The 487,587-nt window shown below is 38.7% G+C and overlaps 7 protein-coding genes and 1 long non-coding RNA gene across 17 annotated transcripts; 3 read left to right on the top strand and 5 right to left on the bottom strand.

The window, feature by feature from the left end:
• Positions 1–13,788: 13,788 nt before the first annotated feature.
• LOC134532959 (NADH dehydrogenase [ubiquinone] 1 beta subcomplex subunit 5, mitochondrial) lies at positions 13,789–22,303 on the bottom strand. The gene is made up of 4 exons (XM_063370045.1): positions 22,023–22,303; positions 19,715–19,920; positions 15,433–15,539; positions 13,789–14,060 (listed from the first exon to the last, which is right to left on the bottom strand). The coding sequence occupies exons 1-4, from the start codon at positions 22,087–22,089 to the stop codon at positions 13,898–13,900; spliced, it is 543 nt and encodes a 180-aa protein (XP_063226115.1). The 5' UTR covers positions 22,090–22,303; the 3' UTR covers positions 13,789–13,897.
• Positions 22,304–22,827: 524 nt separating this feature from the next.
• LOC134532958 (uncharacterized) lies at positions 22,828–41,781 on the top strand. Its single transcript, XR_010075223.1, has 5 exons — positions 22,828–23,035; positions 23,125–23,243; positions 35,933–36,078; positions 37,283–37,455; positions 39,316–41,781. It is a non-coding gene; the product is annotated as an uncharacterized LOC134532958 (long non-coding RNA).
• Positions 41,782–44,761: 2,980 nt separating this feature from the next.
• On the bottom strand, positions 44,762–281,153 carry LOC134532957 (protein outspread). 4 transcript variants are annotated; one of them, XM_063370041.1, is made up of 28 exons: positions 280,697–281,153; positions 188,675–188,755; positions 141,896–141,961; positions 95,854–96,042; positions 91,498–91,573; positions 88,800–88,988; positions 86,996–87,187; positions 86,178–86,455; positions 85,636–85,776; positions 85,269–85,430; positions 82,462–82,628; positions 81,453–81,662; positions 79,184–79,337; positions 78,329–78,496; positions 77,688–77,779; positions 77,096–77,197; positions 75,862–76,200; positions 74,501–74,735; positions 71,624–73,854; positions 66,253–66,355; positions 64,075–64,284; positions 63,599–63,746; positions 63,119–63,242; positions 62,457–62,609; positions 59,074–59,224; positions 57,037–57,160; positions 47,791–47,901; positions 44,762–46,328 (listed from the first exon to the last, which is right to left on the bottom strand). In XM_063370041.1, the coding sequence occupies exons 1-28, from the start codon at positions 280,820–280,822 to the stop codon at positions 46,195–46,197; spliced, it is 6,456 nt and encodes a 2,151-aa protein (XP_063226111.1). In that variant the 5' UTR covers positions 280,823–281,153; the 3' UTR covers positions 44,762–46,194. The 4 variants fall into 4 exon arrangements, with proteins under 4 accessions (XP_063226111.1, XP_063226112.1, XP_063226114.1 ...); XM_063370042.1 differs by having other exon boundaries at positions 79,184–79,319; positions 280,697–281,097; XM_063370044.1 differs by lacking the exon at positions 280,697–281,153 and adding an exon at positions 245,318–245,417.
• Positions 281,154–288,688: 7,535 nt separating this feature from the next.
• LOC134532956 (transmembrane protein 11 homolog, mitochondrial) lies at positions 288,689–295,075 on the top strand. The gene is made up of 3 exons (XM_063370040.1): positions 288,689–288,773; positions 291,078–291,313; positions 291,967–295,075. Exons 1-3 carry the CDS (start codon positions 288,754–288,756, stop codon positions 292,251–292,253), a joined length of 543 nt encoding a protein of 180 aa, XP_063226110.1. The 5' UTR covers positions 288,689–288,753; the 3' UTR covers positions 292,254–295,075.
• Positions 295,076–295,145: 70 nt separating this feature from the next.
• On the bottom strand, positions 295,146–311,375 carry LOC134532955 (dehydrogenase/reductase SDR family protein 7-like). Of its 4 annotated transcripts, none has more exons than XM_063370037.1 (7): positions 311,130–311,375; positions 306,852–307,014; positions 304,743–304,886; positions 304,172–304,391; positions 299,223–299,307; positions 297,602–297,762; positions 295,146–297,163 (listed from the first exon to the last, which is right to left on the bottom strand). In XM_063370037.1, the coding sequence occupies exons 2-7, from the start codon at positions 307,002–307,004 to the stop codon at positions 296,970–296,972; spliced, it is 957 nt and encodes a 318-aa protein (XP_063226107.1). In that variant the 5' UTR covers positions 307,005–307,014; positions 311,130–311,375; the 3' UTR covers positions 295,146–296,969. The 4 variants fall into 4 exon arrangements, with proteins under 4 accessions (XP_063226107.1, XP_063226109.1, XP_063226106.1 ...); XM_063370039.1 differs by having other exon boundaries at positions 311,298–311,374; XM_063370036.1 differs by lacking the exon at positions 311,130–311,375 and adding an exon at positions 308,985–309,638.
• Positions 311,376–324,722: 13,347 nt separating this feature from the next.
• On the bottom strand, positions 324,723–367,051 carry LOC134532953 (cytosolic endo-beta-N-acetylglucosaminidase). Of its 3 annotated transcripts, XM_063370033.1 has the most exons (9): positions 366,563–367,051; positions 354,411–354,559; positions 350,421–350,724; positions 349,471–349,636; positions 347,208–347,420; positions 345,123–345,388; positions 329,646–329,768; positions 328,645–328,797; positions 324,723–324,863 (listed from the first exon to the last, which is right to left on the bottom strand). In XM_063370033.1, the coding sequence occupies exons 1-9, from the start codon at positions 366,838–366,840 to the stop codon at positions 324,737–324,739; spliced, it is 1,779 nt and encodes a 592-aa protein (XP_063226103.1). In that variant the 5' UTR covers positions 366,841–367,051; the 3' UTR covers positions 324,723–324,736. The 3 variants fall into 3 exon arrangements, with proteins under 3 accessions (XP_063226103.1, XP_063226102.1, XP_063226104.1); XM_063370032.1 differs by lacking the exon at positions 329,646–329,768 and having other exon boundaries at positions 366,563–367,029; XM_063370034.1 differs by lacking the exon at positions 324,723–324,863 and having other exon boundaries at positions 328,662–328,797; positions 345,119–345,388; positions 366,563–367,029.
• A 14,096-nt stretch (positions 367,052–381,147) lies between these two features.
• On the bottom strand, positions 381,148–436,136 carry LOC134532949 (uncharacterized). Its single transcript, XM_063370024.1, has 4 exons — positions 435,421–436,136; positions 389,415–389,710; positions 387,505–387,700; positions 381,148–382,084 (listed from the first exon to the last, which is right to left on the bottom strand). Exons 1-4 carry the CDS (start codon positions 435,440–435,442, stop codon positions 382,080–382,082), a joined length of 519 nt encoding a protein of 172 aa, XP_063226094.1. The 5' UTR covers positions 435,443–436,136; the 3' UTR covers positions 381,148–382,079.
• A 42,597-nt stretch (positions 436,137–478,733) lies between these two features.
• LOC134532947 (neuferricin) lies at positions 478,734–485,823 on the top strand. 2 transcript variants are annotated; one of them, XM_063370022.1, is made up of 4 exons: positions 478,734–478,950; positions 481,588–481,728; positions 483,382–483,568; positions 485,548–485,823. In XM_063370022.1, the coding sequence occupies exons 2-4, from the start codon at positions 481,674–481,676 to the stop codon at positions 485,717–485,719; spliced, it is 414 nt and encodes a 137-aa protein (XP_063226092.1). In that variant the 5' UTR covers positions 478,734–478,950; positions 481,588–481,673; the 3' UTR covers positions 485,720–485,823. The 2 variants fall into 2 exon arrangements, with proteins under 2 accessions (XP_063226092.1, XP_063226091.1); XM_063370021.1 differs by having other exon boundaries at positions 478,734–479,191.
• The last annotated feature ends 1,764 nt before the right edge of the window (positions 485,824–487,587 follow it).

The raw sequence follows: 487,587 nt of genomic DNA, 5'->3' as shown, positions 1-487,587 counted from the left end.
ACATAATACTGTTTTTATATATTATTTCAATTCTTCTGTGACAAAAGAGAAGCCCACGTACCTCAAATGAAATAAAGCTGCAACTAATGGAAAACTAAAATGGGTGGTCCACTTGCCAGTTTTTCAATATTGTAACTATTATGGTAGTTTTCCAGAATGGTAATTTTCCCCCCGCCACAGTTACCCTATGCACGAGTCCACAGCCTTGCGCTCAGAGGAGCTGCCTTCCCAGAAGCACCAGCAAGCATCGCACTTATCCCGCCTCAGTAACACACATACACCCTTGACCTAGCCCATGAGATAGGCACATTGACAGGTTGTATTGGGTAGGAAACGGGAGAAAACCCCGTAGGACGGTGCTGAACCATAGTTATATTTCTTAATATAAAAATGATTTAGTTTCAAATGTTTACTTATCTTAGATTCTTCATGCCTAATTATTCTATTTAATTTTTAAATACCACAACGGTTCAATTTAAAACTTACTTGTTCTGTAGCCTTATGGTTTCTTTCATAAAGAAAACTCTTAGGAATGTACTGAATAAATCAAATCTAGCTGCTCACGGCAACGTCCGCCACGTTTCCAGCTGGCTGAAAGTACTGGCACGACCCCGCCGATAATCGAAAACGAGTCAACCACCGTGACCCCAATAAAATTACTCTCTCGCCGTACTGAAACTGCTTTGTTGCCTTTTTGAAACACCGTGATGTCCTTGCAAGGTCGCAGAAGTGTGTTTGGAACTACCGTCATGATGTTCTTGCAACGTCGCAGAGGTGTGTGTGTAACTGCCGTGATGTTCTTGCAACGTCTCATAGGTGAGTATGGAAGTACCGCGCTGCGCGGGACATGGTGCGACACATCCGCGACCACTGGACGCACAGGAGCGAGCAGATAACCTCCTCCACTCCGCTTCCGGTCCCGTCTGAATTAGGTTTCCGTAATCCACTTCCACGAACAGCATTTCTCCGAGTGTGTTTGAATGTTGATTTTTCCTCCTCCTCCCCCCCCCCCTCCCTCCTTCCCCCGAAATGTCCCAGCTGCATGGAGGCAAAAACTAGGTGTGAAATGAAAAATAAATTGTTTCCCCCTGAGAATGGCAAACACGTTCTGCAAAGCAAACAGCCGTCGTGTGCACACGCCACTTCGGCTGTCTGCACTTGAAAGCTTCCAGCGAAGTCGTCATCGAATCAGTCAAAATAAACACGGCTTATAAAAATTCGAGAGATAACTCAAATTGTAAGGCTATTGGTTTCTCGGCTCCACTACTTTAATACACGTTTCCGCTGTGTGGAATCGAAATTTTTTGGCATCATCATAGAAGTAAAATGTAAGAAGTTGACGTATTTTCAAAACATTAAAAATAGCTGCTAAGTAGTACATTAAAATATATTCAACAGGGGCAGAATGACAAATTCTGGAGTGACAAAAATATTCTAGTGAAATTCTAGCAGCACACTTAATAAAAAAATATTTATAAGAAAATGTGTACTTGCATCCACATTTTCATGTGTTTCTGTTTCATTCAGCTGAAAATGTTGCTATCAGGTCTTAGCAAAAACATGACAAAGGTTATATGAGTCTAATTTCACTTCCTTTGGCATGGCTTACATCCATGCCTAATTAGAAGTATGTTAAAATCATTCAAACTCGAATTTTTTGAAGCAACAATTATATACGAAAAATTAAAGTTTTAGAACATGAATCTCTCATAGGTGGTTGGAACAAACCTTTGTCATGAGCATAAAGGTGACTGTACAGTTCATGCACTTTTCGCTGTCAGCCTTATCATCTCTCACTCCGCCGCCGTATCTTCATTCGTAATGTGGGAAGTCAATACAAGATTGAGACCCCGCCACTTATTCGGTCATTAGACACGTGAGTGTGCTGATTTTAAGATTAAGGGTAGATCACGATCCAGCAGACCCTCACTCTTAGACTACAGATGCTAATTAAATTTTGTGACGTAGCCTATAATTCTCGAGGAGTTTGTATTTTAGGTACATATTCGCAAGCCTGCGACCTAAAATATTTAATTTAAAACATATTAACTGTACAGAAACTCACATTTTTTTTCTACTGGAATGGCGAAAAGCGTGGACTTCGGAGTTGAAAGTATAGAGTGGTACACCGGTATAAATTTACATTTGTAAAAATAATACAGCAGTCACTCAGCCCCACAACCCCCCGGCCTGGCGCTGCCGCTGATGTCGCAGTCCCAGATACGAGATACGAGGCGGAAACCCACGCTCCGGCGAGCAGGACGCTTCAGTCGCTACCGGCCTGCGAAAGGCAAGCGAGGGTGCGTCACGCTACACGACCTCCATGCATACTATTAAACCTTATGGTTCCGCCCTGCGTTCTTCTTTCGCGCGTCCGACGCGGAGGCGGACGTTTCAGATCAAATATTTATTTGAAACGAGTGAAGTTCGTTCAACAACCACGAGCTACCCTAGAGGCGCGCCTTCTGAGCGCACGCGCACTCCTGATGCGTTAGTCGCAGATAAAGGAAAGAACAATAGAACTCGACAGTAAAAAAGCAGCACGGATGAAGATCGGAGCGCAGCAGGTTGCAATTTCGTCGGTGTGTGTTGATGCGTGTGTGTGTGTGTGTGTGTGTGTGCGCGCGCGCGCGCGCGCGCGCGTGCGTGTGTAAGAGGATGGTTTTCTGAGACACAAAAAGTAGTAACATTATCAAGTGAATATGATAGAAACTAAACCTTATATAAACAGTCTCCAGTTTTTGATGGCCAGTGACAGAAGTATGTCATTTTTGTAGAAGGAATTCCTCCTAAGAGCTAGAATTACACCAAGACCTAAGTCTTGGGTACCTGAAGAGAGAAAAAAAAGAGAAGTTACTTTCAATGAAAGGCACTGCAGGAGATCCCGAAGTACTGAAACCTTGCAAAGTGTGGTGAACTGTGGACTGAAGAGCGTCGGACATTAGAGGGTATTTGTTTACATCCAAGTAGGTTACTTTTCTCTGAGAAGTTGAAATATGAAAATTTTATTATAAAATGACGCTGTAACGTATGATAAATAAATAATAGTTTAATAAAACTAAAGCAACACTCTTTATATAGAAAATCAAACTAAAAAATAGAAAATAAATTTTAATAAATTTGAATTAAGACGAATAGTGTAAAAATTTTTAATAAATATAAATTAATAATAGTGTATATAAGAAAAAAAACGTATTTTATTTTTAAAAAAGCGTGGGGTGCATGGTGTCAATAGTTATAAATATTTTATTGACATATGTAAGTAGAAGGATTATCATTTCGATATCATCTTAAAAAGCCCCCCACGCTTTTTTTTTTAAATAAAATACATTTTTTTCTTATATACACTATTATTAATTTATATTTATTAATAAAATTTACACTATTCTTAATTCAAATTCATTAAAACTTATTTTCTATTTTTTAGTTTGGTTTTCTATATAAAGCGTGTTTTTTAGTTTTTTTAACTATTATTTATTTTCTACTTTTTAGTTTGGTTTATTTATAATTTAAAGTGATACTTCTTTGTCGACGTATGAAAGAAATTTTATAACAATGTAAAAAAACTTATATAGTTATTACATCAATTTATTATTAAAGTAGATTTTGAATATATATTGGCTGCAGTTAAAATAAAATCAATAAATATTGTTTTATCTCAGAAGTGTCTCTAGATGTGGCTCAATTTTTTATTTATTACATGACTTTACTATTAAAGTGAATTTGAGTAGATATTGGCTGCTTCTAAAATATATATCCAATATAGCGTGTTGAAGAACTACAGTACTCAATAATTTCAATATCCTGCTATGAAAATCAATATATTCGGGAAGGCATTGATGTTTATTCTAAGTCAGCATATCTGATGGGTGACCATCCTTTGTTTGCAAATGTCTCACAAAAAATTTTCTCCCATTTGTTCCACTCCGATTCCACTGTAAGTTTCATTTGCATGCAGTTGTACCAAACTACACTGGAGTATTCTAAGAAATGTTTTAACATTTCTATTTTCTTTTTGTCTTCTTTGATTAGGAAATGTTCACATTCTTTGTTGAAATCTTTAATCCACTGGTAAGCATTTGAGTTTCTGCCCGTGAATTTCTCAATCATGAAATCTTTTGCAATTTTCCCTAAATTTTGAGTTTCAGATAGTTTTTTTTTCTTCAAGAAATTTTTCTAACAGTTTTTCCAATTTTTTTATTTGATACACTAGGTATAGATTCAGCACTTTTTTTTTTTCCTCAATTTCTTCCAGGTACAAATACTGTAAGTTTTGCTCTCTATCCAAATATGTTTTTTATATATCATCTGTCAAACTTATCCATATTTTCCGTGTTTGATGTCTTTTATTTAATGATTTACTGACCTTGGCATAGTTTGGAGTATTTGTAACTGCTTCGTGTGGATTTGCAGGTTGGTGTTCGAGTGGAATTTCAAAAATCTGCCCATCAGGTGAAGCTATTGAGGTTATGCATATGGTGTTTGATTGCCCATCTGCTGTTGGTTTCACAGCAAAATCAAACCTCAATTTTTACATGTTTTGTGAAATATTTGCAGAAAATGTTAATTTATAATAATGTTTCACTCTTGGGTAATTGGTAAAATGAAACAAAGACGTAATTGTGTTTCTCTATTTAACGAAAGAAACAACATTGAAAGCCCTTATTAAAAAGGGGGGGGGGGGTTCATATTTTTACAAATATAGATAATATTCTCTTCAAGAAAGTATATTGTTCACAATAATCATAACCCACTCTCACTTTTAATTTTATTAAATGTCACAATATTTAGTAGACTTTGTTTATATCGCGCCAAAGACAAACTAAAAGAAAAGAGTTCGCACATGAGCGAAATGGTTTTCTTTACAATGTTCTAACTCTTTTATTTCAGTTTGTCTTTGGAACGATATAAACAAAGCCTACTAAATATTGTGAAATTATATAAATTGACAAAAATCTTATTTTGCAAATTGAATAATGGAATAATCCTATCAAATTTGTGTATTGTCATCGGTCCTCGATAAATCTACAAAGTTTGAATGAAATCTGGCTGTTTAAAGTGGGTCAGAATCACACCCAAAGGAGTCGGTTACAAACATACAAACAAACATACAGGTGAAGTTAATATAAAGCGTGTAAAAAAAGCCTATGAGTTGCTGATTAGCACCCACAGTTGTAGATAGAAAATTGTACCTCTCTCTGTAATGGAAAAAAAAAGTACCTAACCAATGTGGGCACTTTCGTGACTTACCCGTGATCATGAGTTCAATATCGTGACTTTTTTGTGACTTCCATGATCGGTAGACACCCTGCACCAGGATGCACTGTTTCCCAAAAATGTTAAAGTGCATAAGTGACAATTATAAAAAGGTTTGAATTGGAGAGTATTACAAAGAATACCATGCATCTTAAATTTGAACATAAAATTGACGTCGTCCGGGCCTGCGGTCCCCTTTTAGCCCAATATGTCACAGCCCAAACACCACCATCTCTGTTCAAACCTCCCGCTTGTGCGTGCATGCGTGTGTGTGTTGGTAGCCCAGCAAGAGGGCGCTTAGCTGCAGTGTGCCGCACCCCTATTTGTAATAATAAACCACGCTCTGCTACCAATTGTAATGCCCCTCGTGCCTCAAAGTTATATTATTTTTAATTAATTAAGAAAACCTTGGAAACTGCTGGGCAAAATATTAAGAAAATTAAAGATATTTTACCAGAAGGGGCACGAGGCGGTGAACATGACAAATTTCACACTCCCTGCACACAAGCAACTTGGGAGTTCATGGATCGTTATATAGAAGGTATATGACAAATAAATACACTACATAAATAGTTTGGTCTCTAGGTTAGCCTGGTTTATTATGAACAAGTTTTGTTTTCGCATTATTCTGATATCACAATCAAGATCTTAGTATGTAACAAAAAAATGGGGGCACCCCGAAATTATTTAAAATAACACATATTCAACTTTAACAACGAACGATTACATAAACAAAAATTTAAAAATTAGAATTATCACACAAAAATTTGAATAATTAGTTTCCTTGATTCTACATGTTCTGGAGGGTTAAGTTCTTAAATCACTGCTCGCTGGTAGGCTACTGATTATTTTAATGTAGTTCGTAGATAGAAAGGGGGGAGATGTTTATTTTATATCATCACCCGGGTCTTCACGGTAAGACATCAGGTCGGGAAAGGTCTCTTCTAACGTGACTCGGAGTTCGAGGTCCAGGACCACAAGCTGGGAACAATGTGTCTCCCAGCACTTCGACCCTGTCTGAAACACAAGTCAAATTCAAAACGAATTAGACCTGCTTCCAGACAGTCATACACAGTCGGCGCGAAAGGCCAACAAACGGGAATATGGGGAGGAGAAAAAAAGCCGGATTACTCACCAAACAGGGTGTGGAAACAGGGCTTCCGAGGTGTCTCGCGCCATCAGGATGGCGCGCGCCGAGATTCCGCGGATGTCACGGAAGAAACCAAAATTTTTAGTTAAACAAAAAAATTTAAAAATCTAACTAAACATGACTTTTTCTAATGGCTACTCCTGACTGGCTACTGTACAAATGGGATTACATCCCTCAAGACCATTGACTACATTCTTAATAGAAGTCGTTTCCGTCGTAGCCGCAACAAGAGACGGAGAGAATTTTCGCCCGAACTGCTGCGTGGTTCGTAGCCAATGTCAGAGTGCCCTCATGGAGGACTATGCTCCTAATTAAAACGGGCGCTAAGGCCCTAGGGAGAAGGAGGGGGAAGGTTCGGTTCTAAGCCGAAAATTTCCGAAGGAGTCTGAGGCGGGCGTGACAACAACACGACATGCGCGCTCTCCACCGGTGGTAACAGGAAGCTACAAAGAATCGACTTCTACAGGCCGCGAGAAGGAAGCATAGGGCCTTATGTGGCCGCGGCGCTGCTTTCTAGCGGCGTTAAGGGGAACTAACTGAGGCGGTGAGCTGACTTTCCACCAGGTGTCACGAGTTTGTGCTTTACACGCTGGCGACCAGGCCCGAAGTTGCTTTTCCTGCCGCTAGATGTCGTGGACGTCTCTCTAGGACCAGGGAGAATGTCCTTGAAGCAGGCCATCGTCTTGGCTAAGTTCACGTCAGGTCACTGCTCCTAGCATAATTTCTCAGAACTAAGGTGGGGGGGAGAGAGAGGAGGGTAGACAGAAAATACCACTACGCTGGGAACGGAGGTCCACTGGAGACCCGTTCGTGACGAGACCCGCTATTCTCAGCAGGCCTCTAAGAAGTAGCAGCTTGCAGCCCACAAGCTGCTCTAGGCAATTTTGGTCATGCTGGGAAATAAAATTACAAACCCGGGACGTGACTGCAGGCGAGAGAAATTTCAACCGGGCTGCCCACATCCACATTATATAGCAAAATTTCAGATTGGCCCCTGAGAAGAGGCTTGCGTCCACTGGCACTAAGTTTAAACACGAGGCGTACACCGGCCTAACAAAGAGTAAATCACCCCCTTAACAACCAGATAAATTTAAAAAATAAAATTTCCAAAATTAAATTTAAAAATGATAATAAAAATTTTAAAAAGGTGTCGAAATGCCTAATTTCCGGCACATACTCCCCCGCTTGAATGCGGAGCATAGAGGGAAAAATAAAAAACAACACTTACACTCCTCAGTAAAACTAGTACCAGGTTCGCCTGTATCCCACTACTTATATTCTAACACCTTTGAGACGCGTCCGCCTCTCAGGCACAACATATCGATAAACCTTAAACAAACTTATTACTAAATGCTTATTAACTAAGTGGCTACTTAAAACTAATTCAACTTAATGCTAGCATTCTTATTTCTAGTACCATGGATTTGTAAGACCTCGAGGTTTTTGGAATGCCTAATATTAGAGAGTCCCCTATGTTAGGGGAAAGAAATTAAACACATCTACTTTAAGTCAGCCTGTGTTTTCTTTAGATGGGAGATGTGCGCTCTGGTCACGAATTCTCCCGAACTGGGGTCAGCTAGGCTAACCGTAACTGGCGTTAAAAATCGATGTAATTGAAAGGGACCTCTCCAGCGGTACGCCAGCTCGGCGGAAAATTTTCCACTGCCTTTCTGAGTGGGTGTGCCTTACAAAGCACAAAATCGCCTAACCTGTAAGAGTTAGGAGATCAGTTTTCGTTGTATTTCCTTTTTATGCTCTCATGAGCCAGATTAAGATTTTTACGAGCTCTTCTCCAAATCTCCCTGATGTCTCTCGGATCATCGGGCAATAGGTCATTCAAAGACCAAAGATTTGAAAGAGGGGTATTAGGTCGGTAAGTGAACATGAGTTCGAAAGGAGTACTTTTGTGTCCTTCATGATGTGCATAATTAAAGGCCATTTGCAGCCACACCAAATTCGAATCCCATTTATCCTGCTCCTGCGCATGGTAAGCTATTAGAGCAGACCAGAGATTGCGGTTGAATCTCTCAGCATGCGAGGGCTGTGGATAATAAGGCGAGGTTGTGACGTGCAGGATGCCATGTGAGAAGCACATGTTCTTGAAAATCCTAGCCGTGAACTGGGTTCATTGTCTAAAACTACTACAGACGGGACTCCCGACGTCTTGAAGACCTGATTACGTAGCGCAGATACAGTGTTTTCTGCGGTGGCTTTTCGCATTGTAACCTTTTCTCTTCGCCCCAAAATAGTGTCACGACGATTATGTATGTGAGTGCCTTTTGTTTCATTAATTAATGACGTTTTTGTAATAAAATACGTGCAAGCACGGACAAGGACGCTCCCTAGCGGGCGACGGAGGAACTAGCATGTAACTTGATTTAAACTGTTTTCTATCACATAAGTAATAATTACAGACGGTCTGGTCATGGGTGTGATGTGCTAATTTTTATAAAGAGTTCATGTTATTTTCAATCATAACCCAGGGTACGCAATAGCTAAGATGTTAACGGTAATTGTGTTCGGCGCGAAGGGCGCCATGTTGCCTTCCGCAAGCCCTTGTCTCTGCCGAGTCTCCTTCTTCAGCCGGCCGAGAGCGGACGTCTCTGCAGACACCCCGAGGACATCACCGTTGTTTCACCGAGAAGTAGTTCTGTTAAGTAATTTATTCAAATCATTTTCTCTTTCTATCCTCGGGGCCTCTCTCGGTCGGAGAGACTGCTTAATTAATAATTCTTTACTCTCCGGGGTTTTTGGTCATCTGTATATTCAGTAACGGCTTGAGGCGACCACGTGCGTGGTTCGCCTCCTCACCTAATTCGATTCGTGCCTCGGGCGTTTTATAACCGTATCAAGGAAGGACTGTGTAAGGGCGTGTAACGTGAGTAAATAAAAACCAACTTAATTGAGTCACGTGTCTTGATGTTCGGGGGGGCCACGTGGGTCCTTAACCTGGTCAGCGGCGTGTGGGACGCCCTAAGAGCCCACTGCGGTTAATTAGAAGCGTGCCCGACGCTGAGAGCGGGCTTGGTTAGGGACAGGTGTTGCGTTAAAAATCAGGAGGGCTAATATCTCGCAGCACATGGGCCACGTAACGCCCTGACTTAGAGTTTCAAGTCGGGTCCACGTGCCCACTCACGTGGTGGCGCCCATTGTTTTCCACCAGTATTCAAACATTAACACCGGTACGCCCTCAAAACATATCCCTACATGAGAGTAAGGAGCTAGCAAAAATAAAACATTAAATAATGGTTTCAAAGTAAAACTGAGGCATGACGGTTGATTAGTCAGCATACTCGCCTCCCTCCGTGTTCAATTTCCAGTGAGGTTGTTGGGTCCACACATTAACTACCCATCAATGTGTCCTCCCTCTATAACAACCGCAAAACACATAATTAACCATGCACAATAAACAAAACATTACGATCCCGATCGTTACATTGCATTTACTTGCGATTACATTACACATCTTTACTATTGTTTAGAGGTGGGTTGTTACAGCAATTTTCGGTATCTGTTCCAACCTGATACTGATACAGCATTGTACCATGTTACAAGTCTCTGATACTTCTGTATCAGACGGTCCCAGGAGGCAACAAAGCTCCGCGTACGCAGACCGTGCGACCGGAAGGAGAATCTGATACATTATTTATCACGCCTGGTAATTCTCTACCTCTGATACTCTCATGCCCGCCTGATACAACCAGTATCAATCAGTTCAACATTCACTGCAGTTCGTCCTGGCCGTGTATCACCATGTTGCGGGCTGTCATGCTTTATAGTTAGTATCTTTATAGTGAAATAAGGAATGGATAAGTGCACGAAAAAGACTTCATTTGTGTGGAATTTTTTCACGGAAAATAATGAGTTTGCTAATTGTAATTTGTGTAAACAAAAACTGAGTTATAAATCATCGACTAATCTGAAGAAACATTTGAAAAAACATTGATATAGTATGCTCACTAATGTACCTATATGTTTTTTTATTTTTTATTTTTGATAAAATCGTGAATTTTTAATGTATAAAAACACTAGTTACTAATTGTTTTCGAAAAAAGAAAGTCCATATGTTGATTACATCTGTTATTAGTGTCAACTGAGAATTTATTTGCATTTTCATAGCTGTTAGGTGCACAAATATAAATATTATATCTTGTATTAATGTACTTTTTAATATTAATATTTCATTAGTTTTATTATTGAACGAGACGGTGCACGCACTGCGCACTGAGCGTACTTTGAAGTAGGACAATAAACAAAACGACTTGTAACCAGGGCTGCCACTCTGATATTCATGAAAAACCTAGATAACCTACAAAAAAACCCAGACACATGGGTAAAAAACCCAGATGCGTCTAAAATGCTATCGTTGAAAATGTTTGCGTACTAATTCAAAAATATAAACATAACTGGTTTTAATATAAAACAATTAATTACCTTACAAGACTGAAAACGGTTAAATACAACCAATAGAAGAAAATTACACTGCAGCAAAATGGCTGTATAAGTAATTCTTGGACCAGCACATATCATAAAAAAACCTACAAATATATAAATGACAAAATAAACACCATCACTGCATTCTTTAAACCGGTAATTGTTTTTATAAAACTGCATCATGTACGTTAGTCTTTATTCAGAGTCTGATTCTACAAGATTGGTTTGAAGGTTAATTGTTGCATTGGTTTTGTGTTCTGCAAGCCTCTTTGAAGAATGTGTCTAATTTAATATTCGACTTAGCTTCTTGAAAACTAGTTTTGTGTTTATATGTATTTTTGTGTGTGAAACACATAGACTTGTTTGCATTTATCAAACAGATATTGCAACAGATACAGTAGCTACTACCTTTATTATTGTTTTAGGTATAAAAATAATTAAAATTATAAAAAACCTAGAATTGTTGGAATTCATTATTTAAAAACCCAGAAACCCAAACACCATTGGAAAAACCCAGATCTGGGTGGAAAAACCCATGAGTGGCAGCCCTGCTTGTAACAATTACGCTTTGCGCCTCTCCTTCAAGGCTTCAACGCCTTCCCCTGCGCTTCCTCCCCTACATTCTTTCCCTTCTTTATCCCTTATTCGTCGTTCCTGCTCCCTCCCCTTTCACAAGCTCCGCCCAAGTGACCGTCATCTGCGATCGGGTACTGCGCTCATTGACCGTGGTGTTGTTCCAGGTGAATTCTGAACTGATACTAAAGTCTCTGATACTTTTCAAGTGTACTCGTTTGCCGTTCCTGATACAGGAGCGTATCAGTGACAAAGTATTAGGTTGATACTTTTCGACCCACCTCTACTATTGTTACAATGAGCACACTTTTAACAAACATAGACACCATCTTGAGTGGCTGATATATTACTAAAACAGAAAAAATTTAACTCCTTAATCCAAAGTTGTGTCCAATACAAAAACATTCAGCAATACAGTGTTCATATCCAACAGAGGTCATATCCTCAATTTTCGCAAGTAGGAAATGTGGCAGACATTGCAGCGGCATGTAGGTTTTATTGGGGTGCTCCCATTTCCCCCACCAGTTCAATCCAACACTGGTCCATACCCCATATCATCTCATCTCACATTCTTCAGGCTGGCCCGACAGGTCTGTCCCTCAGGTAGGGCAGCCGGCTCCTATGAGTGCCAGTCTCATTCCAACCATGTAAACCCTGCCTCAGGTGGGAAGCTCTATATCTATTTTAATTTTTTAAGGAACGTGACAATCAGGATTTTGAACAAGTGGAAGAATTAAATTTTTTTACAAGTTATACAGAAAAATGCTTTGCTCAAATTAAGTAAAAAATAAAGATTGATGTTGTGACAGAAACTTTTAACATGAACAAAAACCTACAACAATCACTAGCTAATTCCCGATGCAGATTTTGAAAAGAAAAAAAAATGGCTGAAGTGTGCTGGAAAAATACATTGCAAAAGAAGGTGATGTTAAAAATGATAAAAAAAATTTTGCTGACATGAACAATGGAAGGACTGATAGGTGGAAAGAGTGGTAGACAGGAAGGATTCTGATAAGACAATACCACAACTATAGGTAGATACGAGAAATTGATGAATGGGAAAGATGGTTGGTTATGACCATGAGAAGAACTGCCAACAGGCAGAATAAAACAGATGATACTATAAAACCATTTTAAAACTTAGCACATCTTCAAAATTCAGGTCCTTAAGTGCCCAGCATGTCTCAACCTTAGATTACAGTGAGCATTTAAATGGACAATTGCTTTCTCTACTCAATTCAAGATTTCTGCCATTAATGCTGCCGTTTCAGTGTGCTCCGTTGCCACATATACATTAGAGAGAGAGAAAATATTTAAGAGATAATGTTGAAACAAAAAAAAAAATTGTTAAAATGTATAAGAAATATTGTATTTTGTAAAGTAAAATTTTTATTGAGAATTTGAAAATAAATATTCCTGTTATTTCATTAAGAGCATAATCTAATATTAGCTTACTGTTTCTAAGGAGTCACAATTAAAAGATGCTATATTTGTTTAAATTGTTTTTGTCAGTAATTTGTTATAATTATAATATATAAGAGTTTTGCAATTTTGAGCATAGCACATAATTTTATGGAATAATTTACTATTAACAGTGACCTACTGCTACAAAAACTTTCTTCTGTGAAATAATAATTGGTGTTTATCAATTAATTATTTTTTGTCAGAATAACTATATAACTGTGAGAACACTGTCAATAGACACTAATTTATGGTCTTAAAAATCAATAAATAGCAAAATTTAAAAAAATATTAAAACTTATTATAGTCAAAGATGGTATTCATAGTATGATTTTTAATGTAAACAAGCCAGACAGTTACAATCTGGTAATAGTGGTTGCCACTTACTCTGTACTGCAATCTAACCGTGAGATAGACTATACCTGGGCACACACACGGTGTGCAGAGCTTCCAAAGAAGCCACGCAATTTTGAAACTGCTCAAGATATACTAGTAGTTTCTGTTTATGAAAAGCATTTAAGAATACGCTGAGGGCGTATGAGTAGTTCTGTTTCTGTATTTTGTTTTCAAACTGTATTTCTATAAATATGAATATGACTAAAGAATGTTTTCGAGACTAATTTTTAAGCATGAAACACCTGGTACAAATTCTTGAAAACACTCAAGAGGACTTCATTATACCTTTATCTTAATTCCTCCACCATACCTATGTTACAGTTACCACTCAGATATCATATCATAGTTGCCCTATGCATAACGAGAAGACTGCATGCCAGTTAAATCCTTGCGCTTAGAGGCAAAACTGCACTATAAGCACCAGTGAGCATCAACCTTATCGTTCCACCTAACACAAATACACCCCTGTCTAGGGGGGCTATTTACGATAAGCAACTACTACAAATAAAACTTCAATAAACACAAAACAAATTTTATTAAGCAGCTTGTATCTACAAATACCTGACTAAACAGTTTTAAGTTCATAAATTCAGCTAAGAATAAAATATCTACAAAAATGTAGAGCTTTTAGAACTCAACAAAATCAGAATTCCCAGCTTTCTTACTACGCTCGTCCTCGAGCTCCTTATTAACACGGCGTCCTTTAATTACTTCCGTGTATGGTCTGTAGTAATACCCTTGATAATCTCCACGTTCACCCATTTTCTGAAGTATCTTCTTCTGCAGTAACCTGGAAGAGAAGTATTTTGCATTTTAATGAACTTATTGTAACATTAGAGCCAGTAACGTCATTTACATTAAGTTTAATACGTACATAAACAGCTGATTAAAAGAAAAACACTTACAAACAATAATCTATCCATTTCTGGCCAAAGTTTCATGTTCTAAAAACATGCATAGGGTGCCAAATACACCCCTATCTGCACAATTAGTTTTTAAGTTATTGTCACGGGTGTAATAATGAATACAGGAGATAGCAATGAAGTAATGAATAAAATAAAGTAAAACGGATAAGGATGATTATAAAAATACCATAAAAAATTAATACTACCTACATAATTGACTCCAAAAATGTACTACCACAAACCTTAGTTCATACAAAGCCACCAATACTAAAACTCAAATGGCAATGGGCCATTAGAAAAAGTACTCAGAATCTTTCAGAACCCTATGGAGAGAAATTAAATACCTAACCTACATAATTTCCCTGAAAAATTAAAAATGATAAAACACTGTACCAAATACATTAAAAATAAGGACTAAAAAAACTTCTTCAAATTACAACATTTATCAGCAAGTAGTATGCAGAACTTCAGTTACATTTAATTTCATTTTACAATCAATTCAATTAAAACTTCAGAAAACTTAAGTTCAACACTAGAATGTTGTCAAAATTCATGACTAAATTGAAAGGTAAAACTTTTGAAAAATGACTATGCACAAAGCTGTTAGGTACGATTGGTAAAAATCTTCAAACTGAAATTAATTTTCCTGATATGTGGTTAAGAACTTTGCCCCTTTTTTTGTTTCAATGAACAGAAATACTAACTTGGAAATCTACCTGAGCCTGTAGGCTGAAGTGAAACAGATTTTTTATGTTTTTAGGATGAAAAAATAAATAGAATTAAATAGATTATGGAACTGGAATTTTTTTATCTATTAATTTAATACTACTGGTTTTTTTATCATTGGAATTTCTTTCAGACACATTTGTTTGACTTGCTTTGAATGTCTGAATTATTTTAATTCTTTTGATATCTAAGTCTAATAACTTCTCTACATTAGATATTTTTCTTTAAAGGGTGGTAACCCACTCAAACTGTCTAACTGATATGAGTTTCACAAAAATATTAAGTAAAAGTAATTAACAGGAAATGAACACACTTTATAAACAATATTTCAAAAGATTAGGTCAGACTGAATTACCACAGAAAGAAAGACTAAAAACAAGTATTATAATGTAGTAAAATTGTCATTTTTGTTAACAAGACTATTTTGAATATGCAAAATATAGGGATGTATGTATTATACATAATAACTAGTCCCTGAAAGTATAGCAGTATCATTTAAGTAACTACTGTAAAATTCTTTTCTTTACAAACCTTAACTGCCTCTTTTCTTCTTCCTCATATATGTGATGAAGAAATTTTTCATACTCTTGTTGAGGAATGGGAAAACAGTAACGGGCTAGAAACCTTGTAAATGGATGCTGTAACAGAAAACATGCAAATAAAGAGTCACAAAATAAACAATGAAGACTGCTCACTCACACTTACATAATCATAACATGGTGTCTACAAATACCAGGTAAAATAATTTCAGGACTTTTTCAGAACCGTTTAACAAAACCTTAGTTAGGAGTTTCTTTTATCAAAGGATGCTTTTTAAATCTACATACATAGCCAAAATTATGCATGAGCAAAGGCAATATGAATTTTTCTTTAATCTCCAGTAGCATACAGATTTTAAAGTTAAAAAGCTAAAACATTTTGTAGACAATTTCAACACATAACTATAAAATGAGGTGAGGCTTCAAAAAAACAACTTGAAATTTAACAAAATGCTGGTGAAAATTAAAGTTTCGTGACATCCAGCACCACGGCTGCTTATTTAGGAACTTTTCCTGACTTTCGTAACCTATAGACATCCTGTATAACGACGACTATGACAAGACTATTTAAAACTCAATATGTTCAGGCGGAACATTTTATAGAGAAAATAACAATCAGCTTAAATGCATTCAGACATTATGAATGTCGACATCTTTTTAACATATCTACACTGCGTTATCAGCACTAAAATCCACATTCATTGAATTTTATTTCAATTTTTAGAACATGTAGTCCCTAAACTCCACAACCACCAAAACTTCTTTTTTGATACATAGCATGTTGCAGAGGACGAAAAAGTCAACAAAAATAAGTCTGTTTTGTTTTGAAGTGTCAGTATATTCTTAATCTCACTAACCATTCTACACTAACCAAGTTGCATATTGTATGAGTATGCACCATGTCCACTGCTAGATAGTACATACCAGAACTATGTAGTACATACCAGTTCTTCAATAGCGCTCCTGGGCAGTTTGTGCACTGGGGTGTTCTAAGTTTGTTCAGTTTTATTTTATTAAATGCCTGACGAGAAAAATTAAATGAAGCAAAGTTACATTTGTTGGGAAAAAAATTTCTTTCTTGTACATTACTAACTTGCATCATATTTGCTTTGCTGTTTTATTTCTATCTCTGCATATATGTGTACCATGTGTAAAGCACTGTTGTAAAAAATTATGAATATGTGATGTATCCTCTACAATTGTGTCAAAACACATGCATGGTACAAGGACAAAAATAAAATAAAAAAGGAAAACTGAAGAAGTCACCAATAAAGCCACACGTATGAAACATTTAAAAATGTACTTTTGCAATACTATAAAAAAAAGTCATTCAGCAGCCAAATCACCATGTTTACAATTTTATTTTAGTTTTTAAAATAGGCCAGACTTGACTTCTCGTCGATAGAGGTAATTTTTACATGGACTTTTGACTTCTCGCCGATAGAGAGGTAAGTGGGGCCATTCATTTTTCGTGAAAAGATTTCCAGACAGCTATGAGTTGAAACTTGATAGCATTGTCTGTGTTTCGTGGTTGGCTGTGTTTATGTAAGGTAGGGGTCTACTGTCAGCACACCAATCTTAGCAAGCCAATGCGGAAGCGAAGCATCCTGAATGACTGCCAATCATTTTTTCACGAAAAATACATGCCCCTAGTCATTAGAGACGGATAACCTCAACTACACGGATTGAGGAAACTGGAGAAAGAGCCAGCCATGGCTTAACTAGTGAGGGTGAGTTAGGAATGCCCAGGAAAACCTAGATCACGATGGAACGCCTGGGATTCGGAACCAGATCATTTTGAATGTGAGTTCAGTGTCTAACCACTGTGCTGACTTGCTCCATAAACTGCATTAACTAAAATGCTGTTACCTTCATGTAAACGTGAACTAAGTCTAAGTTTAATTAAAATTATAAACCATCACGACCTTACGGCCCATTCAATTTTCTCTTTGCTAAGTAAGTTTACAGGCATAACACACTTGCACTGCTCAATATACAGACAAACAAACAGACTAACTTTTATTATTATAGATTATCCAAAAATAGCACAGAGAAAGCATTAAAATTTGAATTGATTTATTATGAACTTACATAGAAAATGAAATGTTAACTGATTCACATGACTGCATTAAAGAAAGGTACCTAAATCTGCAAGCTGAACATTACCAAGCACAGTTTAAAATGAGGGGACTAGGTGGATACAAATTACATTTTTCCATGTAAAATTCTAGTAAAAACAGAGCTTAATTTTGACCAGACTACACAAAGTAAGGTTAACACTAAGTCACACATCATGTGAGTTTTTTAAAGTGAAAAATTGTTGCAGCCGGTTACAGATGGCAACAGTAGCAGTGCAAGATTTCCTATACTTTTCAATACTTTTGTTAACATTTACATATTTTTTGCATACTTTTTGATGCTACTGTGTACTTTTGCAAACTTTTGCATAATTTCACAACTCTAAACTCTCAACTCTGAGGTTTGATCCAGTGTTAGCATTAGAATTGTGAAAATTTGTATAGACATTGCCAATAGGGTTATGCATCATATTTTAGTTCATAAACCCAATAATTATTTTGAGGGCTGCGCGCACGTTCCCGGTGATTTTATGATGTTAAGCATGGGCGCCACCACGTGTAAGGGCACGTGGACCCGGCGGAGTCTCTCTCTCAGGGCGTGACGTAGCCCAAGTGGGGACGAGTTACCAGCCCTTTCTACCCTACCTATCCAGACCTGGCCCGCTCTAGGCGTCGGGCACGCCACACTCCTAGGCTAAGTAAGCTCACTCACCACGTGGTTAAATAAAATACTCAGTTTATATTTATACTCAGATTTAATTTCACTAACACGCTTCCCTCCACGCACGTTACACTCTACACGGTTAAAAAGCCTGAGGCACGAATCGACTTAAGTGAAGGCATGGTCCACACACGTGGCCATGCTATGAAGTATGCTTATTACACGATGGTTAAAAAACTCGACTGAGACAATTAATTATTAATGCAGCCCGCTGACCGAGAGCTGCCCCGAGGAATAACGAACGAAAAAGATTTAAGAAATAATTAAAGATACAGAATTACTCGATCAGTGGTTCACAACGGTTGAGGTCCCCGGGGTGCTGGCGCGTCTGCTCTCGGTCAGTGATGAAGATGAACTGGGGCGAGAGCTCTGCTCGTCTCGACCAACATGGCGCCTCCGCGCCAACACAATTACCGTTATTACATTCTGTGATTCCGTGCCCCGGCGAAAGTTAAGTAAATTACAGATTAACATTAAAAAATATATAAAAATTACTGGCAATTTAAAGTTCGTTAATATTTACTTAGTTAATGATAATTTATATAAAAACATTCCTACTCTCGTCTAAGTCCGTGCCTATTCGGGTCTGCCCGGGCAACGTCTGTGGTTCTTTCAAGTAACAGGATATTTAAATTAAAGAATACATTAGTAACTGCACAAACACTGGGGCAAAAAATAAATGAAAACAAAAGGTTTACAATTAACATTAAACTTAGCAAATTAGGGGTCGCCGCACTGCTTCTAAGCGCCCTCTTGCCGGGCTAGACACACACACACACACGCACGCACGAGCGGGAGGTTTGAATAGAGATTGTGGTTGGGCGGTGTCATATCGGGCTCAAAGGGGCCGCAGGCCCGGACGACGTCAATTTATTAAGGTTCCACTGAAGACATGGACAAACATTAATAAATAAATAAACATCTATTTTTTACACACAATTACACATGTTTTAAATATTAGAGTAGCCTAAATATATCCTATCTCTCTTATCTGTGAAGTACACCAATGGCGGCCATGCACCTTTTTTTTTGTTTGTCATTTATTTTGTTTAAGGATAATTTCTGTGAATTTAACATGATACCATAGCTCTAGTGCATACCTATGTTGTTCTGTACAAACATTTTCAACTGATATTTACTGAGAGTAATATGATGGATTGTCCAGCTATGAATTGTGCAGCGTTTTACAGATCGCAAATAATGTTTAGCAAATACCTAGTGAAAAAACTTGCCAACAAACAACTACTTAATGCCTGCATGAGAGCTATACGATAAATTGTACCAAAATAGCCTTAAAGCAAAATAATTCTATAAAAATAAAACTATCAACTTTCTGTGCAAGACTGATGAGACTTTAATACTGAAATGAGCATTGAATTTTGAACCGAATAAGCAAGTAGCCCTTAGTTGTAATTACTGTGAAATTAGAATAAACTAGAGTATATGTAAGCAGCTAAGAGTTTAAGTAGACGTACTTGATAGTATTCCCAATACTTAGGTACATATCCTTCTGGGATCTCTGCAAGCGTGGCTGGCCCAACAAAGATGTTGCTGTACCCCAGTATCAGTCCAATGGGGATCAACCCCACCATCACGTAGAAATGAAGGTAGTCTTTGAACTTGTGCCACTGCCATCTCGAAGGCTGAATGCGAAACTCGTTGCTCATGTAACGCTGCAACACTGGGGGGAAAAAATATTAAGTCATTGCTGGTTTGATAATGTTTTACATTTTACACAGTTATCCTCAAAGGCTTAAGAAGTCGGGACATCCAAAATATTAGGTTTCTGCAATTCCTTTTTTTTTATTTTAATAGAATTTCGAATTGAACATCAAACTATTCACAAATATTGAATATTTTTCTCATCACTTTTTAATTTGCTGTGAAATTTTATTTTCATAATTCATAGGAGTCCAAGAAAAAAATAATCCAAAATACAGTAAAATGAAAAGGATAGAAATATATATGGAACTATAGTAGAAAGATGTTTAATGATAGAAAGTATTTAAAAAAAAAAAAAAGACAATGCATTTTTTCAATCCACTAAAATTTTCAAAATTGTTTTGTTGATTAAACTAATTAAATACATTAAACTATTGGTTTTATTCTTAATATCTCTTTAAAAAATCACATATTATTTGTTAGCTTAATACATGCTACTTTTTTTAATTAATTATTTGTTCAGTGAATGAGTCCCTCTTAGTGTATCTGTTGGTAACAAATAATTTAAAAAATATATATATATATTTAAAATATTGAACCAAATATTCAATTATTCATGAAAATTGAATACTTTTTGAATACTCGCAGATCCCTACAAAATATAGTGGGTCAAAACCACTTGGGTACCGACTCTGCACTCACAAATTTGAGTAATGCTACATTTTCATAATCAAAATCTCGCTACATGAGTGGTAAACATTAGCGATACCATACACAAAATGACAATTCCCTTTGTACATCAGGTTACATGCTATCACACGTAACAAATCAGCACTTCACGCCTCCTCACTGCTAAAAAAAAATCCATGTCAAGGGTTGCCTATTGGGTTTGGATGCACTGTAGGGAATCACATAATTTTTTTTTAAATTATTATTTACATTCTATTGCATCACATTCTCCAAATGCAGAATATACACATTCTTACATATGGAAACCACAGTATCGACAATGCAATCAAAGCACAACATGGTGACGGCCGCTTCCCTGCATGGACTATCTATTGTAACCTACAAACTGTAATTTCTACGAAACCAGTAGGAATTAAGAAAAGCTGTTTACAGGGTAAATAGAGGAACATATCTAGTGTTCAAAAAACTTATTTCCGAATTTTAGTTTTTATTCACGGGAAAGCCGCAACGTGAGAATTTTACCATCTCCAGTGTTTGAAGAAGGTATTGTCAGCTTTTTATTATTACTTTACGTAAAAGTCCCTCGTAAGAATATTACCGTCCGTAGATCACGGCCAGGACTACGACTGTTTCCCACTCTAATTAGGCACAATTACTTGTAATGTTTCCTATAAATCTTATTAGTTAATACTTGGATATCACGGCTTTTTAGAACGGAAAGAAAAAATCAGAAATAATGGTTTTCACACACTACACACGTTCCTAAATTTACTCAGAAAGAATGGTATCGTAATTCCAACATACTGAACTAAAACAGCAAGCATCATGTACCACGTAATCAAGCCATCAGGACATGCCATCAGGATCAAGCCTTAAAGATCCAAGAATAAACTTCAATATATGAAACGGAAAAAAGAGGGTATTTTTAATTCTTCATAGTTGGCTATAGTTTAGCGAAATGAGATGCACGACAGAGAGTAAACAATGAATGGCGGTGGCTTTGTGAAAACACAGGTAAGCTTTATACTGTTATTTTTCACGAAAGTAGGAATTAAGAAACCGTCCCTTCGGGGTAAATTTAGGGACGTGTGTAGTGTATGAAAACCATGATTTCCGATTCCTTTTCTTTCCATTCTAAAAAGCCTCTATATCCCAGTGTTATCTCCAATTAATATAGCCCTGTAATTTTCATATTTTCAGGATAAAGTCAAACAATAAAGATTTCCTCAAAACTCTACCGGGCTTTCCACCCCTGGTTCCTTGGCCCAATGGAATTTTGTTCCCCAACCCTTTCGTCGATGCGGCAGCAAGTAAAACGAGCAGCTAGTAAAGATTTACATTTTAAATATTTTCAAAGATGTCAAGTAATACCACGATAAGTTCAATGACATATTGAACTTCAGCACTATTTGGAATATTTAAAACAATTACCATTATTCCTGGTTCCGTGAAACGCAATTCTTGGAGTTAGTTTACACAGCGAGCTCCACACAACCATCTCAATAGGAACGCTTCCACTCTCTCACAAAATACGTAATAGTATTGATATTATTGAAATTACAAATTAGAAAGAAAGTTCGTAGAAATTCGTGACCAAAACAAAAATAGACCAAACCACAGATAATTAAGCTTGAAAGGTTTTAGATACAAGTATATTCCTGTATTTCTGGCAACGAAAGCAGCGCTCCAATCGAGTACGTAATATCTTCTGTAACTTCATATAATAAGACAAATATAACAATAACAAATAATAAGACAAAAATTAACTATTACTAAAGCTTGATAGTCAAAAATAAGTGTTAATTTTTCAAATGGTTTATGCCATTCTTTATTTAATATTTATGCGGTGCATTTTGGAAGATCTTGCAGGTATGAATCAGAAGGCTTTACAATATTACATTTCTAATTATTTTAAGTAGATTCTATTGCATTTTCAAAAAAAGTTACAAATGAAATAAAAAATTTTGTGGTGTATTATCTGTACTAAGGTTAACTGTAAAGATCACATAAATCACACACTACTACTTTTTGTGCATAGCTGACATTATTTAGCCAAAGTAATTTTCAAAATGAACTTATGTTAACTTTACTAAATGTAATTCAATAAAAGTACCCTTTTGTCAAATATATTTAATGGAGTAATAACTTTCTCTTTCTTACTGAAATAAAAATGTCAGAATATTCTGATAGGGTGAAAACAATTTCTACTGAGAGGTTTGTCATGTCGGAATTTTTGAGTTGCTATGTTAGTGCTTCCGGAATTTAGGCGGGACGTAAAATCGGTTAGAGATTTATCCAAATGTGTTTGAGTAGTAAAGTTGTATGTCTTGTTCAACGTCTTGTTAGTTATGGTAACAGATTTAATTCTAACAGAAAAAATGCTTACAGATGTTGAAAACGTGGTAGTCGGAAAGCCAAAATCTCAGTCGCCTGCTAAATCTGAAGTACTGCATTTTTTAAAAACAATATGTATTGGGCATTGGAAAACGAGTTGGATTTGTTATTTACATATGTTGGATTTTTCTTTGTTTAGAAAAATGTTATCACCAGAAGATCGCTAAGGAATTTGCAACCAACGGCAACAGATAAAGAGAACCTAGTTGGTGGGGGAATGATGCCTACTCCTATCAAAGATCACATGAAGACAATTTCGTAAGTTACTATACAATTATTTTTCTTTGTTTCAATAATGTTTTTATGTTTTTTTGACAGTTTTTTCTGACCCTAGTCATCCTTAATAAATATTTAGGAGTATTCTAGATCACGATTCCCTAACAATACTGATGTCACAAAGTGTCGTTTAGGTCATTACCACCCTTACATTCTTAAGGGACAAGTGGGGGAATTTGTGGGTTTTTGAAAAGGAGTGGGACAATAAAGACACCATTATTCTCGTATTCCAATATTAAGCTTACTTTGGTACCATAAACTAGACTATAAAGGCCCGTCTACAATAGTCCGAACCTGTATGTGGTCCGTGTCATCCGAATGTGAGTGGCGTCACATTGTCTCACCGAAAACTACCCTGTCCACAATTGCGATGTTCGATGTGCGAATGTATTGATTTCTAAAGTTGCTACCAGAGCGCAGTAAATGTGCCAAACAAAATGTATTTGTTTATTGTTTTGATGCTTTGTAGTTTGAGATTGAACTTTTGAAAGTTGTGGGAGTTCAATTTTATAGATTTATTCAGTAAGGCAAAGTGGCAAATGTAAATGCTAAAAAATGAACTCATATCACAGCAATCGAACAGCACTAATTTAAATGTCGTCTTGCTCTTCTTGAATTACAACACCTTCCATTTCCTTCAATAACAAAAACAAACACCACGTTTTCAAACGGGAACCGGAAATTCAAATATTGTGATTGTTCTGTTCTTTTTCTGTGTCCGAAGTACACAGGTTGGGACAAAAAGTTCAAATTGACGAATGTCTTCGGACCAGGTAGGTTCGGACCTTCGCCCACTTGACGCATGACGTCAGAGGATCACGTGGACCAATCAGCGACGAGTGTCCTTCGGACACAGTTTAGGACATTGCTATTGTAGATGGGCCTTAATCCCCCCATTCTAGCTAGTCTATTTTGCAATACCGATATTTAACTGTCAAAGAAATTATATCTGTAGGCATTACAACTTATGGTGGTATGAAATATAATAGTGTGCTGAATTTATTACAAAACTTCATGATGCTGAAAAATTAAAGTTGCAAGAAATGTAAGTTATGAGGTATATACCGGTATCACAAAATAGTCTAGACGATACCATGAAAACATTTACGTGAAACGTCTCATTTTCAAAAAAATGAAATGCAGCTTTAATAAACCAAACTGAGACCGGGTAGAATTTATGATACCCAAAACCTATCATATATACCAAAATGAAATACACGAAAAATAATGCATCTCTTGCTTATTGTGGGGTGACTTACACTTCCTTCTCTTGTGGTCAGCCGTAATGTGAACATATATTTTTAACTTAGGCCTTTAAATCCACATGATTTATATGGTAATTTGTTTCTCCGTACTGCCAACTTGGGGGGAGGGATTGTTTGGTTTCTTCCTTTCTAATCAAAATAATAAAAATCATAAGGAAGTTTTACTAAACATGAATCAACTAAATTTAAGAATTACATTTTCTCAGAAGTAACTATTATTAAACTACTGTGTAACTTCCACAGCAATGTATGTTTTTTTTTTTCTTTATTTAATTACCTATCTATTCTAATTGGTCTTTGTGGGGCCCTCAAAAAGTAAAGTAATTGTGTTAAAATTATATTGTAATGAATAATACTAAAACCATGAATTTTCTATGCGTGATATCCTCTATGAAATAAACGAAAGGTTGATCTCCAAATTTGTTTTGTGTAAATTTGCTTTCAGTTTTTTTAACCTAAAGTTTCTTTTTAAGTATTTTCCAAATTGTATTAAATGTTCTTGTGTACCTATTGTATGGGCAACGTGACAAGCCAATTGGCGCAGTTTACCTTTTCACTGATACTTCCTTTTGCACTTTAAATCTGGAGTGCCATGCACCCTAAGGTTCATGGAGCTTTCAATGTCAAACTGTTCCTTCCTGGCAAAACCTAACCTAGGAGGGATAGTTGGCAAAGTTTGTGAATCTGGAGTTCAGCTTATGCTACTCTTTTGGCAAGGGACATTCCATGTCAGATCAACACACTTTGAATTAAAATTTTACCTCACCATTTTAGAACTTCTTCAAATTTTGTATAGTGGTAATATGTACTAAGAATAAGAAAAATATTAAATTTTAATTTTTTATCTCTAACTGTTTCCAAAATACAGCTATGTAAAGTTTTTAAAAAAGCGCTCAAAAACGCTGGACGAGCGTTTTTGAAATTGCTCTAGAAGCTGTTCTAATTAAGCTAGAAAGGTGGGAGTGGTGTCATTTTACTCCATTTTTAATGGGCTTTCTTATGAAATATAACACACCATAGGTTGTCATAAAAAAAAATTTCTAAACTTAAAATCAAAATTTTGATTTTGAATAAAACAAAAAGTGCGTCCCAAAAAATTTTGAAAAAATTCTTAAAAGTAGGTTGTACTTATGGGAAGCATGTGTCAAAATTTCAAAATGGGCATGCAATGGGTTCAATAGGTAAAAAATAATTGAAATGAGAGTTGATTTCTAAAATCAGTACGGTTTATGTAGTGTATGGTAGTATTAATTGTTTGTACATGAACAAATAGACATTCCATTTACTTACTGAGTACAAATTCACTTGTTACTTGACATTGCCTGAGTTATTTTTAGTGTCTCTTCAGCTGTAAGTGTATAAATCCTTCCAGTAGGAGTTGTAGGATAAACTTTGCAGAGGACGTCCGTTACTGATATCCACAACACATCAGGCTTCCTTGGATATGAAAATAAAGCTGCCGGTCCAGGAGGGTGTAAAAATGTTACTTTTAATTCATCTTCTTCTTCCTTCTTCTCCAAAACATAAGCAACCCACCACTTTTCATCATACACTGCCGTTATGTAGCCATTTACATCACTTATTTGCAATTTATCTGGTGATTTTTGAACAGCTACAGTGTCTTCAGTTTGACTTTCCGAAAAAACTTTAACTCTTAGTTTTGAGAGACTCAATGGTTCAGGTATAAAACAGTGGAATTTTTGAGTACCCTTAATATTAATAGCCTGGTTGAAACGCTCCTCGAGAAACTTTTCAGATTCAAATGATCTTCTTGGGTTGAAAAGGTAAAATGTATTCCATTGATATTTTGTTTTGCCCATTCATAAAGTTGAATGGCTGTCAGGATTTGACTGTCATATGGCCGCTGTAGACTAGCTTTAGCGGCTAGTCTCTTGACCGTGCCACCAATCCCATCACAAGGGCCCTTTCCATGAGCCGTAGCTGAGAAATGCCATTCAGCTTCAACATCAAAATCCTCTTTATGGTAGCACAAGTTTATGAAGTTTTTTTTATTTTTATATTGCCCAGCACACCCGTCAGAGTAATAGAAAATCTTCTTTGGTAATGCCTGGAAATGTTTTGTCAAGAATTCAATAAGTTTCTTTTGAAACGTATAAACAGACACGGTATTGTGCTCCAAGCAATCTGATACCACAACAAAACTGACATGTTTGAGTTTGTCTTCACTTTTGTAATAAATTACAAAAGGGTGAAGAGTTACATGTTCATTAGCCCAGTGGTAGCTCTGAGCCTCGTCTTGTACCACAATTGTGTAGTTTTCGGAAAAGTCTAGGTTTATCACAAACTCTGATTCATTTAAATTTTCTTTTTTATCATTGATGAAAGCAGACTGCATTTTAGCAATAAAATCATGTTTTATTAGAGGTGAAAGTTTTTCCAAAAAGAAAGTGATAAAGTCTTCTGAAGATTTGTTTAAAGTCTCAAGAGTGCAACGATCTACAGACACCCATTGACGAAAGGTGACATTTTCTATCAAATTTTCTTCAAAGGCATCTTCAAGAATTGTTTGTATAGGTGTAACCCCAGGACAATCGGCACATTCACCCATGACACATGTTATTGCTGGTGGATTGCATTGCATTATGACCATACACTGCTTGTACGACTTCAATTCACCATTAGTTAGAGTTCCTAATCGGGCATTTTCTATAATCAACTTCACATTTTGGTGGATAGTACATACGCACACTGCATGCGTGCCACTTTTGCCTGCTAAAATACATTGTTTTGGTCTTAGTTCAGCAAATTTAGAGAATCCTACTTTAATGTGGGGGGATTTCTCCTTGAACAGAGTATAAGCTTCCTTCAGATTACACAAGATAAGACATTTTGATATTTTGGTTTTATTTCCATTTGCCTCAACAACTGATACACAATCTTTTATGCCGGGCATTGCTCTGCCAGGGTGGCCACTCACCGGGAAAACCGGGATTTATCAGGGAAATCACGTTGATCGGGAATTATCAGGGAAATGTCAGGGAATTTTTTTAATAACCGGGAATATTTTGTGTCATGTATATTTTCGCAGAGCTGCCAACCATTACGGATTTTCCGTAATTATTACGGATTTAACACAGAATTACGGAACATCGCTGGTTTATTACGGAAACGAGGCTTTGTGCTGCACGGTAACGGAAAAAAATTCCGTTTCTGGTGTGCGTGTTTCGTGAACGCAGTTCAAATACATCACGTGGTTGCGCAGATAACGGAACTAATAAATGTGCGCATGTACTGTCGCAATAAGTAGATTAATTCTTGTGTTTTGTAATAGAAATGGTACGGTATTACGTCCGTTGTACGATACAACTAGTACATATTCTCGGACTTTTCGTTTGTTTGCTACGTACATCACGATAATTTTTGTACGGTACTTTGGCTAACCTGTGTTGTGTTAATTACTTTCTTGAAAGCCATTTTTTTCATCAAAGTGTTTTTGCCGTGTCTACAGACGTGAAACCTTTTTATGTTGTTCGATAGTGTTGTTTTCTTCAGTGCCGGTTGTAGAAATGAAGCGTGTGACAGAACAATGTTTATCTGGGGCAAAAAAAAAAAGAACGTTATTCCTCAGAACATTCGACCAAACTATTCCAAAGAATGGCCATGCTTGTCATCTTCAAATTTTTTGGAACGACACACGTTTTGTAATGTATGCACGTGTGACTTTTCGATTGCCCATGGTGGAAGGGATGACTAGACGGCATATTGAATCAAAGAAACATGCAGAATATTTGAAATCCGTGACGAGCAATAAATCTATATCGTCGTTTTTCGCTACATCTGAAGAAACGAAAGTAACAAACGCAGAGTTATTGTTTACAAGTTTTTTTTGGTAGAACACAATTTACCTTTAGCAGTAGCCGATCATTCGGGTAATTTGTATAGATCTATGTTTCCGGACTTTAAAATTGTACAGAAATACAGCTGTGTGAGAACAAAAACATCTGCCTTAGTGGAGTATATGGCTGGTGAAACTTAAATTGAAACTGTTGAATCTTTAGTAAGTGGACCATTTGCTTTAGCTACAGATGGGTGTACTGATTGATATGCAGTGAAGATTTATCCATTAGTTGTTTCATTTTTAAATCAAACACAAGGTAAAATTTTCACTCTACTGTTATCCCTTTTTGAAAGTACTAAGAATAAGAATATTTCACAACTAGAAATGTTACACTTCAAAAATGAATGTAAGAACAGTTATCAAAAGTTGTGTGAAAAAATGTTTGAGCGCTCGCCACTGAAATACCCCATTACTAGGGACAGGAAAAATTCGCGAGTTCAATGACCTGTAGGATGAACTCCATAGTTCTGCGTACTCTCGGTCAAATGCCACCCACTCATTGGCTGCTGTCTTGTGAGACGTCCCAACGTAGCAGCCTGATATTCGATAAAGCTTTGGTCGGGTATTTCTCATTGGCCCAGAGTCATCCAGGTGAGTTGTGAGCCAATAGCAAAGGCAGCACTGAGGTATAACTATTTGTATTTTAGCCTATCGCGAAATGAATTCGCGAATTTTTCCGGTCTCTAGACATAAAACAAAACACAGACTGCGGGTCATTGAAAGGGATGCTATAATGTAAAGTGACATATTTAAAATGTATTATGGGTAAATATGTATTAAACGGATTAGCGCCAAAAAAAATCGTACAAATATGAAATAACTTTCATTATATGCTATCTTACGTACTCTCTTCAGAACCGCCTGCGGAGATAAAAAATTCCAATTACTTTAGGAGATATCGAATTTTTTAATCTTCATTTTTTGGCGATTTTTTTTTTTTAAAAATTTATAAATCCGAAAATACCTTTATTCTGTGCTCTTAAACTTCCTCTTTTCATTAAACCCGGCTGAGATAAGAAATTCCAAATACTTTTGGAGATATCGAATTTTTTAATTTTCATCCTGTGCACTCGTGCGGCGATAACGGTTGCTTGTTTACAAGTATCATTTTTTTTTTTTTGCGATGTTCCCGAACGGAGAAACCTAAGATGCACATAGAGTTCTGCCATTCCCGATTACACCCGAACAATTCACCTTCGGCCAACCTCGGGTTTATTTATTAATATTTCTCTGTTTATTTTAATGTAGCTAACCTATCCGACCACTTTTAATATTTCAATTCATTTTTCCTGCGCAAAAATAAATAAATCCTGAGGTTGGCCGAAGGTGAATATTCGGGTGTAATCGGGAATGGCAGAACTTTATGTGGATCTTAAGGACTCTCACGTAAACGAATACATCATGTAAAAAGAAACTTACGTGAGTTTATTCTGTTCATCCTTTTTCCCGGTTTGTTAGGTCAGGTCAGCTACATTATAAATACTTTAAAACTAAACAACCAATAAAATTAATTTTATTATTTTTAATGTCTGTTCAGTTTCAAAGTATTTATAATGTAGCTGACCTGACCTAATCTACCTTTGTCCCATTTTGTTAGGTCAGGTCAGTTACATTATAAATACTTAAAACTATACAACATGTAAAATAAATTGATATTATTTTTAATTTCGGTTTATTTTGAAGTATTTATAATGTAACTAACCTTACCTAATGGAAAATTTATGTTATTTAGACATTCACGCGCACACGGCAAAATATAAAATGGCGACGGTCAAATTATTACACACGTCTGGTATAGCAAAATAAGAACGGCCATATCTCCAAAAGTATTTGGAATTTTTTATCTCCGCACGCGGTTCTGAAAAGAGGACGTAAGATAGCATATAATGAAAGTTATTTCATATTTGTAAGATTTTTTTTGGCGCTAATCCGTACAATACATATTTACCGTATTATGTTATTTAACGAACTTCTGTATGTATATAATGAAGAAAATACAGCAGGGTGCTAAAATGTGAGTAATCTCTTTCCACAATATTATATTATTTCATCAAAAGTATGTTTTTTTTTTGTAATTGTAAATATCAGGGAAATTTTGAATTTTTTAATCAGGGAAATCATGGAAAAATCAGGGAATATTTTTGGTGACTGTGAGTGGCCACCATGTCTGCTGATTTCATCATTTAGATAAAAGGAATGAATAGTATTTACAACATCTTCTGAGAGCGTCTTACCAGGCTTGGGATTGGGAGTCTCTAATATACCTTTCTCTTTTAAAATTTTTTTTGCTTGTCTTACTATATAGTTTGGCGCATTAAATTCCCTCATAATCTTCCTTATCCCCCAACCCTCTGGGAGGCAAGTAAGTATCATTAATTTCTTAACACAATTGTTTGAAACGGAAAATTGATCTTTGAGGTTTTGTAAAACTGATTGGTCAAGATCGTCCTCTTGACTGAACGATGATGGATCTGCTGCTACAAAAAGTTTTCGTTTCATTGCAGAGTGAATTTTTCTTGCTTTGGTTGTTGCATACTGCTTGGATTGGATTTTCCTTTTGTCAATAGGAGACTCTTTTAGCTCCAAAAGAGAAGTATTCATTTGATCTACTATTATTTTCGAAATAGAAAAGTTAGGGTCCCTGTCTGAATCCGAACTGGACATTTCATCATTCAATGCCACTAAGCAAGGCTTAGCTGAAGGGCCAGGTTGATTGGCATTTAAGTTTGTCTTCAAAGCTGTAATTTCTTTCCTACATTTATTGCAAATTTTAGCTTCCTTTGGAATTTCAGGATATAAACTGCACATCCATGATGTGACATTTCTTAATGTCTTTTTATCCCTGACTGTATGATTTTCTTTTTTTAAGGGATTAAAACATTGTAATCTAATAAACACAACTTTTTTTCTCCAGTTTTTTAAAGTCTAAAATTTAAAATTGATTAAAACCGTTTTGCAATTTACAAGTTTCAACAAAAAATTGTCTTTAAATAATAATTAATTGAATAAAAATATTGACATGTATAATGTACATTACATAACTGTATTATCATTAGTACTCACTACTGTCACACATTACTAGTAGTTACACTCACTAATACTTTATCACATCACTGTTCTCAGCATAACTACTGATTCTACTGACAAGAGCACCAGACTCAGACGAACTGCTATGTGAGCTATTCTTGTGAGGTGCAGGTCTCAACTTGTCAGCAAAGCTTGCCCCCTCCCCCCTCAGGCCCTCTCCTTCCTGCCTGCTGGAGCAGATTGATTACAGTCTGAATGTTAGTCTTAAAACTTTATAGCTTATTCTTTACTGTTTTTTAAAAATTACTTGAATGATACCTACATATTTTAAAATCCACTTATATAAAGACATTAACTAATAAACAGTCACCTCAATAATAAATTAATATCAATACGAACTTTCCCGAAGGTACACGATGTTGTTGTCGGGATAAATACGACCATACTGGACCATACCATCATGGCGACCCTCGATTATCGCTACATTGCCGCGTAAACAAAGTTTATTAATTTTTAAACTAATTCTAGTTTCCAGTTTACAGTTTTCATGTAGTTATTTTTCAAGAAGAGACTCTGCAAACTGTGCGAAGTGAAAGAAAACTTCTGAAACATTTTATTATAACCATAACCATAGCCATAACTACCAACACCTATGTTTGTGTAGATTTATTATAGATAGTAAAATTATTAGCATTACTGATGTTGGTAAAATAGAACATAGTAAAATATCTTTACCAAATTAAAATTCCCAAAATCTCACCTTTTTGCAGATAATATTTAACCATGAAGCCATAATCTGCCCATTTTGAAATTTTAACTTATGCTTACCATTAATATAGCCTACTTGTAGGAATTTTTTCAAAATTTTTTGGGATGCACTTTTTGATATATTCAAAATCAAAATTTTGATTTTGAGTTTAGAAAAAAAAAATTTATTACAACCTATGGTGTGTTATATGTCAAAAGAAAGCCCATAAAAAATGGAGTAAAATGACACCACTCCCACCTTTCTAGCTTAATTAGAACAGGTTCTAGAGCAATTTGAAAAACGCTCGTCCAGCGTTTTTGGGCGCTTTTTTGAAAACTTTACATAGCTGTATTTTGGAAACCGTTTGAGATAAAAAATTAAAATTAAATATTTTTCTTATGTTTAGTACCTACTACCACTATACAAAATTTGAGGAGATTCCAAAGTGATCATGTAAAATGGGTGTGTTGATTTGACATGGAATGACCCGCAACTACATTAAGAGATGGGCTCTTCTGTTTCACCATCAATTCCTCACTCTTAAAACTAATTTCAATTTGAGGAGGGCCAAACTAAAAATAATTCACATAATACTTTCAAGTTGTTGGTGAGTTGGGATATTTAGTTCTAAACGTTTTCAGTTTCTGGAAATTTAAATCTGATGGAAGGAACCTGTATTGTCATGACAAATAGTTTGTTACAAAAGCTGAGAATTTGTGTTCATTCAATAGCAGCGCACCTGTATTATGAAGAGCTTTATTTGTGTTACCAATACCTCTCGTATCTTTTTGAGTTTTTCATGCCAATTATAACTTGGGGGATGTCGCACTCTCTTCACACTTGTAACTCAAAAAGACTCACAAGAGCTTTCTTGCAGATGTCAGATTGCTGCATGTTAACAAAAATGAAGTTTTTTGTACGCACACTTGGGTTTACTTACAGATGATTCTTTACGTGGTTGCCTTCAGTTTCTTGATGTTCAATAAGTCTGGATATGAAAATGTCTTGCTCATTCTTCGTACCCATACCATACAAACATTGGAAGATTTTAATTTGTTGCTCCTCAGAAATCTTACTGAGCAATCACATTTGCATGTTTACAAAAAATGTAACATTAAAAAAAATTAATGTGTTTACAAAGGTCTAGTTAGGCTTCTTTATCTTACTGGAACAGTATTTGTAGTGTCCCTATCAGTAGTCAAAAATACTTATGAATGTATATTAACATATGTAATACAAAGTGATGAATGTTAACCTACCCACAAGGATGATGCATTAAACTTGCTGCAACAGTTTTCCTTTTTGTTCTAGTCTTCCAGTCCTTTAACTTTAGCCTTTTCAATCATATTGCTTTTTTTATATATGTATATATTTATTTATTACTGGAACAGTCAATTGTTGCCGTTATTACTGCTAGGGGGTGGTCATGTTTGCATGATTACATGCTAACTGTGTGAAGCTTCTTTTTTTTCCTTCAGCTAATTGTTGTGCCATATAGGTTAAACACCCAAAAAATTGGCTGAAGGGTAGTGTTTTCAGTGTGGAAACAGTTTTAAACTACCTTTTTTTTTTTTTTAAGAAAGTGGTTTTAACAATGGAGATTTTAATTCATACTTACTAACCATCGTCAGCCGTGATCAAGCACCATTTCCGCAATGCTTTGGGCGTATACAATATGGCAATGGCAAGGTTAAAAAGTGACTTCAACCACATCACAGCATGTCGTCTCCCTAAAATTCCTAACTCCGTGATTACTGCACACTTCCTTTTATTGCAAAATGCCTTCACTGTTTACAATGTCAGGAAGCATAGATGTAGAAACCTAGAGGTTGTGTTATATGTGTGTACATTTCAACCCTTCCGTTTGACAATTTGCTAGGGAATGGAAATCGCAACTCGTATGTCGGCGTCCAAAAAGAGAGGCCGTATCAAGTATACATAACATTATTCCTCTCGCAACGTAGGTCATTTAAGAATAAACATGTCCATACTCAAGAGCCTTTTCAATACTGATAGTTGCATCTCTGTTTCAGTATACATGGCTTCATGATACTTGGAGGTGGGACAAGTGTCCTTACTACCATAGGTGATGAGTTATGACCTAATAATTAATTCTTAGAAATAATCAGGTTTTCTCTGGTTTTCATCTAATAGCCTTTTTTAAATAACTGATTCAATTCTCTGTCAATATTAAACATTTATTAATTCTCTAAACCATGCAATTTTCCTCAACTTCAAGGCCTTTCACAACTGCCATGTTATCGGAAATTCAGTCATTAAAAACGTAATTTTGTGAGAATTCTGGCATTTTAATGATTTAAAAATATTTTTAATGTTGCTGGTCTAACCTAAAAAATTTTGAATTATGATCAGTTTCAACATTACCTTGAGTTCAAGCATTATCTTGGGTCTTAAAACTGGTTTGATCATGGTTCAACCTTATTAAATATTTTCTGTTGCATTTTGAGCGCTGAATGAAGATCATACAGAACATCCACATGAAGTGACAGTCCTGACTGTAACAATGATTTCGAATCGACGCTGTACTAGCAGATATGTCCACAATTTTTACGGACTTAATGTGGGTTAAATTAAGAAGCAAATATAATACTTATATTAAAAATTTAAAGTGTAACTGAAATCACAATCATCTCTGTTATGGGAAACTTTATTGTGGTACTTGTAACTTTTTCTATAGTGGCAAAATAATCACTGCACTGTGAACTAAGCCGTTATCTGATTCCCATCAGTTGCCCAGCTTGTACACATGCAAAATTAGCTGTATAGGGGAGAAATGTCACAAGCAAGTTTTTGATGGTATAAATTAGAATTCTGTCACTGTTTCTATTGAGACTACCTATTTTAAGGTCCAGAGTAATCGGTGTAAAATGTGAAGTATACAGGACGAAGGAATGTACATTAATGGTTTATTATTTATGAGAGTAACAAGTAATTGTATTAATTTCAGTATTTTCTTCAACTTGAACAGAGATCCTTCATTCGTCAGTACTGAGAGATGTAAAGTGTGTGATGGCATCACAGAATCCACCCCCAAATGGTTCAACTTTGAAACCAGTTAAATTGGACATGAGTTTCTTCAAAAAGTAGCCTACTGTTGTGTATATTTCAAAACTTTTGTTGGGGTCACTCCTGTTGTTTTTCCAGGACCATCCTGTTAGTTAATTTGAAATAATTAGAGACCGGAAAAATTTGCGGGTTCAATGACCTCCAGGATAGACTCCAATATCCTATACACACTCGGGCAAATGCCAACTGTTCATTGGCTGTTGACTTGTGAGTCGTCTCGACTGGGTGGCCTGTGATTCGACACTTCTATGAGTGAGGGTCTCTAATTGGCCCTCAGTCCTCCAGATTAACAGTGGACCAATGGCAGAAGCAGCACTAAAGTATAATTATTTGAATTTTAGCATAACACGAAATGAACCCGCAAATTTTTCAGGTCTCTAGCAATAATGTGTCGGGATCATATTACCAATTGTTTGGGAACTTCTGGGGTTTTACACAAAGCAGGTCCACATTCATCCAAAGAGGATGCCCGTTCCTAACATCCAAGGACGAATCTCTATCAGCGTGTTCCCAAGGGTGTCGGTTCCCTTCCAACCCAACTGGATGGTGGCAGCACTGCCTGTGTGTCGTGTACACATGTCTCGTGGATCATTAAGGAACCACTGTGCACTGTCTCGTTCTGTGGACTTTACTATCTGCTGTGAGATTATCTGCCAGCTGTGTTGTCATGAGTGTATTTTTCCAGCGGAACCTTTGAAAAAAGGAGTTTATTGGATGAGCAACCAAATAGTTCAAAGAGTGGTGAATACAGAAAGAAGAAACTCATTAATAAATATGTCCAAACAGAAGAAGAAAAGTTGGTGATAAGTGCTGAGGATCTTACTACCAAAGGTTAGTTTGGGCATCATCAAATGTCGCAGATTGCTAGGAAATTAAATTAATTTTACATCTTTGCATTTATACTTGTAGAATAAAAAAGGTTTTGTGTTATCATCAGAGTTGTAACACTATATTTTAACTAGAATATAGGGTCAGCTTTCCAATGTAAAGGGGAATTTTACTCTAACGAATTTTTATATTTTTTGTTAAGCATTTAATCCCAGTTTTTCGGATACATACACTAGTGTAAGTAGTCATGCAGCTTTCGAAGACACTCCACTATGTGATACTTAGTGGTCCGTTGTGCATTGCCAACAGCAATTTACGTCGCAAATTTGATGAGTTATGTATTTGTAAGAGGAAACTTTCGATGTCATGAAATAAGATATTAAGATATTAATTTATTATTATTGTGGGGTGAATAGAATAAGACAAAATGCAATTCACAAGGTTCCCTGATAATGTAAATAGCAACAAGTGTTTAGATTAGGTGGATTCAAAGAATGATTGACTAGACAAGGTGGTGCCGTGTGAACATTGGTTTTTCGATTATTTGCAGCAGTCCTGGTAAGAAACCACTTTGTCTCAGTTCAGCAAATGTAGTTTCAGTTGCTAATGGTTGGTTGTTGGCTATAGTCAACTCCTTCCTAGATTTTCCTGACTTTGAAGTATGCCTCTGTCTGTAATTACTTTGTTAGTGATAAGAGCTTGTATGAGATATCTGTATAAGTAATCAGTAGAAACATTATAAAATGGATTGTCGTCAGTTTTTTGCAAGATCCTGTTGATCATTAACATAATTTGAGATTTTGTCTTGTTAGTCACAGGAGCTTAAACAATTCTAAGCAATTTTTACATGACTTTCTATAGAAAGTCTTTAGTCCTATGTAAATAAAATACTCTGTACTCGTAATGTCAGAGCAAATAATATAAAAATAGGAAAAAAAGTTTGTTTCTTTCCCCCCTATTTTTACATTATTATTTATACTAATACATTTATGATACTAGTTTGGATTTTAAATAATACGAATTGTTAAATTTCATGGGTAAATTTAGCTAAGTGAATTAAACTACTCTGGAAATCCTTGTTGCAAATATGTATTCAGTGACAAAGTATTGGAAACTTTTAGTAATGAAAATAGCCTTTGAAATTTTTTCCTATAGGCTTAAGCCTTTTCACCTACAGTAATATGTTATGGTGTCTATTTGTTTACAGGAACCCCAAGCATAAAATACTGGAAGTCTTTGGCCAATACAAAACAAGCTTCTCTGGAGAAAGTTTTGGTAGAGAACAGCAAATTAAAAGAAAAGATTTTTCTTTTAGAAGAGGAGGTCAAGAATTATAAGATAATGCTATCAGAATCAGAAGATTTGGTCAGTACATTGAAGGTGCGTATATAATTTGCTCTGTGCACTAGTTGGAATAAATTATCTCGCAGTCTTACGACATGTTCTGCTCAGAAACATCCCAAAAGTATTTGAGAAGATGAGTATGAAATAAATTCCTAGTAGAGTTTTGCACTCAGTAACTAAATTTGAACTGGTGCTGTTTAGGGCATTGATATGCGGAAGGCCCTAGCTAGAGTATGTTAATACTAATATGCACACTTACAGCCAAACTATAAAAATCATCTGCATGTAATTAATGCAACTGTTCTAGTTATTCTGACTGCAAGTTCTATGACCAAACTTCTTAAAATTCAGTGGTCAACCATTTTTTTTTAGGCTCACTAACATTTGGTACAGAGCGAGGTAGTATGATGTTGGACTTGCATTCTGGAGGTTCCGAGTTTGAATCCTGATTTATCAGTCTTTACTTCGGTCTTCCGTGGTTTTCCAAAATCAATACAGGTGTATGCATTGAGGTTCTTTACAAAAGGCTATGGCTGATTTCCCCAAGTTCTTGACTTGTATAGTGCAAGCAAGTGACCTTGTCGAAGAGACGTGTAGCTAAAATAAATGAAGATTTTAAATTAGTACAGAGTCCCACTAATCCAGACTAGATGGGACTGAACCATGTCCAGAGCACCGAAAGTCTGGATTAAACTGAATTTGCCTTCAAATGTACATAATAAAAGTTTTTAGATGGGTAAAACTATTTTTAAAAATTATTGTTTTTTACCATAGATACTACTTTTCCTCAAGCTTAGTTTTAGTTATAATACTTCTTAATATATAGACCTTTTTTTTAAACCTATGAACTGATGTAAGATTAACAACACAGCTTTGTGATTAAAATTAATTTCTTTCAGTCTTGTCCGGATTAATCAGATGTCTGGACAAGCGGGTCATTTTTATTTGAAACCTAAGACCCATGATTGCCATGATAAAATTAATGCCTGCAGAAGCTTGCCATCATCTTTTGTTATTGTGAAATAGTTTTATGCTAGCCATTGTATTGTGGAAGGTTCGTCATTTTGTTACCTCTAATAACATTCACATGCATTTAATTTATTGCATATCAAGTTTTATATCACTTCTTGTTGCTGATGTGGCTCCCAGATATTTAGAAATTTCCCTTCTATCACCGTTATATTGTCAGAATTTTTATAAATATGAATCACTATAAATCCTGCTTCTTAATGTAGTTTCACCGTGTCTGGGTATAATAAGGCTGACACTGATTGTTTTTACTCTCATTTACTTATAATTAATGAGTTTTCCCATTGTGTTTGCAAAAACCAAGTTGTTGCTGATGTGGCTCCCAGATATTTAGAAATTTCCCTTCTATCACCGTTATATTGTCAGAATTTTTATAAATATGAATCACTATAAATCCTGCTTCTTAATGTAGTTTCACCGTGTCTGGGTATAATAAGGCTGACACTGATTGTTTTTACTCTCATTTACTTATAATTAATGAGTTTTCCCATTGTGTTTGCAAAAACCAAGAGATGAAAGTATTTTCAATTTTCTAGTACACAATCTAGAAGAGATAAATGTTCCCTGCTAAAAACATACATATTTGTTAGTTTTTAATCAAATTTGTTTTTGTGACTCATACCCTTAATTTAGTAAATTAGTTTCTTATGTTTAAATTTGCAATTTTTTATTATATATAATCATTTATTTTAATGTTAGGCGTTTATTTAACTTGCATATTAGTGTAACTGCTACATGGTATTTTTTTTATTTTGTAATCTTACCTCAGCATGGTTGTAATTTATTAGCTCACCCTCAATAGAGAATTCTACCAGAATGTGAGTGAAATGAAAATTGACATGGTACTTAAATATTGCTGTTTTTCAGGAATTGCTGGATTGCCCTCAAGATTCTGAGGCTGATACGGAAACTCGAGAAGACGAAAATGTTGCAGAAAGTGAATGACTTAAGTGTTGTGCCAAAGTAAACTGTTTTAGCTGTTAAGACACGTTTTTTAAAAATTCCCGTTTACATTGGCTCAGCATTGGCCATATATGACCATAAATTGGCCAGAATAATAATTAGTTGATGCATTAAGATGTGCTTTTATGTGGTAAGTTATTTTTTAGCTGTAAATGTTTTGCAGAAGTAACATTTTAAATATATCTTTAATATGTAATGGCATATAAAATATTTCATTTTTATTAATTTATACATATGGTTGGTATGCTGTGAGATATGGTACTTTGTCACATGTTCTAGTATTGTATTCAAAACCTTAGTACTTGACTTGAAAGTTACTTTTTCAAACTACTATTGCATTAGCTGAAAAAGATTAATTTAAACCTCGGTGGAAAGCTAGGTATCTGTTCCGAAGTTGAAGATACTCTTGTTATCAAAACAAACTGTAGCCATATAAAAGCTAAACATTTGTTCTGTAGCTTGTAAGGAAATCAAGAAGAGAAATAAAAGATGAAGTTTGTGTTGTTAAACAAAGATGTTAACACATCAGCAAGCAGTTAGCATTAAACTTTGTTGTAGCCTATTATAGTTTTGATATCTACAAGGAGGGAAGGGTAGTTATCATTTTTACTTCAATTTTTAACATAACAAAAATTGCATACACCAAATCATGAACTTTCCTGCTGTCATGGTAAAGTGTGTGGAGATGCAAATTCTTAAGTTTGGGATAAAGTTGCAAATTTTAGATCCCTGGTTTACTAAAAATGGGCAGAACATGAAATTACAAACTCCCAACGTTCAAAATTTAGTTAAAGCTGTAAGTTTCAAAATGGCCAGAATTTTTTGGATAGAGAGTATATTAGAAATACAGCACAGAACTACAGTGAAATTTATATTGACTTGTCCACTTCTTGCTAATTTTAGCATTGATAACAAATCTTACCACCTGACAAGAGACTCATGTAGTAGGTGAGTGATAGGATCATCTTTGATAGTTGCTTACTAAAAATGTAAAAATATATCTTTCTGAGAACATATGTGAACCAGACACTGGGTAGTTGAAACTGCCTAGCATATTTTTGTCCCTATTATGTACAGTGGATTATGATTTCAACCATTAGTACTTAAAACTCATTCTTGTACCTTCTTGGCCATACTTGTACGTATAAGCTTAATATTTGGGACTGTTCAAATATCATATTTTTGGTATTTGATTAAATGTTTAGCTAAAAAATTGGTTATTCTTTATTGATTTTTATATAGAGTTTAATATAATTGGGAAGTCAGTCAACAGATTGAAATCACAGTAAGATTTATTTCACATTTAAAAGCAAACACTTCAGGCTTCATATAAAATTAATTAACTCCCAAATGCATTGCACAAAATTAACAGATTTTGTTGGCGACACCAAGATTAAAAACATTTTTGAGCCTCTAATTTGAATTACTAATTCTTATAATGATGTGTTTTGGTCTCAAGTCAAAACTCTTATGAACAGTAGTTGGCTAATGGCATCTGAATTTTCATTGATTAATGTTAATGGGGCCAGATATTGTCCCAACTAATCAGAAAATTGTTAATAGGTGTTCATTGTCGCTGTGGTTAAGGCATTAAACCATTTTTTTTGTGTCTACCATTAGAATGTACAAATTTGCTACAACCATTTAGAAATTTAAAAAAATTGGTGATACATATTCAATAATTGGTTGGTTGTGTCTGTTACTTTGACAGAAACTGCAAAAATGTATCATGTACACATCACATGCAGTAGAACCCTGTTATAATGTTTTTCAAGGGAGCACAAGAAAAAAACATTATAAGCAGGAAATCTCAATTTAGCACTTAACAATGTTCGAGCTTTGTACCAATGGACTCACAAAGGTATGTAAACAACTTTAATGTTAAAACCAAAGAAAGTATACTTGATAGGTACATGAATTTACTGAAACAAGCCAACAATTTTTCAACTTCGTCTTGTTCCCTGGTTAAATTTTGTTTGTCTTTAAAGATACACTGCCACATTTTTTGTAAAATTGTCTCACGATTCATGACAACATTCAGAGTGAGAACGTCTACTCCTTCGCCACCTGAAAATGTTTAATTTTGGGATTCCTACGTATGAATGAAGAAAAAAAAATTATTTGTAAGCAATAGAAAACACTTTTAGTTATGCACTCAATGGTTGGCAACTTAAATATTGTAGGACTATGTACGTGCATCTGAATACCCACTGGAATGGCAAGGAAGAGAAGTTGACTAAGGGTGCCAACTGACACGTAACTATGAACATTGTGTACCTTCAGTATATTGCATAAAATTGTATTTTAACAAACTTCATGTATTGTATGGCAGTGATTGTAAACCTACATAAAGGAAACTTTTTATCGTAAGTGTTGGAATAATTTGGTTTTAAAACATTTTTTCCCCATTTATGTATTGAATGTTAGAAAGCAAACATTATAAGCAGGAAATTACACTATTTACAGGGTGTCTACTGACCCTGGAAAACCTGGAAATATCAGGGAATTTTGTAATCAGGGAAAAATCAGGGAATTTTTTTAAAAACCAGGGAATTTTTGTTTGGTAGGTTGTAGTTGGCAATACGTTTTTTGTTTATTGATCAGCTTGCATTGGCGTGGCATCATGTGTATCCCCTCCCATTTTTATTTTTGAATGGCAAATAACGAACAGTTCCCACGTCCAAATTCTTTTATTTACCATCGGATTCGGAAGTGGCATCAAATCACGTGATACAAACTAATTCAAGATGGTCTGTTATCCTGCTGACGTGACGTGCTGCAATATGTGCTTCCCACGTTCAGATTATACCGACAGGTGCATTTAATTTTAAGTATCTATGGATGCCCTCAATGTAAACTGGACATTTTTGTTAGCGTTGAAAATACATATCACAGACACTTTTGGTGAAGATTCACCATCTTTGCTAGAAATTGGTAGCTGTGGGCTTTATACGGTCCATGGTGCTTTCAAAACTGGAATTTCTGTTACACAATGGGACGTTTTTAGTTTTTTGAGGCACAATTACTATTTGTTTAAGCACATATCTGCAAGGAGGGCAGATTACATTAGAATAACTGGATCAGAGCTTTTTCCCAAGAAATTTTGTGCAATCATATGGAATACTGCAGTTGCTGAGCGTGCCATGAAAACGTTACCCCACCTAAAGAAATTGGTTAGTGAAGTTTCTATTTCATCTCTCTCTTTCAGTGTAGTGAAATGTGCTCTTGAAGATAATCTTCTAAAAGTAAAATTGACATTCTTCCTTTTTTTGGCATCAGAGCTGGAATTGTTTCTCACAATGTTCCAAAGTGAAGCACCCATGGCACCTTTTCTCTATGATTCACTGGTTTTATTAGCTTTGGCAGGAAAATTTTGAAACCAGAAGTACTGAAGAGCTTTAGGGAGAAACGCACTGTATCTCCATTGGATGTAGATAACCAGGAAAATCTATTGACTGCTAACAATATCAAGCTGGGTTATGCAGTACGCCATGCCATCAAGAAAGAGAAAGTACCAGAAAAGTCTGTCCTGTTACAGAAAAATGATAGGACTTGTCTAAAGGTTATGGTAAAATAAACTTCAAGACAAAAGTCCCTTGAAGTACAATCTTACCAAGGGAATTTCCTGCTTATGTCCGTCTGTGGCTTTAAATTCGGGTGTGAGGAAACAGCGTGTGAAGTACAGTTTAGAATGTTGTCTTCAAAACAGGTGGCTATCAGGACAAGAAGCTGATAACATTGAGTGATCATATCAGTTGGTATGTTCCTTGCAAGATTCTGCAGCACTGTTCTCGTCTTTTTCTCGAGAAGACGGGTGCCTTGATCACTTGTGGATGCTCATTCTTAAGGCATATACAGTAGCTTACAAAACAGGCCTTCTAAAGTTTGTGAGGATGGTGTTGGTACTTTCCCATGGAAATGCATCATTGGAAAGAGGATTTTCAGTGAATTCTAATCAGCTGACTGAAAACTTGCAGGAAGAAATACTGATCGCACAAAGACAGATGTATGACTTTGTTCAACGTTCTGAAGGTGTAGAGCAGTATGTAAGAAATGCTAGTTGTAGGCGTAAGGAAGCCCTGCAAACAAAACAAAAAGAAAAGGAAGCTACAGACAAGAAGAAGGCAGAAAAAAGAAGAGTTGAAGAGGAGATCAAGGCATTGCAGTTGAAGAAGGCTCGAATGTTGGATTTGGCTCGTTCTGAAGTAAGTGCAATAGACGCAAAAGTTGAGTCACTGCGAAATTGATGGGAGCTTCCTTTTACTAATTTTTTTTTGCAAAAGGAAGTGTGTGAAATATTTGTAGCAGCATCTTTTATTTGCCATCAATTGAGTCACTTTGGCCACGTTTGGAAGAAGGTAATTTTTTTACTAATTTAAGTAAGTTGAAATACTTTGAAACCCGTCAATGTAATATTATGCAATTTTTTTCAGTATCTTGGAATGTCGTAATTGTGTTAAAGAAAACCTGGAAAAATTCAGTTTTAGACCTGGAAACCGTGGAAAAATCAGGGAATTTAATTTACTATATCTGGTAGACACCCTGTATTTATGAACGTTATATGCAGGAAATAAATACATTGTCCTTATGGGGGAAATATTGGGACTTTAAAAATATGACATAAGCAGGAACACATTATATGCAGGAACATTATAACAGGGTTCTACTGTATTCGTAAAAAAAAAAAAAATTTGTTGGTGAAAATATGACCATTTTATGTGAATAATTGTCATCTTCATTTGACTATCAAACATTACTTGATTTCTATTAAATATCTGACAAAATTAATCTTTAAAAATTAACTCGCTTCACTGCAGCTAAAAAAATTTTAAAAAAATACAAAGAATTTGAGTTAAAATCTTCTATTTTACTCAATCTCACAAATCCCTCATATGCAGCTTAGCTAAAAATACATATTTAATCATTGGTGAGAATGTTTTTTTTTTTTTAAGGGGAAAGCCAATTTTGATTCAACATTTTATATTTAGTGTTAATCTCTCAAACAATTGTTGCAAACATAAGCTAAGAACAGTTAAACTCCAGCCAATGCAGTATCTTTCCTGATGGTTTGATGCTACGCGGGTTGATCCAGCCAAGATGACCACAGTTTTGGCAAGAAACTAGCCTGTAATAGGACGACAAATGATTAGTGAACACAGAAACACATCCGATGAAGGCGACTGACTTGATGTGATTGGTCACGCTTTTAGTGGCCAAACAATTTTTGATGCAATTTAAGATCATCTTTGTTGCTCATAAGTCCCTCTCCAAATTCAAGATCAATGTGTGTAAAATTACAAGGTCTGGGAATTCATATTTAACTTTCATTATTATTAACTTTAATGCAACCTTATGTTAAAACAGGCATTTTATTGGAACATTCATTTTGTAAATGGTACAAATATTTTATTTGCAACAATAAAGTACACAAAAATACTCTTAAAACAACAAACTTCACTCTCAAGCACACAATGCAGGCTAACAAAAATTTTTTTCTCTACATTACCCTAATTAAAAATTTAATTACATTTTTCAAACTAAATAAAAATATTGTTTTTGTAAAACAAAAATTGTACTTTATGATAATATCATTCTAGCATTTCTAGACTGGAGTGCTTGTGATGTATCAAATAATAAAATAAAATTTAATGGGGCTAAAATACAATTATCACACTTATATTGTATTACTGCTTTAAAAAAACAGGTCCACAGGCAACCTCATTATGGGATAAGAAATCTCGTAAGTTACGAACAAAACAATACAGAACAAAGAATATCTTAATATAAATTTTAAACAAGCATATTCCCACGAATGGTAGGTAACTAATATCAAGTATGTCTTATCTTCTATATAGGGAAATTGTTACACAACAGTTCTAAACCATTCACATCAAAGATACAACAATACTGTTTTCAGCATAGCAGAAGGAAGCTGTTTGATTAGTGCACTCGTCAAACAACTTGTTAATGTGAAAATAAGTTTACAAACTACATAAAGAATTAATTGCTTTTTAATACAATATAATGTACATTATTTCCACTTTTTAACATTATAAATCATATTTATAAAATCAACATTACCAAAATAATTCTACATATGTTTCCAACATCAGTGCACACACTGTACACAACAGTGTAGTTCAATTGAAAGAAATAATTAAGCTGCTTATGGTGCTAATTATACTTTTAGCAAATGCTGAAGATGAATTTACTTACATATGTACATAAATATTTAACCAAAGCTAAGAGTGATGTCTTTAATGACATATATTACTACTCTGGTGGGAAATGTGAGTATGCCTTTTGGATCTCTGTCATCTTGACTGAATAGTCAAAAACGAAAGCTAAATAATGCCCCAAGGACCTTTTGTTTGCTAGAATTATTTGTATTGTGATGAGTGACAGTTTGAAACTACAGACATAACATCAGTTAAGAATACTTTGGTTAGGTATTGAGAATGTGAAAAAGAATGTAATGGAAGATTCACATTTGTTTACATATTTAGTTATTAGACAACAATCTGCAAAATGTGCATAATTTTTCAGTGATAAATGAAAGAAGCATCATATTCATAATATTACAACTATATATGTGTACTTTGGCTTCACATTGCAATGCAAATTTACGACAACCACAACTGCAGCCTGTAAGCATCCATCAGCATTTGGTTTCCTTCTTCATGCTGACTATTTTTGTTCTAGCAATCACTACTCTCCTGAAACACACCGCAGCCGTCACTTCTTTGCCGCAACCCCTCCCCTCCTCCGATGCCGAGAACCTACCTAGTGTTCGAACATCTTTTTTCTCTCTGCCACCATCCCGCTGAGAGGACAGGGAGAGGGGGAGCGGAGGGGGGCCAGCGATAAAAAAATTCGCTCGCTTCGGGAAATGTTTTGCTCTGGAGACCGGATCAATTCTGGAACAAGAACACGTGAATGCACAGATAGAACAATTAAATCCAGACATGCCATTCTACTACCCCCTTCATACATGTTGCATAAGAACCATAGGATCACAGCCATCATGCTGTGCCTTTTAAGACTGCCGAAAACTGTTAAAATTTACTTTCTACTCTAATTGCATAAATGCATTGGAAATTCGAGGCTTGCACATTAAGAGTTAAGTAAAATATTATTCATCATAGTTACAGCGAAACCCCTTATTTACGTTACCGTTATTTACGTTTTCCCGTTATTTACACTATATTCTTCAGGTCCCGTTTGGTTCCCATTCAGTCCAATACAATACTGTCACGCGAATTACGTCTCAAAAATTGAATCCATCCCGCTATTTACGTCACGTAACAACCATAGTAGGCCTAAAAACATTGTGAAAAACGTAACGTTTATAGTCGGCAATGAACATTTTAAATCGCAAATATATATATATTTTATAAAATGAAAAGTTGCTTTTATTTCTAAACATATAATACGTAATTTAAGCCTAGGCGTGTAAAAGTCCGAGTAATTATAGCAGGAGACTATCTAAAATGTACTAGGGAAAAATGTAAACTCACGAATGTATAAACGTACCGGGAATGTCGGGAATATTACGACTTTACAAGGCTGCTTGTAAGTTGTGATACTATATTTATGTCACAACTTAGCCGAAATACTGGTACGAGACATAAACTTCACACGATAAAATGAGCGGAGTCTTGGTAACTGTTTTATACATATTTTATAATTTCGGAAATATTGTACAGTTGACACATATTTTTTAAACTAACCATTTATTTCTGGGGATCGTATATAATTAATTATTGGTATCAAGACATCAAGATGAACGTAAACTTTAACATGTCACGGCAGCGAGAAAACTGGTGCGTATACCAATAAAATGGTATTATAACTGGACAAAACTGGTACACGGGAGGTGGAGCTTATATTTTTTTATGCTAAGCTCGCATCTATTGGCTGGATGCTATGGAAGGTCACGAGTCTGGGCGGAGCGTTGAGTGAGTTATACTGCGCATGCGCAGCTCAGAGAACAGAGAGAGCCAGCAGGCGGCTACCCCGCGCCGTAACAACAGCTGATTGAGTACAATGACCTATCTCCACGCACGGCGCGCTATTGACGGTAAATTTCCAATTTGCGGCCCTTTTTTTTTTAACTTTTTTACTGTGGTGCAATGCGTATGTGTAATGTAGCCCGTATTTGTTATGAACGCTGCAGGATGCGACTGTATTTTAATTAACTTTAACGTATTTCTTACTTTTCCATTTATTTACACTTTCCCTCTTTTTACACTTTTTTACTTTGTCCCCACGAAAAGTGCAAATAAGGGGTTTTGCTGTATATAAAACATGACATGCTTCAAATCAATTTAATGGTAAACCATAACTGTATTTCTAACATGTCAACATTTTGTGCAATACCTGCACTGGTGAGAGTTGGCGGTTCCTTTTGCTGTTTAAACCTGGAACTTGTGACTTGTTTCGCAACACCACAATCTGATTTGGGTCGACTGGACTCAATGGCCTTGAGTCCTGAAAAGTAAAAAAAACAAAAAATTAAAATTTTCATTTGTTGTCCATAGCTTAAAACAATGACCAACACTAAATCATAAAACACATGAAGGAAGTGGGTAGGTAGTATGAATGCCACTTAGTTTCCGAAAAGGTAATGGTTGAAAAAGCAAATTTTTTTAAAAACTTTTTTAACCTTTTTGAAAAGTGTGAGCATAAGCAAACAAAGTTTTTAAATCGAACTATAACAATTTTAACAAGTTTTTGTGGAAAAACATTACTGAAAAGAATAATGATGAACATTTTTTTCAACAATTCAACTGTTTCAAGTTGTAGGGTTGATGGTGACTAGCCCGTTGTATTAAGTAGTTTTTTTGCGATCATTGCATGTTGCATTCTTGTGTTAGGCCTTTAGGTGACCCTCCCCCCCCCCCCCCCTCCTTTTTTTGCCTGGATGTGTCTTACCATGTTACTGGCTCTTATCTTAAGCCTGTAGGTAGGCAACCCATGAAGCAGCTGAGAAAAATAGGCTCCAGTGTCCACACCAACGGCGACGTCAGCCGAAGACGGCTATTATAGCGAGACTATAGAAGATTTTGAAAGAACCTTCTACGTTGCTTTAATGGCCGTATGTAAACACCCTGCTGGAGAGCAGTCGCCCACCGAAGAAGAAAGTCGTTATGCCTCCCCGACACTCCGACTCGCCGCATTTCGTTATACTGCCCGATCACCATTGGAACACCCAGTATTGGTAAGACGCTGAGTCTCTACGTTAACTTTAGTGATAGAATTATTTTCAGTGTGATGAGGCTGAAAAATAAAACTATAGAGGTAAATCACTGCAGCAGGTACTGGAGAAATTATAAGTCCGAGCAGGACTTGGACATTCTGTCACCACAGAGTATACGACATGAAGACTTAACGCGAACGGTTATACTTAAGGGCATACAGGGCATAACTGTCATTAGAGTTTGTCGGAGGTTAGGAGAACTTGGTGAGGGTATACCTGGACACGATTTTATGCAAGTAATATAAACCCCAGAGTGGGTTATGCAGAGTTACGTAAGTTATGTTACATGCAGTTACGCTTGCGTATTGTGAAAATGACTGCTTATTCAGTCAGCACATACTGGGTTTATGAAAATGATAGCTGTTTTGTGATTTGCGAGTTCACACAACTCGGTTTACGTTCGGTTACATCGGTATGCGAAGTTGTCCAACAAAAACGAATGGAAGCCAATAGCTACTGCTGGTCAATACCTTATGGGTGCACACATATTAAAGTGAGCGGTAAAAATTGTCCGTCTGTGTAGAGACTGGTTGTTTTGGACTTGTGTTCGCGGACTTAGCCGTCATACGTGAAGTGGGAGGTGGAAGCCTGGGACGTCTGAATACTGCCATGGACTCGCTGGAGGGGTCTTGAACTGCGAAGGGAGCTGGACAAGTACACCGCTGCCAAATTACGAGGGATCACGGTTACTGAAATGAAAGGAGGCAAGTTACAACGTGTTTTAAGGCCACTATAACCAAGTGATGTTAACGTAGAGAATGTAATATCCAATTTATTGCAATGACTAGTTACTAAGACTGATTAAATACATTTTTTTAAATCCATAACATGAACTTGGGAGTGCTATTGTGCAAGTGTCTCAGGAGACTTAAATAATTTTGTATTTTTTCTGTTCTTTGATAATCATGAAATTTGCTATTTCATCTGCTTAGTGGCATTAGCAATGACACAAAATAGAGTTAGAAAATTTAAGGAACACTGGGTGGTTCACACTTTAAATCTACTAGTAAATGCTGTAACAGATTTGGACAGCTTATCCTACGATGTCAAATGAAATTACTTAGGCAAACAGCCACTTGCAGAACCAGGTAGGTAACATTTAAGCAAAGACTTTACAGGTATATCAAATGAAGAAATTCTTTACTTTGTCTCAGTCACAACTATGCAAGCCAGTCTTAGTCTTAATTTAGCCACCACTGACATACAGTACTCCTGGTTATTTGCAAAATCCAATAACCTTGTATGACTAAAGTATGTATTTGGAAAGCACGTTAATTTAGAAATTAATGAGTTAAAAGTACCAACCTCACTGTTGACTTTTTTCAAAAGGTTGGCACTAGTTAATAGTGCACTGCATGCGAACATATACACACACACACACAATATAAAAAACAAAATGAGATTCACATAGTAAGTAAAAAAACCATAACCTTACCTAGCATAAGTGTAAGATCTGTCTGCATACTGATAGAAACAAACTAACACATAATTAAGTATGTTCATATACACATTCACAGAAAATGTAGGCTCAACTGTATTTATACTATAAAAATATAAAATAATTAAATTAAAACATTGCACATACATAAAGACAAATAATTTTTCAATATCATGTCATCTTATAATGCATTAAATATAGCAAAGAAATTCAATATCTGAAGTTCACATGCAGAGATGTTAAAACAAATTTGTAAATAAAAAATAATAATTTAAATAACAATAACACTACAACATTACATATTATGTACAATGGATATTTCCAGGCAAATCTAAAGCTACTTCCAGGCATTATTAACCAACCACTATTAACTACATCTGTACACTAATTAAAAAAAGTTTTTAAAGCCTCCAAGATATTCGGGGACTGTATTTGATTACTTCTGAGCAGGGAAGATAGATGCATAAGCATTACACAGCCATTACATCCTAAGTTTTGGATGTCAGATTTACTATTGCAGTGTTTGAGACCTATAATAAGGCATCGTTTCATGTAACAAGGAGGCATAATTGAATATTAGTATGTCTATTAAATAATGAGGTACCTACTAGAGCTATTTCACAGTTTGAGCAATTCAGTAACATACGTACTCTGTTACAACCATGTTAGCTAATTATTATACATACAAACATACCATGTTGAAATGAGAAGCTGATGGCACCCCTTACTGAAGTTTTGCAAATCCCTCACACTACTACTAGGTATGTAATATGATTTAGCTAAGCAGTAATAGGTCTAGCTGGAACCAGTCTCTACGGGGTGGTTGTTACTCGCTGTAATATTCCACCAATTACGGCAAGTCATCATCAAGAATGGTCAAGCATCCTCACTATACCTACCATTCCCATCATCAAAAGACCCACTGCATTTCCACTTATCCCACCGCAGATGTTTCCAGAGATTGTGTTCTGGCCAACAAGGGCGCCCATATGATAATTTGTAGGGGGGGGCCAGACTTAGAGGTATGAAGTATTTTTAATATTTTGGAAGACTTAACTGCGGCTTGTTACTAGCCATAAAATAGTTACAGTTCTGACCCTATTAAATATTTTTGTCCGGTTACTAAAATACTAGTCCACAGTCCACAGTACTCATTCGCCATAAAAAAATCTATATTGGCTACTTTATTAATTAATTATTAACTATTTTATTGAAACAAACGAATTTTCAGCAACAAAAATGCAGGAATACAGTCCTTGTACTTTTGCAGCGTCTCGTGTACACGGATATCAAGAATACAGTCCTTCAACTAATTGTTCTCTTTACCCATAAATAAATGTCGCGTACAAATTAAATTAAAATAATTATAAAGTTTAAAACGTGTTGGTCAAAAGATTCAACTTTGGGAGAGAAACGATTTAAATATGTTATCACAGTCAGAAAACAGTTGTTTTTAAATGTAACACCTGAACTACGCTTATAATTATAGTCAAAAATTGTTTCACAATTAAATGAATATTACTATGTTTCGATATGAATCATAATTGCTTATCATTTAGAATTAGCACAGATGGATTCAGTAGTCGAGGACTATAAGTTTATTTAGTGATAGTAAAGCGCAGAAAAAATTAGTTTATTATTTAACTAGACAATTTAACCAAACAGTATTTAGAGGTTAAGGAATTAAGTGACACCAAAACCAATGAAAATAATCGAAAATTTCTAAATGCTGACATAACTCATATATCAGCTTTCCACAGAAGTGTTTAGTTCGGCGCAATTAATCCACACAAAACAACTGGACACTATGTCGACGCGTATTTTAAGAATATAAGAAGATCCACGTCGCAGTATATGTAATTTTTTTTTCGTGTCGTGTGGTGCGGGCCCCCATTTGTGGTGCGGGCCCATAGGCTACAGCCTAGATAGCCTGCGCGTAAATACGGCCCTGATAAACCCTTAAATAACATGTTCAGTACTTAACTTCAGAATTAAGAGTACATTACAACCTCGATTTTACGGAGCCCGGACTCAACGAAGCCGCGATTTTACGAATACATTTTTCAGGAACCATCTAAAATTCGGAAAATTTGACACCAAAATATATTTAATAAAAAATTTAAAAACACTATGAAAACATATAAAAATATTAATTTTAATGCACAGCGTATTCATATTTTTAAGCTAATACAACAGCCATTTACCGTTTGTGAATATTGTATAAGTTATTGCAGCATCAAACTCAAAATCGAAAAGAAAAAATGGACTAGGTACACTATTTGTCACAAAGTTCGAAATTCCTTTGATTGAAAAATTATGTCAAGGCCGTAAACATATTTATTTTACCGCAAATGAACTATACTCAACATTCCTTACCCATTCCAACATTTCCAGCTCGTGAGCAGAGCAACTGAGCTTGAAACCTTGTAAGTGTGAGAGAAAGAAACGATATTGAGTAGCTACTTCCTCTTCTTTCCGCTAATATCCAGCAACCCATGCCATTAGGCATTATCTTGACCTGTATCGCATTCATTACCTTCGCAGCATCGGTTTCCCAGTAAAAAAAACGCTCAAAAATGGTATAAGTGACGCAGCAAGTACACGTGACGAGCGGATTTTTAACTAAGCTTTTTTTAACTTACTATACAAACAAATAATTCCCTATGGCTATCACAAATTCAAGGGCTTCTCGCACTAAAATGTACTGTGTTTTTAATGAATGTCTGTCGTTACAGAGCAGCGTTTTTCTTCACCAAATAAGCCTATGATTAGAGACCGTAAAAATTCGCGGATTCCTTTCGAGACAGGCTGGAATCCAAACTCGTTTATCTTAATGCTGCGTCAGTGATTGGACCGCAATTTACCTGAAGGACTCTGAGCCAATGGCAAACACTCAACAAAAGAAGTATCGAATCATAAGAATCGCAATAAACAGGTGTCCCGAGTCGGTAGCCAATAGCCAGGTGATATTTGCCCGAGTACATAGAGAATCGTGGAGTCTATCCTAGTGGTCATTGAAACCGCGAATTTTTCCAATCCCTACCTATGATCACTTTTATGAAACAGTACAGGTGAACACTGAACTGTGTGCTTGTTCTCCTCGATTATGTTATTAAAAGTGCGTTCATTAATATTTTTCAAGCCGATCTGTTAAAGATTAACTGATAAATATGATAAGGTGACGTCCATAAAAATGCAAGGCAGGGAATTCTTCCAGCTCATCAACCCTACCCTGGATAGTCTCGTCTGTGTTCAGTCATCTCTGGCAAGGAGTGGACAAGTTTGCAAACTCAAATATAAATTTATTTTAGTAGCAAGCGTCTTACGAAAAGGAAAGATCTCCAAGAAAGGCATGTCGGACAACCTACTGTCACCACACAAAAGTTAACATGATGCAAAGCGTGGTGCAACTGTGTTTAGTCGCTTTGATGTCACTTTTATATCACTCGTGCAATGAGGCAAGTTATGGAATGTTAAAAAAATAAGGGGAACGCAGGGGAGGACAGAGGGCAGTCATTGTTTTTACTATTTAATATTATTAATATTATATATATTCCGGTCAATAAATTATAACATGTATCTTCACGGGGTGGGGTGTTTAAAATTTTATGAAGATAACGATTTTACGATTGCAATCCAAGCGACCGTGAGCGTACGTAAAATCGAGATTCCAGTGTAAATTGCTTCCGAGTCTACTGAAGGTAGCGGAATCCTTATCCCTTTAAACACTTTTGAAGGGAAAAAGTGGTTTTCCTCTAAATTCAAAATTCCAACATAAATTTTACGTTGTAGACTTTTCTGGACAATAATTCTTATTTGAGTAACTTTAAAGGTGTTAGCTTACCTTAAAAATTGTGAATATTCTGAGCGGATGTGACGAATGAGGAAAACTAAGAAACACTACATAATAACAATGGTTTTTATCTTTACACTTTTCACTGATTTATTTACACTTAAGTTATTTATACTGACTGAATACACTAAACTAAATCTAGACCAAATGCATAAAACTGTAGACCTAAATACTATTGAAAAATCTCTGTTTTGAGTTGTTATTTGTGAACATACACATTATTATGACGAAAAAGTAGCAAAACATTTCGCCGTCTACAAGTACATGTCAACTGTCGCGTCGTCTAACACTGACTGGTCTAAATCTGTTGTGTTGTGTTATCGCGCGAGCTTGGGTAGGAATACGAAGGGGAATGACTCGCCACGGGCGTTGCACTTGAACAGCATTTTCTCCCTGTTCACAACACTTTATATCGCAGCAGCAGAAACTAATGCTTGAACTAACATAAAAAATGAAGTAGACATGTAAAAAACAATATACAATAATATCTTCGTGTTGAACCACTTCTACATAATACCGAATTTAAATAATTTTCTTTAAAGTAAAACACCTGACTACACTATATTTTTTTCCTTCCCTGAAAGCTAGGGGGGGCCCACGGCCCCCCCCTGCCCCCGGGTATGGGCGCCCTTGCTGGCCAACGATGACAAACAAGAGGGAACTGTGCAGCTACCAGCATATTAATGCCCCTTCATCCACCAAAATTCCTAGCGAGAGACCTCTTCACCATCACCTCCAGGAGTATTTGACACCAGGCCATAGGCCAACGAAGGGTCTGGTAGACAGACAAGCTGGAAAGCAACTCATACCTATTTTGTATCCAGCATCCACACAACACACCTACGTGTCAGCATCAAGACAAGATGCCACAATCCATGTGATGACAGTAGGAATGTGTTACACTCATGTTGGAATAAGCAGTCTTAAAACTGCTCAAATATTATTCTTACATATATAAAATACATGGACGGACCAATTGAACCCTCGAACTTTTGACTTCCATTGAATCTCTAATATATTGAAAATTTCAGAATCAAAGAAAAAGATCTGAAGAAAAATATTGGATTGAATAAATAAATTCAAAAATTAAAGACCAACAGTTCAGAGCTTACTAGGCCAATTTGTGTTTTTATTAGTATTTTATTAGTACCTATAATATTGAATTAAATTATTATTTTGGACATACACCATTGCTATTTTGCACTTTATGTCATAGAGAAAACCAGAAAACAGACAAAGAAAAATTAATACACAAACACATAGAAAACAAGCCAATGTCAAATGTTAATTGTATAGAAAGCACAGAGAAATCTGTGGAAGGAATTAGTCAAAACAATATCACAGCACAGATGAACACAGTGGGCTGACAAAGACTAGACAGTTGCAACAAAACCATTATGTAAATACAGGCAAACAACCTTAGACAACAGAGACAGATTAACCCAACAATGATACTAAAAATATAATCTGGAGACAACACAATGAAGACAGCAGATACGAACACAGCATACTTTACAAGACAATACATTGCAACATTTGCCATTGGCCATGCCACAGTTTCCCATTGTCCGCTATCAGTCTGCCTGATGGGAACAAATCTCAGTTCCAGAAACTTTGCAGCTGTTTTGACTTGGGAAGCCTCCTATTTTCGTCTGTGCTGTTACAATGTTCTGACTAAATCCTCCCACAGAATTCTCTTTGCTATCTACAATTAACATTTGACATCGGCTGATTTTGGCTTGTTTCCTGTGTGAGTATCTATCTTTTTTTCTCCATTCTTCAGGTTTTCTCCAGGACATACAGTGCAAAATAGCAATGGCGTGTCTAAAATACATAATGATTTAAATCTGTCTTTCTCATTGTAAGAATCATCCAAAGAACCTATCCAATTACTGTACCGTATTTTAATATGTAACCATTTACTGGTATATAAAATTACATTATGTATTTATTCTCAAAACTTTATTCATAAATGAACATTCCAAGTTTCAAATGTATGTTTCAACACAATATTTTTATTTATTCTCTATTATATAGATTTATTTTTTTCATCCATAAGATTTCAGTTGTGGATTTAAGGTAGTCTTAGTGATTCAAATTCAATATTTGGATTCAAGAAAAATCGTAACTGACCCATCACTAACGTAATGTCAGTGTTATTTGACTTACTATTCCTCAATTCAAATAAAATAATTTCTTACTAAGGGAATGTAAGTTTTGTATTAGCAAAGCCATGGACAAGATGCTATGATCTTAAAGTTGAGTCACACAGGTTCTTTAAGTAGCTCATGTTAAATCAAGCATTTTAGCTGCCACCACCATAATTGAGTCTCCAGTATGAATGCAACCTCATTTTAAAGCCATCACCACAAAATTGAATCTTTATCACTGGTTAAGGTTCATGTCCATAGAGTTAAAGACACTCTTGCCACACTAAAAGAATTAAATGTGTTTAATCCATTTGGAAGTTATAACTATTAAAGATAATGTGTATATTAAATAATATGATGTTTCCGAAATGTCATACTAATAAATTTAAGTGAAAAGCCTGAGATTTTGACATTTTGAAACAAACATTTAAATATTAATGTGCACTATTTTTGAAATGTAAATAATTATGTAAATGCAAATCCTTGTTGCAGCACCTACTTCATGTACTTAACCACTAAAACACATTTCATTACTACATTCATTAGACGTAGTTCATTAGTTTATAAAATTTGGCATTTCCAAATTCTTAAAATCATCACAAGTTTGTACATAAAATACTACATGTGAATAGCACACATTTTGGAAGGGTTTCCACTGCTCATCAGACCAACCGCAATATATACCGTGTAGTAATTTTCTTACATTTAGACAATTCTATGTTTTTATTTTCAGCACATTTAAAAACAGAAGATAGATACTGATAATTAATTGAATGTTGAGCCACTCCTAGCCACAGGGTAGTTATTACAAGCACCCAAGCATCTGTTATGCTAATGACATATGCCCTACAGACAAGACCGTGACCACTGAACAGAAGTAAATGCAAAACAAAGAGATGGCCCTTGATGCGAGTTTGGGTCGTACCTTTCCTCAGTGACGGGCAAGTGGCAGCCAGCTTCTGCAGGCGGGCCCACACTGCGGCCCTGTCGCGTTGGCTAGAGTGCTCGTTACTCAACTGAGAGCAAAGTGTAATGAGTTCCTCCCCATGCTGTTAGTGAACAACAAGCAACACAAGAACTGGTCACTGACGCCTCACAGCAAGCCAACATTACTGCAAACCTCACAGCGTTGGTGCAAATACCAAACCAAACACAAGTAATAAAATAAAAACATTCGTAACATTACTTCAAACACAAATTTGCTACAAAATATGCAGGGGGAAAAAAAGTGAAATTAAAATATTTGCAGACCAACTACTCCATGCTTACAAAGTACAGAGAGGGAACATTAGCATTACCTACTTAATTTGAATAAACAAAAAGAAATTCAGACTTTTACAGTTCAAATTTCAGGTTTTACTTGTTTAAAAAGAGATCCTACCTTCAACCCAAATGATTGGCTGCAACACGAGTCTAGCTAAAGGTTTAACTGCTGCCTTGCTTAATATTAAATTTAAAATACACAATCTTTTAAGAAAAACCTTTCTTTCACCTTGTTAATTTAACCCAAATTTAGTGACTATGTATTTTCCAATTATTACATTGTCTATGAGAGGCAAATGTTATAAATTCACACCAAAATATTTTTCTGAATGAACATGAACCATATGATTTACGGAATGTTTTTAACAATCTGTGGCCAGACCAGCTATGTAAACCAATTAAAATGCCAGAAATAATCCCTACATTACTTTGCAACAGATTCTACTTTTTAAATTTTTTAAGTGGCATAATATGTAATCTTCAGAAATAAATAAATGCAATGACAGATACTACATGTCTCATATGGATTAATAAACAAATCTTGAAAATTAACATTTTAGTACCCCCCCCCCCCCCCCCCCAACCAAGAAAGTACAAATTAAAATCATTATGTACCTGTATATCTTTATAATCAAGTTAGTGTGTTTAATATTGTTGCTATGCAGCATTTTAGTAAAACATGCTATTAATCAATGCTAAGCAGAATGTGTTAGATCTTGCTTATTAGTATTAAAAATTATTAATAAAATGAAGAATAATTGGACATAATATTGGCCACATATACTTTATTACTGTAAAAATTTAATTTACTTAAATTGGAATGACAGCAAGTTTTAAAGCAAGCACAATTCAGTTTACTGTTTTACATACAAACATTTAAACAAAACTTTTAAAAATTTCTTAATGCATAATGTTTTGATGACCAAAAAAATTATAAACTGATTAGACCCATTTCCAATTCAACCCAAAAATAATTGTGCACTCTATCTACTGAAAAACATTTACATACATACCTGAATCCATGACTTAAAAAAGTGTCGTTTTTTTCCTCACAAATTGAATTTGTTTACTACTAAATTTTTACACGGTGTTGACACAATTAAAAGTATATTTAAGAAGTGAGAGAACTGCAAGTAAATGAAGAAGTACATGAATGTCTCTTGAGAAAAGAATAAAAGATATTAAAAAAAAACCTTAACCATTACTTTAATATATGTGTGTATATACATATGCATACACATTTATACACACATATCCATATAAGAACAATAAACAGCTAGATATGTAAAGGATATGACATTATCAAAATCTTATTTCCTGAACATTTTTTTTATCAGTAACCAGGGATAAAAAACCAATACGAGGTAAAATAAAAAAATCTGCAAGACCTTATTTTAAATTTGAGAAACCTTAACTTGAATGAGCAGGTCCTTACTTTGAATAAATGTAGTATATAGAAGATCTAACTATGAATGTAAATGATCTGATTTTGAATGTAGATGATCTTATTTTGTACAATATCTTACTCTGACTGTACAATTCATAAGTTTTAATACACAAGATCTTAATCTGAATGTGCAAAACCTCCGGGTCTTCCTGAATCAAGGTGATCTCGGGTTCCGGTGCATACAAAGGACGAAGACGAAGAGCTACTGAACGTCTGTGTCGCCACTGCACCGTGCGGGCAACAGGCACTCACCGCCCGAGCTGTGCTCAGCTCCCTCTGGAGCTGCCCCAGTTCCTCTTGCTTCTTCACCAGCTCCTGGTCCCGCTGACGCAGCAGCTGGGCCGTGTCTCCCGTCTCCAGCTCGCTCACCTCCGACACCAGGTGGGCCCGCAGCTGCTTGTTCCTGCGAGCCCGCGCACAAGCCGCTCGTCTCGCGTACAAACACACTGGGCCCGTGCGAACAACTGCTTTTCAGTTCACACACAGAATAACAACACAAACACCGAAGTATTCTCCAATATGTATATTGAATTCAAATAGAAATAACGAATAGGAATCCAAACAAAACAAAATATCCTAGAGATGGACGAGTTGAGGTTTTTTGGCTTCGAGTCGAGCCGAGCCGAGTTTTGCAATTCATATTTCGAGTCGAGTCGAGTTCGAGTCACAAAATTTTTGAAGAGGTCGAGTCAGTTTGAGTTTCATAATTTTATAATTTTTTGCGTCGAATATGATAAATAAAATATTACTACACCCATTGATATAAAAATTGTGTATCCAAGATGCATCTGCATTATTTAAATATTTTAAATGATTAATTCAAATCATTATGTTATTTAAATATAAAAAACTAAGATTTATTTCAACATGATTTCACAGTATCTTTAATGTAGCTATCCTAACCATATGAACCGTCCACAATGTTTTAAAGTATTTATAATGTAGCTAACCTAACCTAATTGACCATAGTTATCATGAGTTGTCCAAAATAAACATTCACAGACACACTGCAAACGAAAAATATGGCGGCGTACAAATAAATACTGTTGCCTTGTTTATGGTATTTGCTTTTATCAACACCGCCATATTTATTTACAATGAACAAAAAAAAACGAAGATGTACGATCGGGAGTTTGGCTCTTTCGTCTGTGAAAAGAAGGCTTCCCGAGTTACGTAACTTTTTTTTTCCGATCCACCGGCAGATCCCCACATGAACAAACAGCTCAAGGGATATAGGCCTTGTCACAATGTCACATTCTCAATGTAAATACACTTTCCGCGGCAAGATTATTCGCCCGGAACTTGTTACAACTACAAGAATATCAATATGTTTTTAAATAAATATTTCATGCATTTGATTTGGCGATCAGTAACAAACAAAAAGAAAGTAATTTTATCCTAAACGTTATTGACACTCAGCACTGCGTAGCGGAGCACAGCTAAATTTAGTTCCATAATGAAAGGCTGGCTGGCCTAACACGCAGCCATTTTCACGTTTCACAGCTTGGTGTTATTTACTAAATATTATAATATAATTATTTTGTGTTTATATTTTTAGGTTACGGAAATCTCTTGTTTATACGAGTTATTATAAACGGGGCACGATAAACGTGATGATTATTAATATATGTGCGTTTTGCAACAAATTTTTCTTCAGTGAAAATCCTTTGACGTATTTTGTAAACAAATGCGGTACCGTATTTGAAGTAAACAAAGGATGAAAAACAAAATGAAAACAGTGCACGCTGTTTTCCAAGCATTTTTTTTTATATAAAATGGTCATGTGACATAATTTTGTCCTATAAACTGTCGCCACTATCGACAAAATCACGTTACGACGTCACGTTCATAAATGAAGGTAGGCCTAGGTTTGGTTGCACTTGTACCTATTTTAGCGCCGTAGCACGGTAGCGGGCAAGGTTGGGTTAGCACGGGATTTGTTTTGTTTAAAGGTCATTATCATTTCTTGCTGTATTAATGACTTGGCGAAAACGTTAAGACAACCTATAATAAAGTGCTATAATGTTACGATGCTGGTACTTAACTCGAAACGTGTTTCGAGTCTCGAACTTGATAAAATATGTGACTCGGTTTTCGAGTTGAGTCAATCTGACCCAACTCGGCTCGGCTCGACTCGATAAACCAAGACTCGACCCATCTCTAAAAAATCCCTTTTTAACTCAATGTATCCAGCATTGAATAGCTTAGAATAAATTTCATATTATGCGTACAAAGGTATGTCATGAATTTTTTTTTTACTTTCAAACACTATTTTTAATCCAGTGCACTAATACGTAGTCGCATAAAGATTGTTTTCGACCAAAGTTTAAGATAGTATTAAGATCGTTTAAAATATATTCCAATTTATTTGATAGTAAGGATGTTTTTTTTTTTTTTGTTTTAATTTAAACCCCTGTTTTTATGGTAATAGTTCATTACATCAAAAATTGTTGCAGTCAAAGAATTTAGTGAATGCTTAAAATTTTTACAATAAATTATAACAGATTTGATAGTATACCCACTAAAAAAGTTATTTTTTATTTATTTATTTTTTGTCTTTTGTTGTTAAAGGGAAACGAGTAATTTATATTTTAGTGTTGCAATATTACCTACAAATACATTTTCATGTTATTTTCCTCTGAAATCTGGAACCATCATTTACGTTTATTATGTTTTCGAATCGAAACATCTGTTTTGTCATAGATACATACAGCAAGTAAGCTTCTACTGTGTCCATGGTGGTAGATTGGTTCATTTATGTGCCATTGCAACTATTGAGTTTACTTCATTTATCTGCCATTGCAAAGGAGTGTCCTTATTGTATGTTGTATGTAGTCCATGGTTGTTGACTTTTTTTTTTTTTCCACTATTGGTATGTGTGATGAAATGGTTACAAATAGTTGTATGTTTTAAAGTTTCAAATGTCTCAAATATTACGTGTTTTGAATTGTCCATGTAATGTTTTCCATTGCCAATTTCTGAGACAGAAGTGAAATACAAACTTTAAATACTTGTTGAATGTTTAAAATGACAAAACTTGTTCATATTTTTGATTATGCAGTTTCATTAAACCATATAAACTTGGTATTTATTTACGTTGTACAAAGGACGTAAACTTGGTATTGGTATACAACCAACCTATGAGGTATGCTTCATCTTATTATTTATCAGCAATTAAATATTAGTTATTTCCAAGTGTTAGTTGAATCTAACACGAATGATTAAGCTATTTGTATTTGTTTTAAAAAAAATTAATATCAACACAGGCCTACTAATTTCCATATATAATTCACTTATTTTTCCCTGTTTTCTTTAATTTTTTTTATTTTAACTTTTGAGAAACACAAGTTAAATAATTGGCAATTAAAAGTTTGAAAATTCTTATCTTCTTTCATACACACACTACACTTATTTTTAATTTTTTTTTTTTTTTTTTTTACTTTTGAGAAACACAATAAAACCAATTGGCTATTAAAAGTTTGAAAATTCTGATCTACTTTCATACACATTGTCACTACACAGATTTACTACATCAGGAAACTAATTAAAATCATTATTTCCAAACTATAATCACAAGGCAAGCACAGGCTGGATACTGCAGCAGAAATGACACCTGTGACAAGCATGCAGCCCACCTCGCATCCAACTGCTGTACATGCTGCTGGGCTTGAGTCAGCTGCTTCGTGACCACGGCCAGTTGCTCCTCCAGCGCTGCAGACTCCACGCACTTCACGGAGTATCGCTCAGACAGCGACAGTATTTCCTTCTTTATCTCCTCCATTTCCGCTCTGAAGGAAGAGCACGTCAACTCAGTGCAACGGAAGTGCATCACCACTTCGACAACCACACTGTTGTCAAATACATGTAAACATGGCAACTTGCATGTCGGGTAACAAGTATGCTGCTTTGTGTCTGTGAGAATGTCTGGACAGTTTGGAAATTGTTTCTATTCATTTTATACACTGATTATACATGACAGAGAACTGAAAAGTTATAAGTGAACAAAAAGGGTAAAGTGCACCAGTTTTGAACAAGAAGGAATCACAGTACACACCCTTACATCATCTTCAATGACAATGTTAGCTGTGCCATCTTTAGGCAACCGACCTGAAGGACTTATAAATTGAGATATCCATATTTCAATTTAAGTTAAAAGGCACTAAATTTTTCCTACCCAGTTTAAAAAGATTTTTAAAAAAAAATTGCAATTTTGTTTTTTGGTTTTATTTGTTAATATTAGATTACTAATTATTATATTACTAAAGAATTTTATAACAACTTGTCAACTGATACTCACTCATGTTCTTTATGAAGTGCACCTATGTCGTGAGTGGACTGCATTTTCTTAATGAATTCGTTTTTGAATTTGACAATTTCTCTCTGTACCTCAGTCTCATGTGCTTTTCTCATAGCATCCAAGGCTGAAATGAAATAAAGAGACAACTTGTGAAAGTATAAATAACCCAAAAAAAATTAATACCTCCAATGAAACAAGACAATGGCAACAAATTTTTATAAAGGATATTAATATTTTAAACTCCAAAAAGTAATGATAGCAAGTATTTCAAGTGTATTACACACAGAGCAATGCAAATGTAGAGTAACGGATAATTTAAACAGGAGACTTATTAATAGGACAGTTGGAGTAATTTATGAATTTAAGTTAGAAGGGCTAGTTATGATAGGTCCCCTCCACAAAACCGTTCAATGAACCTGTGCAACAGCGTCATTACCTCGCCAGCAAGAAGAGAGGGACGCCCCTGCACGCAGTACTTACCAGCGAGGGTAGCCTGAGTCTCCTCTGCCAGAGCTTGTTCCTTCTCCAGCCTCAACTGCTCCAGCTCTTGTCTGTGCTTCTCGTCCAGCTCCGCTATGATGCGCCTGTGCGAGTTCTCCATCGCAACCAGTCCTTTCTCACAGAGTGCCTACAACAATGATACTTTCATCATTTACAACACTTTTTTGCTCCACTTAAAAAATATATCACCTGGTACATATACTACTTCCTTCACGAAATAAATGTATATTTTAGTCATTTCTGCAGTGAAGAATGCAAAACATAAAACTGCCAACAGAATTTAACAATGGCAGCATGCTGGGATTATCTACATCTTTTCACAAGTTTAATTAGTGATTTCCGATGTAACTTTCTTGACTTCACAAAATATATTTGATTTCAAAAGCCAATGAAAATTACAGTAACAGTAACTTAAGAAACCATATCACACAAAAAAGTTAAATTAGTTGGGTCACCCTAAGTTGTTCGATCTCTGCTTGGTATCGCTGTCGAATGTTCTCTTCTCCCTCTATGTCCCTCTCCAGACCAGCAGTCAGAGTTTTTTGGTAGGCAGAGCGCAAGTTCTCCACCTGCTGCGAGTACTCGCTGTCGAGCGTACCCAGGCGTCGCTCCAGCAGACGTGCTCTCTCTTTCAAATGTGCTTGCTCCTGTTCGTGTTGAGAGACCTGCAACAGCATCAGAAGCAATCTTACGTAACCAACCTGACCTGCAATAATGCCAATAATTGACAAGCACTCCACACCTTGCTCTTACTCAAATATTACAACTGGCTGCATGTGTCAAACTCATTCAAATTTATATTTAAATAAATGACTGGTACTTTGTAAAAAAATAGCTTTATGGATTTTTTTGCAGATGTCATAATTTTAATTGGAGATGGAACAAAACTCAAAAACTCAAGCCGAGTCGAGCGAGTAGCTAAAGTTTGACAACTCAAAAGTCAAGTTCATTGTACTAGACAGAATAAGAATCAACTATATAACTCAATACATATTCAACATGTGCAATAAGCATAAAATCACGCATTATTATTTTGCTAATACTTCACAGCATAATCTCGTAGTTACATTATCGCACTGTTCTTAAAGAATTGTTATTTTACATAATTACACTGCCCGATAAACAAAAACATTTCTACTATTTACATTTCAGAACACTGCAAAAGATGCAATTTGGAATGGCCTGCTGTACGTCACAGATAAGTAACACAGCACACAAACGGCAAAAGAAAACACTGTCTGGAATTTCCATTTTTTCTTACTACAAGGGCAATTGATAGTATCACTGTTTGGCATAAACACGAAAGTGTTTCACAGTGTTTCTTCGTATCTTTGATTATCTAGTTAAAATGGTGAACGGCTTTATTTTTGTCAACAACTTAAGTTCATATTTCTTTTACATGTAGTTTAATGCTTTTATTTCCCCAAGAAATTATTGCAGTGGTGTCTTACAAATGTCTAAGTATTGCCGTTTTTGAAGTCAGGACATTTGTTTCCAACGACGAAATGGCAGAAGAAAAGAAAACTAATACAGAGTTCTATTTCATTTTGTTTAAATTTTTTTTTGTTTTGATGAGGTTATAGTTTATACACATTATTTTTGGCAAAATCATTTAATGGCGTTAAAAAATGTTCTTTAAGACGATAGTTGTTTTTTAGGGGAAAATATGAAAAAAATTCTGAAGTCTATTTTTGTGTATGTACTAATGTTGCTAGATTATTCTGCAAAGTGTTTTTTTTTTTAATTTGATGGTTTCTAAAAAAAAAAACTCTACAGTCAGAACGAATTCTGAAGGAGAACCTTTTAGTTCAAAAATTCCAAATCAATTTATTTTTGCTACTACCTAACAGGTTTTCAAGTCCCTCTTATTAGGAGGGCTTTGTTTACCAGTAGTAACATTTCAACACTTGGTTGGATTAGGTATAACTAGCATTAAATTGTGAAAACAGTTGGTTAAGACAAAAACAAAACATATATACAATGACACTATACTAAGGACACGAATCTAAAACCGGTATTCCAAGACATTTGGGTAAGGTAGCGAATAAGCACTACCTTGTTGGCATACAACCGTAATCTAACTCACAGACCGTATTCCAGAATGTGTTCAAACCCAATCCCTGTTAGGTAACGAAAAAGCAACCGTTTTAATAAACTGTGCCCTGCACAAGGCTAGAAACTGATTTCAATGCATTCTAGCAGACGTTTTGTAACCATAAATACATTTGCTCCGCCAAATAATTTTCAGATTGCAGCACTATCGCGTTAATTAAATTGTGTAATTTTTAATTTTTTCTCAAGTACTTTTAAAATTGTAATTATTTGTTTTTATGACCATTGAAGTGTTCAAAATGTATTCCAGGATAGTTTTGCTATCATACAACAACATAAAATACTAAGCATGCAATACTTTTGAGTTGTACGGACTGAAAAGAAAATCGCGAAATTCGTTTCTAACCGGAGTTGCACGTTCATTCTATTGAGACTTGTTCATGGGGCAGGTAAACAGGGAAGATGACAGGCGACTGTGCTGCACGCTACAACACGCGAGGACTGCGCGAGACGGTCGAGGGTCTGAAGACCCGGGGCGAGCGAGCTGGTGCAAGCGAGCCGGTGCGGAGCTGCGTGCTCACCAGGGAGTGCCTCTGCTGCTCCAGCTCCCCACGCAGCCGCAGCATGTCGTCTTCCTGGCAGCGTCGCAGCATCCTCACTTCCTCCTCGTGGTCGGAGCTCAGCCTGGTGCACAACACAGCCCCCGCCCCCATCAGTGGCGACACCCTCTTGCCGTAGTTTGCACGTGGACGAAAACTTTCTCCCGGCTTTTGTGTATCCAACATAAGGCCAGTTTGAACTTAAAGACGGCCGTCCAGACACAACAGCGCCGAGCACTGCTACGTTTCCACAATTTTCGAACGAAATTTTTCAATTTCCGTAGTCATTGAACATCACCAAAAAAAAAAAAGGTGTACGTGTATGTACGAAAAGTGTGAAAGAAATAAAGAGAAAGAGAGAAAATATATACACCACTTAAAAAGGTTTAAAGGTCTTATGTGAAGTTCTATTTTTAGAGCATTTTTTTCCTTCACTGAATTGAAACACTACGGAATATTTTTTTGTGCTATTACTAAGCAAAATTTGTAAATGTAAATTCACTCTTTATCAACAATTTCCAAAAATAAATAAATATCGGTATGTATAAATGTGAATCTAAAGTATGGACATGTGAATTTGTGTGCATGTGGTGAGCAGGCCTTATAGAACTTAACAAATGGTTTAAAAATAACATGCATAATCATTTAACACATTACGTATTTGGTAACACCACATTAACTTTAATCACTTGTGGCATTGTAGAACCCTGACCTCCCCAGCTTTTGTAAGGATTATTAAGAGGAATAAATATTCTGGTTTTAGTCATTCAGATGGATCAGCTGGTTTGATAAGTTTAATGTTAAGGCAACCTAATTTTTCATAATTTTTTATCTAGAAAAAACATTTAACTACATTGTAACTGGTTTTCACATGACTTGATAGGTATTTGTGAAAAATGCATTTTTTTAGTAGATAATTTACTTTCAATATTGTTAATAGCTACGTTTGTGTTCATTTAAAAGCTTTCATTATGTTTCTAGAACATTAGGTAGTGTTTTGGTAAAGTAAGGACAGATAGGCAGAGCTATGGCAAAATGACAGGTGTTAGCTTACACAGGAGATGGTAAAATTAACAGGTTCTTGTTGCGACCAATCAGAAAAAATCTTTGTAATATTGTGTTTGTTTTATACAGAAACCCTATATATGTGAGGGTAACATAATTTGTGTGGTTCTGTGTCCTTTTACGGAGAAACTGTTGTGTGATGTAGTTACGTCACTTCTTTAATCTTTAGTTCTCGCTTAAGTGGACTAAGTACATCTCGTTAGGCAGTGGCTCAAAACAAATAAGATTATATTTTAAGTGACAATTTAAAGACTGTGGTCCGGGCTGCACCGGTTATAAATCTTTTTGTAAAATTTAACTATAATTTTTGCGACTACAGTCATCTGTTATCAGCCCACGAAGGGGCTTTAGAGATTTTTAGCCACCATCCCAAGGACACGTTTGTCCTTGGTTGTACCATCTGCGCCAAGCTAACACAGGACTTATTTGTGAGATGTGACTGGTATGCGAGAATGATTTGGTACCATCAAAATTAACCAACCATTTTTAGAGCAGCGAAAATTCAATGGTGTTGTTGCAATATACATTAATGTTTTACTAATCTTTTTCTTCAGTAAAGACAGTTTACCTAAATTCAAACATCTATGAATATTTTTTACAAACATTCTCAAAATTTATTTTTTTTGAAAAGTATTTTTATTAATGCTCCAAGTCAGGTTGTATTTTAGAAGGGCCAATATGTTTCATAACACATTATTAGCTGACTAAATCAAACTACTGTAGAGTCTAAACTCAGCATAAAAAAGGAATAAATACATACACATCAAGTGAAGAAATTACTATATAAAAAAAGAGGCTAAAAAAATATTTACAAATTTCCTGCATTTTACACATTTTTTCTGAAGTATCATCATGCAAATGTGTACACCGATATACAATACAGTATAAATTTCCTTTATACAGATTGTCTCACTTCCTTAAAGCTAACTCTGAAAATCAATTGTAGGCCTAAAGTTCAAAAGCAGAAAAAAAATTAATTTTGGTAACTTTTCAAAAAATCTATTGTTCAGGAAACAATTTACATTTTTACAAGCTATTTTTTTTTTTATGAATTTTGGAATTTTTCCCAAATTCTAGCTTGATAATTACAGATTTACAATATAGCGGCCAAATTTCAAACTGGCGAATGCCCTGGCAATAAATAATTACTACACTCTAGTGGGTAAAAATCGAATTAAACTTGGCGACAGCGCCATCTAGCAGAAGAAAACAAGATGTCAGATCCAAGATGGCGGTCTCCAGCAGATGAAAACAAGATGAATGCCATGACATACTGGATGGCAATTTATCTACCTTGGTATCAGTGATGGTAAGGTTAGTCTGGCAGTGGCTTCCATGGAGGAAGTATCTGTCACCATTATTTATTGATTACCCTCACCGTGTTTGAATCAGGAACTTTTTTGTAAATTTTACCATAAAAATGTATTAATTTTTTTATGAATTTTAAAAAAAAATTCTTTAAAGTTGGCTAATATTTTCTTATTTTCAATATGGAGGGCGTAATGAAAATTGCAACATTCGGGGATTGGAGTGCTTGGTTCCAAGATGGTTAAATTCAAGATTAAATTCAAGATGGCATCTGAGGTCATGGTTCAAGGTCTAGGTCAGAGTTCTAGTTCAAGGTCAAAGATCAAGGTTAAACAGTCTTTTTGAGGAATTTTGAGGAAATTTGATGCCAAAAATGGCTGCAGTGATGTCACAATCCAAGATGGCATGGACACCATAGGCGTGCGCACGGTAGGTGCCACAGGTGCCTTGGCACCACCATTAGGGTTAATGTTATTTTATTTTTTACACGCAGAAATAATACAAACTTACAAAAAACTGTATTATTTCCAAAAAAATATGTTTTCCACTCGTGTCGAGTTACAGATATGTGCTCATAACACTATCAGTATATCAATTATCAATCGAACCAACTATACACACGGAAACAAGCCAGGTGCAATTACTTGTGTTGTACATGCGGGCCGCGGCTACGAAACTTCTGAAATGTAAATACTTCTAGTTCTCCTCGAATTACATAGAATGCGCGCTCGGTGTCCACTGTTCACTCCACTCGGCCGTCCGCCAGGTAGCACTACTGTGTAATGTTTACTCTTACTGTTTACTCATCAGTTTACTGTTCTAATGATTACACGAGTACAGCCTGTGTTTGTTGCGTGGATCACTCATTAATTAATTATCATTTTATTTTCACTAGTTGACAGTTGTTATGGTTCGTTAATTGCTGTATATATCTGTCTGTATGATGTATAAATGGGTGATTAAAATTAAAAAGCCGGATCCCGAAGAGGATTACTCGATGACTTATATGCAGTCACCGACAAAACATTTTTATTGTATTCCAAAAGTTAAAACTTTTGCCCACTCTTATTTGTGTATTTTTATTATTTTAATATTTTACATATTTGAGGTATGTTACAAAAACTCCCTTGATTTTTTGATTTTAAAACTTAACTTTTGAGAATGTTTTTTCTAGCATTTATTTGGCGTCTTCAGAAAACATGTAAGTACGGTTTTTCAAATCCACCAGCATGAATTCAGTGCAAACAATTTGTGCAATTTACTTTATGGCTCAACAAAGCTTAAAACTGTAAATAGTTTAGTAGTTTTCCTGTTGATTAAAACGTTCAAAGCCATAATTTGTCATAAAAAATGTTAAAATATTTACATCTGTGTATTTAATGTTTTTGTTCGGAAACACCTTAAATAGCACCATTTTGAGCTTTCAAATCCAAATTTTTTCGGGGGAGGCCGCTTTAGGCTCGGGTCCGTGAATGATAGGGCTATTGTGTAATCTGGCACCACCACTACTGAAGTCCTGCGCACGCCTATGATGGACACCACAACCTGGAACCTGTCTCAGGAGCCTCCAATATATACTATTAAAAACTTAAGTTACAACAAATCAAATGACACCATTTTAGTGGGTTAGATATCCCACCAAGAAATCCTGTTTAAGTTTCAGTCACGTTGGCCTACATCAGTCCAACAAAAAATTCTGCAATTGAAACTGTGAAAAAACTTGCACAGTTAATGAAGTTTTGAAACAAAACTAGTCATTTTTCACAAAACCTTTATCTAATAGATTTTACATTGGTATATAAAGATATGAAAAAAAGTTGCAATAGTGTTATAAAATCATAATTGAATGAGCAATTCTTCTAAAAACAGAAAAAAATCAATATAACCATGTTTTTTTTTATTTATTGTTATATTTTAATTTAAAACTTTACAATTTGGTTTAGTGAAATAAAAACATGTCCTAGTTTTATTTTATTAATTATTCAGTATTATTATTCAGGATTTGAGAAATTTTCAGGGTCAATGACCTTGAGGTTTAGACCCCATGGTTCTAATATTTATGAAAATGTTGCCAACAGCAGGAGCTGAACTAAACATAATGACAATTTGGATTTTAGCATATCACAAAATGAATCCGCAAAATTTTCCAGTCTCTAATATTGATTTTAAAAAACTCAAGAAGAACCATTTTATTTATTTAAACCTTTTTCAATTTAGTTTCTGTAAAATAAAAGAGATCCTTGTTTAAGTTTCAAACCAGTTGTAATCAATCCACTTCCCTCCATTAAATATTTAATATTTAATTATAACTACATTTTCTAACATTCAATCATCATTTTCTAACCTTAGTGCAACATTATTTTTATATCTAGATAGACCAATGCAAAGTTTGTAATATGAAAAAATTGTTGTGAAAATTGATGAGTTGTAAGTTTTTTTTTAAAACCAATAAATTTAAATATGTTTTACAATTTAAATTATTAAAATTTTCAAATGTTTAATATATTGTAGAACTGAAGGTGACTCAAACTATAAACAATATTTTCTAATGGAAATCTAATGGTCATTCAAATAGATTATTTGGATAAAGGTGGCTTAAGTATTTCTGAAATTATTAGTGTTTTTATACAATAAGGTAGTGTAAAGTTGGAGGAACACAAAATGCAAAATAGTTCCCATATGAAGGATTTTTCAAATAGCTACAATAAGGTACTTTTTTTTTGCTTTTCAAATGTACAATTTGTATCCAATGTTTCGCCATAAGAAACAGAAGATCTCGTACATAAATAATTTTTATATTACCCATTTACCAACAACTTGCTGTGCTTTTTCTCGATGCTTTAAACAGTGTAAAACAGGTTTTACGGCTAAAGCACTTTCTATAAATATGCTTAGTACTTGATTTACTACTGCTAACAGTTATGTTTAGTATTAAACAAATAACAAACACAGTCATTGATAAATTAAAGGGCAAACGTACCTTTTAATGCTCTCCTGCAGCTGCTGGCAACGTTTGCAGATCCTGATGTCCTTAAGGCGAGCTGACAGGTTAGCAATAATCTGTCTCAAAGTTTTACACTTATCACACACGTCGCTCCATGTCAACTCTTTGGAGTCTCCATGGCACGACGGCATCTTCTCCGACCTGGCATCGTCCTGCAGCAAATTGAGCTCCTCCTCTAGTTCGGACAGCAAGCCCATCACCTGCCCCGCCTGCTCGTGATCTGTCCTCAACTTATCACATCCTACACTTGCCACTTGCAGGCAACACTGGTCCAAATACTGCTGGAACAAAAATTCAAACTCACTTCCCAGTTCACAGTCCACATTGCAGATGCTCGTTTCATAGTCCGAAAACCTAGAAGACATCATTTCGTTCTCCAGGACGCTTTGCACAACAGACCTCACATTTTCTTTGGCTCTACTATTAGACAAATTAGCATGTTGGGCCTCTCTGCTGATCACGGCTATGCGAGCATCGATCAAAGCTTTGTGGGCCATTATGTCAGCAAACTCGAACAGAAGGTGTCTCGACTCCATGCTTTCTTCTTCGTGATGACTTTTTGGTATGAACGCTTTTTCGTTTTTCAAGCGAGACAAGCATTCTTCGTACCTGGCGTTCAACTCTTCGATTCCTGCTTCCATTTCTTGCCTGAGAATCTCTTCGGCAGTGTCGTACCACTGTTCCATCACCACACGCTGTGCCGCAAGCAAGGTGAAGCGAGTTTCCTGCTCCGACGACAGTGCTGCCTCGTACGCTTGGCCACAGCGCATCGTCACATGGGATATCTCTGCCTGTATCAACTCCTGGTTCACTGCCTCTTGAGCCATCATCCATGCTTCACGTATTCTCTGGTCCTCCAAAGTTAAAGCAGAAGGTTTTGGACTTTGTCTCTTCTCTGACTTCCAGTTTTGCACTTCATCCACCGGTTCATGCTTATCAGTGACACTAAGAGTTTCAATGGCCAACGTTTTGGCAAGGTGATTTAGCTTCTCATTTCTATATTTATCTATACATGCCTCACAGTCTCTCTGCTGATCCAGCATAAGTCGCAGTGCATCAGAATTTGAACTGTTCGCTGCCTTATTAACAGGTGGAGAAGAATGACTGTCATGCTTCAACTGACCTTGAAGAAGTAGTTTATGCGACAGAACTCTCGTCAGGTAGTTGACTGAAGTCTCGCAAGTTTCTGGTGGTGTCGAGCCATTCAATTTTGATTTAAGAACAGAAAACAGCCTGTTACACTCTAGAACTTCAGCACCTAGCAAAGAAATTTTGAAATGTTGACTACCCTCACCACTACATGCAACTGCTTGTGCTATCCTTGATATTAAGACAGATTCGTATGCCAATTTCTCAGCTAACAGTTTAGTGCGGGCAGTCTTATCAAGCTGACCTGACTGCTTGAGATTCATTCTCTTCTTAAACAATTCACTCAGTTTTTCACGAAGAAGCTCTTCAAATCTGCTCACAACACTCTGAACAGAACTCTTCACTGCCTCTTCCTCTGCTGATGCAACAAGAGAATTCATTTCACTCGATGAACAGCGACTATCACAATTCTGTAGAATCTGTTTCACTTCCAAGAGATTATTCTCCAAGAATGTAAGTTGTGGGGTCTGACTAAGAAGAGAGTGCCTTGCTGGGGAAGCCGATTTCAGTGATTGGAGAAGACAGACGCATTCCGTGAGTTTTGCCTTTGATTTCAACACAGCTTGCTCAAGAATGTGTAAACGTAACATGAGATCTGAATTTCCATCTTCAAAGTCCATCGGCTCCGGACCGTCATCCAAGCTTACTTCCACTTCCTTGGCTCCTGCATCTTCGCTCTTACACTTGGACATCTGCTCAGCAGCTTTCGTGACCTTCGCTTCCAGTGAAGTGAGACGTATCAAAACCTTCATTGGCTCAGAGCTTGTTGCACTATCCAGGGATTTTCTCCTCAAGCGGGAAGACGATGCCTTCAGCTTGTCTCCACTGTCGTCTTTCTTACTTCCTTGTGGGGACTCGCTCCTTGCGTGTTTGCTTGTCCTAATTGAGACAGCTGTGATGGGTTTACCAGACTCTAATGCACTTATCTTGCTTTCCAACTCTCCAAGTTTCTCTTCCAGTTCTTTACATATTTGGAATGATTCCCTTCCCTTCAGCGAGAGGGATCGACGCTTGTCTCTTGAATCGGCTTTGGCCAACTTCTGTTTCAAACTTCGCACCTGCAAGAGAAAAGTTAGCTTTCAGCATATTAACACTATACATTGCACAGCTACTGTCCCATCTTAACATCTTAAGAATCAAATTTTTAAGTGCAGTGTATGTATCACTGCAGAAAAATCTAGAGGAGACTTAAGTCAATATTTTGGAATACTTTAGATACAGCCGAGTAATCACAAATTCCAGCTGTGATAATCCACGATGATATGAAAAACAATTTGTGGCTAACTTGTGGGACAATTTACCACGATGTTTGGCTCGGACAAGATAGTAGTGTTACAGCTTATTAAATTCAAGACAAAATGATCTGTGTCTGTGTAACACTGCACAGCTATCACAACTTATTAAACTCAAGTTACTAACAAAAAGAATTGTTTTCTTTGACTTTCTAGTTTGATAGTTCCATTAGCAGTACTAAAATAATATGTTATATCAAATTACACAAAAAGTTTAAAAACTTGCCCCAATCTCCTCCTCTAAAACTAATTTTTTTTTAAATAAAACATTACTGATGAGTGATTGATGAGTAATGAAAATTAATTACCACACTATTTTTCACACAATTCTTATTCTTTTGTTGCAGTCACAGATTTTTTGATTCAAATTCTCAATTCTTTTGTAATCAACCATGTGAGGTTTGTTCCGTACCTGCTTTTCTGCTGCACTCAGTTTCAACGTGAGGTCATCAACCCTCCGCACCATGAGAGAGAACTGAGCAGAGTGGTCATCCTCGCGGAGCTTCGCATCTTGCCGCAGTTTGATGCACGACAGCTCCAATTCATCATACAGAGCATGTGACTCCCGTAGTTCTCGTTTCATCGCTCGAATCTCCTGGACCGCCTTCTCAAATCTCCCCCTCAAATCATCATACTCTTCCATGATCCTTGAATTTAAAATAAAAATGTACACATAATAACACTACTAGGTATTTGAAAAATTTTCATTTTTCACCTAACTAGTACTATTACTAACACAGTAGTACGACAAACACTGCAAATGCCAAAAATAGCTAAGACGGTCTTAAAAATATTTGACTGCATTAGGACATGAAGTAAACTTTCTACTACCAACACATTTTATTCTTAATTTTCTTTTGAAATTAAATTATAAACTTAAAACATTATAACATGAAAACTCAACTAGAGTCATTATATCCAGTAAAGCAATTATAAAGGTGCTAAAATTTGTGCTTATCTGGAAGCTGCATGTAGGTAATCTGTCAAGTACTTTTCTTAGAGCTTCACAAACACCTAAATCTTTATGCAGAAAATGTGAATCTGTAGTTTACATGAAGTGCCTTATTGATTAGATCAAAACAACTTTTTAAACAAATTATTATTACTTTAAACTAAGCATAATTTCATGTGATTTTAAAATAATATTATTCAATATTTAAACAGACAGGTCGAGTCACAACTTAAAAAATATAAATATAAATATACAAAAATATCACAAAAGAAAATTCCAAGGTGAATGTCTGGCAAGGTTTGTGCATGAATGCAAAACTGCTTTAACATTATGTACAAATTATGTATGTGCAACGTGGGGAAGTATAGTTATTACAAACCTTGTTATTACAAAATTAATAAATTTCTGTCCCTTCAAGGTTTGTATTAATGAGGTTTTGCTGTTATCTTAAATTGCAAGACATAACTGCTATTCTAACTTTTCTACTAAAACATAAAAATTAAATTAAATAACGAAACAAATATTCCCATTAATACTATGGTTCAACACTCTCGAAATTGTTGTCAAGAAACACTTTTTTGACAGGTGCTGCATTTAGACTTTGAATGCTGAATATGTATTCTTTCCAATTGAATAAAACAATTATTGAGACATGATCAGGTCCTCTGGTGCCACATAAATGTGTGTTTGTTTTGTTTATTCCATCACAATATTAAACTGTCACTTACTTTCAGCACTATCAAAAAAGGTCTCACTGTATCTTGAAGAGTGTATGTGGTTAAATCATAAAGTCGATGGAATGAAACGCGAAGAAGTCTTACCGCTCCTTGTCCATCTCCGTGAGGTCGAGATCCAGATCGATGTTGGTGAGGTCGCTGAGGGAGTCGACGCTGCGGCCCCTCTCCCTGGAGGAGGAGGACAGCACGCCTGCTCCGCCGCGACCCTCCAGCTCGCGGAGCCGCCTGTACAGGGACTCGTTCTCCTCGATGCCACGGGCCAGCCGCTCGCCCAGGCCGATCACCTCGCCCCGCAGGTGCTCGATGGCTTCCTGGCTCGACGCCAGCTCCAGCGACAGGACCCGGCACCGGTCCTTGGCCTCCTCGCACGCACACTCCTGGTCCTTCAGCTCGTCCTTCCACTTCTCGCTGTCCTCTCGATACCTGAACAAAGCACTTGTGGTACAACAATATTACAAAGTTGTAGCTGCAAAATGCTTTTGCTGCTTTCAAGGCTAGGCTGAAACTAGAGCTTAATAGCTAATAAATATTAACAATAACAAAATTAACTTTAGCACATTATCTGTTCATCTAACAAACCCTTCTGAACCTAAATGTGCATAATATTCTCTGCCTTTGTGCCTTTTGCAATTTTAGGTCAGATATTTTGTAATTTACTAATTTATAAATTCCTTGATATTTCAGACAAAAATGAGTTCTTAAAATATACTCATCATAATATTGGTTTAGAAAATTACTGTACAGGCCTAAAAGATCTACACGTGCTAGCCAGAGGTGGTCAAAATGCATTTAGTCAAAGAGTAGCTCCACCTTGTAGTCATCCTCCCCCATCATGCAGAATTCCTACTAACTATCAAAACAAAAACCTTCAGCCATTCAGTGTTAAACTTGGCTAAAAGCACAGCAAAGTTTTCCCATAAATAAAATAAATATAGTGGAGGTGCGGTGGTCGAGTGGTAAATAACTCACCTCCCACCCAGACGATCCGGGTTTGATTCTCTGCAAGTCATTAACCGCAAGTGAGAAATGTGGTGGACGTTGCCGTGACCTGTGTGTTTTCTCAGGGTACTCCCATTTCTCCCACCAGTTCATTCCATTCGCTGACCCATACCTCATCTTATCTCACTTAACGCATTTTTCAGGCTTCAACCGGCTCCTACGAGTGTCAGCCCCATTAAATCCGACCCTGCCTCAGGCGGGAAACTTATTATCGATTTAGATTTTCCAAAACAAATAAACGAACACAGAGAAGTACGAGATGGCTAGCAACTTGCAGTACTACAGACAGACATCCGGCCCACACAGCCATGACACTCACCTCTCCTCCAGTTGTTGGTACAGAGCTCTCCAGTCCTTGTCCATCGCTTTCTTCCGCCAGTCAGCCAGCAACTCCTCGTGTTCCCTCGCCAGCTCGTTGAATCTGTGGCAATGCACCCACCAATTAGTGCCTGTCGTGAAATACGCTCCACACATACTAATCTTCACCAACAACCAGATTAAGATTCTACTCTTGTCCTGTAACCACATCTTCAAACAGTTCAGAATTGTATTCATGTTCATTAAAGAATTCAACCTTCCAGAAGAACAGCACAGCCAACACCAAAAAAAAAAAAGTGTATTGGTGGTTCAGAAGCAGAAGCTAAGAAGATGGAGAAACAGAATGGTTTTAATGAATTAATCCAAAGCAAAATAGCAACATAACAAAAAACAATTATTCTTAGTAATACATATTAAATATTTCTTCAAATTCAAGTGGACAGAGGTGTTTCTGGTTGATGCTGAAAAGACCACACAAGATGCACACTAGTCTGCCAATTTTTTTTTTAATTTTTTTAATTACCCTTACTATTAAAAAGGATGGCCATCCCTGTCCTAAATACTTGATTTTCTGTCATGTTGCGCAGGCTTACCTTTTCCTGAGCAGTTCAGCTTCACTGGCTTCTTTGGTTCTTTGTTTCAGCTGCTCTTCTGTCCTGTCCAGTGTAGTAAGCAAGTCTTTAACCTGCAACAAAAACAACACTATGATTTTACATGTTTGATTTTATGTACATACAATTAAAATAAAACAATCTTCCATGAATTATAAAACATACCTATAAAATTGATAGGATTCATTACCAAGTTTCATTCGAGGGCTTTTGTCCAAATAATTATAAGTCAAGTCTTGAAGGTAATTAACTGTTAATAGAAATTGTGTTTAAGAGACAGTCATGAAAAGATTTTTTTTTGTCATCTTCACTTTCCTTTTTTTTTTTTCAAACTCAAATATAACTATAACTATAGCATTTATAAAATAATGAGTAGAGTTAAGTTTTTATAGCAATACCTGCAGTGTTTTAACATATGTCCACAGATTCTGAGCTACTAAGGACATTAATGTTTTGGGTAAAGCCCCAACACTAGCTTCAAAAGGAAATAAACAACAAAACTTATTTGCTTGTTTATTAACTAGAGTAAAATCATTATACAGTACTTCTCAAACCATCATCAGTCTCACATTTTTACGAGAAATAATTAAAAGTATATAAAGATTCCGCAACGAAGCCCTTACCTGCTTCTCAAGTGCAATGATTTCAGTCTTGTGATGTCGTAACCGCAGCAACTCTTCCTCAGCATTGCTGACCTCACACAGAGCCATGCTGAGCTGTGTTTTAAGGTCATCCACCTCTGAAGACTGACTCCCGACAGCGGTGTATAGAGAACTCTGCACCGAGTCCATCTGCACCCAAGCATTGCGCTCATCAGAACTACAGAAAGCATACACTGTATTTTCCATCACAAAATGAACATTTGGTCTGTGGAAAGACAAAAGAAAACAACTACCATTTACCAATATACAAACACATATACATGTATATGAATTGCTCGTTTAATACTATAGGATTTAATAAACACTTAAAAGTTCATAAATAAAATTAAATTATTTAAGCCACATTTTATGATTTAGCACAATCTGCAATCCGAAAACAACCGAATTGCTGGGGTTCAGCTGTTGAATTTGGCAGCTAGGTAGCATTACTGCACTGCCTGTTTGCTCAAAGTTTATCGTTACTAAATGTTTTAATTTCAGTAAAGTGTTTCCTGTATTCCAGCGGGTTACATTTCTATAACAATTTTTTTAAGAAGAGATTTTAATCACAGACGCAGCAAGAGATCACAGACTTCTTTTTAACAGAAATGCTCATCTGTATTTTCTTTATCTATCTTTTACATACTATTGAACTATATATTATTTTTATTTTTATTTTTATTTTGTATTTTGTATTTCCATTATGATAATCCGGCCAAATCACTGATCCAGCATTGCAGTGGTTCCAAATGTGTCGGATTAAAGACTTCACACTTCATTGTATGTACTTAAGTCGCACACAAAACCAAACATTGTAGGAAAATGCTAAGCACGCACCCCAACACTCCCTTCGGCATCAGACTCTGGCAGCTCGCCGCAGCATCCCAGTATCAGGTCCTCTGTGCGCACAGAATCCAAGGTGGACCGCCTCGAAGATGGCGGAGATGACCTTGATCTCTTGTACACTCTGGACCTTGAGGTAGACCGAGACCTGCATCCATTTAGTCACTTGTACCGCACCAGCTGCACTACTCACTAGGCATGGATCAAATAGTGAAAAGTTTTCAAAGTAGTTAGTTGCTAAAAAAAAAGTGTAAAACACTATCATTAATGCAATAGACTTAAAACTAATAATCAAGATCTATAAGTGATAAGATGAGACTGCAAATTTTTGGGGTTCAATCTTGTCGAGTCAAGCAAATAAGAGTTTATTATTTATAGTTTCAAGCTCAGTCCAGACTTGATTATATTTTGTTCAGGAACAGGCGAGTCCTTAAAAACTGAGTCGAGCTCAAGTAGTTGCATAAATTTTTAAGGTTGATGATTGTATAATTTTAGTGTGTAAATGTACTATTACACAATATTAAAGTTTATATATGCCATTTGACTAAGTCAAAACATTGTGATGCCACACACACAAAGAGCAGCTATACCCAATCTTATTAGGCAACACTTGGTTCACACTTCTGTGAATTATTTCTGCAATTATACTCTCTGTAGTGAACAGGAAACACACAGAACTTAAGATAAATAACTGTTATGAAGTTATTTTGACTCCGTCAGCTATAACTCGTTTTCGTGAAAACTCAATCTGCAAATTGATAGTATTTTTAAACTATTTGACCCACAAATTTAAATTTGGTTTTACATGCTATTTGATTAGACTGTCTGTGATAATTAGTACAAAATAGAATTAAATATTTAAATTTGTTATATTCTACTAAGCTCAGCAGACCTGAGTGTAGTTATCTTGTAAGACAGAGTGAGAGATAGCCAGGAACACATAATAACTATCGATATACTGTGGAATAAAATTTCCTGAACACCAAGTTTTAATACAAATTTTGATTAAGAACGCTAGTACGACACCCATGAACTTTCGTAGATATTATTGTAATGTGCATTTACTTTCTGAACCAATTGGGTATTTATCAGTCATTAAGTTATTTAATAGTGTATTGTGTATGTTTTGAGTGTTATTGATCAAATGTTATATGAATGTTCTTGTATTAGTGTTGATAAATATACTGATTATAACTATTTATCTATGGGTTAAAAGTTTGTTGAATACAAATAGCTAACCAAATTACATTACCTTGGTCTATTTCATAAAGTTCCAATAGAGTCAGTCAAAGATAAATAACTGTATTTATTACCTAATACTTGCTCTAGAGCTAGTCTAAATCAGAAACAGCTTATCATTCATTAAGATCCAGGTCATTGAGATGTGTATATCTGGCTGAAGTGAGATAACGTACAAATGTTCGACATTGTAGAGTATTGATTACAAATTTTGAGTCGATGTGCGTGAAAAGTGAGAACAAATTGAAGCAAATTTCAAGAAGACTCGCCAATATTTGGAAAACTGACAGACGCTTACCAAGGATGCTTGATGTAGCTTCAAATGCAAATATCTAGCAGTAATCTAGATGAGTATGGTTGTATATGTTAATGATGATGCTAACAGCTGTGACGATGTAATTAAAATAGGTATGAAACTGTTGATAAAGCTGAAGAGTAAGTACAGCAATTTACATAATATTAACAGTTATTAGTTAAAGGCTCCGCCTACCGGTCACACAGACGGTGCGCAGAGCTTCAGGAAAAACAACGCGATTTCAAAACTACTCAAGATATCCAAGTGGGTTATGTTTACGAAAAGCATTTAAGAGTTCGCTGAGGCCCGAAAAGTACTTTTAATTTTGGATCATGTTTTTAAACTGTATTTCTAAAAGAGTTAAAATGGCTAAAACGCATGTTTTCAGAGTAATTTTTAGGCGTAAAACAACCGGTACAGATTTTTGAAAGCACTTAAGGGACTTGCATTACACCTTGATCTTCATTTATCGGCCATATAATGTTGCGGTCACCGCTAAAATTTCACAGTTATCCTGTGACGACGAGAAGACTACGCGTCAGTTCAGAGCCTTGCGCTTAGAGGCGACACAGTGCTAGAAGCACCGGCAAGCGTCGCACTTTTCATCCCGCCTCACTAACACACATACACCCCTGACGAGGCGGGCCCCTTAAAGAAGGTGGGAGGAGCAAAAAAATTGACCACACGTGTGCGCGTAATGGAAACTGGGGCACGGAGAGCCACGTTTACCTGGCCTTCTCCTTCACCCTGGAAATGGGTGTCCGATTGAGGGGTGGCGATGGGGGGAGAGGAGCGAGCGACTCCCCCCAGTCCTCGCTCTCCCGGCGACCGCCCTCCGAGGCCGTGCGGTACTCCTCGTCAGATGAGAACAGGATGGAGCGAGGGGTGGTGACGGGGGTGCTGGGAACTATCGAGGGCTCCCTCTCCACGCACACAGACCTGCCACCACCACGACAACGCATTCCCACAACTGGCATCTCATCCCAGCAACAAGTCACAAGGCACAAGTCACACTTCGCAACAGACATCAAGCAGTTTAAAAAGCCCTTGCTTCACTTAACACTGGAATGGAGGGAGGTTGACATGATGAAATATTGGTCTTGCATTCTAGATGACAAGGGTTCAAATTCCAATCCTGCCGGCCTGATTTTGTCTTTCCATGGATTCCCATTATCACTTCAAGCAAATGCTGGGAAGATTTAACACATAAAATTTATGCAGTAAAATAATTTTTTTTAATTTCATAATTACTTAATTAATCATGTTGAACATTACAGAATTTAACAGAACTGCAACAAAGAAACCAGTTTTAAAACTGAAGTTAAGTTTAAGGATTGGCAATGGTTTGTAGGAAAATGCTGATTTTTTTATGCAACAAAACTACGATTTTCTCTTATAAAATGTGTAAATAAATATTGATGCCCCACTTTCTACATACATACAAGATTTGTCTAACATATAAGAAATAAATGGATAAACTCTACTCAATGCCATCTTTCGAAAATATTGAAAAAATTATAATTTTACGATTTTGCTAACAAAAATGTATGTCAATAGGCGGCCTATCCAAGACAAAAAAAAAACTATTTTTCATTGGTTCGATAATTTATTTTATCCTTATTTATCTTTTTACTTTCATGACTTTTTCCATATAATTTCATTTCAGAAATTAAATAATGACAAACACGGTACATGAATGGAATAAAGTTCGACATTAAAAACCATATGGATGACTCACTGCATTGATATATTATCCAATTCCCTCTCCAGTTTCTCCCCGACAGTAAGGGAAGAGTCGGTCGGAGATGGGTTCTGCAGGCCTGCCGCCCGTCGAAGAGCCAACATCCAGTTGCCTCTGATCCCAGAGGTCACAGCCGACAGCACATGTCGTTTGTCATCCCACGTCTGGAATGAACACATCCCATTAAGTTTGAACTGAAAAATAAAGGTTTGAATACGCTTAGTACATAATATTGGACTGGTGGTTAGCGATAAAGTAAAGTTCAGACCAGAAGTTTTGTGAGCTGTCAGCGCAGGGGTGAAGAGCATGTAAGCGAGATGATATGGGAAGTAGGGAAAAGAAATGTGTATCAGTGGGGAGCGCCACTCTCCGTTCTTGTACTGTACCGTTTCAAAAGATGTCGATCGTTGGTGCATTATGGCAATGGAACAGAGTGCAAACATATAAAAAAAAAAATATTCACAGTAAATAATGGAGTGTAATCAGCAAAGATGTAGAATAAATAATTTAATGAAGTGAACTAAACATGTTAGTAAAGTAAAAAATTATTCCAAAAATAGCTTTCTTTCAGATGATTAACATAAATGCCTAGTAGAAACTTATGAAGAAAATTAATTTGACTTATTTTGGATCTAGTACCTCTATGCCTAGTACTCATCAGGCCATTAGAATTTAAAAATTGGCAATAGTGACACTCTTAAAATTAATTGTGTAAATGTGCACAAAAGAAGCTGATGCATTCTTTCATAAATTCAAATTGTAAAAATGAGTTTAAGACAGTACTAGTGTATTTGCTGGTTTAAAACAATGAGTTCCAATGAAATAAGCAACACTGGATTTGAGACCAAATATTTACATGGAGCAAGCATGAAGAACTACAATGAAAAACATTATGAAAATGTGACAAAAATTATGATAACAGAGGGTAGATGCATGCCAGGATTAGTGGGAACTTACTGAAAATAATGCACTAAAAAATTAAGAATACCATATTTTTTTTTACAGGTATATGCAGCACCATCAATGTGGTGGTAAATGTTTTTAGAACAGTTAATTTGTAAACGAACCATCCAAATCTGCCGTATATTGTTTCAACAACCATTTGGTTACAGCAGTCTTATTTTAAGCAACTAGTGTTCATTACTATTGGGCCCAGCTTACAAGACTTCTTGTCTGCACTAAACATTAATTCCTCTTCTCTCAAAGAGATTATGTAAGTATTTCTTATATTACACTTATATTTACATAGCATTCTTTTACTTTGCTTGCCCTGGGTCAACACAGTATGGGCAAGTATGTATACTAACCTGAGATCTCTTACAAGTTACACAAATATAAATTTTTCACTTTGTATTTAAAATGGTAACTGAAAGCTAAATAAATTAATTTTAAAAAATCAAAAACTAGGTTAGGTTTATTTTACTCTCATTTTAAACTATCAAAATGTTTACATAAATCCTTAGAGCTTTAGTTAATGCTCAATAATATTTGTTTTCAATTCTCAACAAAAATAAAGCTAACCATCTATTCACTCCAACCATTTAATGCAAGATATTTATAAGAGAAAAAAAACCTGAATGGTTTTAATAAAATATTTTCACGTTCCTGAATTTTTCGGCATAGCATCATTAAATTTCTGTCTTTCTCGGCACAGGCTCTGTGTTGGTTGCCACAGTTGCAAAGTGGCACAGCTCAGTAACTGGAGCATATGGCAGGCCCGGGTAGTGGTTGTGCTGGCGTTGCATATACCGATGTGTGGCGTGAGCCCGGTCTCGCACCTGGCGCTGCCTCGTGCTGACGTTTCTGGGTCGCTCTGTAGCGAAACTTAGGGCAATGTCCCTCACGGCATGAGCGACGTGGTGTCCACTCAGCTAGCTTGTATCCTAATAGCGAAATTTGGGGTCAGCTGGACCAACACCTTCTGGAAAGTAGGAGGGGTGGCAGAGGGTTTTTAAGGAGGAGTTAGCTTGGGGCTCCTGTCCATCCTGGTAACAAGTCTTTGTGCTAACAAGTCAGGGATGTAACTGTTAGGCTCACTACTAGGGGCGGAAATGAGTTCAAGTTTCATAATGTAAAGTTTTACACTGATTCGGCGGGTATTGGCCACCCAGGTATCTATTTCGTTTAAGTTCACTGTGATAAGTGTTGAGATGTGAAATGGCCAATCTAATCTACTATGAGAACAGGGGCTGGACATACCAGAACATATGAGGAGTTCCAGTTCATGTAAGTTAAAATTTTTATCCATGATATCCAAGACTCAGTCGATAGTAACTTCATAATTAAGTATTAGTCTCTACGCAAATAGTTTAGCCATGTCTAATTTACAAACGTTCTGGTACTCCCTTAATCACAACTGGTCCCGTTATTGATAAAGTAATAGATGTTGACATCTGAAACTAGAATGTATAAGACTGTTTGTTTTATGAAGCATTATCTGTATTATGATATGTGTTTAATTTTATAAAATTACTTTTTTAAATTATTTGGATAAATTTTTTTTTAAAACCTTTACGAGTTGTAAATAGTCATACCTCTAGAACTCCCCGAACAGGGAGGAAACTATGAGGTTTCCTCAGAAATAATAGTAGTAATGTTGTAAATCCTATCGCAGCTATCTTAATAATTTAATTCTTTTGTTTATGAGTTACGACATTTTATTCCAAAGAAATTAACCATCTGCTCTTATGTAACAGGTTGTGGTTTTATAGTTTGATTCTAAACAATCCCCATGCAATTTTAATTTGAAGGTATGGTACATTTGATGAAGCACTCTGTTACAATATTAATGCAGGGTGATTTACCACAGCTTGAAAACCATAGTTCCGGGCAACCTGGACTTCAACGACACTTTTCACCCCACTGAGGTCAATAACTCCATCCATGATTCCTTTATCTTCTGCCGTCGGATCTCGATAGTACATGAGTGCAGATCCTCGCAACACAAACCAGTGTTTGTTCCATTCCTGAAATTTAGTGAAAATATTTTTGTACACACACACAAAATTTTTTTATTAGAATTAAAAAGTGAAAAGAAATAGTACTTGCTTAGTTACAAACTAATTTCACATGAAAGTGCAATCATTCAAAGAGAACACTACATCTTCAATGTCGGAAGTAGTTACTACAAACACAGTGACCTGAAGTTCTAAATATAAGCAACTTGGTTACCTTGTCAACCCCTTGCTTCATTAACCACCCTTTCTTAATGTTGAGCAGGTCCTCAGCTGGTAGATCCACCCTGAGCTCAGAGTTGGGGGAGTACCGATGACTAGATATGTCCAAACCACAACCATCTGGATCTCCCCGTACCTTTGAAGAAAAAAAATTTATTAATGTCCTAAACACATACAAAAAATTCAACATCCTACATAACAACTAAAGTAAACACAACACAATAAAATAATACTATGCACAGTGTTTAATGATTTAAATTTAAAAGCCTGTTCTTTACTTTCCTGTATTCATCAGACTAGTGTTCTAAAAATAAATGTTTTCTTAATGAATTATATGAATCTGCTAAAATAAAACCAGGACAAAAAAATTAACAAAATGTGGCGTTACTTACGGTCTTATACTTTAATCTGTGCCTTTAAAATTCAAACAAATCATGTTGCCACAGAAAATGTTTAAACTGATAAAGATTAGGATTTTGAACTGAAAGAGAGTTCTCTAAACACACGTTTAACACCGGAAGAACGCAACCCACTCACCAGCTTGTCGGTACACCCATCAGTGTGATCCACCTCCCTGATGACTGGGCTACCCGACCGAGTGTACACTTTCTTCTGTTCCTCTTCGCTGTACTCTCCATCCCTCGTGGGCTTCACCCTGTCGGAAACACTCGAGTGGTACACCGTGATGTGCGACTGGTTGTTGCGGCGGTAACGCGGGCGTGTTATCGAGTCTGCAATGTCTTTCAGCTTCTCATCGCGCTTGCTCTCATTTTCATAGTCATCAAACAAAATCCTTCTCGATACATCGTTCTTATCTGAAACAAGAATGAAGCAGTCAAGTATTAACTACCACTTTAGAATTTAATTTATTAAAATAACTTTAATCCTTTAAATTATAATTGCAGGAGGCTTTAATTCATACAAGAGAGTTGTTATAATTTTTTTTTATTGCAACACCTAACACAAGGACTCTTCGTTCATCCCAATACTCAAATTTATGAAACAAAGTCCATACCCAAACAGTTCTAAACCTACTATAATCTTGAAGACACCCTCAACTTAAGCAGCTTAGTATAAAAGTCTTAACATCAAACCCTAACAATACATTACCGCCTCCCATTTGGCTAACAAGACATTCACTAAAGTTATTTAACATAATGAAAGTTTAGAAAAATGTTAATATTTTTATATAATAATTGGTTTTTCCTTAATATGTATATTTTAAATCTAAATCACAAACCAAAAAAGGTTTGCCTAGCTTTGCTGTAAGCAGATTCTAGCATTAATTTATATTGCCTTAGCAAACAAAGCTGTAAAACTATAAAACATGAAAATGCTTTGGTAAGTGGACAGACCTTGTGTTTCAGTAGCCGTGCTGGTGTCCTTCCAGGTGGGCAGCATGCCAGAGAAGTCCTCGGAGTAGCTGCGTGCCGACTTCACGCCCCTCTTCTCCCTGTTCAGCACCCGCCTCGTGCGGATCTTCTCTTCCGTCTGGACTTTGTCTCGAGTGGGCGGGGATGCAGACGATGCCGGCTGGTCGCGGTACACTGCAGTCCCCACAGTGACTTACCACTACAGCATTCTTATTTGCAATTTCGCAAAATTGCTTAAATACACACACGTACCCAAAATTGCCTAGAGGTAATGTGAGTCACGTATTTAATTTCCTACAGTCCGTGTGAAGAATTATTAAACAAATATAAATTATTAGGTATATACTGCGACAGATATTTTCAACAGATATTCAACTATCATGGGTTTAAAATGCATGCAAGTCTTCATAATTATCATCACATGTACGACCTTTTACACTCAATTAGAAAGTTCACTAAGAGAATATCTTTTGAAAACATTTGTGGCAGAACAACAAATGTAAGGCAGGTATTGAGATGGAATTTTAGAAATAATTCTTAAATATGTTGTGAATAAGAAAATAGACTTTTGTTTGGTTATTATTTATTTAATGTCATCTTTGGTATTTTTAATGTGTGCGCTCCACTAGTATTTTGTCGACACTTGTTTTATATTTTTCCTTTGCATGAGAGTGCACATTAAATGTTGTGAAATAGTTTTTTTTTTTTTTTATGTGTAACATCTTAGCTCTTGTTACACAGCATTTGGGAGAAGTAATTTCATGAATGGAATTGAAGTTGCATGGAACGGAAATGTGCAACTACAATGCTGCCATCTGTGGTGTATGGTGCAAAAACCAAAGTTTACAAAGCCAAAAGGAAACTTTATAGTATTGCCTGTTTAATTTTAACAAGATAGGCAGCATTTAAATAAAATCCTTTGTCGAAAATCAGGTACAAAGCCTGGGTTAAGTACTTTTTCAGGTCTTTTTTTTATGCTGTTATCAGAGCCGTTATCGGAGCCGTTTTCGTCTGCTAATAAAATGATTCAATAGTCGGCGTGGCTGCTCCGACAACGAATTCTAGCGACGGGTGCAGAAACAACGTGTGATTCATCAAAAAATGTATTTCAAAACACAATTTGAGTATATATTTATCACGCTTGGCATTATTTTAAAGAATTCTACACTAAATTTCGTGTCTGCGTTTATTCATACCCCCCACGTCATTCTGTGGGCCCCGTTTTCTAGAAGTCATGATGCCCCCCTCCCCCCCTTTTTTTTCTAACAGAGATAAAAAAAAAGGTTTTTTTTCCTTTATGCATATTGTTTTAGTTACATTTTTTTTTAACCTTCTCACAATTATTTTTAAAACACATTAAAACTAGTTTTAAGTCAGTGTTTTGATTGTCAACATAAATTGATTTTGAATAATGGCAAATAAATGAGTGTCAACATGGTGTCACGTCAATTGGTGGTGGTTTTGTTACTCACAGTTGTAGATTCAGACACCTTCTGTATGCACAGCATATTCTGAATAATATTACTCTGGTGTAATATTTCATCGGTAACTAAATTTAGGCCTTGCTGTTTAATTGTTTTCTATGATTTATTTTAAATTGTCTACTTTTTTGTTTTAAGTTTTTTTTCTTTCCTTCGCGGGGCCCCCCTAGACCCATGGGCCCCGTTGCCATAGCAACGGTAGCACCGGCCATGTGGGGGCCCTGGGTTTGTTACAAGAGTATTTACAAGATGAGAACACATGAGCTTGCTCGTCACAGATGTATGGCAGGAAGACGGCGCGGTACCTGCGGAGGTGTCGACGGCGGGGGCCGCCGGCTCGGGCCTGGCCTCCTGCGGGGGGGAGGGCGGCACGTCCCGGGTGGGGAAGGCGTCCGCCTCGACGGGCAGCCAGGGCTGGGTGGGCGGCTGGCGGAGCGCCGCGGGGTCCGTGTGGCAGCTGTTGAACCTCGGGCGGGAGTCGCTGGGCGTGCACGCTGCGACCAGAGTCCACTTCGCTTAGTCACTTTCCACCTCGCCATCAGGGCCATACCTTTGAATATATATACTGTATAGAAATCGCCAGCCCAGGTTAAAATTTCTAATACGGTAGGAGGTAGTTGGTTAATTCACCGCCGCAATCGCCACCATCTCCAGGGCATCGACTTGTGGTGGTCCCTACCGGAGAAGTGTCGAACTCTTCAAACACCCCTTCGCGCTCCCGCTGAACGACCTTGAACTGCAGTGAATGAAGGATGGGGGGTGCGGGGAATGACAGCGGGCGACAGTGCTGCGCTCTAACGTGTAAATAACAACTAAGACGATACAGGGCGTTACGGCAGCGCACTGCAGCGGTGAAGTTCCCAAGCTGCTCATCATACGCTCCTGAAAAACGTAGAGTAAATCCTATCCACTCGCGAGTTCTATACAGTATATATATTCAAAGGCCAGACACACCCCCATTACTTACTTTTTCAAACCCCAAAATTCAAAATAAATTTAAATACCTACTTCATTTTACCACGGCCATAAATGTAAAAGTGATACGCGGGTATCGCATAACTTATAAGTTTTTCAATGGATTTTATTTGTAACAGACTTGTAATAAATTTTTGTTTTATCACGGTAAACACATGCATTAAAACAAAAGGGTGTGGTTACGTATTTCCATGTTTTAGAAGTTATACTGCTACAGAATTAATTTTTTTTAAAATCAACCTTATACATTTTAAAACACATAGGCTACTTCGACACTTATGTTTGTGTATTTAATTTTGCGAGTTAAAAGAGAATGTAAATACTTCCTACAAACAAACAACCTTATCGAGCTGATTCAATGTTCTTTCTTTTAACATGGCGTCGAACAAATGCATCTAATAATTAATTTATTGAGTCCCTTAAGACTGATGAAAGCTGTCCTATTTCTTGTTTTTGGATTATCTTTATTTTAATGCCCGCATTCTAACGTAATTCTTAAGTTACCATTTTTTTTCAGTATAAATGATAAAACGTATTACAGGTCAATATTACTAATTATAAAGATTAACTTTTTAATGCATAAAGGCTGTGTATGTCCTGTGACGTTCAGGAAATCAATATATACGGATGAATCACGCCGATCCGCCATCTTTTCGAGATTTCTGCTCCTAAAGAATTATAATTCGTTCGCAAGGAGTTCCATTCGTGCATCCACGCTAGCAGCTGAAAGATAAATTACACTCCCAACAACGTTCCATAAAACAAGTATAACTTCCAAAATATTTCTAAAGTTATACCCCCCCCCCCCTCCTTTTTCCCGCTAGTGCCTGTGCCCCGGGGATTGGAGATTGGAGATTTGCCACAACTCCCCTGGCCGTTCTCAACAGCCCTGCTCGCCCTCGCCATACTCCCACATTCAAAACATGCTGAAACGGTGCTGACTACGCCTGATAGTTAAAAAGCATGTTAGAGTTTACGTAAAACAGTCGCATCCATAAAATACGGTCCTTTAAAACTGTTTCCACAATGAAAACAGTACACTTCTCGCAATCTTTAATGTCTCGCAAACACAGCGCGGACCATCAACAGGATAAAAAGCTGTTTCACAGGGTCTCCGTGGAGCAACGCATGAATTGCACACACCGAATGTGCACTGGGGCCAGCTTCACTGACACCTATAAGAGAAGATGAAGCTGAAGAGGTAAGGAAAATAAATGGAGTTGTAATGGCGTCTAAACAAACCCCAATTTTAATATCACTTTCATTATTTAAGGTAAAGATAAACTTTTATTTTAACCATTATCATTAATACAGTAGAAGAATTTTTTTTTTAGGTAGTATGGTATTAGTATAAAATAATCTAAGTTAGACATGATACTGAATAAAACCCCAGAAAGAAGGCCAAACAATTCATAGTTTAACTAAGATAACAGCACGGTGCGGTTGGGGCATGCTAGGCAACATGATACCACTATGATAAACCCGTTGCCTTTCGCAGTATGGAGGAGAAGGGAGCACAAAACAACCAGGAAGGGAATTTTTCACAGGCGAAAAAATCCCAGGCCCTACCGGGATCCTTGGCTTACAAGCTAGAAGTCCTAACCACCGACAATATATGTGAAATAAATTATAAAAGGTCGGTCTACATGTCTGCCCACAGCGGGCATGTTTAAAAAATGCAAAGTTAAATATTTTCATGAATTCGCCATGACACCAAATGAAGCTGGTGTAGTCTGAAAGACTGATGTATCACGGTGCAAATGATAATTAAGCACTTTATTGATTCACGTGACCTATGACGTCAGATGTTGATGGTACAGTCGCGTGGAGCGGATCTGTCTCATCTAGAGCTGGCGAAGGGCTGCTCTGACGCCATGAACCATATTCGCCAATCGGACACATAATATACAGACTGGGTATAGACTGTAAAATCACGCGATATAAACATTATTTATTTTTAAAATATTTTTTTAATCGTAGGCTTTTATCATTACGTGTCGGGCGCGGGGTTTTTGAAAGTGCACGTACCTCTAATGGCGGGCGACTGCTGCAGGATGCTCGTGGTCTGGCCGCCAGGGAACGTAGCGTTGCGCTTGTGGCGGCCCTGCAAGCAAGCACATTGCGCGCGTCACCGCACGGCGCGCTGCCGGTCCGTGGGATGATGCGCCGCGTGGGGGACTTCTGTCCCGCGCCGCCACTCCCCGCCCCCTTCCCCCTTCCCAACCCAAACAATCCGACCCTCCCTCGAAGGTAATTACTGCAGTCTGGTCGCCGCAGCTGTCTAGCACCCACACACACGCTGCAAAAAAGATTTTACAACTAAAACAACGTCTCACATCAAGGGCCCCCGTCTAGAGGAGGGTGTATGTGTGTTGGTGAGGCGGGGATGATAAGCGCGACGCTCGCTGGTATTTCTAACGCGGTTTCGCCTCTAAGCGCTGGGCTCTGAACTGGCGCGCAGTCTTCTCGTCGTCCACAGGACAACTGCGAAATTTGAGCGGTGACTGTTTCATTTCATTATATGGAGGAGAAATGAAGGTAAAGGTGTAATGCAAGTCCCTTAAGTGCTTTTAAGAATCTGTACCGGTTTTTTACGCCTAAACATTACTCTTAAAACGCGACTTTTAGCCATTTTAACTCTTCCAGAAATACAGTTTAAAATCTTAAACCGAAATCAAAAGTACTTTTCGGGCCTCAGCAAAATTCTTAAATGTTTTTTTCGTTAACAGATACCGCTCGGATATGAGTAGTTTTCTAATCGCGTTGTTTTTCCTGAAGCTCTGCGCACCGTATGTGTGCCCAGGTAGGCGGGGCCCTTAATACCTATTAATTAGCAATCTATTTTTTTAATAAGTTTCACAAAATACCAAGCAACAAGGTTAATAATACAAAAGCCTAATGTGGCTATCAACTATCTATACCACTCCTAGGGGGGAAGTCATGTATTTCGCCGACGCCTAAATATTCGTCCGTACTCAATTCGTAATTAACGTTTATTGTTCTAAAGATACATACTAAATTACAATTCAAAAAATAAATAGCGGAAATACTTTGAACTACGGAAGCACCGAGTCGGCTCGTAAGGAGGTGCCGAAGTTCACCGGCCCCACACGACACCGCACCGGTGGTAACTGGTTCCTGAAAGGCGACGCTAAAGTAAACAGTCGCAAGCTATCCCAGAACGCCACTGCGAATACGACCTACTTTTTTAAATTAGTTTCGCGCGAGGCACGAAGAAGGGACGTGTGCGCGCGGACTACGAGTGGCCGACGAAGGCTACACGCAGCTTGGCCGCAAGTCGCGACGGCCGAAAAGACGGGCCTCAGCTCAAAAATAATACACCTGATTGCACACGACTGTCTTACCGTCTAGTCATGCGTGATACGTGCAAGTAGTTCCCAGTGGCGGATCCAGGATTTTGGTTTGGGAGGGGCTTGACCCAGCTGAGGCTAGGCTTTATCAAGGCAAACACTAAAACAATAGTGGACCCAGATGCTTTTGGAGGGGGCTTGAGCCCCTTAGCCCCCCCCCCCCCTCTGGATCCGCTACTGGTAGTTCCCCAAGTGTGTGGTGTGTGCAGTCATTTGGAAAAAAGGTTTCCTTCATCCATCCCCAAACGCATTAAGTTGTTCGTTGTAAGGCATTTCCATTTTGCAGATATTAGAAATAGAAAAAAATATTTATGACGTATATTGCTCAGAATGATTTGAGAGGCCTTGCGAGTATTTATGACCCCTTTATGGATAATCCTGTGTAATATTAATCTCCAGGGGCGTACATCCCTAGAGGGCAGAGCGAGACCCCGGGACCCGCCTGGTATTGAAACGTGTTTGAAACTCGAGCTATTTTTGCAACGTATAAACGGCCTATCCAGAGAGATGACTTGTGTCGGTGAACCCCGCGAGCATCCCACATACTTGCGCTCCTGTGGCGAGCACGTGTTGACCGCTACAACCAGGCTCCCGGGAGCGGCCGTCCTGCGCTGGACGCAGCGTCGAGCAGACCGTCGGAGCGTCAGGGCCCGGCCTCGCCAAATTCCGCGGAAGCGAATTTCCTGGGAGCGGGATCGCCGAGGGGGGGAGAGGGGGGTAGAGGCGGGAAGCGGGCAATTGGACGAGATGAATCTGCCCCCGCGCATGCGCAGCGGCGCGCGGCCTCAATTGCCACTCGCGTTACGCCGACGGCGAGGTCCGCGCGCTCGCAAACTGCGCGCAGGCGCGGCCCACGTCCATTAGGCACGCGCGTTCTCGCGTGGGCCGCCCGCTTCCCGACCGAACTGCTCGTCAGCGACCCACCTGAACACTTTCAAATTATTAGCTAAAAAATTTTTAATCAAGAATGCGTTACAACATTAAACTAATTAATAATTTTCGCAGGCTTTCACGGCCATTGTCTGAAGTAGCTTGGCTTCTGAGTTGTAGCAGCGTCCTTGGCGAATAATTCACCAACGTTTCGGTCGACATTGCAGTCGCCATCTTCAGGGAGCAGTTACCTACGCAGGTAACTGCTCCCTGAAGATGGCGACTGCAATGTCGACCGAAACGTCGGTGAATTATTCGCCAAGGACGCTGCTACAACCCAGAAGACAAGCTAATTTAAACTAATCGTTTCAAAGCCATCCAACCGACAGCAGTATATTTAATTATTTTCCGTGCTAGTCCTGCAAAACTCTCGAAATTAACAGTTGTAGTTCACAGCTGGAATGTATTTTAGAGTTTAAAAAAATTAAAGCGATCGTTAATCTCACATGCAGATATTATTATTATTATTATTATAACGAAACGCTACTTGTCTCGGTGGTTTAGCGATCAACTTATCACATAATTATATACACACACACACAAAATGCACCTAAAATACACGCAAAACTTTGAGTACATATGCAGGATATGTATATGAAGCAGAAAGGTTGAACTTTGGTTGTTGACGTGTGTATCTACAAGGAAATACTCTAGGTCCCTGTATCAGCACAATACGCTACTGCCCACACGTACGGCGTGTTGTGTAACGTGTACCGCTTGCTGCTGGTGAAGCCGCGTGTTGCAGACGAGTGTTGGGCTTCGCTCCCGCGGCACGTAACCACGAACCAGTTACCGCCGCACAGAGTCGGAGGTACTGAACTCGTAATGACCGTTCAAGCAAGCACGTGGCGTGGAGTAAACTGCAGAACTACTTTCCAGTGGCTGTTGCGTCAGCCAGGAAGCAAGTCTACAATGAATAGCAACTAGGGTTTGCAACAGCTTTCCAGACGCCACTGCCACGTGTACTATATCACTAAAATGACATTCCCAATTACAAATGTGCAAAAACCCACAAACAAAATTCCCAGACTCATACAGATCTTTTTAAAAAAAATTAACTGCCAAAAATAATGTACTATTTCCAAATAAAACATGTTATGAACAAAAGTTCTCACAAGAACAAAAAAAAATATGCTGGAAACTGCATATTCATAAAGTGGTGTTAATTACATCTAACTCTTTAAGTTCAGCATCACAGACTTAGTTCAACCTCGCGTGCCAAAATTCACAACTCTGCTCAAAAAATACTTCGCATACCAGCATTGCAACAAAAATGTTGACTCCGAAATACAATATGCATAGGACAGTCAATGGATTAGCTATTCAAGATTAGCCTTTGTCGTTTAAATTGTTTGAAGTTAACATATAGTTCACTGACGATTCCCCGATTCTTTTTTTTATTACCAGAGATTCAAAACTCTGTCAAAAATTCCAGGTTTCCCATCTTTGATGGACACGCTGATAACGGCTAGGTACTAAAAGAAAATAACGTTAAAGTGTGAAAGTCTAGCAAACAGAATACTACGTGATTCTAAAAAAAAAAAAAGCCGTTTTAGATACCTAAAGCCGCCTCCATGCGCGTAGATAATGTTCCAACAAACGTATCAGTTGACCATCAAACTTCAAGTTCGTAATGTATAATTTTAGTTGAAGCATTTCAATTATTTTTTACTTTCGTGTCATAATTTGCCGTTGGATTGTATTTAAACAGTAGTGTTTACGTGTGACAGGAGCAATATGATTAAATTATTATAATAATTGTATTCAAAAAGTAGTGTTTACTTTAAGCTGTGTGGCAGGGGCAATATTATCATAATAAATGAAATGAAGTGATTTTGAAGTGAACTGTAAATAAATCGAAAGAAACCAATCGTAATGAAATAAACCGATTTTAATTGAAACAAATTTGAAACCAACGAGGAACGACATTATAATAAATGAAATGAAGTGATTTTGGAGTGAACTGGAAGTGAATCGCAAGAAAGCAATCGTGATGAAATAAACGGATCTGAACTGAGAGGTAACTGTGAACCGGACGAGGGAGCGGCGGTGTAGGTGTGCGGGTGAGTGGGTGCGCGCTCGCCTTGCTCCTGGGGAAGACGGACAGCACGTCGGCCCACCAGCGGCACTCCTCGCGGCACGTGCCCTTCACGAAGTGCACGCGGTCGGGCGCCGTGACGGCCAGGCTGAAGGCGTTGCCCGTCACCTCCTCGGCGTCCGTCACCTCCAGCACCTTGTTCATGTCGATGCTGGCCTGCGGCACCGTGTCGGGCTGCAACAAGCGGGCGGCGCGCTCCTTCACCTTCACCGTCGCTGTTATCTCACACAGGGGCGCGACAACGGGGGGGGGGGGGGGGGGCAAGGGTATTTTGCCCCCCAATCTCCGAAACCTTGAAGTGGGGGCAAATGGGGGGCAAAGAAAATGCTGTGTAATCAATTTTTATATAATAAAACTGCTTAATTAGCACCATTTTCCACCTTGAAATACAACTTTTCCCGGGGGAGGACCCCCGGACCCCCCCCCCCCCCCGCTTCAATAGGGAGGATAGATGATTCTTTATAAAAAGGTATATGGCCCCCCCCCCCCCTTTTTTTGGAAATTTAGTTGTTGCGCCCCTGATCTCGCACCATCAACATCTATAAACAAACTATTACTATTTGTCAATTGTTTTTAAGACCACCAAATAGGGGAAAGCCTACAACTCAAAGTAGTTTCGGTTCCCTACAAGAATTTCCGAAGATTTCCGAAGTTTTGCGTTTTGGTATTAACGCCACTTCAGCCGCTAAATCAGAAGTTTCCAATGAAAACAAGCATGTTGTGACTGACCTGACCTAACCTAACCTAGCCTAGCCTAGCCTAACCTAACCTAACCTAACCCAACCCAACCCTTCGATTTTTTTAATTTCAATTTTTGAGAGAAATCCGAAGTTGCACGAACGTGGTAGGGAACCGAAACTACGTGAGTTGTAGGCTTCCCCACCAAATAGTCTCTCATACATTCTAAAAGAAAAAAATATCCATTCTAAACACACATTATTTCACTTGAGAAACTACTTGGGGCAGTCGGTCTAATAATGCATCCCATTAATTATGTGATATGGTCAAACAGAGCCAAAAATATATATATATTAAATTATATAAAAGCATTGTATAATATAAACGTTTGTAACCAAGATGGCGTCTTCCAGTTACGTTTCCTTAGAAAATTGGAATACTATGATGCTCTTGATAAAAAAAAAAAAAAACAAGAAAATGTGTTTACGAAATTCTCATTTAAAATGTCCATGAGCTAAATTAATTTTTTATGTATATTTAAAAATACATATCACTACATGTCTGTGAATGAAAGTTTGTACTCTCTGTGTGTATCTGGCAACAGAGCTCACCGAAACATGAGACAGCGCAAATAGCATATATAGGGCATTGGAGAGTAAATGCCAGGGTTAACACACACAAAAAAAAAACAGTTTTTTTTTACCAAACAACCTGTTTTTTTTAACCAGAATTTTTTACTGCGTTAGTTATTTTGGTTCTCGGCATGTTCAAATGGAAGCCATACAACATCCCGCTTTCTGCCACTCATATTGAACCAGCAAAGTTATAACATCAAAGAACTGAAGTCCAGAAAATACGCACATCTGACTGGGACTTGACCACAGAAAAGATTTTTCCTCGCAGGAGGAGGATTCTCCATAGAATGGGTGTTTCTCATAGATTGGGTATTCACAGTAGTCAGGGATTTCTCACATTATAGGAATTAACTATTTTAATAGTTTTAATTTTAGAAGAGTATTAAGCTGAGTAAGATTTACAACTTATTCATATAATTTAAATAATAAGATCTTAATTATTAGTATATTGTTTTTTTCTGCAAATAAAATCAACATTACCAAATTGTTATTAGAGCATAATTAGACCTTTCATTTTAAAAAAAAATTTAACAATCTATTTAGAAATAAATCAATTAAAATTGTTTTTATAAAAAAAACTCTTTGTTTAAACCATGGTTTAAACAGCGTTTTAAAACATTGTGGTTTAAATCAGCCAACCCCGGTAGGTAAATGCCCATTAAACACGATTACAAAAATAAATTCATACTGTAAACGTTACTGTATTCATAACTATAAACATGATCTGAGCATACTGCATTACTGTTATGGTTTCCTGTGAATTATTTTAACAATAGACTTGTAAATACTCGTCCTATAAGGGCAAACCCTAGATTAAAACAAATCTCGAAACTCAACCGAGCCCTCTCCTTGGTGGCAGGGCCCCCGAGGATTTTGCCCCCTCTCATCCACGGCCCTAACCAACACCCTCTGGACACTCAAGGTCTGCTCTAAGCGTGTGACGTCGTCAGGAGTGGTCCCTCGCTCCTCTTTACAGCGATGTAGTTACTAACTGCCGTTCCTTTTTGCATTTATATTCTTATCTTTCTGTCTCACTATATACATAACCTATAACATTACAGTAGTTTGTAACTTATAATATAGCAAGCTTAGTAAAGCGATTTTACTTAGCTTTACTTAGCTTAGTGCCGCGCCTAAATAAATATTATCATTATTAACTCCAATGGTTTCACAAAGAAAAATGTTAATTTCAATGATCACTAAACTTCAGGCAGTCCACGAACTGCTATTTATTTATGGAAAGAAAAAAAGAACTTATAAATTTCGTTCATTTCTCTTCAGTACCGACTTGGTGCTCACAGAGTCATCTCATGGGTTGGGGAAAAAAACCACACTTGCCACGTGAATGTGAAGCCAAATCGATCACGGTCACAAAGCCTGTTTTGTGATGGTCAAGAAACACAAACATTTTTTTTCGAAGCTCTGCCACTCGAGTAGCATACCGCTTTGATGGCTTTGTTGTTGCGATTATTTGCACTATACAATCCTCCACTTTCAAAACACCGCAGTTGTATGATGTCCATGTGTTTGTAGGGAGTTGTTTTTTTGTTTCTCGAATTTCAGAAGCATCTGAGACACAATACCATCCCTCGCATCGCAAACCATAAACAAGAAACAGGAAGTAAGAAGCAATTTCGATGTCAGACAAAAGGGGTAAGAGGAGGTAAAATCACCATAAAGATGTTTCTAAAATGGTTGGAAGCAGACCGGCAGGGTCGTAACAGATGAACACGATACGTGCGTGCGGAACCTGTAAAACGATACCGATGAGGTTCGTTGGTGAACTGAAACAACCACGGGACAGCCATGTTCTCAACTGAACATCCAAGGTGGGGGCCATTGCAGTCTAGAGAGCGGGAAATTCAAACACATGTAGACTTACCTCAAACACTAGGGGAAATATTATTTATGCCTTGCAATGCCTAAACTTGGAATAAATAACTCAAATTTGAAATTATAACATAAAACTAAAAATTAAAAAAAAATCCTAAATGGCGGTACTAATCTATTATTTCTCAAGTTAGCCTGGATGATACAAAAACTGAATTCTTTAAATGTACAACCCCAATAAAAAATGTATTTAACTGAACCACCCTGCATTACTGAGCACTACACTCTCCAGGAGAGCGCCATATGACACAAACAGCTCCAATCATTGCGTATTACAGACATGAGCACAGACGACTGCGATAGTTTGGCATAGCCAGATCAAAATTGACGACTGTTATTAACAGGCTTCCGAACTTTATCTCTGAGAAATATTGTAACATTATTAACAAAAATTATCTGATGCATAAAATTCCATAGATTTATTCCACTCAAAACGCGTTGCGTATTAATTAATTAGTCTAATAGTCTAGTCCAAAAAGCATACTTATAATGAAGCAGCAACCTCTACAGACGTCAAAATTGTTCATGTAATGTGCTAATGGTTTCACGCTTTATTATACAGAGTATGGTGCTGAACGCCTAATTTCGTAACATTTCAAAATAACTCCCAAGCAAGTCTTGTGCAAATTTACACTGATATCCTACATTAGACAGCAATTGGAACTTAAGCGTAGAAGCATATGGTAGAAGTATATTTCGCGATTACATGCGCACCGCAAATTGCAGCGTCATCTGGAGAAAACATTGCAAATTATACCGCTGGCTGGCGGAGTCCCACGACCATGTAACGTGGAGCGAAGAGTCTGGGTTGTATTGCGTGTACCGTGATTGGCCCCCAGATGGCAGTGAAGGACAAACAAGCGATCTCGTCTCTGCCGTGACAGTTTACGTCACTTGATGTTGCCTGGTCGTGGAACGCTGGTTTTCACAAGGGGGTGATTCTATGCTGCACTACACAATTTAGGTGTAAAGACTGCACAGAAAACGTTCTGGTAATTTAAGACAGTTGGCAAGTAAGTAATACAACACACGAACCATTTACATTTCTAAGAGGTCTATAGAGTTTAGAAGCAAACATTTTTAAACATTAAATATAAGTGTCCCAAAAATAGTGTTCTGTAAACAAATTTGAAATACGTTTATCTGCAATATATTGTTTTAGACAGTAAATAGAGGGTGATATGAGCTCTCTCTTACTTTCACTTATCTCTCCCTCATGAAGCATTTGTTTTTACATGTGTGTATCACACTTTTGAATTTAAAAAAAATCTTAGAGGGCAAGAACTGTTTATATTTTTAACACACTACACTTGGGATGTATAATCGATTACTTTCGAACAATTAGTCAACATTATTAAAATACTGTACTACTCGAAAAAGAGTAAATAGCAGTGTAGATATTAGCTTACTCAATTGTTGCTTTAATGTTTTTCAAATAGATTTGTGTAAACTCGGATACAAATAATAACGTTATCCGACATTCGCTATTTAAAGTTCTTAGTAATGTAACAACATGCAAGAGTGTATTTAAACAACAATGGGGCCTTAGTTGCGAAGGAGAGAAAACAATCGTGACGATCGAGGCTGAAGCACTTGGTCACCGCTGACTGGTCGTGGAAGCAGACCCGAAGGCCGTACGCTGCCCTGTGTGGGCGAACCTTGGGGAGGGGGGGGGGGTGCCGTCTCACGCGCCGCCGATTGGTTGCCAGGTCAACGCCTGGCCGCGAGTGGGTGAGTCACTCGACGAGGCGAGTCGCGAGCATGGGCACTTGCAAACTTGCACACCTCCCCACCTTACCCGGCAGTTCACGACAAGCAGGTTTTCATCCGGGTATATGAAGCAATTAACCACAATTTTCTTCGTTTTCTAAACGATATCTGATCAACTTCAACATCCAAAGCACAGTCTTGTTCCAATGGTTTTTTTTTTCTTTCTTTTCCGTCATTACAATTATTTGGGTCATATTTCCGAAATTTTAACACATAACCTCCCTTGAATTTGTTATTCTGTCACTACGCACGGCGTAAGAAGTCACGCAAGTTTTCGTAATCATTATAATTTCCGCGAATTTTTACACTTAGTGAATATCTGTTTAATATATGGGTAAAAAAAACAAATGCGAGGGTGATATCGTGTTGAAAATTTCCGAAACTGCCCTTAAATCACAGTAATGACAAGAATATTTAAAAAATTAACATTGCGAGTGAGACCGAGCCTTATGACATAACCTCAAATAGCAGAGTGTTCTTCAAATGCAGCACGGGGGAAACTGAAAGAAGCGTCAGGCATGAACGTGGCTTCGAAAAGTAGTCAGGTAACGCCACGTTGCACTAACCTAGTTATGCGAGTGGGAAATTTTCTGCAAAAGAATAACCACTTATTTATCCGGGTGGATCCCCAAATGTATGTGATATTTGTTTCAGTTTGCATAAATAAGTTTATAAAATTGTGTTCCTGTGATATTTTCAGGGGAATTAGGCCCCGCCATCTCATAATTGTACCACAAAGATGGAAAAAAATCAAATTTCTAACTATTTATCCTAATTTTTGGCATGTAAAGTCATAAATCGTATCTCCCAGACCTTCGATACCTTGCTGGAACCACATATTTACTAACAGGCTCGAGTCTGTAAGCGTCGCACGCAAATAACTTATTTAACGCGGGCGAAACAACTATCGTGATAATCGCACCAGTTCACAAGTATTGAATTCAGAAAGTAGCAAAAGCTAGGTTCTATGTCATATCAAATCAAAAAAATTTAACAAGGAAGCTATACTGCAAGTGGTATCAAAAATCTGTAGTTGCAAGGTGGCGAGGCCTAAGCGGAAAATTTTCTCAAGAATACTTTCCCTCTAGAAAATTGCGTGCTTGTGCTGGCATGGTTTCCCCGTATGGGAGGGCGCTGGCGTGCTTGATGTGTGCCGGTGTACCTTGCTCACAAGGCCTCAAAAGGCACTAAACCGTTATAACTTTAAGGGCCGCTTGCAGAGTCAGGTGAGTCAAGTCCGAGAAAAAACTTGGCAGGTTAATCAAATGGAAGAATACTCCACTTCGTCTCAAGTCACGACTGTGCAAGCCGGCCTAGGAGTCCCTTAGAGTGCAGTGGTCACTAAAATGCGTTTCTTTTTCTATGTGCATTACTTTGCATGTAAAAATTAAATAATTTATACAATTCCATCATTCATTTCTTAAAGAGCAAAAATCCGTATTTGTAGCAAAATGGGTCTATAGCCGGAACCACGCCATTTTTACAACAACAAAAAAAACTGGACCGTTTTTCAACTTTTTTCTTCCAATTTGTTGCTTTTGGGCTTTGGTCGTTTTGGAAAGGAACGATCTAATTCCTATATTTCGTGTGACCGATGTGAGAACAAATATTTCAACTTTCATTAGAGGCAGAAGGATACATGGTGATATATAATCACAAACTTAGCACGACTTCCGGAAGTTTAAGAGGCCGTGTCACAAATTTGCGCTCCTATCTATATCAATGTTATTTTAAAAGGCAGTTTTTCTCAAAGTCTATAAGAGGTAGGGGCCGGAAATTTTGCCTACTGAAAGTATACAATACATTTAACATAACCGCTTTTTTCAAATTTATTTATCATATCATATATTATTTCTGTGATGAAAATAATATTATCAATATTTTGATTTGTCCAGATACATTGAAATTTTGCTTATATTTATAATTATTTAGCAAAAACTGAAAACGCCATTGAAATGTATTGCACATTACCTTCCGATCAGTGTCTTCATGATCATGATGGGTTTATAAACCTGGGTGTAATCAAGTCTTTAACTATTACATGACAACATTTATACTTAATAATTTGGAGATATGCCTTTTCTATCCTCAGCCCCTGAGCTTTTACTATCTGGTCTGGCGACCGACCTGACACTCTTCAACCACCCCAGGGGTCTCCGATTACACATTGTGGCCGGCAGGGCCACATTTTTACTTGTAATTTATTTTTGTTGCTGGTCTCTAGTTTTATCTGGTTTTTTATTTCACGTATTTTTACGCCTTTTTTAATTAATGTTAATTTATCTGTAAATTTTTTTAATTATATTTGTTTCTGTTAATTAGTTATACGCCGTTTGGTAGCTATCGATTATGAGTTTAAGAATATCGATTGTGTTTCACGTAAATACCACTTGGTGAGCGCCCGGCGGTTGGCTGATGACGTCAGACATTCGGCTTGCCGGGAAGAAAAAATCAGCTGGGCCGGGGGGTGCGTGCCGAGCGACCGTCGAGGACAGAGCCATGTGACGGCGCGGACTGGTGTGCCGGACGGCAACGGGCGACGAAGAGTATTGGGTTGGAGGCTCCACGATGGGTGACAGGGCAAATGGATTGCCCTGTGGTACAGAAGAAATCAAGGTAAAGAGAGGCCGCGATTTTGATTTTTACCCTCGTGGTGCTGCACTGGTTTTTGGCAAACCTAGTGAACTGTGTATTTTCCCATACTAAATTTTATTTGGACGGAACTTTTATTAGCCTGTTTGGTGAAGAGGCCCATTTGTTTCACACGTTGTTCCAGTGTGGGATTTTTTAATAAGGTCGCCCGTTTGCCTGTAGTTGTAATAAAAGTATAAGTTTGGAAGAAACGAACATTTTGCAATTTGTTTTTGAGAGTTTGTCTTCGGAATTGGCATACTTAAAGTTGCATTTAGCTAATATATCAGCTTGTGCAGTATTATTAAAAGTATGTGATCGGTATTGGACTACATGCGCAGCCTGATGTTGGTTGGTGCGGCCATTCTACGTTTTTATGAAATCATTGGCAAGTTAATAAAGAAGTAAGACTTTGTTTGAAGTATATGATAAAAACTTCGGTGGTAACATAGTTATGTTACGTGAAGAGTTTTTGCTACATTTCCCTTAAAAAAAAAAAATAAGATAATTTTTTTTTGGTCATCGTTCACGCCTTTGTGAATTCGTACCTATGGCCCGGCGTGGCATTAGACTCTGGAGTTGGTGAGGAAGGTCAGGAAGCCAGCGCACGCCTAGGATATTAACTTTGTTTTTTTGGCAAGTCTTTAGCAACGAACATCTGAAGAAAGACTAAACCGTTGATTGAGAGTTTAAGAACTTTATTTAAATAATTTGTTTGTACTTCAGTATTATTTTTGTAGATTTTTTATATATTTGTATTGATTGTCTTGTTTGATTTTTGGTATTAGGGCAGTCAGTAAATTTTGATATTTTATAGTGGCCACGCCTCACGCCCTTATATATTTTTATACTTGTTGTTATCAGTATTTATATTTTTACGATTTTTTAAAGGTTATTGTTAGTATCGCAAATGGGGATAAGATGCTGCCATTATTAACGTCAGCTTTTGTAACTAAGCTTGTATGGTTATGTATAGTAAAAATTATTTTTGCAAATTTCTATTTTTTAATAACATACGTCCAAAGTCTTGCCTCTTGTTTGTTTAATGGTTACTCTACTATTATATCCTTTAAATTTTTTGGCCTGACCCCTGGGCAGTGGTGTGGGGGATTTATATTGTTTAGCTTTTTATGCCTGGTTTTAATATTTATTTTTTCCCTTCGCGCCCAGAGTGAGTCGGGGACGCAACCCCTCTTCCAATTAAGGAGGAAGAAGGGTTACAACATCTTATCAAAAAAAAAAAAAAAGCTGTTCGTTCATTTGTTTTTGTGTTCGAGCGAAGGTTTACTTCTCCATTAGTGCCACAGAATTCACACATTTATGCCAAGGGAATATTCCGCTGATGTGACGCCATACGAATGTATTATTCGCGACCATACAACTTTTTTGTTTGTCATCGGGAAAATGACGCCGCAGTTTGATTTTTTGTGGTGATACAAAATAAATTTTCTTGGAATGTTCATTTTAAATTGAGCATTTTTAAATGTCAGCGTAGAATATGCTTATCTGCCCATTTTGTTTCTTTCCATAATAATGAGTAAAGTTAACATTGTCATAGACATTTTATTATATTCGTTTGCCGTCCAAGTACAAATGTCACACTATATCGCACGTAATTATATTTTTTTACTAATTTGTTAGTTGTCATTTTATTTAAGTTATAAATAACATTAATAAAAATTATTACTTAATAGTCCAGAATAGAGATTGAGTTATTATTCATTTAATAGGGGTTTAAAATATGGTACTACATACATATTTATATTATCTTCTTGTCTTCTTTGTAACTTTACTGGAAGAATGGCATTTGGTATGTATGTTAACTCACAATGAAAATACTTCAGAAGTACTCAATTAACAGTGAACAACCTAGGGCCTATACTAATTTCATTATGTTCATGAAATATAATTGATATTACTAATAATGAACTGTATGTGTTTTGCGTAGAGATATCGTACGTACTGTATGTGGTACAGACCAACATTAGCTAAGACTCTGTAAATAAGTAATTTCAGTTAATGTGTAGAGAATATTAAAAGTTAAAAATAATGATATATATAAAACAATGCAGAGTTATCAGCATAAAAATAGAAGTTGTTTTTACGTAGCGCCTACTGGAATGTATATTTTGTGTTGAATTATGTGGTATGATTAGTATTCTCTTATTGTAAGTGTGTTTTGTTAAAATCTTATAAAACATCACTTACTGTTGAAGGATTTTCATTTTTTTTGTGATGATCTTACTTAAACAAGTTTTAATTATATTACACATGTATATTTTAAAAGCATTTTAATGTATACTTATAGAATTGTAATAGGCTTTATACGGACTCTCACGATGCATGTGAGCATCTATAATTAATAGAGACCGGAAAAATTCGCGGATTCATTCGGCGATAGGCTAGAAGTCAAATACATATACCTTTTAGATGATTTTGCTATTGGCTTACTGTTCATCTGGACGAATCTCAACCAATTATAAAACACCAACCAAAGAAGGATCGAATCACAGACAAACAAGCTGAGACGACTAACAAGTCAGCAGCAAATGAACTGCCGTTCAGTGGCGTAGCGTGCCATCTCGGCGCCTGGGGCGGGAAACCCATTTTGCCGCCCCCATTCTATAGGTGCTTAATTAAAATTAAATTTCACATGTAATGAGGTACCTTTTATTGAAGTTAAAATAGGATGAGCGGTTTTACAAGCGGATTCTACGGGCCTTATGAGCAGCGAAGTCAGAAATAACTTTGTCAAAATCAATATTAGCAGCCAATTCTTGTTGTTCAATCGACAATATAGTCAAGTTTGATAGTCTATCGGAGTTATGTTCTTATATATTTTTAACGCCTTTTTGGTAATTATATTTAATTTTCGGAGCTCCGAAGTATATGATCAAATTATAATTTTTCGGGGGAATTGTTAAAGTATTTTTTTAGTATTATTATATAGCTATTTTTATAAGTAGTAATAGGGTATGTATTTTATGATGGATGCACCGATTTGTGATGAAACGATTTTATGATATATATATATATATATATATATATATATATATATATAAAATGTTGTCATATAAATTTTGTGTCTTTTTAACTTGCTGCCTCCTCTCACTGTTCGCAACCTTATTAGTATTTTTTAAGCCTGCTATTAGTTTGGGTTTTAATATTTTTTTTGGGTTTACCTGCGCTCGCGGTACGGGGCAATATATGAGTTTTACTGTGTCCCGGTTTGCGGAAGTTGTTTGGTTTGCCCTGGGTTAAGGTCAAACTTTACAGTACAATGCGTAGTACTAAATTCAATGAGTGCGAAAGAGAGGCATCGACACGGGCCGACGCGTGAAACAAAAGATTTTGTATGAGTAATTAACACAATAAGTTGTGCCGCTCAACTCGGCTCGCGCGCGCCGGGCGGCGCGGCGTGATGCGATGTTGCCGTTCGTATGTAAACAAACAAACGTTATAAAGAGCTCTGTCAGTGATTTCGCAGTTTTTCTTTTAAATAAATATTAAAAAATAGTTGGTGCGCAAAATTCTAGATAAAAATGGAACATTATAGTGTGTCTGACACATGTAATGAATGAATCATAGATCAGATCTCAACCCGCTTCACCGGCGACCCGCCCCCGCGGGCTGCCGCCTGGGGCGGGCCGCCCCCTCCGCCCCACCCACGCTACGCCACTGCTGCCGTTATTTGCCCGAGTGTACAGGGGAATGTGCAGTCTATCCTGAAGGCCGTCGAAACCGCGAATTTTTCCGGTCCCTAATCTACATCAATATTATGGCCGTTTCACAAGATCAAATATTTATTGAATTCAATCTGTTGCATTCATTGTACATGATTTTCGATATGTACATTGAATTCAATACAAATTGAAGATGTTACTCAACTAAGCTTATTCTTATTAACTTATAAGTATTTTGTTTGTTCAGTACATAAAAGTAAAAGATTCGTTATTATTTAAATAATGAGCATCTTTAAGCAATAACGTTTTCAAAATATTTACATAAACATAATGGAATATATTTTTTAAATACTTTATATCTACGATCACATCAACGGCAGTATTATGTAATGAATGAGGTAATGAAATATCTTGAAAGGATATTTTCTTCTCTGTAAAGTAAATTTGTAATGCAGCCCTCTTAATGTTAGTCTTGTGAGTTATTTCGTCTTCTAATATGCTACAGCAATGTATAAAATTAAGTTTTGTTAGTGTTTTAGTCTTGTGTAATGTTAAAGTGTAATGTGATAAATTCAATAATTTTTTTGTAAGTTCGTATTCATAAAGGTAGGCTACATATCGTATTAAGATAAATAGTATAATATTTGTAAATTTAAATTCTTTGAAACAACGTCGATAATAGGTTCACCTACCTCTGTTAAACTGTATGATGGTGCATTGTAAAAAATTAGGTAGTCTGACTTAAGTGAGATTGTATTTAGATTGTGTGTGATGCACATGCAATATCTAAGCATATGCATTTATGTTATTATCCTTTTAAAACGTTACATGATGAATTTCGTATACTTTTTAATGTCAACTAACATTATTTATCACGGACTATTACATCCAGATAAAGAATAATTACCACATGTTTGAAGATTAATTGTATTCCGATACGTTTAAAGTATTAAAATTTTTAGATTCGACTCATGCCATAGTTGTATAAGTGAGGTTTCTTGATTCTGAATCCCTGCATCCGCAATTTCCTAGTGAGCCGCCGGTCAGATTGTGTTCCTCTCAGATTGTCGAGGAACCAGATACATTTTTCGTCGAGTAAACTCGAGCTGTCAACCTTCCCACTAATCCTGTGATAAGGGTATAGTAGCTTTATCACGCGCTGCGGCTACAGTTCCTTCGGTTGAAAAAGCCACTAAATCTCACTGTTAAAAGAGAGAACTTCTAGAGCAGAATATTGGAAATAAACATTTACTGACACGGCCTCTTAACTGACCGAGAAAAAAACACCGCCTCTGCACTCCACGGCGAATATCTACCATGTAAAGAGGTGACGAGTAATCAGACGGTTTAAAAAACCGAGATTAGTTCATAAGTGCCTTTTTCACGACCACAGAGTATCTGAAGCTTGAGTTCGTGCTTCTCATGTATTGTAAACTTCCTCCTTCAACGGTTGCGGCTGCAGCTGTCGGGTGAAGGTTTTCCGTTTTAATTAACTGATTTACTCGCAATTTATTATTCTCCTATGTTCAAAACCTCTGAAGCCAAGTCCTTTTGCTGATCATACGAAGTTATTGTTATCAACCTTGGCACGTATTACCGGAAAGTAAAACTACTGTAAATGTGTTGCGTTCTTTAAAAGATTCATTCAACGGGGAATTTTGATCTAATGCGGTTTTTTTTTTTTTTGGACATGCGCGTCATTGCAGTTTTGCACTGTTTGTCATGGTAAAATTCCGAAAATCAAAATAAATAAATAAAAAATATAGAGGTAAAAAAATTCACAAACAATCTAATTTTGGCAAAATATTGGCCCACGAATATGGAGTGGAAAAAACAATCTTTGTGAAAAATTATAGCGGCACAGTGTCTACGGATTGAACACATTCACATTTAATGCAGTTCGTGAATGGATTAGTTTAGAACTAGGCTTGAGTCTTATTTTATCATCATAAAGTGCTCATAGTTAGTAGCTTTTTACATTAATAAAAATTAAAAAGTATTGTTAAGGAGCCCCAGTCAGGGACGGTAAGTACGGCGCTAGCTGATGTATCCTCTAAGCGCAAGGTTCTGAACTGGCGCGCGGTCTTCTCGTCGTGCATTGGGCAACTGCGAAATTTTAACCGTAACTGTGTACCATTAGATGGTGGAGAAATGAAGATAAAAGGTGTAATGCAAGGACCTTAAGTGTTTTCAAGAATCTTTAACGGGTGTTTAGTGTCGAAACATTATTCAAACACGAAAATATTATTCAAAACGAGTTTAAAAACAGTTTAAAAACGAAGGAAAAAGAACTACTCAACCGCCTCAGCACATTCTTACATACTTTTCGTAAACAACCACCACTAGGATAACTTCAGCATTTATTTCAAATCGCGTGGTTTCTTCTGATGCCCTGCACACGTACGTGTGATCAGGATTTAAATGTCTTCAGATACAAGTGGATATCAATAGATTTCTTTATTACTCATAGTTTACCATAAGTAAAACTATTAACATTAAGGAGATCTACGAACCCGGTACTGCCTTTGTAATTTTGCATCGATCTTTATTAATTCCAAGACCCAAATAAAATTGTTTTAATACATCGTTAAAATGCGTTACTGTGGTGTATACAAGGTTTGATAAGGGTAGAACCACAGAATCGTTTCCGTTCAACAATTCTGCAGCTGTTCCCGGAGGGAAGCCTACAACTCACGTAGTTTCGGTTCCCTGCAAGAATTTCCGAAGATTTCCGAAGTTTTGCGTTTTGGTATTAACGCCACTTCAGCAGCTAAATCAGAAGTTTCCAAAGAAAACAAGCATGTTGTGACTGACCTAACCTAACCTAACCCTTCGATTTTTTTAATTTCAATTTTTGAGAGAAATCCGAAGTTGCACGAACGTGGTAGGGAACCGAAACTATGTTAGTTGTAGGCTTCCCGTTTCCGGGGCTAGTTTGAACATGTTCAGCCACGTGTTAGCGATGCGCAACTGTCGTCCAACTTCGGCTGTGACCGGTGGGTGCGCAGTCGAGGCGGCTGGCGGCTGGCGACCTGCGCATGCGCGGCGCGGCTCCACTGACCGGAAACGGCAGAAAGACCGCAGGCCCGCCCTAATCGCCGCCGCGGTCCCACAGTTGCTACAGCCGTCCGCGCGGTCAACCAGCGTTGCCAGATCGGCGGTTCTTCAAACAGTTTTACGGGATTCAAAAGTTAACGGACAGTTTTGTTTATTTTATATTTTAGCACGCGGTCAAATTATTAACGAATACTTTTGGAAATCGGCGATTTTTTTTTTCAAGAAAATTTGTATAAAGTAGATAAATACTTAACTGGAAAATTTATAATCGTTTAACCTCTGTTTATTTATTAAAAAAAATTTAAGAATTAACTCAATTATTAGTATAACCTTTAAAAGCTTCATTTCAAATTTAGCAACGCAATTTATATAGTTTGTACGCGTCTAAACATAATTTTTGGAGATTTGTCAGCGGATTTTCAATTTGGGATTTGGCAACATTGCAGCCGACCCGAGAGCGCACTGTTACAGTAATGAAACTTAACTGAACCTAAGTTTTTTTTTTTTGCATCGAAAACATTTTGGCAGGAGCGTTATCATGAGTAATCCGCTTTAGGCGCTACCCGTCCTGGGAGTCCACTAAGAGCTGTACTCACTACGATACGTTATCTCATACCTGCGACAGGCTAAACAAAATTAAAATTTTACCACATTTGTTCATTCCATTTAATCTGCACATGGTTCCTATCGGTGCGAGCGCTCCTTATTTCTACACTGATTATTCCTAGTTCCGAAACCAAAGCAAAATAAAGGAATTGATCCATTCAGATGAGCCGCGTATTAGCGATTGTCATAATCGATTTAAGAGTAAATCGATTATTTAAAGGAAAATCTATTTTCACCTTCGTCTTCAAGCAACAAGTTTTACTTGTCCTGGAAACGTATTATTTTTACTGTTCTCACAAAATATAAATTAACTGATTATTGATAACAGACGATATAATAAACTGGTATGAAAAAAAAACGATGCTGTAGAATAAAATGAAATTTAAAAAAACATTCCGTGTACATAAAAAAACATGGGCCGCGGGATATTAAAACAAAACAAAATAGTCCTAAGGTTTTAAGTGATTCAAACGATTTCTCGTAAACGAATTTAATAACCGAATATTCAAATCATACTATTTGTCCCATCACCACCGCGCAGATTATCGGGTGTTTCATCTCGTAGTCTGTACTTCAGAAGTTTCACCAGAGGGGAGAGGCCCCAGTCGGGATCATACTAGACGTTCAGGGGTAATGTGATGAGGATGGAGCAGAGACTAGAGCTGTAGCAAAACCGTATGTATTCGGTATTGAGTAACGGGTGCGCCATCTAGTACCGAGTAACGAAACGTTACACACGAATGCATTTCATTACTCGCATTTTTCGTATGTTTTACGCATGCGCACGCTTATTCGATGAATTAAAAATCGTACGTTACAAAGAACGATGTTTGTTTATTAAGTAAAGTATAATTTGGAAATTCGTCGTCCAAGTTTTTTACTGTTTATTAAAGGTATTGTGTGTGTAGACAAGTTTGAGATTGGAACAGAAATAACGTAATAAAGTATTTTTTACAAATTAGAAATACGTTTGTTTTTTACTATCGCGTATTTTCACGTTTTTTTTTATCTTATCTTAAAAGAGATAATATAATAAAGCCGCTCTAATGAGATTTAATTGTTTCGTGGTTAAAAAAACTGTTAATTATCAAATATTGTTAATTGTTCATATTCGATTTATTATTATTTACGCGACGTCATACTGTACGCGTACGCAATACGACTCGATTCGTTGCTATAACATAACATAGCATGTTATGCGGTATCAGAAGTAACGAGTACAGTAACGATACGATAGTAACGAGTACTAATTGTTATAGTAACGAATACATACGGGTACGCTTTTTTCCGTTACTTTTACACCTCTAGCAGAGATGGAATGAATGAGCGGGGGAGAGCGGAAAACCCTGAGGAAACCCATCGCCATGGTCGGACCCCTGCGGCCCTCTGCGGGCTGGGCTCCGAACGGGAGAAGCACACGTCAGCTGGACGGACAGTGCCAGGACGTAAAAAAAAACTGTTTTACGCACGAACCGGACAGGAAGGGGCGACCGTCGCTGCTGGAGACGAACAAAAGTCCACGAGCATCGGACACAATCGCCAGGACGCATCTTGAAACTGACTCCCGACTCCGTGGTCTTGACAAGATAGATAACGCAAGAGGCAGTAAATAGATACAGCTATCACGATCACAATCCGTCTGAAGATTAGGACATGATTGCAGAGACTGCATTAGGAAAAACGTTGAGAAATGTGAAAGAAAATAACACCATGTCATATTTCAGCGCGAGCGCGTGGCTTTTGATAAGTTATGTTTGGGTTTAATACTGTAGGTATCGGGGGGGGGGGGGGGAGAGAGAGAGAGAGAGAGAGAGAGAGAGAGAGAGAGAGAGAGAAAATTATTTACGCCAACTTGAACCAACGAATCATCTGCAAACAATACATTTCATTTCGCTTCGCAAATGCTTCAGAAACTCAAAATATGATTTTTTTTTTAAATAACAATTGCTGCACACTTAACTGACAGCTATATCCGAAACTGCAGTAACTTCCTTCAAGGCCTAAACTATTGTGGTATACTGGTCTCACAAGGGATACTTGTGAATTCCATCACAATAATTTCGTCGATGACTTTCGTCCAAGACCCAGCAGTACAAAACCCACATCCTATCCAACGAACGCGTTAATGACTGAGAATTTTTCGCATTTTTTTATTTAGTTTTATTTTTATTTTATTTTTTATCTTATTCTTTAAACCTAACATATCGAACCCGGACTCCGGGGTATCCATCGAGCCACTAGAAAAAAAAACTATAGGCCGCTAAGAAAAAACATGCCGTATTTATGACACAGTGAAGAAATTACGGTACGGTCACTCGATTACACCTATTTTTCATTTGCGGGCGAGGACCTTTCCAGGGTTGTCATACTGCCGTTATCGTGGCAAAAAAATACGTTCTTTCACATTCATTCACCCTGGGCTAAGCTGGCAGGGCTGATTGGCCTGCCTCGTTGTCTCACCTTTAGTATCCACGGAACACTAACATCTAAAATTTGTGTAATAGCAGCAATGCCCGGCCTAGGTGATACAGTGAGTTCCAGTCCCTCGTCGGGTATGTGTGTTTTAGTTTGTTCACCATACTCCCGCTACACCTTTCAGCACAAGACAAGAGCGTTAGGGCTGAGTCTCACACGCAACGTTGGTTCATAAATTGATTTGTCATAGCTATTTGTTAAGGTCTATATTCACGTAAAATGTATCACGACAGCTCTCTTGCCTTTTATTTTTCATCACAAACTATGTTACCAGACATTTACCAAGTGTTATGTATGGACGGTAAAAATTCACGAAAAAATTATTAATTATGATTGTTTGCGTGACATTTTACAGCTCGCAAATAACATTTCGTAAGTATCGTGTGTTAAAATTCGTGATCAAACACAAAAATGCAAGAGAGCTATTGCAAATAATAGTAACAAAAAAAATTGAAATAACCAACATCGCGTGTGCGACTAAACCTTTATGACCACTTAAATAAATCAAAATAATATTTATCAAAAACTTTTATAAAGTACCAAATAGCTTATACAACAATGAATTTTTCGTCGGCTACGGTACGCAACCGTACCATACTTATTTCACAGGGTAGAGGACGCTCCGCGTACCATGATTACAATACGGCCGGCATCGGGCATCCCTGCTGCCCGCTCCCGAAACGTGAATAATAAGCGCGCGAGGCGATTACCTAGGACGGAAGGATGGTACAGGGGAGGGGAGGAATGATGAAGGGAGGGGAGGAAGGTCACAGCACGTGATGGAATGTGGGGAGAGCGTCGACACACTGCAGGTTTTCGGGCCTGTGACCTTCCACCAGGCCCCCGCCATCTTTACAGCGAGAAGACCGGCCAGAAGACCAGCAACTCCGCAGCCGGGAGGTTGCGCCTACTGCATCTTCACCTCACCGTCTGTCAGGGGTGAACTTCAACGACCAACCTGCTTTGCAGGCCTTTTCTGTGAGCAAACAGACACCCATTCCTAACACGAGTCGGCCGTCAAAACCAAAGACGCGAACAACCCAAGCCCTATGATCCGCATCGCCACGCAAGGAGACAACATATGACAACACCTAGAGCTAAGTCGATGTGGAATATACAGTTAATCGTAAAAGCATTCGTCCACGAGCTAGGAACCACGTGAAAACGCACTATCCAACTACATACGGTCAGAAAGTTACAACGAATGATAGCTGAAAATTCGACCCCAGTGGTATGCTTCGGATCACTTTAGCTAAAAATAATTGACGCATAAACAGAGATATAAAACTAGTTCGTCTGTGATTAATAAAAGAAGTGGGCGACGAGGGAATATTACACGACGAGAAGAGAGCAGCATTGTGCGATCGATGCAGCAAAATCATGTTCATGGTCCTGCGCTTCGATATGATGCTAGGGGAAGAACACAAGCATAGACAAGGTAAGACGGGTGTTACACACAGCTAGACTAGTGGGACGCATAAGCCGGAAGAATCCCTTTATAAGCGAAGAAAACAAGAAAAATAAACTTGCTTCTGAATAACAGTACATTAGCAAGCCACTGGAGTTTTGGAGGCAAGTGTTATTTAATGTGTAATGCAAATACTGTTCATTTGATTCATCGGACAATCGACGTGTGTACAGAAATAAGAACGAAGAGCTCTAGTGTCTTAACAACCTGCAGTCTAGAGTAGAGTATGGCGACGGAAGCATAATGGTATGACGATGTATTTCGCATCTGAGACAAGTAATATCACGTAATACCTGCAGCTATTAATAAGATCTTGTATCTGAATGTATTAAAGCATAAACTGAAACCTAGCGTACAGAAGCTAAGCATTGATAGCGTCACTACTTTCAGCAAGCTAATGATCCGAAGCATCTCACTGGCTTAAAACGCGCAACAAACAGAAACAAACAACTAGACATAAATGTTTCTTGCCATTACGTTCGCACAACATATACGATAATCATAGTTTACAAGTTCGTTTAAATTTATCTGTTTTTGGGGAGGGGGGGGGGGGAAGAGAGAGAGGATTGTTTGAAAAAAATTATGATATTCATTCGGAAATATCGTTATTCGTGAACGTATTTCAAAGATTACAAGACAACTGACTAAGCAAGACCTTAAATACACGCAGTATACGTGTACTTCTGATGCGGCAGTTTAACCAACATTCGGAAACAAAATTATTTTCTGTAATATCGTGCCCGCGACAAGATGTAAACAGAAAAAACTGAATCGGAAAGTCCAGCACGTCCGCGAATTTAGTCGCGCTGACGTCGCAGTTGTGTGTGTGTGTGTGGAACGTGATTGGTCGGGATATTTGATCGTCGTCGCGTCACGCTATCGTGATTCCGGCACAAATTACCTACCGCTGGCCTAGCTGCCAGCAGGCGAGACGTAACGGGCGGTTCTGCAGCAGTGGATCGCGGCTATCACTCGCCCACGCGGCCGCGTCGCCGAGCATGTGTGCCAACCCCTCGGCGCGGAGCCCCGTGACCCGGCGCGCCGGTACCGTTCGACCGAGGGGACTCGCACACACGCATGCAAGACACGCGGTACGTTCATAACGCATGACAGCACTGTGTGGTTGAATGGGAAGCCTACAACTCCGTAGTTTAGGTTCCCTGCAAGAATTTCCGAAGATTTCCGAAGTTTTCAGCCGCTAAATCAGACGTTTCCAATGAAAACAAGCATGTTGTGACTAACCTAACCAAACCCTTCGATTTTTTTTAATTTCAATTTTTGAGAGAAATCCGAAGTTGCACGAACGTGGTAGGGAACCGAAACTACGTGAGTTGTAGGCTTCCCGTGGTTGAATACGCGTGAATGCGTGTCATTCATTATCAGAGAATTTTTATCAAATATAACCATTCCGAAACACGTTTCGTGGAAGTTAAGATTAAAAAACACTACGTTCGCTGCGCAAGGTGGACACACAGGATAGTCTAGTTCGCGATGTCGGAGATACGCATGCCGTGGGATTCGAGTGATGGCTCCGACGATGATGATAATACTCTGCTGGATCTCACAGTGTGTAATCGTAAAAATAAATTGTTTCGTCAATTTAATGTAAAACAAAATAATTCGAAGAATTTCATCATTCGATGAAGCAGTTGCTTGTGAGGTCGAACCCAAATTTAATGGATTATTTCAGGACAAATTCAACTCGGTTTGATGGCATTCCCTTGGAATCAAAATCCCAGGCATTGTCCCGCATATTCTGCCTTCTATATTCTTCCATCGATTTATCCCATAAACACTGTTATTTTCATAATCTTCCAATTAACTTTTTCGGTCGACTTGACAATTTAAAGCACAGCACTTGAGAGAAATTAAACTTCATAAAAGGCAAACGCAAAAGTACTGCGCAATTCCGCTTGAAAACAGGTTTTTTTTTATTTTTTTTTTTAATTCTGCGAATGCGCGAAGTCAGCGAAGTTTCAGGGAGGGGGGGGGGGGGGGGGGAATGGCCGAGAACCAGAAAACCCGGCGACGTGGTCAGGATCGCCAACATAGCGAGCATAGCGAAGAATGGCGTGGCCAGCGACACCCGGGATGCAGCTGGCCCGAACACAGCGAGCACAGCGCCAGGGGCGTAGGAACCGGGGGGTACAAGGGGGACGTGTCCCCCTGAACTTTTTGGGTGGGGGGGATTGTCCCCCCCCCCAACTTTCTAGACCGTGATATTTTTAATTTATAATATTATTCTGCCCAACTTTATTTGTAATTTCTTCACTCATCAAATTTTATCTTAAGGAAACAATAATAATTTTTTAACATCGATGTATCCAATGGTTAGATACAAAAACTGCTTAGAAAGCGCTATTTTGCACTTTTAAAATCAAATTTTCCGGTGGAGGACCCCCGGACCCCCCGTCATAGTAAGAGGGGAATAGGTTTACATGACATCAAAGTCATTATTTGTCCCCCCCAACTTTATGAACACAGCTACGCCAATGCACAGCGCCCTGTGTGGCCGACAGCGCCGGGAACAGGGTCGCATTCCGGACAGACCCACGCGGCGACACCAGCAAAGCGGTACAGCACATGACCCTGCCCCGAGTCCGAGAGGCGCGAATACACACGCCGACAACTGTGGCCCGGCGACTGCACGTATTTTCAATCCAACAACTATATGTTTGAATGTGTAACTCGAACGTAGCTATAAGTAATAAATTATTAACAGTGCATGCATTTAAATTAACGAAACGCTTATACTGTTATCAACCAAATTTGAAATACGCCATACATGTTTCACTCAACGAATATACTTCTTTGTACTTTGGCCACCAAATACCCTTGCTAATAATTTGTCGAGACCATTTTTTTTTCCTCCAGCGATATAAATGGACTGCGTGTTGAAGACAGCTTATGATAATTGTTCTATCTATACTAGTACGAGGGTATAAAGAGATACTGCTGAGTTACTTTATTTGTAAGAAGTAAATTTGAAAACTATAAGACCTAGTTCAAAAATTATTTCAATGTTAAGAACTGCATTGTTCCAGGTTTTATATACATAATTACATTTTCATAAGACATTGCAAAACTTGTAACTAAAACCAGAAAAAAAAAATGTACTACTTCTTAGGCTCATGTTGACATGACTAAGCTGTTACAATTATAACAAAATATAAATGTCGCGCCGGCACTAACATGCTATATGTGACGTGTTGCACGCGTACGTTCGAAATATGCTACTTATGTAACACATACGAATTAAGTGTATATATATATATATATATATATATATATATATATATACACACACAGAAAGTGACATAATTTTCTAATCTTAACGCAGTCATTTTAGAATTTTCTTTGTCATTATATCGACAGTTGAACCTTGATATTAATTTGGATAAGTTTTTATAGTGAATCTTAAAAGAAGCTACCCGTTAGAAGCTCTACACACAGGTAGTCACTGACACCTTAGTCTTAACAGACAGACTGCAGAATATTGTGTTAACATATCGATGCTAGAAAGAGGCGCGTGATGCCCCTGAGTGTAACAGGTTCGCCATTAAGTAACTTAAAGACGAGCCCAAGCCACCCCCCCCCCCCCCCGGTCGTGATCCGAGTGCACGAAGTGGCAACGTTACGAACGCGGAAAAAAAGGGCCGGCGATTCCGCGCGGGTCGTGACTCGCGAGGCCATGCGCGTTCAACGTCCAATGGGGCTTCAGCAGAGGCAGGTGAGTGGCTCGTTCTCGGCCGAGCCGCGTGGAGCGCTGGTGAACGCCGCATGCACCTGACCGGGAGCTCGGGCAGGACGGAGGGGGAACCCCCCCCCCTCCCCCAACTTGTCCAAAGCACAAATATATATACTCGTAACTCAACCGGTGAATTTATTTTTTCCCCCCTTGTGGTTACATGCCATTGTATGTCATAGAAAAGGGCGAATAAACAAACACACAGAAAAAAATTTCCAAAATCCTATGATGCCAAATGTTAAACACATAGACAGCAAATATATTTACGTGGACGGAATTATTCAGAAAAATATCACAGCACAGACGAACATAGCAGGCTGACAAAAGGCGAGACAGTTGCAACAAGAACAATAAATATAGATAAACAACCACCTTGGACAACACAACGACAACACAGACAAGAGAAACAAGCTATGAAACTAAACACATATTCTTGACAACACAGTGAATATAGCAGCACGGACAAGCACGGTAGGTTTTCCAAAGACACGCAATTCTCTGTGCTGTCTGTGCATTTAACATCAGCTGATTTTGGCTTGCTTTCTGTGTGCTTGCGAATTCGTCCTTTTCTACGACAGCCAGTTTAAACCAGCAATGGCGTATTTTTACAAAAAAAAAATTTAAAACAATCTTTCTCCGAAGGATCATTCAAGAACATACAAAACGATGAAGCTTAAGGGGGCGGGTACGTGTTATACCACGAAATTTTGAGAGACAAGACTTCTATGGATTCAAAGGAGTTACAATTTCATTCGACAACTTCCAATCACATAAAAAAAACCGACATCATAACGACTACAAAAACAAATTGATATTAAATCGGCAAGTAATTTACAAAATTGACATAAAGAACGCTTAAGAGGATTGCTGTTTGTTGCTAGTTGCTAGTTTTAATAATACCTTTATATTTAATATTGTAATTGAGTATGAACTTTAGTCAAAAAGTTAAATTTTAATTTAAGGACAGCTAGCAGGAAGGTTCGATATTTCTTGTCAGTGAAGGGTTTTTTAAAGTCTCAAATGTATGTTAGCGTGAAAATATATCACTGCTCGTAACTGTTTGGTTCATATGCACCCAGCAGCGGTGCGCCGTCAACAGTTATAAAGGGCACATATGAAGTCGTAAATGTGAAGAGTCAAAGATAAGGTTCTGAAAACAGTGCTGGTAGCACTCGCCGTTGGTAGTTCATCCCACCCCAACAAGGCCAGACCGACAGTTTTCCTCGAGCAGCTAGCCGCCGCGGGCACAGCAGCAGCTGTAACGTCACTTTCAAACGGCCAGCCGTTCGTCACGTGACAGTCGTGCCGTGCGGCCAACACAACCGTCGAGCAGTACCTACATATTCAGCAAGGAAACTTCTAGAGCTTTTACATACACCCACATGCCCCTGTACGCTACTTACAAAACCGCATAACACTGCCACATGACGGATGTCCAACTGTTGAAACCTTATCTCGAGAGTCGTTGTAGGAAAGCACAGCCGTTGTAGGAAAGCTACCAGTCCAGTGAAACGTACGGAGCGTTGGAGTGCCCCACCATCGCGAATTTTAAAACTAAAATTCCCCTCAGCAAACACTGCAGTACGGTGTGAATTTGAATTCTGCACGACGACATCAGATTTTTTTTTAAGACGTATCGTAATCATTGATGTCAAAATGTTTAAAGGAAGGTGATCAGAAGCATTTTAAAATATTAGCTAAAACAATCCCGAGCAGCCTGCAACAATAATTTTCTTAAATAAAAAAAATTCTGACATCGCAGGAATACGGGTCAGTATAACTTACATTATTTGATGCTAGCATTAGCTGTAGTTTTCTGGCTTTTCCACACCCCCACTAAACCTATCCCATATGTATATTTTGTTAGCTGCATAAATTCATCAACGTGAAAGATAGGACTTAACAAGGAAAATAATACATACATTCCAAAACTGAAGAAATTAATTGTCGAATCTTAATTAATGGACGCCACTAACATGATAGGACTTTAGAGATAAAATGACTATTCAAATTATATTTAAGTACATTTCAAGCGCATACACGTCGCGCAAAACTGTCCCCACCTCTTTCTACAGTTATCCGCTTTGTACACCCGCTTATACCACTTCGATATACTATGGACAGCCACTGAACTCACGCAATCATCTAAGAGGGTTGGTTTTTTTTTTTTTTTTTTTTTCGTGTTTTACTTTCGCTACAAGCCAAATAATTACTTCCCACAAAGCGCGTAAAAATACAATTCGGTATACAAAAAAAATCGCAAACCGTTTCCGACTTCATAGGCGGCACGGGATACCCAAGGTCTTCTAACTCTACAACACACACATTTGCAACCTCACACGCGTGCTACAAACAACGCGTGCAGTTTCAAACTGACAACATCTCATCGAGTTTCAAATCACAGGGTTAATTTCGCCACAAGCCAGAAACTACGAAATCCTTTGTACAGTGAAAATTCAGTTTTCAAATAATGACCACAGTCCTTCACAAGTCTATTTCCAATACTGTTAATTAAACTCGCTTAAAATGAACAAATTGGGTAAAGAGATTTGTTGAAATTATTAAAAAAAAATTCTTACCAACGCAACGGTTTTGTAACAAAAAAACGGACGCAGGCAAAGAGCTACGGTTAATTTAATAAACATTTTTCAGTTAACATTAATATTTTATGTAGTTAGTAAAAATATGCTATACGCAGGTGTATTTTAAAATAAATTGGTTATTTGAAATAACTGTTCTTACAGGCGCTACGTAAACATTCATTCCCAAACACAGAAAAAATAAAAGATCGCGGCCGTTGCATGACCAATTCTGCGAACGGAATAATTTACGTAACAACTTTCGAGCTTCTTCAATGGCCACATTTAATGAGCACTGCCACTGGCGTTTAATACGAACTCTACTATTGGTACACACGCACAGCTCATTAAAAATATGACGTTATTTATGTACGAGACTTTTATCTGCGTAAAACTGAATGACTTGTTTCAACCTCGCGCCACAAAAGAAATATGATCCTAATTGAAACAGAAATCAAGGAAATACCCAATTGATTACATCGTGGAGGCGGCTATAAATGTTAAAGTAGTGCACTATAGCAAGAACGCCGAGTTCAATAGCTGTCCAAGGCAAGGTGATATCCCGTGCAGGTGAAACAAAATATGCACTGCAAGTTGTTGGTTGATGGCGGGGCTCAACCTACTTCCCTCCGGCATCGTGTGGGAACTGTGCAATGTCTCACGGTGCAGCAGTTGGCGAGCCTGCGACGTTGCAGGCGGGTTCAGTTAGGCAAACACGACGGCTCAGAGGCTGGGACAGGAGGGGCCAGCGTCAATGTTTGCGGACCTGATTGGGGCTGAGTTGGCGCAGTTCGCCGCGAGGATTCGGGGGCAACTACTGCACACGGACATAAGCCTTGCAGTGCTTTCTAAACATATAGTTAGTATTACTCTCTTATGGACAATGGACAAGATACGAGTGAAAATCCAGTTTTGACTAAGAATAAAGTACAAAGTTTCACAACGTCCGACTAAAGGTCCATCAAACTCTGGAGTCTTTGAAAAAAAAAACTTGAAAATCAACTGCACTCATGAATTTACAATAAGTTAAATAAATATCTTACGTGGACGATGGAGTATGTTTTCATCCAAAACGTAAGCCGCCCAAAGAAATTTGCATTAAAAACTATTCCAAACTTACTATACTTTGAATTTAATTCATTAATGCTTAATAATGCCTCATATCTACATATAAGTTCATGACATGGAAAAACTTGCAAAACTGGAGACGTAAATTTTATATAGACTATCAATTTAAATTGCGGCAGCTATTGACGAATTCTAGCGGCGGGTGTGAAAACTACGAGTGATTGGCGTCAAAAAATGTAGTTCAGAACACAATTTGCGTAAAGAATTCTACGTTAATTTTTTCGTGTCTGAGTTATGTATTAGATGTTACACATCCATGGCTAGTAGCCTACTGAAAGACTCGGGTTATTTGTATCAGATATTTAAATTTCCAGCACAAACAATGTCGTCCCAAACGAGGCCTGTATCTAGAGCCGCTACGGTCAGGGAACCTTCACAGATGCGGCTCCCGCCGAACAAGTTCTCCCGCCACGTATTAATGACGTGACTTGACACACGCGGGCAAAGCGACGATCAGAGATCAACCCGCCCACACGCCGCCGCCGAAACAAGCGATGCTTGCTCGAGAGCCACAGAGAACCGATGATCGCTCAATGCTGAGCAGTCATTCCGAACCATTCATCAATAACACTATCAACGCACAATCGGAGACGGCAGTGCGTCTATATCGAGGCGGGCTCGCCATGACGTCACAGCAGCATAACCTTCGCCACAAAGCTTCCGACTCGAATGGAAGAGGGTTTAACTTTGGGTATAACAATATCCTAGTGCTTGTCTTAAGATCTAATATTCATAAAACTACACTGACGATCAATTAAAACACGTCTCACTCAAGTAAGGCCTACAAGGAATAAATTATACTTAATTTATTCAGTTAATAACCATCAACATAAAACATAAACAATTTTAAATAAAACACGAAAACCCCAACTGACAATAACTTAGCTTTTGACTGTATGGCTGGACAAGAGTGATACGTGCACAGGCCGGCAGACATTAGGGGGATTTGATTATGAATCGCAATCACACAGCATAGACGGCCATGAACACAGCGTTCATCTACATTTTTTAAAAGTATTTTTTAAACGCTCATTTACAGTGGTGTATGTACTTATGTAAGCGTATTAAGTTATACTTCTTTTTGATTTAAGCCAGTGAACTATTTTTAATTTTACTATAGCACAAATTGTTTAAAATATGCTCAGTATTCAATATAAATATAAACATATGTATAAAACTAATAATTTCATTTAATAAAAAAAAGATTACGTTTAATTCTAAACGAAAATCAATAAATATGCGGAATTTTTATTTTAATTTATTAATTTTAATTATTTATCAAATAATGTAATAATTACACTATATAGTTTCCGCACAAGTTAGATGACTATAAATTATAAAGTATTAAAGGATAATTGTATTAAAAAATATTTTTTTATTACACATGCGAATTCATGGACATTCATTCCAAACAAAAATAATTATTTAATATTGCTTTAAGTAAAAATAAATAATATATAGGGCTACCTAGTATGAAATAATAAATCCAATGGACTGACCATGTATTTAATAACATTACAGCAATACTATAAACAAATAAAATGTATATATATATTTGCTTAAAGCACAAATCGTAAAATCCAGTAAGCTGTAATTTAAATTTTCCGCTGCAGGGTTTTGAACCATGTTGTTAAGCTTATTAATTGCACACTATAACCACTGCGCTACGAAGCTTGACAGAGATTGAAAGGAGAATATGTATTATAATATCAGTAATACTTGGTTTTAAAAACTTTAAATTACTCTTCACTATGACTAGTTCAACAAATAGGCTATATTGCAGGGTAGTTTCACTATCATATATGTTTTTTTTTTGGCACACCAATACATTTGGTATATCCTCTAACCTTTATGAAAGTGACTATATATGGGTTTATGTTCATACACGTGGGTCCGCCATCTTCCTGTAAAAATTTCGTTGCATGGTGCGCGCGCATCGTAAAAATTCACTAATTTTACAAACAAAAAAAACGCGCGCCTAAAGAAGTATAACTTCAAAATGTTTTTTTTAAATTTTTTTTAGTCGTGTTGTTATGGAATAATGCTTAGGCCATCAAAATAAATTTGTGTTTTAGGTACTGGCCCACAGTTTGACGCGAACTACCAGCCATCAGAAGCCTTCGCCTGAAGTGGAGACGAAAAACTACTTTGAGAGGAGACAAAATCCAGCGCGAGACGGACGCGAGTAAAGCTGGGTTTACGATTGATTTCCTTAAGAATTATAATTTAACATCGAGCACACGATTAAGTCAAAACTACATTTTCCAGTTTATGATTGACATAGAAGTCGTTAATTCTAACCAATCACAGCACAAAACACATGGTCGGCCATTGTTCGAAACGGAGAAGCAGGTTTGAAATAAGTTATTAACAAATGGGATATCTATTTTTCGAAATGGATGATGATTACAAATGACAAATTTACGAATTCTAACCCAAAATACTGCCTCGCTCGGTCCAATAATAAGACATAAACTTCCGGTTGAAAGGTTCCGGTTTGTTGTGATTGGTCGCTTCCCTTAAGTCTTAACGAAAAATATAAAATATAACCATTTCTGTTAAGTCTTAAGTCATCATATGGTTCGCACACGACCCGTCAAAATTCACACACGACAATCATAAACCATTCCACTAGTTTACATAGAGTCATATGGTAAGTACACGACTAAGTCTTAAGTCTTAATTCTTAATTTTCAATCGTAAACCCACCTTAAGACACGCTCGCCGTTTACGGCGTTAACAGAAGAGATGACAAATCATGAGACTCTCGCATATAGGGTGGGCCTAGGCAACAAATAAATAGAAACCAAGATGGCGGCAAGGAAAGTTCAAAGTGTGTTGGGTGCCGGCGGTTTGTCAGTCAACTATCAAACTATGGATTCATCATCTAGTGTCGTAGAACAGTGCCCTTCTTATGGCCCGTCTAAATAGTATTTCAACAAAGAAATAATATCGTGTATTAAATGTTATTTGTTAGATATGTGAAGACTAAGTTGCCAGTGAACTTTTATCAGGAGCAATATTATCAAGGCCGTACGCAGAGGAGGAGAATCCCTATCTATAAAAATATATCATTCCCAACAACAAAACGAATTAATTTGAAAGCAAACAGCGGTAAAGTGGTTCTTCACAAACCCCGACCACCACAACCACCACTAAATAATATTTTTGCGTACACTCCAGCACATTATCTTTACAGAAATGATTATAAATATAAATTCTTATTTTTGTAATCTATATCCAGTTTAATGGTAAATCTTCGTAATTCCATATTTTTTGTTTTTGTAAATAGCCCTATCACTTTCAAGAGATATTTCCTTCGTAAGTTCATCAAATGCCAAATACTGTATTTATTGGTTATTCTACGGAATAATAAGACATGACAAAATTGTTTCAAGCCTGACGAGCATCAGAAGAAATCACGCTATTTGAAAACTGCTCGAGATATCCGAGTGGGGTCTGTTTACGAAAACCATTCGAGAATGCGCTGAGGGCAGATGGGTAGTTCTGTTTCCGTCTTTAGTTTTCAAACTGTATGAAAAGCGTGGTTTCAGAATAATTTTTATATATGAAACGCCAGGTAGAGATACTAGAAAGCACCCCAGAGCCTTACATTACACATTTTTTTTTCTCCGCCATCTAATGTTAACTATGGTTACCACCAGGGGCGTAACAACTAAATTTCCAAAGGGGGGGCAATATACCTTTTTATAAAGAATCATCGATCCCCCCCTTTTGAAGAGGGGGTCTTTGTATTTCAAGGTGGAAAATGGTGCTATTTAAGCAGTTTTATTATCTAAAAATTAATTACACAGCACTTTCTTTGCCCCCTTTTGCCCCCACTTCAAGGTTTCAGAGGGGGGGGGGCAAAATACCCCCCCCCCCCCCCGTTTACCACTCAAATTTCATAGTTTCCCTGTGCACGACGAGAAGACCGCGCTCATACCCCCTGGCTAGGCGGTACGGTGAGGTTGCCGCGGCAGTGGAGGGGTTGGAGGAGGGGACATGAGGCGCTGGCGGGCGAGACGTGCTCCGCGCCGTGCAAGATGGCGTCCCGGCGCCCGCCCGAGGGAGAAAGCGTGGGAAGCGGCCTGCGCCGTCGCATCCGAGGCGAACCCAACATCATCTTTACACCAAACTGTTATTATTCACCCCTTATTAAATAGAAATGTTACACTGAATTGCCTACCAATAACCCCGAATTCTGCCTATAGCGGGAAAGTCAGGAATGCTCTCTGCCTGTACTCAACAGTCGAAACGAAAACATTTACATTTTCTTAAGCTTTAAAAAAAAACTGCCAATAAAAAAAAAGTTGGCAACACCACATAAACAGTTCAATCACACGTATGAAAAATTTTCAGTCTAGCGTGCAACCAAATGATTATGCAAAATAATTATTTATTACTAGCTGAAGTAACCAATGTTGTCCGGGATATAAACACATCATAAGGACATGAACTTGAAAAACGGGAAATTTTTATTTTATATAAAAACCTATCTCGGTGCATGAAGGCTATACATCAGCAAAACCGGGATGTCAAACTTCAGCTTCATTTTGTGGGAAGGCAGATAACCCCTAGGCAAGACGTGACGGACGCAACAAACGATAGCGCGTTACTAATTCAAGGCAACGCCATTTATTGACGAAGTTTTAAACTAAACTGTTATTAGTGCCTTTAGTTCCTAGCAGCCGCGAGCTTCACTGTGCAGATGGGTTCCGCCAAAGATGATAAAGTTGCCATACCTTACTATACGACCGTGTGAATTATATGTAGTCTCATGTCTCTCTCCGGCCCATAAAATATCTATATGTAAAAAATTATGTCAATCCGTTACTCCGTCGCTGCGTGAAAGGAGACAGACAGACTTTAGCATTTATAATATTACTAGGGATTATATATTATATTAATTATACAATATAATATTCTATTATCAGGAATAGCTGGTACATAATTGAAAATCTTCCACGCAAATTTGAGTTCAATGAATAAAAATTTTTTGGACCGGAGGTATTCCGCCGACTATTCGACTCATCTATTTCCCGCAACCCATGAACGTGTGTCAGTGAAACGCGGCATCCTTTCAGTTCCTTGGAATGAGTGTGATTCTCCGAAGACAGCACAGATCATCGGCGCGAGGTCGGTGACGTAATCCTCTGGCAGTTCGCCGATGATTTTACGAAAGCAATTTTCGTCGGATCCTCATGGAAGCTTTCACCGATTCTACCTGGAGCGTGGCGTAAAAGCAAATAACGACGCTCTCTCTCTCTCCGCGTAATACAAATGTCGCGGCAAATTGCGGGTCAGATCTTCCGTTCACGACCTGAACTTCCAGCGACGCCGTGCCTCGCCTCGCACTCGTGGCCGCGATCAGGAAGCGGCCTGCGCATCATCCACGGCTTCACGAACAGTTCATACCAGGGCCTTTCTCCGCTGTCTCCTCCGTAGTCGCGCTCACGCTGCCGACCTCCATACACTAACGACATGATTTCAAATGTTTCGTCTTAGAAAAGCCTATACTGTATTCGTCTGTGCTGTCGTGGTGTGTTCAGGTATTTATTCTTGTGTTCCAAGTAAATGAACTAGCAAAAATGTTAAAGTTCAAACACTTTGGTCTGGTAAATATGTCAATGTTGTAAGTGTATTTTTACTACTCTGTTACAAATAAATTTGCGTATGCATGCGTGTGTATTTTTTTACATCAGCTGTCAGTTAATTTTACTGCATCGTTGAGTAAATTTACATTAACAATATGAATGTTAATTATGTACTACTTCCAACAAAAAATATTTTTGTAGCTTATAACTGTTATTGAGCAATCTGTAATTACAAGCAATTTTTAATTTTAGCACCTTTAAATGTTTAAGTAAACACTTCCAACAATTTGAGAGAATGAGAGTAGTAACGATCCCACGACATTTAGGTTGTTAGCCTACCGTCTTAACCACTTAATCTTCGTAACCTCAAGTAAAATAATTGGGATGGATTGCAAATATATATGTTTTTAGCAGTTCCTTGGTAGTTGTAAATTTACTATGATACACTTCATTTTATTTCTTTTACAATTACATATGTGTGTACCTACGTACAGAGTGCTGACAAAAACAGGTAACTGATAAATTTAAAAGTTGATGCATGTGTGATTTCATCTATGCATCCACATGTGTCTTACATTGTAATGTAAGATGAGCATTCGTGTATTTTTACTGACACCAGTAAAAATTGGTTTTCTATAAACATTTGGTTAAAATTTAAATCACGCCAACTGTACTATTTTTTTTTTAAATAAAACTACAAAAGTATAAAATTACCAAACTTCTGTTTATGTTATTTCACGAATATTTATTTACAGTAAAACTCTATTAATCATGTAGGATAGGTTATGACCGGATCGGAAGCGAGTCCATCTGGCTCGGTCTCTTCCGACACCAGAGGACTGCGAGGATGCACCTGCGAATGGAAACCTAGAAAACAGGTTGACCGGATCGAGGTGGGCGATGGCACCCGCGGATCGGTGTCTTTTTGTTCTTCCCGGGCAGGGAAACGCGGCGTGCGGGGGAGGAGGTGGGGGAAAGCCGGCCGATCGCGAAACGAGTGGCGACGGGTAATGACAGGGAGCGAGGGAGGCGCGCGCTGACCTGCGACCAGCCGCAACTGGGTCGCCGACGTGCGGAGCGCGGATGGTAGGCCCCGCCGGTCGAGCCGGGCAGTCGCGTTACCAGCTGAGCGAGTTGACTACTGGTACTGATCACACGCTACGTCCCCATTCTTCAATCACCTTCACTCTCCGATTATTTCTTGACCATTCACATTACAAATTAACCCAATAACATCGACGCATTGTAATTTTATTGCAACGTTGTATTTGAAAACGTCCTTCAAGACTCCCCAACGACTATTCAAAACACTCGAAAGGGCCAAGCCACCGGCGATCTAACGAGTCACACTCGAACGCGAGTGATGTCTATTGAGTATATTGTCTCAAATTTCATCTACGTATCGTTCTACATCTACGTATCTTTCAACCCCTGTTGTTATTTATTTCAACAGTGCTTAAAAAAATATTCATTTGTTGTAAGCAGTAGCGGATACAGAAATTTATTTCGGGAGGGAATTTGAAAACAAAACAACAGAATTCCTGTATTCAAAAAATGTACGCAAACAACAAGGGGTTTGGACAGTTGCGGCACTACTTGCGGGTGTTGTGACAGCTCACACGAGATCTGGGGTACAGCGTGGTGGACAAGTTCCCAGCGGTAGCAAGGAGCCGCAGTGAAAGGCTGCCTGATAAGGACGCCGGTGCTCCGTTGGCCCGGATGGCCGGCGGACCGGAAGACGCCGGGAGATACCGACAATGGAACCACGTACACCCGCGCGGAAGAGGCGGGGCCCCGAGATACCGCACCATCAGCAACACCGCGGTCTCCGGCGGCGAGCAACTGGGAGGGACGGCCTCTCTCCCACGACACGACACGGTCTCTGCGGCAGTGTTCCGTCCGACCACCTTACTACTACCTTTGAATATATATACTGTATAGAAGTCGCGAGTGGATAGGATTTACTCTACGTTTTTCAGAAGTGTATGATGAGCAGCTTGGGAACTTCACCGCTGCAGTGCGCTGCCGTAACGCCCTGTATCGTCTTAGGTTGTTATTTACACGTTAGAGCGCAGCCCTGTCGCCCGCTGTCATTCCCCGCACCCCCCATCTATCATTCACTGCAGCTCAAGTTCGTTCAACGGGAGGGGGAAGGGGTGTTTGAAGAGTTCGACACTTGTCCGCTAGGGACCACCACAAGTCGATGCCCTAGAGATGGTGGCGATTGCGGCGGTGAATTAACCAACTACCTCAAAACCGTATTAGAAATTTTAACCTGGGCTGGCGACTTCTATACAGTATATATATTCAAAGCTACTACCCCGACTGGCCACGGTGAAAACCTTGGGACTCACATACGTCACGACACGTGATCGAACATGTATGTAAAATATATGGAGTGGGAGACTGTTTACAAGTCTAAGTCACTCACTATGGTTAGCAACTGGTCAGCAAAACAAACCGTAGCTGTGTAAAGGCTCTTGAAAGGAACTCGCTAGGGAGAAATCGTGAAAATACCATCATGAAGTGAATATTAAACAAAAATGTTAACACATCGGCAAGGAATAAGCGTTTAACTTCATTATAAAAAAGGTTTTGCTATCCAAATTGGAAAAGGAGAAGGGGGTAGAGGCATGCAGGTAAATTCCGGGGGAAGGGAGGGGGGCTGGAAGTAAGAAGCCCCTCATTCAGGGTTCTGCCTGCACTTGCAAAACCGTGACTGTGAAACGGTTTGCCTTATGGAAATCTTTCTGTTTTCTGCTTTTTGCATGCACGTAGGCCAAAATATGGTCAGTATTAACTTCAATTATTAACATGGCAAAGATGACATACACTCACTCCCTGACTTCTTACCTCCATGGGTCCTGCCCGCGATCTTGGTTTCCCGAAATCAACCCAAGCAGATGCTCGGTTGGTTTCTTATGATATAGACCATGGCCTCAACTAAGACCGCCGCAAGCAGCGTTTGGAATGTATCATAATAATAGTAAGGCAGTATTCACAGACCCAGTTTGGTACATCCACACTGACGTGAATCGTGACGTCATGTTTTCCGAAATCTCTTGATCCTTACTCAACAGGTGGTTTGATACAAAAGAGGATGGCTATAACATATCACATATAAAAAAAAATTACATCGAAATACTCTTAATTTATTGTTTAAATATGTCATACTTATTATACTGGACATAAAAGTTTTACACCAAAATCATATTTGCCAAATAAAAATATTCTAGGTCAGAGCAATCAATGAGTTTCTTATGGTGAAATACATTGTTAAAATAATAATGAAAACAAAGAAACTTTAGTCATACACGATATCCATTTCCTTAGCAGTTTTCATACCTATTTTCTGTTAACGCGCCTGATCTCGTGTAAGTAATATTTCAGCACCCTTTCGAGTGGTCTGGATCTGGGTATAAAAGTTTCCATACCCGAAGTCTTAGCCAAAACCGTACTAGAACGTGTTCTATTTTTCTGCTATACCCACGAGCGGGAGTCATCAAAAGGGCGGACTCACGTGTAGTAATAATATAAACGCTAATATAGTAATTTTTGTAAACATAAGGGAAGTAAACTTAATGGTATGCCAAATGAAATTTTATCATAGTAAGACAAGGCGGTACGTATTAACTTCGCCACTTTGTTAAAACTAATTTAACCGTATAAATTAGTAATCGCAAGTTTTAAAATACGTAATGAAAATGCATTTCAGTATTAATTAAGTTAGTCTCCAACTCAATGTAGAAGATAAAAAATCAAAAAATTATTCACCAGGTTATATAATTTTTCACATACAACAGCTGCTATTATATTTTTTTCAGTATTTGCTTAAATTGACAGCAACATGTTTATTCTACCTTTTGTCCACTTTTATATTCATGGGCATAACAGAAGGTATATAGCAAAAAAATGGGCATCGTGTGGGGAGGGGCTTGAACCTACAGAGGCCTAAGTGTGCAAAGGTGGTACACAAAAGAAAACAGAATGGGCCATATTTTCCCCATAAGTGATTAATTGATAAAAATATAGTATACTACAGCAATATTATGTAAAGCAGCTATACTTATAGCATGTACAAACAAATTTTATCGGTTACGAAGGTTACGTTAGTACATATTGATCTAGAATATTTCTGACAATTTACGATTTAATATTAACGAGCTAGGCTAAAAGACAACATTCGCGCGTTTAACAAAAACTACCAACATCGCAAGCAGTCCAAGGCCATCAAGCGAAAGAAAACACTCCACTGCCCTCATTTCACTTAAAAAATAAACGCCGCTACGCCTCAGGAAAATATACGTCACGGTCAGCGCGAGGAACATTGTCCACGACTATCCTTGCGGAAAGATCCTTCCTGCCCTCTTGTATACAAGAGCCAAAAATACCTAGCCTCTTTCCAATTTAATGTTGGCCAACTTACACGACCTAACCAAACTTTTCTTCCCTCAAGACTCCAAATACGTTTGCTCATTTAAGTCCCGATTGGCTTAGTGTTAAAAAAATTGCTAAACTAGCAATGAGACGCATCTAGCCATTGGCACAACAAACTCTCTGAGGTTCCTCGTACCGGCATTATAATCTTCAGTGCAATGCCGGTTATTATTTTTACTGCGTTAATTTTACAACGACATTTTTGGATTGCATGTGGCGGTTAAAAAAACAATAACCGGCCATATTTCCAGCTCGGCAGTTATTTCCACTTAATCGGACCCGTGGGATTTTGGGCAGCAGTTGCCATTGCAATGCCTGCGGGGCTGCGTTTCGCGACGACGCCGTGCCTCTGAGGGCCGTGAACAAACTCCTTTCCTATGCCTCGACGACGACGAACAAGGAGCCCGCGCGTCTGCTCGGCACACGGGGCGTCTTTCTTCCTCCGGAGATTCCACAACTCCAGACGTCACAAGGAGCACTTAACGCCCGCCGAGAGAGTGCCCGGCGTCGAGAGCACCGGCAGTCTGTGTTTGGACCCAGAGACTTACTTGTGCTGCGCTTGAGGGAGGTGCTGGGAAGATCAGAGCAATGGGAATGAAGTTTACGAGGAGTATGTTGGCAGTTACGAGGCGAGACCTGATCAGGAATGAGATGGTGCTAACAAGAGCAGGAGTACAGGACTTGGAATGAGACCCTGGAAAAAGTAAGAATGAGATGACATTGGCCATGTTCACAGAATGGGAAAAGAGAGGCTGCGTAAAGAAAAATTATAAAGAGTTGAAGTACACAGGAAGAAAACCCCTAGGAATGACAGAAGAGGAGGTGGGCAGAGCAGATAGTTAAAGAAGATAGGAATGGTGGAGGGCCATAGGAATATATGTGTATTTTACTGTGATGACCGTATTATTGCGAACAATATTTTGTAGCGATAGAGTTATTTTCATGAAAATGCACAAATTTACAAATATCTGTAATTTTACATTAATATTTATTCTCAATCTACAAAAAAAAATGCAGTGCACGCATGATGCTATTGCTGACTTAAGATTAAGCTAGTGAAATATTCTGCCATGACGTGACAAGGTCAGGTTTTTGAGCCAGAGCAGGCCGGTGAGGGGCTGGAAGTAGTAGTAGTAGTAGTAGTAGTAGTAGTAGTAGTAGTAGTAGTAGTAGTAGTAGTAGTAGTAGTAGTAGTAGTAGTAGTAGTAGTAGTAGTAGTAGTAGATGATGATGATGATGATGATGATGATGATGATGGTGATGATTGTGATGATGATGATCCAGTACACAGTACTCAGGGTGCGGCAGGCCACTGTTTGGCTGTTAGAAATTACGGGAAATTTATTGAATTCTCGACGAAGAATTCAGTTCTTAGTTCCACATAAGTGGATGATCGTAAAGCTACACTGGTTTACGACTTCCGCGTAACTCTTGTGTTTCATTTTAAACAGAGTAAACATGCACGCGGAAAAAATATGTGTGTTTTGTTGAGGATTGAACGAAATTTTAAAGGATTGTTTTATAGACCCCGAGTTTATTCTTGTGAGCTTGTATTTATTTATTTTTCCTAAACTAACTTAATCTTTAGTCCATTTTGGAAGAGAGATCCGGGATGTTGAGGAACCTAGGAGCGATTCAGGCCGAAGCCTACACGCATAGGCATGCTGGGGATTAGCCTTGCGGGCAGAGGATCGCATGCATCGTGTGCATTGATGAGTGGATTGGTCAGCAATAGAAGTACGTTTACGGAGATAATCCGTGAATCCACGAAGATCCTTGAATATTTTGTAGAACAGTGAAGAGATCCTCGAAAAATTTAAAGTGAAAACTGTTGACAGCGCGGTCGAGTCGACGCGCGCGCACGGGAGCAGAACCGTGTAGGAGTGAGGACGGAGCATTAAGAAGAGGGGGAGGGGGGGGGTTGCTACCGGGAATACACGTTCCCTGTCCGCGTGCGCCGGAACAACTGGCACGAGCGGGGCGACACGTGTAGAGACACCCCGCACGAGCTCCGTTCCTCCACGGCTCAGCTGCGCTCACTCCCCAAGTCCCGGCTGGGGTCGTGACGTAGTTGTGCAACACAGCCATTCTCAACCTTGTCGGGTTCTCGCTCAGTGTTTTCTTTCAGTCAGGATGGCGTCAAGTATCAAAACTACTCGCTAACAAGTTTTAGAGTCTGCAGGAATGGCTGTCAAAAAAAAGCCGATCCCAAAAGGTTCAGATTAACTAGGGTGTACTCCTCGTCACCAATAATAAAAGCATTTAAAGCGCTTAAGATACTGTGAAAAATCGACTTGAAGTTTCGCCTACGGCAGGGTCTGCGTGGATGGGAAGGGGCAGGTACTCGAAGCGGCCTTCCTGACAGAAGGACAGACCTGTCGTTCCGGCCAGACTGGAGAATTCGTGAGGCTGGATGAGGTTGGTGTGGACTACCCCGAGAGAAAAGAAAAACTACTCAGGGCAACGTCCGCCACGTTCATCACTTGCGAAAAAAAAAAACAACCTGGCGTTACTGCGCTGGGGATTGAATCCAGATAGCCTTGGTAGGATGCCACTGATCCGACCACTCAACCACCACCATTGTATTTTACTACCTGATTTAGTATGGACGTATTTGTTTCATTCAAATAATGAACGCGTTATTAATATTTGTACTTCCGACAACTATTAAGAATATTTTCAACGTTTCATTAACTGGGAATCATTTTAATATGCAATCGTAAAAAAATTCCGTGCCGACATGTCTCCTCAAAACACACACCATGTTAGTTATTTTGTTTTCTTGTCATTACTGTTTTTTAAGGACTGCTAAAACGAAATCACGCAAGTTTTAACAATTATGATCACTCAGTGACAATTTTACAACTTGAAAATAAATTTTAGTAAATGTCTGGTGAGAAAACGTAAACCTAACAAAAATGCAATGTGGGGATAAATTTACAGAAAAATCCCTCAATTAATAGTAATGAAGAGAAAATGAAATAACCAACTCAACGTGAGAGTCTGGACCTTTAGGATTCAAAATCACGTGCAAACAAAATTCTCCAGCAGTTACCGTTTAAATTTAGCGTCGTGCATTGATAAATTTGGCTTTGATAGCTTAGACAGTAAGTACCGCGCATCACCTCACATCACAATACATAGTCTCCGCCCCATCCGTGTAGCTTAGTCACCACGTATTATCAACACAGTCACATTTATGTTACCAACGTATTTCGCACTTAGATCAACCCACGATCACTGGTTTTCGTCAAGGCTGTGCACGTAACGTGTTTGACGTGGTGGGATAACGAGGAACGAACGAAGGCTTCGGTGGCACAGTTTCAATTTCGACTTCTGCATTAATACTGCATAAAATCCATTAAACTGATAATTACTCTAATAAGCTGTGTTAATTTAACACGACTTAAAAATTTCATCCATTATTTTACGGAAAAAAACATTTCGATTGCAGAACTTTAAACATGTAGGTGACAGCCGTTTTGATGTATGTACAAATCTCAATAAATGAACACGTAAGCAAAAAAATAATAATAAAATGACCCAAATAACCACAGCGGTGATTATTTTCGCTTTTTTTTTTTGCATATACCCTTAAGTTATTTTTTGTTGTTGGACTCGACCGCAAGAAAGAGAAAGCTGAGTCACAAACAACAGAAAACCAGGTAGCGCTGGCTAAGACTGAAGGGTGGGTGTCGGCGGCTTGAAGCACCTGAAGGCGACCAGGTCCACTCTCTTGAGAGGCTTCAGCGCTCCCGAGCTCAGCCCACAAGGGCTTGGCCCCGCGCGCCCCACGCGCCCACGCCGGCCGCTGTTCCGTCAACACTGCTCCCGGAGGAGTCGGCTCCATTACCGCTGCACCGCACGAGTTTGTCGCTTCCTCAGCATTCCAGCTCAGCGCATGCGCCACAGGTTTCCACGCCCGCCACTAGGTTCAAGTTCCCGACCCCTGCATGGCATCAACTTTTCATCCCACATCAACTCTTCTCCTTGAACATCCTACAGTCATGTTCTTAACCTGCCTACTCACCCCGCATGAGAGAGCCAACTGTTTTCACTGTGTCTATGCAGGTTTTACTTGAACACGATCTAGGGTTCTAATAGGGGAGTTAGTCATGGCATCAATCGTTGCCATGGCTAGCCAATCTCCAATAAAGCACACGATGTATGCTACCTTTCCTGCATCATAATATGCTTGACTTGATACACACTTTAGAGTCTTCCCCAATAAACTAGTTTAACTTAGGTTAGGAAAATTAACTCGCAAGTGTCGATTACAAAAAGCAAGATAATCACACATACCCGCTCAAAAGAATGAGTTTTTTTTTATTTCTGAATAACGTCGTTTATTTTTATAATAAAATAATTCCAACATTAGCAACATTGTTTTCGTATTTCTTTATGTTACAGTACTTCAACTGTTTAAAGAATCTTTACCTCCAATCAAAACCGGCAAGCGAGTAACTAGAAAAATAGGACTGTCAACTGTACTCGCTGTAAAAAAAAGTGATTACAATGCTAGCAACGAATGGATTTGCGGGCGAGTAGCTTCGTAAACTAGTTCAGAGTAAACGAGACTTTATCAATGCACTGTTGCGATAAAAATTGATCGTCTGCGTAAGCTGATTCTCGGACATAAAATGGCATACGGAAAATTATCACGTCAAGCGAGTACCTGATAAGTAACTATTGTACTTTTCCCAGAACTGAGGTGAGCGTGTGGAAAGGGGGAAAACCACGTGTCAGGCAACCTGCTCTGAACCGCGGTTCTCCTCAGCAACATGTCCATATGCGTGCTGCAGAGATCTACACGAACAGGGAATTCAGCAGCACGTGTGCAAGCCGCTAGCGCCCGACGATAATACAAGAAACAATCAGTCGCTTGAGCACTGAGGTGTATTATGAGAAACTTACTGTTATTCACTAACCCACATTCAGACACCCAAAAAAAAAACCACGTTCGTGCATCTTTATTCTTTTCTGCTGTGAAAGTAAGGTATATTTATGTTGATTTACGTCTGTTACGCATACAAAATTAACGCAAGAATCCATTTTTTATTTTATTTTTCCCAAGAGAGTGGGTTTCGCTCATACACGTGACAGTAACTAAAATTAAAGATTGGTTAGGTTAGGTGATCGACTTTCAAAATAAACTGTTGTATTATAGCTGTTTATAAAATAATGTTTGTTTAGTCGTTTTGTTTTTTCTATCTAAATAATCTACAGTTTAATTGGTGCTAAGTTAAATTTTGTACAATTGACCTTGGAAAAAAAAAATAAAGAGGCACATCGCTGTCTGAGGTTTCAAAAAGAACTCTCCCCCCCCCCCCTCTTCAATGTACCTAAAGCCTTGGCAACACCAGGTAATCCAACTAATGTAATTAGTGGAGATAGAGGGGCAAAGAGGTGGAGCAAAATCCCCTGGACCCGGTTGAGTTACGTGTTTCTTTTTTGAAAGCTTGAGTTTACCCTGATATGCAGGAGCATGTGTTTTTTCTCGGGAAAAAAAACTCTGATCGCTCATTAGACTGCAATAATTTGTGCCTGCGCTCGCGATTGTTCCCTTGTACTTTGGCGGTCGTATGCAAAATAAGAAGCCATTCAGGACGCGTTTGCCCCCGCACTGGATGGCTATGATTGGTGTGCTGACTGACAGCATACACGTGCCTTAAAAATCCCAACCGACCACGAAAAACCAAGAAAATTCTACTAAATTTCAACACACGACTTGTCTGGGAATCTTTCCGCGAATAACACATGGCCCTGCTGATACGACATAAATTACAAGCCTAGTGCTAACATGGCCCCCACATTCGATTACGGGCCCTGGACCCAGGATCTGAGACCACCCCCCCCCCCCCCCCCAATTTTACAGTCACGTAATACATTATAATTGCATGGTAATTTCTTACCTATACTCTTTTTAGAATGTTATTTAACCTGAAAATACACGGTATAATTTTGTAAGTCCAAACTAAGCTTTATTTATAAAATATTCAAAATGTTTTGTCTAGTTTGTAAAAAAATTATACTAGTTAAACGTTTAAAAATAAACAGGTCCCAGAGGTCCACCCAGCCCCACCCTTGCGGGGTGCCATTAGTGCTAATATAATTGACAGGAAGCTCCACACGCGCAGATCGCGGCATGTTTACTGTTCAGTTTGAAGAGCTGTGGATGAAGTAACGGGGGGCGGGGGGCGAGGGCCGGGGGAAAGCGGCAGGTGCGCGGCGCAGAGATGAGCCCCGGTGAAAGCGAGCGGCTGAGGAAACAAACGCGACACGCCGCCCCAGCGCCCCAGCGGGGAGACGCGACGCAACACGCGGAAACTCGCGCCTGCGGGGCTTGCGAAAGCCTGCGGTGACGGCAATGAACGCGCGCAGCACGCAAGCCATTCCCGCCGCCGCCGCCGCCGCCATGCCGACGAGGAACATGCGTGTTCGTCGCACGGAGCGGGCCGATCGCGAGGGCGCGTGGGAAATGTCGCATTGCCGCGTGATTACACAACGTGGCAGGGCATCGCGGGTCGCAGAATATGTAGGCGTCCTAGGTCGTTAGTCGAACAACACCCCCCAAAAAATATTTTTTTTTTCAGGTCGAAGGAAAACCTTATACTGCACAAACGTTTACACTTACAAAGCCAATTGTGTCGATGAAACATATGTTCCGACGTTTAAGCCAATGGAGGTTCCGATCTTCTTATTGGGAAGCTATTCAACTGGTCGCACACTTGCGCTTGACGGTAGCTCAGGCCAGATGATAATACAAACATGACACAGCAGAGTGTACAGCAAACTGAAACGTCATCTCGGCGTTAACGTGGATCGAACCACGGGCTCGTTTTAAGAGCTCCAAGCGACGGAATGCCGCCCATTACTTCTGTTGACAATTAACAGAACTTAAGATTATCATTATGGGGGAGAAAAAGGCGAGTTTACTAGACATGATTGTTGGCTAGAATTTATTTAAGCGGTGTAGAGCCCGGAGCTGGAAGCAGCGCTAAGTCGAAACGGCCTTGCAGCAAATCGGCCACCCCACGGGCAGCGATTGGCGAACTGTGTTTCAGCCATGTTGGCGGGGCGCGCAGGGCGTGGTATAGTCTGCATCACTATTGGATTGCCGTGGAGAGTAGATGGCGAACACTGATGCCAGATTGATGCTTCCCGGCTTGTTAACATTACAAATATTGTTTTGTGAACTAACGTTATCAATAATAAGCTTCAATATTTTTTTTTAAATTTTACTCTTTTTATTTTTTCTATTAATAGAATTGTTACCGTCGTAGTCATCCCAAAAGAAAAGAAAATAATTCAATGCTAAATACCAATTACTATTTCACAGGAGAAACTATTTGCAGAAGCAGACTTTACACAAAATTTTGGGATATGTTGAAAACAGCAAAAAAAAATCGCTATCAAATAATATAAAAAACGTTAAAAAAAACAGTTGGAATCAAAAGGGCGTCTTCCCATTCCAATTTAAACTTATCACACGATGCTCTTATGAAATACATCAAGAAAATGTATTTCCTAAATTCTCGTTCCAAATTTTCCTTGTAAACAAACAGGTACATTTTGAAAAATTGTTCGTTGCGTTACGACATTGTGTCCTGCTGGCATATGTCAGATGATAGAGCGCTGGTGGCACAGGCACATGCAGACTGCAGCGTGAGGACGAGAAAGTCGCAGCTCGCAGGTCGCAGCGCGCCGCAGGTGTGAAGAGCCCGGCGCGACCACCCACGCACCCACGCTCCGACCGCCGCGCCGGCCCAGGAACTAGTTCCCGCCCGACGCAATCGCAACCTTGACCACGCGCGGGGCGCGGCGACGCAATTCTTACGGCGCGGGAAAGGCTCGGTTTCACACACCGAGCTGGCAGGGCCGGTGCAAGGTAAATTGGCGCCCTAGGCGAAAACCTTAATGCCCCCCCTCCCCCCCTCCCCGCCAAGGACACCCCAAAAAAAAAATTTCCTTGCCTCAAAATACATCACGTAAGCCTAATATTTTGTCAACAATCAAATGTAAGCAGGCATGTGTTTTTTTTTTTACTTTTTTACTTATTACAAATCATAAACAGGTCACCGTGGACTTTAAATTAAATTACTTATATCAATATAAACATTCCAAACTGTTACAAAAATCCATTTTCATCTAGTTTCAATAATCGTTAAACATATTATATCAGATGTTATGTGTCGTGCTGCGCCGCCCCCAGCTACTTGGCGCCCTAGGTTGTTGCCTAGTTCGCCTATATGGACGCGCCGGCCCTGCGAGCTGGTTATTTTATTTCCTTGATATTGCCATTAGGTGACGCATTTCCCTCTTCATTCATCACGAGTCCTATCGTTGCATTTTATAATTCAATTCAAATCATCAACATATTATATTTAAACAAAATTAATAGTGGCAAAAAAATCACGCAAGTTTTTTTTATCATTATGATCACCTATGTGACCTTTTACAGCTCATAAGTAACTTGGATTATATACTTATGTGTAGATATGATGGTGAAATGTGTGTTATTTTTTCACGTGAAAACTAGTATTCGTATCACTAATTTTAGATTACCGTGATGGTTATTTTTGAAGTGTAATTCTTGGGCGCGATGGGAGTAAAATTTCAAGGTCGAATTTTAATGCAACGTTTTCGTGAACATTGTTCTTTGAGTTAGGTTAGGACAAAAAATTGTGGCGTGCGGCTCAAGTTGAACCCTGTCCCTGCCACGCTGCAGGGATAGGAGGGGCGCGGATGTAGGGACCCGCCTGCGCCTGACGCCGCCAGACTTGCTGGCATCTAGTAAGAGAGTATTAATACTAAACATTAAACTTAGCGCACGATGTTTAGTTATCTTGAAAATAATTAAAAAATACAAAACCATAACAGATTATGACATAATTTAGTAAACAAAATTACGTAAAAATGGGTATAGGCACATAATTGAATTTTGTTCTTTTTACAGAAAACTTGAGATAAAGTTTCGCACGATACTTTGCCCAGCCGAGGAGTTACTTGTCATAAGCTGCACGCTCAATAAGAGAGTGCACCGAAGGAGGCCTCCAGGCATTCCCCGGTTATCCTCGCCAACCGAGGACTCTACTCGCAAAATGGCGGGATCACTTTCCTGCCTTAACTCTCCGTCACACGAATCACACACGCTTGCTATATGTCGAAAACATTTCTCCAAATTACCTGCGGTAACAAGACAAATTAGGAAGGGGAGTGTTTATGGATTTTTACTACATTATTGATATCAGTTCACATCGAATTTCTATTTAGCAGATCGTAAAATGTCATCACACGGTTTTTGTGACGCCTGCTTACTAAAGACGTGCAAATTATTTCACTAATTTAGAAGTGAAAATGGGTGAAGAGGATTAGCATAATACAGGATGTCTACAGATACCTCGTGAACCAATGTCGGCACGTTTTCAAGACCTTTAAATAAAATTTTCTTTGATATCACACGGTTTATATATTATATATAACCAAAGTTAAACTGAAATGAAAATGTAAGTTAGCATGAGGTTGCTGAAGATTAAAGTATTAAGACTTGCTGTGTCATTGCTGTTTATTTTGGGACTTTTTTTTTGTATCCTGCAAACACCCCGATTAAACAAAACAAAAAAAATGCATGTTAAGTGAACTCACGTGTTCGTCCACGGAGTAGCTGAGCTCGCCGTCGTCGTACAGGACGAACCACCGCCGCTGCCATCTCTGCAACAAAAGAACAGCGTTGTTTAGCACGGAGGAACTGGGATGATTGCCTCCCACGGCAAAGTGGCCGTCAGCGCTCGGCGACCACCCGGACAAGTCTCAAAAACACATTACAGGTACACAGGCCACTTGATCACACAGAGAAGGACCACACACACACACAGGCCGAACACAGGAACTACGTGCATTAGCCAGAGGAACTTAGGAGGTAGGTGCGAAGTGGTGGCAAAATAAAACGCCAAGAGCTAGCGGCGAGATGTCATATTTATTTTTAAGAGCCTGCAAACATCAAAAATTTCACACAGTCAACTGAAAGCAGAGAAAATTAAACTTGAGCTCGGTGCAACCGACTCGAATGTGCAGTTTCGTTAAAACTTGAATAAACGGACAATTGGATAGAACGAAACTTTCACGTGACGGTATAAAAATTCTGACGGGATCTTTTTAGTGACCACGTATTCCTCGCTTCCGATCGGTTGGCTACTTGATTCCACCTCGATTGCACTGGCAATTGTTTTGTTTTTTTTTCCAAAATAACGATTTTATCCATACTCTTTCCAGACTAATTCCAGTGTTGTTTTGTCCCTAGTGAGGTTTCCGCCTATACAATATCAATGGCCTGATGGTACGAGATCAACGTGCAGCCATATACGTTGTTGAAAACTACAGTAAATTGACGAACTTTTCAACGAAGAATGCTTCATAATTTCAGGTAACTGTATATTCGTAGAAACTTCGCCGTAACTTCTAAATGCTGTTTTTTTTTTTCAGGGTAAACAGGGTAAACGCACATGTGGAAGAAATAAGTGTGTTTTTTTTTGCGTCAGTCCTGGCCATTTTTTTTAATGTTAATCTTCTATACACAGATTACTGTAGTAGATTAATATTCACACTTCGAACCCGTAAATTTACGAATATCCCTGGATAATTTGTAACCAACGTTCTTCGTAAATTTAAGGTGAATATTTTTAGCAGTGTACTTGGTCCCTCTGCCATAATGTGTGAGCCTGCGAACTTGCGGTCAAATTAACGCACAAACCCATTGCATACGCCGTCAGGGGGAAACAATTAAGAAATAACTTCGACGCCCTACGCCGACGGAAGTCATTCGCACGCAATTAACGCCCAAGGGCCGAGGTGGAACTCGGAAGGGGAGGGGGGGGGGGAAGACCGCAATAACGAGCGAGGGCAGAGAACAGAGTCGCGGGGTTACAGCGGCTTCGCCAAGTAGGCGAGTGTGCATGCTGAGCACGTAATCGCGAACCCGCTCATGTGGGCTTTGCGTGGTCGAAAAAAAAATAATGCATGAACCGGCACCAGCTCCTCTCCTCCTCCCCGCGCGCTTATTAGCGATGCAAGGGGGCAAACCCTCTTACGGGTCATGCATGACCTTCCATCACTCAGCCGCCGTGCCGGGTCGCCAACACGCATGCAATAAACCATCCGATTAAAACCCACCGAAAAAAAAAAGAAGTTGGCACAAAAGAAACACGCTGGGCTTTTATCTGGAGGCGACCATCGCGCGAGAGTGCATCCCCCCCATACCCCTCCCCCGATGCTCGGGCGGAATGAGAATGATGCAATCGCGCAGGCACCAGCCAGAAATAACGTCCGCGGTAACCCGTTAAGTCTCGCTGCATTTACTTCCCCCCCCCCCCCTTCATTCTCCCCGCGATCCATCCCGTCTTGGGAGCTGAACCCCCCTCCGACCAGTTGTAATATTTTCACCACTGCGGTCGCTTAATGGCCGGCGTAATTGGCCGCCTGGCAGTTCCGCCATCGGGACCGACGCGAAACACGAACTCCTCCATCAGCCACATCGCCCACCGGACACGGGAATCTCGCTAATAGCTGCGCGAGCAAGATTCGCATCTCTCAGTCCGCGCGGCATTCGAAAACCAGTAACAGGTGGTTCACAGTCATGCTCACTTGAAGACAAAAAAAAATTATCTGTCGAGTAACGTTGACATTCAAGCCGGGGTCTATGCACTCTTGATCTCTGCGCTGTAGCCACTTAGAGAAAATTAATTTTGTTTTGATGAACATGCTCACCAAAATGTATGACTTACAATAAGTCAAGTTTAACAAGTAAAAGAATACGTGATTGGCTCAGTCCTTTTTTATCCATTGTCCCTGATCGATGCCCTTTCATGAAGGACATTCTTATCACAGCAGTGAAATACGACGCATCCGTGTGCTAACACGACAAAGGCCGCCTTCCTCAGTAACGACTTAAGGCAAAGTATTAAGTAATGTGTTGCGCCAGACTGGCGACGAACAGCGTCCTGTGTACATGTATACGCATATATACACGAATACATTGTATATACTCGACTGTATCACGTGCACGTTGGACTCTTTTTGGATGGGTAAAATCTTGTGAGTTCGCGTCACCGACTTTCTGTAGTAGCAGTAAGTGAAGTTAAATAGACAACGTGCAAAGCTTAATTTGTGCATATTGTGCATTTCCCAGTGAACACATGGCCTATGTCTGAAATCACTGGTAAGTCATAGCTAGGTAATGCATTTTTAAGTAATTCTGACAAACCACTGACATATGTTGTGACTAAACTATTATGTAAAGATAAATGATATCATGCTGACATAATATTGTTACGATCGCGCTTGGCTGCAGTGCATGGCATCGCCGCACTCGTTCGGCCTGTCTGCGCCCCCTTCCACCCGCATCCTCTCCCTGGTATCTCGTGTCATACTATCTCGCTACATCCTGACCGTCGCAGCGCGCACCTGCCTCAGATCGGGTTACTTAAAAGAGGCCGCACTGCGGAATAAAATGACTCAGACGCCTTTATCGGCGTTCTTAGAGCAGCCACCGCGTCCTTCGAGGACTCACGATGCGTTTCTGGGCATTTCGACGGCGAAGGTCGCGCGATATCTCGGAGACATGCCCGATTGTTCTGGATGGGAACCCAAGGGCTATTTAAGGAGGTTGGGCCGACCTTCGAGTCAGTGAGAGAGAGAGTCTGAGTGGGGAGTTCTCCCGCGGCGGAGTTTCCGGGCGATAGTGCCGCAGGTGCGGCAGAGTGGCGAAGTCCTTGGACGAAGGTTCCAGGGCAGGGAGTGAGTGAGTTCAGTGGAGTCGGGAGTTTCCGGGCGATAGAGTCGCGGGCGCGGCGGAGTCCCGAGTGAAGTGGCGAGCGAGTCGTCGAGTGGGATCTCGGCGAAGGGTGTGACGGCGGCGGCGGAGTGCGGCGGCGGAGTGCGGCGACGGAGTCCCGCGGCGGAGACCCACGAGGGGTGCTGCGACGAGAGTTGCGCCGGAAGTGCGGCCCAGCGAGGTGTGTGAAACGAGTGACTGGGGAATTGACATTTCTTTAAGTGTAATTAATTATTTGCTAATTTAGAAGATTATTTGTAAGTGTCAAGTAGTGGTAGTAAATAAAACTGTGTGTGTGAAATAAAATCTATTAATTGGGCTATCCTTTACGAACCCGCAGGGAAATCGTTACAATATCAATATAATACCAAAATCATTTTTTTGCGTACATTTCACGTAGAAATGTCATTACACAATTAAAAACTAAGTATTAAGTTTTCACTTCTGTCGACAGTCCCCATGACAGTCTATTTTAATATTCGAAATCTTTTTTAAAAAAAACCGTGAGCCTGTGGCTTTTCTTTACCTTTACTTGCAAGCTTCCGGCGGTGAAATACGATTAACAGAATTAAAACCACCAATCACAGATCGGCGATAATCGCGAACAAACTTCCGCAGGAAACTCAAGATCAAAACAAGACTGCTCGCCAACTCAAGAGGCGACACCGCGCCAGAAGCACACAGCGAACGTCGCAATTATCAACCCGCCTCTCAAACACAGACCCGCACCCCTGACGAGGCGGGGCCCCTCTTAAGCCCATTCATTAATATTCTCAGTGGAAATTGAATGGATGGAAAGCCGGCGCAGAAGAGTTGGGAATGGAGAGACGCGAGGGTCGGTGTATCTATGGTCCAGGGGGAAGGGGGAAGGACGGTGATCGGTGACGGGATGAAATCCCACACCCGCCACCCGGGTCGTGTGGGAGCAAGCACCACCCACCGCTCTGCGCCGCACGCAGGTGATCCCGGACAAGCAGGTACAGGCGGGTACAGGCCGGTACAGGCACGTGTGGCAACAGCGTACCGCGCTGCCGTCGCAGTGCCGGTCCGCACAGGCAATAGCACGGTCGTGCTACCGGTGCCACTACGCACATTAACCATTATCTGACAGCCATGTAAGGTCATGTCCGTACCTCAGACCTTGCGTTCTTCACTCGAATTCAGAACATGTTCACATCAATTTTTTGACGTGACAACGTCTAATAAATCGATGAACGCCGGCTGCACGCACGAAAAAAGTGTCCTGTTACGCACATTGTCCCGTTACGCTGTGTCCCGTTACGCTCATTGTACGCTTGCGCCAAATCTATCTCTCTTCCAAGACAAACAATTTTTTCGTGCGTGCAGCCGGCGTTCATCGATTTATTAGACGTTGTCACGTCAATAATCTCTTCGTTAAATTAATAAACATATTTGATTTAATGAGTGTAAATAAAAGTAAATTTATGAATTAAATTGCAGATTTCATTTCACTCCTCCTTTGTATCCATACAAAATAGTGATAATTCAATAAAAATGATTCAATTTTATTCATAAAAGTATGGAATCATTTCATCAATGTTTTGTTATGACGTCACGTTAAACTATCGTCCGTAAACCGACTCTACAGACAATCAATTTTTTTTAACAAATTTTTAACACTTAATAATTTATTTATTGCCACACAAATTTACGGCAATTTAAGTTATGATCATACCTTACTTTCGTAGTTACGATCGGCATGCATGTGCATGTACTTGTTACAACTTCCTTACAAACATATTTACTTATTTTTATTCTATTTATTAATACCAATAATGTGTTAGTTGAAAATGGTTTTACAGGTGTTATAAAATTACTTGTTTTGTTATTACCAAATATAACCTGCAAAACTTTATTCAAGATGGTGACATATCTTTAACTTGAAGTACACGAGAAGTTCCAGATACGTTTTACCTGCATACTACACTTCCAGTTCCGACAGCCCTTGTAATATCACCTCCAAGGACAATTACGTAAGCATATACTTAACACGAATTCGGACAAGGCCTACATAATAAGTGAAACAGATCAAAACAATAAATTATCCGTAAATAATTGAATAGGTTGTTGTAAAAAAAAGTGTAATACATTTAGAAAGTTTGAGAAAATATGTGAAATATTATTTTAAAATGTGGCTTTGTTGGCTGAATATCAGTTTCACATTTTTTCAGTCTTCTTAAATTATGTTCTGGCGCGAACCAAAGTTTACAAATCCAAAAGGAAACTTTACAATATTAACTGTTTAAAAGATGAGCCGTATTTTAATAAAATTCCTTGACGAAAATCAGGTCCAAATCCGGGATTTAGTATTTTTATTCAGGTCTATTTCACTTTTATCGGATCCGATTCATTATATAGTTTATAATTTATATCTGCAAATTGAATGATTCGATAGTCCACGTAACTACCCCGGCAGCGCATTCTAGCTGCGGGTGCGAAAACTACGTGTGATACGCGTCAAGAAATTTAGCTGAAAGCCAAATTGCGTATATTTATCACGCTCGGCATCATTTTGAAGAATTCTACATTAAATTTCGTGTCCGAGTTTCGTATTATAAGTTTGTTTGCAACACGAGAACACATGAATTTGCTCCTTGCCGAGGATAGATGTTGCACATCTCTGGCGAGTAATAAGAGACTCACATTATTATTATTTTTAAACAAGAGAATTATATTTAATCCATAACTACTGATTATTCGGAAAAATAACTGTGCGAGAACCAGTTTCAAATATTAAGCAAATAAATTAAGTAAAAGTAGATGAATAATAACAATAATGCCTAATGTTTCCAAAGCACCAGTGTAACAATCATTGGAAAACAGCATTTCATTAAGTCGTGCCCGCGACGCGATGGAGATAGAATAACCTTTCTAATCGGCAAGTCAATTCCGCCCGCAAATTTTTGTCGCGCCGACGTCGCCGATGTGTCGAATATGATTGGCCAAGAAATTATTTCACTCGCGTCGCGCGTATCGTGTCGTGCCCGTCGCGCTGTTGGAGATTTCGGCGTTAAGGAATCTTGCAGGAAGGGAAATAAATGTCGACGAACTGGGAAGTTGAGAGACGGGCGAACTGCATGCAGAATGGTTGTGTTACGCTTTCCAGTCTTCCCGCACGGAAAAAGCAGCGAAGAGCGGTGAACTGCGAAACGCACAACCCGGAATGGGGGGAAAGGTAGAAGAGCGAGTGCGCGCTTGTTATCAGACGGCATCCTGATAACGAAGAATAACTCTCGCGTGTTTGAGACACGGCAGTTCCTGGAGACTGCTGGCAGAGTCAGCTGGCGAGAACTCGTGACTTTGAAGAGTGTGGCAGTGATTAGCATCATGACATAACAGTCTGTTACAGAGATCAGATAACTCGAAACACTCGAGAAATGTCGTTTCTTTACAATCGTAATATTAAAATATAAAACTGTGGGGATACACGTTTCTGAACCTACCTGCAAATACAATTACTGTGCGGGATATTTTTGCATCGAAGTGCAAAACTACAGAATTCTTAATAACCGCAGTCGCACGAAAATAAAAATTTACGAAATAAATAACGAGTTTTATTATAAAAAATATTAACAGCTCAATTTTAAAAATTTTAAATATAAATGTTTGAATTTTTTCCTTTACCATTTTTTAAAAATATAGTCAATTTTGAAGTCAACATACACGTAATAAGCATATTTATTTACGGCGCCTGTTATAGCTACTCGATAGAACCTTTTGTTCGGCATAGCTAACTTATTAAAAGAATATTATTTATATTTATACCAAAATTATTATTGCAGATTATAGCTTTAAACGCTTGCGTAAGAGTAATATCGTTATTCAAAAGTGCAAAGGTCGTGTGATAATTATCAATGTTTGCTTTTAATATCATTTTGCGATTTCTGCCAGGTGGCAAGATCTCTTATGGCATTAGTTGATAAAATAAAACGTACAACCAAATGTCAAAATGTTCTAGGTTTTCGCATCTGATTGCTAACTGCAAACAGTCACGTTAAGGGGCCCGCCTCGTCAGGGGTGTATGTGTGTTAGTGAGGCGAGATGATAAGTGTGACGCTCGCTGGTGTTTCTAGCGCGGTATCGCCTCTAAGCCCAAGGCTCAGAATTGACGCGTAGTCTTCTCGTCGTCACAGGATAACTGTGAAATTTGAGCGGTGACCGCAACATTATATGGCCGATAAATGAAGATAAAGGTGTAATGCAAGTCCCTTAAGTGCTTTTAATAATCTGTACTGGTTGTTTTACGTCTAAAAATTACTCTGAAAACATGCGTTTTAGCCATTTTAACTCATCTAGAAATACAGTTTAAAAACATGATCCAAAATTTAAAGTACTTTTCGGGCCTCAGCGAACTCTTAAATGCTTTTCGTAAACATACCCCACTCGGATATCTTGAGTAGTTTTGAAATCGCGTTGTTTTTCCTGAAGCTCTGCGCACCGTCTGTGTGACCAGGTAGGCGGAGCCCTTAAGGACCCCGCCTACCTCCTACCTGAGCACACATACGGTGTGCAGAGCTTCACAAAAAAAAACCACGCGATGAAAAAAAACCTGCAGGATATCCGATTGGCGTTTGTTTACAAAAAGCTATCAAGAATACGCTGAGTGCGTATTAGTAGTTCTGTTTTCGAATTTGGTTTTTTAACTGTATTTTTAGAAGAGTGAAAATGACTAAAATCCTTGATTTCAGAATCATTTTTTAGGTATGATACACCCGGTAAAAGATTCCAATCGAGTCGCGTTACACCTTTTTCTTCACTTCTCCGTCATGTAATGTAAATTGTTACCGCTCAAATCTCATAGTAGTCGTATGCACGACGAGAAGACATAGCATCCCGCCTCACTAACACAACTAACTACACCCCTGGCTAGACAGGGCCCTTCATAAATAAAAGAATGTTGGAAGTGTTTCAGGAGCAGTCTCTTTGAAGTGACGTTCCTCTGACGAGAACGTGACGCGCGGCGCCGGGCTGTCAGCCGAGGCCGCGAGAGTTGCGAGCTCTCCTGTCGCTCTCGGTTAGAAGGAACGAGGACCCGGGCAGGGCGCCGCAGACATCTGGCGCGCACGCCCTGCCGCACCAAAAGGCACGCCGCCGTCACTTCCGCGGGCTGCCGGCACTTCCCCGGTGTTGCCACATCTCCCGAGCCAGACCCGCGGGGAAGCCTTCAACTCACGTAGTTTCGGTTCCCTGCAAGAATTTCCGAAGATTTCCGAAGTTTTGCGTTTTGGTATTAACGCCACTTCAGCCGCCAAATCAGAAGTTTCCAATGAAAACAAGCATGTTGTGACTGACCTGACCTGACCTAACCTAACCTAACCTAACCTAACCCTTCGATTTTTTTAATTTCAATTTTTGAGAGAAATCCGAAGTTGCACGAACGTGGTAGGGAACCGAAACTACGTGAGTTGTAGGCTTCCAAGACCCGCGCCGGGAGCTGGCTGGCAGCCGGACGGGCGACGATCGGAAACAGTCGCCCACCTTTCAAAAGGCCGGTTATAACTCCGTCACTTGCAGATAAACTGTTTACGTATTCGATTTCGATCAATTTACTTACTGATTTATTGAGAGACCTGAATTGTGCACTCTTAAGAAAGGGTCGAAATAATATGCAGCAAAAAACCATTGCGAAAGTTTTAGCCACAGCGGCAGAAACTCAAGTGACACCGAACTACTGGTTATGAAACCCAAGACAGACCAACTAAATAATGCCCAAGCGCCCGATCTATGCATGGTAGAAACTAACTCGTTTTCTGGACCATCCTCCTGCTTGCCATATTGCTCCCCGCACGACTATATAGGTTTTGCCTTGTATCTATGACTGTTTTGCCTGTTACTTGATTAGAATTAGTCTGGATTTAAGCTAGGAGAGTTAAGTCGTAGCATTAATCACTGCCATGACTGTCTAATCACCAATAAATAAATATGCTACCGCGTAAGGCGTTTAAGGCCTGAGATGCACTTAGTCTTCTCCAACCTTAACATCTTCTAAGTTAAACTTATGATTAGAGGGGGAAAGTACCGGGACGGTCGTTTCTGTATTTATTGTATATATAATGGTCGCACGGGGCAGTGGCTTGTAACATACATCGAGAGAATATATATTTTTAACATATCTAGCATTTTACAAATACAGTTGTAACATCTTTCGTGCTGGTTGTGTGTTCAACTATCAATTTATTAAAAAAATAATGTTAATCTCCAAGAAGTGCTCGGGCACCCTAGGCCTCCCCTTTATTTACACCACTGATACTGCCACTTCTCAGGTCCCTGTGTGACGTCACGGAAGCATGGCTGCCTAAATTATCGGAGCCCATTTCTCTGTCCTTACAGCACCCGAATAAAGCGAACATTAAAATTTTAGATTCTGTCATAAATTCCGTGACATTCCATAGGAATTTTAGCAGCTGGCAGTGTGCAGTTATCTGTGGACGGTTGTCAACCATTTTTATCTACCAGATGGTCAATACCTAAAATCATTTTCTTATTTATTTTTCAGAGTGTAACGTTATTATGTGAAAATTATGGAAATATCAATCTTTAACCACCAATATCGTGTATAATTAATTATACTACAAAGAGAGTGACAGTTTTCTAAGTAAACATCGAGGGGAAAAAAACATGCATTTCAATGTTATTTAGGCTACAATATTCCAGATGTGTATTTTCTTAATTTATGATATCACAATATTTCTTACGGAAACGACTAAATAGACTGCACTGTTGAGTTACAGATATTACAAAATAATGTCGCCCCGGCACTGCCGCATGCACACGTGAGCATGAAATAATATAAGTACCCATGAATGAACGTAATTTTCGGATCTTAAACCAGTCTTTGTGTAATTATCTTTGATATCTTATCGACAGAGCATTAATTAAAAAAAAAAAATTGAACATACAAAAAATTCTTAAAACAAATATTTTTAACTTACGAGTACGGTTTACTACATTAAAAATCAACTGTACAGCGAGCAGGGGCAGGTCTGTGAGCAGTAAGTAACCTCCGCTGCTGCTTACGTGCAGGCTGTTATCGTAGCGTACGGGTTCCAGCCCCAGTCGGGGTCCGCGCCGCTTCCGGCGATACGTCCGGGCTATCGGCGGCGCCGCCGAGGCCACAGCGAGGAAGCACTTCCCCCCCCCTCCTCCCCACAAGCGAAGTAACACGCGGGACGCGACAAGCGACTAGCCGTTATCCGCGTCCCCCCCCCCCCCCCCCCACTCCCTTGTTCGCTCACAGCGGGGCGGGATGGCGTACGTGCGCAGTGCGCAACCCCACCTGCGAGCTTGTCCAACGGTTTCAAAACTTGGTCACGAACGTGTAAAATCAAGTCCGTGGCCTTTTTCGTGACCAGAGTAACTACTTCCCGATGGCGTCTGGACTGAGCCCGCCGTCTGCGAAATTATTTGCGTGCCGTATTGCAGCCATTATGAAGGACCGCCTCCGTAGCAGAAACTCACGAGCGATATAAAAATTTATGAATGATATTTCAGTCGTTGCAATATTTTGAACTCGAGAATGTTTATTCTCTATGTTTTCTGATTAACAATTTTATTTAATACTTTTATCAATATTTTATCTTTGCTAGCTAAATTAAGGAAAAATTTACAATACAACTTCTACAAAACAGTCTTTTCGTTTTTTGTATAATGTTATGATAACTAAGATTGAAATGGCGTTCTTTACAGTAATACGATTAGACTATAATTAGAAATATACGAGTTCGACAATTTCCATTTAAACCATTGTACGGACACACGAACTTACAACGTCAGCTGTGATGGTCAATTTCGGTTTGGACAGTCCCGAGCAGTTTCAGGCAGCTTAAGTTTTATTGAAAACAAGAGAGTCGTCGCGAGTTGAACTTGTGTGTTACCTTTAAAAGTGGTTTGGATAATAATTTCCGACCATAGATTTAATACACATAACAGTTCATACCATCTTCAAGGGCTGTTGTCAACCGTCAGGCAAACCATTAGCCGAAGCCTCAACCCAGAAGCAATGGAACAATAATAAGAGTCCAAAACAAATGAAATTCCGTACCGCACACACAAAAATGTTAATTTTATCTATACGCGACTCTCTCAGGTACCCATAAGAGATTGAATATCTTCCTCTCGCTATCTACACCTGCCGTTTGCTCAACAGTTACATAGAAAACAATTTGCATGACCAAAAACTCTTTTTTTTTTTTAATTATAAAATTACATTCTACAGATGCGGAGTAAAATATTTCCGAAGAACGGGTTGTATGAACGTTATACAATAAGTGTAAACATGTAAAAGAAGTAGGGAATACGCAAGGTAACCAAAACATAATTGACCACTCTACATGAGTTCAAGAGAACTCGATTTTCACGGGCCAGAAGAATTTGCAACCACCGTACTCGGTTCATGAGTGCAGCTCTGAAATGGTGGCTCTCCTGACAGTAGTATTTTACTGACCCTGCTTGCGGTGGCCATTAAGGGGCCCGCCTACCTGGTCACACAGACGGTGCGCAGAGCTTCAGGAAAAACAACGCGATTTCAAAACTACTCAAGATATCCTAGTGAGGTATGTTTACGAAAAGCATTTAAGAGTTCGCTGAGGCCCGAAAAGTACTTTTAATTTTGGATCATGTTTTTAAACTGTATTTCTAGAAGAGTTAAAATGGCTAAAACGCATGTTTTCAGAGTAATTTTTAGGCGTAAAACAACCAGAACAGATTCTTGAAAGCACTTAAGGGGCTTGCATAACACCTTTATCTTCATTTCTCCGCCATATAATGTTACGGTCACCGCTCAAATTTCACAGTTATCCTGTGACGACGAGACGAATGCGCGCCAGTTCAGAGCCTTGCGCTTAGAGGCTATACCGCGCTGTAAGCACCAGCGAGCGTCGCGCTTATCATCCCGCCTCACTAACACACATACACCCCTGACGAGGCGGGCCCCTTAATACAGCAGAGCCGTGCGTGACACAACGACGTGTTTCACATATGGTCGCATTGAGACTGCGCCGGACTTCATCATTGAAGAAAAAATATCAAATTTACGAACTTTATTAGAACCAACCTCGCTTCTTTTTATGCCAAGCAGTAAATACGTTCAGCAAAGCAATGGAAATTTATATCCGGGTTTACAACTCAGATGAGTGTAATTTATCTACGGAAACTAAACATTTGCCGGTAATAGAAGAGTTCTAGCACACAAAAGATAAAAAAAATTGACGTCTACGAAATAAACATGAAAATAATGTGAAAATAACATCAATTAAATAGCCACTAAGTTTTACCTCTACAATCATAAATCAAATAAACAAAAATATAATTATTTAAATGATATGTTCAGTTTGCGTTAAAGCAGTTTTGAGATAACTAATAGCATGCTTCAAGAAAAAGCACAAATGCCTGACCCAACGAAACGCCAAAGACAAGATAAAAATATATTTTCAATAACAATAAAACTTCGCATGGTATCCACCATACCTTCATATGTACCAAAAAAACAAATGCACATGAAAGTCCGCACTAGGTCAACCAGAAAACAAGTTTCTCTTACCTACGAAAACTCGACAGTTTAGCGAAGATAGCTCGGAATAACAGTATTAACTATGAAACAACGTCCAGACTTTCGGGTAGAACACGTTTAGATTCAGACTCTGCTTAGTACTTCATTACTTCGTAAGGGGTGTATCTGTATTAGTGAGGCGAGATGATAAACGCGACGCTCTCTGATACTTCTAGCACGGTATCTTACCGAAGCACAAGGCTATGAACTGGCACACAGTCTTCTAGTCGTGCATAGGACAAATATGAGATTTGAGCGGTAATCATAACATTAGATGTGCGGAGAAATGAAGATAATGGTGTAATTACTGCAAAAGGGTCGCCTACCTGGGCAAACACACAGTGCGTGCAGAACTTCAGGAGAAATTACGGGATTTGAAAATGCTCGAGGTATGTCTGCTTACGAAAACAATTTAAGAATGTGCCGAGGACGGATAGGTAGTTTTTTTTCTTCTGTATTTCGTTTTCAAGCTGTATTTTTTATGAAAGTGAAAAGGATTCAAACGCGAGTTTTCAAAAATAATTTTGCCGTGATGAACCTGCAGCCAAAGTTTGTCGAATTCAGACTCAGCCTGTGTAGTTGTAATAATATCGTTCTTGTCTGTGAGCTCCGCTGTGCGTGCGGTAGGTTACCGACGAGAACGCACGCTGCACGCGACGCTGGTTTCCCCCTTCACGCCACTTGTCCTTGGGATCTGCATTCCCGCGGCTGCTCCGAAGAACGACGCCCCGGACTTCCTGCGCTGCCAGCCCCGAGGTGCTCCACCTTCACTTCAGCGACTTGGTAACCCACGTGCGAACACGCACCAGTTGGAAACTCTCCAGATCAGATCACACAACAACAATTACTGTACTGCCATAATGGTGCTTACGAATCTCTTCTGCGGTTACGAAATCCTTTAGCAGTGATGTTAATTTGAAACATGATGTTAATCTTCAAACCGATAATTCTTTGCAAAAGCGACCTCAAGGCTTTGTCACGATCAGAGTCAGGGGAGTTACGGCCCCCGCCTACCTGGGCACACACACGACGTGCAGAACTTCAGGAAAAACAACGCGATTTCAAAACTATCATAATGTCAGAGCATTTAGAATTCGATGAGTGCCAATAAGTAGTTTTGTTTTCGAATTATGATTTTAACCTGTATTTTTAGAAAGATAAAATGGCTAAAAGACATGTTTTCAGATTAATTTCTAGGCATAAAACAACCGAAACCAATTCTTGAAATCAATTAAAGAGACTTGCAGTACACATTTATCATCATTTCTCTGCCACATAAATTTACGGTCACAGCTCAAATTTCATAGTCATAAGACAGCGCGCCAGTTCAGGGCTTTGCGCTTAGAGGCGATACCGCGCTAGAAGTACCGGCGAACGTTGACCTTATCATTCCGCCTCACTAACACACATACACCCCTGATCAAACGGGTTTCTTAAAAGAAACTACTAACGATATACAGCTCCGAACGAACCCTGAGACATAAGTGTATAGGGATGGAGGTAGAGGCACTGGACAGACTCGCCAACCAGCACGACGGAAGACAACTGCCTGCCGCAAGAAGGTCTGCCCCCGTCCCTCCCCCGACCAAGCCATAAATCCAGCCCGTAATGACAGACGCTGGCCGCGCGCTGGTTTTTTACACGCCCGCGCCTCAGACGCCCAGACGAACAGGAAGATTTAAGGACACAGCTGCTGCTGATGAGAACAGCTAGCCCCCTTATCACCGAGCCAACTTCTCACTAGCTCTTAGTTTTCACGTGTAAGGCTCGATGACATCTGGCCCACCTTCCGTGCTAATTCACAATCCACCGCATCAATTTCAGAGTCACTACGTCACCGTCATTACTGGACTGTCGAACACTTACCAGTGCCTGGAACCACAGCCTGTCGAGTATAAACAGATAGACTGAGCAAAACTGGCGCCATATCTAATCTGCAGCAAAAGGCGAGTAACCAGAGAAAAATAAAGAAAATACGGAAATACTCAATCTCACGTTACATTAAACACATATTCTTGTGTGATAAAGTCAAGTCCGTTAAAATAATTACACAGGGTTTTTTTTCCTTGCTAGATTTCGACTTAAATCTTTGCGGTTAGCCAAAATCTATAAAGAGATTAAATATTTAGTAGGCTGATATAGAAATGATCAACTTAAATTAGGAGGGCCTTCAAATGAATCTATGCAATTTTTTAATAGTTAAGTACTTGGCTTGACTCTACCCCCTCCCTTTCTTCCAAACAACTATCCCAAGGATAATCTGCAGATTAATACTAAGCCCCGTAGCCAATGGCAGGTCTCGATCCAGTTACCTTCAAGGTTTCAGTCCAGCGCACACACCGTCACACTTCAGTCGTTTCGCTGTGCAAGGAAGTTGCAGATTAAATAAATTTAAAACTCCCGACAAGAGCTATGCAGGAAATTATTTTAAATGACGCCAGCACGCCTTTCAAAACGATGCAAATGAGAATACCAAGAAAGCCAGCATTCTATTTCTGTAACACAGGTCGTGACGCTGAAATTCCACCCAGACTTTTATTTTTTACACTAACTTAAACGCACGTCTTTGTCAAATATATTACACACATACGGAAAGAATCGTAACCCTTTGCAAACTATGACCGGCTCAACATTAATAGCTCCTGACACAATAGTCAAGATAAATGAATCAATTAATTAACTGGTGATGTAATTCTAAACCACCGTACAGTTACGAGCAACCTATTCAGACAGCACGGGCAGATCAGTCAGTCACATTGAAATCAGCCCAAAATGAAGTCTTTCTCTATCAATCAATGCGAACAGATGCTGTCCACCTCTACCAACAATTGTTGAACAGCTCGTGTATACTACAGTAATGCAATTTACACAATTGACACTATTAAAAATTCCTTTAATTTCAAAGGAGGAAGAGAATGTTATTAAATCACGATCCACAAGAAGCTTTTGGATACACGACAACCCTAAAATCAAGGAGGGAAGAAGGGGGAGTTTGCAAAACTTTCGCATGTCGCATTGTGATTTTATCAAGTTGCTGAACCTCATTTAAGAAGACATAATGGATAGATACTCATCACAGAAAAGCTGCAACTCCAGCCGTCTGTCCGAGGTAGGTCTAAATTAATTTAATTAACTAAGAATAATTTAAATGTTTGATTGAATATACATAAGGGTTTAGAAATAAAAATACACAGCAGCAATTGACAAAAGTTTGAATGGAGGCATTGCCTCGTGGAGAACAAGGCTGAATGTGCGGCGAGGGCGCACACGTGTGGCCGTGTGAACCGCGCTAGTCGGCGGTCCCACGCGCACGTGCGCGCCAGCCGCCGGCCCACGTGGGGAGCACGCGCACCCGTGCTTCCGTGGCGAGCACCGCACCATCTCTATCAAGTGTGTCTTCGCAGTGTGTTATTGTGGGTGATGACAACACCTGGGATCACAACAGCAAGGGCTGTGATGCATGTTGAGAATATAACTGCCCAAGCTCCCCTTGTTGACGTGATCTCTCTTTAATACAAAAACTCTTAATTTATTTTTTTAACCTCCCCTAGAAATAAATCCCTATATCCGCCACTCCGGGTTTACAGACTGCACACAAATGCAAGAACGCTAGACGCAAGAAATTAATTAATGAAGTTTTCAAATACCAGTTTGTAAGTAACGCAAGACGCAAAAATACAACGCGATCATTGGCATTGAATATATATAATGTCATTGGCCAACTTTCGTCTTATTGCGTTTTAGTTTGCGTTTCCTCCTTCCGTATTTAAAAGAAGGTTTATGTATAAAAGGCTACGATTATTCTTATCACAAGCCTTGCGTTTTCACTTACTAAACTGTCGTTAAGTGAAAGCAAATGACGCTTTTAACTGCTGAGTTCAGACGTTTTGGTGAAGAAGAAGAACATGTTACTACAGTCTTATATTTACATATAAGTGGTCGGTCTGGTGACGTCTTGCGACTTTTGTGTTTTATAAACTACCGTAGTTTCTTCCCGTTTTTTGCGTGTTGCGTCCTTATGAAGTTTGCCGTAACTTTGTGAATAAATATGAATTTAGTCAGAAAATATAATAATATAGGTAAATCGTATCTTACACATCTCTGGCGAAAAAAATATATATTAAAAAACTTTGAAGGAGTAAAAAAACACACGATGTTGGTGTAATCACATTGGTATAGAGTGCGGGATGAACGGGCGACAGGCGACGCACGTGGTGTGCAGTCGAGGTGGTTACGGAGAGAGGAGGGGCTGACGCAACGCGTGCACCTGTTTTGGCCAGTCAAATGTCAGTCGGGGAGCTCTCCCTGACCCGCTTTCCGCGCGCCGACCTCCGCCGCCCAGCCTTGACGCCGCGCGGAGTCGCGCGCGCCGTCCTCGTCGGGCGGGCAGTTCATGAACCACGCACGGGTCGCCAAACAACTCGCAACCAACGCCACGAGAATCGCGGTCGTTTATAAAACACCAAAGTCGCAAAAGACGTCGTCAAACCCTACAACTAAAAACTGCAAAACAGTAAAAATAAAAACTAATTTCTTCCCCCATGGCTTTTTTTTAGTTGATATTTATCACGAAAAGGTATGAAATTTTCATTTATTTAAAAATGGTTAATTTCTTTCAATGTGCGAAAGTTTAACAAGTGAAAACGTGATGAATAAAACAAAAACAACATCGTTGCAGTCAATGCACATAACGTCTGCGTCTTTAAAAGTTTTTCGAAACACTTCACTTCAAATGTGCAATGCGAAATAGCAAGCTGAAATACAAAGCAGTTGAAAGTTGGTCGATGCTTGCATTCCAATTTTTTTTTTGCACCGTGGAGTTTATAAACGGGTATTTGAAAACGTTGCTGTTGAACTTTTCGCGTTCTTGCGTACTTTATGAACCCGACCTTACAATATTGCAAGAACATTACAGAGGTACATCCATTCAATATTTTATTCCCAGTCTGTATGCAACCTAGTTGTTACAAATGCCAGTTACGATCAACCGTGCCGTATCGATGATCTACGACTAAGGAAATGGTACGTTTAGCTGCCAATACGTTTGGCTAGGACAGTATCGCGGTTACCTCCAACAAAATAAGCATTACATTTTGTGTTTTGTAGCAAATTATGTTATCACTGATATGTTACACGTTGTATGCTATTTGCTTTTTCTTTTGTCTGGCAAGCTGCGACGAGGTCACTCACTATAAATCATTTCCCGATTCCCGAGTTTCCAGTTCAATATCATTTTCCAAATTTTCTTGAAAAAACCTGAATACAGCAAGATGGTGATAAGATCCAATTCTTTAAAATACGAAACAGTGAAACACCTACTGTCGATTAATGTAATTTGACAGAAAAACTGTTCAGAATTTTTCACTGAGTTATTTTCGATTCAGATATATTTCTTTCAAGTTAATTTCAAATGATTTACAGAAGTTTTAACAGTATGGTATCGAAAATGGCCGAAAAAACCAGTAATTGCCAATCACTGCCTGACGCCACGCTATTTAGTCTTAGTGAGGCAACTCACCAAGTGTATTCGGTTGGGGATGGATTTATTTCCTGGCACGCTATAGCACGTGCTACAATCGGTTAGTACCAACCTCTGTTCTTTACACACACGTGATCTTGTGGCACAACGTCCATTGTGATAAGACTGATTTCGCACTCCAGAACACCTGGGTTCGTATCCCGTTCCGACCATTCATTCTGATGGGTTTTTTTTCCATGGTTACCCGAGATCACAAAACGAGCGAATACGGTTCCTTACAACATGGTATAGCATATTCATGTTCCAATATGCCTGGTCAGTATCGGGTGTTACAGTCGCTAATGACCTCGCTGCCAACGACACGCCAGGTTCCAATACAATAAATCAATCAAATCTACTGTCCCAAGTTGTCCTAATATGTCATGTCTCTTTGTGTCTAATGTCTACAACATTTTTTTTGTATATATAATCTTAACCCTGGTGAAATTTCGTGGTAGAAGATAAACTGATTATCAGACAAAAATAATTACAGGATGAACACCAGATCCTTGCTGGCTTGTTTCGTATTCCACGTTCCCTCCAGATGAGAACACATCGATTGTCAGGTTCCTCACTCAATCGCGACTCATCGGAGTACAACGTAAGTAGAGCCAACGATGTTCATCCATAGATTCTACAGGCTCTACGCAGCTCTCGTGTTAACGGGCCTAAGTGCATAGAGGCCGCCTGCGGAAAGTTTGAGATTACATCCTGCGATCTTGATGCTGTTTGCAAAGCACGTTGCAGTGTTGCATTCTGCACCCCCCCCCCCCCCCTGCTCCGACGCTGCAGAAAACACACCTTACCCGACCATTGTCGTTTGGACAAGCAAAACAGGCAGGAGAGGAGACCGAGAGACAATAAACCGAAGGACAACCCCCCCCCCCCCCCCCAGGGCCGATCACGTGCCGGCTCGCAACTCGGCATCGACAGTTCAAGGCCGCTCCTCCGAGAGTCACGACGTCCGTGATCGCGCTTTCACCGCGATGCGCGCGAGTCGTCGCCGCGGACGCTGCCCGAGACAAACAACGCCCCTCCCGGGCTCTTCTGGCAACAACACCGCGACTACAAAGACGCCGCGTCGCTCGCTGTCGCCCCGTCCCGCGCCACGAAACACGCATTGGAAATACATGCCACGAACTAACCTACGTCATTTTAATGACATTTCGTTGGTTTAAGGGCTGGTCCTGTACATTCATCTCGACATCTCGACATCTCGACATCTCTCCTACACTTTGTTTCCGCACACACGGTCGTTACTAGGTATTCATTCACACGTGGTCATTTGTAGCGGGGGGGAAATGCGCGAAAGTTTTAATTAAAATATTACAGTCGTACAGTTTAAATTTCTCGAACTAAACTCAATAAATATCTGGTGACATTTTTGTTAGGCTTTATAAAACGTAACAGCGCTATCAACATTAATTTACAGGAATGATAGACATTAAATAGAAGTTGTATGACAAAACTGAAATAAGCATTGCGTGAGAGATCAAGCCTTAAATAATACATCAAATATAATCTGAAGACTATCTTAAGAAAAAAAATAAGGGGTGAAAAATATTAAAACTACGCCAAAAAAAAGCTTGACTTTCTTTAACTGAGCATCTTCTCGGGGTTTGAGCACACGCCTCATTTATTTATAAATGTGCAAAATGCCCACCAACGGTTGAGAAACCATTTGGAGGTGGGCACGACATAAAACAGTCAACAACTACACAACAATACAAACAATTCCACAAATGACAAAGCCAGGCATTGCAAGCAAGCAGTGGGAAGGCACCACCCGCAGGGAAAGCCCCGCATGCAGGTAGGCGCTACATGCAGGAAGCTCCGCTAGCAGGTAGCCCCCATACCGCAAGCAGACTCAACAAGCGTGCAGCGACCACTCCAGACAGGACATACACTACCAGATACGACGATACTACAAGGACAACACGAGGATGGCATATGGGAAAAAAAAACTAAATTAACACACACATGGAAATATGCTAGGACTACATGTGAAACTAATATTAAATAACTAAAATTTATAAAATATGTGTAAGATAATATGTATTTATTAAAGAGGATAAAGTTTGTTTGTATAACTGTTAATAATGGTACATTTTTAGTGCTAATTTGACTATCAAAAAAAAGCAACATTTATCGCGATTGTTAAAATTATCATGTATATTATGAAAAAAAAAGTATATGCTGTAGGACACGACTATTAATTGAGGTAATCGGAGACCAGTATTATCAAGAAAATATTTCCAATTAAGTTAGAATTGTAGCAGTTACGATTATAAAGTGAATCTAAAAGTTTTCTACGTTCAACAATTATTTTTTTTTGTTCAATAACTTTAAATAATTTGTATTTCAAGTTTGTCACTGTCGGTTTTATTGATGTGCTTCCAGATAACCACACCATATTAGACTTTAAATCTTTATTAGAGCTAAATAAAGGGAAAGAACTGAATCAACGTTATATGTATAATCTGTAATGAATTTAATTAAAACTAATATTCTGTGCGAGTAGTAAATGAAGTGATCAAAGTGATGATAGAAGTATAGTTCAGTGTCAAGTTTGACACCAAGATCTTTACTGAAGGGAGAGATAGAAAATGGAGAGTTATTCAATTTATAGTCATACCAGATAAGGTGAAATTTCCTCGTGAACATGATATCGGTTTTTTTTTTCCTCTATTGGAAGGAACAAGATTGGATGTACACCAATTTGCAATTAATTCCAGTAATGTCTGACGAGAAGCAGACAATCCTGAAGTGATTTTCCTGCAGATTTTCAAATCAGCAGCAAATAACAGACTGGAGGAGTAATTTGTGACCGTAGTGATATCACCAATAAAAAATTTAGATAACAAGGGGACTCAGGGACTAGTATATTCAATTGATTTAGAAGTGAAACAAAAAATATAATTTTAATATAACTAGAAAACCAACCAAAATAGTGATTGATTGGGTGTCTTTCAGCTACATCTAAACTGTGGGCACACGAATCAAAGTAACTTTTGTGCGGAAGTAAACGCGCCCTGAATGGCCCAGCCAAAAGGCAATGACTTCTCATGTAGACAGCAGCCAATTACAAGGAAGAAACTGCTGGCGCGGACATTTCCTTATTGCACTCTATACAACTCCACATACGTTCCGGACATCCCGTAAGAGAAAACTATGTAGACCAGTGCAGACAGGTCTGCTCGTTCCGGTAATCCTGTGAGGAAATTCCACACCGGCCTGGTCTTCGGCCGCAGTTCATGTCCAGAGGTGACGAACTCAACATCAGACGGACAGACGTGGGGGACAAGAACAGTTCGGTCTGCGCGAGCTAATTTTGGGTTTTCTTTTCTCCTCCGGCGATCTGCGAGCAGTTACGAGCAGTTATGTACGACACAAGCTCCGCATATCCCAAATTCTGGACTGCGTAGTTTTTTTTTCCCCTCCAGAACGTGTGTGTGGGGGGGGGGGGGGGTTTGCCGAACGAATGCTAGCAGAGAGCCAGTGAATAAATGAAAGCAGAGGAACAAACGCAGCACGTGTGGAGAAAGGGGAGGGGAGTTGTCGTACAGGGGTGGGGGGGGGGCTGATGGGGTTACCACACGTCCTGTCGGCCGCCGCTCCCACGTGCCTGCGAGAACCTCGCATCCGCCACTGCGCGGACCAGATCTCACGTGCGAGGAGCGAGCAGCAGCACGTGACGCAACCACGTGGACCGACCATTGCCGTCATTGGCTCGTGCTCCACCGAACACAACTGACACAGAGCCACGTGGCTTCGTCTACTGACAAGACACACGCTTTTGCTGGGACTTTCAAATGTGAAGCAGCTAACTGGCGAATAACATATTTAAATGCACTAGCGCCAACCAATACTTTTTCCAGCGCCCTTAAGTAAAATATACGGTACAATAAGCAACAATGAACATGATACGAAACAGAGCTACTACGCAGGAATGTGCCGAGTGTTTTACCTTTTCAGAGATTAGTTCCACATAATGTAAATGGGAAGTCTCCAAGTATTTTATATGCAATGTGCCCAACAACCTGAAGCGAGGGTAAAAATTAAAATGCGAGTTAGCAAAGGGCGGCTGGGAATTGAGGTTTCGTGACTTCCAGTGCCGTTACTGTTTATTTTGAGAATTTTTTTGTGGCTATTTTATTTTCGTTACTTTTTCGTGACTTTCATGAGTTTTGTGACCTCCAGAAATTCTGACTAATAATTGATAATCAAATTCTTAAAACTTCAACGACGTGTCAACTGCCATCCGCCATTACACATATTTTAAAGTTCTATAGGCAATAAACCATTCAATGGTCTATATTTACAATTGCTTTAGGGAAGTAACGCGTGTTTTACGACTAAAATAAGTGGTGGTTTAATTTAATGCGATGTTTATATTTTTTACGCATGTAATACAATAATTGCGTATTATGTTACAAATTTCGTATATGAATTTATCCTTTCAGAAAAATAATTCACATCGAAATATTTTCGTTTGACTCCCCCTGCTTTATGATTAGTCATAATTTTACTTTACGTTTTTTCCACATCAGGGTAATACACACTAATTAAATTCAGCAGTATTATTTTTTGAAATATTTATTTCCGAAAATCAGAAATCGGGAAAGAAAAAACCAGGGTGGGTGAGGGATGAAACTTTGAGATTGCGGAACGAAGGAATATATCTGACGGGGTAGATTTAATAAAAACAGAGATAGCAAGCCGGTACACGGCAACGTCCTTCACGTTTCTCATCGAGAGGAAAATATCAAGGTTCGACCCTGCCTTTACTATTTAGCACCATCAACGACTTTTTTTTTTTGGCACTGAGATGTTAAAGAGTCCCGAAAACGAGTTCGTTGCGTCATCGACAAGATTAGAGAAATGAAGTGGCTGTATTCCTGATCGCAAACCACCTTTCAATCCTAAACTGTATTTTCTGTCTGTTATCCAGACACGCTAATAATGGCGGTTCTATTTTGTTCAGTAAAAAGTTACTTCAACAAGCTGAATATTCCGTGTGATACACTCTACCTTGAAGTACACGGTTCTGTAACTCTAGAACATCGTTAAAAGCGATCGTGAGTACACACTTAGCTACGGCAAATATGCTGTCTTAAGTCAACTGCGAATATGTACATGGTGACCGAGAATCACGCTGAATGCGTACATTGCAAATGTACACTAACACGCTTAAAAGCAAGGTTTGTTTGCTTTAACAAAACAAGAATGTTTACAGATAAAAAATACAGAGTTAAAGCAAAAAAGTATCTTGCACCGGGGACCATTTCATTGAACAAAAAAAAATATTTAAGTAATTTTTTTTTTTGCAATTGGCATATAAAATAAATTTTGGTGCACTCTTCCGACATTCTTCGTCTCGGAACATTTCGTAATCCGGCAACTATCAAACTGCTCGTGCTCTGATTTTTTTCGGGCGTTTGTTGGCCTTGATCGCCAGTTAGGAATTGTCACGATACGACATGCTGTGACATAGTTGAAGTAATTTTTTTTTTACCTCGCCATCGCTCTATTGTCCCGTTTAAATAATTGCGGAAATGGTGCTTGACCACGTCTGATGAAGGTTCGTAAGTATGGATTAGAAATCTCGGTCTTAAAACACTGTAACTTTCATTTTTAAAAAAAAGTAATTAAAACTGTTTTCACGAAGCAAACACTACATTCAGCCAGTGTTTTTGGGGCGTTCAACCAAAATGACGCAGACCATTATTTGGAGGCCATTATTATTCCGTTAAAATTATATTGTTCTTCAAAAAACGGGAAAAAACCCGCTAAACGGGCACGGCCGTGGTCCATTTTTAAAGAGCCGGATGAAAGAGACCTTTACTGTGCTGGGTTAAGCTCGGTATTTAAGCCGCCCCGCATCGTGAAATTAATTAATTCAGAGTACATGCAAGTAGGTGTGAGGAATTCGGGGAATGAAGGGGGCGGGAGAAATAGAAAGGAGGGGGGAGGGGCAGGCGGGGAGGCTGCGCGCCTAGCGGCGCTGAGTGGCGGAAGTCCTGTGACTCCGCATCCGGCCGCGAGCCCCCACGGACTCTCGCTTTCCTGCGCCTCGTCGCACCGCACTGGTTTCCCTCTCGCCGACACCTTCTCCGGAACAAAACACTTGCGGCACAGCGTTACGTTAGCCATCATTCACCGCCTTACCGACAGAAATTGCACGTGCCTAAAACACCCAGACTCATTTTCAGACACAGCATCCATTCCATTTATTAAGAACCATAATCACATACAAGATTTTAAAGGACTGGAATTACCGACTTGTTCTCCAACAACCTCGCGATATAATCAATGTGGATAATACATAAAGAATCACTTAAAAATATTTTTTAACATACGTGCTGGTGTGGGATGAAGGAGCCGGAAATAAAAGGGGGAAAGGGAAAGATAAAGAAACAGAGAGAACTAGTCAAAGTAAAAACTAAATGGTACAAATATGAGTATACTAATGTGTTTACTAATGGACAGTTTAATCATATGAAACATAAAAAAAAAGAAATTTATCATTTTCTTTGACGTGGATAGGTATCGAAATCAGCAGTTAGCTGCATAACGATAAACTTTAAATATTAATATGTGAAAAATTGTAGATCAATATTCGTAATCAAATGTTAACCAGGAACCTTAACAAACAGCGTGTAGAGTAAATGTTTTATACCAAAGTCATGTGTCATTCCTTCATATTTTTTTATAATCTAACAACATATGTTTAGATACCCAATCCCAATACTAAATAATAACCAAGTGACGCTGGTTGACGGCTGGCCGCTAGCGTCAGCTACCAGAACACACAGTCCGGCTGATCAGGACGCGAGGGGCCGCTAACCGCCAGGAGGGCGTCAGAGTCCCCGGCTCTCCCGGGTCCCGGGTTCAGTGAACCCCTCCGTCCAGCTGCGGGGGCCCACGCGGCCCCGACAACCACAACGCCTCCCGTAGTATTTACGAGCGACAACAAGGCTCGCGAGACCCTGTTAGCATCGCCCATCGAGCGGTCCACGACGGATAATCGTAATTACATAATGAAGGGCGTACGTAAAAACTTGTGATTAATGACGGGTGTTCTTCTCCCTGCGCGCCGCGTCGTCGCGCGGCGGTCTGGACGCCTTTACGCGCCTGCGTGCGTGTACTGCTGCGTCGGTTTCGTCGCTGGCGTCGACCGACGGGGGTTATGGACGAACATGATGTAACATTAACTTTTAACTGGCCTACCGGCGGCGTGCTGCCCCACGGACCCCAGAAAAGTAGCAGTAGTGCACCAACCTGCTGCTGTAACAACTTTATAGAGATTAATACCTACCTTCATGGATTATTCATACGCGCTTCTGGCGGGATAACGCATAAGTAATTCATTTTTTCCCCAGATGTTTCCCGTTTTATTAATCTTAGGGAGTGAGTGTCCGTTGAAGTCACTCATGTTAGCAATTGGTTGGCAAAACAAACCGCAGCTGTATTGAAGGCTCTAAGGCCCGTTCTACAATGACACGTACTCGGCGACGGATCTCCGCGAGCATTTCATCATCGCATCTGCAACTTACACAATGCGCGAAAAAGGAACAAATGGCAAGCAATGAAATTGAATTTCACGGTTATCGAAAAATTTAATTTCATCAAAAAAAGTTCAGCGCCGTGAACAGAACACAGTAAGGATTTACATATGTAAAACGAAGTAATGATGGAACACTAGATATATTGTACAAGACACCATTTTATATACGTGTCCGCATGCGTGTACATACTCCGTAGTCCCCTCTTTCTTGTTAATAAAAAAAACCCAACTTGTTCCTCAGTCAAATGTTGACCGATCATAACAACACTGTGAATTAAACAGTAACGTCCAAACAGCTGCTGAACTCATACGAGACGCCGACTTCGCGCTACCAAAGTTTCGACAAACTCACCCTCAATTTTATTTCCAGAAACGTCTTTCAAAACCCCTGGGACTTGGGACCTTCCCCGCATGGATCGTATACGCCCATATATGAATAATTAATGCCACATCAACCCGACCTCGTGCAGAGTCAAGAAAAGGTTACATATTCCGGGTCATTGGGTTATGGAAGCAGACCATATCTAACGCAGTTATTTCCGGCTACGTACTTCGATTCTTAATCGCTTATCATGACGTTTGTGACGAAAGTGGCTCATTTGCCACGTGTATCTCCCTGAACTATTTTCCTTGTTAATAACAGCAAGCACCAACTAGGCAGCTAGACTGATTTTGCAAGTGTTAAATCGAAAATATACAAGCAAACATTTTAATTATACGCATTAAAATACCAAGTGAATTCAGTGAGAATAATAAAAAGCATATGCAATCTTGCAGATATCTAATTAGTTTTTGTTTCAACATGAAAACTATTATACCTTTCTTTTTCAAACAAAGCATTTTGTAAAGCAAAAAGGTTTTTAAAAATTTTTTGCACTAGCATACTTAACATCCTCAAAACCTATTTCAGCAACGGCATCACAATTCTTTTAACTTAAGAATTTTTTAAATGGCATATAGACAATGGGGCAATAGACTAAGAGTTTAGTAATTAGTGAAACTTGCACAGTGATGAATTTGCCAAATTCTGGAATAACCATATTAGTTTGAACTTTTAGTGTGTAACTGACTTAATGTAAACATGAAAAAAATAGGGTAGGTTTTAATTGTTGTATGAACTAAAAAGTAAAATAAATCTTTAAATTTAAACAATTTGTTCAACAGCGATTTTTTCAATAAGCTAAAAATAATAATCAAATAATAAACAAAACAATTAATTTTAATTAAAAACTCTCATTTTCATAATGACTCTATCCTAACGAATAGACATTAGTGTTAGTAAATTTAGGACAACTGATATCAAGCACCCCACGCTTTTTTTTACAGTTTTTTTTTTTAAATTCCTCGAAAGGCACTACAAATTCAATTTTCAAAGTTCCTCAAGGAAGTCCGATGGTGCCCGAAGGCCCCGGAAGCTCTTCAAACTTAACGTACTTTATAACTGTCCTGACATTCAAAAATCGGGCAAATGACCTCTCCTATTCGGGGTGGGGAGGTGGGTTCAGGACCCCGAATGACTTGGAAACACTCCAAATCTAAAAATAAATAGATTGTTGAAATTTTCTAAATGTGTTTTTGACGGGAATATCCCCCCCCCCTCCCCCCACCTAAGAGGACAGTTAACTTCGAGCAAATTTCCCACCATGCCCCGGACTCGTGAAAATACAAAAAGTATGCTTATTGCCCATATAACGAAAGTAGTCGTTTTTTCCCCTCTGCCACCCACCCTTTTCCCTCTTCTGGTCATAATCATGAAATTATTATATATTGTTATCGGGATTACATATATTTGCAAAGTTTCAAATCGATACGAAAATTAGAAGTAGGTTAAAATCGACTTACAAGATTTGATTGCATATTTACAAGTGAAGCTAATAAAAGCGTGTTGAAAAGAAAGTTCGTCGATAATAAATAATTTCAATACTTAAGTGCCGTGTTTTGCAATTATTGGTTTTTTCTAATGCAACCGCGTTTAATGTATTGCAGAAATAACTTTCGTATGAAACTCTATACGTCTTTGAACAAACAGTTTAATAATAATTGCATTAATGTCACGCATGCCAAAACAAATCTGACAAATTCTGGTGCTGAAAATATCAAAACACATATGAATTGTCCAGATCAAAAAAGTGTGAAGGGCTTGTTTTACTTCTTCTGGGCTTTTCGGGATGCCCAAGAACTGAAGGCTTGCACACGATGAAACCGGTGAGCATTTAATGACGCCACGCATTAAATTTACTGTCATTATGAATTTATAACCGACTTAACCTTATCCAATAATTAAGTCTCTTACAGTCACAAGAGTACTGAAGTATGACTGAACTTAAAAACATATCTACCAACGTATATGATTTAAATCTGTCGTCTACATAACTTTACAACTAATCTATTCAGTAAAAAAAATGAGAAAGAATTTTTCTTTCTGAGATATACAAAAGACAAACGTGGGTGCGTGCAAAATTTCTCCTGTAATGAAATTACATGCTCACTTCTGCGCAGTAGTTAAATCGCCACTTCCACTGAAGCCAACCTTGAGGCACACCTTCAAAACCAAGCAAAAAAAAAAAATCCTTTAGTGGCTTTTACTGCTGTCCTTACATGAAAGTTTATTGCTTAGGGCATACGAACATACACAGCACAGGCTCCTTGACAAGTAAACGCCATGGGTTTTGAAGTATACGTAAAAAAAAGACCACTGGAAATTCTCAGGCTGAAAAAAAAAGCTGTCCACAGTAATGTATTTACAACTAGATTCATGCTCAACATTATTGAGTACCCTACAAGCTCCTAAATAATTTTCTCGCGTTGGAGCAATTAAATAACCCATTAATGTTTGATTTTTTTTATTTGACTAGATTTTTTTTCTTTCCCCCCCCCCCCCCCCCCCACTTTTGTAATGCAATTTTTCTAGACAAACACGAGAGCTTTTCACGTATATTTTAATTTTCGATATCCCCTTTTTTTTCGGTTTGCCATAAAACCACTTTCTGTTAAAAGGACGGTAAATCCTATTACGTCATACGAGCTATAAATAGTGTAGTAATAAATATCCGCTAAGCCAGACGTTTTAAGTTATACGGGCCTTTTAAGTGAGCAACGTAAACATTGGCATTAATTCACTGAAACACGCTTGTTTTAAATTTTCGGATGGCTTTATTAAGATTCGCAAATACGTGAATCTATGGCTGCGGCTAAAAAAAAAACTCCAGTCCTGCCAATAACTGCAAAAAAAAATTACCACACGAAACCAGTCACGCCAACAACCGCGAGGCAAAGCCTGGCAGACTATGGACGAGCGCCACGAACACACGCAACAAACAGCTCCATGACTGGGGAGGAGAAGGTCTCTGAAATTGTTGAGTCGGGCTGTTGGGCTGTCGGGCTGTCAGGCTGGCAAGACTGCGAGGTCGTGATATCCCACCGGGACCAAGGCGCAGTCGTGACTTCCCGCAGCACGCACGTCTGCCTGCCACTTACCGTCGGTCCGCGCGCCTTGTCGCATTATCATAATCGGCGTGTTTCGATGTGCAAACGGAAAAATTGTGACGTAACGATGCTAAACGAGTGAGGCAAAGAAAAGGGAAGAGCTGCGAAAATCCGTAATGAAACTGTTTCAAAATAATTAAAATTAAAATGCAGTTTACTGAAACACCAAACACAAAAGCTTTTAATTCTTTTATCAAGTATTCTACTTATTTAACACATATCAGCCGTTGAATCAATTCTCGTTCAGTCCCACATTGTGATCATCTGTTCTTAAAATACATTCGACATGTGAGGGCAGTGAATTTTCTGCAGGAACGTGTGTATAAATAAAGCATTGTTTTCCACAAATGCGCGTTTTTAAATATTCCACTATTTATTTTAAACTGCTACACCTGCACAAGCAAACATACCTTTATCACATAACGGATTCTAAGATTCTGTTTAGGCCTAAATTTATGTAGTCAAGCAAACAGGAACCAACGAAACAAACATTTTTTCTTGGTCTACAGCCGTTTTCACAAAGCTTTTGCGAATAAAATTTTATATTTTACACTTACATCACAGCCGAATTACCTGGCAATAATTTTTTCCATGTAAATTCTTTATTAGTATTGACTTTTTTTTTAGAAAGATCCCAAGTTTAATTGATGACAGTGGGTTCCTGATTGCATAATGACGTCCTAATATACATTTTAAAGTATCAAACACTGTCTGAAACGCAATAATATTCGTAACTATGTGAATTAAGATAAATAAAATTTTTAAAAAAATTAGCGGGATTTTTAGTACTCTCCAGTGATGTGTTACATCTAACCTATCGTATCACAAACTATGTATTAACACGTATTTTAATACAACACTTATAAAATTACTGAATTTATATAGTATTTTATACATTATTATTTCACAAAGTATTTATAAATGTATTAGAAAAGCCAAGTGGCAATGCGTCGCGCTGTTCAGGACTACTGTTACGCGGAACGAACTATATACAGCATTATTCTTTCTTTATTTCTCTTTCTCTTTCTCTTCTCTCTCTCTTCAAACGCTATGGAAATGCTTGCACACGCTGCAGCATAAGCGAGTCAAAAAACTGAATGGCGCGTGCTTCCCCCTACTTCCTGTTACACATTTCCGTCACATTCATAAAAGTACTCCCACCAAACGGCGTATGCTACAATTCAAATAATTATACCTTAGCGCTGCTTCTGCAATTGGTTCACTGTTAATCTGGAGTAACGAGGGCCAATCATAGACCCTCGCTCAAAGAAGTGTCGAATCACAGACACTCGGTCGAGACGACTCACAAGTCAGCAGCCAATGAACAGATGGCATTTGCCCGAGTATGTAGAGTGCAGTAGAGTCTATCTTGGATGTCATTGAATACGCGAATTTTGCATGTCTCTACCGAGAGCTAAGATGTTAAAACAGAATGTGATGTCAGAGGAGCGAGGCCAGGTGGAAAGGAGGGACCGGCAAGTAGTCCAGTGGGGCAAGACAGCCCGCAATTAGCATGGCGATCTATAAAAAAACAACTGAGCGCAGGGATCATCCGAGCGCCGATCACGACGCCATTCGCCCCGCCTTCCCTGGCCGACATCGCTGCCTCAGCCCTCGGTCGGCGCTCGTCAGCGCCACGGCTGTCAACAACTGGCGAGGCGTTTACCTTCGTGCCCTCCCAACCCCGCTCAGAGCCCGTCTACAATAGTCCGAACCTGTGCGTGGTCCGTGTCCTTATCCGAATGTGAGTGACGTCACATTGTCTCACCGAAAACTGCCCTGTCCACAATTGCGATGTCCGATGTCCGAATGTATTGATTTCTAAAGTTGTCACCAGAGCGCAGTAAATGTGCCAAACCAAATAATTTTGTTTATTGTTTTGATGCTTTGTAGTTTGAGATTGAACTTATGAAAGTTGTGGGAGTTCTATATTATATATTTATTCAGATCAGATATTTAACAAAAACAAACACCACGTTTTCAAACGGGAACCGGAAATTCAAATATCGTGAGTGTTCTGTTCTTTTTCTGTGTCCGAAGTACACAGGTTGGGACAAAAAGTTCAAATTGACGAATGTCTTCGGACCAGGTAGGTTCGGACCTTCCGCCCACTTGACGCATGACGTCAGAGGATCACGTGGACCATCAGCGACGAGTGTCCTTCGGACACAGTTTAGGACATTGCTATTGTAGACGGGCCATCACTCGCTCGTATAAAATGTTTGAAATGGAAATAGTTTACAACCGGCAGGGTTAGTCGAGGCGATGACTCATCTGAGGGTAAAGATAAGTGCAACGATCTGGAGTGGAGCGTTCGAGGAGAAAGAAGGAAGAGGGGAATGTCGAATGTTGAATGTCGAACACCTTGCTCCCGGGAAAACATTGGTAAAGAGACGCTATAGTGCTACATTTTCCGTTACGTTGCCGACACACTGCGACGAACCCGTCCTGCTGACCGCCACTGGACGCACACAGGACGTCTCCCAACTGCACATATCTGTACACATGGCGTCTACGTACGGACATCCTAACCTATTCTATATACTAATAGTACCTACATATAGTATTACTTAATATCAACGAATTTAATTTAAGTAACAACTATATTACATTAAAATATGATTATGCTATCGTATATTTTTGTTGGGATGTATCGTTCAAACGGATTATTGAAATGTGAAAATAGATATTTTACTAAATTTTATTTTGGAGCGGCGAATAGTTACGCAAGTCGTCATAATTATGAACACTTGTGTGATTTTTTACCGCTATTAGATAAACATGAAAATAAAGATAAACAAAAATGCAACAGAGCTACGGTGATAAATTACAAGAACAGATCATAAATAAAAAATAATGGCACTGTGTGCAGAGCTTCAGGCGAAACCACAGGATTTGAAAACTGCACAAGATATGAGTGGCGACATATACGAAAAGCTTATAATAATACGCTGAGAGCGGATGGGTAGTTCTGTTTAGGTATTTCGTTTTTCAACTGTATTTTTTGGAGAGTGAAAATGGTTAAAACGCCTTCATTTTTTTAAGAATAATTATGCATGAAACTCCTCGCACATATTTTGAACGCACTTTTTTTATTATCTTCGCTTATACGCCAAAAAATGTTGTGGTCACCATAAAGTATCATAGCTGTCCTATACACGATGAGAAGACTACGCACCAGTACAGTCTCTTGCGCTCAGAGGCGATAAAGTGCTAGATACACCAGCTAAGAGCTGCACTTACCATTCCGCCTCACTAACAGACTACCTATGTGGGATTGGTGGGGCATGTTTACACCCTAACATACCTCAAGGTCAACATCCACCTGAATCAAGCCTGCTTTAAACGAAGAGAGATTGTTACGAGTTCTATGTGTATGTATGTAGCCTATGTATGTATGTATGTATGTATGTATGTATGTATATGCAGTCCCAGTTAATACACAACAGCCACATCCCAACTATAGGTACATGGGAAACGCGTGACTAACGCAACATCCCCCGAACACATCATCCGACGACGACCCTGCGCAGGTCCTGCCTAGCGAGTTCTCGCGACAACGACCGCCGAGGCCAGAGCACCGGCACACCACAGCACGACCGCACAGCTGCGGTGCACTTCTCGCGACTCCCAGGGGGAGAAGATGCGGGCGCCATTTGTAACGTTTAACGACCCGCCTCAACCGTGAATGGGCCGCGTCACTGGGGCTAATAACATTTCCCCCTTTTCCTCCCTCCAATTACATCCTACCTACCACCGCCGCAAGAAGCCACATTCTCACGCTCCACGGAGCCGCCTACAGGGTTTCGTCATCGTGCGTCGAGTTACACTCTACGTAGCCTATATGTGTGTATATATATTGTATATACACACACATACAAGGAAAATGCTTATACATTCTACATCATATTTACAGGGAATATTTACAAAGGTGTTCGTAAGCTCTGCGGGCAATGTTTTTGAAAATGTTGCAATAAATGGCTTGTAATGGTACAAGATATTGCTTGCGAGGTTGCACTAAAAGGATTATAACGTTACAAGAAATAGCCTGCAACATCACTACGTCACAACAGGTGCACCCTCCCTCCTAAGAACGATCCTTTTGCCGAAAGTCGAATGAGCTACTGTGTTAACACATTACAGGAATTGTAATTACATAATTCTGAGAAAACGGCATCACTTAGTAATTAGAGGTACTAAGTCCAGGAAGCTGGGTTTGGCTATCGACAAGCACATTACAACTGCCTAGACTAGATCGTCTTTAGCGTTAAGTGCAATATATCGGCAGTGGGAGCAACTTCCCCGAGTCCACTCTTAATGGTATGAGCCAGCGCTTACAGAAGTTCGATATTAACACGAAATATTGTTTTTGTAATATTACTGTTACCGCTATTCTTGTAATTGTACAGAAAACACAGGTTTACAAAATATTTTTGTAACTTTAAAAACATGTGTATCTTCACAAAAAAAAAACTTCAGTTGCAATTACAAATGATTTGTGATGTGCGGAGTTTCCTCTGAGTTCCGTGCTGAGTTCCCATATAGCCTCCCCCATCTCTACTGGCCACTTGACGGTCACCATCGGGCAGGTGCTCGATCCCAGCAGCCTCGGCAACACTCGGTCAGGAGCACCCGGGTCGGAGACCATTTTCGTCTCGGATGTCCCGTCGTCGTTAAGTATCTGTCATTTAGACGCGAAATCCTGCCGATCGAACAAAGTTCCCGTCATCTGATCCACGGGTGGACCTGAGTACGTAGACCGCTGGGGAAGGTTCGACTGGTTACGCGACGGCCTTCCGAGATACGCCCGCGAGGCGGGTCGCACGGGGCGGACACTGCGATAACGAAACAACCAATGGCAGTTCGCCTAACCACATAGCGACACCATTTTTCGCACGTATGCCTGACAGCCTGAAACCAGCCTAAGAATCATACAAGACTGTCTAAATACATGTGTAAAATATTCAGTAAATTTTCCGTCGACTATAATCGAAGTATGACAGTGGTTGATCTGACCACCTGACGGCAATACAATTTCACGTAATTGAAATATTTCTGAAAAATGTCACGACCATGTTTAAAATCACAATATACGAACGATATATATATATTTTTTAAGTTAAGTGCCTTTTGAAATTTCAGCGCTGCAGCGCTGCGGTCGGCATTCCGCAGACGCCATTCTAACGTGTTTACTTTTTTTTTTTGTAAGTATTGAAATGTCTACCACTAATTGAGAATCTCACAGACAGTGAAATAAGCACCGCCATTCGTTTTCTTGGTGCTAAAGGCGTAAAAACAGCTTATATTCATCGTCAAATCAGTGAAGTGTATGGAGAAAGCATCGTGACCGATGGAATGGTACGGAAATGGGTTAGAGCTTTTAAAGATGGCCTTACGAATGTTCATGATGAGGAACGAAATAGTGAACTCTGCGCATGCGCGGAATTTGGGCAACAGATAGGTCACGGATAGGACACCTAAGTCCGTTCCATAAAAATAAGGAACTGGCCATGTTGGGAACGGTTTTTTTATTGCACTTGGAATACGGTTAGCGTACAGGTGTAGTATATTCAACGCCTAAACCCTTATTTTTTGTTTTTATAAATACCGACCACAACTTTTTTAGAACGGCACAGAGCATTCCGGAGTCCGCGGTCAACCGGTTTTCCTCCCCCTACTTCCCCAACATAACCATAACGACTCGCGGCGACCACAGTAGGTAGGTGTCCCCGCGGAAACAAGCGACCTCCAGCGGGGCGGAGCCCTCGGCCACCCTCGGCGCCGCTGGCCGGTCGCCCCGGGGGGTCACTCACCCGGCGGCGCGCGCCACAGGCAGCGCGCCAGGCGACCGCCGCTCATTTTTGCCCCGCTAACGGTCCGCGGCGGGCGCCTACCGGGCGCCGGCCCATGCCGTCACTTCCGCGCGCCGTCCCATCCAAGGGAATCCTCAAGGGTGTACGCTGTACGTCCCGTTACACGTTCCACAAGGTTCAACTTTCCCACTTTTTGACAGCCTGCACTTTTACATATGTAGCATACATTTTGCATTTTGAACGATTTTGTGCAGCATGGACAAGCAGAATTAAATGGAATATAAAAACTGAAACTTTATAGGTTTTAAGGCAATTTTACTGGCAGCTGCGTAATAATATTAATTTTACTCCAGAAAAAATATTTTATTTTACCTTTTAAATTCCTCATAATTTTTTTTATGATTTTAAGAGACTATATAAATTTTTAAAAATATTTATGCAATATTTTTTTTTTAACCAAACCACGCAGTAGCCACCGGCATTGTCTTTAAATCCAAAAAATTTTAAACTCAACTTTTCCAGCTCATTACGCAAAAAGTATGCATTGTAATTAGTTTTTCATTTTGATGAAGTTTGGCCACTCAAAAAGTATACAAGTTTAAAAGTGTTAAACGTAAATATAAAATAATGACCGTTAAAGTAGCTAATTATTGCGAAATGAGTCAATTACCTAATTATTCATTGAAATATGGAATACTGATTTAACAAAATATTTTGGACATACGCAATTGCTGGTTTACACTGATTGTAACACAAGGAAATCCTCAAGAATTGGAAACAAATACGAATAAATAAATACACAGAGAACAAGCCAACATCTGCTAATGTCAAATGTTACATGCTTAGACAAAATACAGAACTCCTCGGACAAAGTTAATTAAAAAAAAAAAGTAATAATCTGACGACGTGACAGTTGCAAAAGGAACAGAAAATACAGAAGATCAATAACGTTGAACAACACAGCGACGCACATACCAACCCAGTGATAAAACTAAAGAGTGAACTGGACGACAAGACGATGACAGCATGGACGATCACATTAGGCTATCTATGTCCCTATTGTTAAAGAAAAGTGCAAGTGATTGAAAACCAATTTTGTTCATCTCATTGTTACGAGTCGAGATACTTCATATCACTCGCCTTTGCCAAATAAAACAGAGTTTGATTCCCTGCGGAGTAAATCTCTGATATGTTGCAAGTGGTGAACGTTGCGAACCGTTGGATTTTCTAGGAGCACTCCCCACCCCTTAGACATTTCTTTTTCTTTAAATGCTTCCTTCTCTTTTCCCCTCATTCTCATCCCCGCATCTTCTCGCAATGTCTTTAACCACACCGAAACAGGAAAGCTTATAATATAACTGATACATGTATCTATGTGAGTAGCAGTATTAACTTTTTTCCCTCTCAAACCTAGCCAGTGAGTCAAGGCCTCAAACACACCAGGGGGTTTATTCTAAGTTTCCAGCGTTTTCTATCGGAACATTTCGATATCGATTCCAACATATAGCTCTTTGGCCGATCGGCAACACACGGTTCCGAACGATCGTAATCGAAAGGTACTGAAATTGCTATTCTAAACGCGGTATCGTTACGAGGCCTAACTATCTCGACAAAGTTCGGGTTACGATTTCCCCCTCTACAATTTTTCTGGCAGCAAAGATGAGATTTGAAAACTGCAACATAACAACAAAAAACACTTAATATTTCTAACAAATTTATAAATAAAAACACAGAGTTTATAAGACAATATACTTTCCAGATGTTTCAATGTTGATAAAAGTATTTATAAAAATTTTAAGTAATTTTAAAAGTGCTCGAGCAAGCGAAAACATGTTTATTTCTTAAATTATTTTTACGGGATATTTGGTGTGAAATGTTTAGAGTTGTTTGCACGTGGTCGGTCATTGTATTATTGAAATAATGGCTGCTCGGCGATCTCGTGTATAAAATATTCGTTATAATATTGTTATTATAGAAAGAACGTCTTTACATTCCCACTTAGTTATTATGTATCTGGAGCACTACTTACATTACGCAATTATTGTAACTTAAAGCGGTAACCATGGGAAGGACTCATCCGAAAGAAGGCAAAACTAAAAAAAACTGAATGCATTTATTTTACTTATATACGTCATATCAAATAATTCTATAAAACAACATTGTGATATGTATATGGTTAGAAGTAGCTTCCATATTAAGAAATACTTTCGTGACTTTGGGGCGTATTCAAGTAGTTGGCCTAACAGTCACTAGATGGCAGGGATTGCGGAAGTGCGAGGTAGTACTACTGCAACACTTTATCGGAATTAAGTTTCGCGTCCATTACCGTTTACTGAGTGGTAACAGTAATTACTGAAGATATTTGTACATGTATTATGGATCAATATTTTATACATAATAAATGTACAAATATCTTCAGTAATTACTGTTACCACTTGGGAAACGGTAATGGACGCGAAACTTAATCCCGATTAAGTGTTGTAGTAGTCCTACTCACCGCAGCGCGCGCTACTGCCTCGCACACCAGCAAGCCCTGCTGCCCTCTCGTGACTGTTAGGTCAACTACTTGAATAGGACCCCAAAAACATACATATATTCAATGCTACTGGGAAAAAATTTCCTTTTACAAAATATTAAACACAATTGACTCCTACGTAAAATATCGTAAATATAGATCACGCCCAAAAATGTACTATTTTTGTCCATGTATAACTATTTGTGTACACATAAATCGTGCATCCGCCATGATTTCAACTGGCTGCTAATTCCCGATCGGCAAAGGCTTTTCGACAGCAATTGTATACTCGAAACATACCGACCGTTGGCTTCCGAGAAGATGAAAGTAACTTAGAATACCATATTGTAGAAAGCTTCCGATAATCGTGGAATCACGATCGGGAACTCTTTTCCGAGAAACTTAGAATAAACCCCCAGAGCCGTGAATGTACGGCAGTTCGGTCGGCACCGCTGACTTGTTTCCTGCCAACAAACACTGAATGCCAAAACAATGGCCGGCCACATTCGATCTCTACCGGCAGTTCCAAGGTTGCGCTTAAGTATAAAAAAATTTGTGGACCCCCATCTCGGTGAGCAATGCACCGGTAGGAATAATGGCCTCCTGCTGTGGCTAACCGACCTTTTTTTTTTACATCGTAGTTTTAGAAAGAAAGAAAAATGTATAGTATTTCACACTTTGAATGTATTGTTCAATGCAGTCACCTAAAATAGCTTAGCATAGCCTCCCTATGCGCTGGATCTGCCGGTGAAGCAGCTGCAGCCAAGCTGGCACCCCGGGCCAGGATTGACGAGGGGAGGGCCGCACGTGGAGGCAGCACGTGGCCGTGACCTTGAAGGCCGGCCCAGAGCTGCCCCCCGTGTCCTTGAACTCCGCGCGCGGGCTCCAGGAACGGTACACCCCGCGCCCGGCTCACACACGCGGGACAACATCCGCACCGGACTATCTAAAAACCTAAGGATACCGTTCTATTTTTTTTTTCAAGTTCGTGGATATTTACACTAAATTCGATATTATTACTGTACAATTAAGTAGGGGTCTGCGAGTATTCCAAAATATTCTATATTCGTAAATAATTTGGTATTCAATTTGACATTTCAAATCGAATATTTATTATTATACATTGCCTAAAGGCTACACCAAGCGAGACTCTTTGAGAAATTTAGATTTGTTTGCCAACATTATGTATACACTGTTTTATGTGTAATCGCCTGTGATTATGATTCATTAAAATTTATAATAATATATTTATATGGATACAATTTGTTGCATCAACAAAACCAAATTCAAACTTAAAAGTATTATTGGTTTAAGAAAATGCATTGCCTTGTTTTATTTTATTTCTTTTTACATCTGTCTAATTGTTTCATATATATATTTCTATCTTTTTCATTACACTTTATGTTAAATTTCCATTAAAAATATCCGATTAATTTTTGATAGTCTATTCGAATAAAAAATAAGTGTCCACAGTAGCCTAAAAATAACCGGTCTCTGCTTACTTTCGCTTGTCTATTTCTTTGTGCAGTTTTCTTCCTTGTGCTATGAGAAATGTTACCGCCTAACAGTTGGTAAGAACATTTTTCGCATATCGCTGCCGGCTATCAAGTCGTATTGACTTGTTAAAAACACACACAACAGGCTAAAACCAAACTCGTCTTTAAATAAATGTACGAAGTTTGACAATAGGTTCCCAATGAACACAAAAATTATAACGTAGTTGACGATTAAATTCGAAAAAGTTGGTTAGCAATAGCCAAAACAAAATCATTGAGATCACATCTTCTAATTTATACCAGTTTTGAGTGGAAAGATAAGCTAATTTACAAAGTAGTTGTTCTCTCAGTTTCTGATTTCAGCACTTTGATCACTACTGCTACATAAAAGCTGTCCAATTAAAAGCACTAAACAGACGCCAATTATTGATTTGTGTCAGTGAGGCGGGATGATAAATGCGACACTCGCTGATGCTTCTAACGCGGTATCACCTATAAGCGAAAGGCTGGCTCTTAACTGTCGCGCAATATTTACATCGTGCATAGAGCAACTACGAGATCCGAGCGGCAACAATAACATTATATGACGGAGAAATGAAGATTATTGCAGGTCCCTTGGGTGCTTTCGAAAATCTTTATCGGATATTTCATACCAAAAGTTGTTCTAAAACACGCCTTTTAGCTCATTTTACTATTCTAAAAATTCAGTTTAAAAACTTAATATTGAAAGATCTACTCATCCGCCCTCAGCGTATTTTTAAATGCAATTCGTAAACCAACACAACTTGAGCAGTTTCCAAATCGCGCAGATTTTTTCCCCCCCGACCTTAAGTTAATGCCAGCTTTAGTCCGGCTCCCAGTCTTATTAAGGCCTGAGCCAAACACTCAAGGGCGCAGCTGGCTCGCTGGGCTGCAGACACGACCAGCCGCACCATTCGAAACCAACAAAGAGGCAGGTGTCTTAATTACTGCGCCGAGGGGGGGCCGATCGCACCAAGCTGTGCCGAAATGGATTGGAGAAGAAATGAGGAGGAGAGTGGGGAGAAGAAAAACGTATCGGGAGAGAAATATAATAGTAGCTTTGCCCCAGCTGGCCAGCCAAGCGTCCAGCGAGGACCGTTAGGAGATCTGCGGACAGACGCGCGGGAAGAGAGCAGATTCTCGCTGTCCGCTGGCTGTATCCACGAGTGAAACGCAACTAAGGATCAAACATTATGTTTTTTTTTGTTGTTTTTTTTTGTTTTTTTACTGAACCATGAATTTTTTATTATTTTAATGTTCAAAAAATTTGGATGCTAAGAACAGCCCGCGTAGCATGTTACGCACCCATAATCCCGGATCGCATTAAATAATTTCCGCCCAGTTTCCGACAATTTGTGGTAATCTATTTGCAGCTTACATAGCAGGGGTTCGAGCCCCAAGTGAGCCTGCTTAATTAAACTGAAACCAATAATATCACAATACCTCCTTTTTTTAACGGTGACTACAATCAAAATTCTATAAATCATAAATACTACCAATTAGCGGCAAACATACCCTGTGACTCTCCGTGGGTCCGCGGTTTTATGTCCTTATCTGGTAACTGCTATTGTGACAGTACCGTTTGCAGCACACCCTGGTTGCGGCGTTGAGAGAATAAACAACTGGTCTGGGCAGCTTATTACGCCGCTGGGCTGAGGGATGAAAGCTGGGCCAAACACGTTAAACTTTGCTGGCCATTGCTTTCATAAGAATGTAACACAATTTAGGGGATAATTTATAGATACTTTAAGTAGGTACACGTAAGAAGCTATTTACCTTGTAAGTACCAACCAACATTACACTAAATTCCAGTTTTAAAAAAAGCTGACGTGGGACGAACAGAAATATTAACGAAAATGTATGGCTTGGATACCTTAATTAGTGCCTAAACTAGTGTTTACACAATCACATTTTACATTTATTCACTGCCTGTTGGTTAGTATGATGGAAAACGTTGTGTAAATGTTTCTCAATGTCAGGTTTAGAAGAAAAACACAAACTAATTATTACCATAATTAACATCGTGTAAATGTAATGTCACGACTTCTGTAGTTGTTCTTTGCGGGATTGGCATGGAAGTTGTACTTGAAGCAAAAGTAAGGCCAGTGTGTGTTGGAAGTTTACTCGGGCAGAGTGGGAAGAACGCGCCCTCCGGAAAATTTTGCTGTAATATGTCAACCCTGCCAAATCGCTAATTATAGATTTATGGAGACTGGCTATTTTTTGTCTTCTAAGTATGGGGCCAACACCAACTTACGATCGACCGATAGAACTGCAAACATCCGCTAATGTAAACCATTACACGTGGGTTTTCTTACTGTATTTTGACGCAGTAGGCATTTCATATTTTAATGTCCTAGTCACGAAATTTCAAACACCACGTTGAAAATGAGACGCACGAAGTAAAAATGGTTTCATAACCTTGGTAATGTCCGTCACGATAAACGTTCTTGACAGATGCCTAGACGTGCCTGGGTGCGCAAATATTCCCGATATGGCTCCCCAGAACTGTAGGGAAATGAACACGCCATTCCATTGCTTTTGGAGACGGTTGGACACCAAGATATGACGAGAGGCTGACATCCATCGAAGCCTTTCCAGACACCCACTCGGGCAGCCAGCTGGTAGGTGGCCCTGTGAAATCCCCACACTTCTCTATGGACAAGCAGCCACTCAACCCTGGGGCAGCAGCTTGCGTCGCTGGTCCAAGGGGCCGACCCGCGCCATCTGCCGAGTGTGTGCTGGCTCTGCCGAGAGGTGAAAGTGAGACCACGTGGTAGTGCCGATGACCCAAGTGAAACGTGGTCGCAACACCTGCAATGACACCTGCCGCCGAACGCAGGCGCAGTGAAACAAGTGTGGTCCGGCGTGCTTCGACCTTCCCTTGAACGCACAACTTTCACGCCATGTTCAGACATGGGTGCGCGTGCTCAAGCTGAAGCTTTCCCACTGCGAACAAGCCCTTACTTTTGGAATACTGCGGAGTATTACCGCCGTAGATGGTCGGTTAGCTTTGTTCAAGCTTGCAAAGTTGGCAGATACTCAAGTAGAGTAATTCCACGACCAAAGTCATAAATAGCTATTTAAAACAAAATTCACTACACTAGAGCAAGATATGATGTGGCTAGAAGTTTTAAACTTTGTGTCGATTTGGTAGTAAAGATTTATCGAAGCGTGAACACACGTTGGCACCACTTTCGAGAACTATCAACTTTGCGAGAGGTTACGTGGGCACAGAGCCTATAGCGTGTCATCGACATCGCGGTGTTATGAACGACGAAGGGTGATGAGACGGAATTCGTTGGTAGGTGGAGACGGGAGTACCCCGAGAAAACCCGTATGCCCACGTTCCTCTCGCTTCCGAATCAAACAACGATGAGCGACGGCGAAGAGCAGAGAGGCAGAGAGGCAGAGAGAGGCAGAGAGAGGCAGAGAGAGGCAGAGAGAGGCAGAGAAAGGCAGAGAGGCAGAGAGAGGCAGAGAGAGGCAGAGAGAGGCAGAGAGAGGCAGAGAGGCAGAGAGAGGCAGAGAGAGGCAGAGAGAGGCAGAGAGAGGCAGAGAGAGGCAGAGAGAGGCAGAGAGAGGCAGAGAGAGGCAGAGAGAGGCAGAGAGAGGCAGAGAGAGGCAGAGAGAGGCAGAGAGAGGCAGAGAGAGGCAGAGAGAGGCAGAGAGAGGCAGAGAGAGGCAGAGAGAGGCAGAGAGAGGCAGAGAGAGGCACAGAGAGGCACAGAGAGGCACAGAGAGGCACAGAGAGGCAGAGAGAGGCACAGAGAGGCAGAGAGAGGCACAGAGAGGCACAGAGAGGCACAGAGAGGCAGAGAGAGGCAGAGAGAGGCAGAGAGAGGCAGAGAGAGGCAGAGAGAGGCAGAGAGAGGCAGAGAGAGGCAGAGAGAGGCAGAGAGAGGCAGAGAGAGGCAGAGAGAGGCAGAGAGAGGCAGAGAGAGGCAGAGAGAGGCAGAGAGAGGCAGAGAGAGGCAGAGAGAGGCAGAGAGAGGCAGAGAGAGGCAGAGAGAGGCAGAGAGAGGCAGAGAGAGGCAGAGAGAGGCAGAGAGAGGCAGAGAGAGGCAGAGAGAGAGAGGCAGAGAGAGAGAGGCAGAGAGAGAGAGGCAGAGAGAGGCAGAGAGAGAGAGGCAGAGAGAGGCAGAGAGAGAGAGGCAGAGAGAGAGAGAGAGAGAGAGAGAGAGAGAGAGAGAGAGAGAGAGAGAGAGAGAGAGAGAGAGAGAGAGAGAGAGAGAGAGAGAGAGAGAGAGAGAGAGAGAGAGAGAGAGAGAGAGGAGTGATTCACCAACACGCTCGGAGATAATGCGGCTGGATGATGGGCGGACCTCCAGCGCGCACAAGGCCACATTCCGCGCGAGAGGATGTACCAGAGTCCTGCCCCGGCCCCAAAGACTACAGGATGTCCAGCCCGCCGACTGAACAGGCGCACACATAGTGTCATGGATCTTATGGGAGCATTGTGTACCAAGTTACCCTGTTGAAGCTATCATATTACGCAATTGTGCCATTACTTCACTTCCATGAAAACAAATTTAAAAATTTGAATCTATGATTATGGAAACTGGTTCAAAGTGTTGACACGTATAAAAAAATAATTTTTTTTTTCCTTTTCATAACGCGAACTGCAACTTGTACCTCACTCAAACAATTAAGACGATGAAACTGAGACACTGAAATACGCGGCCTCTATCTCATCAGCGCAAGTATGTTTGGAGTTTTAGCATGATGATTAACTGGGCTGTTCATTTCGGATGGTCAGTAACATTTCCCGACCATGAGATATGTGCAGCTTCGAAATATGTCAACCACTAATTAACGCTCCTATTTATTATTTTATTCATAGCGATAAGGGAATTATTGTGCTCCTCTTAAAGCGGCGAACATTGATCCGACTATAAGTGCCGCATGGCTTTACCTTCAAATCGTAGATTAAGAATGTTTATTAAATGCACTGTTGCTTAAAGTCATGCGTATATGTGAGACGTTGTGGATTACCCCTACCCCATTTTCCAAACACTGGCTACAACTAGGTATATAATGCATTCCTGTTCTTAAGATACACAAAACTCGTAGGGTAATATAGACTGATACGTCGACAACAACACTATAAAACCGATAATTTACAACATGTAAGTATTCTGAATACATAACTTGAGGTTATTCAATTACTATAAATACGCATGGTAGAGACTATTCTGCCCCCCACCAACTCTTCATCCAGACCTCCTTTTCTGCCCCCTGTATTCCCATGCGTTATTCACACGATGCATGCGACCCTCTCCCTGAATGGCTAATCCCCAGTATGATAAGGCGTATGGGTTTCGGCCTGACCACGCACCTAACCCGGAACCCTCCTACAAAATACACTTAGTTTTAGTTAGGTTGAGAAAAAAACTGTTGTAGCTCGTCCATGAAATTGACTGCAACAAGGCCGAAATGTCAGGCACATAATTTCCACCTAAGTGGAAACCGAAACTAAGAGTAGTATAAAAATAGATGGTGGGCATACGACGTGCAATTGGTTTCTATAACCTCGACAACATACCAGGTCCAACTGCCGTGAAACATCAATTTAGACACTTATATCGGCAAATAAGCCGTTCAGTGATAGCTGAGCAGATTATGTGCGCGGCGCGAACCATAGCGACGCGACGGCAGGGGATTTGAAGCGGCCACAGCGACAGCCCCGGGCATCAGCATATCGCGACGCGACTGGCGTCGAAACTACACTCCGTTACACAAGGGGCTGTCCCTCCAGGGCTGGGCGGGGTACAACCGTCTCATTGCTATTCACGAGTCCCTCTTCCTACGCCGGAATACCCTGCCGGTCCGCCACCCAATTATCGGCGATTGCATGTGCCAGCGACGACCACCATTCCCTCCCCGTCCAACTCGGGCGATGACAGGCGCGCCTACTGACTTGGGGTTTTAGCCAACAATTTCACCCCAAGGTTGGTAGGCTTGCGGGTTACAACCGAAGTTTCACAGACGTTTCTTTCGCAATTTTCACGGTAGCAGAATCCTTATTAATTCAGCCTTGCTACCTAATTAAAACAGTGACTTCATGCGCCCCGCGGTCAGTGTGAAAACACCGCAAGGTGGTAAAGATTGTGCTGACTCCGTTTTTTTGCTTTCTATGGAATTTTTGCTAATTCTCTTTGACGACCCGCACTCAAACCTTCAAAACTGTGTATAAGCGCAACGTACTTTTTTTCAAGATAAAAATAAAATATAGCCAATATTAGTAACTTTGCGACGAGTTCACGAGACGTAATAACTTTATCGCTAATTCTAACGTATATGGTAATCCCCACAGCTGTAATAAAGAGAGTATTATTACAAAGATAATAAGGAAATAATTTAGTTTAAGTAGTTATTATTTTTAAAAAAAACTACGCTTTGATAAAATCATGTTTGCTCTTTACACAATATAATTTGTTGGATAAATTTTTAGTGTGGAAACAGAAAGCCCTAAGTAATTTCGTTCCCTGTTACCTCTCATGCGTAACCCGAGTAATTTTTTGCAAAATATGTTTAGACATTTCAATTTTTTTGCAATTTTTAATTTTTCTTTGCTTTTATACTCCCATTAGGTGTTACAATACAATATTGATAGCGCTAAAACCAGTAGTCAGGTCCTTTTTGTCTTATGACGCCTTGTGCATATCCGATATGGCAGCTAGTTACCTACAGAACAGTGGCAGGAGTAAGATTCAATGTAAAAGTAAAATACTTATCTTTGTGAAGATTTTGTAATAAAAAGTGATCGATGCGTTAACACAAGTAACCAAGCCCGCAGCACGTTGGATTTGCCATCTGGCAGAGGGATAATGAAAACAGATTTTAATCAGGTGTTTTGTTTTTAAATGTTGAATTAAATGAATGACATATAGCTGCTTAAGGGCCGTGCCGTGTGATGTGTCTCAATTTGTCTCAATTTGTCCCAATTTGTCCTCAAAAATTGTACGAGTGGTATATATTTCTCAACTGTCATTTGCAAACCAACATTATATGAACACTGACAACCACACGAGACACTGTTGACGGAACAGCAGTGGCAAACGGATTCGTAAGTAGGTCCTTTTTAGTGTTTCAGGGTTTTGTGAAATCCAAATTTTTATGGATTTATGGACGATAATGAACAAAATTAATTAATACTCGTCAAAGGCTACACACAAACTATTAATTTAAAACTGCATACACACGATTACATGTTTTTAGTTCATGCTAGGGTTGACATAAAAATTGTCCTTTGGTAAGTTTCTAAAAAAACTATTAATATGACGTTTATAAAATAGTTTATAGTTGAATATAGCTATATTATGAATTTATTTAAAAAAAAAACTAACAAAAACGCGCAATTATGGTAGCAAAAAAATACTTCAGGATACTACCCCCTTAACGAGTCCTTTCAAGCTATAAAACACACTTATAGCATTGGCCTTTGGACAGCTGCGGTTTGTTTGCTGCCAGAGTGGCTTGAAGTTCAGAATCAACGCCCACTCCTTGGACAAGGACAGTGGATGTTACGTTCATTCACGCGGCACTGGGAGTCAACGCGGGAGGCTGATACGGCCCGGGGAGCGATGGGCGGAGCAAGCGAGGACTCACCTTGGTGCGGTTGAGCGGGTTGGAGAAGTCCCACCCCGGGGCCACGAACAGGTAGCCGCATTTCGCCACCTTGCGAGTCGCCTGCAACACAACACGCAGGCAATCAGCAATCAGGGGTGACGGACGGCCATCAGCACACCGCCGAGCGCAGCGTTTCGTTACATTTATCCAAAATATAAATTAAAAATACTCATTTTTCTGGCCTCCGATATTTGCACATCACAACATATTTTTATCATATTTTTTGCACCAATTACTTCTTAGTCCTATACACAAAATGCTGGGAACGGAAAATTTCGGCAATTTCGTCAACGTGCAAAATAGTACCAAAAGAGTAGAAATGGCGAAGCTTTTTTGAAAAACTGAAAGATCACTATATATTGAATGTGAAAAACAATCATATCCGTTTGAAGTTATTGTACATCCTTAAGAACAGTACCAACAACTTTCCTTTAAATATTTTTTTGGTACGACGAACCATTAATGTAAGGGATGGGAAAAATATGGGGTTAAGATAAAAAAAATTTGTTGCAGAATCCGGTTTTAGCCCGGACCTCGAGGAACACTAGCTGGAATGAGGTATTTTCTCTGGGAACTTAGGTTTCTTCCCTATCTATCTTCCAACGCTGTTCTACATACACCTTATTGCACTTAATTAATTGAGGTCAAATGCATGCAACCTGACCAGCACGTACACTTCAAACTGACATCACAAATTAATGAAAACTTCTATGCTGATCGAGGCAGGGCAACATGCACGACACAAAACTATGAATGACAGATTAAAGACACTGCAATAGACAACTAAAACTATACGTAAAGCTATGTATAATACTTACATAATAGCTACTGTTTGTGGTAAAGTCGTTACACCATCGCACAAAATTATGAAGGAAAAAAAAATGGAAACTATTTACTTCATTTGGAACACAAATACACAGTTTTTAAAAGTTAACTGTTTACTGGTTCCATGATCAATTTGAAAATACTGAACATATATTGATGAAACCTTTTTATTAGTAAGGTCTTCGGCTAACTTAAAATAAAATGCTATATATAAATTAAAAATTCCACTAAGGAGGTGAAAAGTGGGTAACTATGGTTTTACAATAAAATAATATGTCGGAAGCTAATAGCATAAGTAGTGATAGTGGGTAAAGATATCAAAAGTACCAGCTCCTTTTACCACCTTAGGTAATTCCAACCTCAAGAAGTGTAAAAGATGTCAGTTAGATTATATTAAGAATAATTAATATATCCGTATCTAATACAGCAAGAGATAAAAAACTAAACATGATACACCACGTATGAACAATTAATTACGTACAGAGTTTGTTTTTAAATTCTACCATTAAAAGGGTTGAAAAAGGGGTATATATAGTGGTAAACAAATCAAATATCCAAAGCTAATAACGTGGGAGATGAGATATTGGACACGCATTACAAACAACCGAAGACCAGTTAGCGAAATTCCAACCCTAAAGGGTTTTAAAGGGAGAAGTCTGGTTTTAATACAAATTCTTGTCTTCAAATCTAGCACAGAAAGCAGTAACACCTCATGAACAACATGCATAGAGTTATGAAATTTTTTATTTCTTTTTTAATTTGACAGTTAGGAAGTGAAACGGGGATAGGTTTTGTTTTAAGATAATCATTGCTAAGCTAATAAAAGGGAAATTAATTTTTTTATTTGGTTAAACTTATCTTCTGTAAATCATCTAGGTCATTTGACGGGCACACTCGACTAACGCAATGAAATGATATCAGGGAAAGCATCGGCCATGCTCTAATGTCATTGGTGTGTTTCAGAGAAACCAATGGGTTGGCCGTTGCGCCACCTCGCTGGAAGGTCCCCGGCCGGACACGGCAGTTACAATGACGAACTAGGGCGAAGAAGCGGCGGTGTTTGGCAACGGCCGTCCCGCTGGTATCGCCGCCACGTCTTCCTCCCCGCTAATCCGTCTTCCATAACGCAACGTCTCCGGGCGCCGCGCCGGCACCAGCCACATCATCGCCGCATTCCGACGACTGTCGGGGCCCGGCTGTTGGCACGAAGCTGCTGCGTCAGGGTCGACGAATAGGTGTTTCCAACCCGAATCTTGCATCGGAATACACTTTTCCCGCATTTTTATGCAAATATGGCGACTTAAATTTTAAAAGGACTTATTAATATTTCATTACCTCGCCTAAAATGATATAGCATAATATGTTGTAAGTACTATATTATGGAAAATTTCTACCCCCCCCTCCCAATCTATTTTTTTTTCAAACAATAAGGGATTCAAACTAAAGCACCTTATTCTCCATTCCTTCCTACGATACTACTAAGATAACAGGGGGGGGGGGGGAAATGCTCCACCTTTCTCTCACACTGTATTTCCTGTGTGTGTGTGTGTGTGTGTGTGTCTCTCCCTCTCTCTGTCCTTCTCTAGTTTATCTCTACGTCCGTCTCTCGTCTGTCTCTCCGTCTGTCTCTCCGTCCGTCTGTCTCCGCCCGTCTGTATCGCTCAGTCCGTCAGTCTCTCAATTCCGTCAGTCTCTCCGTCCGTTTGTCTCTCCGTGCCGATTTAACCCTTACGATTTACTTACGAGTCAAGGTTTGAATTGCTAAGAAGTTTTTTTTTTCCTTCTACCACGTGTACTGAGTTACACGCGCACTTTTTTTTTCTCTCCAAGAAAACCGTTATTAGAAAGAATTCACGTTTAGTTGTACAACAACTAAGTTGGCAACGCTGCGGAAGAAGCGGGGGAAGCGGCTTGGCGATTTACCGCGTTACCACAGTTCACATTCCGAGCTGGCGCGGCAACAACTCAGCCGCACGCACTGCAGGGATAAATTAGAACAACGCCTGCCCCCCGCTGGCACAGCTCCATGTTCGTCTTGTAATTGGTTACATTCTTCAACCTTTAAGGAAGGGGTAAATTTTGTGGCTGCCAAAAATATTTCCTGAGTATTCACCCTGCAAATATTCTTTTCTTTTACCCGTGTCCGCAAAGATTTTGTGACTGCTAAATTTTGTGAACACTACAGAATTATTTTAACGTAAATATTTGGTAATAATTGGTTAAGTAAATTACAATAGATTTGTGGTAATCACTAATAAGATATCTGCTCGGATTTGTTTTCTGCCGATGTGTACTCCTCGCATCAGTGAGGTGCCATGGTACAGCGCGGCTAAGAGCAAGCGCGTTAGAGCCCGTTCCCGTTACGAAGCCGCGGTCTCGACTTCGCAACCAGTCCACAACTTTCTTTGATCGGGGGAGGGGGGGGGGGTTATATGCTATCTCCTCGAAGTTATGAAAAAATTTGCAAAATATCACTGATGACAGTATGTTACTGTGTGAGATATGCCAGTGTGTTAGTGTCAGTAGTAACGTAAGTTTTGTTTTAATAGGCTACAAGTGTTCAAATTTTGATTTTTTTTTTTTTAGAAATTCTCCCCCTACCCTACCCGAAAAAAAATTCCTGTACCCGCGCCTGTTCCTTTTCCCCTTTCTGTGATCACGCTCCGATGATCCCTATCTCACATTCATACTACCTCGGGGGGGAAAAAATAGCGTTTTAACGTGACTTTTCAGTAATGTGATAACACTTCTAATGTATTCTCAATAACCATGCCTGCCCCAACGGTTCAACATCGATTAAATGTGGAAGTTGTTAGAGCACGTGCGGAGGAGGGAAGCGGTTGGAGAGATTCTCGTCTCTATGTAGCGCTTACCCGGCGACCTGCGCCGACCCTGAGACTTAACTAGTTATAGTCCAGAGTTAAGTCAAAGGATAAACTCGCTGCCATGGCTGGCCAATCCCCCAATTAGAACCAACGATGCATGCTACCCTTCTTGCATGGTGAAACCCCCGCGTAAGGCGTATAGGCTTCGGCCCGAGACGTCTTCCGAGTTCTTTTCATAGTTCGAGTTTGATTTTTTTTTTTTACAGCAATATTGCGACAGTCAGCTGAGGCTGTGTCTTGACTGGCTGAAAGAGTGCTCTTTCGTGCTCTCGCTCTCATGGTTGACGTCAGAACTACGTCACAGAGAGCAATCTCTCATAGTCTCAGTTTATCTGAGAGAGAGCGGAAGAGCGACAGCAGGAAATTGTGTACTCACTGGCGACAGGTTACATTCACAACTGCACGTGAACATTATCGCTGGATGAATCAGCGAAATGTGACAATTAAATTGATGCAAGTACTGATTTATTTGAATTCTTAATTAAAACAGCATTACTTAATACTTTCTACTATTACAAGTGTTTGTAACACGTGCGGAAGAGAATTTCCATGCAATATTTAGATTCCCAAAGTTTGCTTAAAATATTTTAAATCAGACATTGTATCATCAGTAATTGTTATTTTAGTTGTCCACGTTTAGTGTAGGACAAGTTTACATTTTTTTTATTAAAAATTTACTTGCATCGTCTTCACGTGCCCTGTTTGTTTACCAATGACAGAGTGCACTGTCCCACCTGGAAAGAGCGAGATTCAGAGAGAGAGAGAAGAGAGAGAGAGAAGAGAGAGAGAGAAGAGAGAGAAGGAGAGAGAGGAGAGAGAGGAGAGAGAGGAGAGAGAGAGAGAAGAGAGAGAGAAGAGAGAGAAGAGAGAGAGAAGAGAGAGAGAGGAGAGAGAGAGGAGAGAGAGAGAGAAGAGAGAGAAGAGAGAGAAGAGAGAGAGAAGAGAGAGAGAGGAGAGAGAGAGAGGAGAGAGAGAGAGCACGAAATAGTTATCTCACGAAATGATGCGAAATAGCCACGATATACAAAATTGAGTGCAGAGTTTTATCACAATCTTTAGAATTCCAGGCCTCTTTTGTTAAAAGTTCCGAGATACATTTTACGTTTCAAGCTACTCAAAAAAACGACAACCTCTCTTCTTTTTTTTCTCCCCTGCTAGTGCTTTTCAATTGCATGCCCCAATAAAATCTTTTCAAGGGTAATTTAAACGGGAACATTTCCCGCAACAGCCGCCATGTTGGTGCCACGGTTATTTGCGGGAGCAAAAAACAGCCCGGCTCCCCAGAAGGGAACGGGGAGCACAAAGCAAACAACGGTAGCTGATGGGGTGCGCCGCGCCGTGTAGAAAGTGGCGCTGTGCGGCGGTGCGGCGCTCGCAAGAACCTCGCAGCAAAAACAATCCGTGACCAACCCGCCTTCCAGCGAATACAGCTCGCCCGGGACGTAATGTCCCGCCCAACTGCTTCCGGCAACCGAAACGCCACTCTGAAATATTGCTACTACGCCTCATTGGTCAGCTGGGAAATATATAATTTAGTGAGTAGGCGTTCGGTTCTCCCAGATTGCACACTTAAAAGAACAACGGAGAAGTACTCCGTAATAAGAGGGGTGAATTTGGCTAAATGCTTATTTAACAACAAACCCAATTCAGTATAAAACTTTGGGGAAATTTTGCTCATATAATTTCAAAACTGCCGTTTTCCAACGTAACCATTAAGATTAACACGAAAAAAATCAATTTGTAAAACATTATTTTTATTGTCATCTACACATATTTTTAAAACAAGGAAATAAGTTCTCCGATTGAGTCTTTCCGCTATTCAGAACCAGTGTAACTGGAACTTTCAATTTTTTAATGAATTCATAATACGTTCAGCATCACGAGACCAAACCAAACAAAACCAAACAAAACCATAAACAAACAAGGTGAAAGATTCGAGGAAGGATTTTACATAGCACGATTTCGAACCGCCTTTTCGCTGATGAGGATGGTTACAATCCAGTAAGGTTTGGCTGAACATTTCTGGAAAAAAAAAATAATAATAATAATCACTGCCCTTAACTACACAAAATTCAAAGTGAAGTGAAGTGAGCAGTAAATCAAGAACAGCAGTTCCAAGAGTTTACGTATGACTGAAAATCTACGTGAAAAATGTCGGCCGACTGAAATATATGTGTTTCTTTTCGTTAATGGACTTTACAGCAATATATTTCGTGAGAGACATTTCGCGGGATCAACGCATGCACTACATGAATCACTGGACTCATCAGACGGAGCGTATCTCAAGCGGGGCTCCTAACAACTTCAGCTTCAGGTGAGCCAACTATACATCACCAGTCCGCGGCTCGGCTCGAACAGTTAGTCGACCGGCGCCCCGCGAGGACTAGGATGGATAAATAAAATAAAAAAACCGCGGCGCGAACTCTTCCTGCTCGCGCGGGCCCTTTCTTCTCCGCGGCAGGTGCGCTGACGGCGCCGGACGGCTTCCGGCAGCCCGACCCCGGGAGGAGCCCTGGGTCCACGGGTCCCGGCCGTCGAGGCGTCGAGGCTCCGCCGACCACGAGCTGGCTCCACGTTCATGGACATGCGCCATGGCTGGTTCGCACCGTGCGGCGGAGAGAAACCACAAGTGTGGACAAGAACAAAAAAATGGGTGCGTGTACTTAGGTACGCGCGTGAGAAGTTATACTTCTTTGGCATCATTAAAAAAATAGTTTTTAATTGCATGCAAATAATTCTCCATGGTAGCGTTATTCTCCACGGTAGCGTTAAACGTTTAACGCAAACTTTTTGGAAGTCGCATTAGAAGTATAACTTCAAAAACAAGCCAAAACGTTAAATAAACAGACAGCCCAGAAGACCTCAGTCAAAGAAAACTAGAAAAAAAAAAATTGCCACGGCATAGATGAACACAGAGGGCTGAAAACGACGAGACAGTTGAAACAAAAACAGGGGGGAAAAAACGAAACACCTTTGACAACACATCGAACCGCGCGATGATACCAAATATATAATCTGGACACCAACGACAACACAGCAATGCACAGGCAGTTGTTCAGATTATCTGTGTCGCATCATCGTTGAGTTGGTCTGTCTGTCGCTGTGTTGTCTAAGGTGGTTGTTCTTTTTTTCTGTCCTACTTTGAGTGTAACGTCATTGCAAGCTCACTGTTGATGTCACATTTTTCTAATTCTTACCACGGAATTTTCTGTGCTAACTTTAGACATTGGATTATTTTGGCTTGTTTTCCGTGTGTTTCCGTGGTTATCTTTTTTGTCAGTTACCGTTATTCAAACATTCGGCCCCGACTCCCGACACTGATCCCCTAGACTAAAACATGGCATTTATATTTAAATGAAGGAATGCGGAATTTCATAATTAGCAACTGCATGCACGAAAGAAAAAAAATTTAATCTAATACTAGCTGTGCTACCCGGTTTCGTTTTGATACGGCTTTTAAAAGATCAAATGTTTATCAAGCACCATAATGAAATAAAACTAATATCTAAAGTAATGTCCAGGTCGATTTTTTTCGTAGCTGATCTTCATATTAAAATTTATTTAACCAGAAATGCATTAATATGATGTAAAACATAATTACAGAAATTGTGAATTTAGATCCAAAAATTATGTTTCCTAGCGATATTTTGAATATATGTGAGCACCGCGTGTAAACGCGATATGTTTATTTTGTTATACATAGGCGTATGTAACGGTTAAACAACATAATTACAGCATAATAATCGCAGTCACAAATAATGATAGCTTACGGGAACATTTTTATAATAATTAAAACACATCATGTGTCTCCATTTGGAATAATGTAACTTTATAAGAGCAAAATAATTTTTGAAATCTGTCCATTAGTTTTCAAGTTTACGTCTTACAAAATAAACACTATTTATAATAGTACAGAATATAATTCAATAAATTTATATTCAAGAAAACGTTCAAATATCAATAGCATTAACTAAATTAATAAACTATTCCCTGAAAAAATAATAAATACAACAAAAAATAGTTATGTAATACACTGTCTGCAGTGTCTCAACTCAATATTAGTGAGAGTTAACACTAAATAATTTTAAAATAAACTAATCAACAAACGTTGAATAACATCTTCGAGATTAAAAGAACTGTCAGTAAAACTAGAGTTTCCGAAGTCGCTATGTTTCAACACACTCCCGCATCACCCAAGATTGCTTGTGATTTTGACCCCGCCTTAAACAAGGCAGCGATTCTATGGAAACACACAAAAAAAATCAGAACAGCAAGAAGTTGCACACACCAAATGCGAGGTTCACATTAGTTATCAATTCTTGAACAACAACTTCCAGAACTGAATTCTGTAATCGCTTGGAGGTAAGCTATGTCGACATACAGTCGCTAGGAATGGTTCACTCAATGGCATCAGTTGCGTATCGTCGGTCTAGTTAACAAACCTCGTTAACCCACATAATTCAAATTTTACATGAAAAACAAAAACTTGAAACTCTATTCTTACTACTAGTTGTAACAAATTGCTATATATAAACCCGTTAGTTTTACTTTTCATTGCGAATATTAATAATTCTATGGTAAGATAAACACATGCTAACAATAATATAACACTTACATGAACATTCTACATTTTTTTAATTGCTGAAACGGGGCTTGTATTTGAAAGAAAAATGTATCGGTTATATGAGACGAAGAGAACCTGCAGAAAATAACTGCGAGGATCTTAATGGAGAAAAAAAAATGACTACACAGGAGTCACGAGGGTTGTGTTAATGTAATCAAAGATGTACACCATAGCTTCCCGGCAAATGAGAACCAATTAGCCTTGCTTTCCAGGGATTTGCTCCTCTATCCCGCATAGCATAGTACTCATTTCAGTGTCAATTGGCCAACATTGATTAATTAGCTGTTGAGTAACAATTCTTAAGGGAAAGGAAACGTGGCTGGTTCACGGTCCGGTGAATAAAATATCCACAAGAGTTGGTGAAAGTAGGCGCGCGCGCACCGCAGGGGCCGCGATTAACGGCAACGTCCGTTGCGCCATCCACATCCAGGTATCGACACACAGACGCGTTGCGTCATCACGAGCCTATATTCCACGCTACCGGCTACCTTAAGGTGGGTTTACGATTGAAAATTAAGAATTAAGACTTAATACTTAGTCGTGTACTTACCATATGACTATGTAAACTAGTGGAATGGTTTATGATTGTCGTGTGTGAATTTTGACGGGTCGTGTGCGAACCATATGATGACTTAAGACTTAACAGAAATGGTTATATTTTATATTTTTCGTTAAGACTTAAGGGAAGCGACCAATCACAACAAACCGGAACCTTTCAACCGGAAGTTTATGTCTTATTATTGGACCGAACGAGGCAGTATTTTGGGTTAGAATTCGTACATTTGTCATTTGTAATCATCATCCATTTCGAAAAATAGATATCCCATTTGTCAATAACCTATTTCAAACCTGCTTCTCCGTTTCGAACAATGGCCGACCATGTGTTTTGTGCTGTGATTGGTTAGAATTAACGACTTCTATATTAATCATAAACTGGAAAATGTAGTTTTGACTTAATCGTGTGCTCGATGTCCGGTTATAATTCTTAAGGAAATCAATCGTAAACCCAGCTTTACTCCTCACAATACAAGGCATTCTAGGGACTACAGTCCATTCCAGATAACCTCAACACGTTCGTTCTCAACAGTAGTTTTCTTTAGGTCAAGACGACATGCCAATATAATATGAAATAGACGTTGACAGGCCATGTGGAATTTAAATTTCATGCAGTAGTAGAACAGGAATCACAGTTAGAAGTGGATTCCAAAATGGTTCGCTTAGTTGGAATGCATTATACAAAGGCAACAAACTAACAGAAGATTTTATTTTTATAGGAAAGTTCGTGGATTTGGATACTAACTTCCCGGCATGGTTCAATTCATGAGTGGATACCCTAGCGGTTCTGTCTTGGAGGTACCGTTGCTTCAAATATAATCATTAACTATACATTTAACAATTCACAGATGTTATGAAAAATCTGCAAAGATATAGCATGTATTTTGTGTAGGCAGCTACGATCCTCTTTTAAAATAAATGCTATTAGTGAAGTTTTGGACTTCAGGCCGCAAAATACAAACGCGTTAACACACAACACCAATCCTCAACAGTGCGCCCGAAAATATCGCCTACCCCTCTTGTTTAGAACCCGTGCACTGTATGTGTATTTAGAAATGAAATTCTGTCGCCCCATATTCTGAAACTGTGGCATGAGTTAGTTGATTGAAGGAGCAACCAACTTAGTATGCACAACAGGCCTTACAGAATATAGAAAATGCATTCAGAAAACTAACGGAAGTAATGATTTCCTGTGCATACAGCATTGATACTCATGGCAATCACATACATAAGCACGTTTCTGCTGCATACTGTATAGGGAAGACGGTCTGTTGGCTACGCGCGTTAGGGGCTCGACGCGGCAGGTTGTTCGTCAAGCGATAATTGTTATCGCATATAAAAAATAGTATTTGAAGATCAAAAATAATTTAATGACTACCTTACTAGGCATATTATGAAATTCGTTAAGGCATTCAATGCTGGATACATTAAGTTGAAAAAAAATTAATATTTTCGCTGCATGGAATATGAGAAAATGTTAGCTCAATATGTTTTGTATATTGACGAACATATAGCATATGGTAGGCCAAGCCGTATTTACAAAAACATTTTGTAACTAAGAATAATTATTATAAAAATCCAGACCCATTATTAAGTAGAACTTTTTTCTTTTTTTTTTATAACATTGTGTCACTACTTGTTAGTACTACAACGTTTCTAGACTCGAAACCAACTCAACATGTCACATGTTTATTTATTTATTTTTATTTTTTTATAACGTACGTCTACACACACAGATGCGATTCTCGAAGCATCACATGAGAGAACTACCACTAGACACCAACATCGGCGTATTCAAACGGACGCAGCTAGGCCGTCACAACAATGGGAGAATGACGTCACCGCTCACCGCTCACAGGGACAATGCCTCCGGGGCGTGGCCAGCCGGAGTGCGCGCGTCCATTACCAAATACTTACAACAATGGGCATGGCGGCGAAGAGTCTGTAACGGCCTGCTCGCTCGTGGGAGGGGCGACAGACTTGAGCGCTATCTCGGCCGGTCGCAAACACCATCGACCCACGGCTTCAGGGCTTCGTAAAAGTCCTGGAAGAAGGCTAGTTCTAGCCACACTTGAAGAATTCGCGGCCGCTGGTGCGGAATGTTCTACGGACTTTTGCAGCCCTCTGGCCGATTTCTTGGAAGCTGAAATTCTTGGTTGTCCAAGCTTCCTACACGGTGGAAAATTTAGCCACTCAGATGATCGTTTGGTGATGGTCCTAGTGATAATAGGCGACAAGGTTATCAGTGTGTTTGAAGTACCGAAAGAGATACCTGTTTAGTATATATTGCTGTCAATGTTTTGGGGGGAAAAAAACTATCCAAGATAAACGAACACAGCAGAAGAAGTGAGCGACATAATTCGTGGCAGGTTATTCCACAGAAATGCCCACAACTGCTTGTTTTCGTACGGAGGCTCGGGCAGCTGTTGTGCAGAAACTTTTGTCGGAGCAGGTACAAAAAATTCCGTCGTGGCTTCAAACAGATAACGTTTCCTCACGATAAAGGCAGCTGATTGTTTATTGATGCTTGAATCACAATAGCACGACGGATGCAACGCAAAGGACGCGATAAGACAGCTAAATAACGCGTTATTGTGAAAATGCTGTTTTTTACCCGGGCTACAAATAAAAATTAATGAATATATTTTTCTGTCATTACATATCACCACACATACAAAATCCATTAACATTTACAATACATTTTTAATCGACATGTTTAGACATGTTTATCCAAATTTGGCGTTCATTCGCGAAATAAAATAAATCAATGCGCTGTAACACATTTAAAACACAATACCTCGGTCACAACAGACGGCGTCGTCCTGTAGTCCCAACCACATGACCATCTAGCGTCTAACCTCTTGCTTGCCGACGTGCTGCGTCGGCAAGTAACGGCGATAACCAGTTTCCCCCGGCCAGAAGGAAAACCTTTTTGACGTATACTCTGCGGAACAAAACCACTGCGCTGGCCCACGCTTAGGACGCCCTGGCAAGACTGACCGCTTTCGCCTTGTGATCGGCCAGCTCCGTTTCTGTTAGGATTTGGGGCTTAACTGCCCACGTCAAAGCGTGGGTGGAGGTTTTTTTTTTAATTTTGACATGGCTTTACGTCGCAAGGCTATGCACAGAGACTTAAGGCGAATGGACCTCCAAGATTATAGAGTGGACTCCGAACCACTTGGGTACAGACTCAGTGCTCGTAACATATGAGTTATACTGTGTGTTGGAATCGAATCTAAGACCTTCGCCACATAAGCGTTACACGTCAGAGATAGCGCCCACCAAGGACCATGTGGATAGAGTAAAAGGCATATATTGATTTTTCTTTAATTTCGATGACTAATTAACATTTTATTCTTTTTTGCTGGTGTGCTTAAAGGCCCCGCTCACTTGGGCACAACATACGGTGTGAATACCTTCAGAAAAAAAACACGTGATTTAAAAACCACTACTTAAGATATCACAATGGTGTCTGTTTACGTAAAAGCACCTAGGAATACGCCGAAAGAGGATGAGTAGCTCTTTTTACGTATTTCGTTTTCTATCTGTATTTGTGGTAGTTAAAATGGCTAAAACGTGTGTTTTCAAAATAATTGGCATGGAACACCCGGTACGGATTCTTGAAAGCACTCAAAGGACGTGCATTACACCTTTACCTTCATCTCTCCGGAATATGTTATGGTTACCGCCCAAATCTCATGGTTTCCCTATGCACGACGAGGAGACCGTTCACAGCCTTGCGCTTAGAGGCTATGCCGTGCTGGAAGCAACAGTGAGTGTAGTACTTATCATTCCTCCTCCCCGACTAGACGAGCTCCTTAATGAGAGACTATCCAGAGACTTAACTTAATACTAGGTATACATCCTAACGCCACAACTTGCCGTCATCGAAAATCTCAGTTTTCTCCCGCGGGTGCTTTTATTCCATGTAGTCTGGCATGCATTAAAGATGGCCGCAAGTTCAGGGGTAAACTAAGGCGCAGCTGAGCGCAGCGGAGGGGGTGGGTGTGAGGCGAGACAATGGCCGCCCCGCGGCGCGTGTGGGCGAGGCAGACGAAGAAGACGCACGTGCGTGCCGCGACCCAGAATGCACTCGCGCTTCCCCGCGCACGTGCACGTGGCCTGTACAGCCCCACGACGACAGGAAGGAAGTCCTCCCTGCTTCGGGCGTATGCATTCCACGGTGCGGTATACCCTTACCAGCTCGCGCAATGTTTCAAATCCACACTGGGCCGTCACAATTAGGCCACGGGATCCAGTTCACACCATGTGCGTATCCAGTTGTATTTTAACATTAAATACTAAAATTAATCAGATAATTGGATGTGTTTGTGATGCAAATCTAAATAATTACGAAAACATATTTGATTTTGAAAATATGCATTATACTTTGAGAAACATTGTTCCCGGAAGCAATTACTTTGTGTAGTATTTTAACGAGAGAAAAAAAATCTAAATAAAGTAAGCAGTTGAATTTGTTTTAGATTTGAAACTGTACAATGACAAAACATACGTAATTTTTGAAAATATGCATTATAAATCTTTGATATATACTTAATACGCAATAAGGAACATTGTCCCCTGGAGGAATTGTTACTCTGAAATGTAGCCAACTGAATTTTAACGTAAAATATTAAAATGGAGTAATTAACTGAATGTGTTTGTGAAAAATAATACGAATGTGTTACTTTTTCTTTTTGTTTTAATTCACTTTCTGATTGAGCGGTAAGTATGAGAATGTGATTTTGTGAAGGTGAAAATTTATCTCCGAATACACTAAAATGGGAAGATGTAATTACATTAAAAATGAAGAGGCTTATGTAGTGTATCACTGTCGAACTTCGCAATGATTTAATGAAACCTGACCATGTATTGCGTCTATTGCTTTACTTATGGGGTATACTTTTCTTGCAACGTTAAAAATAACAGCGTGAGCAAAGCCGCGGGTGGTAAGCTGGTTTAATAATAAAATGGTTGAGTGAAGAGCTTTGCATTATTAGACAATGATGTTAATTTATTTAGAGAAAGAAAATTATTTTCTGCAACGACTACATCCAAACTGGTTCCAAAACAACACAACTTTTAAACAACTCGCACGAAATTGTCGGTAATAAAACACACATGTATAACCAGTACAGAAGTAACTGATTATACCAATCATATACATTTACCTTTGGTCTTAAAAAATACCCGTTTTAGTGTTATATAATACCCAACATTTATCAACAGGTTCAAATTTACATTAGGTTTTGAGTATTAGCATGCAAGCGTTAATTACTTAAAGTTATAACCGGAATGAAAACTCGGAAAGTAGGAGATAAATGGTGGACCAGCGAAGCAGGTTTCCACGATTTAAAAATTTGCTCTCTGGCAATGTCTTGTGTGGTCAAACCCACAATCTCGGTCTCACATACCAAGTGGATTATTTCGTTTTCTTGTAATTTCTTTATTTAGTTTATTCCTGTAAATTTATCACGTAACCTCTCTTTCTTTTGATATTTTGTTACAAGTATTTTCAACAGATATTTTTTAAGTGCTATATTATAGCTATAAAGAGTACCGCAAGTGTTCTTGAAGGTATCAACAAATATTGTAGGAGAAAATATAGGACACTTAAAGGCCTGTAAACATGGGCCAAGCACGAGACGCACTACAACAGCGCACCTAGCGGCGTGAGCTGCAAGCATACGCGCGAAATTCTAAGTAAGCTTTAATGAAGGACTTAGGTCATGGAGGTATGAAGTAATACTCCCATGACTAGGCACGGGTTTTCTTTAAATTATGAAGGAAAAAAAAACTGTTATTGTACTGAACATAATGTTACGTATTTTTTGTTATATACTTAAAAGTTCCCAAAGTATATCCATGCTTCAAAAATTATATACATAATAAATAGCAATTAGATTGAAATAAAGGCTTAAAACTCTTGTACTAACAACAATGTTTACAACGCTAGGCATAGCTCATGCCGCCAGGATCACTGAGCATCACCTGTCTCACGAATTATCGACGACATCCCTATACCTACTACGATATTTGCTATCACTTCCGTGACGTTTTATTTCACGCAAATAAATCTAGTAAATATCTCGAGACGAAACTTGCCACCAAACAACAAAAAAGAGCTATTGCGAAATTATTCCCGTCAATGTTGTTACAGCGAAGTACGAGCGTGATGTCGTGGTCGACAGTTCAAAGTGAAGCAGTGGAATAAATGAGACAATGATATCCAATGAAGACGGGAACCACCCAGCCAGCTGTCCCGCGAGGGCGCGAACCCGGGGCCGCCGGAGCGGACGGCGGCCATTGGTTCCGGGCGCCGCCGCGTCGCGCGCCGTGTCCAATAGGTAATGGCCGCGGTGCCGGCCCCGCAATCACCGGCAGAGGGGCGCTACGTGCCGCAGCCAGCACGAGGCCTCCCACAGCCACGGCAAACCCGATGTGTGACCGAGCTGTTTCCCCGGTCCGGTCAGCCTTGTGCAAAGTAAACTTTTGTAACGTAGAGGTTCATGTATTTTCAACGATATATTTGGTAAAAATATCGTTACGTTGTCTGTGTTTCGTGACTGGTAGAGTTTCTCTTAGGTACATGCAGGGGCGTAGCCGGGGGGAAGGGGGGTTTAGGGGTTCAACCCCCCCCCAGCTCCAAATCTTTAATTAAATTTCTTATTAATCACTCAAACAAATTTCATATTAAATATTAATAAAATGTTTACCATTACAATATTTAAATTTAAATACCGAAAACTGCTAAAATAGCACTATTTTACACCTTAAAATCCAAATTTTCCCGGGGGAGGACCCCCGGACACCCCGCTTTAATACGGGGGGGGGGGGAATGCTTAACACCCCCCATACACAAAGCCTGGCTACGCCACTGGGTACATGTCTACTGCAGGCACAGCACTGCGAAAGCAAAAGCTTCATCTACGTCCTGGCCACAAAGGGGAATGGGATCTACTTGCAGGCGGTCGCTAATCACAAGGGAGACGCTGCTGAAGCGGGCATACTGTTTCGCAGTCTAGTGAGCGTTCAGATATTTTCGCGAAAAATTACACGCATTTATAATGCACCTATTCCAACCACAGATCTTTGCACAAGTTAATTCTGAAAATTGCTTTTTCTCAACATGCTCTCAAACAAACTGGGTGTACATATATACATACCAAGAGTGTCAACCCGATCTTTAATTCCCAGTTAACAAACTGAGGTTCGTTTCAAAACAATGTATTTAAAAAATGGTCTACATAAACCTGAATTTATTTTCTTTAGGTATCGTGAACAGTGAATTTCTTACCGATGGTAAATAATTAGGAACCGGAAAAATTCGCGGATTCTATTCACAGCAGTGTTTAGAATTCATACACATGCACCTATGTGTTTTCGTTCAATTGGTCAACAGGTCTTGCGAAGTCTTCTGCGCCACTAGCAAACCTAAGAAGTGTCGAATCACGAGTAACCCACTCGGAACTCTCAAAAACATTGCAGACAATATATACAAAAAAATTTATACTTTTGCAAAATATGCCTTTGGAAACCGGTGCTAATAAATAGTTGGTAATACTACACAAAATATATTATGGATTTGTACAACAAATTGATGTGGTTATTTTTTCTTTTATGAAATAATTTAATGGGTACAATACAGATTATATTTTGTCGTGCTTACCAAATCGGCGCATTATTTTATATTTTAATTTATTTTCTATACAAGCACAGATTTTTAAATCATAGACAAAAATATAACTGGATAATCAACAATTGGACTTAGTTTCAGTATTATTTAGTTTCAGTATGCTTAATAATTGCGCATCTAAGACTGGAAAGCTATTCAGGGAACGGTTTACAAAATAACTTTAACAATATTGGAAATAAAGGTTCAAACCAAAACATAAATGATTGGGCAAGAAGCAAAGCCCAGTATTACTGCGGGCATTTTTTTTGTAGCTGTACAATATCTCTTGGGTTAAATGTACAAATTTACACGTATCTGTAATATTACATGCTTATTTCAGTTCCATTTCCAAAAAAAAAAATACAATGTACAGAGGAATGTGGAGTCTGTCCTAAGGTCATCGAACCAACGAGTTTTTTTCCAGAGTCTATAAACAAACTCATATTTAAAGGTTGGTTCAGTGGTTCACAGCCAAGCGACGGTGGACTGTGAATCCGCGGGCGGGCGGCTGCGGGGAAGTCGGGTGGATTCCCCTCGCCAGCCAGGCAGTCACGTTCGCGGGGAGAGAGCTAGGCTACACTGTGGCGCCGAGTTGTGCGGTTAATCCAGCGCCATCCTCAATAAAAACTGCCGAATCACAGCCGCCCTGTGTCTCGGGAGCAGAAAAGAAACTTGGCAAGCACCTCATGCTGGACTCGATGGGCCAACACGAATGTGCCTCCCGAATTTTCGAATTTTACTCATCGTTTACATTATATGGGCATGTATTTTTTTTTCTTCCGAAACTTCCCGAGGGTTAAAACACTGTAGCATCGTCTGTGCTTCGTGATCGGTTGAGTTTCTTTCAGGTGTGCCAGTTTACTGTCGATACATGAGTCACAGCCATTCGGTGTGGAAGCAAACGCGTCCTGAGTGGCCTCGTCAATTATGGCAATTGCTCTTGTTGCTGACGGTAACCACTTACTCGGAAGAAACCGCTAGCGCTGGCACTCCTTATTGCAGTCTGATGAGCGTTCAGTTTTTTTTTTCTAAAACTTCAAGGCCCTACTCTTTTAGATCCGTCTACTACTAGCGTCTCATTGCCCAAGAAAGACATCGCTGGCCATGTTGGAACTTGGATTCACTCAATAACGTTAAATAGACAAAAAACACATAGAAAGCAATGAAATGCAATTTCAACCAGTATAACATTAACTGGGAGATGGAAAAAGGAAGACATAGTAAGCCCAAATCAAAACAGACTTCAAAGAAGAATTATTTTAATCTATCGGAAGTGCGCGTCAGAATGGAGCCAATAGTTGTCATTTTGTTTCGTGAAAATGTCTACATCTATATTCTATGTTAATAAATTATTGCAGCCATGTTGTATTTTGTCTCTAAAAAAGCAATAACGTAATGTCTCGGTAATCCATATGTTCCTGTCTGCTTATTTTGGATGTCAAGGAGCAAGAAACAGCTAACGGTATCCCGTGCTGTTGGCCTCTCGCCACCTGTCGAGACTGAAGCGTATGCTAATGCTGCGATTGCTTCGCGCCTGCCATAACCACAAATAAAGGAGCGTAGATGGCATCTTAAAATTAAGCCAAGAACTGAGAATATATCGTCGGTATACTGCCAAAAGTGACTCAGTCAAATGTGGAAAAAAATTAGATTAAATTAGTATAACTGAAAAAAAAGTCCAAGTCAGTGTCTCAATTAGTAGACAAGGAATTAAAAAGCAACTATTCTGACCCAGTCTCAAAATCTAAACAATTGTTTGTAAAAAAAAAAAAACTGATGTGCGTTATTCAGTTTTGCCATTGACGAATCGCTTTTGGCAGTGTACCAACATTATATGTACGTTGAAAGTCAAGGCAAACGAGAGACCTTGAAAAACCCCAGCCGGATCCTTGTATTATAAGAGAATGACCATATAAATACTAACTGAAATAGCCTACACGGTGTTGCCCGGGCTTCACGTACAGTGTGAAGCAGCATATTTAGGGGGGGGGGGGGGAGGGGGGGGATATTTTTTTCTATCTGAAATCAGATTTTAGACAACAAATTTTTTTGTTATTTTGAATGTTGTGTGCAAAGTTTCACCATGTAGTGCCAAAATTCTTGGTTAAGGGGTGGGAAAAGGAGATAAGAGAGGTTTCTCGAAACCTTAGTAGCCAATGATCTTCCTCTTCTTTTGAAGGTTAAGTTTGCAAAATTTAATCAAGCACGGATAAATTTTTAAGATTTACGAATTAAATAGAACCCACGGATAGACTTCTTTATAAATATATAAAGTTACAGTTTATGGACATCAGCGATTTTTCTAATAGTCTTTTATTACGTTTATATCAGAAATCAAGCCATTGCGGAAACATAACAATTAATCCTCGAAGAAAAAAAAAAAAAAGGTTGAGTATCTTTGCCAGGAATGCTTCGTTCGAAAGCTCGCCATGCCCAAGTGTATGAAGCAGGCAGCCAGTTTTGCCGCGATCTAGGGTCGTACACCACTTTGTAAAACGCCGCTGACTTAGTGAGATCCCGAACTCTGTGCAAACCGTTGGGGTACGGTTTTTTTCTTATCTTCATTCCACATTCCAGGTGCAGCACTCCCTCGCTGTCTCGTCACACTCCTGTGGCGATGGTCGTGGGTTCGATCCCAGCGCCCTGGCACGACTTGGCATCCACGTGGTCGGAGCCCATTGCAAGTTGCTCCGTCTAACACGCCATGTTCACTTTTCCCACCTTTCTTTTGTCATTGCTTTTATTTAAGGGCTTATTTCTTTTAGTTTCAACTCGATACCTCACTTGCATTTGTTGTCTGCCACAAATATTTTCAATAGATATTCACTTCGTAATAATCGACACTTGCGATACTTTTTGCACCCGTGGCATTACACTACGTGACTATCTGTTGAAAAGATTTGTAGCAAAACAAAAAAATGCAAGGAAAGTTTAGGATTGAAATTATAGAAATACCTAGTGCTTTAACAAAGTAATGATGGAAAAAAAACTGAAAAAAGAGCATAACGCATGAGAAGCCTTAAGCCTCGGAGCTCAACCGTACAACGTTGAATCCATATATCAAACAAAAAAAAACTCACTCCCCAGATACTAAGTAAATACTGATATTTAATATGCACAACGTCCAAAGAAAAATTTATGGGGTATGTAAAACTACAGAGTCTAAATCTAATAATGATATTCCAGGAACCACACATAAGTTTTGTACTCTTGTTAAAAACAATGGCGATACTTGAAATATGTATCACGTACACTCTTCAGTTGGACACAGGCTCAGCTTGCAGAGTATTGATGGTGTCTGGTAGACTAATTTTAATCATACGTGCAAGGGCCCATCATTATTACCATTTACGAATAGAAATGTCCAGATAATCTGATATGAAAAAAAACACGTAAGTTTTTTTTAATACATTGAAATCCCAAAAATTCGTGTTTTTGCTTAAATTATTCAAAATTCGTCTATAACTTCTTGATGAAGAGCATATTTAAAATGCAGCGAGATAATATAACCAAGTCACTGTAACGTATGTACAAGTAAATTGTCTCAAATTTGACCGTTATCGAAAGTAATACTGGTGGCACCCATTATTTAAATGTAACTTGCCGAGCAACACGTTAAGTTTGTTTACGAACAATAATAACCACATTAAGTTGTTTACAAAAACTGTTGACAGAGACGTAGTTTTAGACAACTGTCAAATTTTAGGCAAGTTATCACACAGACCGTACAACTGTATGTATACGCTATTCCAAACAAGCCGTTCAACGTTGGTACTAAAGACATACATGCAGGGGCACACCGTATGCGCTCTACCCACATTCCCTACTAGGCTCGGCCCCGACAGACACTCCACAGTTACGCCTGCCTGCCCGGACGCAAGCTCACTGCACAGGCACGTCAGATTCATGCTTGATAGCCGTCCAAGAAACAATCATAATTCCCGACGCGCGTTCGACCGCGCACCGCCGGAAGCCAGGGGTGAACGACCCACGGGGGGTCGGCGGCGGGGGTGTCGCGCGTGCACGTACTCCTGCGGCACGCGTGCGGGCACGTGGAACACTCGCTCTCCGGGCGGATTTCTAGCGCGTGACGTTCCGCCGCGCCGGCGCGTCGCGCAGTAGCGGGTCGCCCACTTCGCCATGCCGGCTAGGGCTGGCGGGAGCCAGTCGTGTAGACACTCTCCCGTAAGAGCAGCGAGTCGAACGTGCCGCTGCCCATAGGCGTGCCTACAGGAGGGGGGGGGGCAGGTGGGCCATGCCCCCCCCCCCTAATGTAATTACTCAGATCGGCATTTTCTCTAATGCGTTCGTTAATATTCGTATATTCCTGGCACTGTGACACTCAACCTGTTTCTCAGTGTTGCAGAATGCTAATTAACAATATTTTAAAACATTTTATCGTTCTGGAAATACAGCCGCCTTAGTTTATTTAAAACACGAGGTCCCTTAAAATGGCCAAGCAAAAAAAAAAATATGTTATGAGATTTGTTAAAGTTCTGTTGTCTGAATTGCTGTGTTTGCATTCACTAAAAAGAAGTTCATTTCAAGGTAGATCTGGACCAAGCTAATGGAAAATTCGAGGGGGGAAAATGTGTAAGTACCCTTTAGACATTATCTATGGAAAAAAAAAAACATATTTTCAAGATTGTTAAAATTCTAAGGATATAAATATTAACTAGTAAACATATCTCGTTGATACTGCACAAAAATATAAACACGGCAATGAGTGAATGTATTTAGGCTATTTAACATTCTAAATTCCGCTTCTGATTTAAAAATTTAGCAGGGCCCCCCCTAATGGAAATGTCTGGGCACGCCTATGCCGCTGCCACAGTGTCGACAAGTACCTACAAGCGTATTACTGTATCTACACCCGGTAGTGTGGATTACGGAAGGAATTAATAATACTGAATTAAACCTCAACGTCTAGTCGACATAGAGTCTTTGAGACCACGATGGGAGATGAGATTATAGAGCGCTGACTGAACGAATGGCCGAGGGAAACGGCAGAATCCTGGGCGGGAAAAAGATAATCGCCGTCCTAACCCGTTATACCCCAGATCAGTAGACCGCAACAATGTTGCATCTACTTGCATTGTTCGTGCCTTGAAACGTGACATATCGCGGAGTTGAGAGCGAGTGGAAACTGTGATTTTACACGCCCCTCAGATTCAACACATTTCTTGTCACCAAAAACCAAAAGATTTAAGATTAAAAGAACTCACGTTAGTAACGTACCCCACCAAGCCAAACATGTTTATTTTTAAATAACTTTGAAAATAATGTTTAGTTAATACTAATAAGAAAACAGCTACTTAAGGACCCTTCGATTTGTTTCGTATATTACTTATTAAGTTATGTGTTCTGTAGTTTAAAATAAAATTACATCATAATAAATCATAACTGTGGGGATTGGTGAGAGGGAAGTGAGAACTGTGAACGAATAAGACCCACTATAAACCGTGTCTGAGCTAAAAATAAAATAAAACAGTTCCAAATGGAAGGGACATACTTAAAATGTGTCCTTTGTAAGGTTTAATGTTTTTTTACAAAAATAAATACAATATTAATCCACAAAACATATGTTGTTTTACTTATTTAATATATACTATTTAAAGTAATTTCTAACTCTGTTTAGTAACTAAGAAAACCTCTAGATTTTTTATAGGTTATTCCAATTATATCAAAGATTTGGCGATTTTGTGTATTATGTCCATGAATTCCTAAATTATTTGCTGAAAAATAGCTATATTAATGTTTTTTAATATAGGATAATAAACGATAGCAGAACCAAGTTACGCTGAGTAGAAGTGGCCGCGAGCACTTGTAACATTGTGACAGCGTCTAAACTTAGACCGTGTGTTCAGCCATGCCACCTACGGCGCAGGCACACGTGCGTGTCCTCTCGCCGCGGGACGCCTGCCGACTCCCGCCGGCGGGGCTGGGGAGCATGGCACTCGGCCCAGTTTAGAAAGGGACACCGCGGAGATCGTCACGATGTTTGGGAACGGACACAGCGCGCGCGCTCCTTGCGCCAAGGATTCACTCTTGCCGACGGTCGACGAAACGAATGCAAAACCAGGAGTGACGGGAGATACGAACTGAAAGACGCCATCTTGGTTTCAACAGTTAATGGACTGCCCCTTGTAGTTTACTCAGTGAAATTCTTTTATTTTTGAAAATTACAACAAATGTAATAATACTGTTAATGGACACTTTGTAAAACTTTTAATGTGTGATCTATGCTCTTGCCGAGGCAAATTTTCAATACTAAACGACAGCAAATTTTTATTGATATAAAAACTGTTGAAATCAATATGGCGTCTTTCGATTCCTCTCTCTCCTCTTTAAGGCTTGTCACCAGCCATTTTAGGTTATTGCACTGTCATGCCATTATTTTTTTCTGAGACAATTTCTTCGCATGTTTCAAGGTATAAGCATTGAAAGTTTTGTGCTTTAGCCAATTTTGTCGCCAGATATATGCTTGCTATCTGGTCTTTGTTAAATGACAAGCAAATATTGATAACAAAAATGTTTTTGCCTAATTGCGTTGTGGTCCCTCACTAATTCATTTTCTGGTATAGGTACCCACACCCAAAATTGGTTCTCTATAATATTTATAAACTCTTAACAAAACTCTGCAACGATCACATATTCAACACAGACTACATTAGAACACCTGAAGGTCCAATACTTTCAGAGCTGCGGGTTCGTCACAAACCTAAACATCTAAAGATTACAATTGAGATTAAGTGCGTGAATAGATTCGATTAGAGGATAGCACATGAACATTAGCAAGCAAGAAAATGAAAGAAGACTACGAATATGTTCTTGGTACTAGCAACATATACGTCAAACGTTTTATAGCACCGGGCATTGCACATGGATAACATAACGTCAGCAAATAAATTATTTAAGGACCTACAATTTGAAATAGAATTACACACCCTCAACTTTCATAATACACGCCCACTTAAAGAGAGCAATATACAAAAGATAACACGACAGCAGAAGATTGTGATTGGCCCTGTGAAGAAAGTGTTGCAGAAACTGTGGAAGTACCAAATGAACTAATATCATACTGTAGGCTATAATTAAAAAGAAAAATACTGTTAGCTAACCTACCTAACATTAACTAACTCCCTCAAATCAATTCGCTGGACTAATGTTATTCAAATGCTTCAGCATTGAAGCTCACATTAAATTATCAGGGTCCTCAGCTTCCGCAATAGATAAACGCCGTATAACAACTCCAGGCCTGATTCGATACGGAGATCGATCGGTAACCGAAAATTGTCATGCGCGTAAAGACTCGGTATCACGAGTTAGATAGGTTATTTAATTTTCTAGTCACTGCTTTTATTTAGGGGGCTATTCCTCTAAATTAATCACGATAGCGCTATTGTATTGGTCTTGTTTGGTGACAATTCTGCCAACTATATATTTACAAAGGGTTTCACCACTCTATTGTTCATAATAATATTATTTACGTGAAATTTGAAAGCTCACAGCCAACGTTAAATTAACATTCTGGTGACAAAATTTGCGACCAAACAAAAAAAAAAAGGAAAAAAAGTTTTGTGATTTAAAAAAAAAGTAAAGGAATAGCCCTTAGATTATAGTAGTGATGTTTTCCCCGAGTGTCACTCCTTGCGCATACACTACAACATCTCTGACTTCATCCCAACATGAGCGGCTGCTGGCTTCACTTGGCTCAGCCTCGTTCCACTTGCGCTGACCCTGCGTCAGACGGAGCGAGCGAATTTCCACGGACGATGCTTGTCGGGTCGGAACGACTTTGCGGTGAAATCTACGGGCTCGAGAGGCACAAGTGCTGCTGCACAGGCATGGATAAAAGACCCGGTTGACCCTGAACAGCGGGAAGCAAAGGAAATAAGGCTAAATAAGGCGTTTCTCGCGGGCCAACATCTAGGGCAGTACGGAAAGAATAAATTATGTTTCAAGGACCGATAGTTGCAACAGCGCAGGAACAATTATACTTGTCAACTCCATTAAGGACGACGGTAATTTGGCTGTTTACCATGGCCACACTCATGGTATATAGCCTAACGAATTCGAGGACTTCTGGAGCACCTTTGAAGAAACTAGCTGACCATAAACTGCAAACGAAGGGTTTACTTTCTGGTGACAACATAATTTGGCACCACATTAGGAAAATTAGTCACTCAACTTAACGTTGTTATAAAAGTGACTTTTATTTTATGTCCAATAAAATTGGTTTATTTTAATTTTTCATGTTGCTCTGTAGGTAAGATGCATGCAAGTTACTAGGCCCATGGCATTATTATTTAGATACGTAGCGGAAGGATACCAAAATAAGATCCTAGGCAAATTCTTTTAGAATGATAATTTGAACGCGATTCAAATACAGCAGCCCGATTAGGTTTGTTTTAATGTCACGTCGACACAAGAAGTAGTTCGAGACGATGTAACACGACAGGAGTATGGCATATTAATACAGGAATCAGCCACGGCATACCATTTGCCTGAGGTGATTTCGACAAACCACGGAAAACTGAAAACAGCACGCCTGGACAGGGATTCCAACCCGACTCCTCTGGAATGATGAGTCCAGTTAAGTTGCCTCGCCACTGCGTCACTTTGCTCTACACAGACTGAAGTGATGTTCAAGCATCATCCACATTCCACATGACGTTTCGAACACGCATTCAACCCTAATACGCTCCACGCCAACCGCACGCAGGTATAGTCTTGTGTTATGTAACTTTTCTCAAATTTAACCAGTTCTCAAAATTATTACCACCGCAGTACTGTCACTATCGTTCTGTCAACAGTGTAAAAACAACTTCATGTGGTTGTAGTACTGGGTTCGTAAACAAGCACCAAGTGATGTCTTGCAAGTGACAGTTGGGAAACGGGTACAAATGGTACTACTTATGAGAACTGTCCTATTTGAGACAAACTTACGACTACAGTGGAGCTCTCTGATGCAGTCCACTACTACTAGCGCGCACGCATTTCGCGATCATGGCCGCCTGGTGTCTCGTCACCGCGAACAATAGCAGCGGCTATACGTTGGTGACACAACTTCACGTGCTGCGAATTCTGGAATGCATTGTATAACACAACCACAAACTCCTCTGCTTGCGTAAAAACTGATTCCGGAGCCGATTCGACAAGGGGGAAAACAGGGTTATCTTTAAATACCTACGCGCATGAAAAATTAAAAAATGAAGTGCCCGCTTGAATGTTTCTAATCTTCTTATGTTCAGGCTAAAAACTAACATTTTGACTTTTCAATAATAAAAAAAATGTATACAAATGAGTCCACGCGCGACAGATGTAAAACTTCTAGTTAATTAGGTATAGATATACATTATTAGTATTTTTTAATTGAACAAGTGATAATTAAAAATAGTAATGATGCGGGTATGACCTTAAATGAAAATATATATGGCTTATTTTGCGCCCTGTACTCTCGCATCCGTTCTCTGGCACTTTTTGGCGACTCTTTTGGAGGTTTATTCTAACGTTGCCTTTGAAAATATATCCTATCTGCTTCTGCCTTTTTATTATTTTCAGGAATGGTGTTAAATCAAGATCTCCAGGTGAATAAAATTTAAAAAAAAAAATAAAACAAAAAAACATTTCAATCAAACATTAATTACATGTATAAAGTCTAACCTTTGAATATATATACTGTATAGAAGTCGCCAGCCCAGGTTAAAATTTCTAATACGGTTTTGAGGTAGTTGGTTAATTCACCGCCGCAATCGCCACCATCTCTAGGGCATCGACTTGTGGTGGTCCCTAGCGGACAAGTGTCAAACTCTTCAAACACCCCTTCCCCCTCTTGTTGAACGACATTGAGCTGCAGTGAATGATAGATGGGGGGTGCGGGGAATGACAGCGGGCGACAGCGCTGCGCTCTAACGTGTAAATAACAACTAAGACGATACATGGCGTTACGGCAGCGCACTGCAGCGGTGAAGTTCCCAAGCTGCTCATCATAAGCTTCTGAAAAACGTAGAGTAAATCCTATTCACTCGCGACTTCTATACAGTATATATATTCAAAGGTCTAACTCACAAGACTATAAGTCCTTTTAACATTTAAAATGACAGTGTTCACATACCAAAATCAATTACTCATAAACCATCTCAAGTCTATAGGCTACTCTTTTTACATTACAATCACACTATTCACATAAAAATGAACGATACTTAAAGTTAATTGCACAAACCAATAACTTTTTACACACGAATAAATAAATTGTAGATACCTACTTTAAATTAAATAAAAGAAATATGTCATATCAATCGTTAGCCGTTACGACAACTGAGGAGTGCCAGAGTGTGAGCAGCGTTGCGAGAAATTCGTAGCATCACAGCTGCGTCATTTCTACCTCTCCCCTCCATCTTCCCTTCCGGCCGTTAAAACTAGCATGTAGCATGCTACGCTACGTACCTATCCCCCCTCCTCCATTTCATTCTTCCCATTCGACCGTTAGTGCATGCGTTGGAGTGGCGTCACCGCTGATGCACTTTCCTCCTCTATCGGTTCCCCCACCACGTAACCAACTATTCCCCTCATGCGATCGGAATCCTCGTAACGCTCGAAAATTGTAGCATCCTCAGCAAAGAAGTTTCACTTCAAAAAAACTTTTCGGGTCGGTCAAAAAGACGCAGGTAATTTCGAAGTTCATGTTTGTGTACGTTGAAACTAAATGGGCTAAGTACCGTTAAAAAATCATACTAATTTATTCCCATAAGCTAAGTACTAAACATATTTATTCGTCCCTTGCGCTAAGGATTGCAGTTACCAAATATGTTTCAAACATATATTTTGATAATATTTAGAACATTTACAAGATTTTGGGCGGGCTCGATATGGTGTCTACTAACGGAGTAATTATTTTTTTATTCACAACTTGCAATAATAGTTGGTCGTATAAAAAATTGTTTCAGGCAAAAGCTTTAGAAAATATTTAGGAGATTGGCAGTAAGTTTGAACCGATTTGATAGTTATTAATTTTTTCATCCAACCTCAATTATTTATCCATCCTTTGAGTTAATAGTTGGTGTTATCAAACTAAAATTTTAATACTAGGTACTCTTAGGAGGTGATAAAATATCTATAAACGGAAGATTCTTTTTAAAATTAATAGTCATGGTGATTTTTCAGTTTACCAAATAAAACTTCCCCATTTATACCATCTTGGTCCGATTTTGCCCATTATAAAAACTCAAGCAAGATTTTCCATATTTATATGTAATTTATCTGTCTGGAAATAATTTTTAAATCATTACGGAAATAATCGTGTTCAATTAAGTACTATAACTATATATATACATACACATATACATACATACATACATACATACACACACGCATAAATTTTTGAGTTGAAGATTGTTTTTGGGGTCTATAGTGGCTATCAAAATAAAAAGTAAGACTGTTAAATTTAGAGACTGTATAGACTGCTTCTCCAGTTCAGTTAAATGAATCCACAAAATGCACAAGTTATTATTTGCAGTTTCATTCCGCTTGCTTCCTTTTTGCGTGGCAGTTAAATTACACAGTTGCGGGTATCTCGATTGCGATAAATCGTCGCAATCGCAGTATCAGGTTGGCCTCCGCTTCCAAGTACGGCCAGACGGGAGCCGCGTGATTATTTATTTTGCGAGGAAACTCTGCAAACTTCCCAATCAACCCCTTTAATGACATCAAAGCAAAGCCATTTTTCTGATAACTTATTTTTGAGAGCGCGCGAGAAGAGACTACACGGGAAATTCGCGCGTTTCAGCGAAACTGCGCACTGTATTTATTACAGAGTCACCACATTATATTTTACGCATAAAAAAGTGTTCGTTATATATTTATTCCCCGATAACTAGCGTCCTTAACTGAGCGTAGGCCTTGCTAGGATACAAAGCGGGAGCGCATTCTAAAAGTATTGAAGGTACATACATAAATCGTTCATTGTCAAACTATCATAACGTTTTTAAACAAACATTAAAAAAACCTGTGTTATGGAAAAAAAAACTTCGACTGAGTAGTGGTTCTCAGTAACAAAGGAACGGTTTTCATTTTAATTTCAAAAACGAGGGCAGTTTTAGAATTAAAAAAATTTAATCCCAGCACTGCCTGCGGTTTGGCGGCTCTGAGTCCACCAATGATATTACTTCAACACTGATGAGTTCTGGAACACACGAGGGAAGGCGGATCATGCAACCAAAGCTGCATCAATCGCAGTCAATATAGTGAAAATGACTTTATTTGGGTCATGATCACCTTATATAGTTTTAACTTCAAGCACAAAACAAAATCGGGGGCCCACAATAAATTTACAGATGACGTGGAATTACCTAACTACTTGAAAAAAATTCAGTTTGTAAGAAAAATAATCGAGGATAAAACCACAGTTCACTTTTTAAACTTCCTCTGCAGTGTAAATTAACTAAATGACTATTTTTGTCCCTGATGATTGCAGTACGATTAATAACAAACTAATAAAATCATGTGATTATTATTCATCGTTCTGAACTTAGCGAATAAAGCCAGGTCATGGGCAACAATTGAGCGCAACATATTGCTCAACATGTGTAGCGACGACGCAGAACTTTGTTTAGCAACGTTGTCTGTCCAGTCGCTGACAAGTCGTTTGAGGAGCTAGTACTGTCTTTGCTGCGATTTTTATAATATCAAGATTAAAAAAGGGAGGTACATTGGTGAGTTATTAATTTTTTAAAATATTTTTTTAACTAAATTCCATGCGTCACGCTTTTTAAATTTATTATTATTATCATAGTGAGCAGTATCCCACAAACACAAACAATTTTAACACAGTGTCCAATAAGTTGAAGTAAAAGTTCACTATTGACATGTGCCAGCATTCGATGTTCAACTAAAGTTAAATCATGTTCCGCATCATCTGGCAACGCCGCGCGCTGTTGTGCAACGTTGCCAAACATGTTGGGCGTCACGTGTTGCCTAGTGCAATACTTGATACAAATAATCGCACTAAACACGGGAACAAGCAAAAAGAGCGGTAACCGGCACCGGAGGGGTTGCGTGACCTCGCTAGAGGGTAGTTTATGAGTCGGGAAGCGGACGAGCGGGGCGGGACTCGAACCCGCGGTCGGTGACGTGCGTGTGAAATACGGCTGACGGCGGGCAGGTGGGCGGCCGCGCATACCGTTACCCCGGGTTGTTGCGCGCCTGTGCCATTATCGGGGCAAGTGTTACCTACCGTGATGAACAAGTAATAATGGCACGCGGTGAAAATAAAACAACGAAAACAGGTATGTTTACAATCTAGATCGCAGTCCTTCGTGGCCAGTCGGTAACTGCTGCTTGGCTTATGGGTTGCGGCCAAAAGGTTAGTCATGTTTATAATGTTTATGAAATAATGTTATAAATTATATCATCAGTATTTCAAGTTCGTTCAGCTTAAATGTATGGGGTAAATGGTCTAAATTGATCGCTTAAGCACAAACCAGGCCATTTCACAACTTATTTTTACATGTCATTTTTATTTAACTTTTACTTTTGAAGTTAAATTATGAATTAATATAAATCATGTAACAAATCTAACTTTTATCAGTAATATGCCATTACATTTTGATAATTATGATGTACCACGATTAGACACTGACTACCTCTTGACGTTACCAGCAAGTCGATTACCGATCTTTTATATTATAGCCTGAGGCGTCGTAACTATCACACCTTATTTTTACGACGGTTTTGTTACGACACGGAGGTAAAAATCCATAACTTTTCTAATCATCAAAATAGTCGCGCCTTACATACGACGTCGTAACTATGAAGCTAAAACGTCCAACTATTTGTAACGGTTGGTGTTACTGACGTTCATATTTGTTATCTTGTGGAAGCCTTGTCGTATAGTTACGATTTTACTTGATAACCCGGTGACTATCAACAAGCAAAAAATAGACTGTCAACAAGCAAAAAATACTTGATATGAATTTTAATAATTTGTCTCAAAAATAATGCGTAGCATTTTAATTGTTAAAATAAGCGTAAATGCAAACGCTACATAAACTTTACTCTTGAACTATTTTAAGTTATGACTATGAAGTATACTACTGACGTTATGAAGTTTACTGGCTAAATTATTATTTTTTATTTGATTTATTCACAAAGTATTGACATTGTTGGATTCTCGCATATAATTATTTCAAAGTGCTTACCTACATATGTTAGTGTAAGCTTACATTTGAGTTATTTTCGTTCATTATTTTTTTTTACTAATCGTGCTCCATTTAATTACTACTATCTACAAAAAAAATCTTTTTAGAGTAACTTACTGTCAATAAATAACGTGTCGGATATATCAGATTAGTGATGAAACCTAAGTACATATTTACATAAGGACAATCTGGTATATATTTATTTACAATGAATGAGTTCGCATCACTTTTATATTTCTTTGAAATTGAAAAAGTATGTATTCAAAATGAAATTTTTTTCTCTCGAAATATTCCATATGCCACATCAGAATGTTTTAAATTTTTGGGTTACGTAGTTTAATGTATTTAATGTGTATAAGTTTCATACGATATTGGATAAACCATGTTATATAAATATAAATTAATGTGAAGATATAATCAATAATATTCGCATTTTAATCATAAATTATTGAAGACCCTGCAAAAACCATTAACAATTTTAATCATTTAACTATTATTGTATGTACTTGACAATACAATCTTCCTGGCATTCACCGCTTCACCCTCAGCAATCAAAATTACTAGAGTACGAAGCACATTTCGAAGTTAGGTCAAAAGAGAAAAACATATAAATGCCTTATTGTTGACTGTTGATGTATGCTCTATTGATAAGCACGTATTATTAATTCTATTGCTGTACAATTACAGTTAAATTCTTGCCACAATTGAATGTTTCTAACCATTTGTCTACTACCTGTGAAAAGCTCGTATAAATTAAACCTGAAGCAAAGAAATATCTCGTAACTGCGTACAAATATTCCATATTATTATATTTATAATTACACTTTTTGCAAGAAATAATTTCAAATATTAATAAAAACTCACAGAAAAAAAATCTTGTTTCTGTCTTATAAAGTGACGTGGTAACTTTTAACGACCGAACTTGAGCGTATCAGTTATGACGTAATGGCAATAAGGAGTCATAAAAGATCGGTAATTAACAGTATGGCGCCTTATCGTTATGATGGGGCAGAACGAGATCAGTACTACACTTGCAGGCGCTACTGCGAATAAACGAAAGTCTTCGCTGTTTGGTACGCATCCAGTTGATGGGCTTACGGCATACGAGAATGTCAGTTTCTATGAGAACCAATTGGTTAACAATATGCTAGGATTTGATTAGTTTGTAAAACTCCCCTCGGTTACTCAACATTTCTGCAAGTGTCATTAACATTGGAGCAAGAGTATCCCTATAATTCTGAAGAAAAATTATCACATGCATAATGCCGGTGACACCAAGATGGGACTGGTTGCTTGTTTATACTCGGGTGATTTTTTTTTCTACGTCAATATTGTTTACATGTTCGTTTTAGATACATGTACTTAGTGTATTCTCGAGACTGTGAACTTTAAAAGAAGGGGGGGGGGGAGGGAAGAGGAAGTTTGAGCCGCAGCGGGAGAAACGCATAGTATGTGTGGCACCGGCCTAAAGCTACTGGAGAACAAGCGGTCCGATGCGTGAAGCACTATGGGCCTGGAGACGAGAGTTCCTCCCGCCCAACTTTCACTACTCACGGACATCTGATACAGACGTTGTATGGATCGACGCCATGAAGCCATGAAGCCATGAAGCCTCTCGCGCATGGGAACACACTTTCCCGAGCGCCCGTACTTCGCCCGGAGGGGGGAATGCTTTCGTCGGACGTGCGTGCCATCGCGGTTCGCGCGGGCGAACGTGGTCCTCCGGCGAAACGAGAATGCCGTTTTCAATCGTCGATTTGGTGACGCGGAAGACTGCACGTTGCCGAGCGAATCTCGGGCATTCTGCGAATACAGAGCCTGTGCGACAACCCGACTGTTTAATGCACAGACAGGCTAGCCGAGGCAGGTACGCGGCTTCTCGCAAAGGTTGAACAAAGCTTTTATTTAACAGAGCAAATTTTCCTTTAAGAATCACTTTTAAAATATACATCTAAATTAATGTCAAGTTTCAACTATTTTTTTTTTATTTCGTGCCTGGTTTTTAAATTCCAATTTATTTAGCCAATACAGCATCGGTATGATAAAAATTACAGAAAAACTTAAGATCAGAAAATTTTGTTCACTTGCGAGATATATAAGATATCAGGGTAAGTAAGATATAAGGATGTATAAAATATAAGTATACATAATATACAATGGTATAAGATGGTATCAAGAATGTATAACATATATAAATAACAGGCTATATACAATTGCATTTAACGCACACCACGTGCGGGCTCGGGCGACAGTACCGGCACGACAGTTATTTTGTTAAATCTGTAACTGTTTAATCAGCGTTAGCCGGGTGGTAGTTTGCAATACCTATTTCTAGATAGTATTACGGAAATATATTTTTTAAAAAATAAAACAAGGCGTAAGTCAATATATTTAAAACAGTGAACGAATTTTTATATCGTTCCGATAGTTTTAGAGTTTACTTATTGCAAAGAAACAAATTCTCTCTTTAATATATATATATATATATATATATATATATATATATTAAAAACATTTTACGCACAACTTGCCATATATGATTCCCGCTGAGTACGTGGCCACCAATCTGCTAGGCTGGACATTTGGTTCGTACGTTTTTTTCTTCTCTTTTGGCGAATGTCGTATGTCACCGACATCGCAGTAGTTTGACCTCGAACACGACACGGGAAACTCGTTATGGGATATCCTCGAGGTTTAAGGAGCTACTACATATGCGTCGCTGCACGTCGTAAGATTTGCAACATTGTAAACACATACAGAGCTGTGGAAAAGCCACTGGAATTATTAGCTAGTCCATTAATACTTGACTGGTTTTACTATTCCTTTACACACTCCATATCCAACACCGTTGTCAGATTTAGAATACATTATTTGAGGTGTTCACAATTAATTATGACGATTTTCTGAGAGAGAAAAAGGTTTGTAATTATAACATGGTAAGTACTCAAATAATTCATGTTACCCGGGTTTTTAACATTTAAAATACTCTGTAGAGATAATATGATAATTTTTACCGAATATTCTTTTTTAGCTTCCAAATGTCATGCACATAAGGTTATGTGTGACAAGTATTAGTTTTACATTAACAATAATACAAAATTTAATTTGCATCAGTGTTTCAAGAAACACGTATAGCATGAGTTCAAGAAAATAAAGAATGGTTGAAGAAAAAACACCAAAGAAACTAATTCTGGGAAAAGTTACCTGAAAAACGCTTTTTCAATCGCGTGTTTTATATTTTAAAAGACCAATCACAAATAAACACAAACAATGACTTTTTTCCCCTGTGGTTCCTTGGCAGCCACGAATCCGGATACCTTTCAAAACGTCGGGTCGGGTGACCTTGTCGATTCCAAAAATACTAACGCACGCTTTTCACACGAACTCAACACCGAAACATGAACACAAAGCATGCAGCATTAAAGTACACTCCTGAAAACTAATACTTTTAGCTAACGATTTACTCGCTTTCAGGTAGCGTCGAAAGCCATTCTCACTTAGAACACCACACAAACGGACAAACGGTCGTAACAACTGATGCGTTGAGCTATAGATTATTACCTATTTAGTTTTATACATAATGTCCCGAACACCTAAGTCAACACGAGAACAGTTATTAGCCATTTTTTTCAAGAGTTTTAAAGTTCTCAACCATGCATCAAATTAGTAGATATTGTGACTACAAATTTTTTTTTCATAAATAAGCCTACTATTGATAATTCAAAATAAAATCAAACATACTATACTTTTGGGGAAAAAATTCTTTACACGACTTTATGTGGCAAAACATTTTAATCGGGAAAGTTGACTGATTATTCATACTGTAAAAACATCTACAATGCTAACTTACAAAGTAATTTGATGAGATGACTTATTTAAGCAGATAACTTGCGAAGTTAGCATAATAAATTTTTTGTACAGTATAAATAGTCAAAGTTACCCTACTAAGAATCTTTGTCGCACCTGTTGTTCACAAAGCATGTTTGATCTTATTTTGAATTATCAATAGTAGGGTTATTCATAATTGCACAACAAAACATTTTAGTGACATTATCTAATGATTTGGTGCAATGTGTGGATTTATAACTTTCTAAAACATGCCTACAGCTCAAAAACTACGACATTCGCTCTTGTTGGTACACGTGATTGTTGTTTAGTTGCTTAGTTGGCGCAAAAAAGACCCTATCGCCTATCAGAGAGAAAATCTCTTGTATACACATTGGTTTATAACTACTACATCTCAATATAGTTACAACTATTATAATCATTCATTAATGAGGCATTCACTTTTATTTCCATGGCAATTTCAATTTATACACTTAACATTTCCAGGGTGAAAATGAAAATAGGATATTTCACATTTCAATTAACTTATGGATAAAGGATATTAAGAAAATAAATTCACCTGTTTTTCTACTTTCAATCACTGTATCATTCCTTCATAAATAAAAGTTAGCCATCTTCAAAGACAGTGCACACTCAAGCCTACTAAGAAAATTTCTAATGTATTGATGCTGTCACCCCCTAGTGGTTTCTTTAGGTCAGAGCTCACAGCTTTCATCAATTGAACAATTACAATTTATTGTATAAAAACGTAAAAAAAAAAAAACTGCAACTAGCTTAAAACAAAAATTAATCAAATTAAAGTAATATACCCTACTTGGAATAATTAATTAAAAACTACTATACATGACTCACGCTTATGTTTAACAAAAAACATTTGAAATTAATAACAAGCTGTTTTAAGAGGTTTTTTGAAATGATGTATGTAGTGTCATAAATCGTAACATATTGGTAGAAGTCCATTTACCAGTTTGCAGAACTGTTTTGCGTTCAGCTAAATCAGCACCTTCAGCATACTATAACCTCCTTACCTGAAACAAACCAAAAATATACACATCAGGACAATGGAACGTTTTATCAACATTGGCTTCTATCGGTAAGGATTACATAAACCGTGCTATTTTGTGACGTTTGCTGCACCCGGTGACCCAGAAGGGACCAAATACATTTGCTAGCATCGGGCAGCACCCAGTCACATAGCAAGCGGGAAACGTAGACACAAAAAAAAACACCCCAGCCACTCATGAAAAGATTGCAACTATTCTGTGCTCTGCAGGAACTCGAACTAGAAAAGTCTGTCAGCTAAGCAAGCGAAGTGGCGGTGGAGACACATCTCTGTAACATCTGGATTTAGGAGAGTCCACTTGGTTAACAAGCTAAGGCGATGTGTAAAACAATTCATTTTAACAAAAACAAAACAGTCGAAAAGATTATCAAACAAACACCCTTATGCATCTAAATCGCATAACTTCATTATGTCATATGATGCATAAAAATTTCCATTTATTTACATTTCGTATCAAAATACTGGTATGAATTTTACGATCAGAAAAGATGAAGGGGAAGAGAAGGTTGTAATAATCGTAACAGAAAGGATGGTCGTGTATATTATCATATTAAATCATTCATGGACATGAAGTAAATTTTTACTTGACAAGCAACTTTTTGCTGAGCACGAGTACAAAAATATAAAATAGCAATTAATAAAATACTAAAGCTTAAAAAAACTTGAAAATTAGTAGTAATACTTTTTCATTCGTTGTTAAATTACGTTCTACGTTCTGTTCGATGAATTTATGAATTTCTACGTACGAGTTGCCATACGAATAACAGTATTTTTTTTTTTTCTTAATTTGTGTCATTGCCAGAATTTTAAGAAACAAGCGTAGTTTAGGACAGTTTCCAACACGTCATACATGTTCTAATTATTATCGTGGCGATAGTCTAAACTGCACGTGGAATATTTCAAGTGGCGCGTGACAGCAGTTATTGCTGCATATAATTTCGCACACAGCGAGACAATAAGTGAAGTTTCATCACGGGGACCCGAAATGCCCCGATTACAGAGACGACGCCTCTGAATTTCGACACGTAGCAAAATAGAAACGTTTTGATCAGCAGAAAATTGTTTGCCTTCCGCGCGTTTCTACGTACTGCATACTAAGTAAGCACTTACGCAGTCACACGAGTCTGCGTGATGTGTTTTCACTTGACGGCGATTACCTCTGAGTCGAGCACAACGCATTTAGGGGAAACAAAGATGAGAGAATCTGGTTAAAAAGAGATAAACATCGCGTTAGGCCAGGTTTATATAAACTACGCGATGAACGCAAAATCTTTAAAAGCATTAGACGTAAAAAGTAAAATAACCACATTTTCCAATAAGTACACGTTAATAAACAACGCAAGACGCAAAAACGCAACATCAGCATTGCCCAAGGTTCGCCCTCTTGCGTTTCCGTCTGCTATATTTAAATTTAAATGTTCAAACACTTTTAAAAATGCGGACGATATGGCTATAGAAGGATACTATTTTATTTTTACCGCATTCATAACGTATTAATTTGTTAAACTTTCACGCAAATTGAGAATTTCACACTTTTTCAAGATAAAGAGTAATCATCAAAAGAAGCCCGAGCAAGAAATTTGTTTCTACAGTTATACAGTTTCAAGTTGTAGCCTTTCGTGGATTTATAAAAGACCGTTGGTTTTCTTGTGTTTAGTTGCGTTTGGCATTCTTGCATTTTTGCCGACTTTAAAAAGCAGGCCTTAAAGAGTTAAACGCCGCTAAGCATAACGAAGTTAAGTACAATTCCTTTAAGGAAAACGTAGTAGGCAAAACGCTGCTACGCAAATAGGTGTTCGAGGGAGAAGAAAAAAAAACCTGTTCGCCAACGCGGTTGAACCTCAGGAGGCAAGCAGGCCGCAGGGAACAAACACGCGCAGTGAAACGTGAGCCGCCTGCGCCGGCCTTGGCGGGGCGCAGCCAGGCGCTAATGACGAGTTCCCTAGCACGTCCGGCGGGGGGTCACGTGGTGCGAGCCGCCGGACCAGTCACCCGCGCCCGGCGCACCTGCAACTGTCGCCGCGACGGAAGCAGGTGTTCGTGCGCACTGCCGAGTCCATCTCACGTGCAAACTAGTACTTGGGGCCCGCCTCGTCAGGGGTGTATGTGTGTTAGTGAGGCGGGATGATAAGAGCGACGCTCGCCGGTGCTTCTAGCGCTGTGTCGCCTCTAAGCGCAAGGCTCTAAACTGGCGCGCGGTCTTCTCGTCGTCACAGGATAAATGTGAAATTTGAACGGTGACCGTAAAATTTTATGGCGGATAAATGAAGATACAGGTGTAATGCAAGTCCCTTAAGTGCTTTAAAGAATCTATACTGGTTGTTTTACGCTTAAAATTTGCTCTATGAAAACATGCGTTTTAGCCATATTAACTCTTCTAAAAATACAGTTTAAAAACTTAATCCAAAATCAAAAGTACTTTGCGGCCCTCAGCGAACTCTTAAATGCTTTCCGTAAGTAGGCCCCACTCGGATATCTTGGAGTAGTTTTGAAATCGCGTTGTTTTTCCTGAAGCTCTACACTCTGTATGTGTGCCCGGGTAGGCGGAGCCCTTAAATTGTTAATATAAACGACAACTCTTTGAGTAAGACGGATCATATTGAACCCTGGCGGCGGGCCGTCGCTTAGACGTGCCGACGAGCGCGCACGCCAACTGCACGGCGGCGTCGGACAGGACAAACACAGCGGTGCTGGCGCCGGGAGATGCCGTTCTTGCGGTCGCAGCGACCTTGGAACCCTGCTGATAAGATAGTCCGATTCGCCTCCTCACACAAATCACCGGGATTAACTAACCGTGGATTCATTCCCCGTTCCCTGAACTATAGTGAGTCCATATTTCTTGCTCGCCGCGACATCGCCACTTCACCGCATACCGTGTGTGTGGGCCCCGCCTACCTGCGTACACTTGAGGTGTGCCGAGCTCCAGAAAAAAAACCACGTGATTTAAAAACCGCTTTGGATGTATGCATGGTGTCAGTTCACAAAATGAATATAAGGGTGCTAAGGGTTGCGTGTACTTACGTTCGCGCATAAGAAGTTATACACATGGAATAATAAATAAGAAAATCACTTTAATTTTGCATGCAAATAATTAATAGAACTGAAATATATAGTTTATAATATAAAGTCGGTAAAGTATGAATTCAATTAAAATATACATTTTAAATAAATACTCAGTATTCAATATTAATACACACACAAGTATAAAATTATTTATTTTATTTAATAAAATGATAGAGATAATCTTTAAATAACAGTGAAAATGAATAATTGTGCTGAATGTTATTCTAATATATAATTTTAATTATGTATTCATTAATGTAATAACTTATAATTGAAATAAATTACACATACGGGAACACTCCCGTGAAAAACGGACAGGAGATACTAAACCTTCACACAGACCTTAATGCCAACGACAATGGTAGCTTACAAGCAACATGAAATCGTTATACACACGAGAACATAACCTAAATTATAAAAATACACTTGAAAAAGTTTAAAAACACAATTTCTATCACTAATATTCACAATAATAAAAAAAAATTTTAATGATAGGAGCCATAAATGAACATCAATCTCTAAATGTAAAATTTAATAGCACATATATAATATTTATTTCAATGAAGCCATTTTTTATCCTGTAAAAATTCTCTCATTTTTTTATCATAACGCGCCTAAAGAAGTATACAACTTGTGTAGTGTCTGTGTGTCGCGCCCCCTGTCTATGTTACGAGTGACCGCGGCAAGAAAGCTTCTACGCGGGCGGTGATTACACCTGTGTGGAGAGCGCGGCAAGGTCAGGCTGGGAGGAGGGGGCGAGGCAGCGAGCGGGGGTGGACGAAAGGGGGCGGGGCCGCGCTGGACCGCGGGACCGCGCATCCGCCGGCCGCCGAGGGCCGCAGGGGTGACCAGCGTGTGGCGTTACAGGCGAATTCTCGAGAGCACTCTTACAAGCCCTCAGTTCAAGCCACGTGTCAGCCGGAACCACACGCGAACCCCGTGTTACCAGTCGCACTCTGTCTGCTAAGGATTTTTCAAGTCCGGGTACGGAGTGTCGATATCAAACTTTATCTCACGAAAATTATTACACAGAAAATATATTATGCTGTGTAACAATATCGGGCTTGTCAGTAATGTTCCAAGTGAATCCAAAGTTTGAATTTTTGACGTGATAACGTCTTATAAATCGATGAACGCCGGCTGCACGCACGAAAAATTTTCACGATCCGCCTGAGCCGATCTTTCAAGAACCGGCCAACCACCGTGCGAGAAAATCTTCTATTATATCGAACAGGTTAAGGCGGGCTTTTTAACTAATTGTTCGTGATTATATTTAAAAAAATTATTTAAATTAAATTTTCAAAAACTGTAAATAATATTTGAAAATTAAAAAGTATGCAATTTTTCATCAATGTTTTCTTATGACGTTATCACGTAAAATTATCATCCGTACGAAAAAAAATTTGTTGTTACTTTAGGTTACAAAATAAATACCGTTGGATGGCATGCAGAAAAAATCATAAATTTCAAGCCGGTATTAAGGATGGATTCGCAACCCTTGAACCCTCACACTTTTTCCAGTGGGCTTTTTTGTTTTACATAAAGCAAAAAATTCGCCAGGAACAACTGCTTCTAACTGTTGTTCGACAGTGAATTACGGTTCCCAATTTCTCCTCCCCCCCCCCCCTTGAATATTCTCGGGTAGTAAACCTTGCAGTGCTGACTCGTTACCTACTCATCGCAATACGGTCTGGGAATGGCTCTTAGCCGAACGGCAAGCGGGAATAGTGACGTGTATTTAATACCTTTTTTTCCAGGGAGGCTAATCGAGTGTTCCAACACGGGTTATCCAAAGATAGGAGATGACACTGCTCCCAGCAGGGAGGGGTGAGGAGACCTACAAACAGCCGTCCAGGGCGGGGCTGGGCCCGGGACAGCCAAGCCGGTTCGCGGCGCGCGGCGACCTGCTCCGGGACGGAAGCTGAATCCAGGCCGCCCGGAGCGGCCACCGCGCACACTCGCGCGTTCCGCGAAGCTCGTCGTCATCGGCCAACTTTTCTTTCCTTTCCACGGTGTTCTGTGGGTAGCATTCGACTGCAATCGTCACCAAGGTGCGAATTACTGTCCTTACACCCCAAAAACCACTTCAACTCTAAGGTTTATATGCCTGATTATATTTCTAGGTATCTTCATATATGAGTGTATATACTTTTAACTTTTTTGGACACGAAAACTGCAGTATTTTTGCACAATGGAAAATCTCTGTGAATTCATTACTGAGCAAACTAATACCAAGAGCCTAAAAAAAAGAGGGGAGGAGGGGCGAATTTTTTAAAATCATTTTTAAAACAAATTTGGAATAAATAGTTTACGAAACACAAAAAAAAATAACTCCCTTGCTATCCATTAAAAACTATTTTATTTTAAATATTTTTAAGGTGTTGGCAGCGAAATCATAAGCGCCCTCGCGCACTAGACGACACAGTCGCAAACGACCAACGGGAAAGCCGCGCAACTTGATCGCGACTGGGTGATCGCCGCGTCTCGGGGATTTACACATGATTCAATATGAAGCAGCACACAGGCTTTGGGAACATATCCGCGTACTTCCCGTACATAAGCGTTTCCCATAAAACAAAATATTCTGTTCATAAAACTAAGACCGTAAGACTTCTAAAACAGGCTCTCTCGTTGACTGCGAGTGACGCTGGCTTTCTGCTCGAAGGTAGCGGACCGAATTGGCAATCGGATTCTTCAGATATTTTTTTTTTCTTCGCGCGCGCGCGCGGCGGATTCGCGGTTGACGAGACACCGGCGCAAAGTGGGTCAGGCGAGTGGCGAGGGCGGGTGCTGGGCCGACAACTCTGCCCGCCGCGCTCGAAATTTCCACTTTGTAATCAGTGGACATTAACTGAACAACTGCCAAAACAGCTGAATTATGATTCAGTCATAACAATATTTCAGTGAATAATCCTATTAATTGCTGCGATTTTCAGTTTTTCATTTACCATGCTCAAATCTCACTAAATTGCTTTAATATATATATATATATATATATATATATGTGTGGCATTAAAATGTAACTTTAAATAAATTACCAATGAGCTTGTTGAAAAAGTGTAACACTTTAGCTTTTTATCACTTTTGACGAGTAAACAACGCCGTGAAATCGTGATCGTAGTCTGCCCTGTTAGATGAGTTGACTGGACGTGCAATTAAAAAGCAACGCTGCCATTCTAAAATTAAGGAGTTCGAACAGCGCCGTAGTGCCGTGGTACTCTTCGAGCGACGGACCCCCTCCCCCTCCCCATAGCCAAGAAAGAGACGTCGCGCGGGAAAACACGTTGTCCGGAAAAGTTTTATCTTGGATATTAACAAAACATAACCAAAAAAATTGGATTAGTCTGCACGGAAAAATAACACATTTCAACCTTTCACGTCAATGTTTAGCCTGCAATACAAAATAAATTTAACTATAAAGTGGGAATTCCTCTCAGTTTTCAGGTTTCTACTCAGATCCAGTCGTGAGGTCGGTGATTGGACAGATCTTCGGCAGAGCCGCGGTCATCGATGAGCCAGACGCCAGCGGGCGGGGCGTCGCGGCCCGACGCGACACCGCCGGGGGACCCCCGACGCAGCTCCCGGCGATGGCTATATATAGCGCGGCGGCTCGTGTTGCCGGCACGCCCCAAGGGACGAGACGCGTCAGCGCTCCAGACGCACGCGTGCCCCGCGCCAGACTCGCTGGTGACGGACAGCGACAGCAGGGCGAGGTCACTACAACCCCTCGACCCCTCCATCACGGACTGTTAGTTCCGTACCCATAAAACATTTAAATGAAAACTATGCCAAACCCTTTATCAATATTACCTGATACCATGATGTGCAGTGCAGAACTTAATTATTTGAACTTTCAAAGTGTGACAAAACTAGACAGCCGATTAAAATTTTCAATTACATAAACCTTATTCGTTATGTTTCAGCTATGAGTGCACAATCATTACTGAGCTGATGTTTGAGAACTAACTACGCCGTTTCAACACGCCCCCCGAAAATTCTGCAAACATATCTGGTTGGCCAGGCTTCAAAACCCCTCGTTTCCACGTCCCATCGGCCCACCTTCATGGACGCTCCGAACGCCCAGGGTATCGGAGGTAGGGCTGAGAACACTGCGTTAACTCGCTACGTCGACGCCCACTACGTCGGCCCGTCATAGAGAATGGGTTGCCTTGACAGACATGATCCACCATGGCGGTTAAACTTTGTCACCACGAGTCGTACGTTATTTCTGACCCTGCCTCGCAATAGGAGCTTCAATCAAGCCTGGTTGAAAACATAATCGTCCCACAGTCAAGGGCTATCAAGAGTACATCTTACAGCCCGGTTTCTAGCGTTGGCCGGGCACAGAGGCTCCACTACACAGAAACCTGTACTTTTGATTCTTCTCACTGAAATTTTGATTTTGATACCCAACGTGTCGCTCTTTCAACCAGTCTAATGTACAAAAACCGCCCCGGACTTGAAGCAACACAGCCTCCTCTGGTTGGCTACAGGAATTCCCCGGGGCTGCGTGTCCAAACAGCCCTGACACCTCCTCTTATCAACGACACCGGTCAGGGTGGTAACCTCTGCCTGCAGAGCCGGGCCTAGCGCCGACCTAACAGGGCGACGCCTCGATCCTTCCACGCCGAAGCCAGCTGCAAACTCATATCACGCCAAGTAAACATTCATTTGCCGGGAATATAGACCTTGTACAACCTCCTTTTTTAGTCGTAGACATAGCTTAACTCCTACAACCGACTCTATTAAACAAACCCAGAATAAAAAATGTCAGTCCACCTGATAAATTGTACTTAACCACCAAACAGGTGGCCTATATTACAGAATTTCAGTAATAACTCAAGCTTACTATGATAATTTTCGGAAGTTTGTGACATTAGTTTTCTTTTACCTACTATATTTTTTTATTTACTACCATTACGTCGATAGCTGAACCCCTCCTCTGTTTATTCGCTGGCACAAAATATTACGTTAAGACACCCGGTTACAGTACGATATAATTAACAGACCTCGTGGCACAACGAGCCACAACAAGTAGAATGCCAAGTCACGAACAACGGGACGATTGCAAGGTGAATCGGCTTTAAGAATAGTCACCGTCTCACCGTCAGTGCTGCCAACACACGATCATGGCCAACAGGTCAGCCAGTCAGCTAACAGCCTCGTCGGTAAAAACAGTACGTGGCCCAAGTTGCTATGCTGTTATTTCGGGCTCACCGCAGACTGCAACACTTGTGATCGTGCACTAACGAACAACAGTCTGCTAGCAAATAATTATTGTTGCCCGCGAACTGAATTGTTTGTGAGAGGATTGGCACAGCATAATTATTAACTTGCGATCATACACGTCTTGAGGTCAGCACGCTGCCATGTACGAAGAGTTTTAGCGTTTTCTGAGATTCACTAATTTAATTACCGAGCATACAATCTGAAAGTAGACTATCAAAACCTGGTTAGCGTCTTCTAAAAGTCAATTCTCTCTCAGAAACAAAGCGCTGCATCGTAAATCACACGCCTTACAAAGTGTGTGATAAAAGTGTGTGTTTTTTTTAATTCTCTACTTAGTTTGGCGACTCAGGTATAACAGAAACAGCCCAAATATACACCTGTACACCTGCCTATTACTGCCAACTGAAATTATCAGCCGCCTATGACTGATACAAATTAATTTGGCTAACAGCGAAGAAATTTTACTAGTTATCTTCTACGAAGCTGTTCAAAGAGGGCCTTAAAAATGAAATTAGAGATGTACTTTAATACCATGGTCCCAAAAAGATGTTACCCTGTCACCTAATAATTTACTGGTAGGTTTTCGCAGTAATAGTTTATGTGAATTCACAGTTAATATTTCCATCCTTACCTAAAGATCATTTTGTTAAATGACAAATTAAATTCAACTGTAAAACGACTGGAAATAAAAGCTCATACTTGCTATTCGCCTATTAAGCAGTATCTTTAAAATTCTTCCAAGTGGAAGAATTTATTGGTGGAATCTTTGTTTTCACAATTCAGTTACATTGTTTATTTTTTTTCATTTGGATTGTCAGTATTAAGAAAAAAAAGAGAGACGTGTCTGTCCGTTGCGGCGGACCAGAGAACAGGTGTCGCCGGGCGGCGGCGCGCCTCACGGAACTGCCGCGGCCGAAGGAGCACAGCGCGCGAGAAGGAGGCTGCGACCTGGACCAGGAAGGCAAGACAGGCGCAGCGACCCCCCTCGAGGCGGTCCGGGCTCTCCTGTTCCCCCTCCCCACTCCCTCCCCCCTTCCCCTCCTTACGTGTGCTTGGATAACCCACAACTGACGCTGCGTCCACGAGTGGACATCCACCACCAGCTGTCCTCTGCATTAGGGTTTCTACCAATTGTTTTCTGTATCTACAGCCTATCTATGTAAAAAAAAAAACTCTTCAACCGTACATTTATCCAATTAATAAATAACATTTTCACAGTGTCAAACATTTGAAACCTATATAAACTTTCTTTTGTAATGTTTGATTATAAATAATCCCTATGTAGGATCGTAAGATTATTAGTCGAATGCATTACAACGTGGACACACCCTAAAAACACTTGTACACAAAACTACTAACCCAACCTGCAGATCTCGCCAGCGCAAAATCTCGTGGGCAGAGAAGACGGCGGCTCCAAGGACTACCGGGCGAGATTTTCGACGCACGTCAAACCGGAAAGCCAAGTTGATATTAATAGCGGTCGGACAGCATATGAATGTAGTTTAAATTGCCCCCTTAGCTCTTACAGCCCAGAAAACGTTGGGTGGAGATAAAGTAACACGCGTTAATTCCGAAACGATGGTGAGGATAATAAATATAAGTAAACATGGCGTAGGCCTACGTATCAGAGGCGAACACGAAGGCGAAACATCAAATCGAATTTCAAATGTACTGGGACCCCTAAGTGGTCGGGATTATCCGATTTTTTCTTTTCATTTTTACTAAGCAGATCAAAGAAAACCTACGAATGTGCTCATGATGCAATAGCGAGTCAGCAAAACCAATTTCTGAACATGACTAGTAAAGATGGTCGCTCACGAGATACGCTCAGTTCAGAGCCACTCAGTTGAAGACAGACATTGAACTAGAAGGCATCGCGTGATGCATCCGCTCAAATCAGCTTCGGATGCATTGCGCGGTGCGCCACTTACACGCGGACGCAATTATGCAATCAGGAACAACTATAAAAAATACACTTTACTTATTATACATGACATTTTCGGAAAGTATTTCTAACACACATCATAGCCGCATAGCTTCAATTTGGATTAATTATCAAAGTAAGTGCCAAGTATTATTTTTGTTAAACCAATTTAAGAAAAGAAAGCTTGTTCCAAATTATAGGCGCATCCTGATACCACCTAGATCTAATCCTTGTTAGGGTGTACAAAAGGGTTTTTTGTTCTAATTATCGAATTGTCTGATGCTCTTGTGTCCTTATCCATACTTAAAAGGCTGGCTTTCTATACGGGAACCACGTTTCTCATCACTGCTATTATCTTTGTTCTTGTTTCTTGATCTTTGATCATGCTTGTCACATCAAAATTTCTTCCAATTCCGTTCATATTTTCTTAACATGACGTCTACATTTAAATAATAATAAAAGTTTCTAATCATGTCCATGGTTCATCTCTGCGTACCTGCGTGCATACCCAATCAAGTTCCGTGTACACACACGAATCACGCACCAGTGTTGTTACGACAGCGAGCGAGGGCGGGGATAACAGCGGGGCGGCGGGCTCGCGGGTCCTGTAATCAGCGTCAGCGGGTGAGCGATGTTCGCGCGCGGGACCCCGTCAATACCGCATCACAGCCCCGATACATCAGCGTCGCGCGGGGGCGCCGTGATTGGTGGCAGGCGCTCGGGACGCGCTCCACATCCCGCAAGGTCGCGCCCCGCCGAGCCGAGCCCCAGGGCAGCAGACCCGCGCAGGTCCGCCAGACGAGAACTCTTCACTGGTCACGACTACTTCGCTCCAGACTGCATGTCAGGTTTGCTCGGGGACGCACCACAACGCCGAAATGCCAAATTGACCACAACGCCGACAGCTAGAAAACTGCTGTGTACCACAACGCCGAATTACAACGCCGAAATACACTAACGCCGAAAAATGCCATTGCAGGACTGCCACAAAGGTTAGGTTAGGTTAGACTAGGTTAGGTTAGACTAGCTTAGGTTAAGTTAAGTTAGGTTAGGTTATATTACGCTAGGTTAGGTTAGGTAAGGTTAGGTTTGATTGTGGTATTTCGGCGTTAAGGGGCCCGCCTACCTGGGCACACATACGGTGTGCAGAGCTTCAGGAAAAACAACGCGATTTCAAAACTACCCAAGATATCCGAGTGGGGCCTATTTACGAATAGCATTTAAGAGTTCGCTGAGGACCGAAAAGTACTTTTAATTTCGGATTAAGTTTTTAAACTGTATTTTTAGACGCGTTAAAATGCCTAAAACGCGTGTTTTCAGAGTAATTTTTAGGCATAAAACAATCAGTACAGATTCTTGAAAGTACTTAAGGGGCTTGCATAACACCTTTATCTTCATATCTCCGCCATATAATGTTACGGTCACCGCTCAAATTTCACAGTTATCCTGTGACGACGAGACGAATGCGCGCCAGTTCAGAGACTTGCGCTTAGAGGCGATACCGCGCTGGGAGCACCAGCGAGCGTCGCGCTTATCATCCCGCCTCACTAACACACACACACCCCTGACGAGGCGGGCCCCTTAAGGTACATTTAAGAAACACACACAAATTCATTCAGTTGTTATTTCGGCGTTGTGGTACAAAGCAGTTTTCAGGCTGTCGGCAATGTGGTCAATTTTGACATTCGGCGTTATGGTATTTCGGCGTTGTGGTAACGACCCGGTTTGCTCTCACACGCCAATTTCTTCTCATTACCATTATACTTGAAGCCTTTCCCTGCAAATTTATTCCGATACCTCCGTTGCATTTGTTGTTGGATCACAAACTTCCTAACCAAATATTTACTAAAGGTCACAAAATAACATGTAATATTCATTAAACACTCGTTGAGAAAATTTAAGACAAAAACATTTAATGCAAGAGAAGTATGCGAATACATTAAACACGAAAAGCCTTGAAATATTAGTAATGAGAAGAAAATTAGCTAACCACTTCGGCGTGTGTGACCGAGCCACGCATACTCAAACCACTTTTGGGCGCTCATTGACTACTCCAAGGCCATGGTATTTTCCACAATTTGGCCCAATTTGCACATGGTTCCGTCACAGTTGTTCATCACTGGCTCGGGGTCGTCCACGGGGAGTGACGGGACAACTGCGGGCCAATCGTCAAAGTAAACAAGAGGTAGGGCCTATGCGTGCTTCATTCGATTCTACGACGATTGTTACCAACGTTTTGTTTCTTACTGAGCGCTACAAAACTGAGCTCAAAGTTGGAGGTGTCTCCGAACAAAAAAAAATTGTGAGTGCTTATCAGATGCATGAATTTACTGCATGCCTATAGAATAAATGCATTTTCTGCAGTAATTTGTTGCGTGGTGTCAATGCCTCTAGTTAACTTTAAATAAAAACTGCCGGGGAGGTACGTACGATTGGCGTTTGGTTTGATGCACGTTTCAATGTCGTTCTTAGCGCCAACCGAACAAAAGTTCATCAAACATAAAACAGCACGGTCTTAGAATCTGAGCCTAAATTATACACTACGTTGTGAAACTACTGCGACATACCACGTAACGCCTTTTAACTCTAAAGAAGGCTGAAATAACTAGGAAAACATATCGAACATGTCAATCGACACAGAGTTTACAAAACTTGTCAAGATAACACACGAACACTTGGTGCCAAGGACTCAACAGCAGGCCACCACGTGGGTTTACTGAACTGCGCGCCCCAAATGCTAAAGAATGGAATTTTCCATCATAGCGTCCCGAGAAAAAAAAAGTTTTTGCTACCCTCAATCGCCTTTTTTTGTACTTTAGACTTAACAGTTTTTCATCCATAGTCACTTATGAACTTTCAGATCATTGCTTGCGTATCCAAATCACGTAAATATTTATCAATGTGTGAATATTTTTGCACTCACATACACTGACAAATAAACTATGGCCCTTTAAAGAGTTATCGTTCTTTCCTCAAGGCCAAAGTATTTTTTTGGTAGGTAAAGGTACAGTTGGAAAACGTAATACATCAAATAAACTCTTACTGGAAATTGATTGCACCCCAACTCAAATATTTAAGAAAACCATTATCACTAGAATTTTCCTTAGTCAGAGCAATCGCTGCTAGTTTATTTTTCGCAATAATGTCTAGATCAGCACTAGTTTAAAGCTGTACGGTACAGTGACTATTCCGTGTTTGCCGAAGGCTCAACATGTGGCAACATGACACACCTGAGAATGCTGGACATATTCACCCTCTCAACAATGTTCACACTAATGCAAGTCCTGGTCTTGGGTTACAGTTAACAAAAAAAAAATCCTTTTCGGCTAGGCTTACAGGTGCTGTTAAATTTTTAAGTTAATATTACAGTATGTTGAGGGTTCGGGGGGGGAGGGGGGTGAAATTAGCCAAAGCTGATGGCCAGGCAATCTTTCTTCAATATATACAGTTAGGAGTAAGAAAACAGGTTCAAAATGAAATTCAAAATTTAGTCTCCCCACCGGCGCTCGGCTCGACAATGGAATTTCTACTGCTCATCTCTCACTCTTCGAGGCAACGGCAAACACGAGTTATTTGTATAACTGATTCGACTGCATCCCCGTGGTACCGCGGAAGTCATTTCTTATTGGTTAACGCTGATTTAATATTTAGAGGTCAAGCTTTGTGTGACTGTCCTTCGAACACTATCGAACTAGAAGCTACTGATGAAATCAAATTAGCTTCGAAGAACTATTTGAATACAATACAACTAATTTTTAACTAATCTATGGCTAGAATTAATTAATCCGCCATAAGAAATATGTATAGTTTTATTGTGTAAGCATTCGTTTCATTTACACAATATCTAAAAAGCGTATAACATTAGGAAGACATGAAAAATATACTTCTCAAACTAACAATAATTTCATTATTTATTTAATAGTATGTATTCTAAGAACCACTCCAACCCCCCAACCCCCCTTTTCTATTTTCCCAAATAAGTCCGTAGTTTACCAGAATGTTTCAGATACAAGTTACAAATTTTAAACATTTTCGATATTCCACGTTATACGTATGTCTTAACTAGACCAAAAAAAACATATATATCCAGAGTTTTAGTTTAATACACATGTATTTACAAGAACTTCCTCACAAAATATGTACACTGTATTATTATTTTGGGTAAGATATTTATAGTTGTGTGCTACTGCAGTGCAAGGAGCAGCACATCACACTCAGACCTGCTGTCAGAGTGACGAGGGTTCGCCTCCGCGTCGCTGCGGGGCGTGACAGCTGCGGGATCCACGCTTGGCTGGCGCGGCGCATGTACCCAGCATCCGCCGGCCCTCCCTCCCCCACTCCCTCCCCCATTGTACTGACGCGCATTCCGCTCGGCGCAGACGCGTGACGCAGGATGCACGGGTAGACGCGCTAACAGCAAACACACTACAGACTAACACCGGACCGCTCCAGGGTTGTTATGTGAAAACCTGGCGCTGTAGTCACGTCCGTACGATAGACGGCAGACGATATGCACAGTAGGGACAATGTATCGGTTTGATACACATGGTACCAAAATTGACAAATGACCAATAAACTTATTTTCTCTTAGAAAAACTATGTTTAGTCATTTTACAGATTTATGATGGGAAATAAACCTCCAGCACCTTGACACCAGATAATATAATATATAATTTAACAATTACCCTATATATAAACCATCTTGAGAAGTTAGTTACAATGACCAGCAATTCAATCCCCAACAGGGAAAAGTCCAACTTCTGGGACCTAATACGAACGTGAAGGACAATAAACGAGTAACTCTTATTAAAAATGAAAATATATATTCAATAATGGTATGCAAAAAAGCCAACCGTTCAGAAAACTGTGCCGAGACGAGTCACACTTGCGTAGCGGACTGCCAGAGGACTTGAGAAGGTCAAGACGTGGACTCGAGCGCCGTGCCTAATCGCGGCTGTCTGTCGTAATGTCTATTCCCAAAACCCGCTAATCGAGCATCTGACGGAACGAACGGGTGGGGAAGACAAGCGTACTCCGTCCACCATGTTTCCCACCAGCGAGTCCGGCCCCACCGCCACTAGCTGATGGCGCGACGCGGCCCGTGAGCACGTGACTGCCTCCAGATTGCGTCAAGAAGCGGGGTTCGCGGAATAGCGCGACGGTAAAGCGTCGAACTCGCATTCGACGGGACCCGGGTTCGAATTCCGATCCGTTCATCGTGATTTCAGTTTTCAATGATTTTCCCAATTCGCTACTCAAGGTAAATGCCGGGATGGTTTCCTTTGTTTGTGTTCGCCTCTAATGACCACTACATCGACGAGAAGCGACTATGCAGGTACTCACTAACGCGCTGAAGCAGTCCCCAACTCAAGTGACTGCGCGGAGGCTGGACGCATTTGTCTACGTCACAGACGACGCAACTATTACCCTAGAGTCCTCGCCTCCACGCGACAAGTCTCCGAACGTTTCTTTGTTTTGTCTTCAGCGCCGTTAATTTAACGCCAAAACAGATTCAGGCCTCGCAAACTATTAAAGTATAAAAAAAATGTCATCGAGACCTTTGAAGTGGCGGACAGGTACAATAGGAGATGTGACACGACAGCTAGAAAAGGTTAAAATAATAAATTAAAAACGAAATACTGCAACTAAAACTCGGAAATGCACAATTCATCTGGGTGATCCAAATATAGGTGATACAAATATAAGTACGGGTACGAAATTCGCAAGAGCAAGAACACAGACGTTATAAATAGTTCATTAGATTGCAGATCTTGAATACGTTGCATCTTAATACGAGAAAAAAGACATAAGTACAGACAGCACAAACCCATTACATAATAAAAATTGTAGGTTATTGGGAAAATACGGAATACACTGGTTGTCGAGTCCTTTCTTGATATTTTCTTTGCGGGCGTGATTTTCCCACGAATATAAATATAATTTTCATCAGCTGATTTATTTTTACTTAATATGCAAGGTCAATGTTTTAAATGCTTATTGAAAGTACGAAAAAGCAAGGTGAAACGAATGAGTCCGTTGGCTTGCATGTCTCATTCTTCGAAAAAAACTGTACCTACACTCTCACCAGGATTCGCGGAGATGACGTCGCACCAAGTTTACGAGAACTCCCATTTAAGGTCAACCACGCCCGTTGGAGTTCCGACAGTCGGCAGAGGCTCTCGCGTGCAAATGTTTGCTGGCGACAGCCCATTATACTGCTTGTAAGCCTTGAAATATTAGTAATGAGAAGACAATTATCATCCTTGAATATCAATACAATGCGCTGCATTCATGAGGCATGCCTCACATTAAACTAGATTTTCGAATGTTCCCAGAATGTATTCAAACTGGAGCTGGTGATGCTTGTTGCTGGTCGCGCCAATGTTTCACCTCCCAGCGTCTCACCAGCGCGAACAGCGCCAGTAAAAACACTCGAGTTCGTTATGCGGCATGCCTAAGGCCGGCTTGCACAATCAGGCACAGAAAACCTAAACAAGACCTTGGCAGGTTAAACCGACTGATTAATACTTTCCTTTGCCTCAAGTCACGACTGAGCAAGTCGACCTACGGAGCCAAGCCATACTGAGGGAAGAAGCGGACCATGCCAAGATGCAATCTCCACACGCAGACCGAGACAGCAAGTGTGTGTGTGTGTGTGCCGGTGGTGCATCGTGCATCGGCGCTAATGGCGGGGCGAGAGAGGGACGCGCGCAGGTGCGCCGGCAGCGAAGAGGCGGCGCAATGCATCTTGATAAGCCTCGCCGAGTTACCAGGCAGCACGCAGATGCTACCAGGAGCCCCGCGCGACATCCTCCACTGCAAGCGGCGAGCCCAGCAATTTGCAGTCGTGCCCCGTGCCATGACGAAGACTTCTACAGCTACTTACTCATTAGTTCAACATACATTTTGCGCTTCAAAACAACCTAGACTTATAAATAGTTAATTAAGTTCATTTATATTATGTTTTATATTTACTTTTTTTTCGTAGGTCCTTTATTAATAATTCCGGCAGTGGAGGATACTGATTTTAAATAATTTCATGGACATACGCCCCTGCTGTTTTACAACTTCAGAATAATCAAGAAAATTAATACTTTCGCTTAGCTGTGAAATACAATATTGTTACGAGGACACTGGCGACAATGCTGACCAGTCAGCCGGCGCGCCAGCCTCTCTATCTCCCTCGAGGGTGCGGCAAGCTTCCAGAGCCCTGTCTGAGTGAAGGACCCTAACTAGGGCGTCGATGTTCTCAGAACTTCGAGTGTTAAGTCGGGGGTTCTGATAACGCGACACTTCTAAGGGCTCCGAGACCTATCCAGGGTGGGGGTGAGAGGTGTATAAACGGGGCGGACGACCCGCGAGAGCAGTGAAGTGAAAAGAGCGAGTCATCGGATCATAGGAGACCGAAGCATCCGGGGCGGTGTTGTGTGTGCGGCGGACGAATAGTGCGAAGCAGTGGTTGAGACGGAGGTACGCGGTGAGATAGAGAGAGCCCACTGTCCAGCCGAGCTCCAATGGGAAGAGTAAAAAGTGGAATTATAATGGTGTGATTAATTTATGGACGGACATTTAAATTGCTGTGATTTAAATATATTTAAAGTATTATTTGATAAATATAACTGTAATTAATTATTTGGGCTCTCATTTCCGGACCTGTTTTCCCCACTCAAAACAATTCATCTCTAAATACATATGGCCAAAACAAATTTACGATTATTTAATCTGTATTTAATTCTGATCGAAAATTTTTCTGTAGAACATAAAAAAAGTAAGAATAGAGGAATTATCAATTTTTATTTTAAAGACTGTATTAATGTATATTATAAATATAAAAATTTAACAAAAAAATACCCCCCGCAGCAGAAGGTACAGACACCGAGGTTAAGAATACATATTTCTCCACACATGAAACTCAATTCTATAGCAGCAGTCGTGCAAGAAACTAAAACAAAGATGCAACTTTAAATTAAAAAAAAGGAAGCGATTACAGTGTTGAACAGAATAACTCGCCTGCGAATGCAGGCATTTAAATTATGTTCCAGGCAAAATGAGCAATTGAACTTAACCACCCTGCCCTGCCGTCGAGAGGGATGGTTAAGGGGATGGGGATGGGGGGCCGAATACCCGGGGCCCGGGTATCAAAGGGCTTCGGTTGAATATCGAGATTTTTTTAATGTTTGGGTTTACCTTGATACGACGAAAATAACAAGAACCCATATGAAACCCTCCCTACAAGTGATGAGATAAACATAGATCATGCTTACACAGTAAAGTTTACAGGTTTTTTTTTAATTGTGCAGTTTGAAAAAAGTTGTACACTGAATAATTAATGGGGAGATGACCCGACAAAATTATTAGTCCCCTGACCAATTGGTTTCTCTCGATTGGGCCTGGCCCACTTTTATTTAGTTTAAATAATTCATAATATTCTGCCTTTGTTTTTACATGCTTTATATTAGCTTCACCTGTATGTTTGTCTGTCCGTCTGTAACTCTGTCTGTCCGTCTGTAACTCTGTCGACTAAGAGTGAGAGACTCATCACTGTAAAATGTCCCACCCATTTCATTATGTTCGTTAGCCGAGCGGTCTAAGGCGCGCGACTTCTGTGACGTCAGCTTTCGGATTCAGCGATCGTGGGTTCTACTCCCGGCCACGCCGAAAAAAAAATGTTTTTTTTTCCCCCGGTAAATTCTAATATTATATCCATACATCTAACTGCAAATGATTCGTAGAGACTTTACCATTTCTTTGTGACGTTGCAACTCCAAATAGTTATCTCAGATGGTAATAGGTAGTGTCGGTAACTCATTTCCCTATGATAATTATACATAAATATAGTTTAAAAAACTAAAAAAACATGCTTTTAAAGAATATCAAACTAAAAAGTTAAAAATAAATATAGTTTAAAAAACTAAAAAACATGCTTTTAAAGAATATCAAACTAAAAAGTTAAAAATAAATATAGTTTAAAAAACTAAAGAAACATGCTTTTAAAGATTATCAAACTAAAAAGTAAAAAATAATTTTAAAATTAAATTTATGACAATAGTATATAAGCAATATTAGTATAAATGAGAAAAAAGCATGGGGCGCTTAATATTCAAAAAATATGGCACAAAGCGCCTCAAGATTTTTTCTCATTTATACTAGTATTGCTTATATACTATTGTCATAAATTTAATTTTAAAATTATTTTTTACTTTTTAGTTTGATAATCTTTAAAAGCATGTTTCTTTAGTTTTTTAAACTATATATATTTTTAACTTTTTAGTTTGATATTCTTTAAAAGCATGTTTTTTATTTTTTTAAACTATATTTATTAAACGCTTTAGAGACTGAAATAATTCACGTGTGGCGTAAACTGAACGTTTACAGTGTTCGGATTAACGGTACTGCACCATAAGAACATTCCAACTAATCGGAACACTGTATAATCCTTGCTACCCGTAGTCTTACGTAGTCAGTTGGGAGAGGCGCAGGGTGTGGTGGGATTGTCGCAGCTACGGCCGCTCACGCGCGCGGGACACGTGCTACGAGCCCCGCCCCGCCAGCGAGTAGCTAGCTCCATTCCCCCTGCGGCGAAGCCCCTTCGCACGTGAGCGGCAAGATCGTGCGCGCTGTCTGTGTGACCTCAGGGTGTTAGGGCGGCCGGGACCTCCAAGATTACAGTGGGATCCGCACCACTTTGCACTTTGTCGGAGAGCTGTGATCGAACCCGCGACCACACGGACACAGAAGACCCTGGAGAGACCACTCTCGCTGTTCGGGTGTCTGTCAGACGTGTTTCATGGGTGAGGCGCTCACAGCAAAACGTCCCGAATGAAACACAGATTAACATCGAGGTCACTACAGACAATAAAGGGTTGCACGATGAAAATGATGCAACGACGGAATTAAAGGGTGTAGGTAACGGGATAAGCCCAATAAACCCACCAACTCTACGTTACCCAGGTTTGATAACCCAAGAAATCGAACCCAGATCGTATTTTAGGATAGCCAATGATCTGACCACTCAATCACAACGCCCCCGGCATCCTTCGAGACAAAACAATCCTAGATTATGAATATTTTGGCCCAATAATGGCATAATGAACTAAATTACGTTGTACCCTTCGCCGACAACAGATTCGTAACAAACGCACGAGGCAGATAGTGTGCGGAAGCCAAAATCCTCGAAAAACGTATGCATACGTTTCTATAACGTAAAATATATTCGCATCAGGACGCCAGGTAGGAGTCGAGCCAGACCTCTAGAACCTCACGCGCCGTCACCGGCGACATGCGTCGTCGAAGAGGGCAGGACGTGTCCCCGACCAAACCCTCGCGATTCGGGGCGTCGGCGCCTGATCGCCGACAGCTGAAGGTCGCGAGTGTGCGGCACCAAGGCCTGCGCCCCCCACGCGCGGAGCCCTCGCGACGCAGGGGCGGCGCGGCCCACCAGCGCCGACGACCGGGCGAGCCAATCACCGCCGTCGATGAATCTAACACTGGAGACCGGTCCCGGTCAAACGTCTCGACACGGAAACGTTTGTTTCCAAACTGAAGGACTTTTATTTTTTTGTCCAATAGAGCTCAATGTCTCGCCGACAGCGAAGTCATCGGCCTGATGCAAGAGTACCATCTTAACATCGAGAAGACATGAAATGTCCGTAACTCACAGCTACATTCCATAGATCCGGACACGGGAAGTGCAGGTTTCACCACTTCCAACAGCAGGAGACGAAGCGACACTCACCGGAAGCGCCACCGTGCAGCGCTGAGCGTGAGCGGAGAACAAAGCCGAGCGCAGTCCTCGTACGCGCGCACCGCACTGAGCCAAGTGGAGCGTGCCCGCCTGCCTCGCGGTCGGGAAAGTGAATATTCAGCGACAAGACGGCCTTGCGGCGCCGCGCCCTCGACCGCGCTCGCGTGACTCCGGTGCCGAACGTCCCGCCCCGACTCACGTTCACGAGCGACGAGCCCACTTGCAGAGGTTAACGTGAAAGTAACGTTCAACGTCGCGCGGTTATACTCAGATGCGCTCTGCTTCACCCTCCTTTACTGCATTCCAACTAGTTGGAGCACTTTCCAATTCTTGCACAGTGTTTTCTTTCACTTCAACTGCGTGTTTCAATATGAAAATGTCTAGGGTCTCCTGGCTTGTGGTCTTCAGCCGCGCGTCACCAACTACACCTCGTACTGAGTAGGTGACTTTTACCCTGATGACAGCGACTGAATGTCGACCGGTGAACTATTCACTTCTGACGCGGCTAAAAGCCACAAGCCACAAGCCAAGAAACCTCAGACAACTGCCGCGGAGCCTGCGATACTTATTAATGAAACTACTTGTCCTAAAATGCTGTCAGTTTCAACAGGCGTGACGCAGACTAAGTTGAATTTTGTGTAGTTGTTGGCAGGCATGACTGTCAGAAGTTGATTCTAGAATGTTCAGATCAGCTTGAATGCACCATATTATTATAGGTTACTGCATTTTATGTTAGGTTACTGCATTATGCATTTTTATGTTTGTTTTATTGCAAGTTTTGCAAATATTTCATAGTATAAAAATTGGAAATTGCGTTTTGCTGTTACTTTTCACAACAGGTAATATAATCTACGCCTAATCTGGTATTGAAAGTATTTATAACTATCCATTTTGCTTGACTAATTGCATCATGATATAAGTTGAGTTCCCATAGTTGTGTATGTACACAATATGAAGTCCAGTTTTAGAAAGTACCTTAAAAAAACATGGAATCAGAAAAACAAAAAATCCAACAATGAGTATAAAGCCCCCCAGACTTAAGCCTCTTGCATAATAGTGCAACGTAAACAGTTCCTTTAACCTCTACCTCTACCGCAATGGCCCGGCCAGATAAAACACCCGCTTATGTGACATAATCGCCGACACTGAATCAGAAATGGCTGGAAAGTATCGAACAGAGGGATACTCGAGTCGTATGGTAAAGATGTGACAATTAACCATCACAATGTGAAATTTGGTGAATGGAACACTCTTCGTTTCAGGATCACCGACAGACGAAACACTCCAGAGGACGATGGACGATCTGTCTACGTCCACTTATGAGTCTGATGAGTGATGGGCGAACGACCAGACGGCGAGCTGATTGATACAACGGGTGGCGTTGTGGTGACGACGACAATCGGCCGCGAAGTGAAATAACACCAGGAAAGATGTCTCATGTTGCCCTCAGTCCCGAGTATACCGAGAGAAAATATCTGTCCTCGCACAACTACGTAACGCAATGAGGTAAAAGCCACGTCGACGATGCCAGAATGAATGGATGAACGAACGAACGAATGAGTTAGGGCTTAACATTCAGTTGACATCGGGGTCACGGTGAGACGATGAATGGTGATAGAGCATTGGCGGAATAAATTCGTGGAGAAACAGGAGCACTCAAAAGGGATCGTCCATTAATCACGTGAGGCTCGAAAGGGGGGGGGGGGGTTCGGAAAAATCACGAAAAATCACAAGGGGGGAGGAGGGGTGTAGAGAGAGATCACGTGTATTTATTTTTTCACGCGATTTCTACTAAACCGAAAAGCGACGCGTGACCTTGACTCGCCGTAGCCAGGCAACAATATCCCCGCCCGGCTCGGCTTGCCAGTCGCCAGTAAGACTGTGATTTTGGCGCCGAATATACATGCTGTGCTTAATTTTCCAGAATTAAATTAGATTATACCTATATTTAAAGATAATATTCTGAAATTTTTAAAAATATTTTGTACCGAAAAAATACACGTGATTTGTTGGGGGGGGGGGGGGGGAGAGTATAAAACCTCACCACAAATCACTAGGGGGGAGGGGGGGTTAAAAATTTGCTAAAAAAACATCACGTGATTAATGGACGACCCCAAAGATACCTCGCTGGCTCACGGCAAAGTCCGCAGAGATTCCCACTTGCGAATAATACTGGTTCGAACCCGGATCGAGATCGGAACCTAAGGCTAGTAACCGTATCACGAACTGTGAGCTCTAGTAACGTCAAATAGAAAATAACGCCAAGCGGCTGGAGCTACGCCAAATCCAACGGAACAGCCGGTGATCGACAGATCCCACTAATTCTGTTTACCGACGAAGAGATAATTCCCCATGATTGTATTACATAAGTGCGCCTTTCATCAACGTTCAGATAAAAATCGTAACGCTACTACTGCGGACACTATAATTAAGCATGGTTTCGCAATCAATGTCCAGCGCGGTATCGTCCATCACCAGCTGATTGGGCCGGTTTATTTGGACGCCTCTGTAACCAGCCCACGGCTATCCTACATCCCCGCAGTCATAGAAGGCCGGGCACGCTAATGTTACGTACAGACCAAGAGGCAGGGCGGTAGTGGTTCACGCCTAAAATACAGTACTGAAGATGTAACTACGTGGTTCAGAGCCCACCAGGATATTGGGAGTTCCAAAGTTGTGACAATCATTTGTATACATATTATGAAAAGCTATAGGCCTACCCGAGCACACATTCAAATTGCAGAAATTCAGAAAAAAAATTAACAGGTACATTTTGAAGTTCATATTTATATACGATGGAAAAAAGGATTAAAGTCAATTTTGAAAAAATGCTACTACCTCTTGCAGTAAAGAGTTGGCTATGCCAAAAACTGTTACGGACAAAAAGTTTCAGATAACATTTAGAAAGTTTACATTAACTTTGAACGGCTTTGGTACTGCGCCAACTAAGGGAGTTAACGATTTTTTTTGTCCTTAACACCCATCCCCCCCCCCAAAAAAAAATTGAGCTAATGGTTGGTGTTATCAAACACCTTTGAGCCAAAAGTTTACGATAATATTTACAAGGTTTACAAGATCTTTGAACTTATTTAATGATTTGCCTATTTATGGTTGTGGTTATCAAAACAACATTTTAAGCAAAAATTTTTGATACTACTCTTTAGAGGAATAATACGTTTAAAAGGATGAAATGGCTTTTAAGCTAAATGAATCTCTGAGTGAAGTGTTCCTGGCACAGCTGGCCACACGTCCACCTGCGCTGGCCCCGTCGGACATCAGGGTCAGCCGCTCTCGGCCGGCTCGGCGGGTTGTTTATCGGGCCGTGAAGTGGGCCACGAGGTGAGCACTGATTAGGCCGGGGGCTGTTGGTGAACGTGTCGCTCGCCTACTTATCACCGGCGGCGGGTTGCCGGAACTGACCGCAGCCCCGGGACCTCGTTCCCCGGGCTGTGCCCACCTCCCGCACGGCAATTCGTGTTCCAGTGACACTGCACACGACGGCGGTGCCGCAGGAAGAAAAGAAAAAAAACATCGCTATATTTAGGGACTAACGACATCGGGGACCGAATGACTGGGTGGCGGGAACGGGGGGAACGTCAATTGAGAGAAATCCTGGGTTTGCCCCGACGGGAAACGATCCTACGTTGCCCTCTGGGTGGGAGACGAGTAATGCATCTGAACACAAAACCACCGTGCTCCCACGTAGCCGAATTAAATACCTAGCTCTAGCAATAGTTAACATGTGGCCACAACAGATGCACTACGAAACTTGTCAGAAATGAGTGTCGATTTCCTACAATTATTATATTATTTTTTATTTCTGAAAATGTACTAACCGAAAGAAACAAAACAATTCGAAAATAAACCAATCCCATAAATAGATAATTCAATAGATTTCTCATAAATTTTTGAAATATTAAAATTATACTACGCATACATCCTAAATACTTCACTTTTTTCTAGGTGTATATTTCTGTTACATAACAGTCAAATAAAGGACGTAGAAGTAAGAAAAATTCCATAATACATAAGTACTTTTAATGTAACAAAAATAAATTCTACTAGAGAACTGTATAGAAACTGAAGTGAAGCCATGATTACTTGTAACCATGTTATGCACTTTTCGTATGATATGTGAATGTAATATTAACAAACGCTTGTAATTTAATATTGTCCGTCGGTACCTTCTACCTTTGTTAGCACACCACAGAATATTTCAATGTCATAGAATGACCGTAATTTAGGGTTTACTATTTTTTGTTGCTACCAAAAAATCTAATAATCAAACAATAATAGCACACTGCTTCCAAAAGATTGTACAAATTTTGTACATAAAACCACCTTCCTTACGATTTAGTAGTATATCATGAGAGTTTATAGTCTCATCTAGTGTGAGAAAAACATGATTTTTTTCTTCATGCAATAAAGTTAATACTGTTGTATAAATGGTTAGGAAATATTTTTTCGTATAATAAATAACTGTATTTTAAACCAACGATTATTTATTTTGTTATAAAGATACTGAATATTTTAAATTACCACCAAGAATTTCAGTTGATTGGGAATTTACTTGAATATATTACCATAGCAGATTACGCAATAGTTTTCTAAATACAACTATGTCACAAAAGAGTCTGGTCGCAGCACTTACATTTTGTTCAGTTTAAGTATTGATAAGTGTCGCGCGAAGCTCCTCCCAAACGAGGCGTTATATTTTACGTTCTGCCATCTAACCACGTAAAACACTCTTGACAAACCAGGCGATATAGCCTTTGCTCAAAGCGAGGCGCGTGTACCAATATTTCTACAGGAGCTGCTGGCATCGACCGAAGGCAGTTGTCCAGAGCTTGAATGATGTCCACCGTTTGCGAACCAATCGACCATACTATCCAATAAGAATCCACGACTTCTGAAACATCTAGGAAGTTGTCAACCTCGCAAAGCATGGAAGCTCCAAGCCTTCCACTGAAAAACAGCGTAGAGCCATTGAAGGCGTCTCTTGACATCCCGCCCCATTGTTTCGTCAAAAAAGGTTTTGTTCGGCCCGCGGGCGAACCAACTTAAAACACCGATGGCTCGTCTCGCACGAGTTAACTCGGCCGCCTCCCATCTAATTCCCTACCCCCTTCTTTCCCCCCAGCTATTTGTTTTACATTGAAAGTGTCGTTGGGCCGATGTCCAATTTATCTCGTCCCTCGTTACATAATCACGTGGGCCCATGTGGCCGTGTGGCGGGGCCCCCATTGTGCGCGCGGCGGCATTGTCTGGCTGTCGCGTCTGGCGGCGCGTGGGCGGACTGCGAGGCGTCCCTCCAGCCCAGGGCCCGGCTGCGCGGCTTCTGCCCGTCTCCTGCCGGTCCCTCCCTGTTCATTGCCGTCACTCCAACACTGTTTTCACTCAATTCATAACCAGATATCTCTTACATTTTCTTTTTCGCCTCAAGAGTCCCCAACAGATCATCTAACAGCGGCAAAAAGCCACATTTTACAGTTTGGAACACACGTGCCCACGTCGTTATGGTCCACTGTAGATCATTTGAACACTTCAGACAGTGTTCAGTGTTCACTTCTACTCAAAAAGACGTCAAAAAAAAAACTACTTGTCCGAATTATGGCACAAGCATGACATGCTACGTTTAAACTGAATTTTTGTGCATCTGTAGGCAGGAATGACTATCATAAAGTATATTCCAAAATTTTCAGATCATCTGGAATGCACTATAACATATTACACTAATCTGTGCGAGCACATTTTATTTAATCACAGAACAGACGCATACTTTCGTCTAGAAGTCCAGATTTATTTACATTATTTGGGGCGTAAAACATGTAAAATGTGTATATTTAGCAGACAATTTTAGTCCTGAGATCAGGACGTTCTATAGAAAAATATTAGAACTATGGCCATCATTCTATGGAATGAAGCAGAATGACAAGGAAATGAAACTACTGTAATACACAAGTGAAAGTGTGCAGAGTCGCGCAATTAGGAAAGACAATTTTCAGCCACGAATTCTGTTACAGAGGATAGTCGTTCCACTCGCTGTACCGCACGTACAGTATCTCACCTTGTACCCGGATTTCCTCGACGTCTACAAGATAAAAAAACATTAATCAAGTCAAGTGTCAGATTCAATCAGTGCGTTTTCCCTTATACGGCGCTCGGATTTTTGGTTACGAAAGAACTTCCAGGGAATTCGATTCAATTATACCTATCTAGATGTTGCAAACACAACACCGTGCAAAATAAAAATAAAGTTTACCAGGTGAGCTAACTTAAGGGCTCCGCCTACCCGGGCACACATGCGGTGTGCAGAGCTTCAGGAAAAACAACGCGATTTCAAAACTACTCGATATATCCGAGTGGGGTCTGTTTACGAAGCATTTGAGAGTTCACTGAGGCCCGAAAGTACTTTTGATTTCAGATTAATTTTTTAGAAGAGTTAATTAAAATGACTAAGATCGGTATCCAAGCCACAAAAATAAGGGTTTAGGTGTTGAATATGCTACACCTGTAACCTAACTATATTCCTAGAGCACGATACAACACAGCCAGTCACTTACATATAGGGAACTGATTTTAGTGTCCAATCTGTTGCCAAAATTACGCACATGCGCAGAGTTTACTTTTTCGTTGATTTCGTTCAGATGGCTGAATCTCATCTGGCGCCATTAACCGAATATAGTCATTTTTATGATCATAGAGGGGACGTACCAAGCGTGTTGGTGTCCCAAATTAACCTTTATGATAGCGAAACTATTCTGGAATACATTTTGTACTCTTAATAGTCATAAGAAAAGTACTTTAGAAAATAAAAATTACAGTTTCATTCGCACGATAGTGCTGCTGTCTGTAGGATATTTGGCGTAGCAAATGTATTAATGGTTACCAAACGTCCGCTAGATTGCATTGAAATCAGTTTCTAGCTTCGTGCAGGGCACAGTATAATAAAACGCGTTGCTTTTTCGGTACCTAACAGGTATTAGGTTTGGACGTGTTCTGGAATAAGGTCTGAGAGTAAGGTTACAGTTTTATCCCAACAACGTAGTGCTTATTCGCTTACCTTAATCGAATGTCTTGGAATAATGCCCTAAAAGGCATGTTTTCAGAGTATTTTTTTATGCGTAAAACAACCGCTCTTAGCACTTCACGGACTTGTATTACACCTTTACATTATGTACGATGCTTAATCACAAACCAAAGAATTTATATGCTCAACATAATCCAGAGAATTAGGCTAATTTTAAATTACATGATCTGGTGCCTAGGGAGTCTCGTAAAATTTCTTTACAGGGTGCAGAACTAAAGAAAAAACCACGAAATTTGAAAACTGCTTAAGATATCAGAGTATGGGCCAGAATAATTTTTTGGCATGAAACAAAAATTGTAGATTCATGAAAACACTCAAAGGACTCGACATTTTTTCATATAATGTTATGGGCACCGCTCAAATCTCATACGAAAAGACTGCACGCCAGTTCAGAGCATCGCGTTTAGAGACGATACCTCGCTAGAAGAACCAGCGAGCGTCGCACTTATCATCCCGCCTCACTAACACTAGGCGAGTCCCCAACACGTGGCACACAACAAAATTAGCATTTTCTTGTGCCTACCGCGAGTACGTAATTCGCAGAGGATGGAAGGAAAAAAAAAAAGAAAAGGCGCGGCAAACAACACAAGTGACAGTCGCTTCGCAGGCCAAGAAACGGCCGCCACTCACACACAATGCTACTGATGTTGACAGGGGAGATGGCGAGTGGCTGGGATTGCGTCACTGAGAGGCAGTTTCTCGGCGCAGACAGTCGGGAGTCAAGGTTAACGCGCTGCTATCAGCTGTAGTCACTGCCACAAATAAAAACTACAATATCTTCAACTTATCTCAAAGCCCTGGCTCACGGGCTTAAAGCAAACAATGATAAAAAGATTAACCAAATAAATGCAAAAAAAATCACACACACACACACACACACCACACACACTTGCATGTTTAGTTTAAAATTTTACTGTTATCAGTGTCGTCATTTAAAGCACAAAATTATCTTACAAAGAGACCAAGAGAGAGAAAAAAATTAATACGTCACACAAAAACAGCAGGTCTATTTTCAGAATTCCAATATACATTCTGTTAACACAAGGTCTAAAGATACGCAAAGTATAGTTATTCCACTTATCTGACATGTAATTTTATCAACGGTTTTTAGTTTGACAGTAGAATATTCAAACATTTTCCAGAAAATTACTGGTTAAGTTGGCTAGTGTATTTATTTAAAAAAAAAAACCAAGTGGGCAATTTTTTTAAAATTAAATGGGACAAATTGTGTGGTATGACAGCTGTTTTTGTCACTGACAGGTGTCATACGATGTCTAAAGAAGTGAACATGTTAATGAGATAAATTATAAGAAAGTCATTTAGATATAGGTACAGCAATTTCAAACTAGGGCTTCATTAGTACAAAGATTTTAAACAAACGCGATTTACCGAAAACGTATAGAACATACAATAAAAAAAGGCTGCTTTTAGAATGTCCGAGAAAGTGTAAGGCCGGTTTCACACTACGCGGTTAAACAGAAGTTGTTGCCAGTTTCTTCTCTGTGATTTCTTCTAGATCAAATGTTTATATCTTCGATTTTGAATTTATTTAGTGCATTCTTGAGATACCTGCATTGTGCATTCTAAGAAAAAAACATTCAAACTAATATTTAGCACCAAAAAAACGCTGCGAAAGTTTTAGAAACAGCTGCTTGAATGCATAGTGTAACATCGGCCAAAACCACCATAAATACGTGACGTATAAACCTCAGATGACAGCGAGATTCAGTTCTTAAAGTATTTGGCAGTATTTGTATAAAGATTTTAGAAAAAAATACAGTTTACACCAACACTGATGGGCCAGGACTTGGGACAGCCAATTAGGGCGCAGAGCTACGCAAGAGCACGGCGCAATTAAAAAAACTACTCAAGATTGTTGGGTGTAGTCCTTTCACGAATCACATTTAATAAATAACTGATGTCTCCAAATGCTAGTTCTCTCTATCGTGCAGTTTGTAAGAGTCAAATCGGCTGAATAATGTTTTCACTAGTGTCTTTTTTATGTAAATCTCTACAAAGAAGAAGAGTGAAAAGCATTAGCCATGCCTTTATTGATGCGTCATAAAATATTGGATTTGAGTGTTTTCAACAAAATCTTTATGACAAACAGGAGCAGGCCGGAGATTCCAGCTCTTGTGTATTTAGCAGTCAAGAAACGAGAATCGGACCAAAAAAGTTAGAGATGACCAAATCTCGACAGGGACGGCGAAATTCCGAACGGGACGACGCGGGTTCGGCTCGCGAGACGGCGGTCGGGGTGTTGTTCTCGCCAAGGCCCCGGGTTGCGCAACGACGCGGCGTCTTCCGCTGCGTCTCCGAACGTGCGTCGTAATTGGCGTGCGAAACAAGCTGCAGGCGCCCGAGCAAGTGGGTCGATGGGCTTGGGAACACATGTGCAGTCACGTGTCACTAGCAGCAGCGCACGTGGCCTTCACCTGCTTCGGCGACCGCACTCCACCGCGCAGCGTTCTCGGCGCGAGCCCGTGACAGCCTTCAATCGCTCACTGCTTCACTTCACTAAACTTATATCAGCATATTACATGCATAGTAATATTTAGTATTACTTTATTAACTAATCATTAGAGACCTGCAAAATTCGCGGATTCATTTCGTGATATGCGGTGGCATTTGCCCGAGTGTGTAGAGGATATTGGAGTCTATCCTGGAGGTCATTGAACCCGCGAATTTTGCAGGTCTCTACTAATCATTTATCTTGTCTTTATTTAATTACAGTATAAATTGTTTCATCGTTCATCTTTAACTTTAATAACTAATAATTTTACAAATTTAAATTCATATAAGTAGAACATAAGACCATAAAATAGTAGCTTTTGATAGTATTGTTATGGTTGCGCAGGTAGGTACATTCTGAAATATGAAAATATCAATTATATAGGCAAATTATTATCTTACAGGAGAAATTATTTATAGAAGTTGGTCGCTATTAATAACGAGTTATTCCGTTAATTATGTCTTATGGTCAAACAGAGCCAACAATTTTAATATTAAAAGATAAAGAAAAAAAATTGACAAAAAGTGTGAACCAAGATGGGGTCTTTCTGTTAAGTTTTCTTAGAAATTATAATTCAATATTATAATACGATGCTCTTGGTGAAATACAGAAAGACAAGGTTTTTCAAAAATTCTCATTCCAAATTTTACTTTACGAAATACAATGCTTCAGTTAGATTTCAAAATTTTTTAATTACATTACAAAGTTGTGTCACAAACATTTTTGCTCTATGGTGTATATCTTGCAACAAAGCACACGAAAACAAGGAAAGCGCTAATGAAGAAATCGTGCAATTGGAAAGCGAGTAAATCTGCATTTAAATGCACATTGCAATCTAAGGATGAGACGCGCTGTAGATCTTGCAACAATGCTTGCTTTTTTTTTTCTAATTTGGCAAGTGATCAAGAGTACCGGTGGGCTACCGTCTGGCTGGAGCCCGCAAAACAAAAACTTAAATCAACAATTATTAGGCATAGCAAAATTCTTATAGTAAATATAGTAAATAATCTTCACATTAAAAATTTTTACAAGTAAAAATAAGAAAATTTAAACAATATCAAGTGATTACGTAGGTACTGCTGATTACTTGAATAAATTGATTTATATAATGAAAAAACGTTGGAAATTCTTGTTAAATATGTTAAATGAATCTCTTACATTGGTTATTGGTTGTCTAATAGAATAAATACATCAGTCAGTTAAATACTTAACTTAAAATAAGTAATCATACACAATTAAACGTAATTTAATTTAAAGATTCTTATAATTATATTAGATTATGGAAGAGTCAAATATTATGTGCGACTAACTGAATGTATACCCCAATATCGGGTTGTTTATATGGCATTACAAAAACTAAGAGTGACTTAAAATCACAAATGTAGTGACAATATTGTTCCGCTGTAAATCAGGAACTGCTAGAAGACGACAATGAAAATGTCGGACTCGAATAATGTGAAATGATTATGAACATGGATGAGTAAATCAAATCCTCAAAACCTAAAATACAACCAACTCCTAAGCAATAGAAAGATTTTATATTTTCAGAAAAGGATTTTAAAAAAATTGAGGAAAGGAAATTTAGGGATTCAAACACCTAGAGCCTGTGCAGTTGACAAGGAATACATTACTCTTTTATACAGAAGCTATCAAAGATTTGTATCTGCTATCATCTATAGTCATATAAGAATGTTTTGTCTGGCACTGTAGAGAATTATTTGCACAAAAAGAAAATGCTTACATCCTAAATATGTATTTTGCTTTATTATATTTTTAAAACAATTCAAAATGTTAATTTTTTTTTCGCTCAAAACCTTATGTTTTGTTTATGACCTTTAGATTTATATTTGGATTCGAGGCACTCTTAAAGAATCTAATTCGAGATTTGTATTTGAGAAAAAAAGGAAGATTCAACTGATCACTAGCTTTACGTAATTTCAAGTTTGAAAGGTGTTACGACACTAAACGAACTGCCAATATAAAAACCTACAGAAGTGCTTTAAACAGTTTGCGGACAGCTGCGCGCGCTTGGTACGACAGGAAGAGCCACGCATGCGCAGCGAAGAGTCGCTCGTCCGAGGTAATCTCTCGACGCCACGGCGCAGAGCGCTGATCTGAATTAGAAATTCGCAACCGGCACACTCCTCGCACAAACCGAGACAGGTTCTTATGAGCCTAAGTGAAACTGGAGAAAGTGCTATTTCGTGAAATTAGAAAATAATATATAACTTTCCCCAACCTACTCGCAGGTCAATAAAACGTGCCTCTGCAAACATAAGTTTTATATTTCTCCCTCTCCATTTCACGTCGTGAACACTTGGATGTCACAACTCCGTAACCGACAACTTTTTTTTATAATGACCACAATCCCAGTAAATCGAACTGCGTACAGACTACAAAGATTATTAGAATTGGAATTTTCGTTTTTAGACATACAACGCCTAAAAAAATACCCAATTACCATGTCACTTGTCTCGAATTTGGCATTTCTCAAGAATAGTACAAATAGTCTATTTATCCTTCTGCCACTGGTGTTCTGTCAACAGTGCTTGTAGAAGACTAAATGTTGTTGCCAGAGTTCGTAAACAAAAGTGTTGCTTTTCAAGTGACATTGGGGGGGGGGGGGGGGGGGGGAGGAAGTGACTTATGGGAATGATCAAATTTGAAACGAAGTTACATGAGACAGACATTCAGAAAAGTCTGCTTGCGAATAATCTTCACTCAAAACAAAATTGTAAAACATGTCGCGGAAAGCTCGTTACACTAAATGCGATAAGTCAGACACTGTCTCCAGAACACCTACAATTTTTAAGTCTTAAAAGTTCCGGTTTCAGTTACCGAAGAAACAACCAACAGTTTGCATCATAACTAAGCGCAGATGTGAGTTTTACAAAAAAAAATTCAAAACAAAATATACTTCTTTAAAATGACACACCACTTCCTCAAATTCCAAGAACTCGTACACGTAGCAATCGTGGTTAAATTAGCCACCCTTCAGGCAATTCATCTACACATCAACAATTGTTTTAGAAACGTTTTAACAGAGTCGTTAAAGTGTGACTCTGTGACGGTTATCTCACTTACTGCCTGCCCGCACTGCCTTCGGCACTGTGACGTCTGGGCTCCCGTTTACCCCGTCCGTCATCCCGTCAATGCTCTTTAAGCATCTCACCGCCTTCCGTAAGTCTCTAGATCAGCAGTTCCAAAGAGTGTACCGCGGCACCTTGAGGCTCCGCGAGTCAAGACAAATGTCACATAAAGCAGGCACATCTTTCTTTGAAGGAGTTGGGGTTCCGCCAAAAGAAAAGTCGTTCATAGAGTGCCCTGGCCGGAAAAAAAAAATTGTGGACCGCAGCTCTAGATAACTTAACAAGCAGCAAATATCGTGTAGCATGATCTGGCAAACAAAATTTGTAACAAAAACAATAAAGCTCGTTCTGACACGCCGAGTTGGTTACTTCATTTTCTTGTCATTTCTATTACACGAGGTTTTTTTTTTCCCCCCTGTAAAGTTATTCCGATACTTCTTTGGCATTTTTATGTTTGGTCTCAAATTTTCTGAGCATATATTTATCCAATACTATCTAAAGGCGGTTAAAGGACACGCAAGTATTCAATTGCGTGACCTTTCATAGATTTAAAAAAAAAAAGTTAGTTAATATCTGGCGATAAAAAGTGTGGCCCAACAACAAATGCAAGAGATCTATCGGGGTGAATACACACGAAGAGCTCTTAGTTAATAGAAAATACAAAAAAAAAGAAAATAAGTAACCGACATGGCCCGTGAGACTGTCGACATTGAAATGCAATCATCCCGGGCGGGTAGGGGAGGAGAGGAGAGGAGAGGGCAGGGCCGGACGCATTCCGCGCGGTCGGACGCGCCCCGGCGGGTCACTCGACGGCCGACCTCCGAGAGCCATCTTCGGCATGCGCGTGCGTCCGCGCGCGACAGAGGCGTCTCCTCGCGTCACTCCACTAGGGGCCGCGAACACCCATCGCATGGTGCATCTTGCCTCACGTCCGTGAGACAACAAACTGTTAGAGAGAGTTTACCGAGCAACCTCTCTCAAGAGCACAAATTAGCGCCAAAAGGAAAGGACACTGGACTCGCCTTCCTGAGGACCCGGGCTCGAATATTCGTCCGTCAGTCCTTCTCTCGGTTCTCCATGGTTCCCCGAAGTCAATCCAGACAATTGCTACGATGGGGTCCTTAAGGGGGTGCCTCCAATTTCAGGTCATGATTTTATATTTATATCAATCACTGATCAACTTTAGACTTTATTAATTGTTCAACTTTCACGAAATGAAAAATATATACAGCACATACGTTTTGCATAATTAGCTGCCAAAGTTACATTTTTAACGTTTTTGGGTTGTACAAATAAGGAGAATTTAATTTATTGCAGAACTGAAACTTTTTTGTTTTAACTGCAATGCAACTGGCTACTTAATGATATGGTTTGCATTTCTATCACAAAAACTTTACTTTAACTTTAGCAGCTAATTATGCAAAAAGTATGCGCTGTATATATTTTTCAGTTAGTGAAAGTTGAAAAATTGAAAAAGTATACACGTTTATCTGTAAATATAAAATCTTGACCTGAAATGGGAGGCACCCCCTTAAGAGGGTAGTAAATGTCGCATCGTATATGAATGACGAGAATGTAAGAAAAAAAGTAATAGAATCTAAACGACTTTACAGAGGTTGGTTTCGTCGGCTGGATATTTTCATTACAGGGACCTGGACGTACATAAATAGTTAATACAGTGGATTGTAAAAAAATGCAAACAATTTTTCATAAAATACGGACTCAAAACAAAAAAAAATTGGGCTGTAAAATTATTAAAATCCTAAGAGAAACCTTATTGTAACCAAATATTATAACGAAACATATTTATTTTTAAAAGCAAATTTTGAATTATTTAAACATTCTATAAGCAAATATAAAAGAAAATCATTGAAATATAGTTCGTTCTAAGATTTGGTTATCATAGAGGGTTTTCTTATTTGTTTTTAAGAACTTTTTCAGCATTTTTTATATTGTTTATTTCTTTTATTTCAACCCTTTTTTTCATGAAAAGAATTTTACAATTTTTTTTTTAATGTTCACTGTATTAACTACTTCTGTACATTCATGTCTCCGAACTGCAAATATCTAGCCAACAAAACAAACTCCAACGAATTCTGTCAAGTTGTTCAGATTCTATTATTGTTTTTATATTCTCGTCATTCATGCATGACGTGACCTTTCATATTCTCTTAATATAGCCCATGGCCGATTCCTTCGCCAATTTTCCTGTTCCGTATCGTCCTGGGTTGCAATATCTAATTACCTTATTAGAGACTAAGCGTAAAGCCCAAGTAAAATTAAAATAATAAATCTACAATTCTTTATTAATAACTATGCCTCAAAAGTATAGGGCCATTAGTAAATTATCTACCACATAAATGCCATGCCGTGACAACGCACGTGATAAGAATGTAAAACTCTGATCGAACTGTTCCATCGCATACTCAGAGAGTAAATACTGAAGAGAGGGGACATGACGTCACAAATGTGTGTTTACCACTATCACGTGAGTCAGGATTTATCTGCGCACGAATTTAAAAATAGATTCTGGAACAAGGTCGCATTGCTATCCCACCAAAATACAAGTAATCTGAGGAAGACACTTAACATGAAAATATTTTGGAAACGCTTGTACGAAATCAAAAACAGTACTTTAAGGGAAAAACATTTTTTGGGAGGTATATAGTTTATGTGCCATTAAAGTTTCACTTACAAAAAAATGTTTCGCACCACTCAGCATATGTACAATTTTCTGATTTTGTGGATTTCTTTTCGTTAGATTTGTACAGTAAAGTGTGAGTTTTGGTGTTATAAAATGTGTAGGTACTTCCTTTCACTATTCGCAGTAGACTGTTTGTCACATGTCTGCACATAAATCCAGATGGGTCAAAACGTCTAATGAAAGGTGTACCTATGTCTCCCAAACATAAATTTCTACTCAAGGTCACAATTAACATGGATTTCGATGACATTGATGTTTCACCAGGTTACTCACGCCATATTTTTAAAGCCAGCTTTTTTCTTTCTGCCCTATCACATGCCTCACATCTAAGTGGTATGATTTGTTTCCCGAAATCATCCATACTCTCATAAATTACAGTAAAATTTACGGGATTTTTAACTAAGAATTCACCTCAAATAAACGAAGAGTTCTTTATTATTTCAGATTATTGGATCTTCGTAAAACTTCACCGTATTTCGACTTCTAGAGTTCTACTTTTACGGACAACACACGGAAGTAATCAGAGTTTTTGCTGGAGTCTTAACAAGTTTATGAATGTTTTGATAATATACCAAGAATTTTCTTACGGATTCATGTTCAACGTAAGTGAACTTAGTAGGCCTCCCTGTAAATTTACGAACATCCCTGGATAATTTGTAATCAGCGTTCTTCATAAATTTAAGGTCAAAATTATTAAAAGTGCAGGCAAATTCTGGCATGGTTCCTTGCTATTTAGGACATGGGCGAATTATTCACCAACAGCTCTTTTCTGTGTATTTGTGTGTTTACCGTCTCTGATGGTATTGCTGTCCATGAGGCATTAATCCCTACAGTGCAATCCTCCCCTCACTATATACACTTGTACGCGCGGATAATCTGAAATTTTGGCGATCACAGGAACTGCACTTAAACCAAAGGTAAGGCGGGCGTTTTCTGCCGTACAAACAATAATCATTCAAATGCCCAAAGGTAACTACCTCCTGCGTAAAATAAATGAAAGGCTAGCGGCTGTATTCGCTGAAGACAGGTCTAACGATCACCAACCTTCCAAACATTCTACACCTTTGCAATAAGGTCTTATCAGCCATGTTTAGTTATTCCAATTCCATCATGCCATTTTTTTTTTAATTCTAGGGCACTTTCTACACAATTTGCCTTTTATATTCTGTTACAAATTTTGCTGTCATAAACGTCCGCTCAAGGCAACGAGGCCCGGCAAGTTCTCTGCACCGTCCGCAACCTATTAGCGTCATAAATCGTTCCACGACAAAGTTTCATTGAAATTCAGCCTTGGAATTTTACTCCCATCGTGTCCAAAGAAGTTTCACTTCAATAAATGAAAAAGAAAGAGAGAAAGGAATAAAGGCCCGCAGGACGTGCAGGACATGCGTAACGGCGACGCGCGACGCACGCAGCCGGCGCGGGAGAAAGCTCCTCGCACGCGTGATGATAAGACGCCTGCGGTGGCGTCGCGGCCCGAGCGCGCTCCCCGGACACAGCGGCCACAGAGACTATGCCAGGCGAGTCAAAGAATCGGGAACGGCACAGGTGGGACTATCGAGGAGAGCAATTGGGCAGGAAACTGGGCCTTAATGAACATCCTAGTCGTCAAAAACCCGATGTTCACAAATGAAAACTACCGAAACAACTTGAAGGCAAGGGAGCCGTGGCACGGCCTCCTACACAGTTAGAAACTACAGCAAATTAACGTACTTCACAACAAAAAACCGCGCTTGAAACAATCGAAAGTGTTCTTCACAGCTCCGGGTAATTGGATTTTCGTCGAAACTACGCCTGATTCCTGTGCCATAGTTCTGTGTTCCTTTTTCAACAAGGCGAACATATAACTTAATAGCTTTTATTGATACCTACCCCAAGTGATTTTCTTCAGTTTACGATGATATACAAAAATTAACCAAGATTCCATCCAATACAGTTTGTAACCTATGTCGTTCGTAAATTTGAAAATAAATTCTTTAGAGTCCTGCCTGTCAGCTCGGTATCGCCTCTAAGTGCAAGGCTGTGGACTGGCGCGCAGTCTTCTCGTCGTGCATAGAGCAACTATGATATTTGGGAGGTAACTATAACATTGCAATTATGGAGAAATGAAGATAAAGGTGTAATGCAAGACCCTGGAAGAATTTGTACTGGATGTTTCATGCCAAAGAATTATTCTGAAAACACGCGTACTAACAACTTTCACTATTTTTTTAAAATACAGTTTCAAAACTAAACACGAACATAAAACTACTCATCCGCCCACTCGGACATCTTGAGTAGTATTTAAATTGTGTGGTTTCTTCTGAAGATCTGCACACCTTAGGATGCCCAGATAGGCAGGGCCCCGTAACAGAAAAAGAAAAATGGTCACGCAACTGCTGACTAAAAACATAAAACAGCACGACCAAAAATAACTTTCCAACTGAAGTTGAAAACGGAGTGTTTCCCTAATCCCAGCGTAAGTGCGACTCAGGTGCCTGGTACGCCAATCCAACGTGAATAAGAGACGCCCTGGGTTCTCTGCAAGTGCGAAACAATCAAGTGGTAATGTGCCCCATTAGCAAGTCAACGCGTTAATCGCGATCATTAGTGGAATAGCGCGCTCCAGTGTTCGATACGTCAGCTGTTAACACTATTGGAACCACGTGCATAATTTTTGGCATCCGGTCACGCCTACAACACGTTTTGGCCTGAGAACGAATCGGTTTGTACTAGGTATCTAAGCTGGAACAAAGAAATACCTGAAGAAACATACTACCACTGAAATTTTAGAAATAATCGAACGAGATATCCAGCAGTTGGTATGTTCAGTTGTTACGCTAGTCCCTGATTAACACTGACGCTAATAATGAACCGTAAGGCGGTATGAAAATAGTAACTGACAATTTATGTTGTGTTCATTATGCGTTTCATATTTTATTCAAAGATAAAGAAGAAGAAAAACGCGTTTACCAAAACGAATGTGAGTTAATTCCCGGTACGTAACTCAGCCAACGCATCAAAATGTAGTCCATGTGTGGTCTGATTGACAAATGCTTTGTAATAACGCTCCACACCGCACACTTATCTTGGACCAGCATCAACCGTCGGGGCTGTGTTGTGGCGTCAAGACTGTCGAAACTGCCACAGCTGGAATATATGACAGCCACTTGTGCCGCGATAGTAACTGTTGGGGGGGGGGGGGAGGAAATTGCATAAGAGTATACCAATAAATCATACCTAATGATTAATCAGATTTTAGTGATAGCAAAATAAAATTACTGAAACACAAGATTAATTTAACTATAAACAATCAAAGATCGAACTGGAAATTTATTGTTGAATATGAATACGATATGATGTATTTCATTCTCCTTTGAATAAGTTCAATTGAAAAAAAAACAGCCTGCAGCTTTTTTTTTTAACCTTTCTGCACATTTTGTAAACTCCGTGTCCAATGTTTTCTGTGACTTAAGCGCTCGTAGCCAGGGGCGTACACGGGAGAGGGGGGATTTAACCACACACCCCTCCCCGAAACAAAATGAAAATCATTCATTCCAAAAATAAATTGAAAGACAACAGCTGGAAACATTGTTCTATCTCCTCCCATCCCGAAATTAAATTCTGCGTACGCTACTGGTTGTAGTCCATGTGTCGATGACGGGACATGGTAAGAGATATGAACCAAAAATATACTAATTATAGCAGTTGTCACAGTTTTAGGACGTTAATAATTACTTTCTTCGCAATGGTTTCGAAGCTCGTGATCCTTACTTTACTGCTCAAAGTAGCGCTTTCTTTTCCTTCAGTGTCAGTGTCGTAACATGTTTACACTTGCTGTCACGATAGCCGACACGCATGAACAATTGCCCATTGTCACTGCATAAACAAGCATTCCGCGCGGTGAAGCAGAGTCCAGTTGTCCACACACGAGCGCTGCTCGATCGCCCTACAAGCCGTCCTGCAGCTGCGAGAACACTCAATAAATATAGTTTAAAAAACTAAAGAAACATGCTTTTAAAGATTATCAAACTAAAAAGTAAAAAATAATTTTAAAATTTAATTTATGACAATAGTATATAAGCAGTACTAGTATAAACGAGAAAAAAGCTTGAGGCGCTTTGTGCCATATTTTTTGTATATTAAGCGCCCCATGCTTTTTTCTCATTTATACTAGTATTGCTTATATACTATTGTCATAAATTAAATTTTAAAATTATTTTTTACTTTTTAGTTTGATAATCTTTAAAAGCATGTTTCTTTAGTTTTTTAAACTATATTTATTTTTAACTTTTTAGTTTGATATTCTTTAAAAGAATGTTTTTTGAGTTTTTTAAACTATATTTATTTTTAACTTTTTAGTTTGATATTCTTTAAGAGCATGTTTTTTTAGTTTTTTAAACTATATTTATGTATAATTATCATAGGGAAATGAGTTACCGACACTACCTATTACCAACTGAGATATCTATTTGGAGTTGCAACGTCACAAAGAAATGGTAAAGTCTCTCCGAATCATTTACAGTTAGATGTATGGATATAATCTTAGAATTAACCGGAAAAAAAAAAACAATTTTTTTTTCGGCGTGGCCGGGAGTAGATCCCTCGATCGCTGAATCCGAAAGCTGACGTCACAGAATTCGCGCGCCTTAGACCACTCGGCTAACGAACGTAATAAAATTGGTGGGACATTTAACAGTGATCAGCCACTCACTCTTAGTCGAAAGAGTTACAGACGGACAGACAAACATACAGGTGAAGCTAATATAAAGCATGTAAAAACAGGCAAATAGCGGATACAGGAAATTATTTCGGGAAGGGGTTCGAAAAATAATAATTTTGATTCGAAAAAAAATAATACTTTCAGCGAGGGGTTTGAACATTTAAATTATCATTCTCAACGTGCATCACTGCATTTGTGAATCCAGGTGTCGTAATATCTTCACCGAGATCTCGCAAAAATTTTCCAGAGTCCGCCAATGGGAGTGGATTTGCAACCGGGAATGTAATATTCCACGCAATGACTTCGAAAGGTTACCAAAGCAAAAGCTTGATTCTAACTAACAACTCCCACGATAATGGCGGCCTTCAAGCCAGATATAAAATAAGCAATGCTTCAAAGCTGACTCAGTTTCCGACTAGTGAGTCAAGGGTACCCGGCCGTCGCTTTCCTTCTCGACTTCCCGCCCGGTACGCCAAGGCGACGGCCTCCGGGCCGACCAAGCCATCATCGACTGGCAGAGTGCGAGGCTCGAGCGTTGACACTGCCGTAGAGGGAAAGTGTCCATTATCGCTTATTTGGTTCACTTTCCTCTTTCACTTCGCCCGGCCGGCCACTGCCCAACGGAGCTCTCAGCATGGGAGGCGGCGTTGAAATAAAAACGTACGACGTTGAAATTTCTCTACGCATATTCAAATAAAATAAGAATATTAAGAGAAAAACTTATGTTCTACAACTTAGAATATGTAGGTGTAGAACGTTAAAGAAGTCACTCTGGTTACGATAACATGCCGTAACGTCATACAGACTATTGCTTGTTTTGATAACGTGAAAGAAACTTGTTACGAAGAATCGTAACATCATGCCTTCGTGTTGTGCCGTTGCACTTTGTGGTGTGGCATGTAAAGTGTTTTTCCTTTTTTTTTGTTGGCAAACTGGACATCATGTAGGCTTAATTTTGTAAAAAAAATTTTTTTTTGTTAGATGACAATATTGTTATAATGGTTATCTAAAAAAATATATATATCTAAATATATCTCAAGGTAAATGTGTGAAGTTTACTATTAACCTAAAGTTAAGTGCCTTAAGATATACAAAAATTTAAAAATATATATGAACGATAAACATTTTTTTAACCGATATTTAATTAACTTAAATTTTTTAAATTACTTTACCTGTCTTATTTATCTTTTTGGAACTGAACCTGTGTTTGTATAATTTTGCCTATCGAGTTTGACATCTTGTGTCAATATCTATGACTTCCTACTTCAGGAAGGTCACCTTTGCCTCGCGCTTCTTCTTTTGTGATCAGCCCATAGAAAAAAAGAGGGAGGGGTCAGCCATCATGTAAAGATTACATCTATGATTGTGCCTTTTAAATCCACTTGATTATGTGATAAATTCGTCACTTCAGACCATCATTTGGGTAAGTTTTCTTGCTTGATTCCCCCGGAATCATTTTAAGTATTTATTTTTGTCCGATGGTTTTTTTTTTTTTTTTTTTGCGATTTCTTTTAGCGATCCTTGTGTGGCGTGAGTCTTCTAATATTTTATATTTTATTTTCAGAATTTTTCGCTTCTCGTTATTTTGTTTTTGTAGGTTGTGTATGTTGTAGCTAATGTGGGATGTTGACTTTGTGCGGAGGTTAAGTGTGATGTTTATTTTCCACACATGGTTCGAGTCTCATGTGGTGTGCCACACATTGCACGTATAACTGATGTCTAGTGTCTTAATTTTAATAACTCTTTAGTTGGTTTAACCACTTTTATTCCAGGTTTCCTTGTTTTTATTTTTGGTACTGTTCTTGTTTTGATTTTGTGCACTAGGTTTGTTGCTGCAAAACATCTCTCCTGTGGGATGTCTGCTGCATGGAGTTCTCTAGAGTGGTTGCAGCTTCGGTTCGGTGTTGCTGTGACTCATCGTTCTCAGCTACCTCAGGTGAATTTCGTGTAGTGGGGTTCTGCTCGGTGAAACTGTCGTGCAGTGGCATTGTCTTCATATTGAGGTATGGTTTCGACTTAATTTTCTTCTCTAAATTTTTCTTAATATTACAGGACTTTTTTTTTCCTTTGCTGACCTTTCTCAATAAATTTGTATGTCATTTTATTTTTCATGGTCAAGCCTTGCTTTCGCAGGCGCTAAATTTTTCTTGGGTGTCTAGGGTATGGGACCTATTCATTCACTTTGGGATGGCCATTTGGATTGATTTATATATCTTGTCAGTCTGTGTTGGTTTGATGAAATGCAGTGTTCAGAGTAGTATTTAACTATCAGGATCTTAGTGACCAGAATCGGGTGTGTATTGTTTTGCCTTGGGTTGTGTAGTTGGGTGTCAACCCTATCCACATCTTGGTTTATCCTTGGATTTTGGCACCTCCCAGTTGTTTTTTTTAAGCCGATGGACATTTTGTTTGAGGTTTTGTCCCTCTTTGTAATAGTATGCGCCTGCTGTCCTGGGTACTTGTACCACCATTCTGTTCTGTTTCTTCAGCTATACACTGTTTCTTCTTCCTTTACTTATTTGACATTTTTGAATTGCCATCATAAGTTTTGTAATTTTATTTATTTTTTATAATAAGTAAAATTTCAATACTGATATTAATTAATAGCCTATTTCTTATTCAACCCATCAATCAGTTATTTTCCTTAACACAGCTGTTATTTCTATGTCATCAAAAATAATTTTACTGCCAATTTTTTTTAGAGGTTTTGATCCATAGGGTTCCATTCCCAACCTAGCATTGATAAATTTATCTCGTAGGTATCTACTGTTCCTGCCTGGGGAGTCTATCACTTTTAGGGTATAGACTATCTGATTCTACATTCAGCTAACAATGCTGATTCCTAGACTGAGTATCTGCTTTGCTTAGTTGAGCAAGCAATTATTTTTTTTTATCATAAGGGGTGTGTGTACCCATTAAGTACCGAGTGTGTAAGAACAGAATTCCATTTTGTTGTTCTCGGTTTGTTTTATCTCGTATCTGTCAGTGAATCTTCCACATATCCATGACCTAGAAACATATGTCATTTAGATATTTATTGTTCTTTATTTTAATTTCAGTTTAAAAGTAATGATTTTCATTATGTCCACCATTGATTTTAATGCTCATGGTTCAAGAGCTGCAGATCCTAACCTTGTGTCCTCTCGTTTTTTGTTTCTTTTAGGCCATTGACTTAGTTGATCGTGGACTGTTCACCCACTGGTCCTAGTCTTGGAGTATGTACTTTGAAACTAATGTTTTGGCTGTTGAGTTGTAAGTTTATGAAATATCTAACATAAAAAGAAATATAAAAAAACATGGTACTAGTATTTAAGTTTTGATGCAACAAATTATATTATATTATTTTCTTGGGTATAACTTAATATTGTGTGATTTTTTTGTGGAAATGAGGGTACTTAACTCAGTTAAATGTTTCGGTTTTTTGGGGGAAGATGTTTTATAGGGTTGTTTTTATTTTATTTTTTTATTGGGCATTGACAGTTTGGTCGTTTGTCTGATTTTATGTTTTAGTGCACTTGTATCCCCTTTTTAGTTCTGCTACGAGTCATTGCGGCCCTACATGTTCGGGCGTGATGTCTTCTTTTATGTACCTACACTTTGGTTCGCGGCAATATCACGGTAAACCCTCTCAACACTGGTGTATTGTTTGAAAAAGAAGATTTTTTGTTATTCTCAGACAATTTTTATTTAATTGTTTTAAATTTCGACTTGCTACAACTAGAACAGAATAAAGAGTTGGAAGAAGCTTTGGATCATATTACAGTAAACAATGACCATCATAAAGAAAATTATTCTTGGAGTGAAAACTTTGTTTTTGGTATTCATCAACTCAAAGATAATTTTGCTGGATATAAATCAGAGACTATGGCATTAACGTCCTTGTTGCCCCAGGATCGTTCCAGAGCAAGACGTAGTTTTTTTTTTACTTTGGTGGAAAGATATTGAAAACTGTGTTTGGAATGCTTGATAATGGTGATCTTGTCAATTTGGAACAATGTTTAAAAGAAGTATCAAGTAATCAAGATAAAATGTCGGCCAGTGTGGTGAATCATATGATCTTTGTGAATGAGCTAGAAGAAAGAGTGGTTAACAACTCAAAACTTTTGAAGAATTTAGCTAAAATGTATTTAGACAACCACAACGCCTTTTATAAACTTCTAAACAGTTCTATTCATGACGTTTGGGATAAAATAATGTTGAAGAATTGGCGTATTGACTTGAACACACTTTTATTTCGAATCAGTAAAGCTCTGTCTAGTGCATGTGTCGAACTTTCAGACATGAGGCAAGCTATCGAAGGTAGTGTACACAACAAATTAAGTTCAGTCTTGTTGCGACCTAAAGTTTTTATCAGTATTCTGGACAAAATTCAACATTTAATCACTTTACCTCCAAACACGTTTGCTACTGTTTCGTTGGACAATCTATACCTATATGTTCTATGGTCTCAGCTCAGTCCAAGCTGTAATTTTTAATCGTTCATCAAATGTTATTATTAATGTGCCCCTAGCTAATAAGAACAGTATGTTTGAGTCATGCCGTATTTTTGCCTTTCCGTTTTTCTTCCACAAACTTAATCAATATCTGGTACTCGGAAGTTCATGATAATCGGTTAGTTAGTGCCGACAAAAATCTGTTTGCTCCAATTAATTCCAACCTACTGTCTGGCTGTATGAAACACAGAATTACTTCGTGTCCCTCTTTTTTTTTTTTCGTTCTTTGATTCTCACGTTTAGATGTAATTGTAAATTTAATATTTTCCTTGGCAAACCTTATTTCGAATTTTTCGATAAATAAATAGTTTCTTTACAACTTCCATTCTTCCTGAAAACTAATTCCTTTTGGATCTTTGCAAGTAACACATCCATTGATGTTACTTTAATGTCGAACGACGACCGAGTCTTTTTCACCCTACACCATACCTATAATTGGTAGTTGATACATTAACAATGCATCTCATTGTGATATTGGAAGCCCGTTTTTTAAGATGTTTGGTTCCGTTAGTTCATCCTTACTTTTAAATGTGTCTTTACCTACCATTCATATCCCTAAATTGCGTTTTAATGTAAGTCAGATAGCCTTTCCTCTTTTCCCTAATTTGACCTCGAATAACTCACTTGTTAAGAATATTAGTAACCTTTTAGTATCACGACCCAGTAGTGTTCCTTCCCAAGATGATGTTAATCTGTTAAGTTCCCACCAGCATGTTGAGTCCGGTTCCTACCTTAACTTAGTCGCCATAGCCATATCTTGCCTTGTGTTCCTTGTCATTCTTATTCTCAGCCTTGCCCTATGGTTCAAGTTATGGTCTAAAGAGACCACTACTCATATTCCTTCTTCTTCTATACCTGCAGGTACTATCTTGATTCCCTTAGCTTCATCCTCCACCGAGGGGTAATATATCTTGTTTAATTTTCTTTATGGGTTTTTTTTATTGGGGTGTTAACCTTGTGAGGGCTTATATTAGTTTTAGTTTGGGTACTATTGCCATCTTCCCGCTGTGGTGTACTTTGAGGAGGGGGGGAGGAGGGAGTGTGGAACTGAACCTGTTTTTGTATAATTTCGCCTATTTAATTTGACATCTTATGTCAATATCTATGACCTCTTACTTCAGGAATGTCACCTGTGCCTCGCTCTTCTTTTGTGGTCAGCCATCATGTGAAGTTTACATCTATTATTATGCCTTTTTAAAAAAAAACCACTTGATTATGTGGTAAATTCGTAACTTCAGACCGCCATTTGGGTGAGTTTTCTTGCTTTATTCCCCCGGAATCATTGTATTTATTTTTGTCCAATGTCTTATATATATTTTTTTATTTTTTGCAATTTCCTTTAGCGGTCCTTGTGTGGCGTAAGACATCCGGGGCCATGCTTGATTAAGTTCATAAGTACCAGGACGAGAGTGAGCCTTCCTCCTCTGTTTACGGCCTCAGGATGCTTTCAGGAGTCACTACCATAATTTTATTTCAGCTTGAATAATGTTTGCGCATGAACGTTCCTTGTTGGACATCCACGTGTGACATCGAAATTCTAACCTACCCAATGAAAGGACTTTTTTTAATTCTCAACCTAAAAAAAAAAATTTGAATAATCATTTGTATAAAATGATGTCATTAATTGTAATTGCCACTATGGTGTAACAAATTGTTTAGACTTTTTTTTGTCTTTGCGGAGCCCCCAAGCATATTTATACTGTTGTGTGTAAATGTTGTTAACTTTAAATACTCAGCCGTGATATCAAGTTAATGTGAAGTTCTGTTAAGTATGCGCATAATATGTTTTAAAATAATATGGGACCACACCGAAGTATGTATTGTTTAATATAGAATTTAAACTTTTTTCCTTTCATTATTTAATCGTTACATTTTTGTTTTGTTTTTTATACATCGGTTGTAAGATGAGCCAGTCGGCGCATGTTTTCTACATTGATTTTCTCTCTACACGTGCAGAACACTATGCCATTGAGCCCAAGGTCTCGGACGCTTCTCTGTCGTGTCCTTTACGAGGCTAAACTAGCCAAGTGAGGGAGAAACGGCAGAGGTTAGGAAGGCCGCTAATCAGATTTACGCAGGGAAGGGGCGAGCACCCTATGTCACGCATTACAAAAAATTGGGAAGGGGGTTCAGTCTGGCCGGACCTCGCTCATAACAATATGTACCTCAACAAAATTAACAAAATCACAAATTCAACCGAATTACCTAATTTATTGAACACTATTGATTTAATACAATTACAACTTACGTCAAGAATTTTTTATAAATTTTATTTAAATATATATAAACGAGAGCATAAGGAATATATAATAATCAAGCTTAAAAATTACATTATAATTATAAGTTTTAACCTTTTTTGCTGTACAAGTGTTAAAAGCTAACATTTGAAACATAGATATTGTATACACGGGATGAATTTTATGGAATATATTTGTACTATTGGTTTGGAAATTAATGTATTTTCTCTGGTGTTATGATTGTGGAACGTCAACATTATCAAAGTGGTGCGATTTTTTTTAACAATGTTAATTATTGCATACTTGTATTCAGATATGAGTGTAAGTATTTTGAGTTTTATAAATAATGGTCGACATGATTCTTGGTACTCAGCACCTGCAATGATTTGTATTGCTTTTTTTAAAGGCGGGAGATCTGCATTTGATAATTCCAAGAAAATTATTCCAAATGACATTATTGAGAGGAAATATGCAAAATATATTTAATATATGAAGTTGATACGAGAGATAATTAAAGCAAAGCGGGTTGGCTCTTGCTAGCCGCCATTCCTTTCAGTGCTTGTTTAACACATTTTTGTATCTATTGCATCAATAACGTAATACAAACAAAACATAGTCACGAGCCAGAGTTTAAGGGCAAAAATTTAACCACGCATGAATTGCCAACTGCCGCCATTTAAAAACAAAAATTGAACTAAAAGTAAAGATAAGTTAAATTTCCGTTTTTATACAACAAAACACATATAATGACTAACCACTTTCGTCACTATCACGGTATAAGTACATTTTTTCATTTCGCCACTATATTTTTTATTAAAAAAACCCAGGATTTTTTTAACTGCCGACAAGCTGTTAATATGTTAATATACCTTTACACTTTATATCACTCTCTAAAAAAAAAGAAATGTTTTGAATATTCAGAATTGTACGTAGACAAACTAACAATAATTGTTTTTCTCTCTTTCTTTGTTTGATGACTGCGTATAAAAGAAAATGTACAAGTTACCTGTAAACATGCCAAAGGAGATTGGCGAAATATTATAAAGTTACTGATTTAACGCTGAACAGTCTCTCCATGAATCATAACATTGCGTTGTTATTACATTCTCTGTTTAAGAATTTATTTATTCCATTACTCTCCTAAACCTAGGTTTTTCTAAAATTCTTGAGTACTTTGGATCACCCCATGAAAAGGGTGTTTGAAAACTGACAATAATTTGTTTTAAAAACATAATTGAAATGCGGTCTGGAAAACCTTTTAAAAAATTTTAAATTGCTGAAATACTTCAATTGCAAAAGTTAAAGTTCCACTTTCGCCATCGTCTCCAAATATTTTTGAATAACCTGATCGCACGACCTTTCACTAGCACAACTAACTTCACAATTTATGGTTAGTTACTTAACATGAAATCACACAAGAGTACACAGTAGGTTTTCATTATTAACACGAAGTAATGTGCAAGTAAAACTTGGGAAGAGAACGCGCAAATCACGTAGAAATTTCAAGGCCGATTCCGCTAAGCAAATAAAAACCGAAGGAGGTGGGAGGGGAAATACTGTCGCAACACCCGGTGACGGATTACGACTTGCGACACTGAACGTGTGACCTTGAGCAAGCGCTCATGTCATCCACCGCTTATCGCGCACTACTACTCGGCGTGTCGGCACAACTTGGAGTAAACCTTGTCACAACGAACCAATGTGTCTGATAGCAGACTTCGCTATCTTCGCGGTGCGAGGCCCTGGATTCGTGCAATTCGCCGAATCCGCCTGTGCGCATAACGCGACAGCGTTATTAAGAGTTCAGAACATGGCGGTGGACACACTCGCTCTTTAGGCCTGATTTACGAAACAAAATATGCTGCAACACATTTTTGAAGTACATGGAAGTACTACTCTGCCATGTGGAAATCGACAAAACAATTGGGCGATTCTGAAACTATCTCGGCTAAACCATTTTACAAGCAGGTGCATGTTTATGTTGGAGTATATTTCGCTTAAATTTCGAAACTTCTGTAAGTCACATTTTGAAAACAGAATATTTAACAGCTCCATCTCCACACAGAAAAATTATAATATTATTTTTTGCTCAGACCAAATTACATTCACGCTGATGAGAGAGAATGGTACTACAGTTCCATTGACGGAATAACCCCGACTCTGTCGGGAATCGACCCCGGATCGCCTTGGCGGGAAGCGAGTCAGCTGACCACTCCCAAGATGTCCCCCTTTCCACGAGTATACCTAACGTACACGCAGTCTCCTCTCCAATCGCCGCGGGGCGACACGCCGTTCCGCGCACGGCGCTTCGGAAGAACACGATAACAGCCGATGCCGATAGCTTTCGCGGCAGCCCCAGTCGGCACGGACAGACACCAGTTCCCCGCCGCGCCGGCCAGTGAAAGCATATCAGCGGGAGACGGTTCAACGACACCGTCGTGTGTGCACAGCAGGCACTTTCACCAGACGGCGGGGCGTGCGACCGGCGGCCTCCTTGCTACAAAAAAAAAAAACTCGGCCGGCCACTTACATTCTGTACTGTATGTACCTCATCATAGTCTATGAGCGATGAGAATGAAACGTGGACGAAATTATTGCGTGGGGGAAACGGGAGGGAGCAGCCCGAGAAAACCCACCGGCTCATTGGAACGTAACAATGTTTCCCACTTGCGAAAAATCCGCGTTTGATCCCGCCGAGAATCGAACCCGGATCGCTTTGGCGGGAGCCCAGCTGATGCGAGCATGCGTGCGGGAAACAAACCAAATCCCCACCTTTCGTACCGACTGTAAAATGGTAATCGTTAATAGATTCAACCCATTGTCTAAGTGGATAGATTGGCGAGCCAGATTGATAATTGTCCTCTCGCATTCTGGACTGGGTGACCTGGTGTCCCTCCACCTCCATACTGCGGAAGGCAGTAGAATCATTTCGTTTAGTAACACACTACAAATTGATTTGAAAAAGGCACAAATTCATGCTAACAACGAATTTTTTTTATTTGTAGACAAACAGAAATCGTTTTTTCAACTAGCACTAAGTGCGAAATCTAGATAAAATAACATAGAACAGGAAAATAATCTAAGCTGAAAGTACACTTCAAATTTGTGTCTCACGAAAAATGTTGGATGTGCGGCTCTCTGTAAAGAAGGTGAGTGAGGTAAATATTTAATTTTCTGCGCCTACAATTGGCAACGTTTTATTTACAAGCAAACGGTTTTTTTTTCTTTTTCTTTCAATTTGTTTGATTTCTAAAGTAGGACTCCCAGTGATCCGTAGCGCTCGTTCATCAAACCGAGCGATCCACAATGTTCACAATGATCCGCGCATCAGTCTAATACTTTTCCATTTCGATGCTGAATAGAGGTGAAGATTTATCTTGTGTATGTAGATTAGATTGACGATAATGAAAGTTAAGCAACTATAAATCATTAAACTCAATTTTTTCCGCATTGTATATTATATACATTCAGTTTCACCATACATAATTAAATGCACTTCTGTGCCGCAGTCAAGTTTTGTGTATTAAAAAATTAAACTTTAAAATGTGTTCAAAAGATAATTTAAAAAACATTTAATACAAGCAGCTACGCAAATAAACGAAATTCAAGAACCTTTTTAAGGTAGTACCTAAAGGTCGCCGGCAACACCGTGCTGACATTTTTGAGGTCGTAAATTCGTCCGTCCATCCGTCGAAAGTTGATCCTTGGGAAACTTTCGAAGGTCGGACGGATAGATTTAATGAATTTGTTGGGACCTCTTGATTGCCTTAAGGTCACGTGATCAAAGAACGTACGAACGGGTCATTGTGAGTCAAGTTTTACTGTGTGGAATTGTCAAATATTACACAACTATTTGAATGTTTCCCCGAAATTCATTCTGCAACGCGTAATGTTAATGTGTGCCCAGATCATCATTCATTGTAGCTCCGAAAAAGGTTGAGTATGGTAATTATCCACTGAAGGAGCGCAAAACAAAAAAAAAACTCTTGTTCGCCTGTACAATGACTCGGACGCCGTTATGCTTCAATCCAGATGGTGTAAAATAATTGAACAGCTGAGTGTAAAAAGGTTAATATTCCATATATACATGTTTTGAGAAAAATAGGAAAAACTGATTTGTACTAAAACTACAGTTTGGATCAAAAACTTCACTTTTGAGCAACTGTAGGTGTAGTAGTATAGAGCAAAAGTACACAATTTCCGAGTCCATAGTCAAAGTAAGTAAAGAAATACGAATACCTAATTGAAAGTGCCGGAATGTTATCCTTTTTACACTAATCAACAAACAGTAAAAAAAGTAATAATAAATCATGTTTGCAACCCAAAAGCATAAGAAATAATGCATTAAAGACAATATATTAATGCACTTTACATAATAAATTTATTTTTGCACACATTTGATGCAATTAACAGTCATACCTATATAATATTTTGACAGTTGTGATGCATCAAGAAAAACTTTCTTCAAGGCAAAATAATATTTTATTATAATGTATTAAACTTAACAAAATACTAGCACACATAATAAAGAGAAACAAACACTATTTGACAAAGAAAATGCACCTGGAAACTATACAATGAAATATTCAGCATCATTTTCAACAATGGCCTACCACTGCAATATTATCCTTCTTACACTAAATGGATAGAGTATAAGAAATACTACAAAATGGCTATCTCAGGTTCATTTCGCCATTTTGTGGAATGTTATCCTTTTTCCACTCAGCTGTTCAATTGTAAATACTACCTTTATTGTAAACATAGTAAAGTAAATTGGTTTTTTTACTTTGACAGCGTTGACGAGACTTGTTTTCAACGAGAGATGTCCCTGATCCTGTTTACGCTGCCCTAATGTTTACTTTAAGTTAGCTACAACTTGAGCCTGTTGTTATCCAGAGATCTTTAGGAATATAGCATTGCTGAGACTGTTTTCAAAAAGACAGTAATGTTCAATTTCATTACGTTACGGCCGGGGCCAAGATATTTTTTTAACCTAATTTGTTTTCCTTTTCAAGTGAAAATTAGAATATTGAACATTATTCACTTGGAAAGGAAAACCAATTAGGGTCTAAATAGAATTGCCCGCGGCCGTAACGTAACTGACATTATACGTCCTTGTATTTTTGAAAAGATCCTCCGCTATGTTATATTCCTAAGGATGTCTGGAGAACCACAGAATCAAGTTGTATCTAATATTAAATCAACATTAGGGCGGCGACAACAGGATCAGGGACATCTCTCGTTAAAACAGGACCATGGATACCTTTCGTTGAAAACAGTCTCGGCTAAGCTGTCAAAGCACAAAACAAATTTACGTCACTATGTTTCCATTACAGGTAATATTTACAATATTTTACACACAGCCAGCCAGAAATGACTGCCTGGGGTTGCGTCATTACGCAACAATACTGAGCCTTAAACTTGGACTCGAGATGACGAAGGCCCAGTTACAGCACAGGCGAACGTAAAACGGTTAATTTCAGGTGAAGTTCTGGAAAATATCTGAATGCGCCTTGACAGTATCATTACAAATAAAACAAGGGACTGAATAAATCAATTTTCAGATGTTTTCCTTTTTCTACAGTAGTGGCCTTACACTAGACAATTACTTGGTTTTTTTAAAGTGTTTTTGTGGATTTGTATGTTATTGAACACAATGTAAGTAGCGTAAATTTTTCGTGAGTATGATATATTTTTGTATTGTAGTTTTTTCGTAGATACTTTTTTTTTCCAGATAAAATGTGTTGGCACGTCGGTGATCATAAATACAATTAATGGTCGGTTAATAGTAGACGTACTTAAAATCGTTAAAATATTTCCATTCTTGTATACACGATTTCTTTCGATAAGTTTGGTTTTCACACGGCTAGGGGAACATAACTTAAGTGAACAGCTGGTTAGGTCTGGGGAAACATTACAACATTACTTAAGTGAACAGCTGGTTAGGTTAACACAGTGACATTAAAAATACTATAGTTTCATGAAATGTACGAATTCTCGCAAAATGAGTTTTCATTTACACTGGATTCTGAAATACTCAGTAATTTATAAGGGATTGAAGTCAAAGAAAATTGTTTGAGTTGATGAATTATTCTAAAATACTTCATTAGCTTTTGTATATTGATCGTAAAGATTGTCGCATTTATATCCTTTCTTTTTTAATGTTGTAATATTTTTAATGTCCCTGGAATTAATCTCTTTCCCCACTATATATATTTTTTTCTTCAGAATCCAGTGGAATTTAAAAACAAAACGCTGTTTAAATAAATTGAAAAACGTCAGTAGTGCCCGAAAATAACGAATTATTTTCTGATTAGCCTTTACCTTCAAAATTGACCTGCCTAAAATCGGTAAAATGTTTATTTTGAAACTTTACTACATGGTACACGCGATGAGAATTTGGGTCAAGTTTATATCTAGATACTGGTAAGCAGCGTATGAGTATTTTTGTTCGAAAAATAGTTAGGGGAAAGATAAGCCGTCAAGTTGGCAATTGCTAACATACTTGAATGAGTCTGAGCGAAATGATATATAGTATGTAATATTGGTAACAGTAAAAGACTAAATATAGGCATGAAAATAATACTAATGATTGTTTTAGAGCGAAAATAACTGTTTTGTTTCGAGTAGTAGTGAAATAATAAATTTTTAATATAAATGTAATAGAAAATGAGTGGAATGATAACTATATCTTGATAATAAGTATTTAAATCTGAATACAATAAATATTTAGTAGGCAGCAAGAAATGTATTGGATGTATGGTAATGTGTGTTGTAGCAGTAGTTGTAAAGAGAGAAATGAAAGTCCGTGTTTATTTATACGGGATTAATTTAATGTTACGGAGTAGAGAATGAATGGTAGTTGTAATTTTAATAATGACGAGAGAAGTTTTGTGTTCTGCGATACAGAATTAGTGATTTAAAAATACTTGATATACTTGTGATATAAAAATGAATAATCATAGTAAGTTGAATACAGAATATATTTTCCTTTATATTCAACTTGAGATCATAATATATTGTTATATCAAAAGTTTTTGATATGTGCAGGATATTTTGACGTACTAAAATCAAACAGCAAGCATCATGTACCACAGGATCAATATTTAAAGGATCATGCCATCAGGATCAATGTATAAACTTGGATACGAAACAATTACCGTGTTGTGTTTCATAAGCACAACACATAAGGTGAAATATTTGTTTTATTTGGTAGAGTTATCATTAAATATATTTGGTAATATAAAAACCTCTCTTTTCCTAAGTTAAGTTAGATTTACACAACAAAACGAACGGTACAGTGAGGGCTCAATTAAAAAAAAAAAAGTTTACACTGCGATATGATAGGGATTGATAGTCACCAACAAGGCGGTGCAGAAGTAATTACTACCTGTACGTGTTTACAGTAAAAGCACGGGAATATGAAGGACGAGCAAGACTCAAATGATTGTTTAGCACAATACGTATTTCTTGAGGAAATGGCACTACAGTATACTTTACGATACCCGAGACGTTAAAATCTTTATTTGAAAATTATAAAAAAGTAGTATCAGAAAACAGACTGGGACGTAGTATATAACACGATACCCGAATTTTAATTTCATAAAAAAACATTTTATGCAAAACAAGCATGCCTAAAACCTCGATATCCCCTGCGCTTGACCCGTACGAACTTTTTTTTTCTAACTAAAATCATCTGTAATGCGCAGTATCGTATTTTGAACTTGAAATTGTGAAATTCACCTAACTCAAAAATGTTAAAGTATTTCTTACTCAACTAACCAGATCAAGTTACAGAGAGCATCAAGATATTGGGCGGACAACAAAATCGGCTATCTCTAGCCGAAAACGGTCTCGGTTACGCTATGCGAACACAACACAAATTTACGTCACTATATTTACATTACACGCAATGTTCACAATAAGTACAACAATTAACACTAAAAAACAAATTTTCACATGTGGCTACCCTAACCTAACCTCTAATTAAAATGGTTATTACGTGGGAATCATTTGTTCAAATGTAATACTATTTTACATAATGATAGAAAAAATGTTACAAAGTAATAAAATGTATTTTGTAATTTAAAAAAATGCTTAAATGTAGTAGTATTCCACATTGACCTGTTTTTTTTTAATTTTATATCTGCGCCGTTCTATTTTCCAGAAGAACCAAGCGCGGAGGGTACACCTGTCCACCTGCTACTTTAATAACTTGATTTTTTTTTTTTACAAAGGTAACACCCTACAAGTAGATCTTCTGTAGTAGTGCCTTCTGCGCTCGCTCCAGGAAGCAGTGTGGCGTATATTTGTGATTGTAAATGTACCTACCCTGATATTTTCCAATTCAAGCTGATATACAATTTTTTACATCGCATTGCTAAAACAAATCTCGGTGTTAGCATAACACATTGGTTAGGCAGTACAATATAAAACGGTAAAAACTATCAAACAAAATTTTTCATTTAATTAAGCATCAATGATGATAGATTATTATTCTAATGGTTGGATCTTTTTTTATAATTAAGTGATAATGTACTCACCCTGTTGCTTTCTAGTGCCTCCGCACTGTGCTCTTCCTTCTGCTTGAAACAATTGGTGCATTTACTTTTATTGAAGATATTGGGTGAAAATTTCCTGCACTCGGACCTCATTAGTGAAGATGACATGTTTATACGACACGATTTACGAAGTGAATTCGGTGCACCATAGTTATAACACGACCGAAGCACGTCAACTTGAAGTACATCCCACAAACACACAGCCTGTCAATCCGTGATGGAGCTCGGAATGTCTGCCCGGTGAACGTAGCAAGCCAGCTCGACAGCTCCTTTACGAGAACTACGCTTTACATCGATCTGAAGTGTACTCTCAACGTACTCTTCACCCATCCCCCTTCCCAGAAGTAATACCCCACCCCATGTCAACAAACTACACTCGCAACACAACACTATAAACAAATAACGACAACCCCTACCACCTTCTCGCCTCCTACAAAACAAACTGGCTTCTCATCTAAAAGTTAACTGCCGACCGGACAACCGCCAGATGGCGCGACCTACGAACTAGTTCCTCGACTTACCGCTAGAATACAAGACCACCAGTGGCACAAAGAGAGCAAAAATAAAAGCTATGCAATTAAATACTTTGAATTAACATTAAATGTGTGTAATAAATTGATTATTACAGTTATATAGAAATATTTCCTCAATTATAATTGGGTGAATGTATTCGTTCGCCAAGACAGGTGAACAAGCTATGGCGCATGCGCGCAGGATCCGTGTTGCCTCTTCCACACGTCTATAAAAACATAATTTGTTGTATTTCTAGCGCATTTATTTAATTATTCCATTTATATTTATATATAATATATAATTATGTAATTTTACATTAACAATACATGTTTTCATGCTAGAAACATAATTCTTGTAAACAAATTGTTTTTGAAGGCATTTATTTCACTCCATAAAATATCATAAAATACACTCGATATATTATAATAATTTATTAAAGACTAATTTAATTTGGAACAATCTTCAATGATTTTATGAAATGGAAATTATTAAAATTTTCTTACAAAGATATTTCACATTTTTATTCGTTTACATCAATTAATTTAATTAAAATTATTTTCTAAATAAACATTTTTTTAAATACTTTTTCTTTTTAATTTTTCAAATAATAAAACTGCACAACGCAACGATTTTTTCTTTGCTATGTACTCAGTATTAGGGCAAGTGGCCATTCCCTAATTGTATGAAGAAAAAAAAAAAATAATTAAAAGATCGTTTTCGGGAAACATTCAATTGTCACGATAGCATTAAAAACCACTTAAAGGCTATTTGATACGATCAAAGTTTTAAACTACAGTGTATTTCTTAATAGAATTAAATCTAATAAATATCATAAATAAGTCAGCCATTCTTGAAATTATCTGAAGGAATCTTAACATTTCAATTGTCCAAACCAAACCAAATGGAAATCAGAAGGCCGCCAAAAATAAAAATAAAAACTGGGGGGAAAAAAATATTGTTTTTCTTCAAATAAATGGCGGATGCAGAAACGTTTTCGGGAAAGGAAAAAGAGTTTTAAAAAACAATAATAATTTTTGTATTCAAAACCTAATGACAACAGAGAGTTTTGTACAGTTACATTATCATTCTCAACATGCAACACTTCCTGTGTGATATGTATTTTCAGGTGTTGTACCAATCATCTTGCATCTCCCAAAATAATAATAATAAATTAATACTGCCTTCACAGAGATTTCTCAAGTCACATTATTTTTGATTCTTAAAAAAAAAAAATCATACATTTTAATGAACTATAGAAAAATATTCAGTGATATTGTTAACAGTTAAAATAATGCGGATTTCGCTACCCAGGAGCTGTGTGACTCATCGGCCAGGTCAGACTTATTCTCACAGAGGTCCTATGAATGATTTGCCTTAACTGACTAGTAAATGAAATAGCTCTTTAAGTACTTTTTTTAAAATTTACTTTCATTTCTGGAGCTTCACAACATCCTGCTGTTTGCTTTTTTGAGTCGGGGCCCTTTAGTTCTTCACCTCGCACTGTAGGGCACGTGGGCAGGAACCTTGCCTACAGGACAGGCCGACTCTTGCATGTTCTATCAAGTAATTCACCAGCCTCATTGTTTCTGACCAGGAGCAAGTGCCATCGTAAATATACAAATTACCTTTTCCTGAAGGAGAATGTGGAGTACTGTGCAGTTATGCTTGTAAGTACATTTGGGTGCTGCATTAAAGCTGGATGTGACTACTACCTGACAGGTAAGTACTGTTTACCCTCGATCATTATCATGTCCCAGTGAGTGTCAGAGTGTCTAGCCTAGCTAAGGATGTACATACAGGCCTTTAACATGTGGGTCAATGAGGATTCAGGCTAGGCTGCATAAAACCATTTCTCTAGTGTGGGTGACACGGGCTGAATGGTTCACGACTCACCTCCATGTGGGATGAGTTTCACCTACAGGGAGAGTGCTCTTACTGAAAGAGTTGGCGCCGGGCAACAAATTCTTACCACGATACTACCGAGAGGTGTCCACCATATCTCCACATCCAGTACGCATCAACTAAAAGTAATGGTTTGCTTTGTTTAAGTTATAAATACATACATACAACAAAAAGTGCATATGAATAGCCCCTTTGAAAAACAACCAATGTATATGTCTGATGTCGCCTCCAGTGCTACCTCCGCTCGCTTAGGCCTTTTGTTGCCCATTGCATTCTGGCGAGTGCAGAGTGAGTGCAACGAACGTGTGCAGTGAAGAGAGTGGAATGGCCCCATGACCAAAATATCGATATTTACCTGCACGGCTATCACGAGATGCCTCTGTGTGTCCTCTGCAAGATTGTTATATATTAGTTTGCCACTTGTAACTGAATTAAATATTTTGTGTATTTTTAAAAAGTTGTATATTATAATCTTATTTCAATAATTCTACAACTTTTATTCACCATGTACTTCCATTCATCGAAATGGCCTGAACCATATTTTGTTTTCTGCACACTTTGTGCGTGAAAGCGACTCCATATGGCACAACACCACGTGGGGCCAACTCAGTCGTTCACCCGGTGCAGAGGCTGGACGCGCTCGCGCACCGCAGAGCCATCATATCTTTGCAATCACTGTCTTTAGCTTTCATAGTACATCTTTAAATCTTTTATTTTGCTCCACGCCTCCAATCGGCTCGAAGTAAACCTCAGCCACTTAACGTAATTCTTTCATCGTTACATTAATGCACTCGTAGTTGAGACTGCATGGGACCGAAGTCGATGAGCCATGCCACTTTGACCCCTCCTCAGCCAGTGGGAATTAATTACAAGACTTTTGGACATTGCCCACACTGGGCAGCCCATGGGCTAAACATGCCTAGCTTAATTAACAGTAATTTCAACTTTAGGAATGTTGGGAAGAGCCATGTAGTGACTATGCGGGATGCATACTTACAAAGGCTCTTCACCCAAACGTAATATTTTTTCTTTCAGTGTAAACAGTGTAGTTGCTGTCACAGGTCAGTGCATAATTTTAGTATCCAATGTGAACTGCTTCATTGCCTGCGTAGTAATTTTCAAGTGTAATATTCGTGTGTTTGTTACAGACCTAATTTCTCTGTTTTCATCCATGTTGTTCTGGGTCTCAAACTCTTATTACACATCTAGCCACCATCACTTATGCTACCTTTAGCATGCGACACATAATTAACATAGCAAGACAGTGTGCCGGGACATAGTATGGCACTCGTACATACAGGGTCATCTCCTTGGACAGTTCCTAGCCACGTGGCCCACACCTAACCCTGAGAATCGACGATCTGGCTATCCGGCGACCGGGGCTCAAACCCGGATCACCATCATTCACAAGGCAACAGGTAGGGGACTTCATGTCAATAAAATACCATAGAACTATGCATTCTCATCAATTTAATTCATAACAAAAAATAGTGCTTATTTTGGTCACTACAATCACACAATTCAGTCATTTGATTTTATTTGATTTTAACTTGCGATTGGGCTTCCTCCCGGTGGCAAAGAGTCTCCCCCCCCCCCCTCCCTTTCTCAACCAATTTCTGAAGCAATTTCCTCAAGTTCTTTCCTCTTCTCGCATTCAGTATTTTTCTCTCAATCATATTCCATCCCCGCCCTGACCACACCAAGAATACTTGCCTTTCTCTTCCTGTTCTTCTCCACATTCTCTGTATCTTCTACCCATGATCCCTCCTCCCTCTCTACATCCCTTTGTCCAACTTTTCTCCCAGCATCCACCAGCCTACCCTCATTGTCACCCTAAAATCTTCACCAATCTCTCTACTTTCCTCCTATGTAGTATGTCCCACCTAAATTCCTTCATCATCACATATGGCCTATGTATCTCACCCTTCGCCCCTTCCCTTCTCCACCACATACCCATCGCCCATATATCCGCTCTATGTTGCACCCTTTCAAGCTCCTTAATTTATATCCCCAGGTATGGGTCCCGAATTGCCGCTGCATATTCAATCATTGGCCTCACCAATATTGTATATGCCTTCTCCTTTACTCTCCCTCCTGTCCCCTTCATTGTACTAGCAATCAGCCTCAGACCTCTTCCCCCTTCTTTACCACCCGATGCACCTGCTTTCCCAACCTAGGTAATATTTTAGGATAGCTCCCTGGTACTTGTATTTTCCTACCACTTGAATTCCTTGCCCCTTCCAACTGACTTCCTTCTCCTTGTGAATTTGACTATAATAAAATTTTAATAGGACAAATTGCAACCATCAGAGGGACTCTAGAATTTAGACCACACCTATAAATTGCTATCTGCATACTATGCGATCAGGCCCCCATTGTAAAATATAATGCAAAATGTTGAAAAACTTAGCTAATCGTTGAAAAACTACACATTGTGTATACTGTTTTACAAACGGTAAGAAAGGGGTCCGATAAAATTAGTCACGGAATCATTATTTATCTTTTTCTGTAGTCCTGTAGCTGGTAACAATCTGGCCTTCTAAGGCAATAACCCATATAATGTAATTTCTCCATTTGAATTTGTAATTTATTGACGAAGACCATTTACCAGGAATGCTGTATGCCTGGAATCATCTTTAATCGATTACATGCTCGGAACCCTAACCTATGTTCCAGACAATTGAGTGATCATGCTCAGCTGTACCTGCCTTCTAGGAAGTTCAGTTTCCTTACATCATTCCTAAGTTGTTTTAATGGTTTCCTTGCCTGGAGCCAGCAGATTTCCAAATCAGCAGTCTGGCCCCCACCCACCATCCTCTCATACTGTGTATCTGTGAGCAAAAAATAGCTTCTCCATAAACTGGTGCCCCGAATCCTCACAAATGGTTAACAGGAAAACCTGCAGCTCTAGCCTCTTCTGGATTGGATCCCTACGCACCAGCTCTCATGATTACATTGATTTGCTCTTATCAGCTAGTACTTTGTTCTTCCTGCATCCCAGTATAAGAACTGGTGCTAAGGTAACATGAAGGAACTGGCTACTAGTTTATCTAACCTTCCGACCACCTTTTGCTGACAATGTGATAACCTGAAGTTCTAGCCTCTCTCTGGATTGTACTCCACACACCAGTTTCTCGAAAAATAAAATGAAAAAAGAAAAGGTCCCAATTCTCCGGGAGAAGGATTATGCTTACCGGGTATGAACAGTGTACATGAACAGGCTTTATTTTAAAACTCTGGTAAACCTGTAAAATGTTTTTGCTTCCCGAAGTTGATAAATTATCGCCGCGAGTCCAGTGATCCACATTGGGGCCGACGACCCATTCAGCCACAGTGGCTAGCCTAGTGCTCTCTCATTACATAATACCCAAATAATCCCGCCAACAATCACTGGGCTCATCCCGGGTCCCGAACCCGAGACCTCGGGTGATGGCACAGTTAGCGATAAAAGGTGATCTCCACTGGTCTGACATACACACTATTAAAAATAGTCAAGTAACATGTGACTGCTTCTTTTTACCTTTTCTGGATGTGAGCCACTTTTAATCTTAAAATCGTACACTTCACACCCTGATGTTGATTCCGATGTTTCGAACAAAGTGATGGGATCACATAAATATATTTCGAAACTGCTACCATATTGTATAATTCAATCAAAATTACAAGCCAACTGACATCGACTCCACGAGTTTTCAAAGAATAATAGTATGACTCCAATATTTATAGTGCTTCTGTTTCTTTTGAAATGTACGAATAACATGTTTAAAAATACTTCTACTTCATTAACTTATTAAATTATTATCCTAGAATAGTTACTAGAACAAGGTCTTTCATTATTTCGGGAATAACATAATAGTGTACCTACCTACTTGCTTTTTATTATAAACTAGTTACTCTCTTGGACTTTCTTAGTTACATTTTATTCACACATTTACGTTAACCAAAAAATATATTACTCCTGCCAAGCTTTCATGCATTGTGACATCATCATAGTAATAATGATTCCTTCTAACCATGTGCAAATAAATAGGTAATCACAATTTTGGCAGGGATTTTTTTGCGAAATGTAAATAAACTGCTTAATTGTCATAATGGAACATTAAGAAATGTTGCATAGGATGGATAGGGTAAATCACTCATTTCAGATGAGGATAAGGAGGTAATAATATGAGTTATGGTTGGCGAGTGTTGGATGTTAGTAACTTGAGGGTATTTAGGATGAAATTGAAATAGAATATTTAGGGAAGTTGGGTTGTAAGAGGGGTTTGTGGCTGCTTGTATTAGCACAATTGCAAAATTAAATAGAATGACAAATTGGATATGTCAGATGTACGTACTCTAAGGGTGGTATTCCAAGATGTTTGAGTAAGGTAGCGAATATGCACTGCCTTGTTGAGCAACTGCCGTACCCTAACTCTCGGGTCATATTCCAAAACATGTCCTAACTGAACCCCTATAAGGCATCAGTTCGGCAGCTGTTTTAATAAACGAGGACTTGTGCGAGGCTATAAACAGTTGTACTTCGTGGAATCCGTCATAATTTTAGCTTATTTTTTAAAACTATGGAATTATAATGTGAAATAAAATATTTAATTTTGGTTGTACAAGAATAAACAATGAATTTTTGGCTGTATTTATGTTTGCTGTTTTTTAAGATATTAGGGGGGGAAATTGTAATCGTAAAAGTTCCGTTTAAGTTCATTAAAAAGGAAAAAAATATATATACAGTTATGGATCAAATCGGCAACAGATAGGACACCAAAAATCAGTGCCCTAAAAATAAGGGACTGGCCGTGTCCTATCGTGCACTTGGAATATGGTTAGGGTACAGGTATCGCATATTCAACACCTAAACCCTTATTTTTGTGTCTTGGAATACGGCCCCTAGAGCGTTATCGCCTCTAAACGCAAGGCTCTGAACTGGCACGCAGTCTTCTCGTCGTCACGGATAACTGTGAAATTTGAGCGATAACCTTAATATTACTTGGCAAAGAAATTAAGATAAAGGTATAATGCAAGTCCCTTAAGTGCTTTCAAGAATCTGTACCGGTTGTTTTATGCCTAAAAATTACTCTGAAAACATGCGTTTGAACAATTTGAACTATTCTAAAAATATAGTTAAAAACTTAATCCAAAATCAAAAGTATTTTTCGGCCCTCAGTATCCTCTTAAATGCTATTCGTAAAAATACCCCACTAGGATATCTTTAGTAGTTATGAAATCGCGTTGTTTTTCCTGAAGCTCTGCGCACCGTATGTGTGCCCGGGTAGGCGGAGCCCTTAAGCTGTAGTTTAATCAAACAAAAATTCTGTACACTGTTAATCAAATTCGATTTTAATTTTTTTTTTTAATCGTTCAATATAAAAAATATAACAGAAACAAAAAAATTCGACCAAAAAATTTAACATATCCCGCTCCTTTTACCATCGGTTATAATAATACTTTTTTATTGTTGGGACATTTAAATAGTTTTTTCTTAATAATTACATAATTTGTATTGTTTCTAAATAGTCCTTGTATTATAGAACATATTTATATATATTTTACCATAAAATGTATTGTCCGGCTACGAATTAGTAACTCGGAACTTGTTTTCTGTTTTGTTTTCTTTTTATAAGTTAAAGATGGTGGGTGAAGAGAATAGGTTAGTGGTAATTTGTTTATTTAGTGATGTGAAATAAAAACGACATGACTACAGAAAACTGGAAACAGTTTAAAATGGTTGAGTGTTTATTGTTTTGTGTTAAGTTTCGATTAATTTTGTCACGTTAACGTGAACACATACTAAACAAATACGTCACGTAAAAAAAATGCAATTTGCTAGTTTTTAAAGCTTAACTGAGTGAATAGTGCAGAAAAAAAAAACATAAAAAAAAAACCTCTATATCTTAGTGTTATTTGCATAGCATATAAGTGGACATTTATGTTAATATCTAACTAAGCAGCGAAATGTTTTATGGTTGTTTGATATTTTTTTTTATTGATTTTGTTGAGCAATCGTGTGAATAAATTACTAATGCTGAATTTGTAATATTTTCAAATTGCAATAGTGTAGGTTGTAGGTTGTATATGATAAAATTGTTTTTGATTAAGTACTCCATAAAAGACTTTTAGCAAATTATTTGTGTGGTCTCATAAATTTAATAATTTTGTTAAGAGTTTGGTAGTAAAGGGATATTTTTGGGTACTTTTAATATTACAAAACAAACACACTCAAAAACCCCTGTAATCAAATTTGTAGCTACACAATGAGATGGCTCATAAGTAGATGTGGACTCTTAATATGATTGAAATCATGTAATAGGTAGACTATTTATATTTCTTTACTGTTCAAAATTCATTAAATAGCAATTTCCTTTGTAATCCTATATAATCTAATGAGATTTCAGTCATGTTGGGAGTAGTCTAGATCCCAGTTCCATTACAATACTGACGACACTAAGATGGCATCGCTTACCTCATTACGACCCCTACATTCCTACGGGACAAGCACGAGAATATGGGGGCTTTGGGCTGGGAACTATAAACACACTTTTTCACTTATTTAATAATCCTCCCTCTCCCCACTTCAATCTATTTTGTGAAACCAATACTTATTTAATTATCAAAGACATTATGTCTGTAGACGTTAAAATTTATGGCAGTATAGTGAAATATAATGCCCTATTTATTAGAAAACTTAATGATACATAAAAAAAATAGTTGCGGGAAAAGTGCACGGTACAGATTAAATCTTGAAAAGTCTCACTTTCAAAATATTAAATGCAGATATTACAAAATAGACTAGACCGGGCAGGTTTGTATTCTACTTCATTACACCAATGAAATATTATGTCATAAATTCTCAATTTTTAAGAATGTTAAATACTGGTATTGCATACCGGGTGGGACTGTAGTCTATTTCACGATACCGTGAAATTATTATGGCAAAAAGTTTGTTTCACCAAATAATTCTTGTATTACACAACAAACTAGACCGAGTGGTTCTATATTTTATATAATGATACAGTGAAATTTTGATCATGATAATTCCTATTTTCTACAAATGAAATTCTGGTATTGCTAAGCATCCTAGATCTGGTAGAAATTTAGTCTACTTACAATACCATAAACCTAAAATTTGGTAATGAAATACCTAAAATTTGGTAATGAAATACGTGAAAATTAGTGCGGCTATAATACTCTTGCAAAAACCCACATATTTCCTTGCTTATATTGTAAGAACATACAGGTTGTAATATTTAAACACTAAACAATAAAACAATAGAGAGGGTAGAAGCGTGGGTGATCTATACGGGCCAAAGAAGGGGGAATGTGAGAGGATGAGAGAAAAAGTAAAATAGGTGGGAATAAAAAGAGAGAGAGGAATGAGCTAGATGACTAATACTTTGTGTTCAGTGCAATATCTACTTTATACACAATGTTCATGTTAAATATTGATAGTTTAATACATTCGCTGATATCAGAACTCACCAAAATTTTCTCGATTTTTTGCTACTATTTTGAATTATTTATCAAAATGTATGGCATAAGAGAACTTTTATATCTCGTTACAGGCTGATATTTACCATCATGTTATAGCCTGAAACAGTGGGTTAGTTCAGGTGAGCAATTGCAACCATAATAATTATTTCACCAACCCATAACAACTGTATATGTCGATAAATGCCAAAGCTAGATTTCATGTTGTGTCAAGATGCCAGATATAATATCAAAGCTGTACTGAAAACTGTGGTTTGATATAGTGTAACGGGGATCTTCAAATGTAAAATGTTTATACAATTATTTTACCTTCTAAAAATTATATTTTTTACGTACAACTCATGGTTTGTTTTTTGAACTGAGTTGGATTTCAGGGGATGAGCTGTGGACACTAATGGCCAGGGTACTGCTGGTGGTCCACATAACTACAGCAAGGCCTGGGACTTATTTCATTTGCTTGTTGCAGGCCCGACAGAAGAAAGCAGCAGGACAAGTTAAAAGTGTACATAATTCGTGAAGTGTACGAAGGTGAGAATTCACATGAAACGTTTGAGCTGGAATTAGAAAGGGGTCTCGAGGAAGGATCTGACATCATTGTGGTGGAGCCATCTCGACTTGGTGACGAAACAGCACGATGGATATCTGTTGGAAATTGTTTGCACAAGACAGCAGTTTATTCGGGCATCGGTTCAATAGCATCAGGTGCGTTGTAGCGCTTGGCTGTGGTTGGGTGTTTGTAAAGATTGCAGTCAGCTAGGCTGATGCAGCCATTGCCAAATGATGCAACACTCATAACCACTGATGTGTTGATGAGTTTGCTAGCCTTGCATTGGTGTTGTGATTTAATACTGTCACAAAATTATGGAACAAAATTTTACTGATTACAAGTCATTTTTATATTGTGGTTCGGGGTTCTGGTCATATGTTAAGACTACACAAAATATTTCAGACCAATTAATTTTGTCCCAGGGGGGGGAAAAATTGATGTTTTTTCACATTTATTTTCCCCATAAGTAGTTTGATATATTTATTAAATTTTGAAATTGTTTTAGCAATTAATTTTTAACTATCATTTTAAATTTAAAAAATATATATCTCATGTCAGTGTTTTTTACCAATATATTTTACCCCTTTTAATATTTTTCACACTAAAATTTTGGTTTCAAAATAGTTATGAAACTTAATTTGTAGGCTGTAGTTGAATAGCCTGCACTGTATATCAGCAGGATCAGTAGTAATCCACATACTTATTTCTTATGCTCAGACATAGTACCACAAACAGCTAGTCATTATTGAGAGTAAGAGACAGCATTTTAATGGGTTGTTTTGTTAGCTGTTGAATAAATTTGTTTCAGGTTTAATTTGGAGCGAACGGCCGTACGTGTGCACTCCGCTGGGGGCACTGTCCTTACTCTGTGCAGGACTACACACTATCTCATGGCAGTTCGACCCCTGTGTGCAGTACCAAGTTGAAAGTGACCTGACCAAGTTTGCCCATATTCCTGAAATTAGTGCCCTTACATCTGCATCGCCGGTAGTCCTCGTGCACTGTGATAATTCAAGGAGAAAATTGTTTCAAGCCAGTGTGACTATTCTGGCTGCCATTTTCTGTGCTTGGCGACTGTACAGTGCTTACAAGTGACGACCAGCTGTGTTGGCATAGCAGGGAAAAAAAAAGATCATAGTTTTCAGCTTGGGGACTACAAACGTAGATCTTATATTTACAATTTATCACACCAGGCAGGACTGAATTTTGTTACAGCTTGCACACAAGATGTAATAAAAATGGAGAATCTATGCTGTTGAGAATGTTTTACAGTGTCAGGGTGAGAGATTAAGTACAGCTTGATGTGTATTATTCACATGGGAAAAGTTGGCCCAGTTGACATCACTTGCAATGCTCTTTAAGATAATACTGGTTGCTGATGATGCATCATTTATTCAGGTTTATGTTCTAAGAAATGATACTGAATCTCTGTAAATGAAAGGTTGTAGGAATGTAATTGAAAATATTGTCTGTTGTTGTTCTGCTCAAAATTATTGAAGTGATTTGCATTTTATGATGTGATAATGAAATGCACAAATGTATTTACAGATTTTAAATACTACCATGGTTTTTGATATGAATTGCTACTATTTAAAATGCTATTACATTTTTTTTAAGCTGTAACATATAGTCTTAATACTAACAGAATAAGTGTGATAAATATTTATTTGTAATTTTTAATTACTTGTATGTTGTGGGAAATGTTAAACATTAAGAGATAGTACCAATGGTTAACACACAACATATTCACAAAATATTCATCACATTTATTTTCATTGATATCAAATTAGTCATAGTTGTATGACCATTTATCATCACTGTGCATTTGTGGTAAATTTCATTTCACATCAAGACGACATTCCTTTAAACTGAACATCATGTGAAAAGTGTAAGACTGTTATACAATATTGTATGCTTGTAGAACATTGGCTACTGTACAATTTGAAGGATTGAAATGTTAACCATAAGTCCAAGAATTGCTGTTGGAAAAAAAAAAATACAATTAACTATATTGGAGTTTATTAGTCACTATTATAAGACCTGTTTTATGAATACAAATAGATACATCGTTTGTTTTTTAAAATATTTTAATTAGTCATTTTAAAGTCGGTAATGAACTGGTTTATTTTTTGTATTACACATACAATAAGACTTACGACTTGGTAGGAAAATGATTGTGATTATTTATCCTGTAAATATTCAGTTACCTTATAACCCCTCCTTACCCTTATCCCTGGTGTTGAGGGACTCCCACAGCTGCTCATGATGAAGCATCGCAATAAACTTTTATTGCATAATAACATGTTAACAAATTAAATAAGAATGCAGTTAAATTTGTACATATACAGTCAAACCTCTATCTATCGAACTCGCATGTATCGATTGTCCGTGTTTATCGTATACTTTCTACGGTCCCGGCAAAATTGCCATACAACTAAGGTTAAAAAAGTCCGCTTGTACCGATGTTCGAATTATCGTTTTGTCCGCATTGATCGTACAAAATATGTGGTCCCGTCACTATAAATTATAATAGATGATCGTTTAACCATAAAGATTTTGCAGAAATAACCATTTCTTAGAAAGAAACCGTCATAACAACAGTAACGATAGTATACAGCAGTAAATATCACCAAATATGCAGCCAAGTAATGGAGCACGTAAATATGAAGAACAGACAAATGAACAACAACTTACGAAGAAATATGGATGATGTACCATAACTACAGTACAAACCCAATTGTTATCCTAAGATAATTACCATAAAAAGAACTAAAGATTCTTTGTCGATACCATAATTACTACAGAAGCACGATAGCTACCACATTTGCACTACAGTTACCGTAAAAACCGAGACGTCTATTTACCGTGACGGTGATGTATTTATTTATGACATATTAAAATTAAAGAACATTATTGAAAAAAAGGATGTTAAATTTTTATATGTACGTTTGGCACATGTTGCGAAGAAATAATGCTATCTGAAAGAATGCAGTTCTACTATGAAAACTGAAAAGTGTACTGGTTGGATTTTTAGGTTATGGCAGTCTCTCTCGTTTTTCAGTAATATCGGCCGAAAATTAACAAGCGTATCGGAAGTCCGCAGAAATGCTGATTCAATTAAATATTGGCAAAATCGGCTTCTTCAGTACAGCTCTACATTTGATGACATGAGTAAACATATTTCAGACTTCAGGATATTGTAAACGACTTTAATTTCCATGTAGATTTATTGTGCTTATGTTTTTTTTTTTGCAAGTGTAAATTGAATTAAGTAAAATACTTCCATTTTTATTTATTTTTCAACTAATTTAACTTTAATGACAAGTAACTGATATATTTCTGACACTAATTTTGAGGTTGAAATATTTTTTTAAAATTCTTAGAGTGAAGTCCACATCTATTGAATGTCCGCATCTACTGAATTTTTTTGTTGGTCCCCTGAAAAACGATAGATAGAGGTTTGACTGTATATCATAAAAATTCACTACTATTCCATTTTATTAATAATTCACTGGAGCAAGTATTTGCATTTGGCCTGTCGGTGGGGATGTCAACTTCTGTGGCTGTACAGTCTCGTCTGCCCATCTTGTGCAATTCAATTTGCTTAGTCACTAACATTACATTGGTACATTGAGTGTGTTATAACTCCTACGTTAAGTGGATGCATTATAAAAGCACTGTCCGAACTAGCTAGTATGGACACACATGTGACAAATTTAAGTAATGGATAAGGTATTTTTTCTTTTGCTATAATTACAATTTCAAGCTATTTATGCTGTGGTATAGATCTGATAATTACTAACAGGCTTGTGTAAGCCACAGTCATGCCCAGCTAAGATAATGATCACTGCTTGCACATAAAACACTTGAAACACATTCCATCAGTCGGAGGTTGCAGGTAGTGGGGTGTTTATTAATGGTTGCATTACAATAGAAGACTTTGAAACAAATTAACACCATAAGTGATTGTCTATTGAAAATACATTATTTAATTCTAAACATTAGTATTTATTTCACATGAGAAACTTATTTGTTACAGCTGGTCACTTAACAAAAACGTATTCCATGAAATGAGCTATGCTATTAGACTATATAAAAACATTAATGACAAAACCAGTTGAAAACAAGATGGCATCTTTCAATTATGACTCTTTAGAAATAAATGAAAATTATCAAAAGGCTCTTGATGAAATTATCCTTACAAAAGAAAATGTTTCAGATATACTTCAAAAACGTACATTACAAAGTTATGTCTAAAACCTTTATCTCTATGGTGTATATCTGGCAACATCACACACAAAAACGACGGAGATAATGGCAGATATCGTGCACTTAGAAAAGAGAGTAAATGCCCATATAAATGCATACTGCAAACCACGAATGAAACGTGCTATAAGTACTGAAAAAACTGGAACCACGTTTTCTAGTGGTCCAACGGACCACCCAGGCCCGTGCCACATGTCTGGAGTCTACAAATTATAGTTCAACATCCGAAAAATAAAAAGACAAAAGGTGGAATATTACTATGGCATGGCTCCGGTACCCATACTCAAAATTGTCTCCCTTACAGTATCAAAAAATTGTTTTCAGTGAGCTGCAGAACGGTGTGACCAACCGGCCCAGCACTCTTTAATGACTGACGAGGCTACGCAACTACATCCAACCTCACAGGGAAGATCATCGATCATCAATCACAATGCACCTCTTTCATCCAAGAACACAACACACAAAATACATAACCCTCGCATTGAGTCATTTCTGCAAAAAAGCAAACATATAAATCACAGTCTTTTCTGATTGGCTGGCATGAAAACCCAATCAATTTACCACCTTCCAAGGTAGCCACCACCTGCTGATGTTCCTATCATAAGAAATACATACAGAAAGCATTATATAAAATAAATGGGGAAATTGGTGCTGCCGAGTTGTGCGCGTCTGGTCCTTCCTTTTGACAAAACAATGTACAATATTCTAGAAACATAATTATAGCATCCAAATCCAATTGTAAAATATGAGCAAAAAAACATTACTAAGAGTACATAAAATGCTGAAAAATATATTCTAACAAATACTAACTTAGCAAAAATGTGAAAACAGTAGAAACATAGTTAAATGGCTTTACTTATAAAGTATAAAAATATCAAAATTAATTACAAGAATATTAAGAATGATGAAATACAAGTATGTATGGAAAACTGGTCACCATGACCTTGCACCTATACAACTGATGTACTGCATTACCGAAAAGCATCATGTCCTAAGAATACTCTGCCACAGGCTCCAGTCCCTAAAATGCAATCACAGAGGAATAAACTGTTTTATTTCATTTGGGTAACTTCAATTGTCTTGATTACACCAAGCTACAATCCTGCACCATTATACACTAAAAAATGTTATGTAATGAACGACTATTGCAAGTTACCACACAAAGTCAAAACATCCACATGCAAGGCATAATTGAAATTATCATAACATAATCCGTGATTGTTTTTTGTAAAATCAATACAATGAATAAATAACATTTTTCATAACAATTATTTTCCACAGCTGTCAACAATCTTTATAAAATCACAGTGTTGTCGACAAGACTTTCCATAAACCACAGCACTCCCCCTAGGTGTACAATGGTAATGTAGGTGCTGGTCTTGTAAGAGTAACGTCAACGTCTCTATACCACCCATGGTAGATATTTTATAATGTTGTTACTGATCGTATTTGTTTTCCAGTATCGCAATAAAAATTTTGTTGATGTGTACCACTTGGTAAATTAATTACATGACAACAATAAGAATGTCAGCTCACAAAGATCATTCACATCTGCTGCTTCTTCGCTCTCCTTGCCATGATCCAGAAATACAAAGCTGGGGCGAAAGTGCGCAAATAGATCGCTATTCGGGGCACAAGCTGCGAAACAGTAATTTCTTTACTCTCCAGCACCACATTCTTCACAATCTCTCGGGCTACATGTTCAGGGCTGAACCCAGCAGCAGTCGTTTCATCCAGCACTAGAAACACAAACAATACCTCATCCCCACTATTTATAACTAGTCTAGTGAAAAATACTAACATGTTATAAAAAAATATAGAGGAAAAGGAAAGATACAGTGTTACGTGTAATGTTTTCCTGCTTATAACATCATAATTTTTAAGTGTGTATATTTCCCCCATAAGAAAATAAATACATTATATATATATATATATATGTATATATGTATATATATATGTATATATATATATTTATACACACACACGCATACACACCTCCTTTTTTTTGGCAAATTTGCAGTTAGGAAACATTGGTGGTGGGTTGGCACCTATTCTCTAACTGACTAAGAAGTCCATGGCTAGTAATTAAACCTATATATATAAAAATTGATATGTATTACAAAATAATGATATTGAAGTGTCAGCACAAATATGTTGTTGGCAAAAGTATTATTTACCTCCGTATGTTTTTCCATCCCCCGTAATGGCATTCAGAGAGAGATTGGTATTTATATATCCTGCTGTGATAACCAGCACTTTCACATTGTGACAAGCCACTTCTGCCCTCAGGGTGTCGCAGAAAGCCTGCAGTGCATGCTTGGATGCTGCATACGCCGACCTGAGGCACGCACAAACACACGTAACACACCTGAGCAGTTCCACTTAACACTTACTGAATAGTTCACAGGGAAAATTATAACTGCATATTTGTAACAAAAACTGTATGTGCAAACAACAAACTACTATATACATACTGAACAAAACTATGTACAGTTGATTCAATCTTATATAAACACAGTTGAATTCTTGCTAAATGTTAACCTTTTTGTCAAGAAGCCATTAAAATATGAAACTATCATAATATGTTATCAGTTGAAACAGATGTTATACAGTTTGTGTATACATTGAATTTTGTGAACTTGCTGACCGGAATGACTGTCAGCTGTCAATTACTAAATGCTCAGAATAAGGGAAATGTACAGAGTGATTTAAAACAAAACCAATAACCCCTAGTAAATGATGCACTATGAGAAAATATATATTTAACTTCATCCCTCAAGTAATAAGCCAAAAAATAAAATTTTTGAACTTTTTTATTATACATCAAAAACCATTTGCAGTTAAGTAACAAATTGACAAATAATTCTTCCTATAATCGAGGTCTTAAACATCTGAAAACATTATGCTTCATCAAGTCTCAAAAATGTCCGACAAACACTGTGATCTCATACATTCACAATAAATTTTATGATGTAAGAGGCAGTCAAAACTTGTATATTGTACAAGCATGCTAATGATTTTCGACTTAAAAATATTTCTGCTGTCATGCATTGTATGCAAAAAAATAAGTGCGAGACTGATATATTACAAAAACTAAATGAAAATACCTTTTTTGTATAATCTTAATTACCTATACAGTTGACTCACGATAATCCAACATTTATGGGACAGAGGGGGTGTCAGATTATCAAAAATGTTGGATAACCAAAGGTTGATTTTTTTAAAATTGACTTTTTACTTCTAAGGCAAGAAAATTTAAGTTATGTATATATAATGTTAAAATATTAAGTATATATTTTACAACCACTGTGGATATTAAAAAAACTGAATTAGGCATAGTTGTACACAAATGAATAAAACAAATTTTAATATTTATGTCAACAATATGTAGTTATGTATACAGAAATATACAAATACAGTATATAGAAATTCATAGTGTAATTCTTATAACATAAAACAAAACAAATTGTAGCAATTATCTATGCACATTTTTACGGCTTAAAAAAATCTGTAGTATGTAGTTTTTTTTTTGGCAGCAGTGACGTCATCTGACACAGCGTTGGACTGTCAAATGTTGGATTATCATCAGTCAATTGTATTAAATTTGAGCCAATAGAAAATTTCATGACCAGCTAAAAAATAATCTGATAAAATAATCATGCAGTCCAATTTAATTGACATAGCATACATAAAAATTACTCACTTTGACGATAACCACAATAAATAATTCCTCTTTCAAGCAGTTATGATTTATAAATAACAAAAAATTTACATAACTTACAATTATCTTGGGCTTACCTATATGGTATGGCTATTTTTGCCTGCACACTGCTTACAGCTACAATATGACCACTGTGATTTTTGATCATAGATGGTAATAGAGCTGCAACAACAAAAAATAAAAATGAAATCAACACAAAAGTTTAGAAACCAATACATACAACTGACATAATTATTTAATATTATCATCATTATTTTCTTTTAAGTGTTTATACACAAATTTTCTGGTTACTTTACATACTGTCAGCTAAATACTTTGCAATAATACCACATGTTGACAATGTTTTATTGATTTTGAAAGTAGTTACATGCTGTCACAAATATGCTTACATTTCGCTAAAATTATTACCAAATTTTCTGTTTAAGGCCAGGTGAAAGGTTTATAAACAATTATCACATAAATAATGCAACACCAAACTATATTCCAGTGGACAGAAAAATTCCTTTTTGCACATTAGTTCATACTTCCTGGGAAGCTTAACATCAAATATCACATTTTCTCAGAAACTGGTAAGACACAAAGACGTTAACAGTAAAATTATTTTCTAGTCTTCGGTAGGTGGTACTAGATGTCAGTGGCGTAGCGTGGGTGGGGCGGAGGGGGCGGCCCGCCCCGGGCGGCAGCCCGCGGGGGCGGGTCGCCGGTGAAGCTGGTTGAGATCTGATCTATGATTCATTCATTACATGTGTCAGACACACTATAATGTTCCATTTTTATCTAAAATTTTGCGCACCAACTATTTTTTAATATTTATTTAAAAGAAAAACTGCGAAATCACTGACAGAGAGAGCTCTTTATAATGTTTGTTTATTTACATACGAACGGCAACATCGCATCACGCCGCGCCGCCTGGCGCGCGCGAGCCGAGTTCAGCGGCACTCCTTATTATGTTAATTACTCATACAAAATCTTTTGTTTCACGCGTCGGCCCGTGTCGATGCCTCTCTTTCGCACTCATTGAATTTAGTACTACGCATTGTACTGTAAAGTTTGACCTTAACCCAGGGCAAACCAAACAACTTCCGCAAACCGGGACACAGTAAAACTCCTATATTGCCCCGTACCGCGAGCGCAGGTAAACCCAAAAAAATATTAAAACCCAAACTAATAGCAGGCTTAAAAAATACTAATAAGGTTGCGAACAGTGAGAGGAGGCAGCAAGTTAAAAAGACGCAAAATTTATATGACAACATTTAATAAATATATATATATCATAAAATCGTTTCATCACAAATAGGCGCATCCATCATAAAATACATGCCCTATTACTACTTATAAAAAAATAGCTATATAATAATACTAAAAAAATACTTTAACAATTCCCCCAAAAAATTATAATTTGATCATATACTTCGGAGCTCCGAAAATTAAATATAATTACCAAAAAGGCATTAAAAATATATAAGAACATATTAATACAAATACAAATACAAATATAGATACACACCGGGCATATCACTGCTGTAAATACCAATTAAAATAGGCGAAATCTAGCAAAAAATTGACACACCTTAACATGCAAATAAATATACCAAAAAATTAGTTAATTACAAATTATGGGTTTACAAGCCCTTCTCAGTTAAGTCATTTTCTAACGGTCGACGCCTTTTTTCTTCTAGGTCTGGCAGGGATTGGGTGAAACACGCTGAACATAAAATCCCAGTTTCAGTTTTATTAGTCCGTTAATTTAAATCCCAAAAATCCACAAATTATAGTTTCGCACCAGGGGTCAAAGGGGCAATCCTTGTATTGTTTTTCTTGCAAGCTGTTTGGCAATTCCGGCTCTAACTTCACATCTGATGAAGGATTCAACAAATGGTGGAAGCTAAATACAAGAATAGGAGACCATGAAAATAGCCTGGGCCGTGAACAGAGCTTCTTGAAATGGAAGGAGTTGGAAGTTCGCCTGAACTGTAAAGCAACCATCGATCAGAAACAACAAGAAGTTTTCGAAAGTGAGGAGAAGAAGTGGAGGGATGTACTGTACAAGTTGCTGAAAATTATCCAGTTCTTAGCCAAACAGAATCTGGCCTTCAGAGGACATCGAGAAGACATTCGAGGAGATGATAGTGGCAATCGCGGGAACTTTCTGGAGTTAGTGCACCTCCTAGCTAAATACGACCCTCTTCTAATGGAACACCTGACAAAGATAAAGCTGGGAGCAAGAGTCTCAGTTTCGTATCTATCTCCAGAAACCCAGAATGAATTTATAAACTTACTGGGACAGCAAGTTCGATCCACCATCATCCGTCGTATTCAAGAAGCTAAATATTATTGCGTAATCTTCGACAGTACACCAGACATCTCCCACAATGACCAAATGAGCCAAGTTCTGCGATACGTACATATCGAAGGAGAAAAAGTCGCCGTGGTAGAATCTTTCATTGACTTCTTCGAACCAAAAGGAAAAAATGCAGAAGATCTCAGCAACGATATAATCGCGAAGATAACATCAGACGGACTGGACATACAGAATCTGAGAGGACAGTCTTATGACAATGCTGCCACAATGTCAGGGATCCACAATGGAGTTCAAGCCCGGATTAAAGCACTGAATCCGAAAGCTATATTCGTTGCATGCACAAACCACTCACTAAACTTGGCTGGGGTACACGCTGCTTCTGAATCAGTGGATTCCGTGACGTTTTTTGGAACTCTGGAGAAGCTGTTTGCCTTCTTTTCCGCATCAACTGTTCGATGGAACGCTTTGGATGCCGTCACAGGTCAAGCAGTAAAAAGAGTCACTGAAACGCGCTGGAGCGCTAGACATGTAGCTGTCAAGATGCTTAAAAATAAGTTTGAGGTAGTTCTTGAGGTACTAGAACAATTAACAGATTCATCTCAAACTTCCGAAACAAGATCGGGAGCCAGTCTTCTCCTGACAGCCATGCAGTCATTTAACTTCCTAACTTTTCTTGGCTTTTGGGCTGCAGTGCTATCTGAAGTAGATGACGCACAGATTTACCTGCAGCAACGAGGACTAAGTGTGGATAAGTGTGCTCAGAAACTCTGCGCTTTGAAAACCCTCTTAGTGGAAAGTAGAGACCGTTTCGTGCAAGAAGCAATTGACTTTGCTAAGACTCTCTGCGAAAAACTCGGAATCGAACTCAAAACGAGAAGAATTTGCAGGAAAAAACGCATGCATGGCGATGAATCTTCTGAAGATGCAGCTTTGTCTCACGAACAGGAAATCTGTCGAGAGATTATCGCATCATTCGACAAGATCATTCAAGAAATAACGACTCTATTCCAGCAAATTCAAGAAATATCGGACAAGTTCGGATTTTTTATGCCAGCGAAACTTTTGGACAGCAAGTTCGGGGATCTTTCCCATGTATTAGAAGACATCGACAAGGACGAGTTTCAGATGGAGCGGAAGCGTCTTCAGCAGTTTGTTGTTGTTGCCTGTTCTGAATCAGAGGAAGATATAAGTGGTAAAGGACCACTGGAGCTCCTCCAGTTCATTCAAAAACTGAATCTCGGAATTTCGGTTCCAAATATAGTCATCTTGATTCGTATATATTTGACTTTGGCGATTAGTGTTGCAAGTTGTGAAAGAAGTTTATCGAAGTTGAAACTAATAAAAAATTACTTCAGATCTACTATGAGCTCCGCTAGACTATCAAACTTGGCTATATTGTCAATTGAACAAGAATTGGCTGTTAATATTGATTTTGACAAAGTTATTTCTGACTTCGCTGCTCATAAGGCCCGTAGAATCCACTTGTAAAACCGCTCATCCTATTTTAACTTCAATATAAGGTACCTCATTGCATGTGAAATTTAATTTTAACTAAGCACCTATAGAATGGGGGCGGCAAAATAGGTCTCCCGCCCCAGGCGCCGAGATGGCACGCTACGCCACTGCTAGATGTGTTTCTGCAGAGCTTCCAAGTTCATGTTTTGATTTGGTTTATATTTACAATATAGTGGGCACTCTTTAATTCAGAATTCTTTGGTTACGTACATTCCGTAATACAGCACCGATTGAGCTGATTTTTGTGGATTTTTCGGGGGATTCAAGTGTTCGAAATTCCATCAAAAATGAAAGTAATAGCATTAAAATTGTTAGAAATTCTTTTTGCTAGCTAACGACTGAATGTAGGGTTGTATTATCACAACCCCTAATTTATATGCCCTTACATGCAAAAAAAAATCAATAAAACAGCCGTTATAGTGGTTTGTAAAGACTTAAATGCTCGTGCTCAGCCTGCCTAGAAGGCATGTCCACGAGCGATAATGACTACGTTGTTTTACTCTCGTCCCTCTCTTCCTCACTAGTAGAGATGAGCTAGTTGTTGGCAGTCATTCACTAGCTTATCTCACTTATCCCTTCCTCCATCCCCACACCTAAGGATACTTTGGGCACGTTCAAAATGTATTGCTGCATACAATGTTAGTTGGGCACACTGCAATTAATGCTAATTTTCAGACCTGAGGAGGTCTTGATTTGTTGTTTTCAAAATGATTTTATTTTCAAGATATTTATCCACTGAAAAAAATTGATTCAACTCCATTAAATTAATCACAATATCTGCTCTGGTTGAAGGAAATCCTTGATCCATCCCTGGTCTTTTGCATCAAACATTACCAGAGCTGTTTGATGTTGTATCACTTCTGGTACATTATCGTCTGAAAGCTACAATTTTTAAGAAATAGGAGTCAAGTGAACCTACAGTTAAAAGTTTAAGAACATTTTGTTCAGCACTGAGGGAATTTGTCATGTGAACTTATGAGATGCCAAAATTCATCATAAACACTGATTTCCAACAACAACAACAACAACAAAAAAAAAAAAATGCAAGTGGAAAACTTGGCAGACATTGCAGCGAGATGGTGGTTTTCGCCAGGTACTCTTGTTTCTCCCAACCATTCATCCTGTTATACCCCATTTTCATCTCATCATTCCTCATCGCTCATATGACCTCAATGTTAAGCCCATTCATTCATTTAACAAAAAACTAACCTTTTGTTAGTGCTACTTGTCCAAAATAGTTCACCATCATGGTTTTAATGTCAACATCAATGCCTGTGGTAACTATCTGCCCTCGATAACTGACACCGGCATTGTTGACTAATATGTCGACGTGACCAAATATATTTAGGGCCTGATTAACAAAATCAGGGATGGAGTTGGTGTCGGACAAATCCAACTGTATAATGACAGGAGGATGAATGTGCTGAGTCTGCAACATCAATTAGGTAAAGATTCATAGTTGCACTATACTCAACAAAACAGTTTCTAAATACATAAATACTTTATGACACACCCCAAAGCTATAATTAATTTTCAAAAATTTAACCAGTAAGCAATTCTGCAACTGTTAAAGCATTATATATACTGTTCAAGTTGCTAAAACAATGTTAGTTTGAATCCATCCATACAGATTCAATATTGTAACATTATGCAAGCATTATAAAACTAAAGCTTTGCATAGGAAGTGCAGAAAGGAGTTAATCAGACATAATGGTCACTACATTGAGAACATAATCCTTAGTTTTGTAAAACACTACATTCTAGTTTGTGGTACATGTACCTTATGAATTTTGAGGAGGCATTCCCGCACTCGCTTCAGCTCATCTTGCCGCCGAGAAGCTAATATGACTCGGCAACCTGCCTTGTAGAATTCATGGGACAAAGCTTCTCCAAGCCCAGAGCTAGCTCCAGTAACTAAAACCACCTAATAGAAAATAAAATTGCACATGTACACAATAATTCAGACACACAAAATATTTCTTGTATTGCATTGTTCTTCAGCATTACATTCAGAAGTGAGCCCCAAAGCTGTCCAGAGTGGACACTGTAGTGCAATATTTTATTAGAAATAAAATAGTTGCCATGTACACAAGTACCTAGTATTCATTAAATGGAACTAAGGTAATGATGTAACAAGTACTAAATAAGTCTAAAGACATTGTTGTTTTTCAAGATGCTAGGCAGTGAAGCAAAGGGTAAATCTAGGTATCATCAAAGTATCTAGAGGCCATGAAAAAAAAATGTAATTGAAGGACTGGTCACAAAAGTCAACAATAACAGAGCTGGAAGTCTCCAAACTGGTAATTTTCTCGCGTCGAGGCTTTTCCGTTAATAAAATAATAAAATTCGAAAAATAACTTTTTCGAATACTGAAGATGTTCCTCTATTTACTCTGCGAACAGCTTTTTTTAAATTCCTACTGGTTTCTGAGAAATTTCAATTTGTATGTTACATTAGAGCAAGGGCAGATTCAGAATGATGGTCTGGAGAGGGTCCAATTCAATTTTCAAATAAAATTCTAGTACATTTACAATCGAAATATTTAGTACATTTTATTTTTGTTCGAAAACATCCTGTTTTCTATAGCACTGCAGTAAAATAATAATTAAGAAAGTTTGGTCAACTATGATAAGGAATTAGGAATACATTTAAAAATTACTCAGGATTCAGGAGATGCAGTGAAGCGGCCATCGCCTTGTTGTGCTTTAATTGCGTTTCTGATCCTAGGGTTTTCTATACATACGAAAATGTATATTATTAATTTGGATATTGTAACGCAATGTAACGTAAATAATAACTTTAAAAAAAAATGACTCCCTACCATGCATCCAAATCCAACCCCAGGGATTTTTTTAGCAGTATGGAGGCATGAAGATCCGACTTGTTACGTGCAATAGCATGTAACCTGATGTATAAAAGGAATTATTACGCCTAATACAGGCAAAATGACAATTCCTTTTATACAACAGTTTATGTGCTATCACACATAAGAAGCCGAAGCTTCGTGCCTCCATACTGCTAAAAAAAAAAAAAAAAATTCTTGTCAAGGATTGACATGGGTTTGGATACATAGTACGGAGTCACATAATTTTTAAGTTATTATTTATGTTCGACTGGGATACATTATCCAATAAACAAAAATATACACGTTGTAAAGGCCCTTCTACAATAATTCGAACCTGTGGATGGTGTGTGTCCTTATCCTCACATAAATTACGTCACATTGTCACACAAAAAACAGCCTAGTCTACAACTGCGATGTCCAATAACAGAATCTATTGATTTCTAAGGTAGTCATCAGGGTGAAGTAAATATAGAGCGCCTAAAATAATTGTTTTCTGATTGTTTTTGTTTACTATTTTTATGCTTTGTAAATATGTACACAGCTAAATTTTAATTTAATTTTAAATTACCTCAAAAATTTAATTTCCAGAAGCCTTTTGCTATCTTGCACTTTATTTTTGACGCATCACTTCAGTTCACAGTCTCATAGTCCACTGAAGAAGTCACAGATTTCTAATGTTCATGCAAATTTCTATTTCATATTTTACTATTTCATATTATGTTTTATTTAATTATAAATAAAAGCGATCCTGTGCTGTAGAAAAATATTATTACAACATCCCGATAAAATTCTGGAATTGTAGACATGCAGTTTATGAAAATTGGAATCAAACTATGCTAGAAAATAAAAATAATAAATTCTTGATTGAGGTAAATAATTACAATGTAACAAACATTTATTAGTAATAAAGCATATTCAATGAAATGCCACAGGCAGAGTAACTTTGTACAGCACATACAATATTAAACAACCAGTTCAAAAAATAATATGTTCATACAAAAATATATATTAGAAACAATACTTAATATTTATGGGCCAACATACCTTGCCTTGTAACTTGTTTTTGAATAGTTTAAACTTCCACGCAGCTACAATGTTAAATACCACCCATGGTATCGCTAATGGCATGCACACAGTGCCAAGAATCCAAGCAAATGCTGACCACATCCTAAATGGGCTTTCGTTATTCTGCTTCATTGTCAAGAACCTGCAACAAATAATTTTACAGGTACAATGCCCAACACAATGGATGTACAGTACAGATTTTGTTATCTATCATCCATGTGGGCAGAAACATCACTTATGAAAACCCTACTGTCACGTTAAAAATAATGAATATTTTTGCCTAAAAAAAATAGAGTAAGGACTAAGTGTACACATAACAAAGATATTTTTCACCATGTAGTTGCCATGATGTATCAATTTCTATCTACGTACCTAAATAATGTAATTATACCAATTTTGAGATCAAGAACTTAAAATGGCCAGAATTGAAATATATAATACAAATAAACCACAAAGTAATGATAGAAAAATTACATATTCTTGTATCTGAAACAAATTTTTAACATATTTAAAATATAAACAACCATGGCTACCAACGTGGCCAAATACTTAGCATTGGTAAGAGGAAGAGATGGGCATTGCTGAGCTAATCAGTATGGGTGCGTGTCTGCATGCATGCCACTGTAAATGCTTGGTTCCATGATATCAGTTTCCAGTTATGATCTGTCTCTGTTTCTGTGTTATTGCAGAATGGGCCTTACAAAATTAACATTATTTTGAATGTAACTACCCTAACTTAATTAAACTGCACAAAATATCTAAAGCATTTTAAATGTAGCTAATCTAAACAAACACCCTGTTTAACATGGCAAATTACCAGTGAATTATTTTAAATATTGCAAAGCTGTTTAGTAGATTCATCAAATAAAATGAGAATTCCATATACAGAACTTTATTGAAATTTTTTTCCCACGAGCACCTAAACTAGAAAATAACAATACCTAATAAAATTTTAAAGTTTTACATTCTTACCTAATCCTTAATACTGAATTACTCAATGTAGGCAATTATAATATTCCAGGGGTAAATATGTAGAGTAGCGGTATATGCGAAAAGAAATGCTAAAAATCCGAAAATACTTTTATTATATGCTCTTTCACTTCCTTTTTTCAAAACAATCGGCGGAGATAAGAAATTCCAAATACTTTAGGAGATATCGAAATTTTAATTTTCATAGTTCGGCGATATTTGTTAAAAAAATTTTAAAAATTCCGAAAATACTTTTATTCTATGCTCTTTAACTTCTTTTCATTGAACATGGCGGAGATAAGAAATTCCAAATACCATAGGAGATATTGAATTTTTAAATTTTCATCACAATACCTGTGCATTCATGTGGCCACCATTGTTTCTTGTTTGTTACGAGTATTATTTATTTATTTATTTTTTTTTCCCGTGACGTAGGTGAACAACTACATAATTTTCTACTAATGGCAAAGGAATTGTACCCGCCTCTAACTTAGGTGAGTTTTTAACGTTTCAAATTTTGGTAAATATGTACAGTCGCGGTAGATGCCAAAAAAAATGCTCAAAACCCGAAAACACTTTTATTCTGTGCTCTTGCACTTCCTCTTTTCAAATCAACCGGCGGAGATAAGAAATTCCAACTACTTTCGGAGATATCGAATTTTTTAATTTTCTTCACAATACCTGCGTATTCATGCGGAAAAAAATGCTAACAATCCGAAAATACTTTTATTCTATGTTATTTCACTTCCTCTTTTCAAATCAACCGGCGGAGATAAGAAATTCCAAATACTTTATGAGATATAAAAATTTTTAATTTAGCAATACAACGCCTGTTTAACCCTTCGAACGTCGCCATTTTTTATTTTGACGTGTGTTAGTGAATGCGTAATAAATAAAATGGTTGATTAGGTCAGGTCAGTTACATTATAAATACTTTCAAACTAAGCGGACATTAAAAATAATGTGAATTTAATTTAATGGTTCTTTAGTTTTAAATTATTTATAATGTAACTGACCTGACCTAACAAAACCCGGACAAATGATGAACATTAACAACTCACGTAATTTTTTTTACTTATTACTTGCGCAACAATATACAAATAAAAAAATAATACTTTAAAATTAGAAACGTTAAAAACTCACCTAAGTTGGAGGCGGGTACATTTCCTTTGCCACTATAAGGAAATGATGTAGTCGTTCACGGCAGAAGTTGACCGATTAATTAAACATCGTATTGAACAATAAATGAATAAATAATCAAGTATTGGTTCATTTGAATACTGACCAATCACGGAACAGTCACGTGACAAAATTGTCCAATAAGAAATATGATACTCGTAAACAAGAAATCTTATTATCTATGACAAGAAACAATCGTGATCGCCGCATACTACGCAGGTATTGTGGTGAAAATTAAAAAATTCAATATCTCCTAAAGTATTTGGAATTTCTTACCTCCGCCGGTTGATTTGAAAAGAGGAAGTGAAAGAGCACAGAATAAAAGTATTTTCAGATTTTTAGCATTTTTTTTGGCATCTACCGCGACTCTACATATGATGAAATTTAAAAATTCGATATCTCCTAAAGTATTTGGAATTTCTTACCTCCGCCGGTTGATTTGAAAAGAGGAAGTGAAAGGGCACAGAATAAAAGTATTTTCAGATTTTTAGCATTTTTTTTGGCATCTACCGCGACTGTACATATTTACCCAAATTTTAATGTTTTATTTTTGTTATTTGGATTTGTTGCGCAAGTAATGGTAAATATTTACAATCGCGGTAGATGCCAAAAAAAATGCTAAAAATCTGAAAATACTTTTATTCTGTGCCCTTTCACTTCCTCTTTTCAAAACAACCGGTGGAGGTAAGAAATTCCAAATACTTTAGGAGATATCGAATTTTTTAATTTCATCATATGTAGAGTCGTGGTAGATGCCAAAAAAAATGCTAAAAATCTGAAAATACTTTTATTCTGTGCTCTTTCACTTCCTCTTTTCAAATCAACCGGCGGAGGTAAGAAATTCCAAATACTTTAGGAGATATCGAATTTTTAAATTTTCATCACAATACCTGTGAATTCAGGCGGCCACCATTGTTTCTTGTTTACGAGACGAGTATGATTTTTTTTCCGCGACGTAGGTGAACGACTACATTGTTGCTTGTTTAGGAGTATCTATTAAAATCTGAAAATACTTTTATTATAGTTATGTTATGTTAGATTAGCTACATTAAAACACTTTAAAACACTATGGACGGTTAGTTAGGTTAGTATAGCTACATTAAAATAAACAGAGAAATATAAATATTAATAAATAAAACCGAGGTTGGCCGAAGGTAAATGGTTCGGGTGTAATAGGGAATGGCAGAACTTTATGTGCGTCTTGATTTACCGTTCGTGAATGCCTAATTAATTAAAATGGTCGATTAGGTCAGGTCAGTTACATTATTAATACTTTCAAACTAAGCAGACATTAAAAATAATATAAATTAATTTTAATGGTTGTTTAGTTTTAAAGTATTTATAATGTAGCTGACCTGACCTAACAAACCGGGACAAAGGATGAACGGTAGGAACTCACGTAATTTTTTTACTTATTACTTGCGCAACAAATAAAACATTAAAATTTGAAACGTTAAAAACTCAGATACGTTAGAGGCGGGTACATTCCTTTGCCATTAGTAGAAAATGATGTAGTCGTTCTACCTACGTCGCGAAAATAAAAAATCATAAACGTAAACAAGCAACAATGGTCGGTTCACCTACGCGGAAAAAAATCATACTCGTCCCGTAAACAAGAAACAATGGTGGCCGCCTGAATTCACAGGTATTGTGATGAAAATCTAAAAATTCGATATCTCCTAAAGTATTTGGAATTTCTTATCTCCGCCGGTTTTAATGTAAAGAGGAAGTGAAAGAGCATATAATAAAAGTAATTTCAGATTTTTAGAATTATTTTTCGCAAATACCGCTACTCTACATGTTCAAAATTTAAAAATTCCATATCTCCTAAAGTATTTGGAATTTCTTATCTCCGCCGGTTGATTTGAAAAGAGGAAGTGAAAGAGCACATAATAAAAGTATTTTCAGATTTTTAGCATTTGTTTTCGCATATACCGTTACTCTATATATTTACCATTCCAGGTATAAAAATTTACAAATTGGGATTTGTCTTGATACAAAAAATACATGATACGAATGCTAGGCTACTTAGTATTACGGAACTTAGGTTATGTATTTTTATTTACGGTTGTTATTTACATCTGTATGTTTCATATTAATGTTACCTACCCAAGCAAACCACTTTACAATAAAAAAAACCAATAAAGAAAAAAAAATCAGTTTTAAAAGTAAGTTACGATTTCCGATTTTAGTAATACATAAAATTCTATTTCTGATCTATTATTGTAAATTTCGTACGGCTTCACATTTTACAATAGTTTACTCCACAAATCTTACGGTTTTTTAAAATATTTACACAAAAAAAGCCTTATAACAAGGATACAACGGCTAAACACTAATTTTGTTTTTCTATATCGATTCTAAAAAGAGTTTGAAACGCTCAGAAGTATATCTAAAAAATTATTTATTCTATGAATTAGTTTCACCATTATATAATTAAAAGACTTATCACAATTGATAAACTAAGAAAATGTAAACCAGTTTACAAAACAAAAATTCAAATATATATTTTTTTAAGTTAAATTTATATGTGAAATATACTATATTCAAGGTGATGAACGGTTAATTACACCATACATCTCAAGCAAAACTGCAACATGTCTTTACAACAATGTTAATTGTTTCAGAAATAAATTTGTCCACTTATTTAATTTCTGGAAACACAAGTGTATTGTTAATACGTACAGTATGACCCTGCTACGATATAGATTAAGATGTTTCGCTCGCAATTGGATTTTCACCCGGTGGCAAGAAAAGGCAAGACGTCTTAATTTTTTTGACGTGACAACGTCTAATAAATCTATGAACTCTGGCTGCACGCACGAAAAATTGATTTTTTTTCCTAACCTAAATTAAAACTAAGTGTGTTTGGGAGCGGTCTGGATTAGGGATAGACTCTAAGTGTGTCTCAGGCCGAAGCCTATACGCTCTAATCATGCAGGGGTTAGCCAAATTGTACGCATGCGTGACATCTCTCGGTATGTTGCGGACGGTACAGAGAACTCGGCCGGCACATGGCGGCGTACTGGTTCGAGGTTATTGTTGTGCACTGCGCCACGGGAGTATATTCGCAAGGAAATGGCGTTCTTACAAGTACGTATTATTTTAATTACTAGTGTAAATCAGTATATTTAAACAGTGTTGTATGAGTATTGTTTTAGCTGTGTAACTAAATATTTATTGCTGGTATGATACTTTTCACGCTTTAGTTTGACATTGGTAATTATTTGTCATGAGTTATTATTTGATCAACTAAATCACACACTGTATTATAGTTATGAGCCCACGAGCGTGTAAATATTTCGAGTCCAACAGAGATATGCTAGTTAAAAGAAATTCAAAAAAATATCGTACGTGGAATATTATTAATTTATAAAATCTGAAACAGTTAATTTTATATGGCCTTGTGGCCGTCCGGTAGCATGGCTGACTTCCAATCAAATGGTTGTTGGTTCGAATACAGGCAGCTGCGATTTTATTTTTGTACTTGTAAAAATAAATACGGCGCACACATTTCAAAAGTAATAAATATATTTGAATTAATGAATACAAATAAAAGTAAATTTATTAATTAAATTGTAGATTTCATTTCACTCCTTCTTTGTATCCATACAAAATAGTGATAATTCAATAAAAATGATTCAATTTTATTCATAAAAGTACGCAGAGGTAGATTTTATCATATAAAATATAGAAAAATTTTAAAAAAATTTCTTCCTCAAAGAATATAATATTTTAAATGCCTAAATGGTTTGGTTACAAAAACCTATTACGGCTTAGTCTCAGGCCGAATATATTTCATTTTCTTCTGGATCAATCATTTCATCAATGTTTTGTTATGACGTCACGTTAAACTATCGTCCGTAAATCGACTTTACATACAACCAGATCCACTGCATCATGCTCTCATGGCATTCCTTCATATGACAATACCTTAAAGCAATTTTATTGGAATACTGTATTTCTACTTGCTTAGGCAGTGAAACATGTCACTTTTAACCTTATGCTCAAAAACTAAATATAGCCTATATTGATAACTAATACTTAAAGGATGGTTGAAAAAAAATACTAATTCATTGTTTTCTATATAATATATTTTAAAAACTTTAAACAAATTTTTAAGATAAGCCTTTTGATAGGTAAACCCGAAACAGTTGACGCCAACTGTCGGTACTGTACTCCTCTGTCGCAAGGCAGTTATGCCTCATTGATGCCTTCCCTGTAGTGTGTGCCACAAACACGACCTGCGGCATTCTGGTGCAACGTAGTGCAGCAAGAAAACCATACCCGAGGTCGATGTGTGGATAGCCAGGGATAAGTAAATGGACCAGATGGTACATAACCAATACTTCTTGAAGCTGGCATTCACTAAGAAATATGGCGCCTATGTAGCTGAGAAATTGTTTACATGAACAGCTGTTTTAAATAACAAACACGCACACACACGTGTTGTTATACTGATTTTGGACTGTTAATTAGATTACTATAGCTACATTAAAAAAACATTGGGAGATTGTGTGAATGGTTTGTTAGGTCAGGATAGCTACATATTAAATTAGAAATTCCTAAACCATTAAAATGATTTGTTAGTATTTTTAATGTATCTATACTAACCGTCCGTAGTGTTTAAAAGTATTTATAATGTAGTCAATTGACCTTTTTAAATATAAGTTGTCCAAAACAAGCATACACGCAGCCACCGTTTTTAATGAATACCGTCAGTTGGGGTAACATTGGCCCTTTGAGTGCCCATTGGCTCACGTTCACATGACATTCTCCAATTACAAGAAAAAAAAACATTTGATACGCGCAAACAATAAATGGCTACCTACATACAGCCAGTGGCGTAGCCAGGATTTGTCTATGGGGGGTGTTAATAAGAAGCATGCCCCCCCCCCCCGTATTAAAGCGGGGGGCCCGGGGGTCCTTCCCCGGGAAAATTTGGATTTTAAGGTGTAAAATAGTGCTATTTTAGCAGTTTTCGGTACTTAAATTTAAATATTGTAATGGTAAAAAAATTATTAATTTTAATATGGAATTTGTTTGAGTGATGAATAAGAAATTAATTGAAGATTCGGTGCTAAGGGGGGGGGGGGGGGGGGGGGTGTTTGAACCCCTAAACCCCCCCCCCCCCCTGGCTACGCCCCTGCATACAGCTACAAGAATAATTATTCATAAACAGCGATATCTCCTGAACGAGTTGGAATTTCTTATCTCCACAAAATGTGTTAAATAGAGGAATTTTTGTAGCTCAAAATAAAAGTATTGCTGATTTTTTTTTTTTAATTTTTTTTTTTAAGGAAGAGGGATTAGTCGAGATAATTACCCCTTAAACATCAATAATCAGTTCCATCATTACCAACCGCACCTAACCCAGATGTAGCCTCCTGCGGTGGCAGCTGCAGGAGGCGCGCCAGTCTTTCCTTGCCCTGCTCAGTGGCATGTTTTTTCTTGTAGTGTTAATTATTCCGTGTGCCATGTCACGAACTTCTAAGCATCACCACTGTAACCATGCTTTGCCATCTGTAGACATTTAAACCAGCATATTAGTTGCAGTCATAACCAAATTTCTCTTGTTCTACCAGTATGCACGGCCGTGCTCCGGCACCGAAACGCAAGGGCTATGTCCTGCTGTAGCACCATTTATCGTTATGTAATAAATCCACACCGTTTTACATTCTGTTCTGTTTTCATTCAATTGTTGTCTCCAGCCAGGAACCCTCCTTGAGATCTCACCAGACACAGAATTCACTCTTCTTTATCATGAGGCAGCCCTAATTCAATGTACCATTAAAATATTTCCTATTTAAATATAATTAAAAGATAAAAATAATTTACAAAATCAACTATATTCTTTTTAAATATACATTTAACTGTTCAATAAATATATTTAATTTCTGTAATTGTTTAAAATTACAAGAAATAAAAAATAAAAAGTTCCAGTGTCTAACTAAGACACCAATTCACAAACTTATTAAAATTACGGGGGAAAAAAAAATGTAAATATATTACTCTAAAGGTTTTTTTGTGGGGGGCAGGGGGCATTGAGGTACAATCTTTTAGGACGTTGAAAGGGGCACCTACCTAATTATACTCACAAACCGACTTCGACCCTCCTTTTTAGATTAAAAAGAATTACTGGAAAAATAAATAAATTAAAAATGACACTTGCTTGAAGATTCAAAGGCGGGAAAATCAAGGGCATTATTTGGTTGAATTGATGTAAATTTTAATTTATTAACGGCTCTAAGAAAGCCACCTATTCTTTCTTAGTTAGTTGAGCATTACTATTGTTTCTAAAAACATATTTATCAGTGAAGTAGTGTGTTTTTATGCTGTTACATTAAACCGTCTGTCAGAAAAATAACATCATAGTGGGAGCTTGCAGTGTTATCAAAGAATTCAATAGATTTAGTTCTTAATCCTCTGACATTCTGATAATAAATTGCCAACTCCTTGGGTTTTGGCTTCACTGGAAATGATTATGGTGCTCCTCCAGGCACCAAGATAGATGTAGATGTGGAGGTACGCCTAATAAAATTGTTGTGCTCTTCAGTAATTGTTTCATTGCTAAGAATCTGCTCAGGGTGAAGCTTATCATACATCTGCTTGGCCAGAAAACAATGTTAGGTACTGATTCTACGTCATCTATCAGCACAGAATTGTACTTAGTCCTAAGTTTGGTCACCTTGACTTGTAACAGGTTAAGTTCATTTGAAGTATAGTCAATGATTTCTTGTTCTTAAAAAGATCAAATCTGGTGACAAAAAAAAGCTTTTCTTTCTTTTTTTTAAAGCGTGTTTGGAGATAGTTTTAAGGATAGGTGTATTCTTAATACCTACCCACTATTGGCATTTTTTCTTTTATGATTTAATTTCAAGTTTTAACATTTTTCTATCAATTTCTATTTCATAACTTGGATATTTAATAGAATGCCATGTTTGATTCTACTTATTCTATAATCAGTCTATATTTTACTATTATTAACTCTATGCATAAATTTTGTAGTAGTTTTTTAGGCTTTGTTTTTAATTTCTTTTTCTTGCTTAGTAGTATAATTATTATTTCATCCCTATGTTTTATATCTTTCATGATTTTTTGTACTTTTTGTTTATGTTTGTAATTGTCTTGTATGTTTAGGTCGCTGCAAGTGTACAGCTCACTCACCTCACGTGTTGGCCAATTGTGGGTGCACCTACCGGCTGCCCTTCAAGTGGTGTCTGCCTGCATTTGGAGTCGGTGGAAGGGAGTGTTCTGTTTACTTGCAGCAAAAATTCTTGTCTTTTGTCATTTTGTAGTTGTTTTCTGTCTTTGCCTCTTTGTCGAACTTTTATCTTTGTCTTGTAAATATCTGTCGTGCCCACCACTGAAACACTAGACTATTGGTGGGCATGTAACAAATTTAAAATAAATATATAAATTTGTTTGGTATAATGTTTAACATGATTATTCCTTTTAGTTTTCACAAAACACTGTAAGATCGTACTGGCCATGTTATAAGGTTATTTGTACTGAGCAGTGATTTAAGATAGTGATGGCCCGATATCCAAAAACCCGATACCGATTCCGATATTTCCAAATTTACCGATCCGATACCTGATATTCCGATAATAGGCCTATCTCATTTCTAACACTGATTCTATAAAATTGTGGTTCTGGAGTATTGTTAGAGACAATAATGAAAAATGTTAAATATTAATAAAACATACTTATGTGAATGTATATTATTTTTATTAATTGTAAAATATTGTCAATTCACATTAAATGAAATCTAATAATGAAATTATCATAATGGCCTACAAATAAGCTCTCTAAATTCAAGGTCTTAAAAAATTAAATTGTTTTTCAAGGCCAGATAAAGCAATATTCTACAGTATGCAAAAAACATATTGTAACTACAAGGAAACAAATTTCAGATTTTTGTGGAGAAATGTTAGCATTTGAATGTGTTCAGGTGAAAGGCGATTCCGTTTTTTGGTACAAATTCCACCTGCAGAGCTAAACAATCTTTCAGAATGAATTGAGGCAGGTGGAAAGCCAAGATATATTCTGGCTAACAATTTCAGTCTCGGAAAGGTAGAATTTGCCTTCCAGTATGCCAGTGGGCTGTCATTCAATGTATGTTTGGTTCTGATAGATACTGTGCAACTTCATTTGATAAACTATTTTCAGTTTTTGAGGCTGTCTGTGAATCTTCAATCAACTGTGAACAAATAACTTGAAGAGCTGATTTAAATTTCTCTGTGGGCTTTTTAACTGGTAACTTTGGATCTGGGCAGTTCTCAGGTCGGACACGTTCAGCCAGCCAGTCTACAGCCCTTTCTGCTGCGTGATGATCTTGAAACACCCTGGAAAAATATTTAAATTTTTATTTCAAGGCTTTCTATCTCTATACAAAAATCAACTTGATTTTAAAGTGTTTGTATAACTACCAACTATGTAGGTGGAAATATAAATTTTTAGTATATACTCATTTGTGTAAAAATAAAATTTTGTTTATTAAACATTAAAGTCATTAAAAAATTACTGTAATTTGATTTTGAATTGAAACAGTGAACATCTTTTCATTAGGGCCTAAATGGTCAAGGCACTAACATACTGGCCGAGTATTATTGTATTTTGAACATTTGAACATCCTTACACCTACCTGTTTTTGTATCGTGGATCCAAAATTGTCGCAGCTGCATACACTTCGATGTTATATTCTACACCATCAAATCTACTGTGCAACGAATGCAGCATTTCAGTAATAGCAGATTTCAAACCAAACACTTTCTTTATCTTGAGTTTTTGGAGACCCCTGTCAAGACTGTTAACTAGAGGTATAACATCAGATATCATACAGTTTAATGAACTGAGAGACAAAGTCGCTTCCTTGAATAGTTTTAAGAGCTCGATGACCTCTTCGGCCAGGGTCCAGTCTGCTGGAGAAAAGTGAGTGTTAAGTCCAGGAATTTTACGAGTAATGTTTTGTAAAGCTTCTTGCTGTTCAACTAGCCTTTCTAACATGTCAAAGCAAGAGTCCCATCTAGTTGGTTCTTCTTTGATGAGAGAGTGTTGTGGAAGGTTGTACTTCACCTGAGCCTCTTTCAAAATTTTTGTTGATGTAACAGACATGTGAAAATGTGACACAATTCGTTTTGCTGCTGAAGTCAATTTTATGACAGCAGACTGATTCATGCACCCATCTTTCACAACCAAATGCAGTCTGTGTTGAACACAAGGAACATGAATAATACAATGTAGCAGAGAAACAGCATTTTTCATGTTCGCTGCACTGTCTGAAACAATGATTTTCACTTTTTCTTCAATACCCCATGCAGAAAGGGCTGCCCGAATGTTGTCGGCTATGAGCTCACCTGTGTGATTGGCACCGCAAAATGGCATCACTTCTAAAGACAAATGAATGAATTCCCACTCTTAATCTATGAAATGGGCAGTTATACTAATAAAGTCACCACCAGCACCAGACGTCCACAAATCTGTCGTAATTGCAACATGCCCAGCAGCTGACAATATGTCTTTAACTTTGGCTCTAACAGTTTCAAGTAACTCTGGAATTTGTTTACCCATACTGTCCTTCCTCCCCGGCAACAAATAGCGTGGCTGCAGGGTTTTGACAAACTGCAGAAAACCTTCATCTTCTACGATAGATGCTGGTTGCATATCGAGGCAAATCATTTTCACTAGTGACTTGTCTGCTTCAACACATCGTGGATCACTTCGTTTCCATGTTGTTTGCTTTGCTACAAAGAATCCCAAATCATGCTGCTTTAATTTCTTCTGAGGTGGTTCAGTGAACTGGCAAAAACTTGTTGAAGGTATAGAGAGAGAATCACATTTGTCAGAACCACCAACTTCTTTTTGATGATGCAGGGATAAGTGATTCCACAAATTTGATGTATTGAATGTCCTAGAAGATTTCCCACCACGCAATATTTCTTTACAGCAATAATTGCAAATTGCTTTTGCCTTATCATTGGTTTTTACTTGAAAATGTAACCAGATGTCACTTTTCGGCGGCATTTCGCATTGTAGGCCTACTCACAAAACAATAATGCTAATGCTTATAACCCAGACAGCTCTATACTAACAACACAGGCGGGAGTGCAGCGTTGCCAACCGTACGGTCCTGACCGTACATGTACGGTAATTTCACTGTGTGTACGGACGTACGGTCCTGTCCTTGGATCGTACGCCATTTGTACGGTCCAATCAACACAAGTAGAATGTGGTTTCTACCCAATAAAATATTTGACACAATTGTTTCAATAATATCTAACTAGTTTTGAAAATCTCAACATTTTATACACTTCCACGTAGGCTTATATTGGCTACCGTGCGGGGAATACGGCGCTTCGTAATTTTTTACCGAAGGGGAATGCCCGTACTATCTGGTTGGAGTTGGACGCTGATAAAAAAAGAGCCAGTCAGTAGTAACAGAAAGGCAGTGCGTGGCCGTTGCGTTTCTTGATTGTCGGAGTCGGTAAAAGCGCCGCGATAAAAACGTGTACGAGTGAATTGTGCACGGTGTAGAAAATCGGGTTTAATTATACACAGCAGAAATTAAGTTGGCGGGTATGACCCGACGTGTTATATTACTCAATAGACGACTTGGCCAAGAGCGTTTGTGCTCTGAATCATGGGTAGGAACAGATGATTTTGCACAAATAATGTCTGAAAACGTATGTAATAACATGAGCTGAATAGTTTTTATAGATTAGTTTATACATCTAATTCACTCTCATCAATAAATTTTAAAAGATTGCATAAGTTTTGTTACTAGGCATTTCATCCATAATAAACTAGTCAATGAAAATAACCCTTACTGCTGTTGACAATAAAGGAGTACTTCTCGCAGATTTCTCAGCGATTAAACATATGTTAATAATGGGCAGTAATTTCAAACTTGAATTTGGTGTTTATCTTATACTTTAGCTGGAGTCGTGTTACAAGCATGTAGCATTGATCCTACGGCAGAACGCGGCAGACGTGCGGTTGTTTGTGAAAAAAAAATGCTGTTTCTTCCCAGCATGCAATCTGTTGTGACGTCACAAGTCGTTTATTCCATAACTGTGTTGGGTAAGAACAAGATTTTATTTCGTTTATTTCGTAATTCTATTTCAAGGAGAAATGAAATCATGAAGTCATTATTGTGCAATAGTTTTCTTTAATATAATCGTAAAAAAAATTAATGTACGGACCTGGATCGGGAAATACGGTCCAAATGACATTTTCGTACGGACTTTTTTTGCTGAAGGGTTGGCAACGCAGCTTTTGTAAAACTTACGTAACGTCTTAGTATAGAACAGCAGTTGGCGACCATGAAACGACACAGAAAGAAATAATGCCTGTTATACCAAGCAGCAACTTTATTTTTCTTCATGTTTACTTACGGCTACACCACTTATTAAATTAAATATCGTAATTATTTTCGTTTATGTTTTCAATTTATGTACACTTAGTGAACTTCGAAATTTCATCAAGCGAAAACATTTTGCGAATATCTGAAACGAATAAATATGCACTAATGACTGGGATTTGTGTACACATGGAAGAATTGTACCGTCGGGATGCATTGCAGTATCAGAAAGAAGAAATAGGCTTGAAATTGTTTCAGTGGAAAATATGCTTGGAATAACTAGGTAATATGGTGACGTGAAGAAAGAAAAATTACGCCCGCGGAAAATAAACTTGGAATTACGGTTAAGGTTATGTGAGAAGTATTATTGGCGAGAGCAAACATCGGTTATCAAAATATCGGAAGTATTTACCGATGTCCGATATTGAAAAATGTGCCGATATTACCGATCTCCGATATCGAATATCGAATATCGGGCCATCACTAATTTAAGATGTTAGTTGCATCAATCCAGGGTATTTAACTGCAAATATTTATCCTCAAACTGCCGTCACCAGACCTCTGTGAAAGGCCCGGGAGGTACCTGACGGGCGCTACGGGCGTCGCGATGCTGTTGTTGTCCAGAGGGGCGCCAGGCTAGCGGGCTGCTAGGCCGTTGATGTTGGGTCGTGGGTACTCTGCCCCCACGTGCCCCGCCAGGTACACGGCTTGAAATCTAACCTGAATGGTTTTCCCTTGGCTGCGAAGGCCGCTCGGCTGTGTGGAGGACGGAAGACTACGGAAATGATTGTAATACAAGTTGGTGAGAATTACGTTTAATTTAAGAGCTTCACCGGAGGTCCGCGTGGGTACACGGTACGCTCTACACGTTCGCTCCGCGGTTCAGTCCCGCTACAAACACTCTCACCAACACTTGGCAATGTCTAGCGGCTACACAGTTACACTTACAAAACAATAATAATAAAAATATAAAAAAAAAAAACACACACAACACTACGCGACACTGAAATGATTACCGCGGCAGTCTCGCGGGACGTGGGTCAATGCTCGCTGGAGACGGCCAGCGCCGAAAGTTAACGGGTGCAGGGGGGGCTCGATGAGCGGGCTCCTAAGTTCGGAGTAACACTTATGTGATAGTGCAGCCGGCAGGCATATGCATGGCGTCCTTAAATAAAATGCTCTCGCTGGAGTCGGCCAGTACCGTAAGTTTCGTGATCCGATACGCAGCGCGGTATCACAATGAAGACGGTCGGGATAGGCCCGGTTCCGCAAAATACGTGCCGAGTCGACGTGGGCAGCGGTGAATTAATAAAAGGATTAAGTTATGAAGGTATAGTGCAGAATAAAAATAATCAGTGAAACTAACTTGAATGCTGCCCACGGACACACGTCTGTTCCCGGCGCGGAGTGATTGGAGACTGCCGAAAGATGGCCGCTTCGCAAGGAAGGCAACTTTCACCTCCCTTGTGAGTCGGCGCCAAAAACTTATAATAACCTAATTTGTTATACTATGAGTAAAAAACATGTTCCAGGTGCTTGATTAAAACTTTGCACCTGGTAAATAGTTGCCTAAGGCTTAACAGTTGTTTTAAATGATTTAATAATTTAAAAAGCTGCACCAAGTTGGCGACTGTAAATAAAACTATAAATTGTCTCAACGTGCACTGTTTGGGTTTGAATTCCCTTAGTTTGGCTAGACTACTATCACAGGCCAATTAATCAAGGCCAGTAGCCGCTGTGGCTAGTAACGAGGTTTGCTTTCTGTTCCGTGCGTGCCGCACGGAGTCTCTACGACACACTTGCTCACTGCTTGTGATTAATTAATTTTATCTCAATTCCTCGTTTGGGAATTGTTTTCCGTAGTCGAGCCCCCGGGGTTTCATGTCCTGATGTTTAATTCAGTTAATTGAGGTCACGCCCGGGGCGCTCGCTTGACTTATTCCCGCTGGTGGTGCGGAGCATGGGCTTAAAGGCCATGGTCGGTACGACGTCAAAACAACCCATTACACACTTGAAATTAAATTGCACATACAATTTTTCTTGCACATCAGTTACACCTCCTCAAAACTGGTGAAGATTTTGTATCATGTGCAGCTACAACATACAAAAACAAAAATTACCTCCTTGTGGCAATACGTCACATTTGGTTGGAATATTGAAAGAAACAAAATTGGTGTGATTTTGTTTGACTATTTTGCTGGTGTAGCTCAATAAAATGAAACTTAAATTAATAAAGAAACACTTTCTCCATCACCAATTTACTTTTACATTAATTTAGAAACAACATCACAGCAAACTTCTTTATTCCATTACAGAGAGAGACCATCTTAAGATAACAGTGCATCGTAATTTGCATAGAGACTAAATTAGAGTTACTGCTTCAGCTCTTAAACCAATAAGGTGTGTCTGTTATCCAAATCATGATAATTATGGTCCATCACAAAAATCAGAATGTAATTGCAAGAAACATAAATTAGAATAAAATATATTAATGTGTAAAAAGTCACAAATATATACTAATATTTAGCAATCAAATCTTTTCGTTACAAGACGATTACAAGTAAAAATTTCTTGTGAAGAAATTTGTATGTACTGGTAACACCATTACATTAATAATTTATTTTTCTTACTTTCCATCATGTTTCCCTTTAACAAATGCTTTTTATTTATTATGCTTACAATATTGCCACAAGAGTTCATTCAACTGTCATAATGAAATAAAAATACACACTAAACAAGCACAAATTAATTAAATAACACTACAGTGTGAAACATTTCCTTAACATGATAATATGTGTCTCTTGTATATTTTTGGCTGAAAATAATGAATCTGTAATTATTTTTAATTTACTATGCACCATTTTCCCAAAAATCTATATTTGAGCTTTTTACGTATTTTCTCTGTGCCGGAGAAACAATTCCAAGGTTTCTACCAGACAGATTTAGAGATTTTTCAGAGGGGGTAAAAATTAGCTGTTTATTAACAGTTAGGTGTCTAAATTCACACAATTCCAAGTCTCAACGCTGCTATGCCATCCCACACGCACTAATACTCACTGTACTTGGAATTTTGTTCACACACTAGGCCAGCCAACCTCTGAAACATTTCCATGTATTCTAAAATAAATTCTTCATAATTCAAAGTTGTTTTCTCGAGCCATGCATTTTTGGAAAGGGTTTCCGTGTCTGAGCAATTAATTCAGAGTCCTGAATAATTAAGAAAGTTTTTTTTACAAATAAAATACAGGTTGAGATACAGAGAATTCACCTATATAACCTATATAATGGACACACTGACAGAGCAGTTCTGAGAGATCAGAGTGTGTTTGTTTATTTTCAGATGTTCCTTCCCACTGTCTTATTTATGCTGCTGATTAAAGTGTTGCTGGTTAGAAAATTCTAGTGAAATTAAGTGTGATGTGTTCAAGTGTTGTAAGGACAAGATTATATTACATTCAGTGCATTATAATGTCTTGTGAGTGTAAAAATAAGCCGGACTTACTTTGTTATGTGTCTGGCGAACTTACACTGAATACTCAACAATGTAGCTTGTCACCATTAGAAGGCTAATGAACTGTACCTTGGCTGTCGAATATAATTGTCCTGGGCTCCACATATAGGCTGCAATTCATGTTCCAGGAATCTGAGAAACTGGTAACAAGAAAAACGTAGTAGATTGAAATTTGCAGTAGCTACGGTTTGGCGTGAACCGACCAATCTCATAATGGTTTGTTACTTTTGTTTGACAGATGTCAAGGGGTTCTCTTCAAAATTCTTGCTCTCTCGTGCTCTTTCATGTGTGCGGTTGTTTCTTGGGGGTGGACGACGCTATCCCCACTCCTGGGCCGTTGGCACGGTCACTGATCGCTGGAGAGCCTTGAGCGGGCTCCACGTGGCGGCGTGCGACTCAGGTTGAGCCCTGCCATGCTGCAGGGTTAGGCGGGTCGCGGCGGTAGGGACCCGCCTGCGCCTGATGCCACTCCGTCACTTTTGTCGTGCGTGGACTCCACACGCACCTTTTTTTTTTACTATACAATAATTTCACTTCAAATAAAATATTTACAAGCCTAACAATGCAAATGGTGGGACTAAAACATTAAAAAATTCAAGCAGTAAAAACCTTGCTAGTAAGAATGTCTTAAGGAATTTCACAACAAACCAGTCATCAGTCAACTGCAACTAGACTTCAATACTATCATTAACACTACATAAATATCTATATTATCATACAAAACAACCAATTATATTGTGAGCAAATAATAAAAATAATACACAAATATAATTGATTAACTGGTAATGAAAGGAGAAACAACCAGAAATATCATTGACAAACAACTCACCAAATTTCAACTCTTTAATGCTCTTTATGCTGTAATTCAACAGGACTTAGTGAAATATATCCCAAAAGAGCACTCCCACCAGAACCACGTAGCTCTGCTCCAACTGTTCTTATGACACCATTAATATTCAGCATATAATGACTGCAACACAATGCACAAGAGAGTAACACCTCACAGGACACAGCACATTGCAATCAATTAGGCAAGTTTACAAAACATCTCAAACTGCACATTCAACAAGTGAAAATAAATAAAACTGTTGTGCCGAATCAGTGTTACTTTAGGCACAAATTTTTTTTATTTTCTTAGTTTTACAAAATTTTAAATTTTTTTATAACTTTAAATTTACTCTTTCGCCGACTACAGGGCTATCATCAGCAACGGTATCCACTGGCCGTCGCGTTTCGTCACGAGTTTAGCGCTACGCGTGACGAAAGTTGCCGCCCTAAGCTTCCCATGGTCGCCTCCACCCCTTCTCGGAGGTGTGCTGAAGTTTGCGGTCTCTAACACGTTTTGGTGTCCTTTTTTCAAGCTCTGCCGCACGTCCCAACGTCTGGACGGCGAACTCTCCCAGGGCAGGTCATTCACCAGGTGTTCCCCCCCTCCCCCCCTTGCAAAATGGCGGCCACCAAGTGCCGCGATGGCCTCTGCGAGACTCCGATCCGCATGCCCACACCATCTATCGGCGAAAGGACGAACCAGCTGAGAGCGAGAGCGCACTACTGACCATCCTATCCCCACCAGGAGAAACAGTCGACCTCACACTCAGTCGATAGGTCGCAGGAGCCCTTTTTTTCTTTCGGAGCCCTTCGGAGCACTTCGGGTTTCCCGATCCCCTCCTCCAGAGGAACAGACGACCGGACTTAATTTTAAGTTAGCGTCCCGGCGCCATTTCAGGGATTTTTAGGGCAGCTCTCGTCCAGCGCGCATCTTCGCAACAGGTCGCAGTAACGACCAGCAGCTATCGTGATCCGCTTTCGGCAAGAATGTAGTTGCTTTCTGAGCCAGGCCATGTCGCCTGGATTTTTTTTTAGTTTTTCTTCGTAGCTGCCCAAATAGTTAAGTTTAACTTTAGTTTTTTTTTGGTTTTCGTCATAATTATTTCTTCTATGGCTACCGCGAGCTCCCGCGCCGCGCGTCCCCGGATCACTCCCAGGGACAGCCACTATCTACTTCACCCTGCCAGCTAAGGTAAGCTGCACTTCGTCTCACACAAACCTGTTAGGTTGCCTTTTTTTTTGGGCTTAACTTCGCCCGGCATAAACTGCCTGCTAACCAAGCTAATCCATTTGGATTATTGGTTATAGGCAGGGCTCCAGAATCCCAGAGTACTCAAGAATTCCAGAGTGCTTCAAGAACCCCAGACCAGTTCAAGATGGCGGCCCAGTTCCGGCGCCACATTTTGCACCTCAAAATGTAACTCGTGAGTCTCTATAACGGAGTCTCCCTCCATCTTTCGGCACCCCTCACAAGAAGTGAAGAACAGCTTGATAACTCCGTCAGTTTTAGGATGTTTTCCCTATTATTATAAAATATTGTATTTTAAACACATATATTTGTTTTATGAGCCTGCGAGCTCAATGTTCCTAAACAGTTGAACTTAGTATAGCATGAAATGGTGTTCCCCCCCCCTGCCCCCCCTTCTTTTTCTATTTTATTCGTTAGTGTACTCATTGTAATGTATCTAAAATAAGAATCTAACATTGTTACCTGTTTTGTTTGTAATGGCTGTAATGCCGTAACATATTTTCAAATGTAAGAAACCAGCAATGAAAAAGATACTAATTTACTAATCAACAGTAAAAGCCTCTAATGAAACCAAACCATACGATTGTTTTCATTTGCTGCTACTTGAAACCACAATCCACGTAACCTTTCCTACTGTCAGGGAGGTTAATTTTAAATTGTGTTTTGTAAGTGGGCTGTGCCCCTCTGGCAGTCCTTTTTGATAATTAGCCTGACGCTTCCACCGGACATTTATTATTAATAATTATGGTTTTATCCTGAGCACAGCACCACGATTACACTGTGCATTATCCTATCAAGTAAGATACTTTAATATTATGCCCTTGCAGCTATCCACCATTAAAATAGGAATTACTTGACATCATTTACAACACAAAACTATTTTCAAACACACAATTTTTTTCACTGTTTTAAGTACCTAAGTATGTTTCACATTCTGCCTGGAAATATTTTGATGTGTTGAAATGAATCCCTTTCCATCCTGTGCTAGTTGTAAGTCTTAATTACGCAGAATATTCAGAAAATGCTGGGCATAAATTTAATGGGTGACAGATAACCAAAACAATCACTTTTTGTTAAGGATCATGTGCCTGGAAAATGAAGCTGCAAAATTACAGGCGCGAACAGTCGCACAATAATTTGAATTTCACATGCCACACCACTGGCTAACGCTCAAATGCTCCGCAGATAAAAATTTACAGTTAGCCATACATAGAAGCAACCAGTGGTTGGTTGTGGTATGTTTACACGTTTGACTTTGGACAATTAGAGCAGTGTCAACAGTTTAGTGAGTACGATGCTGCGATTACAGATTTGACAAACAGCAACAGCATGGCAGACTTTACATTTGCAGAGATGGCTGATATGTACATGGTGTATACGGAGGCAAGAGGAATTGCAGAACAGAAGCAATGTGCAATTAACGGAGGTGCTTTCACAACAGAAATGTACAGAATAGGAAGACTTTGCAGTGACTGACTGAAACTGGGAGTTTCTTACCACGAAGGGTGCTGTACACCAGGCTGTTCATTGCTACTGCTAATACCTAGCTCTAAATATCAGCACCCAATTCCCGCCACGATGCTATGATCGCACGTCCTCTAAGCCACTGAAGTGGTGCCTGATGCAAGAAAACATTCAAATTTGCACACAATGTTTGTGTCCGTCACTTTGCAATGTTGCATTTCCGTAATTCCGGGATTGTGTTCCTTTAAACAATTGCTTTTTATAACATTCTCTGCCATTAATTAAATTTATGCCCATTCTGAACACCTTATTTATAAATTGTATCAATGAAAATGGTACAAAACAATGATGTATGTAAGTTGATGCAAGTTCAGTTTAGAGTTACCAAGAGATGAGTAACAAAAAAAAATTAGTACATGTACAATTAAATGACAGCAAAAGAGTACACATTACACACAATTATTTAATGGTGTTATTTTTAATTTTTTACTAACTAAAATATAAACCGGCTTAAAATATTTGAAACGGCACAATTAAATTGTAGAAAAAAAAAAAAAAAAAACTGATTCTTACAAGAAACGTAATGCTTTAACGATTTTAAGCGCATATTATTTATGCGACATAACCTCCCGAACCTTTTACTTCTACAACAGCAGTACATAAAGTTTTGTAACAACTTCATGGTGAATACTTTAAGTTCATTGAATTTAATATATTAAATATTGCATTTTTGTGATTTGAGTTACGTTTTAATTATTTATGTTAATAAATGTCACAATAGTAGTTGCATTTTGGTGCTTTATGGCATATTAACTTACATTTAAGTGTTATATGGTGTACTGACATGCTTTGCGGTGTTATTTCATCTTTATCGCAATTTACCATATACCTAATCTTGTCCCTAGCAATCCGGCACTAACTGAGCCCCTCCCGTCCCGGCTGTCGACCCTGGTCACCAGGTCGCACTACTGCGTTGCCGCTGTTCTTAGTTCGCTCAGAGTTTACGGTTAGTGTTGGTTTTCATTGCAGTATGGTGCTTCTCGTTTTCTAGAAGATTACATTCCACATCTCAAATTTGGTATTGCAGTTAAAATTATACGCATGTTCGATAATTTGGCAAAACCCATAATCCAACCATGGTCCCGAACGAGTCCGATGAAAGGTTTTCTACTGACAAGATTAAGTTGTAACACTCAGTAAAGTTTTTTACCTGACAATCCAGCCATGTGATCCTGTCATTAATACCACATTAGGGTTTAACTGTTGGGCTTCATTTTCCATCAATGGTCTTACAACACAGGAATCATTTTCCTGGTAATTGGAGTGTTCAGAAGAACCATTAACCAAAATGAGTAGTTGCTTCCTAGAAAAAATTAACACAACTGAATCAGTGTAGCAGTTTGTTCATCCACCACACTAAATATGAAACAATTTTTTTTTCTGCAACCGGTTCTACAGCAAGAATGGATTGATACAGGATACAGGAAGTTAAATTATACATCTCACCCACTCTTGGTAGTGTCCTGCCAGAACAATTTTCACAAAATCATTAAAGTGATTTTCAGTTTCAACATTCTTTCTGTCAACTGCTGCAACTTGAGACCTTTTAGGTACTTCAGTTCACGTACCTTTGAACGTAGGGTCTTCAGAATCTTTTAATGACTGACTGATTGGTAGCATTTTAGGGGTACATCAGCACTGAAGCCACAAAATATTTATGTTTAAAATTCTAATGATGTAAAAAAAAATTCACACCATTTGAACAGTTCACGATGTTCATTACAAGAGTAATATCATAAAAGTTATGTCAAAAGCAGAGTGAGAGAGATATTAAAGTGTTGCATGTGCAAGGAGTTACACATATCCAAGCCAGATGAGGAAAAAAAGACACACATTAACTTCCTGGAAAGTAAATATGAGAGAAGCACACTCTGGGTGCTGCTGCGAAACAGCATGGCATCTTGACTCAGTGCCCAGAATGTTTGAAATTAATAACCAACACATACATTACATGTTAAAAAAAACTTTCTTGATCCCCTCTGTCAGGCTTAGAAGTCAGATGTAATTCGTGTATACATACATAGGTAAGTATGAGCTGAACAACTTCAGTCATTATAAACAAAACATTAACATTATTTTTATTACACTTAAATGAAATAATTATTTTTTTAAAAAAAAGAAAAAAGAAATGAAAATACTAATTCCATAGACCTTGATTCCATTTCAGACAAATCAACTGCAAGTAGTAGGCAGATGTTCGGTCCTTCCTCCCGAGTTTTGCTGGCTGTGGTGACAAGCAAAGAGCCATCACAAACAAAGTTGCAGACCAGAATGCTGTAAAAGAAACCCAATAAAGTGTTACTGTATGTCGTGGGCTGTGGTCAATTTTGATTGAACAAATACTTTAGATGTACAATAGATCCTCAATTTTAACATTCCCGTAAACGACATAGATATTTTTGTTACCCGACACACATTCTATGTTTACAATGCCTTGCGTTCATGTTATTTACACCACAAAAAAATGTGACTCCTTCTGAGTTACAATTTTCTTCTGCCTATGTACCTTTAGTTTTTTTTCTTTGTGTTAGAGCTATTTACTGGCCAGTTCTCAGAAAATTACCTGGCACCGAGAACTGTAAATATAATCTCGGCACCATGGAAGCTTAGCAGCTAAAACTTTTCCCCATGAAAATATAACAGACCTGCACACACATCTTAATATCACTTTAAGCCAATGAACAGATGCTATCAGCATATTGGTGATGTTGAAAACTGCCAGCAAGGGTGACAATGTGCAGTATCCCCCTTCCCTTCCTTCACACCTCCTCCCAAATTATCTGCAAGAAGGGTCAGAATATAAACCAAAGAGTTCTTTGTGCAGAGATCTCGACCCTTTTTTATACCTCTTTTAACTAGGAGACACTGATAATCATTTCAACCAAAAGTAAACCTATGGAAAAAATAATACTGTGCTGTTACTATTTTCATAATGCACAGAAAGTTATGACTTATTTTAATGATATTATTATTTATGAAAACTTATTATATTGACTGTTATTATTATTATTATGAAATTTTATTATTTAATTTGTATATTGTTCGCCCGCAAAAGTTATTTAAATATATTTTTATTAATTATGTATATCTACGAGAGCTATGCTCTATGACCTGAAATGGACTTATATGGACAGTCATTTGAGTATACCCCTCTAAGGACTAATGAACTTAACGAATAAACGATGATTTTATTCGGGGTATTACTTAAAGAAATTTTCATTGTTGGAAATTTTCGTTTTAAATTTACCGCATTTTTGTGTTTTCAATTGTATTAATGAGTGTTATTTACGGTATTTATATTGTAAATTACGCTAACCGATTTTGGTTTCGGCCAATGAGAGGCCGTGTTTTAGATGTGAGGCGTCTAGAACGTCTTAATTAATAAGTTTGGTTGTATGAAGGCGTCTGATGCCGACGCAAAGGCGCGAGGCCTATTTTAAATTTGAAATATAGCTAGCTAGATTATGCCATCCGACACTCAGGATGAGCTTAAACGACGTATAAATAAATAATATGTAAGTTTATAAGGGCATATTCTGACGGATATGTTATTAGGAGTGAAAATCTGTAAGTAAAGATCTTGCATTTTGTATCGCCCATAGACATACCCTGCTGTATGTAATTTCTTCGTGAATCACTTCGATTTGACTACAAACTGATTAGTTTTCACGTAAAAGGTGTCAATTATCCTGAACTACGTCATGAATTGTTATTTCCAAGATTTAAATTATTATTTTATTTTGTGATACCCAGAGGTGAAATGGGAGTACAAGTTTCGTGTCTCTACCATATAAACTGAGTTAAGCCAAGGCAAATACGAACCCAAATATAAACATAAATAGTAATCATACTAATTATTAATTGTGCTATGATTTCAAACATTTTCTGTTATGTAAGAATGCGTCCGTAAAAACATCATTTGATTGATTTTCTGAACTTACACTAACGAACTTTTGTGAACGATTCATGTGTGCTACGTATTTTCCTGATGTTTAATTTATATAAGCGCATATCCACGAGTCATGTTCAGTATCGTTAGGATTGTTTTTCTGTGATTTTTATCTAATTATATCAATATTGATTTTTATCTCTACACCTAGGTTAGTTGTCCCTGATGAATAGAAATTTTTATTATCAATAAAAACCTGAATTCTATCCCTATGTGTTGATACATGTTACCTAGCTGCCTGTGTCCAAGAGTGTGGGTTTTATGATAAATAACATTTTTTTTGCATGTTTCTAATGGTCAGAGTACAAGAGCATAACAGTACCATTGACACATATATATATGTATATTTATATTTTGAAAAATAGTGACAGCCAGTGTATATCGTCCCGACAACACACACACAACAAAAGGGTCTATATATAAATAAACGAGTACTATTAATGGTACTGGCACCAGCAGTAAGAACACACCGAAGAAGTTTAGCAGCAGTATAGTATAGTATAGAAAGTGGCGCACATAAACGTGGGGCCCGAGTGTGTTGACATTGAGTTGTCACACCTTATTTCAAGTTGTCATTTGATCCTGCATAGTATATCTAATCCATTATAATAACATGGCACACAACCACCCCACATACTCGCTCAGGAGTAGGCGTGACAGTATGTGTGAAGACTGCGATAACACAGGGAATTAAAGAAGTGACACGGCGACATCATCAGCAGGGGGTTCACCAGGGAACACTTGTGTGGAGGGGCCTAGTGATCACTCTACCACCGTGACTGAGAGGTTAGGGCGGCCCATGTTACCAGCAACAGGGGAGCAGGAGGAAAAGGAGGCCACTGTCCCTAACATAACACCATTGCCAGATAATACTGCTACATCACCTGTGACACTGGAAGCACTCATGCAGTTATTACGGCAGAATAATACTCAAATGGAGTATCATAATGCATCCCTAAATGCGAAATTAGAACAGAACAATACTCAAATGGGGCGGCTTACGGCTGAGTTGGGAGCGCTGAGGGATCAGACCAACTCAGGATTAAAGAGCCTGGAACACAGCATTGAGGTTAGGCTGGCCCAGCAACACGAACAGGTCCAGCAGATATCTGAGCAGGTATCGCAGAACAGTAGTCGTGTGGACAGTCTGGAGACTCATGTAACATCCATACGAAACATGATCTCAAATGAACACCAGGGACAAGCTAGTGCTAGGGAGGAGGTGCGAGGACATCTCCAGCATCTCGAACATAGACTGGAGGACATGGAGGTGGCTACTGCCACACTACGAGATAGAATCGAGCACCTTAGTGTACACCCCAGTCCCAGGAGTGAGTCAGCTGACCGCCAAGCTCATGTACCGTCACACACAGCCCCTGTGTCAACTGTACCGACTGCCCCAGTAGACAGGCAACCGTACCCCAGTGAGATGTACACAATTCCACTGCTACCCATCCACAATCATCCTACCGTTAAAATGGATCTGCCCAGAGAAACCCCTGTATTGAGCCCATCCAACATTGATGCGGCCACGCTCATGCACCATCCAGCTAAGCATTGGGCAGAAGCTATGCCCACGTTTGCTGGCAGAGCTACAGAGAACCCCATCCGTTTTCTGAAAAGATTTGAGGAATACACCTCAACCTTTCATTTGAGGGATACAGAGATACTGAAGTGTCTCAACAGTGCCCTGAAAGGACCGGCATTTTACTGGTGGGAGATGCTGAGTGCATCAACACATAGTTACGCCCAGTTCCAGTCCCTGTTCCACAACCAGTATTGGAACATCCGAATACAGAGTGTCCTCCGTGCACAGCTTTACACGGAGAAGTATGACCCAAGGAAGTGCGCGTCCTTGGAAGCACATCTATCAGCAATGTTTGAGAAGACACGCTACTTGGATCAGCCCATGACGCATGATGAATTCATCGCGGCCATCCTCACGCAGCTTCCACTCAAGTATCAGAAGCAGTTGTCAGGCCTGCCGTACCGTGATGTGACAGAGTTCCGCGAGCGCCTTCTCAATTATGATAAACTTGAGAAAATGGACAGAGCACCCAATACCAAGGAGGAGAGTGAGAGGGTACCACAGCCCCACCGACAACAGCCCGTCTACAACTACTGGCAGAATCGCGAGGGAAAACCCAAGGAGCTCAGACAGGCAGCGGTGAACACAATGAACTGGCAGCCAAGAGGAGGAGGACCTAGCCGGAACGATCAATACCAGACAGGCTACAGGAAGACCCCCTATTACAAGAGAAAGACGTGGTGGTCCAACTCCAGGAATTACCACAGCGATGACGAAGCAAACCACCGCCGGAGGCAGGGGGACTACCGAGACAACAAGCGAAGATCATTTTCGCCAGAGTCACGGCCACCCAGGGAGTCAGCAGACCGCCGCCGGAGAGCATCGTCAGAAGACGAGCTGGAGTACTGCAAGAAGTACCGCCGTACTGACGAGCCCCGCTACAACGGCAAACCTGAGGACTACCGCCCGCCATATCACTATGCCCCCAGGACTCACGAGACGAGTGGCGGCCATGCCCAGAACAGCCACCTCTCGTACAACCGGAACACACAGATGACAACATTCCCACCACCATTTGCTGCTCCGTCTACATCTCAGCAGACGACGTACTACAACCAGGGACCAGCAAATCAGGTGGCAGCAGAATTTAAAGCTGCTGTGTCTGAAGCAGCAGGGAACCGACAGTGGAATCGTCAAGAAGGAGCCAGATCACCAGCTCCAGGTGGACGTGCCAACACGGGCACGTTAAACTAGAAAGGGTTTCCGTGCGATCGCCCCGAACGGAAAACCCCTATCCAGGCTCAGGGGTGGATAACACAACTCCAGTGTACAGTTGTGTCAGCTACTACAAGTTTCTATGCACAGTAATGTTAAGAGATAGCGAGAGAGAATTTTTGTATCATGAAAATGAGGAAGAATCCATACCTCAAGTGTACGCCATTTGTCCCCAAGTGACACTAAAAATTTGTGACCATGAAGTAACTGCCTTGATAGATAGTGGCGCTGAGGTCACTTGCATCAGTGAAGATTTGGTAAAGTACCTTGAGCAGCAAGGAGTGAACTTACCCAAGCTGCCAGTGCCAGCACTGAAAATCATTGGGGTGACATCCAGAGCAAGCCCTGTTGTCAACAGGCAGGTGTTGATATCAGTAAGAGGCCTAGGCCACCCTAAGGAGATGTTTGCCTTAGTAGTGAAAGGCCTAGCGAAACCCCTTATAATAGGAACCGATTTCCTATCTCAATTTGGCGTTGTGATTGACTTTAAGTTATGTGTCATTCACTCAAATGATAGTGACAAACCTATATCCCTTAACGGCAAGTGGCACATAAGGAACAATTTTGTGGGAATTCTATGTGATGAACCCATGCACATGAGAATCTACAGCAATCAGCCCAGCGAGCAGCTACAAGCCTCATTGGAGGACATTCGACAGTCACTGCAAGGTGCAGCAAGTGTGACACCCAACCAGCTGCAACAGCTGTTCCAATTATTGAAGAGTTTTCAACAGGTGTTCACTGACAAGCCAGGTCGTAACAAGTTTTACCAAGCCATAATTCGAGTGGATGAAGATGCACCATATCGTCGAAAATCCTACCCCATCCCAGTGAAGTACATACAGGAAGTAACAGCCTACCTGCAACTGATGATCAACTGGAAGGTAGTGAGGAGGGAAGCGAGTCCCTACGCCAACCCGATTGTATGTGTAGGCAAGCGTGATGGCACCGTTAGACTATGTCTGGATGCCAGAGAACTAAACAAAATAACTGTGAAGGACAGAGAGAGCCCGGTGCAAACATCTGAGATTTTAAGGCTGTACCAAGGTGTGAGGTACCTCACTACGATGGACCTGTCGTCCGGGTATTGGCAAATACCACTGGAACCAAATTCCTGCCAATACACCTCATTCCTATTTCGAAACCAACAGTACGTGTTCACAGTCATGCCGTTCGGACTGTGCAATGCGGTGGCAGATTTTACAAGATGCCTAGATGCAACATTGGGACCCGAATGCCAAGGATTTGCTAGGGCCTATGTTGACGACATCCTCGTCACATCATCTAGCTTCGAAGAACACATCCAACATGTTGCCACAGTGCTACAAAAACTGCATGAGGCAGGCATGACAGTAAAAATCCGAAAATCAGTATTCTGCAGGGAGGAACTGCCTTTCCTAGGCCACATACTAACACCAGAAGGCATAAAGACATCACCAGAAAAATTACAATGTATTCAAGATTTTCCAACTCCCAGGAATGTAAAACAGCTGAGAGCTTTCCTTGGTATCATTGGATTCTACAGAAATTATTCGAATAGAGTAGCCCAGTGTGCAGTTCCTTTGTTTACCCTACTTAAGAAAGGTCAAGTATGGATTTGGAGCGCAGAACATGAACAAGCATTCACCAATTTGAAGAACCTGTTCCTAACTGAAAATGTTGTCTATCATCCCACGCAAGGAAAGGAATTCCTCATGTACACAGATGCATCAGACACCGCTTTGGGATGCAAGCTAGCCCAGGAAGATGGAGGAGTAGAGAAGACTGTGGCCCTGGCTAGTCGTACACTAAACCAAGCTGAAAGGAACTATACTGTGACAGAGCGAGAAGCTCTTGCAATAGTGTGGGCTCTGCAAAAATATAGAGATTTGCTACTGGGAGAAACTATTGTGTTACTCACTGACCACCAAGTATTAACTTGCTTAAAGGCCGGAAAGTTATTTGGCAGCCGGTTAACCAGATGGTTTCTCTTACTACAAGAGTATGACATCAGAATACAGCACATCAAAGGATCTAATAATACAGCAGCAGACTACCTCAGTCGAATCCATGAGCTACAGGAGAATGCAACTTCAACTTCAGTTCATCCGAAGGAATTTTTAATTGCTCCTGTATCTGCTAAGATTTTCCAACCTGGCACCAAGCTAAGAGAAATTTTGAGCAATCTGAATGAAAAACAGAAGGCAGACGAATACTGCAAGAAGATCACTGACCAGCTCAAAAAGCAGCCAGATGACCACAGGATACATCAACACTACTGTTTGTCCAACGACAACACCCTGTTCGCCAAGCCTGGGAAAACAGGATTGTATAAGATCACTGGAAACCAGTGATACCAGACAACCAATCACCTGGGAGACCCACACAGCGCTCGGACATGTGGGAAGCAAGAAGGTGACAGAAGCACTAAAGAGGCAGTTGTACTGGCCTAACATGTCCATATGTGTAATCAAGGTCACAAGTGGTTGTGATCTGTGTCAAAAGGTGAAGCCGCCAGGAGAGCACCTGCATGGTGTGCTACAGCCCATCCTGCCGACAACGCCACTGGAATTAGTGTCGGTCGACTTGTTTGGACCCTTACCACAATCGAAGGGAGGAGTCAGACATGTATTTGTAATGCAGGATGTATTTACTAAATTCTCCAAATTGTATGCTATTGTCAACCCAACTGCAAAAGCAGTGTTAAATAAATAAAAAACATTTGTGGACGAAATCGGTACGCCAAAAGTTGTGTTGTCTGACCGAGGTACGCAGTTCACTAGCGACCTGTGGCAGAAAGGTGTACGAAAACTAGGTATAACACCGACTACTATAAGCGTGAGACATCCACAGAGTAATCCAGTGGAAAGACTCATGAAGTCTATAGGCGGATTGCTACGAACATTGTGTCACCACTCGCAACAGTCATGGCGAGATAAATTGCCTTATGTAGAGTGCATTATTAATCATACTGTGCATAGCTCAATCGGAATAACCCCTAGCGAAGTTTTGAGCCTGGATAGATCGGCGGCGATCAACCCTGAATTTATACCCCACTGTGACAAGGAGCCCGAAAGGACAAGACTACCCACAGGAGAAGAAGTGGAAGCATTCGTAAGAATGAAGCTCACAGCAGAAGCTGATGTACGAAGAAGAAGGAAACCAGCATCCAAATTGTCTAAATTTAATATCGGCGACCTTGTGCTCAAGAAAACATCTCCTGTCAGCAAGGCATGGGAGAATGTCACCAGGAAATTATTTCTGCTTTTCGACGGACCATATGTCATAACTGACATAGTTCAAGAGAACTGTTATGCTCTGGAAGAACCATCTACAGGCCGACCAGTAGGCCGGTATAATATTTCGCAGTTGAGAGCCTACAAGAAACCTGTGTCCCAGTGAACAAGTTCGACACAAGCTAGTGAAACACCTATATAGTACGATAGGGATGTGCGAAAGTGACTTTTTCCACACGAAATGAAAGTGAAAGAAAATTTATCAAGTTTCGCGAAAGTGAAACGAAAATGAATTTTTCTATGAGATAAATATATTCTTAACGAAAGTTAAGCGAAATTTTTTAATTAACAAAGAAAAAAATGCCCCAAAATTTGCTCTTCAGTAATAAATTATATTACATAAATCATTTTGGTACCTTTTGATAAATATATATAAATATTATTATTTAATATAATCAACATCCGCCCTAGACCACACAACACAGCCCCATGTCACTCGTAAATTTCAAGAATCAATCCAGATCTTTCAGCGCACAGACTATTTCCTTTACAGTCGTAATGTCGCAGTCTATGATAATATATTTATCATGTGCATGGTACTGATGAAAAAATACGTGAATACTGCAGAACGGCCGCCATCTTGCACCACTGTCACACATGGCTAGCTCAGGAAGCTGTAGACCAGGCAAGGGACATGGTCAAAACAAAACATAACAAATGGTTGCTGCCAAGTGGTCATTACACGCAGCGACTTGTTGACCTTTTTGTCTAATTGGCTGTATATTATGAGGATTTTATATGCCAGTCAGAGTATGTAAAATTTAAATAAAGCAGACGACAATGTTTTTGTTTGGCTGTGCGCGAATAAAAGTAGGTACGTTCTTTGTTTGTGTATACGGTAAATACTAAATACTGTACTAACAGTTCTGGAATGTATGTTTTACGAATATAGTACCTACACTACTGTTTGAAAGCAAATGAATCAGGTAATTTTTCAAATATTGCATGATTTTGTTTTGATACCTAGGCCTACTGTAATCACGGTTGAATTTTGTTTACTTTATCTGCCATGTTTGTTCAAATTATGATTTTACCGTATTTTCATTAATGTGAGTTTTTTTCATCACCACGTAAATTAATCTTAATGGAAATCTTTTTTCTAATTAATGTCTTTATATGATTTGCATATGTTATTACATTATTAGTAATAACAAGCAAATCATATAAAGACATTACAGTAGAATCTCAGTGCTAAGTACTTACAGGTACCTCAAGTTTTTGTACTTAGTACTGAAACATGCATACATATCTTTACAAAGAGAAAAAAAATATATAAAAAATTGCTACAGGAGAGCCGCAATGCCATATGTATTAGCAACTGCGACTTGCTTTTTTCCCCTTGTCTAGTTCTCTGAGTATATCCACTTTTTCCTTAAGCGTGAATTGCTTTCGTTTCTTTTTATCTCCAGGATCATTCATATTGTAGCACAAATACAATGCGGTGTCTAAATAACGTAACCTGAAAATAAACTCAACAATAACAATAAACAATCCCGGCACAGACATCAAACAGTATTTTTAGCGTAGCGTAACACTTTTGTCTAAATAATTAATACTTCTCTCAAACTTCCGTCTTTCGATGTATCGAATGGTGTTGTGTTGCTCACGTCGCATACTACGTACGGTATAATCTATGGTTGTGCGCGCAACTGTTTGTTAACTTTGTTTTGAGAATTTAGAGGTTAGAAAATACGTTGCGGTGGTATTTGTGTATCTTTGTTCTACTACATTAATCATTTAGCTGGAAATTTATTTACCAGTTTAAGTAAATTTTGGTGTAGTAATGCCACGCTACTAGTAGAATTTTTACGTTATAGTGAAAATATGATACTTTAAACTGAAACCGTTTTGCATGGCGAAGATACGATTTTTGGCGGGGACTTAAAAAAAATTCGTTAAGTGAAATATACTTTATAATAAGGTACGTTATTGTACCGGTATTCTACTGTACAATTTTATTAAATTACGAGTTCTTTTTCAACTAGAACAAACGGAACTTCGGTAAGCTATTGAACTTTCGTTTGGCTCGAAATATTTCGCTAAAAACGAACTTCGACAGATGAAATTCTTACCGAAATCGAAAATGAAAGTAGCAAAATTTCGATTTCGGTATCGGTATACCGAACATTCGCACAACCCTATAGTACGAGTATAGGTACTATAACAGCTGAGCGCAATCGGAATGTCTAGGTCAGAGCCAGGACCTGACCAGTATAAATGTGAAAGGTATTAAATGGTTACTGTGTAATTTGATACGCCATGTGAGGCGTATTGCAACCACTGACAGGTACCTAATGTGTAGCGGAAGTGTGATACCCGCTTGGTACATTATCGTCGCGTCGATGCGGAAGTGCAATTCCCGCTTATTATTGCCTGTAGTGAGGTGAAGTGAAATGCCACCCACACAGATGTAATGAATCTTCGAATTTAATAGTGTATTATGTGTATAATATTGTTTGTCAGTTGGTCTGCGTTATTCTTCGTGTGAGTATAAGTTCACTAACAGTAATACCTGAATCTATGTAATGAGATGCGCCTATCTGTAAGTACTATCATACTAACTAGCAAAAAGAAATGTCAAGCTTGTGTGTTGTCGACTAACTTGTGTGAGAGAAGTATGGCCTAGCTGTGTAAACATGGGTGAGCACTGTTCTACAAAGCATCTAAGAAGCACATGAACACTTTGCAACTACTAGCATAATAATAATAAGGTTACCTTGAATTACTGATGTGGTTACTCCAATTTTTCCGAAGCACAACACACCACTGAATTTATTAAGAATCGCCGAGATTTATTTATTTTTGTTATTAAACACTGCTGGAGAAGAAGATGAAAAAAAAAATATATATATATTTTTTTGCAAATTTAATACTTTTGTTTTACATGAATTCTATGATTGAAGTAGGGCTTTGCAAATGATCTCATAGGGTTGCATTCTGCCCTGAATGCAGAGTAGAAAAGTATGCATTCCTTTCGCATACAAATCCACTCAGTATTAGAAAGCTATTTCTTTAAATTAACTTGATTTGGTTATTTTAAATAATGATATTTATGAAATGATAACAAGATATATACGAGCGACTTTGTGTTATTTATTGTGAAAAAAAAACCTATACAAAAGACTTTAATTTCATTCAACGTGGCACTTGAGATTTTGTTTGTTTATGTTTGTAATCGTCGAGTAGGCGAATATGATGTCAAACGAAGACCTGAAAAACTCAATGTCTAACAACTATGTCGCGGACTTAGTACACTGTTGCAGTAAATGTCAGCAGGCTGTATTATAAACAAGTACTAAGTTACTGCAAAATTGAGCCAGCCAGAAAAGAAAAAAAAAGAATTTTTTTTTGCAAGCTATCGTGAAAGCATTTTTTTTTTGTTTCACTTGGCTTTGTCAGGATAGAATTATCCTTTGCATCGAGATCATGAATCTCAAGTGATTTTAACAAGAAACAATTCCTATCAGAGAAATTTCTGAATGATATAAATACACAGTCAGGATCCTGCGAAGCCCGCATCGGATGCCTGAAAACGAAACTAATGGTTGAGATGAGAGGGAGACTGCTATACACTTTCCAAACAGCTGTTTGCGTTATATGAGAACCCAGCTGATTACAGAAAAAGAAAAAAAAATACTACCTTGCGAGAAGTGGTAGAAATAAAAGTTCACCAGACACTCGAGTAAAATAAAAGAAAAAGAAAGGCCGCCTTCGCCGAGCGATAAGCTGCAATAAAAAAGAGATAAAAGAGAAGGAAACACTGTGCGTTCCCTTTCCAAGCACAAGTTACACAAGATGCGTGTACTTAAACGAAATCAAAACTATTGTTGATTTGTTTGCTAACATAAACAAATGCTTTTAATGATGTAATATATGAAATGTTATTTGAAGTGATATTGTAAATATGATGTTATGTATATGATATGAGATGTTAGTGAGAATTATTAATTTTATCAATTGTTGATATTATGATGTTATGAAAGATTGGAAAATGATTCTTATGGAAATGCACGAGATGCATAATGAAATTGTACATAGAATAAAACAGGTACAACCTGACGGCATAAGGATGCCTAACAATGATGTTAGCAGAAAATCAGTTTAGTTAAAGTTATGCTTGAATGTTATCTAGCTAATGATACCTATTGTTAAGATGTAACAATTTCACTTTGAAAGTTATTGAATGGTTAGCCTAAGTTACTATACTTATTATTTAATATCTGACGTTATTTGATCCCATTAATTACTATTTGTTTTAATAGAGTTAGTTTATACTGAACTGGCTTGTGGATAGGCTACGTTAAGCACAGAAGATGTCTTAGCCTGCCGACATTCGTGCGTTACAAGTGCACGATTCACACATGAGTGAAGAGTTTTAAGACTGTTTAATGACCGGGACACTTGTAAGTTAAAATGTACACAATACGGTTCGCAACGGCTGTGTACCTATCAGTGATGGGACCCGACGAGTGCGTCCTTGTGAGAAGTGGCGGTTCCGCCGACACGAGCAGCACCGCAGACGTCCCGACGCCGCCTCTCACGTGTTCGTGGGGTAGGGCGGCAGCTGCAGCCGCAGTTCGCCGCGGAGCCAGGAGCCGTGGTGTCCGGTACTGCGAGCCGCCACACGCCAATCCCGCCGACGTGAGGTGTGGAGCAGGTGTTGGTGTTGGCTGCTTTGAGGTCGGGCGCTGTCCCGATGCCTCCTCAGCCGCCGCCGGGGACGTCGTTTGCACCGCGGGTGGACGTTGATCCACTGCCGTGACGTGTCCTGGAGAACGTCACATTGTTGACTCACATGTACATACACCCGTTACAGCCATATGAGATTGCTACTTACAGTAAGTATGTCCTCCCACGTCCCTCTCAACAGGAGCGGCTCAAGGGAGTAGACGCCGTCGGAGAGCTGCAGCAGGTCCAGCAGAGAAGATTTTGCGCGGGAAAACCCGTGGACCATTCGAGCGCAGGTCTGCTAGCGGCGACGACACGATGCAAAGTGATTAAAATTGTGCGAATTGTCTGGTGTAACGGTCGAAAGGACGATAGAAAAAAAATAAATAAAAAGGAGGAGAAGAAGGAGCTCGGTCGCTCCAAGTTTTTTTTATGTGTGGTGCGCGCGCCGCTAGGCGACAAGGCTATTCGTTGTACATAGTGCGAGAGAGACGGTAAACTGCCAATCACATTGTACTGTTTTGAACAGGTCAACGATTGCAGTTCAATATGATAGACAAGGGCGGCAATTCTGTGCTGTTACTATTTTCATAATGCACAGAAAGTTATGACTTATTTTAATGATATTATTATTTATGAAAACTTATTATATTGACTGTTATTATTATTATTATGAAATTTTATTATTTAATTTGTATATTGTTCGCCCGCAAAAGTTATTTAAATATATTTTTATTAATTATGTATATCTACGAGAGCTATGCTCTATGACCTGAAATGGACTTATATGGACAGTCATTTGAGTATACCCCTCTAAGGACTAATGAACTTAACGAATAAACGATGATTTTATTCGGGGTATTACTTAAAGAAATTTTCATTGTTGGAAATCTTCGTTTTAAATTTACCGCATTTTTGTGTTTTCAATTGTATTAATGAGTGTTATTTACGGTATTTATATTGTAAATTACGCTAACCGATTTTGGTTTCGGCCAATGAGAGGCCGTGTTTTAGATGTGAGGCGTCTAGAACGTCTTAATTAATAAGTTTGGTTGTATGAAGGCGTCTGATGCCGACGCAAAGGCGCGAGGCCTATTTTAAATTTGAAATATAGCTAGCTAGATTATGCCATCCGACACTCAGGATGAGCTTAAACGACGTATAAATAAATAATATGTAAGTTTATAAGGGCATATTCTGACGGATATGTTATTAGGAGTGAAAATCTGTAAGTAAAGATCTTGCATTTTGTATCGCCCATAGACATACCCTGCTGTATGTAATTTCTTCGTGAATCACTTCGATTTGACTACAAACTGATTAGTTTTCACGTAAAAGGTGTCAATTATCCTGAACTACGTCATGAATTGTTATTTCCAAGATTTAAATTATTATTTTATTTTGTGATACCCAGAGGTGAAATGGGAGTACAAGTTTCGTGTCTCTACCATATAAACTGAGTTAAGCCAAGGCAAATACGAACCCAAATATAAACATAAATAGTAATCATACTAATTATTAATTGTGCTATGATTTCAAACATTTTCTGTTATGTAAGAATGCGTCCGTAAAAACATCATTTGATTGATTTTCTGAACTTACACTAACGAACTTTTGTGAACGATTCATGTGTGCTACGTATTTTCCTGATGTTTAATTTATATAAGCGCATATCCACGAGTCATGTTCAGTATCGTTAGGATTGTTTTTCTGTGATTTTTATCTAATTATATCAATATTGATTTTTATCTCTACACCTAGGTTAGTTGTCCCTGATGAATAGAAATTTTTATTATCAATAAAAACCTGAATTCTATCCCTATGTGTTGATACATGTTACCTAGCTGCCTGTGTCCAAGAGTGTGGGTTTTATGATAAATAACATTTTTTTTGCATGTTTCTAATGGTCAGAGTACAAGAGCATAACAGTACCATTGACACATATATATATGTATATATATATTTTGAAAAATAGTGACAGCCAGTGTATATCGTCCCGACAACACACACACAACAAAAGGGTCTATATATAAATAAACGAGTACTATTAATGGTACTGGCACCAGCAGTAAGAACACACCGAAGAAGTTTAGCAGCAGTATAGTATAGTATAATACGTGGCCCAATATACTTTTAAAACTATAAATTACCATGATTGAAAGTTATATAATATGTACTCATTAACTGTACCTAGGTATTTGCTATTATTTTTGCAGGCCTACATCACTTATAACTCTACCAACAAATCAAGCTTAATACTCTTTTAACAGACTCTTGTGAACAAATATTTACATTTTTCTCATTAATTTTTTATTGGTGTTGTGAACTGTCGTGATATCACGGCCCTACTTGGGACTAGACAGTATTACCACAACCAACAACCATTTGCTTTCTGTAAACGCTTAAGTTATACATTCATATGATAATAAATGTTAAAGCCGTTAAAGGATACGAATGAATGGTCACGTGTGTGTTTGGTGATTACATATTGTAAATATCACTTGAGTAAACTCACTTACTACCAAGTGTAGGATCTGTAGGATCCCAGGTGAGACCCGCAGAGTTACGTTTATCATTCACGTTACACAGTTTTGATTGTGCAAGTGCAAGCCCCTATAGTGAGGAGCTTTATAATTCTAGAGGGAGGTGGAGGCATTTACCCCCATGTTTACTACAATACCAACTCACTCCTTGAATAAAAAAAAAACCACACATATTGAAAATACCTAATAAAGTGTCTAGACGAATGTTGGTTAGGTGACCATATTCTATACAAACAGTGCTGCTGGAACATGGCCCGTGTACTTTTTACATGCAGATATTCATAAATAAATGACACTCTGAAAAGAATACTGCAGCTTCTGTAGAGAACATAAAAACCAGCATGGCTGCTTGAATGTAATAATTCTAGAGTGAAAATGATCCTCACTGACGTGTGTCTGCTGCTCCCACACCCTGCAGGCATAGTGATCTCCAGGCAGCCGCCACCACAGAATCCATCATGTTGGCAATGATGCAGGCAGCCACCGTGGCTCTCTGTGCGCCGTGCATCGCTAACTTCTGCCTGTTGGTCACTCCCCTCTCCCACAGCCTCGCGCTCTTGGCACACCTCAGCAACGCACTCGTCACTCAGGCAGGACGCTACACTGGGCTGGTGCTGCTGTCTGCCGAGGTTGTACCACGGAGTGTCGGAAACAACCTGCACGCAAGCACGTCTCGATGTTTGCACAAGAGTTTAGTTTATAGGTTGTATAAGTCAATAATTGGCAAAAAATATCATATAATTGATATAATTACATAAATTGAAAGTTAAGCTGTATCAAACATTTATAAATGTTTCAAAATACACTGAACACAAAAGGTACAAAACAGATTACATTGTAATGGTAAAAATAAAAAAAATAAACCTTTTTTGATTTACGTACACTCATTTGCCTTAACAGTCTAGATAGATTAAATGTAATTATTTTTTTTTTCAAATATTTTTACATGTTAAACCTAAAGTCTTATGTAAAAATTTACTAAATGTAAACAAAACTGAGTGTGTGCTACCTAAGGCAGTGCTTTTACATTTGCTATACATATTCCCAACTCTTCTCTTCCCCCCGAACTACATAACCTATGGGCACTGTGGCCTGCCTGGCTACTGACTCTCGGACACCATCTGATGTTTTTCTATCCTGCTGGGAGAACATAATAATACACATACACTCCAGAGTATAATGACTACCAACATCCTGATCCACCATATAACCAGGGCCTTATGTAGCTGTGATCTCCTATGTGTCACGCACATGACTCAACATTAACATCGCAGTGTCAGTACCCAAGTGGTTCAGAGCCCACTGCAGTCATGATGGTCCCATCGCCTTGACGGCCCCGCCTGCCCGGACACACACACAGTGTGCAGAGCATCAGAACAAACCATATGATTTGAAAACTGCTCAATATATCCGAGTGAAGCCTACGAAAAGCACATAAGAATGAGCTGAGGGAGTATGAGTAGTTCTGTTCCTGTTATTTGTTGTTAGGTAAACTGCATTTTAGGAGAGAAAAAAATGGCTAAACTGCATGCTTTCAGAGTAATTTTTAGACATCAAAAGCTCAGTATAGATTTTTGAAACCACTTAAGGGTCTTGCTGTACACCTTTATCTTATCTTCACATCTCCACCATACATTGTTATTGCTCTATGCACAACGAGAAGACTGCACACTTCATAGCCTTGCGCTTAGAGGTGATACCGTGCTAGAAGCACCAACATGCATCACACTTATCACTTCGCCTTAATTAACACAAAAAGACCCCTAACTATATACCGTGTATAACTGTGTGATGTGAAAGCCTATCAATGCAAATATCTGGACAACAGTGGACAACATTTATAGCACATGTAAGAAATTATGACACATACAAAAGTATTATTACACAACTTTTACTGCACAGTGACATTTTTTAGTCTGTCAATTTAACCCCTTTCAATTTAACAAATTAAGGCAAACTGTTATCATATTATTAATCAGGCATAAAAACACCTGCTTCATTTTTAATACAGTAGAATCTTAATTAACCGCGGAAAACTCGGATGAGCAAAATCTTGAGTAACACTGCTACAATAAGAAACATTTTTGGTTTTCAGTTGAACCAGTGATATAATTTTTTGAAGTGATGTTTTGCCAGCTTTTCTTCTGTGTAAATTCTTTAACGCCAGTCCATGATTCATCCAATCAGTAAATGGCATCTTTGAGGTTAATATTGTTTAGGCTTTCGACAATATTTAGATAATTTTCTATGTCCCCAAGCAAATTTTTCAACAGTTTTTGTTGGTAATGGCACTTAAGGTCGGCTCCGATAATAAGGAATCTCGGTGAATCGAGACTCTACTGTGTGAGTTTACAAACATAGCTCTCAAACATATATGCCACTCCAAACCAAAGCCAAAACAAAACTATGTATTTGTGCATACAAACATATAAGGGTATGTAAACAGAGAACACTAATCTGAGTGATGTTACTCACAGCTCCACGATGATACAGCTTGTTACCGAATCCCTGACAGAAGCTGGTGCTGAAAGGCAGCTTGCAAGGTCCGTGGGGGTGGAGGAACGACCACAGCTTCTGCCAGAACACGTACTCATGGGTGGCAAAGTTTTCTTTGCCGAGGAACTCGTGGACCCAGCCGGGGGCAAACAAGGCCGCAGACAGGCCGTGTGCACGCACCACTTCCATCGCCTGCCAGCCACGCGCAAATGAAGATGTACGTAAATAAATACTACAGTAAACCCACTATGTTTCACCTAAAAAGTAAGTTGGTTTGCAATGAAACCATACAGAAATTAAAGCTAATATAATTTAATTTGTATACCAAAAATTAGAAGGGTTAAGTAATGCTTAAATGATTCTCTATTGATAAATCTTATTTATGCAGGTAAAGTAACAAACAGTAAAACCATGTTTGCAACAGTTAATGATTTTAAATATTTATTCTTTATATATATATATATATATATATATATATATATATATATATATATATATATATATAAATGTTTTTAAAAGCATTTTTGTAAATATTGAAATCATAATTTTCTATATAAGGTGCAGTGTTGTTAAGTAACGAATTACAAGTAATCGGATTACTTGTAACGATTACTTTTCAAGTAATTTATACTTGTAACGAATTACATTTAAAAAATGTAATTCGTACTTGTAATCGGAACACATAACATTAATTGTAATCGTTACATTAAGGTAATTGATACTTTATATTTACTTGCCATTACTTTTATTCTCGGAACGTATAATGAATACAATTAAGAACAAGAAGATCATACACTTTTGTATTAGTAGAGTTTATAATTTTACGCTTGTAGTGCTACGATCGTATGCACAACATCTATGATCAAAAATGAAGAGCCATAGTGACTTGCAGTGTCTCCAACATTACGCTATCATAAAATCTGCATTTTTAAAATTTAACACATCGCTGCCGTCAAGTGCTCCCGTTGAGCGTCTTTTTAGTGTTGGTAAAGATGTTTTTGCCATCAAGAGAGGGAATCTATCTGTTGAGAACTTTAAAATACAATTGTTTTGTAAGGTCAATTCCAAAATTTAATAAGTGTTACTTTTATTACAGGTAGCTACTTGTATGAAGTCTTTTGATGTTATTTAAGCAAATTTGTCCTCAAATATTATTCATTTGATTAAATTTAATAAATTTAATCATTACATGAAATCATTTTTTTAACAAAACATATATGTATGTATGTTTATTAATGTAACAAAGCGTAAAAAAATTGAATCGTAGGTCAGTTTTAAAATGGTAGCGGAAAGTAATTGTAATTGTAATTTAACTGATTACTTCTATGTAAAGTAATTTTTACTTGTAATTAGTTACATTATCACCACAGTAATTGTAATTGAGCCCAATTACTTTTTACGAGTACTTTTAACAACACTGATAAGGTGCTCTAAAAGATATGATATAAAATTCTGAAAATAAATTTTTTTTGATTTCTCTCATTTTGTTTGACGACTGATAAACAGCATCGTAATATTTTAAGTACTTTACCAATACACTGTTTTGAACTGTTGATAAAGTTATGTTAACTACATTTAAAATGCTGTAAAATGTTGTAAATGGTTGATTAGTTTAAGTTAGCAACATTATAAACACTTAACAGTGTTTCTCGGGACAGTAGTACTCAAAAATACAATTTTTCATAGTTTTAATCCCCTTCAGATGAGCACCTATTTTAGGAGATAAACTGTTTTACGGAATTATTTACGAGATAAACGATTTACAAAAATTCAGTTTTAAAGTTAAGTATGTTTCATTGTTAAAAGTTGTATGATCATTGCTGTTTTGTCATTATGTTTAAAATTATGTCATTTTTCACAATCTTTAAGTCACTATATTTTTTATATTGTGAAAACTTGTTTTGATTATGAATATACTGTTTTCATACAAATGTATGGAGTATGAATTCATTACTCTATGCCAACAATATTTCAAATGATGAGAGAAAATCTGTACAGATATTGCCCATTGTAATACAAGGGAATTTGAATTTCGCGGGCATTCTTCAGGCCAGACCGCTAGGATCACTGCAGTCGGGTGTCGCCAGCGTTTTCCATGTTAAAAGGCATAAGTTTCCTGTATTGTTCTACGACAATATTTGATACGTAAGTCTGTGACAAATAATATCATCATAAAACATAATTTCAATTTGAAAGATGTTGGAATAAAGGAACATAAACCCCAATACTGCCATGCACGTACCTTGCAAGTGTTGAAGCCACCTCCTCCGAAACATCCTCGACCAAACACATCAACTCCAACGTAAACATCGTGTTTACGACAGCCGGCACTCATGGCCGTGTTCTTTAACTTCTCGTCAGTCCAGCAGTAATTAAGAAATATGCCGTCACAATGGTCGAAAAAAGTCCTGAAGTAATGAAAAGAAAAGTGCCCTAATACGAAGGAATCATGAACATATGTACAGTTCAATTACGTTTTGTGAAGTGCATATAACACAAAAAAAGTATTTTGGCTTAAAAAACTCAAATCCTCAGCTGTTAAGATTTGTGAGTATTCTATTTTCTGTAAAATTTGTAACAGTAAGCTAAATTCAGTAAAATTAAGTGAGCATGGATGAATTTCCAAATTAGCATGCAACAACTGTATGAACTACTGTAGGCATGTCTATCATAAGAATACATATTAATACATGCATATATCTGGCAAGTCTGGTCATGTTTGTATTTATGGTCCAAAGTATTACGATGGCCTAAAATAAAATTCAAAGTGATTCACATGATTTTTCTGCTGATCGTAACACAAATAGCTATGGTCAACTGCAAAAATAAAATAAACATTTCTTTGATAAGTAAATGTGATGATTTAAGTAATATATACCATGAAATTAGTTCATGCCTAATATCATACCCTGTCACAGACATAATAAGTTACATAAAAAATAACTTTTACAAGTATTAAGTGGGGAATATCAATTTCAACGCAGAGAGCTACACAGGGACATACTGTGCATGCAATTAACACACATTTTTTTTGTTATTTAATTTAATGATTCATTCCTTTCGGAAATCTTAAGAATCTATGTATGACTGTCTGACAGCACATCAGTTGTGTAGAATCGATCTCAACCATAAAGCCACACAGCAAATGGCAACTGGCCCTGAAAGGCTGTGCTCAAGAACAGTCGACTATACCTGTTCAAGTCATTGAGCTCGTCTTGCCACTTCAAGTCCCCATCCACCGTCACACTGTCGTACCAGACGACCTCCGCGTGCGGGAGCTTCAGCTTCAGCTTGGCGCACAGCAACTCCACAAACATCACCAGCCTAGGGACGCTGTCCTTGACGATGGCGTTCTCCACGTTCAGGAGATAGCCGTCGAACGAGAAGTGCAAGCAAATGTCCACCAGGCGATCCGCAAACTGCCGCACGCAGTCGTCGCTGCCCAACACTTCTTTCCATATCGCTTCCCCATCTTTCCACTCTGTTATCACAGTGCCTGCAGAGTGAACAACCAGTACATGCACTAATACAATCAAACACATAGCTTGATTAAACACCGCCAATATATATATGTGTGTATCTGTAAAATTAGTGTTTAGTGTAGCATTCTTTACTTATCTTATTTTTTTTATTTTTACATTTGATGATGGCTGACCAGCTACAATTATAACAGTCAGTGGCCATTAAAAAAAAAAGCAGATAAAAAATAAATATTAATTTATTTGCTAATTACTACGCTATTGCTTCACTATATTTTTATATAACATTACTTGTATAAATATCTTTGAGCAAACTTGTGCACATAAAAAAAGATAAAATGGATGCAATGAACTAAAATAAACATAGCTAAATATAGCCTATAAAATAGTACAGTTTACAATGCAAAGGGCACACAATACGTAGTGTCCATGAAAGAATGTCCCAGTTTCAATGGTACATTATAACAGTTTAATTTAGACTATTTACAACAAATCATACATCAAATTAAAGGTAAACTAACCTAATTTTTCTTACAAATATTCAATATGTGCACCTTTAGTTATATGGCATACATCCAAACTAAAAGTCCAATTCTTCCCTCATTTTAGTTAACAAGTTAGGAGTAATGGCAGCAACAGCCTCTTCTTCAATTCTGTGTCTCAACTCTGGCAAATCATTAGGTAGCGGCGGAACGTAGACACAATCTTTTATGAAGTCCCCAAAAAAATTGCAGAACATTACGTCAAGTGAACGTTGAGACCAGCAAAAAAAGAGCTCTGTCAATGCGGCCATCGGCGGATGTTTTTGCCACATGGGGGATCACAAACTATAAAGGAAAATGCACGTGGAACTGAAAGAACACATTCACTCTTAGCAAATTGCAGAACACCAAACGCTTTATACTCAGGAGTCACCATTTTGCATAGGTGGAGCTGCAAGCGAGAAAAGAAAAAAGTAGTACTCGTGCATGCACTTATCTAAAACTTTTGACGTGAGAACGTCTTATGACGTTATCACGTAAAATTATCGTCCGTAAACCAACTTTACAGGCAAACCCCTTTTTGGGTTACTTTTTAATTGTGACGAACCACAACTCTAAAATGCTTACAGTTGATACTGTAAAAATTTATAACTGGGACATTCTTTTATGGACATACTGTTTAATTACGAGTACTAAATTTAGATCTACAAAAGTTTAAGACCATTATGTGGACATTAAATAAAGTTATAGAACCAAACAAAGGAACCTACACAAAAATTCTGTTCTACACTATTATAATAGCTAACATTTACAAGGGAAAATATGTCCTATATTGTTAGAAATGTACACCTGTAAACAATTTTCCAATAATCTGTATTATTGAGACTTGTGTAAGAGAACTTAAGATTAGAGGATTTATTTAGCAAGGTTCTACATTCAAGTCCATGCTAGAGTAGGAAACCCAGCGACCTATGTACAGGGCAGAACAGTGTTAAGCGAATAACTTAATTAAATAGCAAGTGCAAGAATAACCAACTCACAGCCCAAGCCAATCCAACCCCTTCCCTAACCTATCCCTTTCCTTCCAGTGGAAACACCGGTGATGTGAGAGAACAGAGATTGGTCCCCTTGCAAATGGTGCCATTACATTAGCTAGACTTGATATTTTTTAATTTTTGAAATTGTGTCGTGGGAAGTTATTTAGCAACTCTTTTTTCGAGCTTCTTTTCTCAGAGGTAGTTCAATATGCTAAGTAGAGTAATTCTGAGTGGTTTCTTACAAAATAATCATATACAGTATTGTTAAAAATTTTTTGATAACCTACCACATTCAGAAAAATAAAAATTATCATCTCCTAACCCATAAGAACAAGCACAGAAAATAAAGTAACTGTTTTGTGATTAGAGAACTTCCAGACCCTGATTAAATTCATGCTTTAAATTTTAAAGGAAACTTGAAACAATCATAATTGGAACTATATATCGTAATATGGGCTGAATTTTAAAATTGTAGGGATAAACACATTTTGATCAAAAATTACAAGGCAAAATTTAACCAGAAAAATTCTCCAAGTTCCAGATGGAAACTATGAAACATCTGATTGTTGTATTTTCAGCTAACAGTTAACATTATTAAAAAAATTACACATTTTTATGGACTGGATTTTCTAAGCCAAAAAATTATATACAGAACAGTAATGGTCTATTGATGGACCTCTGGCCACATCTGGCCCATGGCTTATTTTCGTATTGTACGCTTAAAGAATATTTCAACAAAGAGCTATAAGGTACGTTGTCCTAAATTATCCATTTTCACATTAAAATATGATAAGTTGTTAGCACGCACTATTCAGAAGCCACAAAATTCTCACAGAAATAGTGAATAATAATTTTTGAAATCTATACATTGTTTTTGACTCTACCTCTAACAATTGTGACTCATTAAGACTTGTTATCTTGAGATTTTTCCCAACCTGAGGGAGCTCTGCTTACTGGCTCGTATCCCCTTAAACATACTACCCCCATCCCTCCAGAAAGAACAAGTGCTACCTCACTCAAATTTTGTCACTACCATCCAGGTCAGCTGATTAAGGCTCTCTACCACCATTACATGTGCATAGCCACAGCATGCAACCCATTAATGCCGGCAGGTGATACCAGAACCAGAAAAAGGAATGTCCAGAATATGTAGCTAGCAGACGCCCCGCATGCTGCCGTACCCTCGATTCAAGGTCGCCACACCCGCCAGTCGAATGACCCGAGGCACCCACACAGAGTCTGAACAGTAAATTACCTAAAATTTAAATTTGGCAGCACTGGACAGTTTTGAAACACAACACATTGGTTGTAATTTGAAAGCACCAAAGCCACAATATAAGTTCTACAAAACAAAAATTAAGTTTTGACATTTATTCTTCTATATTATCAATGGAATAACAGATCATCAATATAGAACTTTGTGGTTATAACTCCACAAAGAAATTGCAAATCTTATTGCATTTGTTGCAAAAGTTTAATGTCATCCCACAGTGTGTTCACCTTCAAAGTCACCCTGCAGATTGTGGAATTAACAAAATTACATACCGGTACCTTGAAAACAAATAAACTAATTTTCCTGTAAACAGCTTAAACTGTCTTGTAAAAAACAGCGATGGGGAAGACTTTTCATCTTTTTTTATATACATACTTCCCTAATTTTGCTTCTGACAGTTTTTTAACAGATGGTTTTAAAGTGACCACATTCCATATAATCTTGCCTTACTATTTTCCTTACGAGGTGTTTTTTTTATTCATGATGCATATTGGAGGTAGGCATTAATTAGTTGCATTATTTAGCATTAATAGGCATAGGCCTACGGCATAGCCAAAAAAAAATTATTTGTCTATATTTTGTAAGAAAACCATCAAAACGTTTTCACCCTCACTCTCGCCTACCGAACCCCATAAAACGAAATAAATGCAAGTTTCTATAACATAATTTTATAGTGAAATAACAATATTCTGAACATTTCAAAAATAAAATTAATTCGGTCATGCTGACAAGTGTTTAATGCATTTGACTTTTCACAAGAAAAGGTAGTGACATAACCAGAAAAGCTTTAAGGTTTGTGAGCAGCCATTATTTTTGTTTAAAAAACAAGTTGGGAAGTAAGGTTATAATCTGCAACTGAAACATTTTTTCACTGCTGGCGTGGTGGTAGACAGACTGTTTATCCTACTTGCCTAAGATCTTCACGCCATGCAGATGAGCAGCAGTGATCCAAACTGGTGGGGGTACTGTGATGAAATGGTGGCTGAAGTACACAAAAGTATCAATTCCTGCCCAATGAAAGAATCTGTATTCATCATGTACAGTGCTCCCATTCACAAACCTAGAAAAAAATGTTTCCATGTTTATTTGTGTAGCAATATTGTAATTATTCTAATTATGTAACATATGAGAAGGCCCATAACATAAATTTATGTTCCAGTGGCTGCAAAAAAATTATATGAAAGTATTTCTTCTACCGTGGTAAACAATACAAACAACCAATATCACTTAAACTTAACACATTCATTAATTTAGTCATGAAGTATAGAAGTTTCGTTTCTGCTCGAAACTATATCCTGAATGCTTTAAAATAAGCTCCCAACAACACTCTTAAGACCAGTCGACAAGGGAGTTGTAATCATAACAGAAGTTGTAGTGTTAGTGAAGTTATAAAATGCTTTTTTTTTTGTCCTACACAATATGGTATTGCACATGTCATATAAATTTATTACAACTAACAAATAATATATACAAAATGTACAAAAAATATACAATCACAAAACCAAAACAATAAGCCATATGATATAACTGTGTCCTTTAGAACTACTATAGAAGTTGTGCAGGACTACAGATGTTAATATTGATGACAATGGCAAGAAACAAAGTACGTTGTAATGGAAAACAACCACCCCCTCCCGCACTTGTACCAACAGAATGCAAAACAGCTAGGCCTACATCACCAATGGATCCTTATGAGTACATGTGCATACATACTGTACTTAGGTATTTATATATTTACTTTCAGAGATGCATAATGCAGTAAAAACTAATTACGTACCTGCTTATTTAGGCTACAGCAGTATTTTCCCAAAATTCTGCTATATATTCCAGAACATCTTTTAAGCTGCAAGTAGACAGCTGTGCTAGTCAATTTGCAACAACCACATTTTTTTTAATGCAAAAGAAATTATTGTAAAAACAATTCCACTGAATCACCTCTCCTATTCCTCGTGTTGTGACATTCCTATTATGCAGCACAACTTATACCTAGTTCTGTCCCTTCTCACAAGAGGCTTCCTTTCACTTCTTAAGAGTTGGCAGTGCCTACTCCATAAATTTCAATGCATCTTTTCAAAAGAGCAGCTTGATTAAATACAATTATCTGTATAGTAAATTTCTAATGTCGTTGCTTTTCTGTAAAAAAAAAAAAAAAAAATACAATTTTGAATGTTTCTTTTTAACACTACAGACCCTGAAAATTGCATTTCAAAATTTGTTCTGGTTTCTGAGAAATTACTGTTAATAGGTCAGATAAGGTAGCCTATGCAATGACACAGCTGTTGCCATGTTGTACTTTATTTTTTGTTAGCATAACCAAGACTGTTTTCAATGAGATATTGGCCTGATCACTTGTGCTTCTAAGCGACGAAAATTTATTTTGTGTTATTTAAGTGTAGCCGAGATTGTTTTCAACAAGAGATGGGCCTAATTGTTGTCGCCCACTGTTTCCTTGAATCTAGCTACAACTTGATCCTGTAGTTCTCCAGAGATCCTTGGGAATACAGCCTAGCTGAAACTGATTTCTAAAAGATAGGAATATTTAATGTCACAGCCATTCCACAAAAAGTGAAACCCAAGCATGAAATGTAAAATAATTTTGCTCATTATAATTTTATGCCTGCTGTATATGGTAAAAGTGAAAGTTTATGAAAGTAATCATAAAAAGTTTTTAAAACTTTTTCCTCTGGGTTTTATGTTGGCATGTTGTACAACATACCAACTGCAAGAAACCTCTTTGATAATAACATATTTGAATAGCTGTGAAAGTTGAGGTTATGTTCCAGGTAGCTTGATTCGTGTAGTTTTCTTTGAGACTAAATTCAAGCAGGAAAAGGTAAGTTTAATTAATTATTTTGACAGTCATTCGTAAACAACTTTCATGTCACATCTGTTACCATAAACTTGTAAAAGTTTTATTTTCTGGTTACTTTATTAAGTTTGCATTCATATAATTTGGAAACATAAATAATCATCTCAAAAACTTATAGATTAAATTTTATAAAAAATTTTAAAAGCTGTTTTTAATGTAAAAATGTTGGTAACGGACGTGACACATTAAATTTGGTAACAAATGTGAGAAGTATTCATAAGCCAAAACTTGCCCAGTAAAATAATAAAACATTCTCAAAAAACACTTTTAGGGTTGGTACCTTGTTCTAGGTGGCTATGAGTTAATACAAACTCCTTTGTTTTTGTTCAAAAAGCTTTTCTTAGAAAAACATTGACATCGTACGGCCGAAGGCCACCCCAAAGCCCGACCTGCACCCGCCAGTACTCGGCTCCGCTAACGGAAAGCACCCCTAGCCATGGCCCACCTGAGTCAAGTGAGTGGACCGCAGCCCAAGGTAGAGAATAGCGAACCAATTTAATTACACATGCAACGCACTCCCCGTGCCTACAAAATTCCCCACACAATAATTAATTAATCAGAAACAAACAAAAGCCCCTAATTAATAGAGTGCGACGTAGAAGTGCCCGGGTCACTCACGTGTAGCTTTCTACTAAAACAGCTGTGAGTGCAACCCTTGCAGCCTTCAGCCTAAATTCAGTAGTGAAATGTGTGACGTAACGCAAACCGCCCCAAATTAGCATTATCATTCGCCACTGGAGTAGTTATCAAGAAACAGACAGTCTCCAGCTTGACTCTAATATTCAAACTTATTTGAGACAAACTTATTAAATGTCAATTCTAAAACATATATAGATATTAAGTTAATCATTAAGTTTTATTGTATGAATTTAGAGCCACTTGCTTTTTATTATTAATGTAATTTTTTTACGAATAACGGAACTTTAGAAACTCTGGCGCGACAGGGAGCTCACCCCTCCCCTCGCGCCAGGGCCAGACACCAGTACAGAGCGACTCGCGGACCGGGACGGACGCACGTCCCACGGGGAGCCAGCATTTCTTTGTTTTTACCGAACGTCCATCTGGTAATTATAGTCACAACCAAAACCTTTTTTTAAATACTCCCCGTGTGCGCCCGGTCCTTTTCCGGTGTAGGGCCTAACCCAGCCGCGTCAATTTAACACGCCCCACACAAAGCATTACGTGGGGCCGTGCAGTATACGGTACGGGCCGTCTCCCGCCACCCCAGAACTTAAGTTAATCGCCCAGTGCACAGGCACAGGCTACATCCAAGCTTAAACGTGTTTTTAATTTAGTAGCAAGCCGCGGTCCACACATGTGGGCCAGCGCGTCGCAATTTACCGATTACGAGATTAGCCGATGCTAATCGAACGCTCTCCCTCAACTGCGACTGGCGTGAGGGCTTAATAAGTAAACACACGTAGAGGCATGCAGGTGTCCCTCTCAGATAACGTGTGGAGTGTAATCGTGTACGTAAGAGCACCACAGGGTGCCGTTTTGTCAAGTGTAATTGTAATAATAGTGTAATTAAAACTTCTACGTGTTCCGACGCCTCACTGGCAGTCATGTACCGCCGAGTAGACCTCGCGCCCAATGTAATGAACCAGTGTAAATCGTGAACATTAAAACGTCCACCCCGCACCTCCCGTGCGCGACGTGCGACCCGTAGAACAACCAGAACAGTGTATGTAAATTAACCTAAACAACCCAACCTAATCAGGAAACAAATTCCATCACCGCCGACGGTTCTAGCGGGCCATGCTGGGGCAACGAACCCACGACCATCACACGGTTAGACACCGAGCTAGCCTGGCGCCCCCCCCCCCCCTTCCCCCCTCCAGAACAGAAATATCTAAGAAAGCCAGCCACCCCGCTAGGACTTGCGCCCGACCTCGAACACGAGACCGCGGCGGACGGCAACATGAATGCTAATGTTGAAAATTACAATTTGTATTTTTAACAAGAGCTTGAATAAGAACCTTAAGTTTTTAGGAAGTTGAGTGTGTCATTGTTTTGCTTATCATCTTGAATTGTGGTGTGACATTTGGTCTAACTATTTAGTTCCATGAATGATATACTTTTCAGTTTCATGTTAAGCACTTTCTAGTGTTGTAGCCAGGGCAAAACCTTTGTCAGTAGAATTTTTCAAAAGTCACTAACTCGATTCTCATATTTAGCCAGCCAGCACCCTCTAATAATTTATTCCCTTTCTTATTTCAAGCAATGGGAAAACCAAAAGGCTTACTGATGGCAGAGTCTAGGAAGAGGAAAAAAGAAGATCCAGAAAAGTGGGTCTTGTACCTTCCGAAAGATCGTGATAGGAAAAAAGAAAGCCAGAAAAAAAGAAAACTTGTCAGGTCATACTTTTCACAAAAATGAAATAGAAAAGAAAAGGGAAAAGGCTAGAGCTAGACAGCAAAAGTGCAGATTACGAAAAAGATTAGCTGCCACTGAACGTGATTCCCCAATTTCCAAGTTTGGATCTTATCAACGACCGCAAACTCTTGGGAAAGCAGTGAAGAAGGCTGTTTCAGCACTGCCATCAATTCCATGAAAACGTATAGCAGTAGTTCAAGAGCTAGCTAGAAGTACATTTAGCCCTGAAGTATGCAAGATCTTCCAAAACACAAAAAAATGCACCAGTGAGTCGGAATGAAGATATATGCTCTTTAGTGACAGATTTTTGCAATTCTGATGAGAAAAGTCACCAAGCTCCTGGTAAAAGAGATGTAAAGTCCATTAAATCTCCCGTTACTGGAAAAAAGGAACACGTTCCGATCCGTCACATGCTTATGAATATTGGTGAAGCATACGCTGAATTTACTGAAAAATACCCAGAAATAAAGATGTCTCGTACCAGGTTTTTCATGCTTCTACCACCTCAAGTCCTTCCTGCTAGTATGACTCTACATAATATTTGCATATGCAGACAACATCGATCCATCAAACAGTAAAAAAATGTTGTGTTCTGTGTGTTGTAACACTGAAAATGAAAACTGTATGCTCAATTACTGCAGGTACTGTTTGTATGATTTAAGGCAGTTGTTACCAAATACCCTAAATCCAAGCGCTAGAATTAAGTGCAAGAAATGGGAAATTATAGAAGGATATGCACAAGTCACTGAAAAGGAGTTTACAATTATGGAGCTTGTTTGTGAACTAAATAGTAAACTCCCACAGTTTAAAACTCATTGCTTTGTAAAACAAACTCAGAGCAAGTAGGTACTTTGAAGAATGCAAGCAGCGAAAAAATGAGAAAGAAGTAGTTGTGCAGATTGACTTTGCTGAGAAATACACTCTCGCAGCTCAAAACCAAATCCAGAGTGCTCACTGGAAGCAGCGGCAAGTTACAGTATTCACCTGTTGCATATGGGTCTGCGGTGAGGTGCATAGCATTGCCATTATAAGTGATGATCTTAGTCACTGAAGGTACTCAGTATGGACTTTCTTAAAAGTTATTATCAATGATATCAAGTTGAACATGCCATCTGTGGAGCATATAATTTTTTTTCAGACAATGCAGCCTCTCAATTCAAGAGTAAATTTATATTGGTAAACTTGTGTTGCATGGAAAAAGACTATGGCGTAACAGTTGAATGGAATACGTTTGCAGCTTCGCATGGGAAAGATGCAGTGGATGGTGTGGGTGGTTCACTTAAAAATGGGATATGGAGACTTGTGAAGGCAAAAAAAAAAAAAAAAAAACTTAAGTATTAATTCTGCAAAAGAGTTTTATGTACTTGCAGAAATGACATGCATAAAAACTGAAATTTTTTATGTACCAAAATAAGATGTTGAAGAAAATAAAGCTTTCTTGGTCAATATATGTAACACGGTTTTGAATGTTCCTGGACTTCAATCATTACACTATTTTCTTCCACATGACAGTAATAACCATCTTGTGGGCGTCACTACTAAGTCAAAATTGACAACTAAATATGTTTGGCAAGCAGCTTTCACACATTAAAAATCAGGAATTTGCAATAATAAGCGATTGAGATTCAAAGAAGTTAACAGCAGCACAGATGACAGTGATAATTCTGAGGACATCCAACAACAATGCAGTTCATCATCCAGAAGCATCCAATATTGTGGTATTAAAGTGAATGATATCAAACCTGGTGTTTATGTTTTGACTGAACTAAAAAATGAAAGTGAAAAAACATGTGAAAAACATGTAGCAGTAACAGAAAGTGGGGTTTCTGACAGAAAAGTTTTAGTAATGTTTATGAAACCATATGGTGAGTACCAAATAAAATACACCATGAATACTCAAGATGAAAAATACATTGCTTTTGAACAAATAAACAACATTTTACCTGCACATAACATAACATCAAGTGGAGATTGTGTATTTTATGTCTTCAAAAGACCAATGTTTTAGTAGCAGTTTAGTGAAATTTAACATTTATAAAACATACTAAGTTATTATTATTTATTTAATATCTATTAAGGTTTTTTTGCATGGATACATGTTTTTATTTGTTTTGTACATTTTTTGTCTGTTTATTGCATAATTCTTCTTAATTACTTTGAAATATCACAACATGTTACATTATCAACAATCAGTACTCATACTGGTCACATCAATTACTTCAGGGTGTCACATCCGTTACCCAAATAAAAATTCATATTCTCTTTTCAGTTGTAGATGTGTTAATTTTAATGATATTTAATGATTGTTTGTTCTTTTATCAGAACAAATAAAAAATATTGTTACAATCACTGAAAAATGGTGGCGCGGTTGGATGTGTGGTGTTCTCGGCTGTGTTAATTAGGACGTTTATAGTTGAAATTTTCTGTGGAGGCGTGCGATGGAGTTTTAAACTAAGTGCGGTGTTATTTTCTAAAGTCAACACAAGTTGCGTGAAAGGGGGTTTGAATAGGGAGAACTTGAAATTCGGAGCGAAGCTCGGTGGCAAGGACACATGGCTAGGTGGTTGTTATTAAGGATGGGAGGTAAGGTTAGATGTAAGGGCTGTAAGAAGGTGTGGAAAAAGGGGGATGAGGGAGTGCAGTGTGATGGGTGCCATGGGTGGTTTCACGGAAAGTGCGGCGGGGTTATGGCGGGTCTGGAGAGCCTGGTGGATGTAGTGTGGTGGTGTGACAAATGCAATGGGGAGAAGGAGAAAGCCGACAGGGAAATGTTGGTTGAAAAGGGGGAAGACATGTGCACGGGATTGTGGGGGACGAAGGAAAAAGGGGATCCTATTCAGAGACAGGAGATAGTGAGGTTAGGAGGAGCAGTGAGGCCTGGGTGGAGGGAGATGCAGGAGTGGATAATGGAAATGCTAAATGGAAGGATTGTGGAAGGAGGAGGAGATAAATCCTGTCAAGAGTGTGACAGATGGAAAAAGGAATTGGAAAGGGACCTAGCTGGGAGGGAGAGGAAAATGGAGGGACTTGTAAATGAAAACAGGAGGGAAGTGGACTCGATGAGGACAGGTTGGGAAAAGTGTGAGAAGGAATTGGGCCAGCTAGGCCAACTGGTAAATTCGCTGAGGGCGGAAGTAAGGAACTTAAAGGAGGAGGTAGAAGAAGGAAAATTGAAAAGACTAAATGCGGAAAGAGATAGAGACAGGGAAAGAGACCGGCGTTGGGATCTAGAGGAAAAACTGAGGTCCCTTGAGGAGCAGAGGAAAACACAGGGGGGGTACAGGACCGGGGACAGGAAGAGGGTGTGGCAGGGGACAAATGATGGGAAACCAGAAGTGTTGATGAGGGACAGGGAGGAGGGAGTGGTGGGTAGAAATACTGGTGGGAAAGACAAATGGGTAAGAGGAGACCACTGGGCTGAAGTGGTGAGAAACGGGGGCCTGGAAGCAGGTGGGAATGCTGCTGAGGGGCTGGAAGAGGGCGGGAAAGGATTTGTTACAGTAGAGATGGAGAGGAAAAGGGGGGAAGAGGTGGACATAGTGAGGAGGAAAAACTTGTTGGGGAGAAGCGAGATTGCAGGAGTAGGGGAGGATAAAGGAGAGCGGAAGAAAATTTTCATGATTGGGGACTCAATGATGAGGGGAGTTAGGGTTAGGGGTCATGGGGAGGAGGTGTACAGAACATTCAGGGGCGGAAGGAGATTGAGGGACTTGACAGAAGTGGTAAGGAGCATGAGGAGGGAAGGAAATGTGAGGTCAGTGATAATACAGGGCGGAACAAATGATGTAATTTATGCGGATGGGGTAGAGCATGTGAAGGAGGGATTGGAAAACCTTGTGAGGGAAATAAGAAAGAAATGGGGCCAGGAGACGGGCCTGGTAGTGCATGGGGTTCTCCCAAGGAAAGGAGTCCCGGCAGGACGGATAGAGCAGGCAAACAGGGAGATGAAGGGAATTTGTGATAAGATAGGAGGAAGATATGTGAACGTGGGAAAACACCTAGGGGAGGTAGATGTCAGCGAGGATGGCATCCATCTTAGTCAGAGAGGGCAAGGCAAGCTAGCCAGGTACCTGGAGGTGGAGGTCGAAAAAATGCGTAGGGCGGTGGTAGGAGGGGGGGACCATTCGGGAAATGGAGAAATGAGGGGAAGGAAAGGGAGCGGATAGGGGAAGGGGAGAGATTAGGACTGTCAATGGAGGGGGCGGAAAGAGTAGAGGGAAGGAGGTGGAGTGGAGGGATCAGGAGAGAGGAAGTGAATGAAGGAAGAAAACAGGTGAGAGTGGCAGTGATAAACTGTAGGAGTGTCTATAGAAAGTTGGATGAGTTTTGGAGTGTCGTGGAAGCATATGGGGTGGACATTGCCATAGCAGTAGAGACGTGGCTGGACAAGGAAATAGGGGATGGGGAACTGCAGGGGGCAAACTATGAAATATTTAGAAGAGACAGGAACAGGACAGGAGGAGGGATTATGGTATGTGTGCATGAGGGACTAGTAGGAAAGATTGAATGGGTGGGGGAAAGTGTGGAAATAATGGAATTGAAAATAAAAGGGAAAGGGAAAGACTTCATGCTGCTGGCAGTGTACAGACCCCCAGGGCAAGGGGAGGCGGTTATACAAGGAGTAAAGGACAGGCTGTCGCTGTTGAGGGAGGATAGGTGGGTGATAGTGGCGGGGGACCTAAACATGCCAGGGGTGGTGTGGGAGCAAGGACCGGAGGAAATGGGGGTGAGGGAGCAAAGATGGGCAACCCAGTTGGTAAATAGTGGACTGGAGCAGGTGGTGGGGGAGAACACCAGGATGAGGAATGGTGAAGGACAGGGGGAATCTGGGAACCTACTAGATGTGGTGCTGGTGAGGCCTGTGGAGGTAGTAGTCGGCACTACGGTGATGGAGGGCATCAGTGACCACAAAATCCCGGTGGTGGAGATAGATATGGGATGGAGGGAGGTGAAGGAAAGTAGGAAGGAAGTGTTAAGACAGTGGAGCAGGGCGGATAGAGCAGGGGCGGAGGCATTTCTTGAATTGGAGTTCTGTAGGTGGGAAGGGATTGCAGAACTAGAAGGGAAGTGGGAGGTTTTGAGGGGCATATTGGAGCAAATGGTGGAGTGCTTCGTACCCCAAAGGAGGGTAGGAAAGGGTGGCGACCCGCCCTACCATGGACGGGAGGTAAAGGTATTAAAGCGAAAGTGCAGGAGGCTCCACGCAAGCACCAAGAAGCGTGGAGGGGAGGGGCTAAACGCAGAAATGAAGGATCTGGCGAAGGAACTGGGAAAGAAAACCAGGGAAGCACGGGATGCGTACATGGAAAGGATGATGGAGAAAGGGGGGCGGGGAAACTGGGCGGATCTGTACCGATATGTTAGGAGAGTAAAGGGGGAGAAGGGACTGCCAGTATTAAAGGGGAGAGAAGAGCAAGAGTATGTGAGTGACCTGGAAAAGGCTCGTTTACTGCAGGAACAATACTTATCGGTTTTTGTGAACGGGGGAGTATGGTGCGGGGGAGAGAGAGGGTTGGAAATACGGAGGGATGATGTACTAAGGGAGTTGAGGAGACTGAATGTGAGGAAGGCGGTTGGGCCAGATGGGATAGGGAACAGGCACCTCAAGCTGGGAGGGAAGGTGATAGGAAAGTACCTGCAAGTACTGTATGCGCAGTCACTGGAGGAGGGACAGCTGCCGAGGCAGTGGAAAGAGGCTGTGGTGGTGCCCATATATAAAGGGAGTGGGAATAAGGCACACCCGGCAAACTATAGGCCGGTCAGCTTGACGTCTAACGTAGGCAAGGTGATGGAGAGGCTGGTAGTGAAGTATATAGTAGAGAGGGTGGAGGAAAGGGACTGGATGGATGAGAGGCAGCACGGCTTCCGAAGGGGTTACTCCTGTGAAACGCAGATGGCGGGGCTGTTGGAGGACTTGGTGGAGGCAGTGGATGAGGGGAAGCAGGTAGACGCTATTTTTATAGATTTTGAGAAAGCGTTTGACAGGGTGCCGCACAGGAGGGTGATGGAAAAGGTGGAGGGGTTGATAGAGGACAGGAGGGTGGTAAATTGGACAGGGGACTTCTTGAGGGACAGGATCCAGCGAGTGAGAGTGGGTAAGGAATGGTCAGAAGAGGGAAGGCACAAGGCAGTGTCATGGGACCCCTGCTCTTCCTGATCATGATGAATGATGTAGGGGATGGGTTGAAAAGTAGACTGCGGTTGTTTGCGGACGATTGTGTGCTCTATGAAACTGTGGGGGAAGGGGCGCACCTGGCAGAGGACTTGCAGAAACTGGAGTGCTGGTCGAGGGAAAACGAAATGGGTATAAATGTAGGGAAAACAAAGGTGGTGAGGTTCACGAGGAAGAGAAGGGTGGAGGGAAAAGTGTACTGCTGGAAGGGACAGGTGATCCAGGAAGCTGAGGAGTATAAGTACCTGGGAGTGATCCTGCAGAACGACTTGGGGTGGGGAAAGCAGGTCAAGAAGGTGGTGAAGAAGGGCAGAATGGGGTTAGGGCTGCTTAGCAGGACACTGAAAGGGACAGGTAGGAATGTAAAGGAAAAGGCGTACGTGACATTGGTACGGCCAGTGTTGGAGTATGCCGCGGCGGTGTGGGACCCCTATGTGGAGAAGGAAATTGAGGAGTTGGAGAGGGTGCAGCGCAAGGCAGCGAGATGGGTGATGAATATGTGGAGGAGAAGGGAAGGCGAAGGCAGGATGGGGGAAACACACAGACCATCGGTGATGATGAAGGAGCTGGGGTGGGCCACGCTGCAAGAAAGGAGAAAGGTGGAAAGGCTGGTGAGATTGAATAAGGTAATTTGTGGGGGGGAGGGGGGCTGGGGAAAGCTGGGAGCTAGGTTGCACAGAGGGCTGTATCGAGGAAGGAGGGATCATGAGTGGAAGATTCAGAGAGAATGGAGACGGACAGAGAGAGGAAGACAGGTATTCCTTGTGAGGACGGGGCGAGAGTGGAACGAACTTGAGGGGAGGACACTGGATCTGGGAGGAGGGAAGGACTTACGAAGGAGGCTCCAGAGGGGGGAGGAGTGATGGTAGTTGGGGGGTGGGAACTCCTTGCCACCGGGCGGAAGCCCAATTGCAGGTGTAATTGTTATTATTATTATTATCAGTTCAGACGAATTTGAAGTAGTTTGTGTACGTCTCATGACTCTTAGCCGTAAGAGTCACATCCGTTACCAGCCGTAATAAGACATTTCTTAAATCAGTATTTCCTTTTTTTGTTTTAAAAGTTACAAGAGAGGCATAAAGAACTGAAATGTACGTGGTCCTCAAATTTAAAATCTAATAACATTATTATTATATATTTTTAGTGATAGTAAATGTGTCTAACTGTCACATCCGTTACTTTTGAATGGCTAGTCAGTAGTTACAACTGGGGCCCAGACTATTTTCCACCCTAATTGTATCTAATTAGTGTGGAAAACAGTATCAACCCGTCATAACATTTCTGTCATTTAGGAAAAAAAAAGCCTCAGCTACGCTGTATTCCTAAGAAACTCTGGAGAACTACAGGATCATGTTGTAGCTAGTATCACATTAACAGTAAGTGGCGATAGGAACAGATACATATATCTTTCGGCGGAAAAAGTCCCGGCTATGCTATTAAAACACAAAATAAATTTACTTTACTACAGAAAGCACAGGTTATCAAGTAGGGTGAATAGAGAAATGTCTGTAATGTCAACAAAAAAAAAAAAAAATTTGAATTTTATTATTTTATTAACGGAAAAGCAACGAAGTGAGAATTCAAAATCTCTAGCTTGTCCAATTTGTTTGATTAAAATTTATAGGTAATAATAAATTCGATCATACCTGTCTTCCAAATAACCACCCTTCAAATCATGACAAAACAATGTTTTAGGGAAAGAATTCTTGTCGACACACGTGATTTCCACGTTCGAATCAAATTGATGGCATACCATTACAGTGCTAGATAAACTTATTTCTGTTCTTGGCTGTAAAGGCAAAACACTCCACGCAATATTGTTCAACACACAACAACAATTTTTTACTTCTGAATATGTCATGTACGGTTTACATATAAACTCTCCTCTCTCAGTGGTGCATACTCCGTGATTACTGCACATCATCAGGAGATATTTTTATTGTTTTAGTTAGTTTCCAAGAAAAGGGAGGGAGATGGTTAGTTTATAACCAACACCACACCTCATTCTAATCAAAACACGTAGTACAAATACAAATTTATACTTGTTTGTTTATTAGCTGTTTATTTTCAATTTAACATCAATTTCCGATACTCAAAGAGTGGTTCCATTAATACTGACGAGCACTGAGGTAACTAAACTAATAATGATGAAAGCTAGACCAGCGTTATCAGTAATTTCGGAAATTTCTATTGGGTTTTCGTTTAAGCAAATAAAAAGTATAGAATATTTAAATTTTAATTTCTGTCAATTTTCTAATCGTAATTCATTAAAAAAAATGAATAAAAATAGTAATTTTATGAAAGCTAAATTTCATTAAAAGTATTTATTTATTTATTTAGTTATTTATTCATGCACTCCGCTTAGTCCCAAATTAGAGACATGGAGCAAGTTAAATACAATTTAATACAATAGAAGTTATATATAAATCAACAATACAAATCATACAATCATAATTACAGTTGGTAAAATAATAAAAATTGACAGTATATAAACCTATATCAGTTATAAAATAAATAAATAATAAAAATACACACACACACAGTAGGGCAATTTATTAAATAATTTAACAGCTATACACTCTATGCCTTTTTGAGAAGCCGACAGTGACGAAAATTTAATATTAATATTATTTTTTGATCTTGTGCTATACTCATGAATTTGACAATTTAATACAAACTTATCCTTATGATTTGATACGTAAACCAATGGTATGCTGTATGGTGCTTAAATATAATGTTTGATTATAATTTTCTACATTAAATGTAATTATTTTTCCTCCGGCTTAAAAAAATTAAGAAAACTAAAACAATAAACAAAGCTGACACTGTACATCATGTGGCACAGTAGCAGTAAACCCCTGGTCATCCAACCTCACACCCACGGAAGCACAAGTACCAATTCCCGACGAGATGGAGAAGTAATAGTGTCTACACGCAAATAACTTGTAAGTTCCATGTACATGTTTGCCCATTTCTTAAGTTATTCCTTATTTTCAATTTGTTTTCTAAGGTCAAAATAGTAAATGGAGTAGTCACAGCAAGTAACAGACAGTCTATATTTTGACACATATTTATAAAACTACTTATTTGCAATAAAATTTAATGATCACATTTGTAGGCCTTCTACCATTTGAGTGTTACTTACAGATTTTAAGAAACTTAATTGCTGTTTAGTTTGTAAGTTAATGTATAAATATTTAATATTTTCTTTTGTGAGCTTGGCAAGAGGCAGTGTTGTTTTTCCCTCCTCAAGACATCTCACCAATGGCAGTCTTAAATACAGTGGCGGATCCAGGATTTTGGTTTGGGAGGGGCTTGACCCAGCTGAGGCTAGGCTTTATCAAGGCAAACACTAAAACAATAGTGGACCCAGATGCTTTTGGAGGGGGCTTGAGCCCCTTAGCCCCCCCTTCTGGATCCGCTACTGCTTAAATAGACTAAATGTTCAGGGCGGATGCATTGTTCTGCGGGCTGCCATCACCGTTGTTTCATTGAGCAAAGTACTTCCGGTAATTATAACTTTTCACTCTAAACTTTTTTGTTTATTTCCTTCGCGCATCCTTGGACTATTTGCAGTGCAGGGTATAACACGACCATCATTAGCTTTATCCGCCATGTGACCTTTCCACCACGTGTTTTGTAACTTACAGCACTGGCTGACTCCAGAAAAGAACTTTGGTAAATTAGCCATGCATACTTCTGCCGGCCTCTCAAGTAATATTGTTCTAGCTACATGTTTTAATCTCTCTCGTTTATTTGCATAGACCACATCATTTCTCAAAAATTTCCATGTTTATTTCTCCAGTTTCATGAGAGAGTACTAAGTATCAGCACACTGCGCTCAGCAGGGAGTGTGTAGCAGTACCGCAGCTAAGGACGCTAAGAAATTCATACGAAATAGTCTTCTTGAAAATAAATCATAATGAAGGCAGAGATGCGAAGATGACATGATAGGAATTGGAAATCATTAAGATGGTATGTTGCAGACTTATATTATAACACACAAACTGTTTCATGGACACACATTTTTTTATTTGTTGACGGCATGTCGTAATTGTCTCCAACAGAAGGTAGTGAAGGCTCTACGTAAATATATTTTGTGAACCCTTCTTGTTTTCGTTTATAATGATTCACTTCTGTTTAGGTATTTTTGTACTTCATCTTAATTTTCAACGTCATTCAGTTTATATCTATGGAGGTTTGTGAGGGTGTGTTGTCGAAAAATGTTTTGATTTAACTCAGTGATTTATAAGGGTTAAGAATGTTCTGAAATGATTTTAATTAGTGTGATTTCTCTGTGTGTTTATAATATAATTATTGTTACCTTGGTTACGAAGAATCTTATACTTTTCTTTTTTTTCGTAAAATGGAAAATGATGGCAATAATATAACGGTGGATGCAGCGCACCCACGATTTATTGCTAATTATTACGCTGAATACTTCAAGAAAAACAGTGCCGTTACCTATTACACATGTGTTGAATGTAAGAAACCAATTGAAGCTTCCGCTTGTGGATTGCGGGAACACTTCTCTGCTAATCACATTTCTTGTGGCCGTTGTGTGTATTGTGGGAGTGGCGCTGTGTTTAAATACTTACTGACGACAAATGCTGTTAATTACTTTCATGAATGTAAATACAAACTTAAAGAAAAGTAATGATTCATGTTCTGCACTGACTCAGCTTGTGGTGGTGAAATATTTTAAGGGTTGGAAATTGTTATAATATTTTCAGAATAGTGCTTCGTTGTGTTCATTCAGATGATTGAAAAGAAGGAAAATACTCAGAATAACTCTCAAGGTGGAAGGAAAATGGATGAAGACAATCAAGTTGACAACAAACCTGATATGGTAGCTACTCTGCAGGCCCGCAAAGAGGTTCTGGAGGCAGAACTCTCTAATAAAAATAAAGAGTTAAAAATGCTGTGCATACAAGAAGCCGAGTTGACTGGGATTTTGCCTCCCGAAACTCCTTTGGAACCAGGTGAATCTCCACCTGTATTCAGGCGCCGGGTTGGTACTGTCTTTACGTATCCAGAAAATTTGTTGAGCAACAATAAAAAGTCAACAGAAGATGATATGCTTACAGCTCTTGAATTAGAATGTAAAATTCAGCGAGGAATTGCAGAGGCAGCATTGGGGTTGGCAAATGAAGCGGCTGCAAGCAAATCGGTGCGTCGCAAGCATCGCTTGATGTACCAGCAGAGCCAACAGCGTCTTGCAGAGTTGGAAACCAAACTGAACACACTGCGACAGACAAATGGGAAACGTGATCAAAAGCAACGGAAAAAGCCAAGGCCTCCTTTGGGATGTGAAAATGAACCTGCAGAGCGTGATGACTTGCTTTTGCAAGGTGTTGGAGTTAGCTTATCTCCTCTTCAACAAGATGTAGAACAGTCTAATAGGGCATACTGGGAAGGCCGTTACAGCGGACCACCTCAGGTTCCGTATCTCAAACATTCCGCAACATACGGTGGGCGTAGCCATCACGAAGCCAAGCACAGCAGGAATCATTTGCCTTTGCAGCGACATGCAAGTGGAGGACATTTGGTATATTCTCCAAACAACACAGTTGTCAGCCCTTATTACGTGCAGGCAAACACTGATAACCAAGAGTATAATTGTTGGCCTCAAAATCCTGCAGCGCACGGAGAAAAGGTGTGGTATGCAACTGCCCCAAGGCAGATTCCCGAACATCCCCAATGGGAGAAAGACAGGTTTGGCAGTTTTGACCGCAGGCAATACCACAATGCGAGCGTAGAAGCAAGGAATGCTGAAGATGCTGCCCGGCAGGCATATTACCATTATCACCCAAGACATGGCGATAAGAATCATTCACCCGTAGTTGGTGTGTTGCTTCCAAACCAGACCTACCCAGAACATAGCCTTGGTGCAGAAGGGCAGATGCAAGGTAGTTACGTGCCTTTGAAGAATAATGGGAACATCATTCATGCAAAAGAATATAAGCCTCAAGTGCCTCTGGATTACAAGTTAGTGGATTCGAATAGAGAGAAAAGGTTAGTGGGTGTGCACAAAGACTTTGCCAGAAGACACGAAAGTAGGCCGAACGTTTACACGGATCACGAGCTGGAGTACAACGTGCTGGTGAACTGCCACGTGTCCGTGGATCCCGAAGCGAGCGTGCCGAGAAGCGTGCCTCGGACACAGTCGCTGGGTAGCATGGAGAGCCACGATAGGAAGCAGAAGGAGAAGCAGTGGTACGAAACATCCTTGGACTCCGGTCCCACCGTCCGGCGAGAAGGCGACGAGGGCGGGGCCGTGGAACGAGCCCCGTCACGGGGCAACAGCACTCCGGGCTCAGAACACGGCTCGCAGGGTTTCGATGCCCTGAGCACGGAGGTCCCCGTCGAATCACCTCTGAACCACACGGTGGTGCAGCCCGGAAAGTGGCAACCGTACCGGGAGGTGAGCAAGCCCTTCGAGATGTCAGACTTCTACAAGTACAGCACCAAGTTCCGCAAGCTGAGGGCGCAGCAGGGAGCGGAAGCCCAGCAGAAGGCTGCGTGTGTACCGCCCCAGCCGGCACCGTGCCCGAGCGGGGAGATCTGCTCGGCCGAGCTGCTGCAGTGGTATCAGGACCGCAACATACCCTGCTCTGCAACCCTTGTCTGAACACTCGCGCTCGCATGCAACTGGCATGCTCATTCCATCAGCACCACAAATATTCCTGGTTTACTTCCATTTTCTGTAAGTAAACATTTTTACTTAAATTCACTCTTAAATCTAAGACTGACTGAGAATGACTGTTCCTACAAGGTGTCAGACATGAGGAAATAAAATATATTTTCATCATGGGCATGTTTAATGTTTTAATTTAATTGTAATTGTTTCATTAATCTAATGTTTGATTTTGATTGATGTTTGTCCCATTAGCATCCAGATTTTGTAAACGATTCATTTATGGATGGTAAGGTCTCATTATTTATTTGCACCAATTGGCCTATTTGGTAAATGTTCACAACTTATCCTGTATTAAAAAGTAGTGCCAAAATGTAATGGAGTGATAGAAAAGTAACGACTTTTCTTATAAAATTATTTATTATCGTTCATCTATAGAGTGTTTGCTGGACAGATGCAGGTGGTTGGCAACTCAATGTATATTGTCATCTTAGTTTTTGTATTTAAAAAAAAATGGCTACAATTCTAACTGTTTCTACACTCATTCAGGTGATATTGTGGTAAGTAGTTTAGTGTTACATGTTCCAGCAAGCATTCAGGCTGTCTGAATTACAGTCACACAAGACGGTGTGTTGAGCATGGCCTGTCAGTGAAGTTGCTGCATGGTCGTGGTGGAGAAAAAAATAATTATTTGTGAAAATACTTTATCTGTCAGTTGTAAATTTGTATATTTTGTGTATTTTTAGTATCATTTCAGATGACAAGTGCATATATTTATGCAGTTTGTCATGTAGTCCACTTACGAGCTTGTATATTGTGATATCATACTGATGGTACAAAAGTGATTTTATTAATATTGTTATAAAATGTGTTGAAAATTGATGATGTAAATTGTGGTCTAGCAATATTTTAAGACTTAAATGTTGAAAAAAAAAAAAAACACATTACTGTTGCCTATTTCTACATAACTCTTTCATATGATTAAATTCTGTGTTAAGAAATGTTGGTAATTATTCTGATCATGTATACAAGTTTATTCCTTGATTCTGATGGCATGGTCGTGTTTATATTGATTCTGTGGTATATGATGCTTGCTGTTTTAAAAATATCACGATACAAAGAAATTATGTCAGATCTTATGGATATTTTTTCTTTCGTAATAGCTTGCAATCATAATTAATTGTTTTAGCACAAGATTTTTCATGTTCAGGATCTTTCGACATACTAAATTAAAACAACAAGCATGATGTATCACAGGATAAAAGTATCCTACAGTATCATGCCATCAGAATCTAGGGATAAACTTGGATACGTGATATGGAATTTTTACAGAAATGTTTTGTGTGTGTGGGTCGATGCAAATTTCGATTGAATAATAATTCACCATAATAAGGCTTATTTTGTTTGTGTATTTTGTAAGCCCTGTCATCATATTTCCTCTGACATTTTTTTATGATAGTAATATTTACAAATAATTAGTGTAGGACAAGAGGGCTTGATGTAATGCTTCAAACTGGTCCTGGGAACTAGACTTTAATAACAGTCCTACATTGTGACTTTGAAATGACATGATTACAACTGTTTTTGTATTTTAAATCCAGTTAATACATATTTGACTTATCTACCAAACAAAATTATCAGAACATGGGTGCTAAAAAAATAGTTCAGAGACCGAAATTTGCTGGCCACATCATACTAATACATAAATGGAAATTGTAGATTTTAATTCATAGAATTGTTAGCTATCTTCATTGCAATTAAAATTAAAAGATAAAATATGTAACTGTATCAAGTATGTGTTGTTTCAACAGTCTTCATGTTAGTCATGTGGCTAGCCTGTTGTTTTGGTGTCCTGTCAAGAACCCAATGTACCTAAATTATATTTTGTAGGTGGTTTTAAATTCTTATTATATGCAGGGCCTACATAATATATTGGCAATTGGCCAACTATAGATCGTTGTAGTTTTCCTGTTTCTACTGTTAGTTATTATACTGATTTATTTTCACACCACTAAAGTTAAATTTCACTTGTGGAATATACATACCTACTTATATTAACCTTGAAAACAAATACGAGTATATACACCAGAACCATCAATGTAATAAGAATAATCTGAATTTCCTAAACTTGAGAATACAGTGCAATTGGCACTCAGAATATTATTCTGGCATTTTTGTTGCCAAGCAAGCCAAAATGCTTCTTTGGGAAAGCATGTGAAAAATATCTGTTTTGTCATTCTTTTTCCTTAAGAATAGTTGTCTGCACACTGATGTTAAATGTGAAGTAAAAATAGTATTTTATGTGTGAAAAAACTGGTAGGTACATTGAAAATTTTGAAAAAAATAAGAATGATCACAATTATTATTGTGATTGGAAATAACATTTTTGGTGTGGTTTGGATGAATTTTACAATTTTTTGATGTTTCCAATTGCACTAATGCTTTATCCACACACATGCAGGATAAAGATAGTAATAACCAAAGTAATTACCAATATTCCATGGAATTGTAGGTTTATTATTATTATTTTTAGTTGACTATGCAAACTAACAATAAGTATGAGTATGCCAGTAATAACATGAGTATTAAATAGCATCTCGTTATTGTTAAACAAGTTTTTCTTATGTTTTTTAATCTGAATGACACCATTAGAAAAGGGAACCTTCGCAATAGCCATCTTAGATCAATGGCAATTACTGCTACTGTGCACAGCTGCATGTGAACTAAGGCTTCCTGGAGCATCCTTTGCTGTTCGCTATTTTGAACTGGATAGCAGTGTGATGGAGAATGAACAGCTACTCTGCACACGGTCTGGAGCAAGGTGTCAGTGTACTCTTGACTTGTTAAAATTAAAGCTACAGCCACACTGGGTGCTATGTTCGCTACGCGAGTAAAATTTAGCCAGCTGCATCTCAGGTGTCACTGGCCACAAAGCTGTGTTGGCGACATCTTAGGTGTTTGGTTCTCGGCTATTTTTCTAAAGCGTCGCTGACTGCGCATGCACAGAGAAACAAAAACATCTCTTTCCGTGCAGAATTGTGTTAGTGTTTTTTTTTTTTTTTTTTTTAAATTTGTAGCAGACATAGTACAAATGAAAAACAAACCCACTATCAAATCACATTATATCTATATCTATATATATATATATATATATATATATATATATATATATATATATATATATATATATATATATATATACATATATACATATACATATATACATACATATATATATATATATATATATATACACACACACACACACACACACACACAATTTTAATATTATAATTGTTTTAAACAATTAACAAACTTTTATATTCCACTTTTGTGAACTCCTCCTTTTAGAGAGAGACAAGCCACCACTGGCTTAGTTGATAGGCAGTCACATTATTATTCCTGAGAATAATTTTTGAAGAAATTCATTCTGAGGTGACGAGACAGGTGCTAAGTGTTTATTTAAATTGATTTGAAATCCGAGTTTTACTATGGTAAAATATGTGACAGGTTTTAAATTACCTTTTAAGTTTTGCATCACATTTTTTTTTACAACACATCCACTTTTGCAATTGTTGATCAGCTATCAAAAAATATTTTACATTCTCATACCTTTAAGGCCAGAATGCCAACTGTGTATATTTGAATTTCTGTATACATATGTACAACAATTTATCTCTCAATCTGTTGAAATTGTTAGTAGCCTTTTCAAGGCATGATATATGATCTCAAAATTATGTTTACTATTAACTTTTGAGTGCAGTAAACTTTAATTTTTTAAGCTACTATAAATTTTTTTGTTCATTCACTGTCATTTATGTTCAATCTTTGTAGTCATTGTTAATATTTCATTGAGTTGTGCAAGTACATGTGTATGCATGCAAGAAAAACATGAGAATAAACAGCGTGCTGTGAAACAAGAAGCCAATAGTAGCTTATGATTGGAAATTTCAATATGTATTTTGTTTTGATGTTTAAATGATTCTTCTATCATGAATTATATACATAACAATTATTATAGTTTGTTTTAATTCATGCGAGACTTGCTTCATAATTGGAGGAACGGTGAGCTCTCTTAAATACTGTAAGCCTGATGGGTCTGTGCAACTGGTCAGTCTCTGCTCAGCAGTTGCATTATCTGTGTTGCAGATGCAAAATCTCTTTTGTAATTTTTCAATCTTGAAATGCAAAAAAATTCTTCAAAACATTTCCTGCACCAGATGCAGTAAACATGTATGAAATTGACTGTTTAATGTTCAACCACAAACTAGAGCTAAATAAAAAAAATTATCTTCCAAAGAGTTGGTTTTAGATATACGTAGTTTTTTTTAAATCTTGTAAAAACGTACAATTTTTACATTAGTGGTTTTGCATCGTCAGGGATGTTAAGTTTGTGCTAGCTCTTAAGTATGTGTGTACAGTTTTGTTTTATTTTAAATATAGAATAGTTTTGCAGAATAGAAACACTTTAAGTTAAGGGTTTATTTTTAGTATAGTACATATACTACTGATTTGAATGTGTACATTCTCAGTTGAGATTAAATATTTTGTAGTGGTGTTTGGATGGAATTCTATTCCCACCTTGAGGCAGCCTCACTTTTTGTCATTGATTTCTTAAAGTTTTTTCTTGCTATAAAACTATTGGCATATGCATGTGGTTCCTGCAAACAAATATGGCACCTACTGAGTGTTTTGGTCTCATTTATAAGTGTGTTTTGATTCTTTAACAAGCCTTTCTCATGACCCAGCTGTGCGCCAGGATAGGGCATTAAATGTCAAATATCATTAGGCTTAGTCTTTTTTACTATATCACTTTCAAACAAAAATAGAACTATGCTTTTCAAAAGCAAAGAACATAATTAAATAAAAAAATATGAAAAAGTAGTTGTAGATATTTGATTTATGGGTTTCGTATTGATACGGGGGCCGTAGTCTCTGATTTTTTATAACTGAAATTTAATGCGTGCTCGGGTTTTATGGGCGCCACCGTGCCACGTGCATGGACCGATGTGAGACTCTTTCCCAGGGTCGTGACGTCGCCCATGTGAGGCGTGATTTTAATTTCCTCCTGAATACACCTAGCACAAATACCTGCCCACTCTCAGCGTCGGGCACGCTATTATCTACGCAGTGGGCTCTCGGGCGTCCCACACGCCGTCACACTCCACGTGGTCGAACAGATTTAAATAACAAAATAATGCGTCGGATTTACACACCTGATTTATTCGGTTACTGCAACTTACCACGTACATGGTTGAAACTGTTTAAAACGCCCGCGGCACGAATCGGTTTAGGGGCTAAGTCCCAACACGTGGTCACATCTCAAGTTACGTAGTAAATAGAAGAAAAGACAGTGACTGGCCGTAATACAATTAATTATGTAGTCCCCTGACCGAGAGGAGCTCCGAGGAATTAAATTTAAACAGAATTACTTGGCGGTGAAAGCAAGCGGTGAGGTCCCCGGAGTGCTGGCGCGTCTACTCTCGGTCATTGATGGCGGCGGACTGGGTGTGATCATGGCTCGGCTCGACCAACATGGCGTCCTCCCGCCGAAACAATTGCCGTTAAAGATATTTATGAATTTGTGCCACGGGAAACTAAAGTAACATGACAATCATGATTTAAAAATTATGTGACATTTTCTGAATACTGCAAAAGAATACTACAAATTACAATTATTAAAATGAACATTTAATTATTGTCTGGCTTCGAGTTTCCTCTGGAATGTCCGGAAACGCTATTATATTTTGATACCTTATTTTAATTAAAAGTACATAAAACCCTCCCGGCCGATCTGCCGTCACGTTGCACTTGGGGAATATAAAAACAAATAACACAATTATATTTAATTACGTTTTAGGGGTGCGGCGCACTGACTCGACAGCGCCCTCTTGCCGGGCGAACACACACGCATGCACACGTACGCACGGGTAGGTGGGAGGTTTGAATGGAGGGTGGGTGGTGTTTGGGCGGTGGCATATCGGACTTAAAAGGGGCCGCAGGCCTGGACGATGTCAGTATAAACACTATAAAAAACATTCTTTGAATAATCCTTGCAATGGGGAAGAATGATTTAAAACCTTTTTATGGACAAATGCCATCGCTGGTTTTTACCGTATGTCATAGAGAAACAAAAAAAAAATGACAAGGAAGATGAATACACAAACACACAGAAAAACAAGCAAAAAATCAGCCGATGTCAAAAGTTAAATGAATAGCCAGCACAGAGAATTCCGGAGAAAGGATTAGTCGGAGAAAATATCACTGCACAGACAAGCACTGTGAGCTGACTAATGGGACCATCTTAACAAGACAGGAAAAAAAAAAACATAGCAATGCACAGGTGGACCCAGTGATGAAAGTAAACAGACATCCTGGACAACATGACAAGAGCACAGACAATCACAGTATGCTTCATTAGACAATAAGACAAAACAGTTGTGACATTTTGGGAACTGATACCTGTTTCCATCATCTGACACAAAGGAATATTATAAACCAGTTCATATACAGGAAAGTCTGAATTTGACTGGCGAACTTTGACATATTCTTCTGATGTATTTAAAACTTACTAAAAACTTGTTAAAGAATTAATGTAAAAAAAAAGGGGGGGGGGGGGTAATTGAGATCCGGTTTGAATTTGTAGGGAGCCATTATGCTAAAAACCATGCAAAGTATAAAATTTGGCAACAGTCAAAAGTTAATGTTGTCTTCTAATATATAATGACAGAGACTGTAAGTAATGCTTTATGCAAGTTATGCCAAATCAAGGTGACAAAAAAGTGTCTGTGATCTCCAAAGATTATTGTAATAGATTTTTTGGGAAGTAGCCTGAATTGTTAGAATAGTTTGCTTATGAACAGGATGTACTATTGTGATTATTTCATTATGTATGTAGTGATTAGTGTTCATCTTTTATTTACAGATTACATTTTCGTGTAAGTGTGGCAAATGTCACAGTTGTCATTCGGTTATGATTTTGTAGCTGCATTCCACAAATTATTTTTGTCCAATTTAAAGTGTGTCATATGGAGAAACTGATTTTACTAGATCAGGCATGGAAATACAGTGCACCCTTAAAATACAGTGGTAGTTTTCAATAGTTCAGAAATATTCTGCCAGTGTCATTGTTGGTAAAATACTGCTTGTAAATGAAAACAAATGTGCTGGGACATAACTGTTGGTTACCAGGGGGGCTGTTCACTAACTTTTCAAAGTGACATTAACTCAAAGTTAAGGTCACTAGCCATGCTACTGTTAAATATTTCAGTAATGAGTCAATACACACTATCGTGCATCCTGCTGGCCTTAATGGCTGGGTCAAAGATAGCGTTAACTCGCTACTGACCTTAAATACCAAGATAAAATGGTGGACTGATGAAATAAATGAAATAGAGATTGACGTGAAATTTTGCTTAAACATCTTTCAGTAGTTCATTATATTGTTCAGATAGGCTGAAATTTAAAAATATAGTATTATATTAAGTTTAAAATCATTCAAATATTTGTTGTATTACATCAATTTCACCAAAATATTCTGTAAATGTGCATATTTTTATAGGGATGTATAAATATTAAAATAACATTACAATAATTGTTTGTTCTACGTACAAGAAACTTATGAGTGACAAAAAAAGTAAAACATAGTGATCAATTACTTGTAAACAAATTAAATATGTGAAGTCCTGCAAAATAGTATTAAGTTTTACTCAACCTTGCTAGCAGAATTTCAGAATTAGTTTTAGTTGACTTGAACTTTCTATAAAAAAATAAAAAATAAATAAAAAAAAAAGCTTTTATTGAGCTAAGAAAAAGTAATAAACTGTTGGAAAATGTAGTGTGCACGAGAGAAAATGTGAAAATTTTGTGCTTCTTTGAAAACAGGATTGTTTTGTTATGCTATAGCTGTTTAAATTCTAACTTTCTGTCAATGAGACCATAAATCTGCGATTGCAAATCCTCTAATTTTTATATAGTTAACAACTGTGCTTAGAGAATACCAAATTAACAGACAAAAGTTACGGCTAGTGTTGAGTGGCTAAAGTTGGTGAATAGTCTCCCATGTAATTGCTGTTCTTCCCATAAATCTTTTTTCACCACTGGTACATTTCATCAGTTAAGACAGGGGTGTTCTCTCTCCATTTCCTGGTAATTAGTTGTTTGTTGCTGAATTGTCAGGTAGCATTTATAATAAATTACTATGAAAATAGTTCAATTTGGTACCATAAAAAAATCCTTGGAATAGATTTATGGTCCCGTTACATTAATTTAATTCATCTTTTAAAAAAAAATTCAAGTTATTTATAATCCACTTGAGTAGTTTTTTTGTTAGTGAAATTTGCTGCTAGCAAGTGGCAAGAAGATACTTGATAGTTATCTTGGTAACACCAACACAGCATTACTCATCCCATGCTAATGCCTTGATATGCTTTGGAAAAAAAATGGATAAGAGTATTGATACATGTTGCTAATATATTTGTAAACTGCCTGTGTGTTATTTCTGCATTAGAGAATATACAGGCTGAACTAAAGTCTGTATGTTCAGAATTCTAACATGTATTCTGAGCGGGATTTTAAATCAAAAGCTTACATTGTGGGCAGTGTGTGCCAGGTACAGAGGCTGAAGTGACCCCACAAAATTTGTTTGTTGTATCTGCACAAAGGTGATTTTTGTTTGTTTGTTGCATTCAAGCATGATAGTTTGGTCTTGGCATGATTGCCATTTTTAATGTACCCTTAATTTAAAGACAAACTTTGATGAAAAATCAGTCCAGAGTTGTTTATAATAAATGTACAATACAAGGGAATTGTTATTTCAGTGTGTACATTTAGTTTCAAACTGTCCCAGAATTTATAACTGAAGTATTCTTACCACCACCACATCCTGATGTGTTCCCAGTTACTGTTAAGGGTGTGCTACTGTGCAAGCTAATGTAAACTAGAAAACTTACTGATACTGTGATAGCTGTAATTTTGTTATTTATTGGTATTAAATATCAAAGCCTTTCATACATGTTTTCAGAATATTAAAAATATTACTAAAGAACTGCTCACTATGAAGCACTTGTCAGTGTAAAATCCACTGTTAAATATTTATAAATTTTGTAATTGTGTGTTGAAATAAATTTTTTTTATAAATGTATTCATGATTAAAACTATTCATTTACTGAAATCATGAAGATTTACAGGTTACATATTTTTGCATTTAGAAGCTATGCAATTTAATTACTAGTTGCACGTACTTTCATACCTAGCCGACTTAATGTTCTTTAAAAAAAACTTTTAATGTAATATGGATAATTCAAGACCACATCAGGCCAAGTTCTTATAAAAAAATAGCTTTGCAGCATGCCATACAAGTCTGCATTGCCATATATGTGGCATGGCTATTTCATATCTTCACTGAAAGCCCATCCATGCCAGATGTCTTAATATTTAATTTTTTTTTTAAATTACTGAAGTAATATAATAAATATTATGACATGATGTACAATCACAAATTTTAACCTTTAAAATTAACATCTTCAGCAGATCAATTAATTTCCTGTTGAATGCAGTTGTGGAACAAAAGGTTGTCACAATAAAAATCAAACAATATTTTAACAGTTTTATTTCTAAAAAAATTACCCTACATTTGCTGCCATATTTTTAATAACTCTTAAATAAAATACTTTAAATGACAGTCCGTTGCTTTTAAACATATTGTAATTACATTTATATCTTTCGTAAATTTATCTAGAACTTAGTATGCATATAATTTTTGGTAAATGAGAAATATTTAAGAAGCTATCATCTCAAATTTACATAAAGTGTATCAAAATATATAATAGGCTACATAGAAATACAACTAGTAAAGCTAAAATTAATGTAGTGTGACAATTTTAATGCCCAAAGTAACATTTGGTGTTAATTCTCAAATATTTACATAAAATAGGCCTCTATATATTTTCAAAGTGACATTATTGGAGTTACATTTTACTTACTAGATAACAATCAGGAAAAATTACATATTTTAAAATCTGATTTAAGGACAAATTTTTTAACTTTTCTGGGAACAGTCAATAACTTATTTTGCTAAGTTGAACAATTTAGCATCTGTTTTAGAATCCTACTTACCTCTTATAGGGAAAACTACAAAATATACAAGACTATTGTCATCAAAATGTGTTCAGCAATGTAGGCACAAGTATTCAGTAAATATATAATTACAAAAATATACTTTAAGAAATAAAAATTTAGTGAAAGAATTTTCATAAAGCACTAGTTCTATTCTAAATATACTTAAACCTAATTAACTAGTCTTTAAAAAAAAAAGAAACTAATCAAAAAGTGCAATAATAATACTTTTCTTCAAACTGAGTATTACAAGTAAATCTTCAGAAGTGACAGATTCATAGCTGCTATGGCATGGTAGAGTAGGAAGTGAGGGATTCATAGCTGCTATGGCATGGTAGAGTAGCTGGGAAGCAACCACAAGCTAGGACTGAAGGTGCATTGTGTGTTGCGGCGAGCTTCTCGTCTTCCTTTTAAACTGAAACATAAAAAAAAATTGTTGAGCAAAATGCTATTTGAAACAAGCAGTTATCTCTTGAATCAGAAAGTTGCCACACACACCACGCACATGGAAAACAAATTTATATTTAACTACATGTACCCTCTTATCGCATAATCGTCGCACCTATATTTTAGGCCGTCAAAATTGGGATAAAAAAAATTCTCGCGTAAACTCGCATCATGTTTTTTGGTCCCGCTAGTAGATGCAGAGCGCTTTGTGTAGGTATCTTTTACATATAAAACAATGTATTTTAAAGTATAAATCTAATATTTATTCGGTCATTACCACTTATTTAATTAACGGAAATACGAAGTTGTCTGAAATGTAAATTTTCTTTTAAATACTTTTTAAAAGTTATTTCCTTTATCTGATTGTCTGCTTTGCCGCGGTGTACTGCTTATACAAATGTAGCCAGCGCATCATTAATGTTTGGTTATGTTGCTTCCCGTATAGAGCGCGTGCACGTAGTCAAATATTGATATCTCGTCGATTGGATGCAACGCACGCTCTCTGTTGAGTGCCGAGTTAACTACATTTGATAGCCCGCATTCTTTTGTGGCAAGTGTGTACTCGTACACGTTAGTTCACGTCAGATTCAAGTGGCTTGCGTTCGCTTTAGTTTTGGTTTTTCTATTTAAAGTTGCAAGAAAGGTTTTTGTTTAATGAATTATTAATATAAATTGTTTGGCGTGCTCTTGATTACTTCACTTTTTTTTTTAAATAAACATACTTTCCATGAACAGGTTTTGTTTTTATGATTTAACTAACAAAAAAAAATTTTCCCACATAATTTTCGCACCCCTACTTTTAAAACTTGATTTTAGAATAAAATGTGCGACGATTGTGCGAGAAAACACTGTAATACAAATATAGAATTTTTACCTTTTGTTTCCTTGCATAATTTTTACTTCACAAAAATAGTACTTGGTTGAGAAATTAATGCAGTTTATCCCTAAATACATGACTGAATAATGATTTGATTAAATAAGTAACTAAATGTGGCGAGACTTAACAAATAATTTTCTTCTGATTTTTGCTTCCGGTACAAAGTATCTTGAACATGTCTCACCCAGATAGTACGTAAGTCTTAGCTCCAATTATTTTTCTAAGACTATATGGCATTCGGCTCCATGCTGTTGCAATCCTCTACCAAGAACAGACCTCAGCATTAAAATAAACCAGGCTGGTTAAGATTAACAGAAGATAAATTGTTTGTAGTAATATGTATATATGGTGTATTCTATCTTCAAAATTCAAAATTGATTCTGACAGTAATTCCTGTCAAGTAGACAAAGTTTAACTTCTTGACTGAACAAAAACACTGAAGAATGAAAATGTGCTCAGATTAGCTTAAATGTTTAGTAGACGTGTCGTCATCCGATTCTAATGCCATTAAGCACTTAGTACTTACATCTAGGGCTGTCTATAGATTGGGGGGGGGGGGGGGGGGGAGCAGAACCGGAGGCTCTGGCACCAGGAAGGCCCAATTAAGTTTGGCAATTTTTTAATGCTCAAGTTTACCTTGACAGTTTGATACAAATTACAAGTCTATTGCTGCAAGAATTCAAAGGAAATATTTGAGTTATTCATAAATAAACAAGATTTTATGGTTTTATTTTCAGGCCAATTATGAAATATGCAGGGTGTCTACTGACCCTGGAAAACCTGGAAAACCTGGAAATATCAGGGAATTTTGTAATCAGGGAATAATCAGGGAAAAATCAGGGAATTTTTTAAAAAATCAGGGAATTTTTGTTTGGTAGGTTGTAGTTGGCATAACGTTTTTTGTTTATTGATCAGCTTGCATTGACGTGGCATCATGTGAATCCCCTCCCATTTTTATTTTTGAATGGCAAATAACAAACAGTTTCCACGTCAAAATTCTTTTATTTACCATCGGATTCGGAAGTGGCATCAAATCACGTGATACAAACTGGTTCAAGATGGTCTGTTATCCTGCTGACATGACGTGCTGCAGCATGTGCTTCCCACGTTCAGATTATACCGATAGGTGCATTTAATTTTAAGAATTTATGGATGCCCTCGACGTAAACTGGACATTTTTGTTAGCGTTGAAAATACATATCACAGACACTTTTGGTGAAGATTCAACATCGTTGCTAGAAATTGGTAGCTGTGGGCTTCATACGGTCCATGGTGCTTTCAAAACTGGAATTTCTGTTACACAATGGGACGTTTTTAGTTTTTTGAGGCACAGTTACTATTTGTTTAAGCACATATCTGCAAGGAGGGCAGATTACATTAGAATAACTGGATCAGAGCTTTTTCCCAAGAAATTTTGTGCAATCAGATGGAATACTGCAGTTGCTAAGCGTGCCATGAAAACGTTACCCCACCTAAAGAAATTTGTTAGTGAAGTTTCTATTTCATCTCTCTCTTTCCGTGTAGTGAAATGTGCTCTTGAAGATAATCTTCTAAAAGTAAAATTGACATTCTTCCATTTTTTGGCATGAGAGCTGGAATTGTTTCTCACAATGTTCCAAAGTGAAGCACCCGTGGCACCTTTTCTCTATGATTCACTGGTTTTATTAGCTTTGGCAGGAAAATTTTGAAACCAGAAGTACTGAAGAGCTTTAGGGAGAAACGCAATGTATCTCGATTGGATGTAGATAACCAGGAAAATCTATTGACTGCAAACAATATGAAGTTGGGTTATGCAGTACGCCATGCCATCAAGAAAGAGAAAGTACCAGAAAAGTCTGTCCTGTTACAGAAAAATGATAGGACTTGTCTAAAGGTTATGGTAAAAAAACTTCAAGACAAAAGTCCCCTGAAGTACAATCTTACCAAGGGAATTTCCTGCTTATGTCCGTCTGTGGCTTTAAATTCGGGTGTGAGGAAACAGCGTGTGAAGTACAGTTTAGAATGTTGTCTTCAAAACAGGTGGCTATGAGGACAAGAAGCTGATAACATTGAGTGATCATATCAGTTGGTATGTTCCTTGCAAGATTCTGCAGCACTGTTCTCGTCTTTTTCTCGAGAAGACGGGCGCCTTGATCACTTGTGGATGCTCATTCTTAAGGCATATACAGTAGCTTCCAAAACAGGCCTTCTAAAGTTTGTGAGGATGGTGTTTGTACTTTCCCATGGAAATGCATCATTGGAAAGATGATTTTCAGTGAATTCTAATCAGCTGACTGAAAACTTGCAGGAAGAAATACTGATCGCACAAAGACAGATGTATGACTTTGTTCAACATTCTGGAGGTGTAGAGCAGTATGTAAGAAATGCTAGTAGTAGGCGTAAGGAAGCCCTGCAAACAAAACAAAAAGAAAAGGAAGCTACAGACAAGAAGAAGGCAGAAAAAAGAAGCGTTGAAGAGGAGATCAAGGCATTGCAGTTGAAGAAGGCTCGAATGTTGGATTTGGCTCGTTCTGAAGTAAGTGCAATAGACGCAAAAGTTGAGTCACTGCGAAATTGATGGGAGCTTCCTTTTACTAATTTTTTTTTTTGCAAAAGGAAGTGTGTGAAATATTTGTAGCAGCATGATTTATTTGCCATCAGTTGAGTCACTTTGGCCACGTTTGGAAGAAGGTAATTTTTTTACTAATTTAAGTAAGTTGAAATACTTTGAAACCCGTCAATGTAATATTATGCAATTTTTTTCAGTTTCTTGGAATGTCGTAATTGTGTTAAAGAAAACCTGGAAAAATTCAGTTTTATACCTGGAAAACCTGGAAAATCAGGGAATTTAATTTACTAGATCTGGTAGACACCCTGAATATGTTTATTAAAAATGATATTACTCTTCAAATATGACAGTTTAACTAATAGTCAATTTTGATTGATATATGGTGCACTTTAACAACATAATGATTTGTAATAACTAATAAGCATGTCTAACTATTCAGAACAAATTATATGAATCTGTCAAGTATTTTCGTGTTTGAAAAGTGTATTGTCGTAATGTAAAAAAGAGTAAATTTTTTTCTTCAATTTTTGCATATAATGTGGTACTATCTTTGTGCTAAATAAATTACTTGAATTGAATTTAATATTTAAAAGATTACATGTCATTAGAGTTAAATTTAGATTGAAAATGCATTAGATTCATTATTTTAATTGCTTTTCAGTGTTATTTTGGTTTTATCACAATTCACCATATAATCTTATCCCTAGTTATTCAATATATGCATATCATGTTTTCAGTTATGGCAACATTACAGTCTTCAATTTTTTTTTTTTTAAATTATGGTGTATAAAAGAAATGGCGAGAAGTCCCAAGAAAATCTTCAAGAAATATTTTTCAAGTGTTTTTTCTATGTGCAAGGAACGATAGTCGTCTCAGCCAGGTACAATTTTGACTTTTCACATACGAGGCATGTTTTTTAAGTACCATTTTTTAAATTAGGCCGCAACAGCGCTGTGGTTGGCATTCCGCACATGCAGGCTGTGTACCTACATCTGTTACAGATGCCATTACAGAAACATTCAACCATGTTAACTTTCTTGAGTATTTAAAATGCCTCCGCCGGTTGAGAATTCCCACGAATATGCACAGTGATTAATTTTATTAGTGCTAAAGACGTGACAGGGGCCAAAATTCATCATAATGTCAGTTAAGTGTATGCAGAAAACATTCAGATACTGATGAAACCATAAAACGTGTGCGTTTTTCACTTTGTCAACTTTCTGCACCAAATCTTCATAAATGACAGGTTGCCCATTTCGTTCATCTTGAACATACGTGCGGCCATCTTTAAAAATTCTAACCCGTGTCCGTACCATCCCATTGGTCATAATATTTTCTCCATACACTTCACTGATCTGTAGATCAATTTCAGCCGCTGTCTATCTCTATAAAACGAATCACAGCGCATATTTCACAGTCGGCGGGATTCTCAATAATTGGCAGAGGCATTTTAAATACTCTCAAACAAACGTAAACACTGTTGATTGTTTCTGTAATGGCATCTGTGGCTTTTCAACAAATGTAGTTACACAGCCCGCATGCGCAGAATCCCGACTGCAGCGGCCTAATTTCAAAACACTACTTACTTAAAAAACACGCGTTTTATATCCTTGAATGTATTAGAGCTTTTAAAAATTAGTATATAGTTACATCAGAATTAGTGATTTTTAGATGTGTGTATGGGCTCAATATACACTTATAGGCCTATGAATGTCAATCTCATATAGGTGTGCTTACTATTAGGTATAAATGCAAAAAAGTATTTTTCATAAAATATATATTTGAAAATTAAATATTTTAACTAAAAAAAAAGTAAATTTAATTTCACAGTCTAGTTACTGTTTTAAATTAGATGTGTAGTGATACTGAATGAGGAGATTTTTGTTCCACATTATGTGTAGCTTGGTTAGAGCAGCATATATTCACTCTTCACCTGACAAAACGTACTACTGTAGGTACTTACAATTGAACAAGCCCTTGGCTTTGTCCAGCAGGTCAGATACAGCATCGTCCTTTGACTCCTTCACATTCTCGGTGGTGTCGGCCACACCCTTGGCCAGGTTGTCTCGCTTCTCATCCAGGATTTTGTCCGCCTCCTTCAGCTTGTTTTCCACGGTGGAGCCGGCCGCGTTGATCGCATTGTCTGTTGCTTTCTCCGCCTGCCGGCAGCCAAACACTATGTTTAAAACCATGGACTAAATAATGTACACAGTTTTATGTGCATGAGACCATTGTTGGCTTATGATTCGCTAACAGGACTGACAAATCATCTGACTTCCAACAACAAAGTGGGTTTTTATTTATTAAATCATAATGATGTATTGTTAATCTGATATGTTTGGGACGATTGCCATGTCCAGTTAGAATTTTTGCCGGTTTATTGAACGTCAATATAGTTTTAACAGGAGTAGCAAATGTGAAAGTATGAAACGTGAAATGTAACCTGCTAGCAAACAGGAAACGCTGCACTGAAATGAAAACACACTGGAACTATAAACTTCAGCGAACTAAAAACACCAGCAGTGCAGTAATGCCACCTGATCAAGGAATCCACCCGAAAAATTTTTTAATGCAAGCGGTTCAAAAATTTGTGCCGGATCACAGAATGTTTCTAACCGTAGGCTACCAGATTAAACAACTTTTAATGTAATTTGGCATAAAATGATAAAATCTGCTTGTACCCTAATAAAATAAACTTAAAACTGTGTTGAAACTCAAGACATACAAAGTAATGAGATTTTATAAAAATGGGAGTTCCTCGAAAGACCTACAGGTTCAAGGCAACCTCCACTGTGTTTACCTTTGTGAAAAATACAGGTTTGTCACGGGTGAAAATCAAACTGGATAACCTCGATGCTAAAAAAATTCACATCAAGATTCAAAAATTAGTTTTGCATACATATTAAAATAATAATTGAACACAATCAAATTTTTTTTATTACAATGAATTGATACATTAACAATTAAAATGGACAGTAGCCAATAAAATATGTTTCATAATTCTAAAATAATATGATTATAGAGGCTGGTTACTCTTTAGATCAAAAATTCCCAACTAATATTTGCTTTAGAACAAGCTCAAAGTAAAATTAATTTTTGTTTAGGAAAGATTCTTTCACTGAGTTAATACTTCACAGGACATCAACACAGCTCTACAATGTCCAGATTTTCTTCATGAAGTCAAATAACGGTTTGTCATTGCAGGAAAAGTTATTTAGACACGTACTTAAATAATTTTCTGCTTTTTAATCAACATGAAAAACACCTTTAGTCATTGTTCATCAGTAAATTCTCTAGCAATATGTACATACCAGAAGCAAAGCCATTGTTAGCTGGGAAAGTTGTGAATGGTAGTAGTTTTCACTTCCATTTCACTAACTTCATAATGACTTGGTCATCGATATAAATTCATGTGGAGATTAATCTGTTTTTGGGTTCCAAGTCATTTGATAGTTTCTTAAATGAAACCTAGTTATGCTCCAGCTCAACAGGCAATGGTGAAGGGGCCCACCTAATTAGGGGTGCATGTGTTAGGGAGGTGTAATGATAGATGTGATGCCTGCTGGTGCTTTTAGTGCAGAGTTTCCTCCAAGCGCAAGGTTCTGAAATGACACGCAGTATTCTCATCGTCCATAGGGCAACTATGTGATGCAAGTAGTGATCATAACATTGTATGACTTAGAAATGAAAAAGTTGTAATGGGACATACAAATGGTGTTTTTAATTATCTGTACCAGGAATATTTTATACCCAAACTAAGTTTTTTGAAAATATCCATCTTCCCCTTCCCCAATTCAGAGATTGACTCAAAATGTTTCTACTATGATTGTGAAGGTGAACGTACGTAATGTGCATTGTCAATAGGGTACCGACCTTGACTAGCTCGTCGAGCGCATCAATGGCCTTGTGCTTGACACTGTCCTTGCCAGCAGCAGCGTTGGTCACCATCTTCTGCACCTCGTCCACCGCCAGCTTCTCCAGGTCGGCCTTTGTGGACCACACCAGGTCTCCGGTCTTGCGTGCCTGCTCCTCCAGCAGCTCAGCTGCCACCTGCTTCTTCTTCTCCGCCAGCTCCGCAAGCTCTTGCTTCTTCCTCTCCAGGAGGTCCTCTGCCCCGTGCTTGGCCTCCTCCGCCGTGTCCTCCGCACCCGAACTCAGGTTCTTCAGGACTGCCAACATCACCATGACCGTGTAACCGGCACAATGCTCACTAGGCCGATGTCACACTGTGCAGTTGCCAGTTTCTACCAGGAGCGCAACAACTAAATTTCCAGGGGGGGGCAATATACCTTTTTATAAAGAATCATCGATCCCCCCTATTGAAGTGGGGGGTCCAGGGGTCCTCCCCCGGGAAAATTTGTATTTCAAGGTGGAAAATGGTGCTATTTAAGCAGTTTTATTATCTAAAAATTGATTACACAGCACTTTCTTTGCCCCCGTTTGCCCCCACTTCAGGGTTTCAGAAGGGGGGGGGGGGGCAAAATACCCTTCCCCCCCCTGTTGTTGCGCCCCTGGTTTCTACAGTGTGGTTTCTTCTAGGTCAGTTGATTACATGTTTGATTTTTATCTATTTACTTAGTGCTTTATTAAGAGACTTGCATAGTTTACTCTTAAGAAAAATGGTTCAAAGAATATTCAGCTAAAAAATACTCAAGTTATCACCGCAGCCAGGGGCATAGCCAGGGGGGTGTTTTAGGGGTTCAAACCCCCTCCCCCCCTTAGTACCAAATCTAATTTCTTATTAATCACTCAAACAAATTTCATATTAAAATTAATAAAATTTGTACCATTACAATATTTAAATTTAAGTACCGAAAACTGCTAAAATAGCACTATTTTACACCTTAAAATACAAATTTTCCCGGGGGGGGGGGGGGGGGACCCCGGACCCCCTACTTTAATATGGGGGGGGGGGGCCCATGCTTATTAACACCCCCCATACACAAATCCTGGCTACGCCACTGACCGCAGCAGCAGAAAGGCATAGTGTGACTGACACCAGCCTTACAGTGAACATTTTACTATTTCAAAACTAAGTAGTGGCAGTGGCAGATCCAGGGGGCACAGCTCCTTCCCCCCTTTCCAAATCAAACTTACATGGGATTAAATGGCATTTTTTGAGGACAGCCGAAAAAACTCTGTTCCTGAACCAGTGCTGCCTGTTCCCCCCACAAGCTTTTAAATTGATCCCTTACTGATAATATGTGATAATGTACAAACAGATGAATACATACACATGTTTTGCTCACAAATTGTACCCAATTTGCTAATTTCAGACAAACTATGCACATGCATAATTAAAACACTTGATAAATCCATGTGCTTTTCCCCTAAAATTAAAAATTAACTCAACTGGAAAGCCAATCATAAATACGTAGTTATTCCAATGTGTTCTGACATAAGACTGGGAGGTGCCTACAATTTATCTAACCAAGAAATTAGTCATGACTCATTTTTGGGAAAAGTAAAGTACCTATCTGCAAATTTCTGTGTAGCATAAATACTACATAATTATTCTTTGAAATTTGGAAATTTACTTCTTTACAGCCGGTAGGGTTAAGTTTAGGCGATGACTCAAAGCAATGCTCAAGAGTGGGGTGCACGATGGCAGGTAATAGGGTGATAAATAGAGTAGAAAGTCTACTGTAAGACTCTTTGCAGGGTTTTTTTTTTTTTCACCACCATGTTTGTTACATTTGTAAACCAATTGTGAACCTTCATTGTGTTCTTTATTATTTCAGTTGTAGTCTGTGTGAGCAATTGAATATTTTGTTTTATTGTTTCCAGTGAATTTATGAAGTTGTACCTAAAGTTTCACTTCTGACGCACGCGGCGGCCATGCACCCCATTTCACAAGTTACAAGGTCCATTTCAAGAGAGCCTGTTTATGAACAAACTACGCAAGGAGCAATAACTCAAAAGTATTGTCTAACGTCCAACTTTCTTGTGTTTTGGATTGAATTTTCGACGGCCATATTTTAAGATAAGTTTGCCCGAAAACTTTGAATGACTTCATAAGTGCATAGAAACCCACAATGTTCTAATTATTTATACATCTTTTTATTTACACTTGTTTAACTTTAACACAGTGAAAGAAATAATACTTAAGATTATTGACAGGTTCTTTCAACTATCAAATGAAGCCTGGGGTAAAAATTTGTTTTCTACCGTTTTACAGTTTTAAGTTATAGGGTTGGTGACATCTTGCGACTTTCGATTTTTAAATACGACTAATTTTCTTGCTTTGTTGCGCTGTTGCGTCCTTTATGAAAGGTAGCCTTAAAGCCTCTTGATTCAAAGCTATATAGGCATGCCAACTGCAACCAGGCGAACACATTCGCTCTATGTGGAAACATGACGTGCGATGCAGTGAAGAGCCAGGCGTTGGCTTTTTGCCAAAGGTCACGACTGGGAGGCGCCACGGACAGCTCTGCACAAGGTCAGCCGACGGTAGGCAATAGAAACAAAACGAGAGGAGAGGTGGTCGGGAACGGCCGAAGCGCGAAGTACAAGAGCAGTTTTCAGACACTCCGACAAAGGCAGGGGCGGCTCGAGGGCCGGCCATCAGCCCTTATATTACTAACGCTCTGGTAATATAATATGGTTTGTCATCAAACTGTAGAATACTATTTGTTACATAACGCAAACGTAATTATTAGAATTTAGTAACGCTAAACTAATTGCTGTTTATTTATTTTTATATTCTAAGCATACAAATAATTTAGAATAACCATTGTTGAAATTGCGATCCTGGTTGACTTAAGTACTCTTTAAGTACTTTATAAAGTATTTTTTTCCAAATTTTCCGCCTTTTCTCGGGGTAAGGAAAAAAAGAAAAGGGGGGTGGGGGGTGATGGTGGTGGTGTTTATGGTAAGGCCCAAAGGCCTAGCAATTTCTGGGGTAGCTACTGGTCAAATTTGTAGGCTTGAATAGCCACGGAGTCATTTATCTGAAGTATATTAATACACGTCATTTATTCACGCAATGATCTTAAATAAAACAAGTTCCGAAAAAAACCTTAATGTAAGGCACTTACTCCATCAGTTCGAAAAAAAAAAAAACTACAGAAGTTGGGCGTTTTCACGCCCGTAGGTAACAAGTTTTTCCAATATTTTCTGTAGTACCCTACATTCCTGAAATAATTTTAAAAACATTTATCGAGTCATGATTCGGCAGTTACATAATACTTTGTTGCAAATTTATTTTTGGTTGGTCAGGGTGTAGGCACTTTGAACGAATTGATACCCAACGGCAGAAATTACACTAATAATTAGGTACAGTGTATATGGCTAATGCTCTCCTCCCTTCCCTAACGAATTCTAAGCTATTGTCAATTCTATCAGTTTGCATCATCGCTTTTAAAGGTACTTATCTAAGTGCATTAAGCTAGCGTTCGCAATGGTATTGTTACGATTTTCCGCGGGTTCGTAAAGGATAGCCCAATTAAAGATTTTTATCACACACAGTTTTATTTATTACCACTACTTGTCACTTACAAATAATCTTCTAAATTGGCAGATAATTAATTACACGTAAAGAAATGTCAATTCCCCAGTCACTCGTTTCACACACCTCGCTGGGCCGCACTTCCTGCGCAACTCTCACAGCAGCACCCCTCGTGGGTCTCCACCGCCGCGGGACTCCGTCGCCGCCGTCACACCCTTCGCCGAGATCCCACACGACGACTCGCTCGCCACTTCACTCGGGACTCCGCCGCGCCCACGACTCTATCGCCCGGAAACTCCCGACTCCACTGAACTCACTCACTTCCTGCCCTGGAACCTTCGTCCAAGGACTTCGCCACTCTGCCGCACCCGCGGCACTATCGCCCGGAAACTCCGCCGCGGGAGAACTCCCCACTGAACTCCTGACTGACTCGAGGGTCGGCCCAACCTCCTTATATAGCCCTTGGGTTCCCGTCCAGAACAATCGGGCATGTCTCCGAGATATCGCGCGACCTTCGCCGTCGAAATGTCCAGAAACGCGTCGTAAGTCCTGTCGAAGGACGCGGCGGCTGCTCAAAGAACGCCGATAAACGCAACAAGCATCGGGTTCCCACAAAACGCGCCGATAAACATGTCTGAGTCCTTTTATTCCGCAGTGCGGCCTCTTTTAAGTAACTCGATCTGACGCAGGTGCGCGCTGCGACGGTTAGGATGTCGTGCGATAATATGACACGAGATACCAGGGAGAGGATGCAGGTGGAAGGGGGCGCAGACAGGCCGAACGAGCGCGGCGATGCCAAGCACTGCAGCCAAGCGCGATCGTAACAGTATGCTACTATTTTTATGTGCCTATTTATTCTATTTCCTGAACAGTATCCTGTAAAAACGAAACCAGAATGGCTTAAGGTGGGGTATCACACGCCATGTTGATTTTTTTTTTTTTTCATATTCCAGTCGTTACTATTAGTTAAGGGCTAAATCTGTCAATTTAACACTAACTTTTACATTTGTTGTTCAGTCACAAATACTTTAACAGATATTTACTAAATGTTATAAATGAGTGTAAAACGTCGCGTAAAAGGGTTTGTAATTGTTTCCATTTTAGTGACTTTTTAGAAATTTGACCACACTTAGTAAAGGTCTCTTCAAAATATTTGTGATGGAACATCAAATGCAAGAGAGGTTTAGTGTAACATTTTTATAAAAATCTTTTTATTAATAGCTATGACGAAAAATCGAAAGAAAAAAAAAACAGAAAATACGATACAGTTCTACCATAAATGTAATATTGGTTTGACGTAATGAAAATTCAAGGAATACGGCACAAATCTTAAATTTTTTCATTAATCTTCCTAACACGTACTTTATTTATGAAGCTATAAAAGAAAATGACAAAATTATTTACATTCCGTTGACAACTATCGATAAAATGCTCAAGAGTAATCGACTTTCGGTGCCGAGACTCAAGCAGGAAGGATCATGTTTCCCTCGTATCAGTGTCTGAAACATGTGTCACGGCACGAGAACAATCCAACACCACTGTTGTGCTGTATTTGCTAAAAGAAAACTGGGCAGTAACTTGTGCGAGGTCTAGTCATTTAAGTGGATACCCGTGGAGTAATTTGCCTGTTGGCTTGGCGAATTTTAATAATATAAAAATCTTAGTAAGAAAGTGTTAGTTTAAAGTGTATGTGGTGTTGAAACAGACTAGGGATACGGCCAGGTTTCTAGTTGCCTTCAAATATTTATATTAAAATGAAATAATTCCTTCCAGTGGTCGTGGGTTTGTGTTCTGCTCTAGCCATACTTAAGTTTTCCAAACCACCACCCAAATTTCGAGATGGCCTCCTACCCATTTTTTTTTCTTTATTTGGCGTAGTTTTTTTATCTCCATCTCCCATGGTCACGCTATCGACAAACTGTCGCTACATTAAGAAGAAAAAATAGTTTATCTATATTGTGTTCAATCATGCCCCAATTTTATGCTTATTATAAAAAAAAATTTAAAACTCTGCACACCCCCATGACCTACCTGGGATTTGAACTCAAACCCCCCGTTCAGAAGTCATAGCTTCTACAAAGTCAACTATAAAGGAAAAAAAAATTTTTTTTTCGACAGTTGAGAGTGTCACAAACAGAAAGTTAATTACTCCCATCACTCAACTGTGCATTATAACAATACATTTTGAACATAAATATCCACAGTCATCAGTTACCTACCCAAATAGCATTTGCAATACTTATCAGTACTGTAATTGGTCACACTGTGACCGCATCATGTTCATTGATCGAATACTAAACGAAAATACAAGCAAGGCTAATCCATAGCATGACTAGGCGTATAGGCTTCGGCATGAGATAGGTTAAAAAAAAGAAATTATAGTTCCTCCGAAAGAATTCTGCAGTAAAGTAAGGCTTTGTACCCGTGTCTGGTGGGCATGGCCCATCTGGATGTCCTCGCCTTCAGATCCGGTTGTGTTTATGAAGGTATGGTATATTTTTAACACCAACTTGCAGACGTATTTGCTCTAAAACTTAATGTTTATCGATAACGGGATATACCGTCCACTGATCCGGCATTTTTAGTAATCCTGCACCAGCAAATTCCAGAACGTGCCGGATTATCAGAAGTTTACTTTAGTGTGCATTTGTTTACACATAATAATCGTAATACTACGTAAATTCTTTCAAGTGAATGCAGATCAAAATCTGAAATTAACCTTTTCCCCACTACTGAAGTTATCCCTGAGGAAAATAGCTGCACGTAAATTGAAAGAAAAGTCAGTCAATCTACGAATTCTCCGGCAATTTAGTCACCATAAGTATATTTATTTTTGGCAGAAAAATTACTAATGTAGTGAAGTATCCGTTGACTGAATGCCTCTTAACTACTGGTGTAAATTAGGGGAAACGTCTACGCACAATATTTATAGCCAAATTTACAATATTTACAACAATATTAAGGGCCCCGCCTACCTGTACATACATACGGTGTGCAGAGCTTCAGGAAAAACGTGATTTGAAAACTACAAGATATCCGAATGAGGTCTGTTTACGAAAAGCATTGAAGAGTTCACTGGGGGCGGATAAGTAGTTTTGTTTCCGGATTAAGTTTTTAAACTGTGTTTTTAGAAGAGTGATAATAGCTAAAAGGCATGTTTTCAAAGTAATTTTTAGGCATAAAACAACCGGTAGAGATTCTTGAAAGCACTTAAGACTTGCATTACACCTTAATCTTAATTTTTCGGCCATATAATGTTACGGTCACCGCTCAAGTTTTATATGTGCCCTATGCACGACGAGAAGACTGTGCACCAGTTCACAGCCATACACTTAGAAGCGAGCGTCGCACTTACCAGCCCGGCCTCACAGAACACAGATACACCCCTTGACCGGGCGGGCCCCTTGACGGTTTTAACTAAAGAGCGCGTGGTCAACGAGGATGTTGTTCGCTCGGTGTTCATTGATCGGGCAAGAAAGAAAAAAACACCACGCCCTTCTCTTGACCCGGACTGCCCACGTCAGCCCAGCACTCACTGTCCCCGCCCAGTGCATTAACGGGTCGAAACGCACTGGCGTGCTGGCCCTCCATTTCCCGTGGGGGCATGCCACCTGCTTCAGCCACAACGGAGTTCTAGAATTGTCATAAACCCGACGACGAGTCTCAGTGCCCGATTACTTCGTTCGTTATTCCCCCTCCCCTTCCAACGGTTTCATTTTACGTTACGCTCTGATGAATCATCGCCTCGCCTTACAGGCTGTATTAAAATTTCACTTCAAAATCCCGTCGAACAATCGTTTACTCCGCTACCATGAAAGGGTGTGGTGAATGTTGCCTTGTAGGATTTGTGGGTTCCCGAAAACATTTATTTCGACATTTTTCCGTATTCACGCTCAACACAGTACAATGGCAGCACAGAATTACCAGACGAGTTGATTTAATTTTCTTTTCATTGCTATTATTCATGATAAGTACTAAACGTTATCTACGAGCTTTAAAGGTCACACAAGTGATGATCCCTTGTGAGTGTTTACCCATATTAGATATTTAGTAAATACCCATCTGCTCAGATACTTTGAGACCAAACGTAAAATAGAAGAGCTATAGAGAAATTTACACGAGAATCCATAAGATGATAGTAACAATACAATTAATAACTAACCTGGCGTGAGACCACGCAATATGGAGCCAAGTTATTTGCCTAATATAAGTAAACAACGAATGAAAAAAATTAAAGGGGAAGTCAAAGTTTGTCAGTTCCTAAGAGATGCTTATTTTTAGTTTTAATTATTTTTTGTAATTTTTTGTGCGGTAATAATCTTACACTATAATTATAATATTAATCCATAATTAGTTTACAGTAATTAATAAAAGTATTTTTTTTTTTCGTTACGAGTGCACTGGGAAGCAAGACCGCGACGCGTGCCAGGTACCTGAGCGGGCTTTCCAGCGGTAGTCTGGCCTGGCGGCCCTGCACAGCTACTGACGTCACGCGCGCATACCTTTGGGGATAGGGCGGCCCGACCCACCACTACCGGCCCCGCTCCCTCCTTCCTCGGCGCTGTTATCTATCCCTTAGTGGCCTGGGAATCCTGCGTGCTTACAGAGGCCGCCGCGTGGAGTGTCGTGCTATTCACGCCACTTTTCTGGATGCTTAGGGCGTCGGGTCGGCCCGGGATGACACGACACGTCACAACTACTCCAGTCCATTCCAGAAAGACGGCCATCTGGTATAAAAGCAGCGACGCCGGCCTCCGCGGGAGTCCCAACAGGCGAGTTCAGTTAAGTGAGAGTTCGGCGAGCGGTGCAGCGCAGGGTTACGGGACCGTGAGAGTGCAACTGAGTGGCGCGAGACTGTGTGGATAGGCGCGAGGTAAGGGGCGAACCACTGTTGAGCTTGGCTCCAGTGAGGAGTGTGAGTTGTGTACTGAATAGATATTTAATGATTTCTGAACAAAGTTTAATGATTTAATTAGTAATGTAATTATTAGTAACAAAACTGTATTAAATAATTGGGCTATCCTTACGAACCCGTTTCCCCACTCTTAACAATATCATTAAACTAAAATGTAGGTACACCTAAACTCACACATTCAAGGCTTGATAAGCTATGTTATCGAGACAAATTGTAAACTCCAGTGGACGAATAGACAAAGCATTACATAAAACATTTTTTTAAAAAACTACCCGTCTTAATTTTTATTTTATAAAATTCACAGAAAAGAAACAAAGTAACTTTCCGTAATCACGCGAAGGTAGACAGTTTGGATTCGAAGGTTGGGTCACTAAATGCTCTAGCATGTGGTTTTCAGCCAAAATACCCCCCCCCCCCCCCCTTCCCTTTTCGCGTGACGCTGATCCTTCACAACTTCCTAAGGGAAGTTTCCCGTGCGCGGGTTAGGCGGTCCCCGAGCCTCGCACAGGGCGCCCATTATTCGGGGCGAGCACGAAGCGCGATGGCGTCGCTCCCAAGGTCCGCCCGCGGTAATTGAGGGTCTGCGCGGGCGAATCGCAGAGGCCTTGGGCCGACCCAGGAAGAGGTCCGCCGAATGATTGGCGACCTCGACTCGCTGAAAACGCAACATGGCTTATCCACAAGGCTGCGTGGGAATACGTCCTCTCCAACACAGACATGCACTGCAAAGCTTTAATCAATCTTAAGAGCAAGAACATAACGATAGCTCATAAGACAAATGAACACTCGTTGAAAGGTGTTTGCCCACTTCGTGCAACGCTTTTACCTTGGGCGTTAATTACGGGGAGCCAGGTAAGCCCACCCTCTGGAATTAAAAAGTCCTTCATTGTGTGTACAAATTTCCAAGTCTGCATCGGAATAACATAACTGACACACACGATGCTCTTTACGTCGCGCGCGCGAATAATTCCAGTGACAAAAGGATTTTGTATTTTTTTACATTTTTCTTTGTTACGGTACATATACGTATATCACATGCATATAACGGTAAGTATTAAACACGAAATTCCCATGCCATATATGGGATATACACAACCTAACTTTCATAATTTACTGTTTTAACCCATCATTGACGTGTTATGGAGTAACTGTCACACACACGCGAACAGATCATGTAAGCGTGATTTGGAAGTTTTTAGGGTTTTGTTTTTCGTAGGAAAAGTATACCACGAATACGCCCACTAGTGTATTAAAACCGTGAGTTCCGAAACCTTGTAAAGCACCACTGAAGAGTTTTTTTTTTAAAGCTAGCGCCTTGTATATAACACACGGAGCGACGCGACGGGCGAAAGAGTAACTGTACATGGATACACAATAGTATTAAAAAAAAAAGTGGAGTTTGAATCTATGAAAGTGAAAGTTTTCCTCTTTGGTAACTTTTTAGGCTACACTGTGAAAATGTCAGTTTTCTCAATTTTATTGTAAATCTGCAATTCGGAAACTACTGCGAATCAGGGATAATTGGAACCAGAAACTGTTTTTATGTTCAGTTATGATAATGACTCAGTTTAATAGTATTCCAGTGAAATTCCACCAGTATGCAGTAGTTTTCAAGTTTCAGATATAGTGTTCCGAGACTCGTAATGAACTATATATAACATGTATATTTGGCAGACGCTGTTTTCCTCGTCGCGTCTGACGCGAGGTGAAAGCGACCGGGGCAACGCCGCGCCGCTATATATAATATATAACATGTATATTTGGCAGACGCTGTTTTCCTCGTCGCGTCTGACGCGAGGTGAAAGCGACCGGGGCAACGCCGCGCTGCACCAGACCCCGGCTACGCAGCGGCGGCTATTCTCAGCCCGCGCGGAATGCGCCCTCCGCCGCCGCAGCTGCTCGCCTTGAACCGCGGGGGGAGAACTGCTCGCTGATGACAGCCAGACTCCTTGTGCGCCGCCATGGCCGCGCCCGCCCTTCCTCTACTGCTGCATGCTCGCACCTCCCTCCCTTCGAAGGTACATCGTTGCTTCGAAGGACAGCACTCCCTTTCTCTGAAGGAATGACTTCAATAAGACAGAACTGATAAATTGTATTCTTGAACACTTGCTAGCGGAATCAGTGGCGTAGCCAGAATTTGTGTATGGAGGTGTTAAGAAGCATGCCCCCCCCCCCCCCGTATTAAAGCGGGTGGTGGGGGGGGGGGGGGTCCTCACCCGGGAAAATTTTGATTTTAAGGTGTAAAATAGTGATATTTTAGCAGTTTTCGGTACTTAAATTTAAATATTGTAATGGTAAAATTTTTATTAATTTTAATATGAAATTTGTTTGAGTGATAAATAAGAAATTAATTAAAGATTTGGTGCTAAGGGGGGTTTGAACCCCATCCTTACTAAAAGTCCAATTTAGAATCAAATTCGTTGGAGGGGGTTAGATACAACATGCAGTACACGTACGAAGTGTGTGTTGACAATGCCGCAGGCGCTAGAAGTTTATTATTGCCTATTAACATTGTTGCCATGCACTAGATGCCTTATCATTCTTAATTTTCCCATACAAGTAAAAAACACCCGTGTGATATTAACAACGAAGCAATCAGTACCCTCATATAGAATACATAGATACATATAGTGTGAGGTATATATGAAGATATAAAGAGATAAATACAGATAGAGAGATACATAGATATATAGGACTATAGATGTAGATAGAGATAAATATATATTTAGAGACATGGATAGATTATTTTTATATGTGTAACTACTTCAAACATATTATAAAACAAAACTGAATGAGGCATTGCAATGCATGCCGAGCTTTAGCTAGATAATGGAATCTTTTCAATATTAGTAATCCCTTATTTTTCAGTTTTTTTTCTATAATGCTTTATTGCCGTCTAGATTACATACAGACCAGGTAAATAACTATAAACTGGCAGAACAACGTCTGTCGGGATCTGAAAGTGATATAAATTATTTTGCACACTTTACATTCAAATTAAGAAGACAATTACTAACTACATCTGATCTCTACAGTTCCCCTTCACCCTGTGTTCAGCCCGGGCAACGCTGGGTACTGCAGCTAGTTGATTATATTACTTGGGTCTGCTACGAGAAGATGAGTGGATGTGACGTACTATCCTTCTGGTCAAAAAAAACAACCCTCGTGACTTAACCACCAACATTCGGAACAAGAACAAATGGATGTTTAAGACGTAACAGCTATAAAATGGGGAACGATTTTTTAAGCCATCCCGTTATTTACTCAAATGCTGAAAAAAATCAAAAATTTATACGAGCTGTTTTTCCTTATTTTGTAATATAAACAGAAATTACTTTTCCTGTCAAACAGCTCTACATTAAATCTACATGGTGCCTATACTCTAAGCAGGAGAGATGCCTGTGTAATCTTTACTCGCTGAGCTACTGGCACGACTTTTCTCGCCGGCGAGTAGCTATCAAGGCTTTAAAGACTCACGACTGTAGCAAGCACTCCTAAGAACAAAAGGAGGGGAGGGGCATCTATCAAACGGCAGTCTCATCACGAATGCAACCGAACAGTTGAACTTGTCGGGAATCTACTTTAAAAAATTGTAGACAAGAGCAGTTATAAAACTACGGAGCTTCTAAAATTAAGGTAGTTACACACACGCCTGATAATATTATCAGTGCTCAAATTATGAGCCATGAATGTGGACGGCCGCGAGACATCCGTCCGTGCTTCCTTCTACACATGAGCGACCAAAGGCAGTGCCATTTTACAAAAGTATTTCCAGAAGAAGAAGAAAACTGTATGCGGTGGAAATCTCCCCACATTATTTCACCGAATGACTAATTACCCACGCCGAGTGTCACCTGCTACGTCGAAACAAGGGGAGCAGCAAGGACAGTCTGCTCCGCATTGATCCGCGTGCAGGGACAGATCTGCAGTCCCTCCAACCCCCCAAGGGACACGGCATCTAATGAACAGTATGTATCTATTCTGTACCCACGAATAGTTGCGAAAAAGATATACTCATAATATCTAATGAAAGGAATCTATATTTTTAAAGAACACAGCAATCTATTTTTTTTTACAAATATTAAATCAAGCATCACCAATATACATAACAATAAATTTCAGTTACCTACGATCTTAGAAACAACCATGACACACGACATGAAAGTACCTCAAGAGATTACCAATTTAAACAATTGGAAAGTAGGTACCTAAACATCTGTAAAGTAATATTAGACTATTACAATGAAATACAGAGTTATAGTTTTATAGTTTATTTATTCCCAGTCATGACAGAAATTTATATATAAATTATACTAACCACAGTCAAATATTTATAACTCGAGATGATATGGATTATTAGACACCTCCCCCAAAATACAAGTACCTAAAAGATGGTATTCGAGAAGAACATCAATGAAGTGGTATCGCACCAAGTGATTACCTCTGCACACGCTACACAGGTGGGCTGTGTCCCAGTTGACAAGTCACCATCAATAAGCGCTAATTAGCAACAGTAAAAGACGAAGTTGCTCAACTTGTTAGCGCTAACTAATTACTCTAGATATTCCAAGGTGACAGTTACAAACAGTCAATCGTGTTTATTAGCAAGCTGTAAATAAGGCTCAACATAATTTTTGTTACCTACATAACTTGATATTCGTAAAAGATGAATTACGATGGAATTGTCTTAGATCTGTTAATAATGAAAACTGAAACCCACGAATTGGACTTAAATTTTGCAAACGTGATCCTTGTGTTAAAATACAAATGTTATTACATCTGGACTTTCCAGCAAGCCGTGTTTCAGTAGTAAAGTGTACCTAGATAATTACTACCAGTTTTACAGGGATTTTATGTTGAAAGGGTTTGCAAATGAACGTTTATCACCACTATGCTCATCGCAGAAGTTTGCTCTGAAACCATTTTAAATGTTTTATTTTTGAACTGTTTTTCGAGACTTTCGCATTTAATGAAAAAGGCAGAAGTAAGTTAGTAGCGAGTTTCTACTTCATTCGCTGGAGCAAGGCTCGGACACATATGCCACGTTGGTTATTTAATTTTCTTATCAATACTATTATATATTTGATGGTTGTTCTGTAAAGTAATTACGATAGCTCAATTTAATTTAATTTAATTTTTAATTTTAATTTAATTTAATTAGCTGCAATTGGGTACAAAGTGCCCGGTGGCAAGCATTCTCCCTACTTCCTCCTCACTCTCCTTCTGAACTGGTCCACACTCCCAGCCGCCACACACTCCTCCTCCAGCCTATTCCATTCCCCTACTGTCCTCACGACCATTGCATTTTTTCCCCTTTCTGCTCCACTGCATTTTATTCTTCAACTCAAATTTTCAACTGATATTTATTAAATATTATTTAATACCTGTAAAAACTCACGCAGTGTTAATAACTTTAATAATTTGCGTGCCCTTTCACAGCTGGAAAATAAGTAAATATTCGGTGAGATATCTGTAATAAACTTGCAGGAAACTCCTAACAGTGAAGACAAGAAAATTAAATAACCAACTCAACATACGAGACCGGAGCTTTAATAAGTGCGCGTGACTTCATTGAGCGAGTTTGGCAATAAACAAGTAAATTCGAAGGCGAACAGCTTGTAAATTCCACCATTTTAATAGATGTTTAAAGATTTTTGCGACGGCCGGCGCGACAGCAAAATATAGCGTTATTGTGAACACAAGAAAAAAAAAAGAAGGCATTTGTACGAATTGTTTCTTGCCATTACAAACGCAACATAAACGTCCACCAACGCGTGTATGTTTTTTTTTAATAGATGTGTTTGAGAGAAAAATGTTTAAAAATAAAGATTCTATTGGAAAAATCACCGCGCATAAACACATTTAAGATATTTCACAAATGAATTAAACCCAACCTTAAAAACACTAATCATAGTATTATCAACGTACCAGTAGTTTAACCATCATTCGAAAACCGAATTCTGGCGCTCATTTCTGTAACGTTAAGTCAACGGCGCGATGTAAATAGAAAATCAGGAAGTCTTTCGCGCCCGCAATGTATGTAGCGCTAATGTCATGGATGTGTCGAACGTGATTAGTTAGAAAAATATTCGCGTCCATCGCATCGCTCTTTTGGCTACTGTGAGTCCGGCACTTAATGCGTACTAGCAAATATTGTATATTTGGTACTAGTTTCTTAAACACGGCCGTTTGCCTTCCTCTTATCAGTCGGATCTCCCCTTTTGTGTTGGCTCGACTATCCACGGCGCAGACGAGTCCACGCGAAGGTAAACCGGACCCGCACAACTACTGCGGGAGTGACGCAGCCGGCGGCTCCCATCGCTCCTTCCAGCTGACCTCCATGCCGCAGCGATGACGTGTACCGACCTTCCGACACGTAGCGTCACACCGGCCGCCTCTTACGGCACGTCCGGGGACAGGAAGTTCAGGCTTTGTTCGGCCTGTTGGGCTTGGTATAAATACCCCAACAAACCCATACAAGTTATCTATTTCACAAACCATGCACGTAAATAAACACGGACTAGTATAAATTCTTAACTTTTTTTTACAAGTATAAGGTCTCGAATTTACACATTTAATCCAGATTTATGGTTTCAATATACATATTACTTAAAAAAAACTGGCTTTAATGCCCAATTGCAGCGAGTTAAGTAGACCTGCCTTCAATTTTACGTACTCATGGGGACAAAATTAGTAATGCGTTAGTCTCCGTGATTATAGTCGCCGCACGGTAAGTTCATACTTTTAGGAAGCCCTGCTTCAAGCTGGGATCTATTTACAAGGTGACTATGTATCCTTCCGCCAAATATCAACAATAACATTGCCATGTGGAAAACCATGTGACTACCACATGGCAATGTTTTGGTTGGGTAACTGTCAAATAGGGATGTAATTAATGGATAATAAAATTACAATGCAATTTTTATAATTGGTTAAATGTCAGTAGAAAATGTCATAACACCATGTTTTATAATTCAAATATTAAATATAAAAAAATCTAAGCAAATTTTTATAGTTTAGAGTTTAAACCCAGCGTGGTGCTGTGTCTTCACATAATATCTATAAAAATTAATGTTAAGTTTTACTAAAGAAATTTTGCTGCTTCGAGATTACTATATCACAAAGTGCTATGGTTGAAAGCATGAAAATTATGTCAGTATCATTTATGAAGAATTTAACTTTAAGAAATTATTCAGAATGAGGTAGCTATGTAAACTGTTAGTTTCCTAAAGCCGTGAGTGCCAGGCACATCACTGTCATTACATCGAGAGGTCATTTGTGAATAGAAAATATCAAGTTAGGGTAAATATGTAGTTGGGCGGTATTTGCGAAAAAAAATGTTAAAAATCCGAAAATACCTTTATTGTATGCTCTTCAACTTCCTCTTTTCATTAAAAGCGGCGGAGGTAAGAAATTCCAAATACTTTAGAAGATATCGAATTTTAAAATTTCATCATATGTAGTTGAGCGGTATTTGCGAGAAAAAAAAATGTTAAAAATCCGAAAATACCTTTATTATATGCTCTTCAACTTCATCTTTTCATTAAAAGCGGCGGAGATAAGAAATTCCAAATACTTTAGGAGATACCGAATTTTTAAATTTCATCACAATACCAGTGCATTGATGTGGCGATTATCATTGTTTCTTGTTTACGTACGAGTATCTGCTTTTTTTATTGGATAATGATGTCACGTGATTGTTCGTGATAGGCCAGAATTCAAACGAACCAATACGTGATTATTTAGTTCATTTATTGTTTAAAACGGTGTTTAATTACCGCCTCCAACTTAGGTGAGTTTTTAACGTTTCTAATTTTAAAGTCTTATTTGTTATTTTGATATTGTTGTGCAAGTAATAAGTAACAAAAAAAAATACGTGAGTTATTACTGTGCATCCTTTGTTACGGGTTTGTTAGGTAAGGTCAGTTACATTATAAATAATTTAAAACTAAAGAATAATTAAAATTAATTCACATTATTTTTAATGTCGGCTTAGTTTGAAAGTATTAATAATGTAACTGACCTGACCTAATCAACCATTTTATTAATTACGCATTGACGATTCGCGTATTCACGAACACACGGCAAAATAACAAAAATTGCGTCGCTCGAATGGTTCCACAGGTCTTGTATTGCAAAATTAAAAAATTCGATATCTCCTAAAGTATTTGGAATTTCTTATCTCCGCGGCTTTTAATGAAAAGAGGAAGTTGAAGAGCATATAGTAAAGATATTTTCGGATTTTTAACATTTTTTTTCGCAAATACCGCTCAACTACATATTTACCCAAGTTAGTAACACTTTTCTGGCACTACGAACTGAGTCAAGTATCGGTTAAAGGTTATGGCTAACCAACATGTGTTTTGTAATTAGAGGCATTATTTTCTATCAAGCAGAATAAATTTTAAATTCAAATTCTAAGTTATACATTAAAAATTTCTGTAAGTGTGTATTTTTATGTGTCTATGTGGTTTGTCTCATATAAAAACTATATCACTTAAGTATGTACAATGCAGAAAAGAAATTGTTGCCATAAAAAACTTAACTTAAGAATCTGTAATAAAATTAATATATTAAATAAATCGAAACTCAGCAATAAATTATCTCTACCATCAATATTATATTATATCCTGTAATGATACTAATGTTTAAGAATCACATATAAACACAGCAGAGATATTACATATCACTAAACACGTTATCCAGAACACCTGTAATTAAAAAGCATACATTAGCACATTTACCCTGAGCATATATTCAAATGCTGTATTTTTTTAAGGTTACAGGTGTTAACAAAAAGTCATGACAACAACCTACGTAGAGTTGAATTTCTACTCAAGTTTTTTAAAATGCATTCTAATTATTGACAATTATGTTTCCTTACCTAACCAAAATCAACCAAAATTTACCAAACCTAATTTAATGTAAATAAACCTCATTTGAGTTGGGTTAGGTTACATTATGTTGGTTGAGGATAGGTTATGTTAGGTTAGTATTTATTTATTTATTTATTTATTTATGCACTCCGTTTAGTCCCAAATTAGGGACATGGAGCAAGTTAAATACAATTTAATACAATGGAAGTTATATAAAAATCAACAATACAATCATACAATCATATTACATATTGTTAAAATAATAAAAATTCTGTGTACATGCCCTTACATTTAATATGTTTTGCTTGTGGGACATTACCTAATATATAACCGAAAATATAAAAACGTGTCTGTTTGTAATTTGCCCGACATTCAAAACAAGAAAGCTGCGAGGAAGGTACTTTTACACTATTTTACAAACTCAGGTGAAGTTAGATTCGAATCTCAGATTCGTTTTCCAGCACGTACCATAATTATAGTACAGCACGATAAAACCGAACGAAAATGATCCACGGCTTCAGTGCAAGAAGGACATGAAAAAAATGATATGGTAAATGTGCATTTAACAAGAAAAATTATTTATAAACATCTGTTTCTGCCTCTTTTACAGCCCCCCGAACTTGGCACTTTTAAACACCAATTGTTCAAAATCGCCATGTTTAAGGTGATTTAAAATGAAAAACGAATTTTCTACCTTATCACGAATAACACCACCTTAAACTACGCTACTCTGGGTACAACTAAGTATACCAGATTCAGATTCATATCTGTTTCTGCCTCTTTTACAGCGCCCCGAACTTGGCACTTTTAAACACCCATAGGTAAAAATCGCCAGGTTTAAGGTGATTTAAAATGAAAACCGAATTTTCTACCTTATCACGAATAACACCACCTTAAACTACGCTACTCTGGGTACAACTAAGTATACCAGATTCAGATTCATATCTGTTTCTGCCTCTTTTACAGCCCCCCGAACTTGGCACTTTTAAACACCTATAGGTAAAATCGCCAGGTTTAAGGTGATTTAAAATGAAAAACGAATTTTCTACCTTATCACGAATAACACCACCTTAAACTACGCTACTCTGGGTACAACTGAGTATACCAGATTCAGATTCATATCTGTTTCTGCCTCTTTTACAGCCCTCCGAACTTGGCACATTTAAACACCAATTGTTCAAAATCGCCATGTTTAAGGTGATTTAAAATGAAAACCGAATTTTCTACCTATATACCAATAACACCACCTTAAACTACGCTACTCTGGGTACAACACAGTATACCAGATTCAGATTCATATCTGTTTCTGCCTCTTTTACAGCCCCCCGAACTTGGCACATTTAAACACCAATTGGTCAAAATCGCCAAGTTTAAGGTGATTTAAAATGAAAACCGAATTTTCTACCTTATCACGAATAACACCACCATAAACTACGCTACTCTGGGTACAACTGAGTATACCAGATTCAGATTCATATCTGTTTCTGCCTCTTTTACAGCCCCCCGAACTTGGCACATTTAAACACCAATTGGTCAAAATCGCCATGTTTAAGGTGATTTAAAATCAAAACCGAATTTTCTACCTATATACCAATAACACCACCTTAAACTACGCTACTCTGGGTACAACGCAGTATACCAGATTCAGATTCATATCTGTTTGTGCCACTTTTACAGCCCTCCGAACTTGGCTTATTTAATCAATCATAGGTCAAAATCGCCAAGTTTAAGGTGATTTAAAATGAAAATCGAATTTTCTACCTTATCACGAATAACACCACCTTAAACTACGCTACTCTGGGTACAACTAAATACAAGATTCAGATTCATATCTGTTTCCGCTTTTTTTACAGCCCTCCGAATCTTTAATTAATTTCTTATTCATCACTTAAACAAATTTCATTTTAAAATTAATAAAATTTTTACCATTACAATATTTAAATTTAAGTACCGAAAACTGCTAAAATAGCACTATTTTACACCTTAAAATCCAAATTTTCCCGGGGGTGGACCCCCGGACCTCCCGCTTTACTACAGGGGGGTTGGGGGGCGGCATGCTTCTTAACCCCCCCCCCCCCCCCCATCCACAAATCCTGGCTACGCCACTGGTGCCATGGGGCCCTTGCTGTTTATAATGTAAGATGTCTGGGAAAGCATGATGAGTAGATTAAGATTGTTCGTAGGTGACTGTGATATACAACACCTTGGGAGGAGTGGTACATCTATAAGATGAAATTAGAGTGTTGGTCAAGGAATAATGAAATGGGGATAAATGTAAACAAAAATAGTTGGTTAGATTCACAAGAAATAGAAACATAGACAAGCAAGTATATTACTGGAATATTTTGCAGGAGATTCTGTAAGCAAAAGATGTGTTCAAGTATCTGGGATTAACACTACAGAGATACCTAGACTGGAAAAAAAAAAGCGGACGGTGAAGAAGGGAGTAGGGGTCTGGGGTTAACTGCTATGACACTAAAGGAGAGAAATAAAAGTCAATGAAAAGGCATCTTCCATGCTGGTGATAACCAGATATGGAATATGCTACAGGAATTTGGGACCCGTACCTAGCGATGGACATTTAAGAGTTATAAAGGTACAATGCAATGTAGTGAGATAAGTGACAAATGTCGGAGGAGAAACAATGACGGAAGAAGGAAGATGCATAGACCATCAGTGATGATGATGGAGCTTGTGTGGGAAACACTATTAAGGGAGGAGAAAGAAAGAATGGTGAAATAAGGTAATTAAAGGGAGGGGATTTTGGAAAGCTGAGAGATAGGTAAAGGGCAGAGGGATCACATGTGGAAGATCCACATGTTAGAATGCAATGGATTAGACAAAATCATATTACTGCATACAAATATGAAATTTGGTAGTTAAAGGGCCATTAAATATTCTTAGAATATTTTTTGGAGGATAGTCATTACTTGTTATATTGTATGATATTCTTAATACACGTACAAAGTTTGTTTACTACTGCAAATGAACATAACATGTTGACACTTAAACATCTAGCAAGGAAGCTAAATGTAATATTGAATATAATTACTTATCACTGGTAACAAGCATAAACAAATTAGCATTAAATAACACAATATGTGAATATTGCAAGAACAGCACGCATCACAATGTTTACCAACACCATTTTAGATTTTAAAATACACATTTCAGCTAATTTACGATTAAATAACTCACAACATAACAAAGATTAAATATATTACTAGCGGAAACACGTGATACATTTAACCTGTACATAAATTACATCAGTCTATGTGAATAGGAAAATTTAAGAAAGTGCCATTTAGACACGTGAATAATTTGAATTCCCGCGGAAATATGGTCTAGCATGTACATCAGACGCGATTGACCAATAACAGTAAAATAGCGGGATGAGATGACCTGGTATCTAATGACCTTGGTTGTGATCCATTCACTGATCATGGCCTCCTCAAAACATCTGGTGGCCATAAAACATAAAAGTCAAGTCGAAACGTATCGATTCGTTGCGTACGGGACAAATTGTATAATGAAAGCAACAATCGATTTTACAGAATTCTCTGGCCATACCACCAACAGAGGCTCGTGTTTATTACTTGCAAAGGTAAACAGTAAATCACCGTCGTGCTATTGAGGTTACTATGAATTGTTTCACTTATTTATTTTATTTATTTGGCACAAATATTGTTTTGCTTTGCTAGTTTGTTAGTAAAACGAATGTTCGCCGACTGTCGTTTCAAATTACGTGGCGAATGGTCAGATATTGTATCAACATGTCTAAAGTTTGGGAACATTTTCGCATCAATAGTGAAAACATCAAATATGCAATTTGTAATATTTGTAGTGTACAAATTTTAGGGGGCGGTACTTCTAAATCTACAACTAATTTAATGAAGCATTTGAAATCCCGGCACACATTACTAACAATAAAACACTGCACTGTCACCAACCAAGTCAAAAGGTACCATTAAAATAAGTAGTGCTACCTTTGAACCCATTTTGTACAAAAATGTTGAGTTATCTGCATTATGGCCTGTCAAAGAACCCTGTCTAAATATTGTACCTTTTTCTGCACAGCCCAGTACTAGTAGACAAAAACATGTGACCTGCCAACCAACAATGGCACATTTCTTGTCATTTCTTTTTTTTTTCAACTTTTGATTATTCCTCTGGTGCATGTTATACAACATGAGTTACAAAAACCTGCACCACAAGGATCTGGTCTACAAGGCCTAAAAAATGATCTTCTGGCTTCACTGGCGTTTCATAACCACAACTGTATAATAAACTTCTTTGTAGTGTAGCATACAGGTTTAGTTACTCTGTTTAGACTTGCAGTGAAGTATTAACGTCAGAACGGTCGAATGATCTTGATTCAGCTTTAATAATTAATGTAAGAATTTAACGTCCTTAAATTCTCTTAGTTAACATGCCACAGTGGAAACTAACGTAATGAGGTCAACCCTGGCGCGAGGGCCACCGAGACTCGGCCGGGCGCCATGACATGACGCCAGTACAGCGCGACTCGTGGACCGGGGCGGACGCACGTCCCACGGAGAGACATCATTCTTTGTCCACACCGAGTTCACTTCTGGTAAATATAGTCACTTCTTAAAATCTCTTCTACTAACCTCTCCGTGCGTACCGTCCAATTTTCGGTCCAGGACCTAATCCGGCCGCATAAATTTAAAAACCCCCTTGTACCACACTTGGTCCGCGGGGCAGGTTCAGTATCCGACACTGGCCGTCTCCCGAGGAACAAAACTTTAGTTAAAATCAGTCGCTCCGGCACTGACACCACCTGCAAGGGAACTTTGAACGAATTTAGCTGCGGTCCGCGCTCCACTAACGTGGACACGAGCACCGCCTTGATACGTAGACTTACGGGATTGGCCGCCTCCAATCACCCTCACCCCTCGTATAAATATCCAGGCTCAGAAACGCCTAGTGCCACGCTAATACGTAACATTCGTAAACTTGTGCAACGCATCTCCACGTAACATTCATAAACTTGTGCAACGCACCTCCACATAACATTCATAAACCTGTGTAACGCACCCTCGTGTAACATTCCTTTTGTAAACTTGTGCCACGTTTTATTAAGTAACTTTCAGACTCATTTTTGTGTAATTGTGTAGTTTGGTATCTTGTGACGTCACCTGTTGTACGACGTGGCGTGTAACCAACGGCGTTACACCCGAACCACAGTCGCCTGAATAAATGACGCATGTAATTTATTGCCTCATTTCAGCGTATGATTACTTAACCCTACGATTCCCAACCACCGCCGAGTAGGGAATTCCTTAAACCCACGCAACATCGCCGACGGTCCTAGTGGGCCACGCAGGGCAATCGACCCCACGACCCACCTACCGGTTAGACACCGAGCTAGCCTGGCACCCATCCGGACATATTACATTCACAGCAGCCACTCCCGCTAGGAACCGCACCGGGACTCGAGCCCGAGACCCCGGACGACGGCATTTGGTGCCCGCTGCATAGGGCGAAGATAAAAAAATCAAGATTTTCTCCACACAAAATTACAAGAACTCTCACGAAAACATGAAAAATTTGAGCCATTATTAAGTCATAATTTTTTTTTCCCGGCCATGCTAAGCACAGCACGGACACGGGACGGCCATTTTGCACAGGCAATAGTAATTAGGGTCAGACAGGCTGGCGCGATGAAGCAAGCGGACAAAGGGGCTTAAACCCCCCCCCCCCCGGCACAACACTCCAGCACCAGCCGCGACGCAGAAGCCTACGACACAGCCCGAAACCCCCTCCACAGCAGCCATCATCGGCCTCTGCTTTGTGCGAGTGTCCGGGCGCCCTCGCCCGTTGCCTCGCACGCTCATCCGTACCCCCTCCCCAATGCGGACAGTTTTCGACCTCCGCTTTGTGCGGCTGTCCGGCCGCTCTCGGCCGTCGCTGCGCACAACGATCTGCGCATCATCTCCGCCGCGGCCATTCTCGGCCTCCGTTTTGTGCGGCTGTCCGGGCACCTGCCCAGCCGGCGAGCGTGGCTTCGCGCGCAGACCTGCCCCGCGCACACACAGCCACGAGCGAGAAGCACAGACCAACACCGCTAAACACGCACCATAACTGGAGCAACATGCAAACCCGGAACTCCAACGTTGTGTGCGCCCAGTGCTTATTGCCTAGGGGAACGGATCTACTGACGGGGTCGAGAACATGGTACATGACCTGTCAATGCACCCCCCACAGTAACGACCCACACGACCACTCATGGGTACAGCCGTGGGACGGACAGTTCCCGCCGAAGAACCACGCACAACCCGTAAAGACGGAAACAGAAACTAACACCACCGTGGTGAGCACTCGCCCGACCACCTGCGCGACGTGCACACACGCCACACAGGGGGAACGCCATGCGCAACAGCCAACACCACTCGCCGACCCAAACCTCGTTACGTACAACCGCCCCTAGGTTACCAGGGCAAGTTCACACTACCCGAATTCGGTGGCCTCACACATGAGGACCCACGAAGTTTCGTAGAAAACTGTGAAGTGTGATTGACCCGGGCATGTATACCCGTAGACGAGTGGTCGGGACAGGCCAGCGGACAGCTGCGAGGCACAGCACACGAACACGAATGGTGGGACATATGGGGACGGTTCGGCATGCCGTGGACAGAGTTCGCCGGTGCACTAACCTGCCGCTTCGACACTGAACAGGCATTGGTCGACTGCACCTCACAGTTCTATGGCGAGCGACAGAAAGACTGCGAAATGGCCGAACAATTCGTAGCACGAAAACTATGTCTTCGCGCGCGTCAACCCGCACGCTCGACCCACGACAGCGCTACCCACCGTTACGGCGTTACTCCACACCGGCCTCCAGTCATTCATGCGTTGTTGTCGCCCAGAGTCGGTAGAGGAATACGTGCAACAGGCAGCGGCCATCGAGCAGAACCTGCACGACCTCTGGCAATGGGGCACACCGGGCACGAGTCGGGGACACCTCAGTCAGACATTACAACAGGGAGGAGCTGACACCCAGCCACCGACCCGACGACGAGCTATCGAGAACGCACCCCAAACCAACACCGCACCCACCAGGTCGGCATCACAGGACGTCCCGGGGCTACCGCTGTGCCAGCGAGGTTGCCCAGATGGTACACGCTACTGGCACAAGGACTGCGCATTACCACCTCCTCACGCGAGTAAACCGCCGGGAATTGCCAGCCCAGAGGCGGAACATTAGAACCACCGCCCCCGGTTACCACGGGAGGGGAAAGACCCCCCCAACTGTACCAGCTGACCTGCCCGCGGGACAGCCTTCTGCACATCCCCGTGGAGGTCGACAGGCGAGCCTCGGCTGCTCTAGTCGACACGGGGGCGAGTCACGTATTCGTAGCCCCCCACCTGGTACCGCCCGGGAAACTTCAACTGCAACAGACGGAATTACAACTAGCTACAAACACCCGGCGAGGCCTAACCGTAGGGTGAGCAACACTACAGGTTAGCATAAGGGGCTATATCACCACCGTGACCGCCCTCGTAGTCAAGAACCTCCGCGAGGAGATAGTCCTGGGGCAGCCCTGGCTAGCGGAGCAGGATGCCGTAATCGAGACCAAGGCCACTCGGGTACACATCGGCACACAAGAGAGGCTGGTAGTCTATGCCGTCGGGTCACTACCCTCAAGGGCTAATGAAGTCATAACACTCCACCAGATACGTCACGACATCCCACCCGAGTAACGTGCCGCCGTAGACCGGGAACTAGCAGAGCGACAGGAAATATTCACGGTGTCTGACCCACTCAGACAAACTACTGTCACCGAGCACCACATACCGACCACCACAACAAACCGGTGTACGAGCCCCCCAGAGGATACAGTTTCCGGGAGCAACGCGCCATCAGGGAACAGGTCGCGGAGATGCTCCGGGATGGTGTTATTGAACCGTCGAATAGCCGCTACAACGCCTGCATTGTACTCGCGCCGTAGAAGGACGGGTTACTGCGGTTCTGCGTGGGTTTCCGACCACTGAACACAATCACGGTTAGCGCCACGCCACCCCAGATCAGCGTAGAGAACGCGGTAGCAATCCTAGGACGAGCCACGGTGTTCAGTACCCTCGATCTTAAATCAGGGTACTGGCAGGTACCCATACGGACCGAGGACCGCGAGAAGACAACGTTCACAATCCCCGACGGCCGCAAATTCCAATTTCGAGCGATGCCATTCGGACTGAAGTGCGCCCCGGCGACGTTCCAGGGGATGACGCGCGTACTAGAGGGCTATGTCGATCGCTTCGCACTGGCTTACCTCGATGACATAATCGTATTCTCGGAGACCTGGGAGGAACACATCAGGCACCTTACATTAGTCCTAGAACGCCTCGCTACCCACCACTTGACCGTCGCGCACCACAAGTGCCACATCGGGACACAGGAGGTCGAGTTCCTGGGGCATGTCGTGAGCGCCGCCGGTAACCGGCCGCAAGCGGGCCACCTCACGAAGATCGCCGAAGCCGAGGTACCACGAACGCGGAAACAGCTACAACGCTTCATCGGCCTGATCAACTGGCTCCGGTGCTACGTCCCTAACTTCTCGAGGACAATAGCCCCCCTGACGGACCTCCTGTCACCCCAGTCACGGTACAGATGGAACGACCTCTCCCAGCACGCATTCGAAGAGGTTAAACTCGCCTTCACACAGTGTCACATGCTCACGCGGGTAAACCCAGAACGTCGCCTCTACCTACAGACGGACGCAAGTACCCTCGGAGTGGGCGCGGTACTATACCACGTAGGCCCAGACGGCGAGCGTGAGGTCACAGACTACGCTAGCGCAAAGCTCGGCTCGGCGGAGCGCCGATATCACAGTAACGAGCAGGAGTGCCTAGCCGTAATCTGGGCAATGAAAAAGTACCGGCCACACCTCGAGGGAAAGAATTTCACACTTAGGACAGATAACCGATGCCTGACGTGGCTGCACACGATGCAGGGCAGGAAGGGCAAGCTGATTCGGTGGGCCTTGTTTCTCCAATAATTTGATTTTGAGGTAGAGCATGTCCCCGGCACCGAAAATCAGCTGCCCGACCTGTTATCACGAGAACCCGACCAGAACACCGAACTGCGGGACGACGACGACTGGGACGCCATGTTACCACCAGTCACGCCGAATCCACTCGAACACGGCGACACGACGTGTAGTCGCCTCACGGCCGAAGCCAATGACGAGGAGGGACCGCCCAACACCGCTGCCGACTTGTATCGACGTGTATGCCAGGCCCAAGAGACGTCACCCGACGCCGACTGCCGGCATCGACAGATCCCCGCGGCCGAACACGGTACCTGGCGCGTACAGGACGGCGTAGTAATGACACGGACCCCCGGCAACCACATCGACTGGTGGACATACGTCCCCACAGAGGCCCGAGAGGCCACGTTACGATTCTATCACGACCACGACCTCGCCGGGCACCCCGGGACGGACCAGACCCGCCGCGAAGTGGGCCGACACTACCACTGGCCAGGCCTGACCCACGACGTCCGTGAATACGTACGCGAGTGTGAGGTCTGTCAGAGACGGAAGGCACGTCGACGGGACGGGGAGGAGCAACAACGGCCTAGGGAGCCCACCACCGCCTTCCAGACCATTGCGCTGAACGTGATGGGCCCCTATCCCCGCACGCCCCGCGGGAAACGCTTCCTGCTTGTCGTGACAGACTTATTCGACTAGAGCAACCGCGGCTCGCCCATCGCCCTCCACGGGGATGCGCAGAAGGCTGTCCCGCGGGCGGGTCAGCTGGTACAGTTGGGGGGGGTCTTTCCCCTCCCGTGGTAACCGGGGGCGGTGGTTCTAATGTTCCGCCCCTGGGCTGGCAATTCCCGGCGGTTAACTCGCGCGAGGAGGTGGTAATGGGCAGTCCTTGTGCCAGTAGCGTGTACCATCTGGGCAACCTCGCTGGCACAGCGGTAGCCCCGGGACATCCTGTGATGCCGACCTGGTGGGTGTGGTGTTGGTTTGAGGTGCGTTCTCGATAGCTCGTCGTCGGGTCGATGGCTGGGTGTCAGCTCCCCCCTGTTGTGATGTCTGACTAAGGTGTCCCCGACTCATGCCCGGTGTGCCCCGTTGCCAGAGGTCGTGCAGGTTCTGCTCGATGGCCGCTGCCTGTTGCACGTATTCCTCTACTGACTCTTGGCGACAACAACGCATGAATGGCTGGAGGCTGGTGTGGAGTAACGCCGTAACGGTGGGTAGCGCTGTCGTGGGTCGAGCGTGCGGGTTGACGCGCGCGAAGACATAGTTTTCGTGCTACGAATTGTTCGGCCATTTCGCAGTCTTTCTGTCGCTCGCCATAGAACTGTGAGGTGCAGTCGACCAATGCCTGTTCAGTGTCGAAGCAGCGGGTTAATGCACCGGCGAACTCTGTCCACGGCATGCCGAACCGTCCCCATATGTCCCACCATTCGTGTGCTGTGCCTCGCAGCTGTCCGCTGGCCTGTCCCGACCACTCGTCTACGGGTATACATGCCCGGGTCAATCACACTTCACAAATTTCTACGTAACTTCGTAGGTCCTCATGTGTGAGGCCACCGAATTCGGGTAGTGTGAACTTGCCCTGGTAACCTAGGGGCGGTTGTACGTAACGAGGTTTGGGTCGGCGAGTGGTGTTGGCTGTTGCGCATGGCGTTCCCCCTGTGTGGCGTGTGTGCACGTCGCGCAGGTGGTCGGGCGAGTGCTCACCATGGTGGTGTTAGTTTCTGTTTCCGTCTTTACGGGTTGTGCATGGTTCTTCGGCGGGAACTGTCCGTCCCACGGCTGTACCCATGAGTGGTCGTGTGGGTCGTTACTGTGGGGGGTGCATTGACAGGTCATGTACCATGTTCTCGACCCCGTCAGTAGATCCGTTCCCCTAGGCAATAAGCACTGGGCGCACACAACGTTGGAGTTCCGGGTTTGCATGTTGCTCCAGTTATGGTGCGTGTTTAGCGGTGTTGGTCTGTCCTTCTCGCTCGTGGCTGTGTGTGCGCGGGGCAGGTCTGCGAGCGAGGCCGCGCTCACCTGCTGGGCAGGTGTCCGGACAGCCGCACAAAACGGAGGCCGAGAATGGCCGCGGCGGAGATGATGCGCAGATCGTTGTGCGCAGCGACGGCCGAGAGCGGCCGGACAGCCGCACATAGCGGAGGTCGAAAACTGTCCGCGTTGGGGAGGGGGTACGGATGAGCGTGCGAGGCAACGGGCGAGGGCGCCCGGACACTCGCACAAAGCGGAGGCCGATGATGGCCGCTGTGGAGGGGGTTTCGGGCTGTGACGTAGGCTTCTGCGTCGCGGCTGGTGCTGGAGTGATGAGCGGGGGGGGGGGGGGAAGGGTTTAAGCCCCTTTGTCCGCTTGCTTCATCGCGCCAGCCTGTCTGACCCTAATTACTATTGCCTGTGCAAAATGGCCGACTGTGTCCGTGCTGTGCTTGGCATGGCCGGAAAAAAAAATTATGACTTAATAATGGCTCAAATTTTTCATGTTTACGTGAGAGTTCTTGTAATTTTGTGTGGAGAAAATCTTGATTTTTTTATCTTCGCCCTATGCAGCGGGCGCCAAATGCCGTCGTCCAGGGTCTCGGGCTCGAGTCCCGGTGCGGTTCCTAGCGGGAGTGGCTGCTGTGAATGTAATATGTCCGGATGGGTGCCAGGCTAGCTCGGTGTCTAACCGGTAGGTGGGTCGTGGGGTCGATTGCCCTGCGTGGCCCACTAGGACCGTCGGCGATGTTGCGTGGGTTTAAGGAATTCCCTACTCGGCGGTGGTTGGGAATCGTAGGGTTAAGTAATCATATGCTGAAATGAGGCAATAAATGACGTGCGTCATTTATTCAGGCGACTGTGGTTCGGGTGTAACGCCGTTGGTTACACGCCACGTCGTACAACAGGTGACGTCACAAGATACAAAACTACACAATTACACAAAAATGAGTCTGAAAGTTACTTAATAAAACGTGGCACAAGTTTACAAAAGGAATGTTACACGAGGGTGCGTTACACAGGTTTATGAATGTTACGTGGAGGTGCGTTGCACAAGTTTATGAATGTTACGTGGAGATGCGTTGCACAAGTTTACGAATGTTACGTATTAGCGTGGCACTAGGCGTTTCTGAGCCTGGATACTTATACGAGGGGTGAGGGTAATTGGAGGCGGCCAATCCCGTAAGTCTACGTATCAAGGCGGTGCTCGTGTCCACGTTAGTGGAGCGCGGACCGCAGCTAAATTCGTTCAAAGTTCCCTTGCAGGTGGTGTCAGTGCCGGAGCGACTGATTTTAACTAAAGTTCTGTTCCTCGGGAGACGGCCAGTGCCGGATACTGAACCTGCCCCGCGGACCAAGTGTGGTACAAGGGGTTTTTTAAATTTATGCGGCCGGATTAGGTCCTGGACCGAAAATTGGACCGGGTACGCACGGAGAGGTTAGTAGAAGAGATTTTAAGAAGTGACTATATTTACCAGAAGTGAACTCGGTGTGGACAAAGAATGATGTCTCTCCGTGGGACGTGCGTCCGCCCCGGTCCACGAGTCGCGCTGTACTGGCGTCATGTCATGGCGCCCGGCCGAGTCTCGGTGGCCTTCGCGCCAGGGTTGACCTCATTACGTTAGTTTCCACTGTGGCATGTTAACTAAGAGAATTTAAGGACGTTAAATTCTTTCATTAATTATTAAAGTTGAATCAAGATCATTCGAACCTTCTACAAATTGAAGTTATTATGTTTAGGAATTATTTCATTTAAATTTTACGTCACACCAGGGACTGTTCGTATCTTGTCGGATTGTTCTGGTGGGGGTAATAACGTAACACGTGGGTGAATAATTATGTCATAAGGTTTCATTGATTAATTCATGCAGAAGGCCGCCAGGGGAACACTCACACACGTATCGACGTACTACACACGTGAGTGCCCGGGCACTCCTACATCGCACTTTCGTTAACCAACTTTAATTTAATACGTAATACTGCTTAATAATCTGTGTTTGTTTTTATAACATGGTTGGTTGTAACGACAGTCTGTTTATTTGGGGGGGGGGGGTGGGGGTGGGCCGTGTTCTACCTTGGTTGCTGGTGGCTCGCCTGACTCGGGTGGGCCATGGCTAGGGGCGCGTTCCGTTAGCGGGGTTGAATACTGGCGGTTGCAGGTCGGGTTTTAGGGTGGCCTTCGGTCGGACGACGTTAACACAAATGCCGGGTAGGAAAGGTGGTGGGAAAGGGAACGGAGGATGATCAGGCTCGTGAGGCGAAGCCCCGGCTGACGTTAATACTTCACTGCAAGTCTAAACAGAGAAACTAAACCTGTATGCTACACTACGAAGAAGTTTATTATACAGTTGTGGTTATGAAACGCCAGTGAAGCCAGAAGATCATTTTTTAGGCCTTGTAGACCAGATCCTTGTGGTGCAGGTTTTTGTAACTCATGTTGTATAACATGCACCAGAGGAATAATCAAAAATTGAAAAAAAAAAAGAAATGACAAGAAACGTGCCATTGTTGGTTGGCAGGTCACATGTTTTTGTCTACTAGTACTGGGCTGTGCAGAAAAAGGTACAATATTTAGACAGGGTTCTTTGACAGGCCATAATGCAGATAACTCAACATTTTTGTACAAAATGGGTTCAAAGGTAGCACTACTTATTTTTATGGTACCTTTTGACTTGGTTGGTGACAGTGCAGTGTTTTATTGTTAGTAATGTGTGCCGGGATTTCAAATGCTTCATTAAATTAGTTGTAGATTTAGAAGTACCGCCCCCTAAAATTTGTACACTACAAATATTACAAATTGCATATTTGATGTTTTCACTATTGATGCGAAAATGTTCCCAAACTTAGACATGTTGATACTATATCTGACCATTCGCCACGTAATTTGAAACGACAGTCGGCGAACATTCGTTTTACTAACAAACTAGCAAAGCAAAACAATATTTGTGCCAAATAAATAAAATAAATAAGTGAAACAATTCATAGTAACCTCAATAGCACGACGGTGAATTACTGTTTACCTTTGCAAGTAATAAACACGAGCCTCTGTTGGTGGTATGGCCAGAGAATTCTGTAAAATCGATTGTTGCTTTCATTATACAATTTGTCCCGTACGCAACGAATCGATACGTTTCGACTTGACTTTTATGTTTTATGGCCACCAGATATTTTGAGGAGGCCATGATCAGTGAATGGATCACAACCAAGGTCATTAGATACCAGGTCATCTCATCCCGCTATTTTACTGTTATTGGTCAATCGTGTCTGATGTACATGCTAGACCATATTTCCGCGGGAATTCAAATTATTCACGTGTCTAAATGGCACTTTCTTAAATTTTCCTATTCACATAGACTGATGTAATTTATGTACAGGTTAAATGTATCACGTGTTTCCGCTAGTAATATATTTAATCTTTGTTATGTTGTGAGTTATTTAATCGTAAATTAGCTGAAATGTGTATTTTAAAATCTAAAATGGTGTTGGTAAACATTGTGATGCGTGCTGTTCTTGCAATATTCACATATTGTGTTATTTAATGCTAATTTGTTTATGCTTGTTACCAGTGATAAGTAATTATATTCAATATTACATTTAGCTTCCTTGCTAGATGTTTAAGTGTCAACATGTTATGTTCATTTGCAGTAGTAAACAAACTTTGTACGTGTATTAAGAATATCATACAATATAACAAGTAATGACTATCCTCCAAAAAATATTCTAAGAATATTTAATGGCCCTTTAACTACCAAATTTCATATTTGTATGCAGTAATATGATTTTGTCTAATCCATTGCATTCTAACATGTGGATCTTCCACATGTGATCCCTCTGCCCTTTACCTATCTCTCAGCTTTCCAAAATCCCCCTCCCTTTAATTACCTTATTTCACCATTCTTTCTTTCTCCTCCCTTAATAGTGTTTCCCACACAAGCTCCATCATCATCACTGATGGTCTATGCATCTTCCTTCTTCCGTCATTGTTTCTCCTCCGATATTTGTCACTTATCTCACTACATTGCATTGTACCTTTATAACTCTTAAATGTCCATCGCTAGGTACGGGTCCCAAATTCCTGTAGCATATTCCATATCTGGTTATCACCAGCATGGAAGATGCCTTTTCATTGACTTTTATTTCTCTCCTTTAGTGTCATAGCAGTTAACCCCAGACCCCTACTCCCTTCTTCACCGTCCGCTTTTTTTTTTCCAGTCTAGGTATCTCTGTAGTGTTAATCCCAGATACTTGAACACATCTTTTGCTTACAGAATCTCCTGCAAAATATTCCAGTAATATACTTGCTTGTCTATGTTTCTATTTCTTGTGAATCTAACCAACTATTTTTGTTTACATTTATCCCCATTTCATTATTCCTTGACCAACACTCTAATTTCATCTTATAGATGTACCACTCCTCCCAAGGTGTTGTATATCACAGTCACCTACGAACAATCTTAATCTACTCATCATGCTTTCCCAGACATCTTTCATTATAAACAGCAAGGGCCCCATGGCACCAGTGGCGTAGCCAGGATTTGTGGATTGGGGGGGGGGGGGGGGGTTAAGAAGCATGCCGCCCCCCAACCCCCCTGTAGTAAAGCGGGAGGTCCGGGGGTCCACCCCCGGGAAAATTTGGATTTTAAGGTGTAAAATAGTGCTATTTTAGCAGTTTTCGGTACTTAAATTTAAATATTGTAATGGTAAAAATTTTATTAATTTTAAAATGAAATTTGTTTAAGTGATGAATAAGAAATTAATCAAAGATTCGGAGGGCTGTAAAAGAGGCGGAAACGGATATGAATCTGAATCTTGTATTTAGTTGTACCCAGAGTAGCGTAGTTTAAGGTGGTGTTATTCGTGATAAGGTAGAAAATTCGATTTTCATTTTAAATCACCTTAAACTTGGCGATTTTGACCTATGATTGATTAAATAAGCCAAGTTCGGAGGGCTGTAAAAGTGGCAGAAACAGATATGAATCTGAATCTGGTATACTGCGTTGTACCCAGAGTAGCGTGGTTTAAGGTGGTGTTATTCGTGATAAGGTAGAAAATTCGGTTTTCATTTTAAATCACCTTAAACTTGGCGATTTTGACCTATGGATGTTTAAATGTGCCAAGTTCGGAGGACTGTAAAAGTGGCAGAAACAGATATGAATCTGAATCTGGTATACTTAGTTGTACCCAGAGTAGCGTAGTTTAAGGTGGTGTTATTCGTGATAAGGTAGAAAATTCTGTTTTCATTTTAAATCACCTAAAACTTGGCGATTTTGACCAATTGGTGTTTAAATGTGCCAAGTTCGGAGGGCTGTTAAAGAGGCAGAAACAGATATGAATCTGAATCTGGTATACTGTGTTGTACCCAGAGTAGCGTAGTTTAAGGTGGTGTTATTGGTATATAGGTAGAAAATTCGGTTTTCATTTTAAATCACCTTAAACTTGGCGATTTTGACCAATTGGTGTTTAAATGTGCCAAGTTCGGGGGGCTGTAAAAGAGGCAGAAACAGATATGAATCTGAATCTGGTATACTGTGTTGTACCCAGAGTAGCGTAGTTTAAGGTGGTGTTATTGGTATATAGGTAGAAAATTCGGTTTTCATTTTAATTCACCTTAAACTGGGCGCTTTTGACCAATTGGTGTTGAAATTTGCCAAGTTCGGGGGGCTGTAAAAGAGGCAGAAACAGATATGAATCTGAATATGGTATACTGTGTTGTACCCAGAGTAGCGTAGTTTAAGGTGGTGTTATTGGTATATAGGTAGAAAATTCGGTGTTCATTTTAAATCACCTTAAACATGGCGATTTTGACCAATTGGTGTTTAAATGTGCCAAGTTCGGAGGGCTGTAAAAGAGGCAGAAACAGATATGAATCTGAATCTGGTATACTGTGTTGTACCCAGAGTAGCGTAGTTTAAGGTGGTGTTATTGGTATATAGGTAGAAAATTCAGTTTTCATTTTAAATCACCTAAACATGGCGATTTTGACCAATTGGTGTTTAAATGTGCCAAGTTCGGGGGGCTGTAAAAGAGCCAGAAACAGATATGAATCTGAATATGGTATACTGTGTTGTACCCAGAGTAGCGTAGTTTAAGGTGGTGTTATTGGTATATAGGTAGAAAATTCGGTTTTCATTTTAAATCACCTTAAACCTGGCGATTTTTACCTATGGGTGTTTAAAAGTGCCAAGTTCGGGGGGCTGTAAAAGAGCCAGAAACAGATATGAATCTGAATCTGGTATACTGTGTTGTACCCAGAAAAGCGTAGTTTAAGGTGGTGTTATTCGTGATAAGGTAGAAAATTCGGTTTTCATTTTAAATCACCTTAAACTTGGCGATTTTGACCAATTGGTGTTTAAATGTGCCAAGTTCGGGGGGCTGTAAAAGAGGCAGAAACAGATATGAATCTGAATCTGGTATACTTAGTTGTACCCAGAGTAGCGTAGTTTAAGGTGGTGTTATTCGTGATAAGGTAGAAAATTCGGTTTTCATTTTAAATCACCTTAAACTTGGCGATTTTGACCAATTGGTGTTTAAATGTGCCAAGTTCGGAGGGCTGTTAAAGAGGCAGAAACAGATATGAATCTGAATCTGGTATACTGTGATGTACCCAGAGTAGCATAGTTTAAGGTCGTGTTATTCGTGATAAGGTAGAAAATTCGGTTTTCATTTTAAATCACCTTAAACTGGGCGATTTTGACCAATAGGTGTTTAAATGTGCCAAGTTCGGAGGACTGTAAAAGTGGCAGAAACAGATATGAATCTGAATCTGGTATACTGTGTTGTACCCAGAAAAGCGTAGTTTAAGGTGGTGTTATTCGTGATAAGGTAGAAAATTCGGTTTTCATTTTAAATCACCTAAAACTTGGCGATTTTGACCAATTGGTGTTTAAATGTGCCAAGTTCGGAGGGCTGTTAAAGAGGCAGAAACAGATATGAATCTGAATCTGGTATACTGTGTTGTACCCAGAGTAGCGTAGTTTAAGGTGGTGTTATTGGAATATAGGTAGAAAATTCGGTTTTCATTTTAAATCACCTTAAACTTGGCGATTTTGACCAATTGGTGTTTAAATGTGCCAAGTTCGGGGGGCTGTAAAAGAGGCAGAAACAGATATGAATCTGAATCTGGTATACTGTGTTGTACCCAGAGTAGCGTAGTTTAAGGTGGTGTTATTGGTATATAGGTAGAAAATTCGGTTTTCATTTTAATTCACCTTAAACTGGGCGCTTTTGACCAATTGGTGTTGAAATTTGCCAAGTTCGGGGGGCTGTAAAAGAGGCAGAAACAGATATGAATCTGAATATGGTATACTGTGTTGTACCCAGAGTAGCGTAGTTTAAGGTGGTGTTATTGGTATATAGGTAGAAAATTCGGTGTTCATTTTAAATTACCTTAAACATGGCGATTTTGACCAATTGGTGTTTAAATGTGCCAAGTTCGGAGGGCTGTAAAAGAGGCAGAAACAGATATGAATCTGAATCTGGTATACTGTGTTGTACCCAGAGTAGCGTAGTTTAAGGTGGTGTTATTGGTATATAGGTAGAAAATTCAGTTTTCATTTTAAATCACCTAAACATGGCGATTTTGACCAATTGGTGTTTAAATGTGCCAAGTTCGGGGGGCTGTAAAAGAGCCAGAAACAGATATGAATCTGAATATGGTATACTGTGTTGTACCCAGAGTAGCGTAGTTTAAGGTGGTGTTATTGGTATATAGGTAGAAAATTCGGTTTTCATTTTAAATCACCTTAAACCTGGCGATTTTTACCTATGGGTGTTTAAAAGTGCCAAGTTCGGGGGGCTGTAAAAGAGCCAGAAACAGATATGAATCTGAATCTGGTATACTGTGTTGTACCCAGAAAAGCGTAGTTTAAGGTGGTGTTATTCGTGATAAGGTAGAAAATTCGTTTTTCATTTTAAATCACCTTAAACATGGCGATTTTGAACAATTGGTGTTTAAAAGTGCCAAGTTCGGGGGGCTGTAAAAGAGGCAGAAACAGATATGAATCTGAATCTGGTATACTTAGTTGTACCCAGAGTAGCGTAGTTTAAGGTGGTGTTATTCGTGATAAGGTAGAAAATTCGGTTTTCATTTTAATTCACCTTAAACTGGGCGATTTTGACCTATGGGTGTTTAAATTTGCCAAGTTCGGGGGGCTGTAAAAGAGGCAGAAACAGATATGAATCTGAATCTGGTATACTGTGTTGTACCCAGAGTAGCGTAGTTTAAGGTGGTGTTATTGGTATATAGGTAGAAAATTCGGTTTTCATTTTAAATCACCTTAAACTTGGCGATTTTGACCAATTGGTGTTTAAATGTGCCAAGTTCGGGGGGCTGTAAAAGAGGCAGAAACAGATATGAATCTGAATCTGGTATACTGTGTTGTACCCAGAGTAGCGTAGTTTAAGGTGGTGTTATTGGTATATAGGTAGAAAATTCGGTTTTCATTTTAATTCACCTTAAACTGGGCGCTTTTGACCAATTGGTGTTGAAATTTGCCAAGTTCGGGGGGCTGTAAAAGAGGCAGAAACAGATATGAATCTGAATATGGTATACTGTGTTGTACCCAGAGTAGCGTAGTTTAAGGTGGTGTTATTGGTATATAGGTAGAAAATTCGGTGTTCATTTTAAATCACCTTAAACATGGCGATTTTGACCAATTGGTGTTTAAATGTGCCAAGTTCGGAGGGCTGTAAAAGAGGCAGAAACAGATATGAATCTGAATCTGGTATACTGTGTTGTACCCAGAGTAGCGTAGTTTAAGGTGGTGTTATTGGTATATAGGTAGAAAATTCAGTTTTCATTTTAAATCACCTAAACATGGCGATTTTGACCAATTGGTGTTTAAATGTGCCAAGTTCGGGGGGCTGTAAAAGAGCCAGAAACAGATATGAATCTGAATATGGTATACTGTGTTGTACCCAGAGTAGCGTAGTTTAAGGTGGTGTTATTGGTATATAGGTAGAAAATTCGGTTTTCATTTTAAATCACCTTAAACCTGGCGATTTTTACCTATGGGTGTTTAAAAGTGCCAAGTTCGGGGGGCTGTAAAAGAGCCAGAAACAGATATGAATCTGAATCTGGTATACTGTGTTGTACCCAGAAAAGCGTAGTTTAAGGTGGTGTTATTCGTGATAAGGTAGAAAATTCGGTTTTCATTTTAAATCACCTTAAACTTGGCGATTTTGACCAATTGGTGTTTAAATGTGCCAAGTTCGGGGGGCTGTAAAAGAGGCAGAAACAGATATGAATCTGAATCTGGTATACTTAGTTGTACCCAGAGTAGCGTAGTTTAAGGTGGTGTTATTCGTGATAAGGTATAAAATTCGGTTTTCATTTTAAATCACCTTAAACTTGGCGATTTTGACCAATTGGTGTTTAAATGTGCCAAGTTCGGAGGGCTGTTAAAGAGGCAGAAACAGATATGAATCTGAATCTGGTATACTGTGATGTACCCAGAGTAGCATAGTTTAAGGTCGTGTTATTCGTGATAAGGTAGAAAATTCGGTTTTCATTTTAAATCACCTTAAACTGGGCGATTTTGACCAATAGGTGTTTAAATGTGCCAAGTTCGGAGGACTGTAAAAGTGGCAGAAACAGATATGAATCTGAATCTGGTATACTGTGTTGTACCCAGAAAAGCGTAGTTTAAGGTGGTGTTATTCGTGATAAGGTAGAAAATTCGGTTTTCATTTTAAATCACCTAAAACTTGGCGATTTTGACCAATTGGTGTTTAAATGTGCCAAGTTCGGAGGGCTGTTAAAGAGGCAGAAACAGATATGAATCTGAATCTGGTATACTGTGTTGTACCCAGAGTAGCGTAGTTTAAGGTGGTGTTATTGGTATATAGGTAGAAAATTCGGTTTTCATTTTAAATCACCTTAAACTTGGCGATTTTGACCAATTGGTGTTTAAATGTGCCAAGTTCGGGGGGCTGTAAAAGAGGCAGAAACAGATATGAATCTGAATCTGGTATACTGTGTTGTACCCAGAGTAGCGTAGTTTAAGGTGGTGTTATTGGTATATAGGTAGAAAATTCGGTTTTCATTTTAATTCACCTTAAACTGGGCGCTTTTGACCAATTGGTGTTGAAATTTGCCAAGTTCGGGGGGCTGTAAAAGAGGCAGAAACAGATATGAATCTGAATATGGTATACTGTGTTGTACCCAGAGTAGCGTAGTTTAAGGTGGTGTTATTGGTATATAGGTAGAAAATTCGGTGTTCATTTTAAATTACCTTAAACATGGCGATTTTGACCAATTGGTGTTTAAATGTGCCAAGTTCGGAGGGCTGTAAAAGAGGCAGAAACAGATATGAATCTGAATCTGGTATACTGTGTTGTACCCAGAGTAGCGTAGTTTAAGGTGGTGTTATTGGTATATAGGTAGAAAATTCAGTTTTCATTTTAAATCACCTAAACATGGCGATTTTGACCAATTGGTGTTTAAATGTGCCAAGTTCGGGGGGCTGTAAAAGAGCCAGAAACAGATATGAATCTGAATATGGTATACTGTGTTGTACCCAGAGTAGCGTAGTTTAAGGTGGTGTTATTGGTATATAGGTAGAAAATTCGGTTTTCATTTTAAATCACCTTAAACCTGGCGATTTTTACCTATGGGTGTTTAAAAGTGCCAAGTTCGGGGGGCTGTAAAAGAGCCAGAAACAGATATGAATCTGAATCTGGTATACTGTGTTGTACCCAGAAAAGCGTAGTTTAAGGTGGTGTTATTCGTGATAAGGTAGAAAATTCGTTTTTCATTTTAAATCACCTTAAACATGGCGATTTTGAACAATTGGTGTTTAAAAGTGCCAAGTTCGGGGGGCTGTAAAAGAGGCAGAAACAGATATGAATCTGAATCTGGTATACTTAGTTGTACCCAGAGTAGCGTAGTTTAAGGTGGTGTTATTCGTGATAAGGTAGAAAATTCGGTTTTCATTTTAATTCACCTTAAACTGGGCGATTTTGACCTATGGGTGTTTAAATTTGCCAAGTTCGGGGGGCTGTAAAAGAGGCAGAAACAGATATGAATCTGAATCTGGTATACTGTGTTGTACCCAGAGTAGCGTAGTTTAAGGTGGTGTTATTGGTATATAGGTAGAAAATTCGGTTTTCATTTTAAATCACCTTAAACTTGGCGATTTTGACCAATTGGTGTTTAAATGTGCCAAGTTCGGGGGGCTGTAAAAGAGGCAGAAACAGATATGAATCTGAATCTGGTATACTTGGATGAACACAGAGTAGCATAGTTTAATTTAGTGTTATTCGTGATAAGGTAGAAAATTCGGTTTTCATTTTAAATCACCTTAAACTTGGCGATTTTGACCAATTGGTGTTTAAATGTGCCAAGTTCGGAGGGCTGTAAAAGAGGCAGAAACAGATATGAATCTGAATCTGGTATACTGTGTTGTACCCAGAGTAGCGTAGTTTAAGGTGGTGTTATTGGTATATAGGTAGAAAATTCAGTTTTCATTTTAAATCACCTAAACATGACGATTTTGACCAATTGGTGTTTAAATGTGCCAAGTTCGGGGGGCTGTAAAAGAGCCAGAAACAGATATGAATCTGAATATGGTATACTGTGTTGTACCCAGAGTAGCGTAGTTTAAGGTGGTGTTATTGGTATATAGGTAGAAAATTCGGTTTTCATTTTAAATCACCTTAAACCTGGCGATTTTTACCTATGGGTGTTTAAAAGTGCCAAGTTCGGGGGGCTGTAAAAGAGCCAGAAACAGATATGAATCTGAATCTGGTATACTGTGTTGTACCCAGAGTAGCGTAGTTTAAGGTGGTGTTATTCGTGATAAGGTAGAAAATTCGGTTTTCATTTTAAATCACCTTAAACCTGGCGATTTTACCTATAGGTGTTTAAAAGTGCCAAGTTCGGGGGGCTGTAAAAGAGGCAGAAACAGATATGAATCTGAATCTGGTATACTGTGTTGTACCCAGAGTAGCGTAGTTTAAGGTGGTGTTATTGGTATATAGGAAGAAAATTCGGTTTTCATTTTAAATCACCTTAAACTTGGCGATTTTGACCAATTGGTGTTTAAATGTGCCAAGTTCGGGGGGCTGTAAAAGAGGCAGAAACAGATATGAATCTGAATCTGGTATACTGTGTTGTACCCAGAGTAGCGTAGTTTAAGGTGGTGTTATTGGTATATAGGTAGAAAATTCGGTTTTCATTTTAAATCACCTTAAACATCGCGATTTTGACCAATTGGTGTTTAAATGTGCCAAGTTCGGAGGGCTGTAAAAGAGGCAGAAACAGATATGAATCTGAATCTGGTATACTTAGTTGTACCCAGAGTAGCGTAGTTTAAGGTGGTGTTATTGGTATATAGGTAGAAAATTCGGTTTTCATTTTAAATCACCTTAAACATGGCGATTTTGAACAATTGGTGTTTAAATGTGCCAAGTTCGGAGGGCTGTAAAAGAGGCAGAAACAGATATGAATCTGAATCTGGTATACTCAGTTGTACCCAGAGTAGCGTAGTTTAAGGTGGTGTTATTCGTGATAAGGTAGAAAATTCGGTTTTCATTTTAAATCACCTTAAACCTGGCGATTTTTACCTATGGGTGTTTAAAAGTGCCAAGTTCGGGGGGCTGTAAAAGAGGCAGAAACAGATATGAATCTGAATATGGTATACTGTGTTGTACCCAGAGTAGCGTAGTTTAAGGTGGTGTTATTGGTATATAGGTAGAAAATTCGGTTTTCATTTTAAATCACCTTAAACCTGGCGATTTTACCTATAGGTGTTTAAAAGTGCCAAGTTCGGGGGGCTGTAAAAGAGGCAGAAACAGATATGAATCTGAATCTGGTATACTTAGTTGTACCCAGAGTAGCGTAGTTTAAGGTGGTGTTATTCGTGATAAGGTAGAAAATTCGTTTTTCATTTTAAATCACCTTAAACATGGCGATTTTGAACAATTGGTGTTTAAAAGTGCCAAGTTCGGGGGGCTGTAAAAGAGGCAGAAACAGATATGAATCTGAATCTGGTATACTTAGTTGTACCCAGAGTAGCGTAGTTTAAGGTGGTGTTATTCGTGATAAGGTAGAAAATTCGGTTTTCATTTTAATTCACCTTAAACTGGGCGATTTTGACCTATGGGTGTTTAAATTTGCCAAGTTCGGGGGGCTGTAAAAGAGGCAGAAACAGATATGAATCTGAATCTGGTATACTGTGTTGTACCCAGAGTAGCGTAGTTTAAGGTGGTGTTATTGGTATATAGGTAGAAAATTCGGTTTTCATTTTAAATCACCTTAAACTTGGCGATTTTGACCAATTGGTGTTTAAATGTGCCAAGTTCGGGGGGCTGTAAAAGAGGCAGAAACAGATATGAATCTGAATCTGGTATACTTGGATGAACACAGAGTAGCATAGTTTAATTTAGTGTTATTCGTGATAAGGTAGAAAATTCGGTTTTCATTTTAAATCACCTTAAACTTGGCGATTTTGACCAATTGGTGTTTAAATGTGCCAAGTTCGGAGGGCTGTAAAAGAGGCAGAAACAGATATGAATCTGAATCTGGTATACTCAGTTGTACCCAGAGTAGCGTAGTTTAAGGTGGTGTTATTCGTGATAAGGTAGAAAATTCGGTTTTCATTTTAAATCACCTTAAACCTGGCGATTTTTACCTATGGGTGTTTAAAAGTGCCAAGTTCGGGGGGCTGTAAAAGAGGCAGAAACAGATATGAATCTGAATATGGTATACTGTGTTGTACCCAGAGTAGCGTAGTTTAAGGTGGTGTTATTGGTATATAGGTAGAAAATTCGGTTTTCATTTTAAATCACCTTAAACTTGGCGATTTTGACCAATTGGTGTTTAAATGTGCCAAGTTCGGGGGGCTGTAAAAGAGGCAGAAACAGATATGAATCTGAATCTGGTATACTTGGATGAACACAGAGTAGCATAGTTTAATTTAGTGTTATTCGTGATAAGGTAGAAAATTCGGTTTTCATTTTAAATCACCTTAAACTTGGCGATTTTGACCAATTGGTGTTTAAATGTGCCAAGTTCGGAGGGCTGTAAAAGAGGCAGAAACAGATATGAATCTGAATCTGGTATACTCAGTTGTACCCAGAGTAGCGTAGTTTAAGGTGGTGTTATTCGTGATAAGGTAGAAAATTCGGTTTTCATTTTAAATCACCTTAAACCTGGCGATTTTTACCTATGGGTGTTTAAAAGTGCCAAGTTCGGGGGGCTGTAAAAGAGGCAGAAACAGATATGAATCTGAATATGGTATACTGTGTTGTACCCAGAGTAGCGTAGTTTAAGGTGGTGTTATTCGTGATAAGGTAGAAAATTCGGTTTTCATTTTAATTCACCTTAAACTGGGCGATTTTGACCTATGGGTGTTTAAATTTGCCAAGTTCGGGGGGCTGTAAAAGAGGCAGAAACAGATATGAATCTGAATCTGGTATACTGTGTTGTACCCAGAGTAGCGTAGTTTAAGGTGGTGTTATTGGTATATAGGTAGAAAATTCGGTTTTCATTTTAAATCACCTTAAACTTGGCGATTTTTACCTATGGGTGTTTAAAAGTGCCAAGTTCGGGGGGCTGTAAAAGAGGCAGAAACAGATATGAATCTGAATATGGTATACTGTGTTGTACCCAGAGTAGCGTAGTTTAAGGTGGTGTTATTGGTATATAGGTAGAAAATTCGGTTTTCATTTTAAATCACCTTAAACCTGGCGATTTTACCTATAGGTGTTTAAATTGCCAAGTTCGGGGGGCTGTAAAAGAGGCAGAAACAGATATGAATCTGGTATACTTAGTTGTACCCAGAGTAGCGTAGTTTAAGGTGGTGTTATTCGTGATAAGGTAGAAAATTCGTTTTTCATTTTAAATCACCTTAAACATGGCGATTTTGAACAATTGGTGTTTAAAAGTGCCAAGTTCGGGGGGCTGTAAAAGAGGCAGAAACAGATATGAATCTGAATCTGGTATACTTAGTTGTACCCAGAGTAGCGTAGTTTAAGGTGGTGTTATTCGTGATAAGGTAGAAAATTCGGTTTTCATTTTAATTCACCTTAAACTGGGCGATTTTGACCTATGGGTGTTTAAATTTGCCAAGTTCGGGGGGCTGTAAAAGACGCAGAAACAGATATGAATCTGAATCTGGTATACTGTGTTGTACCCAGAGTAGCGTAGTTTAAGGTGGTGTTATTGGTATATAGGTAGAAAATTCGGTTTTCATTTTAAATCACCTTAAACTTGGCGATTTTGACCAATTGGTGTTTAAATGTGCCAAGTTCGGGGGGCTGTAAAAGAGGCAGAAACAGATATGAATCTGAATCTGGTATACTTGGATGAACACAGAGTAGCATAGTTTAATTTAGTGTTATTCGTGATAAGGTAGAAAATTCGGTTTTCATTTTAAATCACCTTAAACTTGGCGATTTTGACCAATTGGTGTTTAAATGTGCCAAGTTCGGAGGGCTGTAAAAGAGGCAGAAACAGATATGAATCTGAATCTGGTATACTCAGTTGTACCCAGAGTAGCGTAGTTTAAGGTGGTGTTATTCGTGATAAGGTAGAAAATTCGGTTTTCATTTTAAATCACCTTAAACCTGGCGATTTTTACCTATGGGTGTTTAAAAGTGCCAAGTTCGGGGGGCTGTAAAAGAGGCAGAAACAGATATGAATCTGAATATGGTATACTGTGTTGTACCCAGAGTAGCGTAGTTTAAGGTGGTGTTATTGGTATATAGGTAGAAAATTCGGTTTTCATTTTAAATCACCTTAAACCTGGCGATTTTACCTATAGGTGTTTAAAATTTGCCAAGTTCGGGGGGCTGTAAAAGAGGCAGAAACAGATAGGAATCTGAATCTGGTATACTTAGTTGTACCCAGAGTAGCGTAGTTTAAGGTGGTGTCATTCGTGATAGGGTAGAAAATTCGTTTTTCATTTTAAATCACCTTAAACCTGGCGATTTTTACCTATGGGTGTTTAAAAGTGCCAAGTTCGGGGGGCTGTAAAAGAGGCAGAAACAGATGTTTATAAATAATTTTTCTTGTTAAATGCACTTTTACCATATCATTTCTTTATGTCCTTCTTGCACTGAAGCAGTGGATCATTTTCGTTCGGTTTTATCGTGCTGTACTATAATTATGGTACGCGCTGGAAAACGAATCTGAGATTCGAATCTAACTTCACCTGAGTATTTTACAAACACGCCCCAACCTAACGGAACGTTTTCACGCACATATTTTCATAACGTGTTAATTAGTCACTCACTTTTTCACGGTCGTGACGCCCAGATCTAGAAGAAATGCTGTCATTTCTGCGACATCACCCTGTTCCAGTTGACCTGTACTCATTAACATCGTAACTCTTCGTGCCACGTTGATAATATACTGTATCGTGCTGTCTCCTTCTTTACATTCATTTTAATAACCTAACAAACCGTAATAACTAACACAAAGTTACACTGTAAAAGCAATAGTTCACTACAAGTTACAATTAAGACAACCCTTTAAAATTAGAAAATTAATTAGTACACAAATACACTGGATGTTTTCGGAAAATCAGAAGTCGTTTTGAGCAAACAAGCGATCAACATGGCTCGGGCCGACACACAGTTACGTAGGTGATTCATCCGCAACAGCTTGCAACGTCATCTATAAACAAAATAACTTAACTTTCGTATATATTAAACAATATTACTCCAGGATCTGGAAATAAACATATGTGAAGCATTTTAAGCAATATTTATCGTTATTTCAGCTGTTCAAAATTACATACTAAGGAACTATTTCTTCAAGTGTGTAGCCAACATACCGATAAATATCGTTGCCACGCGTGTTTAAAACTTACATATAAAATTAACAAATACAAATTATTTCAATAAAAATACACACGTACGGAAACGTAATAGCTTGATAAATTATGTCGTCCTATTTTGTTTATTTATTTGTCAAACAAATTGCACAATAGTAAACCAAATATTCTTAGTTCCATTTTTCAACAGTTCTTCCCAAAAGTACGAACTTACCGTGCGGCGACTATACGCTGAGACACGTTTGATCGCTGTGAGTGAAATAGCATGCGAGTAGGTACGTTCATGTATTGGTTGGGTAGGTTCGCATGTCTTGTACAATTGAAGGCCCCCCCCCCCCTTTTTTTTTTCCGAAAAAAATAATTCAATTAGGTTTCCGTATATCCGCTTTGGGTTACATCCAGTTATTTTCTAGGTACCATACAAACCTTTCCAGTTTTCGTATGTCTTTTTGCCTCGACTAGTTATATCTATCAAAAATATTTGTAAAGAGGTTAAAGGCGGCTTCTAGAGGGGGAAAAAATCGAATAATAAGTAAGTGAACGTTTGGTTAGGTTAGGCTACATTATATATAGGTATATAAATAAATAATCAAAATATTTCAAAGCTAGAAATAATTACGTTTCTTATTTCTTTTTAAAACTTTTCACTTTAGTTATTATTTGCATTATTTACCAAACACAGTGAATAAACATTTGCCTTAATGTTTGTTTCGTCAATATTATTGGTACAAACGCGAGAAATAAAACTAGAATCTGAAAAATAAAATTGTCTACCATCATTCTACCAAGAGTAAGAAATGAGTAAGATCTACGTACATAAGTGTGATTCAGTATTGCAAGATACAAAAATAACTTTTACACGCACTACTCACCATCTCCAAACCCAGCAAACATGACTGCGATATTCTTGACTCAGCTGTCAGACTTTGAACTGCGCAATACCAGCAACGTCTGTCCGCAATGCTCTCTCACACACACTGATATATTCGCTGCGCCGTAGTCGGACGGAAGGGAGGCCGAGCGATGGCCGCGCCCTCTGGGAACTACTTCCTTGTGCGCATGCGCACACTTCGCGCCGCTCATGCTCAATCGGTCTGAAGCTGTCCTGCGCAAGGCGAAGAGAAAGCCTACGATTCACTAAGCCCCGCTCAGACCCCAACATGTATGCGTTCGCCCCTAGCTCGTAATTAAAAAAAAAAAAAAAAAAACCCATACTCCTTCGGAAAAATAATGAACAAGGAATCTTTGCGAGAATTTTATTTATGTAACACACCTAACCTACCCTTACGTTTACTATAGCAGAAGAAAAAAATCATGTACGAACATGGATTATTATTCGTACAACTGACACGGGGTCAATAAATAGGTACTTAGTAAATAGGTTTCCCTGCTCAAAGAATACGTCGGCAGCGTGAAATACCGAACCAAACAAAAAATTCATGATGATTGTTCACGACCACAAGTAGTATCTTATGTAACATTATAACCATCAATTTTTTTTTAACTGGTCGAGCATGAAACCAAACATGATTTCAGTTACATTAAAAGATGGCTACAACGTCGTTATTGGATGGTGGATGAAAACAAACAGATGCGCACGCAGCTTATTATTGCGCAGTGTTGCCGCGTGCTTGTTCGACCCGCTTACAACTAGGCGCGCAGAAGGTAACAGGAGGTATATATACTCGGTTTAGGTAATGTGACTTGTGGTGTAGTGCGGTATCTCTAAGTTACTTCTTTGTTTCTTGACCATCAACTGCACAAAGCTGTTGGCCAAAACGTGAATATTAAAAATAAATAAATAAAAAATAAAAAATGCTAAAGGCATTGATTGTGTATCATATTATTTAGGTTTAAAAAAAACTTTTCTTTTTCAGATAAAATATTCTGTTTATTAAAGTTTTATAAATATACACATCAAACAATAAAGTTTCAATGTCTCGTAAGTTTTAGATATATTGCAGCATTGAAATAAAACATCGCTTCATTCCTCTATAGTATGCTTATGTAAGTTAAGTTTAAAATCGGTATGCTACTACATTAATTTAATGTTTTCTGTTCTTTATATATGACTTAAAAGCAGGAAAATATTAATATTATATCATTATTATATGGTAATTATATCATATAAAATATTTTATATATAAAAAGTTAATATCTAAATATAGAAAGGGAAATTAAATTGAATCAAAGGAAAGTGAAAATCCAAATAAATTTTTTCAGAAGGAAAACTTATGGCAATTATGTGTATCGTACAATATATGTAAAAAATATAATTTAAGGCAACAATTAAAATTTTATCTAGATAGCTGCAGTATTTTCGAGTTATAATGAAACAAACGTTGCAGACAGATTGTAAATTTGTTTTCCAAAATACAACTTCTCTTCTTGGTTTCCGTAGCAAAAACTATATGCCAATTACTTTTTTTTCTCAGAAATTTAAGAAAAAAAAAAAGAAAATTCCTGCCACCCATTTACTGCATGTATAGATATAAAAAGCACATGGCAATGTTTAGACCACCTTAATCCTTGAAGTACAATGTAAACCATTCTTCATACACATTTAGCCAGAGACGGCCCAAAGAATTTGGCCACGCCTGGTATTCGCTTAAACAAGCGATAGTCCACTTCCATTTGGCTTGGGTTTTCCATTACACTATTCCTTAATAAACTAAAAATATTTTTTTCACACTCAAAATATGATCTTACCTTCTATGCAGCAAAATTACATTTGTTGCAAAAAGCATTTTGAGGAAAAACAGATGATACCAATGATATCAACCAATAATTTTTATTAATATTGCCTGCGTGTTATACATTGTTTTGGACGTCATTAATTCCAGCATCATGTAAAATTTATATAAACCACCTTTGGCATTCATTATCTTTATATAAAAACTCTGTAGAAAGAATAGTTTAAGCCGAGAATAGTTTCTGTAGATCTCGAAGTTCAGAAAGAAGCAAACAGAAATGCCTTTAAGACACTGGACACGCATTCCAGGGAATACAGGTTCAAATCCCATTCCAAACATCCTGACATATGTTTACCATGGTTACTAGAGGTAAATTCTCAGACGGGAACCAAGTGGGTCAGAGTCTTGAGGATCTTTTCTCAGCCTTCTGTGCACAATCTTTCGACGTGAAACGACACCTTTGCCTTCTTTACACGGAAATATACTTTACTTTTGATAGGGACTCATTTTGAACTTTCCTTTCCTCTGTAAGATGTAGAAAATAAGATTACAGAAACATATCATAGCATTTAAAAAAAACGTGAGGCAAATATATCATCAAACATTTTAAATACATTTAACCCTTAAATTATGCTAATATCTACCATTAAATATACAATTAATCTACCTGGTGAAATGAAAATAACGTTTACTTAATGTAATATATTTTACCACATTTCACCACACCACACTGCATAATTTGATGAAAACTTCCTATACCTAATCAGATGTTTAATTTTTATATAACTCGGGAATGTTGCAATTCAAATAATCATCCTGAGGAATACATTTATTTAACGGTTTTGAATTTACAGCCATACGGAGCATAACGCTAAACCAAGTATGGAAAAATATCTTGCATATACTTGTTACTATGTAATTATACCAACCGTCTCTAAGATATTTTATTAGAAACTGATCAGTGACTTCCAGGATGTAAAAGTTGCATAATTGTGGGATTATTAGGATTTGTCGTGCCTCTATGATTTATCATTGGGGAATATCTTACAGTTCAATAGGATGAAAGCCACAACCACAACCCGAACAGTTTATGACGTAAAATGTTATGTTATTTTCGGTCAGTGTAATAAGCAATAATTCTTTATTTTTTTCTCCCGGGAGGTTAGGTTAGGTTAGAATTTAGTTATTAAAAATAGTATATGACCGTAAAAAATATAAATCCTTGCAGTATTTTTTTTCACGAACGATTGGTAAGCTTCGGAGTACTTCGATACTGTTCGGGTGTGGCTCTCATCCCTGTGAACTGTAGGCTTCCCTATCACTGGGGGCTGAGCAAAGAGGTCGGAAACAGAAATTATGTAAGTAAACGAGTATATTTACTTCTCGCATACTTTCAAGTTAATAACGTTGACATTAAAAAAAGTATTTAGGAGATTATAGTTTATTGAATACTTTAGTAATGAAAAGACTCTGAAATCATTCGCTTTTTTATTTACCAGGAGCAATGAATAAATTTTTAAAAATAATGAACACGTTTATAGTGAAGTTTCAACAGATGCATGAACATATGCACATCGTAAATTACGATTTATGAAAAAACTGCATAACTTTAATTGCCATTTATTTTCATGTTTTTAGTTGAGTGTAAAAATATGGAAACTATTTTGTGTTAAAATATCTGCTAATTTAAAAATTATTAATTAAAAATTGGTTGTCTGTAAAGTCGGTTTACGGACGATAGTTTAACGTGACAACGGCTTAAAAAACATTGATGGAATGATTGATCCAGAAGAAAAGGAAATATCATATTCGGCCTGAGACTGAGCCGTAATAGGCTTCTGCAACCAAACCATTTAGGCATTAAAAATGTTATATTCTTTGAGGAAGAAATTTTTTTTTAATTTGAATAATTTTTATTGAATTATCACTATTTTGTATGGATACAAAGGAGTGAAATGAAATCTACAATTTAATTAATAAATTTACTTTTAGTTGCATTCATTCATTAATTCAAATATATTTATTACTATTGAAATGTTGCGTTCGCCGTATTTATTTTTAGAAAAAAAAATATTTTACACCTGCCAGGCTTCGACCCGACATCCCTTAAGTTGATAATTTGCGACGCTGACCGCAAGACCACGAGGCCATACATGATAATAAGTAGTTTCAAATGAGAAATATATATACATATATATTTCAAAACTTTTTTTCAGGGTAGGGGAATAATATTATTTCGTTTTTATAACACGATTTGATAACAAATACGCATCCCAAATACACCAAGCTTACTTATTTATAATGTGTTACAATATTTTTTAAAACATTGTGCAAAAGATCCCGGGTGTAATTTGAATTATTATGTGTAATTATAAAACTCCATTGTTGGTTCAAAACGTATTTGAATATTCAACATTACTTTTAAATAACCGTACCAATTGTGCTGAAAATCGGTGGACGATCGTTAAATTACATAATATTAATAATTCAAACGAGAAAAATATGATTGAAAAGTCAAATCGATGGTTGTTCCAATCGAGTGGAAGAGAGATGCCGCGCATGCGTACAATGAGCTGAAGAGATGCCACGCATGCGTACAATGAGCAAACACGTCACATCCGTAGTGGGACATCCGTAGCCGTAGTGGGACACTTTTTCGTGCGTGCAGCCGGCGTTCATCGATTTATTAGACGTTGTCACGTCAAAAAATTATATAAGTGTGTCAAACCTGATTAGCTGGCGGATTTCATGTGTAGATAGCAAAACATTAAATACGTCCAAATTGATTTAATACTCTAAAAAGGTAACAAGGATAACAATTTATTCCCGCTATTCACAGAAAATACATTAGTGTAGAAAAATGAGGAACAAACATGTGTAGATAGTTGGAAACAAATTGGCACGGAAGTAACCTTATACTAATTATGTTATTATATAGAAGTAGCCAAAACGCAGGTAATACACCGGTTTTACATTTAATCTTACAAAAAGTGTTTACCCTTCACCCCGCCTTGCGCCTGCCTTCCGCTAAGCTTCCTATTGTGTAAGTATTGTTTAATATTATTAATTAAATCTTTATTGAAAAAAAAAACTATTTAGCCAGCTAATTTCATTTGTTTGTATGAGCAAAATATGTAAAGGTACGTCCGAATTGATCTCGTACCTCACAAACGCAAGTGAAGTACGCCTGGATTCTAGTACTAAACTGTCATCAAACTGTGTACTTAATAGCCCGTCTACAATTGCGAGCCAAGAAGACGGAGACGAAAATATTGATTTGTGCTGTCCGTTTGCGACCGGCGCGGCGCTTCAAAGGCCGAACACACAAATACATTTTTGGTGGTGTGAGTAGAATTAATTTATTAACAATTGCGTTTGCCTAACTGAATAACTTTATATTATTGAATTCCCACAAGTTAAATTTATATTAAAAACTAAACTGCATACTCAATTTACAATGCGTGAAAACAATAATAAAAAACCAATAGAAAAACAAATATTTTGGCGCTGTATATTTACGACGCTCTGGAGACTACTTTAGAAATCATTGGATTCGGACATCGTAAATGTAGACAGGGCAGTTTTCCGACCGTCAATGTGACTTTCCGTGCGACAATGTGACGTCATTCACATTCGGATGACACGGACCGTCTACAGTTCGGACTGTTGTAGACGTGCCTTAAGAGTGATTAGGCCTTACGAACTTGGATCTTTCCTTCTTTTTGCTATAATTCCAATTTTGAACTATTTACCCCATTTTTCGGCATATCAAGGCATAAATAATTTTTTTCCTAGACCGTCTAAACCTAGTTGTAATCCCATATTTACTAACAGGCTCTAACTGTAAACACTGCGAGGAAATAACTTACTATTTCACGCAGGTGACTACAACTATCATAATAATTACGTCAGTTCACAAGGATTGACTTCGAAAAGTAGCCCAAGTCCTATGCCATGTCAAACAATAAAAAATAGCGCTGCAAACTGTATCAAAATATTTATAACTGCAAGATGGAAATACAAAGCATGAAAGGTAAAGGCGCAGTTCAATGTTATAAATAACGATCTTATTTTCTTTGAAATCAGCGAACTGAGCGGTATTTATCGGCAACCTAACATCCTATAAGTTGTTAACTTTTCGAGAGAAAATGTTGGTTACTCTTTTTTCCCCCCGTTCATTGCTGGAAATGGAAATATTCACCATAAATGTTTCACATGATCTATTTTCCAATTTAGAACAACCAAAACACTATTAAAGTGCTATATCTTTTGTTTCAAAACTTAAAAAAAAAAAAAAACTGTATGGCCCCAAAGTATGAGAGTTGAAAATCATAAATCAGTTTTAATTGCAAAAAATACGCACATGTACACATGGCAGTCATTTTTATTTCATTGCTACCAAGATTATTCAACATTGTAAAGAATTTTTTTCAAATTAAAATATGTTGCAATTATACTCAACACGCCACTCCGTTAGTACACCATTCCATAAATTCTTCACTAAGAATGTTTCTAAATTTACTTTTTTTATTTAAATCATTATGTTTAATAATTTTCTATGTTTTTTTTTTCTTTATATTTAAAACCTAATATTTGATGTAACTTCTCGACAGCACAGTGGCCATATTCTGCATGTTCAGTTGCGGCCCGGGACAGACCCTCCCTCCCCGCGGGCGGCGACGCGCGCGCACGCGCAGGGGCGCGGCGGTGGCGCGGCGCGCGGCGGCACGGCGAAGCGCAGTGAGCGGCGAGTCTCCGGCAGCCCGACTGCAGCGCGGCGATCCAGCGGACGAGCGTGGTCCGGCCTCCTCCCACACGCGCCGGCACACCACAACCCGCCACCATTTACTGCTGGCTCAGCACGTCCGCCCCCACGGCACGGCCCAGCTATGTCATGCCCGGCGGGGGCAAGAAGGGTGAGTGGCGCGTTCCGTATCGAGCTGCTTCACCTTGTGGTCATTTTTGAACAATTCTGTATTTGTAAGTACTTAAAATATTGCAGTCAATGACCTGTTGCAGGAGACTAACCTTTATTTCTTTCAACGACCTTGTATTTACACGAAAGTGTGGATAAATCACTTTTTTTAAAGTGGTGTTTTACCACTTCTGATATAAAGGCGTGCTCTTTGTGTGCAGTATTTTATTTGACGCGGCTCTTCGGCTTGTAATCGGGAACAGAACAAGTAAATAGGCTAGTTATATGAAGTTACTGATTGTTATTACTCTTGGAAAGTGAAATAACACATCAGCAGTGTGTTTATTCTGGTGTGGACTAGGCGAGTGAGGCGGGGCTCGATGCCGTGACCTCTCGTTCGGGCGTGACGCGGACCTCGACCGCGCGCAACATGGTCGTCGTTGTCGCGCCCGGCCGTCCGGAAGCCTCCCGTCTATCTCGACGAGCCGTCGTGCCGCGGGAGAGTTTCCGTCAATCATGGGCGTCGCAAGGATATATTTTTTGGGGGGGACTTCAAATGATTTAGTTGTTCAGGAAAAGCCATCCCCTGAAAAAAAAAAAAAAAAAAAGCGGAGGGTCCGGGGGTCCTCTCTCGGAAAAATTGGGGGTTTGAAGGTGCAGAAAGGTGGTTTTTAGGCTCTTTTCTTTCCTAAATATTATAATTATATTTGGTTGCAATATATAATTTATTTTTTATAAAAAAATATATATTCAGAGAACAAATTTGTAAAAACACGAAAATTACGAAACTAACTATATTATTGGAGGGGACTAAATTGAAGACTTTGATTATTGGGGGGGACGTGTCCCCCCCCCCCCCGTCACCCCCCCCTCCCCCGGTTGCTACGCCCATGCGTCAATCGTCTCTTGGTTAGAGCTCGAAGAAAGACCACATGTCGCAGTCGTTACCATGATACCACTTACACTGTCCTTCGTAGTTTTTTGTTTTTGTTGTTGTTTCGTGGTCTCTAGAAAAAAAACTGTTGCAATACTTTTTTTTATGGATGCTATAACTGCCGTAAGTTTGCGAGAATTCCTTCAAGCCTGATACCTAAAATAATGGGATGGAAAATCGAAACACGAAGATAGAAATGGACGAAGTTTTTTTTTAAAAAACCGAACCATGGTAATAACTCTCTTAGTAAGACAAATATAGTATTTGTTTTATGTTTAAAATCATCATATGAATAGTATCAAAAACTTTTGTTTGAAAGGTTTTTTGATAACACTAAATTTCAGCTCAAGAGAGTAGAAAAAATAAATCCTTTAGTTGATAATTTCGAACATAAATAACTGGAAGCGAAGACGTACTTTAAATGAATGATTTTTAAGAAAAAATTACATTTTTAGGGTAAGCATCGGCCACAAAAGTGATGACATTTGACGTAGTTTTTTTTCTGTTCGTAATGACGTCTACATGATTGGCAATTTATTTATAAGATTACGTTACATCAAGATGATTGCTACAACTAAATATTAATTTTATCGGTTTTATTGAGTGGTTTCAGAACAAGCTTGTTCACTTCTGTTCCATATTACCGTGCATTTGAATACAACAAATGAAGGCCGACTTAAATGCACCCATCCATATTTACACCAAACGCTAATATCGCTAATACCGAAATTTACTTTTGTGTTGTGCATAAAATAATTATCTCTTAATTGTGATTTTACAGTCTTGTCGCCTATAATTGCAACAGTGTCTGCTCCGAATCGTGCCATTTTGGAATGTAGGTAATGGCGTATGTCAACAGTGTTTCATTCCGCTTCTCCGCCATATTATTGAATTCGCGTAGCTGTATGCGCTCCTCGGTAAAATATATATATATATATATATATATATATATATATATATATATATACACACTGGCACAGGGCAGAATAGTTACAAAGAACAAAGAATCTAGAGTGAAATAAATTATACTTGAGATATTCGTTAATGCTTTTCAAATGAAACAAGAGAGTTAGAGTCCACGTTACTCTATAGTCTATAGGAATACTTACATTCTGACAAAAGTTGTTAATAAATCAGCTATCAGGTATCTATACATTATCAATACAGTTATATTTTAAGTTAATCTAATGATTTTGCAACTGAATATACATTAATAAGATATTAATTTACTTTAAAATACAAACATATTTGAATAGTTGTACATAATTGTTCGATGCAGTGATTATTATATCGGATATTGTGAAGTTCATCATATTTTGAACAAATACCACTATTGAATGCAATAAAATCAAATGAACTATCAAGTAGTTTAAACATGTTACATAAAATTCTATCAAATTAATTAACAATATTTTGTTTAATTAACGTTATATTTGATGTATTAGTGTGGAAGTAATTTGTACAACATTACCACAGTTATCGTGTGCATATAATATTGATATATGTAGGTATATAAATATGTATATAGTTATAAATATATATACGTACATTATTACATAAACTTTTGATTTGACTATTTTGGGGTCTGTAGACCATAAAACGAAAATTGTGGTAGACATTTGCCGGAAGTTACACCATCGTAACAACAGGCAGCTTTTTTTTGGAATCTAATTAACATTTATCTAATACGAAATACTCTCTATCGCCTTTTTAGTTGAAACGTCCATATAAATATTTCAGCTACTTTTAAAAATTAAAGTAATATTTAGTTTAAAAAAATAAACACGTGCTATATGGTCTGGGCTCAATCTATGGTCTGACTCATAAGTTATGGTAATTGGATCTTTAATTTTGTATAAGAGGATTGATTCTATTATAATCTAGATTATTTCGTTGTTTTAAGTCTCAGTGTCCGTAGCTGTGTGTCATAAAACTGAATCAACAAATGTGCAGATTGTGGTATTTTGTTTTAAATATCCTGTCGTTTGTTGTATGGGCAATTCTCGTGGTGAAATTCCCGTAAGAATTGCATACCTAATAGGCGCGAACAAAATGGCCCATCATTCCTTTACTAATTATATTAACCAACGTCCGGTAATGCATACGCTGCTGCGATCCAAGTGTGATCATTAAAAAATTATTCCTATTTGTTCAGTTAATTTTACGAATGGTATCTTTCCTTGATTATGGCCGATTCCTTCCACAGTGTGCCAAAATTCGTGCCGTGATTCCATCTGTAGTAAACTACATAGATGTCGTTAGTAGAGACGCTATTACTTTGCAGATTCTCTTCGCGGCAGGCTACAACCAACTATAATACGTATAATTAATCCGTTTTAGTGTGCTGATTGGCCGATACCATGTTCAGAGTGTTTTCATCCACTGGACTGGGTTTGGCATGGCTGGGTCTTCACTTCTCCTTGTTTATTGCCGACTTAAGAGTCACCCAGGGACTTGATTGAAGAACTGTGATTCAATCATGAAAGCACATGCCTCTCTCGACGAAATGAAATAAAAACGTAAAATCTGTGCAGTAACTAACTTTCCCGAACACCTATTCATACTTAACTAACCAGTGAAACACGTATTTCTGAAGTCCAGGAGATGAAATTTCAATACTTGTTGTTTTGGTAAATGGATCGCTATTGCTAATCGCAGTACAATCCAGCGCGGAAAGGAGGCGGTGGCGTGTAACGACAAAGGGATGGGGTCTCTTTGTTCGCGAAGGGGGGGGGGGGGGGAGCCCTCGTCCCACACACCTGTGGCCCGGGTCGATGGGGCGTCGACCCAGCGGAGTGATTACGAACACTCGCGGAGACATGCGGTATTCTCCACGCCCCACCGAAACACGTAGGCCTACCGCATACCACGGTGTGCGTTTCGTTATGATCCGAGACACTTGTGAGCCACGGTATAAATGACGTCAGCAGTAAGCAAGCGCAGAATATTATTTAATGTGTGCGTTAAATAAACCATTTTGACAGTGAAAAAAAAAAAAAAATTAAAAAATACGTTTTACTGATGGATAAAGTATAGTTTTTTTTTTAATTTTAATTTTGTTTCAGGCATTTAAAACTATCGATGAATTATTGTTTGATAATTATTTAAATTGAAAATGGAGTCAAATAAATTCGTGTCGTCAATGTTGAAACACCTATTAATTGACATAGCAAAACGTGAAACAATAAATAAAAATACTACGATAACAGTGCCTAACCTCAAATATTGTTTACGTTAAAATTCGTTGTAAATATATTTGGCTCCTTTAATACACCCAGATACAGTAAAGAGAAAATTGTGTCACTAAAATTACATTTTAATAAATACTTATTATAGTTAAATTGCATTGTTTACCTCTTATTCGTTTCACAACACTAACTGATACACACGTGGCATATCACGTAGCACCAGTGCGATAAATACCGTCCGAAACATGTGTTCATACTCAAAGGTTGCGGTACATACCCTCGGAACGTTTAACGATAAATGTTGTGTATGTAATGACGCAGTTTTTTTTTTCCTGCGATGATCTCCACGACCCTCTGGTGTCGCAGCCCGTGTCCGTGATTAGCGGGCGGGTCACGCCGGCCGCCGCGGCCCCCGGGAAGGAACCGGCGCTCGGCTTCTCGTTGACGTCGGCGGTGGTTCGCTTGATATTGTGTCGCTGCACACTCCGTCAAGTATTCAGGAGCGTCCGCCTAGTGGCGTTACTTCCTTCACGCTGAAGAAATGCTTTGCTTTATAGACTACCTACGGATTTGGTTTGTCGTCACTATAAAAAAAATCAAGAGTGTACGCAGAATTTAATTTCATGGGGGAAAAATATACGGGGATAGGGAATGACAGTTTTTATTTTTATTTTATTTTTTTTTTAATTTTAAGAATTTTGGGGTGGGAATGAACTGAAGTATTTCATTTAAAAGCACAAAATAATTTTATTTGTATGTAGCCTTTTTTTCATCCTGTCAATTTTCGTTGCATGCTGCGCGTGCATCATTAAAATTCTTTATCATATTTTTTTTTCATAACGCTCCTAAATAATTATAACCTAATCTCACTTGTATGAATACAATTGAGAAAGTTTATAAACACAATTTTTCTCTCTCATATTCACAATAAATAAATGTTTTTGATGATATGGACCATCAGTATTTCAATATCTATCACTAAGGTGTATAATTTAAAAGCACATATGTATATTTTTATTTGTCTGTATAGCCTTTTTCTCATCCTGTGAAAGTTCAGTTGCATGGTGGGCGCGCATTGTAAATATTCATCCTCGATTATTGTTTCATAACACGTCTAAAGTAGTATAACTGCAAAGAAGAAGAAAAAAGTGACAAAACGTTTGGGGGTCAGGAGCGTTCGCAGAATTTAAGTTTCTCTTTAAGTTATTCTCTTTTATTGGTGATGATAGTTTTAAGGTTTTTGTAAGGATTTCAATGGGTGGGTGGAAAATGGGGGATGGGGGGGAGGGAGGGATACGCCCCTGTTTTGGGGGTCCTCCTCCATCGAAATGTGCTCCGCCAGTAGTTGACGGCGTGCCTTGTGTGCCCGCAGCGGTGTTCCCCACCATGGCGCTGCACGACCACGAGAAGAACCGCATGACGGCCAACAGCCAGGAGAGGATGAAGAAGTTCCACCAGTCACGAGGTACGAGCGTTCTCACGCGCTGGTCACGTGCGCCCAAGGCCGCACGCCCCTGCAGCCAGGGCCGTCCAGAGAAACCAAGGGACCCTTACCCATATCACTGAACGAAATTTTTGTATATAATTTTACAAGGAAAATCCTTGGGAACCCTGTTGCCAAGGATATTACTTGTAAAACTACAAGGCAGAGCTTTGTACCATGTGCGATTTTGCAAGGCTCTGCCTTGTAGTTTTGCAAGAAATATCCTTGGCAACAGGGTTTCCAAACATTTCCCTTGTAAAAGTACAAAACTTTTTATTACTTAATGAAAAAATTTTAAAATCCCACAATAAAAAAAAATCCACAGGCTGTAAACGTTACAGTGGCCATAACTGTTAGGTTTTCAATTAATTCTATTAGCAATATACTTGTAATTTCGTCCTACTCTCAGGGTAAACTCATACATTAAAAATATTTGACCCCCCCCCCCCCCCACCGTCCTTGGCGAGCGATAGCAGACGGCGAGAGACGCGTTTCACGTGCGAGGATTGGTGCACCAGGACGGTGTTGTATGTGCGCGGAAAAGTGAGTAGTGCGAGGCAGTATGTTGAGAAAATGGGGACACACGGTAAGATACGAGCAGGAGAGAGAGGGCTGCGTTGAGCCGAGCTCCAGTGGGAAGAGTATATTGTGGACTCACCATTGTGCGATGAATTTTGGACGAACATTAAGATAGTGCAATTATTAGTTAAGAAATAAAATTAGTTAGTAAATGAATAATCGTCCCGGACCTGTTTTACCCACTCGTAACAGTCTCCACTAAGTGTGTGGACTGCATTTGCTATTTCGTAGAAATATGTTTGTCAATAACATTATACAACATACATTAAGATACATAAGTACATTAACATACATTCATTTTATTCAACACGACAGCACAAATTTCTTTCGAAACTAATTAAAATTATCAGCCACCAACACGCATGTTTGTTCAGTTGTCCGTTTGTCTTCCTGGATTTTTAAAGATCGAATACAAAATTAAAATGGCGAAAAATATATTTTTATTGGAGTTTGACAAAACTAATGTTGTTTATATTTTAAGGTATCTTTCCACCCTATTGAGCTACATCCCCCCCTCCCCATCTAACCACAATAACATGTTTAAATAATCATAAAGCAAAATATGGAACTCGTAGTCAAGTACGTTGTTCACAATAAACATTGCAGTAAAATTACTGAATGGTAACGTTACACTTTGTTGAAATAAAATTGTAATCAGCCCGTAGGAATCTACCTCGGGAGGAAGCCATGATGCGGCGATGATGGCATTTCAAGATATATACAAAGATATAATAGAGATATAAAAGAGATAAATAAAATATAAGGCCTATTTGAATTCTGAATTTTCGAATACAAGTATAAACAACGTACTTTTTTATAATGCAAATCTGATCTTTATATAACAATTTCACTATGTTACATTATGCTACATGCGTCGTAAACGGCGAGCAACACGGAAATGACGCTTGTCGTTCAAGGCTTCAATCACCTTTAAGCATGGGCGTAGATCCCGGGGGGGGGGGGGGGGGGGCCAGGGGGGCCCGGCCCCCCCTGGAATTAATGGGCCCCTCCTTGGGGGGGCCCACTTCGTGATTTTAAAGTTAATGGTGTACACAACATATATATATATATATATATATCAGATTATTATTTACAACGACGACAGACACTTTGACATGCTTTACATTCCTACCTTCGAGTTCCGTAGTTATTTTCCCTTACCCCTTCTGCGAAAGCCATGGTATGGAGTTTTCCAGTGAGAACTTTGAAACCCTTAATTCCTAGAAACCGTTCATTCCAAAGGACGAAGCTAGGGTAGGGTTCCGTTAGCATTTCCTCCCCATTGTTACCCACACTACCTTGTCCTCTGAAACGACAGTATTAAAGGTTTCAGGTAGTATGTTTTTAAAGTGGTTTTGCTCTCGTGTGCGCCAGTCTTCTGCTTTCTTGGCAAACATCAACATGGATAAGTTCGTGACGCGGAAGAAACGGAAAACAGAATCTGATTCTCGCCTGGTAAGCTTGATTGTTTTATAAGTAGTGACTATTATTTAGGTAATTTATTTAATTTAAGTGATTATGTAACGTAATTTTTTCCAGTAAATAAACAACTTAATACTTTAACAGTAATTATAGAAGAATTTAGTTTATTTACGAACTGAAACTTACATACCATTTTCTGGATATTTTAGCTCCTCTCCATTCTGTAAGGCTAGCTGCTCTGTTCGTTACATGTGAATATACAGGGGATAATTTTTTTCCTCGTCAATATGGAATTTAAAATCACTCCCCTTTTATTATCAAACGATAATTTTCACAATTCATGGCCGATAATCACTTTATAACATTTGTTATTTGATAACTGCAACACTGCACGAGTAAATGAAGTAAGAGTGAGAAATAAGTATTTAAACGTTACACAGCCGTATTTGAGTTAATAAGGAAGCAAACGCGCCTCTTTAATAACTAATCAAGCGGCATATTTTAACTAAATAATTCACTGCCAAAATACTAATTATACTAAATATAAGCCGAGAAATGTATGTGGTTCAATTAGCTGTATGATAAATTTCATAGTTCAATTCGAGATTTTTCATTTGTCATTAAGTTTTTTTTTATCTTTTTTACCTGGTTGATGCCTTTTACTAAATAAAATAGTCGAAGGGTTTTAATATGATTCGATCGTTGTTTTGATGTTGATCCGTTTATTAGCTTTGGCACTTTGGGTTTTTAGGGCGCATCAAAAACTGTGAACAAAGAATTTCACGAGCAGCATTTGAATCGCAGTAACTATGTGATGTGGCATACAAAACCCGACAAAGTGCGAGTCGAACTCGCGCACGAGGGGTTCCGTACCATCATCTATAAAAACGGCAAAAAAAAAAATCATGTCTGTTGTATGGGAGCACCACTTAAATATTTATTTTATTCTGTTTTAGTATTTCTTGTTATAGCGGCAACATAAATACATCATTTGTGAAATTTTATTCTGTTTTCACGTTTGTTGTATGGGAGCTCTGAGGCGTCTGAAGACATGGTTAAGAAGTACCATGACTCAAACCCGTCTCAACAAGTGACTGTGTGTCATGTTCACAAAAGTCGTTTGGATGAACTTAGTTTACATGAATTAGCTAAAGATTTTGCTTCAAGATCTAAATTAGAATAAATACTTTTGGAAAATGCTAATGTATGGGTGGGGTGTTATCTATTTGCATTATATTCATGTATATTATTTTTATATATTTTTTCATGGATATTTTATGTATTTAGGTTAGCAAATTATTCAAATATGTTTGAGAGATCACTTCTTATAGTCATTAATTAATAATTACTAAAACATATGTTGCTCTGCTTTATTGTTAATATCACGTACGTAAAAATAAAGTGTATAACATACGAGCTTATCATCCAGAGAAGACTTGTTTCGGTTGACCTCTAGCGCAAAATTCTTAAACCACAGAATTCACGGCCCCCCCCCCCTGGAAATCCTACAGATTTGCGCCCATGCCTTTAAGGACGATTTTTGACAGACGTATGTAATAAATACCTGCCAGCTCTCTAATGGAAAGATTGGATTCAGTCACGCAAAAATAATAATTTACTAATTGTGGTCGAAGGTCAGTTTTCTTCGAAGAGAAATTGACCATAAATCAAGACGTCCTTCCCACACTCAACTTTGTATAGTTGCAACACACAGTTTTTTTGGTGATTAAAGAAGATGAAAAATATGAAGAGTGTTTTGTTGATGTATTGCGTTTATTAGTAGGAAAGCTTGACAGTTTGTCGAGGTGATTGTGAAACTTTCAAGGCACCTTATTTCACGCACGTGAGATGCGTTACATCGTGCTCAAACGTTTTGGACTTAACGAGACTTCTGCCTACAATTGAATAGTTACCCCCGAATAGAGATCTGGCAAAATGTTGAAAAGTTGGCTTTTCAGTGAAACCAGTTCTAACAGTTTTTTTTCTTCCTGTTTTTACTGCAGCAATGTGAATTTTTGGGTTGGATCTATATTCGGGGTAACTATTAAACTAAAGAAAATACCAGATTTAAATAACTCGAGAATAGCCCTTTTAAAATACATTGCTACCAAAAAAATTACTAAACCTGCTAAATGTATGTTGCGAAACAATTCTGATATCATTTAATATATCTAAATAAATGTTTACATTAATATTCTGTCGACTTTTAGAGGCTTTGAATGTATATAAATCTGCAGATGTTTTGTCTACAACTTAATATAGACCGTCAACAAGAAATGCGAAATCATTTGATATGTCAAATTAAGTCAAATTAAATTTTTTTAAATTTTTTATTTAACGTAAATAACGGGCTACACAAGGAATTATTTTCCAAAAATCTAAATATATGAGAAAAATCAAGACTCCTATTGATAATGTCGTATTAAGAAATGATTGGTAAATATACATTTTCTTTGTTAAATAAAGTGTGTTCAAGCAAATATTTATTTTAAATCTTTCCTGCTAACGTCATTGTTTAAAACAGATAATATTGAAAGTCCTGTTGGTAAATCCTATACCATTGATAGTGTCATTTGCCGAAGACAATAACAACCCAAGTCTAAGTGGTTTATATTAAAAAGCAACCTTTGTCACAGTTTGTTGTGGGAATCAAGTATGCTAACAACTTGGTGAAATGTAATAATAGTAGTGTTTGTAAGCGCAGATGATGCTTTCAAAATATAATTCCAATATCAATGATTTTTAGGGAGTGGTAATTTTTTTTATGATTTCCAAAAACAAAATATGTTTTTGACATGGGTTGTTTATTATATGAATCATTCATTGGTCCAGGAACATCACTATCCCATATTGCCATAGGAAGTGTTTCTTTTTATTCCTGTCGTTTCAAATTAATAACCATTTTATGTAACATTTGTGTCAACAGTTGTCAGTAACAATATAAACTCATTTTGTGATGCTAGTCTGTTACGGTTTTGACGGTGGCTCGTCAAGTGTTTCGCAGCCCGCTAAGATCCTGAAAGTCCCGCTATTTTAGGCCCGCACTGCAATGACACGGAAACATTATAAACGGAAACGGATCCGTACCCGCAATCGTCTGTCACTTACACAATTCACGGAAACATGACAAGTAGAAACCAATGAGATTGATTTAATGGTTACGAAAAATTAATCTAATAAAAATAATTGAGATGAGCAAGCAAAACACGGTTTAGATAAACATATTTAATAATAAAAAAAAGCAAAACATAATAATATAACACTAGATATACTTGTACTTGAAACAGTTTTTCGCGTATTTAAAATGTAAACAAACATGCCCACCACCGTGGCCAAACACTCGGCTTCTATTGGTCGCACGGAGTAACGTAAACGGAAGAGATCAGCATTACCGAGCTAATCCGTACCGGCCCGTGTCCGCATGCGTACCATTGTAGAAACATTGTTCCGTGAGATACGTCTCCGTTTCCGTTTCATTGTAGAGCGGGCCTTAAACCTTTGTGCATAACCGCGCGGCAGTGGCGGATCCAGGATTTTGGTTTGGGAGGGGCTTGACCCAGCTGAGGCTAGGCTTTATCAAGGCAAACACTAAAACAATAGTGGACCCAGATGCTAGGGGGCTTGAGCCCCTTAGCCCCCCCTCTGGATCCGCTACTGCCGCGCGGCGTAAATACGCTATTAATTATCCGACGGTCGGATTGTTTCATTACTGCCTTAAAAGTTTAATATATTTTATTTTTAAATATTTTTTTTGTTTTTTAAATGTACATATCTTGAGTGTGTTGCGTGTGGTTCGGTCGCACAGTGTTCCCCTTGAAGCTAGAATCACGATGTCGTGACTGCCATGACGAAAAGATTTCTAACCAATCACGTTCGACATATTTATGACTTAACTACGAAAAAAAATGGCGGACGCGACATACTTCCCGTTTCGAAATATTTTCTAGTTCCATCGCGTCACTGACGCGGCGTTATGAAACGCGAGAAAGAATTTTGTTTTTTTGAAAGATGGTTATGGTATTTCTATTACTATACCAGTATTTTAACGGTTTTTGTTTAGTAAATTTATCTGTGTAATATCTGAAATGTGTTTACTATCGTGTGGTACGGCGAGAAACCCGCATGTTCTCAGTGACGCGATGTATCGGTGTGTGATCGCCGTGTTGGCATGGCGCCGTAGCGCTGTTGTAGTCCCAGCGCGAAGCGGCACTGACGCGCGCAACTCGCTCGCGCGTGTCTGACGGGTTGGAGCGGGGCGCTGGAGGAGTGGAGTAGGGGAGTAGAGGAAGATCAGGAGCAGAGCAGCGATGACGGCGGAGGGGAGGGGCGGGGCGGCGCCGTGGCGACGCTCGCAGTCCCGGGAGCGGCCCGGCGGATCAATACCGCCCTTCGCACCTGCCCGCCGGTCCGGCAGCTGCGCGTCCAGAGATTCATCCCCGTGCGCCGAGCCTCAACCCACCACATTCCATACGTCCACTAAACCTGTTTTAAATTCATTTACAGCGTGTTAATATCATTAATTGAGGGTTTTAGATTTACTTTTCCACGCTTGTGTCCATTGTTTTCATATTAAAGGCCTCGTCTACCCGGGCACACAGAAATACAACGTGATTTGAAAAATACTCTAGATATCCGAGTGGGGTCTGTTAACGAAAAGCATTTCAGAATTCGCTGATGACAGAAATTTTGGATTGAGTTTTAAAACTGTATTTTCAGAAGAGTTAAAATGTGTTCTCAGGGTAATTTTTAGGCATAAAAAAAGCGGTACATATTCTTGAAAGCACTTCGAGGACTAGCATTACACCTTTATCTTCATTTAAATGTCATATAATGTTATGGTTACCGCTCAAATTTCACAGTTGTGCTATGGACGACAACATATGGGATTATTATGATAAAGTCTGTACCATGTAACCTTTATCAAATTTGACAGTTCTCAAAAAAACAGAACCAGTGGTACCCATTTACAAAATGTTACTTGCAAAGGAACACATGGTGTTTTTTTTTTACGAGCACTGATAGCAGAAACACAGTGGCAGAAGCATAAGTAGACCACTGGTACTACTTTTGAGGACTGTCAAATTCGACATAAATTAAATGACGCGGACTACAATTTACCATCATCCAATGTGACCAATACACGACCAAACGCTGCATATGTAGAGAGTTTAGTCCGTTACAGAACATACTCGCTCGCGTGAAATTTTCTCATACGAGCGGCGAAATTGTTTGGACCGTACATATGGTTTACAAGCGTGAACGTCACGTGAATGCATCTGCGCCATTATTAGCCTAGGTTACCTGCTCGATGAATCAGTCCCGCCGCAGCCACAGCTAGCTGCAGCTGGGCCCACCATCACCGCTATCGCGGCCCCGAGGCCGAGCGACAGACAGACCATGGTATCGGACCTCGGAGTCATCTAGGAGTACCAGGTGACGGAATGTCGCCCCTAACCTCCAGTGGCGAACCTCATTAGAGATAGGTCTTAATGTTTTTTGTTTAAAATTATACTAGGGCTGCTAAGTAGCATATTTGGTCATTGTTGAGGTCTCGGGACGTGACACGGGCCTACAGTTTCACGTAGTATGGAATTTACTGTTTATTTAAGTTGCGGTGTTTTCGAAAATTGCTGGCCGCCAAGTCGCTAGACGAATCACACGGCATGTCATGGTTATGCTTTGTTCGCAGGTAAGTCAGAGAGCAGGGAGAGCCCAGAGAAAGAGAGATGCGACCACACACCGACGACACCATCTCCACCCAAGCACAAACCCAAAGCTCCGCCGAAACAAGGTAAGACATGAAGTGATATCTGGAGCTAGGGAGGAGCAGACTGTCTCGCGACAGAGCTCTGACGTCCCGTCTGAATCTTTCTCTGTCAGCCCTTAGTGTAGCCTGGGTTGCTAATTAGTATTATTATTATTATTATTATACTTTGGTTACATTAATTAACAATACCTGGTCCATGAACCAGAATGACCTCCCCTTTGTAACAGTCACCCACTCCACGGACCTATACCATCACGAATCACTCCATGTGCAACATTGCCATGTTGATAATTGAAGTCAAAATTGAACACTCCCTTTCGCATCTGGTAAAAAAACTTTTTTTTTTGTTCTAATGAAGATTAATGTTAAATCCTTGCTGATGTGTTGGCATATTCGTTTGACAATACTTAATTCATGATGGTATTTTTACGATTTTTTATTTAGTTATTTTCAAGTTGTATCAAAATTGTAGTACTAGCCTTAATAGAGTTACGGTTTCCTTCGCTGAACAGAGTGACTTCAAATTGAAACAGACATGTACTATCATGAACCAGAGTGACATCATCTTTGAAATAGTTGGCCATTTCACGCAACTCAGTGAACCAGAGTGACATCCTCTTTGAAAGATGGCTGACACCAAGCACTAATGCTTTATTGTACCAGTGTCAATACAACTCTGTAACAGACGTCCACTCCGCGCACTATACTTCCTTGAACCAGAGTGACTTCCTCTTTGGAATAGACGCCCACTGCACAAACCATACTTATGTGGAACAGATGCCCACGCCACGCACCTGTACCATCACGAACCAGAGTGACTTTGTTTTTGAAAAAAGACGCTCACTCCACGGACTAATACCGCCCTGAACCAGAGTGACTTCCTCTTTGGAAAAGATGCCCACGCCACGCACTTATACCATCACGAACCAGAGTGACTTCCTTTTTGAAAACAGACGCTCACTCCACGGACTAATACCGCCATGAACCAGAGTGACTTCCTCTTTGGAACAGACTCACTCTGTGTACTAATTCTTCGATGGGACGCGGCCGCTTGTTGCAGAGGTCGGGGCCAAGTGAGATCCAGGGAGCCGCGACGGCGCGGTGTTCCACTGCTGCACTCGCCGCAGCTCCCTCGACAAAGCTGACGTCTGACGTCGCATCGCACCTCTCTCGTCTCTCCAGCTCTCAACACGCACACTCGCACTCTCTGCCGCACTCTTGTTCTTATCTCATTCTTTAAGTGTCCGTATACTGTGTTCTCTTCGAGTCGATGTAAGGCACTTCTGTTCACCTCGCACTCAAATCTGTAACCCGACACGCTCAATTCAATAGTTGGCAATTCTTGCTCAGCGGCGAAAAGTAAATGCATGCTTATTTCATTTTCAAGCGCTTAAAACACTAAAAAAAAATTAAAACACTAGAAAAAAGGAACGAAAAATAAAATAATTCTCGGACAAAGTACTTAATAATGTCAATAGCTAAGGTTAGTTTATTTGCTCCGAATGCGTATGCCTCCAAAAAGAAAATACAGTATTGCAAAAGATATAATTTCCAATGTCTTTGGTCCCTTACCAGATTCAACTCAGCTGACAAAAAATTGTAAATAGTTTGTACATAAATAATTCAGGTATAAGAGTTACCAAGCTGTAAGTAAAATTACTTATCGTTTAGTGTTGCTTGAAGTGTGGACATGTAGTTTTAGATGTAGGCGAAAATACTGCAAATAATAATTTTAGTAGCTTATGCATGGACATTATTATTAATTACAGGTAGTTAGAAAACAATGTTTTATGCATGTAGTATTATTTGCATTACTTACGATGTTTTCACAGTGCATTCACATTCGGTAACTTTTTTTCAGCCACTGGGTAACTTGGCGCATAAAGGCAGACCCATTTGTTTACCTCCAAATTTTAATTAATAAATAATATTTCAATCATGTTGTCATGTATAGCTCATGCGATTTGGTTGGTAAAATTACTTTTAATCTACTGCAAAAAAAAAAGAAGAATTCTTAACGATTCAAATCTCATGAAGTTTTATGCAATGTTATTGTGTGTGGCAAAACAAATTTCAGTCTCCGTTACGACATTTTAACATTGTTCTGAGAAATAAATTGAAAAGAACCGAGATAAGGCACTAGAAAACGTTTGAGTGCTATGCATTGTAGTTTTTCCAACATACGTTGAGGTCAGAGTGGATTTCGTTTTAAAACTGTATTATATGAGGAGTGAAAATTGCTAAAAATAAAGTTTGAGTAGGTACCTATGAAATTCCCAGTAAATATTCTTGAAATGTTCATAAGGTACTAGCATGACATAATTAACTTCATTTATGCACAATAAAATCTAATGATCACAGCTCAGTCTCAAAATTTTTCCATGTACCCAGTGAGAAAATGCTACAGAAGTCATGCGCTGTAGTTAAAAAAAACTCATACTTTACTTGTTTATTGTCTGAGTACTTTCCTACAGTTGCATTGTATTGACCTTGATGTTCATTCGATTATTGAAGTGAAATAAATTTTAAATGATTCGAGATAAATTGCAATTGGTAACTTAGTTCATTTGTTTTGCATAAAATGATATCTCTAATACCAACTAATATAAATAAATCAAAATTAAATTTCAAAGTTCTTCAACGGTTATTTTAAGTTATTTAGTATCATTTCTTTATAAGAGAATGATATAATACCATTACACAGTAATTAAAATAATAATTTTAAAATAAAATTATTTAAATAAAACAACTAATGTAGACTAATGCAAACTGTTCTGGATATTTGAGATGATCAGTTTAATATATGTTGTAAACTTTAATTGAAGTAAAATCATTATTTTCGTATTACTCTCTTTAAAAGTTATACTACCTATCCCATAATTATAGACTGGCACGGGAATCTTAATTACAGAATAACATCTTAAAAATGTTTGTGCAATATGAGACACAATTAAAAAAATATTCTCTTTCCATTATTATTATTATTATTTAGAAAAGTATGGGATAAGGCATCTTTAACTGCACAATTGCAGGTGCGTAAATAAACAATATAAATTTATGAGAAGTATTCTCCAGTTTATAGGCGACTCCTTAATCTTCTATAGGAATGTTATATTTTCCTTAAAACGTCTTTTACATATACTTATATTCTTAGCAATATATGTATTTTTACAATTAATTAACTTAAGCACTTCAAAAAAAATGTTAGACTATGTATACGTCCATTTGGCATGTTAAAAGATTATGTATTGTTTATGAATAATTATACTTGTATAAATATCTGCATTTACAAATTATTGATGCTCGAAGTTGTTGATGTCCCTTTCTACCCTAAACTTCTACCTGTGTTACACCGGACTACAATAGTAGGATTTAAAAAAAAAACCGTCTCACTCTTAGATAGCAGTATGGCTTATGGCACACGCTGTTGCCAAATCTCTAACAAATTACGAATTTGTATTTCTTTGGAATTCTGATTGCGCAAAAAGCATTTTAAGAACTTATATAGTAATTTATAATATTTTATACTATCACGCTTATAAATTTGTAATAAATCGCCACTTTTTTTAAAATCTGACTTACAACAAGACACCATTTACACACCTTCATTGGTACGAATTCATACGATAATTGTAAAGTGAACTTGATAAAGAAATGAATAATAAACATACCTTTTAATCACTATTGCTACCGCTGATCAAAGGTGACAAAATCCCCCTTAATTGCATTGTTCACACTCATGTTTTTTTTTTTAAATACTCAAATACTCAAATACTTTAAACACAATCTTGTGCTCCCTTCCTCGAAGCCAGATACGACGTGCACATGACAATCTGAATGACACGTAATAATTGGGTTTGCTCCTACGAGACCCTAAATTTTCACGGGACAACACTTGCTGCCATGCAAGATGACATTTGTTAAAAAGATGTCTCGTTACAGTAACGAACCAACTGCCAGTGTATTATATGTTTGTCTGCCACCAGTTATAGACTGAACGCAACCCAGAGCGTTTGTCTGAGTGCCCATTAAAACAATGGCATTCCAATGGAATGGTACACTGATTCAACGCCTTGATGCGGCGAACACTGCGCATGCCGTTTCGTCGTCGGCGCCTGTTTGTCATGCGCGCACGCAGTGGGAAAACCCAGCCCAGGAAACTGACATCTCGCAACCCAGGAAACAACTGTGGTGAAAGAGAGGAGATTCAAATTGTGATGCAATGTAGTGGTAGGATTTTACGACTCTCGGTTATGCATGGGGACTCGAGGCGATGGGACCTCTAGGATCATATGTAGTGTGTTCCGAAATACTCGATTGCCGAATCCGTATTCGCACATTTGAGTCCTCCTGGAGATTGGGATCGAGCCAAAGGCCAGGGCCGTCGAGAGAAACTAAAGGCTGAAAGTCACCGTGGCCATAACTGTAAAAGTGAATTTAAAAAAAGAATAATTGTTTGTCTTTTTATCAGGGTAAATACAAGCAAACAACATATTTCGAAACTCAAAACACCCCATCCTCCACCCAACTTGATTCTCGGGCGCCTGAAATTTTTCACTTTCCCCCTTACTCTCGATGGCCATGACAATGGCTCTCGCTACATGAACGTGGCAGTTGTCTCTCACGGCCACCGAGGACCTTAAAGATGTTCCCTGAGAGCTAGACAGCACGCGTCTGTTGCGCTCATCTCGGACTGTACCTGGCAGGCGCGATGAAACTGTCACTCAACGACGCGACGCTTCAAGACTCACTCCGGAATTACATTTACCGATGAAAGTATCTGAAGTGAAACTGTTTTACAGGCGCAAGGTAAATCGAGGAGATGACTCATCACAGCGTAACGATAAGTGCAACTCTCAGGAGTGGATCGCTCGGATGCTGAGACGAGGAGGAATATTGAGCATCCCACTCCCCGCTTTCGGGCAGTCTTTGGTATTTAATGCTACAGTACTGAATTTTTTATTACGCTGGATTTATCTACGAAAATTAAATTAAATTAGAATAAGGCTATGAAGATTTTCATAGACATCTCCAGTGGTGTAAGTGTTTTTTTTTACCATAGTCCTATAAATGTGTATTTTTTAAAAAATAAAAACTTTATTTCATGAAATTACGATGCTCAAAATGGTAAATAAGAGTTTTCTGCTGATAAATCTTTATCATATATATATATATATATATATATATATATATATATATATATATATATATATATATATATACACACACACAATCAATATATTTTGACGAGAGCTGACGATTGAAACCTAAACGAACGTCGTAGCTTAGAGTCAAAAGTTATACTAAATCGAAATCTTGAAACGCAGCAAAATGATCTCAAAATGGCGGCGCTTCCCCCTACACCGCGCGCTATGCGTCACAGTCCTCACTTAGCGTAACGAATTCATTAATCCTTTAGCAATCCAGCGGTGTGATTAAATTTTGGATGGAGGTGATATATATGTAGCTGCAACACCAAACTGTATCCCCCGATTTTGTTATCATTCGTTTTTTGAATTGCCTCCAATTATGGAAGCAATTTTAAAGACGTATTCAAGTCAAAGTTCTGGATTATAATCTAGAAATGAGAGCGCTTTTTTTTCCTAACTTAAAAAGTTAGCGTAGTGATGTTCGTGATGGGTCGGGGTTAGGGATGAGCCTAGGCGCGTCTTAAGCCTAAGCCTGTACGCTTACCATGCAGGTTTTCAACCATGCAGGAGAAGTAGCGTGCAAGTGTTCCGGATGTGGAGATTTGCCAGCTAAGGCAATTGACAACAGAGCAGAAATACAGTAACTTAAAAATGGTGCTGTAACGAACTGTATGTGTGATATTATGAAACGTACCTGATTTAAAAAAGCTAAAGTTTGTAAACTATATCTAATTTACACAAGAACTTTGCTAAAATGGAAGGTTTTACCTCGCTCCCAAGTAAAATTTAGAGGTTGGCAACGCTTTTTTGCAACATAACACGTGCAACGAAGTATTGTTAGTGTCTGATGGCCGTTTTGGGTGGAAGATGAAACAATGCCTTCAAATGAATAACGATTTCCCAGTTTCCATTAAATCGCTCACAGGTGTATGTGTGTGTGTGTGTGTGTGTGTGTGTGTTTTGTGTGAGGAGACAAAAAAAAGAGGAGACAAAAAGGAACAGCATTTTTTTTTAATTTCGCGGGTTGTATTAATCCGATTTGCGCAATTATTTTCGTTGTGTCGGTAAACATATCTGAAAAGTATCTGTACATTATTAGTCATATTGGATGTTGTTTGTTGTCAGTTATCAAAAAGGTTAAATGTGTTTTGGTACAATCGGCAATTTGTTATTTTAATTATTTATTTACGAAAATGGATAAGAGAATTTGCATTAACTGTTATTATAAGAATGGAGTAAAGTGTAGCAATGACGCCGGACTCCTGGTTGGCGACTTCCCACCGCACGCTAGCATTCTGCAGGTAGCCGCACTTGCTGGCGCGTGACAAACGTTTGCTTCTCGGACTTTCTGAGCCCTCGCCTGAAGCTGAGTTTTCCTGTTACAAAAACAATATTGAAGATTTATAAAACATTGATACACTTTATTCCATTCTTATAACATTTAATGCAAATTCTCTGATCCATTTCCTTAGGCAGATAATTAAAATAAATCGTCAGTGTAGCCAAAACATTTTTCTTCTTTTTGACACCTGACAACAAACTAAACATCCATAATGGCTAAAAATGTAGATACTTTTCAGACATGTTTACTAACACAACAATGAAAAAAAAATTGCGTGAATCGGACGAATACAACCTTCGAAATTACAAAATTCCCGTTACTTTTTGAAAACATCTCGTATTTTCTCCCTTCACCCTCTTGTGAACGTTCCTGGTCGCATCAACAGCTAAATTCAAAATGGTCTTTGACGAAACTGTAAAAGCAACAGGCAACTTTGGAAAATTGGGGCAAAAACATACTTAGTCCTAGACGTTTTGCACCCCCAATTCATGAGGAATTCATTCATATCCTTCTTGAAAACCCCATAATTTACGTGACTAGAAATAAGAGAATAGCGTTGTGCTGTACAGCAACGCCAGAATTTTATGCCATTTAATCACATAATTATCTTTTAAATTTTGTTATCACCAGGAATAACGTGTCACGTCCCAGACGGTTCGTAACGGCTATTTACCTACGCTGTAGCAACACACGAGTAGTACAGACTACACAACAGTCGTATTCACCCTCATTTTTGCTTGTCAATGTCGTATTCTACGACTACCTACGCCCTACACTTCAGCAACGTTTTCATTTAATTTTATCTTATCACACAATATCAAACGTTTTGAGACGATGATTTTATTTATAGCAGCTGATGGCTGGGACCCTAGATTCATCACAATCTGTTCACAAGGTCATCGGAAGTTTTATAAATACCTCAGATAAAACTCATCATGTTTTTAACTTAATCTTATCTTCATTAGTAATTGCATGAGTTATGTTTTTAAATTAACAATAAAAATACCTAATCCAACGTACTTAAGCCTAAACAAAATATTGCTAGAAAAAATATTCCAGATTGTTTAACTGTGAGAATTGCGAACGAACATGCATAATATCCAATTTCATTATGGGTGGTTGGAGGTAGGGAGAAACGCTAATTATTACTACTGAACACAGACTGAATCAAAACGACCGAGTCGATTTCATGTGATTAGCTGTTCACCTTGGCTCTCGAACTTGCCGTGTAGCTAATACAATCCATACCTACAGACTTATCTGTAGTTATGTACATTTTGGAAATCAAATATATATTTAAAATAAATAGTTTGTAAAAACTGGGAATGAACGAACGTGTTCACACTCTTGTATACAAATATTTAGGCTCAGCGATAGACACAGGAATCTATATCGGGAGAGGCCTTTAAAAAAAAAAAGTATTCAAAAAACTTAACATCAATAAGAAGTTTGTGATTCAGATGTAACAGTTCACCTTACATCACCCAAAATAACATAAATACTACCTTTATATTCACTAAGATCTCGCATTATATATATATATATATATATATATATATATATATATATATATATATATATATATATATATATTCATAACTTATGTGGTGGGGGGAAGTCCGCCAAAGGTTAAGTTGGCAAAACATCAAGAAAAATAATTTCTCGTCTTGCAAAATGTCCTTTGTTGAAATTGGTGTCTGCTAAAATTAGTTTAGTTTGGTTAACATTTAGGCCGGGTTTATAGAACGTGACAGCAAAATTTTTCGCATTGATGGACGCATGCCTGAAAGGTCACTCGGTTCGGCATAGTGCTATGTAGGCGTGTACTGGAAGGAAACAGAAAATAGGTACCTAATGCAGGGCTCCAGAAAATGATGCTTATAGCGTTATAGCATAAACCAGCTATGTATTGGTTAGCCGTCTGCGCTCGCGCTTACGTCAAATATTGTTTATGCAACCGACACGGATGACTCGCAAATATTTGCTCGACAGCGGTGCGTGTCTGCGCTGCGTGGGAGGGGAGCTGTTATCGCGCGTGTGGGTGGGGAAGAGCAGTTGCTAGTTTCATTAGTGCGCACCAGGGCGGCAGTCTCTGATTGTAGCTACAAGCGGGGACGGCAACGGGACGGCAACGGAGGCTTTCGTGTCGGCGGCGTCCATGCATCACGAGAGGAGCACAGCGACCCACTTCAAGCACCACCGGATCAGGAGAAAATAGCTCTGATGAGATGTTCGCCCTGACCTTGGACAGAGTATCCCGTTTCAAGTATGAGCCCACGGAGAAGGAGCTGTCAGGTGGGGCACTAGTACACCGCACTTCGGCAACGCGGGAGTCATTTTTATGTTTTATGGTTTGCAGGCACAAAAGGGATTAGTGTACTATACGATACGTAACAGTAGCTAAGACGTCATCAAAATGACGGCGCTCACACCATTACCACCCCTAGGGCAAATTACAGGAAAATTGAGATTTTGGTTTGGTTAGGTAACATTATTTATATAATTATTAAAAATCGTTTGGTAAGGAAACCGATATTCTTATATTGCAAAATACAGCATAATGATATTGGTAATTCCCAAGCAACCATTAACAATATTTTGCAGAATTTTTAATGTAGCTATACTAACCCAACCAACCATCCACAATGTTTTGAAGGATTTTTCATGTCGCTAACCTAACGTAATCTACCATTCTCATGGTTTAACTCAAATTCTCCAAATCATATACACACACAGACCTACACGGGAAAGCGAAAAATGCAGCAGCCGCATCAATGCACATGTATATTGTAGTTATAAACGATGATTTCTCAGAAATCAGTAGGAATTGTAAAATGCTGTTTTCAGGGTAAATTCAGGAGCTTGTCTAGTGTTCGAGAAAAGTATTTTTGGAATTTTATTATTACTTCACGGAAAAGCCGCACTGTAAGAATATTATCCATTTTCACTCGCTCAATGTAGTTGACTCATTGAGGTTGTGACATCACACTCCCATGTAACTTATACAAGTTTTTTCGGTGATTAGAAGCTAATAATCTCGCCTAATGTAATTGATTCTGATGCTTAACAAACACAGTATCTTTCAAATCTCTCTTATTTCTCTTAGCCAACTTTCATGATTTCATAATTTCCTTTATTGTTTGGCTCAAAGACCATTCATATTTAGCATTTTTTTTTATCACACACTACACTAAACTCAATATTTGTAACATGTGAGAGCATTAATCATGCACTATTATAGTAATACTAATGGCAGCTAAAATATTCATTTGAAATGCTGCGCAATCGGAGATTATTGGCAGAAACATGAAACTACCATCACTATGTTTGAAAAACAAGAATTTTATATTATTTTGTGTTATATGGCACACTCATTTACCCCTACACCATTCATTGTTCCATCAGTCATTTGTGTTTGGCCATTTCCACTAGTGAAAATAATTTGTCTAAGTACACTGCTAATTTTGTTACCCAGCAAACAAAACTATATAAAAAATTAGGTAGACCCCATAGTTATGATCTTTATCTCATTCTTGTAATTTTCCAGATGAAATGAAGGCTGCTGTGATGAAAGAGCCCTGCCAAGTCATAACAGAAAACCGAGTTATCCATGTACGTGATGACAGGCAGAAGAAAACTGTTAGTGAATTATTCTGTGAGTATAGAAGCCTATTGAAATCTTTATGTGCGCTATCAATTTTATTTTAAATCAGACTGTAGTTTTACTGCTTTATCCTTTGGTAAAGGATACTGTAGATATTTTGAAAGCTCTTTTACTTCAATTTTCCTTTTTAATAGGAACTTTTACTGAAATACTGGCAAATTTGAAATTAAGTCAGTCACTTTTATTTCAGTCTAATAAGTAGATATGCTGAAATAATTTTGTAAAATTGCATACAAACATATTTATACGCCTCTTTATTTTCATAAAAAATAAAATTGATAGCATAACCATAGTTGTAATGACCTCAAACACGTTTGTGTACTTCCAAGAACAAAATTATGTAGTGGAAAAGATAATTTTGAAATACATGTTTTACTCCCTAAGTAAGATAACAAATGGTTTAAACATTGAGTTGATGTTTGTGCCACTTTTTAAAAGGGCTCAGGCAAATTTTGGTTTTTGCCAAAAGGTTTTTATATAAAATCATCAGCAGATATTTGATGCACTTGCATCATTGTGGGAAAACGAAAATGCATGAAAAGGCCAAGAAAAAGTCGCTAATTTTTATTTGTGCAACTCGGTAGACACGCTGCATCTCCACGCAGATGTTTCTATAGCTCCTGGTTGCAGAGACCTGGTCCGGGCCCATGCTGGGCTCCGTGCTGCTCCAGAGGAGACAGCCGTGTTGTGGTTCACCATCTGCAGAAGTGTGCCCTTGAAGCACGTCTTAGGAGGCAACTCACTGCCACTAGCTGCAACTGTAACCATGACTCACCATGTAGCGACCCCTCAAACAGTTGGATCACAGCGAGAAGGTGGTCAGTCAACACTTGCACTTGAAACAAATAATTTCATGTCTCTCGCGCTTCAGCCATGCCAGAACATTGTTTTGGAAATTGTGCGTGTGCGGAGAATTGGTAGTTTGTGGTTCTTTAATAAAAAATGTCAAGATCTGTGACAAAGTAATTTGGCTATTTTCTTTCAACTTAAATTAGGATGTTATGAGAATATAATTTTTTTTATTTTCTCTTCAGTCATAAAAAATTTCTTTGTTGACGATACTCTCTTCTAATTTCACTTCCAAGATGGTACTGAACTAGTCTGCAAGTTACTATATTATATTATTGAAATTTTTTGATTAATTTCCCTACAAGGGGTCATTGACATTTTTTTGGTTGTTAATAGTCAACATTACTTTTTGATCTTGTCTCTTTCAAATAACTATCTAATCTTATCATCTACCACTTCAACCATATCTCACCTTTATTTAATTTTTCTTTTCAGTCAATGAAATAAAAACACCTTGACTAAACAATTTAACCTCGGTAAACAATACTCTCTTTATCGAAACAAAAATCTTAACATCTGTTCTGGTTGAGCAGACACACAATTGTATTGCCACAGAAGATGCTTCGAGGACACACTCATTGTAATTAGGTCATGTAACTGCCAGGTTACATACAATGAGCATGTGTGACTGATTCATGGGTATTTATTACAGTTTTTGTGTGTTAGTGATAGGAAAGAAAAAGGCAAGATTGTCTGGCAGACAAAACTCTTGAGTGTGTACAATATCAGAAGGTTGAGATTCTTTATTTAACTGCACTGTATGGAGAGTAACTTACGTGTTGAAATGCAAATTTTCAGCAGTTTTTTTTTTTGACGTGACGTCTAATAAATCGATGAACGCCGGTTGCACGCACGGAAAAGTGTCCCGTTACACACATTGTCCCATTACTCTGTGTCCCGTTACGCTCATTGTACGCTTGTGCCGCATCTATCTCTCTTCCACTAGATTGGAACAACAATCAATTTGACTTTTTAGAGGCACATTAAACTTGAAACACTCCCATTTGTTTCCTACTTTTCCTATCATCATCCTATCCTTAACAGAATAACACAGATTGGAAGAAGTTAAATAGCAAACATGTATAAAAGTTATAGTTAAAATAATCTCTTCGTTAAAGTAATAAACATTTTTGAATTAATGAGTGCAAATAAAAGTAAATTTATCAATTAAATTGTAGATTTAATTTCACTCCTTCTTTGTATCCATACAAAATAGTGATAATTCAATAAAAATGATTCAATTTTATTCATAAAAGTATGCAATAATTTACTCAATGTTTTGTTAAGACGTCATGTTAAACTATCGTCTGTAAACCGACTTTACAGACAACCAATTTTTTTTAACATGAATCCCTCTCTTCTTACAGGCAAGTGGAAGAGATCTCTACCAGGAAGAAGAAAGAATGAAGTTACTTCTTTAATAGTAAAAAAAAATTATCCATGATTTTAAAAATTGTACTTAAATTCCTAAGTATGTTTCCTTATATATTTATGTCATATTATTAATAGTTTTTGTACCTTGTTATGTGTACATTTTATCATTGAGCTAATTAAATTTTGCCAGTGAAATGATGATGTATCTTTGAGTACCTGAAAACTCTTAGCAGTATTCACTACCAGCAGCAAGACCGCAAGACGTTAATGGTTGCTTGGTGTGTACATATGGGCTTGTCATTGAGGTAACCAACAGTGATATCCTATCAAAGTATTACTGCATAGTCATCCCTTGGTACCTCACTGTTTACATCTAATACCATTTCCACTCATCAGACAGTACTGCACACTTCGCTACACAGTCCATTCACACAAATACTATACTGTGTGCAATTACTAAAAATATCTACAACTTAAGTAGATTGGTTAGAGGCATCATAGATACAATTTCACTTGGAGGGTGCTGATACTTTCCTAAAAAAACTGTGGTTTGCATAGCTAGATAATGTATCGTAAAAAATTTTCAGATGTGCAAGAAGTTATTCAGCTAACAAATGGAAACAAAAAAGAACTTTAGTTTTACAGAAAAATAAACCTAAAATTTAAAACCATGACAAAATATTTTCATGCATATTATTAAATATAATTGCTGAAAAATATTTAAATATTTATTACAGTGAGATTCAGGAAACAAAATAATAACACAAAATTTTTTTAAAAAAAACTGCTCTATCTGCATATCCCCACCCCATCATGACATGTTATAAAAACTCATAAGTGCATTTCTTATACAAAATATTGCTGAAAGCATATCATATGGAAAAAAACCAAGATTTTGTGGTTTAACAGGATATTCTCTTAAAAATATAGACCTACATTACAGTCACCTTACATCTCCCAGAAAAATTAAAATCAATAAATACGTAAAGACAAAACAGGAATACAATGGGCAGTAATTCACTACATAGGGAATATCTCAGGCTAAGTAAAGTTCAGTATTTTACAGTTCAACTAGTGAGAAATGGTTTAATAAATTACCCTCTATGGCTCATACTGCAAGCTGTAACAATTTTAAAAATAACACGTACAACTGGCTTATTCAGAGACTTTTTTACCACCAAGATTAAATTTATGTTACTGATACAGCTACAATAATGTAATGTTTCATTTAAGCTTGTATTTTGTCTTTTTGATTGTGTGTGTTTGTATTGCTATTATTGTTTTTAACATTAGTATAACTCACTAATCCTATTTTGTGATTTTCTCTCATCATTACCATGTTTTTTTTTGTTTGTATTGTGCTATCTTCAGTGTCATTTAGAGCCAATCATTTTATTGTTTGTTGTGTTTTTATTATATTTAATGTCTATTAAATTTGTTTATTTAGCTCTTTGACGACAGTTAACTGGGCTGTAATTCCTGTGATATTTAACATACTGACAAGGTGCGTGGTTAGGAAGTGGAATAGATGGAGTTGATGACTGACATTATTTTAACGGTTACCAAGCCTAGATCTTCAAACACACAATGTTCGGCGACAATGCATCGCACTGCATGTGTGTTATTGCGTGCATTTCTCGTTGAAGAATCTTGATCGTGGTGAGCCACAAGGAACACCAACTGCGGTCAATGCTGCGAGCACTTTTTTTGCCCTTACATTAACTTTTAAGCTGTATAAAAAAAATCACCAAAATGTTACAGTAATGTAGGTACATATTGTTTAGTAATTTACGTCTTTTTTTTTCTTGATTAAGAGCTTTGTTACAGTATAAATAAGCTAAGAAATCTCCTGAAAATAATTAAAAACACCAAGATCATGCAAGAGAATTACATTAAATTTGGGATTAACTAAAAATGATAATTTAACTAAGTTAAAAAAAAATAACATTTGAACCCTAAACAAATATAGTTATTTGATTATTTCTGTGAAAAAGATATAACTGTAAATTAATCACTCATAACTTCTTCAAAACTAAATCAACCCTTAAATTATTACCAAAGTTGATCTGTACCAAAGTTGTTTACTAACAAATCACAAACAAACTTTGCATTTAAAAGTTAATGTACTAGCTCCATATTCAAATGAAATTTCTTATACATATGTTAAATATTTTTACACATTCCCCAGTATCCAGCTATAGGACTATACAAAAAATATTTCCAAAATTTTAATATTATTTAGTTTTTCGGCACCAAACTAATGCTGACAAAATTACAAAATAATCTCAAATGTCTTAAAATAAAATATGAATCATGAAGATTAATGCACCTTGATCACACCTTAATGCAATGATATTTATTCATTAAAATAAAAGCAACATTATTTTAAATGTCAATATGTTACTATTTGGGGCATTTTACCATTTAAAAATTGATTTTTACTGGAAAATGAATCTTGATTACTCGTGGAAAGTCTCTGGCGGATAGCCATTGATATGTGTGGAAAGTATCATGGGTGCACTGCCTTTTCCTGGTCAAACGTGTGGCATGAACACACTACACACGAGAGTGAAGAAGAGCAGACCAACCAGGATGGTGGCATACCTTGGGTGGGGCATGCTGCAGCGTTAGGGAAGGGGGGGCAGATAGAAAGTCTGGTAAGGGTTGGTCAGGGGTGAGTGGAAACTTCACAGGAGGTTTGGAGGAGGACAGAAAGAGGGCGGGACTCTCTTGGTTGGTGGTGTCTGGGTGGAGTAGAAAGAGCTTGAGAGGAAGGTGATAGAGATGAAAGGGTACAGGAGTTCACGAGAAGACTGAGGTGAAACTTCCTTATTACCAAACATGTCTAATTGCCATAAAAATTTCTTTCAAGTTTACATGAATATACATACCCTTGACGAACAGTAGACTGTAAAAATTAAGAGATTCATTTCGTGACATGCTAAATTTAAATACTGCTTCTGCAATTGGTTCACTGATAATGTAGAGTGTGGGCTGTTACACTCTTTCAACCAGAAGTATTTAATCACGAGTTACCCCACAACTAAACAGCCAATACAGAGGTGAAGTTTTCCTGAATACGCAGAGGATCGTGGAGTCTATCCTGAAGGTCATTGAACCTGCAAATTTTTCCGGTCCCTAATGATCAGTTTCACAGCTACCAAAATATTTTTGAACTCGTGGTTAGTAAATCTGTAAATGACTTTTGCAATTTATTTCTCTAATCATGTAATCATGACTCTTTGTATAGGATCCAAATAAAAACATAACTTATTTAAAAACTAAAGCACTGGAATCAAACAGAAAATGTAATAATCTACAATTATTGTATGTAATCCAAGGAACATAAGTCTTCATTCTTACCATTGTATTTGAACACATGACATGCCTATAGAGGGAGTGACTAACCAGGAAGACAGTGCAGTGATATCAGTTATAAAAAAATCACATGTCAAGCATATGCTAATTAATTTTTATATATAATTTTTTAATCAGATAATTAAGTGATATTAAATTTGATAGAAAAGTACTAAATACATTACTAAGAGCTCATTTCAAAATTGAATCCATGAAGGCTTAGGCTATTACTAAATATAATTTTTTAAAGAATTAAAATTTTTAAGTATTTTAAGTTTAAAAAATTACAATCAACAAACATAGCAATCACGTAGGCAAAACATTATTTCTTATTAAGGAACTACATAAAAATGACAACAAAAACTGGATAACAAGTACCTAAGTAGTAACAACATTTTTGCTATCATATAAACATATTTGATTTTGTGGAGCTAAGTATCAACACAATGGACTTGCATACAAGATGATACTGGTTCAAATCAATCATGATTTTATGTTTTCCATAGTTTCCCGAAACCACTCCGGGCATATGTTGGGATGGTTCCTTCCTACAATCCATGGGCAATTCCTTCCTCAACAGCCCTGTTCTGTATTGATTGTTATAGTCGCGCCTCACTGTCAATGAGTCGTTAAGTTAAACAAAACTTTAAAAAGTTTTTTGTTCCTTCTAATCATTAATTCTTAATTTTGTTTTTAATTAAATGGTCAAGTTGGGCAATTTTTTACTATAAACTAATAAAAAAACCTAGGATTTTTTTTTGTTCTTACTAATTAAACTTGGTGGGGTAGTATAGCTACATTAAAAATCCCGTACAATAGTTTTAATGGTTGCTTAGAAATTACCAATTTAAGATGTAGCTATCCTGATCTAAACAACCGTCCACATAATTTAAAAGTATTTTTAATGTAGCTATACGAACCCAACCAACCATCCACATTGTTTTTAAGCATTTTTTTATATTGCTAACCTAACATAATTTACCATTTTCACAAATTAACTAAATTTCTCCAAATCATATACACACACTGGCCCACACGGAAAGAAAAAAGAAAGAAGAAAAAAAACGGTGGTCCCTTCAATGCACAGGTATTGAAATGAAACCTATTAACCATGATTTCTCGAAACCAGCAAGACTATAGAAACACTGTTCTCAGGGTTAATATTGTAATGTGTCCAGTGTTCAAAAAGGTATTTTCAGATTTTTCTTTTTACTTTACGTAAAATCACCTCTGTAAGATTATTACCCTGTAAAATGGTAACAGTTGATTAGGTTACTGATATTACAAATACTATATAGGCCTACTATTTTGTGGGGTAATCAAGGATAATTAACTGAAGAAACAAATTAATTTGTTGAGTTCTGTAAAGATAGTACACATTTACTGAGGGCAAATTATAATTAATTCAATTTCTACGTTCTATCAATTTGTAATGGCACTGGTCCTTGTACGCCTCTGCTTGTTTGGGATGTTGCACATTGTAAGGGGATAGGATGAGAGATGAAATGTGATTATCCATCTTGACTAGAAGATCATTACATATGCATGAGTGGTAAATTGATATGAAGCAGTGACAGACTGCAGTGGTAGGAGAAAACAGCAGTAACCTAAGAAAAACCAACAGTCCACAGCACTGTCTACCACGTTTCCCAATACCTAGTTTCTGGTTTGAACCACTAGGAATCAATACTGCATAAACTTAATGGGAGGTGAGCAATCTACCACTCTATGTTCCACCAAGGTAATTACTCTTATCTCTACAGGTAATGAACATTGATTTATACTCAAACCTATTAGAACATTTAATTTTTAGGGCACTGCATAAAACCATAACACAATTGAGTTAAAAAGAGTACACGTCAAATATAAAATCTCTCTCTAAGCACAGGATATGAAGACAATTCAATTCTACACATCTACATTATTTTTACCCTTGACTGACATCATTTAGACAAAACACACCTTTAAAAAAAAATTTAAGAAATTTACAATACAATGTGAATCCAAAGTGTGAAGTTTATTCCATGTGCACAATAAGACCAACATTTCTTCAATATTTAGAATACAAAAATATGTCCCCCTAACAGTTTTCAAAAGAATTGTTTTTAATGAAAAAAAGTTGTAGTCTCAGTTGTAACGTTACTGGCAGTACAAAAAAAATTACAGCAACTTTTCGATTACTGAATATTTAAATCGGTTTGATTTTGAAGTGCAATCCAATCAGGGAGAAAACAAGACACTTCAAATCTTGAACAAGGTAATAAAAGCATCGAAGACCTTCTGGATCACGCGACTGATTCACATCCACCAACGAGCCCGTTTTGGAAGTAGTAAAAGAAATATGTTCATCTCCAATGACAATTTCCAGTTCCTGACGTCCAACACGATCCGGCTGCGGCCACAGTGAATCATCTTCTTGCATTATTTCTGAATCGTTGATGATGCGCTTCAGTTCTTCCATAACGCAATTGTGGACATAAGCTTCTTTCCTAATCATCGTGTCATTTTTGTAGTTTGAATTATTTGCATACCTTAGCTTTCCATCAGGACGAAATTCAAACTCTAAAAACTCATGTCCAAATTTTCCTTTATGACCCACATAGTATCTTATGTAAAAGTCGGTTGAAGACATTTTAATAAACCACTTGCTCAACCAAAAAACCGCTGATCAATAGAACGTTTACTAGCCCCAAGTACTGGCTTTACCTAAGAGGGAAAAAAATACTATAATCAAATAACCTCAAAACTAAAACCTGAACCGAAACAATTTACAAGCTGAGTGACGCCAAAGATACGGACAAAGTATATGTACTCAAAAGATGACAATGTTGTTCAAAATTCATTGCCTGTGTTTTACTCGCCGTCTCTTTTGCTCCCTAGGAATTTTAGGAGTTAGGAGCAAATCAACTCAAGACAAAAAAAAGTCCGTAACTCTCATATAGGCATAGAGAATGACTTGAGGTTTATAATATTTTTATCTGGCACAAAAGCTGACTTCTTGGAAAATACGAATTAAGAATCTTGTGAAGGTGAAATGCCACAATTGATTAGAGCGTAGTAAAATTATGTTGTATGTGCTTAAAAGTAAGATCGTCAATAAGGATATATTTCATATGAACTGTAGTTATTAAAGAAATGAATATTTTAAAAAACTTGTTTCAAAATATAAATATGTGATGATCATTGGTAAATGTAACATGTTAAATTAGTTTTTCATTGATATAAGAATTAAAACACACTGTACATTACAAAACACTAGCAGACCACTTGGATTCACTATTCTTCCTCGAGAAGGGGAGAACTGAGGGCCTGACTTGATCGATATGAGAGCAACTTGCTCCCATGAATAAAATAGCCATCTACCAAACTGCTTCTGGCAAGTTAAATGTACAAAGTGCCCTGAAAGTTAAAATGTATAAAAGGGAATGTGAGTAAAACGAATTTCACTAAAAGAGAAAACGAGGGAATAAAATACATCATATTGATTTGTATCGAAAATCTTTACTTTGATTGATATTCATGCGATTGAGCACTCCCCAACCCTAAAATATTATTTTCCCAATTCCTGAAGTCTTCTCCTTAAGTCCTTCCCTTTTCTCACACCTAGTAGTATCTTCTCCTCAAGCCCATTCCACCCTTCCCTGTTATCACTAGGAATACTTGCCTATAGGGGGAAAAGTTAAATCTGAACTGTCACTCTTATCGCTGTGCGCATGGGTTGCCTTCCCCTTTACCGCCCCTTAGCGCAACGACAGTGTCTGGAGGGGAAGGCGTGGCGACCCCTCCAAATCAAGGCGATGGAATGTCAGCCCGTCTTACACGAACGCGACACAAGGGTTATAACACATGAACTGCATCATGTAAACACAACTGGAAAATACTCTACATCGTTAACCCATGTCCAAATCATTCAAACACATACATATTTACAAAAATAAATCAAGTTAACAGAACATCAGTATGCTAACAGTTACGCTATTTGTTTGCAGTCATAAAAAACCTCTCTGTGAAAAAACTATATTATCATAAACAAAAATGCTGCATGTGTTAAATTACTCTTTCTTTGAAGGCTTGGTTATCAAATTATCATTTGGTTAAGGGTTCTGTAAAAATAGCATTTTCTTAAAGGTAAAATACAGAACATTTGCGTTTTGTCACTACTTTATGCGTAAATAATGTTCGACGCAAAACCGCGTGTTGATTATAGATACATAATTTTAAGATGCCAACGTAATATTTTAATAGTTAGTTATTATAGTATGTTATTTACCTAATCTGAGTCTGATGTGAAGCTGGCATTTTCCGTTTCACTAGAGGAATCTTCGTCTGTAGATTCTTCAAGATTAACAATAATCTTATCTATTTCAGTATCTTTAGAGTAGCTACTAAACAGCTGTTCACATAATGTCTTCTTGTCTTCGAGTGAGGATGATATTTCTTCGCACACTTTTCCTTTAATATATCCCCACACTAACTCAATCGGATTGAGGTCCGGATGATAGGGTGGAAGCCTGATTACTTCGTGGGAGTTCATTTTAATGATTTCGTCAATTTTGTAAGTTTTGGAAGTGGGCACTTGTTTCGCAAGTAATAGTAGGTTGGCTTTTGTTAGGTCAGAGGAGAAAGTTACGTTGTTTATTTTTAGCCACTCTTGAATCACTTGTTTGGTGTTAGCGGAAGTCGGCTTCTTATTTGTCTGTACATTGTGATAACTTGCATTGTCGAGAACAATGACAGAGTTTTCAGGCAAATTTGGAAGCAGTTTATGTGTAACCCATTTCGAAAAGTTTTCGAAATTCATGTCATTATGATAATATCCCGTTTTTTGTTTTGACCAGAATATAAACAATGTATTCTGTACAAATCCCTCCTCTCCTCCTGCATTCACAATTATTAAACGCTGGCCTTTCCCGATTGGCTCTGTAACACCCAGCTCATTGTCCGATTGCCAACAAGAACTAACGCTGTGGGTAGCATGGATGTACTGACGCCAACCGCCAGTGCTCCCTCTGGTCCGCAAAGGTCGTTATGCCGCAACAACACTTGCCCCTAAGTGCATCGAACACGCCCGAGCGTGATGTCCGCCGAGTGTGTGAAAGTGCGCCGCGACGAACACCAAAGCGACGTCAGCGCCCGGCCGGGTGTGGCAATGCGCCTAACTAATTATATATAATTATTTGTCAAATTAAAACAACTAAATTGATAACAATTTAAAAGAGGATTCATGTAAGGGAAATTATGTCTAATGGTTTTATAAGCATATATTTTGTAACTTGTCTTTAAGTCCAAAACTGGCCGGGTCGGTTTTCCCGCGTTTCACGTGGTTAGGCGCGAGGCCGCAGGGCGGTCTCGCGCTCAGTCACCGTCTGGAGCTCGAAGGGGTCGGGCGCCCCGCGAACGTCGGGTCATCAACTTTAGCATCTCTTCAACATTTCAGCAATAGTGTAAGTTTTGCAAATCTTTTAATCAACTCGGCACCGACCCCAACCCAGTCGCACGATATTTCGTGCGACTCTTAATTTATTAAATACTTCCCATCGGGGAACTTTATTTTCATACGTAATTCCACGTCCAGTTTAAGGACCGCGTAGTAGTGGCACGCAATTTTCGGCTGATTAGCCAATTAATCGTTATCGTCGTAGATCCTCCATAATAAGTGTTGAGAATAACACTGACTAACTTTCGTCTCTTAACTTTCTCCATTTTTATAGTGCAAAGTGTAACGTGTATTTTAAGTGACTAACTTTCATTTGCAAGGGACTTTTACGTGTACGTCTCCAGCTGGCGTGTCCACGTAATTTCTGTAACGTTAATATTTCGTAGCAGGCTAGACTGCAAACCATCCTGAACATAGAAACTTTTCTACGTATTTACCATTCTTTCGTAGGGACGAGAAGCCACTGTTTCAGTTTGTCGATATAACTTTGCAATCCATCTTGGTCGCGCAAACCGTCACGTATAGAGGTACGCGTATCATAGCGGTCCGACAACGGACGCGGCCAGTATCGGGACGAATGAGTGTATCAATACTGAATAAAGTGCAGTGCCCTGTAACTCGTTTACCATTCATTTACAACATTAATAAGGCGTCCTGGGTGGCCTGAACAGCCCAGGTAATTTCCGAACCGAGACGCGCTCCTGCCTGCAGCCACGAGGCCGAACCCCAGTTAAAACCCCTGAGATCTTTTACAACGCTAATAATTAATTAAAAAACCAAAACAGGCAGCGGGAGTGGCGTCAATACATTTCATCTACATAAACGATTGAACGACCATCGCTTCGAAACTTGCGCATTTCTTGTAGGAAACGCCCCCTCCATGCTGCTATATCAGGCTTCTCAATCAAAATCCTTTTCCTTGACTGACACTTCGTCCAAAGGAATCCCAGTCTCTTTAACAGTTTTCTCAAAAATTCTTTACTGCAGTCCAAAACACCATCATCTCGCAAAGCCGTCTTTAATTTATTTAAAGTTGGAACAGTTTTCATGACAGTGTAAAATTCATGCACTTTTCTCCTCACAGCACCACACGTAAAATCGTCGACTTCTAACCGTTTTTTGCGTTCTTTTATTTTGCCAGTAGGTGTTGAAAAGTTCAGACCAATTTTACTTTTTACTTTCCCCTCAGCCAAAATCCTTTTAACCGTTGATTCAGACACACCCGTCGCAGCACTTGTCACTTCAGTAACATTGTATTTTAAACGGTACAGCAACTTCTTTTCTTTCAGATGCATCGCAACGTTGTATACAATTTCACGCGCCTTTTCTCGCAAGGGTCGTCCTGGAATAAGGTTCGACTTAATTCCCGAGGTTGATGGGATAGGCTCGCTTGTTGTACCGTGTAACCCAGGTCCCGGCATGACACGCTGACGCAATCCTCACGCAGCCAAGTGAATCACGGAACTGACCCCCTCCACTTCCCCTGGCGACTATCACGTGACGGTAGTGTGCGTCAGGCCACGAATTGGGGTCTGCGCAGGTTCACAAGTATCTTGCCGGGCTATACCTCTTTTTGTTTGTAACCACTTTCTCTGGATCTTCCACTCATTATTCCTCCTTATTCTATAGACCCCTCCATCAAAAATTTAAAAATTATTCGAGAAAATTTTTTTTTGTCTAAAATCTTTAAATTTAAAATGTTTTTTTTTTTTTTTTGTTTTTCATCGCCTCACCTCCCCTTTTTTTTCTTTAATTTTTGAAAGAATCATTATTTTTGCCAGTGCTTTTTAAATCATAAAGTTCTTCTATCAGCGAACAAAATCATTGGTTTATATTTATAGGAAACAAACCCATGTGGGTTTGTTTACTTATATGACACCAACATATTAAAACAGTTTTTTTTAATTATTAAGTGAAATTTAGATTTTTACGCAGAATATAAAATATAATTATTTTAAATAAAAAACCACTCACCTGATTGAAATTCGGACATATAAAGCGACATGTATAACCTCAACATGTAAACAATTTCCATCCGCCATGACACAACTTGTTTGCTCGTTTTCTTTAAGGATGAAGTGGTTTGTTGGAAACTACTGTATCTCTGTTTAATTGTTGATTGTCACTTATTAAATTCATAATGATAGTTAAATTTATTATTTTGACATCATTAAGTGGCTTTCTTTTGTTTGTTATTATAAATAATAACGGGCTAAGTTTTAAAAAATTGAATGGACTCTTAGAAAAAGTAAATATTTTTCTTATGAATTTTGAATTCGGATACTTAATTAATACAATCCCTTTATTACGTGACATTCTAGGCTCACGTGTGCGTTTGACTGAAAAGTTGTTTACTAATGAAGAGCTTGCAACGTTCAATGGGGAAATTGGTAGCAAAGGATTGTATTTGGCAATTTTAGGAAAAGTATATGATGTGAAAAAAGGAAGTAAACATTACGGCCCAGGTGGAAACTACCATTATTTTGCAGGTAATATTAAAGTTAGCAAGAGATTGGATTACTTTGGTTAATTAAAGTGTTGACATCATGAATTCAAAATATATTAATACAACAGAGTGAGAGGATACCGTGATAAAACGCTAGACTTGGATACATGAGGACCAAGGTTTTGATGTCGCCTCAGTCGGTAATACTCGGATATAGGGGCTTTTTAGAACTGAAAGAACAAATTTGGAAAACATGTTTTTCACACACTACACAAATCCCTAAATTTACCCTGAAGGAATGGTTTCTTAATTCCTACTGGTTCGTGAAAAATAACAGTATAAACTTACATAAAAATACCTGTCACCGCACTTCATTGTTTACCTGTGATTGTGTATCTCTGTTTTGCACAACTGTGGCCAACTATGGAGAGTTAAAAATATGCTAATATTTCTGTTTCATATATTGAAGTGTACCCTGGATCCTGTTGGCTTGATCCTATGGTGCATGATGCTGATTTAGTTCAGTACATCGAAAGATCCTGATAATGATCCTTTTGGCTTGATCCTGTGGTACATGATACTGGCTGTTTTAATTCAGTATGTCGGAATTCCTGTACTAAAAAAAAGAAGAAAAAAAAAAGAATTACGATCGTAAGTCAAATAAAACAGATTTTTTTCAACCTTCAATCATAATTCTTTCTTATTTCGCAATTTCTTACATGTGCAGGATCTTCAGACGTACTGAACTAAAACAGCAAGCAACATGTACCACAGGATCAAGCCAAAAGGATCATGCCATCAGGATATTTCACTGAATTAAAATAGCAAGCATTATGTACCACAGGATCATGCCGTCAGGATCAAGCCTTCAGGATCCAGGGATAAACTGGGATATTTGAAACACCAGCCATATCAAACACAGAATATACAATGGCTGTAATCAAATAATTCCTTGGAATGACTGCAAAATTCAATGTGTCAGCTACTTCAGTGCACAGCATGTATTCCTCACAGAAAATGAGTAACGTTAACAATTTTATTCAAATTTTTACCTCCCATTAGACTCGTCCATTACAATGTGACTCAAAATAGTACGTACTTTAAATGCAATGTAACTAAAACATTTTGTAATACAATTATTTATTCTAATAAAACAACAAACATGAAATATAAGCATTAAAATTCCTTACAATTGCAATAGTCATTATTTAAACAAATTTTATTACACAACATCTGCATTGACTAAAGTTCTCAAAAATAAATTAAATAAACCCATACGGGTAAACAATGAATGTCGGAGATTGCGTGAATACCCTGATATTGTAATGTAAGCCGTAAACTGTTATTTTTTTTAACAAACCAGTAAGAATTAAGAAACTTTCTTTTCAGGGTTAATTCAGGAACATCTCAAGTATATTGAAAACAGATATATTCGTATTTGTTACGGGTAAACAATGAATGCCGGTGGCAGCGTAAAAGCACAGGTAGTGTAATGTAAAACATAAAAATATAAATTTTTCATAAACTAGTAGGAGTTATCAAACCATCCCTCCAGAGTAAATTTAGGGACGTGGTAAGTGTGTGAAAACCATGTTTTCAGATTTTTTTTTTCTTTCCGTTCTAAAAAGCTGTGATATCCAAGTATTACCTTCCTTTCATCCTGATTTTTTTTTCCATGTTGTACTTAAATCACTGTAAGTAAATAGAGTTTAGGATTTATAAAATGACCCTTGCACATTAAAACAAAAAACACTTAAATATTGTTTTGGTACCTGACTAGAGTAGTGACCGATAATATAGCCTACATACTATTAGGACTGAGGTTTTCTTGGGTTGAAGTTGTTCTTGCAATTGGGCATCAGCACGGAATAAAGAGGTCTAGTTAATATTCTTAGAGCAAAGCTTTTCCGTGATGTAATAATAAGTTCCAAAAATACTTTTTTCAAACACTAGACACGTTCCTGTATTTAACCTGAAAACAGTGTTTCTGAATTCCTACTAGTTTCTGAAAAATCACCGTTCATAACTTACCTTACATTGTGTGTGCATTGTATGCAGCCATCGCTATTTATATTGCTTTCCCATTGGGTCTGTATCTGTATATGATTTTGACAACTTGAGTTAAATTGTGATAATGTTAGAATACGTTGGGTTAGCTACATTAAAAATACTTAAAAACATTGTGGACAGATGGTTGGGTTTGTATAACTACATTAAAATTACTGTAAAATATTGTTAATGGTTGCTTAGGAATTACCAATTTAACATGTGGCTATCCTGACCTAAACAACTGTTTACATGATTTCACATTATTTGGTGCAGCTCTTCAGATGTTATAAATTGAAGCAGAATGTAGTAATGTTTGTTTGTTTTAAAAAAATTAACCTTCTCATAAGCTTTTGAAGTTGTGTGAATGATACATAACAACTATATTTTCAGGTCGCGATGGCAGCAAAGCATTCATCACAGGAGACTTTAGTGGCTCTGGCCCAGCCGACGATGTGTTGTCTCTCCAGCCGGAGGAAATGGCTGGCGTAAACCAGTGGCTCAGCTTTTATGAGAATGAGTACACGTACAAAGGTCAGCACATACATGCCATAGTCCCAGGCATGTAAGATGAGCTCAGCTTTTCAATAATTATAGTTGGAAAATAAATGTAAATCTTCCTTTAAGTCCTGAAGCCACTTTGTGTCGGGCTCTAGCACAACCTTGCTTGTCCATGTGTAATCCTAAATAAAATTTAGGTGGCATTGTATGGAAATAATTTGAGCATAGAGAAGCTATAAAATATACTGTTTCCATTTTGCTTACTCTCAGAAAATAATCCATGCCATAACACAATAAATTTAATTTATATATTGAGGTTATTATTGTTAGTAAAAATATTTTGTCACATACTAACTGAAGGGATGAATGTTTTGTTTGAATAGTAGCATCTTTAAGTTTGTCAAAATTGCAGGAAATTCTCATCTTGTAGGCCAGAAAATAAGGTAATTCTTTACATCGAATTCACCCAGTAGTGACCACTTGCAATACATCACGTAACATATTTCCCCCCTTTTTTGATGTGATAACGTCTAATAAATTGATGAACGCCGGCTGCACGCACGAAAAAGTGTCCCATAACGCACATTGTGTCGTTACGCTGTGTCCCGTTATGCTCATTGTACGCTTGCGCCGCATCTATCTCTCTTCCACTTGATTGGAACAACCATCGATTTGACTTTTTAGAGGCACATTAAACTTGTATCACTCCAATTCGTTTCCTACTTTTCCTATCATCGTCCTATCCTTAACAAAATAACACAGATTGGAAGAAGTTCAATAGCAAACATGTATAAAAGTTATAGTTAAAATAATCTCTTCGTTATAGTAATAAACATATTTGAATTTATGAGTGCAAATAAAAGTAAATTTATCAATTAAAGTGTAGATTTCATTTCACTCCTTCTTTGTATCCATACAAAATAGTGATAATTCAATAAAAATGATTCAATTTTATACATAAAGTATGCAATAATTTCATCAATGTTTTGTTATGACGTTACGTTAAACTATCGTCCGTAAACCGACTTTACAGACAACCAATTTTTTACATTGTTCTGTGCCTGAGGTAAAAGAATAATGGTAAAGTGAAAATTCCAAACAATAAAGACAAATTATAATTAATAATGAAAATAAAAAAAATGTTGAATGTTTATTATTATTTATTAATTCTAATGATTTATTAAATAATTAAATAATTTATTGTATAGTGCAAATAAAGTATAAATAACCTTACTTATATAAATACACTTGAAAATGTTTATAAACCAAATTTCCATCACTTACATTCACAATAAACTAATTTTTTTAATTATATGGACCAGTATAATATCAGTCATTAAGGTACATATTATGTTTTAAAAGCACATATATTATTTTTATTTGTATGTAACATTTTTTCATACTGTCAATTTTTTGTTGCATGGTGTGCGCACATCGTAAAAATTCACTCATTTTATCATAAAGCTCCTAACCCTGAGGAACTATAACTTCAAAAATAGCGGTTAGAAGTTTGTGTTGTTGCATGTTTGAAAGCTATAATCCTGGGTAGCATCAGCGGTATTGCTGATGTTTAGGTAGGCATTTAGGAAGCTGGTTGTTTTAGATTAACTATGATATTTTTATAGTTTTCACATTTGGGCAAATGACACGTAACATTTGACTGTTTTCTCTCTCTATATGTTACAGGGAAACTAATAGGTCGGTATTACAACAGTTACGGCAACCCCACGGAATACCAGAAGCAAGTTATCAAGACTCTACAGGACATTGATGGAGAAAAGAGGAGGAATGAAGACTTGGAGCTGAAATACCCTCCGTGCAATTCTGAATGGAACCGTGAATCTGGAACTAGAGTGTGGTGCTCCAAGATGAGGCATGTGTTCATCAGTGTTGTGGTCTGAGACCTGCTGCCACAGTAGTTGATGGTTCAGCTAGGCTGTGAATGTGTTACTAGTATTTATGTTCAGGTACAGGCAGGGCCGTCACGAGGGAAGCCCTGTTGAGTTTTGAATTTTTGGATGTTCGTGTTCACCCTGGTAGTAGGACAAAAATTACAAAAAAATTAATTTGTAAGAAACCGTACAAGTAATGTGTGATGGACAGATCATGTTTAAAGTTATGGCCATAGTAACGTTTGCAGTTTGAAAAGTTGTACATTAAATACTAGGGAGCAAGACCCAACAAAAATATTTGACCCTGGGCCCTTGGTTTCTCTGGATGGCCCTGGGTACAGGCCTGCCAAAACAGAGGTTCACTAATTATTGTTAAAGCTTTCCAGTCTTGCTTTAGATTACATACTGTTTTTCCTTGGACATTAGGATGAAAGTCATGAAAACAAAGGCATTGCGTGTGCATACATGGTAATCTAATAAGAGTTTACTTTTTTGTCTAAATGACCCATTATTAAAAAGTTACATCTTCTTGGTTTAGTAAGATTACTCCAAACATCTTTCTTACTTACATTTGATCACTGTGTTGTAGTTTATAACAAACTATATTAATTACCACAAAAATTCAAAATCAAGAGTATTTGTGGCCAAACCTTTCATTACATGAACCAGAGTAATTGTAACCGTAGACCATCTGTGATGATGCAGGAGCTGGGGTGGGACACACTGTAAAGGAGGAGGAAAGTAGAAAGATTGGTGAAGCTTTTAAGGGTGATGAGGGAGGGGAGCTGGGAGATAGGTTGAACAAAGGGGGTTACAGAGTGAGGAGGGATCATGGGTGGAAGATCTAGAGGGAGTGGAGATGAACGGAAGCAGGAAAGCAAGTATTGCGGGAGTGGAATGGACTTGAAGGGAAGATACTGGGCGGAAGCCCAGTCACAAGTGTATCAAATGAAACTCAAACCAAATATTCTACATCTAGTAGGACAGAAACAGAGAGTACATTGTACTCAGGTTGATCCTTTTTTTTTTTTTTGATAGTTCTATATTTTATAGTACACCCAAGTAAATTGATCAATGCATTCATGACCATATGAGGCACACAGAACTACCAGTGAAAGAATAACTTCGAGAAATTTTGGCCTAGTTCACCATTCTGGCTAGCACTTTGTAGTTGCATCAGCAGGCCTCTAAGAGACAACCATGACATGTACAATGGCAATCATTCTTAGAAAATAATTTTTTTTTTCAATTTTTATTTTATGTTTTTACAAAGATTAAAATGACATCCATACACAACAAACATCCTTGATGGTATTTTAACTGTACACAGAAAAAAATTTGAGCCTAATACAGCACAACATGCAACAGTATTATATAAAATATTAACTACATGACATTTTGAGACACAGTATATAGTGCAACAGGTTAATAATTTGTTTTTACATAATTATTGTTTTGATGGAAAATCTGATAAATAATAGTATGTGTAAAAGTAAAATGAGGATTATTACAAGCTAACTGACCTAATTAGTTCATATTTATCTTATTAATACTATCAGGCTTTGTGTTAAAAATATGACAGCTATAATGAATTGACTCAATGCCTCTTCATTGGCCACATCCTGGAAAAGTCAGGAACTTTGAAATTGGTCACTTAGTGATAACGATCTATCACACACTGTTGAAACATTTTTTTTAGTTGGTTTTACATTGCTGTAAAATGGTGTTGGCAAGATTCTCTTTGAAATACAGTGGAGAATGAACTAGGCCAGGGTATGTTGGTGGTGGTATTTTCTTTATTTCTTTCATAAAATTGCAATATAGGTAAATTTTATTACAGATTTGTCTAACCATCCTGACAAAAAAAAATTTCTTTTTAAATTTGTTTTTCTAGTGTATGTTTGATAGACTCGAGAGTCCAGAGCCCTGCTCGTAAAGGTTTTGTTACCGTTGCTTGCAGCGGTGGCATCAGGCGCGACTGGACTGGTGTGCCGCGGATGCTGTATTTGCCCGGCTCCGACTCGTACCGTTGTGCTTGTGTGAAGGATCCGGAGGATCCCAGCACCAGACGGAGCAGTCGGGAGTACCCGGGCTGCGAGCCTCGGTCAACCAGCTGCAGAGTGTTCACGTAGCAGTCGGCCAGTACTGGCTTTCATTTACAAACTTGACATTTTAAAATGATGTAGTAAATTTATATATATTTTTTGCAGTAAAATAAAAAGACAATGATTGTGTAGATTTTTGGTTTACTGAAATTTAATGGAGCAATGCTAATTTAATATATGAATATTAAGTTTGAAGAACTCTTTAAAGAAAGTAAGTCATGAAATTCGTACACTTTTTCTCAATATAAGATTCGTAAATATTGTGTGTTTTTCTTCTTATTTATCAGTTTATCATCTTGGTTGTCGATTCAATGTGTTTTCAAGGACATAAGTATGGAGGGGACAGAGGGGGCATGTACCCTGGGTGCCACATTGTGGTGGAGGGTTGTGTTAAACGGGCAGATTAATTTTTACTTTAGATATTATTTTTTGAATATCATAATGCTAGAACACAAAAAAATGTTTGAGAGCAAATGAACAAAGTTATTTGTAATGGAAGAAACATACCTACAGTATATTTCAAAATATTTAAGAGATTGTATTTTTCCAATTGCATCAACTTTCAATTGTACATAACACTGAATTATAGCACAAATACCATCTAGAACGTACATCTGGCAACACTGCCATGGGAACCATTGGAAAACTCCCCACATGATCTTGGAAAAGCGTGGGAACCATTGGAGAACTCCCCACCTGATCTTGGGAAGGCACAACAGTTCTCAAACTCAGCCAGGCGCCATGAGCCTGAACTAATTTTAGCTGATCACAACCACAACCCAGAATGGTCATTCGGCTGGGAATATCTTTACAAGTTTCTAGCATTTCTGTTCTGTCAGTTGTCAATTTTGCTGTTAGGATTATATATTCTTGTGAACAGTTTAAATTGTGTTTTTGTACTCTTATGTAATATTAAATCTGTAATAGTAATAATAATAAAATATTTGGTGCAGGTTTAAAAAGATCTAAAGAACGAGAAAAAGAAGCTCACCAGTATATAACAATGGTTTGTTAAATATTACTTTTTTATTTTATTTGTTGTCATAGAAAAGTCTAAAGGACACTTATAGTTTGCTGTGCATGTCTGTCTGTAATATTGTTTTAATACAACGCTCTGTAATGCGATTAGAATGAAACTTGGCATTTTTGTGTACACAACCATTGCAATATTTATCATATTATTGGTTTATGGGTATTTCCTAATAACATCCTTGGGAAAAGGATAAGTAGTACATTAATCGTTGCTGCTTGCATTATTTTATTAATTTAGCTGACCAATCTGAGCGAACAAGGTTTTCTGCTAAAACCCAGAACTATTACATATGTAGTTTTGTGTGAATACTGCTAACTTGTTACTGGAGGCAGAGTCATACTGTGGCCAGTTCTAGTAAAACATGTTCCCCTCTTTATCTCTTCAATTGCAAAGCAATACCATTTGGTCGACTAAGAGGGAAGCTGTAGCTGCAATATATAAGCATCTAGGAAAAATAATAGATGCTTAAATGATCTCAGAACCAGCCCAATAAAAACAGCACAATTTATCTTCTAAGAAATGTCAAAACATTTTAATTCATTGTCTTTTTGTGTTTTTGCTGTAGGGAACCAAGCTGCATTGACACTGTCAATTTACTATTCTAAGAGAGGACATCACTGTTTATTGATCAAAAAAATATATTAACCATCTGTCTGAATTGAATCAGAAAGGTTAAACTGTTCCACTAATGCAATCAGAGAAATGAAAGAAATATGTAGCAGAAAAGCTTAAACAGGATTAGGCCTTTCCATTTTGCAGTTCTAAATATTTTGATACTAGTACTTGCAATAAAGCTTCCATGCTAAATCTTTGAGTTTGATATGGTATAGGACTTTGCTTTGGATACTTGTTGAAATCAACA

The sequence above is a fragment of the Bacillus rossius genome, chromosome 6, assembly GCF_032445375.1.
Source record: "Bacillus rossius redtenbacheri isolate Brsri chromosome 6, Brsri_v3, whole genome shotgun sequence".
NCBI classification, from domain to species: domain Eukaryota; kingdom Metazoa; phylum Arthropoda; class Insecta; order Phasmatodea; family Bacillidae; genus Bacillus; species Bacillus rossius.
Note: the sequence above shows the minus strand (reverse complement) of the source record. Positions and strands in the feature narration are given on the sequence as shown.

Bases quoted from the DNA above. Each gene is read 5' to 3' on its own strand.
- LOC134532957 (XM_063370041.1), bottom strand. From the start codon at position 280,822: ATGTCATCTTCACTAATGAGGTCCGAGTGCAGGAAATTTTCACCCAAT. The intron at 66,356-71,623 runs GTACGTTTGCCC...GTTGTGCACCAG, and splicing joins CTGCAGGAGAGCATTAAAAG to GCTGAGCTCCGACCACGAGG. The intron at 57,161-59,073 runs GTGAGTGCCTGT...GTTCACTAACAG, and splicing joins AGCTGAGCACAGCTCGGGCG to CATGGGGAGGAACTCATTAC.
- LOC134532947 (XM_063370021.1), top strand. From the start codon at position 478,843: ATGATAGTTAAATTTATTATTTTGACATCATTAAGTGGCTTTCTTTTG. The intron at 479,192-481,587 runs GTAATATTAAAG...CTATATTTTCAG, and splicing joins AAACTACCATTATTTTGCAG to GTCGCGATGGCAGCAAAGCA. The intron at 481,729-483,381 runs GTCAGCACATAC...TATATGTTACAG, and splicing joins GAATGAGTACACGTACAAAG to GGAAACTAATAGGTCGGTAT.
- LOC134532953 (XM_063370033.1), bottom strand. From the start codon at position 366,840: ATGATGTGCAGTAATCACGGAGTATGCACCACTGAGAGAGGAGAGTTT. The intron at 350,725-354,410 runs GCAAGTAGGATA...TTCACTCTGCAG, and splicing joins GCATGGCGTGAAGATCTTAG to GCACTGTGATAACAGAGTGG. The intron at 345,389-347,207 runs GTGAGTAACATC...GCTTGCGTGCAG, and splicing joins AGCTGTATCATCGTGGAGCT to GTTGTTTCCGACACTCCGTG.
- LOC134532956 (XM_063370040.1), top strand. From the start codon at position 288,754: ATGGTGGGTGAAGAGAATAG. The intron at 288,774-291,077 runs GTTAGTGGTAAT...TGCTTGTTGCAG, and splicing joins ATGGTGGGTGAAGAGAATAG to GCCCGACAGAAGAAAGCAGC. The intron at 291,314-291,966 runs GTGCGTTGTAGC...AATTTGTTTCAG, and splicing joins CATCGGTTCAATAGCATCAG to GTTTAATTTGGAGCGAACGG.
- LOC134532959 (XM_063370045.1), bottom strand. From the start codon at position 22,089: ATGGTTGTGTGGAGCTCGCTGTGTAAACTAACTCCAAGAATTGCGTTT. The intron at 19,921-22,022 runs GTAATTGTTTTA...TTTTCCCCCCAG, and splicing joins TCACGGAACCAGGAATAATG to TGTTGCAGCGTTACATGAGC. The intron at 15,540-19,714 runs GTACGTCTACTT...TTTCTGTTACAG, and splicing joins AGTATTGGGAATACTATCAA to CATCCATTTACAAGGTTTCT.
- LOC134532949 (XM_063370024.1), bottom strand. From the start codon at position 435,442: ATGTTTGCTGGGTTTGGAGATG. The intron at 389,711-435,420 runs GTGAGTAGTGCG...TGATGTTGGCAG, and splicing joins GTTTGCTGGGTTTGGAGATG to TCCTGAAGAACCTGAGTTCG. The intron at 387,701-389,414 runs GTCGGTACCCTA...GGCTGCCGGCAG, and splicing joins CGCTCGACGAGCTAGTCAAG to GCGGAGAAAGCAACAGACAA.
- LOC134532955 (XM_063370037.1), bottom strand. From the start codon at position 307,004: ATGAAGCAGAATAACGAAAGCCCATTTAGGATGTGGTCAGCATTTGCT. The intron at 304,887-306,851 runs GTATGTTGGCCC...ATTTTCTATTAG, and splicing joins AAAACAAGTTACAAGGCAAG to GTGGTTTTAGTTACTGGAGC. The intron at 299,308-304,171 runs GTTAGTTTTTTG...TTGTTGTTGCAG, and splicing joins ACAAGTAGCACTAACAAAAG to CTCTATTACCATCTATGATC.